The 496,587-nt window shown below is 40.1% G+C and overlaps 2 protein-coding genes across 3 annotated transcripts; one reads left to right on the top strand and one right to left on the bottom strand.

The window, feature by feature from the left end:
• The first annotated feature begins 31,273 nt into the window (after positions 1-31,273).
• Positions 31,274-104,805, top strand: CD226 (CD226 molecule). Of its 2 annotated transcripts, none has more exons than XM_046024175.1 (7): positions 31,274-31,469; positions 37,526-37,597; positions 37,904-38,242; positions 78,515-78,871; positions 96,096-96,198; positions 100,342-100,393; positions 102,144-104,805. In XM_046024175.1, the coding sequence occupies exons 2-7, from the start codon at positions 37,552-37,554 to the stop codon at positions 102,255-102,257; spliced, it is 1,011 nt and encodes a 336-aa protein (XP_045880131.1). In that variant the 5' UTR covers positions 31,274-31,469; positions 37,526-37,551; the 3' UTR covers positions 102,258-104,805. The 2 variants fall into 2 exon arrangements, with proteins under 2 accessions (XP_045880131.1, XP_045880132.1); XM_046024176.1 differs by lacking the exon at positions 31,274-31,469 and adding an exon at positions 31,775-31,845.
• Positions 104,806-121,451: 16,646 nt separating this feature from the next.
• DOK6 (docking protein 6) lies at positions 121,452-492,874 on the bottom strand. Its single transcript, XM_046025994.1, has 8 exons — positions 492,527-492,874; positions 379,909-380,016; positions 354,224-354,338; positions 284,505-284,624; positions 263,424-263,613; positions 200,767-200,905; positions 185,643-185,760; positions 121,452-122,599 (listed from the first exon to the last, which is right to left on the bottom strand). The coding sequence occupies exons 1-8, from the start codon at positions 492,590-492,592 to the stop codon at positions 122,463-122,465; spliced, it is 993 nt and encodes a 330-aa protein (XP_045881950.1). The 5' UTR covers positions 492,593-492,874; the 3' UTR covers positions 121,452-122,462.
• Positions 492,875-496,587: the final 3,713 nt, after the last annotated feature.

Below are 496,587 nucleotides of genomic sequence, written 5' to 3'. Positions count from 1 at the left end.
TTTTACAGAAAACTGCTTAAACATGAAAATGATTCAACATTACTCAACTACTTACTGATGAAATCTGACTTGAATCTGGGTGTCTTGCATGCTAGTCAAGTGCTTTTTCTATCACACATCCCCAGTGTGAGCAGAGATTCAGAAAACTGGTGTAGCGACGAGTTCATGCCTCATGGTCTCCCAGTTTCCCATCCCCTGGGCTTTTTGGTTGCTTGGGTTAGTTTTGCCTGCGTTCTATGAATGCACACAAAGCCTGTACCTTTTTAACCAGGGTGTGCAGGCATTGATACAGAAGCTTCTGAATTTAACACCAGTTGAGCAGTTTGCAGGAGGAGGCAGTCTTTGTTTCAAAAATGGAGGAAACAAGTAGAATACTTAGGAGACCTAGCTGGAGACTTTTCATTCTCTTCCTAAAATCACTTTCAAAAATGAATCGCTGGATGTATTTTTCTTTGGTTTTCTGTAAAGGATGAAGTGGAAAATACAATTTGCCTGTTTAACTGCAGGCCATCAATTTTCCTTTGTAGTATTAAATATGCTCATCATTAGTCTTTGTGGCTACACCTTGTCTACCCCCATTTCCTGAGATCTGCGTTTTGATTCATGATGTTCCACAAATGGGGCAGACTGATGGATAGGAATGATGAGGGATTAGCATCCCTGCTCTTGCCCTGGCCACATGTGCAAAGGGTTCTCTTAGGGAAGGAGAGAGCTTGACGGGGTGGTTAAGGGTATTGGGCTCTGGAGCCATATGGGCCTGGTGTCAACCCTGGCTTCATCCCTGCACAGCAGTAACAACCCTGGGGCAGCCTTGAGGTCATTTCTTCTGCTGTACTGGGGAAAAGGTTGCCTGCCTCGTAAAGCTGGGGAGAGGTTGGAGTGCCCAGTATCGTACCTAGAACATAGTTGATTATCCCTTGGATGTTATCAGTGATTAATTATTCTTATATAGTTCTCAAAAATTGATCTCTCCCTCATTAAAACATTCAATCTTTTGTGCCTTGCAACCCTCCTGTTTCTTTGGGGAGGGAGACAGTCTGGGAAGTGCGTTATGATGTCAAAACTGAGGTTTCCACATTCCAAAAGGATTGTTGGTTTCTAGTGGGGACGTGGTCCCAGTCTTGAGGTCACTGGGTCATGGACACTCACCAAGTCATCGTGGAAAGCCTAAGTCTTACAAAGCACTGTGTGGAGGTAAGGATACCTGGGTGGACGTGGTACATTTTATTCTGCTTGTCAGGTTTCCTGGATTGACTGTGAAGTGGTGAACTATTGCTCTTCTCCAATTTGACTTGAAAAATATAAGAAATATAAACAGCATTCAAAAGAAAACCTTAGCTTACAGAATCCCTCATTTAGGGGAGAGCCATTTTCTTCCGTCGCCAGTTGTTGACTTGTGATCCAGACAGTCAAGGGGATTGGATGATTAAATGCTATTGTTCCCGTGAATGGGCAACGTAGAGTTTATTCTTCCTAAGTTTAAAGTATTCTTCATGGGCGATTCCTTACAAAATCCAAATAGTAAGTCAGCTGGCACTGAGTGAGAGTACGCTGGGCCTCAAGGCTCAGGATGTACGAAAGACTCTGCCAAAACCCCAGGATTCTGAGATCTGGCAGCAAGACATGATGAGCTCAGTGTGATCCTGTTTTAAATTTTCCCAACAATGTTCATCTTTGTATTTCTTTTGCCTCTTCTGCATTTGAGAAATCTGCTTCAGGAAAAAAAAAAAAATGCTCTTTTAAAATATTGTTTCACAAAAGATCCATAAGGTAACATTCAATAAGTTTCTTTTTAACTAATTTGGCATGAAAGCCAAGAGAAAAATTTGTTTTAATGTAGACTCCAAGGAACAAACTCTTTCATGCATTTCTCCTCCTATAATGTCTTTCCCTATGGTTTTACCTCTACCCATGGCTGTGTGTTTGGAGTGTATGTGTCCCATTTGGTTCATCTGGGCAGCAATTCTCCGCATTCTGGTAGCAAGCAGATTGCTGGCAGTTCTGGACAAATTCTGAAAACATGATTTCCTCAGATACTCTATTAGAACATTCTTCTCTTGCCTTGCCATGCAAAGAGATTGTAAAAAGACAGATTATAAAATGGAGAACTACTACTTTTATAATCATTTTCTGATGAAACTCATAAAGATTGTGTTGCAAAGAATCAGTTTAAGGATATGATACCTGATTATACTTTTTATCTGTTAGGGAAAGCCATGATTGCACAGAGTAGAAAACATAAAGTAATAATGGCTTCAGGGGGCACCCGGGTGGCGCAGTCACTTAAGCGTCAGATTCTTGGTTTCACCTCAGGTTGTGATCTCAGGGTCACAAAATTGAGCCCCCACATTGGCTCTGAGCCCAGCACAGAGTCTGCTTGATTCTCTCTCTCTCTCTCTCTGCCCACCTCCCCCGTGCATGTGTGCGCACACTCTCTCTTTAAGATAAAAAATGATACTACTAATAATGGCTTTGGCCAAAGAGGATTTTCTTTTTCTTTTATTCTATTATGTTGGGTTTTTTCCCACATGTAGGAAGCCCCCAAGGGGCCATTCCTATGTTGACACTGTCCTCAGGGACTCAAGTGCCCATCCTTCTGTTCTCCTGTCTTTGATAGCACACTTCCTTCAGCAAGTTACCTCATGAATGTTAGAAAGGAAAAGGATGGAAGAAGATGTCCACAGCTGTCTGTTGTCCTTTTAAGGAGCCTTCCTATAAAAACCACTCCAACAACCTGCCCTCACATCTTCTTGGACAGAACACAGTCACCTTCCTGGTCACTCCTGGCTGTGAGGGTGCTGAAGGAGTGCCGTCCTTCAGGTGTGCTCACCGCCATAACTAGTGACTCAGGCCTCTGCTGGTCTGGAAGGGATGAGGGGCTTGGGTAGGCGACCACCAGTCTCTGTCCCACAGGCCAGTGTTCTAGTTAACTTTAGAGAAGAATGTGATATAATTAGGGGTAAACGTATTTGCCTCCTAAATAAAAAATTAGAAAGAGATTAGATGCTGATTGAACTTATTTAATCTGCATTAGACTCTGTGATTAATTCTAGTTGCATTTAGGACCAGAAGTGTTAATGTCAGAGAACAAAGTAAGATGACGTTCTAGGGGGAAGCCAGATGTGCCGTGTGGAGTTTGTCCCCATGACCTGGAAACCTCGGCCATCCAGTGCTGGTTTCTAGAAATGAGCAAGGACTGAGACACTTATTAAGCAATCCAAACCCCAGCCTCTTCTTGTTTTTTTTCTTTTTACCATTTTATCAGGAATTCTTCTGGATTTTTACTATTTTTGCTAATTACTGGTATTGACTTCTCTTTTTTCAGTTACCTCACTGCACCAGATTCAATAGAGACTACTTGCTACCAATTCTCTGCAAAATATTCAAGTTAGTTCTTACAGAAATAAGTATTTCTTACCTTACTTCTGTCATTACTCTTTAACCAAATTCTGTAATTTCAGTAATGAGGCTAAGTGGTTTGAACCATTTGGACCCCAAGAGCAGCCAGGTCGCAGTCAGCCGCAAGTTGCCTAGCGGAAGCCGGAGGACTGTGCTGAGGGGTGGTCAGCCGACCCCCGTGCGCCCGGGCCCCACTGTCAGCCGCTGTGTTTACCAGGCAGATGGAGAGAATTGTTAAATCTCAGCAAATCTGTTCTGTGGGCGCCAATTAAGAGAGGTTCTATTACACTGTAAGCTTGTAAGATTTCTTGAAACTTAGAACTTCCTCTTGTTTCTTAACTGGCTAATTCTTGCCTGGCTCCCTATGTGTAGAGAAAGATTGCCAGAGGTTAGAGGGTATGGGTACTTTCTGGACGTTATTCCCAACTCACCCTTTACCCCCTCACCTTCTCTAGCTTGCTTGCCCCTGCCCTTTCTCTCCCACCTCCATGACTTAATTTTTTAATTTTCCTCCCTCAGGGCCTCCACCCACCCTACATTTCCATTTCTGCTTTTTTGAAAGGTCAAGATCAAATGTCATCTCTCCTGTGAAACTGTGTCAGATTCCCAGGCTGAGAGGAAATTCTTTAGTCTGAGTTTCCACACCGTTTGGTTAGGTTTTTTTTTTTTTTTTAAAGCTTTGATATCACTTCGTTTTTTCTCCTTGTATTATGCTGATTTACATACAGTCGTTACCACCATCTGCTTAGATACGGCTTCAAGATTGAGCTTTAATTTCCTGCCTCTCACAATGCCTTGCACGATGGAGATGCACAATTTATATTTATTTGAATGAATGAATATGGAAAATACTTTATTAGTAAAAGCTTCAGAATTTCGCAGTGTAAATTAGGCTAAAAATTCTGTTGACTGTCAAAATATGCACAACCGTTAAGTATTTCCTTTATGAGAATAGATTTTTAAGTTCTGAAAATAAAGAATGAAAGGAAAAGCGCTGTTCATGAATACTACAAACTCTTAAAACATTTTTTTTTAGTTCAGTAGAGAAAGAGAAGAAAAACAATATTTTAGATACTTTTGAAAACATAACTAGCACCAACATGAAACAAAGATGCTAGTCTTAAACTTTCAAGATCTGTGCCTTCCTAGGAATCTTGCTTGGGATACTCTTTCTGGGCAGTAGAGCATAGGTTTCAGCTTTTTGAAGACAGAACCATGAATCCTGAGAATTACATAGCTGCAGCACCAGCAGTGTGGAAGACCCAGAAGAAGGCACTTTGTATCACCCATGTGTGAGAAGCACAAATCAACAGATAACCTGTCAGCTTCCTTCCAGGTCTTCTCTTTGGCTGCAGCAGGCACTGAGGACTGACTTAGACTGAGATAAACACGATACTGCTTTGCACAGAAAGAGAGTGGGGCGCAAGGGAAAGGCTGAAGGAAAACTTAAAATAGTTTGACTTAATGAGAATCGGGGAAAATGCTTATTCTCTTACGCATATTTCTTATCCGCAGCCCATAATGTACAGCTCCATCTGCAGGGTAAGGACACACAGCTCCTGTGCAGTGGTTTTGAGTTTTGACCCAAATGGGGAAGTGTACAGAGTCTGAATCAAATGGGTAGATGCGACGTGTATGGCATTTGCTCTGTGTGATTTAAAGATTTGAAATTGTTAAGAATATGGGGACGGGAACTAAGCAACATGCTGACCTGTCAGAACGGCTGATCCTCCCCCCAGATTCACTCCTAGGAAGGACGAGAGAGCGGGGAGAGCCCCCCAGTGTCAGGGGGAGCTTCTGGAACTGCTGTGGTGGAGGTCCTTCTGGTCAGTGGCAGGAGAGAGCTCAGCAAGGCTTGTGAGGGCAAGCAGAAGGTCTTGGGATTTGCTTTTGGTTTTCCCAGCTGTTGCTTGGGAAAAACAGTTCCTGCCCTTGCTTGTTCTGATCTCTGGCCCTGGGGAGCTCACTTGCAAACTCTAGGCAGCCACACGGAATCCCCGTACTCATAGGGGCTGAGAAACCAGGTGGAGTGCGCTGACCCCCAGACAGGCCCTTCTGCTCTCAGACCCCCATGCCGTGGCGCTACAGTCTTAAAAGTTCTCTTCCCAACTCTGCCTCTCCTGACAAGGGCTTGCTTTCGCAGTGGGGAATGAGTGACTATGGTCCTTTGTTACCCTGGACTCAACTACTCCTTACTGCAAAATTTAAGAACATCAAAGACAAAAAAATTACCCAAGAGAAATGGTAACATAATAACCCCCAAATGCCCAACAATAAGAGAATAGGTTTTAAAAATTGTGTTTTAGGGGCACCTGGCTGGTGCAGCGTGTTAAGGGTCTGACTCTTGGTTTCATCTTGGGTCATAATCTCAGGGTAGTGACATTGAGCCCACGTCGGACTCTGTGATCATCATGGAGCCAGCTGGAGACTCTCTCTCCCTCTTCCTCTGCTCCTCCCCCTGTCCACTCTCTCTCTGTCTCTCTAAAATAAATGAATAAATCTTTCCAAAAAACTGTGGTTTATTTAGACAATGAAATGTTCCTACGCAATAAAAAAAATAGCAAAATGCTGATAAGCACATCATGAATAAATGTCAAAAACATTAAATTGGGAAAAGAAGCCTGACACAAAGAGAAAATGTACTGGATGCTTCTACCTGTAGGCAGTTCAATACGAGGCAAAAACTCACCTTTGTGGACAGAAGTTCATAATGTTAATCTTTTAGAGCGTGTTGACTGGCTTGTGTATCTTGATCTAGGTTGTGGTAACAGGTGTATGCATATGTAAAAAGTCTTAACAATTGTACGTGTTACTATATATTATACTTCAATAAGACGCGTTAAGTTTAGATAATATGATAGGCAGTAAGAAGAAGAACAAAAAATATAAAAGAATGGTATGTTGTTATTGGGGTGGGGAATGCAGATATCTGCTTTTAGGTAAGAAAAGATAACAAAGAAACAAAGGGACAAATTGAAAGAAGTTAAGATGACAAAAACACATCTAAGTATATCAATTAAAAGTAAATGGACTAAACTTGAAGTGAAGGATAAACTTGAAAGATTGAATTTTAAAAATCTAATATATGTCATTTAAAACATTTAGATGAAAAGATAAAAATAAATATCAAAATAAAACGGACTAATGTAGAATAAAATGGACTTGAAGAAAAAAATGACGGGCTGAAAAAGATCACCATCATGATACAAGATTAAACTTACCAAGATGTGGCAATTTCACACATACAGCTTGTAAAATATCTTCTAAAGTGTATGAATCCCCAAGTGGCAGAATTACAAGAATAAGTTGATAAAAGTGACATTACAGGAGTACCTTTTAAGCCATGCTCTTGATGTTTGATAGGTTGAGTAGTCAGTAACTCAAAAAAAGATACAGAAAATCTGAATAACAATTGATAATCTTGATCTGATGGATATATACAGGATTCTCCAATCAAGAATTAGAGAAAACACATTTTTTCACCTCAGTCCACATGAAGCATTTACAATTGATCAAGTATTAGGCAACAAGGAAAGCCTCAGTAAATTTCAAAGATAAGTCCATATAGACCTAGAACTCTTACCACTGTGCAATTAAGTTAAAATGTAAGTATCTTTGTATGTTTGGAACTTAAAAGACACACTTCTAGAAAACCCACCGGTTAAAGTGGGAGCCACAGTGGAAATTTACTGAATGATAGTGAAAGCTCTACATACAAAGACCTGTGGGATGCACCAAAAGTGAAAGTTCTCTCACTTTTTTTAATCCTAGAGAGAAATTTTTAGCTTTAAATCTGTCCCAAAGAGGAGGGCTTCCAGATTAATTAGTCAAGGGTCTATCTTTTATAAGTTAGAAAAATGACAGAATAAATCTAAATCAAGTTGAAGAGAAATTTAAAAAACTGACAGAAGTCAATGAAATAGAATCAGAGGTATAGAATATCAATAAAGCAAAAAAAAAAAATTCTTTTAAATAGACAAATTTCTGCCAAACATGATCAACTGAAAAAGCAAAAGGATACAAATGCTATAATGAGTGTAAAGGGGGACTAAGTAGAGATGAAGTAGCAATTAAAGAGATATACTACTAGAATATTATCAACAATTTTAGGCTAGCAAATTTAAAAGCATAAAAAATGGACAAGTTCTTGGAATAATATAACTTATTATAATTGACCTCAAAAGTAATAAACTTTAGTAGTCTTGTAGCTGTTAAAGAAGCTAAAGTAGTGATTATAATCTACTCACAAAGAAAAAAACCCAAGACTGTTGGTTTTATAGGCAAATTCTAACAAACATTCCAAGGACAATCCCAATTTTATTCAAACTCTTGTAATTATATTGAAAGAAGGAAGAATACCAGTTCAGTCTATGAGACAAGTGTAACCATGGTACCAAAATCAAACCAAGACAGTATGAAAATGGAAAAGTATAGACCCATATCTTCATGAATATAGGCAAAAATTCTAAATGACATTTTTAGCAAATAAAAAATCTACATTCTTATCTTAGTAGATGTAGAAAAAGTACTTAAAGCATTCTACTATAATTGATGATAAAATCTGTTGGCAAATTAGAAGTAGAGGGGAATTCCTTAACCAGTAAGGATTATGTATAAAAATCATAGAGCTCTGTCATTCTAAATGGAAAAACAGTAAGCATATATATCCCCTTACAACTAAGGAATACCGCAAGGAGGCTTGCTGTTACTGCTTTCATTCAAATTTTATTAGAGCTCGTATGTAGTGCAATAAGATATGAAAAATATACCAAATCTTAGAGAATTGAAAGGAGAAATAAAAGTATCACTATTTGCAGCATTTAGTAAGGTGGCTGGATTCAAAATCAGTTGCATTTCTTCACATTACAAGCAACTAAAACCACATTTTTTTTATTATGTTCAGTTAGCGACTGTATAATACATGATTAGTTTTTGGTGTAGTGTCCAGTGATTCATTAGTTAAGTGTAACACCCAGTGCTCATCACAGCATGTGCCCTCCTCCATACCCATCACCCTGTTACCCCTGCCCTCCACGTTTCTTCCCTCTGAAACCCTCAGTTCGTTTCCCAGGGTCCATAGTTTCTCATGGTTCATCTCCTTCTCTGATTTCTCCCCCTTTGGATTTCCCTCCCTTTCCATATAGTCCTCTGTACTATTTCTTATGTTCCACTTATGAGTGAAACCATATGGTAATTGTCGTTCTCTGCTTGGCTTATTTCACTTAGCATAATTCCCTCCAGTTCCATCCATGTCAGTGCAAATGGTGGATGTTCATCATTTCTGACGGCTGAGTAATATTCCACTGTATATATGGACCACATCTTCTTTATCCGTTCGTCTGTTGAAAGGCATCTTGGCTCCTTCCACAGTTTGCCTATTGTGGACATTGCTGCTATGAACATTGGGGTGCTTGTGCCCCTTCTTTTCTCTACAGCTGTTCTGTTCTTAATTTTTGGAGAACCTCTGTACTATTTTCCACCGCAGCCGTACCAAGGAGTGCACCAGGCTTCTCTTTTCTCTCCATCCTCACCAGCACATGCTATCTCTTGTCTTTTTGCTAATAGCTACTCTCAGAGGTGTGAGGTGAGCTCATTGTAGTTTGGTTGGTATTTTCCTGGTGATCAGTGATGTTGAGCCCCTTTTCACGTGTGTGTCTTCTTTTGGAAAATATCTGTTCGTGTTCTCTGCCTTTTTTTTTTTTTAAAGATTTTATTTATTTGAGAGAGAGCACATGAGAGAGAGAGAACACAAGTAGGGGCAAGGGGTAGAGGGAGAAGCAGACTCCCCATCGAGCAGGAAGCCTGACTTGGAACTTTATCCCTCATCTGGCTTTAAGTTAAGAGGATGCAAACATGTGATCTCAAACAGCTTTTTTTTTTTTTTTTAAAGATTGTATTTATTTATTTGAGTGAGAGAGCACAAGAGCACAAACAGGTGGAGGGGCAGAGGGAGAGGGCAAAACAGGGTCTCCACTGAGCATGGAGCCTGATGTGGGACTTGATCCCAGGACCCTGAGATCATGACCTGAGCCAAAGGCAGACGCTTAACCCACTGAGCCACCCAGGCGCCCACCTCTGCCTATTTTTAACCAGATGGCACTGGGAGTGGAAGTTTTGAACCGTAAACTGCAAACGTAGTCACTTGGAGCTTTTTATGTCATTGATTCCGTACAAACAATTCTTTAGTTTACCTTCAAGCTGTATAATGTGTGATAGGTTTTAAAGAAGTTCGCATGTTACAAATGCACAGAATGACACTTGATGATATACATTCATATGGTTTGCAGTTCAATTTAAGACTGCTCTAGTCTCATATGAATAGCATAGGAGAAATACATTATTTAATGCAAGACTTGGAAACAAATAATTTGGTAGAATAAGATAGAAATTGTGTGTTTCTTAAAAAAAAAGGCTCCCACTGCCAATATTTTCTTAATTGAAAAAAAAATTATTTTTTTAGGCCTTTGACCTGCTGTCATAATTTAGAAAGAACCTCTCAGATATCATTGTTATTTAAACATACCTGAAATTCTGAGCTTCATTTTCTCAAATCTCAAAAAAAATTGCCGTGTTCTAGGCTGTGCATTTTCCCAGACTTAGCCGTGTATCCGTGCAACACACACTTAACGAACACTTAAGCTGTGTTGTGGGCCTGGGGCATGAAGCAGTGAGAACAGAGCTCCTGGCTAGTCAGCTTAGAGCCATCAGGGCAGAGACAAACACACGCTCGCATTAAGTGCCGGTCGCCATGGCAAGTAGAACTGCTGTGTGCTCTTGGAATCCAGCCGAGCGGGTGGTTCGCTTTACCTGGCTCTAGACGTCTAATGCTGGAAATGTCACTTGCTGTGCAGTTAGTACTGACTTCAGCGCGCATCTTAAAACTAAGCCAGCTCACCATTGCTTTTGGGTTATTTCTGAAATTAGAAAAGTAGTACTGATTGAACTCATGTTCAGACAAAGCCACAGGAGGTATCGAAGTACCAGAATCTCAAAGGAGAAAAGTAGACATGAAAGAGGTTTGGTCTGGATGGCCTTGGATTTATGTGGATTTGAACCCCAGTATCTTCTACAGTGGGAGAAAGTGGACCCCTCCCTCATGCAAAGTACACACACACACACCCCATATCCGTACATATATGCATACGCACATATATCTATATCTAGATATCACAGTTTAGAGAAGAGACCTAGAGACAGAGAAGGATTGATACCAAGCAATGTACACTTTCAGATCCATCACTTAACACCCTGTCCAGGCCCCACCATTGCTTGGGCTCTGATGCCGTCTGCAGGGCTGGAGCTTGCTCTGTGCGGAAGCTCGCACGCACGGCTTTCTCCTGCAGACTTCCCACCTTGGATCCCATCACCTTGCCCTGGGCCGTGACACCCACCCCGGATTGAATGTCTGTTGACTCCCACAAGTAGGCTCTTTCTGATTATACAGGCATCTTCGAACTAGTTTTACAGTTAGACGCCAAACATTCAATCACAACCTCACTCTCTGAGAAGTCTGAATTGTGTGTTATCATTCTATGACCCAGTGAAAGTTAAAGGTCTGTCTTCCCTCTGCTTAGACCTGATAAAAGCACAGATCAAGTTAATGTGGTTATTAAATTGAAAAGAAAATGACTGCCAATCTGTTTCTATTCCATATTCAGAGAATTGTAGATCTCAAATACTCAGACTGTAGTCACTAATTTCCTTCCTTTTGCCTGATTTATTAGGTGAGATGTTTCATATATTTGAATTCAGTATGAGTTTGTGTGTGTGTGTGTGTGTGTCTCTCATGGAGCCTTAATGTTATTCTTCTAGCATTTTAGGATAGCTAAATGTTTATTATTTAGTCTACAGACCTTTTTTTAGCATACCTTATTGGTACTTTATGGGAGAGAATAAATAAGGAATAAATAATATTTCTCATCTAGTACCATTCTAAAATGGTAGCTAAAATGAAAACATTTGTGACAAGGGTTTCACTTTTACTTCCACTCAGTTACGAACTGGTTCTCATTTCTGAGAATTTGAACCCACCATAAGATCGGTCTTCGGAACTTTCAAGGACCCTTTAGAATTTGGGGTTTACGTTTTGGTTTGGTGTTAAACATTCTTCAGTCCTCCTTCCTCTGTGTACTTTCCCCAAATGTCACATCACCTCTTCTGACTTCACTTATTATCTGTAATGGGAAGACCTGGGTCTTCTTGTAAACCAGGGTCTCATTCCTACTGTTCCCTTCCACTATCCGTCAGCCTCCCTCGAGATCCATCGGTCTCTCTGGAGGCCTGATTTCTCACATCCTTTTAAAGCTAAGTAGTGGTCTCTCCCAGGGGCATTAATATTTCCTCTACATTCCATGCCATCCCCATAACTGTGGTTTGGTCAAGTTGGCATGGCAGGAATCACACAACCTCAGTCACTGAGGGAGCCAACAGACATTCAATCCGGGGTGGATGTCACGGCCCAGGGCAAGGTGATGGGATCCAAGTTGGGAAGTCTGCAGGTGAAAGCCGTGCGTGCGAGCTTCCGCACAGAGCAAGCTCCAGCCCTGCTGAGGGCATCAGAGCCCAAGCAATGATGGAGCCTGGAAAGGGTGTTAAGTGCTTGCTCTGAAAGTGTACATTGCTTGGTATCAATCCTTCTCTGTCTCTAGGTCTCTTCTCTAAACTGTGATATCTAGATATAGATATATGTGTGTATGCATAGTCACAGTACAATGTACACAAGGCAGAGATCACTAAATGTAACTTAGAGAATTTGGGGGCTCATCTTGTCCATAGCTTTCTATGGAGAGTTATGGAAATTGAGAAATAATGAACAGGAAATGGATTGAGTTGGAAAAAGAAGAAAATGTGCTACTAGACGTTCATGTTTGTCTCCTCTATTGAAATGTTTCCACATTTTCGGGAGAAACATTTTGCACTCTCATATACACTGACCTTGTCAAAATTACAGCGTCACTGAGTGTGTTTTGTAGTGGCTAGTTCCCAGAACACTCAGCAATGGGCCTTCTTTACCATCTACCCCCACTTCCACTTCAAGGGCTTCCCAGCATCAGATTCAGAAAACCAACCCGACCTCATTCTGTGACTCACTGAACAGTGCCTCGGTATCTGGTTATATAATCAAATAAATAGTGATGCTAACATATTTTGAGCTCTCCAAAATAAGGATAAAACTGTATCTACATAACTCACATAACATGGTGTAAGCCCTTTTCTTTCATCCAGTGATGATACAAGAGGGAAGGAATTCATGTCCTGTCTAATGCCAGATTTACTTAAACAGTGAAGCTGGATTGACTAAACCCAGCTCCTCCTCAGCACTGAACACAGATGAGTGGGTGAAATGAGTATTTCTACCAGACTGAGGCTCAGGCTGACTCAGGTCCTTTACAGAGATGCTGTGGTATGCTGTGTGGGGTACCACGATGCTCCTGGTCATCAGCAGAGGCTCCTCCCATCCCTGGTGTGGAACTTGACGGCAAAACCACCTTGGGATAGGTGCAGGGAGAGGCCAGAGCATGGCGCGTCATAGAGAGGACAGTATGGTCCTGAAAAGGGGATTTCCTACATTTGAGAGGGGGTGGGGTGGCACCTAGCAAAAGAGATTGTTCAAGAAAGGAATGATGAGCATTTGTATGATCATAATGATGGTAATCCTGGTGATCCATTTTTTCAAACTATCATATGTTGGGAAGATAGGAAGGCGAAGTGAATATGGATGTATGTAAAGGAAACCCCCCTCATCAAATGGACTATGAACTGAATAGTTGGTGAACAAAGTAAAGTTATGTTTCCCAAGAGTGTCAGATGAGGGTCAAACAGGTTTATTGGAGAATGCTTTAGCATTTCAAAAAAATCAAGCAATTATCATTTCATTTTCCTCTGAGTTTGAATACGTTTTCCTTCATGTGTGCAAGAGAGATAATACGTGGCAGGAATGGAAAAGATGTTTAAAATGGGTAAATTAAGAAGTAACAGAACAGACATATTATTTAGGGATATGGCTTAAGAAAAACAGGCAGAAGTTTTGAGAATGAGTGTTCCTAGGGACCAGCAGAGCCAAGTGGGGAGGCGCAGGGTAGAGCAAGTTTCTGAGATTCCAGAACTTGTGTGGTGCAGCTCAGTCATCGACAAAAGGCTTCACACATAGTCACAAAGTGCCTGTCTCCTGTGGGCGGATGGGAGGTGTTGGCGGCCGCACACAAGACTGGAAGCGTGGCCTGCAGAGTGACCGAGTCAGTAAGGGAGAGCCCACGCCATGCGAACTGGCAGGGCATCGTAGCATGGCCCGACTGTGGGAATTCAACTTGTATTATGAGATAGGGGGATGTCAAGAAGTCGGGGTTCGCTCCGGATTGGGGGCTGGGGACCCCCACGACAGGAGGAGGGACAGTGGAGAGAAGCTAAAGCTGTACTTGGTGCAGAAGCAGCAGTCGCTTGGGTTACCTGGGAGAGGGTTTGGTGATTGTTGTGGTTTGTGCAGGGACTTGGTTTTTTGTCGGTGCCTGGAGAGGGTTAGAGTGTGGCCTCGTATTTCCCTGTCCTGGGGCCGCTATCAGCCACTTCTCAAGGATCCCTGGTTCCTTTAGAGAGAAGGAGATCTAGGAAGCAAGTGGTGAGAGTGGGTCGCTGTGCGCAGCCGCTGCCACTGCTTCCAGGCCCCTTCGGCGGACGGAGCCACGGAACGTGGGTGTACGTGGACGACTATACGACTAGCTTAGGAGCACAGAGTTCTTCTCCTTTCCCCTTTCCTTATTTTGTATGTCTCCTCCTCATAGTGAGAACCCTGGTTCCCTACCACATCAGAGTAAGGATATCCCATTTCCTTGTCCTACTACGTGAACAAAGTTTCAGAATCACTCGAGTGCCACTTCCAGCAGCAAGTTGTTCAGCCTTACGACGAAGTTCGGTTTTTCTTCTTGCAGTGATTTTGGTCTTTGTAATAACAGCCCTAGTACCAAAGCTTACGGTCATTATACATTATACATTTACTGTATGTCATTATACATTTACCGTACATTTGCTTGTAGTAGTTTTAGTTTGATTCTTTTCATCCTTTCATTTAAATTTTTCTCTTAAATGTGTAAAAATACACATAATTTAAAAGTCAAAGTCTTGGAAGCAGGTAGACTCAGAGAAGTCTCCTTCATGAGAAGGCAGACTCAGAGAAGTCTCTTTCTTATCCTACCCCCCCACGTGCTTCTTACCAATGCCACATATAATGTTGTCATTGGTTTACAGTTGATCTCGTCTGTGTTTTTCTCTGCAAGGAAATATATATATAAACACTGTATATGTGCTATCCCTTCTTTCTTAAGAAGAAATAGCAGCATGTTGTATGTACCCTTTTGTACTTTTTTCATTTAAAAAATATCCTGGGGGTGCCTGGGTGGCTCTGTCGGTTGAACATCTGACTTCAGCTCAGGTCATGATCTCGAGGTCCTGGGAAGGACGCCCACATGGGCTCCCTGCTGGGCAGGAAGTCTGCTTGTTCCTCTGCCCCTCCCCCTGTTTGTGCACACTTTCACTCTCTCTCTGATAACTAAATAAAATCTTTAAAAAAATACATATCCTGGGAATCCCTATATGAGTTCAGAGGTATCTTCCTCATTCTTTTTAGTACTCCATTATATGGATGTACCATTGTTTATTCGGTCAATTTCTCAGGGATGAGTACTAAGTTGTTTGTGATGTTTTGCTACTACAAATAATGCCCCCATTGTTAAAAACCTATTCCTATGTTGATTGGTACTTGCAGAGGTATATATTCAGAGCAGATTTCTAGAAGTAAAACTGGGGTCAAAGAGTAAATGTCTATGCAGTTAGCTCCTGCACTGGGGCGTTGCCTTCCCCTCCCCCTCCCTCTCCATCCAGGCACATAGGGGAGGCCTGTCTTCCTACAGGTGTTGGAGGAGAGGCTGCTAGGCTGTGGCCTACCTTCCTGCAGCCTCCCTGAGTTCTTCTGCAGCTGTCAGACCGTTCCTATGTCGTGGCTGACAACTGCCTCCTCTCCTCTCTGTGTCTCTCTCATCATGAGCGAAATAAATAAACAGCAGTTCAGTAGGACAGAGGAGTTTTAATGTAAAATCACAGAGGTTAAAGAGAGTGGTTTAGAGAACAACTTGAAACTCTCTGTTACGATCATGACTGGGAGTGTGTACTTTGGGGATTCATAAAGCTCCATTATGGACAAATTGCGAAGGGCACCTGTGCCATTTGTAAAGTACAAACTCAAGGAAGAGTGTCGCTTCGTGTGAGACCTGTGTTCAGAGTCGCACGGTCTAAATGAACCGCTTCGAATCACGCGTTGTTGTCTCTCTGAAACTGACGTTAGCAATGACTCTGCCTTGCTAAGAGTCAAGCGCATTTACGTACTTTAATGCTCACCTGCCTTCATTCAGAGCCTGATCAGGTCAGCCAGTACCTACTGAAGAGCTTGTATGTTCATGGATTATGCTACGTAGTAGGCTCTGCAATATTTGACGGCTGCATTTGCCAATACACACAATAAATAACTATTCATTGTCTTTTGCATTCAAAACTTTCCTTTTTGATTATAAAAATAATACATTTTTACATAAAATTTGTAAAATAAAGAGATTCATGAATAGAAATACAAAGATTGCCTTTAAGGGCCAACCCAGTATAACCACCATCTTGATACGGTTTTCATTTATTTAACCCCTCAACAAAGTAATTCTCTAGTGGCAGGGAAAGTGTTATATTCATTTAAAAAAGAATTTTTCCTTTGTCAAGTGAAAGCATACTTGTTGTAGAGAAAAAAGAAAATACCACTTATGTTCTACCACCTGAAGACACTTGCATGAATTTCCTCCTAGTTTTTCTGTGTATATATTTAAGCTTTTATGCTATAATCCACTGTTAATATCGTTTTAGTGACTGCATAATATTTCATCAAGTACATAGGCAATAAATAAGTACTTGTGGAATAAACCGATAAGTAGCATCTTAAAATCTAAAACTTTAAATTCTGGACAGGTAAAGTATTACAAAGTAATACCCCATCTCTTTGGTTGCGCACAGCACATTTTGTTAACAGAATAATCCCCCAGCATAAAGAATGGTGTCGTAAGAGCTGTCAGAGTGGAGTAGGAGAACTTCCTGAGTAGAGTCAGTGGGAATGCTAACATGGTAGGATGGGAAAGAATTCTTAGAATACAAATATAGGAGGGAGTTCGTGGAGAAAATTATTTTTGGAATCCTTTCTATAATGGAGTCAACAGTGAGTCAGAATAGTTTTATATTTGCATTTCTCCAAAACTTGTCACATGAAGGAAAGAGCAAACATAAATACTTACATGTGTTGTCCTTTTCCCTAAAAAGCAGACTTTTGCGATGGTATTTAGTTACATGCTTTTAAAATTTGGCTCAAGGAGCAGGACTACCCAAGCATGTAGTTGGTGTAACTTTGCCAAGAATAGCGTATCTGTAGAATGAGGCCGAGTAAGACTAAAGTCAAACTTCAAACCCTGGGCAGTAGGAAGAGAAAAGCAGACCCTCACCGCTGTTCTGTCGCTGGGATCCTGGATGCAGCCTGGACAATTCCCCAGCTTTCCTTAAAGTTGTGGAGAAGAGGGAATGGCAATGTTTCGTAAATGCTCTGCTGCTTGTATCACAGTCTCTTTTCCATGGCAGAGTAAAAGGCTCTTCAGAAATTGTAACTCCTGTAACAATTGTAACAGCGTGACAATTGTAACAATGTAACAATTGTAACTAACAATTGTAATCATGAATACCCTTCTTGATGGCACCTAAAAGGTGAGTGAGTCCCCCTTTCTGACAAGCAAGAGATTCCCAGCAGCAGAGCACCAAAGAACCGTGAAAGTTAGGATATGTTGTTGCCTTCTCTCTTTCTCTTCTTTTAAGATTTATTTATTTGAGAGAGAGAGAGAGAGTGAGTGGGCATGTAGGGGTGAGGGGCCAAGAGAGTGGGAGAGAGAAAATCTCAGACTCCCTGCTGAGTGTGGAGCCTGATGTGGGGCTCAATCCCATGATTGTGAGATCATGACCTGAGCTGAAACCAGGAGTTGGATGCTTCCCCAACGGAGCCACCCAGGCACCCCTTTCTCTCTTTTTTTTAGTTGAAATTTCTATTGAGATAATTGTCATGCGTAGTTCTAAGAAATAATACAGAGATTTCACGTATCCTTCACCCACTTTCCCCTAATGTTAACATCTTACACAATATAGTACAATATCACAACCAGGATATTGGCATCGGTATAACCTACGACATTATTCAGCTTTTCCCAGCTTTTACTCGTACTCATTTATTTGGGGCGCGTGTATGCTCTTCTATTGTATTAAGCTGCATAAGATGCACAAGCATATCATATTAATAAGAATATTGATTTAAGTGCTATACAATTTTATCATCTATGTAGGTTTTCGTATCTAACCTGACAGTCAAGATACTACACAGTCCAAACATGATGAAGATCCTTCCTATTGCCTGTGACAACCTACAGAGACACTTCCGTCCCACATCGCTTTCTATTTTTAACCCTGGCAACCTCTAACCTGTTCTAAAGTTTCTGATTTCCTAAATTTTGTCATTTCAAGAATGGTATAGAAATGGAATACATTCATTATGTAACTTTTGGGATTGGATTTTTTTTACTCAGCATGATTCCCTGGAGGTTCATCCAAGTTTTTGTATCAATAGTTTGATCCTTTTTATTGCTGAGTAGTGTTCCATGGTATGGATGTACCACATACTGAGGTCTTTTATTTTATTTGGTATTGATTGGTAAATGGTATTATGTTTTAAATGTTGGTTTCCCAGTATTTTATTGTTGACCTGTGGAAGTGCTGTTGGTTTTTAGGTGTTGATCTTGTTTACTAAAAACTTGCTGAACTCACTTATTCTAGAAAATTTTGTAGATTTTTGAGTTTGCTGCATGGATAAGCAAATGTCATGGATAAGCAGATGCATGTCATCTGCAGTTAGCAAGGTTTTATTTCTTCCTAATCTATATGCCTTTTATTGCTTTCTCTTGCCATATTGTAGTGGCTAGAACATCTAATATTGCGTTGCATAGCAATGTGAGCAGCAGACTTCCTTTAATTTTCCTTGGTTTTAGGAGAAAACATTCAGTCCTTTTAGCTTCATGTTTTTTGCTGATCATCTTTATTAAGTTGAGGTGATGCCCCCTTTTTCCTAATCTGCTAAGCGTTTTTATTGTGGGTGAGTGCTACATTTTGTTAGATGCTTTTTCCATGTCAATCCATATGATCACATGATTTTTCTTGTTTAACTTGTTGATCTATTGAACTATACTGATCTGGTTTTCAAATGAGAAGTGACTTTGGACAGGTAAAGAAGGGAGTAGACTCTGTAAGACTTAGCCAAGTCTTACAAATGAAAGCTAGTGTGTTTGAGAAACCTAGTCTGAGAAACTGGGTTAAATTAAGTTTGATAGGCTTCTTCACTGTTGGACTTGTCAGAGCCTTTAATATGGCACACTGAGTGATCTCTATATTTCCAAAAGGGGAATAAAGTATATAAAGTTTCCCAATCCAGGTTATCTACAAAATCTATATTTTCCATAATGTCTTTGGTAATGGGAAGATGCACTTTGGGGAACATTGCCATAGGAAATAATATTTCCAATGAAAAGTTCTGATGTGGAGAGTATTATAGGAGGAAGTCAGTATGCTATGGTATCTCTGACACGTGGAACTTTAAGCAGGTTTCCTAGAAGCGGAATAAATCTGCCTCCTGTGATGGAAGTGAGGTGTGGAGGGGAAGAGTGTGGGCTCTGTAGTCAAATATCTTTTAAAAAATATATTTTTATTTATTTACTTGACACAGAGAGAGAGAGATCACAAGTAGGCAGAGAGGCAGGCAGAGAGAGAGGAGGAAGCAGGCTCCCTGTTGAGCAGAGAGCCCGATGCGGGGCTCGATCCCAGGACCCTGAGATCATGACCTGAGCCGAAGGCAGAGGCTTAACCCACTGAGCCACCCAGGCGCCCCTATAGTCAAATATCTTGATTCAAATCCTGGTTTTGCTCACCTAGAAGGTGTGGGGAACATTGGAGAAGCGCTTAACCACTGTGTGCCTCAAATGTAACCACTGTTTGCTCAAATGTAATGTGAGAATAGTGACAATTCCTATTCTCTAGGATTTTAGAAAGCTTTAATGAATGAAACATGTAAAGTGTTACAGACAAATAAGGCACATAGTAACCATCCAGTAGTCATTACCTATGATGTTTGTAGTTGAAGGATGAAGTGAGATGATCAGAAAAGCACCAATACTCAGAAGGTCATTATTAGGAAAGTAGACCCAAGGGCAGTTGTAGGATGAGTTATGGGCAGGTGAATCTGTGGTCCCACATTGAATGCTTTGAGGACCAGCATGGTAAGAGTGCCAGTGGAGAGATTGCTCTTAAAAATATTTTCTTGGATGCTTCAGTATTTGGTCACTGAATACGAGGGGTCTTAAAAACAAAAACAAAAACCTCACAGGTAACAACAATGTTGAGCCTTGGCATTAGGGAAATGGATTTTGTAGTTGCCAGGAAACATCTGTCCTGGATGTTAATGGGTAAGGCAGTTGAATTTGGCATTGTAGTTAAAAAATAATAGATATTTTAATTTTTGATTTTAACAAGTGCAGGAAAATAAAATATTGTGTCTGTTTATGCAAAAACTGAAATGTGATCAGTTTTGGTAAAGGAGCGATCTGATTATGCAGTTGCATGACAAAGAGAATTATGCCCATGATGCAACTTTGAACTTTTGAGAACCTCTCGGCTTCTTATTTGGGACACTGAAGTAGTAGAATGGCTCCTCAGAGGAAATTAAGGGACAGAAAAGCATGCTGGTACACAGAACAGAAAGAAACAATGCAAGAGGGAAGAATGGAAAAGGTCCTTTGAGAAATCAATGAGCATAACTTAAAGAATGGGAGAAGGGAAAATGTGGTTGCAATAACAGAGAAGATTTAAGCAAGAGGGCAGCTTGGTAAAATGACTTGAGCCAAATGTATAAGATTTTCAAAAAAATGTTTCTTTGTTTGTTTAGAGACCCAAGTGTGCGGGAGCAGGGGTTGGGGCATGGGCAAAGGGAGAGAGAATCACCAGCGGACTCCATACTGAGTGAAGAGCCTGATGAGGTTCCATGACCCTCAGGCCATGGCCTGAGCTGAAACCAAGGAACCTTAACCAACTGAGCCACCCAGGTGCCCCAAGATTTAACACACTACGTAATGATGGACTTGACTTAGAATATAGCCCAACTTTGTTTTCATCTTATTTCTCATGTTTTGGCATAGAATATAGCCCAACTTTGTTTTCATCTTATTTCTCATGTTTTGGCATATAGTGGGAACCCACTAGAGCCCAGAATACCATTACCAGAAAGTAACGAATCTAAAAACATTTGAACAGGAAGTATTTTAATGCTTTAGTATGCCAGTTAATAAATTAAATATGTGTAACTGCATTTGTGTATTGCTTAACTTATATTTAAAAATCTTTCTTCTTTCTATATCTGCTTTTTATTTTCTTTTCCTCAAAATCATCTTTTCCATTAGCCCTCAGGCTATCAGGGCGCTGAACACTATGAGTGAATTTTCCCCATACTGTTTATTTCTGTGCCAGAGACTTTGAATAAACTGGAGTCAATGCTTTTGAGAAGACAAGAAGAAGTCAGTTAATCTGTTTGGGCTATCATTGTCATCAGACTAATGGCCCCTCAAAGATGTCTCCATCCCACTCCCTGGAACCTGTGAGTATATTACCTTTCAGGGTGAAACAGACCTAGATAGGATTCAAGTCAAAGACTTTGAGTTATGGAGATTATCTTGAATTGTCCAGGTAGGCTCAGTACAATCATGGGCTCCTTAAAAATGCAAGAGAGAAGCAGAGAGGTGAGTCAGAGATGGTGAGACTAGGGAGGAAGGGTCGGAGATGCGACATTGCTGACTTTGGAGATGGAGCAAGGGCCCTGCTGGCCCACGCACGGCTGCCTCCAGCACAAATGCAGGAGACTTCCAGACTGTCCTGGCAGACAGGCTGCTTCATGCCTCCCACCTGCAAAGTCCGCACAGCTGCCCACTACTGCTGAAAGATGACAGTAAACAAATTTACAGAAAGTACGATGTCAATTAGTAGAATTGAAATTCTACTTCTCTTTTGATTTCCAGATCTCATGCAAGTACCTTTCACTGGCAAAAGAAAAAAAATTAAGATTTTATTTATTTATTTGACACAGAGAGAGAGAGAGATCACAAGTAGACAGAGAGGCAGGCAGAGAGGGGGAAGCAGGCTCCCTGCAGAGCAGAGAGCCCAATGTGGGGCTCGATCCCAGGACCCTGAGATCATGGCCTGAGCTGAAAGCAAAGGCTTAACCCACAGAGCCACCCAGGCGCCTTCACTGGCAGAATTGAACTTGGAATCCTGTTGTCAGGGGTCTGGCAGATGCTGCCTCATGGTCGGGGGGGCGGGGGGGTTGCTACCATGGAGGAAGAAAATGCCGCTGCTTGGCCAGGAGATGAGCCGGCAGTGTGGTCAACCACAGCATCCTGTCTCCTCCCAGGACAGAAAGAGAGCCCAGCAGGAGAAGGGTGTCGACTCTCCCTGTGAGCGGACACTCATGTTCCTCAAGGTCCTGATGCACCTTTTAGCACCTTTTCTCCGTGTTTTAATTCTGAAAATAAACTTGCGAAGAGGTGATCTGATGATGGTTACAGGGCTGTTGTTTATTGACGCCTGCTACAGGAGGCGCTGCTGTTGGACTGCGGACACAGCGAGGGTGACCAGCTGTCCAGGTGTGCCTGGGGCTGTTCTGGTTCAGCACCAGAAGTCTTGTGTCCTGGGAAACTGCTCTGACACACTAGTGAACAAGGCAGTCTTTGCAGTCAAGCAGCTCACACTCAAGGTGGGAGGTCCAGAGACAGACACAAAACAAAAAAAGTCACGGTTTTAATATAGTGTGGCATCAATTTAGAAGGAATATGGAGTTTTTATTTATATATTGGTTCATCTGTTCATTGTGAAGAAGGCGATGGCTCCTTCTTTACACAGTGGATGAAAGAGAGGACCACCCCAGGACATACTTTTGCTTCCAGAAGGATCACTGCTTACCTCTTCAGTGTGGGTACAGTACTCTGAGGTAAGAGAAAAGAAGGGATGTTGATCTGGCTTACCTAGCCTGCCCTTCACAGGTGGCTTTTGGGACAGGTCACATGCGCCAGGAAGAGGAGGATGGAGACTCCAGCCCTGTGTCTCTAAGAATCAGCCCTGTGAGTGGCTTTCTGACGGATAAAGGTAATCCTGTTTGAGGGCTGGGTAGAAAAGACAACACAAGCTGCCAAGTGAGCTGACCCAGAGTGAAGGTGGGCCTGACCTAGCACCAGGACCTACGGAGCTCTCACACCCAGGTGGTCTTGGTCACTGCTGTATCCATGGTGACCAAATTGTCCTCATTTGTCCAGGACTAAAGGGTGTCCTGGGACATGGGACTTTGAACCCACAGCTAACTAGGGTGACTTTTAGAGTGAACATAGAATTAATCTTCCAAACCAAGACACTGCAGAGTGAATGGGGGGGTTATTGATAAATACACAGTTCAACCAGGTGTATGTTGGGACCATCCCAGGGAGCCTAAGACGTGCCACCCTATTCACATTCGACCACACTTATTTCTGCTTCAAATTCCAGAAGTGCGGTGCATTGTTCAGCTGAGGCAGGAGACCTTCCCTTACCCAGCAGCCTGCGGTGGTGACAGACTCCGGGGACAGTGACTTTGCTGTAAACGTTAACCAGACAGCTCAAATACGAGCTTCACTGCCGAAGGACAGACAAAACTCTCCTTGGGCCAGCAGCAAAGCAGGAGAACAACCATACGACAAGGAGAAACGTTTAGAAATTTGCCATAAAAAATATCGAGCACGTGTCTATTTTAATTGAAGCACATCTATGTTTTGTGCCATTTCGGAAAGTAAAAATTCTTTTCAGTTCCTTGGGATGCAATGGTATTGACGGTATGAGAGTCCAAATCAGCCTTTCAGCACTTTGTGTCTTGAGGGGGCCTGGCTGGGGCCCGCGAGGGTGGGGTGCACTTGGCCGTGTAACACAAGGTTGGAGTTGGCCAGCCCGGGTGCTCCACCACGCTTGGCCGTCTGTGTCATCACCAAAGAGCTTGTGAAGGGAGGCCCCACAGCGAGCCCAAGATGGATGGGGATTTGACCCCAAGTCCTCTGCAAAGCCCATACTCTTTTCTTTACGAGATCGCTCTCACGCTCTCGCACTATCCGTGGTGCCGAGGGAATGTTATCAAGTAGCAGCGCCAAGTAACGGGATGTGGAGGAGAAAGGCATGAGCTCTGTCCGGATGGCTGGGGGAAGAGATAGTAAATGCGTGCAAGCCTCCGTCCATCCATGGAGTGTGGTCGTCTGCTGCTTCCTGCGTCACTTGAAACTTAGTTTTTCCCGAGGTCTGATGCTTGAGGTCAGGAGTCCTGACAATGTTTCAGTACTTATTTCCTCGAAACCTTGAGACCATCAGGAGAGGGAAGGGTATCAGTGGAGCAGGAAGGTCAAGGACGGTGGCCAGAGGAGTCGTGAGTGCAGCCTGCTGAGCCCCGCCCACGCGGAAAACAGGTGAGAAGCCGGGTGTGGGCTCTTTTCCAGCTGCTGCTTTATAGAACGGCTCTCATTGTCTTCTTGTTCTGGGCGTATGTGTGTGTCGGAAAAAGTTCTTCACTTAGTGTTCCAGGTTAGTTTACACGTCTGAACATAGACCAGCATAACCACCGGAGAGCGGCAGAGTATCCGTACATATTTAAACACCAGATCTTTGTGGGGCGCCTGCGTTGCTCTGTTGGCTAAGTGTCAGACTCGATCTCAGCACAGGTCTTGATCTTAGGGTCGTGAGTTCAAGCCCTGTGTCGGGCTCCATGCTGGGCGTGGAACCTACTTTAAACAGGCAAACAAACAAAAAAAACAGATCTTTGTTAACTTGGCTAAATTTATTCCTCTTCAGGATACGTATCTTGAGGCAGCCTGGCTGGGTCAGAGGATATAACAAGTCACATTTTTCATATACATTGCTTCACTCTTGCATATAGAAAATGCTTACCCCTTGACCTGTCCACAGCAGGGTTTGGCTATCCACATTTCTGCCCACTCTTTTTTTTTTTTTTAATATTTTAAATTTTATTTATTTATTTATTTATTTATTTGACAGTCAGAGATCACAAATAGGCAGAGAGAGAGAGAGAGAGAGAGGAGAAAGCAGGCTCCCCGCTGAGCAGAGAGCCTGATGCGGAGCTCGATCCCAGGACCCTGAGATCACGACCTGATCTGAAAGCAGAGGCTTTAATCCACTGAGCCACCCAGGCGCCCCCATCCGCCCACTCTTGTTACAACAGTCACTATCATTCTCTTCGTTTATATGTTTACATATTCGATGTGCAAAAGTTAATATGCCATTATTTTAAATTTCATTTTTCACAGCGAGATTAAGTACCTTTTTACATTTTTCTGTTTGTTCTTATGTGAACTGATGTTTGATATCCATTGCCTGTTTTTCTGTTGGGGTATTTGTGAGATTTTTTTGGTCACTGATATTTAAGCACTTTATGCTTAGAAAATATTACACTGTGCCTCATACCTTTCTATATCCCTCTCCTGATTGTCAGGCCTTCTTGCTTTGTTAGTGTATAATGTTTGCCATGCCACAGTTTTAAGGTTTTTCCTTTAAGATTTGTATTTATTTTGGGGAGGGTGTGCAGAGGGAAAGGGAGAGAGAGAATCTTTTTTTTTTTCTTTATTTTCAGGGTAACAGTGTTCATTGTTTTTGCACCACACCCAGTGCTCCATGCAGTACGTGCCCTCCCTATTACCCACCACCTGGTTCCTCAACCTCCCCACCCCCCCCCCCACGCCCCTTCAAAACCCTCTGGTTGTTTTTCAGAGTCCATAGTCTCTCATGGTTCATCTCCCCTTCCAGTTTCCCTCAACTCCCTCTCCTCTCCATCTCCCCATGTCCTCCGTGTTCTTTGTTATGCTCCACAAATAAGTGAGACCATATGATACTTGACTCTCTCTGCTTGACTTATTTCGCTCAGCATAATCTCTTCCAGTCCCGTCCATGTTGCTACAAAAGTTGGGTATTCATCCTTTCTGATGGAGGCATAATACTCCATTGTGTATATGGACCACATCTTCCTTATCCATTCGTCTGTTGAAGGGCATCTTGGTTCCTTCCACAGTTTGGCGACCGTGGCCGTTGCTGCAATAAACATTGGGGTACAGATGGCCCTTCTTTTCACTACATCTGTATCTTTGGGGTAAATACCCAGCAATGCAATTGCAGGGTCATAGGGAAGCTCTATTCTTAATTTCTTGAGGAATCTCCACACTGTGAGAGAGAGAAGCTTAAGCAGAATTCCCACTGAGTGTGGAGCCTGATGCAGGGTTCCATCTCACAACCACGAGACCATGACCAAACCATGACCTGAGCTGAAACCAAGAGCTGGACACTTTACTGACTGCATCACCCAGGTGCCCCCAGTTTTAATTTTTGTGTAGGAAAAGCTATCACATTTTCCCTGACTTTGGCATAAGATATATATACCTTAATATATATGTGTCTCAATATATTTTATATATATGTATGTAATATCAAAGTAAAAAATGCATCACTGTCTTCAGGCTTATCAAGCGTATTCTCCAATCTTTTGACTATTTTTCTGACTCCAATTATTAATGCATTTGCAATGCATTATGCTGCAACACATGAATGTTATTGGTTAGAGTTCTTAGTTGTAACTTGCCAACTGCTTCTCTCTAAGTTGGGAAGGAAGCAACTTACTGGAAGGACACAGGACTTGCTGCAGGTTGCAGAATGAATGGGTGACGGGAGCTTGTTCAGTGCCCCTGGGCCGGCTGCCCCCTGGGCCTGGTGAGCATGTCTCTGTGGCCTTGCTTGGGCCCAGGCACTCTTGTCTGCTACTGGGTACACCAGGATGCCCAGTCCACCGCTGCGGGCAGAGCTCGGGCACCGCAAATCCACACCCCCCACGCCTGGCCGGAACGGGCCCTGTCGCCCCGCTGCTTCCCCGCTGGGCTCGCAGGCTCGGTGGTGAATTCTTGGGGTGTAGATGTACTCGGCAGAGCCTAGGTCTTACACCTGGATGCCGCTGCAAGGGCCGTACCGCAGGTGTGGAGAGCTCGTGCTGCCCAGGGAACGGCCAGTGACCCCACGGTCAGCCTTTCCCACTGGTAAGTCAGCTTCTCCGGTACCACGTGGTAGACAAGCCATTCTTTCCCTGCTGAACTGAAGTGGCCCCGTTATCATACGCTGCAAATCTGTAATTCTTTTTTTAGCGCAAAATTAATCTCGGTTTCTTAAAGGAAAAAAAAAAGTCGACAGCCTGACTTACAGAACAACTATTCACTCTCTAGTCACTACTGAGAAATCTTCTTCCATGTGACCTAATGACACTTTATTTAGTGCAACTTTAATTAACGACGAGAAAACATTTTGCACATACGTGAAATATCTACCCAGCGCCGGGGAACTAGAACACTGAGTGGCGCTGAAAGTTCGTTGTTAGTGTTGAAACAAAAGTAAAACCGCCATGTGAGGGAAATCCGTTTTCATGAAGAGAGTATTTTAGGTTCCACAATTATTTGAAGCGTCCAGGAGAGTTAGGCTCCTTTGTTCTGTAAGTCTGTGGAGGCCTCTTCCTTGGCGCGGCGACATTGTCGATCTTCCGGAATGAGGCTTACTCTGGCTTCTGGGACAAGAGGCGCTTCTGCCACAGATCGAATTACTGCTTCCACTGACTCTCATTTAACACTCAATGTTACCTCCTTTGATGTACTATGCGGATTTTGTACACTTGCTACCGATTCTTGAGATACACTCGTATATATTCATACACATGTGTGTACACACACACACATATATGTGTACTTTTTTGCTTCTAATTTGGATTGACAAAATAAAGCTGTTTAGTCTTATAAAACTATTTTGTTAGACACTTTATCGTTTTATCAGTTCTTTTTTATTCGATTCTTTGGTGTTCTCTAGGTTGATCATCTATGAGTAATAATAAAGTCAACGTAATTCTTCAATATTTATAGTTCTTATTCTTTTTTTTCCCATAGAATCAGATAAAACTTCCAGGGCAATATTATATATTGGAAGTGATAGTGGCCATTCTTGTCTTCGGAATTTAACTGAGATTCTTCTGAGGGTCTACCATCAAGTCTGCCTTAGTTTCCAACCAGTTTTCTTTATTATGCTAGTTAAATTCCAAAATGACTCCGAGTTCTTATCCAGAAAGGATATTTAGTTGGCATTTCCTGGACTGGTTATATTTTCTTGTGTAATTATACTATAATTGCCATTTGTTTATTGGGAGCCCAAGACATTTGTTCTGTAGTATTTCTTGCTTCCTCATGGTGCTCGTAACTCCTTCTTCTCCCCTCTGTATCTCCTAGACACTACTAGCTGCTTCTAGAGCCTGGGCTGCATTCAGGTTCCGTTGCTCTGGTAAGAGATCTTCTGGGTGGTGCTGTTTTCTTCCTGCTGGGTCTCTCGGTCCCCTGCTATCTGGTTGTACCATTTTAGGGTGAGGTCAGGGTTGATCAGAGGGCCCATGTACTGTCAATCAGCAGTGTATCTCATTATCAAGTTCCCATTAACCTTCCACTTAATGGCTTTAGTATTTAGTAGCAATGGTCTCCTTCTATTATTTTAATAGGAGTAACAAGACGGCCATGAAAAATAGTATCTATCATTGTTTTTCCACTTAGTAGTGGAATTTTTCTATAAAAGGAAACTTAGGTCACCCTGAAATGCAGTTTGTACAGGGAAGGCAGGATAAATGGTTGCTTTTCCCATGTGTTAGAATATAGAGCTGGTGCCCTGGTGACCCCAGAGAGGCAGGAGGTAGCGAATGTAATACTCTGTCCAGTGATGTCATGATTTTAGCTGCGTTTCCTATTTCTGTCAACACATGGTAATGGTAAAGCATATTTTTACTTTTAAGCTGTTCAAAAGGCCCTTAATAAGGGTCACTAAAAAAGCACGAGAGGGGCGGCAGCTGGGTGGCTCAGTGGGTTAAAGCCTCTGCCTTCGGCTCAGGTCATGATCCCGGGGTCCTGGGATCAAGCCCCGCATCGGGCTCTCTGCTCGGCAGGGACCCTGCTTCCTCCTCTCTCTCTGCCTGCCTCTCTGCCTACTTGTGATCTCTGCCTGTCAAATAAATAAATAAAATCATAAAAAAAAATAAGGGAGGGAGGAATTTTGTTCATCTCTGGGGGCGGTAGAGAATCTTCATTCTGCCCCGCTGACTTTCCTCGTGGCCATGTCCATTTGTTCTCCTGGCTGGAACACAGGACGGCTGTTCTCTGGACCTGTGACGAGGTTTCATTTCTCTCAGGATGTTTTTATTGTTTGTTCGGGGAATTCGTTATTGATCATGTGATGTTTGAACATCTCCCCTAAAAAATTAGCTTTATGTTGCCTTCCTGGGATCCTGTATCCCTCAGGAACAGATACAAAACTAATTTTTAGGTTCTTCATTTTGCAAGATTTCAAGAACTCCAAGGAGAATAAAAAACCCAAAATGAAAGACCTTACAAAGAAACCACAAAAAGCTGTCTCCCCTCTTACTTTCTTAATAATAGCAATAACGTTATAACGGGATGTGGGAGGCAGCGAGGATGACGGTAATGACGGTGATGGGGATGATGTGTGTGTGTTATTTTGCATGTGGATGGTGAATTAGGAAGTGACTTCTAGAAATTTAGGGAAAGTATCTCGCCTATATAAATCTGGATTTGTAAGTCAGGGAGAAAGCAAGATCAGTTTTGAAGCCTGGACCCCATAGATGGAAGTGGCATTTACTGTTGAAATAGGCTCGGCCTTCAGTGTGATCTGAATCCTTTGGGCAGACAGTGACTGTTTCGGCCAGTGTTTGAGGTTCAGTTCAGGGCTCATTGAGTCATTTTGAGAAAGTGTTGGCCCCAGTCAGGAACTTTTATCTTCGAGTTTGTCCTGCCAAAATTTATGTGCCTTTTGGATCGAGGCTATTTTTTTTTTCTTGCCCTATTCATTGGAGAAATAGAAAAATGAGGCAGAAGAAATAAAACCACACGTTGGAAACAGGATGACCTTTGGGTTTTGATGAGCATACAGGCCACATACAATGAAACCTCCTAGGTAGAAGCCATAGAAGCCATCTCCTCGCCTGCTTTCAAAAAAAAAAAAAAAATGATCTAACAGACACCTATCACTTGCCGGGTGCCTTGCAAGGCTCTGTGGAACAAGCAGCCCACAAGACCTTGAACCCCTTGAAGGCCTTCATCAGGCTCGCAGAGGAGATGCAGCAGATAAATGGGCAGTTCCAGAGGCGTGCTTCAGTAAGGAAGCCACCTTCATCTGGGGTCCTGCAGGAGCTCAGAGCAACACCTACCCCAGGTGTGGGGGGCTCAGGGAGGGGACCCAATAAGGGAAGTCTGAGCTGAGGCCTCCCTATGGGAGGAGATAAGAGAAGTCAAAGGAAAGGAACCCTGTGTGCAAAGCCTCTGCCCTGTCAGGTGGGTCTGGGGTAGAGAACGCGGGTGAGCGAAGTGTGAGACATTAGGCTGGAAAAATGGTAGAGATCGATCTTGTCCAGCCTTGTAAGTCAGTAAGAAGTTTGGGTATTCTGAGGATGCTGATATAACGAAGATAGTGACATGAGTCAGACAGATCTTTTAGAGGACTTCCTCTGCCCCACAGTAAGTGCTCCAGAATTCTTTGTGCGAGGAAATTCAGCTTCTACTTTTCTCTTTCCATTCCTTTCTTTCCTCCCTCCCTCCCTCTCTCCTTCCTCCTTCCCTTCTTCCTTCCTTCCATCCACCCTTCCTTCCTTCCTTCTTTCCTTCCTTCCTTCCTTCCTTCCTTCCAGAGAGTGTAAGAATGGAGAGAGAGGGGCAGAGAGAGAGAGAGAGAATCTCAAGGAGGCTCCACACAACACAGAGCCCTATGCAGGGTTTGATCTCATGACCCTGAGATCAGAATCCGAGCTGAAACCAAGAGTCGAACATTAAACCAACTGGGCCAGCAGGCACCCTGTATTTCTTCCTCCCCGCTCTCAGAGGCGCACGTGGGCCGCAGAAAGGCCGGTCCTGCACGCGCGGTGTCCGAACATGTGCGGGGCGGGCCGGCCTCCAGGACTGGCCTCTCCTCCGCAGGCCGCGGCCTGCCAGCCCCGCAGCTCTGCAACCGCCCGGGGGCACCTCAGCCACTGTCCCTCGCGGTGGTCTGACCGCCGGGGCGTCTCTCGTACTCAGGAATCCGGAGAACAAACAAGACGAACTCTGCGGCCTCCGGAACGACTTAGAGACGGTTGTTTTGAAGACACAGAAGCTGCTAACCTCGCAGAGAGGGCGCCTAGCAAACGGGGACTGGGAGCTCCCCGGGCCGAGCGGGGTGGGGGGTGAAGGCACCCAACCCAGACGAGGGTCTAGAAGGCAGGATGGAAGCTCAGATTTGGGCAGAGATAAGCAGTGGCCTGCACGTCAGAGACTTCCGAACACGAAGTACGTTGCTGGGCAGGAAAAGAAATGGGGAAGAAAAGGCAAAATCACCAACTGAAAGTTGCTGTGCGCAGCTGGGAGTTGAGTCAGGGCGGAGGATGAGAAGCACGTCGCTTCCAACGGCAGGATTTGAGCAGGTGGGGACGAGAGGGACAGAACTCCGCGTGGGTGCGAGTGAGTCTGAGGAGCGGCGTGGTGAAGACGCTTCTAGAAGCAGTTACACTCCTTGACTGGTTTTCATCCTCCAAAAAGCCCTGCTGAGTGAACTCTTAGTGCTTTCCTTCAGCCCCCACTGGGAGGAGCTCTGGAGGAGAGAAGAGCCCAAGAGGTCCGGGCCTGGGACAAACACCCTGGGCTGTTCCGGCCACGCCAACCCAGACAGAACAGGGAGCTTGCCAGGGACAGGAGGGGGCGAGGTAAGGAGGCCACGACAAACAGGAAGCCCCAACCCGACACACGGCGGGAAAGGAGAGTTACAGCGAGCAGAAGCAACATCTCAAGGTTAGTAACCTTCTAGAAAAAAAAGTGGATGTGGCTGAGCTCACACCTTTTTTTTTTTTTTTTAAGATTTTATTTATTTATTGGACAGAGACAGAGATCGCAAGTGGGCCAAGCAGTAGGCAGAGAGAGGGAGGGGGAAGCAGGCTCCCCTCTGAGCAGAGAGTCTGACTCGGGGCTTGATTCCAGAACCCTGAAACCATGACCCGAGCTGAAGGCAGAGGCTGAACCCACTGAGCCACCCAGGCGCCCTTGAGCTCACATTTTTAACGCAAATCTCGTGCAGGGGAGTAGAGACTGTCCATGCAAGAATGTCAAGTAGATTCAGCAGGAAAAGAGCCAATGACAGCTGGATGGCTGATGTCTGTCCTGTGAACCTGTAAGTTCGTCGATGGAAACAGTTCCGCAAAGGGTGTCATTTAGGTCCTTTCTCACAGTGCTTCTGGAAGGCTTGTATCTGTGGTAGGTCTGATGGTATGGTCCTTGGTCCTTGAGAATAAGGAAATTGAGCTAACTTTACTAGTGTCTGCGCTGCTTAACCTTCCTTCCTTTAAGCAAGACCGAGCACGGAGGACCTTAAATAATAAATGTTTGCTAGCTAAGTATTTATTACCCTGTGCAGGGCTTGGCGACCTTTCTCTGTCACACATCACACAGTTACTATTTTCGGCTCTGTAGGCCATGTGGTCTCTTTGCAGCCACTCATCAGAGCACAAAAATAGCCATGGACAATGTAGAACCAAGTGAGCACAGCCCAGTCCGAACGGACTATTTGTAAAGGGTCCGGCCGGGGCTGGATTCGGCCCGTGAGCCACAGTTTCCAGAACACTGTCCTGGAGGAGCTCTGCTGCAGCCCAGCTGAGGTGTCTGCTTTGAATGGAAGCTGGGCCTTCATGGACGGTCCCTCCAAGTAGTCTAACCCCTGGGGCAGCTCTGTGACTTGCCCAAGTTCTAAGGGCCTGGATGTCTGAGGGAAATCGTGTGTCCTTCCTTTGTAACATTCTCTTGAGGCGACACTTTGAGGCAGGGAGCAGAAACCTAGACTAAAGCCCTCCTGTTGAAGTCTTGCTGGAAGGAGGAGCCGCACGACAAGGACATCCCAGCCAAAAGCATACAAACTCTCACATCTGGGAAAAAAAAAAAAAAGGAGGAAAGTCCCCCGTCTTCCCAGCCTCGGTCCCTTCTTCTCAGAGTCCAGCACAGGCTCTGTTTTGCAGCCCTCGGCAGGTGAGCAGCTGTCTGAGCAGGAGTGGGAGGGAAACAGGAAGGAGTGGCTTCTCTGCATACGTGTCCGGTGGTCCAGCACCACGCGGGGACGGTTGCCTACTTGGGTGACTGCGCAGAGACGCGAATCCTCCCAATGGCCAGAAAAAGCAGACATCTGGGAAAGCAGAACATGTCACAGATAGCAGAAACAATGAAGCGGAGGAGAGGGAAGCGTCTGTGTGTGTGGATGGCCTAAGAGAAGGAGACAGCGTGTCCGAAGGCTGTCATCCAGCCCAGGTCGCCCAGCAGCATGCGGTGCAAGGCAGACCCGTGCGATGAATTTCACACTTGCGTGGTTCTCTGAGACCTGTTCGATAGGGGAGGAGTCCAATAATATTTTGATTAATGACTTCCCTGAGGATGAAGCTCTTTTATACAGACAGCTCTATTAGAAAAAAACCTCAAGCCAAAATTCCTTCATAAATCATGCAAAAAATGGCTCTCTGCACAACAGAAATAGCTCAAGGGCGTCTCTATTTGTCTTTGGTTAGATGCTGATGAATAGGGCTTGTCCTCAGCAAAGTTGTAACAGCTGAACTTGATCTCCGGCTGCACGTCGTCCTGCATCTTCCATTTGGATCTGTAGCCTCCGGGCCCGGCATTTTAGTCACTGCAGAATCGAGTCACCCATAACGCAAGTGCTGTCTTCGTCTTTCCACGGACTTCGCTTTGGTGCCTTGGGAATGTAGGGTCACTGCCCGCTATTACCAGTTCATTCCCCTTTTCTTTTCTTCTTTTTTTTTAAAGATTTTATTTATTTATTCAACAGACAGAGATCACACGTAGGCAGAGAGGCAGGCAGAGGGAGAGAGGGAGGCAGGCAGAGAGAGGAGGAAGCAGGCTCCCCGCTGAGCAGAGAGCCGGATGCGGGGCTCTATCCCAGGACCCTGAGATCCTGACCTGTGCTGAAGGCAGAGGCTTTAACCCATTGACCCATTCCCCTTTTCTCATAATGCTCTCATGCCCCTGATTCTTCGCTCCGGGGAGAAGCTCGCCGAGGGCTGCGGGAGCCTCTGAGAGTGGAAGATTCTGTGCTGCATCTCATTCTCGTAGGCCGGCGCCGGCGTGCTGGAGCAGAGACCTGCTGTGTGCCCGTTCCTCCTGCCGCCCTGCCTGCACCTCTGCGACCTGCCCAGCCCTGACCACACACACGCCACATATATGCATTAATAAATACACAAACGTTAATATAAACGCATGCAATGTCTCGGCGTGTGTTCCATGAGCATTTAGAGATTCTTTACGTCGTGAATCATTTATCTGACAGCCGGACTCTGTTCTGCATCATCCATTTCTAGCGGGCGAGGAGCTGTGGCGCAGGCGTGTGACCGGACTCCACTCGCAGCACGCACGGTGAGGCTCAATGTGCATTTGCAGACCAGACTGGCTGAGGGACCACGTGATGTCAATCAGTGCAAGGCCAACAGCAACATGCGGTGGCTTGTGCCGTTGGAGAGACCAGAGGTGAATCTGGGCTCCTGCCATTCGCTAGCGGTGAAACTCACGCAACATAAAATTAGAGTGTGCAACCGAGTGACATTTCACACATTCGCAGTGTCCTGCAAGTACCATCTCTTCAAGTTCTAAGACATTTTCATCGTCCCAAAGCAAAACTCCATGACTCAAGCAGTCGCTCCTGGTTTCCTCTCCCTTAAGCTCCCGACAGCCGATCAGATCTACAGATTTCCCTCTTCTGGGTGCTCCACACACAGGGAAGCTTGCAAGATGTGACCCTTTGTCACTTAGCATGCTTTCAAAGCTTATTCATGTTGTAGCGTGAATCAGTATTTCATTCCCTTTTATAACTGCGTAATATGCCATTGTGTGGATATACCACAATTTCTTTATCCTTTCTTCTGTTGGACATTTGGGTTGTTTCCACCCTCTGACTCTTGTGAAGACAGTTGCTCTGAACACCGGTTTGCAAGGATCTGTTTGAGTATCTGTTTTCAGTTCTTTGGGGTATAGACCCACGACTGGAATTGCCGGGCCGTCTGGTTATTCTGTGTTCCTTTTTGAGGAACAACCAGACTGTTTTCCACAGTAGCTGCATCGGCTTACGTCCCCACGAGCAGTGCTCAAGGATTCCAGCTTCACTGCGTCCTTGTCAGCACGGTTATCTGCCTTATTCTTCGTTATAACCGTCCTACGGAGCATGAAGTCGTATCTCTTTGTGGTTTCAATTTGCATTTTTTCTAGTGACGAATGATGTTGAGCAACTTCTCATGTGCTTGTTGGTCGTTGGTATATCTTTTTTGGAGACATGTCTATTCAGGTTTTTTTCCCATTAAAAAATTTTTTTTACTTTTTTATTTTTTATTTTTTTTGTCCATTTTTAAGTTGGATTGTTTGTCTTTTTCAATTTTGAGTTGTAAGAGTTTTTTTTTAATATATTCTGGATTCTAGACCTTTATTAGATGTATGATTTGCAGATATTTTCTCCAGCTCTTAGGTTGTTTTTTTTTTTAACTTTATTGGTAGTAAAATATATTAAGTATTTTGAAATAGGTCATGCAGTGTCTGTCACAAGATCACTCCAGGTACAGAGTGCGCGTGCGCGTGTGTGTGTGTGTGTGCGTGAAGGGACACAGGTCTAAAGCAGGGCACGGTGCAAGGAGGGCCAGTTAGGAGGACACTTTCTTGAGGGATTCAGGAATTCTTGGGACTGGGTGTAACTCTTGTTCTATAGTTTTATTTTTTTTTGTCGGTACCTATCAAGAGGAAGTCCTGGAGTTCGGATTTGATGTGTGGAGTTAATTTTTCTGACTCAGATGCCCTTACCACCTCAGTCCGCTCTCCACGGGCATCCAGGTTATGTTTCAAAAACACAAAACTGTCCTCATCACTGCCTCCATAAGATTTCTAGTGGCTCCGCGTTGCTGTCAGAGTTGTGTTGAATACGCCATAGCTGTGGCCCAGGGACCGTGTTTGGTGCTGTGGTTACAGATGTGTGCAGGATGCCCTGGTTCCGGAAGGCTTTGAACTTCTCCACCGCTGTCCTTCAAGATGCTCTCAATCTGGACCCAACATCGTGGTTGTCTCTTTCCCAAGCCCTGGACCATAGTCCCGCCATTCCCCTCAAATTTCCTCTGTTGCCATGCCTTTATCTCCTTCCCTTCCTCCTCTACTTGGGAAGTCTTAGTTAGGTTGGAACGCCCAGGATCTGGGGCATTTTTTCTATGAAACCTTTTCCAATTAGAATGAATTTTCCCCTCTCTGGGCTGTGCCAATACTTGCTCAAACTTGACTTCTATAGAATTATCAGGTTTTAGTATAATAAATTGCCTCTGTAATCTGTCAGATCCAATATACTACTGCAGGCCTTGAGGACAGACCAAGTCTTTCTCATACTTGCCCCTCCAGGGCCTGGGCAGGGTACCTGGCACAGCTCAGTAAATTTTGGACAGACTGTTTTTTTGAATTACTTGCAAAACAGAGATACCTCATCTGACTCTATCATACAGCTCTTACAGGTACAAATACCATAGATGTGAAAGCTTTTGGAAAACAGAATGCTGTGTAAACATAAGGTGGCCTGTACAGTACCATATGTATACATTCTAATTTTATACTGCTGATCTCTCGCTTCCTGAAAAAGTTCCAGGTTAGATACTGAGGTTGAACAGCAGACACCTACTGGTAAACTTTGGGGTTGAAACCAGGTTCAGAGTTGGCTTAGGCAACATTGTCTTTAGGGATTCATGTTCCTCCTTTCAATTTTTACCCACTTTTTATTTTGACCCTGTCATCAGGGGCCAAATGCATTCATATAATTCCATAGAGGAAATAATGTGCTTTTATATTAACATGGTAATATGTTCCTAACAAGTTCTTAAGAAACTGAACTGTTATTTTACATGAGGGAAGGGAACAATGATGAACCTAAAAAAAAAAAATCAGTCACGTTTGATATTGTACTATAATTACGTAAGATGTAACCATTAGGGGAAAGTGGCTGAGGGGGTGCTCTCTGTACTATCTTTGCAAATTACTATGACTCTGTAACTATTTCAAAATAGAAAGTTTAAAGAAATCATCCACAGTGGTAAGTTTGTGCATGTCCTGAGCTACAACACTCTTGTAGCTGAAGGTTCTTCTGTGGTCCCGTCATGGCTTCCAAATCAAATGTCTGAGGTCAATGAAAAGGTAGAAGTAAAAGGTAAAAGGAAGGCCATGCCCAACCACAGTCCACCTTGGTAGAGCCTCCAAATCCCTGACACCCCAGGCCCCTCCCCCTGCCCTTCGGTCTCTGCTCCAATGTCAAGTTCTCAGTGAACTTGACCTTCCTGTCTAAAAGGTAAACACTACCACCGGCACCGCCCTATCCCCACTGTGTTTTCTTCGTGCACTTATTACCTATAACATACTATATTTTTTTACTATTTTATTTCCGTTTCTGTCTCCTCCCACTAGAATGTAAGCTCCCTGATGGCAAGGACAACTTCTTCTTCTTCTTCTTCTTCTTTTTTTTTTTAATAAATTTACTGTTGTATCCTAATTGCCTAGAGCAGAGTTTGGCCTAGAGAACGCTATCAGCCATTCGCTGATTTGTTCAATGAATGAAACTTTGGAGAAAATAAAAGCTTGAAAACAAGCTATTTCCCCGAGAGAGAGAAGTGATTCAAATCTGCTCATCCTTGTGTGAGAGCAAACCAACTTTGAAGCTCAGACCTTTTCCTGTGTTCGTACTTCAGAAAGAGAAGGCACGGCTGATCATATCTGAGAGGAAGGAAGCAGTGCCTTGTGCTGGGCCTCTGCATGTAACATTATAAAAATTGTCTTTTTTTTAATAGACCAGCCTCCCAAACGGTTTCCAGAGATGGATTATCTTACTTTCTTCTTCGCTATTCTTCACGTATACAGAGGTAAAGATAATGTCTTCATTTAAAAAGTTTACTTCTTTTTTGGTCTGCTAGTGTGACATGTTTAGAATTTATGATGCCTTTTAGTAGACTCAGATAATTTCTCCCTTGTTCAGGAAATCTACAAGTTACAAATACCTCTTATCGGCAGTGGAAACCTTATTAGACTACGGTAGAAACTGGGAGCGTTTAGTGGGGCCTCAATTTGCTATCTTCCTTGGTCTTAGAAAGCTATGAATAAGCTTGAGGTGCCTTTTGGTATTTCAGCCATCAAGCCTAACTGAATAAATGTGATGTTGTGTATTTCAGCACTATGTGAAGAGATGGTTTGGGACACAACCGTTAAACTTGCTGAGAACATGAGTCTGGAGTGTATATATTCATCACTGGACACCTTAGTTCAGTTGGAATGGCACAAGATCACTACGACCAACAGAGAGCTCATGGCCATTTTCAGCCCTACTTATGGTCTCAGTGTCAAGCCACCCTACACTGATAGGGTTTACTTTTTAAATTCCACCATGGCGCCTAATGATATGACCCTGTCCTTTCATAATGTCTCTGAGGCCGATGTTGGCTTCTATTCCTGCTTTCTTCACACTTTCCCACATGGACACTGGGAGAAGGTGATCCAGGTGGTTGCATCAGGTAAGTGGACATTTTATTCTCCTTCTTACCCATCTACGACATTGAATCTTAAAACCCGAGTGGAAACTATAAAATGCTTTATCATGTGTCTGTGGTATTTTCCAATTTCACTTCTAGATCTTATAATATTATTGTTTTAAAGAAATAGTTCTGTGAATCAGTTTCATTTCTCTTAATGTGCTGTGATTTCGGAGTAGAATACGCGTCTCACAAATGACAGTGTAGTAGGAAGAAGAGCCCAGGTTTTCTCTTGTCTCAACCGTGACCAGAGCCTGGACTAAACTGATGTTGGCAGTGCTTGGGTTCAGGACCAGATCCTTCGCCATGTGAGCTTCCTCCCAGGGCTGGAGGGCTGCTTCCTTCCACTAGGCACTCAGCGCCGGCTTCAACCTCTGTGTGTTCAGAGTGCTCTCTTTAACACCAAATCTAGATTTATTAGTGAATCTGGGCAGAATTCATCAGGCACTGGCTCCATTTTTTGCTTCAACCAAGTTCCTAAGAGATGAACCTTCAGAAACTGCAAGGTGTCATTTCAAGAAGGATCAAATGATCGCCTAGATATTGCCGTGTCTACCAGGGACTGTGGTTTGCTGCTTAGTGAGTTAGTCCTTCGAGTAATAGCCACGTGGATTGGCTATGGTATATTGGAAAAACATGGCTTTTCTAGCCTTTACTTTCCTCAAAACCTTATGTTAGTTGATCGACCCCCTCTGCATCTCAGGCTTCTGAATAGTAAACTGAGTTAATAATACCACTCTCTTTGTTGAATGGCTTAGGGGTCCTATGGCTAAAGACGAGGGGCAGTCAGGGAGTGGTGGGTGTTATTATTGTCGCTATTATCATTCCCTATGCTTTCAATGCAAAATGACTAATGATGAAATTCTGAGATGTCAGAAATAGTCTAGGGAAGGAAATAGTTTGGAATCGTGTGTTTCTTGTCTGAAGTCTCTAAACTTATATCCTAAATGGACATTCAGCAGAACACATTATATGACAGGTGCTAGAGTGCTTTCTTTCCAAGGGATGTATATTATAAAAGAACAACTGGGGCGCCTGGGTGGCTCAGTTGGTTAAGCCGCTGCCTTCGGCTCAGGTCATGATCTCAGGGTCCTGGGCTCGAGTCCTGCATCAGGCTCCTTGTTCAGCAGGGAGCCTGCTTCTCTCTCTGCCTCTGCCTGCCACTCTGCCTGCTTGTCCTCTCTCTCTGGCAAATAAATAAATAAAATATTAAAAAAAATAAAAGAACAACTTATTGTATTAGGGATAGCAAATAGAAGTTAAGAAAACTTCCCATGTATTAGTTTTCTTTTTCTCTGTAGATGTAGCTAAGCTCAAAAATGGTTTTGTGTATATGACGGAGGCTTACAAAGTGTCTATTAGCAAAATCTCTTTAACGAAATATTTATTATCGAGTCCATTTTGTCATGGAACGCCTCATTTGCTTTGTGTGTGGTCACCTGTTGAGGGCTGTCTGCAAGTTTTTCATGTTTGGACCACTTTTTTTTTTTTAAGATTTTCATTTATTTATTTGACAGAAAGATCACAGGTAGGCAGAGAGGCAGGCAGAGAGAGAGGAGGAAGCAGGCTCCCCACTGAGCAGAGAGCCCGATGCGGGGCTCAATCCCAGGACCCCTTTTGATTAGCCGTGCAGATGAAAGAGAGTGTTGGCAAGGGTCTTCGGGTAGAGAGAGCTAGTCCATACGTGGCACGAGCCACCAAGGCCAGAACGAGCTGGGACCCTGCACCCTTTGTGTGGCGAGCTTTTGCAGTTTGGATTCCCAGATCAGGAATTCCAATTTCTGTCAAAAAAAGAGCTGATTAAACATAGGGAGAATAATGGTCCCGGGCACAGTTACAGTTACAGTTACAGTTACAGTTACAGGCGGTGACTCCGCCTAGAGAGCAGGGCATGAGGACTGCAGTTAGCAGTGTTGCAGTGTGGACTGCACGTGTCCTAAGAAAGGAGATCTCAGGCTCTCTCCCCGGGGGAATGTTAAGTATGTGAGAAGAAATGTGAATTAGCTTGATTGTAGTAATCGTTTCACTGTGTGTGTGTATGTATATGTTTATATTTATCAAATGATTGTATTGCATGCCTTAAATACATACTTTTTAAAAAAAAAGATTTTATTTATTTATTTGAAAGAGAGAGAAAAAGAGAGAGAGCAAGTGAGGGAAGGGGCAGAGAGAGAAGCAGGCTCCCTACTGATCAGGGAACCCAACGTGGGGCTCCATTCCAGGACCCTGAGATCATGACCTGAGCTGAAGACAGGCACTTAAACAACTGAGTCACCCAGGCACCCCTAATATATACATTTTTAATCTAAAAACAAAAACAAAAAATGGCATTTTGACCTCTTCTGAACGTTGAGGATAGAAAATAGAGCTAAATTATTGGGAACTAAGTTGTGATCACCATACCAAGGTGGGATTTTTAGCATCGTGTATGAACAATTTTGGCAATATTTCCTGCTTTTATCATCCAGATTTATTGCTCCTATCCTTTTCTTGTAGTTAGGCAAGGGGGGATCTTTACCGTCTGGGGCTCTTTCAAATACTATGGTAGGATTTTCAGTTACTGGTCAAAGAAAGGAGAGCCTGCCTCTCCACATAGATGAATTATTCATGATGGTGGTTTTTTTTTTTTTTTTTTAAGATTTTATTTGACAGGGAGAGAGACAGCAAAAGAGGGAACACAAGTAGGGGGAGTAGGAGCAGGAGAAGCAGGCTCCCCACTGAGCAGGGAGCCCTATGTGGGCTCAGTCCCAGGACCGTGGGACCATGACCTAAGTCAAAGGCAGACGCTTAATGACTGAGCCACCAGGTGCCCCCCATGATGGTATTTTTTTTAAATTTTATTTTATTTTCCCTGTGATGTATTCTTAAGCATGTTTTGTCATGATTGTTTTTGATCATTTATATTTTTAAGTAACAGATTGCGGTAATGGGCTGGTGAGAGTATTCCACTTATTTTCAAAACTTGGAGGAATTCTTTTTTTAAAAAAAAGAACAACAAACTAAAAATGATAGTGAATTTAAAAAATAGTAGCCATATCTCAAAGCTAACCTTATATATACTTTTCGTTTTCGGTTTGTGCTTTATTAACGTGGTATCGGGACCTGCAAGTACGGCACGTGTGTAACTCAGAGGGACCGTTGATGGTCTATTTAACAACACGAGACTGGAGCTGGAATCCAGAAATCCAGTTTGTGTAATGGGTTGTAAGGCCTTCAGAAGGAAGTCCTACAGACGCTGCTGATTTCCCTTCCTTGCTGATAGCTGACTACGTTAGAGGAACTTGGTCAGTATCTTCTCCTTTAACCCCACTGCCCACGTGGATGTGGACATAAGCTTGATTTTCCAGGCAAGGACTTGAAGAGCGGTGAGTTCTCAGACTTCGTGTGTGTCCCGTTGGGTAAAACTGCAGTGAGGAATGGGAAATGACAGCTCGGGGGGCATGTTGCTGCAGGAGCCCTCAGAGGAGGAGGGTCAACCACCGGACAGCCTTGCTGCCCACCCCCGACCCTGGCTTTGAGCTCAGAGCTGAGCAGCAACTAGGACAAGCTTATTCTAGATAAAGCTGCTCTTAATGCAAATTTATGTTAAAAGATGTGTTAACTTCACACAAGCCTTTCTCAATTGCTAACAGATTGGGGACTTTAATGGTGAGCATGGCTGCGGGCAATTACTGCTTCCAGGGAGAAGCTGCGGGGTGGCTTGGGCGGTAGGTAACCTTCCAGAGGCGGCCGGTTCACAGCGGTTTGTGGTGGAAGAGGGATCCCGTTGACAATTCCTGCAACCCGTGTCTCTGGCCTTACTAGTGGGTTCAGCAAATGTAGTTAAGCTTATGGAAATGTCCCCCCGGGGGGGGGGCACCCACGGGGGGGGGCACCCACCCTACTCCATTATCTACCTTCCCTGGCTGCCTCCTGCGGCTGCACCCAGCGTCATCTCCTCTAATGCTTCCAGAACACCGTGGTGGAGCTAATGCGCTCCCATCGCACCGCTCATGGAAGTGCTCAGGGTCATGACCACCCCGAGGCTGTGATTTGCCCCGACTCAGCACCCGGAGGGGACCAGTCCATGTTTGCGACGGCAGGAAGAGAGGAAGGGGAACGGAATTCCGCCCAGTGCGCAGGGAGGCTCGAGGACCAAGTCGCGCTGGACCTGGAAAATGTGGAGGATATTTTTCTGAGAGAGACAGATGAGGGAAGGAGAGAAAGTGGAGAGGGAAATGTCTTAGGGGCACAAGGAAAGTTGGACATCCACGCAGGATGTGGTTCCCTCTCTGGGCTCTGTGGCCCCTCACTGTCATGAGAGGTAGCCCGAGAGGAAAAACCAGGGGTGCCCGCATCAGCCAGGGGGCTCAGCATGGGATGTGCTGGGGTCCCAAGGAAGGTTTTATACAGTAGATTCTAGGTTAAAAAAAAGAAGCTGGGACGGTGCAATGTCACAAAGAGCCTGGGAAGTTAGAGCCTGAGATCTTTCATTGCCTCATGGAGTCTGAATTTCACTGTGGGAAATCCGTGGGAAGCTACTGAACATTTTCCAGAGGGAGACACATAATAAACCCATGTTTTTCACCACCACCAAGATTAAATTAGTTGTAGTTTATAGGAGGGGAAGAGTTTAAGGTCAGGGTAAATAAGTAATATTTTATGGATTGGAACACTTATCCACTGCTGGTAGGAGTGTACATTAGTATGTCTTATATTATTGGTACTGGTAATATTCAGGGTTCTCCTGAGAAACAGAATGAATGCGTTGTATATGTATATAGACAGAGATTTATTATAGGGAATCGGCTTATGTAATTATTGGAGACTGTCAAATGTGGACCAATAGGCTGGAGTCCCAGGAACGACAATGGTGCCGATGAACTCAGAAGGCTTCTGCTGGAGATTTCCCTCTTGTCTGGGGAAGCAAGTCTTTTCATTCTATCAGACCTTCAACTGATTAGATGAGGCCCACCCACATTGTAGAAGGCAATCTATTTTCCCAGAACTCACCAATTTAAATGTTAATCTCATCCAAATGTTTCAGTGAGTGGTACTAGAGAGGAAAAGAGGTTCCTCTAATACTGGGGACCCAGAATTGCTGGCAATTCTAATGAGAGGGATTCTAAAGACCATGCTGGCCTATGTCTTAACTGGAGCGGCCAACCCAGAATCATCAATATGTGCATTCCTCTGGCTACTTGTTTGTTTATTAATATTGGGATGATGTCAGGATTTAAATTTTATTTAGAGCTGGCGAAAGGGCTGTGTCCCAGATCTGGTTTGTGTCAATGTGTATCTGATTTGCGGGAGCTGAACCCCCTTATCCTTATTCACTCATCAAGTCTTTATTCAGAACCTACTATATTCGAGATCCTGTCTGTGGCTGGAAGCTAGAAAGACGTGGATCTCAGCTCTAAGTGGTATGCAGAGTACTGGGGGAGGGAAGAGCTGCGTGTTGCAAAGTGGAATTGAGGAGTGAGTGCTGTTGGATGTCCTAAAACAGGATTTACTTTTAACCAGGAGATTCAGGACAGATTCCCTGCAAAGGGGGAGTTTAAAGTTAACCTTGAAGGAGGTAGGTCAGAATATTTGGACACAGGGATGGGTGGAATAGCATTTTGGGAGAACTGCTTTATTTATTTATTTATTTTTAAAAAGATTTATTTCTTTATTTCAGACAGACGGGCGGGGGGGGCATAAGCGGGGGAAGGGCAGGGGGAGAGAGAGAACCTCCAGCAGACTCCCCATGGAGCATGGAACCTGGTGTGGGCTCAATCTCATGACCTGAGATCATGACTTGAGCCGAAACCAAGGGTCAGACGCTCAACCGACTGGGCCACCCAGGTGCCCAAGAATTGCTTTAAATATTATCTAGAAACAAAGATATCTTTGGCTCGGCTTTGACTAGTTTGCGAGGACATTTTCATTTTTTATAAATGACTCTGACACCACCACCAATACCAAGAGCAATGACAGCCAGACCTTCCAAACTGAGCCACCACAACAGACGCTGATCAACAATTAGTGCAGTTTCTTCTGGGTCGCAGTTCGTGGCTTAGCTTATCTCCACACGTTGACTTAGTGCTTCAAAAGGCAGAATCTAGATGTACGATATGATTATATTTTACTGTCTATTTTTAGCAAAAATCCTTTGATTTCAGCTTTTATCGCTCCCGAATTCAGAAGACAGGAAGAAAACGTATGAAACTGACACTCTCTTGTCTATTAGTGATAGGTGCAGAGTGAGGCAGGGAGGGCTTGGTCTGAAGGATGCTTCTGCCTGTCAGAAGAGATTCTTGACAGGGCTGAGAAGGCCATGGGAGGGGAGGCTTGCTTGCCCTCCTGTGACGAGGGTAACCAATGCATGCCAACATTTTTTGTCCTTGTGTGGACTGTGGGTTCTTTCAGCTTTGCCCATCGTATACATCTCTATCACTCTGAAGTTGTTTGTTTTTTAAGTGGGGAAGAGAAATAGAAAAACAGTTTCAAATTTACTCTTTAAAGAATTAAGACATAAACTCTTTTTTAAATTTTTTTAATTTATTTATTCGACAGAGAGAGACAAAGTGAGAGAGGGAACACAAGCAGAGGGAAGTGGGAGAGGGAGAGGGAGAAGCAGGCCCCCTGCGGCAGGGAGCCCGATGTGGGGCTCGATCCCAGGACCCTGGGATCATGACCTGAGCCGAAGGCAGACATCCAACTGTCTGAGCCACCCAGGCGCCCAAGACATAAACTCTTAAGGTGCGTTCTTACCAGCTCAGAAATAAGTCATGAAAGTTTTCTCGTATACACACACATAAGAATAAAAAATGTTTCTGTAAAATGTTACATTTCAGCAGTTTTTCATTTAAGAAAGAAAAAAAATATATAAAATAGTACCTGTAAGAAATAGTCAAATGATGAAACAAGAAACACTTTAAAGGCTTAGAAATCCCTCTCCTTAATAAAATAAAACAGAATATAGAGAAGTAGATGGTAAAGAATGTTTTAAAGACTTACGAAAGCAAGGTTACGGTCACTGAACTTCTCAAGGGTAAAGCCAATGGGAATTTGAAAGGAGAGTTAGTTACCAGAGCCCATGCCAAGGTTGCTTTTACTGATCTGCTTTCCATTTGCTAAGCCAGGAAAGAGCATGCTTGAAAGCACGTATCACCAGGAGATTCAACAATCAGACTTTCAGGGAACAACTCTGTAATCAAAAATCAAGAAGAGGGCACCTGGGTGGCTCAGTGGGTTAAGCCTCTGCCTTCGGCTCAGGTTATGGTCTCAGGGTCCTGGGATGGAGCCCCACATCGGGCTCTCTGCTCAGCAGGGAGCCTGCTCCCCCCTCTCTCTCTGCCTGCCTCTCTGCCTACTTGTGATCTCTCTCTCTCTCTCTCTGTCAAATAAATAAATTAAATTAAATAAAAAAATCAAAAAGAGACAAAAAACAGGCCAGAAGGGGCAAACCAGACCTCAAAAAGAAGACAATACTGGAATGATTGACGTAATTAAATTTCACACTGTAATGGCCGCTCAAGTTTAACAAACAGGCACAGGTCCCTGTTTGGGTTTTGTGAGAGCAGCATCCCTGTTTGTCCATTTCCATGCAAGAGAGCTGCCCTTCCTCTCATTCCCTCTACACTCAGTATTGGACACGTGTCTGCCATAGCAACATCCAGAAGAAAACTTTCCTTTAGATTTATTCAAAAATGTTCTCAGGCAACCCAGAGCAGGGATGAATTCGGCTGTGATCTTTGCAACTATTCTGTTTACTTGCACAAACTCTACCTTTCCTTGAGTAGACATTTTTATTTCTAAGATGACCCTAGGGTAGGGGCAGGTATTTGGCTGAATTTCCTGAAGGGAATGAGCTATAAGCTAAAGTTTATGAACAACTGCCCTGTGGCTCTTGAAGATTATTATTATTATTTTGAGAGAGAGCACGAGAGCACCCATGTGAGTGCAGGTGGGGAGAAGGGAAAGGCAGAGGGAGAGGGAGAGAGATTGAAGGTTAAGCAGGCTCCACGCTCAGCACCCGATGTGGGGCTCGGTCTCACAACCCTGAGATCGCGACCTGAGTCCACACCAAGAGCACTTATCCAGCTGAGCCATGTAGGCGCCCCGTTGAAGGATTTTATTCGTGTAGGTAGCGGCGTGCAGTTCTCAGGTTTTCCTTTAACTTTGAGCAGGACAGCTCACACCTCTTTTTCCTCGCCGTCGGCCACCCTGCTGGCTCCGCAGCGCTCAGGGAGGTGCTGCCCGCGGTGTGTGGAACATGTTTCCTCCTGAGAGTGGGTGCTGGCGGGGTGTGGGTGCCGGTGCAGGGTGGGGACTGCGGCTCCATGTGTCGGAGCGGTCCCAGTGACTGGAACATGCCAGCCCACGCAGCTTGGCCCAGACTCCTCCCCTGGACCCTCTCCGCGTCTCTATTTTTTATTTTTTAAATTCCTCTTATCAAAGGTTGAAAGCTGTAGAAATCACACCTTGTCTTCCAGCACTTTCCCTCTGAAACTTCTATAGGACGAAAGGGTGGGTGTCAGCGAACCTTCAAAAGACCATATGGGAATTGGCCCGTTGACAGATCAGAGGATTTAGTGACTGAGAGTAAAATCACATTTTTGCATTTTGTAAGATAAAAATGGATTTTTAGACGTTGAAAAATGAACGAAAAGGAAATGAAGTATGGCAAGAGAGGAGGAAAAGTGAAGCTCTGAGCTGGTCGGAGGGTTTTTCCCCTCGAGCTCTTGCTTTCCTGTGAGCGTTTCTTTAGCGTTTGGTAGAAGACTTGGTTTCCAAGCTATGCTTCTTGCTGCTGGTTTTGGGTTTTGTTTGGTTTTATAGGAAGTGGAGGTTGTAAGCAAGATGGTTTTTCCTTTCCTCTCAGAAAATTTGTGAAGACGTTTAAGATTTTGAAACCATTAAGAATTTTAAGACTATCAAGTCAATCCTTCAGGGATCATCGAGAAATGACTCCCCCAGGCAACATCTCTTCGACTCATTCCACCAGTTTTAATTAAATAACTCCACTGATGGGGCTTCTGGCACTTACCTTGAGAGATGATTCACAATCCAATAAATCTCAGTGCGAGAAAATGTTTCCTGACTTCAGCTATTTAACCACAACACACATTTTATAAAACAGTCTTCCTCGCAATCTGCCCAGAGAGAAAGGCTCCCGTTCCCCTGAAGATTCATACAGAGAGCGTTCTAAGGACGGAGCCACAATAAGCAATATTTACATTTAATAGCACCGCAAATAGCTTAACGCATCATAGCTGCCGCTGGAGTGGGGTGATGACTGCGGCCAATGAGAACGAAGTCTGCACAGGGATTCTGTGAACACTTACGCGCGCCCTTTAACTAGCAGAATACTTAAGAAACATAACGTTCTTGTTTCGCAGACTAGCTCTAAGGACACATTTGTCCCCTTTCCTGGCAGGCTACATGAAATGCCGTATGCTATCCAAACCGATATTTCCAGAAGAGTTTAGTGAAGGCACGTGTGTGTGTATTCCTATGTATAGGATAGTTTCCTTCCCGACATACAAAGAACCCAAACCTTCAGCAAGTTTTAGGTCACCAACCGAATCCCCTCCATTAACGGGTAGAGTACATTTAGCTCTCTTTATAAATTGGAATCACTATTGGAAGTGTACCATTTTCCATCTGAGAAACAGCCAAGGAATTCAGCTACTTTCTCTGAGACAGCTTGGTAACGTTCAACTATGTCCCCAAATGAGATGATCGTCCATCCCGTTGACTTATGACGTCCGTCCCGTTGACTTATGACATCATTTTTCTCAAAATATCTCTTTATTATATACAAGAAATACGGTCATTCATATAAATAAGTGGGTAAATGTAAATAAAGAACATTTATTTAACAGTTAAATTATCTCACTTCTTCCTTCTCTTCTTCTTAAATCCTAGAAATGGTTCCTAAAAGCAGAAGTATTAAAGAAGAGAAAAAAAATTCTAGTTACTGACATTGTGTCTCTTTGAGCTGACATAGTTTCTGAATTTTTATTCTTAACTATTACTAATTATATTCTTAACTATTAACTACTATGTTTTCAGCGAAAATAGCAGATTTGAACCAAAGGGCATAGTATTAAAATTTGTTGCTCAAATGAACCTTTGCGGTATTAAAATCTCTATTTTTGGGTGAATATTGATAACAGTAATTTTTAAAATTGTGTAAACCCTTCCTAAATCTAGTAAATAGAAATTTACTATTTGCTGAGGTGCCTGGGTGGCTCAGTCCGTTAAGCATCTGCCTTCAGCTCAGGTCACGATCTCAGGGTCCTGGGATCGAGCCGTACATCGCACATCGGGCTCTCTGCTCAACAGGGAGCCTGCTTCTCCCTCTCTCTGCCTGCCTCTCCCCCTGCTTGTTCTCTCTCTCATTGTCAAATAAATAAATAAAATCTTAAAAAAAAAGAAATTTACTATTTGCTGTGAGGAGATGATGAAATGAATAAGAAAGTCTTTGTTTTCAGGACATTTATAATCTAATAGGGGAAGTCTGTATATACTTGTTAAGAGGCATAGAACAATGTTTTAGGAGTTGAGAGGTGACAGAGATTACTACCAGTATCAGGGAACCATGGAAAGTGTCTGCACCAGGCTGGAAATCCAGGTACGATTCTAGAAGGAAAGTGTGTCATAAAAATCATCACATAATGGAAATGCTCTTTGTATTTGGAGCATACAAAACAAAAAACAAAAAACAACAACTTTGGTCACAGCCTTAGGGGAAGGGCAGCAGCAGGTGGGAAACTTAGATTTTGGACTTCACTTGGTGATTAGTAAGGTTTTCAAATAGTGGAAGTCCCGGGTTGGTCATGATTGCAGCCATTACTCTAGCGACTGCATATGGGATGATTTAGAGGCAGGAAAGAAGCAAAATTGGAGACTAAGAAACAGGCAAGAGTAAGAGAAAGGGACCCTGCAGTCTTGATACCAAGGAAGGGTGCCGCCAGCCCTGTGGGATCAACCAGTGAAATCTTCACAAAGACTCTGCTCCTTCCTAAGTTACAAACACATCCCCCTGCCCTCCTCCCAGTCCCGGCACCTCAAGTTTCTTCTTCCCATTGCCTTTCTCTTTCATTCGACAGATATTTATTGGATGTCCACAGTGTGTTGGGGGCTCCGTGGGATTGGGGGTACCGTGAGGAAGTGTTCCAGTCTCTGATTTCAAGCTCGAGGCTCCTTTGGAAGGCGGTTCGATGCTTCCAGGAGTGCAGGGGGGGCGGCGATAGATGCTGGCGGCGGTGTGTGTTGGAGAAATGGCAGCGGACAGGGAAACAGGATCATGCAGCGCGCTTCAGAGAACAAAAGATGCTCGCGCTTACTCAAAGGGGAAGATCAGAAACTTCCTGTTTGGAGACTGGTCGTGCTGCAGGCAGGATGGCACCCCTGCTGGAGGGCAACCGTGCTCGTGGCTGAAGCAAACGTGAGGCCGGCACGCTAGGGAGCAGGGGAGGCGTAGTAAGGCGGGAGTGTAAATGAGCCCAAGTGGGCAGCGGAGCCAGATGGCGAGTTGGGAGGGTCAGCAGCAGAGACAGAGAATTTGATCTGCTGCCAGCGGGAGCTCCAGATTGTTGCTCGGGAGGGGTGGGGGCAGTTTTCAGACCACTTGACTCGGAATTACACCTGCCTAGGAAGACCACGTTGTTACTCAGGTTGCATTTTCTTTGCAGTGGGATGGGGGTGCGAGCTACAGATCTAGTTGCATCTCTGTGTCCCTGCTGACACCACGGTCAGGTGCTTTGACTTTATTCTTTAGGCAATGGGGAGCCCTTAGGAATTTTGATTGGGCGCATGGTTTGCAGTTTCGGAAGAGCACTCTGAGGAGGCTGTTATGGGGTGAGTTGTGTCCCCCTAAATTCGTATGTTGAAGTCTAGACCCCAGTGCCTCAGAATGCGACTGTATTTGGAAAAAGGGTCTTCAAAGAGTTCAGTGAGAAAAAAAATGAAGTCATTGGAGTCATTTGGAAGACCAGGAAATTAGGATACAGACACACAGAGGCAAGAACATGTGAAGATACAGGGTGAAGAGAGCCACATACAGGCCAAGGAGAGGGGCCCCACGGAATCGAGCATGCTGCCATCTTGGTCTTGGACTTCCAGATTGAAGTCCCCCAGCCTGTGGTCTGTGGTTATGCCAGCCTGAGCAAAGCGATGCAGAGGCTGTAGTATCGGGCCAGATGAGACAGGAAGTGGAATTACACCAAGGCGGGTAACTGCGGGTGAAGCAGACTGGGGGTGTTCTTCCTTGTGTAGTTGCCATTATTCTCCTGTCTTCCCTCCCAGAGATTCAGAATTTATATGAAAAAAACCGACTACAGTTGCCAGAACTTTGGCTCAGAAATCGCTGGAGCGTCGTTCCCCTTGCCTACTCAGTTCATCAGGAACTGATGTGTTCCATCAGTTGATGGAACTCAGTGTCCATTCGCCACTCCTAGCTCTTGCTGTCATTCTACCCTAATCTGTCCTCTTCAGCATACCCTTCTCGTCTCCTCCAGATTTGGTACACAGAGTTGTTTTATCATCTGTCTCTGATTCTCTTAATGTCAAAGTGGCTCTATTTCTACAATCTGTTTTTTCTCCTGCTGCCTATTGTCTGTCTCATTCCTTTACGTCCTTACGCTCTTGGCTCGTTTTGCCTGTGTGGGGCTCATTGCTCTTCACAGAGCATTTCTGGGAGTTCTCAGAGGCTAGAATGAAGGGCCGTCATTCACAGAGGGGTTGAGTGCTGGTGTTAGAGTAGACAGTCAAGTTCTAATAGGGTATGTGGAGGTCAGCAATGAGGAAGATATGGCCAGCTATTGGGAGGGAGAGAGGTCTGTCCTGGCTGCTCCCCCAGAAGCCGGATCAAACTAGACAGGCCCCAAATGCTGGGCATCATGATAGGAACCCCTGAGCATTTTAAGCAAGAAAAAAAGCAAAAAATCTGGCTTCTCACCCCAAGTTGTGAATATTTTTCCCCCTAGTTAACAACTGTTAATAAAAGATAAGCCTAACCCAGCTCCCAGGGCACACAGCTCACTCTCTCCTGAGCTCACTCACTCTCATATCTCAAGAGCATACTTTTTGCTTGAATAAACTTCCCCACTTGTGTTCCTCTGCTGTGCTGCGTGTCTGTCCTTGAATCCCTTTTCATGACAAGACCAAGAACCTTTGGTGATTCCTTCAAGTCTGGTTGGGTAAGGACCCGAGGTCCAGGGTCTCCCCAGTTTACCAGGCAAGACTGTGTTACTTTAAATTTAGACTTCCTGGAACACCCATGCTGTAGGAACTCAGACTACAGATCCACATGAGAACTGACTCGCACATACAGCTCTACTCAAGGATTTTCCTTCTTTTTCTTTGTTTCCCAGAGATGCGGGTGAGGTCAGGCTTACTTCCAGTTCATTTGCACCATGAAGGTATACCCCTCACACACACAACAGCAGAGGAGGGTCTTCTCTTCAGTTTCCCACCTTAGGTAGACCCTGTGCGTTGACATCCATTTAAATGCATCGTGGGAGGCTCAAAATCAGAGTTCAAGTTGCTTAGATTGGCAAAGTGTGCCCAGGGTAAAAAGGGCTTCCGTGTTCTTGTTTCTCACTGAGATTTTCCCTGTTGATTCCTATATTGGCAGATATTTTTAAAACAGTTTGTCCTACACAGTTAGCTGTTTTTAATAGGGATTTTAGTGCTAATAACTGAGTCCGATATTTTACTAGAAAGAAAGTATCCATATTTCTAAAACATAAATGCAGTCCCTCCCATCACCAGATCTGTTCTACTCCCAGTCTCTCATTTGAGTCAAAAATCCCAATTCTCAAAAATGTAAGAGTCATCCTTTAAACCTTCTCTCATTCTTCTCACCTAAGTGACTGGACTTTCAAAATAAATATCTCATCTATGTATATCGGGTTATATTATAAAGGACTATTATCTCTCACCTCTATGTGTATTTTTTTAAAAGATTCATCATCTAGATGCTTCCACCTGAAAGTCTGATCTGAGTAACATAGCCCATCACCTTCCAAGAAATATAATATCTGTTGCCCCAGTTTTTGGACTCTCTTCTGGACCTGGTAGGACCATGTTTCCAGTTGTCTGGGACTCTGAGTGTAGAAAAGAGACGCCTGACCTCCTTCCTTCTTGATTACCTCCAGATGAGGCGTGCAGTCTTCTCAGACTCCAGGTTTCTGAGAATTGGCTCAGACAATGGGTTATAGAGCAGGAGAGTTGAGAAATGATAGGGTCTCATTATAGACCGGGTGTTGGGTATCAAGTAGAAGGAGGATTCAAGAATGGACCAGGAATTACTTGGGGTCCTGGGTAGATAGTGATATCATTTACTGAATGGGGAAGTATGAGGTGAGGAAAAGGTCTGGAGTGGGGTAGAGGGGTTTGGTTCCAGACCTCCAAGGAAGCTCTTTAGTAGGCAGAAGGGTTTTGAGTCAGAGCTCAAGAGAGCTACTGGGTTAGAGATGCGAACATGGTGAAGGCATGTGTGTGCACGGGTGTGCATGAGCGGGCCCCGTGAGCTTCGGCTAACGGTATTTTACACAAATGACTAGTGATTATTGAATGTTTGTTCTTTGGCAGCTCTGGGCAAGGTTCGAGAGGCTTTACATGGATTCTTTCATTTAATCCTCACAACACCTCTCTTAAGTACATAGTGATATTAAGACAGAATTAGAAAAATGAATTAAACCAGAGAGCGAAGGACAAAGTATAGTGAGCGTAAGAAAACAAAGCGCTTAGCACAGAAGGGTGACCGCTATGACACTGGGACGTGTACATACGCAGATGACAGGAACATTTTTAGACCCAGAGATGCCTCCCCGTCCGCACCAGAGTGTGCAGGCTAGCGGCCCCCGAGACCCATCCCATGTGATCGGAGATCTGGAGATGGAAAATACGCAGAAACGTCTGGAGGGGATGTCAGCATGACCTGGCTTTCTGCTCGGCAGCGTTTTCTAGACTGAGTAGCAGCTGCCTTCTTCTGACTCCTGCGTTCCTAAGTTCCTCACAGTCCCCGCCTTTCCCTGTTATTATGCCCTCCGGCTTCAGGAATTTCTGTTACCTTCCCAGACCCTGCAAATTTGCACCCATCATCTGCTCAGGGACTCCTCAGTCCTATTAAAAATGCTTTTCAGAGTCTTCTAAGATTGGTCCTTGCACACACTCCAACTTGTCCCTTTGCGCATTCTTCTTTCCGCCAAATTGGGTTAAGTTTCAATTCCTGAAGCATCATCCATATTCCTGAATTTGTTGTCTTTGCTTGTGCCTTTTCTTCCCTTAAATACTCTTCCAATCCATATACTACTTATCCTTCAAGGGATCGCTAAAGAAACCTTGCCCCATTCCTAAAATCAGAAACAAGTCTCCTCTCCGCTCCCCCAGATGTTGTTTGTGGCTACCTTTTAGTTAATATGTTGTTTTTCTTGTATTCCGCCTGTGGTTACCATGTCAGTTTCTTCACTGAACCCCCCCCCCACCCCTTTGCCCCAAATCCTTCAGTTGAAGGCAGGTCATATCCCATTACCCTTTCCTTGATCCCAACAATATTGGACACTAAATGCTCTACATTTAGGAGACTTGGCTCCATAAAACAGCAAAGAATAGAGGTGAAGGGAGGGAAGTAATACTTTCCCTGAAAACCATCAGCATTAACTAATCAGTACTTGGAAAGCTGCTAATTCCAGATACAATGAAGTGGAACAGAACAACCTCTTCTGAAGTAGCTTCCAGGAAGTATAAGGTACTTTCCTGAATGGTAACAGATGTATAGCCCGTTGTATGTAAAACATAGCTTGAAGTAGTTTTCAGTGGAGATTTATTTCTCTAGATAGCTTAATTATTTGTACTTAACTTTATCTAAAAAAAAAACAAAAACAACCAAGTACAGTGGGCTTTCCCCCCTAAGTATACTCCTCCACGTGGCATTCATTGAAATGTGTCTATCATGTTTCCTCATAATTCACAGCTCACTGAGATACCCTGGTAACTGCTCGCACTAGTTTGTTACGTCCTCACCCAAAATGGTGTGTCATTTGCAGGGCTTTGTTGTGGATATCTATTAGCAATTATTTGTGAATATATTAAGCTTAGTACATCTATTTCCTGGAGGCATTATTCGCAGTAGCCCAGAGTTGGAAACAACCATCCTTCCATTCATGGAAGGATGAATGGATAACACAATGCATAGACACACAGTGGGATATTATCCAGCCCTAAAAAAGGAAGGACACTCTTAACCATTACAATGTGGTTGAACCTTGAGGATATTACTCTAAGGCAAATAAGCCAGTCACACAAGTACAAATACTCACGGCTCCTTTTATGTGAGGTGCTGAGAGTCATCCAATTCATAGAAACAGGAAGTGGAATGACGTTGTCAGGTAACGAGGGCTCGGGGAGTGGAGAGTTGCTCAGTGGGTACGGGATCTCAGCTTTGCAAGATGAAGAGTTTTGGAGTTTGGTTGCACAATGATATGCGCAAACTTCCTGTTACCGATGTGCACACTTAAAAATGGCTAAGATGGTAAATTTTATGTTATGTGTATTTTGCCAAAATTAAAAAAATTCATTTGTGTAAATATATGTAAAATAGTGGGTTTAGCTACAGGATTGATTCACAGGAGATTTCACTGTTAACAGTTTTCTATTTAGAGAAATTCCTATGGATTTGTCTTCATGGCAGTAAGTACAAAGACGGGTATGTTGACAGAGAATTTTGAGTTCTGGTTACTTCCATCTAACTAGTCTTGTGCTGTTTGGAAAGTACCTTCGTCTTTTTGAGCTTCAGTTTACTCATATGTGGAGCGGCAATAGTAATGTGTACTTTATGGGCAGGCTCGAGAATGAATGAGATCATGTATGCAGGCAAGGGCCGGTGTGGGTACTGAGCACGTAGCGAGTACTCCAGACATGATGGTTCTACTGAGTCCCCTTTTCACCTTCCCTAAGGAACTGGATATTCTCATTCTGTGAACCTTCGAGAGTATTTCCGCAGACACATATTAAGCAGTTACCACTCCCTGTACTCTATTAGGATCTGACGAGGGAGACGATAGAGCTCCTGCCCACAGGAGGGGAGAAAAGCGGATATTATATCACTGTATGACAGATGCTCTGATGGGGAAAACTGCCCCACGGGGGGCTATTAGAGCCATAGGATGACCATTGTCATTCCTCATTGTTCAGCTTGGGGAGGAGAGAGGGGCATCTGACAACTAAAGGAGGAACAGGAACAGGATAAGTGTGTCCTCTGCAACAGGAACAGCATGTGCAAAGGTCCAGAGTAAAGAGAGTGCACGGGGTACCTGGAACGGGAGCCCATTATCCTGAAATGTAAGATACAACAGGTAAAAGTGGAGAGGCAGGCAGGGGCCAAACACTCAGTGGTTTTCTGCCAGGGACTGAGAAGGTACTGCAGACTTGGTAGGAGAGAGAGGTCAGACCCATTGCATGAAGGGAGTGGTTTGAACCGGAGCAGGACTGGAGGGAGGGAGGCTGGGCTGGAGGCTATTTTGCTAATACTGGCAGGAGTGAACTCTCAGGGGACGAGGACAGCGCCCTGGGGAGAGGTCGCACGAGTTCCAGAGACACTGAGCAGGTAGAATTGACAAGATCCAGCAACTGGCTGGATGAGTGGGGAAGGGAAGAGAAATTAAGATTGATAACGTGTTTCTGAAGAGCGGAGAGAATGGGAAAGGGCCACTTGGGAGAAGGGAATATGGCTTTGGGGTACCTGCAAAGAGGAAATTAAAAGCATTGAACATCTAAATAAGTTCTGTCCGTGTGTTCTCTTTTGCCACAAGATGTACGTACTCCGGGAATTCCAGGAGGTGAGTTAGTGTTCCTTTTCTGTGCAGAGGTCACGCTGTAGTGCCCAAACCAGTCCACGTCTGCGTAGGCACCTGCCGCTGTCTCGGCATCTGCTCTCAGTTTTCTAGACAGCACCGAGTCTCAGGGCGTGAATTGCCTTCCCATCACGAGGGTAGCCCTGTGGGATGGTGCCACTGCCCCGGTGTTTGTTCTGAAGCGTGGCAGCCGACTGCAAATGCCAGACGCACATTTGGTCAAAGAAGTTGGCTTGTGTCTGCAGAGCAACTTGAATGCAGGTTGCCTTTCCCTGATGGGATCATCTTGTCCACTTCCAGGTTAAGTCCTCATCATTTCCTTAAAGTCACGTGGTGCGCATCTGTGCCCGTAGAAAAATTTGGAAATTCCCTCACAGTTTCATAAAGGTAGAGCCAAATAATTCCTTCAGTGTGCTTGTCATTCCCTTTTTATTCTCTGCAACACTGTTGTTGTGCATGGTGTTTTCAAATGCTGGAAGTTTCACTCACTTTCTCTCTTTGATGTAGTTAAAAACTTTTCAGTATTTATTTTGGAGTCTTTTGCAAGATGTTTTTCAAATACCCCTTTGGCCTAGTTACTCATTTGCACCTCTGGGCTTCCTCCTCTCCCCAGCGGAATGGTCTTTTGTTTTCTGGCGATACCTCTGTCCTACTGTGGCCCTTTGCCTTTGCCAGGGTCGCCAGGAGGGGTTTTATTTCAAGCACCTGGCCCTTTAGATCTCTAGCATATATTTTCCCTGGACTTTCAAAAAGGTGTTTTTCAGAAGTCTTAGGGTTTCTTCTGGGATTTTTCCCTTTTCAACTATATCTTTTATTTTTTTTAACCAGAATATTTGCATTTTATTATCGTTTTCCATTTGTAATTATGCAAAATTTCCAATGACTTCTCTTTTTTTTTTTGACTTTGCCTTTCTAGTTAGAATTGCCTGTAGTCATTTTGATCATGAAAGGTGCCTCAAAGTGCATAGCACATGCGTCTGCCCTTCCACAGTGCGGTGATGTCAAAGGTATTTTTATTTCCTGCGGATTCAGGCACCAGGTGTGTGTGCAATCCCAGCGCAGTGGGTCCACAGCTTTCTCAGAGGGCAAATTCGAGATTGAGGACAGACAAAGCTAAGGAGTCCACCAGTTTAATTTTTCGGTCTGCTCCATTTGGGGTAATGTTCCCCTCTTAGCTTTCTAGTAGTTGCTAGAAGGGCTACAGAACAACCCAAGAAGCTAGTGTCCACCTTGTAGAAATTTGAAGTGTCTCTGGCAGCTGTGTATTTAGACATGATTTCTGCGGATGCCGCCCTTTAGAAAATGGTAGTATGTCTATCCTCTAGAAACACTGTTTTTTCGGTCTGAGGGCACCGTCCTCCATTGATTTTTATTGATTAATCTCTTTCCACCCTGAATCCGATGTGTCACTTACGTCAAACTTGTCACTTGCTTGCAAGTTTTCCATCAATCTACTTAATTTTTTAGGCCTCCAGGATTTGTGGGGGCGCAGTGACAGATTTCTGTTGGTCATTCCCCGGATAAGGAGGGTGACAGAGACTTCATAGCAACAGCACATGCTGAGAAAGGCCAGAGCTGATAGGGCAAGGCGGGCATGAAGGAGACACACGTTTCGCAGCGGCTGCTGAGTGGTTTGAGGGACCGGGCCTTGGGCAGAGTTCTAGTCAGCCAAGACTGCAGCCCTCCCGGATTTAGCCGCCCTGCTCCCTGCGGCCTCACTTACTGTGGCCGGACCCTCCTCTCCAGCATTTCGCTGCATTTTGCTCTCTCGTTACCGTATTTCCTATAAAGGGCCGCTGAGTCTAATGCTCGCTCTCACCACTTTACACCTGTGTGGGGGTGGGCTGGGTGGGCTGGGAGGGCTCCCTTCCCAGGCACGTGTCTTCAGCACCGCATGGCCTCAAGCACTGCAGACCCCTCCTGGGTCTGTTCCTGGCTTTATGGGGTTAGTGGAGAGAGGAATCTCGGACTCTGTGGCAGTCTGGCATTTCTAAGTCAGATCTTGGGCACCTCAACACAAATTGTTCCTTTTACCCTAGTCTGGGTTTAGTAAGGCCCTTCTTGAGACTGAAATTATTTCTCAGTCCTTACTATGTTTGTATCCCGTGTTAAAAATTAAAATGTATCCTTCTTAGAACAGACTAAACATTTTGCAAAAGATTTGCTATAGCTCCAGCGCTCTTATAAAAACCTCTGAACACTTATTTTTTCAGCTTTGTATATACCTTAGTGCTCCAAATAGTAAGTAATAACTTGTCATTCATTTTGGGGACTTTCTTATGTTTGATATAATTGGTAATAATGGGTAATAAAAACTGAGCATTCTCAGTACTCCCTTAAGTGTAGTTATGCAAAGACAGAAATGGGATCTTGTTTTTAATTTGCGCACGCGTGCGTGCGCGCGCGCGCACACACACACACACATCCAAACCATATTAAAGCAAAAAAACTTGGAGAAAAGAGGTCTTTAGGGCAATAAGAGTATAATCAGGAATACCATGGAAGGAAATTATGCCAAATAGCACGGGACAAAGTCTGGAGTGTGTAAGCCATACAATGCTTGTGTCTTCAACTTTGATTAACAGTCACTTAAATTAACTAATGAGTAGACAAGTCCTGTAAGGTCATATTCAAAAGATAAGGGAAAGTGAGGAAGGCTTCCCGAGTGTCCCCATCAGCCACACATCCTATTTAATGCGCACGGTGGCTCGGCCAGGAGGAGGGATTGCTGGCTTATTAAGGAAATTGGTTTGGGAAGGTGAAAGCCTTGGTATCCTTCTCATATGAGATGATAAGAAGCAACTCCTGCCCCGGGGACGCTCACAACCTAATGCACACACCTAGGTGTGTTGATGCCTCACATCCCCAAGGTGTCAGTGTCCAGAGTGGACAATGACAAGGCGAAAACTGTACCTTTGCGACCAAGTTGGAGAAGGCTTCACGGAAGATCACCTTCGTGGAGGTCTTCAGGGTGAGGGAGAGTTTTAGGGAGGCAGCAGACAGGACGGCCGGCACGGAGATGCGGAGGCGTGGGTATGAGTGGTGAACACACGGGGCTTTGAGTGGCCTGGTGAGCGTGGGCATTACGGGTCATGGACAGACATGAGGACAGGGTTGATGAGGGCAGAGAGAGAGGTTGCAACAGCTTGTGTTTGCATGAGGCGCTACGGAACGAACGGTGTTGAAACTGAGGGTCAGATCGGATTTCCAGCTGGGAAAGAGTATCTTCCCAGGGGAGAGATGGGTATAAATTCTCCTAGTCTCAGCATGAAGAACAAATGCATCTTAAGACAGTGGAGACAGATTGTATGTAGGTGAAGAAAGCCCAAGGGAACACGGCTGACTTACGCTGTACGTGTGAGATCACGTCTTCATTTATAGGGTTCCCGAATGAGTAGTCCGGGGTTGCCCGTATAGCAGCCATGATGGGCTCCCTGATGTACAGCTTCTCTTCTGGCGCAGTGGGGGCCTTCGCTTCTTCGGTTCAGACACTGAGTCACATTTCTGGGTTCGAGTACTGACTCCACTTCCGCTAGCCCTGACTTTGGATTGAGCATCGTGATGAGGCCTGCGACGTAGGGCCGTTTCGAAATTCACATCCCCTGGGAAGTGTTTGTCACGGCTCATGTCAAAGCATAAGCACCTGGGAAGTATGACATATTATTATTAATTGGCCAAAATAACCGAAGTTATTTTCTTTTGAAGAATTATGAGTAATACTATATTTAGAGAAAAAGAAAGAAGAATATGCCAACGTTGCTTTCTTTTGAGGAATTATGAGTAGTACTAAAAGATAGAGAGAAATAGAGAGGAACTATCTTTTAAGAAAGTAAAAAGGAGGACAGTAAAGATTTCTCTGATATAACATGAAGAAAAGGAAACACCAGCGGGACGAGAAGCGACGCCGTGTTGTGACCTGCCCACAGCATCCTTTCGTCTTGTGTCTGAGTGGACAGTTGACGGTAACAGGGGGTATGTTTTCTGAGGAAAACTCCCGAGTTTCCAAACACGTGAAGCGGAGGACCAAACATCTGAAGGACAGAGGGACAAGGAGGTCGGCACCTTTGGTCGCAACCAGTGAGGGCGAGAGCCAGGTGCGTCTGCAGAGGCTTTCCCAAGGGAAGCAAAAACAGTTAGGGCCCCCCCTTCCAGCCTTCCCAGATCCCGTGCGGGCTTGAGTGTGCGTGAAAGTCGATGAAGGAAAGTAGGCAAAGGTGAGGGAGGCCGTGCTCCTTCCGGAAACAAACTGCCCCTTTTTGGAGAGAACTTAATGTTTTAAATCCTCATGCGGTGGCTGGCGCTACTCAGCCGACTCCCTGTCCTCTCATTAGTACTTACAGTTCAGTCGTGATGAACAACTCTTTTTGTTCGACTTAATAATCCTGCCCTGAATGGTTCGGTCAAAGAAGAGGAAAGAAAATACGCTTAGCGGCGTGCCCTTTATTTCACACAGAGATAACACGCTTCGTCTCTTCAGCCTTTACTCTCAAAACTTGGGTAAGCTTCTCGCCTTCCCATCTTTCAAACAGTAGCATCATTCGCTTTCTCTTGCTTCCAGACATGATTTGAGGGGTTTCCTCTACCTTCCAGGTGATCCCTTGAATATTGTGGTAACAGTGGAATGTTTTGTCTGACGTGATAGAATTCCCTGGCTCAAGGCTTCTCTCCCAATATTTTAGATGTTCTTTGTAGCCATCTAAAAGGTCGATTTTCTTTGTCCCCTTTGAAAAAAGCTCCCCAGCAGCTTTTCTGGAATGTTCTAACTGCTCAGGTTTCTCCAATCCTCTTCCTCACCTTGAGGGTAACGGAAGCAGAGGGGCTGCAGCCAGTTTTCGGTCGTCCCTGAGAAAGGAAGCAGCAAATTAGCTGAGATAATAGCCAGTGCTCACCCGAATCAGTGGCTGAAGCCTCTGCGGCCAAGACGTTTACTGTCTTAACCTTTCTCTGTGTTTGGCATTTTTCACCCTTTTGCTCTTCTCTCCGGTTTTGGACCCTCCAGCAGCTACATGATTTCTCCAATGCGCCTTCATTTTTCAGTTTCTAGGCTTTGGGGAGACTCCCCATCCCCTGACCCCCCATTGCTTCTATGGCCATGGTGTGGCCGTGACGACGCAGAGCTCAGCAGCCAGTGACGTCCCACTGTCCTGCTCAAACATTCAACCTACGAAGCAGAGTCCAAGTGAGTGCACCCACCTTCCAGGCCTTCCACCTTCCACTGGATTTCTGCGAGTTCCCTGTGCCCAGCAGGTGTTCCAGATGGTGGCCTCCCCCTCTCCGCCGGCTTTGCTCCAGGTCCGCAGGTTGTAATTCTCCACCCCTCTCGGGGTGCCTGGCCAGCTCCTAAGCTCTGTGAGGACAGGGACACGGCTGTCCGATGTGCCGCTGGATCCCTGACTTCATTTCAGCCCCTCGCGCAGAGCAGGCTCAGATGCTGAATTAGTGATTGAAGCCAGTGACTCTTTGTAAGTTTCCGCAGGGCGGGGACAGGTCTCTCTCATTCTGTCCCCGCCATGTCCGTGAAGCATACTGCTTCACGCGTTGTTTCACAATAGACTCTTAAGGGCTGATTTGCTCAATTCACTCACCTCAGTATTAAAACTGTCTCGGAAAGTTGTTTCAGCGTATTGTTAAGTCGAAAAAACTATGTGGTTTGGGAAAGAGACCGGTACCACCACAGTAAGAAAAAAGAAACGCCATTGCGGTGTGACTGAGCAGGTAAAATTGAAAATATTTACTGTGATTATTTTGGAGATTGGCATCATGAGTGATATTTATCTTCTTCTTTTTGGCTTACGTGAGTTTTCTAATTTTTCCACACCAGAAAAAACAAAGCAAAACAGAACAACCTGCAAATAGTCGGTAATGTGTGGGACTGTCCTGGGCTGCCCTTCCCTCCCCGTGTGGTGTTGGGTCTGGGGCAGTGTAGACTCTGGCCAATACTCTTCCAACAGTCAGGTTTTGCATGGGGTCATTGCGCTATTAAAGTTTGAATGCAGGGACTCTTGGCGAATGTCACATTCTTTTTCTTTCTTTTCCAAGAGAATCCAGACTTTCTCCCTGCTACCTCAAAGCATGGTTACCCATGGATTAATTATTAGAGTGGAGACTCAGTCTATGATCTTTTTCAATACCATTTCCCCCAACAAGTGGTATGAGGAATTAAAGCCATGTTTGTACACAAACCCGGGGCATCCCTGATGTTCTGGTTGATGAGATGAGAGCGACCACTTGGGAAAGGGAACCCAAACTACCAAGGTGAGGAAACATGTTAATCCTCTGTTTTACTTTTAAAAACTAACAACCATATGACAGGTGTATCTTAGGAGCCCAGCTATAACAAAGAGGAAAATTTGGTTTAAAATATGGGCATAAAATGAGGGGGGGCATCTGAGCTAGTCTGAGGAGGAGAAGTTATCTGGAAAATCTTAGCGGAGGAAGAATCAGCACCTGACTCCCCAGGCCAGGGCGGTGGGTTGGGGGCGGGGTAGAAGGAGAGTGATGCTGAGAGAGGGAGCGACCCAGTCTGGCCCCGGGGGGGGGGGGGGGGGGGGGAGTCTGGGTGTGTCTTGAGAGGAAGCTCAGGGTCATGGTGAGCAGTGCACCGACGTTGAACTGTGGTGAAACCGGGGCTTATGATATGTGCGAAGAAGTCTGAATTTTATCATAAAGGATTTGGGGGTACATTCAAGACTTTTCAGCTAGGGACTTACAGAGCCACATCGGTGCTTTGCAAAGACTGCTCCGGCTTTACGACAGGGACAGAGGGCAGTGCAGTGGGCACGAGTAGAACTATTGCCCTGCTGGTGCTTCATCCCCGGGGAGCGGTGACAAGAAGAGTCTGCAAGAGTGGAGTGCAGAGAAGTGGGTAGAGCTAAGGCCCTTCGGGAGAAAGGGCGATAGAACGTGGAGGTGAGTTAGCTGAGAGGGTAGGCAGGGGGAGAAGCGAAGGCTGGTGCGTCCTCATCGTTGTCGTCGTTGCTCTGAGTGCACGTGGGGATGTATTTGCCAGCTGGAGGTCATCAGAAGGATACCATGTTGCAAAGATTCAACATTTACATGCACGAAGTTATATTGCTATTTTGGCATCTCTTGAAGCAAAATGGATAGGAATAAAATGAATGCTTATTGGGTACATATACTGAATAGAAAAATCTTTTCTGGTATTCTCTTATATACAGAAGGCATTAAAATTATGGTTCATGCCCTCAGGGTTATACCTTACCTGATGAACTGTTTACTAGTTATAGTAAATGAAGGTGTCTAGCTCACTGGGAATGACTCATAGAAAATATCATTTTGTGGTTTGATGCTTATCTAAAAATCAAGAAAATACACTCTTTCGTTACTCTATGAATCAAACATATTGTTCCTAGTTGAGATGATAAATGTTTTGAATTATAGCTTTCTGGAAAACATTTTGTTTCATACAGATTAGTCTGACAGCCTTTTTTTTTTACCTTTTATTTTTAACTTTTAAAGAAGATACATTTTATTTTCAGAGTTGAAATAATATTTGGGAAGAGGTATAGCGGGGAGGGGCAGATGGTCAATGTCATGTTAAATTTTTTCCTAGGGCTAGTATATTCTTTTTTTTAAAAATTTTTAAAGATTTTATTTATTTATTTGACAGACAGAGATCACAAGTAGGCAGAGAGGCAGGAAGAGAGAGAGGGGGAAGCAGGGTCCCTGCTGAGCAGAGAGTCCGATGCGGGACTCGATCCCAGGACCCTGAGATCATGACCTGAGCCGAAGGCAGTGACTTAACCCACTGAGCCACCCAGGTGCCCCATAGGGTTAATATATTCTTAAAATTTATTTAAATTGGTTTTGTTTTATAATTTTACATGATTTTATTTTTTTTTAAAGATGTGTTTATTCTAGAGAGAGAAAGTGAGCACACGTGAGCAGGAAGGGCAGAGAAGAGGGAGAGAGAATCCCAAATCTCCCCTGAGCCCAGGGCCCAATATGGAGATTAGTTGACATTGATCTCATGACCCTGAGATCACCACCTGCGCCGAAACCAAGAATCTGACGCTCCACCAACTGAGCCACACGGGCGCTCCCATCGCATATGATTTTATAAGTAACTAAGTACTAAATTAATCTTTTCCTGAAATAAGCAGTGAGGTTTTTTGGTTTTATTTGTGGTGTGTCATAAACAACTCACAAATCACCATTTTGGTGGTCGTCTGTGGTTGCTTGAACCACCAGAGATTTATTTATTTGCATCACTTAGACGCCGGATTTAAGCCTGTTGAATGCAGTTGAATGCAATCGCATCTATTGACAGGCGAAAAGATGCTTTATTTTCCTAACCATTAATCTACACAATGTAGCTCTGAAATGAAGTAGTTTAAGTGGGATAAACCTCACCTTGATTGAGGCACATTAGGGCATATTAGTCATCGTCGCCGCTGGCTCAGACACATCCTGTGATTAGACTCTGATCCCCAAATTTTATGGCTTTTTGTTTTGTTTTGCTTTTAAAAGGCAAACCCATAAATGTGATAAATGTAATTCCAAGATAATGGAGTTAGGAAGCCATTACTGAAGGCAATTTTAGAGGAAAATGGAGAGTGTAAAATGATGACTTTAAAATATTTAAAATTATGGAGGTGGAAATTAAATTGCAGACTTCGGAGAGAAGTGTGTACCGTGCAGGGGAAATGGAAGTCATCCCTAATTTAGAGGAAGAATTTACAGTGAGATAAAAAGCCAGAGAGAATGGCAAATGTGGAGTTTAAATATTTTAAAAGTAACCATTTCAATCAGTTCCTGCATTTAAAAAATGGCATGTAGCTATAGGGCATACAAATTCATAAGAGGCATATTTATCTAAGCTCTTCCCGACCTCCCTTCAAACAGTGTATTTGAGAACTCAGTGTAATCTGGAAAAAAATTATGTTTCTTTTTCTGTTTCATCTTTGCTTTTGGTGTTTACATGTTTAATGTTGTCCTTAGATGCATTCTAGCAAACGGAGATCTACAGCATGACAAAGCACCCCGGGCTCTTTGGTTAGTGACATTAGCATGGGGTTCATTTACTAGATTAAAATACATCGTATGGTCTCTCTGGCCATTTACTAAGATGCCTATGCATTTCTGTATATTTACACCTATTCTACTGCTAAGGAATCGAACAAGGAGCAGTGATTCTGAACCCCGTCAGATCCGATGTTCTCTTTCATCCTAAGTACTTTATAAGCGGGGGACTATTTTGAAATCATACTCATAGATATGGAAAAGGTACCTCCGCAGACAATTCCAAAAAATAAATCTAATGCTGGAAGTGTAACTTACAGGAGAAATAACAGGTAAGCAGTTTACAATAAGGTGGTCTGCATTTTCACGTAGACCCATTCAAGCACTATTCAGTGAGAGGACAGAACGGAGCGTTAAATGTGTCCACCTGCATTTAGAGTCACCACGAAGCATGTAGTCGCCCCTTGAAGACTCGGTCACCCTGAGTGGTACTGTCACCAATGATGCTGTATTCAAAATAGCAACTAAAGTTCTAATCCTTCAAAGTGAAAACTTCCCCCGCTTTGAGCTGAACAGAAATAGAATTCCTAAAAAAGTCAGGGTCGGCTTAAACAGCTCAGAAATATTTTGTGTACATTTTCTTGTACCAGTTTACTTCCAGGTGAGTCAAAACCTCTTGAATTATTAATTGTAACTCTCTTGAAGGTAAGTAGTTTTTGGCCCAGGACTCAAAACTTTGTCTTAAGTATAGCAGGTCCTCAATTGATGGTTATTTGTGTACGAGTTTCTTTAGAGCAAGAACCTTTCTGTTTTATTGGGAGTAGCAGAATGGCAGCCGAATGCATCTGAAATGGTCTTGGTTGTCATTCTCGATTAGAGGAAGGGCCAAAAGTTGAGTCTGTCTTGCCCTTCCTTCCCTTTCCAATTTCTTACAGTAGAAATGCTTTTCTAAAAGAGCAGTAAACAGGACCCGGCACAGATCCTGAGATCTGAAGTTCTTCAGAGAGAAAATGGGAAAGAGCCGTTGCAAGGTGTTGCCCACCACAGGTTCAAATCAAAATTGGGAGAGAAATAATTTGCCCTGGGTCCGTGGATACAAATATACTGATATAGGGTGCATTGTGAGTTTCATTTCTTGGCGGGATGATGAATCGGAATTACACTCCTCTGGTCCTTCCTCTCATTGCCAACGGCATTCATATGAGGTGGGTGGGTAGAAGAAAGGAGAGCTCGGGCGTCAGGCTCTTCAGTGGGCTGGGGATGCGGTTGCTTCAAGGTTTATCAAGGTTTATCAGACTCACCCAGTGCACTCGGAGCCATAGCGCTGTTTTGCACGTGTCGGGTGGAATGTTGTTGTGGGAAGGTAGGATTTCAGGGCCAGGGGACTTTCACCTCTGACCTGATATTTACAAACCAAACTCTTGGCCAGTATTATAATTAACGGACACTTTTGATCGTTGTTCTGAAATAATGCTAGAAAAATATAATCACAACGAGACTGCTTTCCCAAATTTGGAAGTGTCTCGAATAGCAGTGAGGTAGTTCCCCCAAGTCACTTTGTTTCCAAAAATGTCATGAAGAGCAAAGTCTCTTCTTCATAGAGAAGTTTTGGTATGCAGTTTCTTCCCACACTTTGATAAGAGGCAGCTTCTTCTCCTTCTCTTCCTATGCAGAACCCTCCAGTTCTCCGAGCCTGTCCGATTTCTCCTCTTTCCCTTTGGGCTGGTCCCTTGTTTGATGACTTGCAGGCTGAGCATTTGACTAGACACCTGAGCCCGGAGAAGCATTCTCTGTTCACAGCAGCCCCTCCTGCCCATGAGATCTTTGCTGGCAAAGGGACCAGGACCGTGTCCTTCTCAATTGCTGTTGGCACTTACCCATGCTTGGAATTTGATGGTAAATGACAGAGGTTGTCAATCTAAGATCTAAATACTGGCTTACCAATTTTGCTCTAAGGCGTTCTACTTTTTTTTTTTTAATGTTTACACTTTAATGCATAAACATAAATTAATGAAATTCTTTGTTAATTGCTTCAGGCAGTTCTCCTTTTAAGAAAATAAAAAGTTTGTTTTCTTTCTCTAGTTGTGGTCAAACTGCTCCTTTTCCTGTTTCGAGAAGTGAGAAATTTAAATGGCAAAATAATCCGTGACCTATGATAGTAATAAATCTCTGTAAGCATGTTTATCTCCTCAATGAAGGACTGTTTTGTTTTTAAAGCTCTGCCAATCTATTCTCTAACATATTCCAAGTTCCTTTTTCTTTCTAGAATATCCTTGATATTCTCCAGATCGTCCCTTTCTCCACCATGGGGAGCGTGGGTGGGGGTGGGGGCGGCTCCCCCATCACAGGGCGCTGGCAGTCGGGCTGGGTCTGACGAGAGGACAATGCCCTGGGGGCTGTTCTCCAGGGAAGGGCTCCAGGCCCGGGCAGGACAGTCTCCTGGGAAGAAGCTAGACAGTTGCAGCTGCTGGGAGGGACAACGGAGAAGGTGGGATGCCTCGGCAGACCGGGGGAAGATGTTGCTGGTGGGCGCCGGTCCAGCCACCACGGTCGCTAGTGCTCAGGTTCTCTGCCCATCCGAGGTGCGTGTCATTTACGTCTGGGGTATCTTATTCTAGGTATAAAAAAACCAGTGAATTTAACAGTAAAAAAAATTATGGTTTTCGAGGCTTGATCTGTAGACATTTCCTCTGACCTAGAAACAGCACCCATTGCATGCTGAGTAAATACATTATTACCTCCTTCTAGTGCCATACCTATTTCTTCTATTGGTATATGTCAAATTTCCTTCTAAATCCTGATGAACCGACAGGGGAACTGCTTGTTTCCCTCATTCTGCCAGTTCTTTGAGTCTCTGTTCTGGACCGCTCGCTCTTCTGGCAGGTTCCGTGATGAGAGCTCTGCCTGTCCGCAGCCTGGTGCTCATGGGGTTTTTGATACTGGGCTGTATTTCGCTTTAACTTCGGGAGAGTTTGAACTAAATAATCAGCCTCTCCTACCTCAGAGGGCTGTGAGGAATATCATTGATCCTGCTGTGGTTTGAAAAGCATCTGCTGCTCTTCGGAGAGAAGGAGTTAAAGCCGTGAACTCCACGGGGCCGGCTGGTGCTCGGGCATCCTCCGGGAGGAGCGGCCCCCGTGGGTGCTTGTGTTTGGCAAACGTGGGAATGAAGACCCCAACTTCGCATAGGACGTGAACTGGAAAACACTACTTTAGGCTGCTGGGATCAGGCACTGAATTTATAACTCGGTGTCATCTTCAAGGATGGTTTCTCATCCATTTATCCCACAACATTTATTAAGCAACGGAAGACACTGGCGTGGCGCCGAGATCAGACTCACGCCGGAGGCCCGAGGTCCGCCGTCTTCCAGGCTCCGAGTTTCCCGGGGCAGCTCAGAAAAGGCAACACAACAGAAGGGACAGAGGTAGAACAGAAGACGGGGCGGCTGGCCTTGCCTTGGATGAGTAAGGAAATATTTCCTCCATGGAGGTGCTGTCATATTCGAGTTTTATGGGAGAAGAAGTGATTTTCCTGGACCAGGACAGGGTCTCTTAGGCCGTCCAGAAGAGATGGCTGCTGCCCGGTGGGAAGCGTGAGCGCTTCTTGGGAACACTAGCGTGTGCGGCAGGTTCTAGTAGGAGATGAGCCTGGAGACAAAGGCGGGGCGAGAATCGTAAAGGATTTGACTAGTGAACGTGCACTTTGTCCAGTGGTTGCGATGGGAGACACCTGAGCCTTTTCAAGCAGACACGCGGCAGAGCATCAGACTTGGGTTGCCGCGACATCGCTTTGGATGCAGCGTGAGTGGAGGGGAAAGGGACTTGAATTAGAGAATACCCAGAGGCAGATATTTCAGTGGTCCTGTTGATGAAACATCGGGGAATATATAGGAACCAAGTCTTGTATTTTCATCCTATTTTGTTTCAAAGTCACTTTACTGTGTGGATTTCTCTGCTACAATGCTTAACCCCCTACAGATGAAATAAATGAATTAGCAAGTATTTATTGATGACCAAATATGTGCAAGATATAACATAAGGTGTTTCTAGAGATGGAAATAAATACAATTCATGACCTTGAGAACTTTTGGAACATAATGGAGTAACAAGCAACAAATGAGTATTTTAAAAAATTATTTCTGCCTCCAAGGAGCTCGGCATAATTGAGAAAAGCAAGGTAGAAAACCCAGCAGTTCATATTTTGTGAGAGTAGAAATTTGTTATGCACAATTAGACATGGGAAACGAGTAAGAGCTGTAGGACTCCATGGCCTAGGGCGGCTGTGGGCAGGTGGAAGCCGATACTTCGGGACAAGGCGGGCTCGCTGGGCCTTGAAAGAAAGGTCGAAAAAAAGAGAGCCCTGTTACCGAAGCAGAATTTCTGGAGGCCTCCTGCAGGCCTCCTGGTGTAAGTTTCAAACTTTAGGTTCCAAGTAACATTGGTCAAGTTCCAGAACTGTGCCTGCTTTAGGCTGCCATTCCTCAGGAGTCCAGAGAGCAGGAGGAATGTGAAAGGGACGAGTTAGGACGTGTTCCCTGGATTGAGCAGGAAGGAGGCCAGGCAAAGTGCAGGGAGGTTAACCGGAGCTCCTCTGCCAGGGGCACCTGAGGGCCCCCGACACCGGCCAGTCACTGGACAAGGGTCCCTCTGGGTGCATAGATTCCAGGCAAAGCGGGTTCCAGCATCCCCAAGCTGAGCAGTGCTGGCTGTTCAGGAGAAAGCACCGAGCTGGTGTGCCCAAAAAGCAGAGGGATCTCCCAGGGGGGTGCCTATGGAGCCTGAAAGCATTTGCTCTGTGCCCATGTCAAGCACCCGTCCTTTCAGCTTCACAGAGTTCCTGGCATTGCAGGGCTGGTCAGAGCTTATGACTCCGAGAGACCCAAGTGGAGGGTCTGATCTTTCCATTCTCCCCACTCATCATTTGTCTCTCCCCCTTCCAGAGAACACAAAAGTCGTCTAAAAGGCTCAACCTCCAAAAAATCTCAGACTTTCTTAACCACGGCCAGTGCAGATGAGGACTTTATTAAGTACAATAGGACTCCCACGCAGATTTTCAGAAGAGAGCTGTAAGGGGGAGTTTTGATCTCGCTTTCTTGGAATGCCGGTGCTGTCACGGACAATAGATTTCTGCAGGGCCGAGACTCAGGGTCGCGTTCCCCTTTCCTGATATAGGACGCCTTCTGTTTCCGAGGTCACGTCTCTGTCTGCAGAATTGACAGAAATTGCTTTCCAGTGCTTGCAGTAATTTTAATTGGATAGGAATCACAGCGGTAAAAATGGTGAACCCCAATTTTCTGAGCGGCGAGTTTAAAAACTTGGTTTGGCAATTCAGTTAATTTTATTACATCTCTCTTTCTGTGAAGGTTGAAGTAGGCGTGTCCTCATGTATGTGTTCCCGTGATGTGTGCGTGATGCGTGGTGGGGATTTCCCCCGTTTGGGGCATTTTTAGCATCTAATTGCTTCCTAGTCATTTTTCATATGTCATTCATCAGAAATTCTACTTGCTTGTTCTCCACAAAACCAGCTGGAAATGTAAGTGAAAGGTAGTGAGGGAGATACTGAAAAAATAGGGACAAGGACAGAAAACGTAGAAGGAAATTGAACATGGGGTAGGTGTGCGAAGTGCAAAAGTGTACTTAGCTAATCGAGTATCTTGTGTTTTTTTCTTCAGGCAAATAACAGTATCGGGTCGCGACTCTTTGACAGACGTTGGAGAGTCCGGAGTCAGCCAACAGCACAGCTGTTAGCCGGCTGGGAACCAACGTCATCCCTTTCCATCCCCGGCTCTCTGTGGGTTCGGCGCTGTGCTCATGGGATGACCTGCTCCTGCGTCCCTCCGCCAGCTCTGACCGGGGGCCCATTTGTCGTTACAGCCATACAATTTTCGTTGAAGGAGAGAATGAGTGATTGAGTGAATGAATGAATGAATGAGTAGCAGAAGAGGTAGTGTTTTGTTGCCTGGCGTTTGTCATCTGTCTTCCCGCTCAAGTCTCCTACCCATCCGGCCCTTGCAGACGTTCCCCCTGCTTCTGCCCACGGTGCTCCCTGGGAGCGCGGTGGCCGGGGACACGGCTGGCTCTTGGCTCTTCTCTGTCTCCCCTGCCACGGCCGGTCTGTTCCTGGCCACTCGCCTGTGGGAACCTGCTTCCTTTCCTTCCAGTCGGAAAGCAATCTAATGGACGATTTCACACTCATGTGTTCGTGCCTGCCAGGAGCTGAGGTTGTTATGTGCATTTTAACAAGGACAAGTAAAGAAATTGATTTCTAATTATAGCATTTAAGGCATCATAAGATATTTAGGAACAGGGCTTTCCTAGGAGCCTATTTTGCATCTGAGAACTCCTGCTCAGCTGCAGGTAGGAAGGAAAATTCTCTGGCGTGTAGTTCCTTGCAGGCCTGGGATGAGACGGCAGCCCTTGGCTTGGCAGGGGGCTCCCCGAGCCTCCTCCCTAGGAGGGTCTCCCTTCTCGGCCACTCTCCAGCCAGCTGGATGACTTGTCTCGAGGTTGTCAGTGTTGGGGACGAAATGACACAGCACATGCGATGCCTCTCATGCTGGCACATAGTAAGTCTCATTCGAGCTATAGTATTTTGCCTTTACAATATGTCGAAAATGTTTAAAGTAACTGAAACAAAACGCTGAATGTCATCTTCAGTGACAATTTGCTAACACAGTCTGTTCTCTAGCAGGAGGTGATTAGGGTTGGTGTTAATCTTTTGGTTCTTTTTCTATAAAACTCTGCCATGCAGAAAGTCTGCATTAAATTTCTAAGTCAGTGCGGCCACTTGCTAACCTTTAGTAGAAAACAAGCCAATGCTCCTGGGCTGTATTGTAATCTTTTGGTTTTACAAGACCTCAGAACTATACTATTTAAAATTCTTATATCCCACGAGTAATTTATTTTTCTGGTTGGGAGGAACTGTGGAGATGCTCAGAAATAGGTCTTTTTCATGTACTTCAACAAATCCTGTGCTAGCGACTTAAAAAAAAAAAAGAAAAGAAAAGGAGCGTAGTTCTCGTTGTACCATGACAGACAGATTGAAATGTACATTTGAACAATTAAAACCTGTGAGCAAAATTCACATGTGAGGATCCGTGGTGATCTTTCAGACAGACATTGTCAAGCTTCAGGGAGCTCCAGGAAGCCACTTTGGGGGGTAGCCTGGGGTCTGGGGGGGGGGGGTGGTGCTCTCTGGCCACAGTGGTTGCTTTGAATCACAAGGTGGCGGGCGATCTGACCCACGAATCCGTCCAGGCCTGCGTCGTGTTCCTTGTGCTCATCGCTGCTCAGACATCACCGTGTGGACCTGCCGCAGACCTTCCCTTCGTGTGCATCTTCTGCGCCGAGTCTCCGATTTGCTGTCCAGGACCGGTTTGCCTGCTTCCAGCTCCTTCTTTCGTTGAAACGAGGGGCCTTGCCTAGCCTGACAGTTTTGTCAGGTTGTGTTTTTATCTCTGAACCCGCCCTCCTTCTTCCCGCTTTATCTGTGCTGTTCAGTCAAGCAATCTTTTTGCTTATTTTTATCTTGTTTGGTTCCGTTACCTTTTATCTGCACTTCAGTGAAGGACAGGAAGTGACAGTCGTGGGGAGGGAGCTCGCGAAGGGGCTGATTTCCCTAACTGGGCCGCCGTGCTGCTTCTGGTCGGTTCTCGTAAGATCCAGACTGTCGAGAAATGCCGGCTGGAGGAAGTCCTTCCCCACCTCCTCCCACCTCCTCCCACCCCTGTGGTGCTGTGCTGGACCGTCTCTACAGGATTCCACAGCCTGGCGGCGGGGATCGTCTCTGTTCTGGAGCTGGAAGCCTCAGACCACGGTGTCCACGCGGTCAGCTCCTTCTGAGGCTGCGAGGCGGAGTCTGTCCTCACTGCTGGTGGTTTCGGGCAATCTTGGGCATTCCTTGGTTTGGACACACTTTCCCGTGACCTCTGCCTTCACCTTCGCATGACGTTCTCCCTGCGCACATGTCTGCGTCCCCAGGCACGGTCCTGTTGGGGGGGGGCCCGCCCCACTCTGGTGTGACCTCATCTTAACGGGTGACCTCTGCGATGACCCTCCTTCCGACTGAGGCCACACGCTGAGCTGCTGGTGGTTAGGCCTGCGATATATGAACTTCGGTGGTGGGGGGGTACACAATTCAAGCGGAGCGTCATCTGGAAACATCCCAGCTTTTTAAAAAAGTAAAAAAAAATTTTTTTAATTTTTTTATTCCAGTTGATCGCGGCACCGGGCGTTTCCAGGCTGGTCCAGAGTGTGTGGGGCACAGCTTAGGGTACGCGCTGCCTTGGTCTCGGCTCAGGGCTACTGTTTGCCCCCGTTTCTGGTCTGCTTGGAGCTGCCCGACACCGCAGTTTGGGGCCCAACATGACTGCCCTTTCTCCTTGTCTGTCACCGGCAGAGCTGCGAGGGAGGCAGCGTCACCCTCGGGAGCTTTAGCTCTGGAGTCTGAGCTCCTCCTGCACCCCCCCCCCCCCCCCCCCCCCCCCGGCCCTCATCGGCACAGCGGGCCCTGCGGGCTTCCCCACGGCCGGTTCTCCGCTTCCTGGACCTTCTTGCTGCCCGCTTGTGATTGGGATTTTCCTTATTTTAAAAATTTAGAGCACTTATGATTGGGGTAAAATATAACACGGCAGCAGTTTCAGGTGTGTGTATTGGGACGTGATGACCTCAGTGAGCCGAGTCAGCAACTGTCACCATACACGGCTGCGAAGTTTTATTGTTCTTTGATGGAAACTCTGAGCTTATACTCTCTTAGCAAGCCTTTGCTTCTTTTTGAGATCTTTGTCTCAGGTCGCTTTAAATGCTTCCTTAGTCAGCATGCCCTGGACATTTTATTTTGCATTTAAATGGGACGCTTTTAGGAAAGGTCTCTATGGAGCCCCTGCGCAGTCCAGGCACAGCCGGGAAATGCAAAGCGACTACTCTCATCGCTTCTAATTAGCTGGAGTCATAGTCCTGCTCCCGCAGTCCGCTCAGGGCGATTCTGGCTGTTTAATTTTTAACCTATTTTAAACATCGTAAGAGCAAGTTATTGTCTTGTGCTTTGAAAACCCTGGGGAGAGGTCTGACTGAGCAGGACCTGTGGATTTGGACATCTGCACGTAAGAGAGGTTTGGAAATTGCAGGTGCGGGGGGCATTATCCGGGGATGGTGAGCTCAGGGGGATGGGCATAGGAACCCCAGGGGGAAGACTTACTCTCCTGGGTAAGACCCCTGTGGAGGAAGGTCAGAAAGGAGAGAGGACAGGCAGGCACGTGCAGGGCCACAGAAGGCCATCGTTTCCAGAAGGGTGTAGCATCCAGTGCTCAAGGTCAAGATCATGCATGACTTGCCGTGTTGAACGGTAGAGGTGGTTCCTGGGGGCGTTGAGACACGCGTGAGAAGTGGGGAAGAGTCGGGAGCAGTGGATTCCTTCCAGAATTTTGACGAATAGAGAAGAAGAAAGGGGGCTTAGCCCACAAGCACCAGAGGGTCCAAAACTGGTTTTCAGGGACGGGAGCGATCCTATCTGGAGCCGAGGAGTTTTGTGTTTTCGTATGCCACGGACTGTTGGCCCTGGTGTCACGGGACATGTTTCTCTGATCTTTGTAGGACTGTCGGTTGGTAGGTAGACGTGGAGGCTCGGGCCAGGTCAGACTGGGTGATTCTGGCCAGGCTACTCCTGTCAAGCTGGCTTCGTGGAGACATGAGTGGGTTTTTGTTGTTTTTTGTTTGTTTGTTTGTGAATTTACAGACACTGATGATCGTTGTCTGGAACAATCAATTCATTTAGGCACTACACATATGATCTCAAACACATTTCTCCGTCTGAGAGGTTTTGTAGATGTAAAATATCCCCCTTCCCCAGGTCAGTGGGGACACGCCACACACTGCAAGGTGAAATTACAAATACAGTTTTTATTCACAAACGATCGCTTGACTTCTCTGCTCTATGCCAAGCACTGCTCTAGGTCCTAAGTACAGAGTGGTGTGCGGTGTGTGAAGGTCTGTGCAGGGACCTGGGCCTATGAGGATTTTAGGAAGTGGACTCAGGGTTTTGCGACGTTGAGTGATAACGCGAGGCTGCTCCGACCGCACGCAGGGCCACCGGCTGTGAGAACAGCGAAGGAGGACAGATTTGCGGCTGGGGGTGTGCTGGTGGTCTGGGGCAGTGGCGTGAGGCATGGCTGCACCTGGGAATGTTTGGGGTCCGCAGGGATTCAGCGGTGCTAGGAAAACACCTAGGAAGCACTGAGATAATTTTTTAAAAATGATCTGTTACCACGTCAGGAAAATCATATGCAAAGTACAGAGAACTTCATCATATTATTCTGTAATAAAATCCTGTAAAAACAACACACAGATTTATTAGAACAGACAACATTCCGCACACTGAGAGCACCCAGTGCTGATGAGGACGGAAGGAACAGAGGACTCGTTCGTCGCTGGTGGACCTGGAAAACGGGGTCGCCGCTGCGGAATGCCGTTTGCCAGTTTCTTGCACAATTAAATATGCTCTGACTGTACAGTCCAGCGGTCCTGCTTCTTGATATATGCCCAGAGGAATGAAAACCTCGTGTTCACACAAATTCCTGCTTGTGAATGAGCTTCACTCGTAATTGCCAGAACTTGGAAGCAACAAGGATGTCCTTCGGTAGGTGCAGGCCCATCCAGACCATGGACGATTATTCAACGCGCAGAAGAAACGAGCTCTTAAACGATGAAGACACATGGAGGAACCTCGAATGCTCATGACCAAGGGCAGGAAGCCGGTCTGGAAGGGCTACGCGCCGTGTGATTCCAGCTCCTGACACTCTGGGAACAGCAGAAGTATGGGGGGGTCAGAGGATCAGTGGTTGCCAAGGGTTGAGGAGGGGAGAGAACAGGCGGAGCAGGGAGGGTTTCTAGAGCAGCGAAAATGATTCATATGACATCGCGGTGGCTATGGGTCCTTGTACATTTGTCCAGATTCATAGAATGTACAATAACAGAAGTGAACTCTAAATTCCAGACTTTGGGTGATTATAATGTTACAAGATAGTTTTCCTACTTGGTATAAAATGTATCATCTAATACAGGATCTCGATAATGGGGAGGCTCTGTGGGGGATCTCGATAACGGGGAGGGAGGAAGTATGTAGGAGGAAGGAAGTATGTGGGAAATCTCTGTGCCTTCCTCTCAATTTTGCTGTAAACATTAAGACTGCTTCTAAAAAAGATTTTTAAATTTTTTTTTATAATTTTTTAAAAAAGATTTTATTTATTTATTTGACAGAGAGGGAGAGATCACAAGTAGGCAGAGAGGGAAGCAAAGGGGGAGGGGGAAGCAGGCTTCCCGCCGAGCAGAGAGCCCGATGTGGGGCTCGATCCGAGGACCCTGAGATCATGACCTGAGCCGAAGGCAGAGGCTTAACCCACTGAGCCACCCAGGCGCCCCTAAAAAATATTTTTTTAAACAAAACAAAACACAGTCTATTCTGTGTTTATGCTGAGAATTAATACATCACAAAACAGAAATATAAAATCAACTGGTTTATTATTTTTGTTTCTATTTTTAGGGTTCTCATCAAACTTTTTCTTCCCTATCAATTATTGTTCCCTATTTTAAGTAGCTGCACTTTCCAGTCCCAAGCACATCAGGATGCTGGGGTTCCCTTGTGTGTGTGGGGGTTGGGGGTTTAGGGTCATTTCCTGTCCCCTTACATGTGTTGTGCATGAGGACCAGGTGACATGAGCAGGCAGCGAGCAGCATGAGAGACAAGGCAGGCTCTGCAGACCTGCTCTGGATCTCGATTTTTCTCTGACACCAACCAGCACTTCTGTTCATCTGGAAAGGTTAATTGGGGGCTACTCTGTGCCTCAGAACCACCTGCCTCTGCGCGGGGACCTGCTCCTTTCAATCCCAGACTCAGGTGGTCTGGGTCCTTATGCAGAGCCTGGGCTGCAGAACCTTCCAGGCTCCGTGGAGGACAGCTCCCGCTGAGAGCCTGAGGCTGGGCTGCTCCGCACTGTTGGGCAGCGGTCCTTTGAGTCAGAGCAGACACTCCTCAGACACGATGCCCCTTTATATCCAAGCCGGCATCACTCGGGGCTGCTTCCTGAGAGCAGCTTTTGGTTACAGGGGCCCGTCAAGCCCCTGAGGTGTGCAGGTGCGCGAGGGTAGCCCAAGCCTGGAAGATAACAGGACGACAGGTGTGCGGCTGCAGACAAACCTGGGGACGGACAGGACTCGCCTGCCCCTGATTTCTGACGGTCAAGCACGGCTCACGCGAACACTTGTTTCTCGGTCTTTTTTTCCTTTCTTGTATCTCCTTATAGTTTCCCAGTCCAGTGTATGTGTGTCTGAATTAGCCTTTTATTTATATCTTCTCTCACTTTTTCCGCTTAAATCTTCTTTTCCCTGACTTAATTTTATTTTAGTTTCTCCTTTGTTTTCTTTAGGTTTTATGATTTTCTTATTTGTTCCATGTCTTATGAATTTTCTCCCTCTTCTTCTGTTTTACTTCCCTGTTCTTCCGTTGACTTTAGAGATAAGATGTTTCCTGTGTGCTTATTATGTGGGTAAAGTGTTAACTTTGATAAATAGTTGTACGATTACAAATTGAAAAACTGGAGTGCTGTGGTTTTCTCTTTTCAACAACATTTTCACCAATGGAACCACGTGTGGAAGAAAAGAAGCTAGTGTTTAGTGGAGATGAAACTACTACAGACACAGTGTTCTAGTTTGACACAGACTGCCAAGCTCACTGTGTTTTAGACTCAATTTCTTCTCTCAAGTGTGGTGTCTACTCTCTTCTCCTCCCTCTCTACTCTTTTTTTTTCTTTTCTTTTTCAACTGGAAGTCAAGAAAGTGGCCCAGAACTGCATGGTGCATACTGAGTGCTCTCTGCTGGGCATCTCAGCCATGGTGGTAGGAAAGTGGGAAACTATGGAAGGACTTACTTGGAACCCAGGCATTTAAATCACACGTGGAGCCTTACTCTGTGTACGCCTCCAGCAACCTGTGTCTCTGAAAGATAAGCTTATGGAGGTCTTTATCCAAATGAAAATGATTTGTTATCTCTTCAATGGCCATTAAAGTGATATCAGTGATTATATCTGGACACAATCTTTGAGTCCCCAGCGCAGCTTAACTACAGAACAGTCTTGTGAAATTCAGCTTCTTGGTGGGATCACTACCAAGAAAAGCACCAGGGGTTTTGATTACATTTCTTGGTCTATGGTTAAACATGTAAAACTTAAGAGAATATGGGCCAACAAGTATATCCTCTTTTCTGTTTATTTGCTTGCCGCTTCCAAAGGTGTTTTCCTTACAAAAATGTGTCATAAAGATGTCATTTACAGTTGACGAAACTGTGTTAAATAACATCACTGACACTTTTGATAGAACTTTCTGGGTAGCACCCACCTTTGCACCCCCAAATTTGAGGACCTGTGTGCAATCATTTGCTTCTTGTTTTCAGATAGCTTTGAGATCGCTGCGCCACCAAAGAACCACATCGTCTCAGAACCTGGGAAAAATGTCACACTCGCCTGTCGGCTGCCACAGAAGGGGCCAGTACAGCAGGTGATGTGGGAAAAGATCCAGCCGCATCAGATTGACCTGTTGACTAGCTGCAACTTGTCCCAAGGGAAAGGTTATGCTTCGAAGTACCAAAGACAGTTACTGAGCAACTGTAGTCAGGGCATGACAAGCTCCTTCATCGCCATGCCCCACGTCACGGCCTCTGACTCAGGACTCTACCGCTGCTGCTTCAAGGCCAGCACAGGGGACAATGAAACCTTGGAAGCAATCGCAATGAGGTTGACTGTAACCGACGGTGAGTACGTCGTGGGTGTCTTCCAGTGTTAGGAATGGGAAAGGATGCCACCACTGTGGATTGGTTCCTGGTGTCTTTTCCACACTCTAGTGTACCGCGCATTTTGTAGCCTTGGAGCTTAGGTGACTTGTCAGTCATTGAAGGCTAGGGTTCGCTTTTTCTCCATCTTGCTAAGCCATCAATCACAGATTTAACACTGATAAATCTTTCCAGTTTCTTGCTCTGCCACATTCCTGAAACTTAAAAAAAAAAAAATTGGTAATTCTAAAAAAGTACATGGTCTCAACAGCGGGGAGCTTCAGCTGTATAACTTCTATTTGTTTTTAGCTGCGTGACAGCTTCGTGATGGTGGTGACTAAGTTCTAGAATCCTCGTGAATCCTCAGCAACAATAAAATGGTGCTGGACTGGTATTTGCTGAGTCAGTGTTGAGTTGAGAAGAATTTAATAAATATCTGATCATGTTCCTCCTCGGCCGGCTCAGGGCTTTGATTCCTCCCGTCGTTTTCAGCTCTCAGAGCAGAAGCACACTGGCCTTCTGGGCCCTTCAAGCCAGCAGGCTCCCCCCACGGCCCAGCACTAATTTTGTATTAGTAATTTGTTCCCTGTGTCGTGATGAAGCCCTGATCGTGTAGGCTGCTGGCCCCACGGAACCTGCGTGAGAGTAAGAAAAAGAAACGTCACTTCCCGAAGTGCAAGTGCAGAGAGGCCCAGAGAGAAGTGTGTGGCGGGGTCTGCGACGGTCCCGGGAGAGGAAGGCGGTCTCAGGCTCTCCCGGTTCTGCCTCTGGGCAAGTTTTCGCACAGCGGATGAAATCATTTTTGCTGTTTATAGAAATTGTATTAACTTTCTCCTTCCTTCCTTCCTTCCTTCCTTCCATCCACCATTCTCTCTCTCTCTCTCTCTCTCTCCCGTTCTTTATGTGCTTCCAGCCAGCAGCGGGCTATGGCCAGTGTGTAGACTTCTAGAGCCCAGGTTTCTTGGCATTAGGCCGCGCCTTTATAGACTCTGCTCACACTGTAGGCCGATGTCTGTTCCTGCTTGGAAAGGCACCGGGTTTGCACGTGCAGCAGCTGTGAGCGCAGGGAAGACTGGCAAAGGACAGCACTTCCTCACGCATAATCCCCTCCGACCCCTTCCAGCCTTCTTTGTTTCTCTTCCGCAGTGCGGGTTGTGGGTGAGAGCCACAGTGTTGGGAGAACTGGATGGAGAAGAAAGGGGTAACGGACTATGTGGGGGAGAGACAAATGAACAGAGTTTCTTCCTTTTCAGTGTTGACTCTGTTCCTTCAGACGTATACGCAAGATATTTTGTACCTTAGAAACAAAAAACCTGCCTTACAGAAATATTTTCTAAACGTGGCCAGGAAAAAAAAAAGGTCATTAATTTTCTCTCAGAGACTAAGGCAAGGAAAATTTCTATTCAGAAAAATATCGTAAAGAACTTTTTCAAATAGAAAATAAGATCTTTTACATTATATGTTGAAAAAATAATTATAAACAAATTATAGAAAAATAGAGGTAACAAATTGTTAGGAGGCATCGTTATTTAACTATATATTACATATATAACTGTATATGAAATATATCATAGTTATTTAACTATATATAAAAATAAATGTCTCACTTGTGCAGATGTGACTAAATTTCTCGCACAAAACGATAACATAAACTGTAAATGATACGAAGGTGACTGAATGTAGTGGTCAGTATTGTTAGTGTCTGTGTTTTAATCACTTGCAAAATGGCTTTTAGATATTTAAATTTGGCAGGTTAAAAGAATATCAACAGGGCTTATTAGTAAAGAGTTATAATGGATGGAAAATGCCCAGTTGTTGACTTTGTGTTTTGGTTTAATTCCTTATTAAAATAAATGTAAGTAAAGATTGAAAATAAAAAAAAAATCAGATGGAAAGCAGAAATGGATCACTTACATTTGCTCTGATGTGATTTGATTATTTCAAGTCTTGAGGCTGTTTGGTCGAAAATCAATGTAGGGATTAAAGCGGAGAGAGGGGTGTAAGATGTGGAGCAGACTGAATTTATTCCGACTGTCCAGGGAGAGGTGATTGTGACACAAATATTATAAACCGCTCTGCGTCCTTTTGTTGCCTCCCATCAACGTCTTTTATAGGATCCAAAGGAGAGATTTTCATGACTGTCGTATTCTACACACAAACACACACACACACACTCAAACACACACAGGGCTCTTCCCCGTACTTGTGTTCATCTTCAGACAAGTACCAGGTACTCAGAGGTCAGCCAAGAGATGACACAATACCACCCAGTGTCCCCAGTGTCCCCTATATCTAGTTCTTGACATATTTTGAACAGAGAGAGAGAGTGGCAGAAGCATGGCTTGAGCCAAAATTTCCTATTGACTCTCGTTGCCGAGTGAAAACATTTGTCTCCTGTCCTTTGCCCTCAGGACCTGGGAAGTAGTTTGAAATAGCTCCAGATGGACGGTTCTGAATTTGAACTTGTCTAGCCAACGGGGGCAAGGAACGGGGTGGGGGGAACATGAATACACCGACAGTGACCAAGATGGTTTGGGGCGCTTCATGTCCTCTAGATTGTCATTAGTCATGAGAAAAGCATCTTAGTTTCCACCAAAAGAATTTGGGAAGCCTTTTGATAGGAGCTAAATAATGTGAGACTACCATTGTTGCAGCTGAGCGAACTGATTATAAAAAGAAATGAAATCCGCTCTCTCGGTTTCCGGAGGAGATTGGTTGTGAACAAACTTCTGTTCACCGCTGCCGAGCGGTATCGTTACTCATGTCCTTGTCCAGTCTTTTGCCACCGATGAGGCCATGCAGCTGGACCACCAAGTTCTGAGTGATGATCAAAGTGGAGGAAAAAGAGTATGAGAAGTAGTGCAAAATATGCACGGGAAGGGGGTGGAGGGATGAGGAAGTTGTGTGTGGGTCACTACAATCCAATGACTAGGTCGGGACAGGGATTTGGAGTTCTGGGTTAATATAAAAGGTGGGAGGTTCGATTCGGTGATGACTCGGTGCAGTTCTGGATCTCACAGAAGAGCAATGAAAGCCACGATTGATTCTTGACCAAACGGCAAGATGGTATTCAAAGAGGTAAAATCGATGAGTGCAGCATCAAAAAGGGAAATTTGAGAGGGAGGAAACTAGCGACAAGTCTTTGGTAACAGTCAGCCCCGGGATGCCTGGGTTGTCATCCTAGGCTGCCTCTATCACAAGCCAGATCTTTGGGCACAAAACGGGGCCCACTCCAGACAGACAAATTTCAGATGGTGCCTCCTCTGGCCCGGCCAGTTAGAAAAAGGTGCCCCATCCTCTGGGTTGCTGAGGACCCCAAAGCTGTGTGCAGGCTTGGTGGGGAGCCACAGTCTCCTTACGCACCTGGGCTGGCACGGAGGTGGCCTGGACAAGGGCAGAGAGCTTAGTCTGATTGGAACGTCAGCTGGTGCTTGCCAGGGCCTTGCCAGTCACCCACTTCCCTGCTTTCTCCCTTCCCAACCAACCTGCTCGTTTTCATCACGTTTACTTCCTTTCCTTTAGAGTTTTAGTCAGATCTCCTCCGTCTTCACGATTTTTCCACATTAGCCCGAACTGCTTCCCTGCCATCGAACTATTAAACATCTTGAATTTCTCAAACTTCTGTAACTTGATATATATACACCCTTGAATCACTTAATAATTGCATTTGTTTGCTGTGGTCCAGAGACTTACATCTATGAAATTATGTGGGAAAAAAAAAAGAAATTACTTGAGATTAAGGATTACGGCATCTTTGCCTAGAGGAGTCAAATATCTTTCCAGGATATTCTCAATAAGTATTCTCAACTGATTCTTTGTATGTTAGCATTTTTATCCATTCTAGTATATTTCTACATATTTTACTTTTATTCTAAAATGTGTCTGTTTTATTTTCAAGTTTTCTAGCTAGGTTATTTCTAAGTTTTCTTCATCAACATTTAACGTTTGAGGTTTAGTGATTGCTGATCAAAGAAACCTAAACTCTGAGGAGATCAGTTGCAATGTTTCGGGAGAAAACGTTCATGAATTTTGTTTACATTAATATCTTTCAAAAAAGCCTGTTTCCTTTCTTAACTTTATCCTCTTGTTTTGCCTGTTTTATATAAATGGTGTGTAATTGCAAGTCACCGGATCTGGTGGATGAGGTTTATAAATGAAAATTACAGAAGTATTCCCTGGGAAATCATGGGGACTCTTCCCGTGTGTTTCTTATGGAGGTATAAGGCTGATAGAAGCACAGAGGAATAGGGTGCTTGCCTCTGCATGGCTTGATGGAGATTGACTTTGGGACTCTGTGCTCCTGAGTTGGACTAGAAGAACATGGAGGAAGAGACATGAGCCGCATTTGTTTCTTTGGGCTTCAGTTTCCATTAAAAGGCAACCAGTTCGCTCCCAGGTGATTTGGATTCCTGAACAGTGTCAGATGCAGACAAGAGATTTTTTTTTTTTTTAAAGGATCCACTTATCCAGAACCTTATTAGTTTATGATAGGTCTGACCATTATAGGCACGGGGGTTGTCCAAGCTGGTGTGCACCGGAACGTCAGATACATTTATTTCCATGATATGGTGTGATGAACTTCAGCTTTCTAATACCTTCACCTACACAGGAAATAATGTTCCCGACAGTTCTTTACATCGTAAGAACCACAGCATCGGAATCCAAAGCAGTGGTCTCCCTGCTCGCAAGAGAAAATAGCCTCGACTGAAATGGACCCACTGTAATTTTCAGCTCAGTTTTTTCAGTCTTTAAAATGCTGGGTGATAACTGGATATCCAAATGAACCACACTGTTCCCAACATCACAAGCGAGCTGATTACTCAATCATGGCCTATTGTGTCTCTGTGTCTTTACAGTCGCCTCGGCCCAAATCGGTCCTTTCAGGCGACACTGTGTTTAAAAAAAAAAAAAAAGGCAGCTAACTAGTTCGTTTGTGTCGTAAGCCTCACGTATCGATTTATTCATCTTTCCTAATGCACAGAATCCTGGGATGTTTGCCTGCAGTCATTTTTGTGCACGTACCATGTTTTGTAGCTAAACAAGGTAGGGGATGGAATGGTAATCTTGACAAGTTAACATCAGAGAGAAGGAAACGCTGCAAGCCCGTCGCCGACACTGTTGCCCAGGAGCGTTGTGGGTGAGCCTTGCTACCTCGAGCATGCACAGGGAGCACGAGTTGTACTTGCTTCACACCCCTAGAAACAACGTAAATCAGAGAGCGCCAAATCCTAGAACGGCTTTTCTCTGAGTTTTTATCCTCACCTGAATCTCCGACACTTTTCATGAAGTTTTCCTCACCCTAGAAACTTAAGAGTACAGCTAGAAATTCAAGTTCAGATAAATGTACTGATTTTCTTTCCCCTTAAAATCCATGTCGAGAGACCTGCCTAATGGACTCCAACTGCAAAACAGCCTTGTCATGCATGGGATTTTTTTTAATTTACAGCATCTGGGAATTGTGAACAGCTTGTGGTTGTTTCGGAGAGTCTTATTAGGGACTGAACATAGATGAGTGTGTGAAGTTTTCCCCAAAGGCGAGTAGAAAATTACTTAAAATAAAAAAAAATAATTCTTCATCTAAGATTAATGGCCTTTCAGTCTTAATAGCGCTTCTAGTTTTGAGTGTTAAGATTCAATTAGACAGCTTCTACAGACTTCAGCTGAAACATTTCAGACAAGCACTGACCTAACTCTTTGACAAATACGGACAACTACTAGGTGGCAGAGGAAGTTTGCGGAGGACGATGTGATTTAAAAGGACAGCGAATGCAGAATAAACATAGACTTGTCATTTGTAGAGACACATCTTTGAACCTCAAAGAACCTTAAAGTTCTTTACGCTGAAATGATTCAGACTTTTTTTTTAATTGAAGTGTGGTTGACATACAATATTATATTAGGTTTGAGTGTACAACATAGAGATCCAACAGTTACAGACATTATGAAATGCTTACCACAGTAGATGTAGGAACCCTCGGTCACCACACAAAGTTAAAATAATATTATTGACTGTCATCCCTGTGCTGTATTTTTTTTTTTTTAATTTTATTTATTTACTTGACAGAGAGAAATCACAAGAGAGGCAGGCAGAGAGAGAGGAAGGGAAGCAGGCTCCCCGCCGAGCAGAGAGCCCGATGCGGGACTCGATCCCAGGCCCCTGAGATCATGACCTGAGCCGAAGGCAGCGGCTCAACCCACTGAGCCACCCAGGCGCCCCCTGTGCTGTATTTTTATGGTGTGACTTATTGCTTTTATAATTAGAAGTCTGTACCTCTTAATTCTCTTCACCGAGTTCACTCACCACCACTACCCCGCCCCAAGGCAACCTTCCCCCCCAACCAGCACCGGCTTATTCTTCGTATTTAGAAGTCTGTTTCTGTTGGTGGGTTGTTGTAGGTGTTTCTTAGATTCCACATGTAAGTGAACTCTTATGATATTTATCTTTTTCTGATTCGGGGATTTTCCAAAGGCGTGTATTCAACAGAGATATTTTTGGATAGCTTTCTAAAAATAAATATACTGCTGTACTGGTTGACCACCCTAAAATTTATTTCTTGAATTAATTCACTTTCAATAGAACTCACAAGTTCTATCTATAGCTATTATCTCTCTATATTATGATATTCCGTAATTCTTTAAAGGTGAGAGTCGTGTTTTATTTGATTAACCCACAAGAAGTGATTCTTTCTTCCACAAGTACAAGGTGGAAAAGCAAATGGTATCTATTGGATTGATGGGGACCGAGGAATGCCTTTAGCTGAGGTGAATGGTGAGTGAACTGAAAAATCCTATTATTACTATGACGGACGTGGCAAATACTGAGTAGATACTGAGATAAGGAGACCATATTAACAAAAGGCTGGGGCCTCCCCCCGCCAAAGAAGCCCAAGGGCCCGGTATGTGTGCAGATGACCCCAAATGGGGACCACATAGGAGACAAGTTCCCAAATACAGAAAAATACGGGCCTGCAAAGTACAATTATTGATTATTATCAGTAATAATGTGATGAGAATGTGCCTTCAGTTTTTCATGCCTTACGCGGAGCGCTGGATAAATTCTGCACTTTTTAATTTGTACGTGTGTGTGCGCATTTGTAAATGAAGGTGCCTGTGAACATTGGGTAGGAGGAGCCATGAGCCACCTGCCGCAGGTCAGCCTTCAGCAAGAGGCCTGGGGTGTGTGGGCGCTTTCGTCCCAGACACTTCAATCAACACAGGTTGCTTAGCATTTAGGTTTACTACTGTCTTTTCTTCCCGATTAAGTAAAGGTGAAGTCCAGTCCTTCAAGTCCTACTTTAATCATTGGCTTTTTTAATTTAAGATTTTATTTATTTGAGAGAGAAAGAGAGAGAGGGGGTGAGGGCCAGAGGGAGAAGCAGACTCCCCGCTGAGCGGCCCTCCCCGTGAGACAGGACTCGATCCTGGGACTCCAGAATCATGACCTGAGCTGAAGGCAGTTGTCCAACCAACTGAGCCACCCAGGCGCCCCAGTCATTGGCTGTTTTTGGAAAAGGAGAGACCAGATGGGTAGTTCAACTAGAGCACAAAGCTGCAGGTTTTGTTTCTGACAGCCAGGCATGGCTTTCCCATCTTTGTAGAGCACTTAGTTGACATTTTTTTAAATAAAATGAATTAAAATTGAATAGACTATAGACTTTTGTAACACATTTATATATAGACCTTTATAAATGGCATAGAGTTTGAATTTTGAAGACTTCTGAGGGCCCAAGGGAAAAGTTATAAGTAGGAGTTGTAAGAATTCAATGTCACAGGCCTTTGTCATGGCTGCTGAATGACAAATTCATTATGGTGCTTATATGTGCACTGGTCACTCTAAGAATTTACTGATAGTTATTCATTTAGTTGTCATAACGGTATTGCTATCTACCTTTTATGAATGAGCAAAGTGGGGCATGGTGAGGTTGAGTAACTTTTTCAAGGCTTCATGGCTAGGTAGGAGAGGGGCTGGATTGACTGCAGGGCGGGAAGGCTTCAGAGTTCCTATTCTTAACTGCGGCAGGCTGTCGCTGCTCCAAGGGAAAGAAGAAAGTCAGTGCTGTCGTCAACAGGTGCATCACAGGAGAAGCTGGCTCTGGAGAGTTCCATAGCCTTGTCCCCCCCAACCCCGCTTCCTGCCTTAGGTACATAGACTTCAAACTGACCCAACATCTAGAGTGAGTGTAGGCAAAGGAATGGGGGTTTGATCTCCCACAATTTTCTTCCAGCTCTGTGTGCTTGGTGAGGCTTGTTAGGTCATCACAGGTGCTGTGGGGGTTCTCCCCTGACTTGTCCCCTTTCCTGGGGCCTGTGGGTATCATGAAATTGTGTCAGGAAGGGTTTCTATACAGTCATGTGAGGGAAAAGCAAAGTCAGGTAGCAGGTGTTTGGGTCTGGAGGGAAGCGCTGGTGGCTGATGAGGTCAAGTCCACACCAGGAACAGATGAGGGGCGGGTCGGGATAACCTCTGGACAAAGGAGAGTCCAGGCTCTTGCTGGGAGAACTATTGATCGCTCAGCTCTGGCATGGGTTCTAAGCTTTGCAAAGCACCTGCCCCCCCACCCAGGTCTGTGCCAGATCCGCCCGCTAGACTCTCTCCTTGTGGGGAAGCCTACTCCCTTGAGCCACTAGCTGGGAATCAGCTCTAAGTTTTCACACACAACCTTCTTCCGTCTTATGTTCCTCCCTCCTCTGGAATCCTGCTCTCACTGCAGTTCTTGTAGATATAACTGGCCTCCCTCTTGTGCTTGTGAAGACCCGTGATCCCGGAACCAGAGTCACAAGCCAGAGGAATTCTAGTTCCTCACCCTCAAGGACAGGGAGGGCTTCACCCCCAAAACCTCCTAAGAAAAAGGAAGGTTTATGTTTGATATTAAGATATGCTGAATAGTTATATTCTCATATTTATGGATCTTGATATTGAACAGCAGAATACATAAACTATTTATGTGGTACGCTATGCCTCTGTGCTTTATTGCATGGCAGAAATGTTTTTATCTTGATTTCAGTAGAGCGTTGGAAAAATTTCCCATTCTGTCCTCATGGATACACATAATAGTGACACCGTAGTGTAGAGTTACACTTGGTTAAACAACAGTAATAACAACAGTGTGTTGGGGAATTATAATTAGAAGGGCAATCTCCTTCTTCCCCAGAAATCTGCTCTACAAAAGAGAAAGAAAACAATTTTATTATTAAATAAGCATTAAATCAGAATTGTGATATGTAGCACAGGCAATCTGCCAAGAGAGCGCAAGGACAGGAATCTCACCTTTTACGGGGCCCAGCAGATAGGACCCCCTGCTAACCTGTCCTCAAGGTAAACAAGAACTAGCCCCCAAAGAAGAGGACTTGACAGCGCCGTTTGTCACATGGAATTGAACCTGAATTCACCTGGTAACTGGGATAACCATCTGTGTTAGCTAGCTGGCTTTATCTAAAGAAAAATGAGCTTCTTACCCCATTAGGCCAGGAGGTACTTTCCCACCTTGGAGCTTAGGATCCTACCCTTCCGCAGAATTAGGAGGTCTCTTTCTTGATGATTGCATTCCCAAGGGATGGCTTGGGTTTACTACAGCAGAAGAACGCAAAGCAAGATCAGCAGAGGTAAAAAGCACATGGGGCAAAGTCAGAAGGACTGAGTTCCCAGAAAGAAAGCAGGTGTTCAACATAAGCCACACGGTTTGTATAAACAATCTAGACACAGTAAACCACCCTAACATTAGAGAGTGGCAGAAACACCCCAAAAATCCAGGTCCCTGCACACCAGCCGACGGCCAACCTTGCAAGCAGGCCTTTCGAAGGACAGCTGTCTCTGGTCCGCCCCACTAACTCTTTTCTGCACACTCAGTTCACTAAGAAAGTGAGCGAGAGTTGTGTGGTTCTTGACATCCTGACTTAGGATGCATAAAACAGTCTCCTTTAAATAATACATGTTCGTGAAGGTTGTGGTTCATGAAAATACAAGAAATGTAACGTGAGACGAGAAATACTTGGGTGAAAAGAGGGGACATCTAAAGATGACTCCATCTAAAGACGATGGAGGCAGCCGTGGACGTTTTCTCAACAAGTGGACCAACCCAAAGGTGTTCACCATCCCTGTGGCCCTTCTGCCGACTTAGATGCCCTGGCCATGTGCCAATTACAGTCCATAAAGACACCAGAAACTGGAGCCAATGCAGCCACCCTGTACCGAGTAGGTAAGCAATATGGTCTATCGTAGACCATGTGTACCTCAGCTGATGTAACACTTTTAAGTGTTTCAGTCATTGGGAAATATTTTCCATCAACAGAGGCAATATCCGTATAACAAAAGTCGTAAACTGACTTGGAAACTTGATTCTCTCAATTGGTTTCCTCCAGGACAATGGTTTGGAATCTCTTGCATTTCTGTTTCTGTCCTCTTAGGCTTCTGTTTCTCGTGTTTATGGTTTAGATTTTCTTGTGTGCCGTCGGTTTCTCAGTTAAAATCCGATAATACTTTTATTTTGAGGGAGAGGAGTTACTCCTCACTCAGAAGAAAGATTAGAGGCTGATGTCATGATTCCTTAATTCTCTGAAAATAATTTACTCACTGGGCTCTTCTTGCTGTAAAACAGGGCAAGGTTTCTGAAATACAAAGAGTATAAACTAGATTTGCACCAAGCAAGTTGACCTTTGAAAACTTGGAAGAAGATTACCGTATCGGTACCCACTTGTTGTGTATTTCAGGCATGCAGGAAAGTGCAGCAGACTTTATATAATGGGGTACCATTATTTCGGGCAGTCCTACAAAGCACCGGAGAGCTGATACACGTTTATCAGTGCTCCCCTGCCTGCCCCCAGGAGGCTGTGTCTAGCTCCTGCCCCACATGACTAGTTCCACATGAAAAGAATACAAATGAGTTATTTTTTAACCCTCATTTGAATGCATGCATACAAAGTATAAGTATACTATTAACAATTGACATGACGTGGTGCTTAAAATATAAGGCAGCTCTGTATGTTTCATCTAAACCCCATAGCCATGCTTGGGGCCGACTTTATCATCGTTTTGCTGTTGCCAAAAAAGTGTTTGCAAGATCAAGTGTCTCATATGAGATCTTCCAGGGGAAAGAGTTCAAAGGTAGGACTGGGCCCCAAGGTTCTCTCCTCATTCTGTTTTGTCAGCAACTCCGTGTCTGCTGTGGGACAAAGGTGGGAAACAGGCGCTACGGAGTGACCGTAAGTTAGGACCGACCTGATGGTTGTGTGTCAGCGCGCCTCTGGTCTACCCCGGGGGACCCACATGCCGTGTATATTCTGTCTGCACAGAATCAGATCGAATGGTCCTGCTTCTCTTTTTAAGGAGGAAAGAAGGCAAGAAGAACTGTAACGGGTATCCCGCGTGCGGGGCTGGCGAGAGACTCAGGACCTGTGCGGTTTTCCCGCATGGCGTTCGGTCCAGACGCGTGGGTTCTGAGTCACTTAGCCTCCTCACGGCCCAACCCACCTCCTGCCGTAATAAAGGATAAACAATGGGTGCTAACGCCTGCTCTTGCCCGCCTGGTTCCCGGGGAAGGACCTGGCATCATTTCTATCGTGGGCCTTTCTAAAGGTTTATAACTCAGCCATAAATACTTGTCACCGGCAGGAACGTAGCCTGGAGGGTGGCCGTCCCCAAGTAAATTATTCATTTATATATCTCACGGACATGCTTTAAATTGTTTTAACTATATTTATCTTTTTTGATGGGAGGGAAAATAATGGCTTTATGGTTCACGACACTTTTGTCCTCCTATGAATCAAGACAGCACTGGGATGAAAATGAAAAAAAAAAATCAGCAAAAAAGTGGCTGCTGAGAACACACAATAATTCTTTCTTTAAGAGAGGGGCTTGAGGGCTGACATTACTCAACCTAAGATCTATTAGCGGAATTTAGGCAAGAATGAGTGTTAGGAACTATTGATCGACCCCCGAAGCAGGCACACTCTTTGCTTTTCCTTTTTGTTTTTAACCACGCGGGGCCCAGCGAGCTGTGGCTACACCGGCCTGGTTCCTGGGACCAACGATTCCCGTGAAGGCGGCGATGGCGCGGGGGAAAGGAGCGCAAAGCAGGAGGCTGTCGGCCGGAGGTTCCAGATTGCGGTGTCTCTGGAGGGGGAGTGACTCTCCACCTGACACCCGTGCTTTTGCCCTTACTTGCTGTGGGAAAACGCTCATTCCGTGTGTGTTTTTTTTTTTAAAGATTTTTTATGTATTTATTTGACAGAGAGAGATCACAAGGAGGCAGAGAGGCAGGCAGAGAGAGAGGAGGAAGCAGGCTCCCTGTAGAGCAGAGAGCCCGATGTGGGACTTGATCCCAGGACCCTGAGATCATGACCTGAGCCGAAGGCAGCGGCTTAACCCACTGAGCCACCCAGGCGCCCCCCATGTGTGTTTTTAAATCGTCCGGGGCCTTCCAAAACCACATAAGCTCCATCTGTCGGGCGCTGGGCTATACGAAAACATGCCATCTCCGCCCCTGGTTCCTTTCACGGAACCCCTGAACGCTCGTCTTTGCCGAAGTGGCAGGGGAGCTAGAAGCATCTTTTGCTACAATATTTGGTCTTGGTCCCCAGTTCCCGGCAGAAGAGCTTTTAGAAGCCTTGGAATCTCCTTAGCGATGCGAATCTTTTTGTGAGCTTAAGAGGCAGTTGGTGGCTAGGAGAACCCCCAGAGCTTCGGGATGGGGGCCCGGCGCCCAAGGAATCAGTCCTGGGAGGGGAGGGCAGGGTCTTTAACCCCGTGGGGGCCGAGAAAGGGAAGAGGGGCTGGGGTGGAATTAATCACCAGGGGTCCACGATTTAACTGGTTGTGCCTATGTAAGGGAGCCTCCAGAAACCCCCCAGATGACAGGGTCAGAGGGCTTCTGGGATGCCAAGCACATGGGGTGTTGGGAGTGTGGCCCGTCCCTAGAGAGCTTGGGAGATCCATCCCTACTCCCTGCCCTCATCGGCTTGCCTTACTGGTTGTTCCAGCATTGTGTCTTTTCCAATAAGCCAGTGGTAGTAAGTAAAGGGCTTGGCTGAGTCCTGCGAGCTGTTGTAGCAAATTATCGAACTTGAGGAGATCATGGGAACCTTGGATGTATTGCTGGTTGGTCCGTCGGGAACAGGAAGTCCTGGATTTGTGATTGGATCTGAAGTGGGAGGAGGGGGGCCATGTCGTGGGACTGAGTCCTCCCCTGTGGAGTCTGGGCCAGCTCGGCGGACGTGAGTGTCCGCAGCATTGTGAGTAGAGAAGCAGTTTTGCTCGAGTCAGTGTTTTGCTTCAGGAGCCCAATTCATTTTTACACGCCATTTCATCTGTACTGCTGTAGTATGGCTCGAGATACTACGTGTTAAAGGATGTATGAGTATAAGATCGGACACCAGCAGGTCAACATTACTAGAAGAAGTTAAAAGGAGGTAACATGTTTGACATTGAAGGATACATTTAAAATTTGGATTTTTAATTGAAGAGTGTGACACAGATAACCAGTACATTTCATTGGTTTCTGCTTAATTCTGTTTAATTGACGTTTAATAAAGAATGCCATCCTAATTCTCAAGGATTCTGAATATACTTCTACAAAAGACATTATCTACATCTTGTACTTTAAATATCGCCACTAAAATTTGTCACGTTATTCTGTTTTAAGCATGCAGACCCTTATGCTTTTATGCTATGTTTTTTTTTCCTTCTAATTAACAAAAGAACAATACATCCTTTAGAAAATTTGGAAAATACCAAAAGCCAAAAGAAAGAATTGCTTTTAGTACCACTCTCTGGAGATCATCACTTTAACATTTTGGCATTTGTCCCCTTGCAGACTCTTTTCCCATAAGTCCTATACTTGATGGAGATATTATAGCACGTGCAATTGCCGGTGCTGGTTCTGAAGTTTTACGTAACTTTGTAGCCTGTAGTCAGGAGTCTTCCATGTCGTTGGAATTCCCTATGCGCAGCAGCCAAGTGTCTGTAGCCAAGGTTTTCAAGGAACGGGCCTCAGATCAGCAGCACAGATGGTACACAGGAGCTGCTAATGCAGGGTCACCGGCACCTTCTGGGTTAGAGCTTCAGAGAGGGGTGCCCCGAAGTCTGTGTCTTCGCAAGCCCACAGGGGATGCGGGTGCGAAGTGAGTTTGAGAACCACAGCCGGGCCGTCTTGCTCTTAGGCTACTGGAGAGAAATGAGGATTTTCTTTTTGCTGTTCTAAGTGTTTTATAGAACCCTATGTTCACATTTCTGAGCATTTCTTTAGAATAAAGTAGTTAATCTGATGTGTAAGCACCTAGTGAAAGGGTGTGACACACAGAGACTGAATTTTTTCCGGATGCAGCCTGGGTAGTTTCTCCTCCTCCAGGGAGAGCTCGAGATGCTCTGTCTGACCCCAGTCTGCCTCTTACACAAGTTCGTTCTTCGTGTTTTCCATGGTAGGTGATTTGTAGCTTTCTATTGTCTTCTGCAGCCTTCTCTTTTTCAGAGAGAGAGAGAGAGAATCTGTTCTAGTGGCAGGGGCAGAGGGAGAGGGAGAAAGAGAATCCCAAGCAGGCCCCACGCTGGGGCAGGTGAGGGGGTGGATCTCAGGACCCTGAGATCATGACCTGAACCGAAATCCAGAGTCAGGCCCCACCCAGACGCCCCAGCAGCTTTTTTTTAATAGCAAGGATGTGTTAAAGATACTATTTCTTTTGTGTTGACTTGCTGCTTGTGATCATTGTAACTAGAGATGTTTTTCAACTCACCTGGTGAATCCTATATATCTATTTTTATGCCATTTCTCATTCCAGAGATTAAATAATACTTACTTATATTTTCTTCTAATGTTTACATGAAGAATTTAGAACTCTAGTCTATCCAGATTTTTTTTTTACTGTGGCAAATGCCTAAATAACATTTTTAAAAGTGGTTAAACAATTTTCCCGGAATACTGTCGATGAATATTTTAATCATACCTTTCATTTCCTCACCATGATTGCCTGTTTGATTTAACCTTAGCATCTGTGATATTCAAATTATTTCAGTACAGCAAGCGTGGTCCTTTTATAGTCCTGTATTACAATGCGAAATAATTTCAAGTATTTTGTTCAGTTCTTTTTTATAATGTACTAAGAACTTAAAAACCTTAATTTCTTATTTGGCAGGAAGAAAATTTCATTGTTCCTTTTGTAGGAGTGGTTCAATGTATTTTTGTTCTGAATAAATTTAGCTCTCCCTTCCTCCATCATATTTGGACAAAAGCCATTCTTAGACTGTATGTACAAAGTCTCCAAAGTTCACTCATTTTTCTACTTTTATTCACCTAATAGGTTCAATGTGTTTGAAAAGTGAAAATAATGTTTATTACTTGACTTACTTTCACTTTGTACAAAAGTAGACTTGGAGTTCTTATCATGAAAAAAAAATTGCACCTAAATAATAGGTCAAGGTGGAAGAAATCATCTGAGGGAAAGATCAGGGAGAACCCAATGAAAAGCATGATTTTCAGGTTGCCATAGGATTGCAGGCCACATGGGAATTACAGAACAAGCATTGGGCTTTACTCTCAAGGTTAGAGGGAAGTCATGCTGCTCATATACCCAGCCTGGCCCCTTTCTGCAGGAGGGGAGACTGGTGAGTTCCGTGCTCCAAAGAGGGGGACAGCTTCCAGGTTCCAATTCACTCCCAGTTGTGACAACTACATATATATTTGATATGTATATAAAATATGTATCTACATATCTCTATAGATATATGTATTTAGAGATTTGTTTATTTATTTTGGAAAGGAAAAAGGAGAGAGTGGAGTGGAGGGAGGGAAAGGGGCAGAGACAGAGGGAGAGAGAGACCCTCCAGCTGACTCCCCACTGACCATGGAGCCCACCGTGAGGCACGATCTCATGACCTTGAGATCATGGCCTGAGCCGAAATCAAGAGCCCACCACTTAACCAACGAAGCCCCCCAGGCGCCCCTGGGAACAGCATACATTGATGGGGTTTCTTCTTCTGGGAAGGAGCTCTGTGGGAGGCGGTGGGTGAGGAGGCTCACGCGCAGGAGGACGTTTTAAAGATAAAATGGTCTCTGACCTCACTGAGCTCTCGCTTCAGAGGGGATGTCGTTCTCGTAGTTCATCGCTTATTTGAATATTCCTCATGGGCGTCTCAACCACAATCCTGTGATGTCATTAGAACTTTTGTCATTGTCATCGATTGACAGATGAAGAAAGGCATCGGAGACGGGGAAGGAACTGGCTGGAGGTCACACTGCAAAGGAACGACAGAATCCGGGAGAGAACGGCAGATTTCCGGACCGTTGTTCTTTCTGCTTAAGCCTTCAGTCGGAGTAACCTATTTTTTCTGATTACGTTTTATCATTAACCCGGATTGAGTAGGAAATATTTCTTAAATTCTACTTTTAAAATTATACCGCTGTGTGAGTGTGCTTAATAGATCAGACTTAAAAAGTAACCTTCATTTGTATACTCTTGATAGTTATTTTTTTTCTACAGAAGATTTTATATATGTGATTGGGAGCTCCTTAGGGTGAGGGGATATCTGTCTCAAACATACACTCTTTCTATTCTTGTTGTTTCTTGGATTTTTAACTGGAGTCTAGTTGACCTACAACATTAAATGAGTTACGGGTGTCCAGTGTAGTGACTCAATAATTAATTACATCCACTATGGAAGGTCACCACGAGAAGTCTCGTTACCGTCTGTCACCATGGAAGGTTATTACAATACTGTTGACTGTATTCCCTATGCTGTACTTTTCATCCTTGTGACTCATTTACTTTATAACTGGAAGTTTGTGCCTCTTAATCCTCTTCACCTACATATTTATTTTTTTAAAGGTGGGGGGGGAGAGGGAGAGAGAGAATCTTAAGCAGGCTGCACGATCAGAGCGGAGTGTGACTTGGGGCTCGATCTCATGACCCTGAGCAGAAATCACCAGCTGGATGCTTAACCGGCTGAGCCACCCAGGCACCTCTCCCTTCATCTGTTTACTCTAGTTCTTCTTAAGGGGTTAAATTTAGCTGAATCAAGGAACTCATAAAAATCTGTGAGAGGTCACAAATATTTAGAAGACTCTAAAGTAAAAATTGTCTTTTTCCCTTCATCTCGTCGTGTTTTTCATTGGATTGTTTTGAATGGTTACTTTGATTAATGTTCCTTTTCCTCATTTTTCCACCATTTTTTCTGGCTTTAGCTGAATTCCTAATTCCTACTATATTTCTTTCCTCCTAGGTAAAACTGATAACCAGTACACTCTCTTTGTGGCCGGAGGGGCAGTTTTATTGTTGCTGTTTGTTGTTCTAATTGCCACGGTCACCGTCATTTCTTATAAGAGGTGAGTATCGCAGCTCATACTGAATCTTGGCTCCCCTGAGTCGTCCTGACGTGAGGCACTTCTCTGTTAACAACCCCATCGCTGGCCAACTCACACGCAGAGTTTTGGGTGTTTTTCTTACACAACGAAGGAAGCAGTTGTGGGAAGACCAGAGGAGAAAGCTAGAGTAGTTCATTTAAGAAGTAGTAGGAGCTGCTCCCGTGTTAGCAAAGCTTTCTATTCTGGGCAGCCAGCGGCTGGGGCCTCTGCTGTGTCTGCCCTGCCCTCTATCTTCCTCCTGCTGCAAGGAAAAGAGGGTATTGGGTGAGAGGTGGTGTGTGTGTGTGTGTGTGTGTCTGTGTCTGTGTGTGATGAGAGGGGAGAGGGAGGGAGAGATACTGAGAGGGGGAAGACCAGGGTTGAGCAGTAATAATGTCCTCATGTATTCATTCATCAAAGATCTATTGTGACGGTAGCGAACAAGGCGTGATGGAACGCATGTTCTAATAAACAAACACCATACTTCATATGGTTGTTCAGTGTCTGCGACAAGCAACGTAGATGCTATTCCTAAAAAAATTATTGAGAAAGAGAGGTGTGTTAGAAGGGGTTACCTTAGAGAGAGTAGGTGACCATTGACCCCTACTAAAGTTTCCTACCTTTTACTGTCTGTGGCACTCTTGGGAACTTGCTGGAATATTCTGGGTTGACTCTCTCCTTTCTTGCTGTCTCACGTTCACCAACTCACTTGTCTAGGTGTTTGTGGTAATATTAGCTGTAATCATACTGAATTGAAATTACTCTTTATTCTCGTGTTCTCATGAAAATGCTCTCTTGTTAGCAGAGGGAAGGAGTACATCCGTCTCCTCTTCTCTTCCGCCGCAGCAGCATTACCAAACACACACTCACACACACACCACACTCACACACACTCACATTGCACATACATGCATATTAAGAGGATATCAGGTAGGTTTCTCGGTCTTGTCTCCATATCCCAGCCTCACCTCTTTGGAGCTGGTATTACAGTTCGCTGGGGGTTAGTCACTGCTCCCAATCTGCTCCCAGCCTTAGAGAGTCTCCTCTCTTTCTTTTGAACACATCTGACGTTTCCTGGTTGCTCTTCTGAAAGCTAGACTGACGGTGTCCTTCCTGTTTAACACCTTCTCTTGTCTTCTTGTTGCCACGAGAATGTTAAAACTCATGAACCCGTATCAAAGGCGCCCACTGTCCTGACGTCGACCTAATTAGTGGGACCTCAACCTAATGCTCATTTATATTTGATACATTACTGACAAATTTTGTTAAAACTGCAAGTCTTATTCTGTGAACATACCCAACTCCCTTCCCATTTGAGTAGCTAACAAAATGCTGTTTCCCCCATGTTTGGCTTTACTCCTGTGGCTCATTCAAGGCGTGGGACCCATGTCCCCTTTGGGAGGTCTGTCCTGGTTCTCCCTCCCTGCAAAGAGACATGATGTCACCATCCGGAAGCCACTGTACTTCTCTGTTGTTGCTTGTGGCCTGCTTTGTAGCGTCATCCTGTCTGTGCTGTCCTCCCTCCTGTTCAAAATGACAGGGACTGTGTCTGATTCATTTATTAGTGTTTGATAGCATTTAGCACTAATCTTTCCAAAATAATGAATGGTCAATCAGCCTTCATCTAATTAAATGGAAACAGAACTGTCGTTTTCCCTTTTTCTCCATCACGGGCTGGCTTCAAGTCTTTCCCTGGTCGGAAATTGAGCAAATTAGCAAATTGAGGGAAGGAACCCAGGAAGTTAGTGACACTAAAGAATTTTCTACTGCTTCACCCTGATTGATGAAAAATGCACTGAGGGCAGCCGTGACAGCCGGAGCACGCGGGAACACGGGTGACATGGTAGGGGAGAGTGAGTGACAGCACGGATCTCCGGAGGGTCACAGATGCTGGACATGATGGATTTCGCTTCATGAAAATGCATCACTTTTACATGAATAGCTAAATTGAACTGTAGACTATATTGTCCCACTTGGTTAGATGTGATAAAAAGATTAGTGGACTTGAATGCGTAATCACGGCAGAACATCGCAAAGGAAGAAGTGTTTGTTCTTTCTTACCTTGTTGCCCGTATCAGTTTGTGGTGCTTACTTGGAATGGAAATGCTATGAAAAATGACCCAACGCCTTTTTAAACGGTGGTCTTCAGAACTCGGTCTTCGTGAACATTTAAAACAATCCTGCCGCTTCACATGTGCTGACCTGGGGAGAAGCCAGAGGAGACCACAGTGTGCCTGAAAGAAACCGAGTCCTTTCTTCACACCTAGTACCCGGAGCCTGTGTGTCCAGGGGCATTTCCCGCACCTTCTCTGCTCTCAGTTTGTTTTCTTCTAGTTGGAGATCAGAATGGTCATATTGTTAAGTGTGGTTAAGTGGTTGGTGGACGTGCGTAGCATTGGTTAGGCATGGCAGGACCCAAAAGATAGTCTACACATTGACGCGTGTGTCTATAAGAAGAAATGTAATGTTTAGTGTGCAAAACGTTAGACACCTCTTTTTCCCTTTTTGTCAACTTTGATGTTCATAACAAATAGATTCTTTTACTTTGCCTGGGACTCTCCCAGTTTCAGCATCGACAAATCCCTCATTCCGGGGAAACTCCTTAAAATCAAGCAAACCAGAATGGCCAGTCAACCTAGAACAAATCACAGTGTGCACCATCTTTATTTTACAGAGGAGAAGACTGAACTTTATAGATGCAAATATCTGGTAAATTGCCGAGCACAAGTTAAACACAGAGGACCTGACTCTAAGTTTCTTGTTCTCTTTTCTTCATCATATTGAATATTCTAGGCTTATGCAAACAGTATGCTTATTTGGACCTCTTTGGGAAAGTTAATCTCTATTATGACACAGCAAGCCTTGTGAACGATGATCTAACAAAAGATTCCAAGGTCGTAGATTTGTTTCTTCGTCTGTAAAACGAGGGCAGTAATAGCATCTACATCACAGATTTCTTTTGAGGAGTGAAGAATTTATGCGGAAGACCTGGAAACATCACCTTCACATCACAAACTTACACGTCAAAAATTTAAATAGATTGATTGCATAAAAGATTCTTCAAAAGTCAACAAATACACACAGAGTAAGATCAATCTGCGAGGATGTCGACACAGAAGGAGGATTTCCCAGCAACGCGGAGAGAACAGCATCCATCATCTGAACAACCTTTCCTTGGAGAGCGATGAGCGTGGCTGATTCTTAAACTTTCTGTGAAGGAATTACAACTCCATCTTTTTGCATAAAGGGGAAAAAAATTCTACGTTTTTGCATCTAACCCATCTCCTCTGGTCTGATAAAAGTCTTTTCTGTAGGGGGTGAAAAAAAAGATAGTCGTCATCTCCTGTAATGTATCTTCCTGCGCTTAGAGTCCTTTTGTCCAGTGCACGTTCAGTTATCGTGGTCTCTTTTCTTCTTCTCTTGCATTTTCAAAGATCCTCCTGACGTTAGGGTTTATAGTTTTCACTGGAATGGTGGAGAGTTTACGGAACAACATGGCTCCAGATGGCCCAAGGAACTGTGGCATCCTGGCTCCGGAAGCAGTGAGCCTCATGGTCATGAAGGAAGACAGTAGATTCAAGTCCCGACACTACCACTAACCAACCATATGGCTTAGGGCAAGTTACCTTTCCTCTCTTGCCTCTGGTTCCCAATCTGAGTTAAAGACAGAGTTTTTGATGAAAGCTACATAAAATAATCCATTGAGGAGGTCTAGTAAAACACCTGAAAGTTTCTCCAAAGCTTAACTCTATTATCACTGTCATTCAAGAAGTTATACTGTTGGCATTGAAAAGGACATTTTTAATTGTGGGAAATCTCTAAGCTCAAGGTTATTTGGAAAAGACAGTAAGCTATTTAGGCAATAAACTACTATGAACCATTCTTTAGTAAGCTGCTGAGATTAATTACTAATATACACTGGCTGGATATCCATTTAGATGCCTTTACCATCTGTGGAAAATGAAGACTTAGGTTAAGGGAATGTTGAGTAAGTGTGCGTGAAGCCACTTCAACATATTTAGCGAGGGCATGTGTGCTGGGGGACAAGTAAGGTGTATGACTGTACGCAGTAATCCTAGTGCTGGGGTGTAGATCTTAATGCCTCTACTGAATATGTCTTCTCAGGAGAAGAAGACAGAAGAAACTATTTAAAGACTCCTGTGATGCACAGAATAAGGTAAGTTTTCTCAGAGCGGTCTTTCCCCCCCTTTTGTGCATTGGAGTATCCTGCAAAGTCAGTCCATCTTGCAGTCGATAATTTTATTGTTCTCCTCGCAATTCCCTGGCCATGTAGTAGATCAGCTATTTGAGGAAACACCTCTTCTCTGTCTTATTCTCTTATTATTGACGCCCTTTGAAACAGTTTGTCTTACTTTCATGCTCAGGGTCTCCACTATTGGCCAGATCCTCTCTTTAACATATAAGATTCTGTTTACAAAAAATTTTTAAAAGATTTATTTGCTTTATTTTAGAGAGAGAAGGAAAGAGAGAGAGAGTGGGGGAAAGGGGTAGGTAGAGGGAGAGAATCTTCAGGTAGACTCCTTACTGAGCATGGACCTAATGCAGGGCTCTATCTCATGACCCTTAGATCACAACCTGAGCTGAAACCAAGAGTCAGACACTCAACTGACTGAGCCACCCAGGCACCCCTGTTTGCGAATCTTACAGCAAAACATTTCCCCAAGTGTTATCTAAAATTACATAAATTTCTCTTCAGTTTACTTATTTGCAATTGAATTCTATATGACCAAAACATCAAGTAATAAAAATTTTCTGACAATGTAATATGTGTGCTTCGGATTTCTGTTACCTATTTATTTATCAGAGTCTAAATTTTTCTTCTATTAGTTACTCTTTACACAACAACATTTTTTTTCTGAATACTTCATGTCTGGCTTTTTGACAGTAACTGGAAAGACTAAAGGAGTCTTTGCCTTGTTTCATGTACCGCTCCAGCAAGCGATGCAACAGCGCTGTCCCACGCAGTGTTGGGGTCCCTTCTTTGTCCTTCACCATTGTCCACCAGAGAATATAAAGCCACATTTATTGCTGTGAATGTCAGGGGACGGAAGGAGCTTTGCAACTTCCTACATGAAGTATTCGACTTGTTCAGACTTTGGTAGAGTAATGATATTTTGAACGATGATTAGAAAGATAGTAAGTTGGACTGTGAAAGAGAAAGAAACTGACCTACTTGATTGCTTGGGGGTTTTCAGCAGGCTCTGGAATTACCAGTGGAACTGCAGCTTTCCTTTTGCTTTTTCTTTGTAAGCACCAAAGCCACTCTCAGTTTCCAAGGTACTCACCAAAAGACCCCTCTCTCTCTCCCTCTTGTTTTCCTCTCAGTTTCTCTCTGTCTCACCCACGGCTATATATTTTCTGCCACATGCATGTGTAGGTGGTCACAGTGACTTGATTAGTGTGGAGAATGTTAATGAGTATATGACATCATCTTGAAAGTAATGCCAGTATGTTTTGTTAATTTCTTTTATTGCGTTTAGTTGCTTATTGTCAAGACATGATACTGTGTACTTTGAAAGTATTATTTATTAAAGCGTGCATGCAAAAGAATTTACCGAGTACCCACTATGGGAAATACTATACTAGACTCCCATATAAAAATGAGACTGATAGTTCTTATCAAAACAGCCTGGGATATTGGGGAAGAGTTCCAAGACTAAGTGTTTCATAGTCTAATACAGCAAGTGACAATCTGGAATAGCCTCCTGCTGCGTCTTACTCTGAGCCCAGCAAGTAAAATATGTGAGTTTTTCATAGAAGTTCAGTACAATGAAGGTCATGTTTTATGAGATTAATTATAATAGAAATTTGACTTACACTGTGGTCGATTTGAGGAGAGATTTGTTTTGAGTATCTTTATTGGCTGCTGAAATGCAGTGAATCATTGACATTCTGTCTCTTTCTAGGCAGCCAACAACTACAGAAATCCCGACTCTACCAATCAGTCATCGGATGGTGCAAGAGAGGATATTTATGTCAACTACCCAGCCTTCTCTCAGAGGCCAAAGACCAGAATCTAAGCATTTCCCTTGAGCTGAGCAGATTTATGATGACTGTTTTATATTATTTTTTCCCACTACTCAGTGCCTACCCTGGATACTAGTTGGCTACATTTATTTAATTTGATAGGAAAAATACCTTATAACCTGAAGAACATTCTTAACAGAAATGTTTCAGAAACCCTGATTCTCATTAGTATATATACATAAAGGGAAACTCACTGAGTCACGTAATGGAACAATCCAGGGGGGATCCAGCTTCAGACAAGAGATTTCCGAAGGTTTAAATGTCACATCTCGGATTAAGTATGGGCATAAACCTGTTTCTGGGTCTCCTTTCGTGGTGTTGGATCCACTGTATTGGTGTTAGCCTAACTCTTATTTACGTGTTTCCAACAACACTTGGCAATTCGCAATCCTTGTTTCTGCCTGGTAGAGAGTTTACTTCTCTGATAAAGTAAACAGATTTGGTTATTTGACCATCATTGAATAGGCATCATGACTGGAAAGGATGAAATGGCTTAAGTTAATTAAGGGTTCACCTCTAGAACAAGGACCGAGGCCAAAGCACATTACCAGGGAATTCAGAGTATCGTTAGAGGACGGAGATGGGGAGATGTTTCCTGGTGACCAACAAATGTAGACTGCAAGCCATTCCCAAACATCTCCTGTGCACCACCTAGGAAGAGAACATGTGGATGGATGCGGGTTAGCGCTCTCTCTCCTAAATCTCCTATATCAGCATAGTCCAGAAGAGTAGTTGGCAGCAGAAATAAATGAATGGTCAAGAGGAAGACAAATACAACACGGAAATTTCTTCCTTTTCTATTATCAAATGAAGGAATCCCTGATTCCGCCTGGAATTCTTCCCACTCTTTCTGGCTTAGCTTTATGAGCAAGTGTAGTACATGGTCCAATAATAATTTCATGTTTTTGATATTGAATTTTTCTACTCTTGAGAACTATTTTAAATATATGAAGTCTCTCAAAAGAGTCAGGCATCTAGGCATTATTAGTTGTTTTTCTTTTTTAATAATTATGGGAAATCTGAATATAAGAAAAAGAATATTAGTTGCAAGTGTGGTTTGGATTGTGGTAGAAACATGATGGGGAGGAAACTTGGAGGGCTATAGGGAAGGAGGAACAGGGAACAAAGAATGAGAAGATACAGAGAGAACCTTGTCTTCCTTTACAGTTTCGCCAAAGACAACCCTAGTGATGTCAATACACGGTAATTAGTGGCTGTCCGGCCATTGTCCACATTCTAGATGGGGTCACACAATGAAAAGTAGTTCTGAAGCTAAATAAGGGTCATGATCATCTTGAAACCACTGTGGTCATTACCAAAGATAGTGATCATTCATGTCTCAAATATTTATTACTCATCTCTAAAACATTCACCACAAAAATTGCATGTAAGTATCCAAGTTGTAGATTTTTACGATAATTTTAAGTGAACCAACACCAAATTCTCATGGTATCTAGGCAGATTTGAAGCTGCAATTTACAGTTTTAAGTGAGTCAATGGATATTTTGTGATGGTAGCTTTAACTACTGTGTGCGCCCAATAGAGCAGTAATTCTGTGAATCACAGAAATTGTGGGTGCCTCTGTCGGCTTTGAAGAGAAAAAGCAGAAATGTCCACTCTCATGAGGTGTTTCCAAGTTCTCAGTGGCTAATATGGGTGAGGAGGAAAGCATTTCTACCAATGCAATATGGGGAAATGAAAATCCCACTTGAATAGAGAAGATGACGGGGTTGGGGGTGGTGCCAGGTACACAGTACAACCAGATGCCACCGTCCTGGCGGTTTCACTCATGGAAGATTCTACCGCAGAGCCTGCAGACCATTTAAAACCAGTCTCTTTTCCCATGCATGTTTTGCCTTTTCTTTAATCTGCCACTCAGAATAATTATGAGAATGATGTCCTCGGTCCCTCTTCTTCGTGTATTCCTCCTCTGCAGAGCTCAGGATTTTTCAGGCATTTAGAATCCTTCTTAGTCCCGCTGGAATTTCTCTGCCCCCACTCGCCCCCGCTGCGGACCCCACCACTGGTCCTGTTACACTCTCAGCTGTTCATGCTGGTGAAAATCCACTCACTAAGGTTCTTTCCCTGGACACCTTTACTTACTAATGAAGCACTTTCATTATTGTCTGTTTAACATTATTCCTAATTAGCTAGAGTTTTATAACTCTCATATATATATATATATACCTACTATAGAAATAATACATGGTGTGTGTAGTATATTGCGTGTGTATGTGTGTTACACACACACATAAGTGTGTGTTTGTGTATTTCCCCCTAATCTGTTGTACCTACCATTCTAGTTGTTACTAAGGAAACCGATCAAAACTGTTCCACAGAATAAAAGGTCAGAATTGAATTAAATTATGTTTTAAATCTTTTTTGAAAGGTGCTACTTAGGGAGCAAAATGTTTCCTTGGATTCTTTTTTACATATGTAATTTATGACGATATATAATATACTACATAAAAATCTATGTTTCCTTTGAATGCCATAAATGTAGATTTGAATATTTACATGAAAGTAACCGATTAAAGGGAATTGCCGTGTGATGGCAAGTTAGGTAAGTTTGTAAAATGTCATTACAGAGTATGCAGTTTTGTTGGGGAAAGAAAACATGCCATTAACCTACGAGGACTAGGTATTGATTCTCCTATCATCAGAAAGACCTTGAGACATTATTTAAAGGCCTTTATGCACACGGAGAAAATAGAATTGAAATTTCGTTAGCTTGTAATTATGCTTATGGATGTGGGGCAGCAGATGAGGCTATATTCTTTAGTTAGTAAATATTAAATTTGTAGGATTTTTAAGGAAGTCAATTTATTACTAAAATATTATACGTATACATGTAAAATACATTGGCTATCAATTTACAAGTCAAAGGAAGATAATAATTTTAGTAGGTTTATTTTCGTTGTAAATATTCAAGTTACGTTGATTTATATGGAACTATCTTAAGTCACATCTGCAGCTGTGTTACAGTAATTCACCAAACCGGTAGAGTCCACATTGTACTTAGAAATTGCTGTAATCAAAGTGCTTCTCCTCGATTTATCATAATGTGCTATATTCTGTACTGCTTGTATGAGATTTCAGCAAGACTGTAGGTGTTGCAGAACTCCATGTTTATAAAGTTCAGATGGAGGCGCTTAATTGTGAGTATAATCTTTAGCTTCTCTCCACAATGGTGAAGAAACATCTTTGAAAAATATAAAGTGATGCGAACTTATAACACAGGTTTCGTCATTAGTTTGGCCGCTGTTAGAACGTAGTGCCTAGAAAGTGTTGACCTTCACGTCCAGGCTTTTGCATAAATTAATATATGTTTCCACTGGTCTTTTCACTGGAATTATTTTAATCAAGTCTCTGGGCTCTTATACATTTATCTGAAACATAAAAACAAGTATTTTTAAAAACTTGTCTATTGCTCATGACCCATATGTAGAGCTGTTGCTTCTAGAATTTGCTTCAATACTTTCTAAGGGAATTTTACAAATCTTCAAGGTTGGTTTACATAGTATTTCAGATTCAAAGCACTAACTGTGTTGGAAGGGGTGAAGGGGTGGTCATAAAAGACCTAATCTGGGGATCTGTGTGATGAAAGTAATTCATCATGTATTGCCTATTGTCCCTGTTTGAATGATGAGTAATATAGTCACCCTGTGTAGAACAGTATTTTACAGTTTTATGTGTAATTTCAGCTTCTCTGGTTTTGTGAGGCATTCAATGTCCTCGACATACTGAATTCTGTTGTTTGAATGAATAAAGTGCAGTGTTTCACCATCATTAGTTTTATTTACCATCCACGAATATTAGGGAAAAAGTCCTCTAAGAGGAATAATATTAACATAAAGAGTTAAATATAGAAAAAATTCAAACCACTGAGGCTTTATAACTTCAATATCAATGCAACATTCAGTGCATTTTCTAAGTGCATGTAGTTCAAAATCAAAGTGCTGTATGAGGGGTTTTGTGGGGGGGGGGGGAGTTGTTTCCTGCCCTTCACATTTTCCCTCCATTGAGACAACAAATTTTACTTCCTCCAATTCCTTTATTTTTTGCTACTTTTCTGAAGAGCATGGTTATATCACTAGATTTTTTTTTCAATTTTAGACATTGTTTGCCAATGTGGATGCTTTCTTCTCCATGAACGCACCACACACCCCTACCTTTGTCATGTGCCCACCCTTCCAAAAGATTTGTATTAACATTGAGTTATTTCAGTATTTGGTGTTTATGTTTTCATGACTTTGCCGACACTCTTCTCAGCTGGAACAAATGGTAAATATCGTGCTTCTCTCCGACAGAACTTTGGTTTTCACCTAGAGCTAATAATTGTCTCTTTTTAGCTTTCGATAGTTCTGTATTTACTGTAAGTTTATCTCAACCTCTTCACCAGTGACCTCGATAACCTCTCCAGACTCTCTGTGATGCGGCAGATGTTTCCAACAACGTTAACCTCCTGAAACAGTTACCCTGGACGTGGGTCATTAAGCAGTGGTGCTTATTAGCTTCCTGTAGAACTGTTGTCCTCTGTCTCCCTTCAGAAAAAATGAAGACAAAGGAGGTGAACCATGAGAGACTATGGACTCTGAGAAACAACCTGGGGGTTTTGAAGGGGCGGGGGTGGGAGGTTGGGGGAACAGGTGGTGGGTAATAGGGAGGGCACGTGTTACATGGAGCACTGGGTGTTGTGCAAAAACAATGAATACTGTTACAATGAAAAAATAAATTAATTAATTAAAAAAAAATGAAGACAAAGGAACATAAAACCTGGAATCAATTCTCAACAATGCCCTAGTACAAAAGGCTCTGAGGGTCCAGATTGCAAATGTTACTTAGTGCCCTGAACAAGGAGCAGTAAGAAACCTATAATATTTGGGTTTCTGTTTGGAAGAGTCGGGGGTATTTGTTGTAGTCTTTGGAAGCTCATGTTGACTGTTCTAGAAAAACAGTTAATTGATTTGAATGAGACGATAGGGTGAATTATAACAGTATTTGGACACCAATGCTTGGGAAACGGGGAGGAAATGAGACAACTCCAGCAGTCTATAAGCAGGATGGCACATTTTAGTAGACTAATATAAATTCAGGACTTTATGTAATACCTGAATCTGTTACAGGTGTATCCAAGTATATCCAAGGTGGTTTCTGAGTCAGTTAGTGAATAGACAAATACAAGTTATAACCCATATCAACACTCTCAGGAGTACTGAAATAGTGGCCAACAGCTCATTTTTAATAGTGTTATTGAGATTGCATTTGGATATGAAGATTCACCTGCCTCCCAAAGAACACATCTATTGCATATTATTCTTGGACTTTAACTTTGGTCCAGTTTACTGATTTTTAAAACTGTAACTTATGTCTAGACAGGTGTGTCTTTACACAAAATATCAATTTCTTTGTAACATATAACCTCCAACATTCCAAGTAAGTTGAGTTGAACTTCGTCCATGTTTAATGGAAAACTTCTAATGAAAATAATATAAATGTCATAAAATTATACTGAGTACCACTTGACATGTAGAAAAAACATTAAAGGAAGAAAGCAATGAGTAGGCAGTGCCAATCTTGCACAGGCGGCCAAAGAAGCAAAAGTCCTTTCTGGACTGTGAGTTAAAATGTCCCCCGAGTTTAAAATGTCAGGCAAAATTCTCCAAATCCTGGAAGAGTGATGCCAGACCATATTTGTAAGACAAAAATTTGAAAAGATCTGGTAACTTTCTTCACTCTTCAAAATTTAAAAGAATCTCAACTTATTTTTAATTTTTCTGGAAATTCACTCTTAAGATGCTCTCCTTAGTCAGTCACTTGTTCTTCACAACCTTTATCCTAGGTATTCAAGAGTACCGCTAGCGAATAAAACTATGTTTCTTTAATCAGATGATTGGATAAAGTTTTGAATTCTCCAATATTCTCTCAATGTTACTAAAATTTCTTATTACAGATTTTGATGTATCTTTGGTCTGTGACATTCACAAAGATTTCTCCAATAGAATTGCTTTCCCCTTCAGCTCCCTACTCCTATCCCTGGTTGTCAAGCTTTCAATCCATTTCCATGAAGGCCTGGCCCCTGTTGATTATGTTATTATTATTTTTTTTTAATTCCTTAGTGAGACAGGAAGACCACAGGAGCCCAGACTAAATTTGAGACCTGGGCTCTGGCGAAGTCCTTTCCTCTGGAGGGTAAGCGTGTCTTTGTTATTGAGAAGGTTCTTGGCTTATTTCACAGTGGTGACCTTGCCCCTTTCCTTGCCAGAGACATGAAGGGATCTTTCTCAGGTCCTCATGATGAGAATCCGGTGAGTTTCCTGGAAGAAAAGCCCATGAAAGTGTGAGGTCCCTCCCAGGCTATGGTCCCTGTGAGTTTCTCACAATCCTATTACCCACAATTATATGCCCAACAGTTTACCTTGCTCACCATTTAAGTGTTTCTCAGAATTTGCGGCTTGGGTGTTTCAGCCCCGGGGAAGAGGATACTGGTTGTTGTAGTTGTATGGATGCATCTGTCTCTGCAGATTTGGGGGTTTGCCTTCAAACCTCAGTTCTCTGAGAAGTCGCTGATTTTTAATTTGTTTAGCTTTCTCTTGTAGTAATCAAGGCAGTGACATCTTCCAAGCTCTTTACGTGTTAGCATTAAACCTGGAAGTCCTTCCTCGGGCACTTTTTTTACCTTTTAAGATTTGTTTATTTGACAGAGAGAGAGAGAGAAAGAAAGAGAGAGAGAGAGAGAGGGCACAGCAGGGGGAGCAGGACAGGTAGAAGAAAGCTCCCTGTTGATCAGGGAGCCCGATGTGGGGCTGGATCCCATGACCCCGGGATCATGACCTGAGCAGAAGGCAGATGCTTAACCGACTGAGTCACCCAGGTGCCCCTCCCCGTGTGTGTGTGTGTGTGTGTGTGTGTGTGTGTGTATGTGTGTGTGTGTGTTTAACCTCCATGTGGTTTTAATGTTTTCTGGTGCCTTGTTTTCTGACCTGTTTCTTCATCCTGATGTTAGGAAGCTTCACTAGGCTGGTCTGATATTGGACTTGGATCCATGTTGTGCGTTGGCCCATTTTCGTAAACCACAGATCCACCTGACCAAGAATCTATGGTGTGTGAAAACCTGGCACAGATGTAGAATATAATCTGGAAATTAGTAGGAGATTATGCTCAGTTTCCTTGACTCCGCCCAGATCAACATCCATCCTCATAAAATTTTTGGTTCAAAGAGAAGCAAAAGGTAGTGAAGAGAAATTCCATCTCAAACTATAAGAAGACACTGACGGGTTAAGTCTACTCCATCAGCAAAAATTAAATCAGAGGAACTGTCAGCAACACCCATCCACCACAGAATGTAGTCTGAAGCACCGGACTGAACGAGCTCTTTTGGGTTTCTGCTAAAATGGATTGAAATGCAAGTCAGAAGGAAGTGTTTCCCTGGTCACGTGTATTTAATATTCATTTATTTTAAGGATTAGTCACATAAAAGGTAAATGAAAATTAGCAAACTCTATAGATAAGAGAAACTAAGGAAGGCATTAACAGTAGGATCAAGAAATATGTATGCATATATATGTTTTATGTGTTATGTTTTATGTATGTAATGAATTAGTTACTGTTTGGCTTCTACAGAAGAAAACACATGATAAAAAGAAAGATAAACAAAAACAGGCAACTTGAGAAGGAAGGCCCACAGGTCCTGTGGGACTGTTAGACAATGGTGGTTGGTGGCGGGCTCTCATGAATGTGTGAGTTGCTTTACCATGAGAGATAGAACCAAGGCAGAGCTGCCCCATCATTTTTTTCATTACCTATGGCCATAAATTAAAATACTGCAAAACTTTTCAAAAAGATCATTCAAAAATTTCTTCTCAAACTCAACCCTCTTTCTCTTCACATGTTAATGGGAGTAGCGTTGAAATTTTCTATTGAGGTAGGCTAATATCAAGCAAACAACCCCAAACCCGTTAACATCTCCTTCAAATTAGGGAAAAGCATTAGTAATACCACTGGTTATCATTGTACGAATCATATGTTATATAAGCTTTAGATACACAGTATCTAGAAAGGAACCAAAAAGGACAAATATGATCTCTTTTCTTGAGTCATCAGCAATGACCTGAACTATCTGAGAGATCATAATGCTCCAAATCCCATTCATAAATTCAACTTAAATGCACAGTTAAATATAACATGTAAATGTTATTGTTTAAAATGTCAAGCACCATAATATAACATTGCCGGGGATATAATGCCTCTTGGATCTCCGTACAATTTACATTGCCATGGAAGAACTAGGAAGGAGAAATGCTATGTGAAGGATGGAATTATATTTTTATAAACTATGTTAACTTTACCTGAGATACCAAATAGCACCCCTATCAGTCTAGGTTGTGCACAGTATTAAAAGTAGCAGTGGGCATTTTTTCTTATCAAATACCTAGACGTCCCATTTACAAATTGTAAACTTTTTTTTTTTTTTTTTTAGTATATGTGCTGCTGAAATGAGCACTGCAAATTGAAAATTTATAGCAATTCATTTCAGTACGTTTCCCCGTCAGAACTCTCAATGCTTCATGCCATCTTAGTAGTTCAAATGCTATTCCCTCTCAGTATTGAGAAAGAAGATCAGACGCGGATGGGAAGGAAGTGGGTGGGAGAGCTAAGTAGAATACCTACAATATACCTCTGTAGCATTCTTTCTTTAGATTCTATTGCTGAGAGTGAGGGTCATTTCTGGTTAGTGGCTTTAGTATTTTTTGTTTTGGACATCAAACTCTCTCTCTATATTTACCTTCCTGAAATATAATTACTAAAAAACCCATAAACCTCAAAAACAGGAGGCTAACTAAAATAATTTTTAAGTAATTTCAATACTGGAAGAAGAAAGGGTTTACTAAGTCAAGGGATATTGGCTGAATATCACAGACAGATCGTACCTGCTCCATGACTTGAAATGCATACTTCTTCCCTAAATGGCAAACTCCTTAGAGGAGAACTCAACTCCTGCTCATTTTGAATTCCTAGCTCTTAGAAGATTCAGAAGATGGTTTTAAAATCAAATTTTGAAAAAGCATTTTCTCTTTTGGCTACCTTATATCCAAAGTTTGCAAATATTTGGAAGATTATAAGGTACATAGATCGGAGCTCTGTAATTCACACATGCAGAGAAAGTGGGTGACTGCATATTTGTCTTCCCAAGTTTGTGTCAAGAAAGGAGTTGGGGGGGGGGCGCCTGGGTGGGTCAGTGGGTTAAGCCTCTGCCTTTGACTCAGGTCATGATCTCAGGGTCCTGGGATCGAGCCCCACATCGGGCTCTCTGCTCAGCGGGGAGCCTGCTTCCTCTTCTCTCTCTCTCTGCCTGCCTCTCTGCCTACTTGTGATCTCTGTCTGTCAAATAAATAAATAAAATATTAAAAAAAAAAAGAAAGGAGTTGGGAATTTTAGAGAACGTGGTTTAAAACATTTATGCAATTCAAATAACGGGAGCTAATTTTGGAACTATGTTCGACAACCCTGTCTAATAATTTCCTAGGATTAAAAAAAGGCAGAAAAGGCAAAAAAAAAAAAAAAAAAGGAGAAATCCAGAGACAGCTTGGAGAAAGGGATTTAGGAAACTTGGGGAGGCTAATCTCTCTCGCCTTCCCTAACCCCTTATTTCTTGCTATCTCATGTCTTCTGTGCAAAACCACGTACCCATTTGCTGTCAGAGCTCCTGCTTGACACTGATCTGTATCAAAAAGTGGGCAAGACAGGTGCCTGGGTGGCTCAGTGGGTTAAAGCCTCTGCCTTCAGCTCAGGTCATGATCCCAGGGTCCTGGGATCGAGCCCTGAGTCGGGCTCTCTGCTCAGCAGGGAGCCTGCTTCCTCCTCTCTCTCTGCTTGCCTCTCTGCCTGCCTCTCTGCCTAGTTGTGATCTCTGTCTGTCAAATAAATAATATCTTAAAAAAAAGTGGGCAAGAACCAAGAGCGAGGAGATGTCGCATGCCCTTGACTCAAGTTTTGTAAGCAGCAAGCCCTCAGTAAGTAGTTAGTGGTTGACTGGCCTTGGAGATCCTATAAAGGAGCAGGCGGAAACACCTAGATATTAGGATAATTCATATTTTCATGAATGCTTAGATATCCTATCTAGGTCTTGCTCAAACATTTATTTTTCTAATTCACCATATGGGTATCAAAATTAGGTAAATTTGCCTAATGTTTTTCTTGACTAACTTAGAAATGAGGACAGCAGTTTTGCCATTTGGGGGGATTTTTTGGTTTTGTTTTTCTTCGTTATATTACAAAAATAGCAGAGCCATTGCTCCTGGGCCGTGCCCTGTGGCAGGCACTTATTAAATATCTTCTTTGATGTTGGCTCCAAACTTATACAAACTTGTGTACTTTTCATAGTCCTCATGACTTTAAGAGGAAGAAGAAAAAGAGGAAGAAGTTCACATCAGCAGCTTGCTATGAAAGTGACACCAAAAATTCATATCCAGGAGAAGCAGGGTTTCGTTCCACGTGGACAAAGAAGGGCCCTTCACTGCCCCTTGTGCTCCAAACTTCTCGCAGCTGATAGGTCTGAAGCTCACACCATTGTCATCGCCTTCTTCAAATGCATGACTTCGGCCAGACCCACCGCAGCTGGACGTTCTAGCCGCATGCCTGCGCCGTCCAGGTGAACTCACCCACTCTGATGTCTCTGATCACTGAAGACAGACAGAAGCTTTGGACTGTCTTCAAAGACATGACCCTCCAAAAGGAAAAATACTCCGCACAAATTAATCTAGTGAACTAAGAACAAATGCCCAGTTAATATCTAAAGATTAAGTTTGAGAAACAGATGCAAAGAGGTCTCAATCCAGGTGACAAGAGGTCCAATACCACGGGATGGAAAATCAGAAAGTCGTCAAGATCTGGTGTGGTCATGACTGTACACATTTCACCTTCGGGGTGAAGTCTTTGTCTACCAAATGTTCATTTTCAGTAATTCTCTTTGGTTGGTAAAGGGCAAGCACAGTGCTGGAGGGAAAGCTGTTTTCCAGGTGGTGACACGGAAGGCCACTTATAAACTCTGGATGTCGCGTCACCGAAAATAAAAGTATCGATCCCCAGTGCTGGTGTCAACATTAATATTCTGTGAGTCCACCAAGCCCAGTCACTCTAATAAACATTATTTAACATAGGATTAGGAAAACACTGGGAGTGCATAATAAGTTCTCAGTGATCTTACGTTGAATAAAGGGCCTTCTTTTGAGGAACCTCCATGCTGTTTTCCAGAGTGGTTGGACCAGCTTGCATTCCCACCAACAGTGGAGGAGGGTTCCCCTTTCTCCACATCCTCTCCAGCATCTGTCATTTCCTGACTTGTTCATTTTAGCCATTCTGACTGGTGTGAGGTGATATCTCATTGTGGTTTTGATTTGTATTTCCCTGATGCCGAGTGACGTGGAGCACTTTTTCATGTGTCTGTTGGCCATCTGGATGTCTTCTTTGCAGAAATGTCTGTTCATGTCCTCTGCCCATTTCTTGATTGGATTGTTTGTTCTTTGGGTGTTGAGTTTGCTAAGTTCCTTATAGATTTTGGAGACTAGCCCTTTATCTGATATGTCGTTTGCAAATATCTTCTCCCATTCTGTCAGCTGTCTTTTGGTTTTGTTAACTGTTTCCTTTGTTGTGCAAAAGCTTTTGATCTTGATGAAATCCCAATAGTTTATTTTTGCCCTTGCTTCCCTTGCCTTTGCCATTGTTCCTAGGAAGATGTTGCTGCATAGAACTACCCTATGACCCAGCAATTGCACTACTGGGTATTTACCCTAAAGATACAAACATAGTGATCCGAAGGGGCACGTGTACCCGAATGTTTATAGCAGCAATGTCTACAATAGCCAGACTATGGAAAGAACCTAGATGTCCATCAACAGATGAATGGATAAAGAAGATGTGGTATATATACACAATGGAATACTATGCAGCCATCAAAAGAAATGAAATCTTGCCATTTGCGACGACGTGGATGGAACTAGAGCGTATCATGCTTAGTGAAATAAGTCAATCGGAGAAAGACAACTATCATATGATCTCCCTGATATGAGGACATGGAGAAGCAACATGGGGGGGTAGGGGGATAGGAGAAGAATAAATGAAACAAGATGGGATTGGGAGGGAGACAAACCATAAATGACTCTTAATCTCACAAAACAAACTGGGGGTTGCTGGGGGGAGGTGGGATTGGGAGAGGGGGAGCGGGCTATGGACATTGGGGAGGGGAGGCGAACCATAAGAGACTATGGACTCTGAAAAACAACCTGAGGGTTTTGAAGGGTCAGGGGTGGGAGGTTGGGGGAACAGGTGGTGGGTAATGGGGAGGGCACGTTTTGCATGGAGCACTGGGTGTTGTGCAAAAAGAATGAATACTGTTACGCTGAAAAAAAATAAATAAAATAAAAATATTTAAATGCTAAAAAAAAAAAAAGGGCCTTCTTTTACTTTATTTTGAAAATAGCAAGTCATGGAATGAAGGAATAAGTGACATTTTAAAGGTTAGCAGACTATGACCGTCAGAATCCTGTTTAATTACGTAGTTACAGTTCACCACATAATAATCAAAATATAAGGAAATCATATAGTGAACAATGTTAAATAACTCATGGGTAAAAACCATCAGTATAGATGTTCAAAAATCTCAGTCATGCAAAGTTGTGGTGTAAAGCAGTATTTCTGGACTGCTTTTCTCCAGTAATGGTGGATTACTTAAATTACTATAAATCACCCTCCTTGTAGCCATATCAATTGTAAATTTCTTAGAATTACGAGGAAGACATTAACAACAATTCATTAGGTGTATCTGCCAAGGATTGAGATACAGAAACTATGAATTCAGAAGAAAGTAATTCTTATATTATGTATTTCATGTGTTTTTACCAAAGGGGAAAAATCACACAGACAGATTTAAAAATAATTTAATTTCCTAATTTTATTATTGCCTCATTTTTATAATAGTTTATGTTCTGCCAGAAATTCACATTTAGGTTCTAGGGACAGCTGTTCCTTTGCATCCCGTTCCAAAAGGTGGTTCAACTAGTATTTAAGTACAGACGTCCCCAAACTGTTATTTATCCGGAGTAGGTTGTGATGAAAAATAAAGTCAAATCATATGATTTCCAGTAGAAGCAAACTGGGGAATGGATATTTTATTTCTTAACAAGGGCCTAACATCCAAAGTTATTTTTATCAAAATAATCATAAACGTTGTATTTAATCAATGACAAATGACATCCCTTTAGAATTTGTGAAGTAGAAGACTTCACAAAGTACATATAAATTAATTTAAAAGAATTTACAGAAAGCAAACATATAGTACATAATATATTTTGAAGATTCATAAGGATAAGGATTTTGAAAGGTGGGATAATTCTGGGTGGACCGAGGAAAAAGGTAACAAATGTCACACATACAGAGTAGATCAAAAGTAAAAAAAAAAAAGTGTGTGTGTGTGCATGTGTGTGTGTGTGTGTGTGTGTGTGTGGTGTTAGGGTTTAGTGCAGAGAAGGTACAAGGGGGCTTCTGCAGGTCCTGGTTCTCTCATCTGCCATAAAGATGATACCGGATTTTATGCTCATTTATTGTCAGGGAGTAGGCGGATTCATGGTTGTGATTTATATTCTGCCTGTTATTACCAAAGTAATATAGAGTGCCTTATAACTGGAAGGAATCTCTATTCTCTATTTTAGGTCTTCACGAAAACTGAGAGCTTCCTTTCCCCCGTTGAACCCACCGATACACACACACACACACACACACACACACACATATATATAAGAATAAGCACTGGTCTTTGAATTATGCAGTAGATACGTAAGTCTGAATTTGATTAGTCACATGATTTCATATTGACCTATACCATGCTAATTTTTGATTTATATAGAATATCAAGATGCTATTGCCATTCTAGTCTTCATTTTCCCTGCCTTTCAGCCCATTTGTCAAATAGTTAACAAAACTGGAACACCATGGAAACCCTCTTACATTGTTTTTGAGACAAAATCTGTAGTGACTTTTGAAAAAAAAACAAAAAACCAAGTCATGTATTCAATCTTCTTTTTCTGAACTTAGGATTTTAAATTTCAGATTTCCAAAAAATAAGCAAGTCTTATGAATCTATAGATCTCGAATGAATGAAGGTAGCAGTCAGATCCCAATATGAACAGCATGGCCTGGTCACAGTAGACCCCTGCTCCGCTCAGTGCAGTATTCTCTGTCTACAAAAAGGGCTGATTTTATGCTCTCTTTCAGTCTAAAATTGTCCCAAGAGGAGAGCAGACAGAGAAAGTGAATTGTATCAACAATTAAAACTAGCCCCAAATAACTATTAAAAAATTAAAAATTATTCATTCTTTTTAAAATTGGAATACAGAATATAGGATAGTAGGCATAGAAGAGGAGGCAAAATAAAAACGTTTTAAACAGAATTATTAGAAGGAAATTATAGTATTTCTCTGACAAATGTACTTTTCCTCTCCTTTAAATGTTTACATGAAATTAAAATCATAAACTAGGGAAAAGTGTATGAAAATTGTGAGTAAAATGTGGTTTTCATACTACTTGGTAACTTTAACTGATTTCTTATTTATCTAGACTTCAGTTAATTTAAATAATTGTCTCCTGAAGTGTATAAAAAAACTTGATATGTAAGCTATTTTATTGTTAAAAAAAGGTCATTTCCCAATTCCAACTGAAAATGGAAGATTTTTGAAGTTCACACGAAACAAAATGTGAGCCCGATGTTATTATCTAAACACGTTGTGACAAACACCATAAAGAATTAAGTCAAAATACTACAGGGAGATAAAATAATAATAAAATCATAATGACTACAGCATGATGAATCAATAGGAATACAAACCATACCCACTTATTTTTTTTAGTTTGACTATCAGTTTAGAATAAGTAAGTCTGAATTTCCAACGAAGAACTGGTGACAATTGTAAGAAGAATAAAATTTATGCCAATCATTCATGACCCACAGGTTTAATGAGTTGTCCCATAAAGCCTCTCTACTGACACAGTCAGTGAGGAGTCCAGGAATGGTTAGAACATCGGAAAAACCTGAGGAGACGCTCAAATGTTATGCCAGGGCCCATTACTTAGAGGCCATGTGGCATTTTTCAACCCCCATTGCATCTAAATGGGACACAAGATGGAGCCAAGGAAATTAGCTCTGGCCCAGGAGCCTGGAATTGGGCACAACTGTTCCTGTTTCTTTGCCTTGAATAAATGACAACATTCATGGGCTTGGGTTTCTTCCTGAGTAGAATGTGAAGTGGGACCTTCATTCCACACAACTGCTTCCAGAGCTCGCTGGCATCCTGCCCGTCTAGAAAATGTCCCCAACATCTCAGGATACTTCCATGAGAGTCTGTAAACTAGCCACTGCCTCAACAAGTGGTAGTAATAGGAGAAGTGATCCAACAAAGATTCACATTCTTGAGTAAGAAAGTAAGGACTTGTGACAGTTTCAGGGAGAAAAAGTCGGGCTAGTTTTGCAAATACATTCACAGAGAATGCACACATGGGGCTGTGGCTCTGTAATGACATACATAGCCCTCAGCCCAGGGTCACAGATAACATGCCTTCATTTTGAAAGTCAAATGAAGTTGACCACACAAAAGTAATCCTCGGGTTACCCAAGAGACACTTTACCATGGGGATTTTGTTACATACTCCTTCATGTTCAATAATTTTGAACTTATTGGTTCAAAAGCATACTTATTGGTTATGTGTTGTCTTTCCGTGGTCACTTCAAAACATGGCGCAACTGTTGTCTTCTTTCAATGCATGCTGGGAACCAGGTGAAGCTGGTCAAGAAGACCAACTCTGTGATGTGGAACTGAGGTTAGAGTGTCAAGAAAATAGGGTCTTAGTGCTACTTTGGACATTTCACTGGAGTCTTTATAATTCTATCTAAATTGCTGCCCTCCTGAGTAGGTCCCTTGCTCCTTCTCTGCCTCCTTCATGGGCTATTGTTCTCCATACATTTCATAGGCCAGAAATTCATCTGTGTGGCACATCGCCTAGTATTATATTAATGGAAATAGAGTGGCCAATTTTCATCTATTTGAAGAAGGCCAAGGTTGAGGAGTTGTGAAGTATGGTATGTGACTGATAGAGCAATTTGAAATTTCCAGATAACCGATGGACATGATATGTTCATAGAATTGGAGAAAAGTGCCTCGTTTTCACCTTGAGCAGTTTTTAGTACAATATTTGTTATAAGACAATGTGTTAAAGGCCTAAAGCTTAGTATCACAGAATGTATGTTGCCCATTTACTGTGCTGTGGTATAATCATCGAAACTGGACTACAAATTTTTATATAAGAATATAATTTGCTTAGCTTCTTTTCACTGTAGCATTAATGGTTGATTTCAGTAAGTGGCTCAAGTAGTCTAGGAGTTAGGGTACTCATGCTTTTTTACAAAGTTTTCTCAGATGTTGGCCGAAGAACGAGGGGCAGACATCAATTTTTATGATATGGTTTTAATTTCTACTCTAAAGATACCACATGCAGTAAATAAATTGGATCTGTAAAAACTATTAAGAGTGTAATGTTATTTACCAGTCCACTGTTTCTATATTGGACAGAAAGGATTAGTGGTTGACCATTTTCTAGGTGACAAATGATTTTCAAACATAATTGCCCAATGAAGACAGAGAAAAATTGTACAAGATACTAGGACTAGTACTCTAGTTACTACTTGGTGAAAAAAAGTGAGGTTTACTTTTAATAAATAGTTTCACTTTATTTCACATGCTCCATCAAACGTATCTTCCGTAGTATATAAGTAAATATACATTTCTTATTTCATTAAGTTCATATTGTGGCAGTGGCCAGAACCTACTGATTCATAAATATCAGCGACCTGCATAAATAAATTCGTTCTGAGTGCCTATTACTCATTCAATGAAAAAGCGAAGACTGTGTTTTCTTTTTCCCCCACCAGTATGGAAACTACTGGGTCAAGCTTATTTTATACTTTTAAACACGTCAAAGATAAGGTCAGGTATTGGTCATGGGTGCAATGATTAATATTTGCAATGATTAATATTTTCAGAAGAAAATTTGGGGACCTAAGAAATCACCCCTCCCCCTCCCGCCGTGTCATCTTTTCATGAAAACTGCGTACGCCCTCCAGGCTTTCTCTGCTCTCAGAAGAGCCTTCGTTACTAGGTTACTAGGAGCAGTTACCACTGCTCTCTTCCAGCCCAATGTGGAAACTGTGACCATCTTCACTCACCTGCCTAAATATGGGTGGAACCCCGAGTGAGTCACTTTCAGAAGGAGCTGAAGGATGTCTTTGGTTCAGAGCAATCCCAATGGCAGGAAAGATATGATACAATTTCTGAGGGAGAAAAACGACTTGCAAAGTGCAACGGTATCTTCAGTCAAAACCCTATGAGCTCGAGAGCATAGAATATGCGTCTATGTTCATTCTAATTGCTCCAATGAAATTGGTTTTATGAAGTTCCAGGAGAATGGTAACTTTCCTTCGATCTTTGGTTTTTGTAGAAGATTTATTTGCTCGTCATTTTTATTACCATGCACACTGCCTCATGTCAAGTGTATTAGGCTAATATCAATTCTCCTATCTGTTCGGTTAGCAATTTTATCTGAGCTACAATTATTAGTACAGATGGAGGCGCGTGCTAGAATAAATCTCCAAAAATGTACTAGGAGAGACTGGTACATCCTCGTTGGAATGAGATTGGGTTAAAGCCTTGGGAAGGAAATTTCTCTCACACACTCTTGTAACGACCTCATTTTCAGAATGACCTGGCCCAAGATTTGCCTGATCTTTGGTATCTCCTCAGTTATGCTCTCGGGTAATGATCACAAGCGAATGATGTTCTGGAAGCAATTTCAGGCAGGCATCGTGCCTTCCGCCAGACACAAGAGAAAACTCGTCTAGTTAGCAGGATCCCCCCCACCCCGGACTCGCTGTCTGTGCTTCTCGCACATTCATGAAGCTGAGACATGAACCAGGACCCCTGAGGCCCTTTCCCCACAAGTCCTGTGTGTAGAAACTGTGGTCTCTAAGCAGAGCTCGACCGAGTGAGCCGCCGAGAGGCTTGCTCTGAGTACGGCACCACCAGGAGCTTCGCGGATGGTCTCAGCGGGGGGCCGCTCTGCTGTGGTTTACAAGGGGCATCTTGGAAGCAAATGCCGAGGCGCTCAGTGATTCAGAGGCCTGTGGCCCGGCCAGCTGGGATCTTAGGGAAGGCTGGCTCATCATCAGGAACCCGGCATCCGCTGTTCGGCTGTGTCAGCAAAATTCACAGCACAGACAATTTGAGCCTTTTTTTTTTTAATCCCTGAAAGCTTAAGATCATTATTTTTCACAGCCACATGAACTCTAATGATTAGCATCTTGATGGGGTGTTCATACTTATTGGAGAGATTCCGAGAGGCTAGGTAGGTGCTCTAAGTGTAAATGCGTCTAGGAGGGACCCAGAACCATTTCTACTCAGTAGTAATTCTCTGAAATGCACGTGCAGACTGCATTCAAGCTACGGATACAGATAAGAAAGGAAAAGTCTAATTATAGATCAGCAAGACAGGTACCCCTTCAATACACTAACTTCAACAGTTCAGAGAATTTTGCTATTAAGAGAAAACAAACCAGGCTTTTCTCTTCCGTGATCTGGGCGGCACTTGACACTCCACTTGCGGTGTTTGCGGGCTCGCCGTCTTAGGCACGCGGCACCAGGTAAGTCGGGCGGAATGATTTTTATTTTTACCTGAATCAACTTCGAAATGAAGGACAAAAATATCTTTGCTGACCCTAAATAAATGATCCAGATTCTTTAGATCACGTGGAAGCCAACCACTCGCTTCCCTCTAACCTTGGTAGGTTTGACATGAATGTCAGAGGTGAAAAAACTTATACTTGATCCGTTTTCTCTTACAATCCCAGCCAACCGTGTCCATTAAAAAGAAAGGAAAGCCTAGCAAATTCTGGTTACACACTAAATCAAAAGTGCCCAGTGGCTTTTGAGAACGGCATCTATAAAATCTTAAATAATTAATATCTATTGTCCTGTGCCCATGGTTCTCCCGACGTAAAACAGCAGCTGAGTTCTTTTTGGGTATCATATATATATTTTCCATCTCTTTCTTAAAAAACGGTTTCCCATTTAAATTTTTTTTTTTTTTACTTGAGGGTCAATGGAGGCAGGTGGACGATCACACTTGATCTCCCTCACATAGCTCAGAGGGATGGCCAAGGAGACAAACACTGTCACCAAGGGGATACTAACCAGAAAGACAGTATGGCGACAGGAAGCCTAGGACAGCTAGGGCGGTTCTCTGGTTTTCGTTTTCGAGCACGTGCCCCCTTCTCAGATATTCATTTATACTTGTCAGAGGAGCAGACTTGACTATGTAAATACTTTTGCTAATAAGAAGCCTTTTTTTTTTTACAGCACTATTTTAAAAATAGCTATTCAACATAACAATCTTAATGTTAATGCACCAAATTACGGTTTTCAACAATGTAAGTGAGCATAGCCTGTCACCTTCAGCACACATCTGGTATATACTTGTTGGACACAGATGGATACGGCGGTCTCCGATCTGTTTGTCTACAGATGCACACACACGCACGCACACACGCAGCAGAGCTCCAAGACCCGGCTCGGCAGTGCGTTCTAGCTCGGGTTCCCTTCATTGTCACTGGGGCTTATTTATATGGAGAGTCATGATGCCATTTGTAGACCTTGTTGGATGTGTCTCCATCCGAACCTTCCATGCCACACAGCTCGCGGTGGGTGTCGTTATGTCTAAGGACAGACCCCGCCACGGGACGGGAGGGCTGAGCCACGAGGACAGGGGTCATGCCCACCCCCCACAGGCACCGCCCGGTGTGGGCCACTTTCCATGGTGCCCAGAACCAAAGAATTTCATGTAAATGACTGTTGCTACGATTTGGAGTCTTATTTTTGTAAAACAGAGATCCCCCACCCCCCAACCCCCAAGAAATTCAATAAATAAAGACTTAGCCACAGAGTCAAGGAAGCAGAACTCGTCTGTAACCTTCCCCTGGGACCGGGGCTACACCCGCCCCGCGTCCGTTTCAGCCGCGACGGGTGTTCCAGGAGGCTGAGGGGCTGCGGCCCCCGCGGCAGGTGCGGCCGGACCGGCTCCCGGCGGCAGTGGCTCTCCGACTGTCACTGAATGAGGCTGGAGCTGGAGCTGAAGCCGTAGCTGCCCGCCCGGGACAGAGCCTGCGTCTCTTCGCTCTGCTCCGAGGCGTAGCTGGGAAACGTCTGCGCGCGGGACATCTTCGAGGAACCGAACCCGTGGCCTGCGAGAAGGGAAGGAAGGAGAGGGGCGCTGAGAGATGGATTCAGAGAAGCAAAGGGATAGATTGAAAAAACAAAACCCCCAAAACAACAACAAGCAAACAAGGCCGATGCCCACACATCCTCCCAAGCGAGCTCCAGGTAAGGACACGGGTGTGGGACACGGAGAACTCTGGCGCTTTATTCCTCTTGGGGTTAAAAAGGAATTCAGGGCTCAAGCGTTTCAAGCGTGTCTTGTCAAACATTCGGGTGCCAGGGAGCTGGGTACACTTTCTAGAGATCTCAAACTCCTGGTACCCTCCAGCTATTGGAACAAAAGCAGAAAAGCTTTTCTGGAAAAAAAAAAAAAGCTGTTTTTGATGGAGAGCCTGTGAGCTGCATTCTTTTCTTTTGTACTCACTTTTGGCACACAAAAGCAAATTACATACTTTCTTAAAACCTTTTTTGAGCAGGCAAATTATGCTGTATCCCAACCAGTAACCATCAATTAGCAAGAAGAGCTTTCACAGTCGGAGACATCAAGGCCCTGACTTCTCCTGTCGGGTTTGTGAGTAACTGAACCCACTTGGTGATATGATTAACCGAAACAGTAAACCTTTGTTGTTACTAAAATGGCCGGAAAGTTGAATCTTCTAGAAAATAGATTTAAGGAAAATTCTATCTATGCTTCTGGGAGTTCTGACGCATCCCTGAAATGAAACATTTGTCTAATGCAAACGGAAACAGAAGTGACCACCGAGGAGCTTGTCAGAACGCCGACGACAGAGGGAGAAAACGTCACCCTTATCCGGGGACCTCTGCAAACTTTTCTTAACCAGGAATTGATTGTTCTTCGTGCTTGAGACTGAGCTTAGTGAGCAGAGGACACTGGATCTGGTGTGTTCTGTCCTTCCACAGTGTCTGTTTCAGCCAAAGGAAAAGATGTTTCGAGCTTGATTGGCAATGTTTCTGGTCTCTGTCAGGAGGGATGGAGGCCAGACAGTCCACTCTCACAGAGATGATGAACATCTCGTCCTTCTCCTCCATGAAGTCATGTGCCTAAGGCCAGTTTCATCTTCAGGTGAGTGCGGTGACATGGAAAACATCTGTGCAGTGTCAGAAGCTTGGGGTCCAGGGAGAAATGCAAATGAATTGGGTAATAAAAGGCTAATTGAACTGGTAGAACCACTTAAGGTTAAAAAATTGTGAGAGTGAAATCTTGCTTTTTACATAAAAATCACTTTCAATTCACTGTTGGCCTAATTCCCTTGTAGATTAAGTCTGCCTCGAGCCGATTAGGGGAGGAGGGAGATGTGGGCATTTCCTCTTTGCCTTGCCCTCTGGCCACTCCTGGGATTTGGTCAGCCCCACCTCCTTCTGAGCTTCTGGACCTTTCTGCTCCCTGCCCTGCCTCTCCCAGGGTGCCCTAACCACATTTCCTCTCTTTGCTCCTTGCCTCTGCAGGTAGGAATGCTGCCCGCCCTTGCCCGTCCTTCACAATTCCTTGTTGGTTCCGTCCCTTCCCTCCCAGGTAAACAGTCCTTTAAAATCTTTTAAATTCCCATCTGCTTGTGTCTTCTCTATCCTGTAGGACCCTGATGCTGCAAGGAGGAACACTGCATCTGGGAAGATTCAGAAAAGTGGAGAAGTGAGGGGACCTAGGGTGAAGTCAGGGGTGGGAACTCGGAGCTAACAGACCAGATCCGCATGCCGCTTCTGCTACTTGTAGCAGTAACCAACCTCGTGAGCCTCGCTTTGTCTCTTGGGTTCGGGTTTCCTTAGCTGCAGATTCTGGATGACATGAGTGGTGCTGTATGACTCGTTTGATTCGGAAACCAATGTGCTGTAACTGGATTCAGATGTGTTAAGTGCTACTACCATACTGAAAAGAGAGGTGACCAGCAAGGTCACCTAGATGGGACGGTCAGAGAGGCCACCTTTTTACATGGTACTTATGCGACAAAGTTATGAGCGAGTAATGTGATATGAAAAAAAATCACTTAAACATTTTAATAGTTTTGCCTCCTTATCTCACCATTGACTTCCCAGACGATAATTCACAGTTCTCACAAGTGGAGCTCCAGGCATCTATCAGCATAAACCAGCCGGAAATTCTAATATTAAGACAGTGCTCCTGTCCTCGGTTTTATCTTATTTAAAAAACGAATGAGAAATACCCAAAGGAGAGCAGGACCGGGGATCACCCTTAGTTCGCACTGCTTGTGGGCTAAAAGCGAAGGCTTGTAAGTTGTGGATTTGGAAAGAGTCTGGCACACTCAGCGTTTGACCCTAGAATCTTGAGGGTGAAAATTCAGTCATGCAACTGTTCTTTGTCAAACATGAGCTAACACCGTTCAACACCCCACAGGGGGACAAGGGAATGGGAAATCCAGTCCCTGCCTTCACAAGCGGTCCACAGGCTGCTTCAGGAATGGTGGCCGATCATGGAGAGACAAACGGAAACACGAAAGAAGGATGCACACAATCCGTGCTTCCCAAGATCCGGCGGGTCACCAACAGGGCTGAGAAGAGAGCTGTGGACATCATGTCAACCACAACTGCCCTGTGCTCCCTGTGTTTTGAGGATTGGGTGAACCACCACCTGGGAAGACGCCTGGAACTCGGAGGTACCCAGCAGATGTAGTTTTCTCCCTTCTGTCTCTGCCCAGTGGGCCCAGATTCTTTTTGATGTGTTCTTGTTCAATGTCTGCGCATTCTCCCCTGGGTCAGCCGGTGGCCTCTCACTGTGCCGGGCTTTGAACATTATTCTCCTTCAAGGTCAACATTGCTTTCTTTGGCTTCTCTATGAACAATTTCTTGTCTAACTGGAAATTAAATTATTTTTTTTCCACTTCAACCATTTCTTTACAGATAATTCACAGATGATGCTATTTAATGCTTATCACAAAAATAGCATACCTCAATCAGAACTGTACAGATGAAGGTTTAATGAGTACTGTTTGATTATGTCAACAATGAGTAAGAGAAGAGAGAGAAATAATTAAGCATTTTCTCCACATTTATTTGAATTATGCCCTTTGGCACTGTTGACGAAAACAAGACAGAAATCAACTTTGTGGCTTCAATTAAACACTTGCTAGAATAGACTGTTCACACCACTAAACAGAGACTCTATTTAAATTCTTCCTACACTTTCCCTCCAGATCATCCCCTAAAGACAAATGAGCTGAATACGTGCGTGGGGAATGTGGGGAATGCTAAAACTTAAAAGCACCAAATTTGCTAATGGCTACTGGTCTATCTTAAAAGTCTTTTTAAATTTTTGTTTCTATTGCAGTGCATATTCATGTTTGTCTTAAAAGAAAATAATATTTTCCACCCATATTTTTAGGAAATATTGATAAGCTGGGGGAAAAACCCCATATTTCCCTGGCATTTGGAAGTATACTCTGAAATGACACTTCATGACATCCCTGTACCTATGCTACGTGCATGACCCCCAGACAGAAGAACACAGTTCCATTCCATAGAGAAGGAAATATACTGGATATTGAGACCCTGAGAATATTTGCTTATTCCAACAAAATGATACGACTCCTCCCAGTTCCAGAAACTTAAACACCACAGGACAAGGAAGGCGAAGTCACTCTAGCCATGAAGGGCTAACCCTCGGGAGGCACCCTGAGAGATTCAAACCAGTAAAGCCCTGGAAGGAACACAGATGCCTTGGAAAATGACCAGAGAGACACATCAGACCTAGAAAAAAACACAGAACGACAGCACTTTATAACACCCTCCCTCTCCGGAGGAAGGAAGAAGCGCACTTCCCCTTTATGATGGCGCCTGGTTTTCTGTGCTCATGGAGACGTCCGTGTTCTTCACATAAGATATAAAAGAAATGGTTTCTTTAGCAAGTCAGAAGGGTCCCAAAGCATAGCACTCCTTCTTATTAATTGGTAAGAATTTAGATACTTGATTTGAATTTGTTTTATTACTTTGTTGGGATCCGGGAGGGAGGGAAGGGGGTTGTCTGTTTAAATAATAAAACAATTTTTTAAAGGGGAGAAAACAAGCCCCAGGTAAAACAGTAGCTTCAGGAGGAACGGGACAGGCAAGAAGAAAGGCATCAACAACCATCGGGCCTGAGTAGACACAGAGGAGGAGCCATCTTCCTTCACAAGGGCTTTCTAAGGGCGTGTGTGCGGTGAGAACGTTGAAGATCTACTCTCGGCAGCTGTCAAGCACACACACCGTTTCCCTGGCCGTTGTCACCAAGCTGTACGCGGGAGCCTCCAAGGCATTCCTCTGATAAGTGAAAATTCGTTTCCTTGACTGACATCTCTTCATCTCTTCGTCCCCTCAGCCCCACGGCCACCACCACTCCATTCTTGGTTTCCTCACAGAACTTTGCAACATCTGTTTAGTGGAGGATACAGCAACGCTTCAGAGCAGAAATACCAACCGTCGTGCCTCAGTCCCTGCAGATGTGAATGGGGTACCTCTGAAGCGTGTTTTCAAAGAACGAAAACAACTACAGCTGTGTCTTCGTCAACTCGGGCTGGCCTAACGAAGTACCTCAGACTGGGGCCCTGAGCCAGAGAAGCGATGTTTTCACAGTTCTGGAGGCCGGAAGGCCCAGATCCAGGCGTGAGCGGGGCTGGTTTCTGGGGAGGACGCTCTCCTTGGCTGCTTTCTGCCCGAGTCCTGACCCGGGTTCTTCTCTGTGCTTTCCTGTGGTCTCTTTCTTCCTCTTCTTCTGAGGAAACGAATCCTGTACGATCAGGGCCCCACACTTACGACCTCATTGAACCTTAACTACCTCCCAAAGGCCCTATTTCCAAATATAGTCACATTTGAGGTTAGGGTTCCAATCTACAAATTTTGGGGGGACACGGGTCAGTGCAGAGCAAACTGTAACCAGTAAAATGGATGAGGACATATTAATTTAAGATAAGGAAGGTGATGCTTTGTCCTTTGCTGGGAATTATTATATCTTTAACATTTTCTTGAGGAGGTATTTGTACATGTTAGTAAAGTTATGTAATTCAGCTTAAGATTACATAAAATGATTAAATATCACATGTCATCTCTCACCCTTCACATTGCCAAAAAAAAAAAATTAAAAGTTTAATGGTTGATTTATGCCATTAAGTTTCTGAAATAAACTGTCAATTTGCATTGCACTCATTTACACTCCCACATAGAGGGTAAAAAAGTATTTTCTTAACGTTAGTAAGATCTGGATATTATTAGCCTTTTACTTTTTTTCAAGTTGAAGGATGTTTCCAAGTTGAAAAATTGCATCTCGTTATTTAGCCAATTTCCTTTTGCTACATGGAGTGTTTAATTTTTTTGAAGCCAAATCCGTCTTTGTGTTTTCTGAGTTTTGTGTCTTGGTAATAAGTCTCCCCTTGTCACAGGTTATTAAAATATTTTCTTATAAGTTGTTTTATACATATATTTTCATAATTTCTTATGCTGTCTTCAGCTCTTTGATTTATTGGGAATCTCTTCATTCATGGTCTGGGTTAAGGCGGCCTGTATTGTGTGATGGTTTATAGCATTAGCCTTGAAGGAATACTGCTCGGGTTTGGGTCCCAGCTTCACCCCTTACTAGTTGGGGGACAACTGGAGAGATGTCACTGCTCTGTCCTGTTGATTCTTCAAGTGTGTAATGGCAATCATAACAGATCAGAATCATGTTTTAGATTAATTAATAGTAATAACTTCGTATTACTGTATGGCGTTGGTGTCAGGATACTACCCCAAGAACAGGGGTACTGTATTACACCACACACACGTGCACACACATGCACACGTGTGCACATCCATGCACACGAGGTGTCATTAGCTCATTTCGTCGTCACAGCAACTTGCTGCTGAGGTAGTGAGAAAGTGTTTGCAACAGAGTCTGGTACTGGTCTCTGTCACCTGTCTTGTCCTCTGCAATTCTCAGGAACTTCTCTTTATTCCTAGTCTTACCAGCTTCACGATGACGAGTCTTGCTGCAAGTCTTTTTTTCAGACTTTATGAGTTTTTTCAATCAAGGGTCCATGGTTTCTCATTTTCTGGGAAATATTTCTGAGTTATTATAATTTTTCGTTAATTACTTCCTTTCCACCATCTTCTTCGTGTGCACGCTCTCTCCCAACACTGTGTTCCTTTCCGAGATCATCTTTATTTATATGTTCTGGACAGATCTTGTAATTCTCCAGTCTGTTCTATTTTCATACTCTTTTTTTGTTGCTTTACCTTGTGGAGATTTGAGATTTGCTTAACCTCATCTTCCAAGTTTCCTAAGTAATAAAAAATTCCACTACTCTAATTTTAATTTGTGAAAGCTTTTCTACTTCTTTTCCTTTCTCTCCCTTGTTCTCCTTTTAAAAATACGCACTTTTGCATTTATTGTTTTTAATGAGGTCACTCTCAGCCCCAAATCTATGGGTCTTTTTTGCTTATTTCATAAGTGGACATATAAATATTTTTTATGCAAATCTTTAAAACTCAGAAATTTTTGAATGGGAAAAATGCTTATTATTTAATGTTATGTAGGACTCAGCCTACCAATGGGTTATTAACCACATTCTAATGCTGAAAAAAATCAGACATAATGTAGTTTATAATACCTTAATTTGCCTTAAAGATGGCTTGATTTGATTCATACAGAATTACATTTCTATTACCTATTTCTAGAATTAAAACAGCCTTAGATCTATTATTCCAGTTGATGCAGCATCCATTTATTCCTACTGCTTGCATATAATTTCTCTTGCGTTCTACTTACCTATTGGAATATTAATTTTCTACAACTGTAATCCCTTGGAAAAACTTAACTGAACTCTTCACTGTGAGCAGAATTCATCTGAGTAATTGCGGAATTTAGAATAATCTGTAGCAACCAATAAAATGGTAAATATTAACATATAATCTAAGCTGAAAGACAGTACAAATGGAATTTCATCTTCTTATATTTGTAAATATTTCCTTTGTGAGTCTAAGGACACAATGCCCAAATTGTCATGCCTTTCAAACTCTTTATATCTCACCATTATGAATTACGGAGCTCACGGTGCTAATAGTGAATATTAAAAACCCAAATGGCGTGTGGTAGGAGATGAGATTGGGAGATGGAGAGAGAACACGCCATGGACAGTTAGATCCTACTAAGCAGATTGGATTTTTTTTCTAAGGTGACAGGAAACTTTTGAATGATTTTAATAAGGTAAGCGACTGGATGAGATTTGTGGTTCAAAATCACACTCAGTGGGACTGTGGAGTACCTGTTCTCAATCCTTTTTGCATCCTCACACATTTGATGGATAAAATGTAGCTCTGATAGAAAAAATTCTCACGGAAGGCTACTACAAACATAAAAAGATGCCTTCGGTTTTATGTACATTTCCTGGGACTTCCTTCTAATTCTTGCCCATTTTCTCCAGCTAATTAGGATTCCTCCAGGTCCAATAGGAGAGCTGAAAACTGCTGGTACTGATGTAGATAAGACTGAGACCAGAACAGTCAGGTGTGCTGGGGGAGTTGAGAAGTTTCAGTCTCATTGAGAAAGTTCTACCTAAGTATTTGTTAGCATAATTAAATTCAATCTTCTAAGTACTGCCTTACACAAGCAATAAACTAGGCAGTAATTTCAGAGCCTAGAAATCTGCAGCCTAGACAGTTGCCTGGTTAGTGGCACTTCCTGGAGAGTAGTGATTGCAATGCGCGTATGAGTTGTGTCACCATCCAGGTAAATAGAGAACAAGAGATCTGAGTTCATGAAAATGGAGTCAAGGAGTATAAGACAAAGGAAGAATTCTGTTGATATCTCTTCTGTTGTATGAGAAATGGCTGCAAAAAGTCCAAATTACTTTTCTAGGGCAGATTGAGCAATCCTTATTAGGCATTGTGTTATCATTGTACCCAACAGGCAGCAATGAAAACCATCATCTTCTTGTTAGTTTCCATTTTTTCAAAATGATTTTATCTACTCATTTGACACACAGAGGGAGATATCACAAGTAGGCAGAGAAGCAGGCAGAGAGAGGGGGGAAGCAGGCTCCCTGCTGGGCAGAGAGCCCAATGTGGGGCTTGATCCCAGGACCCCGAGGTCATCATCTGACCCCAAAGCAGAGGCTTAACCCACTGAGCCACCCAGGCACCCCATTACTTTCCATTCTGAATGAAATTTTTATCTTACTCTCACTTTACGGGAGATGGAAATATATTTTGATCAGCTGTTTTTCATATTAAGTTCTAATGTCAAAAGGCTAAAAAGTTTCTATTTAGAATACTTGGCATTTTATAGAGTCATGTTGCCTACCCGAATTTCACTAGGAACAGGCAGAGCGGGAGTGATGGGGAGTTCAGCCTCGAAGGCCGGTCCTCTCACTTACCAAATGACACACCAAACAGCAGAGTGCCAGGCTCTGGCTGATTCTGGTCATGAAAATTTATTGAGCACTAACAATGTGCCGGGAAGCATCAGACATTTCACTTATGCTGGTTTAATCTACCTGGTAGCCTGTAGGATCAGTGCTCTTCCTTTTTTTCAGGGACACAGACACAGATGCTGGAACTCAAGCTTCCTGGCTCAAAACTCTTCACTGACCCCGGAAGGTTAACTCTACCTACAGGTAGCACAATGGTCAATGCAAAAGGCATGGTTTTGCAAACACAAGCATATCTCAGAGGCCATGGTGCAAGCAAGTCTCATACATTTTTTCCCCTTTAATTCCCCATTTACCTTGGTTTTCAGTGGAGCACAGGATAATCTGATTTGTATTTCATGTTACTTAACTGTATGAATTGGATACTTACTATTTTCCCCCAAGGGTTGGTATCTCTTTATGTGTTTGACTTCCATGTCATAATTGTGAAAATCAGAAACTTTAGTTTTTCTTGTTTGGTTGTTTTTATATTTAACAATCACTTAATTGGATAGGATGCTAACTCTTAGAAAGTTATGATCAATAAACCATCTGGACTGTTTTTGGATTGCATCCACAACAATGAGTTGGCTGGTATTACTAAATTTCCCCTATGTTCACTGTTGCCATAGAATGTAAGAATATTTTGATGCAAAGCATTTATGTTTACATAAATAATAACATGACTTAATGTAAATTAGAAAGTCGTATAAAAATTAAATTTGCCTAAATCCTAGCTAAGTCAAAGACAGAAAAGGTTTATGTTTGTCTAAGTCTTTATGTCTCTCTACCTGCAGTCTCCATGATTTTATCAAATTAAAAAACAAACAAACAAACAAACAAACAAACACAAAACCTGGTACGGAGAAATTTAGCTAGTTTTCTGGAGAAACATATTAGTTTATATTCTTATCTATACTATATATGAAAATAAAGCCTTGAAAAGTAAGTGAAAAAATAAGCATACAAGGGGCACCTGGGTGGCTCAGTGGGTTAAGCCTCTGCCTTCAGCTCAGGTCATGATCTCAGGGTCCTGGGATCGAGCCCCACATCATGCTCAGCAGGGAACCTGCTTCCCCGACCCCCACCTCCCTCTGCCTGCCTCTCTGCCTACTTGTGATCTCTCTCTCTCTCTGTCAAATAAATAAATAAAATCTTTAAGAAAAATAAGCATACAAAACAGTAGAAAGATGTAGAAAGTAGTTTTCAATCAGGAGATTTTTCTAGTTTAAGTTAAAATAAAGGGTCCCTTGTCATTTTTTGACACCAAGACTAAAAGAATAAAATTCTGAATTTAACTCCTTCAAAACATGGCAGTATTCAGGTCGTTTGGAGCCTCACTTTTAATGTGATTCTGCCAAAAAAAAGGTAGTACTGGTCTCTTTTATTAGCTACCAGTTACGTTAGTTACCACATTAGCCTGGATTCACGGTGGGATCACGGTACTGGTGGTGGGTGGGCTTGAAGGGGTCAGAAACTCTTTCTGCTAACAATTCTAAAGGAAATTTTATTGTTACTTAAGACAAACCTGCCCCATGGGAGAACATTTCCTATTTGCTTTGCTTTGGTTGGATACAGGTATCAGTAGTTCAAGTTGGTAGCACTGTTGTCCAAAGATGACAGGCATCTATATTTTGACTTAAACACATCTTTTCTTTTTCTCTCAGATAACTTAGTCCAAACGTAAATCCAATAAATGGTAATGAAAGACTCTCTTTATGGAGGAGAGTGTGACACGGGAGACAAACAGCAGGAGCCTCGCGGGAGCTGTACGGAGTCCGGCAGGAAGGTATCTGGGGCATGCTGGCAGGAGAGAAGGAGAACACTCGTGCTTCACAACGAATTCTTGCCTTTCCCTTTTCTCCTTTTTCTTTCTCTCTTTCAAAGCACTTTTCAAACAGATTGAAGAGACCAACTGCTGGCACCAAAGATGAAAACGGTTTGTTTTGCCATTATTATGTTTTCAGTACTCCTGTTTCTTCATATTTTCAAGTATATGTATAATTTTTTGATATTTTAAAAATTTAAGTTCAATTTAATTAACATATAGTGTATTAATAGTTTCAGAGGTAGAATTTTGTGATTCATCAGTTGCATATAACACCCACTGCTCATTCCGTCATGTGACCTCCTTAATGCCCATCCCCCAGTTATCCCATCCTTCTATCCCCCTCCCCTCCAGCAACCTGCAGCTTGTTTCCTATAGCTAAGAGTCTTTTATGGCTTGTCACCCTCTCTGTTTTCATCTTACTTTTCCTTCTCTTCCCCTATGTTCATCTGTTTTGTCTCCTAAATTTCACATATGAGTGAAATCATATGATACTTGTTTTTCTCTGACCAACTTATTTTGCTTGGCATAATACCCTCCAGTTCCATTCACGGCATTGCAAATGGCAAGAGTTCATTCTTTTTGATGGCTGAGTAATATTCCATCATATATATTTATACCACATCTTCTTCATCCATTCATCTGTTGATGGACATCTGGGCTCTTTCCATATTTTGGCCACTGTAGACATTGCTGCTATAAACACTTGGGGTGCATGTGCCTGTTGAATCATTATGTTTGCATCCTTTGGATAAATACCTAGTAGTGCAGTTCCTGGGTCACAGGTAGCTCTAGTTTCAACTTTTTGAGGGAACTCCATACCGTCTTTCAGAGTGGCTGCATCAGTTTGCATTCCCACCAACAGTGTAAGAGGTTCCCTTGAAATATATGTGTAATATTTGAGACGATTATGCTGAATTGTAAGTCATTATGAGTAGCCCTCATGAGTGCCTGTGGAGTCCTTTGTTTTGAATGCAGGCTCGGTCACCTTCCAGGTGGGGGCGCCATGACAGGTTCCTTCGCACGCGCAACCAACTTCAGTTTCGTCACCTCTAAGATGAGCTCGTGACACCTGACATGTAAGCATTTCATACGAGGATGGATTTAAGGTGTCTAGCACAGGATATTAATTTTAGGAGGTAGTGGATATTAAGGCATTATCATTACACAAATTTGCCCCTATGAAGTTGGTACTGACCCTTTTATTTCCTTGAATAAGGAGGGAATTAAAAAAGTGATTCTCAGAAAGAAACTGAAGCAAGAAGTTTGGATGCAGAGGAAATGTATTCCTCCCAGTCTGGAAAGAAACGCCTGGCAGGGCAGAGATGTGACACAGCATTGCTGATACCTGCCAGGCTTACAGACTTCACACGACCGAAGACTTGAGCAGACCTTTACCACAGAAAACTGAAGCACTTTCAGCAGGCTTAGGAATGAGACAGAGAGGGCCTTTTAGAAATTTGGCAGAGAGATTATATGGGGAACACAAAAGAATGTTAAAGAACACAATCTGGGGCACAGGGATCTGACTTTGAGTCCTGACTCGGTAACTTAAGCCTTAGTTCCTCTTTATCTGTAAAATGAGAATCATTCCAGTGACTACTCCGGAGTTGTGCAGATAATGTCACTGCACTGATGGATAGATGAAATCCCAATATATTGTATTAAGTTTTGATTTGTTTGCCTTTTATTTAAAATGCATTTCTGAGTACTGTTTAATTTACTGAACAACCAAGTTCTGATAAATGGAAGAGTTTTTTCCCCAAAAAAATGGAGGTGGGGGAAAGGTTAACTGCTCTGGGGTTCTTGGGTGGGTAAGCCCAACAGCTGGAAATCTGAGCACTCCAACGTCTCTATCACCTATAGACAGAGAACGAGAGACTTTTAGAATGAAGAAAACATTTTTGCCTCTCCAACTTGGCCTGTCATCCATGACAAGAAGCAAAAACTTGTCTATTACTGAGAAACAGTATTTCAAAACTGAACTCATCCTTCTTCCCCACCTGATTTCCCGTTCCTTCTGTACTCAGTGAATGACACCCGTCAACCAGAAAGCCCATGTTGAAGGCCTGGGAGCGGTTCTCATCTCCTTGCTTGTCCACGATCTCCCCTCCTACCATCATTCAGCACGTCTTGTTGGTTCTACCTCCTTAAAACCTCTGAACTCTACTAATTCCTTCATGCTTCCTGCCTCTATCTTGATTTGTCATCAGGTTTATGGCTCTAGCCACCCAACTGCTCTCCCTGACAATGCTGTCATGTAATATGTCCTTTGCCAAAGTGATTATGAACATGCGGTGATCTCTCCCCTATGTACATTTTTTTAAGAATAAATGCAAACTTCCTAGCATAGTACTTAAGGTTCTCAATGGGGATAACAAGGGTATGATGCTGGAGCTCTTTAATTAACTGCCATGTATAAAATCCATCAGGTCCACTCCTCTCCAGTAAAAATCTAGTGAAAACATTGTTTTTGCCAACAAACATGGGTTCAAGACAAATCCTCCAGAAACCCCTTTTAACCAGATTGTTACCCTTAAACTCTTTCTACATATATGTGAAATGTATCGGAACTTCCTCTAAGGACCGTTTGTGATGGGAGCTGTCCATCCCGCTCTAGCTTCATGTTTCCCTCGTCTCTCTCTCACACCCCCACTCTCCCATTCTAACCAACAGCAGTTCCCAGAGAGAGCAGCCTTTCCAAACCATGGCATGGGCTTCTTCCTCTGTGGGAGGGTCCACCCTTATAATCATTTGTACTCCACTCCTACCAGGCTAACTCCTATTTTTAGTGTCAGAATTCATGGAGGAAGGCTGACACATTCCCAGTCTTCATCTCACCTGCCCGCGTTGGGAGCCAATCCACTGAGCTTCCTCAGCGACACCTGCACATCTCTGTCTCATCTCTTACTCTATCTTTGTGTCTCCTCTAGGAGCTTACACTGAATCTGAGGAAAGGAAGCTTATTTACCTTTGTGTCTTTGGAGCCTTGGAAAATGCCACCTCACAGCAGACACTCAATAAATATTAAGGAATAAAACCATGAAAAATGCAGGCAGCAGCTCCCCCCTTGTGCAGGGTAGAACACAGTATAGATGGCTCAGGTATTGCCTTGTACATCTTTGATGGTCAATAATTATCTGTGATATATCTGTGATGGTCAGTAACTATCTGTTGAATCACAATAGTTTAATTATATGCCCTCCCCCTGGCTGATGGGGGGAAATGACAATCCTTTTTGAGATGAAAATTTAAATAATAATAATATAAAGTGAAATGTGATTGTCAAAGATTTGCTTTAGGTATACATATGAGAATAAGGATATGATTATTTTTGGCTTCATTGTAATGCACTGACCACAACAAATGGACAAATTTATGCAGAAAGAAGACCTGTGCAGTGGAAGTTTGTTGGCAGATAGTTGTCTGTGAGCCTCTTGCATCTCTGTGTGTTTGTTTCTGAGACACTGATGGCCTTTACTCTAGATTATCTTTTCAGGGCTGTTTGTAGCGCAAACAGCCTTGGAAGATGGAGATTCTGCCTCCTTCTGGATGAAAAGAGAGATTTATTTATCTGCAGTAAAGATGTCTTTGGCTCAAAGTTCAGGCTGTATTGTTGCCCATTATAAAATATTTGGGTTCCCCAAACTTGTGGTTCTCCTCCTGTAACACAACCTACTTCATGTGTAGGTGTCATCTTAGCCTTTTTGAATCTCCTTGTGAGAATCAGGACTCAGGAAACCAACACAAATGCTGATACTCTGGCTAATAGTATTGCTGGGAATAATAAAACACCCTTCTTCTCTGATTCAGGAGTCTCACATCTTCTGCCAACATCCATGATGCTGTGGCAGGCTGACTTGCTAGCTTGCTAGTGTCTTTGAATTTTTTGTTCGATTTTACATTGACTCATTATTTAGTTAGACTCTGCTAAGTTTCAGTGAAATCCTTCCTTGTCTGAAATACACCCGCCTTAATGACATAATTTATGTGATAGTGACCAACAGAACAGTTTCATAGAGTAAGCCGAAACTCATCATATAGGAGAAAGAGTGAATATGGACAATGTTGTTTTCTTTACAAGAATAGAAAATTAGATAAATGGCCGTTCTTACCACTCAAATTCTTAGGATTAAAGTATTTGTTAATGAAAATTAATTTCCAATAAAGACAGTCCAGTCACCTAAGAACTGTCTGAATTATTTTTTAATAAGGCATATAAACTTTTGTTGCAGCTATTGCTTTGATGGGGAGGGTCTTTTCTTCCAATGAATTTTTTTTTTTTTTGACAATAGCATGTTGTCAACATAAAGATGAAGTGGGAAAAAAATCGGAGCTCATTTGGTTTTCACAAGGAATAAAGAAACATTTATTTTAGGGCAAACACAAAGCAGAGAAAATGAATGATTCCTGTGGTTTTAGAATGAAGCTTTTGTCCTGTTAGAGCCTTTGTTAAGAAGAGGGAAGCATGTTTAATTCTGAATATGGAAAATTGTTCTCAAAGATTTTCTCCCCCTTAAAATTGCTCTAAAAGACTACTGCTACACCACAATAGAGTACTTTAAAGATAGAAAATAAAGAGATTACAGGGTAAATAGCCTACAAGCTGTGATGGTTAACATTCAGGAGACGATTAACTGGTGACGCTCTCTTTTATCGGAGTTCTTTTGTTAAGGCAGTTTCTTTCTGTCCTCTGTGAAGCCAGTTGAACTGAACCAAGAAGATGCAGTCATGGTGTATTTTAGAATCTCCCATTTCTGGCTGTTGGAATGTGTGATGGAAAACACGGTAATGTGGCCCACACAGGAAGTATGGCTCAGGGGTTTTGAGAGGCCATGCGAGAATCATACATGCTCTGTCCTATTGATAACTTTCAATTACTGATATGTCTCATGATTCTAGAACATTTTAACTAATATGTGTAATTTTCATAGGATTGTTGACATGATTCTATTGACAAAAATGTGGTAACATAATCAACAAAATACCAAGGATTATGCTATTCTGATCTTTATAAACTTCTGAATGATTGCCTTGTAGTTTAATAACAATAGTTTCTGTTGATGTTTACATATTACATCTGTATGTTTAAATTTACTCCCTCCCCTCACTCATGCACTATCTCTCACTATCTCTCTCTTAAATAAAAATAAAAAAAATTGAAAACAAAAGAAGGGAATCCACCGGGTGGCTCAGTGGGTTAAGTGACTGCCTTCGTCCTCAGGTTGTGATCCTGGGATCCTGAGATGGAGCTCTGCATCAGGCTCCCTGCTCAATGGGGAACCTGCTTCTCCCTCTCCCCCCTGCTCCAGCACTCTCTCTTTTAAATAAAAATAAATAAAATCTTAAAAAATATAAATTTATAATTTAGGACAACTTTGAATCTCTACATGGAAATAAACATGACATGAAAATAGTAAATTTAAGGTTAAACAACCCTCCTAGTCTTCATTCTTTGTGCCAGTCTATGCATCCTATGGAGCTAATCCATATGCAGAAGCTGCTTGGTTCTTGCTTCGTGTGCACCGAGTGTGTGTCATTGAGAAAAATTCATCAGCGGCTTGCATAATTATGCATTCTCTCTAAATTTTTGCTTTCTATCAACAATCTCTACCTTAGAAATATTCATTTTCTGCATGGATACAAAGTATATATTATATTTAAAAATATACTATAAAGAGGGCTGCCTTTCCTCCACATCCTCTTCAACACTTGTTGTTTATTTATTTATTTTTTAAAGATTTTTTATTTATTTGACAGAGAGAGATCACAAGTAGGCAGAGAGGCAGGCAGAGAGAGGGGAAGGAAGCAGGCTCCCTGCTGAGCAGAGAGCCCTATGCGGGGCTTGATTCCAGGACCCTGAGATCATGACCTGAGCCGAAGGCAGCGGCTTAACCACTGAGCCACCCAGGCGCCCCACTTGTTGTTTATTATCTTGTTAATTTTGGCCATTCTAACTGGTGTAAGGTGGTATCTCAATGTGGTTTTGATTTGAATCTCCCTGATGGCTAACGATGATGAACATTTTTTCATCTATCTGTTAGCCATTTGTATGTCTTCTCTGGAAAAGTGTCTGTTCATGTCTTCTGCCCATTTTTCGACATGGTTATCTGTTTTTTGAGTGTTGAGTTTGAGGAGTTCTTTATAGATCTTGGATATTAGCCCTCTGTAGTGTCATTTTTGAATATCTTCTCCCATTCCATGGGTTGCCTGTTTGTTTTGTTGACTATTTCCTTTGTTATGCAGAAGCTTTTGATCTTGATGAAATACCAAAAGTTCATTTTTGTTTCTGTTTCCTTTGCCTTTGGAGACATGTCTTGAAAGAAGTTACTGTGGCCAGTGCTGAAGAGGTTACTGCCTATGTTTTCCTCTAGGGTTTTGATAGATTCCTGCCTCATGTTGAGGTCTTTTATCCATTTTGAGTTTATCTTTGTTTGTGGTGTAAGAGAATGGTCAAGTTTCATTCTTCTATACATAGCTGTCCAATTTCCCCAGTATCATTTATTGAAGAGACTGTCTTTTTTCCACTGGGTATTTTTTCTTGCTTTATTGAAGATTAGTTAAGAGTTGCAGGTCCATTTCTGGGCTCTCTACTCTGCTCTATGTGCCTGATTTTGTGCCAGCACCATGCTGTCTTGGTAATCACAGCTTTGTAGTAAAGCTTGAAATCAGGCAACGTGATGCCCCAGTTTTGTTTTTCTTCTTCAACATTTCCTTAGCAATTCAGGTCTTTTCTGGTTCCATACAAATTTTAGGATTGTTTGGCCCAGCTCTTTGAAAAATGCTGGTGGAATTTTGATCAGGATGGGACTGAAAGTACAGATTGTTCTGTGCAGTATAGACATTTTAACAATGTTTATTCTTCCGATCCATGCTAACAGACACATGAAGAAATGTTCATCATCATTAGCCATCAGGGAGATTCAAATCAAAACCACATTGCGATACCACCTTACACCAGTTAGAATGGCCAAAATTAACAAGACAGTAAACTACAAGTGCTGGAGAGGATATGGAGAAAGGGGGACCCTCTTAAACTGTTGGTGGGAATGCAAGTTGGTGCAGCCACTTTGAAAAACAGTGGAGATTCCTTAAGAAATTAAAAATAGAGGGGGCGCCTGGGTGGCTCAGTTGGTTAAGCGACTGCCTTCAGCTCAGGTCATGATCCCAGAGTCCTGGGATCGAGTCCTGTATCGGGCTCCCTGCTCCTTGGAGAGTCTGCTTCTCCCTCTGACTTTCTCCCCTCTCATGCTCTCTCTCACTGTCTCTCTCTCAAATAAATAAAATCTTAAAAAAAAAAAAAGAAAAAAGAAATTAAAAATAGAGTTTCCCTATGACCCTGCAATTGCACTACTGGGTATTTACCCCAAAGATACTGATGTAGTGAAAAGAAGGGCCATCTGTACCCCAATGTTCATAGCAGCAATGGCCACAGTTTCCAAACTGTGGAAAGAACCAAGATGCCCTTCAATGGATGAATGGGTAAAGAAGATGTGGTCTATATATACAATGGAGTATTATGTCTCCATCAGAAAGGATGAATACCCAACTTTTGTAGCAACATGGATGGGACTGGAAGAGATTAAGCTGAGTGAAACAAGTCAAGCAGAGAGAGTCAAGTATCATATGGTCTCACTTATTTGTGGAGCATAACAAATAACATGGAGGATGTTGAGAGAAGGAGAGGAGAAGTAAGTTAGGGGAAATCGGAGGGGGAGACGAACCATGAGAGACTGTGGACTCTGAGAAACAAACTGGGGGTTTTGGAGGGAAGAGGGGTGGGAGGTTGGGTGATCCTGGTGGTGGGTATTAAGAGGGGGCATGGATTGCATGGAGCACTGGGTGTGGTGGATAAACAGTGAATTATGGAACACTGAAAAAATAAAAATAAAGCTAAAAAATACTATAAAATGTATGTATTTTTCTATGGGCAGAAAGTATAAAGCATAAAAACTTGTGTTCATTCCGATACTCGAGAGCTGAGGTGTCAGTGTGGGGACTAGTGTAGGGTTCTAGCTGGCGGTTACGATCATGGCCTGAAATCCCATTCAGTCTCTGCAGTGGTAGGTGCCAGAATAAAAAGGAATCTTGGACAAGTTGCAGTGAGTTCCTGAGGAGAAGCAATTCCTACTTTCTCATGGCCGGGATCCCAGAACGTAAGGGGCTGCTTGCTTGTTTGATGAGAAGCAGCAACATCTGAGATGCTTTGAAAATCTACATCAATGAAATACTTTTGTCTAGACCTTTTTCTTCATTTCAGGCACACTCTTCACCCACGGAGAAACTCACGTGCTGAAACAGATGGCCATTATCCTAAGACGAAGATACTGTATGGACTAGATCGAGCAACACTGGTTAAAATTAAGAAATACGTGGAACCCAACAAAAGCAGCGGAGACTGAAGAGTTTACTCCCGGTGAAATGATGCTGCCTAATGCCCTATTTCTCAGCATACTACTTGCTTCTACAATAACAAACAAGCAGACATTTTTTGAGAGCGATGCTAACAATGGTTAAAGCAGAAACTCCCTTATATATGCGTAAAACTTTTGTTTCTAGTGTATTTTTTTAAAAGATTTTATTTATTCATTTGACGGACAGAGATCACAAGTCAGCAGAGAGACAGGCAGAGAGAGAGAGAGGGGAAAGCAGGCTCCCTGCTGAGCAGAGAGCCCGATGCGGGGCTTGATCCCAGAACCCTGAGATCATCACCTGAGCTGAAGGCAGAGGCTTAACTCTCTGAGCCACCCAGGCGTCCCCACTATGGAGCTTTTAATAGTCTGCCCTCAAGGTGCTCATTTCCGCGGTGGTGCCTGGCAACGCTCTCAAAGCCAGGGAACGCTTGCAGGCTGGGATGGTCCTTCTGGGTGTAAACAGGACGAACGTCTGGAGGTATGACTCAAGTCTACAGATAGAAAGTTTATCCTAGACCATCTCGGTGGGCCTCGTTAAATCAGTGGAAAGTCCTTCAGAGCAGTACTGAGGATTTCCTGAAGAGGAAGCTGTGCTCATGCCCTGTGGTTTCCAGTCCTGTCCTGGAGCTCCAGCTGCTCTTCCCCATGGCCTGGCCTTGGATTTCGGGCCTGTCGAACCCCCACAATCACATAAGCCAATTGTTTGCAATGTCTCTTAACGTATCTCTCCCCTTGGCGCTGCTTCTCTGCCTGAGTCCTGACTGATACAGAGATCTGTCCACTAATAACACAGTCTCCCATCTCAGGCATAGCCCCTCACCCCTGCCTCCCCTTAAGATGTCTTGGGACATACAACCACTGCACTCGGAGTTGTCCTGCCCACCATAGTGATTCTGGGAAAGCCACGGTTGCAAAAATGTCCAGTTCGAGGGCTCAGAATGTTTGTGTTGTGGTGGAATCTCAGGATTCACGAGGTTTCAAGGTCCCCATCATTCACTGGTCGTCAGCTTGAAATGGGGTCTTCAGCAGGCCCCTGTGCGGGGTGGGCGTGTGGTGCCGGTTTGGTTTTGGGTCTCAAGGACTCTCTGAGTTCTCAGTTCTGGAAACAAAAATGCTCCAGACTTCAGAATTCTCATTTTGGCAGGCTTTCTGAGCTAACATACACCTTTGTTTTAGTCTGGATTTAGAACTCATGATTTACTTAGGGCACCTCGTGCATTTCCCTGGGCTGCTGGCATCGGCAGAGACCTGTGACGGCTGCTCCTACTGCATCCAGCACGTGTCCCCTCTGTTCCTGGGCTGAACTTGGCTGTTACAGGGGAATGGGGTGTGGCCCCCAAAGTCCCTCACTGAAACCTGACCCCTGGGGTGGCTGCTTTGGAGGGAAGGCTTCTAGGATGTGATTAAGGTTGAATATAATCATAAGGGTGGGGTCTTACTCAGATAGAACTGGTGGCTTTAGAAGAGGAGGAGAAGTCTCTCTGTCTCTCACTCTCTGTCCCGCAGTCTCTGAGGAAAAGCCATGATACACACAGCAAGAAGGGGCGGGGGGGGTTGGGTGTTTGCACGCCAGGAAAACACTCACTCAAATCTGACCATGCTGATGCTTTGACCTTGGACTTCCAGCCTCCAGAACTCTGGGAAAATAAGTTTCTCTTATTGAAGACATTCCATCTGTAGTATTTTGTTGGGGCAGCCTGAATGAACCCCGACAGGACTGACTGTATTAAATTTGGGAGCCATTGATTTTAGGGCCAATGGCCCTTATGGACCATTTATTGTTATTGTTACTTTTTCCTGTTTAAGAAGAAAAACAAGTTTTTCACTAAGTAAAATGGAACACACCCAAAACGATCAGCAGTACCGATCACCGATGAGCTGTCTGTTGGAGCCCCAGACGTTGGTGGAACGGCTACACCAGTTGTAGAATGTGTCTTATCGTGTTTCATGAAAATAAGAAAGAGATGGACTGGACTCCATAATCACAGAAATCAAACCACTGAGCAAGAATAGTTAACATGCAACACCTTTAAATTTAATTTGAACATCCTTTGGTGTTTATTAAAGTTGTAAGTCTACTTACCACATCCTGGGCAAAAAGCACTGTGTGAGAATTCTGCTCTCTGGGAGCAAAGCACTGAATGCAGGATGTTTTCAAGGCTTGGGGACAGCTCCCGTACCCACAGTTCGAAGCTCGCCTGCCCCAGACTTGACAAACCCGAAGCTAGAGTCCCCGGGTCTGCATGTGGATGGATCTGGCTTGACGTCCTATTCGCCTTGAACTGCTGGTCGTTTGAAAGTCCCGGGTTTTGCATTTTTCAAACAGGGATGATGACAATGACCTTGGGGTCCGGCTTAGGCTAAGTAGGAAGAATTCTAGAAAGGGTGATGTCTGCGAACTTCTTTGCATGACAGTCACTCCTGTAAATATTCTTAATTACTGGGTGCTTCTGTTTATTACCATGGAGAAAGATGCCCCAACCTAACAAATCTCCAAACTTTCTGGTCACAAACCCTAATCCGTCCGTTGTGAATCTGCTTTAAGGCTGCATAGTGAATTCACTCATTTGCTCATGGGAAATGGGTTTATTTATAATGATATGTGGGTCACGACTTCCATAGGCACAGTTCCTAGTTTTTAGAAGAGAAACACATTGCACATAAGATACAAAGGGTAAATTCGATTGGCAGAGAGACATCTAGGAGCAGCTGCTGTCATTTTGATGTCCACACATCAGATTTGGAAAGGGCCCGGGCAGTAACATGCGCCTTCAGCGTCGGGGATTTGATTTGTGCACAACACAAACCAGGAACTGTGGGACTGGGGAACGGCTCCTCATGGATTCAGGACCTTGTTAAAATTTTTTTAAAAAATCACTAAATGGAAGACGAATTAAGATGTTTGATCTGTTTCTAAAACTGGTATTAAAATCAATACATTCGGCTTTATTCTTTTTCTCTTCTTAAGTTACAGTGTTTTATTTTTGGGTAACACAATCATATCCACAGAAATGAGTATTTCTCATATATCCTAGAGGATATAAAAGGTAAGCTAGAAAATACAATTGGATAAGTTTTCAGCTGCAAAGATTATATTTAAGCAATGAAACAGATCACGAGACCAAAACAAATTTTAACCAAATATTGAAAAATCTTAAATTATATATACATCTATATGTATAAGTCTAGATGTCTGTCTGTCTAGAGAGAAAGACTGAACCCTACAAAATCTCCGTTTTTAGGTCACTAAGTGTAAAATACCAGAAGTTTCAGAGTTCCCCCTAAAAAAATGTGTATGTGTGTGTGTGTGTGTGTGTGTGTGTATACACAGAATAAAGAAATATGTGATCATTATAAGGTTTTCTGTCACCCTTTATTTGACTTACTTGTATTTAAATGATTTATTCCTGCAACCATATTCTTGTGTCCAAGCAAGACCTTGGTATGAAAGCGGAGTTGCCTGGGGCACCTGGCTGGCGAGGTGGGTTGAGCTTCTGGACCTTGGTTTTGCTCAGGTTGTGACCTCAGGGTTGTGGGATTGAGTCCCTGCATCAGGCTCAGTGCTCAGCCAGGAGTCTGCTTGAGAGTCTCTCCCTCTCCCTCCATGCCTCCCCCTGCTCCAAAATAAATAAATCTTAAAAAGCAAAAGAACCCAAGAGTTGCGACACGAATCACATTCACACCGCGTATGTGTCAGACCTCATTCCTAGACCCAGTTAATTGCTTCAATGCTAATTTTAGCACTTGTCGCTATTATTATTATTTTAAAAAGTTTTAAATCTTTGATGAGTTTCAGATCCTAGTGGGAACGCCTATTTGTTGCAGCAAGTGGACAACACGGCATGAGAGTGAATAAAGGCAAGGCTCGTCCTCTGTCCTTGTCCTGCCTGCCTTCAAGCTCGGGCTAAGGCATCTCTGTTTTTCCATGTGACCCTTGGCCTCCCTCCCTTCCTTGTGCTTTTATTTTCTGGCTGCCTTGCTCTGCAGGGTGCCAGGACTCCTGTGGTTTGCGGCGGAGCTAGGCTTTATCCAGGTCGCAAAGGTAACAGGGCGGGCCAGCTCGTCCCTTTCATTCTTGCGTGTCACGCTTCACTCTAATGTTGCAGAAGTTTCCTACTTGAGAGACATCACGCCCTGCCTCCCATCCTCATGTTCCCGTTTCTCCCCCGGTATCTGGCAGCTCTGTTTCTGATCTCATCACCCAGTAAATGTGTCTTCCTATCACTTACAAAACTGGACAAAACAAGGCTGAGTTGCTTGGCATTTAGTCATTCATCAGAATCACCCAAAGTGTTTGCCAAACACTCACTCTTGAGTCCCACCCCTAGAATTTCGGATTCAGTAGGTCTGGGGGTGGGGAGGACACCGGAATTTATATTTCTAGTAAGCTGGCCGGGGATGCTGATGTTGCTCATTTGGGGACCATGCTTTAAGAACTATAGGTCTCTATTATTTCTGAATGTCCTTAGGTTTTGACCATTTGTGATTGGGAATAACATTAGTGGTCACTGTCATTAATTGTCAATGAAACAGTAATTTCACACTCCTGATGAAGACTAAAATGGCTGATGCTCATGTTCTAGCCACCAGCATCTTCTGACCAGGTCTGCCTGGAGCTGGATATGACTACCACATTGGTTCTGGTTTCTATTTAAATACATGATGGACCTGAATGTCTAGTGTTTACATTTTAGAAATTTGTAGAGACATGAAGGCCAATTTGCATGCGATCTGATCCCTGAATGAGCTTGTCATTTAACATAATAATGTTCCAGAATAACCTGCCTAGTGGTGTGAATCTCCAATTACATACGCTGCCTTGTAAAATATTGATCCTTATGGTTGATGATAATGGGACTACAGTGATTGATAAGTGGGATTTATACTCTAATTCTGGATCTTGGAAAATTAAGCCCAAAAGGAATTTATTTGGGCTGTGTAGCTCATTTTTAGTCAAGACAGTGGCCGCAAAATTTATGTTTCTTATCTATTATTCTGCTAGGTTCATGGGTTCTGAGGGAAATAATCCTATTTTCTTGCTTAATAAATACAGGGTAAGCTCATTAATTACACCGAGATTAATGTGGCATTTAGTGCAGACACTAAAAAGTGCACTGCATTGAGTATTTGACCTTTTACATTATTAAAACTTGAAATGGGCTAAAATTTAATGTGCAGCACAAATCCAAAAATAGAATTAGCATGCTTCTGAAAGTTTTTATATTTTATTCACCTGCTTTCCAATAAGACTTTATTGGCAGCAAAATCATCTCAGAAAACACAAATAAAATAAATTTTTAAAACTGTATGAATACCATTAAACACATCCTTTACTATAATAATTGTAATAGAACAAATAATTCTCTTTGGCCTGGGCTCTACTCGGGCTCTACTTTGGTTAGAGGATTAAAAACAGCCCAGGTAAGAAACCTATTTAAGTGAGATGACAGATTTTAGTCTAAAACTTTGAAATACACCCACGAGACCTTGAAGGAAAAGTAAACAGTAAAGCACACGACCTAATTTTCCTTTTTAGTACACACACACACACACACACAACATAGTTTTAAAAAACAAATAATTAATAATTAAGGAAAGTTATTATAACATCCATTCCCTTAATAATAAAATGAAAAGCCTGTTTGAAAGGGCAGACAGCATTCAGATTACTTTTCTTAATAGGTTCTTCATATATTTGTACCCTAAGACATTTCAATTAAGCCTCCAATCCCTTAGTCAAAGCTTTAAGAAAATGTGTGCTGCTTGTTAACTGACGATTTGCAGCCATTATCATATACATGTTTTATGTTAAATCAGGATTTATTCCGGAGGAAATCTGCTTGGAAATACCAGGGCCTGCTTGGAATTTTTCTTTAGTTTCCCCCCGAGTGTATGAGAGGTCCCTTAACAGTGTCATGGTTTTATGTCGTGTTGAATGAAGCCTACTGAGCTGTGGAAACAGGGTTGGTCAAAATTATGGCCCCACCTGCTCTGCATGTGTATATGCGTTTTAATATCTATTTTTCAAAGGGCTCTATGTATTTTTCAAAGGGCTACATCTATTTTATTTTGCATGGATTATTCTATCAATATTATCTCTTGGATCATTACTTCTTGTCTCTTACTTCTTTCATGGAGACCTCTCGGTGACTTTGAGGAGCACCTTTGGACCCTTGTCCTCATAGCTCCATCGTCCACGACAGGACAAATGGACATAAAGTCACCCGTGTCAGTGCTCTGAACTCTTGCCCTCAGTATGGATAGCTCTGTTAGACAGCAAACCGTTAGGGCAGGGGCCGTGTCTCCCTCCGTGCTGTCTGAGTTCTGGCTTACTGACAGCAGCTCATCGCAATTACCGTGCAGCGAGTGGGGATCGAACCGCTCCGCATAGAGACTCCATTTTGACGGTGGAAGTCTACAGAGTGGGGTCTGCTCTAGAGTGAGGCCCTTGTCTTACCTTATTTTTGGAGCAGAGACTGACTGTGACCCTTCCCCTTTGTTAGATTTCTCCAGTCTTTATTTGTACCCAACCCTGAAGACACTCCCCTCAGTAGATAGCGCTCACTGAAGTCAAGGTTAAAGAAAATGTATGACTTATGCATAACACCAATCCCAGCTGGTGGTCTGTGTTAATATTTGAGATGGTAGAGCAAGCGCACATGTGAATATGAAAAACCTGGGCTTAAGGTTTCCTGAGGAGGCTTAAGAAGTAGCTTGGCTTCTGGTTATAGGATGAGTAAGTCCTCAGGCTACCTATGACGGCATGGTGCCCACAGCTGCCAGCACAGCACCGTATGCTGGGAAGTTGCCAGGACAGTAGATCTTACCAAAAAAAAAAAAAAAAAAAAAAAAAAAAAATATATATATATATATATATACATACACACATACATACATATATAAAATCTGTGTTAAATAGCAAGACAAACAAAACAAAATAGCAAGACAAACAAAAGAATTTTAACAAAAACAAAACAATTTTAAAAAGCCTCCACAAACAGGAAGCATAATCTAAATGTGTGACAATGGGAGTTGATTGTATCAATTATGTTACTGACATAGTGCCTAGAACATTCTGTAGCCATTTTAAATGATTGTACAAGGATATTAATGACCTGGGAGAATACCCATGACATACTGCTAAGGAAAGGTGGTTTAAAAAGGTAATTAAAGTTATGATTCACTGAGTTAAAAAAAAAAAATCAAAGTAAGCAAAACTAAACAAAAATGCTTGACATATCTTTATATCTTAATACTGACACAATTGACCCTGGGAGATGAGTTTAAAGTTTTTATTTTATTCTCATTTTATTCTTAGTGATCTTTTTCTGCCCCCCAAATTTCCTTCAATCCATACATTATTTGAATCAGAAGTATTTGTAAATTTGGGACGTCTGGGACACTCAGCTGGTGAAGTGGCTGCCTTTGGCTCAGGTCATGATCCCGGGGTCCTGGGATCAAGCTCTGGTCAGGCTCCTTGCTCAGCAGGGAGCCTGCTTCTCCCTCTGCCTGCCACTCCCCTTGCTTGTGCTCTCTCGGTCTCCAACAAATAAATAAATAAAATCTTAAAAAAAAAAGATACATAAATTTAAAACGTAAGTTGCTTGAATAAATATTTTTGGAACACTTACAATATTCTAATCATATAGTCCTAAAATATGCCAGATTCAGTTTATTGCTTAAGCAGCTTCCCATTTGCCCTTTTGTCCTTGTGATAAGAATCCATAATGGGAATCTTTTGATCACAAAGAAGTTAGGATTCCCCCTTAACCAAGGAGAGACATCATGATAATAAGCAAAGCATAGCAGTTCCCTTTCTCTTCACTGACTTCTTTTTCCAGCCTCCCTTGCAGACAGGGAGGCCCATAGGTCAAAATTCTGGCCCATAATATTTAAGTCTCTATAGAAATTCTGGAAAGAGTTCCTTATTGATTAAAAAATAATAAGCCCCCAAAGAAAAATTTTGTGTGTGTTCCTCCTGCTACATTTCTTGAAAGGGAATGTGATGCCTGGAACTACAGCAGGCTATTGTGAGCATGAGGTATAAACATGAGGAAAGGAAACATGCCAAGACCAGTAGACTAGAGGCTTTCTTCCTTGGCGGTAGCCAAACCCTCTTCTACCTCATTGTAAGTACACTTGGATTACATTCAGGGCTCATGTGGATAAACCAGGATGGTCTCACCATCTCAAGAGCCTCAACTTAGTCACTCCTGCAATGTCCTTTCTGCCGTGCAAGGTAACTCATTCACAGGTTCTGGGGATTGGCATGCGACGTAGACATCTTGCGGGAGACACCCTACAGCCTCTCACAGTAGCCTCAGACAAGTCAGTGAAAATAATATTGGTACGAGCCATTTTGTGTTCCACACTTTACCCTAAGACATCAAAAATGAGGAATGAAAGAGAATATTTAGGTGACAACACATTTACTCACTTAATATTTGTATCCTTACGTGATCAATACCGTACGTATTTGTATCCTTACGTGATCAATACCATATGTATTTTTCTCAGGTGACATGAAGGTAACAAAGCACGGAGAAGTTAAAAAACTTGCCCAAGATCATAATGCTCGTATGTGCAGAGCAGATTTCTCACCCTAAACAGAAACCCGCACTTTTCATCTGTGCCACCTGCCACGTCGACCTTTTGGAACTGCAGTTTCATGGGTTGCTGGGAGGGTATGATTGAACTAGATGCTAGCCGTTATTTCAAGTTCTACAGCGTGGGGTTCTTTCCAACCCAAGTATGTAAGCGTTTTGCCCAATGAGAACAATTCCAAAGGCATGTCTGTTAATCAACATCATCATTAAAACAGATATTTCAAAAGTCACGGTTCCTTGGAAAGGGTGTTGGGGTGGGAAACAGTCGCACGTTTGAAGTGCAGACTTCAAGACATGAGGAATGACCTACCTACACTGTCCAGAATGAAGGAACTGTTCGGATGTTAAATCCAAGAGGCCAGGTTAAGTGACAGACTCCTGATAATAAGCCGCTGTAAAAAGGAGGCCCCGTGTCTTTCAGAGGCTGTTTGCATAAATGCATTTTTAAAAACCTAGCATCCCGAAGCAGCCCTCAAATAGAGAAAGTCTGGAGAGGAGAAAGTAATCACATGAAGCTTTTTCCCCCAAATCATCAATTCCGACAAAATAAAGTAACAAGGCTTTTGTGTTACGGTAAGCCTATCAGACATGTGTACAGATAAAGCACACTGGCTGAGTCAGTTTAATAAAAGCACTTAATTTCTTCCCCAGAAACAATGGGCAATTTCTAAAGCATAAGTGATTTCTGAAAAGAGGCGGAATAGATGTAGAAATGATTTAGTTTCTTTGTTATAAGCAATTTGAAAATATAATGGGGAAGAGCAGAAACTAAACATAATATAGAACACATTTTAGGAATCTCATTTAATGAGAAGCCACTCACTAAGGACCTAAGAAAAAGGTTAAGAGACTTTGAAATTAAGGAAAGTCATAGATTAGTGGCTTTAGACTCCATTTACTGTTTCGGACCCATTGGAAGAGAAAGCCACATTGAATAGCTCGAATCTTTGTGTTCTTACTGCACATACAGGACCAAAGGAAAACTAAAAATAATTTAAAAAAAAACAAAAAAACAACTCCATAAGGAGAAGCTAAAGTGCCAGTGTTTCTTTCCTGCTGCTTTCAATTTCTTGCCTTAAAATTGTATGTCGTGGGAGTGGACTCTCGCCCCTTGAAAGACAGCTATGATAATTACTTTTATTTGCTTTTATACTATAGGTGAACGGTTTGGAGAATGAAGTCGCGGTGAGGTGTGGAGGGTTTTCCAGCGGATGGCAGCTGAGCCCGGAAGCACCGAGGTGTGCGGGACCTGGGATGGGGGGCGCGGTCATTAGGGCGCCACGCAAATGGCTGACTTTCAGGAGGGAACCCACCTCACACGTATTAGGCTGCCATCTTCCACAGAGGACTGAAGCAGCCTGATTGTTCAAGACATTGGTTCGGCACGATGAAACCATTCCAGTTAAATCTCGTGGCCAGAGCCGGTTGGTGAAGTCCTCTCAGTGACAGGCCTACCTGACTTGCTGGGGACACTTCCAGACCTTGGAGGCCAGGAAGGAGGAGGTCGGAGACGTTCAAGCAGTGCTAAAGAAGGATGTGTACCTTTCCTTTTATGTGGAGGTAGATGGAGAAACCCTTCCCACCCTTTTTGCTTTTCTCTGGAATGGGCAACTTCAGGGACTTCACAGAGAACTCCCCATGCCCATTGCTGGCCTTTCGGGTCACAGGCCAAGTCAGAGCGAATGACTTCATTTATTTACGAAACAAGGCTAGGAGTTCCCTGATTTAAGGGACCTGATCTTCTTTCTCCTCTAGTGTCCACCATATCGCTATCGACAAACAAAGCTCTTAAAAAGATAAGAATTTCTAATTTTGTGACAGCTGAATGGATTCTGGAAGAACAAGATAGAAGTGTGTAAAATGTCAAGTGAAGAAGGGTTTCCATTCAGCGCACAGCTCCAATCTCTTGCCTACAGGTCAGTGTATTAGTACTAATAGCAGTTCATGATTTTTTTTTTTTAGGTTTTTTAATTTATTTACTTGACACAGAGAGAGAGATCACAAGTAGGCAGAGAGGCAGGCAGAGAGAGAGAAAGGGAAGCAGGCTCCCTGCTGAGCAGAGAGCCCGATGCGGGACTTGATCCCAGGACCCTGAGATCATGACCTGAGCTGAAGGCAGAGGCTTAACCCACTGAGCCACCCAGACACCCCGGGTTCATGATTTTTTAAAACGATTTTATTTATTTACTTATTTGCTTACTTAGAGTGTGAGCTGGGGGAGGAGCAGAGCAGGAGGGAGAGAGGGAGAGGAAAGAATCTCAAGGAGATTCACCCTATGTGGGGTGCAGAGTCTGGACACGGGGCTGCATCTCAGGACCCTGAGATCACGACCTGAGCCGAAACCGAGAGCTGGACACTCAGCCGACTGAGCCACTCAGGTGCCCCTAGGGTTCATGACTTTTATTATTGTACTTGACTCTGTACAGGCCAATGACTTGCTAAAAGGTTCTATTTGCAAATTAGAAAACAGGGCAATTGTAGTTAAGTCTTATGCCCATGACTGTGTAGCAAGCCCTCCAACAAAGAGGGTCTGGCCCCAAAACTCATGCTCTCATCTCCTTTGCTGTGAAGGTGGCAACAGGAAGAAGTAGAAACTAAATCACGTAAAGTGAAAATGCTTGTCTCTCTTACCTCAACATTTAGATGTGGCAACAAGCAGAATTTTTCTTTGAAAACATATTTGAATGTGCAAATGCTATATCATTATTACAGCTAGTTTTTCATAAAGATCTAATTTTTTTAGAGCACTTTTAGCTCCACAGCGAAACTGGGGGGAAGATTCCCCATATATCCTCTGCCCTTACACAGCCACAGCCTCCCTCACCGTCAACATCACCCACCAGGGTTAGATTCATTACCACAGGTGAACCTACAGTGACACGTCATTATCACCCAGAGTCTGTGGTTTGCTCTATGGTTCACTCGATGTGGACATTCTATGGGTCTGAACAAATGCATAAAGATATATATCCACCACTATAGTATCATATAGAATATTTTCAATGCCCTCAATATCCTCCTTGCTCTTCCTATTCATTCTTCCTCCTCCCAACCCCTGGAAACCACTGATCTTTTTACTCAAGAGTTTTGCCTTTCCCAGAATGCCATATAGTAGGAACCATAAGGAGGCAGTCTTTTCAAACTGGCTTCTTTCACCTAGTAATATGCATTTGAGGTTCTCCCATCTATTTCATGGCTTTGTAGTTCATTTCTCTTTAGCACTGAGTAATATTCCATTGTCTGGATGCACCGCCATTGACTTATCCATCCACTCACTCACTGGGAGCATCTTGGTTGCTTCAAGTTTTGTCCATTATAAATAAACCTGCTACAAACATCTGTGTGCAGATTTTTGTGTGGACATAAGTTTTCACTTCTCTTGGGTGAATACCAAGAGGCACAATTGCTGGATCCTATGGTAGGAGTATGTATAGTTTTGAAAGAAACTGCCAAACTGTTTCCCAAAGTGGCTGTACCATTTGGTACTCCTACCAGCAATGAATGAAAGTTCTTGTCATTTCATGTTCACACCAGAATTGGCTGTTGTTGAAATTCTGGAGTTTGGCATCCTAACAGGTGAGTGGGAGCATCTCATTGTTTTCTAATTTGCATTTCTCTGATGACATCAGATGGGGCATCTTTTCACAGGCTTATTTGCCACATGTATACCTTCTTTAGTGAAGGTCTGTGAAAATCTTTGGATCATTTCTTAATCTAGCTTTTTTCCTTATTGTTGAGTTTTAAGATTTCTTTTTTAATTTTAAAATTTTTTTTAAAAGATTTTATTTATTTATTTGACAGAGAGGTAGAAATTACAAGTAGGCAGAGAGGCAGACAGAGGGAGAGGGGGAAGCAGGCTCCCTGCCGAGCAAGGAGCCTGATGCAGGGCTCAATCCCAAGATCCTGAGACCATGGCCTGAGCCAAAGGCAGAGGCTTAACCTACTGAGCCACCCAGGTGCCCCTCTTTTTAAATTTAGATAACAAAACTTTATCAGATGTATCTTTTGTAAATGTTTTCTCTTGACTGTCTCTCACTGAGCAAAAATTTCTAATTTTAACATGTTGTCTGTGCCATTTATAAATGATTGTCAGTTCATCTGGGTATAAAATATTTGGCTTATAATTTATTACTTTGAGTATCTCAACAACACTAATTCATTTTTTCCTAGAATAATATATTGCTGTCTAAAAGTCAATCAATTTTCACACTTAATGATTTTTTACATGCAAGTCATATGCTTTTTCGTTTCTGCCTAGATATCTAAATGATTTTTTCTTTAAAGTCTAGTAATTTTAATAGAATATGGATTTCTCTTTATTATTTCAAATTTAATAGAATATGGATTTCTCTTTATTTTTTTTAAAATTTTATTTATTTATTTGACAGAACGAGATCACAAGTAGAGAGGCAGGCAGAGAGAGAGAGAAGGAAGCAGGCTCCCGCTGAGCAGAGAGGCCAACGCAGGACTCGATCCCAGGACCCTGAGATCATGACCTGAGCCGAAGGCAGCGGCTTAACCCACTGAGCCACCCAGGCACCCCTGGATTTCTCTTTATTATTTCAAATTTAATTTCAAACAAGTAAAAGAAAAATTATTATTCCTATTTCAAAACACTTGTTTCAGTTTTTGGAGTCTGTCTAGATACAAAATAATACACAGTATCTGACTGCATTTGTAGAATTCCAAGAACAAGTTAAACATTAAGATTTTGTGATAACAGAGATCAAGAAGTGATTACTTGCGGGTGGTGGAATTTGACTGGAAAGATACACAAGTGAGTTTTATGAGGTGATGGCAATGTTCTGTATCTTGTTTTAGGTGGTGGCTATATGAGTGTAATTTCAAACCTCAAACTATCCAGGCATTTTATTGTACATAGATTATAACTCAATAAAAAATAAATTGTATGGGAAAACAAAAATAATAAGTCAGTCAAGTTGGTTGATTACAGGAATCTATATAAAACTTCAGAGTATAAACTGTGATGAAAATCTAAATCAAGAATCATCATATTAAAAAAAAAAAGAATCATCATATTTAAAAAGGAAAATTTCATGGGGGCCACAGCTGTCTTATTCTGGTTCACTACTGTCTGCGGGAATAAATATTTGATGCGGGAGTGAACAAAAAGAAGAAAGGAATACGAGACAGTGATGGGCCTTGTGAGGCTGTAAAAAGATACTGCATCCTAACTATTAGAGAATACACTCTAGGTAATATTATTTGTAGTAATAGAAAACAGTGTCATAGAAGAAAAGAAAGAAATGTTATGGTAGTTCAAAAAGGAAGAAATGACATCCAGCTGGGAGCTGGTGATCCAATTGTCTTAGTAGAGTAGTAGATAACCAACCCGTTTACAGAGACTTGCACTAACAGTGAACTAGGGGGCACTGTTGGGAATGTGAATTGGTGCAGCCACACTGGTATGGCAATTCCTCAAAAGATCAACGATGAAACGATCACATGATCAGCAATTCCACATGACTATTTATCTGAAGAAAAAAAAAACCCTAACTCAAAAAAAATATCTGCATCCCCATGTTTATCATGGCATTATTTACAATAGCCAAGACACGGAAGCAACCTATGCATCCACTGATCAATGAATAAAGAAAATGTTGTATGTACATACACAGGGAAACATGTAGCCATCAAAGAAGGAAAGCTTGCCATTTGATGCAACATGGATGGACCTTGAAGGCGTTATGTTAAGTGAAATAAGTGAGATGGAGAAAGGCAACTACCATATGATTTCACTTATATGTGGATCTAATTTTAAAAACTGAACTCATGGATTCAGAGACTCTTCCGGTTGGTGGTTGACGATTGGGCGAAATGCTTGAAAGAGGTCCAAACATACCAAATTCCAGTTATAAAATAAGTAAATCATGGGACGTAATGCACAGTATGGTGACTACAGTTACTAATACTGTACTGCGTATTTGAAAGTTGCTGGGAGAGTAGATCTTAAAAGTTCTCATCACAAGAAACACAAATTTGTAACTATGTGTAGTGATGGATGTTAACTAGAGTTATCGTGGTGATCATTACACAATATATACAAGTACCAAATCATTATATTGTACACCTGAAACTAATATGTTATATGTCAATTATATCTCAATAAATAAATGGGTACATAAATAAACAAAAGTTAGCTCATCAAAATCTTTTGAAAATCAGTATATTAAAAAATTTGATAGGGTGCCTGTGTGGCTCAGTGGGTTAAAGCCTCTGCCTTCGGCTCAGGTCATGATTCCAGGGTCCTGGGATCGAGCCCCCATAGGGCTCTCTGCTCAGCGGGGAGTCTGCTTCCTCCTCTCTCTCTCTCTGCCTGCCTCTCCACCTGCTTGTGATATCTCTCTCTGTCAAATAAATAAATAAATAAAATCTTAAAAAAAAACTGAGCAATTTTTTCCTCTTGCACTAGCAAACTAGGGGATTCCTGTCTCTTTTGTTTGTTTACATTCTGCCTTTTTGTTTACATTCTGCCTTAATGTATACAGGTGTTTTTTTAAAAAGAGTAATAACATTTCAAGATGTTAATATCCTGAAGATACATTCTAACAACTTTCTAGGTTTCCCCAATGAAAATGAAAAAGCTTTAAGAGTCACCTCAGTAAGTGAGACATGGCTTATATTACACGTGGTAAGTAGTAAGGGTGCATGGAACAAAAAGATAAAACAAGCGAGTGATGATACACACTTTCCGGCTTGTTGGTTTATTTTTCTCACACTCAGTATGGGTTCAGTGGGTAACGTTATCTGACCACAGTGGTGGGGGGTTACATTCTTACAGAAAGGATATAACTCTTTTCTCAAAGAATCTTAGAAGAATTATACCAGGATAATGCTAAGGTAATTATTATTTAAATCCTATTTCTTCCTCCTTTCAATGGGCAAGAAGAGCTGTCCCTTAGGGTAGGTTTTGTGCAGCTGTGAATCTTTTCTGATAAACATGGGCAATTAAGAATTGGAAATACAAGATTAATCTCTATGAGATTACTGAATCAACAGGTGCAATTTCCGGAAAGCGTAATCACCATAACCCAGTTGAGTCAGGTCATCAGGTAAGTGCCATTTCCAAGAATTTTACTAAAAATAACATCCACATGGACTCATGATGCTTTTCATCTGACCTGTTCTCTGCTTGGGACATCACCCAAGGGTGGGGCATCACCGGAGGCGTCATGCACTGTCAAACGGCTTCAATATTCCAGGCTACCGTGAAACAAGGCAATGAGAAGGACAAGCCATTGTGACCCAGAGTCTTGCCACTGGCTCGATGGTCCGGGGCTCTGACTGTGCTTTTCTTCTCTGGAATAGCATTTAGCCCTTAATCCGACTTGTGCACTTTCTAAATTCATGCATGATAGGGACTTTCAACAAGCTGCCAGGGACTCTAATCTTTCTAGAGACTTTATTTCAGGAGCAAGATTGGTCTCTTTTGAAATCGATTTGTGTCACGTGTTGTCGCACTGGACTTTGAAAGCCACACGTGTTAGTATTTGTCAGAGTCTCAGACGGACAACTTCCATCAACGATGGTGTGGTTTTCTGTTCTGAGAAGGCTGGTATAGACGTGAAAGCCTGACACAGGGATTGCCGGCTTTTCTGCCAGATCCACGGGTTAGACTTAGAAATATTAAAAGAGATTGATTAGAACTGAGGGGAAGGTCCTCACAGACACAGTCACAGCAACGGCTCTTCCTTAGATGCAGTGGCGGAGTTTGGGCGCGGGAATGGTGGACGTGGATCCCAGCACTCCTGGAAAGGAAGCCAAGCTCCTCCGTGTGTTTCCAGGACTTTTCTCGGGAATTCTTCCACACGTCCCGTCATCCTGTTCTAGGCTCCCTTCGAAGCGAGAGCCGTGGTTGGCATCCATCTCTGCCTAATGTGGTCACTGGGACTCCGGCCACGGCCAGCTTCCCCTACACTGTCCACGGCCCAGATAATTGCTGTGACATTTCATTTCTCTTCTCTGAAAGAAACACTCAGGCAGAAAGCTCACTCTTCTAGAAAGCGCCCCAGGCCCTCGGTTGCTGGATGATTGCAGTTCACAGCTCGCTGGCTAAGCTCTTCCCCTGCACGGCCGAGGCCGGCTTTCCAGTGTGATTCCTCGGAGGAAAAATAAGCCTGAGCAGACACACAGTGGCTTCTCTCTTCTTCCCCACTTGTTAGGAGGTGGTTAAAAGCAGATAAAGCTTCTCATTAAAGACCTTTGCTTGGAGGGCAGCAAGACAGTCTACTTATCCCGCCTGCCAAACGGGTAAGATTCCCAGACGTGCCGTCAAGAAGGGAGTTGGTCTGAGGAATGAACGAACTTCGTAATGTGGGAGGCCTGGCTCTTGGCCTCGCACACCGTGGGCGCCCTGCGAGCATTCGGTCGGTCAATACACACCGTCGGGAAGTGGACCTTGTTCTCACCTTAAGCGATGCTGCTCCAAGCTTTTTGTCTTTATCTCTGCTTTCTCTGACAGTCGGGTCACGCTTTCAGTGTGTCACTATTAAATTTTGCAAGATGTTTGTGACACTATTTCATAGGTCAACGTAAATTCTTAGCGCTCCAGAAACATCCTGATAGCCTCCTGCACATGGTTTAGGAGACTGAAGGATTTCTGGAAGCCTGTAAAACGTGATCGGAAGGAGGTAAATGGAAGGCCTGAGCGTTCTGAGGCTTCGCTGACCTTGGCTGTCCTCTGGTATGTATTTTACAAGACAGATCTCCAGTCCAGAGAGGGGAAGCAACTTGTCCAAGGTTACAAAAGTTGATGACAGAACTGGAATGAAAACTCAGGTTTCTCGACACCTGGAAGAAGGCGCTTTGACGCCGTGTCTACCGATCTGATGAAGGTAGTGAGGGAGAGTAAAAGGTTACTCCCCTTATTTGGCTTATCTCTTCTGAAGTTCAGAGTAGAAGTTCCGATCTGTGATGTATAATGTCACAACTTCTGCAGAAAACCCGTAGCCTGAGAAGCACTTCATTTAGAGAAACAGTAACACTGGATTTTAGAACTGAAAAACCACAATCATGAAAACCACCCACTTCACCGGATTTGAAAACAGACCTCCGTTTTCTGCATAATGACACTAACGTGTGCCTATGTAGGGACAGAGTGCTTACCCAGAATACCTCAAAAAAATCGACCCTTTTGCAGAAACTGAGCTAAAATGTGCTTGGATATTTGATGGGACTCCTTGCAATGTAATAGCACTAGCCACATTTGGTGGCCACCCGAAAACGTGGCCCAGCTAGTACGAAAAGTGGGTAGGATCCAAGTGACCTAGAGTTTTTTATTTATTTTTTTTAATAGGTAATACAGAATTTCAATAGAGGCTATTTCTTGTTTTTCTATAACTTGTATCATTTTTTACTGTTTCCTGAAGGATTATTTACTCAAATGATTAAGGACAACAAAACCTGGGTGAGCAGGTAGCATGCTGTAATTCTAAGACTCCCAGGACTGGGTGTTCTTATTCTCCGTGGGGGCGGGGGGGTGTCTTGTAAACCAGGACCTGGTTCACAAAAGCAATGCAAGACTGCATCACCGCACATATTGCTAAATACAGACGAGCAAGATCCAAATATCGCCCATATTGTTTTTTTCTTAAAGATTTTATTTATTTATTTGAGAGAGAGAAAGACAGAGCACAAGCAGCCGGGGAAGGGGCAGAGGGAGAGGGAGAAGCAGACACCCCGCTGAGCAGGGAGCCCCACGTGGGGCTCAACCCTAGAACCCTGTGATCATGATCTGAGCCGAAGGCAGACGCTTAATCAACTGAGCCACCAAGGTTCCCCCTCCTCCATATTGTTTTTTGAAGGAATTGAAAGCATTCTTAAACAGCGTGCACTTTAATTAGGTAACACAATCAATAATAAGCACTTTATAGATTTTATAATGTGAGTCTCAAAAAACACAGTAAATTCTTAAATTGCAGAGTTGCCTGGTGTTTCTTCAAGGGAATTAGGATGCACCTCTCCTTTGAGAGCGTCCGTAATCATAGAGAACAGAACACTTGGGTGTGGCCTGGACTGTGCTGGGCTCTGAGGAACCCATCTTGTTAATCTGCCCTCGTAACAAAAGCAAAGTCCTGGCCCTCTTTCCACCATGAGCACATGAAGTCATGGGAGACCAGGAGAACATTTGCCTCTTAAACTGGGGAGCACCTCCTTGGACTCACGTCACAGCATCTCCCGATGGGCTCCCAGTTGTGTAGGGCCCATAGTGGCAGACTACGTACTGGATTCAAGTGAAGAAGAAAAGTGATCTAACAATTTATTCTGCACTTGAGGCTCAAACAGTCTCTGCAGAAATCTTTGGGATTAGCCGTAGACAGATGTGGAAAAACCAGTTTTGTGCATTTAATCTGGTTAAACGTGACTAGTAAGTGGATACAAATTTTGTTGACAGAGATATTGGCCAAGTGGGTTATTATGAAGTTTTCTTGAAATGTGACTTCTGACGACTCTGACAAGGTGTGTTTCGTTACTCTCCATCACCAGTCCTACTGCACCAAACAGATGGAGAGTTAACACTGTGTTTATTATTATTATTATTTTAGATTTCATTTATTGATTTGAGACAGAGAATGGGAGAGAAAGAGAGCACGAGAGGGGAGAGATCAGAGGGAGAAGCAGACTTCCCGCTAAGCAGGGAGCCCAACATGGGACTTGATCCTGGCACTCCAGGATCATGACCTGAGCCAAAGGCAGTTGCTTAACCAACTGAGCCACCCAGGTGTCCCCAAGCTAAGTGTTGTTATAAGAGAATAAGTTTGGAGTACCTGGGTGGCTCAGTTAAGTGTTTGCCTTTGGCTCAGTTCATTTTCCCAGGGTCCTTGGATCAAGTCCCGTGTTGGGCTCCCTGCTCAGGGGGAGTGTGCATCTCCATCTCCCTCGGCCCCTGCTTGTGTTCCCTCTCTTGCTGTGTCTTCCTCTGTCAAATAAGTAAATAAATCTTTTAAAGAAATAATATACAACATGGTGATTGTAGTTAAGAAAGCTGTATTATCTACCTGAGAGATGCTCAGAGAATAGCCTTAAATGTTCTCACCACAGAAACGACAGGGTAATTGAGCGAGTTGATGAAGGTGTCAGCTAACACTGCGGGGGTAGTCATTTCTCAATATGTGTGTTTCAGATCAGCATGCATGTACGGCATATTGATTACACACACAATCTTATATAGAAATAAAAATATTTAAAAATAAAGAAAGTGAAAACAGATGTACAGTTAAACTGGTGGTTTCTTTTCTTTTGTGGGGTTGTTACAAAATATAAAGGCAGTAATTTATTTTTCTATTGAAGAATACTTAATGTATCATATTGTATTATTTTATATTTATATACATCATGAAATGGTCATCACAGTAACTCTAGTCAGCATCTGTCACTAAACAAAGCTGTTATAATGCTATTGATTATATTCCCTATGCTGTACAAGATACCCTCATGTCTTATTTATTTTATAACTGGAGGATTGTATCTCTTAAGCCCTTTCATCTATTTCATCCATCCCCCCCATCCCCTCCTGTTTGGCAATCATGTTTGTTCTCTGTATTTATGAAGCATTTCTACTTTGTTTGTTCACTTATTTTGCTTTTAGATTCCACATTTAAGTGATGTCATAGAGTACTTGTCTTTCTCTGACTTAGTTCACTTAGTATAATACCCTCTTGGCCCATCCAGGTTGGCACAGATTTCAAGATGTCTTTCTTTTTCATGACTGAATAATATCTCATTACATCTATACGTATCTCATGTCTTCTTTATCCATTCGTCTATTGATGGAGATTTAGGTTGCTTCCATATCTTGGCTATTGTAAATAACGCTGTAATGAACATAAGGGTACAAAGGTATCTTTAAATTAGTATTTTGTTTTCTTCAGATGAATACTTAGAAGTGGAGTTGCTGGGTCATACTGTATTTCTGTTTTTAGATATTTGAGGAGCATCCATAATATTCTGCATTGTGGCTGCACCAATTTACCATTCCCATCAACAGTTCTTAAACGTTCCCCTTTCAGGGAGGTTGGATGGCTCAGTTGTTTAAGTGTCTGATTTTCGATTTTGGCTCAGGTCATGATCTCAAGGTTGTGAGATCAAGCCCCATATTAGACTCCATTCTGGGTGTGGATTCTGCTTAAGATTCTTTCTCTCCTTTTTCCTCTGCCCCTCTCCTCTCTTTCTCTCCCTAAAAAAATAGAAGGACTCATTTCTCCACATCCTCAGCAACACTTGTTATTTGTTGTCTTTTTGGTAACAGTCATTTTGACAGGAGTGAACTGATATCTCATTGTGGTTTTGATTTGCATTTCTCTGATGGTTAGTGATATAGAGCATTTTCACATGGTTTTGGCCATCTGTATAACTTTTGTGGAAAAATGTTTATTCAGGTCCTCTGCCCATTTTTGAATTGAAATTTTTTTTTACATTGAGTTGTATGTGTTCTTTATATATTTTCAGATGTTAGCCCTTATTAGATATTATGATTCGCAAATGTCTTCTCCAATTCTGTGGGTTGCTTTTTTGTTGTTGCTAATGATTTCTTCCACTTACAAAAGCATTTTAATTTCATGCAGTCCCATTTATTTATTTTTGCTTTTGTTGTCCTTGCCTAAGGAGACACATCCAAGAAAATATGAAGACTATTGTCCAAGAGCTTACCACCTATGTTTTCTTCTAGGAGTTTTATGGTTTTGGGTCTTATATTCAACTCTTTAATCCATTTTGAGTTTATTTTTGTATATGGTATAAAAATGTTATTCAGTTTCTTTCTTTTGCATTTAACTGTCCAATTTTCTCAACATCATTTATTGAAGAAACTGTCTTCCCCATTGTATATTCTTGCCTCCTTTGTTGGGGATTAATTGGCTGTGTAAGCATGGGTTTATTTCCAGGCACTCTATTCTGTTCCATTGTCTAGAATTTGTTCCAGTTTTGGTGCCAGTATTTGTCTGTTTTTGTGTCAGTACCATACTGTTTTGTAGTAGAGTTTGAAGGCTGGGAGTCTGCTACCATCTGCTTTATTCTTCTTTGTCATGATTGATCTGGCTCTTTGGGAGCTTTTGTGGCTCCACAAAAATTTTAGGATTATCTGGTCTAGTTCTGTAAAAAAGGCCATTGGTATTTTCATAGGGATTACATCGACTCTATAATTTGTTTTCAGTAGTATGGATATTTTAAATAACATTAATTCCTCACACTCTATGAACATGGTATACCTTCCCATTTATTTATGTCATCACAAAACAAATGGCAAATGAAATAAAATAAAAACTGGTGTACAGTTAAAACTGGCAACAAGTTAAAATTTATCTTGTGTTCGATTATTAAAAGATATAAAGATAATAATTAAGTTTTTCTTTGTTTTTGATTCTAGTTTTATCACACATACACACACAGACACAGACACAGACACACAGACACACACACACATACACACAAACACATCTCTGAACAAATATAAGGGTTATCTAGCCACTGTTTAGAATGTGATTTGTGAAAATTTATGAAGCTGTACCAATGTACCATATGCATTTTTAGGATAGAAAGATCAAAATGGAACAAAAGAAAATTAAAAGAAGCATCCTATAAGATAATCAGTTTACTTGTAAAACTAGATTTCAAAAATATATACGTATATGTATATTGTTTCTGACAAATATTTAAAAAGCTACATAAAGCCTATGGATAAGTATGAATCACTCTAGTGAATGAAATCATTTGGAATATGAAAAGTAAAAATTATACAACCTTCATTGTTCACAACTGTCATATATACTTGGACCTTTATGATCATGTTTGTAAACCAAATATATGTTCTTGATTTTTATTTGACAGAAATTACAAAAAAATATAAAAACATCACTTATCTGTAAAGAATTACAATATATATTACTACTCTCATGTTTTAAGAAAATTTTTATTGGAAATACTTGTTAAAAGCATTTTATCCTTGTTGAAATGAGTTGAAGCAATGCACTATATTATACAATGTATTATGTATTATACATGTATTATGTATTATATGTATATGTATTATGTATTATACAATGCAATTGTATTATAATGTATTATATGTATTATGTATTATATGTATATATGTATTATATGTATAATGTATTATAATGAGTCACATTACTTCTGTACTTCAGTTATCCATAGGAAAACATTTCCATTGTTTCATGAGATAGCCTTGCTAAAAGTGAAAATGCAGAGAAGCAGAACCAATTTTTTTATGCTCCTAATTTACAAATTGGGACACATTAGGAAGAAAATGAGATAGCTACTTCTGATCAAGCAGTCTGCCTTCATTACCTGGTAGTGATTGTTACTGACGTGGGTATGTTTAGGAGGCATCACGATCACAATTTACACATTCTGACTACACTACCACATATTGTCTTATGCCAACCACTTTTGCCAGTGTTCCAAATGATCAGATTGGACCCCGTGGATAGCTTTACTCACTGTTTAAGTGCCAAGTTTAAATGGATCATATGCTTAACATTACTTTAATGTTGGAATCTCCACCTCTCCTTAATTTTTATTTGTGGCATAACGGTGGAAACTTCCATTTTATCCCTCTGTTCCTCTAAACAGTGTACCTGGACCTGAGCCCTCTACCTTCTTTTCATTACAAGGAGCCCATTTATGCTGGTAAGTTGTGAGTACACTTGGTAGGAAATCAGTCATGACTGGGTGTCTGAGCTGTACTATTGTTCGGGTGAGTGAGGGGAGAGTTTAGGAAATTTCTGGATTCGGCTGCGATTGGCATACACACTGGTAATGTGAGGTTCTGCTACCTTGTTGGGTGCTTCACCTGTGTTGTGAAGAGAATTTCAGGGCACTTAGTTCAACCCAGGAGAGGCCAGGTTACCTTAATATATTCTAAAAGACTGTTAGCACTTTGGAGTGGAAAAAATAGAAGAGCTAGACAAAAATACAGATTTTTTTCGAGACTTGAGGGTTCCAGTTTAACCCACGTTCCTTTAGTGGTTCTAGGAAGTCTGTGTCATTGGAGGATTTCAAAATATCTTAGAGGTGTCCAATACACAGGAATTTCTTCAGAAACAGTCTTATAGATGCTAAGCATTCATTAACTTAAAAAATGAACTAGAACAAAGGTAATGGGTACCCTAAGAAGCAAGTTTAGCACTGAGACTGGATATATTTAGTCTAAAATGCATATGAGCAGAGCTCGGGGTGGGGAGGCTAGGGATTAATTATAACTTTCTAAAATAAGATTTTGAAGATATTTTGACCTTTTTTGGGTTGATTTGGGTTTTTATTAGACTCTTTAGGGACACATATACCCTCACTTCAGCTCATATGGCCATCTTATGCCAAGAAGTTGGAAAACAGGCACTGTATCATTAGATACATGACCAAGGGTGTATATATATATATTTTTTTTCAAGAAATCTATGGAAATGTCACAGGAGAAAACATCAAATCAAGCTTATCAACTAAAACTTTTATATGTTTCAGTCTTCTTTTGTAAAAAAAGCTTATTTTTATAGCACTAAAGAAAAAAAATCTCACATATAAGAGTACAAATTATTTGTCAAGGAAAATGACCTTCTGACATTTTCCTCTGAACAGTTTCAGGAGGACAAGCAGATGATCAGTTGGAATTTGGAAACTATTTTCAAAGTCTTTTCTCTTGGTAGCTGAAAGTGTTCTCAGGCATTGCAAAGACACAGTGGACACCATAATCTTTCTAACAAGTGGCCCCCTGCCCCTCAGTGAACAGAGAAGTCAGTGGAGACCTTACCAGGCTAAGAAATCCCACAGTTACCACAGGTGGCTCTACAGTAGATAACCCCCAAATAGCCACATCTTTGTGTCTGTTGAAAAACAAGCCGACCAGAAGCACAGAACATTTCCCATCCTGTACACTTTTGGCAATCCAAAACACGATTGTGTGGTTTTCACTTAACATCTAATTCTTCTGTATTATCTGCCCCTAATGTGGATCTGACTCGTAGTAAATAAGCTCTCATCTGTAGCCCAAGATGTCGGGTGTTCAGTGCTCTGTGCTGTGTGTAAAGGGAGACTGTGCCCACCCAGACTTTGTAATTCTTAGATATGAAACATAATCTTAAATCCCCATCATGAAGTCAGAATTACATGTATTCTGAAATGATTATATATATTATATATTTTTTGTTTTCTTCAAATATAAAGGTATGTCCACATTTTCAAGTCCTATTATTTATGCGATTATACAACAGTTGATAAAATTCACATTAAGATATTTTCTTTTTCGGGGCACCTGGGTGGCTCAGTGGGTTAAAGCCTCTGCCTTAGGCCCAGGTCATGGTCCCAGGGTCCTGGGATCGAGCCCTGCATCAGGCTCTCTGCTCAGCAGGGAGCCTGCTTCCCCTCCTCTCTCTCTCTGGCTGCCTCTCTGCCTACCTATGATCTCTGTCTGTCAAATAAATAAATAAAATCTTAAAAAAAAGATATTTTCTTTTTCTAGTAATAGTACAATAAATAGGATGTTATCATCAGATTCAGATTAAATTCACAGGACAGAACAGGTTGAGTCCAGGTTTGAAGAACACTGCAGGCCTTAGTATCATTCACCAAGAAGAAAACCAATGAAGAGCCTCCTGAGTGTGGAGCCAAATGAACCAATACAGTGGCACAGAAGCGTGTGTGTGCAACAAGCATGTGGTGTACAACAACACACACACACAACCTGTCCTATTGTTACTGTTAAAGCAACTTCCACGTTTCAGTACCAATGCTATTTTTTTGTTGTCATCTTACAAATTAGGGACAAAATACCCTGGGATACTTCTTCTCTCCATGGTACAATTTCTATTATCCCAAGGTACCACTGTTGTAAGAATTTAATAGATGGCAGTGTGAAAAAACCCAAATTTCTTCCCCAAAATATGCTTCTTCTCTTGGATCGCTGACAATCTAGTGAGCAAGTAAAGGTCTATATGAAGGAAAAAAAAGATTAATTCACTTTTGTCTAGACCTCAAAGGACTTGGAGCAAAATCCCAAGTAGAGATGGGGAAAACACAGTGGTAGAAGAAATAGCAAAAAAAGAGGGTAGAAATGAAAATGTGTTTCCTTGTGAGACAGCTACAACCCTGGCAGAGGGTTTTTTTAAAAAGATTTTTTTTATTTGTTTGACAGACAGAGATCTCAAGTAGGCAGAGGCAGGCAGAGAGAAAAAGAGAGGGGGAAGAAGGCTCCCTGCTGAGCAGAGAGCCCAATGCAGGGCTGGATCCCAGGACCCTGGGATCATGACCTGAGCCAAAGGCAGAGGCTTTAACCCACTGAGACACCCAGGTGGCCCTGGCAGAGGGCTTTTTGAGGAAGAAAAGGCACATTGACAGGCGAGGCCAGAATATGAAGTACTAACTGTCATCCAAGAAAAGCGTAGGGATTATTTTGAAAGCAATAAGCATCTAGTGCTTTCTTTCTTTTGAGTTTTGTATTTAAAAATTTTCAAAATTTTTAAATACAAAAAATGATCCATGACTCTGACGACACACTCAGAGGAGAAATGGGCCAGGATTCCCTTCTATCCAGTCTGCTCCCCTCAACCCCAGTCCCTCGGGGAGTGGGGGTGGGATTTGAAGTTCTGTCGAAACAAAGATGATATCATAATAAAGGCGGTACTATCTGGATCCAGAGGGAAGTAGTCTCAGTCTTCAGGATTGTTCTTCTGAGATTTGCCGCCATAACCCAAAATAAAAGTTTTATTTTATTTTTTTTTTAAGCTGACATTTGTTGATTTTTTGAGTTCAGACGTTACAGATTTTCTTCCTACTCTGGAGTTTGAAGACTGAGTTCTCTTAACTACTCCCTCTGTTCCTCACACGCGTCCGCGCCACCCTCCTCTCAGAGCCCTTACTGGCATTTTTGGCATTTTTTTCTGCGCGTCGGTGTCACCAACCCATTTGCTGCTCAGGTCAGTCGTGTGGTCTACAGCGACTGCAGGCCTGCGCTTAAACTCCGACCTCAGAACGATTGCCTTGTGAGTTTGCTCCTCTGGGTGGCTGTAGCGTGCTCTCTGCCCCGTCTCTGTTCTTCCAGGATCCTGTCGTGCAATGTCCTTGCGATGACCTCTGTTGTTTACGCCACGCTCTCCTCCAGTATCTAGGAATCACCGTGTCGTTGACTCTTGCACATGTCAACTCATCTTGGCACAGAACCTGAGCTAAGATGCACGTCTTCCTTTATTTCAGCGAATTTTTTTACATATGTCTTGTCTTTATTTGCCATTTTAGGAAGATCTGTCTGTTTGATTCAGTACTTGGCATATACACTTGTGTATACTATTATTTATATACTAGTAAAGATGCCAAATATATATGTCTTACACGTATTCCATTATTTTCCCTCTCTAAACTGCTTCCATTTCTTTGTTACTTTATCTACGTCTATTACTTCCTGAAGTTGTTCCAGGCTTTTTCAGCTACCATACTAGACTCCAGAGTGCTTATAAGATAGTTCCATTTGTGGAAGGATTTTTCACTATTTTTAATTTACTTTGCTGAGGGCTCTAACCCACTTTATATCCTTCCTATTGTCTTCTCTATTCTTGGATTTCTTGCAACTCTTTTCAACTGTTCTCCAAAGAGTGCATCTTTTCATGACTTTCTGAATGTACAGAGAAGTATTTTTAAGAATTTTTCTTCTTTGTCCCTTTGTTGATTTTCTTCCTCTTTTAAACTCTTTGTGTTGTCTACTCACAGACCCTATGTGGAAGCTTTTCTTCTCTGGCTTGTTGGTGAATGAGACCGCTATCCTTCTTCTGAAGTGTGTGGAGGGACGACAGATGCGGGACGGGAGGTCCTCTTTTTTCGATTTGTCATCTCAGACTGTCTCCGACCAAACTGGGTCATCCCTGGTGCCAGGTCCAGGTCTCGTCTTTGACTGGACAGCTGGACAAGTCTGGAAGCTGGGGTGATCTGTAAAGCCTCCCCAGCCTTTGCGTGTTAGCGATGACTGGCATCCACCGTCTCTGGTGGAACACTGCAAAACTCATTCTCTTTGTCTCTCTTTCTGACTCACCCGAGGGGCTTCGGCTGCCTAGTAATCTGAGACTCCGAGGAAATGAGGATGGTGTGTGAATGCGTTTACCCAGCAGCCCCATCTCACGTGCCACCTGGTTAATCAGACGGCACCCCATGGGGGGGCTGCCTCCCACTTTTCCTTTCTTCTTTTGGCCCAGAGTGCACCACCTGAGACACTCCCTCGTAAGATATGTACGTGTGGGGCTGCACCTGCGACTTGCACTTCCTTTAAAAAAATAATAATAATAATTCCGGTATAGTTACCATACAGTGTTACATGACTTTCAGGTGTCCAGTATAGTGGTTCGACAGTTCCAAGAAGCATTCAGTGCTCACTGGGATAAGTGGACTCTTAATCCCCTTCACCCATTTCCCCCCTCACTTCTTGAATAGAGGAGAACACAGGCCAGTGGTGCTTGGGGCTCCCAGGTCTCAGCAGTGACTGCATGGTTTTGCTGCCTGAATCTATCCTCTCTTTCCCGAAGTCTGGTTGTTCAGTATTTCCTTCTCCTGTGTGAGCTCCCACACTTCATTAAAAGAAAATCCTACTGCTGAGTGTCTTGAGGTGCTTTTCAGGGAACTCAGACTCTGCTGAAAGGCTGGAAAGGTTTTTTCCAGTTTTTCGTATCCCTCATTAAAATTTGGTATAAATTTTACGGCTTTTAGCAGAAATTTTTAATAGTCTGAGAATAAAGGTTCCATTTCCCATTATTATCAAAGAGAAAATGTTCTTCCCTTGTTTTACTTTTGATTCTTCGTTTTAGTAGGGTTGGGGGCTGGGGAAATAGGCAAGGTTTTAGCACACCCTCTTTTCTTTGTTGGGATCTCCAACTGAAGTTTTTTTAGCAGGGGAATGATAGGTCAGAATTGGCCTTTACAAAGGTCACTTTGACTCTGAAGTGAAGGCTTCGGGGAGAATATGGGAATAAAGCAAAGAAGAGAGAGATCAAGAGAAGGCAGAAGAAGGCTGAGATTGGTTAGGCTGAATTCAGACGACTGCCAACGGTCAACAGAGGTTAGAATCAAAAGAAATGTAGAGTCAGTAAGATACCAGGCAGACGCACACAGGTGTGAGCTTTTCTAGGGCAGGAAAGGGATCTGACTTGTCTTTGTATCTCCAGAGTCGAGCTCGGGTCTGGCATTTGGTTGGCATTTAATGCTCATTGAACAGTAATGATTGCTGGGTAAGAAAGAACTGAACACAACCGATGAGTTGGGAGCTTGGTTAAAAGAGAGGGTGGTGATGTCAGAAACTTACTAAGGTTTTATAGCTGAGAAAGTGCTTTGCTAAGTACTTCATGTACTTCATGTACATAGAAATCAGAGGGTAACTTCAGCATAAATCATAGCACTTAGAATATTAGATTTAAAATTAATATAATTAATAAGAATCTTATTTTTATGAGATAAATCTGAGAATTTAAGAATGCATCACTTGTTAAAAAGTCTCTAATTCTAGAGTTATCCTCCCTAAGACATTTCTCTTAATATTTATAAACATAAATGTGTTAAGAAAAATTTATTTACAGAAGTCATTAATATATAAGATTGCACTCGACTATCCCGCCTTTTTAAAGAACCATGATAATTGCAGGATGAGTGAAGGAAATTGATACCATGTCTTACACAGATTTTATGGGAGGACATTTCTTCTGAATGGTTTGTATGCATACCTTTCTGGGTCATCCCAACTCCCTAATACTGGCACCTTACAAACAGGGTAACTGTAGTTTTATCTTTTCTAGAATTTCATATCCATGGAATCATGTTTGGCCACATTTTCTTAGAATAATGCCTTTGAAATTCCTCTGCGCCCTTTATCTGTGTCGTGGTTACCCATCTGTGTTTACTTCTTACCTTCATTCCTTCAGTAAAAACAGTGTATTATTTTCTTTTGGTGGAGATGCCATGATTTGTGGTTCATCTTGGATTTTCTCTGACAAAAGATATCATCTTGAAATAATTTATTTCTTCCTGGCCAATATTCATGTTTTTAAAATCTCTATTCCTGTTCTGAGCCTGATAGAGTGCCTTCCTGACTTGTTCTTAAATTTCAGGAAATGGTATCTGTAGATTTTTGGTACAGGCTATTTTTTGGGTGAAAAAGATTACCTGCTAACCTAGAGTGCAGGTATTCTTTCTTTCTCCCTCTCTCTTTTTTTTTTCTTTATGAAAAAGTACTGAATTTTATCAAATATTTTTTACACCCATTGAGGACATCACCTAGATTTTAGCTTCACTTTCTTAATATGAAATCATTTACTAATATTTTCTTGTCAAATGATCCTTAAATTTCTGGGATAAATATAATTAGGCCATGTTGATGCATTTTGTATCCATGTTTATACATGAGGTTGGTAAATTTTTTTCTATTTCGTACTGTCCTCATCAAACCTATACTGTTGAGTGTTCAGCTTCTTAATTTTCCATCCCTATTCTCTACCAAATATTTAAAGCTATTTTAGATATTAAGGCCATTTTAGATATTTAAGGCTATAACATTTCCTCTAACTACCAACTTACCTATGTCTCCTAAGTTTTGACGTAATGTTTTTGTTATCTTATATTTTCCATGCTTTCTAATATTTTCTATGCTCCCTTATTGTGCCTTTTTAATTTTATTTTTTTTTTCAGTGTTCCAAAATTCATTGTTTATGCACCACATCCAGTGCTCCATGCAATACGTATCCTCCACAATACCCACCACCAGGCTCACCCCCCACCCACCGAAAACCCTCAGAGTCCACAGTCTTTCATGGTTTGTCTCCCCCTCCCATTTCCCCCAACTCACTTCTCCTTCATACGATGGGTTTTTAAAGTCAAAAAGTATATGCCTTTTTGGCTTTTAATTATTGATTTCTATTTTTATTGCATTAAGATAGGAAAACATGGACACATGATATATACTTGGGGTTATAATTATTTTATACACGTCGTGGCCTCACATATTTCTCATTACTATTTCATGGATGTTTAAGAGTGATCTGTTTTCTCTGATTTTTGTTTTTGCTCAAGCTTATTTTATGTTATTCACTTTTCTATTTCTTCAGAAACTTTTTTTCACATTATCTAACAATTTTTAGCAAATGTATTTTCTCAAAAAAAATCTCATTATGATTGTCAAGTTTTCAGTTTATTTTGTTTTTTTTTTTGTTTTTTGTTTTTTTTTAGGTTGAGCCACTTGAAATTATTGTTATTTTTAGAAGTAATAGCCTACAACAGTGGCAGTTCCAACTGGTTCAACCTAATAAACAATGTGAAACCACTCTGGGGGAATATTTTCATTCCTGGGGCAACTACAGTCTCACAGAAATGCAATTCTTCCTGAAGATGAGTTCATAATCAGATATTAAAACACACCCAATGGAATGTTTCTTCAAGACTCTGAGTCAGCTGTCACGATAACAGAATGAACCGGGATGCTAGAGCAGTTCCAAAGGGATCGAAGTATGTTCTAGAAGACTCTCAGGGGATCAAATGCAAAAAAAATATTTAAGAGGAACATAAATCACAAGGAAAGAATAAGCCGTTGTGAAAGAAGAGTAGATGAAATTCACAAAACAATCAGAGCATTTAGATATTAAAAGCATCACTGATGGTGAAGGGGGTAATGTAGACACACAGCTGCAGAGCGAATCCTGAGTGAATTGTATGATCGGAGGAAATCACTCAGATGCCACACAAAGATACCACAGGAACGAAAAGTGTAAAATACTGTTAATCACACAGAATGGGTGGTGAATATCAAACATAAATTTAATAATCATTCCTAAAGGAGATAGTAGAGCAAATGGGGATAACACAACGTTTAAATAAATAGCGATAATTATCTGGAACAAACGAATGACAGGACTTGTCAGGCTGAAGAAACATATTGCGATCCCACAAGAAAATTAAGAAGAAATTCATAGTTTCAGGCATGAGGCTAAGATTGCTTGGTTCCAAATGCAAGAGGAAATTTCTGAAAGCAGAGAGAAAAGACAGTTAATCTATGAAAGATGAACAGCTAGACTGACAGACATCTGGACAGAAACAAGATGGCGTAGAAAGTGATGGGATAGAAGACTCTCCAGGTGGCTGAGAATTCCACAACTAGCTAAAACGTCCTTCAAGAAATGAGGCCAGATGCAGTAAATGAAGCAAAAAAATAGTGAAACTATCCTCAAATGGCCGAGGACTCCGTAACCAACTGAAATATCACGCACGAGTAAAGATGAAATTAAATCGTCTTTGTAAAACATGAAGTTCGCCTAACATAAAAGCTCACTGAAGAAAGCAAATAATGACTGATTAAAAAAAAAAAAAGAATTTGAACTCAGAAATAAGGACTGAAGTAGAGAAGCAAAGAAACAGTGAAACAAATGGGTAGGTCTAATACGCACTAACTGTCAAAATAATATTAGTATTAAAAATTAAATTTGGAGTGTTTTCAAAAGAAGAGAAAAATAAAATAATAGACAACAGTAGCATGGGGGTGCCTGGGTGGTCAGTCGGTTAAGTGCCCAACTCTTGATCTCAGATCAGGTCTTAATGTTAGGGTTGTGAGTTCAAGCCCCGTGTTGGGCTCCATACTGGGCATGAAGCCTACTTAAAAAAAAAAACAGATAACAGTAGTGTGTAATACGAAAGGAATTAAAAGAAGAAGGGAGCTACATTTATACCTTATATTTGTTTTTACTTTTTGGTCAACTATACGTACTAAGGGGCACCTGGGTGGCTCAGCCAGTTAAGCATCTGTCTTCAGCTCAGGTCATGATCCCAGGGTCCTGAGATGGAGCCCCCCATCTGGTTCTCTGCTCAGCAGAGCCTGCATCTCCCTCTCCCTGTCACTCCCTCTGCTTGTGCTCTCTCTCTTTCTGTGTTGAATGAATAAATAATTTTTTAAAAAAAAGTATACATACTAAAAATTCAAGTTAACTATTAAGAGAATATATGTAATTTCAAATAAGTAGACGGGGGAAGAGTAAAAATAAATGTAACTAAAAGTAGCTAAAATAAAGAAGGAAAAATAAACAATATTAAATAAATAGTAAATAAATAATATTACAATAAATAGTAATTAATAGTATTACGAGTGGAAAAACACAATATGTAGAATCAAAATAAATAAAGATGACTGAATTTTCCTGTTATAAAAGAACAAAAACATTAAGTTTTAAAAGTCCAGCCTGTTTTGATCATAAAGCATCTATAATGACACAGAAATGCTGACAGTAAATGGAAGATTAGGCAAAACAGAGTTTGGATAAAGAGCTGCATTGCATTTGACAATTATAAAAGAGAACGATCCAGCAGGAAGATGTGATACCCTGAACTTTTGATGAAACATTCCTTTGGGAAGCGTTGAGATTACACACATGTAAATCTAGAGTGGCGGCTTTCAACCAACAGCTGCCATCACTGTAGGACCCTTCATCATCTAGTCCTGCTCACTCATCACTGCTCACGGGCGCCATTTTCCCTGGCCTCCACCCACTCCAGATAGAGCCTTCCTCCTAATGTACTTCTGCCTGATGACGCTGTTTATGCCTACAATTTCCTTCTCAAAGTTTTACGGGCTCACCTGTTTTTGACATTTGAACCTGAATCCAAATACCACTTCTTAAAGGAAATTTAAAGGCCAGTTCCCTTTCTTTGTCATGAGTCTGATATACCTTCTTTGTAATGCTCATCAATGTCTGCATTGAACCTGCTTATTATTTTCTTTACTTGGTTATTATCGGCATACTTTCATGGGTATAAGTGTCTTGTTTCTCTTCTTCATCTTTGTGTCCCCTACCACATAGAAAGAGCATGTAAAAGCAATGTGATGCGTAATTGTTGAATAAATGAACACATTAATATCTCTGTGGGATGGGCTGTGGGCTTGTATTTCTCGTGGGACATATATTAGGGATGGAAACCACATCTGCACTCTTCTCTGTGAGATACATCCCCTAAGACTAGGTACAGGAAGGCAAATGTTGATGGAAAAAAAAGTATATAAATTCCACTTCTGGAAATGTTATTGTAACCAAAGATTATGTACAAATGTGTTTACTGCACCATTGTTTAGTATAGTAAAAAGCACATAATGTACATATTGAACAAGAGGGCAATTGTCAAATAAATTAGGGTTTTGCAATGGAATATTATATAGTCCTTAAATGTCTCTTAATTAGACTTTGTTCTTCATATAATATACAACTTAAAATGTAACAAATGATTTCATATGCAGTATGATCTTAATTTTACACATTTATATGAATCTTACCTCAATTTCTATTTTTATCTATGCTGCTGTACTTCTGTTTAAAAGGTTAACAATATATAGCATTATTAGTGGTGATTTTTAACTTTGTATCCACAAATTTCTTCCTGTCTTGAGTTTTTTAAAATGAGGATGTACTCATTTTGCAATAAAAATTTTTGAATGTTAATTTCAGTTAAATGTCAAGTATTCATTCCTTGGGATTTTGCCAGGTTTTCAGAAATAATCCAAAAAAATCATGTTTCGTTGGAAGACACAAAAATTGCTTATTTAAGGGGAATGAAGCTTGATTAAGAAGCATTTACACTTCCGTGGCAGAAACCAGATGAACTAACACCACAACACACGACTGCATTAATGCCTGAAGAAAAGAGAAGGAAATACTCAGGAGGGAGGAAAGGGCATGAAATAAAAGGAATTTGAGACTGGGAAAGGGATTTTGAAATCTCCAAAAGAAGACATTTCTGAAGAAATTGGAATTGAGGGAGACACATTTGAACTTGCTGTAAAGCTTAGTTAAAAAGCTTGAAAAGTAATAATGAAAAGTAATAGGAACTCTCAAAAGTTAAACTAATTTGCATATACCATGTGCTTTAAATTCTTTCACAAAAGAAGCAAAGCTGTTATGTGAAAATTAAATTTTATTTATTTATTTGACAGAGATCACAAGTAGCCAGAGAGGCAGGCAGAGAGAGAGGAGGAAGCAGGCTCCCCACTGAGCAGAGAGCCCCATGTGGGGCTCGATCCCAGGACCCTGAGATCATGACCTGAGCCGAAGGCAGAGGCTTAACCCACTGAGCCACCCAGATGCCCCTGTTATGTGAAATTTTTAAAAGCAGTGCCCAAGCCATAGTGAACTTGACTTTGAATACTGTGGATTTTCCACCATTGGCTTGATGGCTTCCATCTGGGTTGTCTCATTTAAAGCACATTTGAGAATAGCTGTTGTCTGCTTTCAGAGGAATAGTTCTCGTAAACCTTGATTATGGTTCAAAGAGAACATAACTGGGCAGAAGGGTAGAGTTTTCGAATGTTTCATTCCACCTCACCTTCAGTAGAAAAATATGACTGTGTGTGTTGATAATACTACTTTTGGCCTTTAGGCAAGTTGTTTTTGCATATTCAGATTTATTTATTTATATAATTGAGAGAGCGTGAGTGCACACAGGCAGAGGGGGAAGAGGCAGAGGGAGAGAGCAGATTCCTTATTTGTAAAATGGGACAATAGTAATACCTATTTCAGACAGTTCTTGGGAAGATCATCAATCATGACAGGGTATAAAGTGATCAATAAATAAATGGACAATGATACTGCCTTTTCTCCATCCATAAAAACTGCATCCATAACAATCTAGCTGCTCAAGAGGGTGTGGCTTATATGAGGTTACATATGTGAAATTACGTGGCATCATATCTTGTTGGTAGCAAATTATGCAATAAAATATCCCTCTCCTTCCTATAAAGAATTTTCAAACATGTTCCTCACTTGTGTCTCAGAACATGCACTTCTCTGTTGACCCCAGTGAGGGAGTCTCCCCCTGCACATTTACTGAATGGGAGATGACTTGTGGTCAAACACAGGCAGGTGCCTGTGAATAACCCAGCAAGGAGGACGTCTCTGATTTCTGGACTCAGTATCTCATTGACTTCAAAAGGATGGAGTCAATGCTTGAGCCCAGGAAATAGGGAGCAGATTATGAACGAAAAGCATATGGTGATTTTCACTTGTACACTCTTCAATTTATATGATGTGCCCTAATGAGGCTATAGCAGGAATGTAGAGGTATGCTGGAAAAGAAAATGGATCGTACTCTAGAATTTCCTTCATTTGTTTGTTTGGAAAAAATGTGAGGTTGTGTGTGTGTGTGTGTGTGTGTGTGCGCGCGCGCATTTAAGAACAATACTATATTTTACTATAAAAAACTCAGACAATTTCAAAATATTTTACAAGTGAACTCATGAATGATAAACTGTTCTCAAAGAGAAGTTTCCACTGATCAGGAAGGTACTAATTACAGGCACAGATACAAGCACAAGGTGTTCTAAGCCATCGCTTTTGAGCACAGACAGAATTCTACAATGGGGACTGACATGGCCTTGGACAATGGCTATCCCTCAACTGTACACCAGAGAAGCCACTTGCCAAATTCATCTGGAAGAATGACATTTTCTGATGAACAAAAGGACTAGAAGAACAATTTCTGCCACAGAGTTCTGCTATCAGTAAGAAATTTTGTTTTTTTTTTTTTTTTGAAGTCATGTATCTTTTATCTTTGAGCATATGTTAAACACATATCACTTAAAGTTTAGCATTGAACTTCTCCTTCTTGTATTAGAATAGTTTTACAAAAATAAAGGGAAGGTTCTAAACTCCTTACCAATCCGATATAACGGAGCAATGGCCACCAAAAATTTCTAAAAATACTCCGAAACGATACTCTTCTTCCTGTGTTAAATACACATGAATACATATGCACATGGCTTCCATTCTTAACATAAATTTCTTTTATATAAACTTACGTAACCATGCTCCTAGATTTTACATATCAGATGTTTAAAGTCTGTAGCAGCAAACTTTCAATCCCTGTCTATTGTGTGTAGGGCAGTACAGTAAGTCCTAGAACTTCCTTGACAGACAGGATTAAATCTACGTGAACTCTGCGATTTATTCCCTGGCAAGTGTCATTTCAGTGATGCTGATTTCTGATGTTGCTTGTCCTTTTTTATTCTCCAATCATTATCAAGTCTAGGATGCTGTATTCTCGTTCGGCAGACACAGGATAATAAAAGAAAAAATCCAGGCAAAATACAATTATTAAGCCTATCATCAGGGATAGGGTATTAGTTGAAGGGCCAGAGATAGCTGAAGTGAAAAACAAAACAGGAAAGAGGTCAGGGAGAATGATATAATTGAACATTTTCCCTTGTAAGTTCTCCTATGTATTTTATAATTTGTGATGTGTACCCTAATAGGTTCAATTTATGTATACACAACAATGAGCCGTATGGTTCTGTGTGTGTATGCACACACACCTGTGTATGTGGGTACACGTGTGTGCACATGCATTTACAAACATGGCAAAGGCAGCTAAGCTTCAGTCATGGCTGTGTTAACCCTTCCCTGAATTAATATTTTGTACTAGGTTTATTTCCTACTGAATAAAAGGGAATATGTATTTTTTCCATCATAGTTTGATCAACATTGAACTTAATATATTACTTACTATATTTTTTAAAAAAAAGTGGGTGCAGGAAGCTTAAGGGAAAAAAATCAAGTATAGAGACTGGGTTTCAGGTTTAATTCAAATTTCAATTTCAGGTTTGAATTAGAGAGCGTGAAGCAATTTATTTTAATAAACCACTCGCAGATTACACTAATCCTATATAACATCTGGTAAGTCTTGAGTCTTTTACCTTTATCTGTCTCTACCTACTCCTTTTATGTACCTGGTAAACAGTGATTACATGGCTGACTTGTTATATTTTACACCACGCACCGTCTCTAGATGTTGTGTTGTGCTATGTCAGGAGAACCTAATTAACAATCTAAATCTTGCCTTTCACCTTTAGTCCAGCCAGAAAATGCATCCCAAGGCAGAAAAAATTGAGTGGCTCAAGCAAAACCAGTCTACCTTAGTGCAGGAAGAAAGAAATTTCTCAGAAAGACTTGTCCCCAGTCAGGGCAGATCTTGATTAGCAAGAACAGATCTTGGGGGGGGGGTGGAAGGGCAGAGTTGGGGGCACTGCCTCTGCACTGAGCTGAATAAAGTCCTTCCAGGAATTTGCAATGCCTTGGCCTGAAAAACAGGGTCTAATTCCCCTTCGGCTACCTGGACTGAGTCTTGTGAGGCCTGGGGGAACGGGTGCAGGGTTTGAGGCATAAATGTCTTGTTTAAACTCACTGAGGGGAAGGAAACAAACAGCTGGCGACTTAAGCCTGATATATTTTTTTTTAACTTAAGGTTAGGTCTAGAGTTAGATTTAGTTTTTCTAGAACTGTCAAAGCTAGAATCTGTTTCTTAGAGCTAGACTTTTACAAAGTCTTTAGAACAAAATTCTTCAGGTGTAGTAGAAACTCTGTAATAATTTTAATGTAAATAATAGAATATATTGGAATAGGAGAGCATACTTCCCTTTGTCAGAGAAAAACATCTTAGTGGAAATTGCACTGCCTTCAATAGATCGACCATGGTTAATAATTACTGAACCTTTACACCCAGTGTGGATGATCTCGTTGAAGTGCCATGATAGGAACTCTTAGCCTCATTTTAGACATGAAGAAAATGAGGCTTAGAAAGATGAGTAAATGACCCAAAGCCCCCCAACTCAGCAGTGGTAAGTTGATATTCAAACTCAGGTTTATTTAACTCCCAAAAGCAATATTTTAACAGATGGAGCTTCTTCGCATCCATGGCGCCCTAAGTTTGGCTGAGCCATGAGATAAAGGTCATCTCGAGTTGCTACCTCACAACCAATGGAAGAAGAGGGTTTATGAGCAAATAGTGGTGGTATTAAAGTTAGACAAAAACATCTGGGAGCGTGGAAAAGGGAGTGATGAGGGAGGACTGTGGTGTGTAACGAACATTTCACAGTGAGAACATTCGGAGCATTTCTATGGTGTCTATTTTGGGGAGCAATAATTCATTTACCTCTAAGAACTGATATCCAGGAAGGCATCTGCTGCCCTTGCCTTACCCTTCTAAGAGAAGGACATGCATTAACTGCTCATAAAGAAGGTTTACTAGAAAGCATTGATTCTGGCAAATGGCTCACAAGTTGGGGGTTGTGGCCACAGGGCCACCAGTGGGCTGGGGCTCACCGAGGACGTGCGAGGCCTCTGTCCACTACCGCTGGTGCTGACTGACTCGCCTCCAGCGCACACGTCAAACACTGAACCTACACAGACTCCTTTTTCCTTTTATCTGTGCAATTTTCTCTTTTCCTTTTTCCTTCACTTGTTATACAAGGATTTTATTAGCTTTGCAATTCGGAAAACATCATACGATGAAAATTTAAACAGAAGGGCTCAAGAAGAAGCGATTTACACACAGCGTGAACTTGAAACCAAACAGGCAGGAAAGGACAGAGGGTCATAGTTGAGCAAAGAGTGAGTCAATCCTCTGATTTACCTCCCTAATCTATGTCAGAATTCTATTTACTGTTTTCTGAAGGTTATCTCTAATTCTAATTGCCTGTTTGCATCCTGTCCTTCAGAGAAATTGGAGCCGCTGATGCCCTTTCGGCAAGCAAAAATGCCTTCCGTGGAATCAGGTGTGCGCTGTGCTGACACGGGCAGTCGCAGCTTCATTACAGAGGTAAAGAGGGCAGAGGGGGCAGGCGATTCGGAGCTGGCATGTGCATATGAATCAGTGCTCACCAAAAGTTACCACTTTTACAAGCGGCCCCCCACCCCCGCATCCTCCTTGATTCAAACAGTGAGGTTGTTCAAGATGCTCAAAACCCAGTCGCAGTATATCCCATATAATTTTGTGTAAAAACACGTGATGCAATGTATCAGGGAAAATGTAAGGAGGGCACATGGTCCCAAAGCCCGTTTTCTGCCCACCTTGTTGTCCCCGCTTCAGGTCAGTGGAACTGGTGGCAGATCTTCTCCAGAGGGAAAGCAGCAGGTGGACAGAGACAGCAACCCAGCTCTCAGGTTATGGGGACGGGGCCAAGCCTCTCGTGGCACCTCCCGTGTTTGCCGAAATCAGACCAGCAGGAGCAAGTGTCTGCGGAGTCACGGCAGTCCCGGAGCAAGAAGCAGACAAGCTGAAACGTGTGCAAGGGGAAGGCGCGGGCCCAGGACGGGCTGTGTGTGGGACCGGATGAGGATTCCTTCTGCAGGACGGGTAAGAATTTTCCTCAGGGAGGAGACGAGCTAGTCCCTCCTTTCTAATGCATTTTTTTAAAAGATTTTATTTATTTATTTGACAGAGAGAGAGAGCAATCACAAGTAGGCAGAGAGGCAGGCAGAGGGAGAGGGGGAAGCAGGCTCCCGCCAAGCAGAGAGCCTGATGCGGGACTCGATCCCAGCACCTGGGATCATGACCTGAGCTGAAGGCAGAGGCTTAACCCACTGAGCCACCCAGGTGCCCCTCTAATGCATTTTTAAATTCATTTTTGCATTCATTCAACAAAGACTGGAATTGGTGAGTGCCTGCGGTGAGCCTGGGACCATCGGTGGTTTTTACCAGACTGAGTTGTCATTTTCAATAAGTGCTTTGCCATCTTCACAAATTCCGATGTAAAGACTCTGCCACACAATCCGTCACACAGTTATGAGAACGGTGATTACAAGTCAAGGTGATGACCTTCCAAAGGAAGGAAAACTCTAACCAACACCCTCTCACCTTTTTTTTTTTTTTTGAGTGTTCCTTGTATTCTCAACACATCTGCCAAAGGCCTTAGAACCAAAATCACAATTGTAGCAATATTACAGAAGTGGTACTTATTTTTGTGTCAAGAGTTCGAAACCACGTTTCCTTCTCTTGAAGGGAATGGCTTCCCCAAGTCTAGACACAGCATCTTTACAGCATGTTGTGATGCAGACATTTTTCATAAATGTCTTAAACAGAGAAATAGAAGCAAAATTACTTTCTAATACAAACTAATCATCCTTATTATCTGGCAAAAACTGGGAACAGGAAGGAAGAATTACACCTTCTGTAAGAAGAGGTGACTTGCTCCAGTCTCTTACAAGCCCCTTACACTAGGGATTTCCCATAGTAGCTGCCTAGTCCTTAGCTAACTTGCCCTTGCTAAGGTGAATCATTCTTTTCGTTAGTCTTTTGACTCCAGAGAGCTGGAGTACAAGACAGAAACCATAAAAGCTTACACTTTCAGGGCATCATTCTGGAGTAGCATGGAGACAGTTGGCAGATTATATTGCATTTCTTTTCCGAATATTAAAGTAAATGCAGGATGTCAATTTTTATTTTATTTTATTTAGATGTCAGTATTGATACATTGGTCTTTTAAAGAGTATCTTACTCCTATAGTTAGAGAATGGAGGACAGAAATGAATCCCATAAAACCGAGCAAGTACAGTTTTGAGGGTGACAGGCCGTCGAAGGGAGAGATACGTCATCACGTGGAATAGATTTGTTTTCACACCATGAATATTTTCTCACTTCTAGTACATGTACTGCCTCTTAATGAATCCCAATCTATGAAGCTTTAGAGAAAGCTTTTCCCCCTTTATCTTCTGAATGAAAGCCCGCTGAATTTCATTCATATAGATCTTACCTTCACAGCTAGAATGTAGAAAATACGATGAAAAATCCTGAAGATTCTTTTTTTTTTTTTTTTTTAAGATTTCACCTATTCATTTGACAGAGAGAGATCACAAGTAGGCAGAGAGGCAGGCAGAGAGAGAGGAGGAAGCAGGCTCCCCACGGAGCAGAGAGCCCGATGCGGGGCTCAATCCCAGGACCCTGAGACCATGACCCGAGCCGAAGGCAGCGGCTTAATCCACTGAGCCACCCAGGCGCCCCTGAAGATTCATTTTTATTCCTCTGTGCTACCTACACTTTACTTGACGATGTAACACCCAGCATCGCCTGATTTCTCCTTTGACTCTGGAAAACCAGACTATGTTCTTCTTTCGCTTTCTGCAATTTCTTGCATTATAAAGTGACTTAGATGGGAGGCATCAAATGTAGTTTCTTGAAAAAAAGTGTAGATAGGTATGAAGAAGGGGTGCTAAGTTTCACTTTTCCCATTCTTAATTCCTGTTTTGGTAGTTTTATCCTGTCCTGATTCCATGAAGGCAAAGCCTGTGTCAATTACACACCAATAACCATCCCCCCCCCCGAAAAAAACCCGAAAACCAACTAAGGTGAAAAATACTCTTGTCCTCTATTTACCTTGATTGCCTCAAGAGAACAAAAGGAGAGTAAAATGTATCAGCTTTGCCAAAGCAACACTAACAAGTTTACATCTGTATCTATCTATATACAGTCGGCTTACTGATGATCTAGCTGTCCATCTAGATGTTTATCTCTCTCTCTCTGTCTGTGATATAAACATAAAATGAGGGGTATGTAAAATGGCAAAAAGTATTGCTCTGAGAAGCATACAGTATAAAAATAAAGCCATAGTAGAGTGAAATATAATTTACATCAAATACATCCTATATTTATTGGACTTGTAGTACTCAACTTTAGTTGCTGCATATTTCTTTGTTACACACACACACACACACACAAACAATAAACAACCCAGGAACAAGGTATATTGAGACCTTACATGCAAACTGCTCATCATAAGGGAAAGAGCATGTAAATCCTTACCTTTGCTGGAAATTAATATCAGTGACATAGATCCTAGAGTGTCCAAACAGTTATTGGTTCTATCGTATTGTAAGTCAGCACTGTCCCCCTGAAAGTCTTCATCAACATTTTGAGAAATTTAAACGAGTTCTGACATTTTTTTGTTGGATGCGTACGGAATTATTTCTGATGTTGTGCATCAGTCTAAATGTCAGCTCTCCTGTTCAGAGAATAGGTCCCCACATACTACCATAAAAACAACAATCTTTCATTTGCTGGAATTATAGACCAAACTCTTATCAAAACCCAAAGTTATCACAACATTGATTCCAACCTTTTTTAACTTATTTCTATTAATATCTGACTTTTATTTGTTTAGAAATTCACTCATTTGTATTTCCTCATGAAAATGTTCCATGGTTTTATTTTTACTTCATTAAACAACAATATTGTTAAAAACAAGACAGGCTCAGTGGAGTCACTTAGGCTAAGCCCCTTAACACCCACCTGAGACTTAACACATAACTTCATTACAATTTCAGCTCTCCAAGAGAAAGAACCTTAGACCAATCAGTGGGAACTACCCGGTCGGTACTAGTGAGGTCATCTGTCCGACAGACTCCTAATAGCCCCTAAACGGAAGTGACCTTGCTACACCAAATCCATTCTTGGCCAGTATAACTTCCTTATCCCTGCCCCCTCTGTCTATAAAAGTCTTTCATTATATATATCTCCTAAGATCTCCTATCTGCTGGATGGCATGCTGTCTGCTCACCATCGCTGAATTAAGCCAATATGACAGGTAAAATTTACTCAGTTGAATTTTTTTATTTTTATTATTTTTTTTGAATTTTGTTTTTTAACAATCATTTCATATGTAGGTTTACGTTTAAATAAAAATATCCTTACATTAAAGGCATATTTTCTAATTATTTCTAACCCTAAGATGATGACTCAGGCCGTTTTAGAAGGTGGTTGCTGGCATTTGTAGAAGGAAGCAAAAGCGAGGTATGTGTCTCCTCTTTCTGATCCACAAAACTGTCAGGAGTCCTCTCAAATCCTATAGTCCCTAGCCTAGGAAGGATTTTCTCATGCAAAAAAAAACAACACAAAAAGGTAGTAACTACCCATAAGAGGGTTCGTTTAAAATATAAAATGTAATTGTCATCCACAAATGACTAAAACTGTTCTGACTGTTCTTCCCTGCAGAACGTGTCTTTAATCATTAATTCCCACTGACCAAATTCCATTAGTCTAGGTTTGAAATCCTGGCAAATATTTCTTTAAAAATATACCATTTCAGTCTCCTTGTCATCAAAACATTTTGTTTTTGTTGAAACACTTCATCTTAATATGAGCAAGAGTTAAAGCCTGACTGAAAAACATTCCGAATACCTACTGTGCTGAAGGTCATACCAGTCATTCCTTCACCAGATACGTATTGGGTGCCAGTCACATTCAAATCTATTGTGTTCAGAAAAATCTTTGTTGGATGAATGTGTTTGGTTAGCCTTATTTTTCCAAGTTCCCACTGCCTTAGGTCTTGGTCAGCTGTGAGTCAATTGCCTGCTGCTGAATATTTTATCTGAAGGATAAGATTATTCATTTTAAGACAATAGGGGAAAGAGTAAGAGGGAAAATATGCCAAAGCTGGGGTTTGTGCTGCTCTTGATGAAATACTTGCTATCTATTAATTTGATTCATCTGGTAAACCATTCCCATTTTAGTTGATTAAACCATTTATTGTTAGGAAAAATACAGAAGCAAAGTTTTCACACTTGTCTCCTGCCTTGTGCCCTCCAGCATTATTTCTATGCCAAGATTTTGGCTAAACCTTCAGGCTTCTGTGAGTAGGTTTATGTAGTGTTTTATCACAGAGCCTGAAATTGGCCTCCTGACCTGATATTCAATCCTATTAAGAAACTAGGATGCTAAGAAAGAAATCCTTTGTAAAACGGCATGAAACAGACCCCAGTACCAGCTTCTTGTAGCTTCTGGTAATAGGATTAATATAACGTTCTAGTCAAGTTTCTCTGCCAAATAGGGTCCTCAGCCCTGGGTGACTTTTGGAAAAATTTCTACCGTGAGTCTAGGAAATGATAGCTTTAGAAAAGCCACTGTAAACCTCAGAGGTCCCACTGTGGCCAGTGACAGCTGATAAATGAAAATGGAGGAAAGGCAAGCAAAGCAATTTGCATGACTCCTGGCCCACCTGTAGGAGGCTAATGGAGGCGCTGCTTTATTATTTTCAAGTTACTTGCCTTGCAAACTGTAGATTTCTCCAACACTGTTCTGACGAGTGATGTGATGCCAGTACGCACTACGAGGAAGAGATATCGATTTGGATAACGTCATTGGCTCAGTCAAGCTTGTCTGAAGCTAAAAGAAAAAGGAGATGTGTCAGGCTTTATGTAAAATACTTCACTGAAATCTGCTCTTTTAGAAGCTGAGGGTTGGGGTGCCTGCGTGTCTCTGTCAGTTAAATGTCTGCCTTCAGCTCAGGTCATGATCCCTGAGTCCTGGAATCGAGCCCTGGGACAAGCTCTCTGCTCAGTGGGGAGTCTGCTTCTCCCTCTCCTCCTGCCCTCCCTTCCCCTCCTGCTCTCTCTCTCTCTCAAGTAAATAAATAAAATCTTTAAAAGAAAAACAAAGAAGTTGAGGGTTAAATGTGGGTGACATACGACAGAATCTGTTAAAGATACCTGCCTAATTTGCTGCTTAACTTTTTTTTTTAAGTAAAATTAGGACTCGAAACATGAAATGAACACTTGTAGAGGATTTAATTTCATTCATTAATTTAGAAGGAACAAAAAAGATGGTACAACTGATTGCAAGCAGAATTCAAAGGGCATACAGCCAGTCAGGAATGCTGGTAATTAGCCAGAACAATAACCAGTTGTACCCACCAGACAAATACATTTGCATTTCTATGTACAAGAATGATTTGCTTTACTATCAGCTTTCTGCAGTTTACCGAATTATAAAATAACTCCGATTGGAGGCGCAAGCCCTTCCAGAAATACTCCCCAGCCGCCTCCAACACAGGCACCACTAATCCCTTTTCCCCATTTCAGTGTCTTACAATTTTTCCGGACACCACCTCCCTCCCTTACCTAGATCTTTTCTCGAATGGATCTTTTCCTGTGCTCCTACCATAGGAAGTTTTACATATCAAAACGTGTTTTTTCCTGAGGAGCTCTGTGGTGAGAGTGGGACATATGTTCTTACTGGAAACAGAAATTTCAACATTCGCCCCAGAGATCAACACAATGTCACTCAGGTGCTCAAGCTTATGACTAGTTCAAAGAGAACAATACCTTACATGGCATTTTCAAGAGAGAAATGTATTTTTATCGATTCACACCAGGTTTTTAAAAAACAACCAGAAATAATTTTCTGTGGTCTAAGTACACTTTCTCTGATGCAGTCTGAGCAAATGCTCACTCTCGCGGGCGATGGGCACTCCTTTCATCAATAAAACCTCACATTCCCTCCTTTTTTAATACCCGACACTCGGCAGAAGTGGGGGAGGGAAAGATCGTGTCTGTCAAGTCTAACCTTAGAGACCCGGATGCTCCCCGAGGTCTGCCCTTTCCCACCGCATGCCCCGCCTTTGAGATTGCCGTACTCTGCGTCCAGTGTGGACAGCCTTCCTCCAAGACGCTGTCAGAAAATACCGATAAACTGTCACAGGCATATAAAGCTAAGAATTTTTTACATTTTAATGGAAAATGAAGCCAAAGGGTGTGAACGTATTTACTCGATTTCACATTTTTAGCAGTGAGGCATTTCCAGATTGGCTATGTCTTGCCATAAATGTGCCCTACTCAGTGAATTTGAAAATCTGGTCCTGTTGGAGGTATTTTTTTAAAAGATGGCTCTAAGGAAAAAACATTGTAACCAACTTTTATATTTTTCAAAATTTGGTGTATTTTGAAGTTTTCCTTCTTATTGGGAAAAGAGATGTCCTAACGATACCAATATCCCATGGTTGGTATATAGGGGGTCTGGGGGAGAAGTCAAATTTCTGGGTTACAATAGGGCAGCGCTTTCCAGAATATTTGGGGTGCTTGTTAACCATACATATTTCTGGTTTTACCCCAGACCTAATAGTTGGGACAATCTTTGTGGCTGGGACTATGTATTTGACGAAGTAACAACAGACACACCGGATATCCATGACTGTAAGGGACAGAAGCAAGGCTCATTTTACAAAATATCACTGGGACAAAGGGCCTTTCACTTTGAAAGCCAATTTCTCATTTGAGGTATTAACTGAATTCAACATGCAACGTCTTTTAGTTACTGTGAGCCATGTCCATTAATAAACACCAATTTATCCATAAAACGAACCTCCTATTTATCTCATTTCTGTCTACCCTTTATTTTTTCCTACTACGTTGCAGATTTGTTTATTAACATACAGTGTTATCAGTGGTTAATTCCTCTTCCCCAAATTACTTTTCCTTTTATTTTTTTTTCATTCTGGAACACTCATTTCTTCCCAAACAGTCAGTCTTAAGCATCATGGAAACACAGTACACATATTTTTTTTTCGGAAATAAATAAGGTGAAAATTTCTTCCATAACAATTTCATCTGAATCGCCCTTTATTGTTCCTTTGCCTCCTGTCTCTATTTCTTGGTCTTCAGGGTTTTCAGGTTACAAGAGAAGGTTAACCTTCTTTTTCTTCCATCGTTTCTTCAGTTCCTTTTTATTCTATGTCAGTATTTAATTCAGAAAAGTGAAAAGTCTGTATTTGAAAACGTGAATGTTCATATTCTCCCGATCTCTGTTCACCGTACAAGTCTTGTCCACCATATCTCAGATGTTTAAGTCTTCCTCTGCACATCGGAGAATCCATTCCTCAGTCAGTGTTCAGAACCAGGCATCCAGTCTACTCACGGACCATCAGGCCCTTCTGCTCCTTGTCTTCCAATGGAGTCGGGTCGCCAGGAGCACAAAATATGCATTACTTTTGTGGAGGATTCAGGATGCCTGCATTCAAACACAGGGTGTCTGGGCTCCCGCCTCTTAAATCTGGGCCGACTGATGATTGCTTTGATGAATCATGCAAGTAGACATGACATCATGTCTGTTTTGGTTCTGCCTTCAACCTCTACGGCAGACTCTCTTTCCCTCCGCCTGTCTTAAGTTACTGTGTAAGTCTGACTACTTGGGAGCCCTCCATGGTTGGAGGAAGCCCAAGTTCACTGTGTGTGTGAGACATGTCATTCGAGGTTTGAACCCTGCTTAGAAAGTCCAGCGGTTCTCATTTTATAGCTGGGAAATCAGAACCCCCCAAATTCAGGGATTTGCTGAAGGTAAATTCCCAACAAAACATTCCTCTTGGTTTCTGAGTACACTGCCCTTTGGACTGTGATGTTGATCTGTCTTGGGAAAAATGAGTTTTCTCTCCAACATGCTACAATAGTAAAATACAATACAAAAACAAAATAAAAAAATACAAAATACAAAAAAAAAAAACCAACAAAAAAATCTGTACTTTGAAAGCACCTACCCTGCCAAGAAAAAGCAGGGAGGTCCTGAAATCTGGTGTACTTTTTGTGAAGGTACTGCCCACCAGCACCTTTCCCTGCTTTTACAGAAATAATTATCCAGGTTACCTTATTGTCTTTTCTAATTTTCTTTCATTGTTTTAAGACTCTACCTCCTCCTGTGATAAACACTAATGCTAATTTGTGTTCGCCTACATAAATTCATCTGTGTATTAACAAAGAACCTGCTAACCAATTCATTTTACTTTTGCTCTGTATCTCCCCATTTATTGACTAGAAAATTTAAAGTCACATTTGCACTAAAGACACAGATCTCAACAACTGGGATAGGACAAAGTTAGCATTTCTGAGTCATTCGTTATGTGCCTGGCCATGTGCAAACTGGTTTCATAGGTTGTTCTATTTGGTATCCACATAAATTGTCAATAATTATGCCATTTGAACTTTGTAGACAAGGAAAACGAGACTCAGAGGGATAATGTAATTTGTTCATGGTGACACAGGCAGTGAGTGATGTCTCTGCGGCATTCAAGACCATGAAGTTGAAGAGAAAGAAGAATTCTTTCCCCTACATTCCAAGGTCTTCTAGCTGGACTAAAAATTAAAATTTACCTGAGACAGTTTCAGGGGGAAAAAAAAAAAACAAAACAAAACCCAAAGTTTTATCACGTGTGCCACGGAGGCCCAAGAATGACATTGAAACCCAAAGTGGGAAGTTCTTATACTTTTAGACAAAGAGACAATAAATCTGTGAGCAACTGACAGGACAAAGAAAACTTAACTTTGGGGGCTTCCATTAATAAGAATTTGGGCGATGGTAATCAACTAGAGAAGAGTAGCAAGACGGGCTGACACAGGCTTCTCGGCTCTGAATTCCCCGTCTCTGGCGTAGGAATGTCTGCCTGTCTCCTGGCACAGGGAGTGTGCTTTTCACATGGGAGATCTTTTTCCTGCTTTCAGGGGGACAGAGGAGGGTCTATTTTCCAAAGTAAGTGCAATTTTTAGAGTATTTTTAATTTTTTTTAAAAGTAGCTTTAATTCAAAATAACCGATAAGCCAAAGAGGCACATTTTGGGGCAGACGGCCTTTAGTTCTACAATGTCACTTCCTCTTCACCACAGTTCACTGTAAGATCAAGCCCTGGACCCCGCTTCTCCAGGGAGCGGATAGGAGGAGAAGTGCACCGACTGGGTCAGTTCCAGCAGACCAAGGCAGAACTGCGCACGACTCTCCCGTGTTGAGAAGAGGGTCACGGTGGGCGCTCGCAGTCCTGGAGTTGCCACGCACATCCGCACGCACGCACGCACATCCGCACGCACGCCCCCACATCCGCACGCACGCACATCTGCATGCACGCACGCACGCACATCCTCACGCACGCACCCACATCCGCACGCACGCACATCTGCACGCACGCACATCCGCACGCACGCACACATGCCAGCTCAGCTGTCTGCGCATCTTTTAGCAAACCCCAACTCTATTGCTTCAGGCAACACTCTTGTGTTTTCTTGTTTGTTTTTAAGACTCAATTTTTCCTTATCTCTAAATTGGCCTTAATATAATCCACCTCAAGTGTTGTTATAAGCATTTCCCAAGATGATGCTCTTCGAGGGAAGAGCGCAGGGTTTGTCCCGTCTGAAGTGCTTGGTAGACACTGCGGGCTTCGCGTTGCTACTACTCCCCGGGAGGGGCCGCCCACATGAGCGCCATCTGTGTGCACCTGCGGTCAAGACACGGAAACGAGCCCAAACCGCGCTCTCGAAGGAATGGTGATGAGGGCCGTCAGCTTCTTAGGTGCAAGCCCAAGAGCTTAATAGATGTACAAACCCCAAGAAACATGACTATGAGGAATGGATGGTCAGCGGGGGCAGCTGGGAGAGGCAGGACCAGGAGGGAGACGGTGAGCCATGAGGGTAGCGGGGTGTGGTGTGCGTGTGTCTGCGCAGACGCACATAACACAGGTCGGGAGAGGCCGGTCTCGGCTTTTCCCGCGTGACGAAGAGTCAGAGGTGGGAGTGGATGAGTCCGCACATTGGCTGGTATGTCCGAGACAAGAGGGGCTGGGCAGGGAAGTCGGCTGTGGAGTGCAGTGTGTCGGAGGTAACACAAACACAAGCAAAAACAAACAAAAACAGGAAAAGTCATGCTGCGTCATAAGGAAGTGCTGAAACAAGCCCAGTGCCGGTGGAGAACGCTTCGTTTATCTGTTCTGGGGAAGGAGCTCCTGAAACTTGAAACCTGTATAGAAACAAACCCCAGAGACCCGTGGGCAGCCAAGCTCAGCACTGTTGGGATTTATGCAAACAGTCCTTGAAGTTTGAAGGTGTACGGGCAATTGGTTTTTCACAGACTTGACTTAATTTTCAATAGGGGACAACTCACACGTAATCTTCCATTTTATTCAAGATAAATGAAAAGGAATTAGAAGATACCTTGGTGAGTTGGTACGAGACGAACACTCCATCGTTTACAGAGTCATTTGATGGAAGTTGCTAGATGTCATTGAGTGTTGAACTTGGGAGAGGATTATTCCCTTTAAACTTGAACTAAAATGGAAATTATCATTATATGTTTTAAACTAGGTATTGACCACAATACTTTCATGGAGTGTAAAAAAGCTGAGCTTTAGAACAATATCAGAAACCATTACAAGCATAGCATAAAGACTTTGAACACCGTTCTTATCTGCTATCAGTAATGCCTTTAAGAACATGGATATTCTTTACTCATCTGTCCATCTGTTTGTAAGCAGATGCCTTTGTAGGCTACTCTCTGAATATAGGAAACAGGAGAATACACACTGGAACATTAAATTTCACACCTGTTGTCAATAAAATGTTCACTGTCTCTTGGTTTCAAAATATACAAATATCTAGAGACTGTATTAAACTTTATATAATTAATGTCCAATGCCTGCACATAATGAAAGCTGGCATGAATTTTTTACCGTGGTGATAAAATTTTACTCACTTAAAAATAAAGCTAACTTTTTTTCTTTCCAGCCATTTTGTGACTTAGCGAATAACTGGGCTTTTACTCAAGACCAGCTGGTATTCTAACACTTGGAGTAGATACTATTATAGCTCCTTCCTTTCCTCTTTTTTTTTTTTTTTAAGATTTTATTTATTTATTTGACCGACAGAGATCACAACTAGGCAGAGGCAGGCAGAGAGAGAGAGAGAGAGGGAAGGAAGCAGGCTCCCCGCTGAGCAGAGAGCCTGATACTGGGCTTGATCCCAGGACCCTGGGATCATGGCCTGAGCTGAAGGCAGAGGCTTTAACCCACTGAGCCACCCAGGAGCCCCCCCTTCCCTGTTTTAAGGAAAGGTAACTAAAGCACAGCAAAGGTAAGCACCTTACACAAGGTCACACAGCTCTTTCTTTCTCTAGAGTCAACCTGGTTAGCCAATATCCTGCCCCGTTTCAACTAATACATGTGCATTCATTGAATACACCCCCAAAATCGACAACTACACTCATACCTTTGAAAGTAAGCTTAATTAACTCCCCATGTAATTCTTACATCAATTTTTGTAGATTTTGGTTTGCCTACTATTGGTCTACATTTTTTCTTCTATTTTACAACATTGTCCCAAAGAGAAGACAGTCTGATTTTTTGGGTTTTCTGTATATATGCTAAAATTGTATGTTTGTATGCCGAATTATCTTAATTGACCTTTGAAATCTATTGTTTTTCTTTAAGGAAATCATTCTCATAATTGCCATGAGCAGATTGTATGGCCATGAATAAATAAGACTGGCATAGTTAAAAAGATGAGAGAACATCATTCGTACAGAGTTTACTCATTATTCTTTGATTCTAGGAATACAAATGAAAGAACAAAAATATATTTTTTAACATGAAAAATTTTACTCTTTTATGTCAGACAGTCATTTTCCTTACATTATTAACTCTAATCAAGTTGATTAAATGTAAAAAATATATATAAAATGCATTTTCTGAAGTGACACCTAGAGCATCTACAGCAAATTTTAAGAAAAAAGAACACGATATAAATAAAATATGTGCTATTATATTGTGTTACAACACCACGTGCTAGAAAAATTACACATTGGCCTCTCCCCATTTCCAACTCATTGGTGCATTTACACAGAAATGAGTATTTTTCTTCCTGTCTGTGTGTTTGTTTAGAGACCACATGTTCTTTAATGTTCTGGAGCAAGAGTAAGTAAATGGATTAATTAGGATCACAGGTCCACTTCAGTTATCAACTATAATCATTTGTTCTAATTGGGCTTGTGTCATTTCCTTACAATCAGTGTCTATCAATCAGTAAAAGAGAATCTCGCAAATATGCAAATGGCATTTCCCAGCAGGGAACTGGCCATTGTCAGTAGTAATGAAGGCTCTTGTCTTACGATTAATAATTGATAATATTGAGCAACAGAATCATGAGTAGAACTTTGAAGAATGAATTTATTAGCACATAATCCTATATATTAGATGTGACACATCACTTGCAGTCACAAATCACACAGTTAAACTTTTCCTAGAATTTCTTAAAGTTCAGTGAATATACCTAGAAAAGAAACTGCAAAACGTGTTAAAATTTTTCTGTGTACTACTCATCAGAGTATTTTGCTTCCATTTTTTTTCTTTGTACATTTTCAGTATAGGAAAACTAGTTATTGTTACTTTTTTGGGGGGGTAGTAGAGATTCCTGTAAAATGTGATGAAGAATGCCTTCACTAGGAGAGCCAAACTACCTGGGAGAGAGTCCATTCTGGAAGGCTTTCTCCTTTCTTCATCAAATTATAAACGAGCCCATGGTATTCCTGGTCTCAAAAGATATATGTACTTGAAAAGAATTGAAGGATATTATTCGGCTGTCCTTGGGAATAACAATGGAGTGTCTTCACAATACTTCTTAAAACAAGATCTATAAAGAACACCTCAAACTCAACGTCCAAAAAACAGATAATCACATCAAAAAATGGATAGAAGACATGAACAGACACTTCTCCAAAGAAGACATACAAATGGCTAATGGACACATGAAAAAATGTTCATCATCATTAGCCATCAGGGAAATTCAGATTAAAACCACCTTACACCAGTTAGAACGGCAAAGATTAACAAGACAAGAAACAACAAATGTTGGAGAGGATGTGGAGAAAGTGGAACCCTCTTACACTGTTGGTGGGAATGCAAGTTGGTGCAGCCACTTTGGAAATCAATGTAGAAATTCCTCAAAAAATTAAAAATAAAGCTACCCTATGACCCTGCAAATTTACTACTGGGTAATTACCCCAAAGATACAGATGTAGTGAAAAGAAGGGCCATCTGTACCCCAATGTTCATAGCAGCAATGGCCACAGTCACCAAACTGTGGAAAGAGCCAAGATGCCCTTCACCAAACAAATGGATAGGAAGATGTGGTCCATATACACAATGGAGTATTATGCCTCCATCAGAAAGGATGAATACCCAACTTTTGTAGCAACATGGACGGGACTGGAAGAGATTATGCTGAGTGAAATAAATCAAGCAGAGAGAGTCAATTATCATATGGTTTCACTTACTTGTGGAGCATAAGGAATAACACAGAGGACATTAGGAGAAGGAAAGGAAAGGTGAACTGTGGGAAATTGGAGGGAGAGATGAAGCATGAGAGACCGTGGACTCTGAGAAACAAACTGAGGGTTTTGGAGGGGATGGGGCGGTGAGGCCAGTGGTGGGTATTAAGGAGGACATGATTTGTAAGGAGCACTGGGTGTGGTGCATAAATAATGAATCTTGGAACACTGAAAAAAGTAAAATTAAAAAAAAAACACAAGTATTATGGTATTTTGCACACTCTAATGCCATCAGTTGAAAGACAAAACACTATTTTATGTAGCACTACGAAAGAATAGAGCTGTCAATTAATCTGTAACTCATATTTGACTTGAGAGATGTTAAAATGTGAAAAACATGTGCATCTTGGAATTGGTGAACTGTCATAATAGTGTTTTGCTATTCGTGCAACTATTTAGACAAAAAAAAAATCATTTCAGGGCTTATGTGGGTAAGTTCTGTGATACACCATAACCCTAGGAGGGCAAATTCCCTTAATTTCTCATGGCTATTTGAATTAGTTTTCCAGGAAGCTGGCTTCATTCTTTCTCTCTTCTCCTGTGCTCCTCTCCCTTTGCCTTTCCCTGAGATGTTTTTGTCATTGCTAAGGTGACACCATCACAAAATTTCCATCAAAGATGTTAAAACCACCCCTTGGGCTCGTTGTTATGGGTAGTGTATGACAATGCCGCCTCTTCAGAAATTTCTTTCCATCTTACATTTATAAAAAGAAGTAACAATTTGTTTTTAAACTGTTATTTTCAAAAGGGTTATTGTTCTTGGAACAGTGAGGTTTTTTAGTTTAAGTGTGTGAGCTTAACTTGCTTTTATTCTTATATTTCTGGTAACAGAAGCATGTAAAATGACAAATAATAGAGAAGGAAACCACTCTTTGTTTTCTAAGCAAGAAATGTTACGTGAGGCTCTGTTGCTCTTTTTTTTCTATCCACCAGAGCTTAGGACAACAGTGGGATTGATAGCTTTGGACAGCAGTGCACGAGGCCAGCCCTGCTGGTGGTGTTCGGGGCGTTAAAGCAATCTTGCTATCTTGCTGATATTTTAATAACACTGGTGCTATTTGTCCTTAAACTACACAAAATTGTTCTGGTGACCAGGGGGCAGAAACTACTGGAAAAAGGAGCACTCCAAACTCTTGTTTTTAAAAGGATACACTGTAATTCTCATTATGGGACGCTGTCCTTCTGCAAATAGGCTTCTAACTTACTTGTAATGTTACTAAGGACAGTACCCTGCTCCTTTTCTTTACTCATTTCTGATAAGGGATCAGGAAAATTCATTGAAAAAATTTATTCATGTCTTCTTAGTTGCTCCTTACCTATGGGCATCTTATAACACATGTAAAGCTTATGAACACACAGACCAAATTTAGAAGAGAACTTCTTTTCATATTGTGTATGTAACAGATCCATGAAAACTAAGTTATTTCAGGCATCTGAGGTCTTGTCACTGCCGCTGATTTTAGCCTCACCAGGCAGAATCACAAGGGCACATTTTGTGATGGTTTCTAATGAACAGCTTCTATCACAAAGACAAGAAAAATTTCCTCGATAATGCTACACATGGAGGGCAGAGGACCTATAAATGATTTGAGTAACAGCATTCAAAGAACTCTGCTGGTTCTAAGAACAAGAACGATGTCCATGAAATGCAAATTCTAGCGATGCCATTGGCTTACCCATCTAGCTTTAATCATTTCCTCAGGAGTTGAGTCTTAGTGAATCTGTCAGAACGACTTCTCGTTCAAAATTTACGACTGTGGCTTCAACCTCCCGTGCACCCCAAAACCAAAACTGTCCTCTGAAATAAGACGCTTTGGTGTTAACAGCTAAAGAAAATACACGGGACTGTTAGCCCCTTCTGTGAGCATTTTCGGATGCCCACTTGACAGGAGAGTGAGAAGCTGATGCCCTACACCTGGAAGGCAGAACGGAAACGTGTCTTCTCGTAGTGCAGAATTCATTCCTTATGGAGCTTTAATTGAGGACCTTCCAATAAGCTGGTGCTCTGAGAAATCGGTCAGGGCCCATTGAGCCCAAGGGGTCTTTTCAAGTAATTTGGACCAAAATCGCGCGATGCCATCATCTCAGCAGTATGAGGAAGGCCTGGAAAATGTTTGATATTTCAAGGAGTAAAAGGAATGAGATCATCTTACTCGGGTCGTGTAAGTTACTTGATCCCACAACTTCCGCGTCCTGTGAGAGAAGGAACTTCCTTGCTATTCTGTGTATCACAGGCAGCTTAGTGAGCAGAGTAAACCCTTTACAATCCTGTGAATGGTTAATCCATGGCTAAACTCTACTTAAAAACTTCTGGTGTTTGTTAATAGTAATTAATTCTTGCGTCATCTTTCTCAGTGAAGGAAATGAAAAAAATATATATTTTTTTAATTTTATTTTTTTAGTGTTCCAAAATTCATTGTTTATGCACCACACCCAGTGCTCCACACAAATCATGCCCTCCTTAATACCCACCACTGGGCTCACCTGTTCCCGCCCCCCATCCCCTCCAAAACCCTCATTTTGTTTTTCAGAGTTCACAGTCTCTCATGGTTCGTCTCCCATTCCAATTTCCCCCAACTCACTTCTCCTCTGCATCTCCCAATGTCCTCTGTGTTATTTTTAATAGCCTTACCGATTTAATGATTCTTGTTATCCAGTACTCTATAGTGCAAATGTACTGTTTTATTCACAAGGCTGGGAACTTTTTCTAGATATCAGATTCTTTTTTTTTAAAATTCTTTATTTTTTTAGATATCAGATTCTTTAAACAAGAATAGAAACATTGCCTAACTTAGATCATGGAGCTATATCAAAATGTGTTTATTCTTGTGTCCCCCCTCACCCCGAGGAAGGAAGTTAATAAACAGGGGCAAACCTAGGTTCTAACCACACATGGGATGTCAAAAGATTATATTGAATTTTCTGTTACAGTTAAGAAATGGTTGTTGAGATATTATTTCTCATATACATTCGTTTATATATAAGACAGTAACACTGTTAAATCACCTCTCTTTTTAAAAAAAATCTTTAAAAAAATTTTTTTAAAGATCTTATTTATTTATTTGAGAGAGAGAGAGAGCATGAGAGGGGAGAAGGTCAGAGGGAGAAGCAGACTCCACATGGAGCTGAGAGCCTGATGCGGGACTTGATCCTTGGAGTCCGAGATCATGACCTGAGCCGAAGGTGGTCACTTAACCAACTGAGGCACCCGGACGCCCAAATCACCTCTCTTTAAAGGATGAAAGTAAATGTGCCAGTAGCCTGAATAACAGTGTTCGGGGCCATTTATTGCTTGTATAGCTCATTCCTAATTTGATCTAGTAACAAATATAAATGTGGTAAAATTACATAGGCATTTTCTACGTGCTCAGTAACAATCTGACATGGACAATTTTTAAAACTGGAAAGCCAACGAGCAGCATCACCTTCTGATTTTGTAGGAAACACATAATAAGTAAGATGCTTCATTTTTATATCTGAAGTTCCGGGCTATCTTTCTAACTCTCAAGCTATACTTCTGCCCAGTTGATAGCACAGGCCTTTGTTTTCCTTAAATAACCAAACAAAGTGTTAGAGGGTGTTTACTATTTCATAGTTGTCGGAATTTCTTCTTTCAAAGAGATTTGTGCATGTCGAGGCAGTCTCTTAAAAGAAAAAGTAAAAATTATGTCTGGGAGCCCTGGAACTGTTTACTCATGGTCCCAGAATGTGAGGAATGTGGGGAGTTGGCAGGTCGTGGTAGCATGCTGTCTGAAAAACATCAGCTCGGCTTCCTGGGAAGAATGCACGACGTAGGGAATAACCGTAGGAGTCCGAACCTTCAGAGAAAAGCGTAGCTGTGCCATCGGGTTTGGAAAGAAATCAAATGCTCTATGTGCCTGTGCGCACCACATTGATGGGGTCTTTGAAGTCGTGATTCTTAGAAATGCCTGGTTTCTTTGGTGAGCCTGCTATTTAACACCTGCCCCACGTTTCCATCTCCGAGCACCTGGGTCCCTGATGCACCCCATGGGGCAACCCCCGCACCCCCAGGGGTAGACTGCCTGAGATCTAAGTCAGTGCAGGGCTGGTCTTGAACCCCAAACAGCAGCTGCCTGGCTCGGCTCCGGGGACACGCTTCTCGGCCACAAATGACATTATCATGTTTCTCACCCACGACAGCATCGATAGCAAATGCGAATTAAATTTTGTTTTGCAAATTTTTTGGCGCAAGACTGTTAGACGTACTTGAAAGGGATTGAAAGATATTATGTAGCGACAGTTGGGAATAACCATTAAGAGTCTTCACAAACATTGCAAGTCTTATAATCATTCAAAATCACTCCTACAGATGGATCACTATCGTAATAATGAACCTTTTCATGGTACTGGCCATGTGCCAGGCCTGTCCTCAGGACTCTACAGATTTTAATGCACAAGTACCTCATAACAACCAAAGAAGTAGGACTATTATATCCTCGTTTTACAGATAAAGGGAATTGAAACATTTAGAAGTTAATATTCCAAGGTGCCCAAGGTGATGAGAGCCAGAAAGTGGTGGAAATGGGATGTGAACTCAGGACACATATCCAGTGCTCTCCTTTATAGCAGACAATATGGTTTTGTCAAAGAGCTCTTGGCATGTCCTTCACAACAATACAATTAAATAACTGTACTCACAAGCTTTTTGCCTTTTCAGAGCAGCTTTAAGTAAAGCTACTGTTAAGTGTAGTTAATTGTTAACTGTTAACTAGCCCGAGTGACATGGCACAGTAAATTTTGGTTGCAAACATCAGTAGAGTCTGAAATAATTTGAAATTTCGTAGTTATAGTTTCTCACGATTTAAGCCCTTGGATAAATGTCATGTTAATTAGGTAACTGGTAAAATGGTTTACAGTTAACCCAAATCTTTCTAGGAGACTAAGTTACACTACTGTCTTATTAATGCTTCTACAGTTAATCACACAATCATATTAATAATCTTACTAATGTTCAGGCCACTCATTCATCCCTATGAAAGGCCATTCGTCCTGCATAAGGCCTGGTTTTCATTGGTCACACTGAGGTATTAAGAAAGCTCTTTATTTTTTTGTTTTATTTTATTTTAAATTTTTATTTATTTAATTGACAGAGAGAGAGAGAGGGCACAAGCAGGCAGAGGGAAAGGGAGAACCAGGCTCCCTGCTGAGTAAGGAGCCCGACACTGGGCTTGATCCCAGGATCCCAGGATCATGACCTGAACTGAAGGCAGTTGCTTACTGAGCCACTCAGGTGCTCCAGGAAAACTCTTTAAAGCTCTTCCTAGATAGGTAAAAATGTGTATGTAGTATTGGCAAAATTAGAAATGCATGAAGAATAACATAAGATCATTTGCTAAATTACTTTTTGTTTTGTTATACCTAAAAGATAATTTTGTATGTGTCAGAAATATTGTGTAATGGAGAATTTAAATAATCAAAACAAATGTAATACTACACATAGAACTCTGTCGTCTTTAAACTGGAACAGAATTATGAGTGTCATTCCAATGAGTAACCCACTTACGTCCCCAGACTCCCCCTGTCCCTTCATTAATGAAATCTAATGCCTCTCCATAAATCTTGAAGAATGGTCCCCTCTTAAGATATGACCAATAATCACCCCATTATTTGCTTTTCCAAGAAGTTAGTAGTAACGCTTATAATTTCTCCTCAGCTACTTGTAAAAGTTGCTGTTTCAGATTCTTTACTAAATGATTTCTTAGCTTGACCACAAATCTGTAGTATAGTTCCTTATACTGTTGGGAAACAGTACAAGGTCCTTCTGCAAATATTTTATGATTGGCTCTGAAACACATGCAGAAAGTGTTAGAAGTTTCAGAGAATCGAGGACAAACAAAGACAAAAAGAAAGCGGAATCCTTTCTGGGGGTAACTAAATTTCCCTGCTTATTTTGGGCCCCCAGTTGAATCTCTGATGGTCCAACTCTGTGCAGAGATATTCAGGGAGCACTGCTTCGTAATTCACTCTATGCACCCCAGCCCTCTTTGGGTAACTGTGCCAACAGGTCACGGGGAGATACATGGAGCCCACGGCTCCCTACCCGTGGCCACGAAGAACTTCTCTGGGCATATGCTGAATAGGGCATTAGAGACATGGGATTCGGTACCTGGGGTGAGCTCTCGGGCCGGGGGGTGGGGGTGGACACCGGGGTGCTGACATGAATGGGCCCACAGATACATGATGTGCACCAGACCTCAGCGACATTCATTTCCAAGCTGTTAGGTTACCGAGGAAGGAGCCTTACCCGGGCCTTCTGCTCCATTTCTAGCATTAATCTTTCATGTTGCTCAGCTATGGCCAGTGTCGCGGAATGGACCTTCTGATAGATCATTTCTCCTTCCCTTGTTTGAAAAGTGAATAGTCCTTCTCCTGTGTCACACATTCTGTGAGAACAGAGATAGGGAAAGAGATGGGTCTTCATGTGTTCAAGTGCGTAACAGTTCTCCACGTAAAAGCTGCCCGTGCCCTGTGTCACCCTCCTCCTTGACTTCCACGGGAGCTAGGGAGGTGGATTCAGCCTTGACCGAGCCAACCAACCAGCAAGCACATCTTTAAATGGTACCTGAGACGGAACGAAGGGCAAAAACCCATGTCTGTCTGGAATTTTAAAGATGAAGTGTTCACAACCCTGGACGGACACAAGACACAGGTGCGGTCAGCCACTGCCGTGGGGCACTCGCCTGTCTTACGAGTACAAACAAGTTGTTGTTTCCTTTAAGGATTTTCACATTTGTGTTATCATAGCACTATTTCCTATGATTCGAGAGCTCTCGAAATGTAAAGAACTTAAGAAAAATCTTCAATTTTATACTCGTTCTTGGAGGCACCAAGAAGATCATGCATGTTTTAGTTTATGGATTTGCACACATAGGCTGAAGCTGTGATTTAAACCGAGCGATCCTTAAGCAGATCTTGTGAATCCAAGAAATGCCCCGGCATACAGAGGACCCTATTGGGATGTGAGGATATTTGGCTTGAATTTTGGCTTTGCCACTTACCAGCAGTGTGCCCTGGGACGAGTTAAATAACTTGCCTATTCCTCCTTTCACATTTCTACCATAAGAAGAATAACCGTACTCATCTCATAAGATCCTTATGACAGTTGAAAGACCAATCTAAACTATCCACCATAGAGAAAAGAGTGATTTAATTTTAGTATTTTTATCTGGTGGACTATTACACAGCGATTACTAGGTCATTTCTGAGAGCATATAATAACTTAGAAATTCTATTATGTACATTCAAGAGGGAAAAAATTACAATAAAAATTCTTTTTCAATTATTTAATTATAATTACCTTTTTAAAACATCGCTTTATTAGAATAAAACCACTGACACCTTGCTAAGTCAATAGGATTCTTGGTTAATTTTATTAACAAAGACTAATTCTAAGATGAAAAATATTTCTAATTTAATACTTTTAGCCAGTTTTTAAAAATAACTGGAGACCCTCAGAAAGACCCACGCACTCTCAGTAGGATGCTATCTACTCAGATATTGGCTGTAGCACTGTGCCGTTGGTTTTCAGATGAGAACATCGAAAGATTTGCACGAGGTGTTCATGAGGTCAAACTATGTCTTCCAGCACCAAAAAGATTTTGCATTCTTCTCTACAGCTCTCCAAGGAGTTTTCGGTGGAAAAGAAATGTCTCAAGAGGCGTCAGACATCACAGAGGCTATGGAAGCTATCCCGTAGGGCCCCATAGAGCCAGCACTTAGCTTCTGTGAAAAAGATCTTAATAAAATTCACACAGCGTGAAATGGAAAGTCTGGGGGGAAAATGAAGCGTTTTCACAAAGTGAAACAAATGAGCTTTCTTTGTTGATTCAGAGAAGTCCAGAAGTCCACCAGTCGGAGCGAGGCGGGGACTGACACGTGGCGAGCCGGCTTGCTCCGACGAGGACTCTGTTCCTTGTCCTGTGAAGGCACCGCATAGGCCCCCTCGGAGATGAGACAGTGAAGACAGCGACTGTCATTTCTTACTCAGTCACCCACAGGCGGGGGCTCTCCCTTGCCCACTTCCTGGGACTCAGCTGCCCAGAAAGTGTTTGGAAGCTTTTGGGAGGTTTCTGCCAGCCTCTGAAATACAGACTCCTGGCAACTCCAGTCTTTCTTGGATCAGCAAACAAGGCCTTAAAACACACTAGCTTTATAAAGTGGAGACATTTCCAGTCAAAGATGGTCCTTCTTCAAGGCGGGTACCTACAGCCAAGCTGCTCACACTCCTTCGGTAAAATTAGTTCAGACTTAGTGACTTTCGTCTGCAGTGTTGGAACGAACAGCTTTGGTTTCCCTGCTTAGTGTTTAAAACATGTTATCTTGGGGCTCATAAGAAGCAGATACAGATCTTTATTCCTTCTTAGATGTCCAAAGAGTTTTTGGGGCGCAAGCTGGTACTGGGGAAGATGGGGGAGAGATGAAGTCATTTCGACTTGCTACTCCAGGTGGGGTCCACAGACCCACGGCCCTGGCCTCACTGGGAGCCTTTCCAGGTTAACGGAATGGAACTGTGTATCCCAGACCCCAGGTGACTCCTCTGCATGTTATAGTTTGGGGAGCACAGGCATATCGAACTCTTTCTACACGTCACCACTTCATTAAAGGGGAGACAGAGATCACACTCAGGGCCCAAATGAGGATAATCAGAAGCTGTGTTTGTATAGCTTCAGACAGTGACATAGGACACTGAAGGTCAGAAAGGAGACACGATGACAAAAAGGACCAAAAAACTAAAAGAACTCTTTCCTTAACTTGGGAAGAGCCGAGGCAGGTCGAGACAGGTGCTACCTGCCCTGGAGTAGCCTAAACCCCTTGCCACTAACATGTGCGTTCCGAGATTGCATTCATTTGGAGAAAAGGTGACAATGTGGATCCATATGTAAGTCTTGGTTCCAAATTGAATTTGATGGAAATTTATAGACAATTACAATCAGCTCTCTTTCTACTTAGCAAGGTGTTTTCACAAAATTCATACTTTTTCTTACCAAAAATTGAATGTCATAGAATATCCTCTCTAAGGTCCCTTCGGCTTTAAGGAACAAACCAGAGCCTCATAAAAATTCTAAGTAGGACTGACACATTTATTTCCAGGGTGTTTTTTGTTTTTTGCTTTTGACCTTGTGACGTAGGGGACATTAGAATAGTATAGGATCCAAAAGTCAAAGGGCACAGATGTCAGCCATCACGTCATGGCCGGTGATGTTCATTTGTCCCGGATTTATCGGGCAGGTACAGTAAGCCAGGCACAGTCCTGAGTCTGAGGATGGAAAGGATGGAGACGTATACACAACTCATTGCCTCTGAGGCCCTGCAAGGAGTGGGGAAAACAGGCATTGTTGGGAGAACGACACACTTACCTTTAGTAAGTGCTAGCAGGGGGAGGACGGCGCCAATGGGAGGTAATGGGGGGCTGACCAGGGCACATTATTTTACCAATTCAGTCCCTCACCTATAACACTGGGGCAAGAAGACTTGGTTACAAGATTGTTTCCATTTGGTCAGGGAGGGATTAATCCAGCAGGCCATGGGCACCCAAACCCTGCATGTTCCGAAGACAGGCCTGTGTTTGGGCTGGGGGCGGGGATCGGGGTGGGCTGGGAGGGGTGTGGGGAGGGGGTGGTCCCTTGGCCAGTTTCTATGAGTCTTGGTTGGGAATATGCAGCCTGATAAGAATGAATTTTTGTGTGTCTGAGGCCTTGAGCCATGCTGTACCAGTGTGACCGGATGAGTTTATCCTAATATGATGCTTATTTTGCTCCGGTGGGGGCTGGAGTCGGAGTGACTCAGCCTGCCCATGTGACTGATGCTCAGGAAAAACCCTGATGCTAAGGCTTGCTGTAGCTCCCCCCATTAACAATGCTTCTCGTGTCTTTCACACACCATCATGGGGGGACAAGCGTATCCCGTGTGACTGCCCTGGGACGGGGAGAGGGGGGGTCCTGGAAGCCTGAGCCTGTCCCTTCTGGCCTTCCTTCTTTCTCTGCCCTTTCACTATAGCAACCTAACTGTGAGCAGCATCGCCTTTTCTGAGTCCTGTGTCTTCCTAGAGAAACACCCAGCCTGAGGGTAGTGTTGGGGACCCTCCAGTCTAGGCAGCCGGCGTGTGTTAGGTTGTAAGAGTGAGTCTAAGAAAATCCTAGCATTTTCTGTCAGTGGCTCCTTTCCTTTCCTTTCTCTTTTTCTTTCTTTCTTCCTTCCTTTCTTGTTTCTTTCTCCTTCCTTCCAGATCTTATTTATTTATTTGAGAGACAGCGAGAGAGAGCATGAGCTGGGGGGAGGCAGACTCCCACGGAGCAGGGAGCCCCATGCAGGACTCGATCGCAAGACTCCAGGATCATGAGCTGCGCCGAAGGCGGACGCTTTACCGACTGAGCTCAATGGCTCTTTTTCAAATCCCGTTTATCCTCTCCTTCTCTATCCCATCTCGCCACTCACTTCCACAGTCATTCGAAATAACAAGTCTCTGCTGTGTTCTAATAAGGACCAACCAGAGCTGACGTGAATGAATGTCTGTGTTCACAGGAAACAGAACCCCAAATGAGGGGCTCCGCTATGCGGGGTTCTCCCAGTTCTGCTCAAAGGGGAGAGACAGCTCTAAAAGAGGGTCCCCAGGAAGCAAATCTCTTAAGAACATGCCCTGCGTACCACGTAGGCTACTAAGGATGCCCTCCTTTTCCTGCCTTTAAGTCTGAAACTAAACTCTGTCTGAAGCGTGAAGTCCCAGTCTTTTTCCAAATGACAAACAAAAGAAATTCACCCAAACAAAAGTTGTGGGAACACTTTATTTTTAAAAAGTGAACATAGAGGGTGCCTGGGTGGCTCAGTGGGTTAAGCCTCTGCCTTTGGCTCAGGTCATGATCTCAGGGTCCTGGGATCAAGCCCCACATCAGGCTCTCTGCTCAGCAGGGAGTCTGCTTCCCTCTCTCTCTGCCTGCCTCTCTGCCTACTTGTGATCTCTCTCTGTGTCAAATAAATAAATAAAATCTCAAAAAAAAAAAGTGAACATAGATACTTTAAAATAGTTATCTGTGGGTCCTTAGATGCAATTTTACTATAGCCAATCTGTCCACCTCTGGCGACGTTGTCCACGTTCAAAGCTGTATGACTTCATTCTCAGTGTAAGTTTTGCAATATTGTAGATACATTTCATGACCAAATATTTACCCTCCGTGCACACAAAAATTTTAAACCCTCAGCAATGGAGATGAGCAGGAGCACTTTCTTGAAAACCCCGTGGTGTATCTATTCAGTATTTAAAATTTAATGTTTAATTATAGAAAGTAATGAAATTCTTCAAAGCACAGCCTTTCTGCCGAGCAGTTAAAACCAATTAACACTTTTATTCCATTAATGGTTTAATCTTTATTGTCCTTTAACAATGCAGGCATTCCACTTTCCTCTCAGCAGCTAGAGAAGTAGCTACAGTTTCTCTCTATGAGCTCTGGTGAGTCCAACTTGGATCTGGGGTAAGAAATTGCAAGCAAAATGGACAGACAGACAGAAGCAATCAGATAGCAAGTCTGGAAACAGATCCGAGTCATATGAGAGGTAAATACGGAAGGAAAGTGTCATCTTCAGTCTTGAGGGAAATTGGACCCTCCAATAAGCTGTGATGGACACTGGTCATTAGAAAAAAATACTGGATCCATGTCTCTGTCTCCAGTGACATAAATTGCAGAGAAAGCAAGTAAAAAAAAAAGTAGTAGAAGAAAATAGGCAAGAATTCCTATATAAACTCAGGAGGAAGGAGTTTTAAGCTATGATCCAAGCCAAAAGGTGACAAAAGAAAAAAAAGAATAACTCTGCCTGAACCCCCCCCCCTTTTTTAAAATAAAAAAAAAATATCATACACATGAGCAGGCAAATAAAAACTAGAAAAAATATTGGGAACTCACAACACCTGATAACTTCTCATCTACAAAGTAGGTGTATTATGTCAGTCCTTTTTTCAGCGGTTTAAACATTAAATGGATTAATATATGTCAATCTTAAAACAGTGCATGTTATGATTATTACTCATTAAATAGTAGTACTATTGTCACTACTGCTCTTAAAATAGATACCTCAAACACAACACTAAATGAAAGAAGGGTGACAGTAATATGTACAGCCTACGAACATTTATATAAAGAAAAGTATGTCTTCACTTGCATGTACCTGAAACTCTGGACAAATGCACAAGAAAGTAACTGTGCTTTCTAAAAAAGATTTATTTCTTATTTTGAGAAAGAGGGAGAGAGGGAGCACACATGCATGAGTGGGCTGGGGCGAGGGGCAGAGAGAGACTGAGTCAGGCTGACTCTACACTGAGCAGGGCAACCCTAGGACCCCAAGATCATGACCTTAGCCGAAACCAAGAGTGGGATGCTTGACTGACTGAGCCACCCAGGTGCCCCTCACTAATACTTCTTTATGTAAATGGTTAAGTTAAAAAGAGGAATGCCATTAATTTATTAATTGGATTTAATTAATTAAAATTAATGTTAAGTTTTAAAGCAAGGGTCAGAGTACTCTCACAGGACTTTGGTGGAGATGTAGTGTTTAAAATGTACCCAGCTCAGTCTCTATCACTTAGCAATTACACTTTTACTGCTAAACTTATAAAATACTGTATTGATCATTTGGGGCCTCCCTTCCAACTGAAACACACACACACACACACACACACACACACACACACACACACACAATCTCTTTCCAGTGGAGCACAGACACCTGATCTGATTTTCAAGACAACCAGGGTTGCCCAGTTCTGGTTAGTAATGAATTGAAATAATGGCAACAATTGTAGCAACAGTAAGAACAATAGCTAACCCCCAGGGGGCAAGGATTTAGGCCAGGCTTGGTGTTGAAGTCTGTGCATTACCTCACTGAGCCTCAAACACCAGCAAGGCCCTCACCGCTTCCCCCTACAGAAAAAGTGGTCCTAACGGGGAAGGCTAAGGAATCTGCCCAAGGTCATTGAAATTTAAGCGTCTGAACCCAGACCCGTGATTTTAGAGAGAAGCTCATTATCGCTAAGCTCGATTTTGTTCATAGAAGATGAGAAGCAGAAGGGCATGCATAATTCTTTAATTATGAAAATTTCTGTAGTGGAGAGAAAGCGAGCGCTCAGCACAGGGCTTGGGTTACACATTTTGAAGGCGCTCCCTCCTTCTCTGCAGCTGTTCCTTTTCTGTCAAAGCAAGTTCCTGAGGATCTTTCTCCACGGTGTGCCCATAAATCAGTCAATTAATTAATAAAACAGGTGAATTACAATGAAACCCTCCCTGCACTCCCCAATTCATGTCGAGTCCTTTGTAAGGAGGAAGGTATGGTGGGACATTGCCGTCCTCTCTGCATCCTGACTGTATTATTCTATGGCTCCAAATATTCTATACATATGGCGGCCGTTGGTTGATTTCACTGTTGCAACCTTAGGGATACAATGTTTTCCCTCAAACAAGTTGAGAAACCTGATCCTTTAAGGAGATCCTGATATTAGGTCAGGATCTGCTGAAAATTAGCTTCATGACTTACATTTCTGATCCTTTCTAAAACTAATTTTTTTTTTTAAAACTAATTTTTTTTAAATGAAAGAGTTGGTCTAAATGATCTTGAGTGTCCAGATTTGTTTGAAGATTCTCTAAGTCTTCCACTTGTGATGGCCAAATCACCATCACTTTAATTAAAATACTTTCATCTTTTCGAATATTTTCAGTTCTAATTTTATTCTATTTTATTTACTTTTTATTACTTTTGAATTTTGGTCCTTTCTCAACTCAATGCAAAAGTCAATCGAGTGTCCCCCCAATTTTGTAAATTCTTAAAAAGAGATACTTGTAAGATGCTTTTCTACTTACCTTCCTTTCTGCCTCAAAAATTTAGAACTGAAACATCTAGCAGGTGAAGATGTAGAGTAAGTCATAACACTTTAGTTGTTCTTTAATTACCTCAACACACAATCACCAAGTACTACCATTATCCTTATTATATTGCTCCATTAGATGTTTATGAGGGTTGAGGGCAGAAAATTTTTTTAAAGGCTTACAGCTAATTTTATATTCATCCTGTACACATATCTCCTGGTGGCTCTATTGGGAAAATATTGGATACGCCTTGAGAATTAGGAGTTTAACATCCTTAACCCCCAGTGCCAATCACAAAAAGCACCCAAGGCTCCATTCACTTGTGGACTGAAATGACTGAAAATTATCAGTATGATGGCGACTTGACAAGTATTGGTCTTGTGGTCCCTGACAATGAAAAAGCAAAATGAAACATAAAGGAGAGAATTTTCTTTTTTTTAAGAACAATCCCCTGGCGTTAGTGTATTCTTCTGAATGGAGCAGGGCCAAACCACCACAAAGAGAACAGAGATCCGTCTTACATTCCTGGTTGACGTATACTATTCTTTTTTGAAACTGTTTGGGGGAGGCCGAGTGTATAACCCATGAAACAGCTACCGACATAGACTCGAGCCGATTTGCCTGGGAGAGAGGTAATAACAAAAGCAAGTCAAGCGAAAACTTAAATTCTGTCATTTAGAAATTATACTTCCCTTTTAAAGCGTATTTGACTGCCAAGCTATGGTAGGGCAATTTTTACAGTTTAACATGCAAGTTACTAATATTTACTCACTGAATTAGAAGAGTTATGCTTCTCTTCACCATTTTGAGAGGAATCTAAAAATGAGATTATTATATTACTTCAGAGCAAAAGAGCCTGTAATCAGGGTTTACAAATTACGTTTTATTTTCTTTTTATGCCAAACATAGTTAATGAAGGTAATTTTTAAATTAAAGATAATTTCAGTGTCTTAAGTGACTAGAGAGGAAAGTGTTTCAAGTGTAGCCAAAACAGAAAAGAAATGCAAGACGATACTTGATTTTACATTGGTTTACTCTCTCACCTTACAATCTTGTCTTTTCTTTTTAGGTTATTTTTATGCATTCATTGACATTTTTTTGGACAGCCACCAATCACATGTCAGGCACTGTATTAGCTTCTGGAAAATATTTTAAAAATTGTATTAAAAAAGAAGTAAGTAGGGGCTCCTGGGTGGCTCAAGCGGTTAAGTGTCTGCCTTCAGCTCAGGTCATGATCCCAAGGTCCTGGGGTCAGGGTCCCAGCTCAGCAGGGAGTCTGCTTCTCTCTCCCTCTGCCTCTCCCCCTGCTTGTGCTCTCTGTCTCTCTTCCACGCAAATGAATAAATAAAATCTTAAAAAAAATAATAAACGTTAACTCATTAGTTGCATTTAATCTCATATATATTTACGTTTTCATTTAGAAACTCAGCAAATGAGTAGGTGATTATATGAAATACATAACAATAATATGCTTTGGAGATTGAAAGCTAGTGAATTGGTTATATTATGTTAAAATTTTCTCTATAGGTTTTTTAGTTGACAGATCACTGATACAGTATAACTTTTAGTCTTTCATTGCCATTATCAAAACAATTCACCCAGTAAAATGACACAATCATTCTGATATACTGAGGGCAAATACTGATGGGTATTACAAAATATGTGAATATATGTTTGAGGTTTTTCATTTGTTTTAGCAGAAATGAAAATTCAGTGCCATGGTGAAAACATGAATTGACTTAAATTTTAAAAATTGAAGAATATCAAAAAAATTTTTTTGAAGAATGTCAAATGTCATCTTTCCAGGTTAACAGATTTTAAACCTTACTTTTTAAACTCCATTTAAACTTTAAATTGAATTCCTTTAAAAATCTGAATTGAGGGGCACCTGGGTGACTCAGTTAAGCGTCTGCCTTCGGCTTCGGTCATGATTCCAGGGTCCTGGGATCGAGTCCCACATCAGGCTCTCTTCTTTGCAGGAAGCCTGCTTCTCCCTCTCCCACTCCCCTGCTTGTGTTCCCTCTCTGGCTGTATCAAATAAATAAATAAAATCTTAAAAGAAAATCTGAACTGGGAATATAATCAATGCTATTGTAATGGTGTTGTATGGTCACAGAGGGACCCACTTGAGGTGAGCAGAGCATAACATGTAGTGAAGCTGAATCACAAAGTTTTACACCTGAAACCAATGTAAACTTGTGTGTCAACTGGACTTAAATAAAAAAAAAAATCTGAATTAAAAATATGGTGAACAGATCATTTGAGTCACCTTGAAAGTAGAAGCTAAGAAATGGAACCAGTATTTCCCCATCATAAATAAAAGTGTCAATTCTTTTATGTTCTCCCTTGGTATCTTTGACCTTCTTAGGTTTAAGGGTCTGGTGCTCATCAAGGTTCATATTGACGTATCCTAGTTAAGGACTGACCAACCATCTCTGTGTTTCCCCCGATGACTTAGGTATAAATCCGTATTATGGCACTCCTACTTTACATGCTTTCTTCCCAATTAGATTTTTAATACAAGACATGAAAGGAAGGAAAATCTTAAAAATCTAGACAAAGCAGAAATGATTCAGGATTTCTTAGGGGAGCTGACTTCTTAGTCACTCTGACTTAGGGGAGCTGAATATAATTGCTTTACCTGTTTGAGCAGGTTTGCATCCCTACCAACCTCCCCCATCCACCTTCTCCTCCAATCCATCTCAGTTAGTTTCTAGAGTCCTACATACATCAAGTCATGGAACAAAGTAAATGACAGAAGGGATATGGATATTGAATGTTCCAAAAAAGAAGTAAAGAGGGGCGCCTGGGTGGCTCAGTGGTTTAAGCTGCTGCCTTCGGCTCAGGTCATGATCTCAGGGTCCTGGGATCAAGTCCCACATCCGGCTCTCTGCTCAGCAGGGAGCCTGCTTCCCTCTCACTCTCTCTGTCTGCCTCTCTGCCTACTTATGATCTCTCTCTGTCAAATAAATAAATAAAATCTTTAAAAAAAAAGAAGTAAAGAAATGGAAGTTTCCTACATGAAAAAAAATATTACTTATCCTCTTCTTACCTAAGTTTGGATTTTGCATTGCTATTTTTAAGTTAGAAGGTTTGGCTACATGATGAATAAGGTCTTCTTTCAAAGACAGAAGTTCCTAACTAAGCTGTGACTTAGTTCCGTTTGAGCGAGTAGTTTGCTTTAAACTCCATTTAGTAATTGCTGTGTTTTAAGAGGTGGTTAATACCATTAAAAGGTGATTTACTATGCTGTGTTTCTTCAGTCTTGACTCGGGTACTTTTACTTCTCCTTAATTACTTCCATGCAAGGGTTCAGTGAGGGGAGGTACAGCGGTATCATGCTACTGCTCAGGCGTTCATGGAAGAAGGGGCACGGCCTCCCGCACGAACCTGCAGGTCCTATCAAGGTTCAGTTATGCCCATTTCAGATCAGTGCAATTTGTCATTTATTGAGCTTCAAGAGTCCCATGACTGCTATTGGAAATTCCCAACTGTCTCGCATCCTGAAATCACCTTTATAGAACCAAGAGCCCACTCTTCATGGCAGGTGTGTTGGATCATTTTAAGTGCCCACTTGACTGGGCCACAGGGTGACTAGACGCCGAGTTACACAATGTTCTGCGTGTGTGTGTGTGTGTGTGTGTGTGTTGGGGGCTGCTTATAGATGAGATTAACATTTGGATCTGTGGACTAAGTGAAACAGATTGTCCTCCCCACTGTGGGTGGGCCTCTTCTAATCCACTGGAAGCCTGAACAGAAGAAAAGGGGATAACGGAGAATTCACTCTTTCCGCCTAACTATTTTGGAGCTGGGACATTAGTCTTCTCCTGTACTTGGACTAGAATGTACACCACCAGCTCTCCTGGGTGGCCAGCTGGCTCACTGCAGATGGTGAGACATCCCCGCTTGACTAATCCAGGCGGCACATCTCCATCTTTGAACTCTGCCAGCGCGCCCCTGTGCCCGTGGAAATCCCACATCCTGTCTCTGGGCGTTTGTGAGTGGTGAGTGGGATCCTTGGTCTCTGACGTGATAAAAATTATGTGGGTGGTTGGGAGAGCAAAGAATGGAGAAAACTAGATGTTACGAGAGGAATGTATTTCTGTTTTCAGTTTTGCTTCACTAGGCAGGCGAGAATTCTACCACTGAACCACCAATGCAGTTTTGCTTCACTAGGGATGCAGCTCTTCTAGTCGTCCGGCTGGGATCTCCACAGACTTTTGCTTTCTGAGTCAGTGTGTGGTGAAAAGAGAAGGAAACTACTGCCCACCACACCCCAGAGGTGACACTTTCTGTTCCCCCAACACAGCCTTAGACCCAGCAAGATCAGTCACTCAAGGGCACCTTATTACTCATGGGCACTTTCTCCCTAATCTGCCATGGGTTTTTATTGGTTTCGAGTACTATTATTACAGCAAAAGAAATATGAAGTCAATATTCTGCTTCTGAAATTTAGAGTATGATTTGAGTCTCTCTAGTAGGTTTTTATAAATTTTGAAAAGTCAGGTCTAGAGGACTAAGTCTGAAGTGTTGTTTTTTTTTCTTTTACCCCCCCGCCCCCCACGCCCCAAGTCCGAGTTTTATTATATATCCTGGCTAGAAAGAAACTGAGACAGGACTTAAGAGAGGACTCTGTTCCTTCCAGACCTGGGTGATGGTGGGAAAAAGAAAACAAAAAGAGAAGGTACTGGGTCAGCCTTACACACCCTGATGTCTCTTACCTGAATGGACGTTCTGGAGAAGACAGGAATTAATAAGTTGGTATCTAGATTGAGACAATGACCCTACACTTGTGACTCCCATAGGCCTCAGTTCAGAGGCTGAGAATCTAGAAAGTTCTGGGCAGAGGACTGGGGTTGAGGAAGAGGATAAGCATTCTAAGATTAAGGAAAATGCTTTGATCAATGGATCCAATGAAAAGTGCCAGTATATCCCCCAAAGGGCCAAATGGATCGCTTTAGCAGACGCCAATGGGGCAGACCAGACCAGATGGGGTTGATCTGAGGTTCCTTAACTACCTAAGGCCAGGGAAGTCAGCTGTCTATTCAAACTACCTAAAACAGAAGAGGGGGAGGAAACCAGTATATTACCAAGATGACCCATCCCCAAATGACAATTTAAAATGGCAAGTTAAAATGACCTCCTTCTCATTGGGAGGGGGCTTATGAAAAATATTAGAAAATCTCCACTCTCTTTGCTCAGCAGAGTTGTATTAAATTTAGAGCCGGCCATCGGGAGGAAATAGTTGCAATTTCAGATAGCAACATCCTTACTCTCTTGTCCGTGAAACTAACTGGCAAAGGTTTTCATTTCCTGTGATCTCACGTTACCCAGTCCTCGGGTCAGCTCTAGGCTTTCTGTACATTTGCGGAGAAAAGTCTTTCAAGTTTCTGCAACACTGTTTCCAGTTCCTCCGCCCTGTTTTTCTTAGCCTCCACCGTCATTTGAGGATATGGAGTAAAATGAATGCATTTTATTCTGAGGCTATTACTGAAGAGGCTCTTGCCATTGACAGAAAACCATAGAAAGAGCCAAAACCAAAAAAATGTATTTTTAGATGTTGAGCCTAGAGTTTGGTCTGTGCCAGGATGGCCATTGTGGCCTGGATGTCAGGAGAGGCCTGATGAGGAGGGCCCCTAGGGAAGGCACATGTGAGCGCTGGAATCCTTTCTGGGGTGGCAGTTCACACTTGGGAGTTAGAGAAGTGTGGGTTAGTGAGCCAGAAACAACCTTTCAGGTGGCATTAATATTGGCAAGAAAGTGGAGAAAGAGTATAGGGTGTGAGAGAGAGAAAAGCAGCAAATTCACACACACACACACACACACACACACACACACACACACACGATGCATGGGAAAGGCCAGTGAGTCAGATGGTGGTAAAAATCAACAAGGATTGAGCCGAGGAAACGATTCTGCAAACGGGAGCATCTTTCAGTGAACAAGCTGGCCCTAGGCCCAGGGCAGAAAAGGCCTCAGGAGCCAGGAAGGGAGAGAGAGAAGATCAGAACAAGCAGAGAGAACAGTCAACTGCTCGATGCGAAAATGATTCCCACACTCCCATCCTCAGAGAACGTTCTAGAAGGACCTCTCCTTGCTCATCCTGCCCACAGCCCTGGCTGAGTGGACTGACCACATTTCCCCGGTAAGGCGAGACAGGTGAGACTCTCAAGGGCGCCCGTTCGGTGACTTAAGCCAGCGGGGGACACGGGCTCGGCCAGGGTCTGTCGCCTCTTCCTGCATTTTCCGCTCTGTTCCATTTTGTCTCACGTGAGGCAGAATTTACTTCGTGGGATGATTCCACAGGGCTTCAGGCGATGGGGGCTGATTCTGTATTTTAAACAATCACTTCAGGTTGTGGCTTCTGCACGCCTGAGTCCGACACTAGGGTTCCTGGGGCGAGCCCCGGAGGCTTCCTGCTCCATCAACGGGGACGAGGACGGAGAAGGACGCAGACCCTCGCGCAGGGTCACAGCCTCGTTAGCCTGTTCGCTCCTTCCACATCCGTCCCTGGGCACGGTGTGCGAGCACTTGCCCGGCCTAGGACAGGCTGCGCGGTGACAGGCGGCGACTGGGAAAACCACACGAGTGAGATGGGGAGGCTCCTTGCCCGGAGTCCCCACTCTCCACCGCCTCCGGTTCGCCGCATCTCCACGCCTGGGCCCGAGCCATCCCTTTCATATTTCCAGAAACTTCTCCAATCGTTAATTAAGCACTTTCAAGAGGCTGGAGGCAGGCTGCTGGGAGGCATGAAATTAATTACTTATGTCCCTGAGAGGTGTTTCTAAAAACAGAGTTTCGATTTTCGGGAGGAGGCAATTTCAAGACTGTGGAAGTAACAGCCGTGACCACGTGGATGTCACCAGCCAGAGGGCCGCCTGGGGACCCTGGGTTCCTGGTGCGTCAGGGGGAGGCAGGAGATAAGAAAAGCCTCATTGCAGACGCAGCAACTTAACATTCCGTACGACTGTGGCCAGAGCTGGTCAAGGCACCTGCTGCAGCGGATTTAAGAACTGGCCCTCCCAGGCTCCCCAGCTTCCCTGCGAGCGGCCGGGCAGAGAGAGGGCGAAGACGCATGAGCGGGGCGCATCCTCCCCGGCCTCCTGCGCAGCTCGGGGTGACAGCCTGTGGGGGCCCCGAGCTGGGGTTTTCTGCGAATCTTTTCTACGGTCTCCGCCCGGCACCAACTGTGGTCCAGAACGGAATAAAAATGCCATGAAGGAAGGAGCTGAGAGAAATTTACTCTTTTACCCTTGAGACCTAATGGGGATTCAAGCAGTGCACATTTTATTTTATTTTTCTTAATGGCCAGAGCCCTCGGCTGCCTCCTGTAAATACCTATCACGGATCAAAGCAATCCTCGTGAAAAATATTCCTCTCGGCTTCGCGCGTTGCAAAAGCGCCACGAAGTGCTCATCTGAAATGCCGTCTTCTCCATGAACAAAAAGATCATTTGTTGCTCAGTTGTATCTGTATGATTTCATTTTTTTCCTACTGCCTATAAGGACGTTTATAGAATCGCAATTATATAACATTTTGTATTGCTCCGTTATCTACAATTCTAAATGCTAGCGCTATAAAGTTATCTTATGTTCATATAATTCATACTATTCTTCTTTTTTTCTTCCCCACCGAGGGACTGATTACTCATCTCAGTTCCCCACAGTTATTTCTCTTGCTACTTTAATTAGGTTTTCCTACAAATGGAAGGGGAGAGGGAATACGCAAGGAAGAAAAGAAAAGCAAGAGAATTGAAAAGCAAATCTCCTGTTTCTTTCCAATTTATGTCAACGGAAGCGGTAAAGGTTTTGAGACCAGGGTTAAGACACTGAGTGGCACGGGGCGGGCGGCTGGCTAACAGAGGGAGGGAGAACGTGCAGGCTGAGATGACGTGTTGGGAGGCAGGCGCCGCGCTGGGAAACAGGGCTGAGGAGCCCAAGGGCTGGGGCTCAGCTCTGATGCTCTGGAAGTCCCCTGACCCCCGAGTTTCAGCTGCTCCCCTAGAAAACTATTGGCCTTACGCACTTTATAGGATTGCTAAGAGGATCAAAATGCGAAAGCATTTTGGAAACTGTCAAGCACTTGGAAATGAAAGATATTATTAATGTGATTATGGGGGATGGCTTCACAAAAGCATATGGTATCTGGAGACCAACACGGAAACATCTTCCTTGGCAAATGTCTTCTTGCTGTGCTGCTGAAATATCCTCGGCCTCGTCTCTATCTCCGGATGCTGCTGCGCTGTCTGTTTGGAGATGATGTTTCCTGGTCTCAAACTGCGACCCACGCGGCCTCTGACAAGCAATCACTCCCCCATGTGTGCTCCGTCAAACCGGCAATTGTCCCCATAAGAGAATTTGCCCGTGAAAAACAGCTTCCCCTGGTAAAGTGGCAGCTTTCCACGGGGGAAATCTGCCTTCTGCTTCCACCACCACAGACCGTGTTTGAGAAGGGAACGAAAACCACTTTGCTATTTCACCAGCTCATGTAAAGGTCATTTTTCACCCTGTTTCTCTGGCAGTGGAAGGTTTTGATTGTATAGCTCGGGTAATGTTGACTTTTTTGAAATTCATTTTTGTTCTCAGGGGCTGTGCTATCTTCCCCCATACGAGTTTCATTATATTTAGTGCAGCAGACCATGTAGCTGATGTAGTTAGAATGGCAGGCAAAATAGCCCATTACTATACCTATCGTCAGCTTGCTGAATATTTAGTTGAAAATGCAAAAAAAAAAAAAAAATTACAGTTTATCAGGATTGGAATAAATGGACAGGCTTAGTTTCTGATTTTTGATGTGGGTGACTTTATGGATTCCTCTCTGGGGTTCTATTTAAAACATGGAAATTTATGTTGGTGCACAGAGTAAGAAAACAACTTTTTATTTTTTTAGTGTGAATTTCTTATTTCTTTAGTTTCTGTGTTATTGCAGGGTTCACTCGAACCAGATTTACTAGTAAATAGAGCAATGATATACATTCTGTCAGGGTCCCATGCTGTCATTTTAGATGTTTTGGCTGCATATTTGTGATGAATATTTCCAATCAACATAAATATGACTGACTTTAACTTTAGAGACACGAAGTCTTCTGCTGTTAATGCAAACACATGTCAAAGAAAATAGTCTAATCATTTACCACTTACATCTTCAAGTTGAAAAGAAGAGTTCTGAATTCAGGCAGGAATTTCTTTTCTGGATGTCCTCATAATGACTTGCGTGACCTTGAAGGTACTGATTCCTCTCTATTTGTACCGAAGCACAGTCTCTGTCCTTTTTCTGATGCCTCTGTCTGGCATTGTGCCCTGGGAAGCTGACTTCTGCAGGCCCAGCCTTGCTTGCCTTCTGGTTTGGCCAAAGTGGGGCACTCCCAGAAGACAGTGGGAGGGAGTAGGAGGCATTTCCCCCTCACACTTTCCTTCCCATCTCCGCACTGTGGTTTTGGCAAGCCTCCATCCCCCAGGGATCCGCGTTCTCTCTGGCACGGGGTAGATAAAAGCTTCTCTCTGTTGCTAGTCTTGGGATGTCCACCACTGTATGTTTGTTCCATAATCACACCCACAGTCTCTTTAAAGAATTCCTACGACGAATTCTCCCCAGATCCTTTGAGGAGGTAATTTCTGTATTGCTGGGCCCAAACAAAATTCATAACAAGTTATTTAGTCTCTCACACACTCCATTTTCTCATTGATAAGATGAGGATAATAATGGCAGTACATCTAAGAAGTTTGCTGTGATGCATAATAATAAGGATGAAGACACCACTACTAACTACTACTGACGATAATATTAAGTACAGTACTCGGCATGCATGAGTTGCCTACTCCAAACCTTACCCTTTAGCCATAGCATCAACGTTTGTTGGCCAGGTTTCTCAACAGATGATCTTGCGTTTGGCATATTAGTTAAAATTAGAAATTTTAAAAAATAGTATGTAGTAAGAACTCAAAGAGATGGAACTAGATAGCAGAAGAAAAATGTTCTGTGGACTAAAATCTTAAGAGAAAGACAGCACAAAATTTAAAGACACCAAGGCTTTGTCTTGGAGGACATCTTGAGTGAGGTCACGGAGTCTATCTAGATGAATGCTGGTGCCACATAATCTTGTTTGGGGCAGGAGACTTAGCTCTTGCTAAGTCAAACAGAACATGACAACAATGTTACCCAAATATTTTCTATCCTGAGCCATGAAAACCACAGGAGAATGAGCTTTTGGAGCAGGCCTGATGGATTCTCCAGAAAATTGTGATAATGACCAGGCAGAGAAATTCAAGAGCCGTGCTTTTTTAATTGGATGCTGGGTACATTCGAAATATCGGGCTGGACCAGTCCGTGTAAAGTCTCCGAGACCAGTACTAGGAGATGGGCATTTTGGGGAGAAGATGTCACTAATGTCCTCCTCACTTGAGAGCAAAAGGAAAATATGTCCAGGCCGAGATATCAGGCAACATTCAGTACTGCTGTCCTCTATGGCAGTGAGGTGTTGCTAGGTTGTTTGAAGGCGCTCATGTGAAGATAGGAACAGTAACTTACTTGGAAAATACCTTCTTTTATAAATATGGACCCAAAGTTCAAAGGTGTGAGTGTGAATGGTGTAAAAGCAACATTCTTCCCGCTGAAGAACATATTAAGAGTCTCAATGCTCTTCAACAGTGACCCAAAGTGACACATAGACCCAAATATGATCTCATTTTATGAGGTGGAATTAAATTAAGATCTCCATTTAAAAGGGGTTTGAAACAACACCTTATCTTTCTCAAGGAAGCTTTCAACTTCTCCCACGTTACCATAATATTCCAAAAATCATTCGTACCCTCGAGCTGACCCCCTGCAGTCTACAATTTCTCTCATTAATTAAGCTTTTAGGTTTAAAGACAGAGCAAACAGGTTTTATCCAGGATACATATAATTCTTACTACTGAGTATAAACTTTCATTGATCCTTTCACTTCTTACTATTTAAAAAGACGGTGCTGTTTACGTGATTTTTAAAGACCTATTTTTAGGTTGTCTTTCCACACACAAGAAAAATAATTCTTTGGTGGATTTTTTTTTCTATTTTTTGTTCTCATTAATAAATGTATGAAATTCATACTTGAAGTAAATTCATAATAATGCTTCCACTGAATTTTTAAAAACTTCCTTTCAAGGGAGTCAGCTTAGGAAAGAACGAATATAATTAGCATTTTTTGATGGATGACTAGTGTCAAGACAGAGAGATGAAAATGCTTATTGTGGCTGGAGAATACACGTGTCCTGCATGCAACATCACCGTATGGCTGGAGAAACTGACCGACACTGGCTGTTTGCTTTAGAAGACCGAAGCGTTATTTCCCCTAGTTTTGTAATCTATATTGTCCTAATTTGTTTTCATTTAAATTCTAGTTACTCAACCTACAGTACAATGTTGGTTTCAGAAGCAGACCTCATTGATTCATCTCTTACATACAGCGCCCAGTGATCTATATATAACAAGTACCCTTCTAAATACTCCGCCCATTGAACCCATCCCCTGTCCACTGCCCTCCATCAACCCTCAGTTTATTGTCTTTCATTTAGAGTCTCATGGTTTGTTGCCCCTTCTCTCCCCCTCCCCCCATATGTTCACCTGTTTAAAACCTTATATTTATTTCTGTCTTCAGTTTGGGCCAGATCTGTAGCTAGCTACCTTTGCATCTCTGGTGAGTACCTCATTGAACCCCTGACATTTGGAGAGAAGGTAAGCTAAAATAGAAAAAAACAAAAAACAAAAACAAAAACAAGACCCAACTCATTCTTTAAGTAAATAATTGACTTAGACTAAAACATCTTCAAATAAATAAGCACATTTGTGTGTGTGTGTGTGCCTACTACGTGCCAGAAATACACGTGGTTGTTGGAGAGAGGAACTTCCACACAAGCACTTTAGGTATATATTCTTAAAGAAAAAAAAGATTTATTTATTCATCTTAGAGAGAGAGAGAGAGAGAGAGAGCACGCATGAGTAGGGAGAAGAGAGGGGCAAAGGGACAGGGAGACAAGCAGACACCCTACTGAGCAGGGTTTAGTTCCAGGACCCTGAGATCATGACCGGAACTGAAATCAAGAGTCAGATGCTTAACTGACTGAGCCACTCAGGTGCCCCACGGATATATTTTACAACACTTATTAAAGTGATTTGACAGTAACACAGGAGGCAACATTGTAATCTAGACATGGTATAATATCCGGGGTATGTGAAGATAGGCTTTTCTTATGTATGGTCTGATAAAGGCAAGTTTTGGAATTTATGTGCCATCTTTGTGCTGATGAACACAAACAATATCAAGGACAAAAATCATAAGAAACTCAAGGCTGAATCTACAAATACACTTTTTGGCAGGCAGGTTGAATACAGGGCATTTCTGAGAACAAGAGACAATTTCCTCCTTTCTGCTTGTTTCAGTCCTTTATATAGGAATTCACTTATTTCACCTCCTCAGATTTTAAACACATTAGATACATTTAAATTCAAAATTAACATGCAGGATCAAAAGGGAAATGTAAGCAACCAAACTGTTCCTGACTTAACCACTTGTCATAATCTTATTACCTAGCAAATTGTCCTTCCAGTTAAAAAATTGAGAGGTAAAGATAACGAGTTCAAAGCTGGTCTGATATCATAACACAATATTTTAACAGATATGCACTATATAATTACCATGTGTTCTACTTTTCAATATTCTGAAAAAAGGTTCAGAATATCTTGATGTTTAAAAATAACAAATTTCTAAGAAATATAATTGTAATGTTTTCATATTTTTATTTCACAACTTTTAGTTGTAAGAAACAAGTATAGAAAAAATTAGATAAAATATATAGAGCTCAATGATGTGTCAGAAAGTAAACAAGAATGTAACTACCACTTAATCAAAACTTAGAACATAGTAAGCATTCTAGGATTTTCTGTTCCTCAATTCCTACCACCTTCCCATTCCACACTCTGATTTAAACAGATTTTTATGGCAATAATTTCCTGGGTTTTGTTTGTTTGTTTGTTTGTTTTTGTTTTTTAGTTTTTCACCTAAATATGCATCCATAAACACTGTAGGTTAGTCTTGTTGATTTTTCAATTTTATTCTTTTGTGTTTGGTTTCTTTTCCTCCCTGAAAATTCTATTTATTCATCCATGTAGCTGTGTATAGTGTAGGCCATTCATTGTTATTGAAATATTCTATTATTTGATTATGTTAAATTATTTTCCATTCTACTGCTGAATCACATTCAGTTTATTTCCATTTGGGGCTCTTACCAAATATTAAATACTTGAGTCCCTGTTTCTTGATAAAAGTGTACAGCATTTCCATAGAGCACGTATCTAGAACTGGGATTGCTTGGTTATGGAGTATGCATATTTCCAGTTTACTAGATAATGACAGACTAGTTATTGTACAAAATTCACTTTGACTATAATGGGTGAGCGTTCCAGTTACTTCACATCTCCACTAACATTTGCTATTGTCAGTCTTTTAACTTTTAGCTGTAAGTGAATGGCTTATCTTATCTCATCGAAACTTGAATCTGTAATAAGAAGATTGAATGATCTTATTATCTGTATTGATTATTTGGATATAATCTTCTGTCCAGTGCCTACTCAAGTTATTTGTTCATTTTTGTATTGAGTTATCTTTTCCTAATTGCTTCTTTTTAGTTCACTACATAGTCTGGATATGACCCTTTCATCAGTCATACATGTTACAAGTATTTTCTTTCATACTATGCCTAATTTTCATGCCCTACCTGGCCTTTTATGAATAGAATTTGTTAATATCCCCTTTCTTCTTCTTCTTCATCTTTTTAAAAAAAGATTTATTTATTTATTTTATAGAGAGAGGAGAGAGAGCATGCCTGAGGTTGGGGGGCGGGGGAGGGCAGAGGGACAGAATCTTCAAGCAGACTTCCTGATGAGCACAGAGCTTGATTAGGACTCTTAGATCTTAACATGAGCCAAAATCAAGTGTTGGATGCATAACTGACTGAGCCATGCAGGCACCCCAGAATTTCTTAATATTCTTAATCTTAATGTGGTCCAATATATTGACTCTTTTATTAGTATTTTAAGAGTTCTATTTAAAAGTAACGTCTCCCTGGAAATCATGAAGATATTCTTCTCTCTTTGAATCCAAAAATTATGTTATTTTAGTCTCATATTTTAAATCTATCATCTATCTATAATTAATATTACTGGTGTTTAGAAATGTAAGGTTGGATCAGTTATTCTTTTTTGCTACTGAAGTATAATTCATGCTCAGTGGGGAGTCTGCTTCAGATTTTCTTCCTTTCCTCTCCTTCTGCCCCTCCACCCACTTGCACGTGTAAGTGCACTCTCTCTAAAATAAATAAATAAAATCTTAAAAAAAAAAAGAAAGACTATTTCCCAAATTCTATTACCACCTTTGACATAAAACAAATATCTGTATAAAAAGTCTGTGTTTCTTCCAATGGCCAGAGATCTATTATTTGCTGATGTAACACTGTCTTAAACAGTTTAGCTTTATAATATGTCTAAATATCTGGAAGGGTATGTCTTTTCAGCCTGTTCTTCAAAAATAAGTTGGCTAATTCATATGAGGTTTTCCATGTTCATTTCCAGATAACTTTTGGAATTAGCTTTCTAAGTTTCATATCATAACAATTTTCATTTATCTTTATTAGTACTGCATTTCTAATCAATCTGGGAACAGCCTTTTTTCATGACATGTTTTTCAGCATGTCTATATTCCCTTTGATGAAGGTCTGATGGGGAAGAATTATATCAGATTTCAGTTTGTATACAATATTTTAATTTCATGTCTAATATTAAAGAATATATTCAATAAGCTTGGAATTTTAAGTAGTTATTTCCCTTTAGCACTTTATAGGTATTATTCCATTTTTTTCTGACTTTCATAATTTCTACCGAACTATTAGCTACAAATTACACTGTAACTTCTGAAAATAGCCAGTTTCGTTCAAGAGCATCCTTCTTTTATTCATTCTTAGATTTAGTAGAAATTCCTGACTGTGTGGTATGATGTCTTTCTTATTTTTGAAATATTTCCTCAACCAATATATCTTGAAGTTTTGCATCTGCCCGCTTGTCACTCTTCTCTATTAGGATTATAATAAAACATAAGAATACTATATGTTTCTCATGTTCTCTTCCAACCTTTTGTCCTTCTGTGTTTTCCCCCCCCCCTGGATATTTTCTTCTGATCCTTTCCCCCAGTAATTACTAATTTTTTTAAAATTAATTATTTTTATTAACATATAATGTATTATATTTATTTATATATATTTTTATAAATTTTTATAAATATATAAATTTTTATAAATATATATTATAAATATTATATATATTTATATATATTGCACTTGTATTATTTGCCCCAGTGTTACAGGTCTGTGAATCATCAGACTTACACACTTCACAGCACTCACCATAGCACATACCCTTCCCAAAGTCCACAACCCAACCATAGTCTTCCTAGTCCCCCACCCCCCAGTAACCCTAGGTTTGTTTCCTGAGATTAAGAGTCTCTTATGGTTTGTCTCCCTCCCGATCCCATCTTGTTTCATTTTTTCTTTCCCTACCGCCCAAACTCCCCAGTCTGCCTCTCAAATTCCTCATATCAGGGAGATCATATGCTAATTGTCTTTCTCTGATTGACTTATTTCGCTCAACATAATACCCTCTAGTTCCATCCATGTCATTGCAAATGGCAAGATTTCATTTCTTTTGATGGCTGCATAGTATTCCATTATATAATGGAATACTATGCAGCCATACTATCCATATATATGCCATATGTATATGGTATACATATATACCATATACATATATATATATATACACCACTCTTCTTTATCCATTCATCTGTTGATGGACATCTAGGTTCTTTCCATAATTTGACTATTGTGGACATTGCTGCCATAAACTTTCAGGTGTATGTGCCCCTTCAGATCACTACATTTGCATCTTTAGGGTAAATATCCAGTAGTGTGATTGCTGGGTCATAGGGTAGCTCTATTTTCAACTTTCTGAGGAACCTCCATGCTGTTTTCCAGAGTGGCTGCACTAGCTAGCATTCCCACCAACAATGTAGGAGGGTTCCCCCTTTTCCGCATCTCTCTAACATCTGTCATTTCCTGACTTGTTAATTTTGGCCATTCTGACTGACTGGCATGAGGTGGTATCTCATTGAGGTTTTGATTTGTATCTCCCTGATAAGGAGTGATGTTGAACACTTTTTTATGTGCTGTTGGCCATCTGGATGTCTCTTCTTTGCAGAAATGTCTGTTCATGTCCTCTGCCCATTTCTTGAGTGGATTATTTGTTCTTTGGGTGTTGAGTTTGATAAGTTATTTATAGATTTTGGATACAACCCCTTTATCTGATATGTCGTTTGCAAATATCTTCTCCCATTCTGTCAGTTATTATTTGGTTCTGTTGACTGTTTCCTTTGCTGTGCAAAAGCTTTTGATCCTGATGAAGTCCCAATAGTTCATTTTTGCCCTTGCTTGCCTTGCCTTTGCAGATGTTCCTAGGAAGATGTTGCTGCGGCTGAGATCAAAGAGGTTGCTGCCTGTGTTCTCTTCAAGGATTTTGATGGATTTTTGTCTTACATTGTGGTCTTTCATCCATTTTGAGTCTATTTTTGTGTGTGGTGTAAGGAAAGTTTCGTTTTTCTGCAGGTGACTGTCCAATTTTCCCAACACCATTTGTTGAAGAAACTTTTTTCCATTGGATATTCTTTCCTGCTTTGTCAAAGTTTAGTTGACCATAGAGTCGAGGGTCTATTTCTGGGCTCTCTATTCTGTAACATTGATCTATGTGTCTGATTTTGTGCCAGTACCATACTGTCTTGAGGATTACAGCTTTGTAATAGAGCTTGAAGTCTGAAATTGTGATGCCACCAACTTTGGCTTTATTTTTCAACATTCCTTTGGCTATTCAGGGTCTTTCTGGTTCCATACTAAATTTTAGGATTATCTGTTCCATTTATTTGAAAAAAATTGATGGTATTTTGACAAGGGCTGTATTAAACGTGTAGATTGCTTTAGGTAGCATAGACGTTTTCACAATATTTCTCCTTCCAATCCATGAAAATGGAACGTTTTTCCATTTCTTTGTGTCTTCCTCAATTTCTTTCAGAGGACCTTATAGTTTTCTGAGTACAGATTCTTTGCCTCTTTGGTTAGGTTTATTCCTAAGTATCTTATGGTTTTGGGTGCAACAGTAAATAGGATCAACTCCTTAACTTCTCTTTCTTCTGTCTTGTTGTTGGTGTATAGAAATGCAACTGATTTCTGTGCATTGATTTTATATCTTGACACTCTACTGAATTCCTGTACAAGTTCTAGCAGTTTTAGATCAGAATCTTTTGGGTACATAAAGTATCATATCATCTGCAAAGATTGAGAGTTTGATTTCTTCTGTGCTGATTCAGATACCTCTAATTTCTTTTTGTTCTCTGATTGCTGAGGCTAGGACTTCTAGTACTATTTTAAATAGCAGTGGTGATAGTGGACATCTCTGCTGTGTTCTTGACCTTAGGGGAAAAGCTCTTAGTTTTTCCCCATTGAGAATGATATTCACTGTGTGTTTTTCACAGATGGCTTTGAAGATATTGAAATATGTACCCTGTATCCCTACACTTTGAAGAGTTTTGATCAAGAAAGGATGCTGTACTTTGTCAAATGCCTTTGCAGCATCTATTGAGAGTATCATATGGTTCTTGTTCTTTCTTTCATTAACGTATTGTATCACGTTGATTGATTTGGGGATGTTGAACTAACCTTGCAGCCCTGGAATAAATCCCACTTGGTCATGCTGAATAATCCTTTCAAGTACTGTTGGATCCTACTGGCTAGTATTTTGGTGAGAATTTTTGCATCTGTGTTCATCAAGGATATTGGTCTGTAATTCTCTTTTTTGAAAGGGTCTTTGCCTGGTTTTGGGATCAAGGTAATGTGGCCTCATAAATGAGTTTGGCAGTTTTCCTTCCATTTCTATTTTTTGGAACAGTTTCAAGAGAATAGGTATTAATTCTTCTTTAAATGTTTGGTAGAATTCCCCTGGAAAGCCATCTGGCCCTGGGCTCTTGTTTGTTGGGAGATTTTTGATGACTGGCTTCAATCTCCTTACTGGTTATGGGTCTGTTCAGGTTTTTCTAGTTCTTCCTTGTTCAGTTTTGGTAGTTTATATGTCTCTAGGAATGCATCCAGTTCTTCCAGATTATCAAATTTGCTGGCGTATAGATGCTCATAATATGTTCTTGTAATTGTTTGTATTTCTTTGTTATTGGTTGTGATTTCTCCTCTATTATTCATGATTTTATTTATTTGGGTCCATTCTCTTTTCTTTTTGATAAGTCTGACCAGGGGTTTATCAGTCTTATTAATTCTTTCAATGAACTAGCTCCTAGTTTTGTTGATTTGTTCTACTGTTCTTTTGGTTTCTATTTCATTGATTTCTGCTCTGATCCTTATTATTTCTCTTCTTCTGCTGAGTTTAGGCTTTCTTTGCTGTTCTTTCTCCAGCTCCTTTAGGTGTAGGGTTAGGTTGTGTATTGAGACCTTTCTTGTTTCTTGAGAAAGGCTTGTATGGCTGTATATTTTCCTCTCAGGACTGCTTTTGCTGTGTCCCACAGATTTTGAACAGTTGTGTTTTCATTTTCATTTGTTTCCATGAATTTTTTCAATTCTTCTTTAATTGCTTGGTTGACCCATTCATTCTTTAGTAGGATGCTCTTTAGCCTCCATGTATTTGAGTTCTTTCCAACTTTCCTCTTGTGATTGAGTTTGAGCTTCAGAGCATTGTGGTCTGAAAATGTGCAGGGAATGATCCCAATCTTTTAGTACCAGTTGAGACCTGATTTGTGATCCAGGATGTGATCTATTCTGGAGAATGTTCCATGTGCACTAAAGAAGAATGTGTATTCTGTTGCTTTGGGATGGAATGTTCTGAACAGATCTGTGATGTCCATCTGGTCCAGTGCATCATTTAAGGCCTTTATTTCCTTGTTGATCTTTTGTTTGGATGATCTGTCCATTTCAGTGAGGGCAGTGTTAAAGTCCCCTACTATTATTGTATTATTGTTGATGTGTTTCTTTGATTTTGTTATTAACTGGTTTATATAGAGATTTTGGTCTCTTAGAATAAACTACCTCCCAAATTTTTAAAGAAAAAAACACACACATATATATATATATATATATATATATATATATATATATTTATATATATATATATGGGTAAACATGATGAAGGGATGGAATATGACTGTAAAGATGAAAATTTAAAAAAATTCTAAAAAAGGAATTGATAAGATAAGCTGGTTGGAAAAAGAAAGAAGAAGAAGAAGAAAAAAAAAAGGGGAGAGAATGTGCTCAGGCTGGAGACTAGACTAAAGCCCTGTGACAGATTTAGGATATATTTTGATCTATTAGAAGAAATTGCATCCCAAAATTTTTTAGAAAAAAATAAAAAAGAAACAACCTTATATGTATGCAAAAAATAAGGTTAAATACAATGAAGGATAAAATATGACTATAATAATGAAGGTTTAAAAATATTTTTTTTAAAGATTTTATTTATTTATTTGACAGACAGAGGTCACAAGTAGGCAGAGAGGCAGGCAGAGAGAGGGGGGAAACAGGCTCCCCGCTGAGCAGAGAGCCCGATGCGGGGCTCGATCCCAGGACCTTGAGATCATGACCTGAGCGAAGGCAGAGTCTTTAACCCACTGAGCCACCCAGGTGCCCCTAAAAAGATTTTTTAAAGAAAGGTATTGTTAAGATAAACCAGTTTAAAAAAGTTAAAAGAGGAAAGAGGAAAAATTTAAAAAATTAGAATAAGAAAAAATAAAATAAAAAAAAATTTAATTTAACTTTGCAAAAATGAAGGATCATGGGGAGAAAGGCATGAATTCCATGCATTGATTTCCCCTAGCTCTGGAGATCCGCTGTTCTCCTCAATCACGGAGCTTGGTCTTGGCTGGATGTTCTTGCTGATTTTCTGGGGAAAGGGCCTGTTGTAGTGATTCTCAAATGCCTTTGCCTGAGGTGGAATTGCACCACCCTTGCCAGCGACCAGGCTAAGAAATCTGCTCGAGTTTGCTCTTGGGAGTTTTTGTTCCCTGAATGCTTTCCATAGATCTCTGGAGGATGGGAATGAAAATGATGGCCTCCCAATCTCCAACCAGGAGGAGCCAAGAGCTCAGGGCCCCACTCTTCAGTGCAACCTCAAAGAAAAGGGGTCAATCACTCCTGGTCTCTGGCCACACTCTGGGCTCAACTGGCCTGTGATGGAGCATTTCTGTCTCTGCGCACAGCCTCATTTAGAGTCTCCAACTCTAGCAGATTCCTGTCTCCAGAGGAGGAAGGTGAGTCTCCCTGGATTTGCCACTTGTGGGGTTCTTGCTCAAAGAGCAGTGACCCAATTGTGCCTTGGATCAGGGTTTAAGAAAGCTCACTCTTGGCTCTGTCTCTGTAGTCAGCTTCCCCACTCTGATACCTGGGAACTCTGCCACACTCAGACACCACTGATCTTTCAGTGACCCCACGGGTCCTGAGACCATACAGTCCCTGTAAGGGCTCCACCCCCGCTTAGACTCAGGAGCGATGACCTTCTGTGGAGCAGACTTCTAAATGTTCTGATTTTGTGTTCCACTGCTCTGCCACTTGCCAGGAGCCAGCCCCCCCACTGTGGTCTACCTTCCGTTCACTTTGGATTCACTTCTCTGTACGTCCTACCTTTCAGAAAGTGGTTGATTTTTTTCCCCTAGAATTGCTGCTCTTCTCTTTGATCTCCTGTTGAGTTTTAGGTGTTTGGAATGGCTTGATAACTATCTAGCTGATCTCCTGCAACCTGATGTCATTTCAGTCTGCTACTCCTCTCCATCTTGCCTCTTCAATCCTTAATTACTAATTTTTTTTAAAAAAGTCTAATCTTCTGTTACATACAACTAATTAGTTTATAATGTTTGCTGTTTTATGTGAACATGGATCTGCAATTTTTTGGATACTGCTTCTGTCAAAAGCAACACTCTATGGCCTCTCATGGTAGGTCATAAAAGCCAATTTTCACCTGACTCCCTCTTTTTTGAGATGTTTGCTCTTGGAGCTCAGTCATCATGTTTTGAGGAAGCACAGGCCACGCTGAGGAGGCTACTTGTAGTGTAACAGCTTATTTTCCAGAGAAGATCGAGATCCAAATGACATCAACTTTTAGATATGTGAGTGAGGAAGACTTTGAGAAGACTCCATCCTTGGCCCCCATCTGACTGCAAACACACGAGAGAACAACAAGCAAGAACTACTTAGCTGAACCTAGTCAACTCAGAATTGTGAGAGGTGGTGATGATGATTGTATTAATACTAATGATTTTTGCTATTTTACACCAGTTTCAGGTAGAAGAAAAGTAACTGGAGCTTGATGTTTTTATTAGGTCTGAAATTCTTATTTGTTCACTTTTAAAATAGCTTCTTCCACTTTTTTGACTAAATTCTCACTCTTATCATTTATCTCCTTATGTATTATAAGTATCTGCATTTGAAGTCCATCTTGGGTAACTCCAGGATTGAGGTCTCTTTGGGTTGGTTATTATTGTCCATTGTTCCAGTTTTTTTTCATCTCTAGTTGTTGTCTCATCTCAGTCTTTTTCTTTTTATTTTTTATTGTGCACTAGACATTTTATTGAAATAATTTTAGGCCTAAAATGCCTTCCTCCTAAGATGATTTACATTTGTCTTCTCCAAGATCCTACCTTTGTAAATTCTGCACTTTGAATTAGAATTGTGACAGAATGACCTAGTAGATGAAGGATATCTTAGTGAATTATAGCATCAGAACTTTAGCCTAAAATAAAAAGTCACTTAAATCTTTTGAGAAATAAATGTAATAATCATTAAGGCTTAGTTCTTTGCAATTAAAAAATCATAGTACTTTGAAAAAACATTAATTCTAGAATCAGTTTATATGTACATATACTGAAGACACAGAGACAAGTAACTTACAGTACCAGCATTCCAGAGTTTCATTAGTAGGAGAGGCAACAAATAAGTCACTATAAAAATAATCCGAGATAATAAGTGCTGTAATAAAAGTAGTATGCTGTACTAGGAGAGTGCTGGAAACTGCTAAGCAAAGCTTAGGCCACAAGATTGGGTTTACTATTGAAGGGATTATGTGTATAAAGTGTTGTCCTTGCTACAGCTTTATAAACAAAAAAATAAAAAAGCATACACACACACACACATACAGAGGTCATTCAAAAGTAATTATAACACTATATCATCTTGGGGAGCCAGTAGCTGTTTATTATGCTTAATAATGTAAATCAGGTTTTAAAATATAAACACCATTGGTACAAGTCTCATGCTTCCTGAATAAGGGTTCCATGCTTAATCTTTAAAGCATGTTTTGTTGGTGAGAATTAATGCTAACATAATCACTCATCAGCAGCATGGGGCCTAGGTCTTAGGTTTGATTGCATTTTGCTCTCAACAATTTAATTATAGTCTTTCCTCTTCAAAGATTATAGAATTATTAAGAACTGGGATATATTAAACCATTACTGTGTACTCCCAGTGTCTTAACTATTTAGATGTTGAGCAGTCTCCAATGTTCTTTTGTTCAGATTCTATCAATTTGGATGGTCATCCTGACTCTTTTCAGTATTCACCCAGATCAGTGCTGTCTCTGGTCACACTAAACAATGAGGGGCACACAGAGGACCAGCATGCTGGAGACAGAGGAAGTGTTCACAGTGACTACTACTGGGCTTATCTGAGTGGTAGAATTCATGACTAGTACAAAGACACCAGGCAGGTTCTCCTCTTTTAGGAGCCATAAAGCTATTAACACAATAGAAACTGATTACTCACTCTTGATGGCGTGGCATAAAATATGCCTCCTTTTTAAAACTAAATAGGGGCCTCATCACAATAGTAGAGAAACGATTTTTTTCTGACAATTTTACTACCTTGTTATTTCCAAACCTTGTCTCGTAGTTCCTTTCTTGATAAAATGTGCTCTATTGTTACCTCCAACTCACACAACAGTTTCTGCTTTCTGAATAGAGGATTAAACCACTTAACGCTTCTTGCTGTATGGAAATTGCCTATTTCCCTCAGCTTTCAATCAGCTGCTGTGTCCTCTTATTTCAACTCGTTGCTTTTATCCACCCCAAACTATTTGAAATGTGCAAAGAGGCAAATCTACTCTTTAGTGACTCTAAGACTCAGGATGGACACCACAGATTCCTCTGTCCTTATTCCCATCAGCTGTAATCACGTGGAATTCTGCCACATCAGGTTAGACAAGGCAACTTCTTACTGATTTTAAAGAGCATTGAACATTATATTTCTTAAAAAAATATACTTAGGAAACATATTATTGTATAAACTATGTCTTTACTTTTCTGTCTCTTTTGCTTTGACATCTAGGGACTTGCTGACCCCAAAAGGCCTGACCTTCCCAGAGTTAGTCAGTTCCTAGAGATGGTAAATAACTCAACCTGAAAGCATGCTTTTCAAATATAAACCAACCAATCCAGAACCCACATCTCCAGCCACCGCCTTTACTGAGCTCTCATACTTGGGACTGCTATGCTAATCACTCCAGGGCCAGATACTAGACACTGGGGAGAGCCCTTATGTCTCAGAGCCCACTAAAATTAAGCAAACTACCCACTCCTCACCCTGCTAACCCTACTTTACCTATTCCACAAAAGCCCTTGCCTGCAGTCCCCACCTCCCTCTGCCTCCTGACCAATCCTGGGACTTTGCCATGTGGCCCGCCATGCCACAGTACGCCCCTTCCTCCTGGGAACTGTAAGGGACAAACTGACTTTTCAATGGCAATCATCTCCTGGTCTGTTGGCCTTACCATACCTAATAATAATAAAACCTAGCAAAACAATTATCGTGTACCGTAAGCAACTTTTTTGTTGTTTATAAGCACTTACTAGGTACAATAGGAAATGTGTTTCCCATTTTTTTCTATTGTTTTGATAATATACTTTTTTATTTCTCAAAGCTTATGTTTTATTACAGAGAAAGAGATTTTAAATGGGGCCTGATGAATATTTTTACAAATTAATTTTTTTTTCTAAAGATTTTATTTATTTATTTGACGGACAGAGATCACAAGTAGGCAGAGAAGCAGGCAGAGAGGGAGAGGGGGAAGCAGGCTCCCTGCTGAGCAGAGAACCTGATGTGGGGCTCGATTCCAGGATGCTGAGATCATGACCTGAGCCAGAGGCAGAGAGAGGCTTAACCCACTGAACCCCTCAGGCACCCCTACAAATTAATTTTTGTATTGCAAAAGGTTTTTGTCATGAAATATTACATAAGAATTAAAATTCAGAAATATATCGACATTGGGTTCCAGAAATTCTTACAAGAAAATGCCTGTGGTGCAGAAAGAATAGGAGAGATTTCTTCCTTAAAACCAGAGCTCATAAGTTTATGTGAAGCAAGAAACTAAAGTATGTTTAAAATTCTCAGCTGGGGAATGGATAAAGGAGTTGTAGTATACTCACATTGCAATAAAAAGCAATGAACTCCTGGATATGAAACACCACAGAAAAACCTGAAAGACACTATGCTAAGTAAAAGTCACCAGACATGCATTTAAATGGCATTCTGGAGAAAAAGCAAATCTATAGGGCTAGAAATCAGAACAGTGTTTCCCAGGGGCTGGAGGTTGGGGTTGATGGTTTTGCTCACTTGGTCTGCACTTGGAAATTAGAAATAATTCACAAATTATTCTTAGAAAAGGAGCAAACTTTGGAACACCATTCTAGGGCAGCAATTATAAGTAACCAGGGAAAGACATTTTGGTTAATTTGTCAAGGTCTGTTACCTAAAGCAACTTTGAGCAACTGAAGGCACAATCTGAAAATTTTCTTTAAATGGCGGTAAGGGTCCTGAGAAAACGTAGGGACATTCTAAGGAAGACAGGTATAGGAAAAGAACAGTGTGGAAAAGTAGAGTCAGCAGAACTTGCACAAGTAAAGACACAAACCCAAATAAACCCTGGCTCTTTGGGGTTAAGGTTCTTGCTATTTCCATAGCGAAGAGGATGTAAGACAACTGAGTGAGGACCTCACGGAGACACACTTGCAGTTTGTCATTTATAGTTACAATGAATGTTAATTGCAAGTTACTGGCCCCACAGTGCTCATTATATCGCGCCATTAGCAGCTAAAATTTTCTAGTTACCTCCTCAGGGTGGAGCTTTACAGGGTAATATGGACCAAGTGGGCTATGAACAACAAATTCCCTCAATGATATGGCAGGTAGGAAAGAATGTTTCCTCCAGGAGGCACTGTTTCATCTGGGTGGGGGTTGGAGGGTTCTGTGTTACACTCTGACTCCCCAGAAGAGAGAAATTAGTTTTTCACCTGCTCAGCAAGGTTGGAGGAAACAGAAATGAATCCATTTTAATAGAACTGGGATTCGGCAGCGAAAATGATGTCACTGAAGCATCCCTTTTTCTCCTGATTAGACTTAAATTTACAAATAAATTAGTTAATTCCAGCAGAATTACTAATGTTCTTGTTTTCTAGCTCTCTGCTGAATGAACTAGTTTCTGCCAAGTGCCCGAATAGTAATACAATGAGTGCAAATATAGTGGGCTCAGAAATCACCTTTCACAAGTAGAATGGGTTCAGAGTGGTAACAGGAAAGCAAATAGAAGAAAATCAGTGGGGAATTTCAATGCTTCTATGACCGTTTCAAACCCTTATTTGACTTGTTTCAAATACAATCCTTTTACAGAGCAATGGAGCATGGATTTTTCAAATGTAACTGTAGACAAAGTCTTTGTTTTCAAAGACTGTGAGGTTGGAAGAATTCATTCATCTGCAAAGCCAAATGTCAAAAATTGTGTTTCCCATTTCTCATCAGGCCTGTGGTTGACCAGGTGCCCAGTGGAAATCTCTGCCACAGGAAGCAGGGCGTGAGGTAGGGAAGTGATGCCTTCAGTTTGAAAAGGTGTCAGGCCATGTACTGCCTTGTTTAGCAGCACCCTGGGATCTGGTTTCTCATTTTTCCTTTAAAATAGAAAATTCAAGTTCAGATATTGCCTGAAATTAAAAAAAAAAAAAGACCCCATTGGGTCCAATGAAAACCTGTCGTTCCTATTCACCACGTGTTCCCTTCATGTCGGGCCCTGTGATACCTTCTTCATATCTGCATCATCTCCTTTAATTCTAAAAACAACCCCAAGGACTAGGCAACAGTAATCTTCAGCTTTAAAACGAGGAAATGAGGGATGCCTGGGTGACTCAGTTGGTTAAGCCACTGCCTTCGGCTCAGGTCATCCTCAAGGATCCCAGGGTCCTGGGATCCAGTCCTGCTTCGGGCTCCTTGCTTGGCAGGGAGCCTGCTTCTCTTGCTGCCTCTGCCTGCTTTTGTGTACTCTCTCTCTCTCTTTCTGGCAAATAAATAAAATCTTAAAAAAAAAATAAAATGAGGAAATGAGTAGTCAAAGGAGGTAATTATCTTGCACAGGGGAATTTTAACCCAGAATTGATTGTCTGTGATTTCATATTCTAGTCTAAACCACTTCATTACATGACCCTAATATGAGAAATGTATAATGCCATAATGCCAAATTTGGTCAGATAAAAAGGCTTTTTCATTCTAGTGCCTTTTCCTAGGAAATAACTCGTTTCCCCCAAATTACATTTATTACAACAAAAATAACAAAAATATACAAGATGAATTTCTGTGGCATGATCCGATGAATGCACACATATATTATTCATATTAAATCCTTCCACATTCATGTACTCTTGGAATAATTTTGTGAGCCAACGAAAACATAATTCAACTTGCCTAAGTTCTTTGTATATTGACAAATACACTCATCACATTTTGGGGAATGTCATTGCATACATAAAATATTTATCATATAAAAATATTCTTAAATATTTAATGATCAGGATGAATGGTCCTGCAAGCTCTCCTTCTCAGCTCTTTTTATCCAAGTAGGTGGTATATGGATGTTAATAAACATCTATTTGAAATATCCATTTTATATATTATTTTTTTATCTGACCCCTATATATTGCTAAAAAATTTATATTATTTAGGGATTATGCATTTATGAGAAACATTAATAGACTACAGCTTCTATTCCAAATTTATTTTACTTAGTTACTATGAGACATTTCAAGCCTATGGGGGGTGAGGCAACCCAAAGGGTGAGGTTGTAAAGAGACTTCACCAAGGATCAGATTATATCACAATCTAGGGGCACATACAAAGCAGGGAGAGGTCTGGGACATTCAAGGCAGCTTACCAGAACCTTCCTCTGGCACTGGACGTGCACCATTTGTCCTGGATATAGGAGGTTTCTGAGTGAGGAATGTGACAAACACACCTCGTAGGGAGTATTTGAGTTAGGAAATATCTTTATATCCCAAATATTTAGTTTCTAAAGGGCCATTCTCTAGGGAGCTCTCGCTTCTAAATCCATAGATTGTAGGTTTGTTTACCAATGTCAATCCTTTTTTTTTTTTTTTTGATGTTATGTTAGTCACCATACAGTACATCATTAGTTTTTGGTGTAGTGTTCCATGATTCCTTGTTTGTGTGTAACACCCAGTGCTCCATGCCAATGTCAGTCCTAAACTAGGAGCATCCAGCTAAGAGATTTGGGACACATGGAATCTCTTTCCAGCAATATAATTAGTCTATTTACCAAGAGGTCATTCAGCATATTTACCAGATTAGACTAAATCATTTGTTTTCTTTCTGTTCCCTGGAGGTCCCCTTGTGTTGCTTAGGAAAGACAATGATCACTGACAAGGCACTCTAACTCCCTTCCCCATTGTGGGATACATTGTTGAGTCTATAAACTGTTTTGGTTGCTTTGCTTGGAGTACTGATGAAGTTTAAGGCCAAGATCCGTGGTGTGAATCCTGGTGATCCACAGAGCAACACTTCATGGCAGGTATTACCACACCACCAATGCAGGCCACCGCTTGGGGGTGAATTTTATTGATTCCACATGGAAGGGATGGAGTGTGAAAAAGGTAAATCTATACAAAACCAGCACCCCTATTGGGGAAATAAGTCAACAGATAATATAGACAAATCTATGTTTTCATGGAGTCCAAAGTTTATATACTTTTGGAGCCCCTTTTACTTTAATAAGAAGGACAGAAAAATATTTTACATGTGCAAAGTGACAAAAATTTTGATAACATATGTGAACATATGTTGTGCTTCCCCTCTTTTTAGAGGTCTTAAAGCCATAGCTCATTAGTGTTTCAGCAAAATCTGCCCATAGGTGAATATACTTGTGCCAAAAGAATTGCTTTCAATAGTAATGAAGCTCCAGAAAACACAGAATAAATAGAAGAAATGATTGTGCCTCCAAACTTCCTTAGTGAGAGGTGAAACAGAAATAAAACTATGCCAAAAAAAAAAAATGCAGAGAATAAAACGAAGCATTTGTACAAGGTCGACTGCTGGCTACTAATTACGAAAACACCTCATCAGATTCCTGGAACTTTTTAACTGTCACAGTAACACAAAAGTAAATATCATGGCTTCTGTCTCACAAATTCAGGAATCCAAGCATAAAACAGTTATGTGCCCTGGAGTTACAAACCTAATATGTGATGGGAGCAAAGTTCAGTTCATGTCCCTCTCATTCCAATGCCCTGCACGCTACCTTCTGTAGTATTAGTTTTCTAACATTTCTATTTGTCTATAAACACTTTATAACATGTGTTATCACTTTGCCAGAAATGAACATTTTCTGACTTATTTGTTGCAGGCATGCTTTTCTTCCCTGACTTGGCAAAACTCTTTATGAATTTTAGATCTTATTATATTAGAGTCATAGTGAATTCTGTTTTTTTAATTTCTTTGTCATGCTTTTCCCCAAACCGGATGACTCATGCCAGATTGTGAGCTAGGCACACCAGATATCCCTCAGATAAGGAGTCGATAACCATTCGTGACAGACTGACACATATGTAACCTGGCATGCACAATGTTTCTGTATTTCTAAGTTAGAATCTCAAATTCAAGGTGAATCTGGTCTCTTCTGAAAGCACTATTGCTTAGTGTCTTTTCAACGTGTGTAACGGAATCACAAACATACAGTGCTATACTTTGCATGTCCCATGTTGTGGATTCAAGGAGGCCACACGTCGGCCAGCACTGCCACACCATGCCATTCCAGCAACTTGCCAAGGCTACCTTTGATGCCCTCTCTGAGACTGACTGCCACAGCTATTTCCCTCCCCCTCCCCCATAAGGGCAGAGGTGTGTTCACCAACAGTCGCTCCCAAGAATTCACTGACCATCTTGTAAGACCCACACAAGAGCCTCCATGCAGAGGTCCTGGGCTCCAGCCGTGGCCACCACATGGTTTTTAATATAAGAAAACTGAAGTGAAATAAGCCTGTTATAAAAATAAACAGATAGGCAGTTTACTAACATTGAACTAAGACATAACATATACCTTTGGTAGAATATATATCTGAATTTACATAATGTATTTGTACAATGGATATATGTACTTACACTATTTGTGTATGTATTTATATTTATTTGCTGTCTGGGTACTCCTTTCCAGATACACCTGGAAAATTGTTTTTTAAAAACGTTTTGAATGAAGAGTAAAAAATTAGAAACTTTCTATTTATACTGAGTTGTAACTTGCATCCCTCCAAAATAAATGCAATAATGTTCACTGCCTTGTTTAACAAAGTATTCCTTCACTACATTGTTTTAATAAATATAACTCAGAATTTTCTCTGCCAGCATGAGGAATGATTAATGAATAATCATTTGGTTACTTTGAATTTTTCAGGATAACTTAAAATGTAAGTACCTAAAACTCATAGAAAACAGGTACGGGGCTAGTCTACACTATCCACAAAGGACTACAGTCAACAAAGCCTTTTTCTTCTAGTACTTCCGAGACTAAGTGATACAGTATCTCCTTTTCTACTTGATTTGACAATAACCTTCCTGAAACTGGGTGAATTTAATTGATATTTGACACTATTGGTGAGTGCCTACAGCACATCAAGGAAATCTGAGACACAGACATCAGCAAATGTTAAGGAGGCCGTAGAGCAACAGAAACGGTCATTCCTTGTTGGTGGAAAGAAAGAATGGTACAGCCACTTTGGAAGACAGTTTGGCGGTATCTTACAAAACTAAATACACTTTTACATTATGATTATGCTTTTTGGTATTTAACCAAAGGAGGTGAAAACTTACGTTCACACACACAAAAAACAAAACAAACAAAAAAAAAAAACACAAAAAAAACCTGCATGTGGATATTTATGGCAGATGTAGTCATAATTGCCCAAACATGGAATCAACCAAGATGTCCTTCAGTAAGTGAACAGATAAATTGTAGTACATCTGGACAGTGGACTATTATTCAGCACTAAAAAGAAATGAACTATCAAATCATGAAAAGACATGAAAGAAACTTAGTTGCATTACTACTAAGTAAAAGAAGCCATCTGAAAAGGCTATATACTGTATATTTCCGATTATCTGATATTCTGGAAAAGGCACAACTGTGGAGACAGTATAAAGATCAATGGCTTCTAAGGATTGGGAATGGGGAAGGATGCTCTGGATGGCCCCACAATGATGGATACATGTCATTAAATACTTGTCTGGACCCACAGAATATACAATAGTAAGCATGAAAATTGGTGTGAACTATGGGTTTTGGGTGATTATGATGTGTCAGTATAGATGTATCAGTTGTGACAAATGTCCCACTCTGGTGCTGGCTGCTGATAATATGGGAGGTTGTGCACATGAGGAAGGGGGTATATGGGAAACCTTTGTACACTCCCTTTAGGATTTCTAGGAACCCCCAATTGCTCCAAAATCAGTATCTTTAATAAAAATGGTTAAGATAGTAAATTTTATGTAACATGTACTATACCACAGTGTAAAGTAATTGGGGAAGAAAAAGTGATTTTTCCCCCCTGAGAGTCTTTTTTCTTAAAGACACTGGAATTAAATTTAAATGAAGGGCCCTGTGGCTTCATACTTAAATAGATGTTATAAATTTTTCTGCTTCAGGGTTCTAAGTGACTAGATATTTAGGGAGATCACTTTACATGAAATTTTAAGAAGGTTTAGAAAGAAAGCCTTCAGAAAGTTTGATATTTTGCAAGGACTGGGTTAGGTTTTGTCAGGTGGAAGGAAACAAGAGAGGCAAGAGAGATCCTCAAGTAGATATAATCACCAAAAAAGAAGGAAAATAAAGGGGTGGAAAGGGAGGAGAAGAATGGGGAGGGGAGAAGTGAAGAGAGGAGAGCAGAGGAATGGGGAAGGGGAGGGGGAGGGACTGGGGGAAAGGAGGAGTGGGGAGGAAGGAAGTGAGGGAGCAGAGCAGAGGACTGGGAAGGGGATAGAGAAGGGGGATTCTGGTAACACTCTGTTATGTGTAGGCACAATCTCATGTGGTCTGGAATACAATTATTATGAAAGGATGACACTAGGAACATGTTTCACTTCTGGCCAATTCACGGTCACTTAAAGAAACAGGATTATGTTTTGATTGTATCCAGAGATTAATACACGTGTTTTTAAGTCTTTAGACAAAAAAGAAATGAAAATAATACTATTTCTTCATCTTTTTAATGTTGCCTGTGACTTATTACGTTGCTTCATTTTCAGAGTCTGTTGTAATATGATCGTGAACTGAACCCTTTTGTTCCTACTAAGGGAGGAAAGTATCGGACAGTTGAAAATAATCTCTGATGTGTTTGTGCTCACTTCTCTGCCTCATAAAGTGGCATAATTGTTGGCATTATCTACACTGTCTCAGGAGAGTAGAAAGAGCATGACTAAGAGACTATTTTTGCCTAGCCTGGGCATGAAGGGGATCTTACAATGGGAATGTTTTCCATCACCCTCCAGCCAGGGTTCCCCTGCCCACAACCTCCCTCCTTCACCTGTCCTGTCACCCAGTTCACAACTGGTAAGAGCAGACATCACAGCTTTTCTGCAAAAACATCTCTTCCCAATGAGTGGCAGGAAGCGGGAAGTACAAGGAGGAGACAGGGCATGGTGATCAGTGTGTGTGGTGCCCCAGTACAGAGCCCACGTGTAGGCACTAAAGGGGCACCCTCCTGGAGCATGGAAGGCATGTGGTCCCAGTGCCAGGGTGAGAGGAGAGAATTCCAGGGAGACAAGAGGGCTCAGACAGGTGTGAAAGTGAGAGGATCACAGCAAACATACCATGACTGGGACGACAATGTGTGTTTGGGCACTTTAGAGATGTTCAGATGTTTGGGGGACCCTGAGAACATTATAAATGGGAGAACACCATGGGGAAGCTGCAGCCTGCCAGGAGAACCCTCGCAATCTGCACAAATAGCCACTCTGAGTGTGCAACAGGAAAATTGAAGGAAGTGGTTGTTTAAAGGGGGCCCAGACATGGGCTCCCTGGAACCATGGGTCCCTGAGCCCTGCTGATGAGAAACAGAAGACCTGAAGGGCAGAAACAGGGGTTAGTTTGAACCCAAGACCAGAGGAAAATGGAAAAGACCACAAGATCCCCTGGTGGTTACAAGAACTCTGCTTTGGTGCTAACTGGCCTTGTCGCTCTATTTCCTTGGTGGATTTACTCAATCTCTTAAACAACCACATCATGCCTCCTCTTGCATCATATCTTGAATTATCTCTTTCCTCTAGCCTCACAGCCAGTTAACCTTCTTATTTCAGCAAGAAAAGAGAAACTACCGGAAGACAGCCTCCCATACCTCTATCATAGCCGCAGTGCCTATCTCCATTTACACCTCCAATTATACCTGTGTTATATCCACCATTATACTTTCCTTTTCTTTCCCCCTGCGGCTTCCTGACTTGTTCGCTAGATACCATTTCCTCTCATGATCTCAAAAGATACTGATTTAGAGATGTTTCCCTCTTCCTTCTGCCTTATCATTTTTTCTTCGTATACTATGATTCTTATCAGCATGTGATTATTTTTAATATACCCTATCTTTTAAAATGATTAACCTCATAATCTCTTCTACCTACTTTCCTATTTCTTTTTTATCTTCACAGCAAAACATCTTGATGCACCTGTCCTTGCTGACTCCAATTCCTCTCCTTCTGGTCTCTCTTGAACCCATTTCGATCTTTTGTCCCCACTCCTCTACTGAAACTGCTATTTTGAAGGACATCAGTGACCTCTGATTTGCAAAAGCAACATGTACCTTCTCAAACTTCATTTTACTCATTGTCTCTGCAGCACTGAACGTAGTTAATATCAAACACTTCTTGAAGCACTTTTCCTCCAGGAGTAAGTCTTGGATAGTTGTATGTTCTCTTCTTCTTTATCTGTGTGTGCTCCCTCAGTGGAGCACCCAGGTACATGATGCTGGTGACTCCCAAATTTATATTTTCAATCTAGGACTCTGTTCCCACAGCCAGATTCATACAGCCACCTTCTGAAATTCTACTTGGATGTCTAAGGTATCTCAAACTTTCCATGCCAGAGAACAAACACCTGATTTTCAATGCAATCTTTCATCCCTTCCGTATTTCTTCCATGTTACAGTAAATGGCACCTATAATTCTTCTGGTTGCTTGGACCAATTCTTGAAGTCATATACGATTAATACATTTTTCTCATTTTCCACATCTACTGAGACACCAACTTTAAATTTGGCAGCTTTCCCTCTTCTCCCTTGCTAAAACTGTGGCCTATCATCTCTTACATGTATTCTTGTTATAGAAGCCTAACAGTTCTCCTTGCTTCTGCCCTAACCTTCCCCGTCTGGTCTCCATTCAACATGGGGAGTAATCTCTTTTATAATATAAGTGGGATGGCATCATGCTTGACCCACGTACCCCAATGCTTCCTCCTGCATTCAAAGTGGAACCCAAAGTCCTTAATATGATCCAAAAGGTAATTAAATATAGTGATACATGGCCTGGACCATAGTACTTGTCTGCTATCATCTCCTAAAAATCCTTCACTCTGCTCTGGCTACACTTTCTGTCCCTTAAACATGCAAGTCAAATACCATCCTTGGCCAGGATTTAATACCCTTGGTCAAAAATCTTATTTCTCAGGGTGCCTGGGTCTGCCTTCAGCTCAGGTCATGATCTCAAGGTCCTGGGACTGAGCCCTGAATCAGGCTAATTGCTTTGCGGGCAGTCTGCTTCTCCCTCTCCCCCTCCCTCTGTGCTCTGTCAAGTGAATAAATAAAATCTTTATATAAAAAATGTTTAAGGGGTACCTGGGTGGCTCAGTGGCTTAAGCTTCTGCCTTCACTCAGGTCATGATCCCAGGGTCCTGGGATGGAATCCCACATCAGGCTCTCTGCTCAGCGGGGGGAAGTATGCCCCCTTCTCTCCCTACTTGTGATCTCTCTCTCTCTTTCTCTGTGTCAAATAAATAAATAGAATCTCTAAAAAAAACGTTTAAAAAAAAAGAATCTTATTTCTCAAAGAGCTACCTACAAATTCTGACTCACTTCCTTTGGCTATTTCCTGGAATATCACCTTAATAAGAGGCCAAACAGTACCCAGTCATAGCATTGCTATCCCTTTACTATTATTTTTTTCTTATATAAAACTCCTTAACACCTGGTAAGATTGTACTAATTTGTTTATTTTGATACTGTGCTGCCTAAATAGCCTATAAACCTCATGAAGGCAAGGATCTTACTTCCTGAATTATCCCCAGCACCTTGAACAAAGCCTGGCATATAATACAGGCTTGGTAATAACCATATTCTGTCAAATATAAAACACTAAAGACTATAAAACCCTCCCTCATTTTATGTATCACTATGGGAAAAATAAGCCAATTATACTCTCAAGCAAAGTTTTTTTTTAAAATCACTTAAAATTTTTTGTATGTGTTGAAAGACTTGGGCTCACTTGTGAGGGATTATTGTATATTACTCTTATACATGCATAAAAAGAAAATATAAGTAAAATAAGTTATCTAAGGGATTGCTAAAACTTTTGTACATACAGAGATGAACTCTTATGAATCAACCCAGAATTATCAATGTCCTTTTTCTTTTTTCATAAAAGATCATTCCATTTGCCACCAGGAGTGTTAGTGAAATACATTTCTTCAGTAAAGGGTATGCCGTCTTTGACTTGAAGATTTTCTTCTAAACCACTAACACCTATTCTACAAGTTTTATGCTGACTGGTGCATACTTATTTACCAGAAGGTGTTCACAGTAAGTTTTTAGACAGCACCAAGGGCTCATTTTCTTTTTTCAAATGGTCCTAAAATGTTTCTTGACTGCTATCTTGGAGGTTTGTAGTTAAACTCAAGGAATGAAACACTAACCATGCATATAACTTCAGTGGGAGTGAGGAAAGCATGAACATCCATGACCAAGGCTGTATGCACGCAGGCAATGGCAATGAAATCACTACCACCACTTGGTGGCAATGAGTGAATTCATTCACTCGTTCATTCATTTACTCACTTACTCATTCATTCATTATTATAAGATGTCATAATAGTGACAAAAGATACCTCAACTTCAGAAATATGAAAATGTATGCATCTTTTGAATGAATGGATCAATAAGTAATAAATGAATCATTCAACTGTTCTCATAAAGCCAGCTGTAAGTAGTCTGTGGAATGAGTCTCATCAGTAGATGCGGTGACCCTCCACCAATCTGAGGAGATCAAACCAAACTTCACATCTCTCTCCACTGAATTTTATTCCTTTGATTCCAGCAATAATTCCTTGATTTAATGACTATTACTAAAGTTTAGGAACTTTCTGAAGGAGAATAAAAAAACCTAAAAGGAAGGCCAGAACTGTCATTGGGATCCCCATAGACCAATTAATGAAATGCAATTCACACTAAGTATGTGTGGGTTCAATAAAAACGTATTGAACTTTAAAGTTAATGGAGCAAAAATTAAGATCAGAGCCTTCATTTCTTGATAAGAACAGTTTCCTACATCATTTAATTAATGCTTTCTCCTAGGGGAAAAACTGAGTCCCAGCATTATAGTGCAAGAGATTTACTAAATTAGACACACAGAAAAAAAAAAGGCAGTAAGTTCCTAAAAGGCTTTGTCTTAGCTTTACATCTTTGGAATTAGAGGGAAAATTTAGACAGATATATGATGTTTAAAAAATCACATATAACCCTGATGCAAATTTTTAAGGAGGAAGGCTTCCCTATCCCCTATACCATGTAACTGAAACTCAATTGAAAATTATGATTTACATCTTCCGTGACATCGAAAACCCCATTTATTCTCTGGGATGCTAGCAATCATTTTTCAAATACTTGATAAGAACTATAGAAACAGAGATATCTAAAACATAATCTCTGTCCTTTAATGAGCTCATAGGGTACTTGGAGAGGCAGATCAACCAATGATTACAATATAATGTAGAAATTGTAATAAAAGATTTAGGGAGTGGGTACTGAAATCATAGAGGGGTTTTATGTTAGGAAAATAGGTTAATTTATGCTGCTTAATTAAAAAAATAATAATAATGGTAACTTCAGATTTCAGTGGTTTAAAACAACAAAGACAGATTTCTCACTCAAGCTATGTGTTGTGGCTCAGACATCTCAACAGTAGACCACTGTGTTGCCACAGTGCATAGAAGTATTAGAAAGGGTAAGAAAATTCTCTTGCAGCCATGCTCTGGACTGAAATGCGTTCCCCCATAAATTCATATGTCGACACCTCAACCCCCAATGTGGCTGTATTTGAACTAGGACCTTTCTGGAGGTAGTTAGGTTAAATGAAGTCATAATAGTGGGGCTCTGATCCAATTGCGTCGTGTCCTTATATAAGGACACCAGAGAGCTTGTTTTCTCTCCCTATTTCTGCAAAGTGTGAGGACACAGTGAGAAGACAGCTGCCTGCAAGCTGGGAGAAGAGCTCTCATAAGGCCCCAAATCAGCTGTTAACCTTGATCTTGCACTTCTTGCCTCCAGAATTGTGATAAATAAAGTTCTGTTCTTTAAGCCACCCAGCCTATGGCATTTTGTTATGGCAGCCCATGGCCCCAAGTACTGTCTCATATGGCCCCACTTGACTGCGAAGGGCAGGTAAATGGAGTAGCATAGGCAGATATTTGGTAAGCAAGACTGACTGCCATAGTCATCTCTCTCTTCTGGTCAGCACAGATCCCTTTTCTCCCGTCTTCCTATACTTTTAATCCTTTCCTAAGACAAACCAAAACAAAAAACCCAACAAACCAAAAAGCAACCCACCCAGCCATTGATTCTAGCTCAAAGTCCAGAATCAGATTCTTACCCTAAGGGCTCTCAGGGATCCTAGACCCTTATTCTGCAGGGACCTGGTTTATCCTTCCCCCTCCTTGGCTGTGCCCTCTGCCTTGGGACAACTCTCCTTCTTCTTTTTCCTCCTTGGCCATATCTGAATTAGATAGTAGAGAAATGGTCCCCTGAGGCTTTGCGTGTTTGTCAATGTTTTTCTTGCCCTGCCAAACTCATGTGAGAAAGCTGATGATTATCCAGTCTTAAAAAAGTCATAAATATCCTTAGTACACAGCTTTTTTTTTTCTCCTCTCCTGCAAAACTTTCTCGAAATATTCTTACATTGTTTTTATATTTAATTCTTGTTGATCACATGTCCCAAAGGCAATATCCACTATTCTTTGAGTGTTTTTGGAGACCTACTTCTCAGTTGCTCTAATATTTTGTTTATTGTTCCCTAAAATTCTTTCCATTTAAAGGTGTTACCTTGACCAAAAATCAAATTCTTTAAGCCTACCAGCCCACTTAATCTGTTCTTTACCCTGGGCCATTCTTTTTATAATTAAAAGATTATACTAGGGACTGTCCCCTTAAGCTGTTTTTCACCCTGACACACCTTAATCAATTGAGAGGTTTTAGCAAAAGTTGTGGAGACTACACACTTAATCTGCTTTTCTTTGAGGCTGTTTTAATCTGCTTTTGTCACTTACAGGCTCTCTTAATTATTATCTCCTCTTCTTTGGTGACACAACATAATTATCCTTTCCAAGGTTGAAGGTTTTGAATTTTCTAAATCATTTTCAATTTTGCTTACAAGTTCTCAATTCCCCCCCCAGATCCTTTCAACAAACACTATGAACACTTTGTTTCCTAACTTCTCCCCCTTGATGCTGAGAAATAGAATTAAAAACAGAATCTTCTCCCAATCCAGAAATCCTCTCCACAAACATAGGAGAGAAAGAAAACACTTCTTATTTTATATATTTTAGGCTAGAATGTGATGCACATCACAGGCAATTGTCTGAGAGATTGCAAAGATGGAAAAACATCTGATCCTTTTAATACTCAAGCAGATAGAACATGGTCTGAAGATAAACAATAACTAGTTTTAAAATGAGAGGCCCCACGGCACCATTTGTGCTCATGCGGGATTCACTTGGTAACTGGAGACATCAAGTACGTCAGCTACTTGGCTTTATCCAGAGGAAAAACAAACTTCTCACAGCTTTATGACAAAGTTGTTTTGCATGGAGCAACGTGCTCCCCGGCCAGTAGGCTCCCACCCTCCCATACAACCTGGGAGGGAGGGTCACTCTCTCCTTTGATGTTCATATTTCAAAGGCTTGGTTCCTGAGTCCTTAAGAAAGGTACTCCAGGGTCTTAAAGCTGATGAAAAACCTATTTAGTTTTCAGAAGAATTTAATATCTATTTCAAAGACAGAAAGAAGTACATACAACGGTAAGTTTTCTAAAGTAGGAAAAAGGCAGGGAGACAAAGGTTCTCCCCATTTTCAACAGAGAGAATTAACCTCTTATTTTTAATCTGTATTTGTCCTTGCAAATTTGTTCTTATCTAGAAGCTCATTAGACAGGCAATCAGCCTGCCAGGTTACCATACATTATACCAAGAGGCAAGAGTTTCACCAAATGTCTAGCCTTGCATGATACCATTCTCCCAGTTCCCATAACATTTTCCTTACATTTTTTCCAACCACAGTTTCAGGGCGACATATTTTAGGGCTATTTATTACTGCTACATTCCTCCTGTTATCCATTTCTGTTAGGAACAAATAGAGTTATCCTTAAAGAACACACAAAATCTCAGGGGTTGAATGCAACAGAAACTTCTCACTCATGTTAATCCACTTTGGTTGTGAACAACTATCCTGGGCAACCAGGACAGTGCCTGTGTCAAAAAACAACAACAAAAAAAGTATACATCCCTCTGTTCATAGCCCTTTGTTGGAACTGGTCATAGGGTTCTCCCGACGGCCCTGAATGTTGGACAATGTAGGGGAGCAGGAAATATGTGGAGAGCAATACTATCCAGGCAAAAGGGCAGCGGATCCCATTTTAGGAACTTAGGAAAGGTTCACTGAAGGAAAGGAGTTGGAATTACTCAAGGTGGGGTGGGAGGGTGGCAGGTGGCTGGCATTTGGGGTAGATGGACAGCACGAGCCAAGCATAGAGGTTCTTTATTAGCGTTTGTTGTTGTTGTTGCCGGCGCTCAGAGTAAGAAGCATGAAGTAGGCAGAGACTGTTGGTAAGGCAGGTAAAGCTCAAAAACCAGGGGTGTTCTTTAGATCATGCTAAGAAAAAATGTGGTCTTTATCTTATAGGAAGTGCTTTTAACATAAGCAAGTAAACACAGATTCAAGCTTTGGCTATATCTGTCTAGTGATATTGTGGGATATTTTAATAATGAACCTTTTAACTTGCTTAATAATAAATAGAGTAGCGTGGGGTCTTACTCCATTTGGGCTGCTGTAATAGCAGAGCATCCAGTGGGTGACGTAAAAGCAAAAGAATGTTTTTTTTTTTTTTCACAGTTCTGATGACTGTAAGACCAAGATCATGGACAGCTATCCGGTAAGACTTAATGGCTCATCGGTGCCATCTTCTCGCTGTGTCCTCACATGGTGGACAGGAGCCCCATTGGGTCTTTCTTATAAGAGCAGTAAATCCCATTCCTCAGGGCTCCAGGGGGCTTCTGACCTACTCACATCCCAATGGCCCCACCTCCTAATAGAGGTTGGGTTTGAACATGTGAGTTTTGGAGGGATACAAACACTGAGATCATAGCACTAGATTGTTGTTCTCTGAGCAATCATGGTGTGATCAAACATGCGAGCATGAATCAGACTTCTGCCTCTGCCAGCTGCTTACTTTCCATGTGACCTCAGTTACATCATTAACCTTTTTGAGACTTGATTTTCTCATCCATGAAAACTTGATAAAAATGTTTTCTGTTATGTCCACCTTCCAGGCTGATATGGGCATAAAATGAAATGATATACTTTGAAATGAGGGCTTTGAAAGCTATCAGATGAAACACAGATATAAGGATGATTAAATTCAGCAAATGCCTATTTTTACATTCATGGCACTGTCCAAGGCTATGTAGGGAGAATCAAAAAGGATCCCTTCCTTTGAAAAAATCACCATTCTTCCATGAAGAAAGCTAAAACACCAGACTGTGATTTTGAGGATTCAGCTGCAGAGTGTAATTACAAAAACAGAGATTGTATTTTAACAAATGTGCTGACTATAAACATACAAAGGGATTCTATCTGGGGAAGTGGTCACCTCTGGAGGTGATGCACATATTTTATCCAAGGTACTTTGACCAATTTCTAAAATCTTTAAGAATTTTCAAAGTGAATTAAGTGAATTAAGTGAATTAAGGTGTCACATTAAGGTGTGATTTAGGGTTCATTTATTTTAATGACAGTGATAACCACACTCATAAGCTTCACAACACAGGGAGACTGGTAGACTGGGGAGGATAAAAGGGCTAAAATGGCTGTTTTTCTTTTTTCTCCTTTTTAATTTTTTTAATTATTATTTTTTGTTTGTTTTCCTATTAAATAGCCACAGTCCTGTCAAAATCTCATTCAAATGAGTGAAAGTACCACCGACTTGAATATTAAATTTTTCATATTTTTAAAATTGCAATAGTTTGTTCTTTAAAAAAAAAACTGACAGATTGATACATGTGCACTCAAGTCATCTAGTTTCATTGGGCAGATGTTAACCTCCCACAACCAAAATCTGGGAGGAGAATCAAAATTATAGCTCCATACGTATATACAAGGTAATATTTTTCTTGGTGTTGAATAAATTCTAGATAAAGATTGCAAACTCATCAGTATCATTATCTGTTAGAGTCACACATGTGATCATGAGAGTAATTAATTCATGATGTGCATTTTACACTAGTATGTATTTCACTAAACTTAAAAGATTTAGAATTATTTTTTGTTTGTTTTATAGCATCACCAAAAGAGTGAAGAAAAAAAAATCAAGATTTTCATATTGTGAAGGAAACTGAAATTGTGTCAAAATCAGCTGCTTAAAAAAGAAAAAAAAAAAAAGATTTTTTTTTTTTTTTTTTGAGGCAGGGAAAGGCAGAGAGAGGGAGAGAGAAACCCAAGCTGACTCTGCACTGAGCACAGAGACCAAGGCTGAGCTCCATCCCATGATTCTGAGATCACCACCTGAGCCAAGAGTTGGATGTTCCACCAACCGTGCAATTGAGGGCCTCCCAAAATCAGCTGTTTTAAAATAGTTCTTTCTTTATTCCCTTTTAAAATTGTTTTGATTTTCATCATCTTACAGTTTCCAGACCATGTGATTTTTTAAAAAAAGTTTAAATCCACTAAATTAAATAATGTTAATAACCTCAGCAGAGGTTAAATAACCTCAGAAGATGTTAAAGATTAAAAGAGGAAAAAACAAAACAAAACTAGGGTGCCTGGGTGGGTCAGTAGGTTAAATAGCTGTCTTTGGCTGGGGTCATGACCCCAGGTCCTGGGATAGAGCCCCATGTCAGGCTCCCTGCTCAGCAGGGAGTCTGCTTCTCCCTCTCCCTCTACTCCCCAGCACCCCTGACTTGTGCCTACTCTTTCTAAAAACAAAAAGAAAGAAAAAGAAAACCACTTAAAAAAAGGGGGAAAAAACCCCAATTATTTTGAGCAATGAATGTATTCAACACTTGCTAATTCTCAAAGACATCACAAAAAGCTACAGAAAAGATATTCCTTTCCTTATTGTCACAAATGAGGGGGATAAAACCCAAAAATGAAAATCAACTTACCTAAAACCTAGAAGAATCGGTATTTTAACCCAATAGTGCTAATAGTGCTACAAAAACATAGGTTCTTCCACTATAATAAAACTTTACTAATCCATCTCAGGTTTCATGATACAAGTCAAAAGAAATACTTGGGCAGTGAATGTTCCTTGTTTTCTAGCAGCAATTATCAATAGATGTAGGAAATCTATCATATCTTTCAACACAATGAGGAACTGGATTACCAGAAAAGATATTAATATAAAATATAGAAAAAAAAATGTCAACACTTCCAGACACTAGATTTCTTTCCTCCCCTGCTTTATTAAGGTATAATAGACAAATAAAAATTTTATCTATTTAATGTGTACAATGTAACTTTTTGTATTAAGACAATTTTATAGAGCAGTTTTAGTTTCACAGCAAAAATGAGTGGAAGATACAGAAATTTCCCATATACTTCCTGCACAAACACATAAAGAGTCTCTCCCATTAGCAATATCACCCACCAGAGTGGGACATTTATTATAATTGATGAACCTCCACTGACACATCAAAACTACTCAAAGCCAATAGTTTACGTTAAGGTTCACTCTTGGTGTTGTACATTCCGTGGATTTAGGCAAATGTATAATAACATGAGTCCATCAATATGGTATCATCTAGAGCATTTTTAATACCCTAAAATCCTCTGTGCTCTGCCTATCCATCCCTCTGACCCCTAGCAACCACTGCTCTTTTCTCCTGTGTCATTGCTTTGCTTTCCACAATGACATATAGTTGGAATCATATAGGGAGTAGTCTTTTCAAATTTAATTTCACTTACTAAAATAGCAATTTAAGGTCTCTCCCTGTCTTTTCATTGCTTGATTATTCATTTCTTTTTAGTGCTGAAAAATTTGCCAATGTCTGGATGGATCACAAATTTTTTTAACCCATTCTCCTACTGAAGGACGTCCTGGTTGCTTCCAAGTTTGGGGAATTATGAACAAAGTTACTATCAGTATTATGTGCAGGGTTGGGTATGGACATGCATTTTCAACTCCTCTGGGTAGATACCAACTCCTCTGGGTAGATACCAAGATACCAAGAGTATGATTGCTGGATTGTATGGTAAGAGTATATTTAGTTTTATAAGATACTGCCAAATTGTCCTCTAAAGTGGTTGTACCATTTTTGCATTCCCACCAGCAATGAAAGAGATGTCCTGTTGCTCTGCATCCTTGTCAGCATTTGGTATTATCAGTGTTCAGCATTTTGGCCATTTTAATAGGTCTATAATGATACCAAATTATTGTTTTAATTTGCCTGTTCTTGATGACATAAGATGTGGAGCAGCTTTTCATATGCTTATTTGCATGTCTTCTTTAATGAAGTGTCTGTTAAGGTCTTTTGGTCTGTTTTTCAATGAGGCTTTGTCTTCTTATTGATGACTTTTAAGAGTTTTTTGTATAGCAGTCCTTTATCAGATCTGTCTCTTGCAAATGACTTCTCTCAGCCTGTGGCTTGTCTTTTCATTCTCTTGATATTGTCTCTTGAAGAGCAATTAAGTTTTTAATTTTGCCAAGGTACTGCTTATCACTACTTCTTTCATGGGTCCTGTATTTGGTGCTGTGCCTAAAATGTCATTGCCATACCCAGGGTCACTGAGGTATTCTATGCTGTCTTCTAGGAGTTTTATAGTTTTGCATTTTACATTTAGGTCTACGATCCATTTTTGAGTTAATGTTTGTAAAGTGTTTAAGTTTCTTGTCCATTGTCTTGCCTTTTCTCCTTTGTCATACATCAGTTGAGTGTACTTATATGGGCTATTTCTCAGCTGTTTTTTCTAATCCATTGATTTATTTATGTATTCTTTCATTAAAACCACACTGTCATAATTACTTTTATAGTAAGTCTTGAAGCTGGGTAGTGTCAGTCTTCCAACTTTGTTTTTTTTTTCAATGTTGTGTTGGCTGTTGTAACGACTTTTATGTATAGAGTTAGTGGTAGTAAACATTCAGAATATTGTATAACCATCACCACTATCCATCCCCATCACTCTTTTCATTTTGTAATTTGAAACTGTGTATCCTTTAAACAGTAACTTCTTTCTCCCCCAGCTCCTGACAACTAGTATTCTTGTTTCTGTTTCTATGATTCTGGCTACTCTAAGTACTCTATATAAGTGGAATCACACAGTATTTATCTTATAATGACTGGCTTATTCCATTTAGCATAATTTACTCAAAGTTCACCCATACTGGAATAGATGGCAGAATTTTTTCCTTTTAAAAGCTGAATACTCCTCCATGGCATATATATGCAATGCTTTTAAAGACAATTAATCCATCAATGAACAGTGGGTGCTTCCAGATTTTAGCTGTTATGAATAATGCCACTATGAATATAAGTATACAAATATCTCTTTTATTCTATCACTTCTTTTGGGTGTATACTCAGAAGTATGATTGCTGGATCATATGGTAACTGTATTTCTAATATTTTGAGGAACCTCCATATTTATGAGAATGTAAAACCTCCATTTTACATTCTCATAAATACTGCAGGGGTCCAATTTGGTTTTTGATAATAGCATTTCTGATGGGTGTGAGGTGATACTTTATTTCTGTTTCATTTGCATTTCCCTAAGATTAGGGATATTGAGTATTTTTTCATGTACTTGTTGGTCATTTCTATATATCTTTTGGAGAAATATCTAAGTGAGTCCTCTGCTCATTTAAAAAATTGAGTTGTTGGAGTGCCTGTGAGGCTCAGTTGGTTAAGTTGCTGCCTTCAGCTCAAGTCATGATCCCAGGGTCCTGGGATCGAGTCCTGCATCAGCTCCTTGCTCAGCAGGGAGCCTGCTTCTCTGCCTCTGCCGGTCACTCTACCTTCTCATGACCTCTCTCTCTCTCTCTGACAAATAAATAAATAAATAAATAAATAAATAAATAAATATCTTAAAAAAATAAAAAAACAAAAAATTGAGTTGTTTTGTTGTTTTTGAGTTTAGAAGTTCTCCATATAGCCTGGATATTAATCCCTTATTGGAAGTATGGTTGTAATTATTTTCTCTCATTCTGTGAGTTGCCTTTTTATTCTGTTTTTACTGTCTTTTAACACACAAATTCTTTACATTTTCATTAAATCCAATTTGTCTATTTTTTTTTCTTTCGTTGCCAATGCCTTTGGTGTTGTATCCAAGAAATCAATGCCAAATCCAAAGCTGTGATTTTTCCCTATGTTTTCTTCTTAAAATTTGTAAAGTTTTAGATTTACACTTATGTCTTTGACTCATTTTAAGTTAATTTTTGTATATGGTGACAGGTAAGGGGCCAACTTTATGCTTTTGCATTTGGATATCTAGTTTTTCTAGCATAATTTATGAAAAGACTGCTCTTTCCCCACTGAATGGTCTTGGTACCTTTGTCAAAAATCATTTGACACTCTTCCCTTTTAAAAACTTACTCTTAAATTAAAAAAAATTATATATAGTAACATTTGTTCTTTATGTTCCTTATATATTGTAACATTTGTTCTAAGGGTTTTAACAAATGTAGAGAGTTTACATACCCACCATGACAATCAAGATAAAGAACAGTTTCATCTTTCTCAAATTTCCCTTATGCTGTTGCTTTGTAGCCAGTCCCTCCCTGCATGCCACCCACTGACAATCACTCGCCTATTTTCTATCATATAATGTAATTTTATATCAATGTAACCACAGAGTATGCTGTCTTTTGGATCTGGCTTTTTTCCCTTAGAATAACGCATTTGTGATACACTTACGTTGTTGTGTGTATTAGTTGAATTATTCCTGAGTGTCTATCGATTTACCATAACATATCCATTTAATGGAGGGCATTTGGTTTGTCCATTTTTTGGCAATGATGAATAAAATGGCTATTCATGTGCAAGGTTTTTTTTTCATGAACATATATTTTTATTTTTCTTGAGGAAATAACTTAGGAGCACCATCGCTTCATCATATGTGAAGTATACCCTTAATTTTACATAAAAATATGCCAAAATTGCTTTCCTAAATGGCTACACTATTTTGCACTTCCACAAATGCGTATATGAGAGTTCCATTTGCTGTGCATTCTTGTCAGCAGTTGGTATTGTCAGACTTTTCTTTTTAATTTTAGGCAAAATAATAAGTCAAGAGTTGTACCTCAAAATGGTTTTAATTTGTATTTCCCTAATGACAAATTAGGTTTGGCATCTTTTAGTGTGATGACCAGCCAACCACATGTCTTCTTTGATGAAATGTCTGCTCAAATCTTTTGTCTATTTTTTTAAATTGCAGGTTGTGTTTTCTTATTAAATTTAGAAGTTAAATTTAGAAGTTCTTTATATCTTCTGGATACAAATTCTTTGTCCAATATGTGACTCCCAAATCTTTCCCCCAGAACTGTCCTATCTTTTAATTCCCTTAAAAGTGTCTTTTACAGAAGGAAGTTTTAAATTTTGACATAGTTCAATTTATATATGTATGTGGTGTGTGTGTGTGTATGTGTGTATAACTAATTTGTCATACACTGGAGAAGGATGGATTTCTCTCTGCATCTGTAAGCAAAAAGATTTAGGAATAAATTATGTCTACCTGTGACATCACGGAATCCCTGATTATAGCACACATAACTGCTTCCATTAACTATCTTCCCAAAGGAACTGTATTATAATAAGTATTGTTTTACATTTCCAATAGTTAAAAACTGTAACCAGATTTCCCCCAAGCTTTTAAATAAAGATACTATCAAAATTAGTAAGACAGGTATTTTAAGTGTCAATTTTGTGATATTAAGTATTGTGCTGAGTAGGGATGTTTTGAAGAATAATTTTATACAGGTGCCTGGGTGGCTCAGTGGGTTAAGCCTCTGCCTTCGGCTCAGGTCATGATCTCAGGGTCCTGGGATCGAGTCCCACATCGGGCTCTCTGCTCAGTGGGGAGCCTGCTTACCCCCCTCTCTCTGCCTGCCTCTCTGCCTACTTGTGATCTCTTTCTGTCTGTCAAATAAATAAATAAAATCTTTAAAAAAAAGAATAATTTTATAAAAAAAGAATTGGAGGCTCACTTGAATTTTGTTATGCAGCCATTTGAACCCATTCTGATGTTTGGTTACAATATTTATGAGGTTGTATGAAGTAGAGATGCCACATCAGCAGTTAAAAACATCATTTTGTCTTTCACAGGATAAAATTGCACATAATCATGAATCCTATGACTTCCTCTGCAGGTCTGGATATCTTTTCTGATTTTTTTGCGAAAAAAATAAGCTGCATAGCAATTTTTTTTTTCTCTTAAAATACAAACTTAAACCATCATTGCTCTAAGCTGGTGTGGGACTATGAATTCATCTCCCAAACACCATGCTTCTCCAGGGACAGTTCCCACTGAAATCTTCCTGGTCCTTGTTCTCATATCTGCCCTGTGCTTCCTGAAGCTTATGGTGTACGATTATAATTATGAGGATGTGTGAGGTATTTCTCTCCAGAAAGAATAATCTAGATCCTCTTTTACTATTTATTTTTACATTTTGTTGGTACAGTGGAATTTAACAATGCATTTGAAAAAAGCCTGTCAGTGAAAAAAAGTATTTTGGCATATCCAATTTATTACTTTCCAGTAATATATAATTTATAATACATGCTGTAGTATAAATAAATGGCTAAAAAATAAATGGTTAAAAATGTTATCTATAATATGCTTTCTGCAAAAAGCTAATAAAATAAAACTCAGAAAATGTAGATCTTCAGGTTTGATAGGATGATTGGCCAATCTGTCCTTTAAATTGTCTTCATCACCCATGCCCTCCCCTCTCTCCCTAACCCCAGTCCTGACTCAGGGAACACAACGTCTTGCTTTTATTTCTCTGGATCAAGCAAGCACAAACCTTCTGCTTTTGACTCTCTTTCTTTCTTTCTTTCTTTTTTTAAAGATTTTATTTATTTATTTATTTGACAGCGAGAGAGAGATATCACAAGTAGGCAGAGAGGCAGGCAGAGAGAGAGAGAAAGAGGGAAGCAGGCTCCCCGCTGAGCAGAGAGCCCGATGTGGGACTCGATCCATCCCAGGACTCTGAGATCATGACCTGAGCCGAAGGCAGCGGCTTAACCCACGGAGCCACCCAGGCGCCCTGCTTTTGACTCTCTTTAACAAGAGTGGGATTATCTGGAATTTACAAAGTAGTTGCGTAGAATAGTGGCTGATAGTCCAGTTATTAAAGGGCAAAGGACATCCAAATTTAGAGAAGGAAAAAAATGCAAATGAACAGTATACACAAGACCAGACCTCCAATCATAAAAATAAAGACACAAACAAAAGAAGAAAACAAAAGAAAAAAAAAAAAAAGAGAGAGAGCTCTCAAAGTCATTGATCAAAATAGAAACATCCTAAATCATCATTTTAATGCTTGTGGTTATAGGGTCACAAACAACACTCTCTTTGTACCATTAGAGGATGTATGAATTGATATCATTTTCTTGAAAGCAAGTTGCTATATTGTGAAGAACCTTGAAAACATTCACATTCTTTGACCCAGTAAGCCTTTAAAAAGGCTTTGTTAAGGAAATAATCAGAGATTTGCATAACTTTTCACAGATGGTCAGGGTGGCTTTATTTATAATAGTTTATTTTGGAAACTTCTTAATGTTAAATTAATGATGGCATAGTCATATGTTCAGATGCCATATAGCCATTTGGATCTTGATTTTTAAAGGACCCAGAGACTACTTCAATATAATATTAAGTAAAAAATAAAGGATAAATATCTTTATTTGCATTGACTTTGAAATATATAGTAATATAATATATTAAGTGAAAATATATTATTATATTAAGTGAAATATATTATAATATTTATATTATATATATAATATAATATATAATATTAAGTGAAGAACTAAAGGATAAATATCTTTATTTGCATTGACTTTGAAATACACTGGAAAGAAGTACATCAAATATTGAAAGCAGTTATCTTAAGATGGAGAAATTATGAGTGATTTTAAGCTTTTTTTCCCCAACATCTCCTTCAAAAGCTTGTATTAACTTTTTATCTGGACAATAAAGGTATCTAAAAAATAATTCTCAATATTAAGCGGGAAAAATGGAGATTTACACAGAGGATGTGGAAAGTTTAACACCTGACCAGGTTACAAAAGCAGATTTGTGACTTTATAGTACCTCTCTAGGAATAAAGGCCTAGTTGTATCTCTCAGCTTCAGGACGCTCCGTCCAGACAGTTCTTGAGGCTCTCTTTCTTTCCTTGGTCCCATTCCTTCCAGGGGAAGTGTTTTATTATAAAATTAACAATGCTCATTGCCAAATATCCAAACGGTATGAAAGAATATAACGTAAGACCTGTAGTGTTCTATTTTATTTCCCCACAATTTTTTTTCACGTCGAAACATTGGAGTATAATTTGCATACAATAATACCAATATTTAGTGAACAGTTCCATGTTTTTTGATGAACGTGAGAATACAGGACATTTTCATCACTCCCCTTAGCAATTAGTGCCCCTTTGGAATCCATTCTCTCCCAACCCCAACCTCAACTCCAGGCAACCACTGATTTGCTTTCTGTCACTATAAATTTTTGCCTCTTGTAGGATTTTCTGGAAATGAAATCACAGGCATTTCTTAGAATAATGTTTTGGAGATTCATCTGTGTTGCGAGTCACGGGTTGGCAGCACTCCCTTCTATAACAGTACATTATAATTTGTCTTCCCAGTCATGTATTGATGGCCACTTTTAGATGGTTTACAGTTTTTGACTCTTACGAATAAAACTGCTTTGACTCTCCCAACACAAGTATTTATATGTTGCTTTGGGGCAGTTGGTGGGTAAATATCTAGGAGTACCCACACACATTCTCTAAATTTGTGGTGCACACACAAAAATGCCAGACTATTACTGGAAGGGGTATTCTTTTTCCCATTCATGTTAACAATGAGACAGAGTAAGAGTTCTTCCTTCTCCATTCAACAGGGTCAGGGTTTGTTTTATTTTGTCTTTTGGTAGGGGAGAGAATATACTGGTATCTTTTGTGGTTTTAATATATATTTCCTCATGACTAAAGATAATAATAAGCATCTTTTCTTGTTTGTACTGTCAGTCAGCATATCTTGTTTTATAACCTGTCCAATTTCTTTTTGCCTATTTTATTAATGGTTTATTCATCTTCTTATTTTGGGCTGTAAGAATTCTTTAAGGATTATAAATATAAATACTTTGTCCAATACAGGATTTGTGAATCCTCTTCCCTATTGCTTGCCTTTTCATTTTTTTCCCCTTCATTTTCTATAGGATGTCTTTTGAAGAGCAGATGTTAATTTTGATGAAGCCCAAATTTATTTTTTCTTCAGATTGTGCTTTTGGTTTAGTATTTAAGAACTATCTGCCTATTTCAAGGTTAGAAATATTTTCCTATATTTTCTTGTATAAATTTTATAATTTTAGCTTTTATGTTTGAGTCTATATCCATTTGGAGTTTTTTTTGAGGGGGTATGATGGAGTGTATTAGCTGGACTTGCCATAACAAAATACTGCAGACAGGGGGCTTAAAGAACAGGGATTTATTTTCTCCTGGTTCTGGAGGCTGGAAGCCCAAGATGAAGGAGCCAGCGCGGTCAGTTTCTGCTGAAGACTCTGTTGTCTTGTCGATGGCTGTCTTCTCCCTATGTCCTCCCATGGCAGGAGAGAGAAAACAAGCCTTCTGGTATCTCTTCTTAAAAGGACATTAATCCTATCATGATGGCCCTATGCTCATGATCTCATTTACACTGAACTGTCTTCTGAAGGCTCCAAGATCCCATCTCCACATACCGTCACACTTGGATTAGGACTTCATATGAATATTGCAGGGGGAGGAGGTGGGCACAGTTCAGTCCATGGCGGTGAGGTAAAGAGCTGTTGGTTTTCCTTCTTAATGGGTATCCAGTCATTCCAGCACCATTTTTTTTTCATATTGAAATACCACAGCATATTAAAAAATAAATAAATTGGCCATATATGTGGTGTCTATTTTGAACCTTTCATTCTTTTCCAGTGATAGTTAGGTCTATCCTTATGTCAATATCACACTGTCTTGATTACTGTAGCTTTATAACAAGTATTAAGATTTGGCAGTAGAAATCCATCAAATATATTTTTTCTAAATTGTTTTAGCTTATGCTAGGTCTTTTGCAATTTTATTTTAGAATCAACTTGTCATTTAATTTAGAAAAGTCTTTTGGGATTGTTACTGAGATTACAATGAATCTATACATTGAATTGGAGAGAATTATTATCTTATGAATATAGTATCTTCCAATTCACAAATGTGGCATATATCTCCATTTATTTTGGTTTTCTTTAATTTCTCAGGCATATTTTGTGGTTTTTCAATGTAAAGGTCTCACACACATTTTGTTAAAGCAACCTATATATATTTCATATTTTTAAGATATTATAAGAGTTATTCAAAACATTTATGCACTACTTGTATGTAAAATAAAATTGATTTTTTTATACTGACCTTATATGTTGTAACCTCACTAAATTCACTTCTTAGTTCTAGTAGCTTTTTGTCGAGATTCTTTTAGATTTTTCCCTTAATCTACTTAAGGGTAAGGAAGTTTAATTTTCATTGCCCTACACTCTGATTTTCCCACAGGCAATACTGTTGGAATGTAACTTATTCCAAAGTATTACGCATGGTAAATTAGGGAGTTCTTGTATATCTGCTGACGCTTCAAGGAAATAGGCACCTAGTAACCCATAAAATTATGCTCCAAGCACCAGTTAGCATAAAGACAGCCATTCAGTATTTTCCCCTTATTTGTACTTCAGTCTTGCTGTACCAGTCCCATTTTCTTCTCAAATTCCTGACTCATGACAGGTAACACTGATTTTTAGTCTTAGACGCCAAGTTTCTAATGATCGTTCCAGCATTTGAATGCTGGCTTCTCCGAAGCTTTTTGCTTGGCTTATCTCTCCTCAAATTTCCAGTGTTTGGCGAAGAATATATCTTCACAGAATTCTCTCAGAATAGAGCTCTTTACAGGTAGGTAGAAGCTTCATTCAGCAAGCGGAAAAAACACAAGTTACATCATTTCTGAGGAAGAGTACATAATCTTGATTTCTTAAATGTCCATTAGAGACAGACTGTGCCATCTGCTGCTTTATATTCACAAGCTCAAACTCTCTAAATGGATATAGGAAGTAGTAAGTAGGTATTAATAAAAAGTATTCTTCTAATACAAAGAAGAAAACTTGAAGACAGAGGGGTCAAATGGCCCATGCTAAGTTATTAACAAGTGACGGAGCTACGACCTAAATCTCATTCTCTCATTCCCAGGGCAGGTAGGCATGTGTGTATGTCAAGATGATTTTTAGATATTATTTTCTTTTTGAGAAGTTATCCTGACAAACAAAAAAAATATAGAAAAGAATTCTCTCCTAAACCAATAAAACTAAACAAATACCAAAACAAAAATAAAACAGAAAAACCTTAAGGATTACAGGCCTTACCTATTCTGAGATATTTTATTTTTAATGTATCTTAAAATTATTAAAAATTACAAAGATCATAGAAGACCAATGAATATTGACAGTCAGATAAGACAAGCTGCCTATCAGCTAGCTTGATATTTTGGTCCAGAATATCAATTTCATCACCTGTGGAGAGCCAGTATGTTCCCCTTAAGGACTTTGGAGAAGCAAGAAATTGGGAAAAACTAGTGACAGGTACAAATGGAGCAAAAGTTCTACATAACCACCCGAAAAGGAAAAAAAAAAAACCTCACTTGTTATTTAAAATCCTGAGTAGGTGCCTTCTGAAATGAGGGACTAGAGAGGTAACATTTGGAAGTTCCTCAAAAATTAAAAATGGAAATACTATATGATCCAATAATGCTACCACTGGGTATTAATCCAAAGAAAATAAAAACACTAAGTCAAAAAGATACATGCACTCCTATATTTAATACACCACTACTTATAATAACCAAGATATAGAAGCAACCCAAAAGTCCATTCACAAATGGTAGATGAGTGGAAAAAGAAACACACACACACACACACACACACACACACACACACACACCCCACTGGAATATTATTCAGCCATAAAAAAGAATGAAATCTTACCATCTGCAGCAACATGGATGGACCTAGAGGGCATTACACTAAGTGAAATAAGTCAGGCAGAGAAAGACAAATACCATCTGACTTCCCTTATATGTGGAATACAAAAAAACAAAACAGATGAACAAACAAAAAAACCTAAGCAGATGCATAAATACAGAGAACAAACTGATGGCTGCCAGAAAGGAGGTGGTAAAGTAATTGGAGAAATAGGTGAAGGGAATTAACAAGTACAAACTTCCAGTTACAAAATAAAATACGTGAGTCAAGGAAGTGAAAAGTACAGCTCAGGGAATATAGTCAATAATATTGTAATACCACTGTATAATGATAAATGGTGACGTATTTATCATGGTGAGCACTGAGTCATGCACAGAATTGTCAAGTCATTGTATATCAATTCTATGTCAATAATGAATATTAAAAAAATAGGCAAATAGGAATACCTAGGAGAAATATCCAAAGAAGGAAATTCTGGATGTAATGTTATGACATATGAAAATAAACCGTCACTTTTTTCTAACATACACTAACTTTTATGGATAGTAAAAAAAAAAAGTGTTTCATAAACCTTAGGTCAGCGAATAAGTTATAATCCCTTTTTCATAACCACATAATTTTAAAAATAGTGTATATGCCTAAAAATACTCATTTTCTTGAGAAACATTTTATTTCCTAGTAGTTATCTAGAATGTGATCACTATTATCATTGTCAGTATCAGGCAGACTGAAAATAGACAGTTTAGTGAACTCATGGCCACTAAGTAGACATAGAATTGAAGGCTCTCAGAGAAATCATTGTGGGAGATTGTTTAATATTACCTAGGCAAAAGGGTCCAGACTGGTAAAATTACTTCAGCTCAGCTCAGGTTTTTTCCCTCTCCTTAAAATTTTAAAAGACATATGGCTTTGGCCTAACCTAGATGGATATTATTAGAACCTGACCTTGAATAAGTATTTAATGGTTTTGTAAGAACAAAGTTATGAAATTAAAATGGCTATATCGAGTACAACAAAACTTCACTATACTTGTCTTATAATGCCACGGATTCAATTTCAGAATGAATAAATCATGTTTCCAGTGGGAAGACTGATATATTAAACATCTCTTATATAGAATCCCCGAATTTAAGTAGGTCTTGTCTTGGATGAGTGACAACAACATCACAAAGGGTCACTGCACAAAGACATTCATTTTTCTGGTTGAAGCTCATGTCTAAACTCGGGTCTGTAAATAATGATTATGAAACAAGCATTCATTTAAGATATTTATGGATTCCAACTGTATGCTATGACCAAGAAACCAATGTATTTGCTTTGACATACTCTATTTAAAATCTGGGTTGTGCATTTCATATATTATAGATTTGCCAACATTGCATCAGTAACTCTGAGTTAACATTTACACTTAATTAATGTTATTAACATAGAAATCTGGATAAATGAATACTGAACTCACATACCTGAAACCTAAAAAGTAATATATCAACAATTTAATATAAAACTCCTTTCAAATTTTTGCTTATTAAAAAACTCACAAAAATAATGCTAGTAAGGACATGTTCAATTTCACAGGAATCCTACTGCACTGAAATATTATAGGATAGACCAAAAATATAGTTTTGTAATAATATCATGAAATTTATTGCAAGATTAAAATTATTCTGAAATTAGTGTGAGGCCAGTGTAAAAGACTGAACTGTTTTGAATAGGATAATTAAACTGTTATAAAATTGATACATTTTATTCATATTATCAACAAAAATATGAAGAAATTATGTATTGGTGATTTCTACACTTTCCAAAAACGGTGGTCCTCCTTGGGCACTAGTGGACAGAACCTGTCCTTTAGGTGTCTGTCACCCACCTCCTGCAGTTGGTTGTGGCACTTGGAGCTTACCTTCCTGACTCAAAGGTAAACCACGTTGAGTCCCGTCCATATCTCCTCAGGGAGCTGAGAGGCCACATCACCAGTTTGACCTTGGCATTGTGGATATCCCAGAGATAGATATTCTCATGAGTGATCTGCATTGTGCATTCACCATAAATATCCAGATTTGGTGTAGGCATAAGATACACATTGAATCTCTCTGCAAAAAAAAAAAAAAAGGAATGGAGCAAATTAAGTGAAAAGAGATCTGACTCTTGATAGTAGCACTGTCTTAATTTATGTACCTACCTACAGCCTTTAGAAAGCATTACCAAGTCCCTTGGGAACACTGCTATGCAATGCAAAACACTACCCTGAGAAAATGAGCTAATTAAAATGTTCTTACTCATTTGTTCATTCTCTCACTCATTCTATATTTTGTGTTGCCTGCATTTTCTATGACGAGGAGGAAATGGTTAAACTGCACAATGGAAACATGAGGAAAAAAGCTAAGTGAGGTCTCTGCCCCAATGATGCTTATAGTCTGCTTCTTCACACAGTCTTAAATGCATATCATATACCTGACTCCTGCAAGGAATGTCTTATTTAATTTAAGCAGGAATTTACTCAATTTTACCTTTGTGTTGTGAAGTATTTAATGTACACTTAGACTGACTCTCAAAATACACTGTGTCGACAGTCAAATTCAGCTATGATAATTGCTAGTATTCATGATTTCTTTCTCTGGGACTTCAGATACTCTTTAGGTAAGCAAAATAAAAACACATAGAGAGCCATTTTCATTCTCGGAGATTCTAGAGCTAAAATTCTGATTATTAGACAATGATTTGAAACCTTGCTTTATAATTTTTTGTGTATCTCAAAGTCTACTGCAAAATTTTGCAGCCCTTGATTTCCATTTAAATAGATTACATGCACTTTATAAACAATAAGTTTAGTTCATAACTTCCAGGAAGCAAAGAACTTGTTATGACCTATCAAGTGTCCTATAAAATATTTTTAATTCGTGCACTGTATTCCTGGTTTATAGTAAATAAGTAATAAATATTGGTTAACTATATGAATGAAATAAATATACTCCATGAAAATATGCACCACAAGAGTTGGGCAATTATTAAAAAAATAATGTCACAATAACAAAAAGTTTAAGAATTACCGGCAGATACATCTTTGTGAGTTAGAATTTAATTGTGAATCATGTTTGAAAGGCAGTGCTCTTGAATTAATGATTTTGAGAGGCATAATGGTGCAGCTGCAGTTGAAAAAGGATTGGTATGTTTAGGAATGTGCCACAATCCATCATAATGCCACGATCTTAAACACTGAATGTTTGCTGGTATTAGGTTGGAATTGTCTGTATAATAGAAAGAATCCTTTCTGTGGCAGGTACTTTGCAGAGTAATGCTTTGCTGATGCAAAAAAAAAAATCAGATCTAAATGGGTTAAATTGAATTTAAGCACAATATCTTGAAATACAGTAACCATAGAGACAATATTTATATTCAAGTGTCTAGATATTTTTGACCAAAATAATCTAGTGATTCAATTTTTTACTTAGATCATTGACCCATAAAACTAATATGTATATGGACTGCACATTGGAAAAGAAGATAAGTTATATAGCTGAAGAAATGAAGAAAGATAACTGTCCCATTAATTATCTGCAATAAAAAGTGTATATATATATTCTATAAATCTTAAAATTCTTGTGTTCAATCAAGTAAAATCTCAATATTTTGCATTAAAGACTTCACTCACATTGCCACCACAATTTCCACTCTAATGGCATTGCAAGTAGCCAATCAAAGGGGCCTGATCTCATGGAAGAGTGTAAATGAAAGTTGGACCCAACAGAGTGACTCACACATACGGATAATGCCTGAATAGAAATCTTCTTTTCTTTGGTCAGGACCTTTTTGGTCAAGACCCTTTTTCAGCTTTTACATTTGAAAGCAAACATATGTCCGTGGCATCTGTTGTGTACAGGTAAAACATTTCTTATACAAATGGAACGTAAAACATTCCTCTAAATTCCTTCCTCTCCATCAGTTAGAGTCTGAAGATAGCAACCAAAAATCATTGCCAAAATGTCAAGAAATAACACTTCTTCTAATCCCCTGAGCCACCCAGGCGCCCCCGAAATAACACTTCTTCCAAAATATTGAAATAAACATCAGTAGCCATTTTAGTGTTGGTTAACGCCGCACTGACTCTTGATATTCACACCCATAGTTTCATATTGGGAAAAAAAAAAAAAAAGAAGGAACATGCAAAAAAAATAACCCTGACATCGAAGACCCTGTCCTCCAGATGGATGACATATCGTAAATTACCTATAACCTAGGGGCTATTACAGAGGACTCAAAAGAACCATTGCCTTTTCACTGAAATGTCTGTGTGCTCTAATGTTAGCAGATAAAACCTAGAAAAAGTAAACAGAGAAAGAGTACAATCATCACCATGGACACTGGGGAAACAGAACTGAAAAACAGAAAAATAATGAATTGGATTTAATAAGATTCACATGATGTAGGGCTCTCAATGTCAAAATCAGTGAAGTGCATTTGCAAATACAAAGAAATTGGATAACCTGCTCTGAGGGAGTCTTTCCAAGGGCCAGCTGCAGGCTATGTAAAGCAGGTGAAATATTACCTTCCAATCCTTTTTGCTACCTTCTACTTTCCTAGTCTTACCTAGTAACTCACATTATCCCCTTCTTGCTATGGTTTGGAATGTTCCAACCTCCCTTTTGATACTATTTCTCTCATCCTACAAAAGGAATTATTCTAAGAAATTTTATTTTCAATTTTTAAGTTTTCAAAAGCCATCTTATCCTAATGGCTAATTTCCAAGGATTTGAGATTCAATTAAAAAGTAGACAAATTTAATCCAGCAGAGGATGAAGGCAGCCCAAGTTATCAAGTAAATTATTCTTTGATTTCACTGTCATGGAAAAAAATGTTTCTGCATTTGCTGTGAGTAAAGCATTTTATGTCCTTAATAATATGTTGCTTCATTAAAATTTGTTATGGCTTCCACTGGAAAGACCATTTCAATATGGAATAGTTAAAAATTGCTGCCCCAAAATGACTTTTTAAAATGTTTCACTTTGTGAAATACTTGTATGAAGCAGGTGTTTTAGCCACTGTCTCATCATCTCTTATTGAATTAAATGTGCTAGTTTGTTCTACTAGAACATTCCATCACTTTCAAAAGCATCCCTCACAGTTCCTCTAATGCCACTAATTCCTTGGCAATACTCTAAAATGAGTTTTGCAAACCAGCAGTTCTCAAAGTGTGGTCCCCAGTGAGGTAGCATCAACAACCTCTGGGAAGAAGTAGAAATGTGAATTGTCCAGCCCCAGCCAGACCTACTGGATCAGAAACAATAAAGTGGAAGACTACCCAGAAATCTGTGCTTAAACAAGAACTCCAGGTAACTTTGAAGCACATTAACTCTCTCAGCAGTAGAAAACAAAGGTAGGCTTTTAAATAAGAAAGTAGTAGAACGAACCAGCACATTTAATTCAAAACTGTCCCTTAATCTTTACTCAAATAAAGTGATGTTGCTTCGTACATACACTGCCAAAGCAAGCACAGAAACTAGCTGTTTAAATAATGATAATAAGGGGCACCGGATGGTTCAGTCAGTTAAGCTTCTGACTTTGGCTTAGGTCATGATCTTGGGGTCCTGGGATTGAGCCCCATGTCAGGGTCCACACTCAGTTGGAGTCTGCTTGTCCATCTCCCTCTGCCCCTTCCCTTCCCTTTGCTTGTGCTCTCTGTCTCTTAAAAAATAAAATCTTAAAAATATTTATTATATGCACCCAAAAACCATAAGATACCTAGGAATAAACCTAACCAAAGAGGCAAAGAATCTGTACTCAGAAAACTATAAAGTACTCATGAAAGCATAACTTTAAGTGGCTAAAAACAACAGCAAGGTGAGATATTTGCAAAACGAATTGTCATGTCCAAAAAGATGCTTACTATTATGGACTCTGCAGTTGTGTTTGTAAGGCCACTTCTACTCTATGGTTAGATGAGGAGGTCCAAAGGAATAGACCATGCAGAAGGCCCAGGACCAGAGTTAAGGTGGCAACCACAAGAACAGTTTCAAGGCGACCACAAAACAGAGTTTGGTCAAATTGAGCTGGACAAGGTCTGGCAACAAAGGGTGGCTACCCTCAGAAGAAATGTCTTGGAAAAGGCAGAGTGAGACCCCCGGTGATGTGTGGAGATTGAATGGGCCACCAGCCCTGAGAAGAACCAAACCTTCCTTTCTCTCCAATGAGGTTTTAAATAGATCTGATTTGGGGTAGGAACAATCCAAATATAGCTATTGGCTTGAGCCTGACAGGTGGAGACAAGTGGAGCATGGAGGGGTTGCAGGGAGGATCAGAGATGCAGTTTCTAACATGAAACAAAACATTATCGAGCGAGTAGAAATCAGTAAGCAGAACACACTGGATGGTGAGCTCTTTGGCCAGTTTCTTAATAACTTCCATCTTGTACCAGTGGAGATGGAAAACTGGTTTTAAAGAAAGAGTCACACTAGAGACAAATTCATTTGCTCCCATATAATTAATTAGAGTCTTTTTAAAAATATAGGCTTTTGGAATTTATGTATTAAATAATTTTGTGCATCTAGCATATAGTGAACGTTCAGTGCATTGTGACTACGTGAACACAAAATGCATCTTTAGTATCTTAGTTACTTAGGATAAATTTGGGAAATGTGGACTGGATGCCTATTCATTCCTTTTTTTCAAAGAAGGCTTCTGGTAAGTTTTAATCATCAGCTGATTGCAGAATACTCATACTCCCTCTACCTATTCTACTTCTCCAGCTGGTTCAGAAGTTATGGACTTGAAGGCTGGGTAAGAAAAAAAAAAGATGGAACATGGAACTAAGTATTATGTCTAAATATTCGGAAACCAAGAGATCCATAAATATTAAAACCCATCAGGTGTTCCATGGGGAGAGGTTATAAATTAAATAGTAGGTTTAATTTTATAGTTAACTTCAGGTAAGTGGGTGTGAGCTCCTACACTTTTTCTTTCTCTTCCTTTTAAAATCCAAGTGTATCACTGATCACTACATCAAAACCTAATAATGTACTGTACAGTGGCTAACGGAACTTAATAATATAAATAAATAAATAAATTTTAAAAATCCAAGTGTAGCTCAAAAGGAGAAGCCCCATTAAACTAAAGGCATTCTTTAGCTCACTGGCGACCTCCCTCATGTTCTGAATTTCGATTCCGGAGTCTTCCAGAAAGTACAAGCCTTAACCATTGTCGAAGTTCATTAATGAAAATCTGTAGGTATTATTAAATTAAATAACTTAAAGAAAATTAGTAATTACATATAATATACAATAAAATAATAGCATATATAAAATTTGGTTTTGTAATGATTAGTAACAGCTATAAATAATTGGCTAATTTATTTATAATTTGCATTTCACTTAGTGGTTTCTATCAACCAGTGATTCCATGAAGTAAAACTCACTGTATATACAACTTACTGTTCAAAAGAACTTTATTTATTTATTTACAAAATAACTTTAAACATTTAAATGAGATTTTTCTTCTGGCAAGAGAATTCTACTCTTTTTTCCCCTAAGTATCATGTGATCAGGAAAGTTACTATTTATAGAAAACATTTGTTTAAATTGAAATTTATTACTGCAGCTGGTTCATTAAAAGCTCTAAACTTGGTTGTCTTATCAAATGTGGAAATGTATCTCGTCTAGTTGGTGATCTTTATCTTCTTAGTTGTCTATCGTGAATAGTTAGCGGTAGCCTGTATCTTGCATCCTGCCCTCAGATTTATCACAGTGGAAACAGAAACCACTGCCCCTCCAAGCTCAAGCTGTCCCCTGAACTCTCTGGCACACTGCTGTGGTCTACCAGCCTGGGCACGGCTCCATCAGCAGGGGCAGGATGAGGGGTCCTTCTCCCAATGTGGCAGACAACCCAAACTCTGTGAATAGTTCTCTTGCTTCTCTTCTTCCATCGTGCTTGCGAGGGCATGTGTCCCTCCTTCCTGCCCTTCTCCTATGAAAGACCTTCAAAGACTCTTCTTCAATTAATTGCCAGCCTGATCTCTAGAATTTTGTGATGCTTTTAACCCATCATCCCCTGCTCTGGGGCTGCCGTACATTTTTGAGAGAGCAAGAAAGTCCCATTCTCTGCTCTTTTTTCACAGTTATTACATATCGATTCAAAACATAAAATTTAATTAACACTGAATTACTAAATAGTTCACTAAATATTATTTAGTCCCAGGATCATAGCCATTGGTCTAAAATTAAGCAGTAATGAATAAATCCACAGGAATCTGGTATTTGAGAAACTGACCTTACACTGCGGAGTATGGAATTTATTACTGAGTATTTATCTCAGTTTGGATTCTAGGTTCACCCCATTTTTGAATACAATCTGCCTTGTTCTTAAGTTATATGAAGTACTAAAGAATTAAACAGAATGAGTATTACTCAGAAAATAATGAGATGTTTCAAGATCATTCTGAACTTTATATTCTTATCTCTAAATTTCCCTAATATTAGGATATTGCAGGAGCCAGCCTTCAATTTCAGCAGCTTTAGAAATGGGACCACATGAGGAAGCAGATATTTGCACATGTAGACACATCCTGATATCTGTTTAATGCAGTTATACCAGCAGTGAAACAAAGCATGATTTATACTCATCAAAATGTGTGGAAACCTTCAGGAATTCATTTCTACCATGGTACTGAAATTTGTCAAAATTTATATTATTATAATGTGGCCATAGTAAATTCAGTTGCCAGATGCCATCTGTTCATGGCCGCTATGAATTGGAATCCCTGCATTTCTTCAATCAATTGGCAGGACTTAAAAATTAAAAAAAAAAAGATTTTTTTTAAAGCCATATTTTTAAATCCCCCAGCCATTTATTAATTTTCTCTTTTTCTTTCTTTTAACAAAAGAAAGAAAATTGACTGAATTTTATCTGCATTTCCAAGTAAATCATGTTCACTCTAGTAAATAAAATCACTTTGAAACATAAAATAAACTCAACTGCTATTATACCTTACAGAGATCAACTCCATTAAAGTAACAGTGTATCTTCATAATGCAAATATATTCACATACAGTGGTGATTAAACTAAATACAAAGTATTGAACCATCTATATTGTACTCATTGTTGTGTAAGAATTTTCAGATGCTGTTAAATATTCCTTGGGGGTATAATTTTTAACGAATACATAATATTCCACTGTATAGCTATGCCATATTTTATTTAATAATTATTATCTACTTGAATATTAAAGTTAAGCCAACTTTTGTCTAACATAAATTAAGCTTCAGTAAAATAATCAATTTTAGCTCAATTTGCAAAATAATTCAGTCATTTCATTTTCAGTCATAGGGTTTACTTTATTCTTATATAAAGTATACTTTATATAAGTATGCTTATATAAAGTATATATATAAGTATTATTATAAATACTTATATAAAGTATAAGCTTTGTAAACTTTATATAAGTATACTTATATAAACTTTATAAACTTTTATGAAGTATAAACTTTATGTAAGTACACTTACATAAAGTATAAACTTATATAAAGTTTTGGATCACTTTAATATCAATTATTAATTTATGCTGGGCACTAAAATCTGAATCATTAGATTAAATGCCTGAAACTCTTTTACGAATCAGACAATGCCAAATTGATTTCCAGAAGTTCCTTACCAATATATATTCCAATTAAAATATCTATTTTATATATTCATTTATATAAATGTCCTTTGCCAGAATTTTTTTAAAACTGAGTTTACTGTTACTTGAATTGATTGTGAGAACTCTATATACTAGAAATTGCTCCTACCATGTTTATTAGAAAGACTTCATCTCAGATTTTTATTAATTTTGTTTAAAATATTTATGGAAGTCCAGAGAGTGGAAAATAGTTTTCTTTAATTTTTCTAATAAATAGAAAGAAACTTAATATTCTCCTACACTTTTCACAGCAGTCTTAGCATTTTATTTTTTACCTTAACTGGTATATTGAACTATACTGAAACATAACAAAATGTTCATGTGTTAATTATAATGTTCTTTCAGTCTTGACAAAAGCACATTAAGATACACAAATTTTCTGCTCCCCAGAAAGATCCCTTATGCCATTCTCCAGCTGCCCACGCCCCAGAAGCAACCGCTGATCTGATTTCTAACATTGTCTCTTATTTTTGCCTGTTCTAGGTTCTTGTGAACTAGGAACATCCAGCTTCACCACATCACTGATTTCTTCCCCATTCGTGGCTTTCCATTTTTATTTTTTATTTCCTTTTTAAAATTTTTTGATCGTGCTTTTTGGACGAGCAAAGTTTTAAATTCTGATGAAGTACAAATTACTTCTTTTTATAGTTTGCTCACAGTGCTTTATAAAAGAAATGTTGGTCTATTTCAAAGTCACACCCACCTTAAATTGATAGTTGAGTAGTGTGACGTAGTGGTTGGGGTTCATTCCTTCCCCTATAGATGTCCAGTCACTTTAAAACTATTTATTAACACACTTTCCTTTTCTCATTGAAATTACAAATTAGCTTGTGAAAGAGGACTTTGGTGTTCTTGTCAAAGATTACTAATCCACGTACGTATGGATCATTTTCTTTCTATTCGGTTCCATTGACTATTGCCTGTTGTCTGTCTTGACTGCTGTCTTACATTAAATCCTGAAATTAGAAAGGGTACCCATTCCAACTTGGTTCCACCTTTTCAAGATACTTTGGCTAGTCTTAGGCCTTTTCATTCCAAATGCATTTTGAAATTGTCTCCTCAAGTTTAAAAAAAATGTCTGACTTCTAGGATTTTTATTGGGATGTGTCAAATCTACAGGTTAATTTAAGGAGAGCTAACATCTTAGCAAAATTGCATACTGCAATCATAAACATCGTTTATTATTCCATTTATTTAAGTATCTTTTAATTTCTCTCAGCAATATTTAATTTTCAGTGTAGAGGTATGGTTATAAAATATTGCCAGTTTTATCCCTGAGTATGTGATTGTTTTTGATGGTACTATAAGTGATACTTTTGTATTTCATTTTGTAATTGCTCATTCCTAATATACATGGGTGTGTGTGTGTGTGTATAATATATATATATAATATATATGTGTGTATACATATATTGTGTGTAATATATATATGTGTGTATATATATATTATATATATAATCTCTATAATGTTTATACATACACACCAATACAAACACATTTTTGCATATTAAATTTTTATCCTGAAACATCACTGAGTTCACTTAGTTATGGTTGTTTTCTCACAGATTTCATAGGAATTTCTAAGTACCTTATCTTAGCTTCTCAGTTTTTACTAATTTTTATGACTTTGCTTTATTTTCTAGCCATATTACACAAATCAGAACCTTAAGTAGAATAAGTAGAATTCTGAATAGTGTTGGTGATAAAGAATATCTTTGTCCTATCCTCAATCCTATGAGGAAAGCATTCAATATCTTTACCTTTTTTTTTTTTTTTTTTTTTTTTTTTTTTTTTTTAAAGATTTTATTTATTTATTTGACAGAGAGAGATCACAAGTAGGCAGAGAGGCAGGCAGAGAGAGAGAGGGAAGCAGGCTCCCTGCCGAGCAGAGAGCCCGATGCGGGACTCGATCCCAGGACCCCGAGACCATGACCTGAGCCAAAGGCAGTGGCCTAAACCACTGAGCCACCCAGGCGCCCCCAATATCTTTACCTTTAAAAATTATATATTCTGAATGATTTTCGCTGATGTCCTTCATCATTTTGAGAAAGTCTTCTCCTATTCTTAAACGTTTAAGAATTGTTTTCATAAATGAATATTGTGTCTTATCAAATGCATTTTATGGATCACCTGTAATAATCATGATTTCTCCCTCTTAATATAGTGAAAATATAATGAAGATATTGATTGATTTCAGGAAATATTTGCCTTTCTGGCATATACCAATATTGATCACAATATATTATCTTTCCATGTAATAGTTTGGTATTCCTTGTCTAATTTTTAAAATGATTTTGTACTTATATGCATGAAAGATATTTGTCTGTAAGTTTCTTTTCTTATATTGACTTTGCCCAGTTTTAGCATCTGGGTTATAGTGGCCTCATAAGATGAGTTGTAGAATAATTCCTTCTCCAAAAGAGTTTGCATACAATTGGTATTGTTTCTTCTTTAACTGCTTGATAGAATTCAACTCTGCAATTATGTGGGAGTAGAGCTTGTGTATGGAAAGTTGTATAATAAGAATTTTAATTTCTTTTTCTTTTTTTTTTTTTTTTTGAGAGGAAGGGAGGAGGTGGGAGAGAGAGGGAGAGAATCTTAAGTAGGCTCTACACCTAATGTGGAGCCTGACACAGTGCTTGATCCCACAACCCTGAGATCATGAACAGAGCTGAAATTGAGAGTTGGATGCTTACTGACTGAGCCACCCAGGTGCCCCAATAATTTTAATTTCTTAAAATTAAGATACAGGGCTCTCTAGATTTTCTATTTTTTCTTGAGTCAATTTGGATAATTTGAATCTTTACTAAGTGGTACAAAATTAGATTATTCTTTTTTTTAAAAAAAGATTTTATTCATTTATTTGAGAGAGAGAGTAAGAGAGAGCATGAGATGGGAGAAGGTCAGAGGGAGAAGCAGACTCCCCAAGGACCTGGGAGCCTGATGTGGGACTCAATCCTGGGAGTCCAGGATTATGAATTGAGCTGAAGGCAATTACTTAACCAACTGAGCCACCCAGGTGCCCTAAAATTAGATTATTTTTAAAAATTAGATTATTTTTAGCCCAACATGATTGTTGGGTTTATCTTAATAAAGTTATCTTACTAAAAAAGTTATCTTAATAAAATAACTTGTTAAACTTTATTATCAATTTACTGTCATATTATTAATGCTTTACTTATATTACTTTGTTTTATTTTGTATGGTTCTTAATCATTTCCTTTATTATTTTTAAATTATTTTTATCCAGTGAAGTTAAAAGTTTCAAATTATATATTAGATTTTTACTTATGAATGCTATAATCAGAGATAAAGTTATAAATGTTTTTCCTTGTGGCAGGTGGAAATTAAAAACATTTGCCACAACACTTTCCCCTCAAATTTTAACATTTGTTATAACCTGAGCTCTGGGAAAGATACTGTTGCTATTGGAATTTTAAACTGTGCTCAAAGAAAAATGTAGAGTGTTATAAAATATATTAGAAAAATGAAAAGCTGAAAATTAATGACCATCCATTTCAAGAGATTTGAAAAAGAACCTACAGGGGTGCCTGGGTCGCTCAGTGGGTTAAAGACTCTGCCTTCAGCTCAGGTCATGATCCCAGGGTTCTGGGATCGAGTCCCCCATTGGGCTCTCTGCTCAGCAGAGAACCTGCTTCCTCCTCTCTTTCTGCCTGCCTCTCTGCCTAATTGTGATCTCTGTCTGTCCAACAAATAAATAAAATCTTTAAAAATAAAAAGAAAAAAGAAAAATAACCTACAATTAAACTCCAAACTGTGAAGCAACTCACCATATTGAATGAGAACAGAAATTAGTACAATTTAAAACAGAATTAAGAGAAGTCTAACAAATAGGTAAATCTATGATGATGCTGATTAAAGGAAAAAAAAAAGCCACACATAACCTGTATGAAGTAAAAATGGGCTCTCATTACAATGTGAACCAGTATTGAGATAATACAAGGACGTTTTATTTGGTCATTCTGAAATGACCGAATCCTAAAATCACTGGTAGATTTTATGAAGCTAATTATAATTGAGTTTATTACCCCAAGTTTTCCAATGTTTGTGCATGTTAGGTTCACTGAGGTGTTAAAATATGGACATCTGGCCCTGCATCCTAGAGATGTTTTGTTTGTGGGTGTGAGTGCAGACCCAGGATTTACTTGCTTAGCACACGCCTGATGTGAATGTGATGGTGACGTTCACCTGTGTCCCAGATACATACTGACTTTCCTGCCAGGCACCGTGCTACTTGGTTCCCACGCCGGGCTTTACTTAATCCTCATAATAATCCTATGAGATACAAACTATCATGTCATTCTCAAGAGTCGGAAGCTGAGATTTAGAGAATGTCTGTCACTTGCTCATGACCCCAGAGCTGAGAAGTGGAACAGAACATGATGATACACTTTGTCTGGAAACTTCTGTTGATCAGGTTCTATGCTGGACTTCTATGCTCTAGGCTACTTTATTTTACTGTGGCAGAAAAATAAATGGTTCATGAAAACTTGGCTATGTCAAAAAGTAAAATTTCATTATTATATATTGAATTCATTTAAGATTTTCTTTTCTTTTTTGTATGTTTGTGTTTGTTTTCTGTCAAAGGAAGTCTTATTTAACCCAATCTGTGATCAAGTTCAATCTTGGATCTTCTTCCCCTTTTCATCTTAGACTGAACTGATATAATCACATGAGTCAACAGAGGAAATGCGAGTTCTCTTATCTGGCTTGTATGTATCCACTTTCCTGTGAAGTATATATCTTCTTTCCTGTATGTATCAACTTCTGCTCCTAGATAGTGTCTGGAGTCCAAGGTGGGCACATAGATACTCGGACATGCCTTCTAGGCCACATTGTTATTTTGAGACAGTTGAGGCTCTCTTTGTCTTCTTACACCTCTCTGGTACTCCTGACATCTCCCCACTATTCTTCCCATGCTTATCATCCAACCCAATATGTAGAATCAAATTCTAGTATTTGCTTTTGAAGAAATCACCAGTTTATATGAGGAGATTTAAATATGTCTCGCTGTGAACCCATACTCCCATGGAAAGGGGAAGGGCAAGGCATTTACTTCTTACTCTCCAGAAAACTTACTTGCAAAGTCTCTCTTTTCTTTTTATCTGGGGCTGGGAGATACCAGTAATTCTAGATTCAACATTCTTCCCTCAAAACTTTTACTTTCACATGACTCCAAATGCTTTTGAAATCTGCCTATTTGTTCTCACTGTGTTTGTACAGGGACTTTTTCCAGGGCAAAGGAAACAAGACAGGTCCTTTGGTGTTTCAAGATAGTTCTTCCAGGATGCATCTCACTTTGCAATGACGTGGTTACAGTCTGACAAATGGACCATTTTGATTTGGCAATGTGGTAAGTACTTAAAGCATTTTTGACTGCCCTGAAGCACTTATTTTAGAAAGAGGCAGAAATATATATAGGTATTAACCTTTATTCCATTATAGTGCACGTTGAAGACCACCAAATGGGGAAAGGGACAGTTTTAACCAGGTTTGTTAATTGTATGTCATGTCAATATCCATCAGACAGTGAAATTAAAGCAATGCAACACAAGGCTAGGCAAAGAATGTAGCCTATTCAAGACTTTGTGTTGCATTCATGAACGTTATCTGATTCTTGATGGGGTGGCTATTCCCATCACCTTCACCGTTCAATTTTCCCTATAGATGATCACCTCTTTGGCTATACGGGCATTTTCAGAGGTGCTTCATGGAAGGTAAGTTCCAAAGGGTATGAATAAGTGTTATGTGTAGAAAGAGGCAACATAGAAAACTGAGTTTGGAAAATGTTTCATAATACAAACTTAAACAAGGTCTTTACTATAAGACACCTCAATAACCTTACTCTATTAATGTATGTTGTGACCATTATACATTATACAGAGTTAGTATTAGTTTCCTAGAGCTGCTATAACAAAGTACCACTAAGTGGTGGCTTTAAACAACACAAATTTAATATCTCATAGTTCTAGAGGTTAAAAATTGGAAATCAAGGTGTAGGTAGGGCCATGACCTCTTGGAAAGCTCTAGGGGGAGGATCCATCTCACTTCGTCTAGCTCCTGGTGTTTTCTGGCAATCTTCAGTCTTCCTTGGCTTGTAGATGCATCACTGAGTCACATGCCATCTTCCTGCTGTGTGTCTTCAAATCATCTTTCCTCTGTGTCCAAATTTCCCCTTTTTATAAGGATATATTATAGGTCATATTGAATTAGCATTCATTCTAATGACCTCATTTAAACCTGGTTATCTTTATAAAGACCCTATTCCCAATAAGGTCACATTCTGAAGCCCTGAGGGTTAGAACTCCAATATATCTTATTTTGGGGGGGGGGGGTGGCAATTCAACCAATAGCAGTGTTCTAAAGTATTAAATTCAATCTACTGATAACCTCATTCAGAGGGCACTTAGTAGTAATAATAGTAGTAGAATATCCTGGAACTCATTTTTGGAAATACTAAAGTATGTGGATGGCATTTCAGAAGCTCAAACACAGGTATATGTAAGTTTTTTCCCCATGCAAAAGTTAGTTTTGCTCGGGGTTATTCTATGGACAAAAAAATAAACTTGGAAAACTTTTCATTACTGATTATAAAGAATGCATATAAGAGTGAATATGATTTACCCCAGGTCATTTTTGAAAAATTGGGGAAAAGATCCTTAAAATAGGGAGATGTTTATTGTTACTGTTGCCGTTTTTTTTTTTTTTTTGTCATTAACTGGTCATTTTCCATTTGAGTACAGTTCTGCAAGTATTAGCTTTAACTACTGATGAGTATTAAGAATTCAGACTTGCCTGATTGAAAAAGCTTGTTTGGGGGAGTAAAAAAATAATTAAAAAAAAGAAGGTAGGCTGTTATTTGAATTGATCATATCTATGCACAGCATTTTCCTTTTATTTTTATTTTAGCATGCACTTATTACACCTCAGATGGTAGACTGGATCATTTTTTTTCTCAGTTCTTCATTTCCTCTCCATATTAGATCATAAGTTCCAACTTATGTCACAGCCTCCCATGTAGAGTGTCCCACCAGCCTCCTGACTTTGGGTTTGGCCATAGGATTTGCTTTGGCCAACGTAGTATCAGGGGACATGATACACACAGAGGCTAAATTTGTGCTGCATGTTTGGGCTTGCTTGCTTTCCCTCCTGTTTTTTGTTATGAGGGCATGCCTTGGGGAGCCATTAGTGTAAGGAGAGTAAGAGACATAATGGAAAAGACATGGATACCTATACAGTTTGGGGCCAGTCTCATTAGTACCCAGCCCAAGTCAGGAGAATCCTGGCCAACCCTTTGGTGCGTGAATGATAAAGGTCTTTGTTATTGAGATTTTGTGTGATAAGTAACACAGCATTATTTTAAAACACAATGATCTTGGCTCTTTCCACAGTTTGGTGATTGTGGCCAGTGCTGCTATGAAGATCCAAGATGCCTTTCAACAGACAAATGGATAAAGAAGATATGGTCCATATATACAATGGAATATTATGCCTCCATTAGAAAGGATGAATACCCAACTTTTTTATCAACATAGACGGGACTAGAGGAGATCATGCTGAGTGAAATAAGTCAAGCAGAGAGAGTCAATTATCATATGGTTTCACTTCCTTGTGGAGCATAAGGAATAACATGGAGGACAATAGGAGAAGGAAAGGAAAACTGAATTGGGGGAAATCAGAGGGGGAGATGAACCACGAGAGACTCTGAGAAACAACTTGACGGTTTTGGAGGGGAGAGAGGTGGGGGGTTAGGTGAACCTGGTGGTGGGTATTAAGGAGGGCACATATTGCATGGAGCCCTGGGTGTGGTGCATAAACAATGAATCTTGGAACACTGAAAAAATAAAATTAAGTTAAAACAAACAAACAAACAAATCCACAATGATCTACGCACCCTGTTTACCGGTTTGTCTCCCTCAGTACTTCTTGAGCTTCTTGAAAGTAAAGACCATATTTTATATAATTCTACATTTCCTCAGCCTACTTCTTGCATATAATAGCCTTGAAAATGTTTGATGGGTGAATACTGAATGAGTGAATGACATACAATACGATCTGAGTGGGTAAGAAGTATGGTTATGGAAACCCAGGAAAATAATTTAGAAAAAACACTGGAATACTGCTTTGGTTCTGGAGGAAGGTTATATACATTCTTAGGCTAGAAGTAAAAACTTGTACCAATTCTAGTCCACTCATAAGCAGGGACACTAGTTCCTAGATAAAAACAAATCTTCAGATCTGACCTTAGAGTAACCAGAGGGCAAAGTCTGAGGTTACTTTTCCATTTTGATCCAAATGGCAATCTCTTGCATCAATGGCAATCTGGACATATCCTCCGAGTCCACTTCCAACAACTGTAGGAATTTCCTATAAGTGCATTCCTTCTTGGTAATGATGCTTACTTCTGCTATTAATGATTAACGAGTAAACTTTGTTTTCTAAAATTGCTGTTATGTATAGTGAATCCTTTATCAATGACCATTAATTGTAACACCATACATTCTAAGGTCAGTGTAGTTCAGTATCTTAAATATTATGGAAAGATGCGAAGATTCCAGAAGTTGTAAGAATTTAAAGTTCAAATGTGGACTTAATATGCACTTTCTTGTGGCGGTGTTATCTGAGGTCCAAGAGTAAGTTTGTGTGTGTCTTTGTGTGTGTTTACTTTTCCCTATACCATGTGGGATTCTGAGTCGATATGAAGGCAGCTGACAGCACTAGATAAAGATGATTATAGTGAAGAATTTAATCGATAACCACTTTTATCTCAGCAACACACGTTACACCTTTAAAAATTACTTGCACAAATGTTTGTCCTTAGCTGGTCTCAGAGTAAATAAGACCGAGCTCTGTGAAGAGTCACAAAAACATTAGAGGAGAAGGAGGAATTCTCAATGTCAAAAAAAAAAAAAAAGAAAGAAAAAGAAAAAAGAAAAAAAAAGTGCTGTGGTCAAGCCTCAGCAGTAAGTCTTTCCTTGAAGATAGGATACCACAAGATCACCCCAAGACACAGTGATGTCATTTCTCACATCAATTCTGCAGGCATATGGATCTTGTCTCTTGGGAGAAATTTCAAATTAAATGCAAGCACGCCATTGATAAAATAGTAAAATGATGTTTCTGATGAAGAATACATTATAAAATTTAATACTAAAATACCTTAGGAAAAAAACCTGAATCTGTAATGAAAAATCTTTCATATCTGTACATACTAGTGACTTCAAACATGTACTAGGAACTGAAGAATTTTATTTATTTTAGGAAATGTTATACCTGAAGAGTGTGGAGTAGTGATTGAAAACATGAAAGGACAGTTTTAAAAAACAACATTATTTTTGAAAGAGTAATTATCTAGCTAAAACAATAAGTACTTCCCCTACACATAGTAAAATGAACAGGTGTACTATCTTAGGAACAGGTGTGTCTCTAAAGCAATCATGGGGCCCATGGGTGTGGGCTGAAGTTGGTCAAAGACCATTGCTAGTCTAAATCATGAAAACCACTGGTATTTATTTCAAGGGGACCCTAAAATGGAATTAAAATACCTATAAGAGAAGTGTGTTGATTAACAAGTGAGAAAATCAGGGTATGCCAATAACCAGTTTGGTCAGTCTGTGTGTGTTTCTCTCCCAGGAAGCATGTGTGTGCGTGTGTGTATTGGAATTTTTGAGCTAGTAATAGTAGAACGTGTAATCTTGATATTCTGTCATGATTTATCTTTTCATGTTCTCCTACAGTATGAATGACTGTTTTAAAGTTTTATCTAGCCTTCAATGGGACAAGAACAGAGGAAAGATGTTATCACCTGAACTCAAGGCACTTTAAAGAAAGTGTACGCAGATTTGAAGAGGGTGGAGCAATGGGTCTGTCTATGGCCTTGGGACTCAGAGGTGATTTCTAAGGAAAGGAGACCCTTTCATTGACAAAGTTTCCTTTTAATGTTGAACGCTAGTCTCAGTGATCGTGTGTGTGTGTGTGTGTGTGTGCGCGTGTGTCTGTGTGTGCGTGTGTCTGTGTGTGCGTGTGTCCTTGTTGAAGTAAGATTGCTAATCTCCTAACAGAGTATTGGGGTTTATTTAAAAGAACCAAGCGTTACCTTCTCTAAATAAATAATTGCTCATGAATTTCTAAAATGTATTTTTAAAAGAACATATATCCCTTTGTATAAAGTTGGGACTATTAAGCAAAATAAAGCTAAGAAACCATTTTATGGCATTGAATGTTAAGATCATTTCAGATCTTCCCTAGCATACACAGGAATTATTTTGGATTTCTTCATTTTTATTTGTACTTAAAAATACTTGTGTCTTTTTTTTAAATCGAATTACACATGAGAGTTAGTCTTTATTTTCCATCACCTCACTAAACCATCATGAGTTAATTTTCACTCGTTAGGAAACTAAAATCAGGAGAGATTTAGTAACTTTTCTGAGCTACGTAAAGGGTGTATCAGGCATTCAGACTGTGGCCTGGAAAGTTCACTTGGCAGCCCATATGTGCCTGTACTATATATCTCAGCAAGTTATTCTGACATTATTATAAAACTAAAAATAAACTCCTAATAAACCAAAGAAGCACATTATCCATTAGTCCTGATGGAAACCAAATACAGTCTCACATCTTTTTTTTTTTTTTTTTTTAAGATTTTACATATTTATTTGAGAGAGAGAGTGAGAGTGAGAGAGCGAGCAAGCATGAGTGTTGGGGGGGGAGAAGTAAACTCCCCACTGAGCAGGAAGCCCAACAGGAGGCTCGATGGGATCATGACCTGAGCCCAAGGCGGACGCTTAACTGACTGAGCCACCCAGGCGCCCCATACGACCCCGAATCTTTAAAAGCATACAAAGCACACTAAATGAGCCACACAACGATGCTCCCATCCACAGGCCTAATTTATTCCTTTTCTTCGTGTTTCCTTTATGAGTTGCTTTACGAATGTTTATCAGGAAGAGTTTCTTCCCTCCTTTTCTGAAACGGTGGGTGAGCACCTGCTTTGAGCATCACGGCCGTGGATGTTCTGTATGTAGGCCGGGCTCTCAGGAAACAGTGCAGAGAGATGAAATACCTCCAGGAGAGTGTGGGAGAGAACTGGAAGATGGAATAGAAGCTGGAAGAAGAGTTGCAGAAATGCCTCCGTGACTTTCTGGAAGCTGCCGGCGTCGGCGAAGGTGGTGTGCCCACGTGTGTTCGTGGCCAACTAACAGGGAAAACTTGTTTTTTGCAGGTTAGGAACAAACCAAAAAATAGTGCTTTTTAACAGCTACAAAGGCAGTGATGGCTGTTAGCACATTATTAGTCATAACAAGATAATGATCACCAAGGGCTATCCTGGTACATTTTTACCTGTGGTGTCTAATTTGTAAGTCACAGGTAATTCCATAATTTCTTTTCAATAGTTAGTGGCAAGGTTCACCAGTGTCTCTCAACCTTTTCAAATACACTGGCCATCAAAAATGAGCAACACTAAAAAGTTTCTATTAGCACACTATTGGGTCTTCTAGTGATGATTATAATTATGTTAAAAAATGAAGAAAAATGAGCTCATCATATTATTCTGATTTCATGATTTAGAGGTGCTAGTTAAGAACACACAGAATTTCAGAAATGCCTCTTAATTTAGAGCTGAGTATAGTAAGTAAACTGTGTATCACATAAGCCTTAATTTTATTATACCCTCTGCCGTTTCATCCTTGCATACTTGTGTTATGGTATGGACTGAATTGTGCCTCCCTGAAATTCATGTTGAAGCTCTAACTTCTGAGGTGATCTGAGATGGAATCTTTGGGAGTAATTAAGTTTAGATGTGAGGTGGGCCCCCCAAAGTGGGATTAGTGCCTGTGTAAGAAATATTCCGTGTGAGGAATATTTTTCTCCCTCTCTGCCTCCCTCTCTCTCTCTCAGCCATGTGAGGGCACAGTGAGAATATGGTTAGTCTGCAAGTCAAAAAGAGGATCCTCACTGGAAACCGACCTTTAAGCTTGGATTTCTAGCCTCCAGAGTTGTAAGAAATTAATTCTTATTGCTGAGGTCGCCCAATGCATGGTAATTTGCTCTGGTAGCCTGAGCTAAGACATGGTATTAGCCAAATTCCCTAAAATCTTTTGAAAAATAACATGATAGATCAGTTTGTTAATTTAGACTCTAAATCTACAACAACTCTCAAAGAAGATGTAGAAATGTTGTACATTCAAAAGCTCATTATCTGTTAACTTGTCAGTCATTTATTTATTTAAATATTTTAAAATTTTATTTTAATTTTTCAGTGTTCCGAGATTCATTGTTTATGCACCACACCCAGTGCTCCATGCAACTCGTGCCCTCTTTCATACCCACCACCAGGCTCACCCAACCTCCCACCTTCTCCCCTCCAAAACCCTCAGTTTGTTCTCAGAGTCCACAGTCTCTCATGGTTCATCTCCCCCTCTGATTTCCGCAGAAATCAGTTGCTTTCTTATACATTAACGATGAAAATATAGTAAGGGAAATTCGAGAATCTATTCCATTTACTGTAGCACCAAGAATCATAAGATACCTGGGAATAAATCTAACCAAAGAGGTAAAGGATCTGTACTCGAGGAACTACAGAACACTCATGAAAGAAATTGAAGAAGACACAAAAAGATGGAAAAGCATTCCATGCTCACGGGTCAGAAGAATAAACATTGTTAAAATATCTATACTGTCCAAAGCAATCTATACTTTCAATGCCATCCCGATCAAAATTCCACCGGGATTTTTCAAAGAGCTGGAACAAACAATCCTAAAGTTTGTATGGAATCAGAAGAAACCCCGAATTGCTAAGGAAATGTTGAAAAAGAAAAACAGAACTGGTGGCATCACATTGCCTGATTTCAAGCTTTACTACAAAGCTGTGATCACCAAGACAGCGTGGTACTGGCACAAAAACAGACACATAGACCAGTGGAACAGAGTAGAGAGCCCAGATATGGACCCGCAACTCTGTGGTCAAATAATCTTCGACAAAACAGGAAAAAATATACAGTGGAAAAAAGACAGTCTCTTCAATAAATGGTGCAGGAGAAAATATCCAGTGGAAATCAGTCATTTATTTAGATATATCCCAATGTCACAGAGCAAGAAGTCAGGACACCTGGGTTGTTACCTTAGGATTTTCTCCTGGTTGCTATCCAACCTTGGGAAAGCCTCTTCATAACTCAGATGGATTAGTTTATTTCTTCTAAAAATGATTGTTTTGAAACATTCCCAAGGCCCCTTGCAGTCTCAAAGTTCTACTATTAGTGCACTTTAAATAATGGAAGGCAACTCACACTCACCATTTTGTTCTCGCTGTACACCTGCCGCCAGAAGATCGGGCTCGCCAAGGCTGATGTCATTGAGGCGGGTCCCCAGACACTCCATGCAGAGATGTTTGCACCACTCCTCGGCCTCCAGCTCTGCAAATGAGCACACACCACCGACGTCACCAGAGCTGTGAGGAATGGCAGAGGAAGCTAACTTTCTGCACCATTTTCCAAGGTAGGGGTAAGAGTTAAAAATCTACCCGGAGAAAACAAACAAACAAAACACAAAGTTTGGCTCTTAGGGACATTGCTGCTATGAACACCGGGGTGCAGGCGCCCCTTCGGATCATTCCATTTGTATCTTTGGCGTAAATACCTAGCAGTGGAGGTAGCCGAGACGTCCATCGACAGGTGGCCCACATGGACAACGGAATACTACTCAGCCATCAGAAAGGGTGAATACTTACCATCTACATCGATGTGGATGGAGCTGGAGGGTATAATGCTGAGTGAAATAAGTCAATCAGAGATGGGAAATTATCATACGGTTTCACTCGCATGTGGAATATAAGGAACAGAGCAGAGGGCCATAGGGGAAGGGAGGGGAACTGAATGGGACGTCATCAGAGAGGGAGAAAACCCAGGAGAGGGTTGCTGGAGGGGAGGTGCATGGGAAATGGGGGAATTGGGTGATGGGCACTGAGGAGGGCACGTGATGTAATGAGCACTGGGTGTTATACACAACTGATAAATTACTGAACACTGTATCTGAAACAAATGATGTACTATTAGTTGGCTACTTGAATTTAAATAATTTTTTTTTATTTAAAGATTTTTATTTATTTATTTGACAGAGTGAGAGAGAGAGAGAGAGAGAGATCACAGGTAGGCAGATAGGTGGGCAGAGAGAGAAGGAAGCAGGCTCCTGGCTGAGCAGAGAGCATGATGCAGGGCTCAATGCCAGGACCCTGAGATCATGACCTGAGCTGACGGCAGAGGTCTAACCCACTGAGCCACCCAGGCGCCCCTAAATACATTTTTTAAGAAAGAACACAAAAAAACCTGTATTCGAGAAGAGAAAAAAAATCCCCACAATTATTTCCCAAGGGTTGACACTATAACATTCTTAAAAGTGATCTTAAGATATTGCAGTGCATTTTATATTATTTACAAATAATAGTCCGAGAATATTGTTGACTGTCTAGTATGTTTTAGATGGATTTAATTTTTTGGAGGGCAAGTACTCAGAAAAATTAATTAAATATAAAATAAAAATATGTAAATGAATACTTGAGGAATGTCAGACTAAGATAAACGAGCGAATGCTTTCCTGAATGCGATTGAGATCTGTGTACGTTGAAGCTCTGCTCCTCCATTCTGAACTGCAATGAGTCAAAGATCAGCATGAGAACGTGGTAACCTTCCTTCTGTAAACATCAAAAATGGTCTTTAAAAAAAAAATTGGAGTAGGATAGTCAAAGTAATTTTCCCCTTTAGAAAACTCCAGTTACCTAAGATATTGGTTATCTTCCAACTTCTTTATATTCGCAAGTTTATTCTTTGCTCGAAACATTAGAACATCTTACCCCTACACAAAATCTTGTAGTATCTCGCAGTTCCACAAACATAAGCGACTTTGACTCTTACATAAGCCCCGTGTGGGTGAGGTGGGTAAGCAGTGTCAAACGTGGGTCCCCTATCACCGGTCAGCACCAAGATGGAACTGCAGCCCAGATCCTGTAGATACTATAATCTGAAGAATCCGAAAAAGGGTATGAGGTTGACAATGTTGGGACAAGCCCCGAAACTTCTGCCCAGAATGTGGATGAGAACTTTCCATTGACACCTGCCCAGAGAAATTTCTGACTTTTCCACGTAGCATAAATCTGTACTAGAGGAGTTTAATATAGATTTCCTTCAAATCTCTTGTTACTCTCCGCGGATGACATTCCAGCCTTTGTCTTGGCATTTTAAACTGCCCATAAAAAGTCATCTGTGACAGGTTTTTTTGACTCCAGGGATTTGAATACCAACTGCTCTGCTCCATGGTCGACACCATCAAACCTGGGTAATGTTTTCTTCCTGGGCTCAGTCACACTATGTTAGCATCAAAATTAGGTTTGATCAATGAGATGTCAAGCCAAATTTGTCATTTATTTCTAGTTTTATCAAGACCATAAAATACTGTTAGAAAAAAAAGGAAAAGGAGTGCTTAGTCCTCTACGGGGTACTAGTCTAATGAAAACAGTAGCTCCCATGCTCGAGGCATGAAACGTGTTTCTTTACGTAACGTGCAGTTCCCATATTTCATGACGCAGCCTCTCAGTGGTTCTAGGCACACCATCCACCTGGGGCTGGGAGGAAGTAGGTTCTCACTGAGCCTGGCCTCCTGCTCAGGTGGAATCAGAGCCTAGGACTGGCTGCTTCAGCCTTTCCTTGGGAATCTAGAAAAGAATGCTTTCCGATCACAAGGCCACTGATACACAGACGGGGCACTGCCTGGGGCTCACAGCTTTCCACGAAAAATCTTCTCTAGTGACGGAATGCCAGCCCTCCCGAGAAAATTTTACAGGAGCAGCGGCAGCAATGTATTGAAAATTATTTTCATCAGATAGAGGAGTTTTGATTTATAAGATTTATAAAAGTTTGGAAAGCTTTTCTAACAACAAATCAAAATCTCAAGCCAATTTCCATGCCGTGTCTCTAGACATCCTTGACGTTTCTGTGAAGGGAGACGATACCACTGCATGCTTCCTTTTTCACATTTTTTAATGTCTTGTTTCTCAGGACCGCACAATTTTAAACCATCAGGAAAATCATATGCAATTAACACCGCCTCTGCACGACTCAACTTGATATTATTTCTGATACTCCATAGATAGAGCTGAGAATACCTAGGATGCTACTTGGGGTCAGAATAAAAATGTGGAATATGACAAACACCTTTGGGCCAGTGTTCCCTTGAAATATGAAGTCAGCGCATGCCCAGAAGTTAAAGAAACATGGCACTCATTTCTATTAATTCTTTTGTCCCAGGATTCAATAAGACACAGAAAATAACCATCCAGTAAAGGGATTCTCTGAGGCTAGAGCTCACGTTCTCAGGGAGAACTCAATGGGGCGTTTGCATAAGAACTAGGGAGTCTCCTGTGGCAGAAATGAGGAGTGTCCCTGGGTTTTTTACGGGCAGATAAAAATGTCTTTTGCATCAAATCCTAAGAATCGCAATACTTCAGTGTTTTAATAGTGCAGTATCACGTAGGAATAGAAGTAACAAAAGTAATAAAAGTAGAGAATATATAGTCACATGAAAGAAAACTCTAAACAATTTCAGAAACAGAGAGAGAAACAGAGAGGGGGAGAGATCCTGGCAATTTAGTACCAGCAGAAGTTCATTCCTCTTCTAACAAAAACTTACCATGAACTCGCTATAAACGAGGCACTGTTCTGTGCTAGGAGGTTATATGAGAAACACACAGTTTCTGTTGTCTGCAGTGTTCGTCTCGTGGGGTGGGCAGGTGCGTTGAGGACGCGGCACCCTGCAGGGCTACGGGCTCGGCTCGTAGGAGCCGGGAGCTGTGGCAAAGGCCGAGCGGCTTGGAAGGAGTGTGATCAGGGTCTTTCCGGACAAGCAGAAAGAAGGGGAGGGGATGTGTACATGTCAGAGTGTGAGTCTGCGAGTGTGAGAGTGTGTGTGTGTCCGTGAGTGTGTGGCAGTGTGTGTGTGAATGCGTGTGTTTGCCAGTGTGGAGGTATTTGTCAGTGTGTGTGAGTCTGTGACAGCGTGAATACGAGTGTGTGTGTTTTAGTGTGTGCGGGTACTTGTGACAGTGTGTATAAACACGTCAGTGTATGAGTGAGGGTGTCTGCTTGTGAGGATGTGTGAGGTGTGGGTGTGGGAATGTGTTTGTGCGAGTGTGTTAGAGGAATGACGCTGGACTTAGGAGGTGGCCAGGGGCCAAGGCGGAAAGGCGTCTCCTGGGATCTTGTGAGCATCCAGGGCAGCCCGGAGTTCATGCAGCAGACTCTGACAGTCAGCACTGTCCCTTCTCTTCGTGCTGCTGTAGTTCGGGAGAGGCCCCAGATCCATGGGTTCAGTCACCCAAACACGGCTGGAACCAGCTGATCCTCCTCTGCTACCAATCAGGAGGTCAAAGTAGCCCCACACTATGTGACAACGCCTACGTCACTCACGTCCCTGCATCTTACCACGGGGCATTTTCTCATCTCCCCTCATCACAGGAAGGGCGAGTACGCACAAAATATCTTTTTTTTTTTTTTTGAAGATTTTGTTTATTCGACAGACAGAGATCACAAGTAGGCAGAGAGGCAGGCAGAGAGAGAGAGAGGAGGAAGCGGACTTCCTACCAAGGAGAGAGCCTGATGCGGGGCTCGATACCAGGACCCTGGGATCATGACCCGAGCCGAAGGCAGAGGCTTTAACCCACTGAGCCACCCAGGCGCCCCTGCACAAGATGTCTTGAGAGACACCACATTCATGTAACTTTCATTAGAGAACAGTTGTTTATTTTATTATTATTGTTGTTAATCTCTTACTGTGCCTAATTTGTAAATAAAACCTTATCATGAGTATGTGTGTATAGGAAAAAAAACGCAGTCTGATAGGGTTTGGCTCCATCCCTGGTTTCAGGCATCCACTGGTGTCTTCGAACGGACCGCCCAGGGAAAAGGGCGGGGCTGCGGTACTATTGAGTTCAATGAGATCAGCCCAAGCCTTTATCTCAAAAGCACTAAGCTTTGTAATCTGCATACTTGATTGAATAGTTTTGTTCCAAATAACCTGAATTTGTTTAGGTATGATATAATAATTTGGTTTTTTTAAAATTTGTTTTTTGATAGTCACCTTTCAAATAATTATACCTATGCTTTTTATTTGTTCTTTCTTAGGAAAACTATGTATTGAAGTCCTTTAATCTTTTATGTTATGTTAATTTATTTTGTCCCATCATTACTTAACTAGCGTTTATCTCCGAATTATCTTCCATCTTTTACTTCCTCTATTTTATTTTTGCAGGACAGAGGAGATTAAATACAAATGCAATCATCTAAACCCATTGTACTTTAAGATGTTTGTTTTCCCACAGACTCGGTGCCTATTGTCTTTCATTTTATCTTTCAAACTTGTACCTACATGCAGTGACTAAATAATTAAATTTCTAGGGACGCCTGGGTGGCTCAGTTGGTTGGATGACTGCCTTTGGCTCAGGTCATGATCCCGGACTTCCAGGATCGAGTCCCGCATCGGGCTCCCAGCTCCACAGGGAGTCTGCTTCTCCCTCTGACCTTCTCCTTGCTCGTGCTCTCTCTCACTGTCTCTCTCTCTCAAATAAATAAATAAATAAATCTTTAATAATTAAATTTCTTTAGGGGCACCTGGATGGCTCATTTGGTTGAGCTTCCTACTTTTGATTTCCATCTATGCTGTGATTGAGGTGGGGGTTGGGATTCAGCCCATGTAGGGCTCCCCACTCAGTGGGGACTCCGCTTGTCCCCTGCCCTCAAAATAATTAAATTTCTTTAAAGAGAAATACAGGCACAAAAGTGTTCTATGATGCTTTCTATGTTTTCATGATGGAAGTCCTTTCTCATTAAGATGTCTTTTTCACATAGCTTGCAGGTATGCTCAAATTTTTAGTTCTGGTAAGTACTTTTTCCCTAGAACTGACACCCAAATAATGTTTTCATTATGTATAAAATTAGTTAAACGAAGAAGTTTGGTAACTTCCAAAAGAAAAAATTGGAAGATGTTTGGGGATAACCAGTCAAATGGAGAAAAGAGACTGAGCTAAATGAGTGAATTATGAGATGAATGGGTTTAGTGATTTTTGGGAAAAAGATCAGGGAAAGTACAAAACAGTAATACAGTGAAAGGAGGAGGGTCCCTCCTTGAGGAGCATCCTTCCTTCACAGAATCCTAGGGACAGAACAGCAGTATCCTTTTGTATGAGAAGAGGTCTTTACATAGCAGACCTTTAATTCATGCCTACTGAATAAATGATTAAAGTCAAGCCTTATTACTTTCACTTAGGTTAATGATATGAAGGTTAAACGATCCAAAATAGGCTATATTTTGGAAAAATTATTCATCACATATACAGAAAACAGTGAAAAATTTTTCATCACATATACAGAAAATAGGCTATCTGCCAAAGTTATATAGCACTAAACAAAATAAAACCTAAAAATAGCATTAAATCAAGTTCATGTTAATTTACTGCAAGATTCACAACTAGTTTTGTATGGAAATAATAAAGTATTGCATTTAGTGCTCACTGGGTTTAGCTTTTCTTAATAATCTTAGGAAAATGTAAGTAAAATAATCCTCACGTCTTCATGAAAACCAGTAATCCTTAAGTATTATATCTAATTCTTATCTTCTGTGCAGATTTGCTATGATTTGGTAATAAGTGTTATTTTTGTATTTATTAAAGCCTTTTTAAATACATGCTTTGCTGGAAAGTGAGGAAAAATGTCTCCTTACCAGACTCATGCTTAAAGAATATAAACACCCCTCAAACTGGTATTGGAAATTTATAGAATTGTTAAAATAATGATGTTTTGATAATGATTTTCATTCTTGAAAACTGGCACCTACTTGTTCCTTAAGTGGCCTTGTTGATGTTTTTGAACTTTTCTTTTTCTCTTCACTATTTTTTGCAGTAGGAAGACAAGAAACCATGTGTTTCAACAAATATGTGTCTCTGTTTTCAGGTCACAGAAAAGAGCTTGATTCGCTGGAGTCAGATTGGTAGAATCGATCAGTTTCAAGATTGAAGAAATTTTAGTTTTCTGAAATTTATTCCCTTTCCCTGAAGTGCCCTCATTTGCCCCTTCCATACTCCCTCACACCCAATAATCCTTTAAAACTTGTTCTTGAATTGGATATCCTCAAGTTTAGCTCCTTCAGACCTATGTCTGGATGGAACACCATTCCTCTCTATTTGCACAGCGCTCTGGAAACACATTTTGGGTACCCCCTATATATCACGAGTTGTCTGTCTGCCTTCTCATCAGCATATTGAAGATATTGGGACTGTAGGACACATTGATTCAGTTGGCTCTAGGTCTTGGCACAGCACCTCGATGTGGAAACTAATGAATAAATGTGGAATAAGTAAACAGATGGGATTTTCAGTTATCGCCCAGAAATTTAAGACACATTCTAGAACCAAATGCAGATAATTTGGGCAGTAGTCACTTGCCCGTTGTTTTGAAGTCTCTATTCATCCCCTCTTAAGGGAAGATTGTAACTTTGCTATTCACAGCTGGCTTATCTAGATAAAACACATCTTTGATTAGGCAGGGGAAGGGAGAAATAGCGAATAGAGTTCTCTACAGAACATCAGTAATTCTAAAATATCTCCCATTCAAAATGTTTCTGATGTTATTAAGTTGTCTTTTTCTTTTACCTTATTAGTGGTATTTATACCAGGATGGCAGTCTGGTATAAATCCCTCTGATTCTATATGTGATAAACACTCGATCAAAATTTCAGAGATATGGGGATGGACTCTGAGTAAAGGTCAACTTCGAACCAAGGAAATGAGTTATTATCTTAGCTAATTCCATCCTTCATGCACACAATCATAACTTATTTTCCTTTACTTCACAGCAGTTTGATACATCAAAATTTTGAATTCAGAATAGAATACCTTTTCCTGCTATTTCTCTCCTTTTGTGATTTGGAGGCGTAAGGTTAGGCTTTTAGATGTGGCTAAAGAGAAAAGTGTTTCTGCCTAGCCTTCAAAGGAACAAATGGCAAATAGCAGCAAATGACAGAATCATCAAATGCGCTGCTCTTTAGCCTGGCAGGAATTTTTTGCAGAATGCTTTAATGGAGAGGTCAGTAAATGACACAAGACCTTAAAAACAATTGAGAGAAAATAAGAAAGAACACAAATCAACACCAATAGTCTGAAAATGATGGTATACTCGTGTGTGTGTGTGTGTGTGTGTGTGTGTGTGTGTGTGTGGTGTAAAGCTGGAAACAGGACGTTACCTATTATAAGAAAACAGGATTAAAAAGAATTATCTTAAGCCCAGTTTGAGAAGTGCATTTCTGTGATGGAAAGCCAGCATCAGGACAGAATAATTTCCCATCTGCAGAATTCTTAATGGATACTAACAGAATATTTGATACACACATTTTAAGCTTTTCACAAGAACAATTACGAAGCAGGGAACTTTTTGAGGAAGAGATGCTGTCAAGAGATGTTATCTTAGTGGTGTTCTCATAAGGCCTGAAAGCAAGTCCTTTCTATGTAACAATCATGAGGTGCTTGGGAGTGGTAAGAAAAACAAGAAAGAGAAGAGCTATGTGTTGGTATATGAAAATGTTGCCAGTGCTATGGCTTTTTAAGACTACAGTCTAAAATCATATAGGGATCTAAAACTTTCTATCTATACAGCCAAATTTATTACTAAAGCATTTGGCAAGAGCTCATATTGAGTATGGAACTGAATCTGGCCAATAATCGCAATAAGCCTAGAAGTGTACGCACCCCCAGAACTTCTAGAAAGGAACACAGCCTTGCTGACACCTTGCTTTTTGCCAAGTGAGAGTCGTGTTGCACTTCTGGTCTTCAAAAATGTGAGATAGTACATTTGTATTGTTTCAAGCTGCTATGTGTGGTGATTGGATATGTTAGTCACTGAAGACCAAAACCAACACAAAGACCAAACGGTCTATTCCTCTCTACTAGGCAAACCTCCAAGCAAACAAATTAATTTAATGGAATTTGATCCATAAAAATTAGAAATATATATACAAACATACAAATAGATATATAGATAAGCACAGTGTGATTAGATTTGCTTGTAGCTTAAGAAATTAAGGATTTCCTAATTATTAAAATTGGGGTAATGAAGTCTCAAGACAGAGAACACAGATGCTACAAGAGCTAAGCAAAAACCCCAACAGGGCAAATAGAGGAGGGTTTGAGGGAGAGTTGGAGTCACCATCAGAGCAATGAGATCCATTGTGGATGTACAGACACTAAGAGAGGACTGGGTAGATGGGTACACGATCTATAAGGAAGGCATGTGAAAGGGTGTGTGAAGTTAGGAACCAGATGCTAAACAGCAGTAACACGTGATTAAAGGCCCACACTGGGTTGACAGGGGCCAGAATAATTTTTAGGGACAGTCTTCTAGTTTCATGACTGTGAGGGAGAATGAAGGCAAAAGGAAGGAAGACGTACCCTGTAAGAACTTGGTAGTAAAGGAAAAAAAAAATAGAAAATTTAGGATCTTGTAAAACAAAAAGTTGCCACAATGCCAGAGAACTCACAATCCCTCCTTTACCACCAATGCAAACAAAAACCTTGAAACACGACCAGATCTCTTTACACTAACAGAAAAGTGCTGAATTAAACCAGGTCTATTAAAAACACTCAGCAAGAAGAACCAGCAAAGGAAATAAGTCCATGGAGAACTGCTACAGGCATTCAAGACGTGAATATTCACACAAGTTCCAATCACTTCAGGAAAACCACCTTTCACCTCACCCCGTTCATCAAAAATGGTGACATGAAGCAGAAAAAACCAGTAGTGCACACTCCAAAAAGAATGGAATATATTCAAGCAAGCATTTGTGGATATAAGCAATCAGCTTGAATTAGAAATTCAAAAACTAAGAATGGAAATGAATAAAAAAACAGGAGAAATAAAGAGTGGAATGAATCTAGAAAAGAAGTGGAAGAAAAAGACGAAAAAACCTCAGAAGTAGAAAACAAACTGCAGGTTCCAAAGGCAGAACAGACTCAAATAAGAATTTATCAAGAGGTGTTGACCAAAGTAAGAAACAACAACTGTCATAAAGATATAGAAAGAACCAGAGAGAAGCAGTGGCCATGGATAAAGAGACAAACGAATCATGGTGGCTTGGACTAAAATCTAGGAGAGTGGGCACAGAGGGGTTGAGAACAGTGCAGATTTGGGATTTCTTCGCGAGAACCTATGATGTTTGCAAGCTTGCTACAGTCAGAATATGAGGGAAAGGGAGAAGGTAAAGATGAACACAATATTTTTTTTGTCTCCGCCGTGGGGAGGATGGAGCTGTCTTTGAGTGACATGGTGAAGGCTGTGGGAGAGGCAGATTTGGAAGAAAAGAGCTCAGCTTTAGAAAAAACTTTTAGATGCTTGATAGATAACAGAAGTGGATAAATGAGTGGGAAATTGGATATATGACTTTGGTGTTTGGGATAAAGCTTCAGATTAGATGTATAAATGGAGGGGGAACAGCATGTGGATATTACTTAAAACCACGTGTCCACATGAGACCACCAATTAGTTTGCACAGACAGAAAAAGAGAAGACTTCTAAGGACTATGGCCTGGGCTCTCCCACAATTAGAGATCTGGGATAAGAGGAGGAAGGAAGGCTTAGAGTAACAGACATCAGAGGAATAAATAAGGAAATGTATATTATACACTGGAAACAAGAACAAAAAGGGTTTCAAGAAGCCAAGGATTGTTTTATTGTTCTTTTCAGCTTTATTGAGGTCTAACTGATAAGTGAAACTGTAATATATATAAAGTGTTCAATGCAGTCTCTTGATATGTGTATACATTGTGAAAGGATCCCTACAATCAAATTAATTAATGTATCCATCATCTAAGTATGTTTTATTTTGTGTGTGTGAGAATACAGACGATCTGGTACTGACAATCAATGTGTACAATCTGGTATTATCAATTATAGTCACCATGTTGTACATTAGACCCCCAGAACTTATTCATCTTATAACTGAAAGTTTCTACCATTCTAGCAACTTGTCATCATGTCTCCCACTCCCCACATAGAATTTTTTAATTCCACATAGAATAATACGATGAAGTATTTGTCTTTCTCTGACTTGTATCATTCAGCATAATACCCTCAAGGTATGGGCATGTTGTCACAAATGTCAGGATTTCCTTCTTTTTTTAAGCCTGAATAATACTCCACTGTGTGCGTGTGTGTGTGTGTGTGTGTGTGTGTGTGTGTGTGTGACATTTTCTTTATCCATTCATTCCTTAATGGACACTTGAGTTTTTTCCATACTTTGACTACTGTGAATAATGCTGCAATGGTCCTGGAAACACAGTACCTCTTTAAGATAATGATTGCTCTTCCTTTAGATATATAACAAGAACTGAAATTGTTGGATCATATGGTAGTTCTACTTTTAATTTCTTGAGGAATCTCCAGACTCTTTTCCATAGTGGCTGCACCAATTTACATTCCCACCAACAGTGTACAAGTGTTCTCTTTTCTCCACATTCTGGCCAGAATATTTTATCTCTTGCCCCGCATATATGGTTGATTAATTTTCTACAAAGTCACCAAAAATATACAATGGGGAAAGGATAGTCTCTTCAATTAATTGTGTTAAGAAAACTGGTTATCCATAGGCAAACAATGAAAATGCATCACAGTCTTACACTTTACACAAAAATCAATTCCAAATGAATTACAGACTTAAAAGTAAACTTGAGACCATGAAACCCCTGGAGGAAAACGGAGAGGGTAAGCTCCTTGACACTGGTTTTGGCAATGACTCTCTGGATTTGACACCAAAATCACAGGCAACAAAATAAAAATTAAAATGTGGAATTACATAAAATTAAAAAGCTTCTTTATAACAAAGAAAATCATCAACAAGAGGAAAAGGCAACCTACAGAATGGAAAATAAAGTTTGCAAACCACATATCCTATTGGTTCATATCCAAAATATTCAAGGAACTGATACAAATCAAGAGCAACAAAACAGATAACCCAATTAAAAAAATGGGCAAAGGGCCTGAATAGGCATTCTCCCAAAGGAGACATCCAAATGGCCAATGGATTCATGAAAAGGTGCTCAACATCACTACTCATCAGGGAAATGCAAATCTAAACCACAATATCACGTGACCAACTGTTTTAAATACTAGCAAACTCAAGTAAAATGAGGTTTAAAAACCAACTATAAGATTTACTAATGTGGAGGGTATTCATTACCTTAATAAGATGAGTTTTTGTTAGGCTGGCAGAAATAAAAGATGAATCGAGTATGTGCAAGGAAAAATGGAACAGAGGAGACATGCATTAGAGTTGGAAAATGGGTAAATATAAAACTATTCACAAGGTTTTGGTTTATGTTTTATAAAGGGAGGAAGAGAAATGGCTCAGTAGCTGGAAGGGGAAGTGAGATCAAGAATTTAGTGACATAAAGAAAGGTTAACAGGGTTTGGCAGGTGAGTGAGAAGTTAGCAGGGCCATACAGAGCTCCATGGGGATTAGATTCTGGAGATGGGAGATGACCCAGGAGTATGAGCTTCTCATGGTAACTGCCAGGACAATGATAAAGGGCATGTTGACATGAGTCCTGAGACCCCCAGGTGGATAGTATCGTTACACAGGGGGTCGTGAAGGCAGACAGGGATGGGAGGTCATTTTTGGAGCACAATGTTCTGGGTCTTCTGGTGGCTCCTGCTGATGAAGGTGGAGTCTGCAGAAGGGCAAACTTATTCCCAAATCAGTGAGATATTTCCTCATGACTGCAGATTAAGTCCTCCATGGGTGGTCTCATGCTGAGCTCACAGATAGTCTTCTAATCCCTGCTGACAGCAGACTGCCGGTGGGGGGAGGGTGGGGGGGTGTCTTCGTGATTGTTACAGAAGCAGACTGGCTCAACAAGAGACAGTTATTTCTTACTCAACCTGTTTAACAAAACTAGGGGTCATCTTCGACTACATTCCATGCCTTTCATCACATATCATTCAATCCAATCAAGCAACTGGTAATTTTTGGTCTGCATTCAGTGGACAGCACCTGAGGATAAAAAATTTCTCTTTGTCTTGCTCACATTCTAATGGAGATAGGCAAGGCAGTAGCAGAAAGTATTCCTTTAGGTCATAGAGTCGCACTGATGGCGGCTTTTTTAGTGTGGTCAAGGGGATCTTATCTATAGATATGATACTGTCAAATGTAAACTTAAAATATTTCTCACAAATTACTCCCTCCCCCCAATTTCCACTGCTACAGTTCTTTGTTTCCTTATCACTGCTGGACTAAGGTAAAAGCTTCTTCAGGACTTTCTTAGAGCAATCATGCCCACATATAATCCATAGGAAACATTTTAGTGCTTTGAACTGAGGCTGTTGTTCTAGTTCCCATTTTAAGCCTCTTCATACTTCCTAATATTTCTGTATTTTATTATCCTATCTTTCAGAAAACAGCATTCTAACATTTTTCCTCTGCCGTCAGTTGCTCCCTCTGTAACAAACATTAACGCTCTTCACTGAATTTTTTAGTTCTTTTCCCTTAGGGCTTATAGTATGATGGCACTTCCTTGTACCATTAGCATCTGGTTTAGTCACTGGTTTGAACAGTGCATTATGAGCAGAAATTCCTTGTGATACTTCTGTATGAAAGCTGTAAGAGCTAGGTAGGTGTACAATTCTTTCTCTTTCCTTCCCATTGATGCAGAGATAGAAAAGCGAGTAACAAAGTAGTGCTTGTGTAAGTCTAGATTTCTGATGTGATGATTAACAGAGCCATTCTACGGATCCCCAGGTTACATGAAAAAATGTTTCGACGGGTGAAAACACTGAGATTTGGGGATTTTAATGGCTACATACCCAGCGTTTCCTAATTTTAAAAAAAGATGGACAAAAAAAAAATAGAAGTGGGGTGATGCTTTCACACATTAAAAATGGTGTCATTGTCTTGGTGGTCAGTCAGCAAGGGATAAGGAAACGATCAAGGAGCATGGAAAAAATGCTGATCCATCACGCAGTGGTAAACTATTTGGCTAAAATATCACCTGCGATAACTTGGCGATAACATTAGAAAATTCAGTGAAGTATGGAGAGGGGCTGGAAATACAATACTGACGGCAAGTGTTAGTGGCTGTTCCTGAATTTGGCAAGGTATTAAGGAAATGAATTGGTCAATTTGCACATAAAAGGACTAAAAGGAAATAGATACGTATCTAAAATGTTGGAGCCTTTCCAGATTGAAAAAGACTGGGTCACTGGGTATGATTTCCAGTGTATCTGTTCACCTGGAGAAATGGCTTTGGGAGAAGACATCAAGGGTTTGGTTCTCCTACCAAACCTGACCACTCAAGGTCTGAACAAGAAACAGTAGGAAGCTTAGAGTTCAAGGGAAGCCTTCTAGGAAGGAAATGCAGACATAAGTATTGGCACATGGAACTAAGTAAAATCACATAAATTTAAAAATCTAAAAAAAAAAAATCAGCTATGATTTTAAAAAGAGTTGCACTCCGAAAAAAAATATGAAGCTGCTCTAAAAGCAGTGAATGAACAGCCTTGGAGTTTGTGTACTACACTTGAGTTCATAGGGCAGAAAGCCATCTGAGAACAGAGCTCAGCTCCTAAAGAAGGTATGTACTCCCAGGTTTTCTTCAGATGTGGAGTCAAAGCAGGTAACAGAAATCAGGGAAGTCCCAGAAGATCTTGGGTTTCAGGTTATAATGTACTGGTGACACCCCTCAGGCAGAAACATTGGCACCTAATCAAGTAAAAGACCCCATCCACACGTAGCAGGGGGCCTCTGCACCAGTGTTGATCCTGTCTCACGCCACGACCCAGCATTGGTGTGGGGGCCAGAGGTTTCTACCATGAAGACCCCCATCTGGACCCGCTGCAGGGACAGCTGAGCATCCAGCTGGAGGTCGGGACTGGAGGAAGCACCAGGGCTGTGTCTTTTGGGGAGAAGTGAATGCATTTTGTGTTTAGGAAGGAAATTCACGGGATATTTGGTAACTGGAAGCATGGGTGGTGGGATTCCTTTGTGCAGTTTATTATGTAACCTTTTTCTTTTAGGCACATGGGCAAAATGGCATTTTCTCCCTTTAGAATTAGCTGTTGAGTAAATTAGAAAGAATAAAATATTTCCAGGGCTTCTGGGTGGATCGGGCAATGAAATGTCTGACTCTTGATTTCCACTCAGGTCGTGATCTCAGGCTTGGAGATGGAGGCCCATGTCAGGCTCTGTGCTCAGTGGGGAGTCTGCTTCTCTTCCTCTCTCTCCCCCTCTCTCTCTGCCCTTCCCCACACACCCTCTCTCTAAAATAAATAATTAAAATCATTAAAAAGAGAAAGAATAAAATATTCTCTACAATGTTCCCTCGAAGTACACAGTTTGTGCCACTCTGGAAGCATACAGGACAAACAGTGTCTGTGTTAGGAGATGAGATGAATGCGGTGAGTATTTTCACTTATCTCTAAAAAGAACATGCTAGTGGTTTTGACCATTACATAAGCTGGAATCCTTATTTCATTCTAATCGTACATTCATAAAAGAAGAAAGCATGAGGACCACTCATGTTGAAATTTAAATAATTAATGAGGAACATAAAAATGATAATTATTCTGATAATTTGCAGCAAGATGATCATTAAGATTTATATGTTCTATTCATATGATCATAAGTATTGTACAGCTTATAAAGATAGCTTTGCAAAAGCCAATATCAAAATAAACAGATAATAAATATTATATTGATATTAATTTCACATTCATTGGGAATAAAGATCATATATTATTCAGAGAAAAGTACTGACATAGGTGTGAAGAATTATTTAGTAGTAAAGATTTAAAAACAAAATACAGAAATCATGAAAGAACCCAACTGATTATTTGTAATTAAAACAAAACAGAAAAAAACACTACAAGAGGGGTGCCTGAGTGCCTCTGTTGGTTAAGTGGCTTCGGTGGGCTGGGGTCATGATACGAGCCCAGATTGAGTTCTACATCGGGCTCCCTGCTCAGCAGGGAGTCTGCAACTCCATCTTCCTTTGCTCCTCACTCCCTCCACATCCAGCCCCAGCTCCTGCATGTGCTTTTACTCCCAAATAAATAAAAATCTTTGATAAAAACACTAGAAGAATTGTAAATATTAGATCCTGAAATTAATATACCTCTTTGATGCATAGATTTTAAATTTCAATCTTTATTTTCTGTCACCTTTGTGACCCAATCCAAACATTACTTAATAATTTATTGAAAACCATATTTGTTCAAAATTGGCAGCATCACAATCCAGACTTAAAGCTCTATTACAAAGCTGCAATCGAGACAGTCTGGTATTGGCACAAAAACAGACACAGATCAATGGAGCAGAATAGAGAACTGAGAAATGGACCCTCAACTCTATGATCGACTAATCTTCGACAAAGCAGGAAAGAATGGCCAGTGGCAAAAAGATAGTCTCTTCAACAAATGGTGTTGGGGAAATTGGAGAGCCACATGTAGAAGAATAAAACTGGACCATTTCTTACATTATACACAAAAACAGACTCAAAATGAATGTAAGATCTAATGTGAGACAGGAATCCATCAAAATCTAGAGGAGAACACATGCAGCAACCTCTGTGACCTCAGTTGTAGCAACTTCTTGCTAGACACATCTCCAAAGGCAAGGGAAACAAAGGCAAAAATGAACTACTTGGACTTCATAAATATCAAAAGCTTTTGCACAGCAAAGGAAACAGTTGACAAAACCAAAAGACAACTGACAGAATGAGAGAAGATATTTGCAAATGACGTATCATATAAAGGGCTAGTATCCAAAATCTATAAAGAACTTATCAAACTCAACACCCAAAAAACAAATAATGTAATTGAGAAAGGGGCAGAAGTCATGAACAGACATTTCTGCAAAGAAGACATCCAAATGGCCACAGACACATGAAAAAGTGCTCAACATCACTTGGCATCAGGGAAATACAATACAAAACCACAATGGGATACCACCTCACACTGGTCATAATGGCTAAAATTAACAAGTCAGGAAATAACAGATGTTGGAGAGGAACTGGAGACAGGGGAACCCTCTTACACGGTTGTTGGGAACACAAGCTGGTGCAGCCATTCTGGAAAACAGTATGGAGGTTCCTCAAAAAGGTAAAAATGGAACTACCCTATGATTAGCAAGTGCACTACTGCATATATATTCCAAAGATACAGATGTAGTGATCCTAATGGTACCTGCACCCCAATGGTTATAGCAGCAATGTCCACAATTGCCAAACTGTGGAATGAGCCCAGATGTCCACTGACAGATGAATGGATAAAAAAGATGTGGTATATTTATAGAATGGAATACTACTCAGCCATCAAAACAATAAAATCTTGCCATTTGCAACGATGTGGATGGAACTAGATGGTATTATGTTAAGGAATATAAGTCAGTCAGAGAAAAACAATTATCATATGATCTCACTGATATGTGGAATTTAAGAAACAAAACATAGGATCATAGGGGAAGAGAGGAAAAAATAAAACAAGATGAAATCAGAGAGGGAGACAAATCATAAGAGACTTTCAATCATAGGAAACAAATGGAGGGTTGCTGGAGGGGAGGGAAAGTGGGAGGATGGGGTGATGGACATTAAGGAGCACATGATGTAATGAGCACTGGGCACGATATAAGACTGATGAATCACTGACCTCTACCTCTGAAACCATAATATGTTTATGTTAATTAATTGAATTTAAGTTTTTAAAAATGGGAAAAAAAGAAAAACATATTTGTTGACCAGTTACCCTTTAAATTAATGGCTTCTGAAGTGACATAAATTGGAAGTAAATTTTCATATACTGCAGAAAAAATGTTATTAAACCTTTTTTTCAATTTAATTTTATTTTTTCAGTGATCCAAGATTCATTGTTTATGCACCACACTCAGTGCTCATGCAATATGTGCTCTCCTTAATACCCACCACTAGGCTCACCCATCCCCCCAACCCCCTCCCCTTCAAAACCCTCAGTTTGTTTCTCATAGTCCACAGTCTCTCATGGTTCAACTCACCCTCTGATTTACCCCAATTCAGTTTTCCTTTTCTTCTGTTAATATCCTCCATATTATTCTTTATGCTCCACAAGTAAGTGAGATCATATGATAATTGACCCTCTCTGCTTGACTTATTTCACTCAACATGATCTCCTCCAGTCATATCCATGTTGATACAAAAGTTGGGTATTCATCCTTTCTGATGGCTGTGTAATATTCAATTGTATATATGGACCATATCTTCTTTATCCATTCATCTGTTAAAGGGTATCCACAGTTTGGCATTTGTGGACATTGTTGCTATGAACATTGGGGTACAGATGGCCTTTCTTTTCACTACATCTTTATCTTTGGGGTAAATACCCAGTAGTGCAATTGCAGGGTCATAGGGTAGCTCTATTTTTAATTTCTTAAGGAATCTCCACACTGTTTTCCAAAGTGGCTTCACCAACTTGCATTCCCACCAACAATGTAAGAGGGTTCCCCTTTCTCCACATCCTCTTCAACACTTGTTTACTATCTTGTTAATTTTGGCCATTCTAACTAGTGTAAGGTGGTATCTCAATGTGGTTTTGATTTGAATCTCCCTGATGGCTAATGATGATGAACATTTTTTCATGTGTCTGTTAACCATTTGTATGTCTTCTTTGGAGAAGTGTCTGTTCGTGTCTTCTGCCCATTTTTTGATATGATTATCTGTTTTTTGAGTGTTGAATTTGAGGAGTTCTATATAGATCTTAGATATCGGCTCTTTGTCTGTAGCGTCATTTATGAATATCTTCTCCCATTCTGTGGGTTGCCTGTTTGTTTTGTTGACTGTTTCCTTTGCTGTGCAGAAGCTTCTGATCTTGATGAAGTGCCAAAAGTTCATTTTCACTTTTGTTTCCTTTGCCTTTGGAGACATATCTTGAAAGAAGTTATTGTGGCCAATGTTGAAGAGGTTACTGCCTATGTTCTCCTCTAGGATTTTGATAGATTTCTGCCTCATGCTGAGGTCTTTTAATATAGTTGAATAGGATATGTCCTCTTGTGCTTGGATCCAGCTAAAGCTGCTACCTGAAAACAGCTAAATATTCCACATTCCAAAAACATACTAAAGAGAGCTACCAAATGCATTCACAGAGTGCCTAAAATTAGAGGTATGAGAACAGGCTACTTTCCTTCACTTGCTGCAATCCCTCCCATGTAAGTGCTGAGTGAAAAATAACAAGCAAAAAATGACCAGACAGATTTGGCTGCCCAGGAGAATACTATGACAATTTCTACCTCCCCATCTCTCAAGCCAGGGGAGAGTGTGTTTTTGTGTATCTCTGGATGTATGTGTGTTTTTTGTTTTTTGTTTTTTTTTTGGGCGGGGGGAGTGGGGTGGTAAGAGAACTTCTCTCTAGAGACTAGGAGTATCTCTAGGATGCATAAGAAGTAGCAGACTGGAAATCAGCTTATGCAGTGTATTTGCTCTTTTGCTTTATTATCAATTTGATGAGCGGGAGAGGGAAACTGGAAAGACACCCAAAGCTGGCATGGTGGGAGGCCTGCATTCTCATACTCTGGATGGAGGAAATGAAACAGTTTACTGTGTCCGAAGTGGTCCCTGCTGAAGCCCAAGAGTGTTGTCTGCTGGGTGGGGGCTGGAGAAGAGACCCCAGCAATAGAAAGTTCTGAATCAATTATGGTGGAACATGCCAGGCAGAAGTCAGTAAAGTTAGGTTGGGTAGCTGAAGCCCATCTGCACTCACCCTAGGGTCTGTGCAGTAAGGAGGCCATCTTCCAGAGAACCTGCCACACAGAAATCATGGGCAGTCAAGACAAAATGACAGCTATGCCAGCAGACTAAAGAGGAGTTGGGAGAGTTTTCCTCTACCCTTTTCCTCAGGATTCAACACAACAGTGAAGCCAGAATTTGGCAGGGTGAGATGGCTGGAAAACAATTATATTTCATCTTTCCTGAGGCTTCAGAATTGGTTCTGTGTCTAAGTTTGATACGTTTGGATTTTAAGACCAAAGAGTGAATAGGGAATCATGATTTGGTTAAGGAGCAGAAAAGGGCAACATGACCAGGCACTTTACTGAAGGCAAAAATTGGAGAGAAAATACCAAACCCCAAATAAAGAATCTCTACTATTTCTGGTTCCATTACTCTTTTTATTTGTTGTTGTTTGTTTGTTTTACCACATTCTTACCAGGAATGGTATAGCCTTGTTTAAAAGGATTTCTTTAACACATAGCATACAAAGATGATTAAATGATGTTTTAAATTACTAAGAAGTTTTAGGAGATTATATACAAGAATAAATGGGATTTATCAGACAAAACTGTTAGGGAAATAGTGTCCAATATTAATGTATGATTTTATTATAAGCTCCACTGAAGTTGATACAAAACATATCACTGTTCCTGGGGGAAAGGTTAGCAAAATTGCCCAGTTCTTTTCAGAATTATCTATCTCCAAATTTTCTCACATTTTCTCAAAAAATTTTTTTTTCCAATTAGCAGTGTTCCACAATGTGTTTTTGCTATCTTAAACAACCTGAGGATTATATATGGACCATTTGATTATTATCTACTAATGGGACCCATTTTCATGTTCCAGGTGGATTTTGGGCTAGATTTTAGTCCTTAAAGACTTCTTGTGCTTAACTGACCTGTAATTTCTAACTTCTCTTGCAGGATCTTAAAATAACCAGTAGAAGTCAGGTTATTTTAAATTTAAAATTTAAAGGTTAGGTTAAAAGTACCTTGCAGAACTTGCAGGATCGAATGAATGTGAAATCACTTCAGAGTACATTGAGATTTAGGGATTTCCCTGGGACCAAAGGAATTGGCCAATCCATCCAGGTTCTTAGCTATGCCCTTAAGAGTAATGTGTTGTCTTGTTGAATCTACAGGTAGAAGTTGGTCGGGGCACCTGGGTGGCTCAGTGGGCTAAGCCGCTGCCTTCGGCTCAGGTCATGATCTCAGGGTCCTGGGATCAAGTCCCGCATCGGGCTCTCTGCTCAGCAGGGAGCCTGCTTCCCTCTCTCTCTCTCTGCCTGCCTCTCTGCCTGCTTGTGGTCTCTCTCTGTCAAATAAATAAATAAAATCTTAAAAAAAAAAAAAGAAGTTGGTTTCCACCTCCATTTTTCTGTTGTTGTTAATAACTGCAGTATCATCTAGAAGGGACTTTAGAACCAAACACTGTTCCAAGGAAATAGCTTAATTTCTTAAAGAAGTACCCTCTGGTTTTCTTCATTGGTTTTGACGCTAAGATGAACATGTCACCTTGAAGGTTGGATCCATCCTGCTAAATTCATTTGTCTTAAGTAAGCATTTCCATGAAAGCAACTATTTTAACTTGAAGACCAGTTTTGTACCAATAAGTTTAGTTTGACTGTTAGATCAGTGCAGAGTGAGCATAGGACAATATTACACAGGCATGGCAGAAGAGATCAATCTTTCAATCATTACCATTTTGTTTATTCATGGATCACAATGGATTTTTTTCTGAAGTACAGATTTTCAAACTGACTATAAAAAGTTTCATTGGAACTCCACTCTCATGCAAAATTTAGCTTGATTAAAATGGATCAATGTGAAACTGTTCAACTATTTTCTATTTGTCCAAAGACAATATCCATCTCACAACGAAGACTTTAAGAAAAGATCCCCAAATAAAAAAGAAGGAAAGAGCTTAGAGTTTGGAGAATATTATAGTTAGGGTAGGAGAAAAACATTTTCAAGCAAAGAGCCCTCTTGAAAAGAAATGTTGGCAAATAGAGCAGTAAATTATATGAGAAGCAAACTTTCTAACAGTATCTAAGATAAATGTACATCCTCATTAAAATGTGAGTGTTTCAAGACAGAACCATGGGAGAAATAAGAGAGGGCAGAGAGAGGAAAATCATCTCCTGGCATTCTGAACCAAAACACTGATGGCGAGATCAAGATGCTGTGTTTATTTAGAAGAACTAAGGTGGAAAGAAGGTTTGCTGTCCCGCTTTTGATTACTATTTTTTTCTGTTCCAACTTCAAAAGTACGGCTTCTCAGAGTGGATATAATTCAGATTTCTGATTTGGACAGAGAATTTTAAAAAATGTCTGTGATGCCAGTTTACAGTTGGGAGTGGTTGTTGACCGTGCATGTCACATATCTCACGTAAACTTTCAGTTTTTCCTTTATAGTGTATCTGTGTTTGCATTCACTCTAAAAATTAATTCAGTAAATTAAAGTTAAATTTTCATAAACATTTTTTAGGTAGTAAAAGTTAACTAGATGATCATTAATCATGTTACATTTTGATATTCTCTGATAAAAGTGAGCTAAATTTTAGAGCCATGTATCAATAATTGCACATACAGTAACCTCACGTTGTTATTACAGAGTGTAATGGGAAGGGGACATCACTATTTTCCATATGTGCTCCTAAGCAAATTATGTAGGTTTATGAACTTCAATTTCTTGTTTGAGAGATGCCAATGGCTCTTCTTTTTTTGCTCTTAATTAAGTGCTTATCCATATAATTGGGTAAATTTTGAAGTACCACTCTACCTCCTAAGACGTTCTGCATTAATTCTGTCCTCAGCCAAATTTACAACTCAAACATATGAAATATCAAGTATAGATTAATATGGTATCTCCATGATAAGTAAGAAAAAGAACGTATTGCTTCTCAGGATCACTGTGAAAACTCCAAAATTCACTTAATTTAGGTTGGGGGCAGAGAATCCTTCATAAAACTTTAGTCCTGATGAATGGGTATCATTTGAGAGAAAAACAGGACATTAAACTGCAGTAAGATCAATCTCAAAGAACGATCAATATCTCACAAGAGCATACACCATCTTAACACAAACAATGAGACAGAGTGGTCAGCCCCTTTGAGATTTGTATATTAGAATCAAAGTTTACAAGTTCATGGAAATTTTATATTTGTTAATTTCTATGTGAATAAATACACAGAGAGACACATGCATTGGACCCCTCTTCATATAAAAGATAACACATCGAACAACTGATTAAAGTCTATATCCCCACATATGAACACGTTGCACATGGCCTTTGCTTCAGAAGCACAGAAACCACGTGCAAGAGTTCAAAGTGGCCTCCGGGTGGAGGTGCCCGTTCCTGCAAAGCCACCGTTCACCCCCATACTAGCACCAATGTTCTCTCATCATTGCTTTACAAGGATACACCAGGGTTCTGACTGCTCATCTAACAGTATTTAACATCCAGCGTTTATTAAACATTCTCTTAGATTAAAGGTCCACCAAGATGAAGGTCCTTTTCAGCCATTCTCTGAGACACTCCACAATGCGTCACGACTATAAAACACGAGCGGTGTGTGAGGCCGCTGTCAGGATCCACAGCCAGTCAGGGCATCTAACGACCTGCTAGCTCACATCCACAGTGCCCCCGACTTTATTCCACACTGCCTGACCGGCAAAATTCTGTTGGTAAATGGGAGCAATGTCCTAATTTCTCAGGGAATTAGTTCCTCAACAGAAAGAGGAGTGCCTGGGTGGCTCAGTTGGTTGAGTGTCTGACTCTAGATTTTGGCTCAGGTCATGATCTCGGGATCATGAGATCGAGAACTGTGTTGGCTCCCCACGGAGCGGGGGAGTCTGCTTGAGATTCTCTCTCTTTCTCCCTCTGGCCCTCCCCCTGCTCTCTCTCTCTCGCAAATAAAGAAACAAATCTTTAAAAAATACAAAGAAATACATTGCACAGAAACATGTAATAAGTTAGTATGTGATTTTCTTCTTTTGTAAAATGACAGCAGGTAGCCTTCTTTTCACTGTGTTCCTGGTCACTTTAGCTCTTATGGACACTTCGTTTAATGCTTTGTGCCTCTTTGGAAGATCGCACGCATGTAGATGTGATGTCAGTCACCTTAGGTAACATGAACGACAGGGATACTGCTTGTTTCTTCTGAAGGAGCAGGTCAGGGGGCAGAGAATGAGCGTGGACCAAGGCCCACGGAGGGGGAGCGGCAGGAGCTCAGGTGCCCCCCTGGGATTCAGGGGCAGCAGAAGCAGACTGGGATAGAATGTTTATACGGCTCCCCTGTTCTACGGCAGCGTGGAAAAAGTTTTCAAACTGCGTGTATCTGGTTCCAGTGTGTTTTCAAATGTTCATTGTAGAAAAAACATCTTACTTAAGAAAATGAGTTTGGACCATGTTGTCACTCTTAGGGACCAGTCTTTGCCGTGTACCGTGTGTTGAGAGGTAGTGTTTAATGACGGCATGCAGGCTTATTTTTAGAGCCGCTGTAAGCACCAGGCTGGGAATATTGAGAAGAATGAAGCATTGGAAACCCAGTTGCCAATACACTTTTTTTTCTTATTGGAAAAAGAAAGTTATGTGTGCAGAAGGTAAGCATTTTGAGTCTCTCTAAATAAAGTTGTGCTGTGTTCTGGATATTGAAAAAAGACACGAAAGAATACTTGTTTCTATCTGTATTCACAGAGAGCTTCTCCTGGAACCTCTAAGGAGCAGAGCAAAGGAGGCACAGGGACTCCTTTATTCTGATCTGGAAAATTGGTAAATCAAAGTCAACTCTTGGCTGCAATGTCTTTTCCATATTGTTCTGCAGTGGAAGGAGTGTGGGCTGTAATCCTAATAGCAATAATCACTAGGAGTAGTTGTCAGAGTTCCAACCATGAAAATAATAGTTATTTGTAAAATATTTACTGTGTGACAGATACTGTCCTAGGAACACTGGTATTAAACTCATGCGAGCATCCTCCCAGTGCTGTGAGCTAGTCATTACAAGTTTCCCAAATGTACAGATGATGCAATTGGGGGCAAAGGGTTTAAGAAACTTCCAGGTCCCACATCTAGCCCAGGAGGTTCTGGAGGCTCACCCAGCAATTCAGTCCCAAGCGAGGCTCTGATCCATACTAGGAGAGCCTGGTTAATTTTCATTCTAGGTCTGATCCACTTGCACGCCTCATTCCAGAATTAGGAGACGTAGGAGAAAATCTCTCATCACGCCGGTGGATTTATCATTTCCCACATGGATTGGGTCAGTTTCGCTCCCCCCTTTTTTTAAAATATTTTATTTATTTGACAGAGAGAAATCACAACTAGGCAGAGAGGCAGGCAGAGAGAGAGGACGAAGCAGGCTCCCTGCGGAGCAGAGAGCCCGATGCGGGGCTCGATCCCAAGACCCTGGGATCGTGACCTGAGCCGAAGGCAGAGGCTTTAACCCACCAAGCCACCCAGCGCCCCCAGTTTCCCCTTTTTAATGTCATCCACATACAGCTCCTATTCTGAGACTATTTTGTTAGGTGCGCAAGGGATAAGGACTATCCGATTGTATTTCTAATAAATATTTTAATGTCGAAAACCTCATTCTAGTCCACCAGCTTTCATCAGCTTGAATTTTTCCGTTATATTTTTCTCTATCGACCAACTTTTGCTTTGATTATGCTGCGGTAGGAAACAGCCTGCCATCTCAGAAGATTTCTAGAACAGCAACGCTTACTTCTTGCTCCTGACCTTGTTGGATACAGGCCAGCTTCAGCTCTGCTCCTGGTCTTCTCCTTCTGGGACCAGGCGGAAGGGGCAGCCATCATCCCAGTCTCCAGGTAGAGAGGATAAAAGTGCAGACAGGATCATGCAATGCTGTTAAAATTCAAATGTGGCATATGTCACTGCTCCCATGCTCCACTGACAGGAGGAAGTTAATGGAAAAGGTTTAATATTCTAACAGAGAAAGGCAGGCAGTAATTGGAAATAGTAACACGATTTATGGCATGCGGTTCAGCTTTTCCATTCCTTTACTTTCTGTCGCTCTGGGTCCTTACTGAGTGCATTTATCTTGCGAGATGTGTGTAACTAAATTTGAAAATCCAACTTGAGATCTCTTTAAGAAAACAGGTAGGTGTTTATATTTACTTGGAGGTTTAGTGACCATTTTGTGTTTTCTCTTTGTCATGTGGTTCTTCTCACCTCGTTCTTTGTTCTCTTCTCTTCTAGAGGTTCAGACTTTACTGTGCTTTAGAATCACCCAGAGTGCCTCTTAAAGTGGATCCTTGAATTAACACCCAGAGTTCCTGATTTAGCAGGTCTGGGGTGGGACCTGAGAATCTGCATTTCGTATCTGTTCGCAGACACAGAGACATGGCTGGTTCAGAAGCCACACCCTTCTACGGTATCCACTGTATTCTCTTTCTTGTTCTCCTTCCCCAGGTGTAAGAAGAAACATTTTGATTTTGAAATCCTTAAAAAATTGCTTCTCATCTTTGTACCGAATTATTTTCCAACACTCACTCTATCTGCAACTTATTTTATTTTTCCAGTCTCAAAATAGTTATTATTCTTAGCACTTTATAGCAATGCTACTTCAAATTTATCTATCTATCTATCTATTTATTTGTTTGTTTGTTTGTCTTAGTATGTTCAGTTAGGCAACATATAGTGCATCATTAGTGTTCGATGTAGTGTTCAAAGATTCATTATTTGCATCTAACACCCAGTGCAACTTACTTATTTTTTAGCCAACATCTATTGAATTTGCACTATGTGCCAGGGCTTTTCAAGTATTGACTTGTTTACCTCCATAAAAAGTCCATGATGTAACTGCCGTTATTTTTAAAATTTTCGCTTTACATGTGGAAACAAGCACCGAGAGGTGCGGGAATTTACTCTTGGCCATGCAGCGTGGCTGACTCCAGAGTCAATGTCCTTAACCACTCCACCATCCTGCCTCATTCTCCCTCTTTCTGTTTTCAGTTTCCTTCTTCCTAAACAATATATTTTTATACTTTCTGTGAAAACTGAAGTTAGTAAAGTGAAGACAGAAAGATGATTTTGGAAATAAAAAACTAAGGAAATTATCTTTCTGTCTTCACTCTTGAGTAAATATAAATTATCTTGACAGTTATTTTTCTCCAGAGTTTTGAAAATATTTTTCTAGGGTCTTCTGCTTATTGCTGTTAATATTGTGTCATCTATTCATCCATCATTTCTTTCTAAAAGGAGTCTGGTTTCCTTTGGGCTTGCTGCTTTTGCGTGGAGCCCGACGTGGGGCTCAAACTCACGACCGAGATCAAAACCTGAGGTGAGATCAAGAGTTGGATGCTTAACCAACTGAGCCACCCAGGTGCCCCTCTTTGAGCTTGCTATGATGATTTTTTTACTTTACATTAATTTTGCATATTCACCATATGCAATCTATTTATTCCATTTCTATCTAATGCAATGCACCATATGTAAATGTATTTGTTGGTTTGATGGAACTGTAGAAGATACAGGTCTTTCTTCATTTCTGGGGTCTTTTCAGATATTATTATTTTGAGTTTGCATCTCTCCTGTTCACTTGTCCCATTCACTTGGACATCCTGTTGGATACATGGTGGGCATATCTGGACATTCTCATTCTACCTCTTACCTAGTATCATATCTTAATAGTTTTCTCTCTTCACAGTTTGTGCTGCATTCTTTTTTTTTTAAAGATTTTTTTTTTATTTTATTTGACAGAGAGAGAGGGATCACAAGTAGGCAGAGGGGCAGACAGAGAGAGAGGGGGGAAAGCAGGCTTTCCGCTGAGCAGAAAGCCCGATGCGGGGCTCGATCCCAGGACTCTGAGGTTTTGACCTGAGCCGAAGGCAGAGGCTTAACCCACTGAGCCACCCAGGCGCCCCTGTGCTGCATTCTTGATTTCTTTAGATTCATCTTCTAATTAACTAGGAATCTCCTCAGATAGCCTAATTTTATTCAATTCCTTCCATTTCGGTGGCTTAAAAAAAAACTAAAAGTACTAGTGGTTTATTTTTCAAATGTTGTTTTTATATAATGATGCCCTTCTAATATAATGTCTAAACTACTTATTTTTATTTATTTCAAATATAATTATATTATATATTTTAAAACATTTTCCTGTTTGCAGTTCTTGAGGTACTAATTTGCCTTTTTTAATAAATAAATAAATAAATAAATAAAATCTTAAAAAAAAAAATCAGCCTGGAATTCTTTCCTTATGCAAGTAGTTTACATTCATTCAACAAATGTTGATTAAAATATATAAGTAACTCTGCACTCTCTTCGTGTGGGGTGAGTCTTTGTTTAGAAGACCCTTTTCCACCCTAACTCTGAAACAGCTGTCAGCCCTTTTTCACTGCTTTCTCAGGGCATTGAGCCAAGGGGGGCTACTTCTTCCTCAAGAAGGGGAGAGCAATGGGGAAGCCAGATTTTATGAAAGGAATTCAAGTCCCCAGCTCCCACTCATGTTGATGCAATGTCAATGTCTATTTCCTGCCCTAGTCATGTTTACAACCGTGTGTATGTGTGTCTCTTTCATTCAGGCCATAACTCTGGAACCTTTTGTCAGATTTGGACAATTCTCAGCCATGTTCACTTCAAACATTCCTTCTGCACATTTTTTTCTCTCTTCAATTTCTGAAATTCCAGTGACATCCATGTTAGGGTTTTTCTCTGTATGTATCCATATTTTAATCTTATCTATTTTTTTTAAATTATTTTTCTCTGTGTTTATTCTAGGTATTTCCAGTAGCCAGGTTTCAGTTTACTAGTATACTCTTCAGCTATTTTTAACAGATATTAAATCCATTTATCAAATTCTTATGTTCATTTGTAACATTTCAGAATTTCCATTTGATTCCTTTTTGTAGGTTCCGGTTCTCTGCTAAAGTTTTCCACCTTATCAGTCATATTTTGAGCATTTTAACTGCCGTTACTTTAACTCCCATATTGGTCTGTTGGTTAACTCCAATGTTGGATAATGTACAATCCTGCTTCTATTGATTATTTTCTTCTCTTGGCTTCTTTATTTGGTATGATTGATAATATTTGATTGAATGATCAAAAGTATACCTGAAACAGGGAGCCTGGGTGGCTCAATGGTTGGGCCTCTGCCTTCGGCTTAGGTCATGATCTCAGTGTCCTGGGATCAAGTCCTGCATCAGGCTCTCTGCTCAGTGGGGAGTCTGCTTCCCCCTCATCTCTCTGCCTGCCTCTCTGCCTACTTATGATCTCTTTCTTTCTGTTGAATAAATAAATAAAATCTTTAAAAAAAAAGTATACCTGAAACATTATAGAGATGATTCGAGGATCTGAATGATGCTATCTCTGTCCATACAGGGTTTAGTTCAGCTTCTTGCAAGTGGTCAGAGACATATCAAATTCATTCAGTCTGGGACTCCACTGATTCAAATCCAGGTTTCTGTCTCTGTCAGGACTTACATTCAGTTTTGCCTTATCCATGGGGTAAAGCACTTCAGGATCCCACAAGAATCTGGGATGTTTACAAGGACCCTAAGGAGGACCCCTCTTCCTTGGTGGATCTTGAAATCCAAATTTGACTCCCAGTATCATGAGGCTATTGAAAGCTCCTATCAGCCATTTTCAGCCTGGCTTCTCAGCTCCTAGTGGTTACTTGTCCGTGGGTAGTACTTTATGAAGCAGAGTCAAATGAAGCACTTGCCTGTGCTTCCTTCTATTCAAGGGCACATCAAGCAACATTCAGGCATTTCCTGCATTATTCCGTCCTATTTCGGACCCCAGGTCTGGCACAGCTCACCATATTATAGGGGAGATGACTGGTGTGTTGCCTACTTTCTGTAGTAGATTTTGTATAAACAGAAACTGGGACCCTTGTTCAAGGCAGGAGGCATCGTGATCTCTCTTAACACTTCTAGCTCAGAGACGGGAACTCTCATTTATGAGTATATTAAGGTCTCTGACCTACCCAGAAGTAATATTCCTTATATTTTCTTGACATATATGTCAATTTTTGTATACAAAAGAAATCACCCAACTGTATTTCTTTTTAAGGAGAAGGGAATTTTAAAAGAAAATTTCAGAAATTTTTGTTCAACATGCTCCTTGTCACATTGGCTTACCTTACCTAAGAACAACAGATAATAGGTACAAAGATGTTAATTCTCTGTTCTTATGCTTGGAAAGAAAATTCATTACATGGTGGTTTCTGGGCATCTAAGCTTCATGTAGGGGGTCTCTCTAAAGGTATGTCCCATGAGAGAATTCTCTTAGGATTAGTCGTCAAGTTTTATTATTTTTTTAAAAAAAATTCTAATTATTGGAATTGCACTGCACAAATAAATGAATTTGGAAAGATATTACATCTTTTATATTGTATAAATGTTTATATATTTGTTGTTTAGGTCCTGCACCTTTCTCAGATAGTCTACTCTTCACAGTTTTATGGCAATTTTTGTCACTGGAAAGAAAGTAATTTGTTTCCATTTCCTTTTTGAGATATGTATTGCTTCTTTGTAAGGAAGTCCTTAACTTCTGTGTATTGGTTTTTTTTAAAAGATTTTATTTATTCATTTGGCAGAGAGAAAGATCTCAAGTACAGAGGCAGGCAGAAAGAGAGGGGAAAGCAGACTCCCCACTGAGCAGAGAGCCCGATGCAGGGCTCGATCCCAGGACCCTGAGATCATGACCTGAGCCAAACACAGAGGCTTAACCCGCTGAGTCACCCAGGCACTCCTGTGTATTGATCTTTTATCAAGCCACCTTACTGAACTCATTAATTCAAATCCATTTTTAATTGATTTGTTTTTGCACTTTTTAATTATAGAATCATAGAGTTTGCTATGACTTAACTATTTAACAAACAGTTATGCAGAAAAATTTCCTCACAGCAATACAAATTAATTGCCAAGATCTGAGAATACTTAGGGAGGCTGATAACTTAAGTTTTCCTTGTCCTAAGAGAAATGGGCAAAACCCTGGCAGTGAAAGTATGCAACCACAGAATGCAGCCCTAACTAACAGACTCTTTTTCTCATTATTTTCACGGATTTATGGAAATTCAGTCCATACGATGAAGGGTATCATTTTTTAGATCTCTGACAAGGAGACTTGGTTTATATAATCATGAATTATTCCTCTTTGATAGGACATTTTTATTGCAGGAAAAAAAGGCTTTGAGAAAAACCTTGTTGTAACTATTTTTTAAATGAATAGAGATTTAGTATTTTCCTCTCTATGATTAGATGAGCTTTTTAAATTTTGTGAGTGATAGGTGTTGAAAGAAATGCTGGTGTCCTTCTCATGCGTAGGGTGTGCACAGATTTTTAGAGGCACATGATCCGTCTTCTCAAATGGTAAGTTAAGTGGTTAGGAAGAAATGTAAGAAAATGATGAGGATTCAAGAATATGCCATCTGGGTGTTCTGCTCTAATAATATCATATCCAGCGGGATTATGTGCTCAACGTATAAACCATGACTCTCTCTCTCTTTGGTAAAATTCAACTCATGTTCTCTCACTTAATTTATAGATTTTTAAAATAATGTACATCTGAAATTGGCCAGGGATTTGACCTATGTAGAGGAACCAAGAAGTGAAAAAGAATTTACTATTGTTCCCAATTGCATGAACACCTATTTTACTACACGGGGGAACAGGCTGTTCTGATAATTCCTGACAAACTACATCTAGGCACACACTTAGCCAAAGACAACTTGAGTGCTCAGGACTGCTGAATCACAGGCATTGATATTCTACCGACCAGTTGACAAGGGACACTCAATGTACACGTTTTCATACCCACATCTCTTCCAACTCTAATCCTTATTCTAGAGATATTAACAAGCCATTTATCGGGTAGAAGGTCATTTATATAAACTCTCAGTGATGTATGAAGAATACAGCCTTTCATTCCTCCACTGGAAGAGAAAGGAAAAGTACCTTTGTTTTGTAAAGAGCAAATACATTGTAACTCTGGTTTGCACCTAACTTACAAATATTCCGAAATTCAGCACAATGACATTTTGAATTTATTTATTTTTCAGAGTCACCTCAGCTATTATAGTAAATAGGAACTAAAATTTTAAAATGTTTACAAAGACATGAATGTGACCACAGTTGCCCTTTCTAGGTGTGCTGAGTAAAAAGTAAAAGGTAAACTTTAAAAAGTATTTTTCAACAAGAAAAGGAGAATAAAAGGAGGTGCGAAGCTTCATGAAGATTTTAAATCTGAGCAAGTATGTGATAGCCTTAGTCTCTGTGAATCAGTTCTCAAATAAGACAGTAGATAAACACATGAATAAAGATAAATTCACTCTGATTCAAAGTGCAGCCTTCACCAGCAGGGCCCTTTTGACCTGTCCCTCCTGTGTTCAGCTAAAGAACTTTCTCATCCAATTTCCAACTCATTCATTTCTACTGTCATCTCTTCTCACCCTCACAGCATGGATTGCTCTACGGGACTTCAATTTTCAGAACAGTTTTTTAAAGATATTTGAAACCATATCACCAAGGACTCTCTAATGCTTTTCATTTCTTCTTTCCATACATTCACTGCCAAAAAAATTATGGGAGTCCAGGGAATGGGCGGTGCTCGAGTGTGTGTGTGTGGGGGGGCGTGTACCATGTTGAAGAAACAAGGGCATCGTATGTCTCATGTACACACAATTCTCTCTCTTTAAAGTCTGAGGAGTCTTATTCAGCCTGGTGGCATCTGTCTACTTTCAGATCTCCTGGCTCTGTCTGTTCGCATTTTCAGGTAATTATGGAGTCACCTATCGAAAGTGACATGTTTGGGCACTTCCAGTTTCCTGTAGGAAAAAGATGGCTGCCTTATTTCTCCACGTATCTGCAACATCATACCCCTCAACCAGGACAGAAAATAAAACCAAATGTTTATAACATAACCAGGAAACAGCAACAACTATAAACTTCACTTCACAAGCACTTAAAAAAAAGAACAACAGAAAATCAGGGGAACCATAGGAAAAGGGGCTGAGAGGCTGCAGGATGGCAGGGGACCTACCCCAGGAAAACCCTGCCCCAGGGAAAGAGAAGCAGCCTTCTGAGGTTTGATGGTAAGAAAGAGAAGCAAGCAAGTGGTAAAGAACACTGTTCCTAAAGATGCAAAAAGAGTTAAAATTAGAAGATGCCCAGCCTCAGCCTATCTCCACCAAGTGCATACCTACAGAAGAGACCCTGAAGAACCAAACCAGCTAAGCCAGTCAATTCCCTGACCCTTCCTTTCACCCAAAATTTTTTGGAAAATGTAGTATTTAAAAAATAAATATAAAGTAAAGCAACATCTATATGGAGCTACTAAAGGAAAAAATGAGGAAAAAGAGATGAAATATATCAGCTGGAGAAAACAATTTTCTTAAGAAAACAAAGCATAGCAAAACTGGAGCATAGTACCCATATTTGCATTAAGTACCCCCGAACAGGTGATTGAAGACATAAGAAAAACCACCAACTAATATCAGAATGTCAAGGCTTGGAATAGGTATGGAAAAAATAGACATGCACATGTATAAAAAGGAAAAATAAAAAAATTGCATAATTGGAATCCCTGAAGAAGAAAAACAAAACAATGGAATGGGGTTAATATTAATCTATGAAAACCTGCTCAACATTAAGGAAACCAGAATCTACATATTTGAAAGAACCTATTATGTACTGGGACAATTTGAAGAAATGATTGATTCCTAGATACACTTTTGTGAAACTATGGATTTTAAGAATAAATAGAAATTTCTTTTAGCTCTCAGGTAAGACTAAGTTAAAAAGCAAAGAGAAAGCTTGGGCTCAGATTTATTAGCCTCTAAATAGAAAATAAGACAATAATGGAACATTCCCAGAAGAATCAAGAAAAAGAGGTGTCAAGGGGTCTTTAAATTCTCAAGACTATCAAAATACATTTTAACATTAAAAAAAAAAATCCTCAGGAAATACTGTCCTCAGGAATCTTCAACAGGAGAAGCTTCATCCAATAAAGATAAATATTAGCAAAGAGCTGATGTTGGGCATTTAGAATATGTAGTTGGCCATTATAACTATAATACAGGTACAAATCTTTCTAATTACTCCCCAAAAGACACCCCCCCACACACACACACCAAAAAAGAAATTAAAAAAAGCAACAAAAAAAACAAAGTACTGGTATTACATAGAGAAAGAAACATAGCCAATACAGTATACACAGTGAACAAAATATAAAATAATATGACAAAGTAGCAACCAGCTGTGTCAGACACAGCAATGATTTTAAAGAATTTATTTCATATATTAAAAGAAAAATATTTTCAGATTGATTTAAGAGCAAAATACATGCTGATGGGAATGTAAAACTTTATAGATACTCTGGAAAGCACTCTGAGAGTTTGTCTTAAAAAAAAAAAAACCCAAAAACCTACTTACCAAAGATTCAGAAATGGAATTCTGAGACTTTATCCCAGAGAAATAAAAATCTATGTCCTCAAAAAACCTATACATCATTGAATATAATGGCTTTATTTCTAATACTCCAGAATTAAAAACAACCACATTCTCTTTAATAAGTATATGGCAAAAAAACCAAAACCAAACAAACTTTGGTATATCCATGTTATGGAATACTACTCAGCAATGAAAATGAATACAGTTCTGTATCTACATTGTAGTGGTGACTACAAAAATCTACACATGTGATAAAAAGACACGGAATTATATATGCACATGACATCCTATATTAAATTATGGATTTGATGTACTGTAATGTACTGCTCATTTATGTAAAGTGTAACTCTTGGGGGAAATTGGGTGACCAATACACAGAAGCTCTCTGTATGTTGTTTATAACTTCCTATAAATCTGTAATTATTTATAAATAACAAGTTTAAAACACTATTTTAACATTGGTCCTTCCAAAGCATCCACTTCATGTTTTCCAAATAAAGGAAATACTTGTCAAGAATTGTGAAGGAGAGGTGCCTGGGTGGCTTAGTGAGTTAAAGCCTCTGACTTCTGCTCAGGTCATGATCCCAGGGTCCTGGGCTTTCTGCTCAGCAGGGAGCCTGCTTCCTCCTCTCTCTCTCTCTCTCTCTGCCTGCCTCTCTGCCTACTTGTGATCTCTGTTAAATAAGTAAATAAAATCTTAAAAAAAAAAAAAAGAATTGTGAAGGAGCTAAGCTTTTGCCTTACTTAGAAGCTAGCCATTTTGTGTGTTATTCTTACATGGATCTTGGCAGATGACAAGGGACTCCCAGGTCAAAAAATAAAGAGTTTTACTCAAGGCATGGCAATCAACATGAGTATCAGCAGGTTCCAAACAGCTAGAAAACCTTGACAAAGCATAGCACCATGGTAGGAATCACACTGCCCAATATTAAGGTTTATGATACAGCTGCAGGAATCGATGGTGTGGTCTTGGGGAATATAGGCACATAGATCAAAGGAACAGAATAGAGAATACTCAAATAGAAGCACATAAATATGCCAAAATTACTTTTGATAAACGTGCCCGAGTAATTCAATGGAGGATGGATAACCTTTTCATTAAATGATGCTGGAGCAACTGAACATCCACAGGCAAGAAAACCTCATCCTAAACCCATACCTCATACAGAAGTGAGTCCAAAATGGTTCGTGGACGAAAGTGTAAGAAATAAAACTGTTAAACTTACTAAGAAGTAGGAGAAAAGTCATCAGGAATGAAGACTAAGCAAAGAGTTCTTAGTTTTGACATCAAAAGAAAGACTTATAGAAGGAAAAATTTATTAATTGAACCTCATTAAAATTAAAAGCTTTTGCTCTGTAATATCCATGTAAAGAAGATGAAGATAGGGGCGCCTGAGTGACTCAAGTCGGTTAAGCATCTGCCTTCAGCTCAGGTCATGAACCTGCACCCTGGGATTCAGCCCTTCGTCAGGCTCCTTGCTCAGTGGGGAACCTGCTTCTCCTTCTCCCTCTGCCTGCCTCTCCCCTACTTGTGCTCTCTCTATCTCTCTGTCAAATGAATCAATAAAACCTTTTTTTTTTTTTTTTAAAGAAGATGAAGATACAAGCCATTGGCTGGGAGAAAATACCCACAAACTTCTTATCTGACAAAGGACTAATATCCAGTTATATAAAGAACTCTCAGAACTCAGTTGAAAAAAGATTTTTAAAAATTCCAATTAGACAGTGAGCGAAAAACATTTGAATAAAGAGAATATATGAATGACAAAGAAGCACAGGGAGGTAGGTTCAACATCCACTTGCCCTTACAGAAACACAAATTCAGACCACAATGAGATATCACTACACACCTATCAGAATGGCTAAAATAAACTAAAAATAATGACAATAGTAAATGATGGTAAAGATGTGAAAAAACTCAGTATTAAGTCTTGAGTGTGGTCATGCACTGCATTTACATAAAAGAAGATCCTTTAATGAAGAGATAAATATAATATGTAGGGTAGGTATTATGTCTGCAACTTTCAAAAATTTAGTTAAAAGTGCAGAGGAGTGACTAGAGCCAGGGGGAGTGAAAGAAAAGTCAAGTAAATATTGCAAAATATTGACCACTGAGCTCAACTGCATATGTGTCCTTATATTTCTATTCAACTTTTCTGAAGTTTATAATCTTCAAAATGAAAAAATTTAAGGGTTATTAAATCCCCCCACAGTAATAAAAACTAGCCTGGCATCTTTGTCTTCAACAGCCTGAGGGAGGGTGTTGGGAAAGGAGGTGAAGGGCAGGCAGTTTCCCACCGCAGATAACTTTGCTGCAGGTGGGCCCTCGTGTTTTCCCTGCTGTTGCCTGCACCAGCAAGATGGCCGCCGTGGCACCTGGTTGTTTGGGAACTTAGGATCCTACGTCATTCAACACTATTATCTTTAAGGAGCTAGTTGAAAATTGAAGTCAAGGGACCACGTCTTAAACAGTGATTTGGGGATGGACTTCGCATTGCAGAGATTCTCAAGCAATATAATTAGCACAGACGGCAGAAATGTAGCTCAAAAGTCAAATAATGATTATGGTAAGTGTGCACTAACACAGTAATAAAAAGGCTGAACTTGCCATCAGTTTCAGCATCTGCTTCTTTGAAAATGTTAGTTCCTAGGCCTTGTTCCAGATTTAGTGATTCAGAAACTCTGGGGGATGATCTAGACTTTACATTTTTGTTTAATTCTTCCAGAAATATTAATCAGCTAAGGTTTGTGGACATCTGGCATAAGGTGTTGTTGCTATTGTTGAAATATAAAAATAAATCCAATTAAAATTTCCCATTAAATATTTTCATCATCAGTCTAGTCAATGATCACGTGGAAACTGGGGAACAGCGGTAACATTACTTCCTATGTATTTTGTCATTAAGGTAGAGCTCAGGTTTCATGAAGATAAGCAGAAAACCCATTTGAGAGCAAGTGGCTAGAAGACGATTATAAAATTTGTTCCTGGTACGTTGGTGTTGATCAAGGCAGGCGAAGAGTCCACTGTTAAGGAAAAAAGAACAATGAAAAGCATCCTGGAAGAGATCTCTGATTGCTAAGTGTGTATTTCTTCATACATCCTTGGACTAAGCAGATAATTTGTAGTGTGTTGTTAGCCTTAACATCACGTAAAGACATTCCGTCATTTCTTTTCACGAAGGTTAAATGTCGTGGTTCCGCACCAGCAGAAGCCCACCTACAACCCCGCTGTCCACAGCACCGCTCTCCTCTGCCCCATATCTCTGCTCCCAGTCCGAAGCTATTGCTTCTGTTGCTTTGCAGACAGGTGGCGAAGCTTCTGCAACAAGCGGGACCGTTTTCCCATCGCTGCTGGCTGTGCAGAAGTGAAGTAAGCCACTGCTCTCGGAAATCACTTTGCAGATTTGGAGAGACTGAAGGCTGGACGGCTTGTCCGAGGGCACTGTGCTGGATGCAGCGACGACTTCCCCGGTGTCTGACTCCGAAGCGCTCTTCTCATCCCACGGTGCCTCTCGTGAGCGAAGGAGGACATATAAATTGCTTCACAGGGAAACATCAACTGGTAAGAAAGCTTAAGGCAGTGGGATTCTCTCTGACACGGCTTTGAGAACCCACCTTGAAAGAACAGATCGAGAACAGATCGAGGAAAAGAATGGGGACGCCAGACTGAGGTGACACTTTGGTCCTGTGTGTGAACAGCAACCCCTCCGGCAGTTGGCAACCAGAGAACAGTACCAGGGAAGGCTAGAAAGTGTGTCTAGCAAGACTATCAGGGTTTTATGAGGCGATACAGAGACATTGATGACTTTGTGAATTTGTTTGTGAGAACTGTGCCATAGGGTCATCCAGCCTTTGTCTGTGCAACAAACTGAGGGGGGGGGGGGGGCGGCGGTCAGGACGGCTGTTAAAACGATCCCTAAGAAGACCAAGGTGCTCATGGTCACCAGGAAACAGTCAACAGACCCACATCAGCAACGAATAGGGCCGTGACCCAGCTACAAAAATCAGAAGAGGTCAAGGAACACTGGGAGAGAGAACTCTGCTCTCTCTAAGTGTAGGGACAGGAAAAAACGAGAATGTCATGGGTAGAAATACACAGACAATGCTTGGCCAGTTAACCACATTGATTTGACCCTTATGCCTTGTTGGCATTCACCTTTTTTTCTTTCTTTCCTCCGTCTCTCTATCTCTCCTCCCCCTATCTCCCTCCTCTTCTCTTTCTTCCTTCTTTCACACTAAAACAGCAAAGCTGAGTAGTTTCAACAGAGAATGTATGACCTGCAAAACCTAAAATGTCTATTACCTGGCTTTTACAGGAAAAGTTTGCCAACCTCTACTCTAGAGAGACATCAAAGGCAATGGGACGATTATTGGTCAGGGAATTGGAAACTCTCTGAGTTAGTTCCTGTTCTCCCAAACAGCAGTGGGCCTCGGGCAAAATAATCAACCTTTTTGAAACCAAAGCATGTTGTTATTACATAACAGAGCATGAGCAAAATATAGGTCTCTTATCCTTAGAAGATCATGGAAAGAAGAAGGAAGAAGTCATTAAAAAAAAAAAAAAGAAAGAAACTTCAAAATTTGCCAAATAAAGTATCAAGATCGTTTGATACTTTGTGGAATGTTTTATTAACCCACCAAAATAAATATGTCACTTACATTATCGAAGTCTTTGAAAGATGGATACAGTTCCCTTTGCTAAATAGAAAAGATCATTGCCATTGAGCCAATGACTGGTGGAGCTCTTCTTTCGAAACTTATAGATATGGGGAGAAGTTAAAAAGTAAAATGGTTTTTTTCAATGATAAAAATAGGAACCACTAGGTAGTTTCTAAGGTCTCCTTCAGTTCCAGAATCCTGTGAACACAAATATACCGCAAAGCTACTTCAGAGATGCTGTGATCCCATCTCTCTCTTTTTCTCCCTGAATGATGAGATAGCAAGAAAATGTCCGGGGTGGGGGAGGAGACTGGGGGGGGGGGGGCGAGCAGTTAATATAAAGATAAAACGGAGTCACTTAAGCCTCTAGGTTTGGTAACTGCTGAACTGAATAAGGATAACTGTCTCTTCATTGCTTTTTAACTCTCTTTTTAAAGCCTTCAATATGTAAATGTTCCTGATGAATTTTTAAAAGGGGAGACGTATTACATTGTATTTCCCAAACTCACATGACCATGAAAATTCATTTTCCTGGACATCTCTCCTGACCTCTTCTCTATAGAAAATACTGCTTTAAATAATGATAATCTGCTAGGCAGATTGATGATGGCACACAGTGAACGGCAAGTGTAATTTTGTTGTAAGGCAGATCAGGAGGGTACCTGGGGGGCACGTTTGGGGGTGCTCTCTCCCGAGGGCGTCAAGTAATGATTTGGCTACCAGATGGTGGGTGGAGGGTTTGGAGGTGAGGAGGGAGTTCTGCTACTCAGGACGCAAAAAACCAAGTTATTAAGACACACACACACATATCCTACAATATAACAGTACTAACTACTAGACCAAAGTCACATCACCTGCTCACACCTTCACTTCCCAGGCTGTGTTTTCGCTTTTCCAACCTTTTTTTTTTTTTTTTTTTTTTTGTCCTTTACGATGACTTTGAACTTCACTTAACCAGACCGCATTTGTGTAAGTGTATGTGTTTTGCAGTTACTGGAGCACAAAATGTGAGTTGTAAGCATAGCATCCGGCAGCCCCGATCCTAGGGTTAGGAAGATCCTGCCACTGGCAAAGAGTGGGTAAGTCCCTTTAGCGTGGAGCAGCCCGGCGGGGGTTGGGGGGGCGGGAATGGCGAAGGTATGCAGCTCCTGGAAGGTGGCGAGGAAGTGTCTCAGTCTGTGTTAGCCCAGAAAGCAAAGCCTGAGGCAAATGGCTTTGGTCCCAGAGAAGACTCTTCTTTACCTCGCCCTTCAGGGAGACCACAAGTGCCTTAATGTGGCCTAAGCGTGTTTCTAGCTAGAACAGACATGTCTTGCTCATTAATCCGAGAACCATGCCTGGACGGTTTCCTTCTCCTTTAGTTGGTCTTATAGACAATCTTCCATAGAGCCACAGGAATGGGATGAAAGAAAGGTGCCAGGGCAAGAAAGATACATAATGTGGGGGTCTGTGCCGCCTGCCCTTCGAGTACCGTGTGCTGGCGGGACCTGTTAGGACTCGTTCCTGAATGTTTCCGTGGTAAAGTGCATTGCTGCTGTGTCTGCCTCACCTCGAGATCTGGTCGATTTCCTCACCTCCAGCTCACAGAAGGTGGCTCCTGTCACGCAGGCACGGGGTGCCCTATGGTCCAAGAATTATTCCCTATCAAGACAAGCATCATGCCAGGGGCAGTTTTAAACGGGAGAGCAGTTCTCCAGTAAGGCCATGGACGTGTTCCACATCACTAGGCCTCTGCGTGGCAGAATTCCTACAGGGGCGCTCGCCAGACCCCAGCCAGCCAGCATTCCCGGGTAACACAGATGCCCACAGCGCTAGCCCACCTCCTGGGTCACACAGATCCACGGTCAGGAAAGCCTACAACACAGCGACAACACACTGAAGAGTCCTTTGTGCTCTGGACTCCACTGAAAACTGGCGACCTTCCAAATAAATCAAGAAAGGGCTTGGAAAATAGGCTGAAATAGGATATATTTTATATGCAAAATCCAAAGAAGCCCTCCAAACACCAAACCTCTTTCTGCGCAGCTGGGATGCTAAGTGTGACATCACGTCCTCCGTCTGGGGCTCTCTGCGGCCCCTGAGAACCCCACCGTCTCCACTTCCGTCTGTACCTCATCCTACTTAACCACAAGTGAAAGTCTGGGTGACTGCGGGGCTACTGTATGCCAAGAGAAATTACTACGTGTTTACAAGCAGAAATCAGATCCCTCTTGCTGTCCGCCCAGGCAGTAACCCAGCTCTCAAAGTCTACCCTTGAGGGTGTGCGGTCTAAAGCCTTTCCTAGTTCTACAACAGCATGAGTCGTTTTAAAAAGCCAAGGCCTGAAGCCAAGACCTATGTGGTCCCACTTTATTAGGAAGTACGCTCACGAAGGAGCAGCGAAGGAGAAGGGCAAAAGCCAATACAAAGACGGGCTAGGGAGCTGACCACAGCTACATGCAAGGACGTTCTCCATCCGGCAGAGCGGTCTTCAGAGATGCCATATGACCTGTCTCCAGCCAATCCACATGGACAGGAAAAGAGCAACACATTTAATCCCCGGCTGCCACCTCCCACTGGGGGACAATGGTTTACACCGGTGGCTTTTAGCACCTGCCACAGCATCTAGCGCCCGTCAGGATCCCACAGTATTTAGAGCCTTGATGTCAACAGCGAAGCCATGGGGCAGAGTGAGAGCCATACAGCATGTGCGCTGTGAGTCTGCCCCAGGCTGCTGGCCCCCGGAGCGCCCCCCCCCCCTCCGGTACCGCCAGCTACGGGCACAGCTAGAACCAGAGGCAGGGACCCCCGAGGCATCAGAGACAGGAAAACACCAGCAAACGCAGAGAAAACAAGAGAGGATAATTGAGGAGTAAAATTCAGCACATTGGTGGTGGGAGGTTACTTAGAAGGGAAGATATTTTAAGGAAATAAAAGATTTAACAAAGGATATGCACTGGGCAAAGTCATCTATGAAGAATTAGGTAAAAATGGTTAGTTGAAACATGAACAGCATTTCAGCTTTGGAGCACGTGCTGTGGGTAGTACGCCAGGAAATCACTACAAAATGAATCAAAAGAATGCAAAAGAGCAGTGAGGATGTGGTTAAAGTTAATGTAGCCTAAACACTACCCCTGGACTCTTCTGAGCATTATGCCCTCCAAAGAGAGGACGGACAGTTGTGGCCGTGGCAAAGTTAGGTTTTACGGCTGGTGCAGCGTGCTCTGTGCGAGGTCAACGGGAGAACAAGCTGCAGAGAAGACAGCTTTAACCCTGGTGGTTAGAGAAGATTAAGAAAAACCAGATCTATTTTGAAAAGAATGTTGGAGGACTCACGTTATCCAATTTTCAGGACTTAGCTGTAAATTAAACTCTAAATCATTAAGACAGAGTGGTTTTGACATAGACCCAGAGATCAAGTAGGCAGACTGGAGGGTCTATACAGGGACCCACACACGGATGACTGATTTTTTTTAAAGCGCTTACATATTTCAAAGAGTAGGACAGACCACTTAAGATATTGTGTTAGAATAACTGCATGTCTTTAGGCAAGAAGTGAACCTCAACTTCTTTCTCACTCCATGCCCAAAAGTTTACTTGAAATGGATCCTACACCTACAGACGACAGCCGCCCTCCAATCCATATCTCCCACGACACCTTCCTCACCCCTCCTGAGCCACACCAGTCATCTTGCTGTCCTGCAGCTAGACCTGCAGCTCCCTCTGCCTGAATCTCATCATCTACTGGCTGGCTTGATTCAGTCGCTCAACGGCCACCATTGTAGAGTCTTCCTTGAACACACGTCATGGGAAAAATGTCTGTGTGATCCTCGTTCTCTTTCTAATCTCTTATCCGGCCTTATTTTTGTCCACGGCACATATTACTATTTGAAATGACATGCCTGCCCATTTGCTTCCATGTCGGTTGTCTGTCTCCCCATCTAGAATGTTCTCTCAGGTCTGGGTTTTGTCTGTCTTATCATTTTTCTAACCTTAAACAAAGAGTAGGCAGCTGATAAATATTTATTAAATGACTAAATACCAGCAAATATACTAGTTCTGGCAAATAACATTTTCTCCTCCTCATTACATAATATCTAATTCATAGACAAGGAATACATATCAGAGGTCACCTTATCTGAGTCACTTAACGTTACAGAAGAGGAAATTGAGAACCGGAAAATCTACTGACACGCTAAGTTCAGCTTGGGTCGTAAAGAACTGGGACTGAAATCCAAGTATCCCGACAATCCCTCTACCAGCTCTCCTTGCACACGGCCAAAAGCATTATCAGTTCTGTGACTTTCTGTTTTCTTGGACAAGGTGACGGTGTGACATTACAACAGTATACAAAAGTGCATTCAAAATCTTGGTGTGTCTGAGAGTTGTCAAGAGGAAATTCCCGTTGGTCTTCATGAGCACAATAATATATAGGTAAAAGAGGCTTATTTCCATTTAGAGACAAGTTTAGCTTACCTAAACCCCTACTATTATTTTGTGCTGAACGTCTGAAGTCAAGTCCTATAACAGCATTTTCAGATTTTATGTTTGACCTTTTTCAAGAGGAAAGGCTATGGAGCCATATTGTACTTTTTGGCTGGGGGAGAACTTCCCTCTGTTCCTCTAGTTATGATTAAAGTCACTGCTAAATTAAATAGCCTATTTTTCCTGTCTTCTCATGAAAGACTCAATATTACCTTCTCATGTTTATTCTTTCCTTTTTTCTCCTAAAGCCCAAAGCCACTGGTGAGCCAATGAGAGCCATTTTCAGTTTGCATCCCTTTATTCAACATTCAGTACAGGACACTTGTTTTGAGTTAAAATATTTGTCGAAGGGTCTCCCAACTGTCTCTCCAATATCAACTACCCATTGTGACATGTTTCTACTTAGCATGTTTTGCCAGAATTCCCGAGCGAGAATGGTACCCTAGATGGCACTGAGTGACCAGATGGGTGGCTTTCCCTAGTCCAGCAGGTGGTGATGGTGCTCTGTTAGTTAAAATCTACTTAGATAGGCTGTGCTCAATATAAAATAGGTTTCAAAGGGAAAAAATGGATTTGGGGGATGATGAATTTTACTGTTTAAAAAACCCATTCAATAAAAATTTGGTATATAATTCTGAATCGTGGCCAAAATAACTCACAAACTACAACTTAGCTGCAGGGTTTGTAATCTGGGAGATGACAGGGAAGACCACAGGGAAAAATAAATTCTGTAGAACAAGCTATATTTTCAGGAAGTTTAGCTTCATGGTTAACGGTACAGGCTTTGCATAGGAGTCTTTGGGTTTAAACCACAGCTCCAAAAAATAAAAAATAAAAATAAAATCAACTGCAGCACTAACCCTTGCCAGATGTATGAGCTTGGGCAATTTCTTAAACTTTCGTACCATCATTTTCTCATCGATAAAATGGGAGTGTTCGCTGCATATGACTACTGTGAGGAAAACCAAGTTAATTCCAACCAAAGTCTTAAAGGCATAATGACAAATAGCTCGTGCTTAACAGCTCTTAGCTAGTATTGTTCTTTTTCTTGTGAGAGTGTTACACCGACACTGGGAAGAAAACCATTCATTAAAACATTAGTTCTTAACACATCAACGAAAGCCATAGAAACAAGGACCCAAAAGAAAGGTCAGGGGATTCTCCAAGATTCTCTAAAATTCATACATGAACCATAGATGGAGAATGTCTGACTTCAAGCTGTCGGCTTAGCAACCGCTGTTGGAGGCAGGGCAGACAGGGCTGAAAACAGTGTAAACTGTGATGCTCCCAGGACATCCAGACTGGGAACGTGGTAGTAGCCAGAGAGGCTGGTGTCTGACCAGGACATTTTCTACAGCTAATGATTTCTTGTAGGTAGTACTAGATGAAAGAAAATAGCAGATTACTATTGTTTCTGGAATTAGCTGGATTCTAATATTTATTTTCTTTTGTTCCAGATGTTCCTTCTTTTTATATTTGTTGTATGGAAATTTGTAGAATGTATGTAGTTATACATTTATTGACAAGTATGTTTTTAAATAAAATACTAAAAGGTGGCTTCCTGAAATTGTACATTTTTAAATACTGAGAAACATGTTTAGGGAGATTTTACTTTCAAATATTGTGTTACTGAGTAAGAGGATGGTACATCCCACTAGTAAAATCATTTTTCTGGCAAAACATGCTAAGTAGAAACATGTCGCAATGGGCAGTTGATGTTGGAGAGATGATTGTAAGACCCTTTGTCTCCACAATCATTTGTCAGAAGCCACAAAGGGACATACCCATGAGAGGATGTGGCCCAGGTTTCCATCCTACATACAGTGTTCTGAACATAAGGGTTTTTCAACAAGACAACAGAATAGCCTAATCCTAGAATTTAGAAGGTTATTTTGTAATATTTTTAAGGCAAAAATCACTGAACTCAGGACTTTGGAAATTTTAACATAATCACTTTTATAGGTCTCAGACAGGGAATTCAGAACATAAAAAGATACTTATATTAAAAGACTAGAAAAAAGGCGCCTGGGTGGCTCAGTGGAATAAGCCGCTGCCTTCGGCTCAGGTCATGATCTCGGGGTCCTGGGATCGAGCCCTGCATCGGGCTCTCTGCTCCGCGGGGAGCCTGCTTCCTCCTCTCTCTCTGCCTGCCTCTCTGCCTACTTGTGATCTCTCTCTCTGTCAGATAAATAAATAAAATCTTTAAAAAAAAAAAAGACTAGAAAATACATGAACCTATTCCTGAACTCCACACACCAAAACATCTACATGTTGATTATATTATACAATACAGACAGATTCTCACTGTCATAGAATCACCATCTATTAGCCGGGACAATATGTTCTCCTAAGACAAATGAACCAGATCTGGTGGTTAGTCATAGTGTGTACAAGTTTTTGTACTTTACTGCAACATCATCAAGGTAAGTGAACATTCATTTATTAAACTACCAAAGAATGGTTCAGATGTATTTAACCTCAAGGTATATATTAAATGATATATAATAATTTTAAATGCATTTAATTGTATATAATATACATACTATATATCCATATTTAATATAGAATTGTGTAGATATATATCATATATATAACATGACAAACCTAGCATATATATCACATTACATACCATATATCATATATACCATATAACATCATATATCATACAACATGATACATATTATTCATTTATATTTATACATCTTATGTATTTATGTATAATATATCATAGAGTTTATGTATTTATTACATATAATTAATATATTTGGAGCACCTGGGTGTCTCGGTCAGTTAAATGCCTGCCTTCTACTTAGGTCATGATCCCAGGATCCTGGGGTAGAGGCCTGTGTTGGGCTCTGCACTCAGCAGGGGGGCTCTGCTCTCCCCCTGCCTCTACCTCTATATTTTGCTCACGTGCTCTCTCAAGTAAATAAAATCTTTTTAAAAAATAAAATAGATCTATAATATATTCATGCCACTTTACCCTGCTCATGCTTTCTCTCAGGTAAATAAAATCTTAAAAAAAAAATCTAGGGGCACCTGGGTGGCTCAGTGGGTTAAAGCCTCTGCCTTTGGCTGAGGTCATGATCTCAGGGTCCTGGGATGGAGCCCTGTGTTGGTCTCTCTGCTCAGCAGGGAGCCTGCTTCCTCTCTCTCTCTCTCTGCCTACCTCTCTGCCTACTTGTGATCTCTGTCAAATAAATAAATAAAATCTTTTAAAAAGTATATAATATATTCATATCATTTGTTTACATTATTATATATAAGGTTATATGTAATTTATATATTACTTATATTCATATAAAACAATATATAATTTATATATAATTCATAATTACATAAAATAATGTATCACTTAGTATATGTATAAAATATATTAAAAATAAATATTTAAGGTTGTGGACAATAGCATTTTCTCAGTAATCATAAAACATGTTACTATCTGAATACTGAAGACATCAAACCAACCAACCAACCAACGTAATGATTCAGTCATGCCACCAGTATTATTATTTGCAAGTTGAGTAAATACTAGTGAGTTATGGGAATAAGAATTAGCACTAAGACTGAGCAGAAAATGATGGAAGCTGGTGTTTCCAGTCAAGTGCAGAAAGTTACCATGTTACCCACTGAAGATCTCCTGGGCTCAGCTAGTGGGACATTGTCCATGTCCGAGATTCTACTTACAAATTATCCTCAGGATTTTGTTGGCTGACATACCTCTAATGAATCCAGAAACTGGGTGAAATTATTAACATTATATCTTCTCCAAACCCCCACTGAAATTTGACAAGGAGAGGCTGTTCCTTTTGCTGTTGTTCCTTCATTCCATATGATATATGGTATGTCATCCAAAGAGATAATCAGCAATTTTTGTTTCCCTCAAATAGCCTTTGTTTTCTATCTTTCCTTAGTGGGTGCTTGATATAGGAGGGGCACTGTGGAATGTGCTAAAAGGCAAGAGCTGTGTTTCAAAGCAGATAGAGCTAGCGACACCTTATTAGAACAGGAATAATTTCCTGGCAAAGAGATGCATCCTAATTCAACAGTGGATATAGTATCCTAAATGCTGAATATTTAACAAGTTGAGTTAACTCCTCCAGGCCTTCAGGTGGCCAAGTTACCCTACACTCACTTAACATTTCTAAATGTTGAAAGTTACTTGGGGATATCCACTTTTTATGGTCTTAAGAAGCCATTTTAAGAAAAGGCCTATAGATTTATACTTTTCCCAAATAACACAAAAGTGTTCAGCGATACCCAAAGCATTTTACAGAGGCATCTCATGGGAATTCAGTAAAGACTTGTAATCCACAGCACAATACACGCAGTCAGAGTATAAGTTGACCACTCAACAGAGAACAAAGAAATCCAAAATAATGCCCGGAGCTTTGAAAACAGAAATGAACATGATGATTAATGCTTTGTGCAACTTGGGGGAACATTTCCTTGGGAAGAGCTATAGATCCAACCCCTCCCACTACTATGATTTCAATTTCTTATAGCACTTTACATGGTAACAGCAAGCCCCTTCTTCTAAATTCAGCCCTTGGGCTATATTCTGACAGTCTATTTGTGTCCTGATTTCATGAATAATAAATGACTGAATGTGAAGAAATATATAGCTCTTCTCACTAGTGCAGAAAGTTTTAAGGTAAAATACATTTTAACATAAATGCTACTAAATGTTTTTAAAAAGCCCCAAAGAATTGAAATTTGACAAGGAGAGGCCATTCCTTTTGCTGTTGTTCCTTCATTCCAAAGAATCATGATACAACAAAAGGAGCAATGGAGTCAAGAAACCCCGGGTCCATTTTCCAGTTGTTTTGAAAACATCTCCTTGAAAATGATAAGGGTTTGGTGGAATTTTTCCTGGGTCCTCGTAGATCTACGCCAGGCAATAGCATGCAGGGAAATGTGTATTGCCTCGTAGATGTCCGTTAGGAATTAAGACATTGTTCAAAGTTACTATGAAGTGCCGAGTAAAATGTATATTGCTGTTTCTCCTGGAAATGTGCTTAAGAGCTGGAGGGGTACTGAAGATCCAGTGCTGGCCGAGGGTGTGAGCCAGGATGCGGCGTCCTGAGGACTGGCCCAGCACCTGGGATCGGTCCCTGAAGCCGGAAATGATGGACACCAACGCCTAATTCTACAGAGACAGGAGACCGACAAACCTTTTAAATGTACCACTTTCTCTTCTAACTGCCATGTTGACAAGATATCTCTAGTTTCATAGTAATTCTCAATTCCATTCCCCCCGAAGTGACAGGAAGATGCTGTTCCCACTGGGCCATCCTAAACGGAAACCTGCAGAGAGCAATGAGTCTGTTCCGCTCGGCGATATAAAGGAAAAATGCTAATTACGCCTCCAGGCCAAGTCCTGATCATTTTTTTATTCCCCTTCTAAATAAGTCAATATTAAATTAAATTTATATTGCAAATTCTTTTTTCAAAAGGAATGACAGATGCAGGAAGCAAGAAAGATGTAGAAAAAGGGCCTGTCAGACTGCCACTCTTTTAATTATGTATAGTACATAGGATGTGAGACGTGCCAGGAACATGTTTAATATATGGCAGTCTAGTATGATTAAAAAAAAAAAGCGACAATCATTTTTGATGTCTTATTCTAAACCTCAGCAAACCATCTGAGCTCTTGTGCACCGAGCAAATTGCAGAACTACGGCCACTTGCTGTGTCTCTGAAGACCACAACAGTCTTCTGCATCGCTCAAGGGGAGCCAGGCTGTAAAAACCATAAAAATGAAGCCACTGCATAGATTTGGAACTGTCTGAGTACTCTCAGAACAGCTGCTGGGTTGATATGGCAGGAACCAGGATCCTCAAACTGGCAGAGCCCCAACACTCCCTCTGACTGGCAAGGAGACCTTAAAAACATTCTAGCCTCCCGTGAAAAAAATCAGAGCAGTTTTGCTACCAAAGGATCATACCTCCGGCCAAGGGCTAGGTGCCCTCTGGTAGCTTGGATAAGCACTTGACCTCGATGCCTGTGGCTTGAGTATTACTCCATGCCAGTCCCAGCTGACCTCAGCATTCAATTAACTCCATTGCACCGAAGTCCTACTCCAGTCCACCGAAGACACTTTCTACGTGAAGGTGTGAATTTCTCTCGGACCCACATCCAAGATGCTCTCAAACCAACAAATGCAGTAATTGTTTCTGTATGTCTCTACAGAATTCCAAGTCAGAGACAGAGTCTTAAAAATAAAAGGTAGCCAGAGTCAAAAATACGTTTGAGAAACTTTCATTCCATAACCCTGTCTTGAAGAAGCACCACTTACGATAACCCATTAAATGTACCGAGGAGTTCTACAGTAAATAAAATTGCTCGACTCTCTTGAATCCAGCATTCCTCAGACATTGGATCACTCAACCGTCCTCTCATCATTTAATTATTAACCTTGGGAAGGTTAATATTAACCTTGCAAAAAAAAAATTAATGGTCTACCGAAGACACTTTGGGGAAACACTAATGAAAATAAATTTCTTTAAGTATTATTTATAAAGCAAGGAGAGTTAAAAATTGAACCTACAGGAATCATTTCTGGAAACGGCTTTTTGGAGGGGTGCATTAGGTATAAAGTTCTTTTAAGGGGCAAAATTTTTGCGCATCTTAAATTTTTCTATTTTATGCAGTTTAGTGGTGATAGCTCTATATGGCTTGCATACAAATGAAAGTTGTGGAGAATTACACAAAAGAGTGCTGTCCCAAGGATAAATTCCAGTAAGTTGCCAAGATTGCTGCTTTTGCTAAGTCCCTTTATCCTCAAACATGATGAATGAGACACCCACCATATTTGTGCTTGAAGACCACGGAGGAGTTTAGGAAGCTTAATTATTTACACAACGTCTCAAGAGTATCTTCTTGGCCAGGGAGCACTAGGGAGTAAGCACCCTGCCTTCTGCTCCAATTTCTGATTTAGCTGTGTCTGCAGACATTTTTCTGCGCCTCTTTGCCCCTCTGGGCGGTCATCAGGCCTGGATCCATCTGCAGCCCTTGGGCTGCTGTCCGCTGAGGCTTTGTCCTGTGTCTGCCCGCAGCTCTCCCCTCTTTTTATTTCGGTTTGTCTGTCTCCTTCTCTGTCTCCTGTTCTGCTCATTTTGCCCTGTTTTTCTCTGTTGTCAAAACATGAACCAGATCATGACGCCCCTATAGGGCCTGCCCATCTCACCGCCCCAGTGTGAGGAGTTGTAAGGTGACCAAGCATCATACCTACTCCCCAAAATAATCTGGGGGCCACCACATTGACATGTGGCCATCGAGGAAGATAACGCCCCATCTCCCAGTCTCCGTGGCAGGATAAAGCCTAACTTGTAAAATTACCTCCTGCCACGAAACACAAGCAAGTTAACTTTTTCTTTGGTTAAGGCCAATTTTCCTGCTTCCTGTTCATTTCTCGGCAGCACTTTTCACCAGGTTATTAAACATTTTATTTGTTGGGCTTATTTTGAGTTTCCTCCCACTAGAGGCTAAATTCTTTGCGGATTTTTCTCTGCTGTTCACGGCTGTATCCTTATCTTATACCAAGCCTTTACATGGTTAACATTGAGCAATTAAAAAAAAATGAATGAATAAAGAAAGGAGGAAATGCAAAAAGTGACTATATTCTTTTCTCAGGTAATTGTTGTCAACAGAAGTAAATGTGGATGGGCTGAGTGGGAGTTTAAAGGGGAGAGGGGAAAGGACACACAGAACACAAATGTGTCTTTCCGCTCAGAAGTGAGCAGTGGAATCCGCTATCATCTCAAGTCAAGTGTGTTAGAGACATCTTTGCGGGGACTCCTAGGGCTGGTCTTCACTTTAACCAGGAACGCAGACATGGTGCCGCACTTTCCTGCTCTGCATCTCAGAATTCACTTTGCTCTGCCCAAGAAAACACGGCTTAATCACTGCCCTTTCAGTGACTTCCTTTTCAGAGAGAAAATAGTTTAAATTAAAGTTTTGAAACAAAAATTAAACAGGTTTCAAAATAACTGAGGCTGAGTCTACGAACATTTTCTCATAGTGTTTCAATATTGTATATGAACCCTGAGTCCTGGGCCTGTCCAGAGAAAGCATACAGTAAATGGTAATAATGCCGTTAACATAGTTAACTGATTTGCATCTCTTCTGAAGCAAGTAAGATGCTTGATTAAAAAAAAAAATGCTTGAGAAGTCTTGGACACTTTTTCCTATCTGCAGGCTTTGGACTACACATGCGGCAAGCCCCTTTGGCTTTATACCTAATGTATAAATATTATGATATATAATAGATATTACGAATCTGGCTGCAGGGTTGGGGAGTACAGATAGGCCCTCACTATAACCATGTGCTACTTTGAAATTTACTGCTGAAAGCAGAAGTATCAACCAAAGCAATTTTTTTTTTGAAGATTCTTTTCATTTTATTTATTTTTTCAGTGTAACAGTATTCATTCTTTTTGCACAACACCCAGTGCTCCATGCAAAACGTGCCCTCCCCATCACCCACCACCTGTTCCCCCAACCTCCCAGCCCTGACCCTTCAAAACCCTCAGGTTGCCCCAACCTCCCACCCCTGACCCTTCAAAACCCTCAGGTTGTTTTTCAGAGTACATAGTCTCTTATGGTTCGCCTCCCCTCCCCTTAATCTCACAAAACAAACTGGGGGTTGCTGGGGGGAGGTGGGATTGGGAGAGGGGGAGCGGGCTATGGACATTGGGGAGGGGAGGTCAACCAAAGCAATTTAAGGTGAGTTACCCTTCCAAGGTGCGTTACCTAAGAATGGGATCAAGCCACGGATTTTATTTTTCTGACAAATTATAAAACAAACTTACTCTCTGGCCATAAAATATGCTCCTCTTAGGATTCTGACTCATGAAAAATGTAATAAAACAACTCCAATTTGTGACCTTAAAGTGAATTCTCATTTGGTCTTGACACTAATAAAGAGTTTATTGCCTTCTTAGGTCACGTCGTGCACTGCTTTATAGCCCTTTCAATGGCATTTGGGCCATTACCAATACAATAAGGACACAGAAAATGCTAGAAAAAATTGAAGAACACCAGTTTTCAGATATCCTCTAGAAATGCCTAGTCAAGTTGTTCTAAAATCTACCTCAGCCTTCAGTAGATTTTAATAATGACTTTAAAAGCGGCACTTAATAAAAAGTAAAAGTGATATCAAAAAGAGTAGGATGCATAGGAAACTTAAATAACATTGATCTTCACAATGTTCAGAAAAGCAGATGGGGTAAAAACCCGTATTTAATAAGATTAGGTACAATCTGTGCAGCATAAAGTAAAAGAATGCACAAAACAGTATTTTCTGTATCCAAATTGGGAAGGAGTTGGCTTCTAGCACGTACGATAAAGTGATTCTGAAGCCAGGATCCTTATCAACTGAATGGCAAATAAAATGGCATTTATTCAGAGGAAAAATACACGGGTAGGAATCAGTTAATTAAGTTGAAAATATAGCCCCTAAAAAGAATCGGAGAGTAATTCTTTCGTGAAAGTCATCCCTGGCTAAGCTTTTGTTTGGTTAATTGCCTGCGGTTCAGAAACCTAACAGGATGGTCCAGTGATTAAAGGGACAGATCTCATATTCATGAAAAGTGACACCAAACAACTTTTTGCAAAAAGGATTATGATTATTTTGACATTTTCTCTGATTGCAGAAAAGCGCTTGATTTCTATCTGATTTTAGATTACAAAGGCCCAAAACTTCAAAGTTTTTGTTTCTTTGCTGTTAGTATTTGATATAAAAGTGGCTACAAAAGCTTGCTCTATTTAAAAAAAAAATGTATGAGACAGTTGCCTTTCTCAACTAATAGGAAACGGAAGTTAAAATTATGATGATTTACCAAATCTCTGAGTACCATGAGATGATGACTGTGATTGATGGTGGTGATGGTGCTGATAAATGTCTTTAAGTTAATCTCTTCCAGGATGGGTAGGTTCAGGAAAGGGGGAGAGAATTTTCCAATAAATAAAACAAATTCATTCCTGAACTGTTTCAGACGAATGCAACATAGGAACTTCCAAAATCATGAAGTGGCATCATTCCTTACCCTACATCAAGAATTGATAAACAGGGGCACCTGGGTGGCTCAGTGGGTTAAGTCTGTCTTTGGCTCAGGTCATGATCCCAGGTCCTGGGATGGAGCCCCGCATCGGGCTCCCTGCTCAGCAAGGAGCCTGCTTCTCCTTCTCCCTCTGCCTCTCCCCTCCGATCCCATGTATTCTCTCTCTCTCTCAAATAAACTTAAATAAAGCTTTTTAAAAAACCCAATTGATAGAAGAGGTAGCTACCTAAGGCCAAAATAATGGTAGTTAGCATTCAGGAGGGGGTTACTCTGTGCCAGAGACCCACCGCGTCTACTTGTCAGTGGTGCTATAAATTACTCCCTTTGGCAGATGAAAACAGTGAGACCAAAATACAGATAGTACAGTAGCTGAAGGAGAGCTTCTGGGTTCCCATTCTGGCTCTAGCTCTTAGCCAGTTATTTCATCCCCTCCTACAATGGGAATAATGACTCTTCTAAGAGGTTTTTGAGAATATGAGAGCTGAGTTCATAGCACAGTGTCAGAAGCACACCAGTATTTGGTAACTGTCAGCAGCCGTCACTTCCAGGGAGTTAGTATCTTGCCCAGTCGCAGAGCTAATAATCGGCTGAATTTTGGATCCATTTATTTCCACTGGCCCACACTGCTTTACTTTCTTAGAAGATGAACAACTTTTCTTGGGAATATGATTATACACATAATGAGTCAACATCGCCTAGGCAACACAGATGTTCAATAAATTATTTAGACCTAAGTTGAATTTTACTTTCCCAGTTATGCGTTAGGTAGATTTTATCACCTTCTCTGTACACGGAAACCCTTCCCTGAATACAGCACGTGGAGAATCCACAATAATGATCTGGGTGTACAAACAACTGTGGGGACAGGGAAAGGGCAGTTCTAGCTCTAATGGGTCCATCCCACTTTCGTCTGATGCAGGAGTGGACAAGGATGATACTGTTTTCTTTTCCCAGTCAGAACGACTCCTATAAATGCCTACCTTCCTGAAATTCCTAAGTGGGAACTGGTCTCAAGGTTAATATTTTCTTCTTTTTTTTTTTTAGTTTTTACATTTGTATCCCTTAAACAATAATAATTGTTGTACCTACCAGTTCGAATCTCTGAATCTCAATTTTCTTTGTGTCATTCTGCGATTTCCACTCAGCGCTTGCAAGCTCCTTATCTAAGGGAGCCTTGGTGACCTGCATTAAATCTAATTTATGGCTGACATCTGCCTCGCTATTTATAAACAAATTCAGTACAGTTTAGTGAACCACAGCTATGTTGTTAGAAGTAGTACACTTAAAGACAGGAAAATACAGCTCGAAGCAAATGGCAATAGGGTCCTTAAACAGAAAATCCTATTGCTTATTTCATAACGGTTTTAGTGACACACTAAAGAAAAATGCTTTTGGCTGCAGACGTTAAGAGGCAGCTTTGTGATATATTGTGTCCAAGAAATTATAGTTATCAAAACAAATCCTGCAGATGTCAATGTGATGTGTTTCCATAATACAAAGCTCGAATTCACAAGAGACAAAGGTTATCAAACTGTAGATTTAAATATAATTCTCTAGTCTCTGTTTTCTCCCCTTATAGAGCTGGAGAAAGTCATAAAAATAAGGTGTGGGGTTATAAGCTAATAAGAAGGTGTGTGCCTGGAAAACACAATAAACAGTACTCATCTAAAAAATTAAAGGAGATGTTCTATGTGATCTTTTCAGGGGCAGGTGTGAGGGTAACATGTTTCTGGCATCTAATCTGTTGAAAGGGAAAGATTCAAAAAGGAAGATTAGCACAAAATCTGTTACTGTATTTTGAGTATTTCTAAGTCATAAAATTAGATTCATATATTTCTCTGTAAAAAATGAAATCCTCCCAAGAAGCCAGCTCTGGAAGAATAACTTTTAATTATATTATTTTAAATATATTTCAAGGCCACCCTCTCCTTCAAAATACATGTCCGGCTATAGCTTACGTAGTATGTGCAAGGCATCATCTTTTATTACTGAGTAATTGGCCATTTCCCATAAGGAAAATTTCCAAATAATCAAAGTTCACATCCATCACGGAAACCGTTTTCACACATTTCAACCTCGGACCAGCACCCTTATGTTTCCAATTTACTCTGGTCGAGTATCTCAGTTCCAATACCGTTCGAACTCTATCAAGACCACCAGCCCACTGTTGCGCCCACCGAGTTTGTTTTCAAAGTCGATCAGCTCTTGGGTACCCTCAATCCCCTCTGTATCCAGCTTGATCTCTACTGTCAACCACTACAACTCCTGGGCACGTAAGTCCACTTCCTTGACTCTCCCCCTTGCTTCCTCACATTCACCTGCCCAACAAGACATGAAACTACACACAGGCCTAAGCACTCTAGATAAAAAGAAAAAAAGAAAAGTGAAGAACACTCAAGTCCACAATGTTACTAAGGAGAAGAGACGTGTATACAAATGAAAGCAAATAAGAATAATAGATTATACAGTAGTAGTTGATACTGACGAGCGCTCACTGAGTTCTAGTCATCCTACCGATGAAGAACTTCGGTACTTTCTTAAAAAAAAAAAAAAAGGAGAAGAACTTTAGTACTTTCTATAATTATGCTTTTAAAAATGTCAAGGCCAAAGTTTATGGGCGGAAAAGCACTTTCTCCCCAACACATCCCTAGAAAGTGGGGAGGTAGCATGTGAACCCAGGCACTTGACATCACAGGCTGTGGTCTTGCCTGGTCAGCCACAAAGGAATCTGAGAATCAGGATAAAAGGGACTGTACTCCAGGAAAATCAAATTACCACAAAGCATTCCGATAGATACAGAAAGCCTGAGTGGCCATGAAATTCCTAAACAAAGTACTCCTCAAAGATATCCTAAGCAACGATGGTTTAAAAAGCCAACAGGAACGTAATATTTCATTTGTTATTTAAATTGCTCTAAAGTTTAAAAGCACAAACACTGAAAAAGAAGACATTCTTTTTATGAACACTGGCAATACCCTGATACCAAACTCTGTCTCGGAAAGTACAAGAAATTCACAGACCTGCTTCAGATTGTGAAAAATCCTATGTGTTACAGAAAACTGAATTTAAAAGTTTAAGAAAATGCTTCAATATGCCCACTTGGGATTGATTCTTCAAATATAAAAGTGGCGATCTTAACTATCATTTGCCCAATGATTAATATGTTTCAAGCCTTGTTCTCTTGATATTAAATCTTTATTTCAAACCCATGATGAGAAATTGCCTTTGGTCCCATTTACCAAGGAGGAATCAGAACACTGGGAAGATCTGAACTCAGTGTGGCTCGAGTATGCTCTTGACCACGACTTTGTAGGAAATGTATTAATATCGTTTGTCCTAGAAACTGTTTTTCTTTTTTAAATTTATTTCTTCGAGAGAGAGAGGGAGGGAGTGTACGAGTGGAGAGAGGAGAAGGAGGGAGAGGGAGAGGAAGTCAATCTCAAGCACAATTCCCTTGACTGGGGAGCCCAACACAGGCCTAGATCTCGGGATTCTGAGGGCATGACCTGAGCCAAAATCAAGAGTTGGATGCTTAACCAACTGAGCCGCCCAGGGCCCCTCATCCTAATAACTGTATAAGGGAAAAGAGTTATGTAATTATATTGAGGGATGCCAACTTTGAATGAATGGACAATTTTAAGAATATAGTTTAGCTATCATAAATATAGCAGAGCACATATAAAATGAACAAACGAGGGCCATATTCATCAAAGTAAAGTTTGCAAATACAACAACGAGAAAAAAATGGCAATTTGCCCAAAAATATAGTATAATTTTTATAAATTTCAAAAGTATGTAAAAATAATAAACTATGATTTATAGAAATAAATATAAGTATGACAAAAGTATAAATCACAAATGGTTAGTAAATAAAACATGCAAATCATAATAAAATCTTAGGGATTATATAATTGTAACAAAGGCACACATCCCATATTTATACTGCATTTGGTTCATTTATTTCTAAGTTGGTTGACAAGTTCACAGGTGGTTGTAATACTACTATTTATATTATCTATGTGTGATATTTTAATAATACATAAAATAATAAAATCAATGGTACTAATTAGACAACTTCTAGAGTAGAGAGATATAAAAGGAACATCTCTGATAGTCCCTTACCAAGGCAGAGTCATTGATGTGAATTTTCAGTACCTTATGCTTTTTCACATGGACATATTTTTATGTATATGTGCGTGTATGTGTATTTGTGTATGTGTGTGTGTTTACACACATGTTCACAATACTGAGCTCACTCTATGGTACATTTTGTGAACTGGCTTTTTCACAAAATAGTGATCTGCATCTTAAGTCAATGAACACAAATTTACATCATTAGTTTTAATTGCTGCAAATTATTTATTTCTAAATGAACAATAAACTGATGAACGATTAGTTCATGATTTTTCCTATTTTATAAATGGCATTGCAGTGATAATATCACTGTAGTAGCTATACATAACAGATAATTTCTATACATAAATTTCCAACTTCTACCCGTGGTGCTTGTTTGCTTACGGTTTTGGTCTTCTTTGTTGCTATATCCCTATCGTAGAGGTTGCACGTGGGAATTCTCAGAGACACGTGTTGTTGAAGAGAAATGACCAATTCTGGGTCTTTTTGGTAAATTCCTGGACTGGTGATGTCCAGGATCATGAAGGTAGTGTAATGGCACAAAAATGGCTGCCATGTCAAGTGTGGACTGACGTGTTTGTAGGGGCCTCGCTTAGAAGAGGGAGTCTCAGTCATTTTTCTTTGCTGGCATTTGAATGTGGTTTTCTTAATCACTTCTCATAGAAAGCTTTCAACTGTGTTTCCCCAACTTGTAGCAGCCAAGGCGTTGTCTCTTGCCCCGCATTCACAGCTGTGAAGATGCTTGCATGTTCCATGTTCATTACAAGATGAACAAAGGCTTCCAGTCCAATTTGCTCCTCTTGGAAGCTTTCTCTTCATTTTAGCTTTTTGTGGTATCTCTTTTCTTTCTTATAAGCTGAGCTATGCATTTAAATGTGTTTTATTTTACTTAGTACTTATTTCTAAGCATTTTCAATACACAAAGTCAGCCTTGTTTTTCAGATAGAGAACTTATACCACTTTGATAATTGGAAAGAAAAACATAATTTGTAGTTTAAAAAGAAAAAACTTTAATTTGCCTCATTTATGTTCAAAACAAAGTCCAAACTCATAAACCCTTCTCAGCTATTTCTACTTCTCTTCCTCTTCTCCCAAAACTACTTTAAAAATATGGAGGAGTTTCATTTCTTGTTTGCATTTATATACATAATTCCTTCTTCTCTCCACCTACCTGTTGAAACTCATTCAAAACCCTCCACAAATGATATATATTTTTTAAAGCCTGATTTGAAAGAATCGTGTGCTAGTACTAGGACTGGCATCATAAATTATCACAGACTTGATGGTTTAAAACAACAGCAATTTATTCTCAGCAGTTGGATAGGCTGGGCATCAGGCTCCAGCCAAGCTGGTTTCTTCCGGAGGCTGTGAGGGAGAACTGGGCCATGCTTGTCCCCCTGTTTCCTGTCCTGTTGGCAACCTCTGGCATTCCCTGATTTTGGCTGCTTCTTTCCATCTCTGCCTTATCTTCACATGGCCCACTTCTCTCTGTTTCCTCTGTATCTCCATAGCCAAATCTCACCCACTTTTCTCCAATAAAAATACCAGTCATTGGATGTAAAGCCACCTCTGATAAACTATGACCTCATCTTGACATGACCACGTCTGCAAACACCCTATTTCCAAGTAAAGTAAAAAGAGTTGGAACCGGAACATATCTTTCTGGGAGCACAATTCAACCCATCACAAGCTCTTTTTATTAGATTACCCTGATTTTTGCTACTAGAGCGTTTTGTATTAATACCTCTTCTGAATCTGTTTGTAGTGAATCTTTTACAAATACATGGCTATATCAGGGACAAGATTGGTTAAAAAGAAAAGATTCAGCCTTGAGACCTAAGGCACTATTGAATATTGATCATTTAAACTAATTCTAGAAAGCTTAAATTGAAAAATCTTACATATTTTTGTTAGTTTTTGAGTGATTTGTCACTTTAAGAAACATACTCAATTTTTAAATCCTAGTTCAACATTTCAAATTAAAAGGTTTTTTTTCCACATAAAAATATTCAAATCGTTTTTCTGCTTCAAAGATTTCAAAAAGTCTGGCACCCAATTATAGGTGGTTTGATTTCTTAGAAAAGAACAGTTCTGTGTAACAGAGTGGCATATGGTACAATTTTAGAGTGACACATCAAAGGTAATATTCTTTATGTAAATCCTGAAAACAAAGCAAGAGTACATTTTCTTAATGTACAGGGATAAGGGATGAAAATGGCACCTCCCTATCTATCTCCCAGCTGACACCCTCTGTTAATGGTTCATAAAACTTGAAAAGTATTTGGTAAATTCTTGCACAGATAGTAGCCAGGTCTAAGGTACTTTCTGGAACTTCATTGACTTTTTGGGGAAAAGCTTGGTTGGCTCATAGAAAGGGCACGAGAGTTAGCAAGTGCTTCATTGTGTGAAATGATGGGCAGAGAATCACATGGAGGCAGCGGGCAGGAAGGGCAGCGTGTTAGACGTGAGGGCGGAGTGTGGCCGATAAGCTGTAGCTGCTTTCACTGTTCACGGAGTTCAAAGGCAGGGATCCAAAGGAGGACCGGGTCAAGCTGAAACCGCAAACCACTGGAATTGGGGCCTAAAGAGATACCCCAGGACTTGTACTAGATTTTATTCTCCAGACATTAATTTCCAGAGCTTTTCAGTCTTTAGTGAGGGATTAAATCAGGATACATGAATATTCTATGTGTTACATTTAATGGTCTACCCGTCAATTCATTGCACATTAGCTTATTCATTTTTTTTTCACAGTGAATCAATTCCTTGTTGTTCCCAAGGGCCCAAATCAGAGAACCTCTTTCCGGTTTGGTGCACTGGCCACATTCATCCTGAGTGGTAAACGGCTCAGCCATGATTCTGGTGCCCAGGTAGGGACTGTTCTCAATCAAACCTACAGACCATTTCAGTCACCTGTATTATACATTAGCATCTGGACAGTGCAAGGGGACGAAGTCATAAAATGCTACTCAAATCATTTCTGTCTCCTATTGGCTTATCATGCCAATTTTATAAAACCATGCCCAAATTTTACCAGATTAATTTAGTCTTTTTATGACAGTGTGCAACTTAAGGTTTGGTATTGTTATTCAATGTGAGTCTACAAAGAACATTAAAAATTTAGTTTCATTACACTGTCAATGCTACACAGCATTTCACTTTCTCTAAAGAAATAGCTTCAAAATCCCAACACATTTCAGATCACACAAGGCCACTAGATGCTGTTTTTTAAATGATTTCTTCCAAATCTCTTAGCAGGAGAGCTAAGAACCAGATGGTTATAAGCCAGCCATTCTATTCCACAGTGACTGAGTCAGCTAGAAATAGAAGTTGTTCCAACTTCATTCAAGTTGTCTTTTGTATTGAACAATCAGTAAACAGAAATGTCTCCCATTATCCCCAAAGTAAATGGACTGCTCATAAAAAGTGCTGGGCTGACATCACTTGAAACTGAAGTATTATGTTTATCCACAGACCATGTAACTCTGAGCAGCAGCAGTGAATACTCTTTTAACGTCACACACAAATTTGACTTCTTAAATGCGATAAATCTGATTTTGTCCTTTGTATGGATATACATCTACTGTTACTTTGGGTTCTATAAACCAAACTTCAACCATTTAAAGTCATTATTTGACTATATGGATGAACAATTATCAAAATCTGCCGGTTGTTTTACTGGCTTACTTCTACTAAATTAGCTTTATTACCACAAATGTGAGAAAAGTTGAACAATTGGGGTGAGTACCTCTATTATTTGAGATGCCCCTTTAGGGGCACCTGGATGGCTTAGTTGGTTAAGTGTCTGCCTTTGGCTCAGGTTGTGATCCCTGGGTCCTGGGATCGAGCCCTTTGTTGAAGCCCCGGCTTCTCCCTTTTCCTCTGCCCTTCTCCTGCTTGTGCACATGCACACGCGTGTGCTCTCTCTCTTTCTAATAAATAAATAAATCTTAAAAAATATAGAACATTTATATGAGGGACTTTTCCTTCATTTTTAAACATAAGTTGAAATCTTCAAAAATTAAATAATCCATTGATTCAAAAGGATTTTCTAATTGGAAAATAGAAATGTTTTTTAAAATCAAATAAAAAACACTTGGTGAAATCATACACACACTTTTTCTTCATTATAATATTCATGAATAATGACTGACTTTATAGTGGGTTCTATTCACCTAACTCCAAGAACGGTCTCTTTGTCTAGTGTCTAAATCTGTAACATGGAAGCGTAAGTTCATTTATGTTTATAGGTTCTGTGCCAGAGGTGAGAGCCAAAACAGGTTTTTTACTTCCTATATAATAAAAGTGTTAATCCAAATAAAGACTTCAATGCATTGCTATTACCTTTCATTTTAATTGAAGAATGATTTTTGACTGTGTATCTTTTGAACTTATTTGTGGGAGGAAAGATCATTTGAAGGAAGAGAAGCAAAAAAATACAGAAAATCCTCTAAAAATGCTTTCTTAAAACAATCAGCAATAATAATGAAGACACAAATATATTTTATTGACTAATACAAAAGGTTATGGGGAAAAGATGTTATTTTAGGAAGTAATGATCTCTTAGAAATAAGGATATTGATTTTGGGAATTATAATGTATACAAATTGATGCCCAGGTATTTTGGGTACAAAGTAAATGCAAAATTTTTTTATATTTAATTATAAATATATGCACATATTGGGATTTGGGATTTACACAAAAATTTTTCATTTTTAATATGGGGGAATTTATTCAATTCCTGAATATTCCACTACATATTTTGGATGGAAGAAACAACAAAAATAACTTCATTGTATTATGGAATAAATTCAATGCTTCAAGTAATTATTTCGGAAATTAAGCAGCTTGTTCAGACTTTAAATACAAGTTGCCTTAAATTATTTGGAGGTAAGTCTCAATTATTTGGAGGTGAGGTTTCATATAAAGGTATACCACATTCTGGTATGCTTCAGTTTATTGCACTGAGCCAATGTCGAGTTTTTCAAAAACTGAAGGCTCTTGGCCACCCCGCATCAAACAAGTTTATTGACGTCGCTTTCCCCAGAGCATTGGCCCACTTGTGTTCAGTGTCACATTTTGGTAATTCTGGCAGTATTTCAAACTTTTTTGTTATTATTATGTTTGTTACGGTGATCCCTGACCAGTGATCTTTGACGGTATTATTGGGTTTTGGGATGGCACAAACCGTGCCCACACAAGATGGTGAACTTAACTGATACATGCTGTGCGAGTTCTGACCGCTCCCCTGACTGGCTGTTCCCCTCTCTCCTTCTCCTCTGGCCTCCCTGCTCCCCGAGAAACAACAATATTGAAACAAGGCCTATTAATTAACGGCCTCTCATGTTCGAGTGAAAGCAAGAGTCACCTATCTCTCATTTTAAAGCGAAAGCTAGAAATGATTAAACTTAGTGAGGAAGGTATGTGGGAAGCTGACAGGCAGAAGCTAGGCTTCCCGTGCCAGTCAGCCATTCTGTGACTGCAAAGGAGAAAGGAGAAAAAGAAGATCCACCTAAGCTATTTCATGAAGGTGGCTAAATTAAACAACAGACTTTCAGTATAGATAGAAATAGCCTTATACTGGAAGACGATGCCCTCTAGGACTTCCATAGCTGTAGAGGAGAAGTCAATGCTTGGCTTTAAAAATCCAAGGGACAGCCTTGTTAGGAGGTAATGCAGTCAGTGACTTTAAGTTGAAGCCAGTGCTCACTCGTCATTCTGAAAGTCCTAGGGTCCTTAAGAATTATGCTAAATCTATTGCACCCAAGTTCTGTAATTGGAACAACAAAGCCTGGGTGATGGTACATCTGTGTACAACATGGCTTACTGAATATTTTTAAGCCCGTTGTTAAGACCTACTGCTCAGAAAATAGGATTTCTTCCCAAGTATTACCACTATTCACAACGCACCTGGTCACTCAAGAGCTGTGACTGAGATGTACAATGAGATCGATGTTGTTTTCATGCTTTCTACCACAACGTCCATTCTGCAGCTCATGGATTAAGGAGTCATTTTGGCTACCGCTGCCATAGGTAGTGGCTCCTTTGATGGATCTGGGCAAGGTCAACTGAAAATGTGGAAAGAATCTACCATTCTGGATGTCAGTAAGAACAAGCATAATTCATGGGAAGAGGTCCAAGTATCAAAAACAACAGGAGTTTGGAAGAAGTTGATTCCAACCTTCATGGATAACCTGCAGATGTGGTAGAAATAGCAAGAGAAGTAGAATCAGAAGTGGAGCCCGAAGATGTGACTGGATTGCTACAATCTCAGTAAACATTTAATGGGTAAGGACTGACTTCTTATGGTTGAGCAAAGAAAGTGGTTTATTGATATGGAATCTACTGCTGAAGGTGCCATGGAGATTGTTGAAATAACAGCAATGGATTTAGAAAACTCCCCATAAACGTAGTGATAAAGCAGAGCCAGGTTTGGAGGGAATTGAGCCCAATTTTGAAAGAAGTTCTACTGTGGGTAAAATGCTATCAAACAGCATTGCATGATGCAGAGAAATTGTGAAAGGAAGGGTCAATTGACGCGGCCAACTTCATCTTCTTTCAAGAAACTGCCACAGACACCCCAACCTTCATCAACTACCACCCTGATCAGTCCACACCGAGGCTAGATGCTCCATCAGCAGAAAGATTATGACTCCTTGAAAGTTCAATGATGGTTGGCATTTTTTTACCAATGAAGTATTTTTAAATTAAAGTGTGTACATTTTTTTAGTCACAATGCCATTGAACGTTTAATAGACTACAGGGTAGTATAAACATAACTTTTATTTACACTGGGAACCTACAAAATTCATTTGACTCACTTTATTACTAATGTTCACTTTATTGTGGTGGTCTGGAACCAAACCTGCAGTATTTCTAAGGTATTGCTAGACTGACATAGTTGAGCTCTTTTTCCTTTTTTCTCTTTTCCTTAATGAAGGTAAGCAGAATCTATTAGGCAGATTCTAGGTTTCCAACATCTAAGCCATCTGCTCCTTCATTTTCTAGGCACTGACTTGAGATTGGAACATATTCAAAAAGAGGATCAATGGGTCTCTTTTCAAGTAATAGGCAAACTCCAGAAATTCTTATTTGTGTTCCACAATATCCTACTCATAGAGTTTTTGCAGCAGACCTGGCAGGCCATGGAAATGTATACACACACACACACACACACACACACACACGCACACACACACATGCAGCATAATGATCACTCACTCCCCCACACACCATCACAAACACACAACAATCTGTTACTTGGCAATCTAAACAATTTTCCCCATGCTGCCAAATTAGCCTCTAAAACTCATTTTTCGAAAAACTATCTCCTAGGAAAAACTGAATGATAAATATATCATCATAACAAAACTTAAATACAAATTTTTACTCATTCATTATTTCATTAATTCAACAAATTTTGAGGCCCAAATTTGTGTTTGCTGGCTTTCTGAGGCTAGAAAGAAAATATGGTCATGTCTTATCGAGCTTAAATCTGACAGAGGTTGTGAACAGGGTACGTGAGGTCTGAGGTCAGGGTTCTGTGTGTGGAGAGCAGAGGTACTAAGAGGCCTGACATATGGTGCCAAATGGAAGCCAGTGGGGAAGTGGTTGGGAGACGTGGGCATGCAGGTAGCATAGCAGGCTGGGCAGGAGCTCATGCAAGGAGTCCGTGTTAGAAGGAGCACGTGTATGTACCCTTGCCCGTGTTTCTTTGCGCTCATAAAACATACACAAGCTACAAAGGCAAATATCTAGGATTATTTTCATTGTTTGTCCTTAACTGTTGTCAGTTTCTGTTTATCATATGAGAATAAGCCAAACACTTTTCTCTTCCTGCAAGTCCCTCCCTACCCTGTCTTTTAACTTAAAAAATACGTATTACAGATGGCCTTAGAGATAGTCTAGATATATTTTTTACTGCAAGGTTTTTTGAGATGATTGTAGATTCACATGTAGTAGTAAGAAATATTACAGAGAAATTCTGTCTAAACTTTGCCCACTTCCCCTCAAAGGTGGTATTTTGCAAAATGATAGTATAATATCTTAACTGAGATACTGACATTGAGAGGGTGCTGATCTTATTCCGATTTCACAGTTTTACTTGTATTTACTTGTGTGTGTGACTTCTATACAGCTTGCCACCTGCATAAGTTTGTTTATGCACCATTATAATCAAGACAACTGTTCAGTGCCAATACAAGTTCATATAACTTTTATGACCATATATCACCCTGCATCCCCAAATCCCCAATCCCATTCATTACCTCTGACAACTAAAGTGTCCTCCATCTCTAAAATTTATCATTTCACAGATGTTACATAAATGGAATCACAAAATACATCTTTTGGGATTGGCTTCTTAAAAAATTTAATTTTTTCAGGGTTCCAATGCACAGGGTGCATTGTTTATGCACCACACCCAGTGTTCCATGCAGTACGTGCCCTCCTTAATACCCACCACCAGGCTCACCCAACCCCCACCTCCATCCCCTCCAAAACCCTCAGTTTGTTTCTCAGAGTCCACAGTCTCTCATGGTTTGTCTCCCCCTCCAATTTCCCCCAACTCACTTCTCTTCCCCATCTCCCAATGTCCTCCGTGTTATTCCTTATGCTCCACAAATAAGTGAAACCATATGATAATTGACTCTTTCTGCTTGACTTATTTCACCCAGCATAATATCCTTCAGTCCTGTGCATGTTGATACAAAAGTTGGGTATTCATCCTTTCTGATGGCTGTGTAATACTCCATTGTATATATGGACCACATCTTCTTATCCATTCGTCTGTTGAAGGGCATCTTGCCTCTTTCCACAGTTTGGCAATTGTGGACATTGCTGCTATGAACACTGGGGTATATATGATCCTTCTTTTCCCTACATCAGTATCTTTGGGGTAAATACCCAGTAGTGCAATTGCAGGGTCATAGGGTAGCTCTAGTTTTAATTTTTGAGGAACCTCCATACTGGATTGGCTTTTTCCCCCTTGACATAATTCAGTCAAGATTCATCCAGGTTGCTGCTTTTATCAATAATTTGTTCCTTTTTATTGCTGAGGACAATTTCATGGCGTGTGAATATACCACAGTTTATTAAAAGACATCTGGGTTCCTTCCAGTTTGGGTCTATTATGAGCGAAAGCTATTATGAGTACTTTTTGTATGCGTGTATGTGTATGTATGAATATAAATTTCCATTTTTTTTTCTGAGATAAATATCCAAGAATGCAATTCCTGGATTGTGTAATAATGACATGTTTAATTTTATAAGAGGTTGCTAACCACTTTACAGAGTGTCTGTATCATTTTAAGTTTCAGGCAACAACATATGAGGGATCTAGTTTCTCTGTGACCTCACAAGAATTTGGTGGTGTTACTTTTTAAAAAATTTTAGCCATTCTGAGAGGTGCATAGTGATATACTGTGGTTTTAGTTTGCATTTCCCTGATGACTGACTGGCTTTAAAAAACTGGATATGTTCATTCACACATTCACATACACATAATTTCATGTAAGTGGGATAGTTTATTTGCTGGGTATTTTCTTCTGTTCGTTTTCTTTTCTTTTCTTTTTTCACTATTGCATTTTCCCCCAGCTTCCTTTTCCACCCACCTCCTTATTATTCCCTCTTACCCAGGTAACTCTTGGTAAAACACAGGCTATCTCTCTCGTCATTTCTTTTACAAATGTGATTATTCAGTTATACAGTTCTCCGTTGGTTTGTTTTGCTTGAAGTACTAAAATTCATAGAAATGTCTTCCAGTTAATTGGATTAATTAGAATTCTTTCTAGGGATTGTATAATATTTCGTGATAACAATGCACCATAGTTTGTTCAAGAATTTTCTTGATAGTCATTCATTTGTTTCCAATTTTGTTGTCATTACACACAATTTGCTTAAACCTATGACCTCCATAATCTCAGGGTCCTGGGATCGAGTCCCGCATCAGGCTCTCTGCTCAGTGGGGAGCCTGCTTCTCCCCGTCCCCCTGCCTGCCTCTCTGCCTACTTGTGATCTCTGTCTGTCAAATAAATAAAATCTTAGAAAAAAATTCTATAAACCTATGACCTCATGTGCTGGTATGTATGTTTCTACATGATGTTCCCAAAGACACTCACTGAGTCAAGAGGGTGCATACGTATTTAATAGTAGCTGCCAGTTTTCTTGAAAATAAAAAAATTGAGGCAATTCACATACTCACTAGCTATCATGAGAACACACTTTGACCTGCATTCACATTAGAAATAAATGTGAGAGCTCCTTTTAATTTTGGCTTTAACTCAATTGCTGTTTTGATTTTCACATCTGTGACTGCTTTGCAGTTGGGAGTCTTTTTTCCAAATGATTTTGCCATTTTATCAGCAGACATGGACTATTGATCTTAACATCAATCTAAAAAATATAATTTGCAAGAAGAAGTACTCGAATTCCCTGTTTATGTGTTTCAAGTCTTTTCTTTTTTTCCATTCTCGTGTGCCATGAAGTTACGATAATTTAATAAAATAATGCCATTGTTTCTTTTTTTTAAGATTTTATTTATTTATTTGATAGAGAGATCACAAGCAGGCAGAGAGGCAGGCAGAGACAGAGGGGAAGCAGGTTCCCCGCTGAGCAGAGAGCCCGATGCGGGGCTTGATCCCAGGACCCTGAGATCATGACCTGGGCTGAACGCAGAGGCTTAACCCACTGAGCCACCCAGGCGCCCCCATGCCATTGTTTCTTAAACATTTTTACTATCAGCTTCAAGCAGACTGCGACATCTACATACACACAAGTGATTTAAAAAACAAATAATCCAAATAAGTCATAATTCAAATGAATTAAAAACTCTGCCAAGAACTCAAATAAACACGTTCTTTTATTTTTACATTTGGATCTAGCTTCAGCTTCACTGTCTCGAAATTCTTCTCTTGGAAATTAAGGCCATTTTGTTTTAGAGTAGGAGTCTTTGTTTCTCCAAAATCTTACATGACCCATGAAACCACCACCACCACAATAAATAAATAAATAAAATCTTCTAACCTTAAAAAGCTTCCAGTGTTCGATATGTGGGGTACAACTCTGCATCTGTGTTTCAGAAACATAATTCAGTATCATTCTTTTCTGAAATAACAGACTCCAGTGTGGCGTACATACCCACCACATGGCTCAGTATAATTTCAAAACTGTAAGGCAGTAGTGAAAATTGAAGTACACAAACAAGAGTGAAAATTATCTTTTATCTTTTGTGGAAAACCAATTTTCTGGTTGTTAGTTTTCATATGAGACATTATCTAAGAGCTCAGAGCAAAGTGAAGTGGTGAGACAGTTTTAAGACAGTGAACAAGAAGGCACAAATACTTTTGGATGTTAACAAATGATACCAGCAAGGTTGGGACGGGTTCTATTACGAAATGGAATTGATATCGCCAGTTAACAGACTTCTGCGCAGTGCCAAAAGTCAATTTTAAATGATGAAATAAAGCCAGATGACGAGCGAAGAGAAGTATGGCAAAAGAGATGAAAGGTTTCCGAGGAGAAACATATTGATAAATTCCAACTCAGTTTAGCAAAACTAAGAAAAGTGTAGGTGAGGAGCTGTGAACAGTTTTATTCAGGCAAGGTGACATTATCAGTTTTAGAATAATAGAACCTGGTATTAATTACACCTACAAACTTTAACTATAAACCCAGAAGCTTTACTTTCTTTAAAACACACACACACACACACACACACACACACACACACACACACACACACCCCAGTAAGACTTCTACTAAAGACTTCACTATAATTTTAAATCCACATCTTTCAAACCCTTACTGCTTTTTGCTTCCATCCATTATAAAACGAATGCACCATTTCATGGAGCAAAATCTTTAAAAAGCTATAATAAGCCAGCTAATACATTGCCTAGCACAGGGATTTCAAAATGAAAAACACTGCGGGTTCAAACTATAAGCTGCCATACGTCTCAGCAATGTCAGCGTGCTTTATGAGCTGGGATGCTAAAATTCAGTCTGAAATGTATTTACTTGTAGGACTGAGAACCCATGAAAGCAACCAATTGCTCAGAGTTCGGTTTTGGGATGTCTGGGGACTTCAGCTGTGCTTTGCCCCACACCTCTGCATGGCGGTGTTATTATTTTCCCACCAAATGCCTACAGCTGCACCCGGCAGGAACCGGAGCACAAGTCAAAAGCTCACCCTAACAATATCTCCCAGGCACTGCTTACTTAATTCTTCAAGCTTGAATAGAAACCTCAAGAGTCCTCCGACCACCTGGGAGCAAAATCCAGACACAGACAGATAATAAACAAGCACCCCAAACATCTGTAGAAATCAATACGTTGAGCTTCTCCCTACAGTCTTCCATAGCACAGTCTTATCACAAAAAGCCTCCCCATTCAGTGGTATGACTTAATCCATCTGGGCCATTGTCTCTGAAGTAGTTCAATTTCCACAAGCTGTAGACCAGGCTGTAATTGCTTACCTGACTCACAGGCAAATGTCTTTGACGTTTCATCATGAAAGATAATTGCCACGGCGTGCTTCTTTGTCTCTCGAGGCAGTCTGGTTATATTTTTGATGTTGTGCAGTTCTGTTACCTTGAAAGAAAAATATTTTTCACTTAGTGTTACAGGAGACGCTGTGTACAGGAGTGCTGAAACAAAATGATCAGGTATTCCTCTTAAACCACTTCCCACTGAGTATTTATATCCTCTTCCCATTAACTGTAGCCAAATACAAGCGAGAACGCAACAAGTATGTCTTCTCCTCTGCCCTCAGTTTTGGTCCTTGTTTGCTGAATTTTGAAATAGTCTAAATATTATGTAGAATAACCTCCATGAAAGCAAAGACTCTGTGTTTTTATGAAAATTGTATCTTCTGCCAATAAGAGTAAGGGTGGCACCCAGAAGATTCTCGTTACTCTTTTGTTAAATTCTCATTGGATTCAGTACCTTTCTTCTCTCCTAACTCCCATCCATTGTGCACGTTTTTGGTGGGACGAGAGTCACAATGCAATAGACACGAGTTGACTGGCAGAAAAAGTGACTAGAAAATTTGGGGTCATAAATAAAAGCCATGGACCTGCTTCCCAGAAAAATGCACATAGTGTTCATAAGCCCATGTACCCACTACTACCTCACCTCGTTCTCTCACCAAGACCCATCCATGATTCATGCACTCAGGTTAGCAATTCTTCCGTCATTTGGCAATTAATAAGTATTTAATAAACTTGCTTATTCTAGCTCCAAACTTTCTATGGGAACAAGTTCCTCTGCTATAATTTGTACACTGTTTCTTTTTCTCCACAGTTTAGAGAAATGAGCAAATGTCTACTCTCAACTACACCACAAACCCAGTGCAATAATACCATTGCACAAATGAATTTTTCTTAAATCTACTTGTCAACATGCTGAATGTTATTTCTTCTGACAAAAAGATTTGACAGGTTCGCTCTCATTTTCACTTAGTTCAAAGATTTAAAAATCTCTCTTGAGGTTTCTTTTTGGACTCAAGTATCGATTAAAACTGTGTTGTTTAATCTCCACACATTTGGAGTTTTTTCCAGCTACGCTGCCATCATTGATTTCCAGTTTAATTCCATTGTGGTCTCATTGCAGATATTGTACGATTTCTATTCTTTTATATTTGTGTAGATATGTTTCGTGGCCCAGAATGTGGTGTATCTTCGTTGAACGTTCCACGCGAGTTGGAAGAATGTGTTCTGTTGTTTGTTGATGTTGTCTGTAGATGTCCACTATTTCCGGTTGACTGACAGTGCTGTTGTGTTCAACAGGGTGCTTACTGATTTTCTGCCTGCTGGACCTGTCCATTTGTGAGGAAGGGGTACTGAAGACTCCACCTATGATAGTGGATGCATCTATTTCCCTTTGTTGTTCTATCAATTTTTGACTCATGTGGTTTGATGCTCTGTTTTCGGTGCACACACACACTAAAGATTGTTATGGCATCTTGTAGGATTGACCAATGTATCAATATGTAATGTCTTTCTTTATCCCCAATAATCTTCCTTGCTTTGAAGTCTTCTTTGTCTGAAATTAAAAAAGCTACCCCCTTTTAAAATTAATGTTAGTGTGTTATATTTTTCACAAACTTTCAAATTATATTTTTTGATGAATGTTAGCATCGTATATTTTTCAATATCCATTTACTGTTAATCTTTGTATTTATATTTAGAGTGGGTTTCTTTTTCAAAACATATAGTTGGATCTTGTTTTTGGATCCACTCTGATAATCTCTTTTTCGACTGATGATGTTTGAAGTGATTGTTGATAATGCTGTATTAATATCTGCCATATTGGTTACCGTTTTCTGTTTGTTGCCCTTACTCTTTGTTCTTATTTTGTGTTCTACTCTTTTTCTGCATTGTATTATTCTAATTGTGCATTTTATATGGTTCTAACTTTTCTCCTTTCTTGTACTTTTTTTCTTCATAGCCAGACACGATGTGTTGGGTCAAAACAATTGCCATAATGAGGCCCCTTCTGGGGTGGCAATGAGGTGTGGGGGGAAGGGAAGCATTCTCTAGTCCTAGGATAAGGTCTGGGTTTGGGACTTTACAAGTGTTTCTCAGTGCTCCCCACCTGAGGTCAGAGAGGACGGCTAGCATGGGCAGGAACTGAGCATTTCCCTTGTCTTGACAAGAGTACCAGTTTTGACTTGCTTGATGCGTGATCAATGTCACTTTATGGCATAGGCTCTAACTGCAAATGGAGAATTTTGCTGAAGGGAAAGACTTAAGTCCATTCATGACTTGAAATGCTATCCCAGAAGCACCATCAGTTGCCAACTAGTATTCTACGTGGAGACAAAGGTATAGATATATTTCATATATTTTTAAAATTTGAGTCCTCCATTTTTGAAGATGATACCCCCGATATTGACGAGGACATGATAGTATCAAAATAGTTAAAAGTATCAATTCGTGATAAAAAATGATACCCATGTCATGGAAAATAATGTCTGTAAAGTATAACTATGTGGTTACCTTTTGAAGAGGCTGGTGTTCTCTGTCACATTCCCTTCTAAAATCTATGGTTTTAGTTTAGATTTTAGAAGTCTAGGGAAACCTAGACTTTCAGCCTCATGAAATAACAAACCCACTACTGGGAGTTGCTGTGTAAGATGTCCAGAGGAGCCCTTTTGTTCTCTGTCACAATGAATTTACAGTTCTGTCTCAATACTGAGAAGCTAATTTTATTTTATTTCATTTTTTAAAGATTTTATTTATTTGTTTGACAGAGACAGAGACAGTGAGAGAGGGAACACAAGCAGGGGGAGTGGGAGAGGGAGAATCAGGCTTCCTGCTGAGCAGGGAGCCCAACATGGGGCTGGATCCCAGGACCCTGGGATCACAACCCGAGTGGAAGGCAGACACTTAACCACTGAGCCACCCAGGCACCCCAGAGAGAAGCTAATTTTAATATAGCCTTCTTTTTATATTTATTTTTCTCTTACTTGTAATTATCTCATTTAAGATTAACATGCAAAATAAAATCGTAAGATGAGTGGTTTTAAGCAAAATAATCTACAAAATGTTTGTTTCATATTTATGCATATATCCAAATACATGTACACATGCATATAATATATATGCTTTTTTAAATAGATTTTATTTATTTATTTGTCAGACAGAGATCACAAGTAGGCAGAGAGGCAGACAGAGAGAGAGGAGGAAGCAGGCTCCCCGCTGGGCAGACAGCCCGATGAAAGGCTGGATCCCAGAACCCCGGGACCATGACCCAAGCTGAAGGCAGAGGCCCCAACCCACTGAGCCACTCAGGAGCCCCCCTTTTTGTATCTATTTACATATCTACATATCTGAAAATACTCATTTCCTTTTCCAGGAAAGAAAAATTAAACATCAATATCCTACAGTTTCTGAGGATTAATAGCTTGGAGAGAAAGATGAGAATTCTTTTTTTTTTTTTGAAAAATGATTTACGTATTATATTTAAAGTACCTAAAAGCATATTCTCAAATAAAGTTAAACTCTTGAATTTTTAAATGGTTTGACAAGTAACTCACATAATATTGAAGCTGAATTTTGTTCTAACATAGCACACTGAAGTTATGTTTGAAGAAGAGATATTATTCTCAAGTGTTATTAATTTTAGATAAACAATGGATCTTGCCAGAATTTAGCAGAGTCTAAAAGCAAGGAAGATTATGTGTTGCCCAAGAATTCATGCAATTTACGGCAGGTGAGCATGAAAGTGATGTACTTTCTAAACTACATCATGTGTAACACCCAGTTGTACAAAACAATACCATAAAAGCATTTATTATTCTCCTGAAGGGCCATTCCCAAGTACTTTATTTACAAATATGAAAGAATATTAGAACAGACACTGTGGGTCCCATCTTTTTTGTTCTCTCGCAGCAAAAATCAACAAAACAAATGAATGGATAGTTTAGCAAAATGCAGCAAGCACTAGGGATTTTCTAACTTCTGTGCCTTAGGCAATCTGTCAGATGATGTAGTGTGAACACCGTGTTTGCTCTTCTGTAAAATTTACGTTTGGAAATGCAGACAACCTCTTCAAGCAGACATTGTTACACTGGTTTCCAGAACAGTGCAAGACTCTTTGTTGCTGATCAGTAGTGGGATGCTATGTACTCCAGTCTGTGCTCTGACACTGAAGAGATGCCAGGAAAGCAAATACTCATGAGGGGGACAAAATTCTACTTCTCACGTTGTCTTGGTTAGGACGTTCAAGTGTTCCACTAAACTATAAAATGTTATCATATCGTACCAGAAGTTGTTTTAAGAAAGTTATCTCCAGAACTGCTCTTCTTTAATTCAAAATACATTTTAAAAAGTATTGTGAATCACAACAACTTCGGTCAAGATCTAATATATCTGAATCTCTTCCTCTCACTTTTCCCTCTCAGTATTCTGTGGGTTTACTACCCGGGAAGGAACTCTGTATTATCTTAGATGAGTGAAAGAAATTCATTCATTAAAATGAATATTTTAAAATATTTTTAAATTTTCAAAATAAAAATGTCTGTATTAGTCTAAAACCTGTCAATGGGACATAAAAATAATCAAGATTTATTAAAATTCTGAAATCCTAGGGCATTTCAATAATATGTATCGATATGTTTATTTCTAAATCCTGATTATTTACACGGCTATAAAAGCGCAAAATACAATCAAAGTTTAATAAAAGAGATAGTTACTTTAAATAAATATGAAATGAGCAGAATTTAGTCTGAGGGAAATTACTTTCAAAAGATCCAGGCTGTTCAGGTCTAAGTCAATAAATGCCAAGGTCAGTAATGTAAAGGTCTTATTAAGTAATACAATTAAAACCCACATATAAGCATACCTAAATGGCAACTTTGTTAACTGGTGCTAGTTAATTTTTATTCCAAGGAGTAATCCCTAAGGAATTCCTGGTGATAAAGTCAGAGCGTTCAAAGATGGAACACATAACCATTTTCTGTAGGACTTCATAATTTAGTTGGGGTGATAAGATCACAAACAACAGTGACAAACCCGATGAAACAATTAAAAACAGAGCTAAAGGAGCCTAGAGGAACAACATCCGTATTTCTACAACCAGTTTGTAGACAGGACACCTGGATTTTAAGGTTGTCTCTCTATACAGAGACACCTCCCAAGACTTGCTCCCCTGTCCTACTCTACTCACGTGGGTTGTATCTATCAATGATCACCATGAGGGAAATTAAAACATAAATTCTTAAATGTTTATTTGTGTGTTTAAAAATAATCCTAAACTCACTGCATGATAACACACATAATATTTTAGAGTAAAAAATTCCCCACATAGGTTAAGAATGGCAATGTTTTCATATTCTTGCAGAAGTCTTAATGTCTGGCCTCACAGAAGACAGTTTGAAACTCGTACCTGCTTCTGAATTCAGTCTGACGCAATACGTTGTTTTGATCAAGCATATACAGAAAACAAGGCCTCACCCAGACATGAGGTCGTAAAAGGGAAGAATAACTTAAGAGCATTTGAGCCAATTGTGGATATTTGTCTTTGACAAATTTGTCTTTGACAAATATCCACAAAATAAAAATTTTTTTTGACAAAAAAAAATTCTTTTTTTTATTTTTAAATTTTTAAAATTTTTTTAATTTATTATTATTTTTTTTTGTAAAGAGATCACAAGTAGGCAGAGAGGCAGGCAGAGAGGCAGGCAGGCCCCCTACTGAGCAGAGAGCCTGATGCGGGACTTGATTCCAGGACCCTGAGATCATGACCCGAGCAGAAGGCAGTGGCTTAACCCACTGAGCCACCCAGGCGCCCCTTGTCTTTGATTCTATCTCCAAACTTGACCAATGCTTTCTTTTTTTTTTTTTTAAACATTTTACTTATTTATTTGACAGACAGAGATCACAAGTAGGCAGAGAGACAGACAGAGAGAGAGGGGGAAGCAGGCTCCCTGTGGAGCAGAGAGCCCGATGCGGGGCTCGATCCCAGGACCCCGAGACCACGACCCGAGCTGAAGGCAGAGGCTTAACCCCCTGGGCCACCCAGGCACCCAGGTTATTGTCATGCAGAGTCACGTCATATGTTTTTGCACTCTGTTGCATTAAAATCCACAGAACTATTTTCAACCTTGGTCATTGGGAAAATATTGGTGTGCTGAGTTATGAAGATCTTACATTGCCAGATTTCATTATTAATATAAAAATATTCATTAATATCAGCCTTGATTTACACACAAAAATCGGTAAGTTCTGAGAAGTTGACGAGCTCCAAAATGCACACACAGAGTTCCCCAATTTTCACTTGCAACCTTAAATTTTTGCATTGCTGATAAATATTGTCAGTTGTTTTCCTTAAAGATGGGTTCATTTTTGAGAAAATGACACCCAATTCTAAATGACCACAGTTTCTCAATGGCTATCTTTAAAACAGGTGTTCTTTGAAAAGAAATGAACTATTTTGCTGTAACTTCAACAATCCTGCCACTCCTCCTACTGAGGATAACCACGTCAGTATGTAGAAGTGTTTTTTAGGAGTTCTCGCCATTTTTTCCCGGCAGAAGATTAAAAAGATGTACTTAAGCATCTAGAGTTCATAAAAGTAATCACTTTACTCTCTCATCAAGCCGTTCTTAAGTAAAATAAAAATAAAATTAGCATACATATTTGTATATTTACTTATATGGGTGAGTCCATGGTGTTAAGAATACAATGATTTTATATTTACTTTTCTCATTTAATTTATTTTTGCTTTTGTTGCCTGAGGTTTTGGTGTCATTTTAAAACAAAACAAAGCAAAACAGAAAAAAAAAACAAAACAAAAAAGTAATTTCCCAGAATAATGCCAAGTAACTTTCCCCTGTGTTTTCTTTGAGGGATTTGATGGTTTCAGGTGTTACATTTAAGGTTTTAATCCATTTTGAGTTGATTTTTGTATATGGTGTAAGAGTTCAGTTTCATCTCTTTGCATGTGTACATAAAAATATATTTGTTTTTCTGAGCTCTCTATTCTATTGGCCTATGTGTCTGTTTCTATGCCGTTTAATTACTACAGCTTTCAATTACTATATTTTCCAAAATAACTGGAAATGTACAAGTATGATGTCTAAAGTTTTGTTCTTCTTTCTCAAGAGTGCTTTGGTTATTCAGGGTTTTTGTGATTCCATATAAATTTTAGAACTGTTTCTTTTCCGCTTCTGTGAAAAATGTCATTGAAATTTTGATAGGGATTGTATTGAGTCTATATATCACTTTGGGTGATATATGCATCTTAACAATATGAATTCTTCCAATCTATGAACACAAGATATTTCCATCTGTATCTTCTTTGATTTCGTTCATCAGTGATCTATAGTTTTCAGTGACAGATCCTTCACCTCCCGGGTTAAAACTTATTTCTAAGTGTTTTTTTGTTTGTTTGTTTGTTTGTTTTTTTGCTGCTATTAGAAATGGGATTGTTTTCTTGATTTCCTGTTTGGAATGATCACTCTTTGTATAATGAAATGCAACTGATTTTTGTATGCTGATTTTGTACTCTCCAACTTAACTCATTTATTAGTTTTTTAATAGAGTCTATAGGATTTTCTAGATATAAGATCATGTCATCAGCAAATGGAAATAATTTTACTTCTTTCTTTTTGATTTTAATGCCTTTTTTTGCCTAACTGCTCTTTCTAGTACTTTGTAATATGTAGAATAGTAGAATAGAAGTAGTGAGAGGAGGCATCCCAGTTTTGAAATATATCCTAGAGTAAAAGTTTTCAGTTTCACCCACTGATTATGTTAGGTGTGAGCTTTTCATAAACATCTTTATTTTGTTAAAGAAATTTCCTTCTATACATATGTAGTTGAGAGGTTTTTTAAAAATCATGATTGGATGTTAAACTTTGTCAGAGGCTTTTTCTGCATCTATTGAGATGACTGTGTATTTTTTATCTTTCATTCTGTTAATGTGGTGTAGCACACTGATTGACTTGCATATGTTAAACCAACTTTGCATCCCAGGAATAAATCCCACCTGGACATTGTATGTAGTAGTTTTTTGGGTTTTTTTTTTTTGGTAAAGATTTTTATTTTTTTTATTTATTTGACAGACAGAGATCACAAGTAGGCAGAGAGGCAGGCAGAGAGAGAGGGAGAAGCAGGCTCCCCGCTGAGCAGAAAGCCCGATGTGGGGCTCGATCCCAGGACCCTGGGATCATGACCTGAGCCGAAGGCAGAGGCTTTAACCCACTGAGCCACCCAGGCACCCCGGTATGTGGTCTTTTTAATGTGTTGTTGAATTTGGTTTGCTAGGTTATGGAGGATTTTTGCATCTACATTCATCAGAGATATTAGCTTGTAGTTTTTTTCCCTTGTGGTGTCTCTGTCTGGCTTTGGGATCATAGTAATGTTGGACTTACAAAGTGCGTTTGGAAGTTTTTTTTTTTTTTACTTATATCTTTATTTTTTATTTTTATTGTTTTTTTTAATTCGAGTAGAGTTGACACACAATGGTACATTAGTTTTAGGTATCCAACGTGGTGATTCAGCAACTCTGTACACTCTGATGTATGCTCATCAGAACTGAAGCTACCATTGGTCACCAGGCAACACCATTCCAATACCATGGACTATATTCCCTATGCTGTACATTTATTCCGAGATTTTTATTCATTCCGTAACAGGAAGTATGTATCCCCCTCTCCCTTTCAACCATTTTGCCCATCTCTCCACCCCGGTCACCTATGGCAACCATCAATTTGTTCTCTGTATTTATAAGTCTGATTCTGCTTTTTGTTTGGTTGTTTATTCTTTTTTTTTTTTTAAGATCCATGAAATCATATGGTACTCATAAAAAAGGCAATCTACAGATGGAGAAAGTATTTGTAAACAAATTAAGAGGTTAACATCCAACATGTACAAGGGTGTAACTGAATAGCAAAAACAAACACCCAAATAACCCAATTAAAACATGAGTAAAGGATCAAGGTGAAAAGGCACCTACACTGAAATTACTTTGTGTTTTAAAGTAACTTTTATCAATTTGCTGTCATGACAATTGAGATTGGATATCTGTCGATTTAAGTGCTCAATTTCTTTCTATAAATCTAACTATATTTTGAAAAGTGAAAGAAAGTTAATATCCATACTTTTTAAAAGTAGAATCAAATGAATTAGACAATAAATTGCACTCTATTTTCTTATTAATTTACTAATAATTCTATTAATCCTGGTATTTTACTAATCTTCTATGGCTGTTTTAAGTCAAAGGTTTTATTTTTGAGAACAAGATGGTACATTTTAGAAACTTGTTTAACAGAATGTTTATTTTATTAACTTCATTATTTATTATTCAGTTAACTTTATTCACTATCACTTCATTAGAATGAAGAATACTTATTTTTCTAGTAAGAAAAGAAGATGGGTATTTTACTAAATTTTAAAATTATTCCGATTAATAAATCTCAATCTCTCCATGCTTAAGTCCTAAGATTTCACAATAAGAATTTAAATATTGGTATTACCCTATACATCATATCCATTACACTGCATCATTTCCAAAGAAATTTTATAATTGCTTCTTTCTAGTAGAATTTACATCAGTTTTCCAGTATCTGCTGCTTTATATTTGTCTCCTGTCTCTGAAAAATATGAATGTATAGTATTAAGAAAATCAATATATTCATTCTTTAAGCTCCCCATGTCTCCATGCTCTGATATTATGTGCTGTGATATAGCCCTCCAACATTTACTATTTGGCTACTGTAGCATTTGTGTTATCAATACTTACAAACTTTGTTTTTATGTCTTTGAAAGATTTAAGGTCTCTCAAATATTAAATGACATTACAAAATGCATCATCTAGAAAAGAGTGGTTATAGACAGAATTATAGTAGAACTGGAATTAACTATAATAGTCACCACTGGTTGTGTATACAGCATACAGTTCCAGCTCCTACCTTCATACCTGAACCCTATTTTGTTCAGCTCTCTGCCCTTGCATCACGCAACTCAAGTGCCCCAGTGGGCATCTCTCACCCCAAGTACCATGGTAGGACTCGTTATTCTTTGGCTGATGGTCTCCTTGGCTCATGATCAGCTTAGGAAAAAGGATATGACTAATGAGATGTGCACGGAAGTTTTCTGGTGGTTTCTGATGAATGTTTTCTAATATGAAGGTAGTCTCGGGCTAAAACCATCCCTCTTCTCCAGTGTGTTGTCTAGATGTCGTAATTCAGGAAAGCTACAGCTGTCATTCTACTAGTTAAAGGGGAGGGCAATCCTAAGGTAGCAAGAGCAGAGATGGAGGCGGGGGAACAGGTCTTTAATTTTCATTCTTGAACAAGAGGTACTGAATCAACCAACCCTAAAGCCAGTTTCTTTCTCTAGACATGCTGTCATCTGTGGCAGTACTCTGCTGTAAGTCGTGTGATCTGGCTTTTCTGTTACTTGCAGCCAAAAACATCCTCTCTAAGAAAGCAAACTTACTGCTGAGCTTTCTTCATTTAACAATGGAAGTGGCCATCCCTATGTGGGTGGTCATCACAGAGTAAGTTAAAGCAATGACCAGAATCAGGGCCATGCCTCCTGTTTCTCTGACTAGTGCTCTTCTCACCAATTTATGTAATTTATTAATGGCGAATAACTGCTAATCAAGAAGTTACTACAGGAAAGTGTCCTCAACTACAATAGAGTCTCAAATTGTAAGGATGACAAAAGAAATAACAGGAAAACTCACTACTTTATTACCCCTAAATTATTTTCAGGTAGTCTGGTTTTTTTTTTTTTTTTAATTTTATCTTGCAGGTTTTTTTTTTTGTTTGTTTGTTTTGTTTTTTTTTAATTTGACAGAGAGAAATCACAACTAGGCAGAGAGGCAGGCAGAGAGAGAAGAGGAAGCAGGCTCCATGCGGAGCAGAGAGTCCGATGCGGGGCTCGATCCCAGGACCCTGGGATCATGACCTGAGCTGAAGGCAAAGGCTTTAACCCACTGAGCCACCCAGGTGCCCCTCAGGTAGTCTGTTTTAAAAACATAAACATAATCTATTTTCAGGTCTAAGACATGCAGAAAATTAATACATCAGAAAATAAACACTAAAACAGGAAATCTATGTACTTCTCTCTTTCTTTTCTCCCTTCTTCCCTTTTCTACTCCCCTTCCTACCCTCCCTCCCCTTTCAACCTCTCCCTTCTCTCCCTAGTATAAATTTAGCATGTCTAATAATATGTTTCACTGACTCTAAGAACAGAAAGGCATGAAACAGCTCAGTCAGCTATAATACCATTCTTATTTTGAGAGTTACAATTTTACTACACAGACCTAATAGCAACTAGCTGGCTACGATAACATTTCTTAGCAGACGTACAAAATTAAATCCCTTCATTATTGTATGGGGTTGAAAAATAGCTCCCAAAAGATATCTTGAAATCTTAACTAGCCCCAGAACCTTCAAATGTGTCTTATTTGGGACAAGGTTCTCCGCAGATGTAATTGAATTAGGACGTTGGAGGAGATCATCCTGGATTCAGAGTGGGCCCTAAATCCAATGACAAGTGTTCTTACAGGAGAAGAGCGGAGGGAGGGTTGAGACAAGGGCACGGTGGACATGTGAAGGTGGAGGCTAAGACCGAAATGATGATGCCACAACCCAGAAGTACCTAGAGCCCCCAGAGGCTGGAAAAGGTAAGCAAGGCTGCCCCCTTCCAGTTTTGAAGAGGTGCAGTCCTGCTGACACCTGAATTTCTGACTTCCAGCATCCGACTGTGAAAGAATGACTGTCATTTTCAGTATCGAGTCTGAGGTAGTTTGTTACACCAGCCCTAAGAAACTAATAAAACTACACAGAATTATTTGAAGATAAATTACTCCACCTGTTACAAAGTTAGTAGCCTTAACTGAAGATAAAAATAACCAAAAATTCAGAAAAATTTGTAGAGCCCCATGTCTCTAATAAGATAATAGTTTCCTAAAAAGCAAGCATACCTCACTGTTCATCATGACCTACCTAAAAGGTATTAAATATGTGTTTCTTTTTTCTTTTTTAAATTTGTGATTAATCAAAAGTCCACACAGCTCCACAATATACAATATATATATAAACTAATTTTAGGGGTGCCTGGGTGGCTCAGTGGGTTAAGCCTCTGCCTGCGGCTTAGGTAATGATCCCAGGGTCCTGGGATCGAGCCCTACATCGGGCTCCCTGCTCGGCGGTGAGCCTGCTTCCCCCTCTCTCTCTGCCTCCCTCTCTGCCTACTTGTGATCTCTGTCTGTCCAATAAATAAATAAATAAAATCTTAAAAAAAAACAACAACTAGTTTTAGAAAGGACAAATTATAATCACAGATGACAAAATTATCTGACAGTCCACCAGGGAGTTAAATAGTAAATCACTCATAAGTAAAGATATGGAAGTTCTGCCAAATAAAATCAATAGAGTCAAGTTATTTTATATTGTCTATGTAGACCTACACACTCATACCTACTATCAATGACAAAACATATATATGCTTTTTTCCTAGCACATACGGATTATTTATAAAAATTGAACAGGTATCTGATGATAGAATAGTATTAGTAAACTCAAAAGACCCAAGCTATATTAATTACAGTATATACCCATAATATAATATAACTACAATTTATAGTAAATGGATGATTAAATATTCTACATATATAAATAAGGAATAACACATTTCTAAGAACATCTGGGTTAAAAAAGGAAATTATCAGTTCAATTACAAGATACATTTTAATGAAAACGAAACAGTGCATATTAAGATTTGAGGGACACTGAGAAAGAAGTGCATAAAAAACATGTCTTTAAAAATATTTTTCTTGAATACAGAAGGTTGAAAAGAATGAACTCAGGCATTCAGCTAAAAAAGAAACAGCATTTCAATAAATAAAGAAATAATAAAGACAATGGCAGAAATCACTGAAATGAAGAAAAAAATGAGAAGTTTCATGAAAGCAGAAGGTCCATTTGAAAGGATTAGTAAAAGAGACTCGTGGCAAGTTAGATGAAAGAAAAAGAGAGAAGGTGGAGATGAATTAAGTACAAGATGAAAAGGGAAAAATTGAACAAACAAAAAATCTATATATTAATAAGAAGCTTGAAAACAAATGAATACTAATTCATTTGAAAACACTGATGAAAGGATATATATCTAGAGAAATATAAAATGCCAGAATGATGCAGAAAAAAAGTTAGAAAACTTGAACAAAACAATATACTCATCTCCTAACAGCCCATTTCTAGAGACTCCTTCATAATTGAGCTTTACCAAACTTGTAAGGTATGATTAATTAATATTCTCTGCAAAATATTCCAGGAGGAAAAAAAAAGCAAAAACCTGCTTTTGCTTTCTGAGTCTGGGCTAATATTGATCCTAAAATAAGATATGAGAAATCCAAAAAAGTCATATAGTGACATTTTACTTATTAATGAAAAACAAATCCCAACATGTAAGTAAGGTTTATTTCAGGAGTAAAAGTATAGTTTACATCAGAAAGTATCCAAATGTATTTCTCAAAATTGATAGATTACATGAGAAAAATCACATGGTTACCTCAGTAGATAAAATATTACATCATTGATTAGGTTTCAACATCTTTTGTGAGAAAGTAACTCTTGCTATATCAAGAATGGAAAGGAATTTTCATTGTTTAAAAGGTTAAATACCAAAATATATTTTACTTCATACGTAAGCATTAGACACATTCCATTTATTAGCAGAATCACGCAGGTACCCTGTCTATCCCTGCCTTCATGTAAATAGATCCTGGGGAGTAAGGAAAGAAAAAAAAAAAAGGAAAAGAAACAAGGAAAGAAATAAGTGAAACTATCAATCTTTGCATGTAATCATTACTGACATATAAACACTAACAGAGTCAACAGAAAAATACACTATTAGAAGCAACAAAAGAATTCAACAATATTGTCAAATTATAGTAAACACACACACACACAAACCCCAACAGGATTTCTCTACTAATAATCATGAATTAGAAATTAAAATAAAATAATACCTTCACAAGAACAAGAAAAATTACAAACTACCAAGGGATTTTGTTGGAGAAAAATGTAAAAAAAGAGAAGCTGATCACTATGTTTGTATCTTTAGGGTAAATACCCAGTAGTGCAATTGCTGGGTCATAGGGTAGTTCTATTTTCAACATTTTGAGGAACCTCCATGCTGTTTTCCAGAGTGGTTGCACCAGCTTGCATTCCCACCAACAGTGGAGGAGGGTTCCCCTTTCTCCACATCCTCGCCAGCATCTGTCATTTCCTGACTTGTTAATTTTAGCCATTCTGACTGGTGTGAGGTGATATCTCATTGTGGTTTTGATTTGTATTTCCCTGATGCCAAGTGATGTGGAGCACTTTTTCATGTGTCTGTTGGCCATCCTATATGTCCATCAACAGATGAATGGATAAAGAAGATGTGGTATATATACACAATGGAATACTACGCAGCCATCAAAAGAAATGAAATCTTGCCATTTGCAACGACGTGGATGGAACTAGAGGGTATCATGCTTAGTGAAATAAGTCAGTCGGAGAAAGACAACTATCATATGATCTCCCTGATATGAGGATGTGGAGATACAACATGGGGGGGTTAGGGGGATAGGAGAAGAATAAATGAAACAAGATGGGATTGGGAGGGAGACAAACCATAAATGACTCTTAATCTCACAAAACAAACTGGGGATTGCTGGGGGGAGGTGGGGTTGGGAGAGGGGGAGGGGGTTATGGACATTGGGGAGGGTATGTGCTATCGTGAGTGCTGTGAAGTGTGTAAACCTGGCGATTCACAGACCTGTACCCCTGGGGATAAAAATACATTATATGTTTATAAAAAAAAAATTGGAAGGGGAGGCGAACCATAAGAGACTATGGACTCTGAAAAACAACCTGAGGGTTTTGAAGGGTCAGGGGTGGGAGGTTGGGGGAACAGGTGGTGGGTAATAGGGAGGGCACGTTTTGCATGGAGCACTGGGTGTTGTGCAAAAACAATGAATACTGTTACGCTGAAAAAATAAATAAATTAAATAAAAGATTAAAAAAAAGAGAGAGAGAAGCTGAATAAAAAGGGAATATTACATGTTCTGAGACAATTTGCCAGAGTAACATCAGTGAATGAGAACTGAGTGTGGGGGGAGTGAATGCCTCACCAAATGTCCCACGGTGTGACACCATGGTAATCTAGAACAAGAGCCATGCTAGCGCTAGGACAAACAAGCAGCACAGAACAGAGAAATCGGAGGAAATTTGCGCATGTCATGTATGCGGCCATCGTAACTGAAAAGATAGAAAGTTTAATAGATGGACTAGTGAAAGCTCACCCCCAACTATTTCTACAAATGGAATTCTTTTTTTTTTAATATTTTATTTATTTGACAGAGAGAAATCACAACTAGGCAGAGAGGCAGGCAGAGAGAGAGGAGGAAGCAGGCTCCCTGCGGAGCAGAGAGCCCGATGTGGGGCTCGATCCCAGGACCCTGGGACCATGACCGAGCCGAAGGCAGAGGCTTTAACCCACTGAGCCACCCAGGTGCCCCTACAAATGGAATTCTTAATTCCATATCCAAATATGGATACTGGATAGATGAAAGGCAAAAATATTGAAGGCAAAACTATAATGCTAACTGAATAAAATGGAGGATAGCATATCTTTGTGATGAAAGGATTTCTTAAGGAAGGGACCAAATGAAGCCCAACTGATGAAAATAATTGAAAACATCCAAATTTGCAAATCTTAGTTTCATGAAGGGCTCCATAAAGTTACAGACCGATAACAGAGGTGAGAAATTACTTAAAATGTCTAATAGTAAGGTAATATATTATTTAGAATAGACAAAGAAACATTACAAAACAGCAAGGAAAATGCAGCAACTCTGGTAGGAAAGTGGACAAAGCATAGGACTGGGGAATTCCTGGAAGAATAAACCCCGAATGCAAACAGACAGAGGGAGAATTTTTCAATTAATTGGGAGAAGGAAAATGCATGTTAAAATACAACTGCTTATCACTTTACACACACGAGATTGGGAGAAGTCAATAAATAATGGAAAGTATCAATAAGAATGTGAGAATACAGAACCCTCACACATCCTGTGCGTGTGAAGAATGAAGACACATTCTGGAAAGTCATCTGGCAGTACATATTTAAGTATTCATGTATCCTTAACACAATGATCTCATTCTTTTTATATATCCCAGAAAATTTCTCACATTGGGTCATAAAAACACAGTACAAAGATCTTAATTACTGTACTGTTTGAGATAATGAGAAGTTCTAAGCAATCTAGTTTCTGTCACTAGGAAAATGGAAAAGTAAAATATAATGGATGCAAACTATAGGGTACCATGTAGCAGTCAGAAGCAACCGGCAAATGGACACATAGAAATGCAGATGGGTCTTAAAAGCCATAAGGCAGCACGAATAAAAATAAGAAACACGGAAAGTCATAATACAACAGTACTTAAGGGAATTAACAATGCAGTACATGTTCAAGAAATCAACAGTACACATTTATAAGAATCCTACAGTTTCCCATCATACTTACGATAATTACCTATAGAGGAATGGGAATATAGAGGGTTTAGGACGGGAATAAGATAAATGATCAAATATTACAGAAAGGGATGATGATCGCAGTCATCAAATAATACAATGAACTCAATCTTCAGCTGAGTCCAACTATATGTGAAACAGAAAGGAAAAGGAGGAGGGAGAGAAGGAAGAAGATACACACACCCCCAAAAAAGTCAACTGAATGATGTGTGAAATTCTAGTGAGTCAACCACTATTAACAATTACATGCCTATTACCATTTACCCGTGCTCTGAATTAGTCTTCAGCCTGGCTGTCTGTGGCTTGGTATATGATACCACTTAACATAACTAATGGGCCTAATTATGTTCCTCTAATAACGGACACAGAGTGGAAAAGAGTATTGGTATGATCATTAATACACATCATTCCAAAGAATACAAAAAACTGAAAGAGATTAGGGTTACTTTCCTAAGCTTCTGACCAATTCTAGGTGTGACCCATTAGCTAACTATGAGTCATGTTTAGCTAAGGTTTCTCTATAGACTTAGAGCATCTAGCCATAATATCCAGCATTATTATTTTTTAAAGAAAATTTAAAAAAATATATAGTTTCAAGTAATAGAAGAACCCAATTAACGGTGATTGAAATCTGGGGAATGTAAACCATGGCCTCTGGGCCAAATGTGGTCTACCACCTATTTCTGTAAATAAAGTCTTATCAGAATAAAACCATAACCATTTGTTCACATATTGTCTCTGGCTATTTAAGGTACTATTAAGTGCAGAGTTGCAACAGAGACCTCAGGATCTGTAAAACCTAAAATTTTTACTATCTGGCCCTTCACAGATAAAAGTTTGCTGGACACTGATTTGAACAAACAGGACCTATTTTTTTTTTCACATTAAGAACTCTGAAGGAGGCAGTTATTAGCGTTGGTCCAGTGGTTTGATGGCATTAGAGGAAGCATCTCAAGCCCAAATATTTGTCCTTCTCTTCACATTCTCTCATGCCCATCTCCTCCTGGGCGCAGAATGGCTGTTGCATTTCAACCATCGTGCTTTCCATTTAGGGAAAAGGAATAAGGAATATTGCTGGCCATATCAGAACCCCAAATCCTTTCTATCCCTTCTGGCAGGCTTACATTTACGTTTCATTAGCCAGAAATGTACTTGTCTAACTGCAGGAAGTGTAAAAAAGTGATCAAAGTGTAAAAAAGTGATCTCTAGGGTGGAGATGGGAAAGGAAGAAGTGAGTTACAGATGGGTGTCGAGTTAGCAGTTAATTAAATGAAACCCCATGCGTGAAATGTCCAAGTCGCATCACGCTTCACTTCAAATACAACATCTTTAATGGACAGACCTCCTACACACCGTGAGGGAAAAATGGCTGTCTCACTTGACCAGCCTAAAAAAATTCCTTCCCAAATTAAAAATAACCCAGAAATTTAAAAAACAAACAAACAAACAAAAACCCCCCAAAGCCCCTGAAAATTTAAATGATATACCACTAAAGTTAGATCACAACACAGCGACTCTTGGTGTACCTGACCTAGTCATGGGAACTTTTTAAAAGCAGGATTTTTTCCTTCAGCTGGTCACAGAAGACAGGGTAGAGAGTCAAAGCTTGAAAAATTGTGTGATGCCCATTCTGTACTGGAGAGGGAAAGAGCCGAGCACATCAAGGACTTCAGGTAGCTTCCCGTGCTGAGAGCAGCCCCTTCTTGGAGCCAGCAAGCCTCGCAGCTCTGGGGAACTAAAATCATCAACTGCATCAGGAACTTTGAAGCAGACTTTTCTCTAGAGCCACGAGGTAACTCAGTGCAACTAACTTCAGGGCCCTTGAAATCCCCAGCAGAGAAACCAGCCATACGGCAGTGAGCTCAGAAACATGTGTTTTTCGAACTCCTGAAATTGTGGTAATTTGTTGGGCAACAACAGAAAATGAAAACTGTGCTATAATTATTGTTAGTGATGGAACTGCAACCTTCGGTAATAATGATGGGTCCGATCACATTGGTTTATTTGCCAAATGGAACTGGAATAAAAGAAAAGTTGACTTTTCGGACCACTTTCAGAGATGGCTGTACCAGCTCTAAGACCAGGAGAATATCATGGTGGCCCCAAGCTTACATCAAGACAATCCTCTCACAAAAGGATAGAAAGGATTAGTGGAAAAGTCCAGGCTACTGCAAATCAGGCTAAAATTTAATTTTCTAGTACACTGCATCTGTCATACGATTAACTTGATTAAAAGATTGATGAGAGAAAAGGAGACGTAGGAGAAAATACTTGTATTTTTAAGCAAACATGAGCTCTCTTTCTCATTCTCTGTCTCAAAATGAAAACAAAACAAACAAACAAACAAAACTGTATTTCCCTAATTCCACCATTTCTGCCAGAGGTCACATTATGTGTGACAATGACAGCTGGGTAGAAGAAATGCACCAGTTATCATCAAAACTGGTGATTCCACTGAATCGCAAAACCCATGGTTCCCTAAATTAAGAAACTGTTCTCTAATCAAAATCAACTTAGTGGCTGCTACTGATTTTTAATCTTGGATCGTTAATGGCATATTCAAATTCTATCTCCGTTTTTGTGTAGAAGTATTAGCCATATAAAGGCTTTAATATTTTAAAATATTATCTAAATCGAGTAAATATGAAACAACATTGCTATTTATAAAATAAAAGTTTCTAGATAGATATTTATGGTGACGTAAAAGTATTAAGAGAATGAATTCGCATGGAAATACTTTTCAAATCGTAAGTCGTAAATGAATACGCATTCATTATTTGTGGAATAATGTAACTTTCCATTAATAACAGAAAAGCACTTTATCCTCAGGAACATTATGCAATAAGCATGTCTCCTGTTGCATCTGTCAGATACTGCACGATTAGCCAGACGCTGAGGAAAAGAGATTTTTAAAAGCCCAAATGCACTGACGGTATTCTGAAATAGTAAAGAGCGTTGGATCTAAATCCATTAAATAAATATAAAAATGCTTCACAAATGATGGAAATAGTCATAATGGGGCTGTGCTATTGAAGAGTCCTTCTCAAATTACCACATAAAATGATGTGCCTGAAATTACAAGTTACTTTATCATGCAAATTGTTCTCAAAATTGTTCCAAAGTTGGTATGAGTTATTTCCCTGGTTTCATAGATGCAAAATCTGAGGCAGAAATGACTTGTACAACCATAGTTGTTTTACGGGCCACGTAGTACCTCACGTGAAATTTTACCACCTCACTTTGTGAGCTATGCTATTACTTGCATTTTACAGAGAGCAGAGTGAGAGAAAGATATTGTTTAACTCATATTACCATTTTTTTCCGATGTAGTACCGTTATGGATGATTGCTTCTCACACAATTGGATAGTTTCAAAAAGTCAGATAAAGACAATAATTTTTCTAACATAAATTATACTTCTATATACTCTAAGTCAAGCCCAGATTGGTCTTAACGGATGTTTTCTAAGAGTGCGATGCCTATTTCTCAGTGAACAGGTATCTGTTACGGAGCAATAGGTTATCAACAAAAGTTCTGATTGCCGAGTGATCTGTGTTCTGTGGCATCCTGAAACTGCACGGAGTGATTCTTATTGGAGATATCATAGATGTTGTAAAATTGTAATGGACCTTGATTCAAATATGACAAAGATGAAGTCTAACTCAGGAAGCTCCCTATTATCTTGCAATCACAACTTTGCTGATGCCCTCCAGTTGCGGGTCTTATCGCCTGATCTCTCTCGCCCATCTCTGGCTTCAGAACTGCCCGTCCTCACATCCCACCCATCTCTGCCAGAGACACCACACAGGGGTGTATTGTGGGCATTTTACCCCTTCTTTTCATTCTACACAAAAACCAACTTTTCATATTCCATTTCTTCGAATCTTTTCTGAGTCATTAGCATGTGATCAGATACTATGAATAAAGCAATAAATAAATGATTGTGGGTTGACGTGTGACTGTCCCAGGAACTAATGTGTATGTTAACAGGAGCTTATGCTAAAAATTAAAAAAACAAAACTGAGGCCTCTTCAAGATAAGAGATTATTACAGATAGATGAATAAATGAATGAATGAAGAATGAATGAACAAAAAAATGAGTGATACCCTAATATGACCGATTATCACTCTGGGACCTTCCAGCAGACATTTTAAGAGACACCAAGCCTTTGAACACTCTTCACATCCACATCAAGTGTGTGCTTATCCAAGTAGAGAGCCACGGAATCCAAATGAAAGCGTTCAACATTACACACTGTTCCTATGTGCTATTTATACACAAACCTATGGTTTTGCTCCTAGCCTTAAGGATATGCTCTATTTCCAGGTGGTTGTTTTCATAAGGATGTCTTCATCTTTTCCCCAAGATCCTCAGATGTTTGCTTTACATAAAGATAAATACCGACAACTCCAAAAATGAGTAAAACGGATAGAACAAAATGATGTTTTCAATGTTAGGTTGCAGGGGATTTAGAAATAAGATTGGTCCCAATACAGGCATTGCTTTTCTCGCTCATGTAGTCCTCATCCTAGGAAAGTCACATCGTTCCATCTTCATTCATCCTTCTCAGGGATTTTATTTATACTTTCCTCCCTACAGACAGCACTCATATTTATTTTATTAAAGTTTCTATGAACTGTTTCTTTTTCATCTGCTTAGAAAATTAAGGAAAATTTATTAGCTGATTCTATGTAAATTGCTCTGGTTCAGTTTTCATTGAGGATAAATTTGTTTTGAATATCTGTTATGACAATTATATACAGCTACATTTTCAACCCTAATGCATTTTTAATAACTTCCTTCAGCAGCTAGTGATTTGAATTTCAAATTTCTTTCTACCAAGAGGTTAAAAAAAAAGTATATACCATTTTATAGCCATTTCATATAAAAATTGATTTATGCAGCAAGATCTCTCTCACAGTAAACATATCAAATGTTTAAATGGAACCATTAATACTCATAAGCCTTACAATATGTATGTTCCAGATAGAGCACAGCACAAAGTTAGAGCTGGCAAAGAAATAATTCTGTCCTTAGCTATTGTTCATAAGTCCCTCACTAAGGCTGGACACATTTCACTCATTTGATGGATTATTTTGATTTATTGCTGTTGAGTGCTACAGCAAATTTTAGGGTGGATCAAGACAACTGAATAATCCAAGTTAAAATACTTAACAAATAGAACAATTGGGGAAATCCAGACTAGCCTATTTTAAGCTATCTTGAAAATGAAGATGATTTTTTTTCCCAATCCTGGGGTTCCAAGATTTGAACTGAACATGAACTGCTCAAAGGAAAAGAGAGATTTTAAATAGGTCAGCCTTTTCGTAAAGAGATCTTCCTTCACTCACCTGTCAGAGGGAGCTAAGAAACTTACAGCTTTCCTCAAAAAAAGGATTCATGGAAGAAGCCATGGGAAGTGATGGTTCACACTTTGATTTTGCAGAAACAAAAGTATATGCCAGGATAAAAATATCACGAACGTTTGTGACTGTTATTTTGTCTCGATGGCTGGTTTTTAGGGTTGGGACAAATTAATGCCATCTGACCTCTGGGGTGGCATGTTCATAGGGACGGGCAGCCTCAGGGATCAGGAGGATACACAGCCTCTGATGTTCTGTCTTCTCTTCTTTCCTTTTCAAACATCAGTATTCTTCATACTTTTCTCTTTTGGTAACATAAACAATTCTCTCTCTAGAATTGTTAAAACGTTCAGTTGGGAAGTTCCGGTAAAACAGTCTTGATAATTACTATAAATTTTACTGTTTGCTTGCATTTCCTTTTAAGTGCCACTTTTAATAATTTTCTATCATTTTTTGGATTAACTCATTTTGAGTCAAATGTCAGCTTTTTTTATTTGATTCGTAACTCTTGATAAACTTAGAATTGAAATTAGTTGATCAAAAACACCCTGAATGTCACTGTAAGGCTGGTACCAAATCCCACGGCTTTTGGAGGAAAGCGTTTTATTTTGCACCGATCAAGCTCTCAGAGAGGCATTAATATACATTAATATATACTCGCCTTCACATCCCCGTTCAGTAGATCTCCTGCGCACCTGCTTTAAGTCTGGCGGCAGTTCTAACTGTTGAATGAAAACATCTATCTGGATGTACCGTAAAGAAACCTAATCTCACGTGCCAAGAATGCCTTCTTCTTTCCCCACTGAGAACTGCCCCTCCACAGAGGGTCCCTGTCTCTGTGACCGCAGGACCTCCCCTCTATCACCCGGTCTGGAAAACACAGCGGCTCTTACTCCTCCCTCTTCCATTCCTTCTATATCCAGTCAGTGAAGGCTAGTGATGTTTTACTCAAAGCTTGCTCTCCTTGTCTTCCTTGCTTCATGAATTACACCACCCTCTTCTCTGTGGCTCAGACCCAAACTCAGGAACCTCCATGAGTCCTACCTACCTTTCACTAACACCCCACATCTAATCCCAAAGTACATCCTGTCAGCGCTCCCCGACCACATCCGGAAGGCGTCCTTCTCCCTCCAGCTCCAACACTAGCGTTTTCGCCCAAGTCACCATCACACCTAGCCTGGACTCACAACGGCTAATGTCTGCTGCCATTTACTATACGCCAAGTAAGCAGTTATGTGCTTAGCTATACAGTTAACTTCATTAATAAGAGCTTGTTATATTTAATCTCATTATATGCCGATCGTACCATTTTATCCCCTACAATAATCTTTTTTGCGTCATAAGCTGTTATATTATTATGATCTTAATCTGTCGGAGGAGGCAAGTTAAGTACATGGAAACCAAACAGCCTATGCAAGTACACACGGCTCTTAAAGACGATGCTCGACTCCAGAGCCTACAATCCTAGCCACTGTGCAACGCTAAGATGTGTTTTATTCCAGCTCTACGACTGAGATATAACTGGCATGTAACATTGTGTGAGTTTAAGGTATACACAGTGATCTTTTGATACACGTGGACATGGTGAAAAGATTACTCAAACAAGGTTAGTTAGCATCTCCGTCACCACCGGTTAGAGGGTAAGACGAGTAAGTTCTGGAAATCTAACGTACGGGATGGTAACTATGGTTCATGGTACTGTGTGATTTACTTGAAAGTTGATAAGAGAGTCCATCTCAAAGGTTCTCACCACACACGCACTAAAGTAATTAAGATTCTTGGTCTTTCTCAACAATCTATTTGTCAGGATGATCTTTTTCCTTCTTGAGGATTATGCCTGAGTCATGAGTGCCCGGCCAGCCTCCAGCCAGCATCTGTCCCTGACCAGCGGGCAGGGGTTCTGCCTAGGAATCCAGAGTAAACAGTGTGCTCAGTCTTTCCAAAATTTTACCCAAAAACTAAAGTCACAGACTCATATTTCACCACTTTGCAGTTTTTCATTAAATCAGGTTAAAAATATTGCCATGATCATAACCATAATACAAAGCACCAGTGAACTTTTAGACTTCCTGTACTTCTTCATATAATTACAATAGGCACCACTGAGCTGCTTGGTTTTTGACAGCCTATCTCAAACGGTCGTCAGAAGAGACAGGTACTATAACACGTACTTATGAGAAAATCAAACTTCCATGAGCCAGTAAGGGGCTAGACAGGAACTTGAACTTGGATTCTCTGAGAGTAAGTCTATATTAATATAGAGAATGCCTCATGAAGAGTTAAAGAAATTCAAATGCTAAGCCCTCAGATAAGTTCCGAATATAACAGAAATGATTGCTAGATATTTGTGTAATAGAATTAGTTAGGAAATATTGTAGAAAAATCTATTTTTTAAAATAAACTTTATTTTGGAGAACACTTTTCAGTCCACAGCCCTACTGAGCAGCAGGTACAGAGATTTCCCTCTACCGTCAGCCTCCACGCATGCACACCTTCCCCATCACCCACATCCCGCAGCAGAGCGGGACATTTGCTACAGCTGATGAATCCACTTTGACACAGCATAATCACCCAAAATCCGTATTTTACAGTAAAGTTCACTCTCGGTGTCGTACATTCTCCGAGTCTGGACAAAGGTCTAATGACATACATCCACCATAGTTTCACTGACCTCAAAATCCTCTGTGCCGTATCTGTTATCATTCCCACCCCCGGCCCCAGGCAAGCACTCTGTTTTGTTTTGTTTTTAAGATTTTATTCATTTATTACAGAGAGAGATCACAAGTAGGCAGAGAGGCAGGCAGAAAGACAGGGGGAAGCAGGCTCCCTGCTGAGCAGAGAGCCTGATGCGGGGCTCGATCCCAGGACCCTGAGATCATGACCTAAGCCAAAGGCAGAAGCTTAACCCACTGAGCCACCCAGGCCCCCCCAAAAGCAGTCTGTTTTTAATAAAAAGAGGAGTACACATAAAATACATATCACATAAAATAAACCCCACAAAATCATTATGTTATTCATGGTAACTTACTCCGTATACCAACCGTGAGGAATAAGATTCTTTACTGAGCTTACTGAGGCATGGTCAACAGACCATCCTACCAGTTCACAATTCTGAGATCTGACCATGAATTCTCCACGTGATTATAAAATACTTAACAGTATTTTGGTATTATCACCAAAGACAACTTTAGACAGCATATTTAACATCATTCTGGGGTATTTCCTACATACTTTCCATCCTTTGTAAACTGATTCATGAGAATGAATCAAAATTCATAGACTGTATGGCCACCTCCCTACACATCAGCCTATCTGATGATCCTTTCTTGTTAAAGCTATAAACAGCAACTACTTTGCGCATCAGTAGAGTCATTAGCACCGCTAACACCAGCCTCCAAAGTTTTATCTCCTAAATATTGCCCACAGTCTAAATCAAAGTAACAAATGCACAATTAACCTGAACAGAGGGAAAGCGTCTACTCAGCACGTTGGGAAATGATGTGGTTGAATTATGAGTCATCTCATTTCGCAAAGTAGCAATAAAAATGAGTCTTTCATTTCGCGGAGGTACCACTGGCATTTACAGCAGATGATTAAAATAAAGGAGAAAAATAACTTTTGCATTTCATCAAAACAAGGACATTTTATACTGGTCATGCAGTTTTGCCCCGGCGGATTTCATCGATCAAAAGAAATATCTCCACGAGTTGTTGCCAAGGGTCTGCTTATTCCCTAGTGACTGCGAACACTGTGGCTTACCTTATGGAAGTTTCTGAAATATGCTGCCTTTTCATCCGGAAATTTTTCTAGCCTTCTGGGTCCTTTACTAGAAGCCTTCTTGAAAACCAACCAGCATCGTCTGAAAATCTGAAAGCAAATGAAAGATCTGATTATCTATCTTTTTGCATGAGTTTAGTAATGCCAGGAATTTATTTATCCAACTAATCCCCTGGAAAGAAATTTTTTTAAATGTTTTTAGAGAGAGAACAGGTTTTGAGTCCTAGCCGGGTTATTCCTTAAAATTACAGCAAACTTTGAAAACACAATATTTAATAAAAAAGCGACTTTTTTTGGTACAAAGATTTTATCTTATGAGGTTTTCAGTGTGCTGGCTTCAGTGGTCTTTAATCTAATTAAATCATCTGGTGTCAATACCATATAAAATATTTATCTCAGGATGCCAGTGACAGGGCAATTCTGTTTTCCATGACAATGCAGTCATGACTTGTAAGATTAAGCACTTTCATAATCCTCAATTTTCTATCTTTCAAAAATCACCACGTCTAAGAATTAACTCATCTTGTAGGATTCATTTACTTTAAAAGACCAAAAGCTCGTGTGTTAATTTAGAAAGCAGGAAGATAGGTGCTTTTATAACAGAAACATCTGCCTTACCCTTTTATACTTTACAGTAACTAGCATTTGTTAAATGCTTATTTATATGGAATACATCTAAACATTTATATGCACATTTGATCTTCAGACCTACAACATGGGGTAGTCTATCTCCATTTTAGGATAAAAACAGTGCGACAGTGTCAGGATTTGCACACACCTCTGTCTGAGCACACATCTCAGGACCACCAATTACACACACACACACACACACACACACACACACCCCATCATTCCTGGACTCTGCCCCTGTTTCATAGGACCAATTAATATAGGACTTTGAACTTGGCCTCTCTGTCACCCTCCCTCCCCAGGTACATTTAAGGCAAAGTAATAAAATGAGGGTCCTCTCAGTCATTGGAGAGGTTTAGAAACACAAATTGGCCACAATTTAAAATTTTTAACATGTAGCACAGTTTTGCGACAGTCTACATTCTCTGTAGCCATAAATAAATGCGCCGAGGGAAGACAAAACTGCAAAGTTGCTATATTGTGTTTCTTCCTTCCTTCCTCTCTCTCTTCCTCTCTCTCCTCCTCCCCTTTCCTCCTCTTTCTTTTCTTTCCTTTCTTCCCTCCTTCCTTTCTTTCTTCCTGCCTTTCTTCTTTCCTTCCTTCCCCCTCTTTCCTCTCTTTCTCTCCCTCTCTTCCTTCTTCTCTCTTTCTTTCTTTTTTAATACTGGCCAGATAATATAATTTCTTATAGAAATTATAATTTCAATAATATAATTTCTAAAATATAATTTCATTGTTCATTACTCACTAGAAGACAGTGTTTCCCATGTGAAAAGGAACTCTTAGAATAGTTACATAGGAGACCTTTCATAAAAGTATTACAAACAGAGTAACAACACACACACTTTCACTTTACACTTGCTGCCTTTCTTAGCTTCTTTCCTATTACCTTCGAAAAGCCTCTGAAGGATAACCTTGAGCTCTGGCTCAGGTCTGTGCGTCTCTCCTCTACCTGGATAGAGCTGCACCAAATCCATGATGGGATTCCTAACCACACACCTGGAAATAGGATGTTAAATTACCTCCCCCGCCCCCAGGTCTGCTGGTGTCCTTCCTCCACACTTGTGTTTAGCTCATTATGTTACTTTTTGGCCCCTTACTGGTCTCCACCCTCACAGTAAAATACTATTAAAAAGACACTGTGAGTACTGACTATGATATAATATCAGCTGATGGTTTGCTTGGCTTTGACTCAATTCCACGTGGGTTTATTTAGCGTTATAGATTCTGCTTTTTTTTTTTTAAGATTTTATTTATTTATTTGACAGAGAAAGATCACAAGCAGGCAGAGAGGCAGGCAGAGAGAGAGGAGGAAGCAGGCTCCCTGCCGAGCAGAGAGCCCAATGCGGGACTCGATCCCAGGACCCTGAGATCATGACCTGAACCTTAAAAAGGTATTTGTATCTTAAGTGAACTTAAGGTGATAAATGTAGAAAAAGAAAACATGTCAGAAAAGGCACTTTGTACAGTGAAAAATGAATGAAGCTTTGTGTTGGTTTGCAAATTTGGGAGTTCCCTGGGTGAGGTCTGAAACTGGTCCCTTTGCACAGAGGGCAAGGAGATACCCAAGACTGAGATGGGCCACCCCAGGCTGCTGAGTGGCAAGTTTAACGAGCAAGGGAGCTCCCATACAACCTTGTCTTGGGCGGCCACAAGACAAGCACAGCTCAGCAACCCCCGCTCTGCCCCTCCTGTCAAATCTTAAAATTCCATAGAGAAGCCTTAACAGGGCTCAGTCACTTTCAAGTCCAGATGATCTCAACAACACATTGCTCTCTCAAGACCGTGGGCTTGAAAGGGCTGTGCCTAGAGTCAGGGTGGGCGAAAGGTACTTTCCAAGGATGGGGAAGGGTGAGGTCCAGCCCTCTGGTCAGCTGGTGATAATAACGTCCTCGCAATGACCTTTCCCGGCGTTCTGGAATCCAACAGACGGGTTTACACCATGGCTTTGCCATTTACTAGCTGTGCAACCCGAGACAAATTACTTAATGTCGCATGGAGAAGGGCGCCTCACTGGACAGAAGGAAGAGTCAACCAGAGGAGCCCGCATCCTAGCGCACGGCAGGCTCTCCACAAGGGCAGCTCATTTTTCGGGCTCCTTTAACCTACAAAGTAGGTATAATTTGCCACACATGACAAAGTCATATGTAAGGACACTTTTTGCTAAGGACATACAATTCTAACAAAATGCAAATCCAGACTATTCAGGCCCGAATATTCTACAGTCAGAACAATTAGAACACCACATAAGAATTTTTAAAAATAAAAATAAATACACTGATGATCTTTGAAACTCGGACTGTGGAACCAGGACTTGGAATTCCAGCTCCGCGCTTTGTGAGAGCCTTGTGGCTCCGGGCAAGTCACTGAACCTCTGAGCATGTATACTTCTCTTAGCTGGTGGAAAATAATGCCTATATCAGAGGATTGTTGTGACAGTGAATAGAAATAAAATGTACACAGCTCATGGCTTTGTAAGGCTATAGAGGAGTCATGCACTAACAGACTGTAGTACAGTACAAAACAGATAAAATGCTCTTAGAGGCGAACTTTGTTCAGCACACGCATAGCCATTGTGGATATTTACATATATTGTAAAAATCATTGCTTCTACCAACATATTTTAAAGGTTTCAAATAATTCCAATAATTATGGGGATTATGTTATGCATACTATTAACAGACAAACTGTCTAAACACTCTTGAATGAAAGCCAGTTCCTGTTAATTTCACAATGGTTTGGATATGGCTGTTCGCATTGATTAATATGCAGCTGAAAAACAGAAAAAAGTGCAAGAGTTTACTCTCTTTCTAAAATTACTCCTTCCGCAATACAGTGTGAATTAATTTTTGCCCAGGATGAATCATTTCACGCAGTCATTAGTGTAAATCCTACGCGATGGAATTGAGGGTATTCTATTGCAATGCCCAAGAATACAGAATACAGTTTTTTAGCTGGCATATCTTGATTTTCAGTGCACATTCTGCTATATTTCAAATGCTTTGTCTTGCAGAAGTTATTTTAACTTCTCTAAAACCTAACTTCTTTTTCTATAAATTCAGATCAATATACCTCATGAGGTTGCTATTTGAGGATTTAATAAGATAGCTCACAGAAAGTATCTACAATATGTGTTTAAAGCTCAGTCCTCACAGTATTATCTGAAACTCTCAGGTTTTGAACACTGCTATGGATTAAATTGAGTCCCTCCTAACCTCTCCTGTTGGATTCTTTACCCTCAGTGTGATGGTATTTGGAGATGGGGCCTCTGGAATGTAATTAGGTTTAGATAAGGCCATGCGGGTGGGGCGCTCAGGACGGGACAAGTGACCTTGTAAGAAGAAACCCCACAGAGCTTGTTCTGTCTCTCTCTGTGCTCCCCCCCACAAAGTGAGCTAGTGGCCATCCGCCAGATGGGAAGACAGCTCTCGCAAGAACCTGACCATGCTGGCACCTTGATTTTGGATTTCTAGCCTCCGGAACTATGAGAAAATAAATGTCTGTTGTTTGAGCCACTTAGTCTATGGTGTTTTGTGATGGCAGCCCAAGCTGACCAAGACAGACACTTTTAGATTTTGTTATTATTAGCCAAAATGGTGGTGGTTGGTAGTGGATGTAGTTGCAGGGGTAGCAATATTTTAGACGTGAAAACAAGTTACATGAATCAGACTAGAAATCTGAGGGATTGGAGCAGATAAATAAAAGTATCATTTGCAAAATGGGATGTATATAGATTTTCATTATTTTTCAAATTTTTCAATTTCAAAAATTTCAAATTTTTCAAAATTTTCTATATATATCTCTTTTTGTTATTGGATTTAGATTTACTTAGGTTTAGATTTAGATTTAGATTTATTCTCTTTGAATGGAATTGAGACCAGACCCCTGGTAATACGGTTTCTGTTTGTTCCTACAGAAGAATGCTTTCCCTATATGCTTTGTACTTTATTGGCCATAGCTCAGGAACCATGATGATGTCAAACGAAGCCTTGTGATATTCATGGGATTACAGAAACACACTCACTGACTGTAATGCCCATCTTGTATGATTACAGTTATTTTCTATTAAAATGTCAAAATGAGTTAAATATAAGTTGGAAAGCGTAAGTGTTTCCACTTTGGCACTCAGTGTTATGATGGAATACATCTGATAATGGGTAATAAAGAAAAAAGAGTGGGTATTTTCATTAATATATTGACTATTTGCTATTACATTAAGAGAGGCAACCACATAAAGATAAAAATTATTGTTGAAGACTTGATTTAATAGAATGTTTACCAAGAAGAGGCCCTTAAATTACTAGTTTCTTATTTTGGAATAATGTTAGACTAATAAAACAGTTGCTAAAATGGTACAGAGTTCCTAAATAGACTTTACCCAGCTACCTCTAATATTCACATTCTATATAACCATGGTACATTTTCCAAAACTACGAAATTAACATTGGTATAATACTATTCCTTAAAGAGTTTATTTAAAAATTGCTAGTGTTTCCACCAATATCTTATTCTGTTTAGGGATCCAATCCAGGACACCACATTAAAATTAGGATAAATCCTGTATCGTTGGTAGTTTCCTGATCTCTGATAGTTTCCTAGTCTTTTCTATTTTTGTTTGTTTGCTGTTCATGATCTCGACAGTTTTGAAGATGACTGATCAGGTATTTTGCGGTATGAAAATTAATACACAAAAATCTCACTTAAAATGGGAGTCGGGAGGCCAGCAGGGGGAGCTCTCACCACTACCACTCTTGGTCAGTAACAGATCTCACAGGAAGAGAAGCACCACTGGGGAAGTCCAACACCGCTTTCCCATCCAGCAGGAGGAAGGAATATTTCCTTCCTCGCCGGGCGATTCCACCCATGAAAAACTGCCATCGCCCCGGACCGTTCTCACCTTCCTCCGGTGGGCTTTCAATCAAAACAACCCCTTTTTCTTTATAAAGCAAGGTTCCTCCCCTTTGCAGCTGGACTTGCCTGTGGCTCTCGCTAAAGCTTGCTGATCCTGACTTGCAAATCTTCTGCTATTCCCACATAAACTCATCTGCTGGTAAAATAACTGGTGTCTTACTTTTTTTTTTTTTTTAAAGATTTTATTTATTTATTTGACAGAGAGAGAGAGATCACAAGTAGGCAGAGAGGCAGGCAGAGAGAGAGGAGGAAGCAGGCTCCCCGCAGAGCAGAGAGCCCGATGCGGGACTCGATCCCAGGACCATGAGATCATGACCTGAGCCAAAGGCAGCGGCTTAATCCACGAGCCACCCAGGCGCCCCTGGTGTCGTACTTTTAAAGGGGACAGTGACATATCTGCAGATCTGCACCTGTGGTGAAACTGCATTAAAAAACAAAACAAAACAAAAACCCCTTTTAAAATGAAGTCGAAGGCCAGAAGGGGGAGCTCTCACACGCTACCACTCAACAAGAAGAAACACCTTGCATTCCCAGTAGGAAGATGCCTGTACTTCAGTACCCCTCAGCAGAGAAAAGGAAGATTTTCTCCTTGCCTGGCAACAGCCCAGCCAGTGAGAGAGGTCACAACTCAGCCAATAAAGGGCGACTACGCTCTGAACTCTAGTTTACTCCAAAGGACTTGTTCATTATAACAGCCCCTCCCAACAGTCCCTTTTCCTCTTCCAACTAGGTGTTCCTCTCCTTTGTTCTCCCAATTTGCCTGTGGTTTACTGTAGCTTGCTTGTCTCAAATCGCAATTCCTCTGCTATTCCCAAATAAACCAATTTTGCTGGTAAAATAACTGGATGTTTCATTTTCAAGGTCCACAGTACAAAGTTCCTCAGTTTATGTTTGTCTCAGTAAGTTATTCTTGATATTTCAGAAGTCTAATGAAAACCTCACAGTACAGAGATTAAAACAAATAGTTCACTGGGAAAAATAATATAAATGCATCATAGCTATTTGGACTAGTTCTACTCTGATGAGAGAGCTAGTTGAATTTTTAAACTGAAAGTAGTAAAAGAATAATTTAATAAATATTAATAAAGGCAGAGATTTTCATTTATATTCTTGTTTGGAGCAGATTTTCAAGATGTTTTGCTTTGTCATCAGAGTAAATAATGAAAAGGGCGCTGGTGCTGAGACTCTGCACGTATCACTCTGTGTCAATGTGAAGTCAAATTCAGCATGAATCAGCATTCTAAAAACAACCTTCATGCTAGCATAAAAAAGTAGAAGTATGAGGAAATCACTTCTTTGTTACTGTTCATCAAACAGGATTTTAATAGTGTACTATGTTCTGCTTTAGGCGCTAGAAGTGATGCCCTATATAATAAGTTTGTTGGGGAAATTCCAGGGAAGAGCAGCAAAAGTGACGGCTTGGGCCCAGGAAATCACTCCTCTGAGGGGAAAAATAAATAAATAAATAAATAAAGGAGCAAGTTTTATTTTGCTTATAAATGAAAGACACGAATTCTTCCAGTACATGAAAAATAATCAGATAAATGAAATTAGGTGCCTTATTTTTATTTTTGTCCCATGAGACAAAATAAATAAATGCCCTTCATTAAGCAGTATGTGGGAGTGGATGGTGCAGTCTCTTCTGCCCGGCTCTTCAAGGACATCAAAAGATGCAGGGACCATTTGGCTGGTTAGCAACAGAACTTACTGCTTGCAGGAGAATGCACTTTCCTCCTGTCCTGTCCCTTAGCTGATGACACTCTTGCCTGTCCCCATCATGGCTTAGGAAGGTGCCTCATTGTCTCCTTAGGGACTGCCTGATTTCACCTTCTCTTTCAGAGTTATCTCCGAAACATGCCAGTTGTCTCACCAAACAAGCTTCAAGGTACTCTTCAAGTTTTCATTTTCGAAAATTCCACACTGTTGCCAGGACTCCAAAAATCCCCACGATCCCCAGATGTTCTACAGTCTCAGTTTTCCACTGCATGAATTAGCCTGCCAGCTTGCCGTAATTAAATGCCCTCTTAATTCCTTTCTTTTTGTTTTTTTAAGACATTTATTTACTTATTTGACAGAGAGAGAGAGAGCGCACACAAGCAGGGGGAACAGTGGAGAGAGAGGGAGAAGCAGGATCCTTATTGAGCAGGGAGCCCGATGTGGGGCTAGATCCCAGGAACCTGGGATCATGACAGGAACCAAAGGCAGTCGCTTAACCTACTGAGGGGCTGCCCCTCCCTTAATTCCTTTCTATCTGATGGAAACCCTTTCACCTCACAGCGAACTCTTTTCCTTACTGCTTTCTCTCCTCAAGGTGATTTTACGCAAAGGACATCCTTTTTCCAGTTGGGACTCACTGAGAAGTAAATGGCAATTTCTTGGCTTTAGTTCATAGCCATAACTATGTTATTTAGCTAGGACTCATTCACAAGCTCTACCTTAACCAAAGGTCTGATATAATGGACCTTTTTCATCATGTTGACCTAAAAGAAGGATTTCTGGTTGCAGGCACTGTTAAACCTGAGGGTCCACTGCACTACGGGAAGTCCCGAAAGCTTCATCTGTGGAAATTTTAAAGCATATAGAAATAGGTGGCATACCTGGGAGCGGCTTCTATTTGAATTCCCTTCTTAAAGTAAGACACCATATGAACGATAACTTGGAGTATAGAATTCAATTATTTATTTCTAACTTGTATCAGATGAACACATAAGCAAAAACAAATAAGCAAAGCCCATCCAGAATGAGTCACTGCAGGGTTGTGTTATGCACAGCTGCAAGTACACGGTCCTGGGTCTCTGTTCTCCCACAAAATATGTAAGTACCAGTGAAAGGTACACTTTGCTTTTGTAAAAAGTAGTTACTACACAGCCCAGTGCTGTGATGCACTGATTTTGTAATGACATCGGCTTTGGCTTTCACTTCAATATAGAAATGAACTTTGGCATCTTTCAATTTAATTGCTGTTAAATATACACCAATACCAGAATCACTCCCAAGCATTCATTCAAAAAATATCGGAGAGCTTGACGGTTTGCAGATACCATAGTAAAAATAAATAAATAAATAATAAATAAATAAATAAATAACAGCCACCACCAAGTTTCTGTCCTTACAGAAACAAAGTTCCTGTTTCATGGAACTATCCCAACGGGTAGACAGGTGATAGCACATTTGTAAGCCGTCCTTCCAATAGGGCTGAAAGCTGTGGAGGGAATCACAGCACAGGGCTGGTGAGCTGCCCATTCCATCCTAGAGGAAGGATGAGGAGTGACAGGGACATTTGGGGACAAAGCGCATCAGTCAGAGGGACTGGAGACACACATTCCAGATGTGGGAGCTTGCCTGAACTACTCCAGGAACTGCAGGAAGGCCGGTATGGAGCGCAGGGCACTGAAGCAAGGCTGGTAGGAGATCAGAGCAGAAAGATACGGGAGAGCCAGGCAAGGTAAGCATCTTGGCGAGACTACAGCCAGATTCACAACGTGAAGCACTATCAACTCTTCAGTGGGTTAAGGTAGATACTCTTCAGTAAACTGAAGCCTAAGCGATTTTAGGATTCTTAGATTAAGAAGAAGTTACGAATGAAATCAATTTCAAAAGTCACTGTATAGGGTCAAGACTATGCGAGACCAGTTGGGTGATGGGGGTTCCAGGTTGACTTCTATTAAATGCCTAGATTTGCTAAGCTCCCTGTCTTCTCTAAACGGTAGGACGTGTGGCTGTCATTGCAATGTCTATATTCTGCGGCTTTTGTTTCCCCAAACTGGGAGTGTAGACCACTAGAATTCGATCCATCCATTGTGGGTCCTCCTCTGTTCACACTTACAACTTTGGAATAATTCGGTCTGCTGAGGTCTCTGAAATAAATGCAATGGGTCTCTGATAAATGTAAAACCCAAAATGTTTTTCTCTTCCTCGGTACTTATTAGAAATACTCAAGGGTGTCTGGGAGGCTCCATCCATTAAGCATCTGCCTTCGGATCGGGTCAGGATCCCAGAGTCCAGGGATTGAGCCCTGCATCAGGATCCCTGCTCAGTGAGGAGTCTGCTTCTCTCTCTGCCTCTCACCCCACCATTGTGGGCTCTCTATCTCTCTGAAATAAATAACATCTTTAAAAAAAAGAAAGAAAGAAATATTTAAGAGTACCAGAGATAGGGGGAAAAAACCCAAAGAAGCCAAAGGTGACTATATGGTATTATAAGGGATCCCAAACAGTCCACAGTGTAAAAAGGCAGAAAGGCAGATTATTGCTGGGGATTAAATATTCCACAAGCCTGGGGCGCCTGGGTGGCTCAGTGGGTTAAAGCCTCTGCCTTTGACTCAGGTCATGATCCCAGGGTCCTGGGATTGAGCTCCACATCGGGCTCTCTGCTCCACAGAGAGCCTGCTTCCTCCTCTCTCTCTGCCTGCCTCTCTGCCTAGTTGTGATTTCTGTCTGTCAAATTAATAAAATATCAAAAAATAAATAAATAAATAAATATCCCGCAAGCCTAAATACTTTTTTTTTTAAATCTAGTAACTTAATTTAGCAGAAAACTAACTAAGACTTCATAAGGTATAAGAATCCCTGTCACTAATTCAAGGGTTTCAAGTGTTCTAAAAATATTTTTACTGCCCATTTCTGTTTCAGGTTTAACTATAACTGAAAAAAGCAGAGACAGAAGTGAGACCTTGAAGATGAGAGGACACAGAGGCACACCGTCATTTCGTATATGGCTGTTCATTTATATTTATACCTGCATGCATATATATGTATAACTATTTGATTTTGAAAATTTCAGTTTATGCAGGTATATAATATACATAATATATATTTATGTATATAATAATATACATGAATGTATATAATAATATACATAAATAATATACATAAAATACATAAAAATAATATACATAAATAATATACATAAATAATATACATGAATGTATATAATAATATACATAAATATATATTCATCTATGTCTGTGTAAACACATTTATTTATAAATCATAGGACCAAAAAATTAAAAACTTTCCTTTTTCTTTGGGGCATAATTTAAGCTTATCTTTATGAGAAAGTTCTCACCAACTCCATGAGGGAAGAACTCTGCGTCATTCACATTATCTAATATAATATATGAACACAGCTGTATTAACACTGAGATGATGTTTAAAGAGAATATCAAAATCTTGATTTTTCTGATTTCATGTAGTTGGAATGACAAAAATGAATGTGTTAGTCTTTTCTGTTCTATTATCTCATTTCCACTTTATTGAAATTACCCCCAAAACAATAATGAAATTCAGAAGGGCGAATGACGATTCTCCAGTTCTCACCAGTGGCAATCTGTGAGGGGGCCAAGTGTTTTCTGTTTTTCGCCTGAATACACAGAGTTCTCTTGACTGTGTTTGTCTACCAGGCCATCGACAAAATACCAGGAGAGAATACACAACAGTTTAGAGTCCCAGCCAGAATGTAATGCTTCATGGCAATAGCCAGTTTTAGGTTGAGCATGTGAAATTTTCATCATCATGAGAATGAAAGTGAGTTGTACATCAGACCTGCTGAGCACTACCCCGGGCAGGTGGCAGTTTTGGGAAACAATCAGCGCTGGAAGGATTCTCACAGTGATACTCTTTCAGCTCCCTGCTTTCAGAGAGCACAACCCAGACATGACAGAGAACAAAAACCCTTTCCCTTTGCTCTGCATTGCCAGGAAACAACCATGTGTTCCGAGTTTTAGTTCCTCCAAAATCAGAATATTCTTTGGCTTTCTCTCAATGTGTGCTATTTGAAATTCATGGTATTTTACTTTCCTTAGTCACTTGTACAGATGGAACTCAATAATGAGTGTGAAAGTGGTATTCTATGAACAACTAGTTTGTTCTTATTTTATGGATCCTGTTAGTATAGGGGTCAGTCACACCAAGAGTTTTGGGATCCACAGCTTCAAACTGATACTTTGACTGTAAGTAAAAGTCAAATGTCCAAATCAAAGCTGGGCATATTTCCTCTTCATTTTACTTCTCCTGGGTTTCTTATTTACTCCCTTTGTTAAGCATACTTTCAGTCACACAAGCTTCAAATCTTGGTGTTGCCATTGACTTACCTTCCTTTGTCTAAACCATTCCCAAATCTATGGGCAAAACCCAGAAGAGAGATACCCTGTGATACTATGAGAATGACTTGAATTGAAGAAAACAAAACAAAAGAAAATGCATCTAGGAAAGAAATAAAGACTAAAAATAAAAATGGCAGAGGTCTTTAAAAATCAGAAGGAACTTTCTTTTTCTTTTCTTTTTTCTAATTGCTTAAGTTCAGCTTAGTTAACATATACTGTATTATTACTTTTAGGAACAGAATTTAGTGATTCATCAGGTGCATACAACACACAGTGCCATTCCATCACGTGCCCTCCTCAATGCCCATCCCCCAGTTACCCCATCCCCCAGTCACCCTCCTCTCCCCTCCAACAACCCTGTTTGTTTCCTGGAGTTCAGCATCTCTTATAGTTTCCCTCCCTATTCATCTTATTTCCTTTCCATCTCCATTATGTTCATCTGTTTTGTTTCTTAAATTCCACACATGAATGAAATCATATGGCATCTGTCTTTCTCCCACTGACTGATTTCACTCAGTGTACCTCTGATGGAGCTCTCATTGGCTGCAGCAGAAAACCAGAACCAATGATCAGTTTATTAAGGGAGCAGTATTATGGAAATAATATTTAAAGAATACTAGACCAGCAGCAGGGTTAACAATGACTACAACAACCCAAAAATGTCCTCAGGTAATTAATATATTCCCACCAGAGAAAAAGATTAGAATTCGGCCAAGGTTGAAGATGGTGAGGACAAAGAAGATGAGCCCAAGATGAAAAACATTACAGAGGAAATTTACAGCTTCATAATCAACTCAATATGAGTGTGTGTGTGGGGAAGGGGGTGATGGATTAAAGCTACATCTAAATGTTCATACTTTCATGAATGATGGCATTCATTCAGTAAATGGTGGTATTTACTGAATTGCCAGAAAAACTGAGAAACGACTTTAGTTGCAGGTTTATTGAGTTTGAAAGGACATTTAAACGTTTGCATTATGAAAACTGTTCTCGGTTAAGGTATAAACTGCAGTCTTCTTGTAGAATGGATGCCTTCCAGTCTACCTCACATCAACTATATCCTCCTCATGAAAACATTGTCTTACTTCAGTTTCTTGATATAAATTTGCAGACTCATCCAATGTTGGTTCCTTGCCTGCTACTCAACATTTAGTGCTTTTTCGCTTTAAAACTATAAAGTTTACTATATTTAAAATATCAAATCAGCAAACATGTTTCCATCACTTCTGTTTCAAATTGGTGTATCAAGTTGGCTTAAGTCTACATACTTTTTGAATTTTCTTGAGTGAAGTACATCAAACTAAAATGGAATTATTCAAAGCGCCTAATAATCCATTGCTCTTTAAATGTAATGATAATATTCAGGTGTTTGTCTCAAATAAGGGACTTATACTATGGTTTTGACTGATGAGAGTTTCCTGGTAATAAACCTGATTTTAATCGAAGTTCCTGGTCATATTTCAATGGGCCATAAAAAGATGAGAGATTTGATAATTAATTTAAGGAATTACTAAAAATATCAATTATAAAGTACAGTTTTATAACGATCTAAAAGAAATTATAGAGCTTATAGGGTCTGTAGTTACTAAATTGAAATTCTCTTTTTTAATATATATACTGCATACCATATCTTGTCTTAAAATTACTGTACATCCTTCCAAAGACTTCCATCCAATCCAAACATATTTAATACACTTTTATGCCTGAATTAGCACTATCAGTTAATTTTCAAAATTTAAATTTTGCACCAATAGTATAAAACATCACATATAACATTACAAAACCTAATTTTTACGTCCAATTATACAACTGAAATTTAGTCATGTTAATATGCTGTACTTTTTTTTCCTTTTTGCTTATTGATTTGTAGGAATTTAAAAATGTATTTTAATTTTTAAAGTCCTTTATCAGGTAAATGAGTTGGAAACACATTTTGTAGCTTGATTTTTCACCTTTTCATAGTTTAATTTTTCATGAAAAAGTTTTTAACACAGTAAAATTTGTCTATTATTTCCTTTACAGCAGTATGTTTATAACTTTTGTTTATTAACAGAAATGCATAATCCCCATGTATTTATGTGGTTACTGATACATTTGGATTTTTCACCATTTCATTTTTTGTTTCCCATTTTAATATTTTACTCTTTTCCTACTTTGTAATGGATTAGTAAAATTTCTTAGTGTGCCTCTCCCTTTTACCTTTAGCAGCCTTGGAAACTTTTTTCATCCCACTCCATACAAATATCCAACTACTTGACAAATACATTTAATCACTCATGCATAACATCTCTCCCTCGCTTTTCATCTTCTCTACGAAAAACTAATGGTATCTCACTTTAAGAAGTACTGCTCCAGGGGCACCTGGGTGGCTCAGTGGGTTAAAGCCTCTGCCTTCGGCTCAGGTCATGATCCCAGAGTCCTGGGATTGAGCCCCGCATGGGGCTTTCTTCTCAGCAGGGGGCCTGCTTCCTCCTCTCTCTCTGCCTGCCTCTCTGTCTACTTGTGATCTCTGTCTGTCAAATAAATAAAATCTTAAAAAAAAAAAAGAAGTACTGCTCCAGTAACCTCCCATCTGATTCCTGCCTTCACATTGTTTCATTCCACTACAACTTACAGACTACTGCATAGTAAATGTCTTAAAGCACAGCTCTGGCCATATCTCTTTGGACCAAAAAACAAATATACAACAATGACTCTTTCAATGCTTCACCATTGCCCACTGCTTATAAAAGAAATCTTGAATTCGGAGGCTTGCCAACAAGAACGTTCATGAACTAATCACAAAGTCTACTGAAACACTTGTCAATTCTCCCATTAGACCCTCTCCTTAAGGGTGCCTGGGTGGCTCAGTTAAGCATCTGCCTTCAGTATGATCCTGGGGTCCTGGATTGAGCCCCACATTGGGTTCCCTGCTCAGTAGAGAGTCTGCTTCTCCCTCTTCCTCTGCCTATTTCCCCCTGGCTCATGCTCTTTGTCTCTCCCTCAAATAAACAAATAAAATCTTAAAAAAAAAATCCTCTCTTCACATAGCATTGGTTTACTCATTACCCCCCTTGAATATATTTGCTTTCGTTTCTTTGTTCAGATCATATTCTTTATCTGAAATCCCCTTATTTTTCAATTCATGCTTTTTAGAGTACTAGCTACATTTTGAATCCTATGTCTTACTACTTTCATGGAGCTTTCCTTGATCGAACCAGTGAAAAGGGAGGTCTCTTTACCCTGTTTTCCTTTATAATTTGTTCTCTGCTGTCTTTTGAAAATTAATCTCCCTTACTGGATTATAATGTCCTTCACAGAAGGAACCATGCCTTATATATCCCTGTATTCCCCTCCCATCCCTAAACTCACTCATAGCAAAGTGACTACTTAAAAATTGTTGGATTAATAAATCAATACCTTGTATGTATACACAGTAGTCCCCCTTTTCCCTGGTTTTGCTTTTCGTGATTTGGGTTACCCAACTGCAGTTCAAATGCAGGTAATCCCCCTTATGACATCTCTTCATGGAGGTCAATAGAGCCTAAGCTACTTCACAAGCCTACGTCATTCACCTGACTTCAACTCAATAGGTAAGCATTTTATCATCTCAAGTCATCACCAGAAGAAGGGTGAGTATAGTACAATAAGGTATTTTGAGAAAGACCAAATTCATACAAGCTGTATTACAGTGTACTAATTGTTATATTTTATTAATAGTTATTGTTGTTACTCTCTTACTGTGCCCCTTTATAAATTAAACTTCACTGTTGGAAAAAAACTGAATATACATAAGTGTAGATATTATCCATGGTTTTGGAATCCACTGGGGGCCTTGGAGTGTATCCCCCACTGTTAAGGGGGTCTACTATAATCTTAACAGTTTCAAAAATGAGCACTTACTCTAGACCACACATTGGTCTAAATATTTGAAATGTATTAACTCATTCCATCCACAGAACAATGTTTTTTGACTCTACCATTACATTGCGTTACCCATGACGGAAGCACAGAAATGTTAAAAAGAAAAGACACTGACAGATATAGAACTAAATCCTGATCATCTAGCTTCAGAGCCTGTATTTGTAATGACTACATTAGCTCCTCATGCATCATGTCTTTTGAGTCTTAAACAAGCAAGGTATCAATGTATTGATTTTGAAGAAGGAAAACTTACTCCAAGATAGGAAGACAGGTTGAATTTCTCCAGGGATGAAAGCCAGGGCCTGGAGTGGGGAAGGGTGTGAGTTGGGGGGTGTTCAAAAACAAAGAAAAGGGCTAAAAGAGAGGTGCTATATGTTTGTCCGTTTCTGTATTATCATGATTATTATTATTTTTAAAGTCACCTATGTGTGGGAAACGCCTTTTTCTCAGTCTTGGCTCAGACACCCGTTTCCATTTGTTTTTTTGTTCACCTAAATCATAGAGAAACACATACCAAGTATCTACAAGAAAGTCATGGCTTCCAAGAACTGGAAACCAGACAGTGAACCAGAATCACCCATTTATTCTGATACACTGAAAATTTCAACACTGTTGCAACACTGCAAGTCTGAAAACTCAACAGACAGAAGAGACCAAAATAGAAAAGAGAGGATTTGCAACTTTACTTCTCACATTCTGAAACCTCAGGAACTTAAGGCCAATACTGGGTTTGGTGGTGATTAAACCCACAGAGAGATCTTTCATCATGTGCTTAGTTGTTTTTTTTAATTTTTTGAAGATTTTATTTATTTATTTATTTGACAGAGACAGAGATCACAAGTAGGCAGAGAGGAAGGCAGAGAGAGAGGAGGAAGCAGGCTCCCTGCCGAGCAGAGAGCCCCATGCAAGGCTTGATCCATGACCCTGAGACCATGACCTGAGCTGAAGACAGACACCTACCCACTGAGCCACCCAGGCGCCCCCATCATGTGCTTAGTTATAAATAAATTCTTGCCCCCAAACAAATCCAAAACAGGGTCCCCAAAGCACTCTTCTGAACAAACTTTGTATGCTTTCATTTTAAGTACACAAATCTTGTGCAGTTAGGAGTAAAAGAAAATGTCAAGATCTAAACTAAGTGGTATTTGTGAACATGGGCACCTTGAAGCCTGAGGCCCTAATCCCCACTCAGTAGCAAAACAGAAGCATCTTACCTCCTAGCATGAAAAAAACTTGAAAGCTCCAGGAGTTCCAAAGGTAGAGAAAAACTAGCTTAGAGGATGACTGCTTTCAAATGTCTAAGCTCTCTTGAAATGCACTATCTTCAGCAGGAGTTTTTATTCGGAAAGTTAATTTCCTTGTAAAAACTACACAGTGTTTCTTATTCACTTTACATTTTTCCTATCATTTCCCCCAATTTATTTTTGGCCACTGTTTAAAGAATGCACTGGCTTTCTATTTAGAGCTACATAATTCGATTTGGGCGCTCTGTTGTAGGATTACCTTAATTTGATGGTTTAACCTGACCTTTTCTCTTGGGTCAGCATTCTGGGCATTGTTTCTATCAGGTAGCAGCAGCAGTCTTCACTTTGAATAATAATAAATAGCATCTTAAGTTCTTAGTCTGGTCCCCACTGTTCTGAGGGATTTATAAATATTAACATAATTTAAAACACACCTAAACCCAATGAGGTAGGCAATATAATTAATCTTCCTGAGAGAATGGGACACTCAGGTGGAAAAGTTAAGTAACTTACTGAAAGTTTGGCACAGTACTGAATTATGGCTATAGTTTGCTAAATCGGCTTCCTACCTCTGCTGTCTCTCTAATCTATTCTGTACATTGCCATCAAAATCATCGTTCTAACAATGCCTTGATTTCATGACACATTTGATGGATTCTGTTGGCATACAGGTAAATTCTAACTACGTAAGGCTAGCACTCAAAGCCTTCCACACCATCCCTACCCCAGCTTCCCCACCTATTGCCACTTCTTTTTATTCAGAGCAAACCCTGTAGGGACTCACAATGACTTGCCAGCTCTCCTTTTTCTTTTTAAACAGCTTTATTAAAGTATCACTAACAAAAAGTGTATATATTGAAGGTGTACAACTTTGTGTTTTGATATACATGTGTAAATTGTGAAATGATCACCATAACCCAGATAATTAATATATCTATCACTTCGCAGGGGTCATTTCTTTCCTCTGTATTGTTGTTGTGAAAACACTTAAGATCTACTCTCTTAGCAAATTTCAAGTACACAATACCGTACCCTTAACTATGGCTGCTATTCTGGACATTCAAAACTCTTCTTTGTGCTTTCCAGATGTTCTGGCATCTGGGCAACAGATAACTTTTCCCTATCAATGAAATACTTATTTTTCAAGGAAGGAAATTTGGGGTACCTCAACCTGATCTGCTCATTGTAATGACTTGGCTTCAAATGACAGGAGTATGACTCGTCATTCCCACATTCCAAAGTTTGATCCACAGACACATCTACATTCATAACACTGTTATGTGTGTAAATTATATATTGGAGAACTGCTGATAGGAGAAAAATACTGGAAATAATACCAACACCCACCGACAAGGGGATTGTTAAGCTATGATGCATCTACACTATGGAGTAAGAAAGCTTTCTAGGTAATGATGTGAAAATATCTTAGGTATACATTTTGTGTGAGAAGAAAAAAATTAAAAGCATATAGCTATATCTTCTTGGATCTAAGAAACACTAGAACTACAAAGAAGAACTTTAAAAATTGTTTTCTACTAGAGGACTGAGGAGTAGGGTCTACCATGATGAGGGTAGAAGAGAAGCTTCTCAACTTACAAATTATGTGCCAGTAATATTCCTTACATATCTGGCAAGAAATATTAAAATGTGACCAAGTGTTTTATGTTTTAGAGAGGTATTTTGCTTTTAAAAGAAAATTTAGGGGCACCTGGGTGGCTTAGTTGGTTAAGTGTCTGCCTTCAGCTCAGGTCATGATCTTGGGGTCCTAGGATCGAACTGCATTGGGATCCCTGCTCAGCGGGGAGTTTGTTTTTCCCTCTCTCTCTACCCTTCTCCCACTCCACTCAACCGTGCTCTCTCTCTCTCAGTCTCTCTTTCAAGTAAAATTTTAAAAATCCTTAGAAAAAAGAAAATTTTTTTGGATAGCGATTAAAGATTTGTGGTCACATTTGTGAGTCATCTCTTAGCTCTCTTTGCTTCTTGTAACAGTTGAGTCACATTACACAACTTGGAATGCCATGCACTCTCTCACTTAATCCTCAAACCCACACTGTGTCATGGCTACTCCTATGATTTCCATTTTACAGATGGTGAAACTGGGGCTCAGGGAAACTGTCTACCAGCCTTTCAGGACCATGGACAGCAACTGTATGGGCGAGGGGTGGCTGTGGGAGCTGAAGGAAGGAGGAGAGGAGAGGGCTCCTGGGTGGCTCAGTTGGTTAAGCAACTGCCTTAGGCTCAGATCACGATCGATGCTGGAGTCCTCGGATCAAGTCCCACATCGGGCTCCCTGCTTGGCGGGGAGTCTGCTTCTCCCTCTGACCTCTCCCTCTCATGCTTGCTCACTCTCTCTCTCTCAAATAAATAAATAATATCTTATAAAGTTAAAAAAATAAAAATAAATAAAGGAAGAAGAGAGATGGCATTCTGAGGTTCTGAGGAAGGCAATGAGGAAAGGCAACGGGGTAACGACAGAGTGAAGCATTCTAGTGATTACGAGTAGGAATACAAAGAATGACCAGGAAAGGGACAAACGAATTGTCCAGGATGCAGACTTTAACTATTCCTAAGGGAGAAAATTAAAGAAAATATGTAGCCGGCTTAAAAGAAATGCCAGTAAAAATGAGACAGCTGGCCCACAGTGGTCTCTCTTGCCACTTAGATGTCATAGGACTTGCTCTGAAGCTTCTGTTTTCCACACTCTTTTCCATATTTATCTTTCATGTAGGTTCTCATATATCAAAATAACATTTCTATTCTCAAAATGCATTTTTCTAACCAAGAAGATACATGGGAAAAAAGATTACCTACCTAGTATTTCAATAAAATAATGATAGCCCTGTAACTTTACAGTATTTTTCATATGTCACAATCATAAAACATCAGATTGAACATGACAGTTCTATTTTAAAATCTCTGCTTAGATACAAGTCCTTCTTTAAAATCCTTCAATCATGCCTTTGGAAAAAATAACAACACGGAAAGGTTTCTAAGGAGCTTATTTTTACTAGAAGCCATATCTCCAATACATCTTGGACACATTGGACTCTACTGTCAATATGCTTTTAAGACATACTGCTGTAAAAATCATATAAAAGCAGAGAGCATCTCCTCTGCAAAAGAGATTTTTATCGGCATCTTGGCCAGGTAATATTGATGATATCTTTGAAATGTGTCTACAAGGTAGAGGTCATAAATTATTCCTTGTTCAAAAACATAAAATCAGGAGTCGAAGCTCCATATTTATGTAAAATTCACTCTTCGAGACACAAAGGAATAATGCAGCTCTTCTCAATATGTTACTACAGTAAGTGTTCAATAATTAGTTGGCCGCATAGATTCCTAATTGCAGTTGAACCAGCAGAACACTTGACAGATTTCAGCATGCTGGATGTTGGAAAATACAACAAAGGAGTAAATATTGGGTTGAAGGACTTTGCAGCCTAGTGGGGCAGACCAGCATGCAAAAAAATGCATTTCTCTGAAGAAAGCGCCATGATGGCGACACGCTCAGGATGGTCTGTGGTCACGAGGGCCACCTGAGACAGCCTGGGAGGAAAGGCTGAAAGAAGGGTGGGAGATTGCGTTAACAAGGCAATATAAGAGTCAGAAAGCAGAAGCAAGTCCAGCATTCCAAAGACTTCCACACACGCAAAGTGGGATGGGATACTCCTTATGAATCATTTTACCCCTCATTACTTTTTTTTTTTTAAGATTTCATTTATCTATTTGAGAGAGAGAGCACAAGTAAGCAGAGAAGTAAGCAGAGAGAGAGGGGAAACAGGCTCCCTGTTGAACAGAGAGCCCGATGTGGGGCTCAATCCCAGGACCCTGAGATCATGACCTGAGCCGAAGGCAGAGGCTTAACCCAATGAGCCGCCCTAGGGCCCCTACCTGTCATTACTTGAACAGGATTTAAATGCTTCTTTCTTGTATGTTAGTGTGTATATTCTTTTGTCTGCATGGTATTTTTGATTGATTCAGTGAGGGTATAAGAAATTAATCCCTTGTTTCTTTAATCACTAACCAGCTAACTGAGCCTGGACAGCTTTCTGAACCACTGGGCTTTCTTATTCTCTCCTATAAAATGTAAAATGGAATTCAACTAAATCACTATTAAGAGTCTTTTTTAATTCTTTTTTAAATTAAGAGTCTTTTTTTTTTTAAAGATTTTTATTTATTAGACACAGAGAGACACAGCGAGAGGGGGAACTTGACAAGGGCTTTGATCCTAGAATCCAGGGACCAAGCCCTGAGCTGAAGGCAGAGGCTCAATGACTGAGCCACCCAGGCGCCCCTTAAGAGTCTTTATAAAACAGAAAAACATTGTGATGTATCCTGGATACATCTGAATACAGAGGCCACACCTCTACCTTTTGTTGTTGAAATTTAAGAATAAGTAAGAATAATGATAATTTTTATTAACATAATGACATCTATATTAACTATAAAAACTTCAAATGCTATCCAGGTGCGAAGAAGACAGAAAGTCTTCCACCAACTGGAAATAGCTATATTTATGAAAATGACCAACATCCTACATAGATTCTCTCTTCATGTGCATAGATAAATGGATGGATACTCAGAGTTAATTTTATAAAAATGAGATATATTTAATGAATCTGTGTTTTATAAGAGCAAAATACTCATTTTACTCCCCAATTTTTACAATATATATTTAGCAGTTTGTACCCTATTAGTCACTTTGTACATATCAACTGTTATGGCATTTCGTTTTCATTCTGCTCCTGAATAAATTATCTAAAGATCAAGGAATCAATGCTTACTTACCAAGTTATTTTAGCACAGATTCTCTGTTCCTGAGGTTATTAGACCGACATGTTTCAGTGGAGCAGATTTCATCACCAAGGTAAGAAGCATCTGTAGTCTATCCTTGAGTTCTTACATCCCTGAATAAGGCCACATCTTCTTTATATTCATTGACTATTTGACTGAATTAAATTTCTCTGTAAATGCTTGATTCTGTGAGATCTTGTAGATACTGTGCTGATTATTCAGATATTGAGTTTGGCGCTGGTCCTTTCCCTGTCATCTTCATTTATTTCTTGGCAGAATTTTGTACTTCAATATTATTTTTCAAGAATTCTTTCTAGGTGTTATAATTCCTAAGATCTTCCATGTTTCGGAAGAAGTGTCTGTTGCACTGACATTGGATGATGATTTGGTCAAGCATGATATTTTTTGGGGTAGCATTTCTTATCACTCAGAACTATGTAGGCATTGATAAATTATTTTCCGGAATCAGAGTTTTATTAAAATATTTGAGGCTCATCTGAATGATCAGATTCTAAGTCATTTTCTTTTCTGTTTGGAAATCTGAAACACTCCAAATATTAATTTTTAAATAATATTTAAGAAAAGTTGGAATATTATATTTAATAACAAAACATAGAAGTAATATTCTTAAAATCAAGAACATGATGAGAGTGTTCATTATATAAGTGATATATATATAAAATTCCTAGCAAGTTCATTAATCAAGAAGAAAAGAGAGACTATATAAAGGTTAGAAAGATGTAAAAGAAACCCAAACTGTCATTACTTATGGAAATTTTATTGCCTACATTTAAAAAGCCAAGTGAGTCATATCAAATTATTATAACATAGAGACTGCAGTAGGTCAACCAACCATAAAATGAACACACGGTAATCAACTGCTTTCCAATTCACCAGCAACAAGATGGAGAAAATATGAGAGTAAAAGATATGTTTCAGAATGGCACTGAAAATATCAGAAAAGGGATTAATCTAAGAAAAGGAATTAAGACCATTATGGAGAAAATATCTAACTTTTTGGAAAGACATTAAAGTCCCAAGGAAATGATACACAGGAGCAATATAACGATTTGCATTGATTCTCCTCACACTCATTTAAAAATGTGATTTCAACCTAAAACCTACGTGGTATCTTGTGCAACTCTGCAAATCTAAAATTGTAGTAGATGCTAAAGAAGAGCAAGGGAAGGGTTTTCCCTTTCTGACATGAAGACGTCTAATAATGGAGATCGTGGTATTGAGGGCATGATAGGTCAAGGGACCAGCAGAAATGATCATGGAGGGCACACGCTGGAACACAGATGTGTGGAATACTGATACATGACTGAGCTGGGATTCAGAGCAAAGGAATATAGCTGCTCAATAAATGCTATTGGGAAAATCGGTTATTCATATGAAAAACAAAAAGAAACAAAACCTAAAGACCAAGTTTTATTCCAACCTCTCACTGGTCCCCTCATACTCCGGTCTCCAAGTATCTGCTTGTAATAAACATTTCTATCAAGCCCTAAAAACCAGTGATGGATTATAAGAGGAAGATACTTTCCTTAACGTTCAAACCAAGGAAGAAATAAAGGATGTAAATGAAGCAGTTTATTTTATAAGAATGTAAGTTATAAGTTTAGATTAGAAGGGCAGAATTCACTATGATTTAAATTTAAGTGCTTTACTTGTCTACTGGGTACTAAAAACAAAATAATTATCTTGTCCACATGGAATTCATTCTAATGTGGACTTTTCGTTTTCATTATTTATTATTTTTTTAAAGATTCTATTTATTTATTTATTTATTTATTTGATAGAGAGAGAGAGAGATCACAAGTAGGCAGAGAGGCAGGCAGAGAGAGAAGAGAAGGAGGCTCCTCACCAAGCAGAGATTCAGATTTGGGGCTCGATCCCAGGACCCTGAGATCATGACCTGAGCTGAAGGCAGAGGCTTAACCCACTGAGCCACCCAGGGGCCCCCATATTCATCATTTAAATAAAACAATTACTAAAGTTCTTTTCCTATAGTTGTTAGGTTAATGATTATATTTGCATAATATGAATCTATCTCATTTTTATACTTTTCTGTGACATAATACCTAGTCCCTTAGTTTTACTCAGTTTGACCAAATTAAAAAAAAAAATCTGTATTAGTCACGCCTACTCTCTATATAGAAGACATGATAAATCACACTAAAAATAATTTTTAGATAATGAGGACACAAATAAAAATGGATGAAAAGAACTGTCAGAACACCTTTTAATATTAGAATTATGTTAGTAATGAACAATAGCATATGTAAATTCACTTAAATGTAATTTAAAATTTGCAATAAATCTGAAGCATCTTCTACATAATGTAGAAGACGGAGTGTTTTGCTTCAGTAACTGACCATTTTTTTCTGGAGGAGGATAAAATTGAGCTAGTGTAAGTAGAAAAATGGTATCTCTTTTTTTTGAAGAACAGATGGACACTGTTATTTCTCCTAATTTCCCTCAGTATCACAAATGTCACCCTTCAAAATCACTGTGTTCACTTGGTCCCCAAAGTACAGACATTAAAGTTGATAGTTTCTCATAAAGCTGTTTGCTGAGAAAACAATGCATATATTTATGAATATCTAACCACCACTGAAACTTAATTTTTAAAACAATTTTATTTCCCTAAGGCTCTTAAAGCTATTAATGAGGAGTACTCATTTATAAAATACTGCCTTATTTGTTAAGAAACCCATTATCTAAACTTATTAGATTAGATTTTTGTATGGTTAAAACATTCTGACCAGTACTGGCAGGGAAAATTTTTATTTTTACTTTTTTATAAAATGAAAATGAAAAAATGGTCTTTTTTGGTTAATAGATATCGTCTCATGCAGAATCATGAAAGTATTGCTATGTAGACTGAAATGATATTAAGAGCTCTGCCAGTATGTCTGCATAAATGTTCTTCTTCCCCATGGCATTGACTATAAAGCTGGAAGAAGGAGCCAAATAAAAAGTGTGCTCTCAAGGATTACAAATTTTAACAGAAATCTGGGAGATGTACTTTGAAAAGAAACAACTAAATGTGTTCAACATGATGACTATATTTGATTGAGAATGAAAATACTATGATATGAGTGAAGAAGAGTGGGGGAAAGGACACATATGGGTGATATCCAGGGGTTTAAATTATAAAATAATAAAGAGATCCCATGAGAACAAAAAGAATGAGAATAACATTGGAAAGAGGGGGCCAGTTGGAGAACCAAACTGTACACATGCCGTGCATCATGAGGTCTATTTGCTATTGAAAACATATATAATACAAGAAGCAAAATAGGGAGTGAGAGACATACTGAACTCATTATCTAGATGAGAAATTACCTCTTCTTCTACCAATGAGAAAAGTGACTAGCATAAGCAGAGGCAAAATTAAATTCTGTAATACTCTCCATTTCTATTTTATCATAAGACAAAAGTCTGAATTGGAAATGACTACATGATTAATCTCAAATCATCTAAGATAAATTTCTATGTAATTTCTATAGACTAAATGTACTTGGTAGATGATACTGTAGTTAAACCTATTTAAGGTGGGGGCAAATAGTATGGCCTGGATACAAATCACAAAGAAAATTAACAAATTTTTGGGACACCTGTGTGGCACAGTCAGTTAAGCCTTACTCTTGGTTTTGACTAAGTTATGATCTCATGGTTGTGAGGTCAAGCCCCACATAGGGCTCTGCTCTGCGTGGAGTCTAGTTGAGATTCTCTATCTCATGCTCCCTCTGTCCCTCCTGCTCGTGCTCTCCCTCTGAAATAAATAAATCTTTGAAAAAAAGTTAACAAATTTTCATGTTTACATCTCAAACAAAACAAACAAAATGCTTCCTTACCTAATTATTGTAGGAACAAAAGTATTGAGCTCATTAATGGCCAACTAAGAAACAAAATTTGGCATACATTTCAATGGCCTCAGCTTAAATTAATATTAAACTATAATATCAGCAAGTTAATCCATTTTTGTTTGTTCATTTCCATTTTTATTTAAATTCCAGTTAGTTAATATATAGTGTAATATACAGTGTAATATTGTAATATATAGTGTAATATTCTTTCAGGAGTAGAATTTAGTGATTCATCACTTACATACAACACCCAGTGCTTACTGCAAATGCCCTCCTTAATACCCATCACCTATTTAACCCATCTCCTCTCTACAACAACTTCCTCCCTAGAACCCTCTGTTATCTATTGTTAAGAATCTGTTTTATGGTTTGTCTCTGTCTTTTTTCCCCTCATGTTCATCTGTTACGTTTCTTAAATTCCACATGAGTGAAAGAATATGCTATTTGTCTTTCTCTGACTGACTTATTTTCCTTCCCATAATGCCCTCTAGTTCCATCCACATCATCACAAATGGCAAGATTTCCTTTTTGATGGCTGATTAATATTCCATTCTAGCTATAACTATATCTATATCTGCCTGTATCTATCTCTACATTTATACCTCTCCATTCTTTATCCATTCAGCAGTGGATGGACATTTGAGCTCTTTCCCTAATTTGGCTAATATTGATAATACTTCCATAAATATCAGGACGCATGTTTCCCTTCTTATCAAACTCAACACCCAGAAGCCAAATAATCCAGTTAAGAAATAAGCAGAACACAGGAATTTTTCCTAAGAAGATATACAGATGGCTAACAGACATGAAAAGATGTTCAACATCAGTCATCCTTGGGGAAATACAAATCAAAACTACAATGAGATATTACCTCATACATGTCAGAATGGATGAAATTAACAGCAGAGGAAATAACAGATGTTGGTGAGGATGCAGAGAAAGGGAAGCCCTCTCACACTGTTGATGGGAGTGCAAACTGGTGCAGTCACTCTGGAAAACAGTATGCAGGTTTTTAAAAAAGTTAAAAATAGAACAACCCTATGACCCAGCAACATTTTCAACATTAGCCATAGTCACTTCTTACTAGATGGGTGTCTTGAGGTAAGGAAAACAGAAGCTCAAATGAACTACTGGGACTTCATCAAGATAAAAAGCTTCTGTACAGTGATGGAAACAATTAACAAAACTACCTTCAGAATGGGAGAAGATATTTGCAAATGACATATCTGATAAAGGGTTAGTACCCAAAATATATAAAGAACTTAGCAGATGAATCCTGATGAGCACCATTAGCCTACAAAAGTACTGTCTGACAAAAATTGGCTCCCCAATGAAAATGTGTCTGTGATTAACTGTGTAAGTCCTACCAGTCTAAACGGAATCTCTCTGAGATCCCCTCAGTGAATGTAAGCTTTGTACCAACTCTCATGAACCACAACCTTCCAGAGTTGTAGTTCTCAAAACACAGTGCAGGGAACAGCAGGTTCAGAACCATCTGAGAACAAATTAGGAATGAGAACCTTTATGGAATGAAGGTCCAGCCACATGTGTTTCAACAAGTTCCCCAGTTGATTCTGAAGCAAATCGAATGCGCTACTTTAAGGAAGTGTTTTGGACTAGGGTTGACTTCTGACCAAAATGACCTTAACACTCCCCTCAGCTTGACTTAACTTCAGACGGTTTTCTGACTGTTGGCCCTGACCTCCTTTGTCATACAGCATTTGCTTTAGAAAACTTTCAAGTGCAATGTCTTTCTCAATCTCTTTATAGATCTTCTCGCAGCCTCTTGACAGTTGTACAACTAGGAATCTTTCTCAAGAACACGGGGGCCACCCATCAGAAAGGTGGTCTTTAAGAAAGGCAGGGCCCATCAAAAGAAATGAAATCTTGCCATTTGCGACGACGTGGATGGAACTAGAGTGTATCATGCTTAGTGAAATAAGTCAATCGGAGAAAGACAACTATCATATGATCTCCCTGATATGAGGACATGGAGAAGCAACATGGGGGGGTAGGGGGATAGGAGAAGAATAAATGAAACAAGATGGGATTGGGAGGGAGACAAACCATAAATGACTCTTAATCTCACAAAACAAACTGGGGGTTGCTGGGGGGAGGTGGGATTGGGAGAGGGGGAGCGGGCTATGGACATTGGGGAGGGGAGGCGAACCATAAGAGACTATGGACTCTGAAAAACAACCTGAGGGTTTTGAAGGGTCAGGGGTGGGAGGTTGGGGGAACAGGTGGTGGGTGATGGGGAGGGCACGTTTTGCATGGAGCACTGGGTGTTGTGCAAAAAGAATGAATACTGTTACGCTGAAAAAATAAATAAAAAGGGGGAAAAAAAAAAAAGAAAGGCAGGGCCCCTATCTCCAGTCTCCACGGGAGAGTAGGAGTCTATCTTCATAAGCAACAGTCAGCAAACACATATGTAATCATACCCACAACTTCCTCTCCAAAACCCTGAGTACTTTTTTTCTAGCTCAGGCCAGTGCTTAAAAAAATCCTTCTGTTTCTGTACCAGAGGAGAGTTCTGTCTCTTTTCCCTATTGTAATGATCTGGAACAACGTCCTTCTTTGCTGTTTAACTCTGCCCAGTGCAATTTGTCTTTGATGCTTTTCATCCTTCCTGGTTGGTGACTCAGAGCAGCATCTGATTCCAGGTTATGATGCTGATAACACACTTGACCTGTTCAAAGCTTAAGAACAGCTTCAAATTCAGATAGATTTCGATGTCATTTGGGGGGGTGTGGAATATCACTGAAAACAAAGCCTACTGGTCACACACAGTGTTATTCCTATGAAAGGCTCAGCTGGTGTCTGCCCAACTCTTAGAATACAAAAGATAACTCTTAAGTCACAAGAAAACAGTATGTGCGAGAGGCAGCCGACCATAATACTCAGAAGCGGAGCTTTGGGATGAGAGACCGGAGCTCAGCTGTTTACAACCAGGGTGATCATGTTCGGCTTCCTGCACCTTTTGTGCATCAATTTAGTGTTCTGCAAAGTAGTAATCATATTAATAATAACAATCCAAATTTTGAGAGCCTTTTATATGATCACATGCATTACCTTATTTTATCCTCAGAATAACATCAAAATTCTAATATGAGAAAAGAGTCATGGTTAACAGGCTTGCCCAAAGCTACTCAGCCAGAAAATACCAGAGCCAGGACGCAAGACTGAAGCCTCCTGGGTCACAAATTGGGTGGGCTGAAGCTGCAAAAATGAGAAAATATATCGGAAGTGTCTAGCATATTGTTATTGTACTAAATTTTATAGAACTGTGATAGGTGAAATATAGGAGTGCCAAAACTAAATAATATCAAAGTTAAAGAAGAAGAGTTCTGGTTTGGATTGTCCCTGAAGATTCATGGAATAGAGGGACATCAATGCTAAACCTGAACGGATGGAGATGCTGGATTTTAATAAGCTAAGTAGGGGGAAAAGGGGGTCTTTGCTGTTTAGTAGGAATCACTTGAGCAGAGATTTAATGGAAGAAAATATAAGGGGCCGTTGGGGCCGCGCGCGTGCTTACGTCACCGAGTACTCCACATGACCCCTTGCAATTACAGCAGGAGCCGAGAGTCAGCAAATATTTGTACTCCTTCCCAAGTTGATGTCAAATGCCTTAAATTAATGTTATTGCATAAATAAATGAAGACTGCAGAGGCCCCAGACAGGAAACCTTCTCTGAAGAACACAGTTTGGAGGTCACTGAGACATGAAAACCATGGTCAGAGATGAAGGTATAAAATGGTGCTGACTAAGGGAATTGACAAGCAGCAGCCAGTCCAAAAAGTCGTAAAGCAATGAAAACAATCATTGCTTATTTGGATAAAGGAGAAAGAAACCAAAGAAGAATTACAGTTATTAAATAAAGACTAGTATGGGATCTATGGAGCTTTCAATAACACCTCGTGTGTTACCACGATTCAGTAATCTCATTGAATACGTAATTACCTTTAGTTGCAGATGGCAGGAGAGTATGCACACACACACACACACACACACACACACACACACACACACACACACACACAGAAAGACAAGAGAGAGACAAATACCTGACTATAAAAGAGCCAAAAACCCAGAAATGCAGATGATACCTGTCAGGTGAATATACACAACTCTTGATCCCTTTTCTGTTGCTACATTCATACCATTTCACTGTTTGGACCCGTAAGAGCTCAACAAAAATTCACTTTTGTCCTCTCCTTTCCTGGGAAGAGGTGATAGCCAGTAACATAACGCAAGCACTGCCCGTGGCTCTAGAGTGATGCTGCTTTAATCATCTCCAACGGAGACATATGTTAAGCAATGCTGCATACGTCATGATCGTGCAGGTTAATGAAGTGAGGCCTCGGCGGAACTACAGCGTGAACGGTGGGCACTTCGATGACAGAGATTTGGTTTTATTACACTTCATACTTAAACAGAAATCGGAACAAAATAAATGCTGGAATGGAGGACTACTTAGAGGTCCTTCGCATTGTGAAAACAGGAGAGATTAGAACTTTCCTTGGGAGAAATATTCTTACCATCCATGAGAGTCAGAAAATCGCCCGAGCAAATGGCAAACACCGGAACCAACATTCTCCTTGCACTAATTCACCTTAATTCCCAAGTCTAAGATGCTATCAAAACCCATCAGGGAGCTAAGCCCTTGTTTATCTCAAAGTTATTTCCCTCCTTACATTAACACTCAGAATCTTAGAAAATTCTGAAAAGAAAATGATTAGAGAATATCAGAGTTATGTTTGTGATAATTGTACCTGAAAGAATAAGGAAGAATGGTCCAAAGAAGACCCTTCCTAGAGGCGCCTGAATGCTGGTCTGTGATACTAATAATTTCCCTTCCGTATCTCAGTTTACACACCTGTGAGATGGAGCGCTTGTCCTGAAGAGAACGTGTATGATTATGTTTCCCACCAAGTATAAAGTTCATTAATGATGACCATTATTTAGGTTTATAAAACAGCCAGAATCACTCGTTTTTATAAGTATGAGGTCAAATCAACAAAATCTCAGCATTTGCCTTCTTCAAGTCGACTCACTTTTTATACAAACCGACAGTAGCCAAATGACTTTCAGTCAAAAGTATGTCTATCCAAGATGGGATTTAAAATGTGACTGAATAATTGAATTACAAATGCACGGAACAACCCCTCTGAGATGGGTGAGGGAAGAGGTGTTGAATTAAGTCACTTTGGAAATGAGTGAAGACCTTAAAAATAACAACAGAAATAACTCAGCACATGCACTGACTCTAACTGATGGGGACATTTGCCACCAGAGCACAGGTTAATTCTGAAAGCGCGCTACACGGACACTGGAAAAAAGCAACAAAGTGACAGATGGTGGACGGCAGGAGACAGGTTTCTAATTCTTGGGGAAGTTTACAGATATGCAAAGCTAGGAGGCTAGATGGTCCCTGTTATGATGGATGAGATAGGAGATATCAGTAGGAACTCAATTTCAGCTCAACACAGATATAGATGGCTACATATAGAAATAGCAATAGAAAGATATTTATGTGGATTAGTATACACATATATATTTCCTTGCTCTGTTAGAAACTTACACACATTCTCCAGGATAGACCAAATATGGAGGCATAAAATAAGTTTAAAAGAATGAAAAGATTTTAAATCATAAAAAGTATGTTCAAAGACTACAGTGCAATGAAATTAGAAATCACTAACAAAAGAAATTTGCCAAATTTCTGTATGACTAAGCAGTTCCACTCTTAGGGATATACCCAAGAAAAATCAAAACCTATATTCACACAAAAATTTGTACATGGATGTTGATAGTCTCACAGTTGCCAAAAACATGGAAACAATCCAAATGCCCATCACTTGATGAGTGGATAATTAAAATGTGGGATATCCATAAATGGAGTACCATTGAGCAATATAAAGAAATGGGATATAGATATATTGCTACAGCATTGGTGAACCTTGAAAACATTATTGTAAGTGAAGGAAAATATCACATGAGAGGAGAATGTTTAATAAAATACACTTTCCGTTAAGAGGTCATGAAAACCCAAATAGTTGGAAAGCATGGCTTGTTTCATTTCTTTTTGTTATGTTTAGTTTGCTTAATCTAACAGAATTTTTAAGTTCTTAATTTTCAATAATTAATTGGACTTGTCCAATTTGACTAAAGTATAACAAAGTCACAAAATGAAAGTGTTTCTGAAACCCAAGCAATTTCCTACATTCCAGGACACACAGGTCACCTCTGAAGGCACACGGGCGTGGATAAGATTTCTTGTAATAGGACTGGGCGTCTGCTCTCGCATTCGTAGACATCATCTCTTCACTATCCCAACTGCTGAAAAACCAAGATGGGTGTTGGGAAAACACTTGGGATGGTAAACATAGGAAGTGGGAATAACTTGAGATCAATTTCCAAATCAATATTTTGCTTTTAGATCATGTTCATTTAACGCATCTTCAGATTATGTTCATATGTTTTCTGTAGGTCAGATGACTATAACCATTACTGTAAAAAAAGGGATTTTATGGAGTTATCCGCAGCACAAATGTTATTGGTGCTGACAAAGCAGTATTTTCTTGGCTCTGTTACAAAAACACATAAATGAAGTAAATGAAACCAAAGAGATGGGAGAAAAAAAAAACACTTTATGTAGAGAAATTTTTCTTTGGTGGCAGATCAATATCTACAGTGTCTGAAAAAAGCCGTTAAAGTAAAATTATTTTTAACCATCAAATAAAGCATTTGTTTTGAAATCAAAATAGAAAAGCTTGGATAAACCCAATAGATCATTTCTATGACATGTATTACACGACACCAATTTTAGAGAGTTTAAATTTAGACTTGTTTCTTCAGATGATAAACAAGGCAATACATTATTTTTCAAATGAGGTCTATGTTTTGCTTATTGTTTTATTTTCTAAAAAATAAATGAGAACCACTCGTGGAGCATAAATGTCAAAATACATCAACATAAAAATTCCAATCAAATATTTCAATTATTATGAATTTATCTCATTCCTTACCCATATTTCATAAAATAGTTCTTTTAGATCAAGGTGTTGGCTCTCTCCATGTCCTGCTTCTGTTGTTTACCCTGTGTCGTTGTGGAAGATGCAGAACTTGATTGCATCGATACTCGGGATTTTATTTGTACCTGTGTTACACCACGAATTTCTTAAGTGACAGTTACGTGTTTGTATTTCTGCCATGTTCACTAAACCAGTCTTATTTTAAATTCAGAAAAGGTAACTTCTTAATCCCCAGCATGTTGTACAATGCCCAGAATATAAAACTTTCTCTGGTGAAGTGTACTTTATACAATACTATGGACACACCAAGATGTACGAGACGTAGCTCTGCTCTCAGTAGCTTTGCAAATTTCTTGTACACGTCTCTGGGATAGAAATTTAAATCATGTTGGGAATTACAAAATTACAGAAAAGTAAGAATTGATCAGTATTTTCTAAGAAACCAAAACAGTGTATGCTAAAGTGAGCACAGGTAAAAATTAATCAGCGGTCTAAAAAGCTTAGAAATGTGGAACCATTTATCTGTTTGCAAACTTTATAATTTGTATTCCTATGGCTGAAAATTCTGAGAAGTTTTCCAGTAATGAAATAGCCCCTCCACTGGAAGCCTTCCTGAACTTACTTGATCATAGATTGAGAGAAGGAGAGAGAGAGACTCCGTTACTATTCTATGGAAACTCTTATACAAAGAGTTTTCTGCCCCCTAAAGGGCCAACATAGGTAAAATTACTCCATCAGGGTAAGAGTGAAAAGAGTGGCATTTGTATATTCCTCACTTCCAAGTTATTTCTCCATAAATTTCTCTGATTTCTCTGTCTGTGTCTCCTTTGAGGTCTGTGTTTATTTTTTCAAATCCATTCTATTTTTGTCTCATCTGAGCTGTAGCAGAAACAAAGAATATTAAAAATAGATTGTATGTTTTTTAGCTCATGCCTGGATCCCTCATTTATTCAGTGTCCCTGGATTTGTGGTACTGACACTGTAAGTTGGGTCAAAAACAAAGGGAAACAAGACGAATGATTGACCAAAGCAAGAACAAAAAAGTTTATCTAGTGCTATCAGAAAGCATTGAAAGCAGACAGGCTGCTGAATTTATTATCAAGTTCACCTTAAAATCAGAAAATAAAAGTTTATCATTCCTTTTACATGCATTGGAAAGGTTATTTGACCACACACATACGGGAAATGTCTCTTTACGTACACTTATTTACACAATGCCTCCATTCTTGCCTCTGTGGTCTAAAAGAAGTCTAGGAAGAAATGACAGACACAGTAAACTGTACACGATTAAGCACACTGGGTGAGATAATTCTGATGTAAAAATATCTGTCTTGTCTCATGTGTTTTAAATATTATAATGAAAATAGGGTAAGCCCTTCAAAAAAAAATAAAAAGGGAGACTGACATCAGTGTAACCCTTAACAAGAGCATCCCACATACGGACAGCTGATCTGAGGGCATTAACGATTCACTGTAAGTCATTTTAGCAATTTTCCACCACGTCATCTTATTAACTGAACAGAACTTCTAATTAGTTGGAGATCACGGACAGAAGACAAAACTGTGTGTTGGGTTGAATGGCCTTTCTTACAAAGCTTAAAGGCAAGCAATAAGAATCTGTGTCTTCCAAGAAAATGGGAACTCCGGCCATGAGTGGTTCACTAGTGGGAGGAAACCCATCGCATAACTACACAGGGCTGGAGTGTCTTTCTTGCCAACAAGGGCTATGACCTGATTTTGAAATAGGAAGGACTCCAAAAAACACTACTTTACTTTTTGAGATGAAAGATGTGTGATAAATTAATATAACTTGCTGGTCAAATGATGTCAATTATGATTTTGTTCACAACATACACTGAATTATTTTTTATCAACAAAGACACCTATGCGAGTTACACGGATTCTGTGTTTTCATTTTAAAGTTTCTGCATGTTGGGGCGCCTGGGTGGCTCAGTGGGTTAAAGCCTCTGCCTTCGGCTCAGGTCATGATCCCGGAGTCCTGGGATCGAGTCCCGCATAGGGCTCTCTGCTCAGCAGGGAGCCTGCTTCCTCCTCTCTCTCTGCCTGTCTCTCTGCCTATTTGTGATCTCTGTCTGTCGAATAAATAAATAAAATCTTTAAAAAAAATTAAAGTTTCTGCATGTTAGGTGGCTTATTATATTTCAGGATTCACTCAACTAATTTGGCTAGTAAACCATTTTACAATACGATAACCTACTACAATTTTTCAGAAACATCATTTTCTCCCACATTGGAAATCTAGCATGTAGAGATGTAAAAAAAGATGCAGCACATTAGACAACTATTATTATTAATTTTTCAGGGTGACAGCAAAGGAAAAGCTGCTTTAAAATATTCCCTTTTTCTTTCATTCCACCCTCTCTCTTGTTTTCTTACTTGTTCTTTTTATTCTTTTGTATTCTTTTTTTTTTTAAAGATTTAGGGGCACCTGGGAAGCTCAGTCATTAAGCCTCTGCCTTTGACTCAGGTCATGATCCTAGGGTCCTGGGATGAAGCCCCACATCAGGCTCCTTGCTCAGCAGGGAGCCTGCTTCTCCCTCTCCCACTCTCCCTGCTTGTGTTCCCACTCTCTCCCTGTCAAAGAAATAAATAAAATCTTTTAAAAAAATAAAAATTTATTTATTTTTAAGGAGATAGAGTGCACACATGCACACAAATGGAGAGAGGGGCAGAGGGAGAGAATCTTCAAGCAGACTCTCTGCTGAGCAGGGAACCTGACCTGGGACTTGATCTCAGGACCCTGTGACCATGACTGGAGTGGAGACCAAGCGTCAGATGCTTAACGGACTGAACCATCCAGGCACCCCATTTACTCTTTTGTATTCTTACTGTGTATCTGAATCAGTATTTTGATCTCAAAGTGATCGATGGAAGGAATGTAGATAAATCAATACCAAAATAATACACACATACCTTCTTCAAGTAGTTACACAGGGGGAATAATCAGATAATTGCAAAAGATTTCAATAGGAAAAACCTAAACTAAAAAGATCTTACATTTCATCCCTTTTGGATATATTGACTTGAGTGACTTTTATTTATCTTTAAATATGTACTCAGTAAGTTACATGCACTGACAGAGTTGAAATAAAATCTAACCAGAGGGGGCACCTGGGTGGCTCAGGGGGTTAAGCCTCTGCCTGCAGCTCAGGTCACGCTCTCAGGGTCCTGAGATCGAGCCCCACATCAGGCTCTCTGCTCAGCAGGGAGCCTGCTTCCCCTTCTCTCTCTGCCTACTTGTGATCTCTCTCTGTTAAATAATTAAATTAAATTTAAAAAAATCTAACCAGAGGTAATATGTATTTTAAATTTTAAAATGGACTTAGCATTTATGAAATTTAAATCTGCTAAATAATAATGTGAAGTGAGAAATAGATTTTATTAAAGAGAGCTTAGTTTTTAATCAATAACACATTAACATTTCAATTATACATTGTATTTTCACTGACTTTGGTTTTTTTTTTTTTAATAAAACTGTAATACTGCAGTTTTAGAATACCAAGAAATATGCTGATCTCTTGGCAAGTAAGAACTATTTATTCATTGCATTTATTCATTGCTAAACAATTTAGCCCAACTAAAATCTCATTATAATGAACTCTACACTACCTTTACATTGCTTTGCTGCCCTAGAACTTCACCGTAACATATAAATTGCCAAAAATCTCTCCTGTTATGGCAAGATTTCCAAATCGTATAAAGTTCTTTATGTATTTTATCAAAGAGTGAAATGTAGTTTGGAACTCAAAAGGAAAGGTTGGTTAGAAAAGAAAGGAATTTCTCTTTCTTTACAGACTATTTATTGCTGGAAATTCCTATTTTCTGGGGTGTCTGGAACTTCCCAGAAGCACAGTATAGCAAGACATACTGGGATAGATTGTACCTGGGTGTTAGGATGTGTGTGTGTGTGTCCATGTGTATACAAATGTATATGTCTGACACACTTACATATTAGCAATCAGGCTAAGAACTGATAATGAGTTCAACTTTTGACAAAGGGAAAGAAATGTAGTTGCTGCCTAAAACAAGGCAAAGGTCATGCAGTCTTAAGAACTTATTCCTGGTCTTCCTTTTAGACAAAACCAAAAATATTTTCTGCCATCATTTTTCAATATAGACAAATGAAAAGAAATGAGTATATCTGTGGCTCAAATAGAAAATATTCACACTAAATCTCGCATTAAATTCTGTGAAGAGTTTTTATTGTTGTATTTTTAGTCATAAAAATGAAAAAAATAGATTTCAAAATTAAATTCAATACTATATTATTTTACTTCACATATGACATAAAATCAGGTATTTGTGATTTGTACTCAAAGTAAGTTTAAAAATATATCTAGCATTTCCCCCAGGGACACAAATTCACACTCAAAATAAGAAGACATATAAAACACCTAAAATATGAAACAAAGCAAAAGATAATTTGGAAAGCTGGGATACACATACCAGTTCTTAAAACACACACACACACACACAGAACTTTTTTTTTTTTAAAGATTCATTTTTTTTTTTTTTAAATTTTAGAGTGAGTTCAAGTGGGCAGAGAGGGAGAGGGAGAGAGAGAAGCCCAAGGGATAGGAAGAGTGGAGCCCCACATGGAGATCAAACTCAGGATCCCAAGATCATGACCTGAGCGGAAATCAAAAGTTTAACACTTAACCAACTAAGCCACCCAGGTGTCCCCAAAACAGCCATTTTTAAGCAATAATAATCATTGAAACTACGGACTTAGACCAAATCCTCAATTTCCTAGATGGGTGCTGAGTCACAGAGAAATTGGTTGACTTATCATAGAATGTATCCATTGTTAATACAACAAGGGGCAGTTTTTTTTTTTTTTTTTTTTTTTTTATTTATTTTTTTTCAGCGTAACAGTATTCATTCTTTTTGCACAACACCCAGTGCTCCATGCAAAATGTGCCCTCCCTATTACCCACCACCTGTTCCCCCAACCTCCCACCCCTGACCCTTCAAAACCCTCAGGTTGTTTTTCAGAGTCCATAGTCTCTTATGGTTTGCCTAACAAGGGGCAGTTTTATGTTCATTACATTACAGTGTTCTCTTTCCCCAACTACCAAAAGAAACTCTTCCTTGATGACTTAAGGAGCAAAGCCCAAGGAGAGACTAGTAGATGGGCTAAGAGTAAATGCTCACAGTAGAATAAAACACTATGCCCAGGGCGCCTGGGTGGCTCAGTGGGTTAAGCCGCTGTCTTCGGCTCAGGTCATGATCTCAGGGTCCTGGGATCGAGCCCCGCATCCAGCTCTCTGCTCGGCAGGGAGCCTGCACCCCCCACCCTCCTATCTGCCTGCCTCTCTATCTACTTGTGATCTCTCTCTGTCAAATAAATAAATTAAAAAAAAAAAAAAACACTATGCCCAAACTAAATCCAACTGCTATTATCAAACAAATCTCTCTTCCACTGCACACTGATTCGGTACCAACACCCATTTCTCAGGTTTATCTAACATTTGGTATGTGTCATTCTAGGTCCAGTAGCGTAGTCTACTGGATCAAATCAATATGAATTAAAGTTAAATGAACCAGATTCTAGTAGAGCTTTATAATTAAAGAGCTATAGTTTCAGTGGTGATATTAAGGTACTTTCTTGTATGTTACAATTAACAAGACAATTTGTTTAATATTTTGCAAGGTATATTGTTAATTGTAATGTTAAATTTGATGAGATCAGTCTTTGGTAACCATTAATGGGATCAATAAATTAAAAACCTTTAATATTTCAATATTATTATCATGTGCCTTATCCACCTACTATTTACTGTGCTATAAAATAATACTAATGAGCTAGAAAAAAGACAATGTGCCTATGTGCATAAGACCTCATCTCGCTTAATGAGTATCTGCACAAAACTGATAAAATTGAGGTGTTTGTAGGTTTTGAAGCTCTCTTACTGCGTACTCCTTGAGCATTACCCGCATCCTTCAAGTATCTGCCCCTAATTCTGAGGCAAATCATTATTAGCTCCTTGCTGCCAATGACAGAAAGGTTGAAAGAGAGTAGAAAGGAAATAGACATACAATCATAATATTACAAATCTGTAGCTTCTTCTTTATTTGATATAATGCATTCCAAAAAGAAAAAAAAAAAAAAAGAAATACCACAACGTGTGAGAGCAACTTGCCAAGATATAAACAGGAGATATGGGAGAAAGGTGGTTTAATGTTACAGAGAGTTATATAGCTATAAACAGATTATGATGTAATGCTAGGATGTGGAAGATACGAGGGAAGTAATTTTAATATAAAGAAAGTAACAGGGGCATCTGGGTGGCTCATTGGGTTAAGCCTCTGCCTTCAGCTTGGGTCATGGTCTCAGAGTCATGGGATCGAGCCCCACATGTGGCTCTCTGCTCAGCAGGGACCCTGCTTCCCCCTCTCTCTCTGCCTGCCTCTCTGACTACTTGTGATCCCTCTCTCTCTGTTAGATAAATAAAATCTTTAAGAAAAAATTAGAAAGTAACAAAAATGGAGCCATCTCTTTACTCAAATCATCTCTCTTCTCAAAATACGTTTCTTTGATAACAAGTTTAAATGGTACTTTTTACCTTTTCTCTTTATAAATAAGATAGTATTGGCCAGAATCATTTGGATTCTTCCTCAACTCACCTATCTAACTTCTTCTGATTTGGTGACATTTATGGTTTTGTCAAAATACACAATAATTTAGCCAGAGAGAGAGAGAGAGAGGTAGCAGGGAAGAAGGAGAAAAGATGAAGACCGAGGAAAAGGAGAGAGACGTCGGGGAAGAAAAAGCAAAAATAAACAAATTAAAATAATCTTGATATTACTAAAATAATATAACTCCTTGAGTCAGATTTAGCTGTTAAGCACATTTTCCCAAAATGACTGCGCAAATGGACTGAATGAATCTGATTTCCTTTCTCTTTTTTGCCGACTTAGAATCTTAACACTTTTTGTATGTTGCAGTAAAGACCATATCAAACACGGTAATGTCTTGCATTATGGTCAATACACAGACACACAGATCACTTTGAGTAGAATACAAATAGTGACTTTCACTTTGGTAATTTCCATTCAGGAAACCATAGAAAAATGTAAAAATAATCGGCTCAGGTTTAGCTTTTAAATGTAATAGCCTAACAACAAAACTCCAGCTCATTTCATTTCATTAAAAAAAATTGACATGAATGTTTTAAAAGCAATTAGTGAAGAATATAAAAACGGTAGTCCATATTCACAAAAGCAAAATTGATGGTATTATCAGTGAGATGAAAGGTATTCTGTCAAGTGATTGAAGATGTTTTCATTATTTAATGGTTGATATTACCTAAAAGCAATATTGTACCATTCCAATAACACCAAAAAGAAATACACAAGTAATAAAGAAATAAACAGACAATACCCAGCAGCTCCAATTCAGTGTAATAAATTTTCATTTTATTGCTTTCTGTGCTTAGTAAGAAGTCTGGGATTCATTTGTCTCAAAGAATTTTCAAATTTTAGCCAAAATGATTCTAAAATAATATAAGCTCATGAAACACAAATTAAAGTCTTAATCTCCTAGGAGAGTAATAATGAGGTAAAATTTATATGGAACCACCATTCTTCATTAGACTTCTGTGTTGCAACATTGATTTAATAAAACTACCATCCAGACAGAGCAGTTCGATCAAACTGAACACTGTGAGCAAAAAAACTGCTCTGTTGCTATTTCTGTTTTGGAGATTGAATATAAAGTCAGCGTTTCACATACATTTACTATTGCATAAATACACAGCACCCTGAGAATCCCAACAATGGCATAATTGCAATTTGGATGTGTTCACCCATGAATAGAATTCTGTAGGGATTGTTTTATTCAAAACGAGCAGTCATATTTTATTTAAATATGAGTTTACATATTAAGTGAACAATTTGTTTCATAATGTGTTATTAGGGAAAAGGAGAATTAAAATGTGTTTTAATCAAGCATTTCTAGGTGAAAATATGAAAACATTTTGTTTCAGTCTCCATTATGTAATTTTATATTCAAAGTCTTCAACTTTTTATTGTAATAAAATTGAGGTATTGGTGGAAAAATGGGTAAAAGACTTAAATATTTCTCTTCAAGCCCTGCATACTTACAGAAAAGATAAGTCGCTTTCATTTAAGAAAGGAAAAATACATATCTTCTTGAGTAGGCCATTAAAGAATATTCACTTTAACTAAGTACATTTTTATATTTGACTTTTATTCATTATATCCTCTTTCCATTTATAATACTCCTTGAATGCAGAATGTGTACTAGTGTGTCTAGTAAGTACTTTCCTCAAGGTATAGCAGTATAATAGCAAACACTAAAATAAGCACCAACCAGAAGCTAAGATCAGATAAAATGCCAGACACAAATTTCAATATTAAACTATGGATATAATTTCTTTATGTTAATTTCATGAAAATTTGTGTTTGTGATCAAAGAGTTGGTGCATTTGTTTTAAGCAACTGTGATGTCATCCCCTTGCTCATGGTATGGTAGATAAAATAGGGTAGTTTGGACAGTTTCCGTTAAGACTTAGAGACTTACACTTAATAATCTTTTTGACCTCCCTATTTCTAAAAGACTTTTTTGGGGAGTACCTACTCATCCAGCTCCTTAGAGGAAATGACAGTTCTCCGTATTACACTTACCCCATCAACTCTCAGAGTAGGCAGGTGACTATCACCTAGATTGGTAATTAGCTTAATACATGACATGGAAACCTATTGTATTATAATTTTCCATTGTGAATGCATGTGGCGGATATGACTAAAGATGCTATTATAAAAAATTATCTGAGTCACTGAGAACCTTTAGTAGTTCTTTAGTTTTCAAAAGGTCTTTCTCTTGAAACAATGTTTTTGACGTGTGAATACAGCATTTCTTCTATTGTTCCGGAAGAATAATGACTCTATTATTCACTCTTTTTTCTGTCTTTGAATAAAAAATACATTGGTTTAACAAATGTTATTCAATATAAAATGACATTTGTCAAATGACATTAAATTTTTTTTTGTAATTGGAATTAAAATGTTATAATCTTTGTTAAAGCGATAACATTTTTATTTGGACAGAGATAACATTAACCAAGGGAAAATGAATTCTCATTGTTAAAGGAACCACATATGTTGAACTGAAAAACAAATAACTGTGCCATTTTAAGACACAGTCTAACAATTTCACTGTTTTAAAGTCTATGATTCTAAATATTGTTGCCCTCTTCAACCTTAAGATGAAGGAAAATTGAGACATACTTATGTTTATCAGAATAGGAGAATACACTGGGTCACAAGAAAGGGGATTTTTTCCAGTTCAGGTGTTCTCAGCACTTTCTGACTACTCATTTTCTCCCCAGTTGATTGCAAGAAAATTGATGCTTCCCCCAAACACTGAAACTTCCCCGGCACAGATTAACAAGAGCCTCCACACTGGAAATTCCAGTAGTCAATTTTGTCCTCAGCTCCTTGGGTCTCCACTGAGAATCGGGAATCCTTTGGTTATGTACAACTCTAAGTTTCTTTGCAGAAGATAATTATCTCGGCTTTCATGTTTGAGGTCCCTGTAACCATGCTTTCAGGTTAAACGAAAGAATATCTCAATATAAAAATCTCTCCCACACATAGCTACTTATTTTACAGATATTTTTAGTAAGCAGATTCACACAAAAAATCATACAAGTTATTTTGCAGATTCAAGGGAATTCCAGCAATCCAGAGACATTAGTTTGCTTGAATGGTTCACTTAAGAAAAAAGTGACGATATGCTCTGGTCAAGATTTAGTTAAGACTAACTAACTAGCAAGCCAAATCCTTGAAATTCACAGCTAGACACTGGGCAGTTTTAGAAATCAATGCATGGGTTCAACCCACAATACGGCATACTGCCAAACTTTCTATATTCTTATACTCTATGAAGAAGGAGTACCTTTAAAATAGTTTAGCCCATCTAACATCTCTTGAAAACCACTCGGTTTCCTGATGGAACTAATTTATAATATTGTTAGTAGGACTTTAAAAAGTCTATACTTTGACTGGTAAGTGGCCAGGTCAACCACAGGTAGCTGCTGTCCTCAGAGTGTGGGACTCATCTTTCCCCACTAAATAAGGTGGAATCTGAGATTGTGCTGGGTCCACTGTTCCACTCAGAAGGCTGGAGACTGAAGCATCTTCGGAAGGGGCTTTAGCATTTTGTAGTGAGTTAAAGATACGTAACAGCCTCTCCTTTGCGTCTGACACTGCTGGCCATGTACTTCTGGAAACTCTATCGCAACGGAACCCCTGAATACACCCTCTCTGAGAATCTTTGCATTTCTTTGCTATTTTATCTCTTTTGGAACTACTTCTCTGTTCTCAACTTTTTCAATGCTAGTGACTCATTCATTCTGCCTCTGGCCCCCGGATACCCTCTCAATCATCTTTCCTTGGATTATCTCCTCACCCTCAGAGTTTTCTTGGGTTGAGGACTGAGCCTTCAGAGGCTGGATATATTCCACTACATTTCCCAAATTCAACATCTTGCTAATGCAATAATCTTCTCCCCCCAAAACAGCTGTGACAAATGACAATGCTATGACTTCAAAGAAGTTAGCCAGTGGCACAGCTTTTTCTTTAGTACTATACCAACCCATCTTAAGCACAGCTTACCACTAGAAAAGTCAATCTAATGACATTAATTTCGGTAAAACAAATTATTTTGATACTAAACAGAAGCAACTGCTTCTGAATAGTAGCTCTCTTGGTTCTTTTGAAGATATCAAGGGAAAAATGTTATTCTATTTTTAGGTAATTGTTTCAAATCTCCTATTTCTCATTCCCCTCACAATAAATATAATGGGGATTTGATTATATTAACAATGAACCTATAGTTTCATAATTTTGGATTTATTAAAGTCTGGATTACAGTTCTAATATTCTAACATTTATAAAAATACATTTTAAGAATCTAATATAATTATAAAGCATCCTGTGTTTCAGTGGGTAATTTTTAAAAATTAGTTATAACATCAACTGACATAAATTTGTATTTCATCTTGTGATGATAAGCATGCCTACAAATTTGTTAGAAAAGCTAAAGAGGTACTATGTGTCCTAACTGTAATTAGGCACCTTGTAGCAAATTGTTACACGTTAATTATGCAAATTCAAGGGGGTGCTATTAAACTATCAACCATTTGGCACACAGGTGCGTGGGAACCCAAGATTATATGGTGGGGAAGTATTCCCCATTCCCTGTAGGTACCATTCCTTGAGAGGATATAATATAGGCTTGGTCTTGACCCGGGTGCTGAATTAGACAACTCACAGTAAGATTACACCTTGAGGTAGAATAATTTGAGGATATTACATTCTGGTATGTTGTACTTGTTTCCACCATAATATACATTTTAAAAATTGCAAGTTTTTCTTCTAAACTTGACTATCAACTAGTGAACAATTTTCACAGATTAGAACACTAACCAAGTAAATCAGCAGAGTAACATTAGAATGAAATATACAATTTTTTCAAGACCACTTGATAGTGATAGATTTGAAGATTCTCACACTCTACTATGAAATTAGTTCTAAAAAACAGACACAAGTCCAAAGTGTTGTTCAATTCTGTTACTAGTAAATATGGCATTTTGGATATCATATAGAAGTGCTATTAACCACAATTATTTTGATTTCTTTTTTCCATCTTCGTTGAATATCTCATTTTTTAAAGCTGTTTTTCTCTCTTGAGGATCTTTAAAAATACAGGGAATGCGACACTCTCGCACATTTTAACACAGACCCTGCAAGCCAAAAGTTTGATAACATTTCAAATTTTACAAACTAATTCCAAAGCACATGTATTAAAATAATCATATCACATGTCTTGAAGGTCATTGCTAAATTTATGAACAAAGTGGTTTCCCATTACACAGACTTTAAATATCAAAGTACATTATCAAACTATATTTGCTAAATGAACTTGCTTTCCAAAATGATGTTAAGATTTACACATTGTTAATAAAGGTGAATGCATCTATCTATATATCTATCTTAAAAATTAAAGGGTGCTATGTTTGTATCTTTAGGGTAAATACCCAGTAGTGCAATTGCTGGGTCATAGGGTAGTTCTATTTTCAACATTTTGAGGAACCTCCATGCTGTTTTCCAGAGTGGTTGGACCAGCTTGCATTCCCACCAACCTGAGGGTTTTGAAGGGTCAGGGGTGGGAGGTTGGGGGAACAGGTGGTGGGTAATGGGGAGGGCACGTTTTGCATGGAGCACTGGGTGTTGTGCAAAAAGAATGAATACTGTTACGCTGAAAAAATAAATAAAATGGAAAAAAACAAAAACAAAAAAAAATTAAAGGGTGCTGATATTATCCATTATCACATTTTAATGTTTAAATTACTGAACTCTCAGCAATTTATTCATCTAAAAACTATGTATTAAATTACCTTCTATGTTCCAGGCACTGTCTCGGGTGTGGGGGTAACAAGCAGTAAACAAAGAAGACAGAGTTCTTGCTCTCTTCTAAAGTATATTCTAGAGGAGGTAATCATGAGGTAGTTATTATGGCTATAAGGACACATAATGCAGGGTAAGAAAGCTGAGAGCCAGCAAAATGGATCTATATCATGCATTTGACAAAACTGATCATTATCAACAGGTTGCTGCCATATTTTAACAATTTATCCCTGGATGCTTGGTCTGGTGCAGTGGCTCTCAAATGTTAGCATGCATTTAAATCACCTAGAGTGCTTACTGAATAACAGATCTGGTGTTTCACTCCCAGAGTTTCTGATTCAGTAGGTCTGGTTGGGGTTGGAAATTTGCATTTGTAACAACTTCCCATTGGGATGCTAATGCTGCTGTTCCTGGCAGGCATCCTTACTGCTCTTGGCTTCAAGTAACATCCCTAACAATATTTTCCATTGTGTATGATATCCATAAGTTTAAAATCAATAGTTGCATGTCACCACAGTATCATGTAAAGAGTATTGTGATTTTTATAGCTCCTATTGCATATTTTCAATAAAGGAAATGTATTATTCTTTATACATGCTGTTATTTTTCTCCAAATAAGAAAATTAGAATCAGATGCACACCATTCTTCTCTTCAGTTTTCTATCTGCTGGTGGCATATGTTTATCTCCGCAAAAAAAAAAAAGACAGATCTGGGAATGATATAGCCATAATCAATCCATCCGAGCTCTCAATTTGGAGATGCCCATACTTATTATTCCCTTGGTTCTCTGTGCCCTGATTGCTATTTACTGAGGGGCATTGTCTAGCCAGTTGGGGGGGGGGAGATGATTTATATACTTAGATACCTGGTTAAATTTCTGAATCATGCTTGAGTAACCTATTCTATATAAATTCAAACTTAAGAGACACAATAAACAACCTCCAAGTCCAAAGTCTTGTGCAAAATAATAATCTGCTAAGTGATGAGTGCAATTTAGAAAATCCTTAGTCATGGCTAAAATTAATTGTCAAACACAAGTTCTTAGTTTTTCTTTAGAAAGTGCACTGATAACAAAATATTTTACCAATTCATAATTATATCATACAAAGGACATATAATAACGCTCATTGACATAAGTTTCAGAATCTGAACTTTAAGCCTAGGCAGTTTTACTGAATTTTTTAGAAAACACTTTCTATGGGTACAGCTATTTTTTCAAGAAGAATTTAATATGACATTAAAAAACACCTATTGTATAATGGATTTGTTAGGTTAGGAAATGATGAGAAATACAGTTCTTTCATCGTTGGCTTTCTTTCTGTTGTAAAGGGCATTTGAACCAATCAAGAGAGCAAAGTACAAAAATTATGCATTTTCTCTAGAAATCAGTCAAGAGAAATATTTACTAATGACCTGAATAAGCCCCATAGATGTTCTGCACTGATAACATTCTTTAGTCTAAATAATTGCCATTTCACTGTATTTATAGTTACTATTATGAGCTAACCTTTACTCAGTGCTTAGTGTACGCCATGACTTGGTGAATATAACTTATGTTAACCAATTAAATGGTAATTTTGAATGGATACGTTGTTTCACTTTCTAGTTGAGTTTTTCTAACAAGCTATTCCGTTTTCTTCAAAACCTTAATGTTGTGATTCCTTTTACTCATATTAGAAATGCTGACAGTAACTTAATAGCAAACCCATTTTTACTTTCAAAACTCTCTGAATCACCTTTCCTCCCAGACCTCTATCTACCCTTCCTTTACTCCCCTATTGCCTTGAAGGAGAAATAATTGGTTTTCTTGCCAAGAACGTTCACTCCAAGTCTCGTTTCATCTAACTTTCTGGATTCTTCGGCTGCACTTTCTCTTGATTGGCTGTTTCCAATCTGCCTATAGAATGTAATAAGTTTTTCTCACCCCTCCTCAAAACTACCCTCTGATCCCCTTTCACCTTCAAATTTCCATCCTATCTCATTTTTAATATTGCTAAAGTTCTAAATTCCTAAAAAAGGAATCTACCCCTTCTGTTTCCACTCACTTCTCTCATTAGCCTTTCCCATCCGCCATCCTGATCATTCTGCTCTCCATGACATCCAGTCCGACTGATCTCATGATTTCCAATCCCCATGATCCTCATACTTCACTGAATCTCTCAAAAACTGGCACTACATAAAAGTAATCACTCCTACTTGAATTTTCTTAGTGGCCAATAGTGAGTTAAATTAAATTTTGTATTTTATAGAAGTAAATTTTAGTCTGTTTTTTCACAGATGGGCTGTGGCATAAGTTTATATTTAATTACCAACAATTAAGAAAATCCAGTTAATTATAAGCTAAAGAATAATATGAAATGTGCTGACTACATTTTCAGCCACATTAATTTTTGTTGGTTCTGTTTCTATGCTGCAAGCCTAAACATAAATTCCCTAGCTTCAGACACAGCCAACATCTGCCTATTAAATAATAATGCCCAAGAAAACTGTGTTATCCATCAGGCTTTTGATGCTTATCTCTCAAGGAGAACAGAACTGGGATGCTGCAGCCCAGTGATTGTGGATCGTGAGAGCTGGTTGTTAAGTTCTTAGGAATTTTATCAAATTCCTGTATCAGTTAAAAGACTGAAAGCTCAAAATTGGTCATGGTAAAAGTACTGGTGCTCTGGCTTCCGGGGGGGGGGGGGGGAAGCCCAGATGTGTAGCATTTGCCAATTTGCATGGTGTAAATACTTCCACCAGCCATGGCTGACTTCAAGCAATAGATGTCAAGTCATTAAGAGTAGGCAGTTAGATTACAACAGGAAACCAGAAGGTCGGTAATGAGGAAGTCATTGCCAGCTATTGGGAAAGTCAAAGGTCTGTCCTGGCAGCACTCCACAAGAAGCCGGATCAAACCAGAGAGCCCAAGATGGTGGGTGTCATGATAGAAACCCCCTGACCAAATTAGGAAGAAAAAGCGAGAAATCCTGCTTCCCACCCCACGTAAAATATTTTGCCCCCTAGTTAAAAACTGTCCATAATGGGGCGCCTGGGTGGCTCAGGGGGTTAAAGCCTCTGCCTTCGGCTCAGATCATGATCCCAGGGTCTTGGGATTGAGCCCCGCATCGGGCTCTCTGCAGTGGGGAGCCTGCTTCCCCCTCTCTCTCTGCCTACCTCTCTGCCTACTTGAGATCTCTGTCTGTTAAATAAATAAATAAAATCTTAAAAAACAAAAAACAAAAAAAACAAAAAACCTGTCCATAAAAGAAACCCAGCCCCCAGGGTACCCAGTTCTCTCTTCCTCCTGAACTCACCCACTCTCTTATGTCAACAGTATACTTTTCCCTCTAATAAACTTTCCCACTTGTGTTACTCATCCACTGGGCTAGTGTGTGCGCTGGCATCCTTATTGTGACAAAACCAAGAAGATTCGTTGACTCCTTCAGTACTGGTTAGGTTGAGGGCCCAGGGCCTAGAAATTCCCCAATTCACCAGGCAACAGAGTCACTGAAAATTCACAGCACCACAGAGGTAGGTGGGGCTAATCCCCCCCCCCCCATGGCCGCTTGAGCATCATGTTACATGAGTATCACCTATCCCTTCTGTGCGCAAAATGGGGATGAGCTCATGGACCCTCCGCATCCATACTGACTAATTTCTAGAGTCTGAGAAGCTTTCTGAAAAAGATCTTGAAAACCTGGGATTCAGAAGTATGTAAATATTTCAACATCTAAAGGGGGTTTGTGCACTAACATCCAGGCAACGAATGATTTTAGAGACGATCTGACCTAATGAACTTGTGCTTCTGAGTTCAGGGGTGGCTCTTTAGGGAACCACTTTCAATGCACTTACCTTGGCAGTCTGTGTTCTCTTTAGTAGAAAAGTTCTAAAAGTTTTCTAAAAGAAAACTTAAAAAGCTTTAGCACCGTGGACCCCACGGACCCCATGGACCTCATGGATAAGAGCTGAACAAAGACCGAGGCCCAATTCTGTGCTCCTTTTGGTACAGACCAATCAGCAGCACTCTCCTGTGACGGTGCAGGCCGTGGCAGTGGCATTAAGGGAGGTGACACAGGAGACGAGCACAAATGAATCCCAATGAGGAACTGAGACAGGAACACTGAGAACTAGACGATGTGGAGGTATTGGAGGTTGGGTCGGTGGCCTAAGGAGAGGAGCAGAACATGGTCATAGGGTCTGAGTGTTTGTGTGTCCCCATCAACTGGAACTTGAAAGCCCGAACTCCCAGTCAGATGGTATTTGGAGACAGGATCCTTGGGAGGGAATCAGGGTTAGATGAGAGCATCAGGGTGGGGCTCTCATGATGGGATTAGTGCTCTTCTAAGACAAGAAGCCAGAGAGTTCATTTCCTGTCTCTCCCATACATGTGAAGAAGTCACGTGAACACACAGGAAGATGGCAGCACCTACCAGCCAATGTAAAAGGGCTCAGGATGAAACCTGCCTTGCCAGCACGGTGACGTTGGACTTCCCAGCCACCATAACTGAAAGAAATAAATGTATGTTGTGGAAGCCATCCAGTCTGCGGTGTTCAGTATGGCCGCCCAAGCTGACTAAGACTGAGGGGCTCTGTATGAGTAGAACATGAGGCTGTTTCTGGACCTAAGGGAGCAGAGTGTGCCTCAACCAGAAGGAGTTTTGGTGGAAACTTCTGCGGAGTGACCTAGTAGGTGGGAAGCAGTGGTCTGGAGATTCTATCTGGGGTGGCTTCATTAGAGCACAGCCAACACAATATGTAGGCAATAGGTCCCTGAGGTGAATTAAGGCAACACCTTGGCTAGTGACTCAAGAAATGGATGGGACAGGTAAATATCTAAGTTGCCAGGCAGGGCAGAGACCTGCACGAAGTGGGGAGAGGCTGAGATTTCCTCACTCTATAGCTTATAAAGTTCTGGAGGCCTAGGGACATTCCAGCTAATGAGACAGAAATCCTATTATCTCCTTTTCAAGATTTCTTTCCTGATCATCCATCCAGAAGTTCTGTTGCATAAGTCCTACAAACATTTACTGAGGTTCCCTAGCAGAAGAGGTTAAAGTAGATAAAATCATTACAAGTCAGGAACAAGAAATATCCCATACTCTGCAAAATAACTCTCTACTTATTAATGCAAGTCAAATCTTCTTTATATCTATGAGATATCCTGTTTTCTCTGTTTTACATTTGTTTTTCATCTAAGGCATAATATTTAAAATCCAACAGAGGATGAGTAAATAGTATTTACAGGCTAGGCATATTTTAATACAGAGAACACATATTAATAAGGAAAGCTTAAACAGGTTTAGGTGATGTTGGTATGTTGATGTGAGCTTAAAATGCTGGCCCTCCGTAATGAGACAAATAACAATATCCAAAGTAGTTTGATGACTTCTCTTTTTATTAGGGAGAGCTGTCTCTACTAAAGGAAACGTCTACGCTGAAATTCCTCCTAGGAAATCTGTTCTCACGCTTTCCTACTAATGCGCATTTCATTCTAGAGTCCATTAGACCTGAATATCATCTCCTCAAACGGAAATGCATTTGAGTGTTTTAATCTCATTTTCTAATCTTTATTTTTCAAAAAGATTTTATTTATTTATTTATTTGTTTGTTTGTTTGTTTGTTTACTAAGTGAGAGGATGAGAGAGGGAGAGAGAACAAGAGATGGGGGAGGGCCAGAGGGAGAAGCAGACTCCCCACCAAGCAGGAAGCCCCCTGCAGACTCTATGTGGGACTCGATTCTGGGATTCCAGGATCATGACCCGAGCTGAAGGCAGTTGCTTAACCAACTGAGTGACCCAGGAGCTCCTCTGATCTTAAGCCTAACTTTAAGCCTATTTCTGGAATGCCTGTATTTTTAACCAAGAGCACACATTTCTTCAATGTTACATTGAAAATGTATTGTGGTGGTTGGTCAAGTTTCATTAAATGTTACTAATGGTTATTTGCTTCTTTGTTTCCCAGTAGATAGGACTTGATATGTCACTCTGGAAAATTTCAATTTCTAAAATAGTTGTTTTTCTCAGATGAAGAATGGTGGCAGATTTTACTTTACAGCGTCGGTGGCAGTAACGGCCCCATTCATAGGCTCTTCTGCAATGTGACTTGTCTTCCATCAAGGGGAGAAACCTATTTCTTCACGTTGAGCCTGGGCAGACCCTCAGACTGCTGTGATGAACAGCCTAGGAGGGAAGGAAGTGGACCCAGTCCCAGGCACAGCCATTAACTGGCCCGAGAACCACTCTGCTCCTGTAACCTGAGAGCCAGCTGGAATATGAAGCTGTGACAATACCAGGAGACGAAGCTGTGAGGGGCCCGAGTCACAGGGAGAAACCCTGGAGATCCAGCCAGCACCGAGAGAACCCAAGAAATCAAGGAGCTCTGAGAACCCTGAATTGTGAGCGAAGAAACTGAAATCTTAGAAGATCCTTCAGCCTCAGCCACTCCCGCACACACCCCACCAGGCAGGGACAAGCCGCCCATCGAAACTGTAGCCAATCTTGGCAAAATCTGAATAAAATAAAGTTGCTGTTTCTAGCCTCTAAGTTGTGGGGTAATTTATGTTACCACATAAGCAAAGCAAACGTTAATGTTTTTGTTTCTAATGATTTTATGTTATTTGAGGCTATCTTAATTTTCAGAGGCTTGATTGACTTATCTGGGCATAAAATTCTTTTTTTTTTTTTTTCAAGATTTTATGTATTTATTTGACAGAGAGAGATCACAAGTAGGCAGTGAGGCAGGAAGAGAGAGAGGGGGGAAACAGGCTCCCTGTGAGCAGAGAGCCTGATGCAGGGCTTGATCCCAGGACCTGAGACCATGACCTGAGCCGAAGGCAGAGGCTTTAACCCACTGAGCCATCCAGGCACCCCTGGGCATAATCCTCACAGACATCTCCATGTGGGTTAATTTTCCAAGGCATGTGGCCTAGCAGCTCTATGACCCTTCCCTGCTTGTCAAAAGGTTGTCTGACGTTTGGAGGAGCCTGGTAGGGTAAGCAAAGGCAGTGGGCAATTGCTTATTAGCCAATATGCAGAGGAAAAACTTCTAAAAACCTGAATATTTATACTATATCCTTAAACGATTTCCATTTATAATAATGTATTTTGAGTTTATTTCTGAACATTTTTGTGGCTCCACATATTCAGTGCAGACTCGGGAAATCTAGAAGAATTCTAATAGATCGTGAACGTAGAAGAATTTCCTCAAAGGCCGGAGGCAGTTTTATTTATTTATCAGCAGATTCTCAGCCGTCTTTAGCCTTTTAATCTGCAGCGTATCTTAAATATTAAAGAATAGGAACAAATGGGCTTCACAAGGGAAATAAATGTCAGAAGCTCCAACAATCAGTAATTTGTGTCAGTGATCTGGATTTCACTGTCAAATATTTACATAAACACAGCTTAGCGAAAGTAAAAATCATGCATTTGGCACGAATGAAGTGGCATTTTCAAAAGGGTAATTCTCTTTAAGAGCTTGTCCGAGATCTATTATGGATGCTTTAATGAGATTTCATTATTTCAACTCTTTGATCCATGATGCAGAAAAGCATTTCCACATTTTTATAATTCCTGTATTAACTATGATATTTTAGATAATAAAATTTTACATCTTCCATATTCACTATAATAAATTACTATGAAATTGTTAAACTATCATAATTTATGCTTTTCCAGTAATTAAATCCTGTCACCATTGATTTCATCAAGAAAAATCCAACTCTTATATAAGTATACAACATTATAAATTAGCAAACTTGTTTTAAGACAAAAATTGTATGATTAAAATCCTCAAACCTCAAGTAAGCAAGAAGACACTTATCATAAGTGGATTTAATTGCTAAGAATAGCCTTTCAAATATATACATCCTTATATTCTGTTGAAATTTCAAAGAGGCTTTTGGTCAAGAACCTCAGATTCCATCTTTTTATGCTGTAGATCTTAAAATCAGGTAGCGAGGAGTAGGAATGGTTTTCTATAAAATATCATCGGTTTTTAAGTGGTTCCTCAAGAGCAAAAAAAAATTTTTTTTGTAACAAAACTTTCCTCACACTTGTAATGGCTAGAACAGATGACAACATCTCTTTTCTAGGGGACTGAGACTATGGATTGACCATAATCCCGCCCACTTGATCTCTCCCTTTCCTGCCAAGATCACTCCGGAAGCACTTCTTCACACATTCAGGGTTCTAAGCACACTGTTTGAAAACTACTGGATCGGTTAGTATCACTGATGAAAAACCAATGTATTTCATGGAGTGAATGATGGGTTTAAGGAAAAGGTCATCTAAAAAAAGGCATCCATACCGCCCAGCGCTTGCAAGCAAGTCCCAGGGACACACACTGATCTAAGTACTAGCTGCCAAACATTTTTATGTTATAGAGTGTCTAATCTCCATCACAGAGGTACAGCTGATCTCCATATTTTCTGGCCCCTGGCACTTAGGGGGGCCAAATCATGACTAATTAGTAACAGCAACTCCTGTCACCTTCAGCTCTGTTAGAGAAAAGCCCATGCAAGATCCTGCAGTCTCTTAACATTCTGTGATAACAACCAAGAAGCCAATGTCTTTCAGATGGTCCGTTCACAACATGGCGGCACTTTCACCAGCTGCCTCCCAGACAAACGTAGGGAGCGGGACCCCTAACCAACCAGATGCTTATGTTACATATGTGCTTCAGTTCTTCACACAGAGAATGACCTTCTCACCTAATTACATTTTCTTATTAATTAAGTACTTTTTTTTTAAAGATTTTATTCATTTATTTGACAGACAGAGATCACAAGCAGACAGAGAGGCAGCCAGGGAGAGAGGAAGGGAAGCAGGCTCCCTGCTGAGCAGAGAGCCAGATGCGGGGCTCTATCCCAGGACCCTGGGATCACGACCCGAGCCAAAAGCCAACCATCTATCTAGTAGCACTTTTCTAGAATGCGCCTTACCTAATTATTTTTGGAATCATTCTATTTCCCCCTCCAGGTGCTGCACAAATTCCTTGTTTTTCAATAGAAAAAAACATATATATGTTTTGACTATAGACCTCAATGGAAATTGATCTTTTAAAATTTAAAAACCAGCTTTGAAGAATCATTGATTAACAAAATCGTTCAACAAATATGTACAAATATGCACATAGAAAGTGGTCATTACATTTAAATTAATAAGTAATAGTGCTGGTGAGATGATCTTGGGCTTACAAACATATACAAAACACACATATATACATGTATATATAAAATAATGTTTGTAATTATTTCATGCTAGTGGTCAAGAAAAAGAACAAGTCTGAGACTGTACATGGGACTACTTCTCAAAATTACATTATTAGAATTATTTTTTCTTTTATGGTAGAAAGGGTGGAGCATGAGAACAATTATAATGGTATCTTCTATGTTGAGGGCAAGAATGTTTTGATTTAAAGTTTTAGGGGAATCAGACTATGGTGTCTCGTCACGTAAACCAGATCAGGAAAATGTTCTCACTCCTATAGCTTTACCAGTTCCATCTCCCTAAGACGGATAAAGCAGATGAACCAGTAGACAACTAGGCCTTCTTCACTCTTCCGAAGCGTCTTAGTTTGCAAATGACGCACAGGCACCGACTTGGGGGGAGGGTCACTAGGGGCTGCCAGACAATGAGGGAGTTAGACTCCAAGACACCCCTGCCCTGTTTGCTCCACAGTCCAGACCCAGGGGCGACAGCCTTAACCACGAAGCTCTACCTCTCCAACTGTCTGGGGAAAGGGTTAATTTTTTCTTTTTTATTGCCTATCCATTAAGAAATTTTATAAAGTACTTAAAAATGAATCTCTTCAATACACACTATAGAAACCCATTTTTTAAAATGTAATGAAATTCGGCAGATCAAAAATCACATCAAATCACAGCCTGAATTCTTGCTTTTGGCCCTCGCTCATCTCGACCGGGAATCTGGAGAGTCCCGCTGGACGTCATGTGCTGAACAGCTGATTCCAACGGTCCCATATCGACTCTCAGAAGAATGTGTACAGGATACGTGTGACACACAGAGAGCCTCATCACTCACGGATTCTGTGTTTGTGCATTCATCTACTACGAAGAGCTGTTTTAAACCCCAAGATCAGCTGCAGTCACTGTGCACGCTTGCAGCAGAGGCCCAGGAGGCAAGGCTCCTCCGTCGTGCTTCGGCTTTCTTCTTTATGGTCTATTTATCAGCCCCACGTTCCCCATTCTTGTGCTTTAGGCTGGTAGTTTCTCCGGCTACAACGGCCCCGAGTGTAGTGCTGCAGGGCCGTCCGGCGCTCTTAGGTACAGGAAGGCTGTGACGTGTCTCAGGAAGGGGGTACCCACGCTAGGTAAGCTGCACTCGGTTGTGAGTTACAGCGATGTTGGTCTTATGCTCAGCGTTAGTGAACTGATACTATATATCAAAAAACAGTGTCTTTAAACAGAAATACACTGCAAACGCGTTTATGTATTGATGGGTTGGCAAACCTCTGGTTGGTGACCAGAGGCTGGAAGGACCCAACTCTATTTCTAGGAGCGGTGGTTCCGCTTTAGCTAATGCAATGTCCTTGATGACCTCACAGAATATAATTACCACAAATAATGAGAATTAATTATAGATAGATCTTTTTCCTCATGTGAGCATGATCATTTCCAGTGTGATCATTTCGAGTAATCTTAGAAACTGTTTTAAATGTGTATTTAAAAAAATGCATTTCTTATGTGGTTAGTCTTTAAGAAACACAAATATGTTAAAATATATTATCTGATGATAGACAAAGCTTAAAATTCTTCTACATTTGTCTATATTAATTCTTTGATTCATAGAACAAAAACAAAATACAAAAACCGAAAATGTCTGGAAGTATTTTAGGGCTGTACTGTAAAAGAAAGATAGCTTCTAAATTTAGGCTTTGTTCCCGTCACCAAAAATAAATCAACCGAGTATCTCTATGCATACTTATGAAGCTGCGACATTTATTTGGATTCCTTCTATAGGATAAATATTTCAGTTGCTTACAGCAGAGACTGATTTTTTTCTTTTCTTTTTTAAATTTTTTTTTTTCAGTGTGCCAAAATTCATTGTTCACACACCACACCCAGTGCTCCACGCAGTATGTGTCCTCCTTAATACCCACCACCAGGCTCACCCAACCCTCCACTCCCCTCCTCTCCAAAACCCTCAGTTTGTTTCTCAGAGTCCACAGTCTCTCCTGCTTCGTCTCCCCCTCCGATTTCCCCCAACTCACTTCTCTCCATCGCCCGATGTCCTCCATGATTTTTTTTAAAAAAGCATATACATATAACATAGAAATCAGTTCATCAGTGTTTTACAAAAATACTTATTTTAGCCAGTCATGGTTTTAGGGATCTATTGGATATTCAATTACCTTTTGAGGTAAGGGTCCAGTCTTAGGGTTTATAAATTAAGGAAACAGCAATTCCATCCTGTGACTTAGGTCACAGGATATCAGCAAACAGCAGAAACCAAGAGGTTTCTCATATTGTAGATAAAGAAAACATAAAGATCAATTCTTAAGTAGTTAAATATGCTTGTTTATTTGAAAAATAAAAATAGTTAAATATTTAATAAAGTAAGCAAACCCAATTTGGTGATTATTGGACAGAAAAATTATTTTTTAAAAGATTTTATTTGTTTATTTGAAAGATAGAGAATGAGAGAGAGCAAGAGAGAGTGGGGAGGGGCAGAGGGAGAAACAGACTCCCCCCTGACCAGGGAGCCCATGGAGTCCCAGGATTCCAGGATCATGACGTGAGCCGAGAGCAGTTGCCTGACCAACAGAGCCACACAGGTGCCCCCAAATCATTTTCAATCATAGAAAAGCTATCAACTTTGGAAAAGAGGTTCTGGAATGAGTATGAATAGAACACGAAGGCCCATATCTTTTTAATGTCTTTGCTTCCTAAATTCTGTTCAGTGAAGTATGAGTAAAGCCCACAATCCTGCTGAGGCGTAATTTTTATTAAGCAAGTCTATCCTCCACAAGCTGTGATCTCAATCTGGAGGGAAGAGTTTCTCAAGGTTTGAACGTCACCCTCAGTCAGTGAGTCGAAAGGAGCTGTAAGGACCCTCGTGGTACAAAGATTCATAAGACAAGAGCAGCCAAAAGAAGCAAAGATCAGAAGAAGTCAGCAGGGAAGTGACTGCTCCATAGTCTGCTAAAATTCTACGGAAATTCTCCATCCAAGCCACCTGAGGTCCCTCCTGAGATCCCACTTGGTCAACAGGAGTCCCCTCCAACAGAAGTGAACTCAGGCCTTCTTGACTGTGTTGTATCATTAAAGCGCTTGGTAAACAGATGTTAAGAGGTTCTTTTAAATTATTCATATTTCTCATGCAATTCTTTGATTTCATCCTTTTTCATAATGTTCCTTATCTTCTAGAATAATTTTTAAAACAGAAAGATCCTAGCTAACAGAGATATGCATATGCTAAGCACACCAAAATTTTCAAATGGATTCTTTTCATACCGCTATGTTCTGTCCTTGTCATGTCTCCTGAATGTCCCTCTTTGGCAACGGGGAGTGCTCTTCAGCCAAGAACGGGGTCCTCCTCCCCATCAGGTAGGGCGTGTGCGTACATACATGCAATGTACGTATGTACGCACGTATGTAATGAGTGTGTCGAATGCTGTCAATCCCATGGCGTACAAACATAAATGAATTTAATTTTTCTTCTATCTCTTCCCCCAAGTGTGGTATATTAAAATTTTCGTGTCCCATTCCACTTAGGGCACTTGCCTGGACCACGAAATTTTGGGTAATTTTCAGTCATGACAAGTTGAGTTCAGCACAGTTTAAAATCTTTATCTCCCCTCTCCCCTCTCAAGCAGGAGCTCCTGAAGGAGGATGGGCTACCTCCTGGGCGAAGACGGGCTCTGGTGAGGGCCAGGCCCCTCCGGTTGTCTCCCACAGCCTCACCCCTCCGGTGCAAAACGTCAGGAGGGGATGGAGGACCAGAGGATGAAGGCCACTTGCCTCCACTGCCCACTTCAGAGGAACCAAAGTTGTGCTTCTCTGGCTGAGGGTAACTGGCCAGCCCACTCTCTTGGGCCCAGGACCGTGTCCTCTAGAGGGTCCTGCAGTCTTCCCCACCACAGTCCCTGACCTGGGACCGTCTTTCCCCACACCGAATGCCTGCCTGAACATCACTGTCCCTCAGTCTACAATCCTCTGCCTGTTTTAAAACCCTCATACTGTGCAGTAACCTCAGTCACATCAAAGTCACATCTCCTTCCTCACATGTGTCTTGTGTGAAAGACATTTCTTCCCACAGAAGGACGCTCTTTCAAACAGAACAATACACAGTCCTGTCCAGTCCGACCTGAGGGCAAACATCCGAAGGAAAAAGAGCCCTTGTTTGCCCATGAAGTTGGTTGCTGAGCTCTGTAGTTACCTTGATGTCGTTTGCACTGATATTTTATATCCCAGATTTTAAAGCAAAGCCTTTGAAGGTAAACCTCTGATCTTGCTACCTTGATAGGTATACCTCGTATCATGCATGTGTAAGCAAAACTGATATATTTTAATTAACTCAAAACTATTAGATATATTACTAGCTTTAGTCTGATGATATAAACTCAGAGAATTATATCAATTATAGAAGAGGCTACAGAAACATTATTTCCATAAAATAATCTAGTCAACAATGTATAATTAACAAAGAAAAATGTGTTAGATTCTTGTCACTTTTGTAGTCTATTAATATTCATATATTTGACTCATTCTGCCAACTCAAAAGTTAGACAAAACTTGAGTAAAAAAAAGACACAGTTTCCCACGAGTATTATTTATCAGGTGTAACCTCATACATTTCTGACCAATAAGCATATTTTAAATGATAATATGGTCCATAAGCTATTATTTAAAAACTGAACTGTATGATTTATTTTCAAATTAGTCAAAGTTATTTTGAGGTAAATTATCACTACTATTAAAATATATTTTACCATTCCAAGTGTTGCATATCTGATTAACAGCAACACATTCAGCTATGTTAATATGTCAACAAATAGACTGTAACACTCATTTGTTTAGAAGAATTAAATGAGTTTGGAGTGTGCCAATTTATTAATAATTCTTGGAATTGACCTGTTCCCTCTTGATTTATGTCTAAATTTATTAGTGGTTTTGGTAATTAAATTAAAATCGGGTCACTACCACGTACTCACAGGAGACTGAACAGATGCAAAAGAAATGTTTAATCACGTTGGTGTCCTCCTTCATTCAAAATACTTCATGAATTATAAGTATTTCCTTATATTATTTTTATATTTCTACTTAAGAGTGTTACTTTTTTCTCCTCATGGAAATAAATTATAATTCCATTCTAACTGAGACCTTACGTGACAAAGGGTATTTCCTTTTTTTTTTTTTTTTTTGTAAAAATGTGCCAAAGTCAATGAAAAAGTTAGCTGGTGAAGAATATTTTAACTCACATATATTAACTTGTGTTAATGGACATTTTTATTTCAAAAAGCTCACAATTAAATCTCCCAAAATTTATTATAGTGGCCATATTATAGAAAACATATCTGCAGCAAAATATAAGTGGGGAAAAAATGTACTCCTATAATCCCATAACCCTTTAAAACTTGCTTCTATATTTACTGCCATCTAACAACATCCCTTATATATTGAGGGTAAGGTGTGGAAGTCACATTCCATTCTATTAATTTCATTCCATTAATTCATTCTATTATTCTATTAATTTCATTCTATTAATGTACTATATATTGCTAAATTGTGTATGTACGTACGTTATCCTATCCTCTCTGGGTATTTCTGGAACTCTTTATTGAACTTCATTCTCATATTTTTAACTTCTAACTGGAAGTCGTCCTGAGAAGTAGGAAGTTAAACTGTAAAATTTTAGATCTGGAGGAAACTGAGGGACCATTAAGCCCAAAGCATTTCAAGACATTACTCCAGGTTCTTCACTCAATGGTGAAGCCTACAGCAAGAGGAACTTCCAAAAGATGAAAGTTCTAAACTTCTACACTTTATTTTCAAACTTTCAGTATGTATTTCGAACAGCATTGTCACCAAAGGAGTATTATGAACTCCACGAAACCCACAATACACAGAGATATCACTAAACTGAACCCAACTTTAAGTATAACACTATTCCCATGCTTCAAGTAGCCTACTTACGAAGGCTGCTAGGCAAATCAGTTCAGCGATAGGGTTTTTAATGGAATTTGCATAATCAGAACCTTCAACTGGTAAATCTAATACTCTCTTACTGTGTTTCTAAAAATGGGAATCATGATACATGTTCCATTGGTCGCTCTGGATTCCCTCACACTCATTGTTCTCTGACTGCTCTGTCCCAGAGGCTTATCTGGAAGGACTCCAGCTGGTTCCAGTCGGGTTCTGACAAAGGAAGGTTCCAGCAAGCTATGGGAGGGGTGAGAAGTGGATTGCATTGCTTGGTTCCGCACTTCCTCTTCCTGGCCTCTGCAGGGACCTCTCCTGGCAGCTTACCCCACCTGTCCTTCAGACCTAGGGCTGGCAGAGACTGACCCTTGCTTTCTCCTGTCTCTTGCGGTTTCCCTCCACCCATCCACTAACTGCCTTGTCTGCAGTCAGATTTTCCTATTCATTTCTTCTGAGAGTGCCATCTGTTTGCTCCCGAAACCCTGACTGACAAAGTGACAGTTCATGTGTGTCTTCCAAGAATTCCTCCGACTGCTGTCCCACTCTTGGGAAAATAGAAACAAAAATCATGAGTTTTCAAGTACTTATATTCATTATGAGACAAAGTGTTTGTGAAGATCTAGAAAATTTCTTGATTATACGCATAATTCATATTTCAAAAATTCATGCATGTTTGGCTATCTAGAAGAAAAACCCTTCCTAGGTGCTAAAAAAAGTTCAAAAGATGATAACTCTCTTTTATAATTGACAAATGGATCAAATCAGTAATATTAAAGTCTCAAAGAACTTCCAATGGAGAACTTCATTTAAAATGTTAGGTAACTATGATAAGTCATTCTTACTATTTAGTGCTTGTTTGTGGGATGAAAAGATCAGTATTTATAAAAGAGAATGGAGAAAAATCAGGTTTTTTAAGTGAAAAGTAAGACAGGCACAGCTGTTACGTATTTACTAGAAGACCTGGTAAGTTCAAAGGAAAACAATGAATTTTCAAGCAGATAGCTAGCTCAGCACAATGCCAGTAAGAATCAAGCTTCCTGATTTTCAGGAACCCAACCTCAGGTAAACCTGGGACAACTGAGGTCAGGGCTTTCTGAGAGAAAAGGCAAGGCAATGTTCAGCAGCACCAAAAATGCTGATTTCTCTCTTCAAAATATAAAAGTATTTGCCAATTCTGTGATAAATGTTTCCCTTTTCCCCCCTTTGTTTTATACTTCTAATTTCAAAATACTCCATTTTTTACCATTTAATTATAGGTAAATTGTGAAATACTAAGTAGGTATTTGTAATCAATATAAGTGCATTTCCACAGGCCCTGATCTTAATGCTTAGTTCTACTTTATGCCTTATAAACCACTCACTCTTGGTAAGATCTTAATGCTTAGTTCTACTTTATGCCTTATAAACCACTCACTCTTGGTAAGATCAATACTTTTGTTTTTCTTCCTTTCCCAGTAAAAATAAGATCCAATATTATCTTCAACTTAACCAGTTTCTTTTTTCTAAAACGGTATAATATGTTACACAAGCAAGTTTCCTGTTGTGCTAAAGTAGATTAAAATATTACGGTATATAATTGCTACTTATTAGTAACCACATTATGTATTCAGTGGTGATTTAGTAAACTTTCCCTTAATTTATAAAAATCATGACAACAGTTCCCACCTGGAACTCAGAAGTGAAATATCTACCTAGTTCAGGTTTTATTGGGGAATTTTTACAATATTTAAATTTTACTTAGGACAAACATTTTTTCAAAATATCTGGAATGGATTCATTGGTGTTCAGTAAGGCATACATTCTGTCACACCTTTTGATTTGGTTTAAGTTTTTTACTAATAAATAACTAATATTATTGGCAGTGGTGTTTCTGAAGAGATCATTTTAGTTCTGTTATTGGCAAGAATTACGATACTATTAGTTTTTGTTTTTGACAAAAATTATTCTTCGTTCCGAAAACATTGACCATAAAATGTTGCATCCGGAACTCTTTGGAAATACCTTAGCTATGCTATGATGGAAAGATTTTCTTGCCAAAGAGGCACAGACAGTTCCCTAAGGAGTTGCATATACGTTGGTTCCAAAGTGAAAAATGTCCCTAAAGAGTTTCAACACATTTTCAAATGAATAGGTCCTTGGAATGTGTTAAATCCTACAGGAGAGTTAAATTCAAAGTCCTTGTAGTTAAAAATCTTACTTTTAAGATCTCAGCACGTGTTTTCTGATGAGTCTAAATAAAATGAATGTTTCTCATTCATATCAGAATAAAGCATCCTGAACTTGCCTAGAATCTCAAAATTCAGCATCTGGGTTGTTCACTCGTTCAGAGGACGGTCTGCTTCTCCAATATTCAGGGGCCATGCTGCTTTTCTAATTCCGCACGCACAATTATACTGTTTCCAAAAAAGAAGAGAGAAGAGAAGTCACGTGGACACACATGAGAGAAAGAAAAAGGGAGAAAGAGGGAGACAGAGGAGGAGATGGGAGAACACTTTCCACCACCCACACTCACATAATAAAGTCTGTATTATGGAGGATTTTAAAAATAATTTTGCAATATGCTTTCAATTCCTGAAAATCCTATTGTAATGAAGCTTTTTCCATGGTTTTCATCCCTTGGACAGGAAGGATAATGCTACCTGAAATAAAGGGGTCATTGGGTCTGAAAGCTGGCTTTTCTTGAATCTTTACTGAGTCTTAAAAGCGTGGGTGTGTTGGAAAAGAAAAAATATTCCTCATTTTTAGAAGCCCATTTTACACTCAAGAGCAAAGCATGAAGCTAATGTCAGAGAACAGGGAGGCTGACATGGAAGGGTTACATGACTGCTGACAGGAAGCTGCCCTGCCTGTCCGGAGAAGAGAGACAACTCGGAGAGAGAAAAACAAGAGGGGCCGGGTCCAGAAGTTCTCTGTCTTGTGTTCCCTGACCCTCCACTAAGTGCGTATTCAAGGCGGGTATAGAAAAACCCAGAAAGGGTGAGTAGGAGCTGAAAGCAAGACAGACAGGCACATATCCTGTGTCGGCTTGTACCGGGAGGCGGCAGTACCCCTCCAGGGCCGCACAGAAAGCCGGTGGCCAGAGCAACTTAAAATAGTTTCAGCAAATATTCAGGTGGTCAAAGGGCCCTGAACGGTCGTCTTGAGGCTCTTTCCCTCAGCAAGCTGGCCAAGGGGACCCCAAATCTCTGTATCTTAGCCAGCACGGAGCCACCGTGGGGGCTCTTCGACCCCAGAGTAGAGATTTTACAGTAGTGGGTCGAGGCCCCGGGTCAGATGCAAAACAGGGTGATGTGTGAGGCCAGAACTTAGGGGAGTCTGTGTTAATTCGGACCAGGCTGTGGCCACGATGGGAATCATTCTAACTACTGGGGCCATCATTCCGTTATCGTGATTATGTGAAGTAATCTGAACACTTTAAAGCCTTTTTGTCATTTGGCCTTTTTTTTTTTTAAAGATTTTATTTATTTATTTGACAGACAGAGATCCCAAGTAGGCAGAGAGGCAGGCAGAGAGAGGAAGGGAAACAGGCTCCCCACTAAGCAGGGAGCCTGATGTGTGGCTCGATCCCAGGACCCTGGGACCATGACCTGAGCTGAAGGCAGAGGCTTGAACCCACTGAGCCACTCAGACGCCCTGTCATTTGGCCTTTTACCTTTTAACTAAAAGTAGTTTTATAATTGAGATTAGGATTCGGGTTGCCAGCCTAGCAAATAAAAACACACAATACCGCATGGGACTTACTCATACTAAAAAATACTCACTGTTTCTCTGAAATTCAATTTTAACCTTGTACTCTGTATTCCATCGGACAAGCCTTGTTGTAATTAAGTGGCAAGTTTGAACTTTTTCTCAAACTTAGGAAGCATGATTGTACTAGTTACATAAAATAAGGAATATGCATTTTTCCCCACCCCAGTTCGTACTATTCTTCTACATGATGTAAACATAAAATATGTTTTTCCCTCTGATTTAAATGTTAACCTTGCTGTGGAATTAAAGAAGTAAATGCCAGCACTTTGCAGGGGTTTCAAATACTATGGAATTCTTCAACACAGATAAGAACAGGTTGAAAACAACACAACATGAAAAACCTGTGCTTAAAATTCTTTGTTTCTTAGGAAGAAGAAATTCTCAGATTAGATAATTTGTCTGCCTCTGGGCCAGACTTTGTGACTGTGGACAAATGGAAAAAAAAAAAAAAAGTTTCTTTGAAGAAATAATGGGATCAGACATGTGTGCTTTTCTTCCCCAAAATATTTCTCCTGAGAAGGAACTGGGATAGAAGACGAAGAAAAAGAGGTTCTAGAAATAATTGGAAAATCATTCTCCTCCTGGGCGTATGTGAGTACTGGGGGTGAGCAGAAGGACCAGGTGCCAAGGAATGAATGTAAATTCCAAACCAGTGCAATCTAGGGTTGCTTCTCTGCAGACACCTTACACCCAAAGGCAGGAATACTATCTGCCACCTTTTCTTCTAAGGACTCCAGATCTCTGGGAATATTCTTGGTACGGGGCACTCATTCAAGTGGAATAAGGGAACAGCATCTTGTGGGCATGTTGCTCCCCTGGGTTGGGTGTCCTGCTCAGAATCTGACCCTCGATACCGAAGTAGACACCACCTGTTGTCTGCTCTGTTCCCCTGGCTGCAGGTGAAGGCTGGGTTTTCTGATGTCGACTTCTGGCTTTTCCTAAATAGGAACTGGGGGGGACCATTTCTTAGATGAGGTTCTACCTCAGTTTTCCTACAAGTAAAATGGGGGCATTTGTGTTACCTAACTAATAGGGTTCTTTGGGAAAATGATATAATACATAGTAAAACAGCAGTCACAGTCCCTGCTCAGTAGATAAATGTAACCTAGTAAATTTATTACTATTACTGTTATTATTATTTCATAATCAAAACTGTAAGGTAAGGTCTGGGATGAAATGCTAAGCACTATGTGGATAAGAAACCAGGTTGCATGAAACCTGTCACCAAAAAATGGGGTAAAACAGAATTCATCAGTAATAGCATAGGGAAATATTTCCTGCTCAGCCAAGAGCTATTCTCTATTTGAGATCCCAGAAGCAAAAGCCCATTCATTCATCCAATATTTATCGATTAGAATTTTCTTTCAGATGTGAAAATATTGCAAAAGCATCTTCAATGTTCTCTCCTAATTCCTTTCTCCCTGTTCCCTCAATCTACCATTCCCCTTTAACATAACAGAGTGATATTTAAAAAATATAAGCCGTAGAGGGACAAATTCCTGCATAAAACTGTCCAGCGTCTTTTCTGGGAACAGGAGATAAAATCCCAACAGCGTGCCATGGCTTACAAGCCCCGCTTGATCAACCTCCTGCCAATCGTTCCCGTTCCCCACCATTCTGGCCTCACTCAAGTTTCTCAAATCTACCAAGTCTGTTCTCTAAGCTCAGAATGCCTTCAGGCAACACACTTAAAAAGAGAAAAGAACCTTAGATAGCATTCATCTTCATCTATTTCTTTGTTCATCTGTTAAGTATTTATTTGTGTCTCTATCCTCAAAAATTAAAGATCCATGAGAACAGAACTCAAATATTGAAGCCCCAGCACCTAAGTCAAAAATCAACAACTATCAGGTAAATGAATGAAAAATGTCTTACACCTTGTTTTCTACTCCTTTGCTAACATCTTACCATGCAACTTTCTGGAGTAGCCCATAAATTATGTGTATTTAAAAAAAAAATACCCTGCCCCCAAATTAGATGAAGATTTCTACTACATTTCTTAATTATCCTTCCCATCCTTCAAAGCAAACACACAAATTAAAACGATTTGTCTTTAGAATATCATATTACTTAAACTAAGGACAATGACAAAATGCTTTATAATTCAGACCTGTATAAAACTAAGAATAAAGTAAACAAACAAATAAGAAAGCAAAGTAAAATCCACTTGTTTCTGAAAGTCTCACTACTTACAGATCCTGTAGGTTTATACATCTGTCTTTTTAGCTCTGACCCACTGGGCTCGTGTCCCACAGTTTCTGGGTGCCGATCCGTACTGCTTTTCTTTTTTCGGTTGAGGTCAGTATAGACAATACCCAACTCATTAAATTCCTACACAAACCCATGTTTCCTTCAGCAGCTCCCTCACTGTGCTCAGACATATCGGATCTAAAAGATGTCACCTTCAAAAACCCTGTGCGCCCACCTCGCTTTGTCCCAATACCTAAGCAGTTACTAAAGCCCAATGCACTTTGCTCTGAAGCATGACCCCGCTTCTTCCTTGGCTTTTCTTTCGAAAAACCAAGTTCCCGTTTTTATTCAGGGCTGCGTTTGTCTCAGTGTTTTCCCCCTCGTGTCTGTTCTCCACCTTCTTTCTTGTCTTATTCATGAACTACTCCAGAACGCACTTCAGTCCATCTCATGAGCAGCTGCGATTAAATCCTTCAACCTGTGACAATATAAAACCATTCTCGAAGTCTGAAACCGAAAGGGCCCCAGATCTTATTATGTTCCGAGTGAACATGAGATATTCAGCTTCTAATTCTCTCTCCAGCTTCATCCCTGCTTCTCAGGTCTCAGAAAATGGAGGACAGACAAAGGGACAGACATATGTGGATATTTCGTGCTCCTCTAGGAGACCGTCCGGTGTGGCACAAGAGAAGACGGAGGAGAGGCTCGGCAGAATAAATTCATTAAACTCATCGGTCCTGGAGGCAGCAGGCATGGCACACACACAGCCACAGGGGAAGGCGCCAGGGCAGGAAGGAGGCAGAAGGTAGGGGTGAGGGGAAGCACCGGGCCAGAGGTTTCACTGCAGTTTCTGCAGGAAAGGCGAGGCCAGGCAGGGTGAGCAGTTTAGGACCGGCTAGTCTGAATAACGTTGCTGGGCTCTGGGCTTTGGGGTGGTCCCTATTTGCCTGGCACTTGGCCCTGAGAGAACTGAAGCACCGAGATATTGTCTCCTGGGGTGCACAGGTCAGACAGAGAAGGTAAGATGCCCCAGGCTAGTCCTTTTTTCACTCTGAAAATGTCTTTGCTAGCTGGTACAGCATTTTTTTTTTAAATTTTTTTTTAAAGTCTGAACCAGTCATTTTTTTTTTAAAATGTCAAAACAGCACAGTATCAGAAAAAAATATAAATATATATTGACAATATTTGCATTTATAATACATATAAAATAACATATATATTACATATAGTATATACATATATACACAAAATAAGTATACCTACAGAATAATTATATATAACATATACACAGTATATGGTGTCTATTGCATTCGAACACATACACACTAAACACACACACTAACACACACACACACACACACAAAATACCGTAGCAACCCCATCTGTGGAGCCATACCTTCCTTAAGGGTATATAGACAGTGCCTATCACCTCTCAAAAGAAAGGACCTGGTGCATATGAGACAGTGAAATTTACTGCATGTGTTATTAGTGTGTTGAGCTTAACTGAGTTTCGCATTCTAAGTGGAGCAGAATTTAATGGGAGAATATGCTCAGCGACACATTTCTATTTGTTAAATAAGTATTCATAATTTGCCTCCTGAAATATAGATGCCTCCTTTACTGTATACAAGGAAAGTAATTCCACTGTGATGAGAAATATCAAATTGTCACCTTTATATAATGGCAACTGTGTATATAATACAAGCCAAGGGAATGATACATGAATCATGATAATCACCTAAGGAGGATAATTTATGAATTAATAATGACACACACAGTAAGAAACAAAGCAGATTTTCATTTCACTTGAAAATGTAATAAAATAACTGCAAAATTAAATCATTGTCTATTGCATGGCACAGTGCTTTTCAGAACTACAAGCTGTGTTTCCATACGATTACTCCCAGCGCAATTAAGGAACTCTTGTATTGTCTTTAAATCTTTTTGGTAACTGTTCATGTGGTCTATCAATTCTGATACAGATACTACAACAAAAATAATAGTTGTAAATACGAAGACTAACAGTCAATGTGTAACTCATAAAACAATTAACACAAATGATACAGAAAACTGAATATTTACACACACTTTTGGGGTATTTCTAGTATAGCAAGTGTCTGATTATCTGATGGCATACCAAAGAATTTCTTCGGTAAAAAGCACTGATTTTGTCATTATGTAAGAGCTATAAGAAACCAACTGATGTGATGATATCTAGCTTTACAGAAAACGCACGCAAAATTATAAATCTATACACTATTAGGAGTCGGATACAAGTTTGTTGAATATAGACTAGGAAAGAAAATTCTACATTTCCTTTGAAAAACAATGAAATACTGTTTAAAAAAAACACTCATGTTTTAATGTATTTTACTTATAGAACAGGACGACGTCACAGTCTTAATTCAGAACGCATTTTTGCTTAGCTTATTTGCAATTTTTTACTCACGTTAAAGTAAATACTTCCTTTATTACACCCAATTCATATTTTGAAAATGGTCCTCTGATCTTATATATGAATTATCAGTAACTATAGGAATTATTCTCACTGCTTCATGACCTCTTTTAGAGGCTATAACAGAATATGGCGTATTTTAATAATTTCAAATATTTATGAATCTCAACCTCCTCTTTATTTACAACATTATTAAATAAGATACCGGGCTGGCTAACATTTTGTCTGTATAACAGTTTACAAACAGGATGGATCCTTGCTCCCCAAAAAAGTCAGTAAGGTTAAAATTAGTCATGACGTCTTTGATGTTGTTAGTTATCCGAGCCACTGAATGCCTTCACAGTATTTCCTTCTTCCTACTTAAGAACAGAAGCAAAGGAAATCCATATTTCCCTGGTATCAACATAAAAGTACCTTGGATCAATACCTTATTCATTAGAAAAGGATATTTCATTATGGACAGAAGAGAAAGGGCCTGCCTTTCTTCCTCCTGATCTCCTGTCTTGCTCTCTCTCTCTCCCTGTCTCCTCTCATCCCTCCCTCTGTCGCTGCCTCCGCCAACCTTGGATCTTTGAGATCTTTGTTCGTTTGAGATTATGATTACATTACATATGTTCTTAACTAACCATTGATTAATTTAAGGATTCTTCCTCACCCTACGTTCTTTTTCCTTTGTTTTTAAAAAAACTTTCAAGGCAGGAAAAATGTGTATAATTTCATATTAAATTTAAGAACCAATAAATAATTTTTACTAGGAATTTTATTCTTTTTTTTTTAACAGATTTTATTTATTTATTTGAGAAAGAGAGACAGAGCACAAGCGGGGAGGAACAGAGGGAGAGGCATAAGCAGACTCCTCACTGAGCAGGGAGCCCAAAGTGGGGCTCGACAAGGGCTTCAGGGAGGATCCCAGAATCCTGGGATCATGACCTGAGCTGAAGGTAAGTGCTTAAGGGACTGAGTCATCCAAATACCCCAATTTTGTTTATTCTCTTATAGTTATATCACAAAAATACAGAAAGTAAATTAGTTTTCTTCTACCTTAAATGAAGGTATAAACCCATCAATATCTGCTTTCCACTATTTTAATATTATTAGAGAATTAAGGTCCTCCAATCCAGAATAGAAAAAAAAAAAAAACAGGCCAAACAGTAAGACCAGTGAATTGATTTTGTTATGAATATATATGTGTGTGTTTACAATCTTTCCCCCATATTTGGGTTTAACAAATTTTAGATTTCAGTAACATGGGACCACAGTGAATGCAGTCGAGTTTAAGTTCTTTAGTGAGCAAAAGTATTTAGGAGCCAACTAAGTTATACAAAGATGCTACAAGGAAACAAATAATTTTAAACAAAAGTTAATTTGAACTATATCTGAAGAGTATTTAACAGGTGTGATCTGAAATTTTAAAATAGTTTTGTTTTGTTTTTGTTTTTGTTTTTTTGCTATTGTTCTTAAAAGCAAATCTCTCAGGACTTAGCATTCTACAGTTTACATTGTTTACTGATTCAGTGGTTTTACTCACGAGAAGTCCAAATTGTAAAAATTTTAACACATATAAGACATCTGGAGTATTTAGCTATACAATTTTATAGATTATATATTTATGATACCCCGCAGATCATTTTCCATCGTTAATCTGTCCTAAGCAAAATTCTTCACTAAACATTTTGAGACTGGACATGATGAGATCAAGGCATCATCTATCAGCTTCAGGCTCTCAGTGTAATAAAGCCGCACTTAAAAACAAAATATCCAACTGTTGTCACCAAACCGACAGCAGCACATTTAAAAAGATGAAGATGCCGATAACTCTGGGAACAGTTTTCTCCTTGAAGAATAGGAAAGTGGACCGGGTGTAATCAGCAAAAATAAATACCCCTCCACTGTAACACACATCTTGTTTACAATCTCCTGGGACAAGCTTTCAACTCAACAGGTTTTTAGAGAATGTCAATCTCACATCAGGGTATGTGACAAATTACTGGAATTCACATTGATTAGATGATTTCTTTTCAGATGTGAGTCTATCATTATGCAAACATGTTTATGGAAACAACACTCATGCTGTTAGGTTATTATACTCATTAAGTGTGCCACAATTTACAATTACATCTGAAGCCTAGGGCTCACTGTGCACTTTAAAACTTGCCAAATCTTCAGATGGCCCGGATCTTTATGCTTTTAGGTCCAGAGTTCAGAATGCTAGGAATACAGGAGGAAGCAATTTAGATAACAAAACACTGACAAAAGTCTATTGCAAATATTATTTTCAAACAAAAGAAGATGTAATTACAATGATTACAGTTTAAGCTTTATTTGGCGTCAATAGATGCTAAGCACAACCCTGCTGATACAGACACAGAAGCATGAAATCTGAATAAGAGAGAAGACACAATGAAGAGAACACACACACATACACACACACACACACACACACCCCAAGCAGGGAAAGGCAATTTACTGGTAGTGCAGGGAACTGCAAAGAGCTCCGTTGACTTCTTATCCACACTCTTCTTCAGGGATAAGTTAGTTAAATATTTCAGTTATTTTGATGATAAAACTTGTGTTTCAATAACAGAGCCCAGCCCTAAAGGGCAGAGGGAACAGGAGGGGCTCACAGTCAGCAGCCAGACCACAAGTCCGGCTGCCCCATGCCAATGCCAAGTGCTGCTGTAATCTCGGGAGGAGAGGGAAAGCCAGCCAGAGGGGGCATGACTGCAGCGATTCCATAATATTTAGCCACAGACGAACATCCAAGAATCAGGCTAAAAAGAAATCAAGGCTGAAGGTAAGGAAAAACAGGCAGAGCTGCCAGTCATCCCTTCTGGCTCTGAGAATTTAAAAGGCAGGACAACTCTTAATGGCTTGAGTTACTTGGGCATAAAGTTGAAATAATTGCTCAAGCTCCCAAGAGAAACCACCTTTCCAATGCTTAAATGCTATTAATCTGGATTTGTTGAATTGTGCACAGATTTGAGGGTTTTGTAATCTTCTAGGAGAAGGATTAATCAGTTAATACCCTACATGAATGCTCTATAAAAACATTTTTTAAAGCCAAAGCAATTCACTGAAGCTTCTAATAAAAATAAAGACCAAAAAATTGGCGAACCATAAGAGACTATGGACTCTGAAAAACAACCTGAGGGTTTTGAAGGGTCAGGGGTGGGAGGTTGGGGCAACCTGAGGGTTTTGAAGGGTCAGGGGTGGGAGGTTGGGGGAACAGGTGGTGGGTAATGGGGAGGGCACGTTTTGCATGGAGCACTGGGTGTTGTGCAAAAAGAATGAATACTGTTACGCTGAAAAAATAAATAAAATGGAAAAAAAAAAAAGACCAAAAATTGAGCACAAATAGGACAGGGACTTTCTATGTGTTGAATAAATATACCTTTAAATACCCATGACATTTAGAATTTTTAATACCAAAATGGAAAGAAGCAATAATGTAATAAAAATATGCATGGAAAGCTGATGTCTAAGGGTACATTTTGTAAATATTTTTAGCCATCAGAGCCCAAGGAGAGATTTGCAGACACAGACACACACACACACACACACACACACACAAATACACACAACCGTCTATAAAAAAGACCAATAACTAGTATTTACAGATAGTTAGTGAATGACCTCTATCTGCCAGGATTTCTGCTAGATCTTTAGGACACATGATTAAAAAATGCACATGATACTTGCTTTCACAAACCTTATGGTTAGCAGGAAATATTAACAAGTACACAAATAATTTAAGAATTAATGGAATACATGCCACCATATACATAAGACACAGTACAATACGCCAGTGATACGGGAGCAAACGAGAGACAGGACCATGTCTCAGAATGTCAAGGAAGACAACCTGGAAGAAGAGATATCCTACCTACATGAAAAACGATCAGCAGATAAAACACGAGCAGCTAACCAGACAAGAGAAGGAGAAAGTGCAGAGAAAAGTTTTCTAGATGGAGTGAAGAGCACGTACAGGCATCTAGACATGAGGCAGGGCAAGCAACAAGCCTTTGGGAAACAATCAGTTCATTGTGACTGGAACTGTGGGAGGCAAATCAGAAAAGACCTTAGAAGCCACAGTAAGGATTAAGGTTTTTGAACTTTTCCTGAAGGATTTAAGGGAGAAGGCAGACCTGTGTTTAACAGAATGACGTAGTCTGCCAGAAGGAAGATGGTTAGAGAGGGCTGTGGGAGATAATGATGAACGACTTGGCCACTTCTACCTCAGATCCTTAGGACATATGTACATATGTACATGTGAAATCCTTTGAAAAATCTGCCTAATGGGACTACAACTGGACGGGAATATGAGATCAAAAATGTTTTTTAATTTTGTTTTTAAAAAGTTTTGGAAAGATGTTTATGGATGTGAGAATACAAATGAAGACAGAGATCATTTATTTATTTTGTATTTTTTTGAGGTGGGGAGGGGCAGGGGGAGAGGGCGAGGGAGAATCTTAAGCGAACTCCCTGCTGAGCACAGAGCCTGACATGGGGCTCAATGTCACATCACCACCCTGAGATCACGACCTGAGCTGTAATCAAGAGTCAGACGCTCAACCTACAGAGCCATTCTCCATTCAGGTGCCCTGAGGACAGAGATAATTTAAAGCTTGGGGAGGACAACAATTGTGGGAAAGCATAACAATGGATTAAATAGGATCCCCCAGAGTGGGTGTTATTCCGAGAAAAGCTGGAAAGAAATCAGACCCGAGTAGGGATATGTGTTCCACTGTCTTCGGTGGAGGGAGTGACGAGGTATTTCGATCCCAGTAAGAGCGTTAATCAGGATGTTGAGAAATCCCTGTTAGATGTTCTCAGGCTGGGGTAGGAGGTGAGGTTATTTGCTCTGGGTGATGAGAAAGAGAGTACGTGAGAAGACGAAGGACATAAAAGACTAAAAAATAAGAGAAAACAAACCAGTAAAATATAAAAGTAATTCTGGGAGGTTTTTCTGGGTTAGAGGAGCTTGAAAAAATTTCCAATTAAATTTTTATAAATTGGTAGTGTGTGTGTGAGAGAGAGAGAGGAAGAGAAGGAGAGACAGAGAGAGAGAGGAAGAGAGAGTGAGAGAGAGAGAGAAGTGTGTTTGTTCACTGAGGCCCAGAAAGGGTTGGCACCTGCAAGACGTCACCGCTGTCACCAGCGGGAACAGCACTAATGACAGCAACGCTTCGAGGCAGGCACTCGGGGAGTGTCAGTCAACTTAAGAGTCAGTCAGCTTTTTCTTGCTTTCCTCAAACATAGTATTATTTCTTTTTCTGCATGTGTGTGTGCATGCAACCCCCACACACCACACCACACACACACACACACACACACACACACACACACACGTAAGGCAAGTGAAAAGAACCAGACATGAAGCAGAAAGAGCTGGGGCTCTGGGAATTCAAAAGTGAGCATGGTCTGGCTTGAGATGAGACTTCAAGACAGACCGAAGTGGGCTTTGAAAACAATTTTTATGGAATTCAGAAAGAAATAAAATAATAAATTCACAAAAATGTCAGTTAATATAAATTTCTCTTATCAATGAGTTTGCCAGATACCTGTGAGTTTGCTATTATTTTTTCGCATGGAAAGGTATAAATGACTTCATATTTAATTACCGTTTCAAGATATGTAACATGTATATGGAAACATTAATATATTTATGTACACACATATTGATTATGCCCATCCATGACTTCATATAAAGCATAAGCGTGTATTTAGTTGTATATGCATGAACTTTTTGGTATCTTTCTCAATGGTGCTTATATATATAATATATACATCTATTATGTCAAGATATTTGTTATATTAATATATTATATTATGTTATTGATATATTAGTATTATGTTATTAGATATATTAGTATGATATATTAGTATGATATTATATATCCCTGTCACTGTATCATATCAGGATACAATTATATCATTTCACCCATTGTTGGTGATATTTTTACCATTTAAGTTGTGAATGTCTGCTTTCCTGTTTTCACCCAATGACTGATGATGCCTGATGGATTCAATTTTTACTTTAGTGATTGTGAAAGAATATTTATTTTTCTATCACTCATTTTGTATTTTTATTAGTCATTCTTTGGTAAAGATGAGTCTTCTCCCCTCCCCAACAACCCTTATATTTTGTGCCAGGAAATAAGGAAGTGCTTCAGAGCTGATGGGGAATTGTCAGGAGAACACACGGAAAACAGTTGAAAGAGGTTCTCACTGGCCACACTAGTGGCAATCGAAATACCAAAATGGATAATAAGAGAAATTCATTATAAATTATTTTCTAAAATGAGTCCAGAAGTGATACTGAAGAAATAAGCAACATTCATTTTCAACCACAAATAACATACTAATAGGAAACCATCTTCTTTATTCAGTAACTTTTACCCGAAGATACATTAAAATGGTGTTAAATTCTTTAGTAAAAATTACCTGAAATGTATATCTACATATCAATTATATATGTATTTCAGGCAAGAATCAGAGTCATGAGTATACTGCTTTCATATTTCTCATTAAGATTTTTTTCCTGAATGTGAGTTACAAAATATCAGATTCATTGTGCTTAATGGTAGGAATGTTCTAGCACCAGTGGAAGAAGCTTAGTCATGGAGAATATAAATCCAGAAATAGAAGACAGCACCTCTGCAATAATCCTCATCAAAAGCACTAAACAGAATGGTTCTGAGCATAGGTTCTGGAGACAAGTCTGACCGGGCTTTAGTCTTGTTTTAGAATTTTCTAGTCCTTAACCAGATGCCTGACTCTCCTCAAATGCTGAGTATTAAATTATTTATGAGGGAAAAGCAAGAACAATGACATACGCTCACTATTCAATAAAAATTGATCATTAATTATTATTGGTGTTATAAACCCAATAACATGAGTACCGACTAAGAGAGCAAGACAAAACTTGCAGAGGAGGCATAAAATTAGAAAAAGCGCACACCATTCAGAAAAACTGATGAGCTCTAGAGAGTATAAAAAGCAAACTTTAGTTTTACTGAAGTTTCATTTACTGAGTTTGGAAATTAATAAATTCAATGGTACTTTAATAAAAGAATTTATTTTTGAAATGTATTCCTGAATAAAAACAATGCTTCAGTATCTTTTTTTTTTTTAATTTGACAGAGAGAGAGAGATCACAAGTAGGCAGAGAGGCAGACAGAGAGAGGAGGAAGCAGGCTCCTCACTGAGCAGAGAGCCTGATGCGGGGCCCGATATCAGGACCCTGAGATCATGACCTGAGCTGAAGGCAGAGGCTTAAACCACTGAGCCACCCAGGCACCACTCAGTATCATTTTTTTTTTTTAAAGATTTTATTTATTTTTTTGACAGACAGAGATCACAAGTAGGCAGAGAGGCAGGCAGAGAGAGAGGAGGAAGCAAGCTCCCTGCTGAGCAGAGAGCCTGATGCGGGGCTCGATCCCAGGACCCTGAGATCATGACCTGAGCTAAAGGCAGAGGCTTTAACCCACTGAGCCACCCAGGAGCCCCCAGTATCATTTTTTTAAAGCATGTTTGATATGGTCGATATCGTTCATGGCTGTAATGCCTGAGTGACAAAGGTTTATTTTTATATGGTATAAATCTTGTGTCTCCTCTATTTCAAACAAATTTGAAGTCCTGAATCCCTCCTTTAAATTCTGGTTTTTAATCTGGATACACTATAATGAGTGGAAATCTCTTCAGAGAATTGGCATTTCAAACTAGTTGTTCATTCTTTGGGGGGGGGAAGATTAATGTTGTCATTATTTTCATGGATTTTTAAAAGATAAATGAGTTCAAATTGCCCATAATTTAGCTTTTTGAATTTAAATGACAAGTCACTTGCCAATACAGCTGCAGGTAATTTTACTGAAAGAGAAGGATTGCCAATATTTTACATTTTATGCTATAGTATTTACTCCCAAAATGTTCTATTCTTCTCATCTGTTATCAGTTGAAATCTCAAGTCTCAATGGATGTTATTTCACATGTTATGTAAAAAAAAAAAAAAACCTGCCATATTGATCAAATATCTCCCAACATATAGCTGTGATTCCACACAGTTCTAAACACATATTCCACATACACCACAAAAAAAAAAAAAAAAGGAAAAAAAAAAAGAGAAAGCACCTGGATAAAAACCCCACTGAGATGTTTTACAGTATAATTTTTTCACATATGAAAATATTACACACATGTATAAACATATAATATATATGAATACATATTTATATTAAAATAGTTTAAGATATGTTCATTTTATATATTAAAACACACACACACACACACACACAATTATTTTACAGACCCTCAATGTAGCAAAGGTTTTCTGCTGACTTAAGGGAGAAAGTAGATCAAGTGACTTTTGACCCAGCAGGCATGGAGTTCAAGGACCTGCTGGGTCCTGTGAAGCATTACAATGATTGTTATAAGCATATGTACTAGTTTCCCGAACATCATTTTCAGGGACCATCTTTTCTCCGTTGTGTATTCCCTACATCACCGTTGAAGACGAACTGAGCACATATGTGTGGATGTACTTCTGTGCCCTCTATTCTGTTCCGTCCGGTCAGTATGTCAGTCTTTATGCTGGCACCATGTTGTTTCGATTACTGCAACCTCATAATATATTTTGAAATCAGAAAATGTTATGCCTCCATCTTCGTTCTTCTTTCTCAGGATTGATTTGGCCATTTGTGGTCTTTCTAGTTCCACATGAATGGCAGAATTTTTTTTTTCTATTTCTGTAAAAACTGTCCTCTGGATTTTGATAGGATTGCAATGAATCTGTAGATTGCTTGGGGTAATCTGAACATTTTAACCATCCATGTACATGGGATGTCTGTATATTTACATGTATTTCTATACACTAGCAATGAATAACCTAACAATGAAATTAAAAAACCAATTCCACTTAGGGGCACTTGGGTGGCTCAGCTGGTTAAGTGTCTGACTCTTCGTTTTGGCTCAGGTTATGATCTCAGGGTTGTGAGATGGAGGTCCCCCTCTGGGCTCCACACTTGGGGCGGAGTCTGCTCAAGATTCTCTCTCCCACTCCTCTCCACTCTCTCTTTCTCTAAAATAAATAAATAAGTAAATCTTGAAAAAAGAAAACAACTCCCTGTATGATAGCATAAAAATGGAATACTTGAGAGTAAATGTAACCAAGGAACTGCAAGACTTGGATGCTGAAATGACAATAAATCTCAAAAATAAAGAACCTAAATAAATGGAAAGACATCCCAGGTTCATCATTCAGAAGACATAATAGTGTTAAAATGGCAATATCCCACCCCGGCAAGTGATCTACATATCCAATGCAATTCCTATCAAAATCCCATCAGCCTCTTACAAAACATTCATATGATTAAAAATTCATATGGAATTATAATTAGCCTCAAATAGCCAAAGAAGAACAAAGCTGAAGGACTCATTTCCCAATTTTAAAACTTAATAGAAAGCTACACTAATCGTAACAGTGCAATGCCGTCAGAAGATTAGCTAGACATGTGGATCAATAAAACAGAACAAAGAGCCTAGAAATAAACCCATACATCTATGGCCACCTCACGTTCAACAAGGGTGCCAAGACAACTCAATGAAGAAGAAAAATTTCTTCAATAAATAGTGCTGTGACAATGGGAAATCCGCATCAAAAAAAAAAAAAAAAAGGAAGAAATTCATAGCACATGAAGAAATTAACTTAAGATGAATCAAAGACCTAAATATAAGAGTTAAAACTATAAAACTATTAGAAGAAAACATACAGGTAAATAACATTGGATTTGGCAAAAGGTTCTTGGATATGACTGAAAGCACAAGCAACAAAAGAAAAAAATAGATAAAACTAGATTTCATTAGAATTAAATTACTTGTGCATCAAAGCATATTACCAAGAAAGTGGAAAGACAACTTACAGAACAGAGGAAAATACTGGAAGTCATATGAATGACAAGGGTCTAGTGTTCAGAATATATAAAGAAACTTCACAGTCAACAACAACAAAACAACTAACTCCCCCCAAATGGACAAAAGACGGAAGTAAGCGTTTCTCCAAAGATGTAAAAATGGCCAACATGCCCATGAAATGATGTTCAGCATATTATTCATCAGAGAAGTGAAATCAAACCTACAGTGAGATACCACTTTATGCCCATTAATCATCATCATCATCACAACACAGAAAATATCAAGTGTTGTGAGGATATGGATGAATTAGAATCTTTTCGTATTGCTGGTGGAATATAAAACGTAGCAGCCACTGTGCACAAAACAGTTTTGAGTTTCCTCCAGATGTGAAACAGAAAATTACCATATGAGACAATGATTCCACCCATACATACATATTCAAAAGAATTTTAAAAGGTACCATTTGGGTGCCTAGGCTTCTCAGTCAGTTGAGCGTCCAACTCTTGCTTTCAGCTCAGGGTCGGGGACAGAGCCCCATGTTGGGCTCTGCCCTGGGCATGGAGTCTGCCTGAGATTCTCTTCCTCTCCCTCTGCCCTGCCTACACTCGTACACTCTCTCTCTCTCTAAAATAAATATATATATTTTTAAAAAGGCATAATTAAAAACTTATGTAAGAATGTTCAAAGAAGCATGATTCACTATCACCAAAAGGTGAAAACAAATCAAATATCCATTAGCTGGTAAATGGGAAAACATGATGTGGCATATTTATACATGAAACACTAGTCAGCCAGAAATTATATATATATGTGTGTGTGTGTGTGTGTATACACATATATATAATTTTAATATAAATGTAAATATTATAAAATTTGTGTCTCTGTGCACATGTATGCATATGTAACGTGTGTGTGTGGTGTGTGTGCGAGTGTGTGTACGTGTGTGTGTGTAGAGAAAGACAAAAAGAGGGAGGAACTAAACCATCTGGATCCAGCATTGTAAAGCAGGATCACACGTAGGATACACTAAGCACAACACGGGATGTACACAGGAGGCTATGGGAGCGCACAGACATGACCTCCACCCTGGACTCGGGATCACCACCTAGAGGAGGCGATATCTGAGATTCGGAGCCCGGCAGAATGTAGTGCTAAGAAGGCCGTGGGTCTCTGTCTAGAGGGCAGTATCAGCAACTCCCTGAAGCAAGAGAGGGTCGGGGTGTGGTGGGAACAAGTAGTACAAGAGACAGAAAGTGGTCCAGTAAAATGCTGGAGAATAAAGCAATAAAGGATCCTGAATGGTCCTGAAGTCACACTATGGAGTTCAGACTATCTCCAGCACAGTCAAGTCAGAAAACAGAATTCGAAAAGAAATGGAGCATATATGCCCTCCGTGAGTTACTCTCTTGCACGATGGACAAAGCAGATACGGATTCAGATCTCTCCAGCTTAACCTCTGTCCTCACCAGACATAACCGAAGAGCGGGGTCCCTATTACTATAATCATATAATACTTGCACTGTCATATGACTTGCATCATTTTTCTAAATGATATAACTGATTTATCATCCACCAACACCATTTGGCTGAGGAGAAAGTGGGGAACAGGGAAGAGATACATTTCCCCAGGCTGCACTGTGCCAAGTGCTGACTCTGGGTTTCCTCCTGAGACCATGATGCTCTAGAAGCCATACAATTAACCGCTAAGCTGTGGTGTTTTCCCAGGATCTCTCAGGACTTCCGTCTCTAGTTGTCTGCTGAGAAAGTAGCTATTCCTTCAACAGGTCTTCAACTTTCATGTCCGGACGCTAAAATCTTACCATAAATATGGAGATCTTTTAAAATCAACAAGGGAGATTCATGTTCAAAACACCACGGCTCCAATATGAATACAGTTTTTCACTTTATAAAATTAATTCAGGCCCTGAATCTACTGAGGCATTTATTGTGAGGCAGACTACTACCCCATATGTATCCTTTTCATAGCAAATGAGAGTCACCTTCATTATTTTTAGATAAAACGAGTGTGAAGGGACATTCATCCCCTTCCCCCACTTATTTGTGTATCAATTCAAGGAGTATTTGTTGAGCACTTGCTATGGGTCAGCCTTGTGCTATGAGAATGAAGTGGGAAAAAATGGAAGCCGTCCCTGACCTTATGCAACTCACAGTTAGTGGGAAAGAAAAACACGAATATAGTAACGACAGAGATACATAATTTGAAATTGTGATACCTGTTGAGGGGAAAATACAAGTGGCTTCAAGACAATAATCAGCATATAGAAAGTATTAAGCAGATATTAAACCTCTATTGCTAAAAAATAACTTTCCAATCATATTAAGAATTCTTAAAGGTACTTAAAAAGAAAAAGCACATAAAAGATAATTGCAAATACTTTTGTTAATATTCATAAGATGAGCAAATTTACCCTATTTTAAAAAAGGGAGTAAAACAAGTCAAAAATAACATTGAAGGTGAAATTTTAAAAAATACAACACAAGGCAGAAGAAAGACTAATTATGCAGGGATTGTACACAATTTCGGATTATACAAATCCTCAGGATTCTTATTTTGTTCTCTGACTCCATCTCGGCATATCCCAGAGTAACCATATTTTAATCCGCAGCTTAAATTTTATCTTTTTTCTAAAGTATTTTTCTGAACTCTGCCCTTTTTCCAGCCAGGACAATTTGTTCTCTTCTCTTAATATCCAAAATATTTTACTGTGTCTTTCTTAAGGCACTCAAAACATTCCGTGTTCCATTATGCACGTTGGTGTTTTACTTCTACCTGGCCATGACTTCATATCACAGAACACCTGTGGAGCTTTTCAGGTACAACAGCTGTTGAATGAATAATCATTCTGTGCATCCCGTGGCTGTTGATATTTCTATTATTAAAAAAGAAGAGTAGATTTGTATCTACATTTATCGTTACATTGTCCAACATGTTCTGCTGGGCCAAAGAATATAATTCTCTACTTCAGAAATAACTTGTAAATTTAAGTTATCTATGCTAGCCATGTTTGCGTGAGTCACTGGGGGTAGGTGTGGTATGGCTTTGAAATTTTTTCTGTATAAGAAACACAGTTCAAACTAGTTCTTATTAAACTACATACAGCCATAGATGTTATGTACAAAGATGTCCTATTACCTTTATTTTTCCTTGTCTTCCAATGTCTTCAGTTGTAAAAATGTTTCAAAAAGCAGGAAAGAATTGAAATCTTGAAAGGGAAGTACTTACCATGAAACAGAAAGATGGACAGAAAAGGAACAATGTATTATTGAATTTCAAAAGTTAAACACTCTTAGAATAGAATCTTTGTCATCCTTTTATGCCGTTTTGACAGTAACATAGTATGATAATAACTACAGTGAAATATTACTGTAATTTCATCTGTTATTGATATAAAGGTGCTTTTTTGTTGGCTATTCAGACCGATTTAATACAAATTAAAAAAACACACAAAATATACCAGGAATAAGGAAGTATAGAGAATTAATTTGAAAAGTTTTATTTTAGTATTTTTCTGTCTTCTATTGTAATATCAAAGCTTAAAGTAGTCAACTAATTTTTTAATTAGCCTGTTGAGAATTCAATAGCATGATATGAAATACTTCAAGAAACTGCTGAATTTCACTATCCACTCCCTCAGTACATGTATTCAAGTTTCAGTTAGACAATGTGCGAATTTTTTTCTCCTCAAGGACTGCAACCTTACATAAAGTCCATCTTCCTTGTCTCATGTTTGATGTTTTTAAGAATCAAGGCAAACACTCTTTCTTTCTCTTTCTTTCTTTCTTTCTTTCTTTCTTTCTTTCTTTCTTTCTTTCTTTCTTTCTTAAGACTTATTTGAGAAAGCCAGAGCAGGGGCAGAGGGAAAGAGGGAGAGACAGAATCCCAAGCAGACTCCCCACTGAATGCAGAGCCCCACTCAGGGCTCTGTCTCATGACCCTGAGATCATGACCTTGAGCCAAAAGTAAGAGTCTCACACTTAATCAACAATCACCCAGGCACCCCAAAATATGTATTTTTAGTAAGAGTGAAACCCAAGAAGAAAAAGCCATTTGGGAAAAAAGTTAGATAACCAAAAGACCAAAATTCTCCACAGAAATGATCAGCACCAAAATACAGTGGGCCCAGTCTCTACAAGGGTCTCAGTGAAGACTAACCCAAGAAATATATTCAAGGTCAAGTTATCTTCCAAGTGTTAAGAGTACCAGGCAGATATTCATAGGTGTGCCATAAGCCAGAAAACATGGCATAACTACTTTTTTTTTTTTTTAAGATTTATTTATTTGAGGGAGAGAGAGAGCCAGCAGGGGGAGGGGTGGAGAGAGATGGGGAGAATCTCAAGCAGATGGTCTGCGAGCAGGAAGCCCATCACCGGGCTCGATCTCACGACCCTAAGATCATGACCTGAGCCGAAATCAAGAGCTGGATGCTTGGCCCACTGAGCCACCCAGGTTCCCCCTGTCGTGACTCTTCTTAATATCTTCCTGAAAACAAGTATTTACCGATGAAAGCTAGCTAATCCAGATAGGGATCAAAGCAAAGCACTTAGGAAGAGAGGGGCTGCGGGGGTGACTATCACACATATTTAAATACAGAACTAAGGTTTCAAAAGGTGTAAGAACTGTAAGGACAAGACAGAACGTAAATATTAAAAACCTGAAGAAGTCAGAGTACCTGCGTGTCTTCTTCCTAGGAGAAGAATTACAAGTGTGCTAACTTCATCAACTTTCATAGCAAAGGAAAAAAATGTGATCTTAAATAGTATCTCTATATATCTAAAGAAAAACACACATAAAAAAAATTAAGACTAGGTATACTTCAGGGGGATAAAACAGAAAGAGAGGGAAATACTCATTGGAAAATTTATCTCTATAGCTTTTCTTGTATGCAAATGACATGTTCTTTGAAAATTTAAAAAAAAGATAGATTGGAAATACTGTAGGAGGGGCGCCTGGGTGGCTCAGTGGGTTAAAGCCTCTGCCTTCGGCTCAGGTCATGATCTCAGGGTCCTGGGATCGAGCCCCGCATCGGGCTCTCTACTCAGCAGGGAACCTGCTTCCCCTCTTCTCTCTCTGCCTGCTTCTCTTCCTACTTGTGATCTCTGTCTGTCAAGTAAATAAATAAAATCTTTAAAAAAAAAAAGAATACTGTAGGAGAAAGATAAGCAAATAAAATATTTTATTTTTATCCTTTTTTAAAAAGATATTATTTCTTTATTTGAGAGAGCGAGGGAGTGAGAGAGAGAGATCAGGAGTGGAGGGAGGGTGGGGGGAGAGGCTGACTCCCTGCTGAGCTGGAAGCAGGATGTGGGACTGGGTCCCATGAGGGACTCAATGCCAGCACCCTGGGATCATAACCTGAGCTGAAGGCAGTCACTTAACCCACTGAGTCACACAGGCTCAGTATTTAAAATAAATGTATTTGAAATAAAATATTTTAAATACATTCATTAAAGTGCAAAGAATAATACTTAATGCTCTTCTGCAACTTGAACTTGTGACCATTCATCATCAATCCAGATATAAGCCCCACAGTGCAAGATCCACTCTTCAAGGAATCCTTTCTCACTCCAGGTCCACAATCTCTCAGAAACACTGTTTTCTATGTCCCACAAACACAGAACATATTGTTATTATTGTCATTATTGTTGTTATTATTACTGTTACGAGTTCTACAAGAGCTCGGAAGAGACCACCTCCACCAGTTCAACGTGATCTTAATGGAAGGGTCCATGTCTTGTTTGTCTCTCTCCCAGAGTGTGCAGATAAAAATGCTTGATAAATGCACAATTAAGCAGACTTAAAATCACCGGCTACCAAGGAGAGAGACAAGCTGCGGCCGGTGACTGGCTGATGTGGGATGGGAAGGCTGCTTCCTTTGCGTGAGTTTGCAGTAGCTCTCTGGAGCGATCCCTGTGTCAGAGCCCACTGGGGTCCACTTCTCCCTCTACCAGTCCTACCTTCTTCACCGCTTTCTGGGTGTCTCTCCCAAGAGCGTCCCCAGGACACGTGCCGCACATGGCTCAGTGCACACCCATCTTGAGAGGTTCATGCGATTTCCCTTCCTTTCACCTGAGCCTCATCACTGTCGCAAGGGTAGGAATTCTGGTTTTCCCGTGAGGAATTTAAAGTGCAGTGTTTAATAGTTTGCCAAAGATCATACAGGCAGTACTTGGCAGAAACATTAATGAAGAAGAATGCTGGGAGGGCCAGAAGTCAGCAAGTATTTGTGGAATGAATGAAAACTGGAAAACCTGTATCAAACAGCTTTACCTGGTTGTGAACCTTCTTTCTCCTCTTTCCAGGAAGACTCTCAGACCCTTCAAAATTTCCACACCGAGCAGACACAACCTCACACGCTTCTGCTCAGAAAAGAAGTTCAAAAGACCGTACAAAACACTTGAAAGGCACAATGAAAAGTGAGACTGACTAATCCCAGTGGAAAAACCATGTGCAAAGAGAAAAGGTTTCTACGGTGGGGGTGATAAGCCCAGGGCACAGAGCATTCTGCCGACATCTGTCACATTCTGGTACGACCTCACGTTATACAGGAAACCTGAGATGAGAAAGTCCGTAGGAATATATGTGACAAAATCCCAGATGTGAAATTCCTGCAGTTCTTTCCATCTCTGTGTTCTTTCTAGTTATTTTAATGTCAATAAGCACTATATATTTAACTAGTTCCTGAAAAGAAACACTCCATATTTTGTTCCAAACTTGTTACATTCAGGTTTTTATTTTTTTTTTAAAGATTTTATTTATTTATTTGACAGAGAGAGAGATCACAAGTAGGCAGAGAGGCAGGCAGAGAGAGAGGAGGAAGCAGTCTCCCTGCAGAGCAGAGAGCCCGATGCGGGGCTAGATCCCAGGACCCTGAGATCATGACCTGAGCCGAAGGCAGCGGCTTAATCCACTGAGCCACCCAGGCGCCCCACATTCAGGTTTTTAAAAAGGAAAGAGTATCTGGTTTTCTTCTCTCCCATGTATACAGAGTATACAGACAGAGCAAAACCTCAAAAACTGTGAGCACGGGGCGCCTGGGTGGCTCAGTGGTTAAAGCCTCTGCCTTCGGCTCAGGTCATGATCCCAGGATCCTGGGATCGAGCCCCGCATCGGGCTCTCTGCTCCACGGGAAGCCTGCTTCCTCCTCTCTCTCTGCCTGCCTCTCTGCCTAGTTGTGATTTCTCTCTGTCAAATAAATAAAATATTTAAAAAAAAAACAAAAAACTGTGAGCACAAGGAGCGTTGCTCAGTCCTATTCACAGTGTAAGAGCCCAGCAGGGAAACTCTTCCCAGTAAATGTGACTAAGGGCACTACATTTGCAAGGACAGCGTGAGACTTGCATGTATATGAGATTTATCTCTCTCTGGGGGAACTTTTGGCTGCTATTTTGGTTAAAATACATTTTTATTACATTATAATTAACTTACAAAATTTGATGCATTAAAAAAAAAAAAAAGTTGCTCACTTAAAAGACATCCCTAACTTTCCCTGACATTTCTATTATAGTCTTGCAAAACATCTAAGTGGAACCTCAGATGTCAAAGCTATTATGTTCTTGCCATTCAATTACACAATAAAATATTTTAAAATACCTTAGTGAGTCTCCAAAAAAAAACAAACCAAGGCGGCAAACTGAAACCTGCTTTTTTGTTTATTTACAGCATAACAGTGTTCATTGTTTTGGCATCACACCCAGTGCTCCATGCAGTACGTGCCCTCCCTATTACCCACCACCTGCTTCCTCAACCTCCCCCCCCCCCCCCGCCCCTTCAAAACCCTCTGGTTGTTTTTCAGAGTCCGTAGTCTCTCATGGTTCATCTCCCCTTCCAGTTTCCCTCAACTCCCTCTCCTCTCCATCTCCCCATGTCCTCCATGTTCTTTGTTATGCTCCACAAATAAGTGAGACCATATGATACTTGACTCTCTCTGCTTGACTTATTTCGCTCATCATAATTTCTTCCAGTCCCGTCCATGTTGCTACAAAAGTTGGGTATTCATCCTTTCTGATGGAGGCATAATACTCCATTGTGTATATGTACCACATCTTCCTTATCCATTCATCCGTTGAAGGGCATCTTGGTTCTTTCCACAGTTTGGCGACCGTGGCCATTGCTGCTATAAACATTGGGGTACAGATGGCCCTTCTTTTCACTACATCTGTATCTTTGGGGTAAATACCCAGCAGTGCAATTGCAGGGTCATAGGGAAGCTCTATTCTTAATTTCTTCAGGAATCTCCACACTGTTCTCCAAAGTGGCTGCACTAACTTGCATTCCCACCAACAGTGTAAGAGGGTTCCCTGTTCTCCACATCCTCTCCAACACACGTTGTTTCCTGTCTTGCTAATTTTGGTCATTCTAACTGGTGTCAGGTGGTATCTCAATGTAGTTTTAATTTGAATCTCCCTGATGGCTAGTGATGATGAACATTTTTTCATGTGTCTGATAGCCATTTGTATGTCTTCGTTGGAGAAGTGTCTGTTCATATCTTCTGCCCATTTTTTGATATGATTATCTGTTTTGTGTGTGTTGAGTTTGAGAAGTTCTTTATAGATCCTGGATATCAACCTTTTGTCTGTACTGTCATTTGCAAATATCTTCTCCCATCCCGTGGGTTGCCTTTTTGTTTTGTTGACTGTTTCCTTTGCTGTGCAGAAGCTTTTGATCTTGATGAAGTCCCAAAAGTTCATTTTCGCTTTTGTTTCCTTGGCCTTTGGAGACATATCTTGAAAGAAGTTGCTGTGGCTGATATCGAAAAGGTTACTGCCTATGTTCTCCTCTAGGATTCTGATAGATTCCTGTCTCACGTTGAGGTCTTTTATCCATTTCGAGTTTATCTTTGTGTACGGTGTAAGAGAATGGTCGAGTTTCAGTATTCTACATATCGCTGTCCGGTTTTCCCAGCACCATTTATTGAAGAGACTATCTTTTTTCCATTGAATATTTTTTCCTGTTTTGTCGAAGATTATTTGACCATAGAGTTGAGGGTCCATATCTGGGCTCTCCACTCTGTTCCACTGGTCTGTGTGTCTGTTTTTATGCCAGTACCACGCTGTCTTGGTGATCACAGCTTTGTAGTAAAGCTTGAAATCGGGTAACGTGATGCCGCCAGTTTTGTTTTTGTTTTTCAACATTTCCTTAGCAATTCGGGGTCTCTTCTGATTCCATACAAATTTTAGGATTATTTGCTCCACCTCTTTGAAAAATACCGGTGGAATTTTTATCGGAATGGCATTAAAAGTATAGATTGCTCTAGGCAGTATAGACATTTTAACAATGTTTATTTTTCCAATCCAAGAGCATGGAACAGTCTTCCATCTTTTTGTGTCTTCTTCAATTTCTTTCATGAGTGTTCTGTAGTTCCTCGAGTACAGGTCCTTTACCTCTTTGGTTAGGTTTATTCCCAGGTATCTTATGGTTCTTGGTGCTATACTTTCTAAGAGTGTTTCACTACCTGTCCATCAAGCAGAGGCTGTATTCACTTAGCATTAGTAAATGTAGTGCTAGTAAATCTCCTGGAAACCCTGGATGTATTCTATTTCAATTTAAAAAGGAATTTAAATTTTATCAACATCTTGACAAACTGGATCCAAACCCACTGGGATGCACAAGCATTAGGCTCTTTAAATAAAACTCAGTGAGGACAGCAACTATGTTTTTACTCAGTACCATAGTTCCACAAACTGGCACACCTATGACTTTGCCATAATCAGAATTATGAAAGCAAGCAAAGCGCTGTGTTTTGAGGTCAAGTAGACATGTCCACAGCCTTAAAGCCTGATTTAATAGCACTCCTTTGGCCAGAACACGTAATGCCCACTCACTTCATCTTGAATCATGAAATCCTAAAGAATACTCTTTAGCTTAATTCATTTATACATTGTAAGCATAAACACAAAGAAGTGTTTCTAAAGGAAATATTTTAAAAACTATATTAATTTGTTTCAAATAAAATCTTAATTTCTTCCATTAGAGCGTTAGAGACCATTTTTTTTTTGTCTTTCTTTTCTTTTTTTCTTTTCTTTTGGAAGACAGAATCCAAGCTTGTAAACTTTGAACATTAATACATAGTCATTAACACCAACAAATGCATGATTGTTGCCAGTACTCGGTAGTTAATTAATTAAATCTGCTGAACTGTGAATAAGATTAATTTTACACATTGAAACCTTGTTAAAATCAGAAATATGCGTATCTGTCCCTTCTCTCTCCTCAAAATAGTATTATGTGTGAACAATCAGCTTACACTAGTTTTTGCTTTTCATACAGTTTGTCTATAGGTTTGGTATCTTTCAATCCATTTTAGAAGAATTGTATTGATAAACTTGGTTAGTTTAATAATTTTTATTAGAAGTGTTCACTAATTATAAGCTGTATTATGGAATACCTCAGTGTTTAATTGTAACATATTTTCAAGTTCTCTTTTTTTGTTTCATTTTCTTTGGTTGTTATCATAAATGGCTTGGGCTTTAAAGAAACAGAATGTTTAAGCATAACTTGCTATTTTTAATACAAGTAGTAACACAAAAAAGATTAAGAGAGACTTACTCTATGCTATGTAAGATATGACATAAGAGAGCTGGATGAGGGTATACAGAATTCTCTGTGTTATTTTATAGCTTTTATATAAGTCTTTTATGTAATTATCTCAAATTTTAAAATTACTAAATATAGAACTTTGACCCAACAATTACCCTTCTAAGACATTATCTAAAGGGTAAGGGGAATCAAACAGTAGGAGATTCATTAGACAAATTATATAATATCTATAAGTCATGCCCATTGAAAATGGTGGGTGCCCAAATTTTATCGTAAGAAAGTAAAAATTATCCTGGAGAGTAAATATCAATTCTGCCATTTACTGGTCTGATCTGTATTTTATAATCTATATTCCCTTCTATATGTACATTGTGGTTTCTATATTTTGTATAATCTAATCACTAGTACAATACAAAGCAGATTAAGCTAAAGGCCATAAAGAGTTATGAACAAAGTGAAGACAAGTTTAGAAGAAAGGTAAATACATTAGACTGGAAGGAATTAAGAATAACTGGATTTAGAAAAGAGCATTAAATAGTCAAAATATGAAATATACTGTACTTACAAAGTGGATACATTGGTATCGACGTCTATTAAAATGGTAATCTTTGACATTTTTTACAATTCACTGTTTTCACTGCCTATTTAATTTTCATAGATTTTCCTGTGTTTTCCATTTTATTATTTTTTAATAGTATTATCATGATCTATAGTGTTTAGCAGCACAGTCCAAATTTTAGTCATTTAATCTTCCCAAGAAATTTAGACTCAAAATGATTTTTATGGGTTATCTGAATTCACTCCTTTGGGTTTCCGTTTCCATATCTGTAACAAGATGTTGAATCATCCAATGTCTAAAACTCATTTATAATTGTGTTTCTAATTTAAAATTTGGATTTGACTTATAATTTCAGCAAAGTTTTGATGCAACTTAAAAACAAATCTTAGAATGCAGATAACAATAAAGCATTAAAGGATCCCAGACAATTTTGGAGAAGAAAGATAAAGTGCTTGGAGGTGGGGGCAGATGCCAAGACTTATTATATGCAAAGGAACACCTGGACAGATTAGAGAGCCAGATAGAATCCATACACACACAGGAACTTGGTTTATGAAGAAAGTAACTTTGAACATGAATAGAAAAAGATAGACTATTTAGCAAATAGTGATGAGAAAATTGGCTCAAGATAATTAGAAAATTAATCTGATCATTACATCTCACACTAACAAAGAATTATTCCAGGTGAACTGAAAACACATGCAAGAAAATCGAAATTTGAACTATCAGAATAAAATGGAGAGCAAATTCATGGTATTAGGTCAGGAAGAATTTCTTCAGAAATTAAAAAGAAAACCATAAATAAATGTATCTAGTTATAATATGGTACAGTTAAAATAATCAGATAGTCTTGCCTAGCTCCTTAAAATAGGGATAGAGAAATAAAGTCAAGAGGGACAGAGAATCTGAAAATTAAGTATATGTTTACTGGTTATGTGACTTCCTTAATTTTAATGCATAAACAGTTTTCAACATTTTAAATCAGTATCATTTTGACTCAACACTTCAAATATCTGATTTGAGATTGCTTGAAATATTGCATTTAAAAATATTTTGGGGGCACCTGAGTCACTCAGTCCGTTAAGCAGCTGCCTTAGGCTCAAGTCATGATCCTGGGGTTCCTGTGATCAAGCCCCAAACTGGTCTCCCCATTCAGTGGGGAGCCTGCTTTTCCTTCTGCCCCTTCCTCTGCTCATGGTCTCTCTCTCTCTCTCTCTAGCTGGCTTCTCACTCTCTCTCTCAAATAAATAAATAAAAATCTTTAAAAATTTTTTAATAAAAATAAAAATATTCTTCTTTGGGCGCCTGGGTGGCTCAGTTGGCTAAGCATCCGATTTTTGGTTTCAGCTCAGGTCATGATCTCAAGGGCATGAGACTGACCCCGCTTCAGCCAGCTCCACGGTCAGCGCACGCAGTCTGCTTGAGAGTCTCTCTCACCCTCTCTTTCTGCCCCTCTCCCCACTCTTGCTCTCTCTCGCAAAGAAATATATAAATCTTAAAAAATAATAAATTAAATTAAAATTTGAATTTATTTTCAAACTATTCATTGCCTCATTATTAATGCAATTTTTTATTTTTAAATAATTTTTTATAAGGTGTATTTATTTGAGAGAGAGTGAGAGAGAGCATGTGCACAAATGCACGTGACTAGGGGTAGTGGTGGGAAGGAATCTTCAAGCAGACTCCTTGCTGAGTGTGGTGCCTGGAGCAGGCCTTGACCCTATGACCCTGAAACCATGGCCCGAGCAGAAATCAAAGAGTCAGACACTTAGCTGACTAAGCCACCCAGGAGTCCCTTGATATATTTTAGTGAGCTCTTACATAATAAATATGATTGTGGGATTATTAAAAAATTAATTTCATGAACCAATAACAACACGAAATGCAGGAAAAAAGGTAAAGAGAGCCCAAGCAAAGTACTGTAAATAATTGAAAGGGGAGAGGAAGAGAGTCACGTATTTTTTAGAAATTCTAGAAAAAGCTTTGAAAGTGAGGAGACTTTTTTAGTGGTCTTAAATGACATGCAGCATGGTGACAAGTCATGATACCGGGAGCAGAAGAAATAATATTATGTAAAGTAAGTATATATCTTCAAAGGACCAGAAGAGGGACAATTATTCATCCATTTTTATGGAATGGTACGAAACACAAAAGACACTCTTCTGAATGTGACAATAAAGCATCTCTGTCTTTCTTCTGTCCATGCTGACTCTTTCTTGCACTTTCTGGGTAACTTCCATACAGTGTCCCTGTGGCCAACCCCGCCGGTGCCAATCCCAACCACTATGCATCATGGTGACTGTCTTTCTTACCCCCTTGCTTAAAACTCTTCTGAAAACCCTGTGACTATGCATGAAGGTTATAACTTCTTGTAACTTTAAGTGTCTTCCAAGCTCTGACCCTCCCCTGGCTGGCTCACTGGCATTCTTGCTCACGGCCACAGATACCCCATGACCCTCTACCCTGCCCCGGTGACTCCTCTTATCCCCCGGCCCCTCCCACATACCCACCTAATCAGCCTCTGCTCCTCCATCAGAACTAATTCAAACACCTTCTCTTCTCTGGACACTTCTTGCTTCTCGGTGTCACAATTCCTTCATATTTTCTCATCATTTTCCCTTGCAAAAGGCATGTATGCGGGTGCCTGGGTGGCTCAGTGGGTTAAAAGCCTCTGCCTTCGGCTCAGGTCATGATCCCAGGGTCCTGGGATCGAGCCCCGCATCGGGCTCTCTGCTCAGCAGGGAACCTGCTTCCTCCTCTCTCTCTGCCTGCCTCTCCTCCTGCTTGTGATCTCTCTCTGTCAAATAAATAAATAAAATCTTAAAAAATAAAAAAAAGGCATGTATGCCTCTACATTGCAACTGTGTGTTTATCTTTTGGACCCCTTGCAAGCATTTTTTGCAGGCAGGTTTCATGCGTTTAGCTGGATGTATCCTGCGCAACTACACAGTGCCTGCACGGAAGAGGCCCTCCATATATTCAATCTTCAACGAGTAAATCAATGTGAGATACAAGACACACAAAAGAGAACTGCTTTCTTATAAACAAATAACAACCAATGAGAAAATCTAATTTAAAACAAAAAAGGCATTCAAAACAACAGCAAAAATGTTAAAATATAAGAGTAAATATAACAAAATATTGGAACCACGTACATGAAATCTGAAAAGCTGACTTTAACAAGCTCATGGATAGGAATATTTACTAAATGGAGCTGAAATTTTGGTGTCCATGGGGAAACGAAGATTCCAAACTTAAATCTTAAAATGAGGATTAATTACAGGTTGATTAAAGATCTAAGCATATATAGAAATACATGAAAACAATATAATAAAATAGAAAACAGCGTTTTATGTTAGAGTACGGAGGGACTTCTTAAATAAGACACAAAAAGTACAAGCCATAAAAGAAATAAATTTGATTTCATTAAAATTAAAAATGTCAGTAAGACACAGGAGACCATAAATAAATTTAAAGGAGAACCATAGCACGAGAGAAGATAGTTGTGATTTATAATTACAAAGGAGTAGTATTCAAAGTATAGATGGAACTCCTGTAAATGATTAAGAAGATATATTACATAAAAAAATGATCAGTGGAACTGAAGAGAAAATTCACAAACCAGGAAAATCAGCTGGTCAATAAACATATGAAAATATGTTCAAACTGCAGAGAAATATAACTTAAACACCATTTACCCAAAGGAGAAAAAAGTCTCGCCTGAAAATATCAGGTGTTGGAGAGGAAGCAGAGGAAAAAGCTACTCGAATTCAGTGGAGGGTGCATTTGGAGACACCATCTGGAAACAACTTGGCAGTATCTAGTAAGTATGTGCCAACCTATGCCCAGAAAATACCTCGAAGCATGTAACCTAAACAAACACACCAACCAAGAAACCTCTTGCACATTTGTATTAGGAAATACAAACTGTGGATTATTTCTACAAAATAATCATATAGAAAAGTCAAATCCATAAACTGGAACTCTACCAAAAGGCTTAAATCTCAAAAACAATCTTGAGCAAAAACAAGTACGTTGCAGGAAGTCACAAAGTGTATGATTTTTTTTTTTTTTTGTAAAATTTTATTTATTTGACAACAGAGAGAGAGAGAGAGCGCGAGCGCACAAGGAGGGGGAGCAGCAAGCAGAGGGAGAGGGAGAGGCAGGCTCCCCACGGAGCAGGGAGCTGGACATGGAGCTTGATCCCAGGATCACAACCTGAGCCACGGGCAGACGCTTAACCGACCAAGCCAACCGGGCTCCCAACAAAGTACATGATTCTAATTATGTAAAGTTGAAACAGCAAAGCAACAGTAAATATTATTTAAATGTAAATATGTAATAAACTCGGAAAAAATTGCATAGTATCATAGCGATAAGTTGACGTCTGAACTTAATGTTTAGGATACACAAAAGCTTCAACTTCATCCATTTTATTTCCTTTCTAAAAATCTGGAGGAAATACTGCAAAATGTTGTTTTTAAAGAAAGCACACATATTCTCTGCATGCTTGAAATATTTCATAATTTAAAGAAATACGGCAGTATCAAGTGCTGCTGAGGATGTGAGAAAAGTTCTCTTGTTTCATCGTCCAGGCGTATGGATTTAAACAATTTATTGTGAGCAATCTGAAAACATCTAGTAAAGGGAAGTTGTACATGTCAAAGAGTAGCAACTTTACTTCTACTTACAAACCCTAGGGAAACCTGGATACAAGTGATCAAGGAGAATATATGTATGTATTTGCTGAAGCATGGTTTATAATAGCAAAACCAGGAAAACCTCTTAAGTGCCCATTAACAGAGGAAGAGAAGCTTATTTATGCAATAGAAAACAATACAACCATTGAAATGAACAAGCTAGATCTATGTAGCAACATGGTTAATTACTGAATAGGACTGTTGAGTGTGTTAATGTCAAGAGGTTCAAATGGGTCTTCGACTCTCAACATTTTCCTATCTTAGAAAATTTCAAGCAGAAAGAAAAACTACTACAATAACGTTGGCAAAATATGGGTAGTCCATATGTGATTTGTAACATGATACAATGTAATTTGCAGTACACTTGAAATATTGCATAATAAAAAAATACCTAAATGAAACAATGGGAGGTATTGTGGATAGCTTTGAATTGCAAGTTTAAATTTAATTATTACTCGAGGTAATGAAAAACCCTGGGAAAATTTAAGAAGGGGAATTATATGTTTCAAACTGAAATTCAGAAAATCAGTCTGGCGGGACTACAAGGATAATTGAGCAGGCAGTAAAAAGAACCAGTGGAAAGTCTCACCAATACTTTAGAATAGTTACAGAAGCAGAATTTCAACTAAAAGAGACCACAGATGGCAGACATTCCTAAGCAGCCCCAATAAGACAAGACATTTGGTTGTTTGTAGTGAATCAGAGACAGGGAGGAGCCAGTATTGATTCTCAGATCTGATATTGAATTATTTTCAAAAAGCAGCAGTCCTAATAGAAATATCTACTTAAATATGTTTATATGTGGCCAAGTGGCTGGTTTGGGAGAGAAATAGTACATTCTACATAGACTCATTGGTTAGGGGTGTGCTACAGGTATCAAGCAGGAAATGAGTTGTAAACCCATTAAAGAGCGTGTGTCCTTTTGCGTACAGGATGACTTCTACAATGTTTCTTTATGTTAAAAGAATAAAGGCAGGTGAGAAAATCTCTTACTTCTCAACAGCATTTAAAGTCATACATATATCTTAGGGTTTCAAAGCTGGCAGATTGCACACATCACGGGGAAAGTGATAAAGAGTTCTAAGAACCATTCACGCATTACCTCTGGGATTAGGAATTGCAACGCTCAGCAGAAACTAAGCACTGGAACAGAGATATTAAACTGGGGGAATAGGAGCTTCATAATTATTATAGGTTAATTAATTATTATAGGTTATTAAGAAAGAGTATGCCATGTCCTGGTCAGGGGTGCCATACCAGAGGCATACATTGCCATGTTCGAACAGGTAGTCTGAGAAGGCACTAGACAACTGTTTGGAAGAACTGAGCTTGCAGATTTAGGCTGTGTTATCTCACAGCCCTTTAAAGATTTTATTTATTTATTTATTTGATAGACAGAGATCACAAGTAGACAGAGAGAGAGGGAAGCAGGCTCCCCACTGAGAAGAGAGCCCCATGCGGGGCTTGATCCAAGGATCCTGAGATCATGACCTGAGCCGAAGGCAGAGGCTTAACCCACTGAGCCACCCAGGCGCCCCCCTCACAGACCTTTGAATCACAGCCTTCCTATATAGAGTGAAGATGGCATGTGCTCCGCACGATGAGGGGTGTGCTCCTTCAATGGAGAATTACATGTAAACGCAGTTTTAAACTGTAAAATACTACAAAACACAAGTTGTTGGTAGGATTCGTCATGGAAACTGGAAAACAGTTACCACGGTTCCTAATTCTGCACTCTTCGAAAGCTCACAACCAATATTAAAAACAAATATATACAGAAAAGAGAGTCAAAATGGCAAATGAAATATAACATGAAAATATGAGAAATCCATTTCAAGATAATGTTGTAGAGCTTTATTTTTTGTTTTTTAAATTTTGGTAACCTTTACACCAAAGCTAATTTCCTCCAAAAAAACTAATGTACTTTGGGGTTTTTTGTTGTTATGTGGATTCTTCCTTAAGAGGAAACTAAATTTTAGTGCTTTACCAAAGAATTTTCAGAAAATATTTTCAGGGGAAGTTAAATATATTTTGTAAAAATGAAGCACTGAATAGCATAAAGACATCTTTTGGGTGATATATTTCCAATTACAGCCTTCGTTCGTATTGCAATTCGATTGGTTGCTAAAGCTAATTACAGAGGGGGGAATTACAAGTGCTTAGGAAGGCACTGCCCATAGTCCTGTACGTGCCAATCAGAACCATGGCAGCACAGTTCTGAATGTGAACTCACTTAACAATTTAGCTAAGACTTACTGACTGCCCTCTTTCTTGCCAGGCTGAACTAGTCTGGCACAGGGTTTTATTTATCATTGAATCCCCGATGTATGGCACAAACCAATTTTTCTTTCGGCTCTTTTTACCACTTCCTCCTTGATAAATTTCTTACTAATCTATCCTTAGTTAATACATATTATATATAAATATATCCTTGGTATTTTTCATGGAAAAAAATGGCCAAGTATGTTGCAGATTCAAAGTGAATAGCAAAGGAATTACTTCTTTTACTTTTTTTTTTAAAGATTTTTTCTTGTTGTTTATTTGTCAGAGGCAGAGACAGGGAGAGAGGGAACACAAGCAGGTGGGTGGGAGGGGGAGAAGCAGGCTCCCCACTGACCAGGGAGCCCTCTGCAGGGCTCGATCCCAGGACCCCAGGATCATGACCTGAACCAAGGGCAGACGCTTAATGACTGAGCAACCCAGCTGCCTCGGAAAGGAATTATTTCTTTCATCATTGATTCTGAATCCTAGATGATTCATGGATGTCCAAATACTTCAGGTGTTGTTATACTTACCTTTTTTAAAGTCATTTTACTCCTCTCCCTTCACGTTCTATTCAGTTACTGAAATTAACTTCTCAGCAGAAGCATAAAATCTGAAACTTCTTAGATGCTTCATTTGGAACTTTATTTACTTCACACTTGGACAGTTTTGTTGCCATTTCCAAAGGAGCTGTACCCCGGTATCACTTTGAGCATTAAAACGGCTAATGACACTTTTTGGATGGGAATGGAGCCAAGTGAACCTTTTCAGAAGACACAAAATGAAATTTCACTGAAATATTGCTGAATGTTATCTTCTTCTAAGTAATGATGTTTTTTAAAATTTGGACAAGGTGGCTCCATTTAGAGCTCAAAACCAAAGGCAGAGAAGGTTTTGCATTGCTGTTTGTTTCTGGAGTCAATGGAGTGTTCAAGCCACTTGGCTCCTAGTAATTAAGGTGTCCTGTGGGCAAATGTAGCTTATATAAACCTCATTTCCCAGAGAACACTAAATTGCAGCTGCAAAATGATCAACACTGATATTCTTCACGATTCAAAGAGAGAGAAAGACTAGGTCAAACTAAAGCTTCTGCACAGCATAAGAAACCAACAAAAAGCAAAAGGCAACCTGTAGAGCTGGAGAAAATACTTGCGAGACATACATCTAATAAGGGGTTAATATCCAAAATACATCAAGAATTCATACAACTGAGTTAAAAAAATGGGCAGAGAATTTAAACAGTTATCCAAAGAAGATATACAAATGGCAAAAGGTACACAAAAAGGTCCTGGAATCATCATGGAAATGCAAATCAAAACTCCGATGAGATACCACCTCACACCCGTACCTGTTAAATGGCTCTCCTCAAAAAGACAAGATAACCAGGACCGGCATACATGAGGGGGAAAAGAAGCCTTCGGCATTGTGGGCTGGAATACAAGTTGATGCAGTCACGATGGGAAACAATACGGAGGTTCCCCAAGAAATTAAAAATAGAAATACCGTATGACCCAGCAATCCTTCTTTCTGAATATAGATGACAGCAAATTAAATGAAATTAAAATCAGGATCTCATAGAGATACCTGTGCTCCCTCGTTCACTGCAGCATTGCTCACGTGAAGCTGTCTTTGCTCAGGGGACCCCAGTCCAGAAGAGCTGCAGGGGTGTGTGTCCCCTTCCAAAGAGCTGTCCCAAGAAGTCCGCAGTATTGGTTTAAAAGCCGACTCAAGGGTTTTGCACATCCTCAACCAAGCACTGTTTTAGATCTTGGGAAATATTATCTATGTAATGTTACAAAACACAATGAGGTCTTACAACCCATTTGACAATTAAGCAAAGTGAGGCTCACGGGCATTTGACATTTCCCACAGGTCACAGGACTCTGACCGGCAGAGGCAGTCATTAAATCCAGGCTGATGGAGGGTAAACACGGTGCTCTTGCCATTTTTCTAAACCACGCCCACGATCACGGGGCCCAAAAGGTCCTCATCCTGCTTGTAAAATAGGGCTACATTCCGAGGCCTCTCTCACATTTTTTTTTTAAAGATTTTTTATTTATTTATTTGACAGAGAGATCACAAGTAGGCAGAGAGGCAGGCATAGAGAGAGAGAGGGAAGCAGGCTCCCTGCTGAGCAGAGAGCCCGATGCGGGACTCGATCCCAGGACCCTGAGATCATGACCTGAGGCGAAGGCAGAGGCTTTTATTCTGAGATCCTGGTCGTTCCACACGCAGCGGTACGAAGTAACACACAGCGACCCCGCACAGCCGCTACTCCGTTTTCCCCCATGGGAACATCGGATAAAGCTCTAATCCGCTGTTCCCGGCAGGATCTCCGCAGGAACACCGGCGAGATGCAGGACGTTTCCAGCACCACGGGAAGCCCCCGCTGCCCGGTAATCAGCACAGCCACCCAGGAGCCCGCTCCGGCCTCCCTGTCCATACCCTCCGGCTGCTACGAACCTGTTCTTCGCTTCCGCAAGTTCAGATCTCAAAAATACTACATAAAGGAAATCACATGTTTATAACCTTTGGGATTTTTTTTTTTTTAAGTTAATAGTTGAGTCCTTTTGATCCTTTAGCATCCCGGGATCCGCATATGCTACCGATTACTCGGCCTCTCACCAGTGATGGATATCTGGCTTGTTTTCAGTTCGGGCGTGTTTCCACCAGAGCTGTATATCCGTGCGTGAACAGAAAGTTCTCACGTCTCGGGACCGATGTCCAAGATTGCAGCTGACGGGCTGTACAGCAGTGGTTTAAGAAACTGCCAAATTGTTTTCCAGAGTATCAGAACCCTCACCTCTCCTTCTCACAGCGCTGTACAAGGGATCGATCCAGTTTCTCTGCCTTCTTGCCAGCATTTGGGGTTGTCACTGGTTTTTATTTTAGCCTTTCCAGTAGGTGTGTCTTGATAGCTCATGGTGGGTTTAATTTGCATCTCTCTAAGGGCTGATCACACTGAACATCTGTTCCTCTGCTTAGCTGCCATCTGCACAGCAACTTTTGTGTCAGTTCATGTCTTTTGCCCATTTTCTAATTGAATTGTTGTTGCTTTTTCATTTTTACCATAGAGTTTTAAGAGTTTCTATACTAGTTCTTTGTTAGAGATATGTAGTTTATGAATATTTTCTCCCAGTCTTTGGTAACTTTTTTTTCAACCTCCTCATGGGCTTTTTCACAGAAAAAACATTTTTTATTTTGATGAGGTTAATTGATCAATTTTCCCTTTTGTGGTTTATGCTTTTGATGTCAAGTCTAAGAACGCTTTGATCCAGATCCAGTTTCCAAAGATCTTCTTTTGCATTTTGTCACAAAGTTTATAGTTTTACTTTCTACCCTAAGTTCATGAACTATTTTGAGTTACCAGGTGGAAGGTTTATGTTGAGGCTCATTTACTTTGCCCAGGGAGTCCAACTGCTTCAGCAACATTTGTTGAAAAGGTACCCTTCTGTCAAAAATTCATTGGGTGTGTTCGTGTGGGTCCCTCTTTTAAAACAAACATTCTCTTAATGATATGGTCTGAATGTATGCTCTCGTCAAAGCTCCTACACTTCCCCATGGCTGAACAGCGTAATTCATGAATGGTACGCTAAATGTCCAAACTGACATTGACTACCAAAGACAATGAATTCCAGTGTTTACACTTTGGTAAGGAAAGGCATTTCATATGCCCTACGTTAAAAATCAATTACTTTAGTGATTCTAAAATTTAATTGGGTGGCTTCCCATAATACCATTTTATGTCAGAAGTAGCAGCTGCTATCAGTTGTAACAGAAGTTAACACTGGCTGACTTAGACAGGAGGAAATATATTAAATGTTTCATTACTTCAAATTAGGAGTAGAGGGCTGACAACCAGGTTCAAGCCTGAACAACCATAAGTGATCTCTTAAATCTTTAAGTTTCTTGACGAGGCTATTAGCTTTGGACAGTAGGTACAACAGTTTACATTGCTTCTACTTTTCCATCAATAAATCAATCCAGGAGAAACAATTACTCTGTTGTCCCCTGTGAAGATCCCTATCCTGGGCTGCCCTTTTTATCACTAACTCAACGTCCAGTCATGTAATTGGTAATACCTAGCTCATTTCTCATGCCCTAGCAGCAAAAGATATGAGGAAAGAATATTTTTGGAATTTCATCTTCTATAATGTGAGGTATTATTTCTTATCTTCAACATCCAAAATATCGATGTTGGCGGGGTACTCTCCAAATATATGGAAAAAGACTGAAATGCTGGCCGAAAAACTAAATGATGAACATCTAATTCATGTTGTCAATTCATTCGACTACTTACAGAGGCACACTATGCCAATTTATTCCAGTTCAGTAAGGTTCTGTGGTAATTTATAGTGATAAGCAACTTGTTCTGAATTCTTTTCTGGTGAAAAGCATGTCATTTATTGTAGAACCGCTTGGGTAGATTAATATCAAATGAAACAAACACAAATAGCAAAAAATTCTGTTGCCCAGAGAGCAACTCAGTAAGAATCTCTGGAAGCAGAATGCGTCATTGGAAAAACAAACAAACAAACAAACAAACACACAAAAACCTCAAAAACCACCTCCTGTGATTGGAATACCTATCCAGTATTAAAAACTACTGCTGAAAAGGACAGAAATATTTGGCCTTGTGCATTAAGTCAAACGCTGTAGCTGGCTTCTAACTGCTTCTTGCCTCACTGCCCCCTCATTTTTATGCAGAGGCAGATTTTTACACACACACACACACACACACACACACTACCTGCGCCAGCCATGTTTAGTCCTATCACTCAAATATCTTCCTTTTTTTTTTCAATGTCACAGTTCTCCTACACAGATAGATAACTTGTCCGAAAACATCCAGAGAAGAAATTACCACAGGAAGAGCCGTTCACCACTAACACAGAGCTATAGCCAACTCTCTTGGCTCTTAGTGGATTTCTGGAGGACCACAGCGCCTCTGTTCCCCTACACAGAAATCGCTATAAAATTCAACCAGCTGAGAATGTTCCATTCCTGTTAGTGGTGTACTAGGTAACTCAGGGAAGCCTGCGTGTTGATAATTGGAACCACTGCACAAATACGAACATCATCTACTTGAATGTATTGAAGCCTACCAAAGACAAAACTGAGAATTTATTTCTACATGGCAGTCTAAAAAAAAAAAAGAATCAACTGAAAACTGTAGACCTGAAAAAATAAACAGAATACAATGAATAAATTTAATAGGTTATTCTCAGCTGAGTAGGAAATTAGTGAAATGGAAGATACATCTGAAGAAAATATCCTGAAGCTTCAAGTGACAAAAGAATGAAAAATAAGAAAGCACAGAAGTACAGAAAATATGGTATAAATGATTTAGCATATGAATAAGGACGGAGAGAAAAGAATGGACAGAACTGACATGACAGGAGGGGAAATAGCAAATAACTTTTCTGAACTGAAGAACCATATCAAGCCATAAAATCCAGAAGCACTATAAACCCAAGAATAGTAAAAAGAATTAAAATTACGTTTACACATACCATAGAAAAATTCCTGAAAACTGGACAATGAGGGCATTAAATGTAGGCAGAGGGGAAAATTCTGACGATTTTCCGAAGGTGACAATAAGACAGCTAACTTCTCAATGCAAACGATGAGAGTTAGAAGACTTCCTTCTTTGCAGTGCTAGGACAAAAAGAAAACTGAATTTCTATGTCAGTGGTTCTCAATCATGGCTGGCCTCTAGAAGTAAAACAGGACTTTCTAGGATGCTTAAACTCACCACTGATTGGTCTTCTTGCCCAAATGCTATCTTACTACAGTGAATTCTACAGTCAGGGATGTTGCAAAGTGGAGAATGAACATTAACCCTTCTTATAAAATACATCAATAACTTCTTGGGTTCTTAGAACATTATAAACCCTTTATTCTGGGCCTTTACCTCAATACCCCTCATCTATCCAGACACATATTATTAATTAGGTATGCTATTTCTTCTGCACGGAACTCACAAGAAAGTCTTCTTTATTCAAGATTTCTCAGCTTGGTGTTACTTTCTCTACAAACCACAAAGCACACACTGGCTGAGTGTACTCAGTAGGTATTTGCCATATATGGTCCCAATTCTCTCTCCACACCCATCCACTCATGTTCTGTCTCCTCAATTCGGAGACAAAGAACAAAAGGCAGAACAAAAGAAACCTGGGAGACAAGAGGAGTGCTACAGAGCCAGGGCTGCCTTGCAGAGCCATAAACCCAGACCTATGAAGAATACAAAATGGACTCCAAGGTATAGGTTTTTTAACTTTAATAAAGTCTGAAGCATTGACTCTCCAATAAGGAAACCATCACAGCATCATTCAGAACTTACTGAGTTTTAAATGAAGTACAGTTTAAACAGCCATGGTATTGTGAGAATACACAAAGTAGAAGAAAGAAGTCTTTTGTGAGTAGCCATATTGATGGCATCCCGCGGACGCTGGGCATCAAGACGACTGACAGGAAGAATGATCCAGAGCCCTTAGAAAATTCTGAGTTATGTCCACCACATTGTTTCAGAAGTGAATTTCTGTCCCTTGAAGATACTCCTGCTTTATCATTTTTGTATTCACATTATAGAGGCTCACAGACTGTCAGTAATTAGCATTAAGTGACTGATTTATTGCATAACCCTCTATTTCTGGAATGCCAGTTCCTAAGTCTCAGCACTAATAATGGTGTTTTTAGTAGTTTACAGTGTTCCAACAGATCTCACATTTTCCTTATTTCTCCCCAAATCCTCACTGTATGATAATGATTATCAGTCACAGCACCACAGTCAAAACCCCTGAGGGGACTTCAAAAGCATATCCATGCTCACAACTCAGCCAGACCAAATCAGTGAGGAAAGGCACACGCACTCAAAGTAACTCTAACATGCGGTCATAACTGAGGCTCACTTTCTTTAAATAGAGGTCTAAGTAATATAGATAATCATGTAAAATATCAGAGAGCAACAGTACGTGGTTAAGCAGCCATCAGAGTTTTAAATAGCTGTTATTTTCAATGTACAGAAAAACACATTTCATACATATACATGATTTGGTAGCATCCAGTTAAACTCAACATCATGGTTTGGCACTAGATGTGCCTTTGTTTAGAAGACTTAACAGAGCTCATACGTAAAGATTCCCAAGTGTAATGAAGTCTATAAATGCACCAGGAAAATGATGACCTGGGGGCTTTCTACAGCACAGCCCCCGGGGCCCTAAAACATTCAGGGAGACACACTCCTACTTCCTCGTAAGTTAAAGAAGAAGTCATACTTTTCAAAGCAAGTTCAAATATGTAAGAAGTATGTTTTCGTTCTTTTTCTTGAATAGTATGTTAGAAACTTCACTAGGGTTATGTAAACAGAGATACAGAATCTTCTCGTACTGGTTGACAACCTTTAAAAGACATAGTTTTTGAAAGACGTACTAAATTTCAACTTTAGCTAATATCCAATTTTTATCCAAACAAAGAATAATGTGAACGTGTAAGAATTTATATAATAAACAGTTAGCTTAAATGCCATTAAGACATTTTATGAACATTTTCTTCTCCTTTTAACCTTCCTATTATATTTGTGTATAATTCAGTGTGTGTGTGAGGACTTACATGTCATTTGGAAATATATACCACTATATTTAATATATAACACATGTATGTGTATCATGTATCTGTGTATGTACGCATACACACAAATAAACAGACACACAAACATATTTTAAAGAATACTGAATGGTCAGAGAAAACTGATTTCATGTTTACAAGGAAAAATCATAAGAAAAATAACTGTACATGTTTTTTCCTATAATATATCTTATATAAATATCTACACCTAAGTAACAAAATGGCATATAGACTTTTTTTTAAAATAAGAGAACTGAAAAAGAAAGAGAACATCATTTAAGCATATCTGTTTCAATTCTTTCCCCTTAAAAGTAGCAAGCAACACAACAAATAAACAACCAAGCCTCCTAGGCAGAGGTCATGGTCTGGTTCAGCACTGCCCAGTATGTCCGGATTTGGGTAACAGTGTCACTACGTAATATCTTTTGATTTGCCAGATCCCAGTAAAAATGTATATTTTAAAATTATGCTTCTTTAAATGAACTCATCTTTCATTAAGCTCATTTAAACATAATCTTTTATGTAATTATCTTGAAAGATCCTTTTTCATAAACGGAGGTCGTGCTAAAATAGGGGGTTTAAATCTTTCTAGAAACATTTTAAAGTCTACACAGACACTCTCAGCTGCATTTTGGAGCCAGTTCTTTACACTCAAAAGCAGGAATTAGCCAGTTTTTCGATGGTACAGTGAAAATGAAATCACGTCCATTCAAAGTGGCCTGGAAAATATCCGCATAGTATCTCCTTACCGTGGCATAAATCCTCCCACTAAATAGCAATTTTTTCCAGTATTATTGAGATGCAATTGATACCTTACATCGTGCAAGTTTACGGTGTACAACACAATGATTTGATATATGTACACGTTGTGAAATGGTCACCACCGTAAATTTAGTTCACATCCGTCTCCTCACCTGGTTACAACTTTTTTCTCGTGAGAATTTTTAAGATCTACTGTCCTAGGAACTTTAAAAACTACGATGCTGTATTGTCAGCTACAGTCACCATACTCCACGCTGCATCTCCAGAACTTACTTAGCTTACAACTGAAGTCTGTCTTTCCATCGCCTTCAGCCATTTCCACCACCTCCCACCTGCCGGTAGCACTTTTGTCTGCAATGTAAATAACTTTCAGTCGAGTCAAGTGAGTGATAATATTAGCTTTACACCAGGCAACCAACTGAAGAAAACACATTTACTCTGAACAGTACACATAGCTGTGTCGCGGTTTGTCTACATGTACTACAAAGTGGAAGCCGTTACACTGTAGACACGAAACTGCCCCTGAAGTTAGGATACCTAGATTTGAGCATACACATCCACAGACAAACCCAGTCTGACTCCAACTCTGGCGGATTCACTTTACTTCCTTCGGATTTGCGTTTATGTATAAAAGGTTAAATTAAATGAGGGTAAAATCAAATATACTTTCAAAAGCATGCTGGGAAAATTATGTAAGCTAATATATGTGGAAATTCTTTATAAGCCGTGAAACGGTACAGCAAAATGCAAAATGATTATGTTACTATTATGAAGCCTCAGATCAAACTTCAAAGTGTTTGTCCTCTCAATCATTTTACTATTAAGCCAAAATATTAGCCAAGCTTTTCCAATGAATTTAGTACAATAATAGGAGAAATACTTTGTGCATGTTCCAAATATTACAACCACCATTTATTTCAAACAACATGAGAATATTTCTTTAGTACATGAGTTCCTGTTCTCCACTAATAACGATATATCATTTCTTATTCCATTCAAATAAGGTGACTTATTATTGACTGACAGGTGTACTAGTCTCATTGAGGAACAGTGTTATAATATGAAAAGGAAGTACTCAAAAGATAATCCTGCTCTGGGTTGTAAAATAGAACTAATGGAGGTCTATGCAGAACGTTAGTGAACATGCTCTCTACCTATGTTCTTGAGCTCCTTGGTCAAAGTTACCAGACCTTGAAGAAAAAAAGAAAATACTGTGAGTCACATGAGACAAAAGCAGTAACACTGAAGTAAAGAAATCAGAGTATTTTCTTTTAACTAGTTTGTCCCATTGGATCGATATTATTTTTTCCTTAAAGCCAGAACTTCAAAAGTTATGAAATCCAGAAAAGATCATTAGATGGCTGGAAAACAGGTAATTTTTATTTTGTTTCTATTGCTTGCCTTTTATCTTTGCATAGTCTCTAAAATAAAGAGGATGTAAACAGAAACAGACCAAAGACAAGAATACTTATTTAGCCCTAGTCAATATTAATCACATGGGTTATTATGATCCAAACGGAACAAAATATTACAATGAAAATACTTCAACAAAAATGGGTCGCACCTATTTCAAAGACTTGGGCTTCAGATTAAACTATTTTTGTGTGTTATTTTAGACTGATCCTAAATATCAACTATTACCGAGCACTTCTGAAAGGCATTTAAGGAAACTGGCAATGTAAATCTTGCAAATATTTGACCACTGTATGATTACCCACTTATAAATTACTCACAATTTATTTCGGTCATTTAAAAGATTTCCCTGAGTACTGAGTATAATCTTTGTCATCTGAAGAAATGCCATCTTTTGAGATTCACCTTGCCAGCAGTCATGTGTAAATACAGTAAGATAAAAACTGAGATGTGAACTTTTATATCTCACTCCTGACTTAACGGCTTGCCCCAGGTAGTGCATAGACATAATCATTTAATATCAAAATCCAGCAAAGTATTTTTACAGTCAGGTTTACTTTTATTTTCCTTGTTTTTGGCTCTAAGTCTCGAAAGTTCAAAGAACATCAGGCATGCCCATGTACACGCATAAGGATTTCTTAAAAAGACAAAAAATCTCACTAATTTCTGAAAATACCTGAAACGTCACATGCACACACACACAACTGCAAACAAATTAATATATAGGGATTCTACAGAACATATATAGGACTTTTTTCAACCCTAAAATTCTAAGATCCAGTAATTCTTGTAGAGATATATAGATAGATAAAGATACAGAGATAAAGAAATTAAGTGGAATGTATACAGTATTAACTCATAATTATACTCACCATAAATAAAAATCGAAAATAAAAATAGCTAAAATAATTAGACTTTTCATACATTCTAAATTCTATATTTAATGAGAAAGAGATAAATAATAACCATGGCTATAATGATCCTTTTTAGAAAGCAATGTCCAGGATACAGAATATTCTAGAAAGAGAAAAGATTAAGTATACCCAATACAATGTCCATGTCTTAAATCCATAGACTGAGAATTGTATCTGAAGTAATGATCATGAGAGTTCTTTTGAACTTTCGAAAGGTCAAAATCATTAAGTTATTTACATATTTTATCTTAAATATATTTAATGCATCTACTTCCTGGAAAATTGGTAATGCATGTCATACAAGATAGAATTACTCTTCGTAAAATACTTTCTAGATATTTGGGAAACCAGAGGAATTTTTAATTGCCTAACCAACCAAAAAAATGCAAATACACACACGAAAATTCCCATTTCTATTAATGAATGAACCTCTGTAAAGGGGTACATTTTCATAAACACGTTTCATGAAAAACTACTCTCTTCCATCATCAGAAGAAAACTTTTTGAGGAAGGACAGGAAAATCCAAAGAATTTATAGGAAGAAGATCAATAATCATCAAGCCAGGGATAGAAGTGTCTCAAGGTTCTAATCAAGGATGGAGAAAAAACAAAAACAAAAACAAAGGAGGGAGAGAGGACGAGATGTAGATGATCCATACTAAGTTGTTGAAGCAAATGGAGACTACGCAAAAGAGAAAATCTTGAATAGATGTTCAGCTCATAAAACTGGGGCTCATCACACACTCTCTACACTTCCCTGCTTCCCTTATAGCCAGGTTGGGGTAAAGTGACTGTTACTGGTCTAATGTACTATGAGTAGGAGTGCTGTAGGAGGTTTTTACTGTTACTGACCCCGATAACACAGCATGACACCGGCAGGGGGACATTTACAGTCTCTCGCTCTCACACACACAGACACACGCCAGCTGATAAACAGTAGGTGCTCCATAATTCTCGATCGTTTGTTGAATATGCAAAGCCCAACTGTATCTTGAGACATTTCTTTGTACCCCCACAAACCAATACAAATCCTTCACCTGACTTTGGAAAAAGAAATAGAAAACAATTTCTGTAAAATGCTATTTGTCTGTGTACAATGTGCCTGTGACTATTCACACTGATGTATTTGAACAGAATTCCTTGAAAACGATGATGTGAGGCCTGAGTCCAGAATCAGTCAAACTATGTGTACCGTGAGTGAGTATAGTGAACTTAGTGGTAGGGATGATGACCTCCCTCCATAATGCTGCTTTTGCCCTTGCGACATTATAGAGTCAATAAGCCACTGTATTAATGGTTTCAGTGGTTGAGTTCCTAGTTTATCTGCAAACCAAGAATGGGTTGGATATTTTATAATATACGCCTTGCTGACTTAATTTAACCTATCAGTGTTCAAAAGGAAACATGTAATAAAGGCTGAGAGATAAACAATTTTGACCAAAATGCTTTTGCTTTTTTTTCTTTTATTTAGTGTTTTCAGTAACCTTTTCTTAGACACAAAATACTGACCAACATGGTACCTTGTGAATTTTAATACTAACCATGCAACATTAAGAGGGCAAAAGGAATTGAACTATTTTAAGGGCTTTTAAATCATGAAAAGGAAAACAATATATCCATAGAAACAGTGATATGTTACAATGAAAAATCAACACACACTATGAACAAATGACTTTAAGAGTCATGTCATTATATGTTTAATGACTTAATACCTTTAAAAATTTAATGATTAGGGGCGCCTGGGTGGCTCAGTGGGTTAAGCCTCTGCCTTCGGCTCAGGTCATGGTCTCAGGGTCCTGGGATGGAGCCCCACATCAGGCTCTCTGCTCGGCGGGGAGCCTGTTTCTCCCTCTCACTCTGCCTGCCTCTCTGCCTACTTGTGATCTCTCTCTATCAAATTAATAAATAAAATCTTTAAAAAATAAATAAATAAAAATTTAATGACTGAATAAACATATTTTTAAAGGACATGTGTAAAATCCAGGGTAATACTATATATTTTTTCAAAATTATTTTCCTGAATGGAAGATAGGCTGATTAATGAGTCAAGCCAAGTTTCAAAGCAAACATTCTAAAAAATTGTTCAACACTTACTACTTCACCCAAATAACTGGCTAGGGAAGTGGCCTCAACAGGTAGCGCTAGCTTCTCTAAGACGACACAAGGCAAGGGTTCTTTCAACCACTTCGTACTGGAAGCACCTGCATCAGGATTGTCCCCCAGCCCAGACGGCAAGTAGCACTTCTCTGCCCTCCTACTGCACAACAGGGAACACTAACTTATGAGGAGTAAAGGGTACAGTAGAACATTTCACCTCAAAATATATTTTCATGTCATAATGCCACTGCCTTCATGCCAAGGGTTCCCCCCCCCCTTAGAACATTATAAAATTTGATTTTTGAAAGCATTAGTTCTGTACATCATAAATCAAATAGTGGTGCATATTTCATTGGAATTTTTTATTTTGATATTTAAATATCATAAGAGAATCATCATGTAACTTCTGAGTTAAAATTATTTTATTTGGACAAATCTAGAGTTCTGAGTCCATAAAAGAAGTAATATGCACTATTAACTATGAAAATGAAATTTTAATATTTAGATAAATCCTGTTTCTATGATTTGGGATAGGAATTTTCATGTGTAAGGCACCCATTATCTGCTTAGAGTTTCACTATCTTATGAGCCCCACTTAACTTACTAAGGTTCACAGAAACATGTAGATGAAGTTGTGTCATGTAAAGTCACCCTTTCTGAATACTAGAATATTCTGAATAGAAAGCCTCTATAAAGTTTTATTTATTTATTTATTTATTTATTTGACAGCGAGAGAGAGAGAGAGAGAGAGAGAGAGAGAGAGAGAGAGGCAGGCAGAGAGAGAAAGGGAAGCAGGCTCCCTGCAGAGCAGAGAGCCCGATGTGGGACTCGATCCCAGGACCCTGAGATCATGACCTGAGCCGAAGGCAGTGGCTTAACCCACTGAGCCACCCAGGCACCCCTAAAGTTTTTTTTAAAATACATAATATTCTTCAAAATAATCAAGGTTAATTTAGCTTAATACTTCGATTTAATATTAAAACAAAACAAAACTATTTCAACACCAAACTCTGAAGTTCATCTTTCTCAAGCAGAAATGGAAGACAAAATTAATTTATATATAAACGTATTTTTATTGTTTTCTCTGAAGGGTGTCCTTCACAAAGGCGTGTCTCTCAACAGTGAGTATGGAAAGAGAGGACTTGGGATTGCAAATGTATTTGCACACAGCTTTAGGAGGAATGGTATTTTAAGAGGACATTTCAAAGGCTGTTAACACCATGGTTACCCAAGAAGCAGTCAAAGCTCTTTCCTTGGATCGTGTATTTTAATTAGGTGGCTTATTCAGTTTTTGTTGTAGGAAATCCTGGAAAGCTGGGAATGGGAGAGGAATCTAACAGACCCCAGGGCCAGGGGCGGGGTTCTCAGGGTTCTGCTCCTTAGTCTCATTCTCACGTACTTAGTGACTCTGTGGAAGCAGATACACTTCTCCCCGAGGGCCCTGAATCATCCATTAGCTTATAACGTTTGAGGTGTCAGACACAATTGAGATTCCAAGAAGACGGAAAGAGCGAGAACGATGAGCAAGCACCCTGCGGGAGAGCAAAGGGCTTCAGAGGTCAAGTTCCTGAAACGCTTCTCCCCTCCAGCTCTTTCCTGCTCGGCCGGTGCGGGTGACAGATTGGAGCAGTGCGTCCCGGCAGAGAGAAGCCATCAGCCTCCGGGGCACCCGCAGTTTCACACGTGCGCTCTTACCTCGCTGGAGAGGAGCGAGGCGCAACCTCCTGCACAGGAGCAGCCCCGACAACCCCCGCCGAGGGGCTGCAGCGCGCGCCGCTCCCGGGCCCTGCTGGGGCGCGCAGCTGCGCACCGAGGCGCCAGGCGGCGGGATGGGCGGCTGCGTGGTCCCCGCGTTCGGCGCTCCCCGCTCCCACAGAGCTGCCCAAGTTCGAGAGTGGGTCTCTCGTCTCCTCGGGGGTACAGTCTGCATCCTCAGAGTGAACCCCGGAAGGGGCAGCCCAAAAAGCCAAGTCTGTCTTCCCCCCTCCTCCCCCCGCCCGCTCCCCCACACCTGCGTCCACCAACTCCAGACAAGGCGACTTCTAGGTGCGCAGTGATCCTCCCTCTTTGGGGGTTCTGCCCTACGTTAGTTCAATTCTCCAGAGATATATTTAGCTTTATTTTTCTTTCTTTCTTTCTGAGGGAGGAAATAAACGAACTTCTCGCTCCTTTTCTTTCCAAGTTGGAGGATTCATGGAGTCAGCAGAGAACGCGGGGAATGTTCTCGTTCAAGGCCTCTCTGCCCCCAGGATTCCGGAGCTTCGCAGAACTGGAACTTTGAGAACAGGGAGGTACAGAAACAGCTCAGGGAATCCAGGTACGGGGCCCTTTCGCCCCCAACACCGAGCTTCCCTTCCCGCTCTAGTCTGGCCCGCCAAGGTCGTTCCGGGTCGGCCACCTCCCGTGGCGCGCGCGGGCCCCACAGCCTCCATCGCGACCCCCAGAGCGTCGCGCCCACGCTCCCTGGGCTCCGCCAAGCCCGGGCAGCTCCGCGCCCGCCCGCCCCTCCCGCCTCTCGGCTCCACGCCGGGTCCTCTGAGACCGTCGGCGCGTCCTTCTTACCTCCCCGTCTGGATACTAGAGAACTTCTGAACCCCCGGGGGGGTCTGCACTATTTCTCTCCCAAGTCAGGCGGAACATTCTTCATGAAAAAACTACGACAAGGTCTCCATAAACTTTGCTGTCGCGAAGGCTGCCGTGTCAGCGGCCGTGAGTACACACCGGCCCGCACACGGGCGCCGGTACACCTGTCCGGGCGCGCAAACGGCCGAGGAGCCTGCCCCTGGGCAACTGCTCAGGGCGCAGTAAAGTCGCTGGCAGTCGCCGGCGGGGACGGGCGGCGCGGGTAGCGCATCGAAAGAGAATTTCGATGGGCTCGGGAAGCGGGGACTAGAAAATGGTGATTCTAGAAACACACACAGGAGCGTCCGTACCTCCTGCACACCGCGCAAGCCTCCGGGAAGGCGCACACTTTGAGAACAGAGCGCGGTGGGCTGCACGATACGTAAGGCCCCGCCGAGGCAAATTCATCTTAAAACTGACAGTCCCTTTGGTCTACACGACTTCCCAGTCTGGTCCACACCGGCGCCGTGCACAGGAGGACGGGGACCCGGGCGCTCCCGGAACCCTCTACCCGGTGTGCAGAGCCCCCCGGGGCAGGTGCGGGCCCCCACACCCGCCGAGCAACAAGCGGGCTGTCAGCTCTTCGGGCCGGGTCCCTCTATGCCCCGGTCCCCGCGCGGGTCACCTCTCCCCGCCGCCCCCGCCCCCCACCACAGCCGGCCGCGCCGAACGCGAGCAACTCACCCCCAGCTTCCTGCTGCGGATTTTCACGTATCCCTGCTTGACTATGTCGTTAAAGTTGGAGGCCATGGCCAGCGCGTTCGGGCTCGTCCCCTCCGCGATCGGCTTCCCGGAGTCGAGAGCCGCCGTCCGCCGCCGGGTCCGCGCAGGTCTCGCATCCAGCCAGCCGCCGCCACAGCCGCGCCGCCGCCCGGTTCCCCGAGCTCCCGCCGGCGGGGACGCGGGCTGGTGGCAGGGCGGCCGCGGACGGGGAACGCGGCCCGGCGCCGCGAGCAGCGCCCGCCCTCCTCGTTCCGGTCCTCACCTCCGCCCCCCGCCGCGAGCCGAGCGCCGGGCCCGCGCCGCCGCCAGCTGCGGGCGCCCCCACCGCGCCGCCGCCCCCGGCAGCACCCACGGGCTGGCGCCTCACTCGGCGGCGCACAGCTGGCCGGAGCGCACCCGCGCGGCTCCCCGGCGCGGGGGGAGGGGCGCACGGGGGGTGGGGGGGAGGCGGGCCGAGTCGCCCGCCCGGCTCCCTCCCGCTGGCCCGCGGGGTGGCTGCGCTCGGAGATGCTCGCCAGACTCGCTTCATCCCTCGCAACTCGGGCGGGGAGCTCCTGCCGCTCCCCGCGCCCAGGGTCGCACCCCCGCCCCCAACCCGGCTCCCTCTGCCCGCATTGCTCTCCCGGGTGCGGGATTCCTGAGGACACGGCTCCTCATTCCGGGGCTGTCAGTGTCCACTCCCCAGATGGACACCGGGGAGAGGGCGGCGGGGATGCTCGCAAAGAGGAGAAGGCAAACGGGAGCGAGACGATTGTTTATTTCGGTGGCCTTGTGTACGTGCATTTTTGTTCCTAAGCACACGCTCGCCTTCCAGGTCTTTGCCCCATTAGGAAGTGCAGACCTACGCCGAGCCCTTCCTGGTGCACACAAAGAGACCAACCGTGCGCATGTGTCTAATCCCTCTGCTGCTCGGGAGACCGGAGCAGTCAGGCGCGGCAGCCCTTCGCCGACGTCCTCTCGCCAGGCAGCGGCGAGGAGCACCGGAGTGGGCTGATTTATGCACGCGTTTCAGTTAACTATGACTCAAAGTGCCTCGTGGCTTTTCATCTTCTAGAGGAAATGGAGACCATTACTATTACTGGTGGATGCAGATGATTTATGGAAACGTGCAACTTGTTAAATGAAAACAATGGAGATCAAACTCCCCTTTACGTACGAACTCATCACATTCAAAAGTAGGCTGTTCCCTAGTGTAAAGCAATTTTAATTTAAGAATTATATCATTTTTATAAGATGCAAGGAAAAATAGGGAGTATTGAATTCTAACTGGAGGCCATGTATTGGTTTTTGCTATAGGCAAGATTATTTAGTACCTAGAAGCTCAGGATGGTATTCTTTAAGAAAAAAAAAATATAAACTGTGTAAAGATTGAAAATTTTATAAATGACTCGTTCATTTATAAAGAGTCTATATTTGATAAAAGTTCAGAAGATTATCTTTCTTTTCTCGCTTACCATAGGAGCAGTATCTTCCCATGTTTTCAGTTAAAACTTCTTTCTGCCCTATTGAGAACATAATCATTTTAAGAGAGAAAGAGAACTACTTGATTGAAGGGAGGAAAAATATGAAAGCTTAAAGGACAAAATAGCATACCCCTTGCCCCAACCAAATAGGCACCCCTAAAAAAAGTTGATTTTTGTACCATCGTTACCAAGAGCCTTCATCTGGAACCCATCCCACTCAGCGGACACTCTAACTTGCCTTAACCGCGTATTATTCCGCGGCCTTCAGGTATGCAACAAACGTTGGTTTGGACTATCCACCACGAATGGTACCAGATGCCAAGGCAGGTGTTTAGAATCAAAGGCGAGATCTCCTAGGCTGTCACTCTGGAAGAAACTCAAGCTCTGACCTTCCCAGAAAATTTACATAAACTCCCTCTGGGTTTGGTGTGATTCTGGCCTTGAAAGACCTGGGGCTATGTTGTCTGTTCCAATCACTTGTTGCTATTATGTATACTACCTGGTTATAATTTCTTTCTGTGAAGACTGATTTAGATTTGCAGATGCTTTAAATACATTATTTCATTCAGTCCTCTTGCAATGCCATGTGTTAAGCAAAAAACAAAACAAAACGAAAACTTGCCATTGAATAGATTAGGAAACAGAGGCTCTGAGACAGACATTCAGTTGTAGAGACACTGTTTTAGACTGGTTTGGGGTCTATAATAATTTCTATGACCCCTAACTTTCCCCATCATTTATGGAATAATCTGTTTCTACGAATCAGGTCTTTGAAATCAAAGTTTAATTTTCTCAATAATAATCGCAGTGTGTCCTTAAAGGTGAGGTACATTTTATAAACCTGCTTTTAATAATTATATAATGATTATACTTTTGCTCACATACCTATATAGGTCTTTACAACACCCTAAGATGATTTAACTTACTACAGTTACTTTAGATTCTTAAATTTCTGATGGAGCAGTGTGTGTGTGTGTATTGTGTGTGTATATACAGTTGATTGTATCCTCATGGCATCATTTATTGTAGTAATCTAAGTCTCAAACTTCTGTTATGTAGCAATGTGACTTAGAAAGGTGAAGACATTGGTTTTTTTTCCAGAGTAACTCATAAGAAGTGCTATATGTATTCAACTAAATCACATTAAAAAAAAAAATTCTGACTGCTCCATTGATTAGAGGGTTCAAGAGTTGTCAGCCCAATACATCCATTAGAAAATTCTCCACCAAATGTCTACCTAATAGCTTTTCAGCCTTGGGCGATCATTGCATTGATACATTATTCCGTTAGGATTTGTAAAATTGTCGTTTTCTGATTTAATTTTATTCCTGAATTTATAAACTATTATCTTTTAAAACTATAGGATTGTCTTGAAATCAATTCTTTATAGAAAATATGCTTGATTTTTAACCCTTATCAACCATTTTTCAGAAATATTGAATATGTTCTAGCAAACACAAAAGAATACCCTCCTCCCTTAGAAATATCTTTAAAAATGGAGTTTTGTATATGTAATACATTTCAACCCGTCACAGTCATTATTCTTTTGGGGATTTTAATTGCCTGGTCTTTAACCAGAAGGAGTGCTTTACTTGACATTTTTGTGTTCTTCTCAGGTACCCATGGACCTTAATAGCTTTGTTGTGATCGATCACAAGATATCTCCACTCGTCTTATACATTTCCAGCTGTAGATCTGGAATCCATTCTTTTCTCTAGAAACCTTTGTTTGTCTTAGTGGGAAATGAAATTCAGTTCCCATAATCTGGTTACTAGAATGTTATTTTTGCTACTGATTCTAAGCTTTTCAGCTACAGGAACATGAAATACTTTTATTTTAGAAATATATTTCAAAAGAGAAAAATTCTCAGTTTTATGGATGGCTCCAATTCAATTGTTGTTGATACTACTGTTGAAGTATGTAAGCAAAGATCTCATATATAAGGATTGTTTCTTTTCTTTTGAGATCTTCATTATGTGAAATAGTTAACACATTTCCAACAATCAAACCTACCAAACAAAGCACATGGAAAGATACAGTTCTCATTTTTGTCCCTTCCTATTTTCTACCTCTCTTTTTAGGAAACCATTTTTATTAGTTTTTGTTTTATCCTTATATTGTCTCATTTTGATGATATAAGAAAAGATATATGTGTTTCTATTTCTGTTTTTCTTACACACACAAAAAATAGCCTACTACTCATAATCTTATCATTATAGTAGATAGCCTCTAAAGTGGGCCCCCAAAGATCCCCAGGTTTTAATACAATGCCCCACAGAATTTCTCCTTCTGAGTGTGGGCTGAACTTTTTGACTAACTTCTAGTGACTAGAATGGCAGAAGTGATGGAGTGCCTTTTCTAAATTAGGTTATAAAAAGACTGTAACTTCAATTCGGGTGATCTTTATTGGATTGCTGGCCCTGGAGGAAGCTAGCTGCCACAATATGAAGCAATCCTGTGCAGAGACCTTTGTGAGTGAGCCTAGGGATAGATCATCCAAGGCTTTCCAACAGCCCTGTGAGGGATCCTCCCCCAGGGAAGACTTTAGGTGACCACACC

Source organism: Meles meles, chromosome 12 (assembly GCF_922984935.1).
Source record: "Meles meles chromosome 12, mMelMel3.1 paternal haplotype, whole genome shotgun sequence".
Taxonomy (NCBI): domain Eukaryota; kingdom Metazoa; phylum Chordata; class Mammalia; order Carnivora; family Mustelidae; genus Meles; species Meles meles.
The sequence above is the reverse complement of the archived record's forward strand: the minus strand, read 5'-3'. Positions and strand labels throughout refer to the sequence as shown.

Excerpts from the sequence above, each read along its gene's own strand:
- CD226 (XM_046024175.1), top strand. The coding sequence starts at position 37,552 with ATGGATTATCTTACTTTCTTCTTCGCTATTCTTCACGTATACAGAG. Across the intron at positions 38,243-78,514 it reads GATCCAGGTGGTTGCATCAG|ATAGCTTTGAGATCGCTGCG; the intron begins GTAAGTGGACAT and ends TCTTGTTTTCAG. Across the intron at positions 96,199-100,341 it reads ACCGTCATTTCTTATAAGAG|GAGAAGAAGACAGAAGAAAC; the intron begins GTGAGTATCGCA and ends ATGTCTTCTCAG.
- DOK6 (XM_046025994.1), bottom strand. The coding sequence starts at position 492,592 with ATGGCCTCCAACTTTAACGACATAGTCAAGCAGGGATACGTGAAAATC. Across the intron at positions 354,339-379,908 it reads ATTTCAGAAACTTCCATAAG|GTAACAGAACTGCACAACAT; the intron begins GTAAGCCACAGT and ends TTTTCTTTCAAG. Across the intron at positions 263,614-284,504 it reads TGTACAGCGAGAACAAAATG|AGAGATTCAATGTGTATCTT; the intron begins GTGAGTGTGAGT and ends TTTTTTTTGCAG.